Genomic DNA, 419,677 nt, shown 5'->3' with positions numbered 1-419,677 from the left:
GAGGGGAGGGAAGAGAGGAGAAATCTGGACATAGATGGAGTGGAGGGCAGGGAAGAGAGGAGAAATGTTGGGCAGGAATGGAGGGAAGGAAAGACAAAGGAGATTCACATGGATGGAGGGGAAGGGAGAGAGGAGAAATGCTAGACATGGATGTAAGGGAGGGGAGGAAAGTAGATGCACATGGATGGAGGGGAGTGAGGAGAAATGCTGGATATGGATGGAGGGTAAATTGCTGAATTTAAGGGCTGGATCGGAACACTTTGAAGGCAGATGCTGAAACTTGAGAAAGGATAGGGACAGGACTACAGATGGTAGACAGGACACATAAGGACACAGGAGGATGGGGACGTGTTGAGAGAAAATATATCAAATGGAAAGAAGACACTGCATAAAACAGAAGACACTGGGGCCAAAGCGAATAGAAAAACTAAATGATCAGACAACAAAGGTAGAAAAAAGTATTTTATTCAGAATTTATTAATTGGAATATGTCAGCTTTTGGAAATGTGCATCTGTGATATTTTGCATGTAAGTTTCACTTTTTCTAGTATTGCTGCATGCTGAGTCTGACTTCTTGAGGTAACGTTCCACAGTTCAGTATTTTGCCTTCGTATCTGTTGTGTCATGTATTTTTCATGTGTGATCAAGGTGCAGTATTCTGCTAGTGTGTAGTATTTGCAGCCCTTTTTGGTTTTTCTCACAAGGTTGTGTACTGGTGTTTTAGAGCCTGGTGTAATTACAGTGCTGCCTTTCCACGCATAAGTTTGTAGCTCGTCCTGTCCTTGGAATTAGTGCTGTTATGGTTTGGTAAGGTTATGAGTGTGTTTTTGCACAAGTTTGTGTATAATGTTTTGCAGTGGAGAGATTGTGTGTTGGCCTTACTGAGGTGGCACCAAAACATCAGAAAGGGTGTAGAGCCTAAATCATGACACACTACCTCTTGAAGGATCTACATATGGTCGTTAATAAAAGGAACTCATTGTGAACACTGTCCACCCTAAAAGGGTGTTTTGTGGCTCTACATGAGAATTGTGATATTATGATCCCCTGCTTCATATTGTTGACGGTCTGCATTTTCCGTATGGGTGGTATATTGATGTATTAGGATCTGCCCAGTGTAATATTTATGGTACAGTAAGGTTCTGAGTGTGTTTTTGCACAAATTTGTGCATAGTGTTTTGCAGCTCAGCGATTGTGGTTAGTATATGCTTTGAGCAACCACTTTATTCTTTGTCATATGATACATATCTAATATAGCTGATTTATGGAAACATTTGGTACTGTAAATGTGTTGTGGTTTTGTATTTAATGGGAACCTATGCACTTACATTTTTTTTGGCTACTTGGGGTTGGGGATCTCTGTGTTGCCTCTCTGGTTTGATGGGTTACAGAGTAATAGGGGAATTTGAAAGTACTGGATCTTTTCTTAATATTTTTCCTTTATTCTCCTTTGTTATGAGAATTGGAACTACTAATTGTAGTGGACTTGAACTGAATAATTTCTGTGGAGGGGGGGTTTCATGATAGCATTGTGCTCATTATTTCGATCAGTTTTTCTGTACAAGTTTAGCTTCATTTGTCTTTATTTGAAATTTCATAAATAAAACATTTTCTAAAAATTGAATAATCGTATCAATGGGGTGGAGCTAGGGTGGGAGCGGGGCTAGGATGGGGCCCCACCAACTTGGTCTGCACAGGGCCCCGCACTTGTTAAGACCGGCCCTGGAAATACTATAAATTACATGCTACAGTGCAACCTTAATGCCTGTCTTTTACACAATGGAAGTGATAGCACCTAAATGTTGGCACACCAGTGCCAACTTATGTTTCATTCTATAACAGACCCTGGGTGCCCAGTGCCATTATAGAAGTCCTGCTCAGCGCCCAAATCTGGGTGACCTTTATAGAATTTCCTCCCCTATTTTTGCTTGTGAGCAGTGATATTCAGCTTCTAACTATATAAATTATGCAGCTAAGTGACCTACACAAGCAGCAGGTTTTTTTTTTTTTTTTTTTTCATTTTTATTTATACAGTTTTATCATACATAATAAATCCTTATGAGTGATAATACACAAAACAACAATTTATAAACAAAAGGAAATATTCTAATAGTCACAATGATATATTCTACTATCGATCACAAATTAGGTAATGATCCAAGATTTATAGTAAATTTTCAAACACTTAAATATAAAGCATAATCACCCAATAAATAAATCAAAAGAGCAAGTTACGTCTCAAGTGGCAGACTCTTAGCTGCCTTACAGTGGTGCGTGCGGGACTAAACTTTAACATTTACCACTTCTCTGCTTAACAGAAATTCCTCCAACTGTTTTGGGTCATAGAATTGGTATTGCCTAGATTGAAATTTTATTCTACATATACATGGGTATCTCAGAACAAAATCTGCACCTATTGTTATTAATCTGGGACGTAGAGTCAAAAATTTCCTACGTCTTTGTTGAGTGTCCCTAGCCAAATCAGGGAATACCCTAACCTTTGATCCCATAAACAGAGAATCCAAATGTCTGAGGGAAAGTTTAAGGACTGCATCTCTGTCTATTTCCAATGCAAATGTCACCAAAAGGGTAGTTCTTTGGGTTATGACCTCTAAAGAAGACTCGAGAAATGCCGTAAGATCCATCACACCTTGTTGCTGTTGATTCTCAGATGATTTCGCATCCATTTGTATGTAATAAGCTCTTGTTATAGGTGGTAAGGAATTTTCCGGCATTCCCAGAATCTCCATTAAATATTTTCTGATCATTTGGATTGGCACTACCATAGGGGACCTAGGAAAATTTATAAAACGCAAAGTCAGTCTTTTTGAATAATTCTCTAAATACAAGCAGCAGGTTTTAATTTGAAACATCTCTCTCAAATGGTTCAAGTTATATGTGAATATTCAGCAACACCATCTGAATAGTGTCACAGAATATACATATGATTTGAAACTGTCTAAGTTAGACATTTCAAATTACTTACACACACACACACACACACACACACACATAAAAGAGTTGGAAAGAATTCTATGAGCCATGCTCTGAATTCTTTCCCTACTTGTTCTATTCTGCATCTCAGGAAAAGCGGCCTAGTAAATTAGACCCTGAGAACAGAGAGTAGCTTATAATCTATATAGCCTGGTTCAGTTCCTGTATCATTCAGAACATGTGCACTAAAATAAATCTGCAAATAATAAGCAAGGGCCCCTTTTACCAAGATGCGGCAAATGAGGGCCTGCACTGGCGTCGGCTTGTGTTTATGAAGCGTGCTGAAGCCCCCTTTTATCCGCAGCGGGTAAAAGGGTAGGTCTTTCTTTTCAGTAGGAAATAGCTGTGCAGCAAGTAAAGTACTTCCTACACGGCCATTTCAGGGGAAGCTGTTACCGCCACTCGGTAAGGGATCCTGTGCTAACCCAGTGGTAACTGGGCAGCACGCAGCACTGCCCAATTATCGCTGGATACACACCAGCACTGGATATGACAGCACATTGGGGGTGGGAAGCAGGGGCGTAGCCAGACCTCACGGTGGGAGGGGGCCAGAGCCCGAGGTTGGGGGCACATTTTGAGTGCTGCTCCGCTGCCCCCGATCGCCACGCCTCGCCTCCTCGCCCCCCCCCCCCCACCACCACCTCGCCTCTTGCCACTTCCCCTCACAAACAAGTATCTTTGCTGGCGGCGGTCCCCAACCCCCGCTAGCTGACGCCTTCTTCAGCGCCGGTCTCCGGCGCAGCTACATTCGCTGCTTGCCCCTTGCTCTTCTTTCTTCTTGCTCCTCTTGTGCACGCTGACGCTGAGCATCAGAATGCACAGGAGGAGCAAGAAGAAAGAAGAGCAGGGGGCAGGCAGCGAACATGGCTGCGCTGGAGACTGGCGCTGAAGAAGGCTTCGGCTGGCGGGGGTTGGGGCCCACTGCCAGCCAAACCAGGGACCCGGATGAAGTTTGTGGGGACCCAGGCCCCCATGGCCCCCCGTAGCTACGCCCCTGGTGGGAAGTACCACCGAGCTGCTGCGGTAGCCAGGCAGTACTTCCTGTTTAGCAAGCAGTAAGCCGCTGCTTTGTAAAAGGGGCCCCAATTTACCTAATATTCTCAAGCTCAATAATTAGGCTGTGTGTTCTCTGGTCCAATATATTTAATCTGTTAAAATTATCTATATATAAAGACTAATTGCTCTATGAGCCAGATATACCCAATGGATTTTCTCTTTTTTTCATTCATAGGAAAAATGATTAGTACATAGGTCCCAGTACTGAAGAGAAATAAAGGCTATTTTTCCAAGCTTGCCTTCAGAATTATCCACAAGGGTTTGGAAAGTATTTTTACTTTTAAAAATGCCTGAGGGAAATGCTACAAATGCCAATACAAATAAAGCATCTCTTTATATCATGTCCTTCAGAAGTACGTCATGGGCAATTTCATTTTACCTAATTATGGGACTGGAAAGATCCAAACAGTTTTTGAACTTGGGTTTAAATTTCCTAAAACAACTTAAGTAAACATGCTTCTTTTCCAATTTTTCTTCTGTGTTAACTGCTTTTCAGTATTCAGAATTATGACTAGGAAAGACAGATTAAGAAAAATGCCTTGGAAATCTACTGTAAGCAGGGGAAATCACTTGCCCAAGATCAAAGTGGCAGCAGCAGAGTAGAGCTTTGAACTCATGTCTCAGAACTTTTCATGAACGTTCCCACCACTAGAATACACCTCATTCTTAATTGGTATGGACTATGAAACAGTCTGGACTACAGTATGCACAGTATTGTCATAAGGAACAAATAGAGAAAAGGAAATGATCCATGGTTAAAAAAAAAATGGGTCCACACTTGGAAACATAGCAGCCCACTGTAACTCATACCAGGAAACAGCTGACTCAGAAAGAGAGATTTGCTTCCATGTTTAAAGCCAGACCAGAGAGAGGCCTTGAAGGATGAGGGGATATAAAGATGACAGATGCTGGCCGGAGAACAAGATGTTCACACACTAGATAGGAAGCAGCCTTTGAAAGCAAGTATATAATCAGCTGTGACTGCCTGGGCTAGAGATTCAGACTGCATCAGATAGAAAAGCCTTACCAGAGGGGCAGAGTTCCTAAAATCCACAATGCCAGGACTGAGTGTACTGAGAAAGAGATCTGTGTTATATGCACACCTGAGAATGCTTGGGTTTGACTTGGATTCTGTGGATATAGAGACCTGACTGGATATTCAGGAGAAAACACAGGATCTCTGGGCTGAGACACAGGCATCACTGTGGCACTATTGGCCACCTTCCCTTCTCATACCCCTCCATGGCGATGCCTATGCCACAGGACCCAGAGACCTCGTGTTTTTACCTGGAGACCCAGTCAGGTCTCTAAATCTGATGACTCTAAGTCAAACCCAAAACATTCTCGGGTATGCATACAAGAACCCAGATTCATTTTCAGCACACTCAGTCCTGGCACTGCAAGCCCCACCACCATCCCCGATGGTCTGATAGAAGGGAAAGGCCTTTAAGGGTTTATGGATCCCTGCTAATAGCAGATCTTCCACCCTTATGGCCTTCTGTGCCTGGTTCTCTGTAGTTCTTAGTGTCTTTGTCACCTGCAAAATCAAGGATGGCAATTCTCTAAATAACCTGAATTAACAGGTTTCATCCTGAAGGTCCCATGTCTTTTTCAACTCTTCCATATAGATACTACTAGTGGGGCTGAGTACTTCCTCCAGAGACTCTCAACCCAAAGTGTGGGAGCCCCAGAGAGCGAAAATGGCTTCAGTACCACGGCTTCCCTGGCCTTTTTCACAATTGGCTCCTTTGTTTATTCTGCCCCTTTCTTGGTTCCCAGTGAGCAGCAGTAGATTTGGTTTGAGACATTCTCTCAAACTCGGGTAAGCTAGAAATAGTCTGATGAGCTTCATGGAGTGGCTTGAGAATAAGCATCTGCCCCATTATTCCCAGTGCTTTTGAAGGGGATTTCCCTTTTAATGGAAGGGCTCCCAATTTTTCCACAACAGCCTGCCACTTTACGGTTTTCTTCCCCTAACTCTGGGTCTGCCTTTTGTAGGCGGGCTGGCATCAAATCTTGGGAGCCCAAAGAATCTACTTCATCTTTCTCTGCCTCCAGACATTCATTTTACTGCAGTCACTCCAGTGCAAGCTGATGCAACACACCCCCTTTGCTATAATTTACTTAAATGTAGCTCATTTACATGCCATCCACTTCCAGTCACTCATTCCAAACAATACAAAGGCCCCCTCCCCCTAAAGCAAAAATCCTCTGTGGCTTTCTTTATAGTGTAAGGTCCAAATAGGCACCTTCTTGGCATCTAAATAAAGGTGCCTATTAAAGAATTCTTATTGTACTTAGAGGTTACATGCAGTCACTTATTTGTTGTACTGGCCTCTTGGAGCTGAGATATATGAGTGCAGTGGTAAACGAATCAGGTTTGTCAACAGTACTACTTGGTTTACAATGGGCTAAAAGCACAGTATAAGTGTCTCCTTATGGTCCAGATCTTTCTCTGCTGATTGCATTTAACTCCCTCCAAGAAATTTTATACAAACATATCAATTGAGAAGTGTGGGAACTTAAAAAAATAATAAATTAAAAGAGCTGAATTAGTGCAAGTTTGAAATTAATCATCAGTAGCCCCAATCAAGGCTTCAAGTCCAGTTCACAAGTTCAAACTTATGCCAATTCAATCTTTTTGTGTATAGTATACCCAGTGTGTTTCTTCTAGCAAAAAAGGTGCCGGTACTCAAATGGCAGGCTACCCTTCAGGGATGAGGTGATCACTGAGGGACTCACCCCACAATAGCCAGGACCCCTTCAACCAGTCACAGAATCTATGGCAAGGCAGAATTGGTGTGTAGAGCCTGAGCTCTTTCATTAAAACTTGGGGACCATGGGCTAATTTCAGCACACAATGGAAAAGGTGCCGGTACTCAGTACCCCCAAGTACCCCCTCAAAAAAAGCCCTGAGTATACCCTGCCACATGTCCAGATTGGAGGGTTAATTTTGATATAGGGCATCTAGGTTGAGATGTTGCATATATTTTATAAAGGCAAAATGTGCACCTTTGCAAAATGTCCCCCTTGAACCCCAGCCCCTGGTAATGTGGTCACAGGTACTTACACCTCCTCTGGCCCTTGCACAAATTTTCTGTTATATGATTCTATGCAAATTTTATCAAGTAAACTCTACTGCAATGCCATTCAGGAATGTCTATGCATGTATCACACAGAAATAAGAAAAAAAACAAAAAAACTTTCTATGTTGTCCTATGTACTTTTATGCCTATATACACTAGGTTAATTTTCTAAGCACCTAGTTAAAGAGTGTAAAAAAACTATTATACACACTCAAGTCACTTATGAAATTATCCCTTACATGGTCATGTATTTTTCTGAAAACTTTTTAAAATGCAGTTAAACATTTCTTCAGGATACACTTTCCCTTTTCTACTGAGTCTGACGGATTCTATATATCACACCCTAATTTCAGCGCGGATAATGAAGCGTATTCTATAATAATGTGCGTAACCTAATTGGTTAACTAGCTAATCAGCGCTGTTGATTGGATGTTAACAAGCATTATCAGCACTAATTGGCATTAATTAATATTTACGTGCACAACTGTCTAAGCGTATTCTGTAACGTGGTGCGTAAAAACTCTAAGTTGCATAGTTGAAAATGGGGCATGGCCATGGGCGGGGCATTTCTAAAAATCTATGCGTGTTATAGAATACACCTGCTCTGTGCCTAATTTAGGCATTGGGATTTATGCCAAGTAAAATGTGGCACAAATGGCCGTGGCTAAATTTGGTCACATGGAGAGGCGCTCGACGTATTCTATATACCAAGTGGAAATGTAAGCCTATTCTATAAAATTTAGGGGCCCTGTTTACTGAGCAGCGTTATAGGTGCGTTAACCATGTATGCTCATTAACCATATACATGCCTACAATATCCCTATAGGCGCCTATATGGTTAGCGCGCACGCTAAGTGTAGGAACGCTAAAAGCTCTAACGCACCTTAGTAAACAGGGCCCTAGGTGTACTTTAGAGAATATACCTAGGCATATTTTTTTTCTGCGTGGAATTTTCAGGTGCCGTATTTATTTGTGACATTTACCGTATTTTTCGGACTATAAGACGCACCTAGGTTTTCCTCCCAAATTTGGAGGAAAAAAAAAGTGCATCTTATAGTCCAAAAAATAGGCCCCCCTCCCTGTCCCAGGCACCCTCCCTCCGTTACAGGCACTCCCTCCCTCCCTCCATTACAGGCTCCCTCCCTCTGTTACAGGCACTCCCTCCCTCCGTTACAGGCTCCCTCCCACCCTCCGTTACAGGCACCCCTCTCTCCCTCCGTTGGAATTTTAAAACTCCTCACCTCGTCGCTGTGACTCGCGGTAGCAGCAGTGCTTCAGCGTGCATGTCGCTCTTCACTCAGTCAGCCTTCTCTCTCTAAGCTCTCTGGTCCCGCCCACAAGGGCGGGACCAGAGAGCTGAGAGAAAGAAGGCTGAGTGAAGAGCGACGTGCACGCTGAAGCGCTGCTGCTACCGCGAGTCACAGCGACGAGGTGAGGAGTTTTAAAATTCCAACGGAGGGAGAGAGGGGTGCCTGTAACGGAGGGTGGGAGGGAGCCTGTAACGGAGGGAGGGAGTGCCTGTAACAGAGGGAGGGAGCCTGTAATGGAGGGAGGGAGGGAGGGAGCCTGTAACGGAGGGAGGGAGATGCCTGTAACGGAGGGAGGGAGGCTACATTCGGGCTATAAGACGCACCCCCCATTTTCCTCCCAAATTTGGGAGGAAAAAAGTGCGTCTTATAGTCCGAAAAATATGGTATAGCCCACATTATCCCAAACAAGTTCGAGTTCAATGTGGCTTACAATAAACAGTATAGGATACATAACAAAGAATAATGCATAAGAAAGTAATTTGTTGTAAGAATCCAATTTTACAATACAGTATCATAAACATACTGGGATACCTATGGATGTTTAACATTTAGAAAATCTATTATCAATGAGAAATTGCACATGAAGCAAAGAGAAAATTAATGGTAAATAGAGTAATAACCAATTCAGGTAATAATTAGTTGTTTGAAATATGGTTGTTCTTTGTGAGGGTTTGTTTGAATAGGAACGATTTGAGGATTTTGCGGAATCTAGTATATTTCTGTATATTTCTTATTTTGGGTGGTAAGAAGTTCCTCCATTTGGTTCCTAGGTAAGTAAAGTCTGCAGAGCGGACAGTTTTGTAGATCACTTTTTTACAATTTGGGAGGTGTTGTCTGAGGTAGTTTCTTGCCTCATATTTAGTGTTTCTTTGAGGTAAGTTTATTAATGGTACCATTTAGTCTGGAGCTGTGCCATTTAGTATTTGAAAGATAAAGGTACATAATTTGAAGGTGATTCTTGCTTTGATGGGAAGCCAGTGTAATTTGATTAATAAAGGGGAGGCACTTTCAAAACGAGAGATTTTATATATGAATCTGGCTGCAGTGTTTTGAGCTGTTTGGAGTATTTTCAACAGGTACTCCTTACAGCCAGCATATATGGCATTACAGTAATCGAATTGGGATAATGTTGATTATACCAATAGTCTGAATGTTTCTGAAAATAGAATCTAACCCTGTAAGTGCACATTCAAACAAAGAGGGTGTGAATTGCTAAAACATGGAACATAATTCTTTAATAGGCACCTTTATTTAAATGCAAAGAAGGTGCCTATTTGGACCCTACACTATAAAGAAAGCCATAGAGCTAGTGTAAATGCTTGTGCATAGCTTGCTAAAAAAAATAGCAAACACTTATAACCAATAGTATTCTATAATTTGTCTGTATAATTATGTGCCCTCCCCACATACGTGCATGTATGCTGATATTCTGGTCTTTTATATGTATCCTTGATGCCTAAATGTTGGCGCCCTCCTTACAGAATTACCCCCAAGTACTACTCCATCTGTGTATTCAACGTTGGGTTCTGAACTACCCCAAGTTTCTAGGAGCAACCATAACAATTTTTAAGTCATTTATCATTTCCTCTGCTTTTAAAACTGTGCTGTTCATACCCACATGGCCCGTATCCAGCCAATTTCACACCTCAGGGAGCACTCAACACATTTTAAAATTGAAAAGTGAAACTGGCTATGGAAGTCATTGAACTGGCAGATTTCAGTAAAAAATGTTGTTTTTCATTACCATAATGAGCTCCTAAATCTGTAAAAACCTATATCCAATCAAAGAAACATTTGTTGCCTGTTTTAAGAACAAGCCCAAGTATGATTTTTATTTTTTTGTCATTTACCCCCTCTCTTGTTCTCCCTCAGTGGTCTCTGCTACTCCCTTCTCCCCAAACAGTACACAACGGCTGTAGAGGGGTTATTAGTTGGAAGCCTTTGCAGTTGAAGTCACACTGGAAACAGTGTTTTGGTGCTAGTTTATTAACAGAAAAGACTGCAACAGAATATTGTGTGAATTCAGTGCCCTAAAGGTATAAATCAGTGCAAGACTACATTCACAGCCGAGGCAAGGTCCAAGTCAAAATACACAGTAATCCTTCTTGGCACTGTACTGAGACTCATACAGCTTCTGGCCTCCTAGTCTTCTAAATACCAGATATGCCTACTCAGGTGTCCCGTTATTTAAAAGGTCCATAAAAATATAAAGCCAAGTGGGGGAATGTAGCAATAATAGTAGAAATAAATCCCAGTGCTGTCAAAAGCTCTTATTGAACCTTTTTTACTTATTAACCTTTTTATATATATGTATACAAAAAAAACTTTATACTTTTTTTTACATTTTTTTCAAAATCACAACACACTTCTTCATCCCCTCATATTATATCAAAGCTATACAAGTATCTAGGAGAGCAAAACAGAGATCCTTCTCTAGGATTTTCTTCTGTGAACTGTAGGGGTATTTTCTTTCTCTCTCACCTTTGCTGGTCTTTTATAACAAACTAGTAAAAAAGGCCCGTTTCTGGTTCTAATGAAACGGGCGCTAGCAAGGTTTTCCACTGAGTGTGTATGTTTGAGAGAGTGTGAGAGTGACTGTGTGAAAGAGAGAGAGAGAGTGAATGTGCAAGTGTGTGTGTGTGACAGAGTGAGGGTGGTTGCGACTGTGTCTGTGAGAGTGGGTGTATGTGAGAGTGAGTGTGTATGTGAGACAGTGAGTGTCCTCCCCTCTCTCCCCTCTCATGTCTCAGGACCCCCTCCCCTTTGGTTTGAGGATTTCCTTCCCCCCCTCTGTGTTCTTGGGGACCCCCCTTCCTTCCTCTCTGGTCTTAGGGAATCCCCTTTCCCCCTGTCTGGTCTTAGGGACCCCCCTCTCTGTTATTTGGGACCTCCTCCTCTCCCCTCTCCATAGTTTACCTTTCAAGTTGTAATGTGCCCCCTTTCCTTCCTTTCCTCCCTCCCTCCCAGTTTCAGGGTTCGTCTGATTCCCCTTTCTTTTGTAGCAGCAGCAGCTCCTATGTTTGTTTGGTTTTTTTTTGAGTGTACTGGAATGACGCTTGCGTATTGGAGTGGAAACTGAGATTAACCAAAGGGCTTCCTTGCTTAGTGTGGTGTTGCGTGGCTCTCTTCCACTCTTGTGGGTTATACTCCTGAGGCATGTCATAGGTTTGTTTGGTGGCAGCGCTGGAGTCTGACCTAGTGCTCTTTCCCTCCCCCCGTTGCGAGTCACCAGTGGACCCTGTCCGTGACCCCCGGCCTGAGCCCTCATCTGCCGGCGCCCTCTCTCTTTTTCCTGTCCGTGACTCCTTCCGTTTTTGCGGATGGGTGGGGGGGGGGGGGGGGGTTGTCTCTGAGGGGTCTCTTTCTGGAGGTCCGTTTCTCTTGTTCCACCCTGGATTCGTTTAGGCATTGCTGCGCCCACGATGTCATCACGTTTGACGCGTGGGCGGGGCAGGCTGGTTGAAAATAAAATGCAGCCTCGTTTAGATGCCCTACTGTTGTCGCTGTGCGTCGGGGGGGGGGGTGTGGAACTGGCGATTGGCTGAGTGTCATAGCCCCGCCTTCCACGTCATCACATTGTGACGCGAGGGTGGGGCAGACACTCATGGGATCTTGCAACTACAAATTTACATTTAGAATGTTGGGGTTGTGAATTATGTGTGGATGGGGCGTGGCTGAGGGCGGGTCTATGAATGAGAGTGAGTGGTGCTGACAGCCTAGAAGACTACAGGGCTTCAGTGTTTCCCTGCCACACAGTGCGGTTCAGAACGTTGGAGGTGAGAATTATTTATATAGATATGGATTTTACGGCCTGTGCCCTTAATTACATCTGTAACTAACCAAGCCTGAACCATTCTTTTATAACCAATATGGATTCTACAGTCTGTGCCCTGATTACATCTGTAACCATCAGAAACCAGTTTTTCACAAGGAAAATTACTGCTGGGCATACCATGATGACTTCATCCAAGGACATGTTGTTTACTGCAAACTAGCCTCCAGTTATCTCCTGGAAAGAGTGGAGAAGCATACCTCATAGAGACAGATGGCTCAAGGAGTAAATGAGAATTAAGAGGGGGGTTTACACCCATCTGATAAGTTTCTTTGCTAATAACAAGGCCTCTCTTCAAGACCATGAATTCTGCTGGACAGAATTACACCATTTGTGATTGGTCCATAGTTATCATCTGACCCAGAAAGATGCCAATGTTGGACTGGAGAGGAGAGAAAGGAGAGAGACTGATTCCTAAACATCTGTGAACTGAATTCCTTGTCATAAGTTAACAAGGTCAGTTCCACAGCTACACTGAGGCCTTACCGAAATACTGTGTAATCAGTATACAGAGAAAAGACCTTGGATTTTATTCCTGGACTGAGATTGACTCACAGAGGCTTCTGTTAGAGTCTCAATGGTGGAATAAAATTCTTCATCCACTGAAAGTCTGCAATACGGACTGCAGGTGAGATAACAGGATATACTACCTATGGTTCATGGTTTGGTTAGTCTAGGCTTTTATCTGTAAAAGACTGGTTCATCTCTGGATTTGTGGTCAGTGAATTACTAGCTGCTAAGTGTCTGTTTTGCACAATTATTTGTTGTAATCTCGCATACAGAGTTATTTAGCTGATCAGATTTATTTATATATATCTATCTTGGTGATAATCTATTTTTGGTACAAGCTTATTTTTGTAACTTGCTTTGTAATTTGTCACATATATTGTTTATATTTATAATAAATAATAATTTATTCCATTTGTGTCATTGTTCCTTTCATTGGTATAGCTAGCTAGTTAGAGTCTAAGGGCCAATTAGGTACTGTCATATCCCTGAGCAAGCGAGTCCAGAATCTTTGCTTTTGTGTGATTATCTGATAAAGAAGTACTTAAAGAACAGAAGCATTTGTTTAGTATGTCCACCTTTTCCTCATCACTCTCCACATATTGATTCTCAGTAGCTTTGAGTCTCACTATTCCATTTCTATTGTTCCCCCTTTCCCCAATATACCTGAAAAAAGTTGTCACCTTTCTTTGTCTCTAACCATTTTTACTTCTGCTTGCACTTTTTCCAGCGGTATTTCTCTCTTCACTTCTTTGCAGTGGCGTTCCTAGGCTGCCTGACACCCGGGGCAGATCGCCGATGCGCCCCCCCCCCCAGCAAAATTACACTCTCTCCCCCCCGGGTGCATTTTTACCTGCTGGGGGGGGGGGGGGGGGGGAAGTAACCTGTTCCGCGCAGAGGGAGCAGCAGGGAGGGAACGAGCGGACTCGGCCAACAGGCGCGCGGCACCCCCCCAGCGGTGTGCACCCGGGGCGGACCGCCCCCTCTTGGTACGCCACTGCTTCTTTGAGTTTTATGCGGTATTCTATGTTCTTCTTTCTGAGTTCTTCTGTACATCATAAATGTCACCTGTTTTGCCTTTATTCTTTTTAGACACTTGTATGATGAACCATATAGGTTTCCTTTTCCTCTTGCTTTTGCTTACTTTTCCTACATAAAGATCCGTTGCCATTTTTATTGCTCATTTCAGCTTGGACCACTGACTTTCCGCTTCTCTTGTATCCTCCCATCCTGCTAGCTCTTTCCTCAGGTACTCCCTCATTTTACTAAAGTCAGCATGTTTGAAATCCAGGACTTTGAGTTTCGTGTGTCTACACTGCCCTTTAGCTTGTACATTGAACCATACGGTGTAATGATCACTACTGTCCAGGGGGGCATCCAATCAGATATTAGACACATTTTCCCCACTTATAAGCAGGAAATTCAGTATCACTTCTTCTCTGGTGGGTTCTGTCACCATTTGCCTGAGGAGAGCACTTTGAAAGGCATCCTCATCTCTCTATGTCTTTCAGATTCTGCATATGGAACACTCCAATCTGCATCCAGCAAGCTGAAATCTCTCAGCAGAAGCACCTCACCTTTCATTCCCAGCCTTTGGATATCTATATATAACTAGATCCTTGTCCACATTTTCCCTTTCAGGCTTATTTTTGAAAGAGAAAGGCGCCCATCTTTCGACACAAATCAGGAGATGGGCATCCTTCTCCCAGAGTCGCCCAAATTGGCATAATCGAAAGCCGATTTTGGGCATCCTCTTACTACTACTTATCATTTCTAAAGTGCTACTAGCCGTACACAGCACTGTACACTTGAACATGAAGAGACAGTCCCTGCTCGACAGAGCTTACAATCTAATTAGGACAGACAAACAGGACAAACAAGAGATACGGGAATATTAAAGTGAGGATGATAAAATAAGGGTTCTGACAAGTGAATAAGGGTTAGGAGTTAAAAACAACATCAAAAAGGTGGGCTTTTAGCTTAGATTTGAAGATGGCCAGAGATGGAGCTTGACGTACCGGCTCAGGAAGTCTATTCCAGGCATATGGTGCAGCAAGATAAAAGGAACAGAGTCTGGAGTTAGCAGTGGAGGAGAAGGGTTCAGATAAGAGAGATTTACCCAGTGAACGGAGGGGGGGGGGGGGGGTAAAAATAATATTTGATGACAGATGTTACATTGTATAAGTTTCATAGTAATGATACTGTTTATTTTGATCGGTTATCAATAAAAAGTATTGAAACATAAAAGCAAACCATTAGCACACAAAATAAAAATGCTCAGGACTAGTGGTCTCCATAGCCTGTAGAGTAGTTTTCCAAGTCGGTCCTGGGGTAGCTAGTCAGGTTTTCAGAATATCCAGAATGAATATGCATGAGACTGATTTGCATACACTGCCTCCATCGTAAGCAAATCTCTCATGCATATTCATTGTGGATACCTTGAAAACCTGACTAGGAAGGAGGTACTCCAGGACCAACTTGGGAAACACTGCTGTAGCGTCACCACACAAACAAAATCCACCTACTTGAAACAAAAAAGGTGTGAGCAAATCTAAATAAATAAAAGTGTCTGGCAATGGAAGGAGTGTGTGCTGTTCATGAGGTGATAATCACAATTTGAATATTTTTTGTATGGTGTAAGGGAAATATCTCCATTGCTGGGGAATATGGAGTTTGTGATACAGAACTGGAGGTGCAGGGTTTATATTGAGAGAATCCAGACTTCACTCCACACAGAAGAATTTGCTATCAATTGTAATGGTGGTTTTACCTGGTAGCTGAAACTAGGTGGAGGGGAGGATTTCTTTATAGACAGAAATCCATGGTATTGCTAATTTAAAAAACGAGTCGGTAGGAGGGGTGTGATGTGGTGGTGGGCATGATATGTGGAAATGTCACTTTGCCTTGTCCCTTTCTATATGTACTTTGCCCTCCAGTTGCCACCACAAATATTTCTGTCTAGAGATGCCATTGGTTAGCAAACTTTTGCCATGGTTTTGCATTTGTCCAAAGGGTTTCAGCGTGAGTGTTAACACGAATGAAAACCTTGAACGCAAACTGCATTAAAATGAATGCAAATGAAGTGATTAAGCTAAACTGCAGCATGCAAAACAAAAACAAAAAATGTTTTGAACATGCAGGGTCCAGGGCAGCGTAGAAGGCCAACTCAACCACCCTGTCTCGGATGCTGGCATTGGTCTGCCTCCCTCCTTCCCTGAACCTAAGAACCTCCACCTGGTGGTCTAGTGGCCCAATCCCCTCCCCTCCTCGATGACATGACCCCACACTCACAGTTCAGAATATTTCTCTGGTAGTCCAGTGGCCCCCATCCTACTACTACTACTATTTAAAATTTCTAGAGCGCTACCAGGGTTACGCAGCGCTGTACAAAAAACAAAGAAGGACAGTCCCTGCTCAAAGGAGCTACAATCTAAAGGACAAGAAGGACAAATGGACAAAGAGTGCAGACAATCAAAATTGGAACAGTCTAGATTACCTGGGTAGAGGTACAATGGTTAGGTTCCAAAAGCAATATTGAAGAGGTGGGCTTTGAGTAAGGATTTGAAGATGGATAGGGAGGGTGCTTGGCGTATGGGCTCAGTGAGTTTATTCCAGGCATAGGGTGAGGCGAGGCAGAAAGGGCGGAGCCTGGAGTTGGCGGTGGTGGAGAAGGGTACTGAGAGGAGGGATTTGCCCTGTGATCGGTCTGCATTGGTCTGCCTCCCTCCTTCCCTGAACCTAAGAACCTCCACCTGGTGGCCTAGTGGCCCAATCCCCTCCCCTCCCCTCCCCGATGACATGACCCCACACCCACAGTTCAGAATATTTCTCTGGTAGTCCAGTGTCCCCCATCCATGACCCCACACATGCCCTCACTGCAAACGTTTGCCCTGGTAGGCTAGTGGCCGACCATTCCTCTCCAAATAAAAAAATTAAATCCCTGGTGTCTAGTGGCACCCCCCACCCACCCGACTCCTTCTCTAGGTACCCCCACATCCCCTCCCAGTCATACCTTTACAGGAGGCAGGAGCAATGCCCACTTACTCTTGCCTCATCTTGAAAAATGGCAGCACCCTGCTCTGCCTGGTGTGTCCTGGAGATGCACCAGACAGGGCCTATCTGCCATATAAGGAAATTTGTTTGACTTAGGGGGTAGTTGGCTTGACAAAGTTTATTTTATTTTATTTTTTTGTTACATTTGTACCCCGCGCTTTCCCACTCATGGCAGGCTCAATGCGGCAGGCAATGGAGGGTTAAGTGACTTGCCCAGAGTCACAAGGAGCTGCCTGTGCTGGGAATCGAACTCAGTTCCTCAGTTGGGAAATACTGTTTTAAAGCCTTCATTTCTGTGCCGGCAGCGAGCAGTGACCTATACCTGCTGCTCGTGCCAGCCCTTAGCCTTCCCTGTGATGCAACTTCCTGTTTCTGCATAGGTGGGACCAGGTCAGAAGGAAGGCTCGGGGCCGGTGGAAGCAGCAGGTATGAATCGCTGCTTGCTGATGGCAAATAAATGAATGCTTTAAAAGGCAAGGAGGTTTGAGGGGGATGGTGAGTTGAGAGATGCCTAGTTGCTGGGGGGTAGGGTTCTTGGGTCCACCCACTTTGAGCTCAGGCCCACCCAAAATTGGGTGTCTGGCTATGCCCTTGGGTCAGGTGATGCACCAGACACCCAGGGAAAGTTTAGGTGGGATTTATTTACTGTCTGGGTCAGGGTGGAAGGGTGCACAAAGAGCTGTTGCAGACTGCCAATTTTTTTTTATGTCACCTTTCCTGTCAGTGCCTGAGCAAATCACCACTCACGCACTAACTGGAAAGGTGACATTTATCAATGAGCTGTGCATTACGCATACATGATATGTTGCAGTAGAGCTGAAGTTCTACTGTTAGGCTTGATGCATCTGCCCCTGAGCTACATAAGCAATAGCCAAGAAAGAGGGGAAGAAACCTATTGTCATGTAGCGATTACATTCGTTAGCCTAATGTCACAGTGATCATCTAAGCTACAAAACCCCCTTTTAAAAACCACTCAGGAAACTAGATCCCAAGTGCTGCACTTCCATCCAAACCTTCTCAATCCTCTCACTCAGTGGCACAGGATCACTTCACAAGATCACAGGCCTATCAATCAAACAGCTGCGGTATGGGGCTTGAAATCCGTGACGTCTCTCTAGCCTTCCAGTTCCCTTCGCTCGTTCGTTCCCTTTCATCAGTGTCCCGCCTTCTTCTGACGTCATTTCGGTGCGAGGGCGGGACTCTGATGAAAGGGAACGAACGTAGAAGGCTAGAGACGTCGTACGTCCGACGTGCAGCGCTTTCACACTGCGCAGCTGCTTCAACGACGGAGGTAAATTTAAATTCAAGATTTCAGGCCTGCAGGGCGGCGTGGGTAGTATCGAAGGCGGGGCTGCTGTAGGGGTCCAGTAGCTGAGGTAAGCATGGCGCGGCGGCGCCCCCCCCTGCCATGCTTGCCGGGTTGAGCCGGCCCTGCCTAGCTCTTTCTCTGGCAGGCCTTTTGCCGGACTTTATGCTGGAAGTCACCTATGGCGATAGTTCTGGTTTTGGCGCTTGGGCCTTTGATCCTCTCGGAGAGTCATGCTGGGGGTTCGCTCCCTTTGTTTGAACTGCTTGATGACCCTGGTTCTCGTTCTGGGGAGTGCCCTGGGCATAGTGAATCATACACCCGGTCCCAATCCCGCCAATTTCGGTATCAAAATTGGTACTATTAGTCTTAACAAAAGGGACCTCAAAACTTCCAGTAGGGATAAATACCAAAAGTATTGAAAAAAATGCACTACCATAAATGGGAGCGGGATAATATCATCGGTCTTTATAAAATAAAGAAAAAAAAATCAGCTTCAAAAACTCCTTAACCAGAAGAAAATCAGGTAATTAAAAAAGGAGGAGGAGGGTGACATGAATATAATGATCAAGAGGACTCCACAATCACTGCTCTATATTTGAAGTCGGTTTGTAGCTGAACCAGAGGCTGCACGAGATGACAGCCTTACATCAGCTGAACGGCAGACTCTGAGAAAGCTTCAAGTCTATTTTGAAGGGGCTGTTTTGTGTTTGTTTGTTTTCTGGGGGGGGGGGGGGTGGACTTTTGGTTGTTGAATGCAGTCTTCTATTTGGAGGGGTTCCTGCTTGCTTTTCATTTAGTCTAGTGACTTCAGGATTTACTTTGTTTTTGTTACTGGAGTGTGATTATTTACCTGACCCTAATTTGGAATGAAAATTATTTTTGAATCACCTGATTTTCTCCTGGTTCAGGAATTTATGCAGCTGATTCTTTTTTTTTTTTTTTTTTTCCCTTTTTTCTTTATTTTATAAGGACCAATGATGATATCCCGCTTCAATTTATGGTAGTGGATTTTTTCAGTACTTTTGGTATTTATCCCTACCGGGAGTTTTGAGATCCCTTTTGTTAATATTAATAGTGCTAATTTTTATACCAAAATTGGCGGGATTCGGTGTATGATTCACTATACAGTACTATGATATACTATGTTCAAACTTTTTTGTATAGCTTGTGTAGTATACTATTTACAACGTCAACACAGCGTAGGATATATGCAAAGATGGAACATAAAGATAGGTAAGACAGTAAGAGGAGTTAGAAAATAAGGTGACAAATTTAAAGAAAGATGCACATGAGGTCAGATGATTAAATGTTATCTCAGCTAGGTTAGGAGTGGGTAAACATGTCCTGCTGCAGTATGTACAGCCTGTGTCACTTCTTGTGTGTGAGACTAAGAAGTTAGTTACTTCTTCCATTAAAAGCCTGATTGAAGAGCCAAGCTTTCACCTGCTTCCTGAAATAGATAGTCTTGTGTTAAGTGAAGCTTTTCAGGGAGAGCATTCCAGAGTGTGGGGGCTACTCTGGAGAAGGCTCAATTGCAGGTATCACATCGTGTAATGTCTTTTGAGGAGGGTGTGTTTAAGGATACCTCTTGGGAGGACCTTAGTGTCCTTGGAGGTGTGTAGAGAGCATCCTGTTCTTCAAGTACTTGGGGCCATTTCCTTTAAGGGCTTTGAAGATCAGACAGAGAGTTTCAAATTTAGCCCTGTATTCTAGTAGCCAATGAAGATTTTACAAAAATGGTATGATGTGGTCACATCGCTTGCAACCTTCTATGAGTCTTGCTGCGGCATTCTAAATCAATTGGAGCTGGTGCAGACCCTTTGTAGTCAGATCATTGTAGAGTGAATTACAGTAATCCAGTCTAGGATTTTCTAGGATTATCTTCCTGGGCAACTTAAACCTACACTTGGAAAATAATGCAGACACCAATATCCACAACTTTAAATCATTCTTGAAGGACCGCAAACTAACTACATTCTCCGTGGGTGCAACTCATGAAAAAGGCCATACGTTAGACTTCGTGACTTCCTATCCTAATAGCGTGATCAGTTCATTCAAATGGAAGCCAGTACAGTGGTCTGACCACTTCCAACTGGATTTCACTGTTGCTATCTGTCTGTCAAGCTTACCCAGGCAGAAGTCCTCCAAACTCACCTCCACCAGAGGTAAAATCAAAAAGGTCGCTTTCTGGTCTGAGCTAACAGATTCTTTCACTACCTCATCTCCTCATGGTTCAATCAAATCTCGCAGGGATACCAAGGTGAAAGCCATACTAGACAAAATTGCTCCATTTACCACTTAAAAAGGTCAAGATGTCCAGAAATTCACCATGGTTTACAGAGGAACTAGTCATCCTAAAAAAAGGCATTGTCGACGACTTGAAAATCAATTGAGAAACAACAAAGATACTACTGATAAATCCAAATAGAAGTCAGCCTTCTGACACTAAAAAAAAAAGGTAGCTGATTCAGAACGTCTACTATAGCAGCCTAATAGGTCAAGATGACCTTGACAACAGAAAACTTTTCTCCTTATTTAAAAAAACTAGCTTCCGCTAATGATGATGAACATTCACAGAAAACATGTTCCACCGCCCAAGACCTAGCTGATCATTTTGCTAATAAGATTCTCCAAATTAGGTCTGAACTACCTAAAACTAATTCAGCAGAGAAAAATAGTTCAACCTGTAGTTCCACCTCTATCACCAGAGATTCTACAATCCAAGGACTCAAATCTGACTAAAACGGGGAATATTTTCAACCACTAACAGTTGAGCATGTAAGATCACTGCTGTTGAAATGCTCCTGAGCCAACTGCTCCCTGGGTCAGTGCCCAAAATACCTACTCAAATCCATCCCTATGGAAGCAGTAAACTGGTTACTCGTTGATCTCAATGAGCTGTTAAAAACTGGCTCTCTTCCTCCTGATATGGGCAAAATTGCTCTCATTCTGCTGTTGAAGGCAATTCGCCGATGCCATGCATGTGAAGAGGGAGTGCTGTTTGGAAATAACCACAGAGCCCACGGGAGATGACCTTTAATGGCAGTGGTGCCAGTGATGTCAGGTGTGGCGATGGAATTGGTGGATTGGGGTCTGCAAGTGAAGCAGCTGGGTCTGGAGGTGGTGCTGCTTTGACGGACATCACCACTGTTTTACCCAGATCAAATGCAGGATTAAGTGAAAGGGCTGCTGATCCTAATCCTAGTAGGGACCAGGGCAGAGAATTGCACCTAGGGAGAGGGGTCTTGGAGACAGGGAGGCTTGATGAGCAGAAGATTATCTCAAATTTGTCCTTCTAATACATGTTTTTTAAACTAAGATGCCTACCTGATGCCTTGGATAATAGTCTATTTCCTGGCTCCCAAACTTTGGGGGATCATTTGTCCAGTAAGAGGCTCAGGTGGGACTCAAAAAAGAATGTGGAGGAGTGGGTCTCAATCAGCACAATTGCTGGATTTCCTGGAGAATTCCCATGTGATAGTAGTGGAGGTCAGAGAAGTTTCTCCAAAGGAAAGGATACAACAGGTGTTACTGCCTAGCGATTTTTGTACGTTAAAAATGTTTGTGCTAAAACACAGTAAAATAACGTCATTCAAATGATAAAGTTAACAATGTGTCAGAATTTTTGCTGTCACGTTGACAAATTTTCTTCAAGTGCTGATCTTCCAGTTCTTGAGATGATATGCAGTCTGTATCGCCTTTGCTGCGAAACCTTGTTCAGTGTTTGAATTCTCATTTTGTCTGCTACCGACACCTTGCCTATGATTGCCATTCTGATCTGAAATGCTTAAATTCTGTAAATTTATATTATCAAGTATAAATTATTCAAATTTCACTGTGATGACATTAAGCTGGTACCCCGTTTTTTTTTTTTCAAACAATGGTAGTTGTACAGTAGAAACATTTTTGAACATGTGAAAATTGTAGTCTTGCAAAAAAGTCTGTAACCTTGCCATATTTAAAGATAATCTCATTCCACTCGGCATATAAACATAGATAGTGACAACAAATACAGCTGTGAAATTAGCATTGAAATTCCAAGCGGTTTCTGAGAAAACAGCAAAAAACTCTAGGGGGTTTAATTTTTTTTTTTTGCCTCTCTCTGTAGATCATTAGATCCTTAATTTTTCCATCTTTTAAGGGCACCCGGTATTTAGACTTGGAAGCAACTTTTATTTTTCAAGTAGTGTAACTTTAGAATAATCTGCCTAATGTTCTGAAATGCAATTAATCCTATATCTCTTTTTGGAAATGTTCAAAAAACTCACGTTTCAAAAATATGTATATGTTTAATAACAATTAGTAATTGAATTTTGAGCCTTTATACGTCTCATGAGTGTGACTGTTTTTACATTACTTTTATGTGAGCCACTTTGGACATTTGTAGGGAGTAAGCAGTTGATAAATACTGAGATTAGATTACACCTGGAAGAGCCCAAGGTTTCTGGAAGACTGACTGCAAGGGGCAATTCAGTTCTGCCAGGGAAATGTTTTGAGAAACTAATAAGTACCAACTGGGAAATTGGTGGCATCTCAAAAGTGTTGGTTGGGATAGTCATTTCAAGGTAGGTGGAGAGAAGGAGATCCTAAGAGCACTAGAGGTGCTGGGGGATTTCACTGAGTTTTTGGAGACCCTTTAACAGTAGTTTCTGGAACTCATACACAAAGGCTATGCCCTTAAGTTTGTTTGCTACCTTTACAGTATTTTGTGGAGTCTCACTGCTAGTTACCTTTTAAGGTGGAGGCTGTCATGTTGACCTGGAAAGACTGCTTCATCTAGAGGCAGTGTTTCTTGCACAGGAGTGGGACTAGGAATGTATTCAATTTACTTTTGTAGTCCCCAGGAAGCAGTCCTATTTTATATTTGAATCAGGTCAACAATGCTCTGTGGGTACCATGCTTTCTAATGGAGACCTTGCAGTTGGTTATGGTGGCTGTGTCTTGGGGGTAGTACAGTGCAATCCGCTTAAGTGCAAGGGTCTGGGACCAAAGAAATGCATGCAGTTAACCAGAGCATGCACTTAACTGTTGTGACCCAAAGAAGCTTGACATCTGATAAACATATGTACAGTACTGTTTATTATTATATGTACAGTCTCAGTTAACTGACATTAGGCTTTACTTGAAGTAATCAGTTATAGTCCTCTGTACACTCTTGGGTCTGTGAGTTCCATAGACTATATCTGCCAGATGGTAAAAACTGTCATAGCACTGACATCCTGTGGCCTCCAGATAGGCCCGCACGGTGTTGAGACTCTCCAGCGCTCTTGCAAAAGTGACAGGAGGAGGTTGTTCAATTTCATCAGCATGTGCCTCGCTGCTCATTTCTTCATCTGTTCCATCATCAGCCGTTGTTGCCTGTGTGAATGAGCATATCTCGACATCAGTGCTGTCTTCAGCTGTTTGTAGATTACAATCAACAGCTACATAGCGATGGAACTCCTGTTCAGTAAAACCAGCTGGGATGTCAATAACCACTTCATCTGACGAGTTTGCAACAGCTGCACCTGTTTCGTCCCTCTACACGTCCTTAACAAAGCTTGCCCGCTTGTAGCAGTTCACAATGGTTGCCTGTATAACATGATTCCAGGCTTCTTTCTGCATATGTAGGGAATCCAACAGTGATAGATTACGAGCCAGTTCAACAACAGGCTTATCAACACCAGAGGCACAGCTGCAGCAATCTCTAAGTAACTACGGAGGCTGTTCAGGCACAAACCACAGAGCAGGCAGAAAGCACAGTGAAACACAGGCTTCCCACACCCAGGTGTAGTGTAGTGAAGCAATTAGAGTCATGCTGGAAGCAGCCAGCACACACAGAGAGAGAAAGCTAACCCAGGCAACACCCACAGGTGCAGTATAGTGAAGCAATTAGTGTCATGCTGCTGGATGCAGCCAGCACAGAGAGCCAGAGCTAGCTCAAAGGACAGACAGAAGAAACAGGAGCCAGCTAGGAAGCTGACCCCCAGGAACAAGGTAAGTCTGAGGGTGGTCACGGCCACAGACGTGACACCGAAGAAGACCATTTTCTACCTCCTCAGCTTTTCCCGCCCGTTTTCGTTTCCGTTGTGGATTTGTATTGTTTTGCCAGTCTTTCAGAAGCTGGTCTTTCTGCTTCCAGACACGTGAAATTTGACTGGGATTGACACCATATTCTTTAGCAATAGATGCTTGACTTTGTTTTCTAATTTTTTAAGAACTTCTATTCGTTCAGCCAGTGTTAAAGTCTTACAGTTCCGCCGCGACGACGACCCCGGTGTACGCCCTAACAACATTCTTTCATTTATTCTGCCTGTGGCAGTTAAAGAGGCAGTAAATTTGAAATCTCGTTGGTTGTCATGCGCCAATCGGCTTCCATATTCCATGCGCGCGCTTATGCGGAGTTTTTCGTGCTATAGAAATGCTAAGTAGTAGTAGTAGTGCAGAGGAGCGGTCTTGGAGCATGCATATAAGCGAATCTTGCGCTTATCAGTGGTGCGCTAAACCGGAGTTTGTCCCCATAGAAATTGATGGCGCCAAAAACGGACCGAAGTACGGCATGCAGTTAAACAGAGCATGCGCTTATCCGACGTGCACCTAAATCGAGTGCACTGAATTTGATCTCTAGATTTCAGAGGCATAGTTGCACGTTCACATTCATGTGACCACCAGAAGTACTTGTGCTTTGCAGTCTTAAGGAATCATTTTCAGTTCTGAGTGCTCCTACCTGAGTTGGCCATGGTTCAGAAGTACTGTGGAAACAAGGAGAATAGGAAACCGCCTCTATGGGAACACAAAGGCAATAAAACAAATTAGAGGATACAAGAGTAGCAGCTCAGGGAGTATATGCGAAAAAATCCCACACAGGTAATTGTCCAGGAGAAAACCTTTATTTGCACCAGTATGGACCCAACATTGCTGCTCTCAGGGAATGGTAAGACAAAATGGTGCTGAAAAAGCCGCAGTGTGTCATGGAGTCTCAACAGAACACCACATCAAAAAGCATTTTGTTGAGACTCCATGACACATTGTGGCTTTTTCAGCACCCATCTACATTTGACTACTGATTTCCAATATCCATCAGTGTCTCTACGATCCCTGAGAACACAGTCCCATGTCTGGTCCATACTGGTGCAAATAAAGGTTTTCCCCTGGACAATTACCTGTGTGATTTTTTTTTTTCCTGCATATACTTCCAGAGCTGCTAATCTTGTTGTCTCCTCTTCTTTGTTTTACTGCCTCAGAAGTACTGTGTACAGTTCTGGAGATCGCACCTTCAAAATGATGTAAACAGGATAGAGTCGGTCTAGAGGGCGGCTACTAAAATGGTAAGTGGTCTTTGTCATAAAGCATATGGAGAAAGACTTAAAGATCTCAATATGTTTACTTTGAAAGAAAAGTGCTAGAGGCAAGATATGAGTTAGTTATATACCTCTGTGGCATACTTGCACAGGGATGCAAGATTTTCAATTGAAAGAAAGCTCTGGAATGAGGGGGCATAAGATAAAGGGGAAAGACTGAGGAGTAATCTAAGGAAATATATTTCTTAATGAAAAGGGTGGTAGAAGTGAGGAACAGCCCTGGTGGAGGTGGTAGAGACAAAAACAATATCTGAATTCAAGAAAACATGGGTAGAGAGGTGTGGTAGCTGTGTTAGTCCACTTTTTTAAAGGTAATCAGTAGAAATAAAACATGGAAAAGAAAATAAGATGATACCTTTTTTATTGGACATAACTTAATACATTTCTTGATTAGCTTTCGAGGGTTGCCCTTCAGATCGGAAATAAGCAAATGTTGGTAGATGACAGTATGTATAAGTGAAACATCAAAGCATTTTATTGACAGTCTAACAGGGTGGGGGTGTGTAGGTGAGAGATATGCATGGGAACATCAAAGCATTTCAGTGAACGTTTCCTTGTTCATCTCTGGATTACTAGGTCCATTTCCTACTCCCTGTTTGTGCTTTGTGGGATCTCAGCATTCCTCTGCCTAGTAGTTTTTCACAAAGCTTTCTTTAAGTCACTTATGAATGTATTGCTGAAGAACATTACGCCTTGAGGGGTTCTTGCGACTGGAGCTGGAAACTGTGCAGCAGACTTTTGAAGTATGGTACCTAGAAGAGAGGGAGAGCTATAAGCAGTAGAGAATGACATGGGGACAAAGTTTGTCCCCGTCCCCTTGGGCTCAGGGGGGGCCATTAGACTACCAGGAGGTTTTTTTTCGGGGGGTAGCAAAGCAGAGTAGTTGGGTTGGAGGGAGAGAGAGTTTGCCGCTAGACACCTCTCCTTTCAACCAACCCTTCTAATGCTGCCAGGGACCTGACGGAAAGTTCCTTGTGCTAAATTCACTTGAGAAACTTTTTTTTTTGTTTGTTTGGGGGGGGGGGGGGTGGGGGTTATAGTTGCGGGGTATGGCCTCAGACTACAAGGAAGGTGAAATTGTCTTACCTGATAATTTCCTTTCCTTTAGTCCGGTTGAACCGTCCTGAGACTCATCCTCAGTAGTCTGTGGCCCAGGGCTCTAGGGGTGCTCTGCTTTTTCCTTTATAGTTTAAAAAAAAATAGAGAATTTAAAGAAGAAAGCAAATTTGCATACACAGGGTAGCGAGTGTTATGGATGTAGTGATGAGGCTTAGTTAATGATCATTACAGCAGCAGTAGTTGATTGAGCATGGGTGCGAGTTCCAAAGGGATCTTCTGCTGCTTTGACAGTTGCATACTAGAGTTTTGCACTAAGCACCAGCCCCTTATATCGGTGACTTTACTGGAAAAGATCAGTTTCTCTACCTCCATCTGCGGGTAGGAGGGGATAACATCCACTCGTTCAGGTCAGTATAGCTGTAGTCCAACTAATGGAAAGAAAATTATCAGGTAAGATATAATTTCACCTTAGTTTGCCCTGAAGCATTTTTTTTCTATTTATCTCTAATTATTAAATCCTTACTCAAGACTAAAACATATGTGACTGTTTTTGGTTACCATAGAACTTTTATTTCTTTTACAGAACTAAAGCTTGACTGCTGTAAACCACAATGGATGAAGCAAAAAGTTTCAAAACACCTTGTAAACAGGATGAGAGAAAAAAACCTGGTAAGTGAATGTTTAAGTGCTAGGATGGCATTAGAGAATGACACGGGGATGGGGAACCGCAGTGACTGCGGGAGTGGGGAAGGGGACAGATCCTACGGGGATGGGGCAGGGATGGACACAGAGCCCACAGGGATGGGGACAGGGCACAAACTTTGTCCCCTTGTCATTTTCTACTTTGAAGCCTGTTAATGAACTGGGCTGTTGTTTATGTTTAAGTGATGCCTACAAAGATATTTTGATGTTTTGGAAATACAAGCAAACATACTGGCCACAACTAGCAAAATTTGCATAGGAGATCCTGTACATCCTGCTACCAGCACATCTACTAAGAAGACAACTTCTATTCTAGGAAGGACTGTGGAAGACAGGAGAGCTAGATTGAATCCTGAGATTGTTGATGTTTTCTTATTTATCCACAGATTAAAAAAACATAACAATGCTTTCCATATCATCAAGCTGATCAATCCATAGACTGGTGGGTTGTGTCCATCTACCAGCAGGTGGAGATAGAGAGCAAACTTTTGCCTCCCTATATGTGGTCATGTGCTGCCGGAAACTCCTCAGTATGTTCTCTATCTCAGCAGGTGGTGGTCACACACAGCAGCAGCTCTGGCTAGGCCTCCAAGCCTAATTTTTAGGTTTTGTTGAGTGCCTGGGGTTGAGGGCTCTTTTGAGCAAGTGCAAACCTGGTGGTGCCAGGTCCCTCCTTTTCTCCCCCCTCCCGCTGGCTCCGTTAAAAAAAAAAAAAAAAAATTTTTGAACGTCCTTAAAGGCGTTTATTTCGACGTTTATTTAAACGTTTATTGCAGCTACTCACTGGGACACCAGGTCGTTACAGCTCGGAGCGGACAGCAGGTAATTTTTACCTTTTTATAGCGGGCAGGGGATTCCCCGATTTATCTCCACGTGGCATATGGCGTCGGAGGGCGAGGGCGTAAAGAGTCGCTCCCCGGATCGCTTGGGCGCTTCTAGAGGGGATGCGGGGGTCTTAAAGCCTGATTCGCCCTTGTTGGGTGACAGTTTCGTGGCCGATGAATGTCCCGGTCCTTCCTCCGGCGTGGCGATTTTTCCCGCCATAAACGCCCATCCCCCGCTCCTCGCCTCCGCCATCTTGGCCGGCCACGCGGCTCGGACGGCTTCTTCTTGGGCCGCCCTTGAGGTTGGAGACATTAATGCCATGAAAGCCCTTAATTTGGGCGACGGCACAAAAGCGACTAAAGTTAAGCGCCGTTCTTCCCGCGTGGCTCCTTCGCGGAGTGTCGCGCCGGACGCCATTTTGGATGCGCAGCATGTCTCTCCCCCGCTCTTGCGAGCGCCGGTTGAGGGTGCGTCTAGGGCTGTTGCCCAGGCTGCGGAAGTACACAGTCTAGGGGGTTTCTCCCCCGAGTTTGTTTTGCTGCTGCATCAGGCCTTCCTTATGCAAAACGCTGCCCCTGCTCCCTCGTCTGGTAAAGAGGTTGAGGTTCCCAGAGGTAAACGCCCTCAGGTTGATTCCCAGGCCTTGGAGGACTTTGTCTCCTCCGATGTAGATGAGGGCAGCGTATCTGAGGTCTCCCAACGGTCCTTTGCGGATTCCTTGGAGGAGACGGATCCCCGCTCGGATGGAGCGGATGACCCCTCTGCAGCGCGGCTTTTTAGCTCAGAGGATTTGTCCAACCTGTTGGTACAGGCCATGGACACTTTGAAGATTTCCTCTCCGGAGGACGTCTCTCCCTCAGCCCCTGGTGGCTCTGCCATTATGCTGGGGACGAAGCGCCCGCCTAGAACCTTCCACGTGCATGATGCCATGCACACCTTAATTGCGGCTCAATGGGATGTCCCGGAAGCGAGCCTTAAAGTGGCTAGGGCTATGTCCCGCCTCTATCCTTTGACTGAAAGTGAACGTGAGGCCTATCTGTGGCCTACCGTGGATTCTTTAATCACTGCGGTGACTAAGAAAACGGCGTTGCCGGTGGAAGGTGGCACGGCCCTAAAGGACGCCCAAGACAGAAGATTGGAGGCGGCCTTAAGGTCGTCCTTTGAGGCGGCTGCTTTAAGTTTGCAGGCCTCAGTTTGCGGCTCCTATGTGGCCAGGGCGTGCCTGACTATGGTGCAGCGGGCTTTCCCCTCGGATCTTTCCTTGAGGGCTGATTGGCCGGCCCTGGAATCGGGCTTAGCCTATTTGGCAGACTTGCTGTATGATGTCTTGAGGGCCTCAGCGAAAGGCATGGCTCAGACAATCTCTGCGCGGCGGTGGCTTTGGCTGAAACATTGGTCTGCTGACCACGCCTCTAAATCCCGCCTGGCTAGATTGCCTTTTAAAGGCAAGCTGCTCTTTGGGGTCGAGCTGGACAAAATCGTGACCGATCTCGGCACGTCTAAGGGCAAGAAGTTACCAGAGGTCAGGGTTCGGGCTAGTACTCGCCCTGGTACCTCCAGAGGACGGTTTCAGGAAGCCCGTCGGTACCGCCCGGGCAGGTCGGGCTCCTCTGCCCCCTCTTCCTTCAAGAGGAACTTCTCCCCCAAGCAGCATTCCTTTCGCAGAGACCGCCGTCCCGGAGGTGCTCCCTCCGGTCCTCCCCCAGGGTCTCGTACCCAATGACGGGGCCTTGCTCCACGCCCCAGTGCAGATTGGAGGACGGCTGTCCTCGTTTATGGGCGAGTGGACCACAATAACTTCAGACGCTTGGGTGCTGGAAGTCATCAGAGACGGCTACAAGCTAGAGTTCTGCCGACCCTTAAGAGACGGGTTTGTACTCTCTCCCTGCAAGTCTCCGGTCAAAGCTGTGGTAGTGCAGCAGACCTTGAACAATCTGATCCGCCTGGGGGCGGTCGTTCCGGTGCCAGAAAATCAGCTTGGCAAGGGATGTTACTCCTTTTTCTTTGTGATACCAAAGAAAGGAGGTTCTGTACGGCCTATCCTCGACCTCAAAGGGCACTTTCGCATGGAGACCCTCCGCTCTGTTATAGCGGCAGTGAAGGCAGCAGAGTTCCTGGCATCCTTGGACATCAAGGAAGCGTACTTGCATATTCCCATCTGGCCTCCTCATCAACGCTTTCTGCGTTTTGCAGTACTGGGCCGACACTTCCAGTTCAGAGCCCTCCCGTTCGGGTTGGCTACTGCTCCGCGGACCTTCTCCAAAGTAATGGTGGTCATCGCGGCCTTCCTGAGGAAGGAAGGAGTTCAAGTCCATCCTTATCTGGACGACTGGTTGATCCAAGCCCCCTCTTATGCAGAGTGCGGCAAAGCTGTGAACCGGGTGGTTGCTCTTTTGAGCTCCCTGGGGTGGATCATCAACTGGGAGTAAAGCCAGCTGCGCCCGACTCAGTTCCTGGAGTATCTGGGAGTTCGATTCGACACCCAAGTGGGCAGAGTGTTCCTGCCAGACAATCGGATTGTCAAGTTTCAGGCTCAGGTGGACTAGTTCCTAGTAGCCTCTCCTATTCGGGCTTGGGACTACGTGCAGCTGTTGGGCTCTATGACGGCCACGATGGAAGTAGTGCCCTGGGCCAGGGCTCATATGAGACCACTACAACAATCTCTGCTGCTGCGCTGGACTCCGATGTCGGAGGATTATGCTGTGCGCCTTCCCTTGGACCCAGCAATGCGCAAGGCGCTGAGCTGGTGGACGCAGACAGACAAGTTGTCTGCAGGAATGCCTCTGGTGACCCCGGAGTGGATTGTCGTCACGACAGATGCCTCTTTGATGGGCTGGGGAGCCCACTGCTTGGGAAGGACAGCGCAGGGGCTCTGGTCTCCTGCAGAGGCAAGTGGTCTATCAACCTCCTGGAACTCGGAGCCATTCGGTTGGTGTTGTTGGAGTTCATCCCGGTACTGGTGTTGAAGCCTGTACGGGTCCTGTCGGACAATGCCACGGCTGTGGCCTATGTCAACCGCCAGGGAGGTACCAAGAGCGCCCCTCTAGCCAAGGAGGCCATGAATCTATGCCAGTGGGCGGAAGCGAACCTGGAACAGCTGTCAGCGGCCCACATTGCCGGAGTCATGAATGTCAAGGCGGACTTTCTCAGTCGCCATACCTTGGAGCCCGGAGAGTGGCAGCTATCTGCTCAGGCGTTCTTGGGCATCACGAAGCGCTGGGGCCAGCCGAGCCTAGATCTGAAGGCGTCATCGGCCAATTGTCAAGTGCCGCGCTTTTTCAGCAGAGGACGGGACCCTCGATCCCTGGGAGTAGATGCTCTTCTCCAACAGTGGCCGACACAAGAGCTTCTCTATGTGTTCCCGCCCTGGCCCATGTTGGGCAGGGTGCTAGACCGGGTGGCAAAGCATCCCGGCAGGGTAATCCTGGTGGGTCCGGATTGGCCCTGGTATGTGGACTTGATCAGGCTCTCAGTCGGCGATCCTCTGCGGCTGTCAGTGGAGCAGGGCCTGTTTCATCAGGGCCCCGTGGTGATGGAGGATCCCTCCCCCTTTGGTCTTACGGCCTGGCTATTGAGCGGCAGCGTCTGAGAAAGAAGGGCTTCTCAGACAAGGTCATCGCCACTATGCTGAGAGCGAGGAAGCGCTCTACTTCTACTGCTTACGCCAGGGTTTGGCGTATCTTTGCAGCGTGGTGTGAAGCAGGCTCACTTTCTCCCTGCACTGCTCCAATTTCTTCAGTGTTGGCGTTCCTGCAAGAAGGTCTGGACAAAGGCCTGTCGCTCAGTTCCCTGAAAGTTCAGGTAGCGGCTCTGGCTTGCTTCAGGGGCCGCCTGAAGGGTGCTTCCCTGGCTTCGCAGCCAGATGTGGTACGCTTTCTCAAGGGAGTTAATCACCTGCGCCCTCCTCTGCACTCAGTGGTGCCTGCGTGGAATCTTAACCTGGTGCTAAGAGCATTGCAGAAGCCGCCTTTTGAACCCTTGTCGAGGGCATCTCTGAAAGACCTGACGTTGAAAGCAGTCTTTTTGGTGGCTATCACTTCAGCCAGAAGAGTTTCCGAGCTCCAGGCACTCTCATGTCGAGAGCTTTTTATGCAGTTCACTGAGGCAGGAGTGACTATTCGCACAGTGCCTTCCTTCCTGCCCAAGATTGTTTTTCGCTTCCATGTGATTCAGCAGCTCTGTCTCCCTTCCTTTCGTAGGGAGGTCTACCCAGAGGAATACTCTGCTCTCAATTTCTGGATGTGAGACGAGTCATCATCAGATACTTGGAGGTGACCAATGATTTCCGGAAATCGGATCATCTGTTTGTCCTGTTTACAGGTCCTCGTAAGGGTCTGCAGGCTTCTAAGCCTACAGTGGCAAGATGGGCAAGGAAGCCATTGCAGCGGCTTAGGTGGCCGCGGGGAAGGCCCATACCTTTGCCAGGCATTACTGCTTGACTGTGGCTGCTCGGGCGGAGGCCCGGTTTGGAGCTTCAGTGTTGCGGTCAGGGATTTCTATGTCCCGCCCTGGGTGAGTACTGCTTCGGTACATCCCACCAGTCTATGGATTGATCAGCTTGATGATATGGAAGGTAAAATTATGTATCATACCTGATAATTTTCTTTCCATTAATCATAGCTGATCAATCCATAGCCCCTCCCAGATATCTGTACTGTTTATATTCTGGTTGAATTTTAGGTTCAAGTTTAGCCTTCAGTTACTTCAGGAGGACTTCGTGTTCAAGTTCTTCTTTCACTTGGATTCTTCAAGAGTTGAGACGAGTTTGTGTTACAGTGAGCTGCTGCATTCCTCTCCCCTCCGTTTTACGGGGCTGGATTGAGATTTAAATTCTGCCGGCACTCCCTCCCGCTTCGTGCGGCTGTAGGGCAGCTTTGTACCCCTCCCGCTTCGGCGGTGTTAGGGTCAGTCAGCTCCTCCCGCGGTTGTGGTTGCAGGATAAGCCAGATCCCCCCGCATCGGCGGGTGTGGTGTCCCTCCCCCGCTCCGCGGGGATGAGCTGGACGGATTCCCCTCCCCCACTTGTGTGGGGATGAGCTGGGTTAATTCCCCTCCCCCGTTTCGGCGGTGGTGAGCTGGGCAGAGTGTCCCTTCGTGGGTGTAATTCTCTAAGTGCTGAGTCCTGCGGATGGAGCTTTGATATCGACATACTGAGGAGTTTCCGGCAGCACATGACCACATATAGGGAGGCAAAAGTTTGCTCTCTATCTCCACCTGCTGGTAGATGGACACAACCCACCAGTCTATGGATTGATCAGCTATGATTAATGGAAAGAAAATTATCAGGTATGATACATAATTTTACCTTATAGGGCATATTTTTTCCCTCTAGGGCATATAGAACAGGCTGTATTTTATACCCCTGGACATTTTAACAGTGTGAATTAGGATTCCTTGGTGTAGTAGAAATCACCTATTGTTGGGGTTGGAAGAGTAGAGGGTGGTGGTGGGAAGGAGGGTTATTATAGCTGCTCATTGTTGTTATTGTTCTCCATTTGTAATTTATACACAACAGTTGCACAGCATATTCCTTTTTATATTTTAATAAAAAGATTTAAATATAAAATCATAAGTGTTCGAGGCTTCTGTAGATGAGGACAGAACCCACGGGGACAGAACCCACGGGGACGGGGCGGGGATGGAGACAGAACCCACAGGGGCAGGGGCGGAGACAAAGTTTGTCCCCGTGTCATTCTCTAGATGGCATACAACTGATTGTAATTCTTGGGTGGGAGGTGATCTGAATTGCTAGCTAAGCTAGTACTACAGTACTCACTAAAGAGAATTCATAGTGATTTGACATTTTAGCCACTAATAAGCAGGGGAATCTTTTACATTTCAGGTCCTTAGTAGTTTGTCAGCTTTTGTGAACCTGATTCACCAATCCTAAACTGTCCAGGTGTATATAAGTGCTACCATACTGGGACAGACCGAAGGTCTATCTAGTCCAGAATCCTGTTTTCAACAGTGGCCAGTCCAGGTTACAAGTACCTGGCAAGATCCCAAAACAGTACAATTCATTTTATGCTGCTTATCCTAGAAATAAGCAGTGGATTTCCCCCCAAGTCCATCTTAATAATGGCTTATGGACTTTTAGGAAGCTATCCAAACCTTTTTTTAAACCCTGCTAAGCTAACAGCTTTTACCACATTCTCTGACAACGAATTCCAGAGTTTAATTACATGTTGAGTGAAGAAATATTTTCTCAGATTTTGTTTTAAATGTACTGCTTTGTAGCTTCATTGCGCGCCCCCTAGCATTTTTGGAAAGAGTAAACTAGCGATTCAAGTCTACCCATTCCACGCCACTCATTAATTTATAGACCTCTATCGTATCTCCCCACAGTTGTCTTTTCTCCAAGCTGAAGAGCCCTAGCCACTTTAGCCTTTCCTCATAGGGAAGTCGTCCCATTCCCTTTATCATTTTCGTCGCCCTGCTCTGTACCTGTTCTAATTCCACTATATCTGTTTTGTGATGCAGTGACCAGAATTATACACAGTATTCGAGGTGCAGTCGCACCGTGGAGCGATACTTTTCTCTTTTTTCGAGGATTCTATTCTCTTCCCACAGTTCAGGGCCCTCTCTCTCGCCGGGAGTCTTCTACCGCCTCCTCATCAAGGAGGTTTTTTTGGAGGGAAGAGGAGTGCTCCCTATTCCTACAATAGGTGTAGGTACACTCCTGCTTCTCAGCAGCCTGTCCAGGCTGAGTCCCAGCATGCTCGTTCCCGTCAACGGCGTGCGACTAAGGCCCCTGCGGCTCCCCATCAAAAGCAAGGGATGGGCTTTTGACTGGCTCCAGCACAGGATAGCTTTAGAAAAAGTGTCCATGCCAGATGACTTGCCAGTCGGAGGGAGGTTGATATTTTTTTTACCAAAGGTGGCCTCTTATAACCTCCGACAGGTGGGTTCTTCAAATTGTCCGGTTAGGATACACTCTCAATCTGGAATCCACGTCTCCAAATTGTCCACCAGGGGCTCAGTCCTTCAGCTCCCAGCACAAGCAGGTACTTGCAGAGAAACTCGCCGCCCTTCTAAAGGCCAATGCGGTCGAACCCATTCCACCAGGGGAAGAAGGGCTGGGATTCTATTCCAGGTACTTCCTTGTTCCAAAGAAAGCGGGAGATGAGTTCCATCCTAGACCTAAGGGCCCTGAACAAATTCCTAGTCCGAGAAAAGTTCAGGATGGTTTCCTTAGGCACCCTTCTTCCCATGATTCAAGAAAATGATTGGCTATGCTCTCTGGACTTGAAGGATGCCTATACACACATCTCGATACTCCCAGCTCACAGGAAGTATCTTCGATTTCGGTTGGGAACTCGGCACTTTCAGTACTGCGTACTGCCCTTTGGTCTCGCGTCTGCGCCCAGGGTTTTCACAAAGTGCCTGGCAGTTGTCGCAGCATCGCTACGCAGACTAGGAGTGCATGTGTTCCCTTAGCTCGATGATTGGCTGGTGAAGAGCACTTCAGAGGCAGGCGCTGTATAGTCCATGCGGATGACTATTCGAGTGCTAGAACTACTGGGGTTCGTAATCAATTATCCCATGGCCCACCTTGTCCAGGTTCAGAAATTGGAGTTCATTGGAGGTCTGTTGGACACACGGGCGTCTCGAGCTTATCTTCCCCAGGCAAGGGCAGACAATCTCCTGGCCCTAGTGTCCTTGGCTCGAGCGTCTCAACAGATCACAGCTCAGCAGATGTTGAGACTCTTAGGGCACATGGCTTCCACAGTTCATGTAACTCCCATGGCACGCCTACATATGAGATCAGCTCAATGGACCCTAGCTTCCCAGTGGTGCCAGGCCACGGGATCTAGAGGATGTGATTGCAGTTCCCTTCAGTGGTGGACCATTCGATCCAATTTGACCATGGGACGTCCATTCCAAATTCCTCAGCCACAAAATGTGCTGATGACGGATGCATCCCTCCTAGGGTAGGTGCTCATGTAGATGGACTTCACACTCAGGGAGCTTGGTCCTTTCAAGAAAAGGATCTTCAGATCAACCTCCTGGAATTACGAGCGATCTGGAACGCTCTCAAGGCTTTCAGAGATTGACTGTCCAACCAAATCATTCTAATTCAGACAGACAATCGGGTTGCTATGTATTATGGAGTGTTTTCCGACCCTCATCACTCAGAACGAGGGGTCACTTCCATCCCAACCTCCAGTCTCTGGCTCTCACGGCCTGGATGTTGAGAACTTAAAAATTGCCTCCTTGAGTCTTTCAGAGGGTATCTCCCGAGTCTTGCTTCCAGGAAAGATTCCACAAAAAAGTGTTATTCTTTCAAATGGAGGTGGTTTGCCGTCTGGTGTGACAGCAAGGCCTTAGATCCTTTTTCTTGTCCTACACAGACCCTGCTTGATTAACTTCTACACTTATCAGAGTCTGGTCTCTAGACCAATTCCGTAAGAGTTCACCTTAGTGCAATTAGTGCTTATCATCAAGGGTAAGTCTGTCTCTGGATAGCCTTTAGTAGTTCGCTTTATGAGAGGTTTGCTTTTGTCAAAGCCCCCAGTCAAACCTCCACCAGTATCATGGGATCTCAACGTCGTTCTCACCAGCTGATGAGAGCTCCTGTTGAGTCACTGAATTCCTGCCATCTGAAGTACTTGACCTGGAAGGTCATTTTCTTGGTGACTGTTATTCAGCTCATAGAATCAATGCGCTTCAAGCCCTGGTAGTGCATGCACCTTATATCAAGTTTCATCATAACAGAGTAGTCCTCGACACTCACCCTAAGTTCTTGCCGAAGGTGATGTCGGAGTTCCATCTGAACCAGTCAATTGTTTTGCCAACATTTTTTCCCCGTCCACATACCCTCCCTGGTGAAGACAAGTTGCACACCTTGGACTGTAAGAGAGCATTGCCCTTTTACGTGGAGCGAACAAAGCCCTATAGACAGTCCGCCCGTTGGGAGGCCCAATTGACCAATGTTTCTTGTTTTGAGTGCGCCTGGGGGCTAGGGATACCCTAATCATGAGAACAAGCAGCCTGCTTGTCCTCGGAGAAAGTGTAGATACATACCTGTAGCAGGTATTCTCCGAGAACAGCAGGCTGATTGTTCTCACAAACCCACCCTCCTCCCCTTTAGAGTTGTTCTAATTCTCTTTTTTGCTTTTTATTAAACTGAGGAGGGCACACTCGCGCTGCGGGCGGGAAGCTGTTCGTTCATGCGCTGTTCGTTCTGTCCGCGCGCCGGTGCGTTCTAGAAGTTTTTTTTTGTTCTCTTAGGGATTTGCCAGTCTCCTGGGCCGTTGCGGACGACGACCCAATTGTGAGAACAATCAGCCTGCTGTACTCAGGTATACCTCCTACAGGTATGTATCTATACTTTATCTTAACCATATTTAAATCTATGTATCATAAAATTGCCCCAGAAAAGCAGCTGAAATAGGAGCTTTAATTTTATTTTCTTATTTCCCATGCCAGAATAGTCCAGACTAGTGGGTTGTGTCCTTCTGATAGCTAAAGGAGAAAAAAGTTCAGAGCTGACTTCACTCCCCTTATAGAGAGTGGTACTGCCTTCTGCTCTTCAGCATTTCTGTCTCCAGCAGATGGTGCAACCTTGAAGCCATCCTCCCCTGATGGAACAGAATCCCAGTCAGGCTCCCAGGGTGCAACTTTGCAATCCAGTTCCCTTGGCTGGGCAGGTATCTGTAGGCTCCCAGGGCTTTAGTTGTTTGCTGCCTCTGATAGAGCAGGTAAAATTAAAAGAAAAAAAAGGGTAATTCTACTGAAATTGAAAGATCTCTGGTTTCTTAAGAGCATTGTATTATCTGCATGGTGAAATCTATTTTAGAAGAGATTTCTGTTTCTCCTGGGGAGAGTTCTTGACCTGCTACTTTTTTTGGCCTTCAGGTTTAAAGTTATGATGAAAGCAAAAATCATCTCTGCTTTTACTGTTGGAATGCTAAGAAAAGTGTCAGTGATGAACTGGCTCAACACTTGAGTCAGTTTTGTAGATTGTCTAGTCTTCTTGTTTAGTTATGGATCTAAGCTGTCAAATACACGTCAGTTTATTAACAAAATACATTTGGATATGACTTTGTTGTTGGGATGAATTTAAGATTCATGTATAACTTTTTTTTTTTTTTTTAATAGGGTTAGTGTTTGGAACACCAACATCTTTCATGATTCCAGCCTCCCCTTTCATGAAGAAGTTAGGCTATGGAACTGGGGTCAGTGTTTACCTCATGAAAAGGTAAGTGGTAAGATTTTTAAACTTGTAGATGTTGACCAGTTTTTATTATATAACTCTGTGCCTCACTGAGATCTGTGCATTTTATTGTAGTCCTCCTACTGGCTTGAATTTGGTAGACCAATATTTTTTAAGCCAGTCCTGTAGTATCCTGTAGCCAGTGAGGAGGCATGTATATTATCTGTGGATTTCTTTTTTTTTTTTTTTTTTCTTTTTCTTCAAAAAAGAAAAAAAAAAAAAAAGCTAAAGAATACAACTTCAAGGGGAGGTGGGAGTGTATTTGAAAATACTTGGCTTCTTATCCTCTGAGAACACCTGCTATGAGTGAGTAACTTTGCTTTCTCCAAGGACAAAAAGGCTGTTGTATTCTCACAGCTGGGAATCCCTACCTACCAGGCTAACTGAAAAAAAAAATGCTAGGATATTAGGGACTTGAAACGTTAAGTCCTGTAAGTCAACTAACCTGAAACTAGTTGTGAAAGTGCAGCCTGGAACTAAAGAAAACTGGGGGTGGGGGGATGGATTGCATTCTAGACACCAAACAAATTCTTCAGGACTGCCTGAACCAGCTGTCATGTTGGTACCCTGCTCATGGCAGTGATAAGATGTGACTGTGTGGACACATTATGTCGCACCTTTGCAAATCTCCTCTATGGAGAGGCTGACCTCAAGTGGGCTACCGACATAACCATGGCTTTGACATTATGAGCCTTGACATGACATGAGTCAGCCTAGCCTGGGCATACTTAAAGGAGATGCAGTCTGCTAGCCAGTTAGAAATTGTGCATTTTGCTGAAGGCTACCCCATCTGGTTTAGATGAAAAGAAACAAAACAAAAAAACTAGGTGGACTGTCTGTGGGCTTTAGTCTGCTCCAGATAGAAGGCTAAGGATCACTTCAATCCAAGATATATAGCCAGCATGCGGTTTTGGGAAAAATGTTGGTAGAACAATTGATTAAGATGGAACTCCGACACTACCTTAGGAAGGAACTTAGGATATGTGCGGAGAACTAATCTTTCCTTGTCATCAGCAGCAGATGAATCCATTAACTGATGGGTTATGTCCGCCTACCAGCAGGTGGAGATAGAGAACACTGAAAAACCATAGTGCTCTATGGACGGCTAGCTCCATCTGCCTTCAATATTTCTCTATCTCCCAGCAGGTGTGGACGTAGCTTGATCAGCTCCTGGAAAAATTCTGCCTGGGGTGGCTCCTGTGCTTTGCTAGTTGAAGCTGGGGTGTTGTGGCTGGTGGTGCCCACTTTGAAGGCATATAGGTTCGCCCTTTCCCTGCCTTACCCATCCCCCTGCCTACTGGAATACCTCTGTTGCTGCCTGCCTCCAACTTTCCTCACAGCGTTTAAAAATTAAAAAAAAGGAGTACGCATGGATTCTGTGTAATTCTGAGGCTATTTTCAGCCTGCAGCTTGACCGGAGCTCGTTTGACTCGGTCTTTTGAGGTGAGAGTGGTGCCCAGCTCCTCCGGGGAGGTCCCGCAGACGCCGTTCCGAGCGGGGTAAGTGTTGGTGCGAAGCCGCCATTTTTCTTACCTAATTCCGCCCGGTTGGGGCAATGGCTGCTGAGGCAGTTAAATGCTGCTCCCATTGTGTGCGGGGCTGTGTAAGATGTGCTCTTTAGACGCTAGAGCTAGTACGAGCATGGTGAGTGATGATTCTTCCCACTCAATGGAGCTGGCAGCGGGCGCCATTTTGGAAGCGCCGCATATCTCGACCCTCGCTGTTGCAGAGGAGTCTGAGTGCAGGGGGACGCCTCGGTCAGAGCTGGAGAAAATTGTTAAAAGCCCCAGCAGTTACCCGAGGAAAGGCCGAGGTCTTCTTCCAAGGGTTCTGTGTGGCCCTCCTCTTCCAGACCTCGCTTCTGTGAAGCTCGCAGGTATCGCCCGGGACGCTCTGCTGGGTTTTCTCAACGTGCCCGTTTTCAGCAGAGGAACTCCTTTTGCTTGGACAAGCGTTCCGCAGTGACTGGTTCAAGGCCTGGAGTTAATGGGCGGCCCCCTCAATGACGGGGCGCCAGTCCATCCCTTGATTCCTGCAGTAGGAGGACGCCTTTCCCTCTTTCTCGAGGAGCGGACCAAGATTACCTCAGATCAGTGGGTCCTGGACCTGATCAGAGAAGGTTACCGATTGGAATTCAGCGCCCCGGTGAGAGACGTAAGTTCCGATGCGGTACTGCTGTCAAACGGTCGGCAGTAGAGGAGACCTTATAAGTCTTGTTGCACCTTGGAGCGGTGATCCCTATGCCTCCTGCCGAACACGGCTGCGATCGCTACTCCATTTACTTTGTGGTGCCTCGAAAAGGCGGGTCTTTCCGACCGATCCTCGACTTAAGGTCAGTCAACAAGGCACTAAGAGTGCGGCATTTTCGCATGGAAACCCTGCGCTTCGTCATTGCGGCGGTTCAGCCAGGAGAGTTTCTCACGTCTCTGGACCTAAAAGAAGCTTACTTGCACATTCCTATTTGGCCCGCGCATCAATGGTTCCTCTGGTTTGCGGTGTTGGGAAAGCATTTCCAGTTTCAGGCCTTGCCTTTTGGCCTTGCCACAGCTCCCCGCACCTTTTCCAAGGTAATGGTGGTAGTAGCTGCCTTTCTTAGGCGAGAGGGTATCGGGGTTCACCCGTACCTCGACGACTGGCTGAGAGCGGATTCAGCAGACGAAAGTCGTTTGGCCACAGCCAGAGTGGTCTCAGTACTGCAGTGTCTTGGCTGGGTCGTCAATATACCCAAAAGTCACCTGACCCCCTCTGTCTCTAGAATATTTGGGAGTCCGGTTCGACACGGCATCAGGGTTTGTCTTTCTACCCGACCAAGGACGGTGCAAGCTTCAGAATTATGTCCATCTGCTCATGCGGATGCCTCGCCCGGGGGCTTGGGACTGTCCAGCTGCTGGGGTCGATGACGGCCACTTTGGAGGTAGTGCCATGGACGAGAGCACACTTGAGACCACTGCAGATTGCCCTGCTTCAACGATGGTCTCCAATGTCCCAGGATTATCAACGCAGACTAACGTGACTCCCTGCGGCCCGGCTCAGTATGGAGTGGTGGCTCTCCGACAGCATGCTGCGGCGAGGAATGCCGCTGGCGCTTCCCTCTTGCTGCCTGGTGATAACCGATGCCAGCCTGGTTGGCTGGGGAGCACATTGCCAGGGAAGCTATGCCCAGGGTCTGTGGACACCCGCGGAAACGGGGTGGTCCATCAATCGCTTGGAACTGAGAGCGATATTCCAGGATTTTCTGGCCTTTCACAAGACTCTGGAGGGGCTGGCTATCAGAGTTGTCAGACAACACGACAGCGGTGGCCTACATAAATTGCCAGGGCGGCACTCAGTGCCGAGCACTGGCCATGGAGGCCGCTCAGATTTGCCACTTGGCCGAGCTTCACCTGCAGCTTCTTTCTGCAGCGCATATAGCAGGTCAGAGCCACGTGCAAGCCGATTTTCTAAGTAGGCATCAAATCGACCCAGCAGAGTGAGAACTGGCAGATGAAGTGTTTCTTCAGATCTGTGCCAAATAGGGAACGCCCGTAGCGGATCTAATGGCGTCTAGCATACGTACGGTACCTTCTTTTCTGCCTAAGGTGGTTTCAGCGTTTCACCTAAACCAGCCCATTTATCTGCCCTCCTTTACTAGGGAGGAGTTTCCAGAATCTTTTGGGCAGTTACATCTTCTGGATGTTCGCAGGGCTCTCTTGCAGTATCTGCAAATGTCAAATGATTTCAGGACCTCTGATCACCTTTTTGTCTTGTTGTCAGGTCCTCAAAGAGGGTCTCTAGCGTCTAAGGCCACTATAGCCCGTTGGCAAGAAGTCATTTTTTCTGCGTATCTGCTGTCAGGGCGGTCTCCACCTGACACATTTAAAGCGCATTCCACAAGAGCGATTTCCTCCTCGTGGGCCGAAACAGGAGCACTCTCTCTTCATTGAGATCTGTAGTGCGGCTACTTGAGCTTCTCAGCTCTCCTTTGTCCGGCATTACAGGTTGAATGTTGCAGCAAAGCGGGACATGCAGTTTGGAGCGCAAGTGCTTGCTCGTGGAGTGGCATATTCCCGCCCTAACTAGGGAGTTTTTGTTCATCCCATCAATTAATGGATTCATCTGCTGCTTATGACAAGGAAGGGAAAATTAGGTTCTTACCTTGGTAATTTTCTTTCCTTTAGTCACAGCAGATGAATCCATGATCCCTCCCTGTCTGACTCTGTTTTTTGTTCAGTTTTTTCCTGCAGATATGTTCCCTCATTGGGAGAAGTTGGAAAACAGTCTTCAGGATTTCTGTTGACTGTTCTGTTACAGAAGGTTGAGATCGTCCCTCCTTTGTGTGGTTATTGCTCCTGTTCTGGGGCATTCGTTCCCTGTGAGAGAAGTTCATGTTGTTCAACTTTGAGGATACACTCTGCTTTGGAAGTTTCAAATACTGAAGGCAGATGGAGCTAGCCGTCCTTAGAGCACTATGGTTTTTCAGTGTGCTCTATCTCCACCTGCTGGTAGGCAGACATAACCCATCAGTTAATGGATTCATCTGCTGTGACTAAAGGAAAGAAATTTACCAAGGTAAGAACCTAATTTTCCCATTATAGTGAAACTTAGTTTAAGGTGAATCAGCTACTGGGACCTGAAGTTCATGGACTCTGCGAGCTGAAGTGATTGTCACCAAAAATACAACTTTCCAGGTCAAATACTTCAGATGACGGGAATCAAGCAGCTCAAAAGGAGCTTTCATCAGTTGGGTGAGGACAACGTTGAGATCCCATGACACAGTTGGAGATTTGACAGGAGGCTTTAATAGCAAACCTTGCATGAAGCGAGTAACTAGAGACATCCCCACACCCATGGTGGAGAGCCTGGCTGCTATGTCTAAATACAGCTCAACCCCATTAAAACGCAGTGCTTGGGGTCCAAGGAATCACATTGCGGTATAAGCGGATTGCATTAGAAATTTCAACCCATTTTTCTGCATTCAACATACAGTACCTGCTATATGTTTCGCATGTGCGTGAAAATTGAAGTACTAGAGAATACCAATATTGTATATAAACCATGTTTCAATCTTTTATTGAAAAGGGAAAACATAATGCACTCCGTATTTATTCAAACAAATGGGCTATGTCTCTTCTAAGCTTACATAAACAAAGAAAAATTAAGAGTGTACTTTAAAGTGGTTCATTTCTTGTTTAAAAAATGTAGAGGGTTGACTGTTTATTTGTGTATCTTTGCTTCTTTTTAATGATTTCAATCAACTATTTGTTATAAACCTAAAGAGAATCTACCTTTTTCTGTTTCAAGAAATTTCAATCTCATTTGCAAACCTTTAAGTGCCTCTGTGATCTTAGGTGGCGGCTCAGGTTCCTCATCCTCGTCAACTTCGGTTGCATCCAGATTATGATTTTCGCCAGTAACGTTATTATTTCCGACAGTCATGTGTTCCTACGTAGGACGTCTGTTATCCCCATCTATGCAAGATTCTATAGTGGCCCCATGAGGTACTTTGTCAAACGCTTTTTGAAAATCCAGGTACACAATATCAACTGGCTCGCCTTTATCCACATGTTCCTTGTCATCAAGCAGATGAAGCCATTACGTATGGGTTATGTCCATCAACCAGCAGGGGAGATAGAGAGCACTCAAACTTTCACAGTGCCCTCTTGGCCAGCTAGCTCCACTGCCTCTTCAGTATTCTCTATCTCCCTTAGCAGGGTGGCTGCAACTTGTTCGAGCTCCAGAAAAATCTGCCGGGAGGTGGTTCCTGGCTTGCCAGTTGTTAACCGGGGTGTTGGAGGCTATAGCAGCTTCACTTTAAAGGCACATAGGTTAGCCCTTTCCCTGCCTTACCCATACCTCTGTGGATGTGGACATATTGCCTTGTTTTCCCTGTCCTTACCCACCAACAGTGGATGCAGGCATATAGGTTCGCCCTTTCCCTGCCTTTCCCACTCATCTGAGCCTCCGGAGTTTTCAATACCTCTGCTTTCCTCACAGCTTAAAAAAAAAAAAAAAAAAAGTTGTGTCGCGTTTTTAAACGCAGAGACGCTGGAACAGAGGTTTTTGACCTGATTTTCAGTAGGATCGTAGTTGTACACTAGATCCTTTGAGGTAAGAGTGTTTTCCACCTCCTCCGGGGTGGGCCCGCGATCGGGGTGATTTTGGCGCAAAACCGCCATTTTGGATTTTACCGCCGTTTTTCGGCGATGATTGCGGACAATGTAAAGCGCTGTTCCACTTGTGGCAAGCGCAAATCAGCAGCAGGGCTCTGTAAATCGTGCTGTATTGGCGTAGGAGCCGGCCCGAGCATGGCGAGCAATGTTTCTTCCTGCTCTGAGCTGGCAGCGGGTGCCATTTTGCTTACACCGCATGGCGCGGCCTCCGTGGACACGGAGAGACTTGAGCCGGGTGGGGCACCTCGAGATGAGGTTATTTCAGGAATGGCTAGCACCGGACAGGATTTGGGTGCCCAGGGTGAGATTTTCTCCCTGGATTTTGTGCTTTTGCTGCATAAAGCATACATGATGAAAAGAGCCCTTCCTCAAGGGTCGCCTGAGGCTCCTCTGATTGTCCCCCCCCCCCCCCCCCCCGATGGATTCTGGCCTGGGACTGCCCAGTGAGGCTTTTTTCCCGGATGCTTGGCTTAAAGATAAGTGCAGAAGGGTTAATTCCCCTTCAGATTGTGGTGCACCTTTCCCCCCCCCCCCCCCCCCCCCCCCTGTGGTCGGCGTGTGAGGATTCGGAGAACTCTGACAGACGTTCTTGGTCTGAGGAACCAGAGTCAGGTGCGGATTTACCACAGGATCTGGATGATCCCTACGCGGTGAGGATTTTCCACCGTGATGAGCTGCCAGCGCTTATTTCAGATACCCTGCAGGCCCTCTCGATTGAAGATCCTGACAGTGGCATGGCCTCCTCGGGTAATCCCAGGATGGCTAGTACCAAGAAAGCTGCTCGGGCCTTCCCTTTGCATGACTCCATCCTAGAGCTTGTTTCGGCTCAGTGGGCTGACCCCGAGGGACCTTTGAGAGTTTCCAGGGCTATGGGGCAGTTATACCCTCTGCGTGAGGGACATATGGCTCATTTTCAAATGCCTACAGTGGATGCCCTAGTCACTGCGGTGACAAAGAGAACTACCCTCCCTGTTGAAGGAGGTGTTGCCCTGAAGGATGTTCAAGACCGTAGGCTGGAAACAGCGTTGAAACGGTCCTTTGAAATTGCAGGTCTCACTGTTCGGGCGTCTGCATGCAGCTGTTATGCTGTGAGAGCTTGCCTAGCTTGGCTGCAACAGGCAGTGGCTCAGCCCGGAGATGGAGCGGAGCCCTTCTTGGATGTGGCTCCGCGGATGGAGGTGGCCTTGTCCTTTCTGGCTGATGCCCTTTATGACCTTGTCAGAGCTTCAGCTAAACAAATGGCAGTAGCAGTGGCGGCTCGCCGTCGTCTGTGGCTACGACACTGGGCAGCGGACATGGCCTCTAAGCAAAGGTTGGTGACGGTGCCTTTTCAAGGACTTCTCCTATTTGGTGAGGAGTTAGAGAAAATTGTGAAAGGCCTGGGTGATCCAAAACCCCAGCGCTTGCCCGAAGATAGGCAGAGGCCTTCCTCTAAGGGCCAGGCGGTCCACTCCTCGTACAGACCTCGCTTCCGTGAAGCTAGAAGGTACCGCCCGGGGGTACAGCCAGGAGAGTTTCTCACGTCTCTAGACCTGAAAGAAGCTTACTTGCACATTCCGATTTGGCCCCCACACCAGAAGTTTCTGAGGTTTGCGGTGTTGGGAAAACATTTCCAGTTCAGGGCCTTGCCTTTTGGCCTCGCCACAGCTCCCCGAACCTTTTCGAAGGTAATGGTGGTAGTAGCTGCTTTTCTCAGGCGAGAAGGTATCAGGGTTCACCCGTACCTAGACGACTGGCTCATCAGAGCTCTCTGCAACAGAGAGCTTACAAGCTACAGCCAGAGTGGTCTCAGTACTGCAATCTCTAGGCTGGGTCGTTAATATGGCCAAAAGTCACCTGTCCCCTTCACAATCTCTAGAGTTTTTGGGGGCCAGGTTCGACACAGTCTCTGGCTATGTGTTCCTACCCGAGCTAAGGCGGTGCAAGCTTCAGAATCAGGTCCGTCTGCTCCTGAGGATGTCCCGCCCGCGAGCTTGGGACATTGTCCAGCTGCTGGGATCGATGACAGCCACGATGGAAGTGGTACCCTGGGCGAGAGCGCACCTGAGACCTCTACAGTATTCCCTACTCCGGAGATGGTCTCTTATTTCTCAGGATTACCAATGCAGACTTACTTGGCTCCCTGCGGCCCGTCTCAGCATGGAGTGGTGGCTCTCGGACAGCATGCTGCGGCGAGGAATGCCGCTGACGCTCCCCGTTTGGTGCCTAGTGGTAACAGATGCCAGCCTGAAGGGCTGGGGCGCACACTGCAAGGGGAAGCATGCCCAGGGTCTATGGACACCCGAGGAGTCGGAGTGGTCCATCAACCGCCTAGAGTTGAAAGCGGTGTTTCAGGCGCTTCTGGCCTTTCAAGTGACCCTGGAAGGATTGGCTGTCAGAGTGATGTCGGACAACACGACAACGGTGGCCTATATCAATCGACAAGGTGGAACAAGGTGCAGAGCACTAGCCGCGCAGGCCGAACTGATTTGCCACTGGGCCGAGCTGCATCTTCATTGTCTGTCGGCAGCTCATATTGCAGGTCAGAGCAATGTGCAGGCCGATTATCTGAGCAGGCATCAGATCGATCCAGCAGAATGGAATCTGGCAGACGAAGTATTCCTGCAGATCTGTGCCAAATGGGGCAAGCCCGTGATGGATCTAATGGCGACAAGTGCCAATACCAAAGTCCCGTGCTTCTTCAGCAGACGGAGAGATCCTCGCTCGGCGGGGTTGGATGCCTTGGTCTCCGGGTCTACTTTGTGTTTCCCCCATGGCCCTTGATAGGGCGCCTGCTCTTGCGGATTCGGCTGCACCCAGGAGAAGTGGTCCTCATCGCCCCGGATTGGCCAAGGAGACCTTGGTATGCAGACCTCCGACAGATGCTCCTGGAGGCTCCTCTGCCGTTACCTCTGGTACCGAACCTGTTGACTCAGGGACCGGTAGCCATGGAGGACGCCGGCCGCGTTGGTCTTACGGCATGGCTATTGAGAGGGCGCAATTGAGGGATAAAGGTTATTCCAATAAAGTTATTTCCACTCTCCTGCAAGCCCGCAAGCAGTCCACTTCCGTGGCTTATGCCAGGATTTGGTGCCTGTTTGAGTCTTGGTGTGCTTCCAGAGCCATTGTTCCAATGCGGGCTCCTGTCTCGCCGATTCTGGACTTTTTGCAGGAAGGTGTACAAAAAGGCTTGGCCTATAATTCCCTGTGGGTGCAGGTGGCAGCGTTGGCCTCCCTTCGTGGTAAGGTGGAAGGCGTGTCTTTGGCTGCTAACCCAGATGTGGCACGGTTTCTTAGAGGGGTGCTTCGGCTCCGACCTCCAGTGCAAGCACCCTGTCCAGCTTGGAACCTGGGGCTAGTTTTGAAAACCCTGCAGGCATCTCCTTTTGAGCTGCTTCGGCGAGCATCGGAGAAAGACTTGACACTGAAGGCCGTTTTTCTGGTGGCCATTACTTCGGCGAGACGGGTGTCAGAGCTCCAGGCGCTGTCCTGTAGAGACCCATTTCTGCAATTTTCAGAGTCCGGAGTCACGGTTCGGACCGTGCCTTCCTTTATGCCTAAAGTGGTTTCAGCCTTTCACTTAAACCAGCCTATTTTCTTACCCTCTCTTTCAGAGGAAGAGTTTCCAGAATCTTTTGGCCAGCTGCACCTTTTGGATGTGCGCAGGACTCTGCTGCAGTATCTGCGAGTTACTAACTCTTTCAGGACTTCTGATCATCTGTTTGTTTTGCTATCCGGTTCTCGCAGAGGGTCTCCAGCGTCTAAAGCCACTATTGCCCGCTGGCTCAAAGAAACTATCTTTTCAGCTTATCTGCTGGCCGGCAGGGTTCCGCCTGTAGCCTTTAAGGCACATTCTACTAGAGCGATTTCTTCCTCTTGGGCTGAAACTGGAGCACTCTCTCTTCAAGAGATATGCAGTGCAGCAACATGGGCTTCTAAGCTCTCCTTTGCCCGACATTACAGGCTGGATGTGGCTGCCAGGAGGGATGCGCGTTTTGGTGCACAAGTGCTAGCGCGTGGTGTGGCTTGTTCCCACCCTATCTAGGGATTGCTTTGTTACATCCCATACGTAATGGCTTCATCTGCTTGATGACAAGGAAGGGAAAATTAGGTTCTTACCTTGGTAATTTTCTTTCCTTTAGTCATAGCAGATGAAGCCATGAGCCCTCCCTGTATGATTGTCTGTATGCTGTGAATCTGTTTTTCAGGTTCTGTTCTAATTTCCTGAAGTTCCTTCCTTGGGAGAAAGTTGGAAAACAATCTTCAGGATTCATGTTCAGTTTAAATTTAGGAGGATGTGTTCATTCCCTCCAGGAGGCGCGTGTGTTCCCCTCCAGTTCTATAAATAGGAGGATGAGTTCATTCCCTCCAGTGTGTTGGGAGGATGTGTGATTCCCTCCAGGAGGCGCGTGTGTTCCCCTCCACTTATACAATAAGGAGGATGAGTTTATTCCCTCCAGGAGGATGTGCATTTCCTCCTTTGAGTTCATGCCCTTGTGATGGGCCATCGTTCGCTGTGAGGAAAGCTCTTGTGATTCCCATTGCGGTTTGCCATACTGCTTTGGAAGCTTCAAATACTGAAGAGGCATTGGAGCTAGCTGGCCAAGAGGGCACTGTGAAAGTTTGAGTGCTCTCTATCTCCCCTGCTGGTTGATGGACATAACCCATACGTAATGGCTTCATCTGCTATGACTAAAGGAAAGAAAATTACCAAGGTAAGAACCTAATTTTCCCTTTGTTCACCGCTTCAAAGAAATGTAGTAGATTGGTGAGGCAAGATTTCCCTTCACTAAATCCATGTTGGCTTTGTCTCATTAATCCGTGCTTTTGATTATTCTCTGTAATTTTGTTCTTTATAATAGTCTCTACCATTTTGCCCGGCACTGACATAAAGCTCACTGGTCTATAATTTCCCAGATCTCCTCTGGAACCTTTTTTTTAAAAATCGGCATTACATTGACCATCCTCCAATCTTCCGGTACCACGCTTGATTTTAAAGATAAATTACATATTACTAACAATAGTTCCGCAACAACTTCCATGCAAACAAAGATATGGACTTGAAATTTTGAACAAGCATTATGCTTGTGCTGGACATAATACTGCCAGATTAGCAACTAACCAGCATCTATAACCGCCCTGCAGGATCTCTTCAAAGTTGGCACTGTCAGCACAAATGGTAAAATGTACCAATGTTCAAAGCCAATTATTAAAAAAGAGTCTGCCTGAATCAGCTTGTGAACAGTATCATCTGAAAGAGAAAATTGTGCTCTACAACACTGATATGGTTAGTTGCAAATCTGGCAGTATTATGTCCAGCACAAGCATAATGCTTGTTCAAAATTTCAAGTCCGTATCTTTGTTTGCATGGAAGTTGTTGCGGTCTGAATATTGGTCCAAATATGTTCCGATGAGTCGCGACCAATTTTGATGCACACTTTGAGTCAACTTGTTTGACTGGATTTTGCATCCATAATGTTAAAATGTATTTCATCGGAATTAGCATCAAAAACTGTACAGGATTTGAATTTTGTATCCATTCTTATAAATGTGTTTGGATTTTATTAGACCCAAAAAATGGCATTTTGGTAAATGTTGCGCGCTCATGGACTGACAACCTTTCAGAAAAGGGGGTCTAGATCTGCAACTATTGCAGTTAGAGACCTCAAATTTTGGGAAACTTCGTTTAACACCTGACTCGCGCAACAGATAAAATTTGAACAAAATTGGAGAACATGATGGTGGGAATGTTTTTTAATTTTAGACCACTTGGCATGGAATGACCCATGTTTGAAATTGCTATTAATTTGTTATTGTGGGAAGCTATCTGAAAAATAAAACTTGAGTACAAATAAGAAAGAACTGAACTTCTTAAAACTATTGCAGCTCCTTTACTGGGATCTGCCTTTTCAAGACCGTTTCCATTACCTTATACACTTTGTAAATTAATTGCTACTAGTTTAAGATAATATAATTTGGGACCCTTTTTGTCTCAAGCATCTCTTGAGTAAGCTGGAAGAATTAAAATGCTAACTTCTAAGTGCAATTTTGTTTTATGCAGTAAAAGTACTGCAGCTTCTCATTAAAACTTGTGAAACAGTAAGAATAGTTAGGTATTGGATGCTTGTATCAGGTAACATAATAACAGTTGAGAGCAGATGAGGACCTCTTGATGAGCAGATGAGGACCTCTTGATGTACTCTGCCTGTTTAATTTTACTGTTATATTTTATGAAACTGTATTGTAATTCGCTTCCAATGATATGCTGAAGCATGTACTCAATCAACTATGACTAAATAGACTCAATCTCTGTTCGTCTTCCTATATTGCCCTTCTACCAACCAAATATAACTGAATTTTGTCTTGTTGTTACTACCATTAAGCTATTCTAGGCATAACCTGCTCTCTAAAGTAGACTTGCTTCATATTCACTTTGATCCTTCTTCCTTTCTACTTAATATATTGATCTCTTGTCCTCTTCTGGATAAAGGTAAACTAGAAAATATTCAAGAACTGTTTAGGGAATTGGGAAGGATCTTGGACAAGTAAACTCACTTTGACCTTTACTGATGTGTTAGTTGTGACAAGTAGTGGTAATGAGATGCTCAGTCAGAGTATGAACACTATATTTGCGCAAAATCATATTTCCTGGGATTATTCCCACTTTTGTGAATGTATCATGGGGCCATTAATGTTTACGTTTTTTTTTTTTTATGTAACGCCTGAAGGATGATGCCGTCAGCATAATGGGTCCCTCTAACATTCTGGGTTGCTTGATTTTTTTTTTTTTTTTTTTAATTTTCTGAGAGAGAGAAGTGCTCTCTTGCCTAGTCACCTACATGATGCTCCTACAGAATCTTGTTTTTGCAAGGCTTTCAGTTAAAGTATTCATTGTTCTGTGCCCGCTCAGCTTGAAGGATCTTATGGAATCAGAACTGTAGACTTATTCAAGCTTAAGCCATTATTAACTATGAGCAATCAATGCAACATAAGGAATAGTGCATAATTATGTATCATACCATTTCACTGTTAATTTAGATCTCCGAGAGGCTTGTCTCAATCCCCTTGGGCTGTGAAGAAGATTAATGCAAAACTTAATAACATGCATCAAAATATTTATGAACAGAGACTCAATGAAGAAGCTATCATTTTAAAAAACCTTCAGCACCCAAACATTATAGGTAAGTTGATTTAACAACATTAAAGTATATATGGAATAATTGTAAAAAGATGAAACAAACCTTAGAATTAAATTACAATGTAGGCATCCACTAGATATTCTTTCAATGTTTCATGTCAGACACTTGTTAGTCTTGCACAAAAAACTTAATGAGAGGTGGCTGTAGACATGTTTCTGATGTTCTGTATCGTCCACTGTATGTTATGCACGGCTTACTATCTTAAACTGTTAAACTTCTGTTGCAAACCAGTGGTGTAGTAAGGTGGTTTAGTACAGCATTGGAGAGAGGTTTCACAGCTAACACTTTGTACAGGTCTTTGGTTGGAGGAGTGGCATTATATGTTAAGAATAATATTAAACTGACAGTTGCAAGTTATATGGAGTAAGGAAGAAGCACTGTGTTTAAACTGGTGAGAGGGAAAGGAAATGTATTTAAATTGGTGTAATATACAGGTCACCTTCACAGTCAGAAGAAATGGACAGAGACTTAATTGAAGAGATTCACAAGATAGCTAGGAAAGGGGAAGTACTACTGATAAGTGATTTTAATATGCCAGACGTCTGTTGGAGTAAGCAAAGGGATCTTGAATTCTCTACAGGAAGAATTGTTATGGGGTAATGGAGCTATTCTAGACCTGGTGCTTACAAATGGGGGAATATTTCTGATGTTATGGTGGGTGATCATTTGGCATCTAGTGATCACCGAATGGTGTGTTTCAATATTAAGACACAGGAGGAGAGGGCTTATTCAAGATTGAAGGTTCTAGATTTCATAAAAACTAACTTCCTTAGCGTCCTTCCGGACCGGACCAGGATTGGACTGATGGGTTGTGCTTGCCTACCAGCAGGTGGAGACTGAGAAAAAACTCTGACTCTAGAGAGCCAATAGGAGCCCTGGCCATGTGACCTTAGCCTCAGTATTTTCTCAGTCTCCCAGCAGGTAGGAAGCGAGCCCTTTAGTCTCTCTCTTTCTCTTTTAGAGGTTAATAATAACAACAATGCTACTTCTTCTTCTGTGCCTAGGAATTCTCTGTTAGACGCTGGTCAGATAGGGATTTCTTTTCCTTTCTTTCTTTTACAGCCTCTGGGGGTGTTAAACTCGGGTGTCCCCGAGTCCCTCCCCCCTTCCTCCCCATCTCCCATACGTAGCTGGGAAGGGCTACCCTTTGTTTAGAAAGGTGTATGTCTTTGGGAGAGGCAGCCACTATAGAATGTTAAAAGTACAAGTATTTTTCCGTCTCCAGCATTTTAACGAGCAAGCTGTTTAAAAAAAAAAAAAGGCAGCTCTGTGCTATTTTATTGCTCTTGAGCGCTTCTTTCTTCTTTCCTAATCTCTATAGGAACTTACAAGCAGAAGTATTTTTCTTTCCCCAGACTTGTAATGAGCAAGTTCAGCTGGTTAAAAAAAAAAAAAAAACAGCCCAGCTTTCTATCCAGCACAGACTGCTAACGAGCAGGTAGCTCTGTGCTATTCTATTGATCTTGAGCACTTTTTCTTTTTCTAATTCAGCTGTTTAAAAAAAAAAAAAAAAAATAGATAGCTAGAAGAAAATAATGTTGCCTGGGCCTTTAATGAGTCATTTGATTCCTCGCAATTTCTTCCTCCGTTTTTAGCGTTTTGGGCAGCGGGCGCTGGCTTGTTTAAAAAAAAAAAAAAAAAAAAAAAAAAAAGGAGCGACGAGTTTCTCGGGCGGAGAGAAATCCGCCATACAGGGGAGGCTGCAGCAGCCCGATCCACTCAGATTATAAGGCATCCCTTCTTGTCTCCTTTCTTGAATTCATATACAGTCTTGTCTCCATCGCCTTCACAATTGCCTGTGGCACAAATTCACCTTTTCCATTAAAATTATTTTACAAGTCTGTCCTTTTTTCATTTTCATTCTATGTGCCCTCACTCCAGAACTTCCTGTCAATTGGAAGGCAACTCACTTACTTCCTGTGCATTTATGCCTTAGGTGCATAAGTATTGCTATACTGTGAAAGACCAAAAGTCCATCAAGCCCAGCATTCATGTCTAATGGCATAGGTGCATAAGTATTGCCATACCGGGTAGGACCAAAAGTCCAATAAACCCAGCATTCATATCTAATGAGTGTGGGTTTGGTACGTCTCAGTGAGGGAGGAGGCTTGACCATGGTACGAGGATTGAGGAGATCCAGGAAATTAAAGGCGGGTGAATCTTACGTCCATTCTGAGCAAATGGTTGAACCTACTCAAAAAAAAAAAAAGAATTTTTTCCTGTCCAGAGTGTGCTACCATAGCTGGTGGACGCCTATCTTCAAAGTTTAACCAGCTATGAGATGCCACAGAGATAGGGCTTGGGGTATGGAGTCCTATTTAGGTAGTGTCCTTGGTCACCCTTCCTCTCCTCCCCAGAACCCAGAAAATGGCTAGTTTTTGCTTAAGCATTAACCGGTCATTTTCAGCAGTACTCTCCCTTCCGTTCTATTTTACATCTGAAAGGATGTTCATCGTGCTCTCAGGGTCACAACTTTTGGTATGGAGACTCCTCGGTCAGTCATAGTGACAGTTCGGCGAGGAGAGTATTTCACAACCTTGGATATGTCAGAGGCTTATTTACATAGTCCTATTCGGCACGTTCATTGCAGATTCTGGCGCTTTACGATTCTAGGTTGACATTTCCAGTTTCGTGCCCTGCTCTTCGGTCTCGCGGCAGCTACGTGCACTTTCTCCTAAGTTAGGGTCGTAGTAGCAGCACCGCTCATGAAACAAGGGGTATCTGCGATTTCAGCTGGGCACACGTCACTTCCAGTACTGTGTGATACCCTTTGGGCTCGCCTCTGCGCCCAGGGTGTTCACAAAGTGCTTGGCTGTAGTAGCAGCAGCACTTCGCAGGCTGGGGGTGCACGTGTTCCCATATCTCGACGATTGGCTGGTGAAGAACACGTCCGAGGCAGGAGCCCTGCAGTCCATGCAGATGACTTCGCCTCCTGGAGCTACTGGGGTTTGTGATAAATTACCCAAAGTCCCATCTTCTCCCGGCGCAGAGACTCGAATTCATAGGAGCTCTGCTGGATTCTCGGACGGCTCGCGCCTATCTCCCAGAGACGAGAGCCAACAACTTGTTGTCCCTCGTCTCGCGGGTGCGAGCGTCCCAGCAGATCACAGCTCGGCAGATATTGAGATTGCTAGGCCACATGGCCTCCACAGTCCATGTGACTCCCATGGCCCGCCTTCACATGAGATCTGCTCAATGGACCCTAGCTTCCCAGTGGTTCCAGGCTGCTGGGGATCTAGAAGACGTAATCCACCTGTCCACGAGTTTTCTCGAATCCCTGTATTGGTGGACGATTTGGTCCAATCTGACTCTGGGACGTCCCTTCCAAATTCCTCAGCCTCAAAAAGTGCTGACCACGGATGCGTTTCTCCTGGGGTGGGGAGCTCATGTCGATGGGCTTCACACCCAAGGAAGCTGGTCCCTCCAGGAACGCGATCTGCAGATCAATCTTCTGGAGTTGCGAGCGATCTGGAACGCTCTGAAGGCTTTCAGAGATCGGCTGTCCCACCAAATTATCCAAATTCAGACAGACAACCAGGTTGCCATGTACTACGTCAACAAGCAGGGGGGCACCGGATCTCGCCCCCTGTGTCAGGAAGCCGTCAGCATGTGGCTCTGGGCTCGCCGTCACGGCATGGTGCTCCAAGCCACATATCTGGCAGGCGTAAACAACAGTCTGGCCGACAGGTTGAGCAGGATTATGCAACCTCACGAGTGGTCGCTCAATTCTCGTGTAGTGCGACAGATCTTCCAGGTGTGGGGCACCCTCTTGGTAGACCTCTTCGCATCTCGAGCCAACCACAAAGTCCCTCAGTTCTGTTCCAGGCTTCAGGCCCATGGCAGATTGGCATCGGATGCCTTCCTCCTGGACTGGGGGGAGGGTCTGCTGTATGCTTATCCTCCCATACCTCTGGTGGGGAAGACTTTGTTGAAACTCAAGCGAGATCGAGGCACCATGATTCTGATTGCTCCTTTTTGGCCGCGTCAGATCTGGTTCCCTCTTCTTCTGGAGTTGTCCTCCGAAGAACCGTGGAGATTGGAGTGTTTTCCGACCCTCATCACACAGGACGAAGGGGCGCTTCTGCATCCCAGCCTCCGGTCCCTGGCTCTCACGGCCTGGATGTTGAGAGCGTAGACTTTGCCTCTTTGGGTCTGTCAGAGGGTGTCTCCCGCATCTTGCTTGCTTCCAGGAAAGATTCCACTAAGAGGAGTTACTTCTTTCTATGGAGGAGGTTTGCCGTCTGGTGTGACAGCAAGGCCCTAGATCCTCGCTCTTGTCCTACACAGACCCTGCTTGAATACCTTCTGCACTTGTCTGAGTCCGGTCTCAAGACCAACTCTGTAAGGGTTCACCTTAGTGCAATCAGTGCATACCATTACCGTGTGGAAGGTAAGCCGATCTCGGGACAGCCTTTAGTTGTTCGCTTCATGAGAGGTTTGCTGTTGTCAAAGCCCCCTGTCAAGCCTCCTACAGTGTCATGGGATCTCAATGTCGTTCTCACCCAGCTGATGAAACCTCCTTTTGAGCCACTGAATTCCTGCCATCTGAAGTACTTGACCTGGAAGGTCATTTTCTTGGTGGCAGTTACTTCAGCTCGTAGAGTCAGTGAGCTTCAGGCCCTGGTAGCCCAGGCCCCTTACACCAAATTTCATCATAACAGAGTAGTCCTCCGCACTCACCCTAAGTTCTTGCCAAAGGTCGTGTCGGAGTTCCATCTGAACCAGTCAATTGTCTTTCCCCGTCCTCATTCCTGCCCTGCTGAACGTCAGCTGCACACATTGGACTGCAAGAGAGCATTGGCCTTCTATTTGGAGCGGACACAGCCCAACAGACAGTCCGCCCAATTGTTTGTTTCTTTTGATCCCAATAGGAGGGGAGTGGCTGTGGGGAAACGCACCATATCCAATTGGCTAGCAGATTGCATTTCCTTCACTTACGCCCAGGCGGGGCTGGCTCTTGAGGGTCATGTCACGGCTCATAATGTTAGAGCCATGGCTGCGTCGGTAGCCCACTTGAAGTCAGCCTCTATTGAAGAAATTTGCAAAGCTGCGACGTGGTCATCTGTCCACACATTCACATCCCATTACTGCCTGCAGCAGGATACCCGACGCGACAGTCGGTTCGGGCAGTCAGTTCTTCAGAACCTGTTTGGGCTTTAGGATCCAACTCCACCCCCCGAAGGCCCTGTTTGTTCTGTTCCAGGCTGCACTCTCAGTTAGTTGGTAAATTTTTTAGGTCAATCTCAGTTATGTCCTCACCGTTGCGAGGCCCAATTGACCATGGTTGTTGTTTTGAGTGAGCCTGGGGGCTAGGGATACCCCATCAGTGAGAACAAGCAGCCTGCTTGTCCTCGGAGAAAGCGAATGCTACATACCTGTAGAAGGTATTCTCCGAGGACAGCAGGCTGATTGTTCTCACAAACCCGCCCACCTCCCCTTTGGAGTTGTGTCTTCCCTTGCTTTGTTTTGCTACATATGGGACTGACGAACACGAGCCGGTTCGGGCGGGAAGACGGCCGCGCATGCGCGGTGCGCATGAGCGCGCGAGGACTAGCAAAGGCCTTTGCTAGTGAAGTTTCCGATTGGAGGGGCTGCCGTGGACGTCACCCATCAGTGAGAACAATCAGCCTGCTGTCCTCGGAGAATACCTTCTACAGGTATGTAGCATTCGCTTTTCACTTGATCTGTTGGCTGTCTTTGACTTAGTTGACACACCCTTTTACTATCCCGCCTTTTTTCTCTCTGATTCCAGGGTACAGTTCTTTCTCACCGATCATATAAGGTTGTAACTGACTCCTCTATATCCTCTCCCCACCCGCTTCTGTGTGGTGTTCCCCAGGGCTGTGTACTATGCCCTCAATCTTTTCCTCAGTCCCCTCACTACTCTCATCCAATCCTCACGCATAAGTACATAAGTAATGCCACACTGGGAAAAGACCAAGGGTCCATCAAGCCCAGCATCCTGTCCACGACAGCGGCCAATCCAGGCCAAGGGCACCTGGCAAGCTTCCCAAACGTACAAACATTCTATACATGTTATTCCTGGAATTGTGGATTTTTCCCAAGTCCATTTAGTAGTGGTTTATGGACGTCCTTTAGGAAACCGTCTAGCTCCTTTTTAAACTCTGCTAAGCTAACCGCCTTCACCACGTTCTCCGGCAATGAATTCCAGAGTTTAATTATGAGTTGGGTGAAGAAACATTTTCTACGATTTGTTTTAAATTTACTACACTTCAGTTTCATCGCATGCCCCCTAGTCCTAGTATTTTTGGAAAGTGTGAACAGACGCTTCACATCCACCTGTTCCACTCCACTCAATATTTTATATACCTCTATCATTTCTCCCCTCAGCCGTCTCTTCTCCAAGCTGAAAAGCCCTAGCCTCCTTAGTCTTTCTTCATAGGGAAGTCGTCCCATCCCCGCTATCATTTTAGTCGCCCTTCGCTGCACCTTTTCCAATTCTACTATATCATTTCTTGTTACTTTTATGCTGATGACATTTTACTTCTCTTCCCCACAAATCCAGTCCATTACCCCACTTCAGAACTGTCTCACCTTTATTTTCTGAATGGATCACTGATCATAAGATGGTCTTAAACTCACAAAAAACAGTAGCTGCTGGTTTACCGGGGGTCCTTCCATTTCTTCCTCCCCCTTCACTTTCTGGGGACAGATATTCTACCAGTTAACTCCTTCCGAAACCTAAGGGTTATCCTTGATTCTCAACTTCCCTTTGCACGCCATATTTCTACTGTTTGCAAATCTGGTTTCAATATTTTATGTCAGTTGCACTTGATTCGTCGTTAATTCAACCCAGAAGCTTCTCACTCTCGTACTGTCCCTTCTAATAACAAGACTCGACTACTGTAACATTATTTATCTTGGCTGTCCCTGCTATTTAATTATAAAAGCTCCAATCTCCTGCAAAACACAGCTGTTTGTCTTCTCTGTCATGCATATCGTTTTGAGTGCTCTTCACCTCTGTTAAAAAGTCACCGTTGGCTTCCTGTTGAGCAAAGAATCTTGTTCAAACTTATACTTACTTTTTAGGCTTTTAGGTTGGATCTTCCATGTCATCTTTTTAGTCTTACCGTTCCTTATTCTCCTGCTCACACTTTATGTTCAGTCAGTGATCACCTTTTGTTTCTCCCTGGGCCAAAAAAGGCCAGCTTGGAGTCCACATGTCGCTGTGCTTTCTTTTTCGCTGCCCCCTTTCATTGTAACTCTCTTCTGAAAGAAATTAGATGTGAATCATCGTAAAATAGATTTAAAGTAGCCTTAAAGACCTGGCTTTTTACGCCTGCTTTTTATACTTAACCAGGTTTCTTTTCTTTCTCTTTCCTTCTTTTGGACTATTTCAGTACCTTACACTACCCCTCTTCTCCCTTCCCTCCCTCCCCCTACTCCACTCCTTTCCCTTTCCCTGATCCAATCTCTCCCTTGATTGTAGCTTGTATGGATGGCTTTTATATTTTCTATAAATATTGTAGTTCCTTTCTGTTTCCTTTGACTTGTTTTTAATTCTTGTAAACCGCTTTGATCTGCTAAGTTGGCAAAGGCGATATAGCAAGTACTATGTGATACTCGCCAGCGAGCCTTCTCAGGAGTAGCCCCCATGCTTTGGAATTTACTCCCAAAGGGGCTACATATAACTTGAGACTACCTCTACGTCAGGAAGCAGGTGAAAGCCTGGCTCTTCTCCCAAGTCTTTAATACATACGGTGACCGACTATACACTCATTCTGCACCTGGACTGGCTTGCTACACAACTGTAACTTAGATCAGTTCCTTATCTCTTAACTATACAAAGAATGTTCCTTGAGTTTAGCTAACCTTCGAATTATCCCAACTGAATCTGTACCACGCATCTTGTTCCTATCATATAGCTGCTGTTAGTCCCTCATCTGTATGGTAAGCCATATTGTAGAAAATCTTTAGCATCGTATCTGTTGAATGTTCTAATGCATGCTTATTAGATATATCATTAGTATTAGGCTAACATTTTATTATATCTCTGGTATTTGAATTCCAGTGCTGTTAAATGTGTATATTTCACGGTAGTTCTATTAGGTTTCAATTTACTGTTTTCAAGTTTACCTCTTATTGTATTTATGCTTATTCTTGGTTATTTTACTATTGTTATGCTGTTAACAAAATTGTAAGTTTTATATTAAACTGTACCTGCAGTACATCGCCTTGGGTGAATCTCTTCATAAAGGTGGTTAATAAATCCCAATAAATAATAAACTAAACTAAATCTGAATTTCTTATCAATTATTTCTGCCAGTGTTCACGGATGAAAGGCCAGGGGTAGGACCACAGAAAATGCTAATGGGGATGGATGGTAGACCAGGACCAATCAAACATATAAATGGCAAGTGACCGACTCACCTGCAAATGTGCAGTAGAGACTTCCTTCTCTGTCCCGCCCTCGCGTCAAGACGTGATGATGTCAGAGGGTGGAACAGAGAGGGAAACGGAGTCGGACGCTGCCGCTGGAGCCTGGAAACGAACATCGCGCGCACCAACCTCCACCCCCCCCATCCCCGCCGCCGCTCCCGCCCCCCTCCGTATTGGGCCCCCTGCACTGACCTGACAGCGCCTCTCACCTCCGTGTGGAAGCGCTGCAGGCAGCAGCAGAGCTTGCACACGGAGGTGAGAGGCGCTGTCAGGTCAATGGAGGGGGGAGGGAGCGGCGGCGAGGAGGGTAGCTGGAAATCTCGCCCGTTTTAACGGGCTTAACGGCTAGTTCTCAGAAGATTGTGTTCATGAGGAACTAGCTAAACTAAAAGTAGACAAAGCGATGGGGCCTGATGGGATACATCTGAGGGTACTCAAGGAACTCGGAAAAGTTCTGACGGCTCCACTGTTGAGCTCTTCAATGCTTCCTTAGAGTCTGGAGTGGTCCCGGAGGACTGGGCGGATGTGGTCCCTCTGCACAAGAAAGGAGGAGGTTGGGAATTACAGACCTGTCAGTCTGACCTCGGTGGTGAGTAAACTAATGGTAACACTTCTAAAGCAGAAGATTGAGATTTCTGAAATTGAATGGACTGAAGGACCCGAGGCAGCAAGGTTTCACTAGAGGCAGATCTTGTTGGACTAATCTGATTGATTTCTTTGACTGGGTGACCAAACAGTTGGACATGGGAAGAACACTAGATGTGGTGTACTTGGATTTTAGCAAAGCCTTTGACACGGTTCCACACAGGCGACTGATAAATAAACTCAGCGTGCCCTCGGTACGGGCACTGAAGTGACTAACTGGGTTAAAAACTGGTTAAATGGAAGGAGACAGTGGGTAGTGGTAAATGGAGCTTGCTCTGAGGAAAAGGATGCTATCGGTGGTGTACTGCAGGGATCGGTCCTCAGGTCGGCTCTTTTTTAGCATCTTTGTGAGTGATATTGCGGAAGGATGGTCTCTTTGTGGATGATACCAAACTCTGTAATAGGGTGGACACACTAGAGGGTGAGGATAGCATGAGAGAGGATCTAGTGAAACTTGAAGAATGGTCTAATAATTGACAACTAAGATTTAATGCTAAATAGTACAGGGTCATGCACTTGGGTTACAAAAATCCAAGGGAATGGTACAGTATAGGGGATGAAGTGCTTCTGTGTACGAAAGAAGAGTGGGACTTGGGGGTGATTGTGTCTTAATGATTTTAAGGTGGCCAAACAGATGATAAAGGCAACAGTCAAAGCCAGAAGGATGCTTGGGTGCATAAGGAGAAGGATGACCAGCAGAAAAAAAAAGGGTGATAGTTCACCTGTATGAGTCTCTGTTGAGGCCCAATTTAGAATACTGTGTGCAATTCTGGAGACAGCACCTACAAAGAGATATAAACAGGATGGAGTCGGTCCAGAGGTTGGCTACCAAATTGGTCAGCAGTCTCTGTCATAAAATATATAGGCATGAAATATTAGAAACCGTTATTTTACTTTTACCTTATGTATTATATTTAATTTTTATTTTGCTGTGAAATTAGCTATAAACCTATTCACGTACTATTTTATAAATGTGAAGTGCTCAGTAAAACACACATCGCTCTGGCTCGTCAACTGATCAGCAATATGTAGTGCCCAGCATCATTGCACTTCAGCCCTCCCTCTCTCTTTCTCATTTAGCATGGAATATATCTCAGAGTTATATCAGACTCAATAGTATACTTTACTTTAAATAAATGAGTACTTAGCTAGGGCTGGTGCAGTGGTCTCTTTCAAATACTGAAGAGTACTTCTCAGTGGATATCCGGAGCGGTGTGGGTGGGTGAAACAAAATCGTGCCTAAAATCTTCCGACTTGCTAGTCCATTGTGTTCCGACTTGCTAGTCCATTATATTAAACTCCCGGTTAGCCGCGGGAGTGAAGGGCGTCTCACCTTTCAGTATGATATTGAATGACGGGAGTATACCCTATTCCACTTAAGTTCTCCTGAAGATGCTACAAGCAGCAAACACCATGAGTGTTGAGAACTGAGAAAATCGAATAGAGAACTGGAAACTAGAAGAGAAGTAAAAGCAAGAGGGAGTTTAATATAATGGACTAGCAAGTTGGAAGATTTTAGGCACGATTTTGTTTCACCCACCCACACTGTTCCGGATATCCGCTGAGAAGCACTCTGCAGTATTTGAAAGAGACCACTGCACCAGCCCTAGCTAAGTACTCATTTATTTAAAGTAATGATACTATTGAGTCTGATATAACTCTGAGATATATTCCATGCTAAATGAGAAGGAGAGAGGGAGGGCTGAAGTGCAGTGATGCTGGGCACATATTGCTGATCAGTTGACGAGCCGGAGCGATATGTGTTTTACTGAGCACTTCACATTTATAAAATAGTACGTGAATAGATTTATAGCTAATTTCACAGCAAATTAAAAAATAATACATAAGGTAAAAGTAAAATAACGATTTCTAATATTTCATGTGATAAGACAACAGTCAAACCAGGACAACTAGTTACCCCAGGAGTAGCATAGTACATAAAATATATAAGGACAGCCTTATGAACCTCATCATGTATACACTGGAAGAAAGGCGGAAGAGAGGGGATACGGTAGATATTTAACTACGTCAGTGGCATTAATGTATAGGAGGTGAGCCTTTTTCAAATGAAGGAGAACTCTGGAATGAGAGGGCGTAGGATGAAGTTAAGAGGAAATAGGATGAAGTTAAGAGAAAATAGGAGTAATCTAAGAAAATACTCTTTCATGGAAAGGGTGGTGGATGCATGGAATGGACTCCCGGTGGAGGTCGTGGAGACAAGGGTTGTGTCAGAATTTTAAGAAAACGTGGGATCTCTTAGGAAAAGGAGGAATTAGTGGTTACTGAGGATGGGCCATGTTTCTGTGATAAATGGTAATGTAGTCATTACTATTGCTGTTTGACCTTACAATATTTACTATTATTTTAATGCTAGCTTCTAGTTAATGTTTAATTTATGAATCAATCTTATTGAAATAGTTGCAGCACATACAAATGTTAAACAAGCACAGTGATATATTTTATAAGTTATGGGCAGAGTTTTAAAGGGGTTTAAGAGGGCAGAATGTCCTGTCCACTTACACCATGATCATGGGCCGTCCCTAGATAATCAGTGGCACTTACTTGCACAGTGCCACTGAATATCCTCTCTGACTTCTACAATACTGTACAGTTTTGTACCTAAGCAGTCTATGGGTAGAGTTGGGGAGAAGCTGGCAGTTATGCAGGCACCAGAGATATTCTGTGCCAGTGACCAACTGCATAGCTAACATGGCAAGTTGGACCACTCAAAAGGCAGCCCTAACTTTTCCTGGTTAGTTATGCGGGTGCTGGCGCTTTAAAACCGCTGACAGCCAGAGGCTGAATAATGTGCGATTTGTGTATCTATTTATACTATGATATAAACCAAGCTTTTTTTGGTCAGAAAAGGCATCAAAAATTGAACCTTGGTTTCATATTCGGGTCTCTCCCCCCCCCCCCCCCCCCCCCCCCCCCCCCCCCCCCCCCCGAACTACCACTTCCTTACTGCTTCCTACCCCTCCCCTCCCCTCCCCCCGACCTACTATACAGCCCTGGTGTTCTATTGGCAAGCTGGGGCAGGAGCGATCCCCACATTCTCCGAGGACAAGCAGGCTCATATTCTTACATGTTGGTCTTCGTCCGCGACGGCCCAGGAGACGGATGAAAACTTCAAAGCTAATGGAAAAATCTTTGCGAACGTTCCACTGCGCGGGCCAACCCACCGCACATTCGTGGGCGGCTTCCTGCCCGTGACGCAAACATGCAGCACTCAGTGTTATTTCCTCCGCGGTCCTACACGGTCAGGTTTTGTTCTACTGCTGTAGTTTCGTGCTCAGGAGACGACGACGGTGTTTAGCGCTGTTTTTTTCTTTGTTTTTCGTTGTTTTACATCTCACCTTTACCTAAAAAAAAAATTCCTGTAGTTTTTTCCTTTTCTTAGAATTTTCTTCACCCTTTTTATGTGTCCTTGTTTTCTGTCGCGGCCGCCTTTTAGGCTGCTCGGCCGGGTCTTGCCCTTTTGATAGGCACCATCGAGCCTTTTGATTTCGCCAACGCTATTTTTCCGCCCATGTCATCGAAGACTCCCAGCGGCTTCAAACGTTGTACTCGCTGCAATCGGACCATCTTGAGCACCGTCCCTCACGTGTGGCGTCTTCAGTGTCTTGGGCCCGACCATCTTCTAGCTTCTTGTAAGCTGTGTAAGTTAATGAAGAAGCGGACCCAAGTGGCTCAAGAAGCTCAGCGTGAGAAACTTTTTCTTCAGCAGTCCGGTCCTTCGATGTCGGCTTCGACCTCGGTACCGAGGGCATCGACGTCGAGGGAGGCAGCGACACCGAGAGTGCAGGTAATGGCTGCTGAGAGACTGCATCGAGCTGGGAGCACTGAAGCATCGAGTGGGTCTCCGCCCAACTCGAGGCCTCCTGCTATACAGGCCCCCCGGTACCGATCTTCGTCGGACCCAGCCCCGAGGAGGCGTGTGGATTCCTCGTCCTCCTCTTCGATGCCGAGGAGTCTCAATGAAGGGCGTCGAGCGAAGGCTAAGAAGCACAGTCATCTATCTCCTTCCAGACATGGTACCGAGAGCTCCAGGGAGCCGAGGGAGTCAGCACCCGAGAAGCGTCAGCGCCGGGAGGATCGCTCACCCTCCATTCAGGAGGTGCCGATGCGTCGGTCATCTGGCAGCCTGGTACCGCCTCTCGAGCCCCAGCAGATTCTGGCACCTGCACCGGGCCCACAGACTTTTCCGATGGAAGCTCTCGATGAGCATCTCCGGGCCATTCTTCCAGAGCTTCTGGAAGGGTTGCTTGCGCCTCCCGTACCGACTATAGAGGAGGTGTCTGGGCCATCACCTGTGGGGAGGTCCCCGTCCTCGGTACCACTTGCCACCTGGGTCAACTTTCCTTCAATGTCGGTGGAGGAAGCTTCACCGGAGTCAAGGCAAGGGTCGACTTCTCGACGTCCCCCACAAAGTCGTCGATCCTCGAGGTCAAGGCAGGCTCAGGTTCGGACTGCTCTTAGGGAGCTTCTGTACGATACCGAAGAGGAGCGCTCATGGAAAGAAAGGGAAGACCCCAGGTACTTTTCGGAGAAAGACTCCTGTGGGCTTCCCTCTGTTCCTACTCCGATTGAAGTAAGGAGGTCTCCACCTGAGAGTCTTACTTTTTCATCCTTTGTGAGGGAAATGTCTAAGGACATTCAATTCCCTTGGAGGATGTGGATGAGCCCAGGGCTGAGATGCTCGAGGTCCTGGATTATCCTCCACCTGCTGAGGTTGCAACGCCCCCCCCCCCCCCCGCACAATACAGTCAGGGAAGTGCTGATGCGGAATTGGTCTTTCCCTCTGACTAATCCAGTGGTCCCCAAGAAGTCCGAGTCCCAGTACAGAGTCCATGGAGAGCCTGTAATGGTGAAGGCCCAACTTCCTCACAATTCCATGGTGGTGGACTCTGTTCTCCGAGGACAAGCAGGCTGCTTGTTCTCACTGATGGGTTGACGTCCTCGGCAGCCCCCTCCATCGGAAAGTTTACTAGCAAAGGCCTTTGCTAGTCCTCACGCGCCCATGCGCACCGCGCATGCGCGGCCGTCTTCCCGCCCGAAACCGGCTCGAGCCGGCCAGTCTTCTTTCGTCCGCGCTCGGTACGGTCGTGTTACGCCGTTCGTGCCCCAGAGAGTCGACCTCGCGCGTCCTTTTCGACGTGTTTTTTGCTGTTTTTTCCTTGAAAAAGTTCGGGAAGCGCTCCGGTAGTGTTCCGGAAGACCCTTTTGGGTTTTCTGCCCTTCCCGTATTTCTCAGTTTTTGCCCCGTAAGTTTTCTTTCGTTGTCGGGGTAGGCCTCTTTTGGCCTCGGTCGAGATTTTTCTCCCTCTAAATTTTGGTGCTTCAATTTTCGCCATTTCGGCTTTTGATTTCGCCGGCGTGATTTTTCCGCCCATGACATCGAAGCCTTCCAGCGGCTTCAAGAAGTGCACCCAGTGCGCCCGGGTAATCTCGCTCACTGATAGGCACTCTGCGTGTCTTCAGTGTCTAGGGGCCCAGCACCGCCCTCAGAACTGCAGTCTGTGTTCCCTGTTACAAAGGCGGACTCAGGTAGCGAGATTAGCCCAGTGGAACGTTTTGTTCTCGGGCTCTTCGTCGGCATCGGCACCGGAGGCATCGAGTGCATCGACGTCGTCAGCGTCCGGACCATCTTCCTTGGCTGCCGCTCCATCGACTGCATCGAGGCATCGAACCTCTGCATCGGCGCCGAGGCATCGGGCGACTGTATCGACGTCGGTGGTACCGAGACTTCGTCTGCTGATGTCGTCGGACGGAGGTGCATCGTCAGGAGTGCAGGTGAGGGCTGTCCATTCCCCTGCTGGTGGCGGTGAGCCTTCGGGTGGGTCTCCTCCTACCCTGAGGGCTCCTGCGGTACAGCCCCCCCGGGATCGACCCTCTTCGGTCTCGGCCCCGAGGAAGCGACGGATGGATTCTACGTCGTCCTCGTCGGTGCCGGGGAGCTCCGGTGACATGCTTCGGAAGAAGCCGAAGAAGCATCGACACCGGTCTCCTCCCCATGTCGGCACCGAGAGCTCTGGGTCGCCGAGGGATTCGGCACCCAGCAGGCATCGGCACCGAGAGGACCGCTCACCCTCTGTTCAGGAGGTGTCGATGCGCTCCACTCTGGACAGCCCGGAACAGCCTCCTCGCCCGGAACAGGTTCTGACGTCGACGCCTGCATCGACCTCTCAGCCTTTTTCTGCAGCCGCTCTAAACGAGAGCCTCCGGGCCGTTCTCCCAGAGATTCTGGGAGAGCTGTTGCGCCCTACCCCTCCGGTACCGGCGGTGCTTGCGCCTCCGGTACCGTCGAGCGTGGCGCCGGCTGGCCCTTCGCCCAGGTTGAGGTCCCCGACGTCGGTACCGCGTGCGGTGCCGACAGCGGCCACCTCCCAGGAAGGCTCCCCGACTACGTCGGTGGAGGGAGCTTCGCCGATGCGGGCGAGGGAGTCTACCTCTCGACGCCCCCACCGTGGACGGGGTTCCACCGAGTCGAGTAGGGCGAGGTTGCAGACGCAGGTTCGTGAACTTGTGTCTGACACCGAGGGTGAGGCCTCGTGGGAGGAAGAGGAAGACCCCAGATATTTCTCTGACGAGGAGTCTGAGGGTCTTCCCTCTGATCCCACTCCCTCTCCTGAGAGACAGCTTTCTCCTCCCGAGAGTCTGTCTTTTGCTTCCTTTGTCCGGGAGATGTCTACGGCCATCCCCTTCCCGGTGGTTGTGGAGGACGAGCCCAGGGCTGAAATGTTTGAGCTCCTGGACTATCCTTCTCCACCTAAGGAAGCGTCCACTGTTCCCTTGCACCATGTCCTAAAAAAGACATTGCTTGCGAACTGGACCAAGCCACTAAGTAATCCCCACATTCCCAAGAAGATTGAGTCCCAGTACCGGATCCATGGGGACCCAGAGCTGATGCGCACTCAGTTGCCTCATGACTCTGGAGTTGTGGATCTGGCCCTAAAGAAGGCTAAGAGTTCTAGGGAGCATGCTTCGGCGCCCCCGGGCAAAGACCCTAGAACCTTAGACTCCTTTGGGAGGAAGGCCTACCATTCTTCTATGCTCGTGGCCAAGATCCAGTCTTACCAGCTCTACACGAGCATACACATGCGGAACAATGTGCGGCAGTTGGCGGGCTTGGTTGATGCTCTTCCCCCTGAGCAAGCCAAGCCTTTTCAGGAGGTGGTCAGGCAGCTGAAGGCGTGCAGAAAATTCCTGGCCAGAGGAGTTTATGACACTTTTGATGTTGCGTCCAGGGCCGCTGCTCAAGGTGTGGTGATGCGCAGGCTCTCATGGCTGCGTGCCGCCGACCTGGAGAATAGACTCCAGCAGCGGATTGCGGACTCGCCTTGCCGTGCGGACAACATTTTTGGAGAAAAAGTCGAGCAGGTGGTAGAGTCTCTCCACCAGCGGGACACCGCATTCGACAAGTTCTCCCGCCGGCAGCCTTCAGCCTCTACCTCTACAGGTAGACGATTTTTCGGGGGAAGGAAGACTGGTCCCTATGCTTCTGGTAAGCGTAGGTACAATCCTCCTTCCCGACAGCCTGAGGCCCAGGCTAAGCCCCAGCGCGCTCGCTCTCGTCAGCAGCGTGCGCCTCAGCAAGGCCCCGCGGCTCCCCAGCAAAAGCAAGGGGCGAGCTTTTGACTGGCTCCAGCAGAGCATAGCCGACATCCAAGTGTCAGTGCCGGGCGACCTGCCGGTCGGGGGAAGGTTGAAAGCTTTTCACCAAAGGTGGCCTCTCATAACCTCCGATCAGTGGGTTCTCCAAATAGTCTGGCAGGGATACACCCTCAATTTGGCCTCAAAACCTCCAAATTGTCCACCGGGAGCTCAGTCTTACAGCTTCCAGCACAAGCAGGTACTTGCAGAGGAACTCTCCGCCCTTCTCAGCGCCAATGCGGTCGAGCCCGTGCCATCCGGGCAAGAAGGGCTGGGATTCTATTCCAGGTACTTCCTTGTGGAAAAGAAAACAGGGGGGATGCGTCCCATCCTAGACCTAAGGGCCCTGAACAAATATCTCGTAAAAGAAAAGTTCAGGATGCTTTCCCTGGGCACCCTTCTCCCCATGATTCAGCAAAACGATTGGCTATGCTCTCTGGACTTGAAGGATGCCTACACACACATCCCGATACTGCCAGCTCACAGACAGTATCTGCGATTTCAGTTGGGCACACGCCACTTCCAGTACTGTGTGCTACCCTTTGGGCTCACCTCTGCGCCCAGGGTGTTCACAAAGTGCCTAGCTGTGGTAGCAGCGGCACTTCGCAGGCTGGGGGTGCACGTGTTCCCATATCTCGACGATTGGCTGGTGAAGAACACATCCGAGGCAGGAGCCCTGCAGTCCATGCAGATGACTATTCGCCTCCTGGAGCTACTGGGGTTTGTGATAAATTACCCAAAGTCCCATCTTCTCCCAGTGCAGAAACTCGAATTCATAGGAGCCCTGCTGGATTCTCGGACAGCTCGCGCCTATCTTCCAGAGGCGAGAGCCAACAACTTGTTGTCCCTCGTCTCGCGGGTGCGTGCGTCCCAGCAGATCACAGCTCGGCAGATGTTGAGATTGCTGGGCCACATGGCCTCCACAGTTCATGTGACTCCCATGGCCCGCCTCCACATGAGATCTGCTCAATGGACCCTAGCCTCCCAGTGGTATCAGGCCGCTGGGGGTCTAGAGGACGTGATCCACCTGTCCACGAGTTTTCTCAAATCCCTGTATTGGTGGACGATTTGCTCCAGTTTGACTCTGGGACGTCCCTTCCAAATTCCTCAGCCACAAAAAGTGCTGACCACGGATGCGTCTCTCCTGGGATGGGGAGCTCATGTCGATGGGCTTCACACCCAAGGAAGTTGGTCCCTCCAAGAACGCGATCTACAGATCAATCTTCTGGAGTTGCGAGCGATCTGGAACGCTCTGAAGGCTTTCAGAGATCGGCTGTCCCACCAAATTATCCAAATTCAGACAGACAACCAGGTTGCCATGTACTATGTCAACAAGCAGGGGGGCACCGGATCTCGCCCCCTGTGTCAGGAAGCCGTCAGCATGTGGCTCTGGGCCCGCCGTCTCGGCATGGTGCTCCAAGCCACATATCTGGCAGGCGTAAACAACAGTCTGGCCGACAGACTGAACCGGATTATGCAACCTCACGAGTGGTCGCTCAACTCCAGAGTGGTGCGCCAGATCTTCCAAGCGTGGGGCACCCCCTTGGTGGATCTCTTCGCATCTCGAGTGAACCACAAAGTCCCTCAGTTCTGTTCCAGGCTTCAGGCCCCCGGCAGACTAGCATCGGATGCCTTCCTCCTGGATTGGGGGGAGGGCCTGCTGTATGCTTATCCTCCCATCCCTCTGGTGGGGAGGACTTTGTTGAAACTCAAGCAAGACCGAGGCACCATGATTCTGATTGCTCCTTTTTGGCCGTGTCAGATCTGGTTCCCCCTTCTTCTGGAGTTATCCTCCGAAGAACCGTGGAGATTGGAGTGTTTTCCGACCCTCATCACACAGGACGAGGGGGCGCTTCTGCATCCCAACCTCCAGTCTCTGGCTCTCACGGCCTGGATGTTGAGGGCGTAGACTTTGCCTCTTTGGGTCTGTCAGAGGGTGTCTCCTGTATCTTGCTTGCTTCCAGGAAAGACTCCACTAAGAGAAGTTACTTCTTCCATTGGAGGAGGTTTGCCGTCTGGTGTGACAGCAAGGCCCTAGATCCTCGCTCTTGTCCTACACAGACCCTGCTTGAATACCTTCTGCACTTGTCTGAGTCTGGTCTCAAGACCAACTCTGTAAGGGTTCACCTTAGTGCAATCAGTGCATACCATTACCGTGTGGAAGGTAAGCCGATCTCAGGACAGCCTTTAGTTGTTCGCTTCATGAGAGGTTTGCTTTTGTCAAAGCCCCCTGTCAAGCCTCCTACAGTGTCATGGGATCTCAATGTCGTTCTCACCCAGCTGATGAAACCTCCTTTTGAGCCACTGAATTCCTGCCATCTGAAGTACTTGACCTGGAAGGTCATTTTCTTGGTGGCAGTTACTTCAGCTCGTAGAGTCAGTGAGCTTCAGGCCCTGGTAGCCCAGGCCCCTTACACCAAATTTCATCATAACAGAGTAGTCCTCCGCACTCACCCTAAGTTCTTGCCAAAGGTCGTGTCGGAGTTCCATCTGAACCAGTCAATTGCCTTGCCAACATTCTTTCCCCGTCCTCATTCCTGCCCTGCTGAACGTCAGCTGCACACATTGGACTGCAAGAGAGCATTGGCCTTCTACCTGGAGCGGACACAGCCCCACAGACAGTCCGCCCAATTGTTTGTTTCTTTTGATCCCAATAGGAGGGGAGTGGCTGTAGGGAAACGCACCATATCCAATTGGCTAGCAGATTGCATTTCCTTCACTTACGCCCAGGCTGGGCTGGCTCTTGAGGGTCATGTCACGGCTCATAATGTTAGAGCCATGGCAGCGTCGGTAGCCCACTTGAAGTCAGCCACTATTGAAGAGATTTGCAAAGCTGCGACGTGGTCATCTGTCCACACATTCACATCTCATTACTGCCTGCAGCAGGATACCCGACGCGACAGTCGGTTCGGGCAGTCAGTTCTTCAGAACCTGTTTGGGCTTTAGGATCCAACTCCACCCCCCGAGGGCCCTGTTTGTTCTGTTCCAGGCTGCACTCTCAGTTAGTTGGTAAATTTTTTAGGTCAATCTCAGTTATGTCCTCGCCGTTGCGAGGCCCAATTGACCATGGTTGTTGTTTTGAGTGAGCCTGGGGGCTAGGGATACCCCATCAGTGAGAACAAGCAGCCTGCTTGTCCTCGGAGAAAGCGAATGCTACATACCTGTAGAAGGTATTCTCCGAGGACAGCAGGCTGATTGTTCTCACAAACCCGCCCGCCTCCCCTTTGGAGTTGAGTCTTCCCTTGAAGTGTATTGTCTTGCTACATACTGGACTGGCCGGCTCGAGCCGGTTTCGGGCGGGAAGACGGCCGCGCATGGGCGCGCGAGGACTAGCAAAGGCCTTTGCTAGTAAACTTTCCGATGGAGGGGGCTGCCGAGGACGTCAACCCATCAGTGAGAACAATCAGCCTGCTGTCCTCGGAGAATACCTTCTACAGGTATGTAGCATTCGCTCTCTCAGAAGAGCCAAGAGTACTAGAGACTATGCCTCAGTGCCCCCAGGCAGAGAGTCTAGGACCTTGGATTCTTTTGGGAGGCGTGCGTATCAATGCTCGCCGCCAAGATCCAAACATACCAGCTCTATACAAGCATTCACTTACGGAACTTGGTGAGGCAACTGTCTAGTTTAGTTGAAGCACTTCCTCCGGTGCTTGCTGAACCTTTTCACCAGGTGGTCAGGCAGCAGAAGGCGTGTCGTAAATTCCTGGCCAGGGGTTCTTATGACACTTGATGTAGCATCCCGAGTAGCTGCTCAAGGTATCGTGATGCGCAGACTCTCATGGCTGCGTGTTTCGGACCTGGATCAGAAGACCCAGCAGCGGATGTTCCTTGTCGGGGGGATAATCTTTTTGGTGAACGAGTAGAGGATATGGTGGATCAGCTCAAAAAGCATCATGATGCCATGGATTCTCTCTCCCGCCGGACGTCTTCTGCTACTGCCTCCACTTCTAGGAGGTTTTTTGGAGGGAAGAAGAGTGCCCCCTATTCCTATGACAGGCGTAGGTACACTCCTACTTCTCGACAGCCGGTTCAGGCTCAGCCATAGCATGGGTGTTCTCGTCAACGCCGTGCGCCTAAGGCCCCTAGGGCTCCCCAGCAAAAGCAAGAGACGGGCTTTTGACTGGCTCCAGAACAGCATAGCCGCAGTAACAGCGTCTGTGCCGGATGGATTGCCTTTCGGGGGGGGGGGCTGATATTTTTTCACCAAAGGTGGCCTCTTATAACCTCCGACAGGTGGGTTCTTCAAATTGTCCGGTTAGGATACACTCTCAATCTGATATCCAAGCCTTCAAATTGCCCACCGGGAGCTCAGTCCTTCAGCTCCCAGCACAAGCAGGTACTTGCAGAGGAACTCTCCGCTCTTTTAAAGGCCAATGCGGTCGAACCCATTCCACCAGGGGAAGAAGGGCTTGGATTCTATTCCAGGTACTTCCTTGTGTCAAAGAAAACAGGGGGGATGCGTCCCATCCTAGACCTCAGGGCCCTGAACAGATTCCTAGTCCAAGAAAGGTTCAGGATGGTTTCCCTAGGCACCCTTCTTCCCATGATTCAGGAAAACGATTGGCTATGCTCTCTGGACTTAAAGGATGCCTATACCCACATCTCGATACTCCCAGCTCACAGGAAGTATCTTCGATTTCGATTGGGAACTCACATTTTCAGTACTGTGTACTGCCCTTTGGCCTCTAATCTGCGCCAAGGGGTTTTCACAAAGTGGCAGTTGTCGCAGCATCGCTACGCAGACTGGGAGTGCATGTGTTTCCTTATCTCGACAATTGGCTGGTGAAGAGCACCTCGGAGGCAGGAGCTTTATGGTCCATGCCGATGACTATTCGATTTTTAGAGCTAATAGGGTTTGTAATAAATTATCCCAAGTCCCATCTTGTTCCAGTGCAGAGATTGGAGTTCATTTGGAGTTCTGTTGGACACACGGACAGCTCGAGCTTATCTCCCCCAGGTAAGGGCAGACAATCTCCTGGCTCTAGTGTCCTTGGCTCGAGCGTCTCAACCGATCACAGCTCTGCAGGTGTTGAGACTTTTAGGACACATGGCTTCCACAGTTCATGTGACTCCCATGGCACCCCTACATATGAGATCAGCTCAATGGACTCTAGCTTCCTAGTGGTGTCAGGCCACAAGGGATCGAGAGGATGTGATCCATCTCTCCACCGAGTTTTGCAGTTCCCTTCAGTGGTGGACCATTCGATCCAATTTGACCTTGGGATGTCCATTCCAAATTCCTCAGCCACAAAAAGTGCTGACTACGGATGCATCCCTCCTGGGGTGGGGAGCTCATGTAGATGGACTTCACACTCAGGGAGTCTGGTCCTCCCAGGAGAGGGGTCTTCAGATCAACTTCCTGGAATTATGAGCGATCTGGAACGTTCTCAAGGCTTTCAGAGATCAGCTGTCCAACCAGATCATCCTAATTCAGACAGACAATCAGGTTGCTATGTATTACACCAACAAGCAGGGGGGGCACCAGATCTCGCTCTCTGTGTCAGGAAGCCATCAGGATGTGGCTTTGGGCCCACCAACACAGTATGTTTCTCCAAGCCACATACTGAAAAATGTTATGGTCTGGCCGACAGGTTGAGCAGGATAATGCAACCTCACGAGTGGTCTCTGTACATGGATGTTGTCCGCAAGATCTTCTGAGTGTGGGGCACCCCCTCGGTGGATCTTTATGCCACTCAGATCAATCACAAGGTTCCTCAGTTCTGTTCAAGACTTCAGGTCCACGACTTCAGGTCCATCGGATGCCTTTCTCCTTCATTGGGGGACAGGCACATAAGCACTGCCACGCTGGGAAAAGACCAAAGGTCCATCAAGCCCAGCACTCTGTCTCCGACAGCGGCCAATCCAGGCCCCAAGAACCTGGCAAAAACCCAAAATTTAATAACGATCAATGGACTTTTCCTTCAGGAATCTGTCCAGACCCCCTTTAAACTCAGCAAGGCAAGCTGCTGTCACTACCTTCTCCGGCAATGAGTTCCAGAGTCTAACTACGCGCTGAGTAAAGAAAAGCTTTCTCCGATTTGTTTTAACCTATCACATTCTAATTCATATCGGCCTTCTGTATGCGTATCCTCCCATACCTCTAGTAGGGAAAAATCTGCTGAAACTCGGGCAATACCGGGGACCCATGATTCTGATTGCACCTTTTTGGCCCCGTCAGATCTGGTTCCCTTTTCTTCTGGAGTTGTCCTCCAAAGAACCATGGAGATTGGAGTGTTTTCCGACCCTCATCACTCAGAACGAGGGGTCACTTCTTCATCCCAGCCTCCAGTCTCTGGCTGTCACGGCCTGGATGTTGAGAACTTAGAAGTTGCCGCCTCTTTAGGCCTTTCAGAGGGTGTCTCCCGAGTCTTGCTTGCTTCCAGGAAAGATTCCACGAAGAAGTGTTATTCTTTTAAATGGAGGAGGTTTGCCGTCTGGTGTGACAGCAAGGCCCTAGATCCCTTTTACTTGTCCTACACGGACCCTGCTTGAATACCTTCTACACTTATCGGAGTCTGGTCTTAAGACCAACTCAGTAAGGGTTCATCTTAGTGCAATTAGTGCTTATCATCGGCCTGTAGAGGGTCAGCCTATCTCTGGACAGCCTTTAGTTGTTCGCTTCATGAGAGGATTGTTTTTCTCAAAGCCCCCTGTCAAATCTCCACCAGTGTCATGGGATCTCAATGTCGTTCTCACCCAGCTGATTACAGCTCCTTTTGAGCCACTGAATTCCTGCCATCTGAAGTACTTGACCTGAAAGGTCATTTTCTTGGTGGTTGTTACTTCAGCTCATAGAGTCAGTGAGCTTCAAGCCCTGGTAGTGCATGCTCCTTATATTAAATTTCCATCATAACAGAGTAGTCCTCCGCACTCACCCTAAGTTCTAGCCGAAGGTGGTGTTGGAGTTCCATCTGAACCAGTCAATTGTCTTGCCAACATTTTTTCCCCGTCCACATACCCACCCTGGTGAAGACAAGTTGCACACCTTGGACTGAAAGAGAGCATTGGCCTTTTATGTGGAGCGGACTAAGCCCTACAGACAGTCCGCCCAGTTTCTTTCTTTCGATCCCAAAAGGAGGGGAGTCGCCATCGGAAAGCGCACCATCTCCAGTTGGCTAGCAGATTGCATTTCCTTCACTTATGCCCAAGCTGGCTTGACTCTAGAGGGCCACGTCACGGCTCACAATGTCAGAGCCATGGCTCCATCAGTGGCTCACTTGAAGTCAGCTTCTATTGAAGAGATTTGCAAGGCTGCGATGTGGTCATCAGTCCACACATTCACATCTCATTGCTGCCTCCAGCAGGACACCCGACGCGACAGTCGGTTTGGGCAGTCGGTGCTGCAGAATCTGTTTGGGGTTTAGAATCCAACTCCACCCTCCTAGGCCCATTTTTGTTGTGTTCCAGGCTGCACTCTCACTTGTGTTTCTTTTCAGGTCAATCTATGTTACGTCCTCGCCGTTGTGAGTCCCAATTGACCAATGCTTCTTGTTTTGAGTGAGCCTGGGGGCTAGGGATATCCCACATGTAAGAATATGAGCTTGCTTGTCCTCGGAGAAAATGAAGATACATACCTGTAGCAGGTATTCTCCGAGGACAGCAGGCTCAATATTCTTACAACCCTCCCTCCTCCCCGTTGGAGTTGTTCCATCTATTTGTTTTGCTTTTTATTTCGTCGCCCACGCATGCGCGGTGGGTTGACCCGCGCGGCGGAACGTTCGCAAAGTTTTTTCATTAGCTTTGAAGTTTTCATCCTTCTCCTGGGCCATCGCGGACGACGACCCACATGTAAGAATATTGAGCCTGCTGTCCTTGGAGAATACCTGCTATAGGTATGTATCTTCATTTTCTCCTGCCCGTGCGGTCTCCATAGCAAAAATGGCTGCCAAGACTTCTAGTGGCAGTCTTGCAAGATTGCCGCTGGAGGTCATGGCAGCTCTTTTGTAATTGGAGCTAGCATGGGCAAGACTCTCTCCTGAGGTCACTGGGCAGGAGCAATTGAGCATCACTTCTGTTGTTGGATGTGGGTGGAGATTTGGGGTGGGGTCAAAGGAGTGTCTAGGGGTATTTGATAGGGTCTACCATTGGCTCACAGGCCTTGATTGAAGAATACTGATCTATATCATCCTCGAGGTGGACAAGCACCACTTATTATCACAGAGGTTTTGTTCCCCTTGTCAAGTCAACCAAAGCAAACTATGTCACTACCATTAAACCTTACCAGTGAGAATCAGAGAGCAATTAAAGCAGTCTTTTACTTTTTGACAATACTTTACATTATTTACAAGGCCCATGGGCCAGTAATGACACCTAGTGATTTCTATGACATCCCCCTTTGTCAAACCATGTATTTTTATTGTTTGTTTGTTTTTTTTTGCTATCATTGCAAGATGTCCTCCAGCAAGTAGTAGTAGCCTGCCTATGTTCAAACCCACTGCATATCCCAGCTTTTCAGCATGAGCACAGCAAGCAGCAGATTCACCTGCCATAGTCTGCTTCTTTGCCCTGCATCAGTTGCTTGCCTGCACAGTAACAGTGCACATCCCTGTATGTTCTCCGCTGTGGCCTACCAAGCTACTGCAAAACTTGTTACAACATTTTTTCCCTCCAGCCTTCTACCTACTTTCAGTATCCTTCTCCCAACTTATCTGGATGAGCCTTAACTGTCACACTATGGGGAAGGAGAGTAGGGGAGGACCAATTAAATCCCAACAGACCAAAAAACAGTGGTGGTGATAAAATTTTTAAAACCCAATAAAATTCAAAGAACCCCCCCCCCCCAACAAAACAAAAATAGATTGCCTGATTCCATTGCAAACTTTTTTTTGTGTATGTAATACATGGAAATGTTGCCAGACTCCGTAGCATTCCAAACCATCTCATCCTCACCTTCACCATAGCCCTAATAAATATGGGAGCAGCACAGCACACCTTGGACTGCAAGCAAGCCTTAACCTATCTGGAGCAGATTAAATCCCATAGACATTCCACCCGGCTTTTTGTTTCTTTTTAACCCAAACTGGTTGACAGCAGCTATCGGTAAACTCACTTTATCCAATTGGCTAGCATACTGCATCTCCTTCACTTATTGATTCTGGAGGGATAATGTCATGGCTCACAATGTCGGAGTCATGGCAGTGTTGGTAGTCAGCTTGAGGTCAGCCTCCATTGAGGAGATTCACAGAACTGTAATGTGGTCTTCATGCCACACATTTACATCTCATTACTGCCTTGAACATAATACCTGGTGCGACAGCCAGTTTGGTCAGACAGATCTGCAGAGTTTGTTTGGAGTCTAGAATCTAATTCCACCCTCCTAGGCCCATTTGGTTTTGTTTTAGGCTGCACCTTCACAATAGGAAACTTCGAAAAAAAATTGCGTTGGAGGCAAAAACACATAGTAAAAATCTTTTTAGGTATATTAAAAGCAGGAAGCCGGCAAAAGAATCAGTTGGACCGCTAGATGACCAAGGAGTAAAAGGGGCGATCAGGGAAGACAAAGCCGTAGTGGAGAGATTAAATGAATTCTTTGCTTCGGTCTTCACCGAGGTAGATTTGGGTGGGATACCGGTGCCGGAAATGGTATTCGAAGCTGACTAGTCGGAGAAACTTAATGAATTCTCTGTAAACCTGGAGGATGTAATGGGGCAGTTCTACAAACTGAAGAGTAGCAAATCTCCTGGACCGGTTGGTATTCATCCCAGAGTACTGATAGAACTGAAAAATGAGCTTGCGGAGCTATTGTTAGAAATATGTAATTTATCCTTAAAATCGAGTGTGGTACCAGAAGATTGGAGGGTGGCCAATGTAATGCCGATTGTTAAAAAAGGTTCCAGAGGAGGTCCGGGAAATTATAGACCGGTGAGCTTGCGGGCAAAATGGTAGAGACTATTAAGAACAAAATTTCAGAGCATATTCAAAAGCATGGATTAATGAGACAAAGTCAACATGGATTTAGTGAAGGGAAATCTTGCCTCACCAATCTACTACATTTCTTTGAAGGGGTGAACAAACATGTGGATAAAGGGGAGCCAGTTGATACTGTGTATCTGGATTTTCAGAAGGCGTTTGACAAAGTACCTCATGAAAGACTCCAGAGGAAATTGGAGAGTCATGGGATAGGAGGTAGTGTTCTATTGTGGATTAAAAACTGGTTAAAAGATAGAAAACCGAGAGTAGGGTTAAATGGTCAGTATTCTCAATGGAGAAGGTTAGTTAGTGCCAGTGGGGTTCCCCAGGGGTATGTGCTGGGACCGCTGCTTTTTAACATATTTATAAATGACCTAGAGATAGGAGTAACTAGTGAGGTAATTAAATTTGCTGATGACACAAAGTTATTCAAAGTGGTTAAATTGCGGGAGGATTGTGAAAAATTACAAGAGGACCTTACGAGACTGGGAGACTGGGCGTCTAGATGGCAGATGACGTTTAATGTGAGTAAGTGCAAAGTGATGCATGTGGGAAAGAGGAACCCGAATTATAGCTACGTCATGCAAGGTTCCACGTTAGGAGTCACGGACCAAGAAAGGGATCTAAGTGTTGTCGTTGATGATACGTTGAAACCTTCTGCTCAGTGTGCTGCTGCGGCTAAGAAAGCAAATAGAATGTTAGGTATTATTAGGAAAGGAATGGAAAACAAAAATGAGGATGTTATAATGTCTTTGTATCGCTATTTCTGGGATAAGCAGTATAAAATGTTTTGCACATTTTGGGGATCTTGCCGGGTATTTGTGACCTGGATTGGTCACTGTTGGAAACAGGATGCTGGGCTCGATGGACCTTTGGTCTTTCCCAGTATGGCAATACTTATGTACTTTAGTTCTTTAGAGTTATTGGTTCTGATTGGCCTTGCCATTGCAAGTCCCTGTTGACCATTGTTTGCAGTAAGCCTGTTAGCTAGGGATTCCCATCTGTGGTAATCTTCTGTCCGGTTTTTCCTCTGAGAAAGCAGAGTTAATCACCTGTAGCAGATGTTCTCCGTGGACATCAGGTTACAGATTATCAAATCCCTTCCACCTCCCAATGGAATTGGATTGCCTATGCTTTTTTATCCAATTGCGAATCCCGCGCAAGTCAGCAAGGCTTGAAGGCGTGCACACACATGCGTGATTGGGCCTGACAAAAGCTTCATGAATCTTCTGAATGCTGGGAAACATCTGTGTCAGGACTCCGTCAATGGCACCCACCTGTGGTAATCTGTGTCCTGCTGTCCTTGGAGAACATCTGCTACAGGTAAGTAATTTGCTTTATGATCCCTATCTGCCTCCTGCTCCAAAACTAGGCTTGCTGAGTGATGTTGAGAATCCCAACATCACTTATTGGGTTACCTTTTTGTTTTAGTATTTTGTTTTGGCTTCCATAGTGCAAGGCACTATCATGCCATACAATTCAAATCACCAGTTGGGCCCAGGTAGCAGGAGAAGGCAGATGTAGCATGAAGTGCTTCCACCATTGTCATCCTGCATATGTAAGATGCCCATGTAGGGAGGGAATCAGTTGGAATGAGACCTGCACCCTGCGGTCCACCATTGCCTCCTGATTTCCCATGAAGCCATAGAAATCTATGGCGAGGCCTGGATTTGCAGCCTTGGAATCAAAGAAGACTAGAAGTCCTTTCTTTTCCAAATCTACATTGTAATAACGCGATAGAATGCCACATGTGAAGGGCAATTCTATAAACTAGGCTTTCACATTTACACACACACGTTATTGTGCATAAATGTTTAGAATAATGACATGTACATATACTTATGTAAATGCCAGTATTCTACCTAAGCACTATTTTGAAAGTACCCGCTCAACTTACGTGGTGTGTATTTGCATAGGGACGAAGCAGAGGCAGGGCTCCCACTTATTCATGACCTGCTATATTTAAGCACCTGCACTTAAACCAGCTCTAGGGCTGGTTTTAGGTGCGGGTGCCTAGATGTTAGGTGTGCCAATACCGGGTTACACTAGTAATGGAACCTAGGTTCTGTTATAGAATAAGCTCCTACCACATTGCCTTGGAGCACCTAAATGAAGGTGTCCAGTTACAGAATTGCCCTATAATGACCTTTTTTGTCTCTCTTATTCTGTCATGCTTTTATGAATGCTAATGTATCCCCTTCTCTAAATATTCAGTCCCAATCAATATATTTATCTCTTATTTTACAAGGATATCGTGCATTCACCAAAGCTAAGGATGGTAGTATGTGTCTTGCTATGGAGTACGGGGGTGATAAATCACTCAATGATCTTATAGAGTTAAAACATGAAAAGGGAGAAGGATCTTTTCCAGCTGCAACTATCCTGAAAGTTGCCTTGCATATGGCGAGAGGCTTAAAGGTATTGTATAAAACCTGATAATTTTATTAGTACATAACTTGTGTTGATTCAGCTCCTTTGTGTATTAGTTATAAATTAGCTTTACATATCATTGTTTTATACTTTATACTATTCAGTTCTTTCAGGATTGGATCATAGCTAAACAGCCGATTTCCTTCTTAGGGTGGCTGATAGATGAAGTGGCTCTCCTCTCTGTTGTTCTTGGCTTCTTCCTGCTGGTTCGGCGGCCATAGTTTAAAAAAAAAAACCCACCTCAGCTGTCCTGCTGGCATGTCAGAGAAGCTGCATCGTTGTGCGGTCTGTCAGCACCATGGAGTTGGAAGCAGTGGGTGCTCTAAGTTTTGTACTGTAGTAGAGGGAGCGTCTGATCCAGGTCCCTCTGTCGCGGTTTTGCCATCCTCAGAGGGGTTTGATGCGGCGCTACACAGTGAAGCATCGGCGGTTCCAGTTTTGGCGGGAACCGCCGCCATTTTGTCCTCATCGGCTGGCTGTTCCCTTTCTCGCGCCCCTTCTGTGCAGGCTCAGTCCGGAGGACTTTCTCTGTTGCCATCAACTTCTGAGGGAGGTTTTCCTTCACAGTTTGTGATGCAGATGTACAAAGCTTTTTTGCTGCATAAGGCCAATCCTCTTTCCATTTTCACACGGGTTCTGGGGCAGAATCGGGTGGTTGCCTCCAAAAGACCTAGAAGGTCCTTGGTCTCAGAGGAAGCATTGGACTCCGATCCAGACCAGGACATGCCCGGTCTTATAGATCTGGAATCCTTTCAAGGGGATGCTTTAGAGGAGGACGACTCAGTTAGTGGCTGAAATGGATTCCCATGTTGCCGGGGAGAGAGAGCGCACAGACTTGGACAGAGGAGAGGCGGATCGGGCAGACCCAGGATCATCATCTTTCGGATTTTAAACTAATCGCACAAGGTACTTACCGTATTTTTCGGACTATAAGACGCACCTAGGTTTTAGAGGAGGGAAATAGGAAAAAAAAAATTTTTCCTTTTTCCCTCCTCTAAAACCTAGGTGCTCCGGTGCGTCTTGTCCGAGTTCGGGATCGCCCTCCCGTACTTACGTCACGCGATGTTCCCTGGTGGTCTAGTGACGTCGGGGCAGGAAAGAGCCCCCTCTTTCCTGCCCAGCGCGCTGCTCTCCGTCCTCCTGAATGCTGCCTGACGGTCTTGGCGAGATTCAAAATGGCCGCCGAGAATTGAAGATCCCGAACTCGCTACCTTCGGACTATAAGACGCACCCCCTATTTTCCTCCCAAATTTTTGGGGAAAAAAGTGCGTCTTATAGTCCGAAAAATACGTTATATTACAAGCCCTTCGTGCAGGAAAACAGTTGGATTATCAAGGTAAACGAGTACTTTGTTTTCAGGACTATTCAGCTACAGTGGCCGCAGCGAGAAAGACCTTCGCCTATCTGTGCACCAGGCTGTTTGGGTTGAAATATAGATTTAGCCTGCTCTACCCAGCTAAGCTCAAATTGATTGATAACGGACAAGCAGTATTCTTTGAGCGGGTGGAGGAGGCAAATTTATACGTGGACAAAATGCTGGCGCAGGGGCCGGATGATTGAGGACTGGCTGGCTAACAAATAAAAGTCCATTTGCCTATTTAAAACAGCTAGAAGCTGTTAACTGTTGCAAAATGATTACAGTTGTAAAATGTTAACTGTTGGAGTGTGAGAAAACCAGCGCCATGAGGGGCTATTCTAGATAATGAGAATTGCAAGAAACTTGGAAGCTACAGAAGAATGTTGGACTTTTGATTGGGACTGAACTGTCAAATCCAAAGGCTGGTGAGATCCATACCTAAATCATAGGGGGACAGCGGATGAGTCAAATAGGGCGCTCTTGCCTCGGTAAAACAGGAAGTAATGCCTAGAGGCAGGCGACAGAGAAGAGTGGGAGGAAGGTGGGGGGAGGGGGTGGGATGGGGGAGGAGAGGGAAGGGTTGAGAAGGAGAGGGGGGTGGATAGATGGGGAGGGGGGGAGGAATCGTGAGCACCAATCGTAAATGCTGGGTACCCTTTGAATTAAAACCTGGAAGGAGGCAGACCCTACAGATGGCTTACAATAAGGAGGGTTTTACTCGGGGGGTGGAGGCTGGGACACCCGCTGGGTATGAAGATATAATTTTTTTTTTTTTTTTTTTTTTTTTTAATTTATATTTATTAACTTTTTCCATTATATTACAAGACATTTCTTGTTCAGGTATAGTATACAGTAATTAAAAAGAAAAAACATGAAAGTAAACCTTCACTAAGGAAAATTTATACTCAAGTCCATAAATGTGATCCAAGATTTCAGGAAAATTACGGAGACAAAGTATAAGGAATTAATAAAGATTATACAGAAGCTGCTAAGAAGAGCACAAATATTATTAACGTTTTTCCATTTTCACTGAGGTTATAAGCGAAGACACATGCGACGGCTGTGTAAATACATATTTTCTTTCTTTAAACCTTATTATGCACTTGCAGGGGTACCTTAAAAAAAAAGTACCCCCCAAGTGCAACACCTCAGGCCTAAGAAGTAAGAATTGTTTCCTTCGTCGGCGAGTCTCCTTAGAGACATCAGGAAAAAGTAAAACTTTTAAACCCAAAAAGGGTTTATCTTTATTACGGAAAAACAAACGAAAGAGCAAATTCTTATCTGGTAATAATACCACTGTGGCGACTAGCGTGGCCGCAGTCGCCAATTCAGTATCAGAAGTTTCAAGTAACAAGGAAATATCAATCGGGGCTTCAGGTACCGGGGTTCCTTTCCCAGGAATGTAGTAAACCATAGACATTGGAGGCAGATTCTGTTCCGGAATTAATAAATTTTCACGCATATAGCGTTTCAACATATCTATTGGAGTTACATTCTGAAGTCGAGGAAAATTAGTAAATCTAAGATTATGATTTTTAGTGTAATTTTCAAAAATTTCCATTTTGTCTCTAAGACTAGTCAAGTCTTTCACCATAATAGGTTGTAAGGTTTCAATCTTCAGAAGTCTCTGATCCAGGTTAACTATTTTACCATTTAAGTCTTTAATCTGTTGATCTTGTACACCTAAGTTACTTTCCAAAGATTTCACTTTAGGTTGAAGGTCATTGATCTGCTTAAGAAAAACTTGACCAAGATTGGAAACCAAGTCCCACAAAGCCTCTAGTGTAACATCTTTAGGTTTAGTCATAAACTCTACTGGTAATTCAAACCTCACAGGCAGATCAGCGTCCTCACTTCGCCCCTCAGCTTTTCTCCCCTCAGTTTGCAACGATTCCACGGGCAAACTGATCTCCAGTCCCTCCTCGGTCGCAAAAGAGGCTTCGATTCGGCGTTTTTCTTCTGGGCCCCTAACCTCAATGGGAGTAGACCCTGTCGAATCCAGAAAGAAGGAACTGGCGCCAATCGGCTGGGGAGGAGGTGTGCGTTCAGCGGGGCTAAGAGTAACTTCAAGTCCAGAGAGCGCCATGAAGATATAATTTTACACCAACAATCAGGAATACATGAGCCTAGAATTGGGTAAGGAGTGACATGAGTGCATTACAGATAATCACATGGAATGTGGGGGGTGTACATTCCTCGGTTAAACGGCAAAAGATTTGGAAGCCCTGAATGATAGGAAAGTCTCTATAGCGTTTTTGCAAGAGACGCATCTCAAAAGGGAAGAACATGCCAAATTAAAGAGATGGTGGGTGGGGGAGTGGATTGATGCCCCAACACAGGAGAAGAAGGAAGGAGTAATCACACTAATTAGGAAAGGACTCAACGTGGAGATAAAAAGGATACTAGCCGACTCAGGAGGGAGGTATGTTCTGGCCTCAGTGGTATTAGAGCGCAGCCCAATGTTGTTATGCAATATCTATGCACCAAATAAATATGACAAGCAATTCTACCATCAAGTTATAAAGAAGATTCAGATGCTAGGAGATATACCAATCTTGATGGGAGGAGATATGAATGAAGTGCTAGACCCAGAATTGGACAGGTCTAAACCGACCGGTAGGGATCTGGCTTGCACAGAAAGGGGAGTGGCTAGGCTATGTACCGCTTTTGAATTAGTGGACATATGGAGAACACTACATCCAGTAGAGAAAGATTACACACACTTATCTAGGGCCCACTCGATAATGTCACGAATAGATTATATATTATCTTCCCCTGGGTTATTGACAAAGGTGGAGGAGGCTCAAATAGGGCCAATTATGATCTCGGACCATGCTTGGGTGAGAGTTCAGTTGAGGTGGGGGGAGGGGGGACCTGCGTTCGGCTCTTGGCGATTCCCAGTCTTCTTGTATCGGGATAGTCAATTCCTGCCCTATTTGATAGAGAGGTGGCATGCTTACCAAGAAAATAATGAACAACATAGGGAAGACCCAACTCTTTTCTGGGAGTCGGCAAAGGCAGTCCTTAGGGGAGATGTTATATCATATGTAGCATTTAAAAGGAAGGTTAGAGATGGAGAGGTGGTAAGGCTTGAGAAACAAGTGTCACTGCTTAGAAGGCAATATGGACAAGGCCACTCGTTAAATATAAAAGCGAAATTGCTCGAAGAGCAGCAAGCCCTCAGTGAACTTCTACAGGAGCAAACACAGAAATCCACTCTGTACTACAGATACCAGCTATATAGATTTGCAAATAAAAGTGGGAGGTTGCTGACTAGGTTAGTCAACCAGACAACTGGTGCTAAAAAAATCTTAACAATGTTGGATGAGAATGGAGCACAGAAGCATACTGATCGGGAGATTAATGTAATCTTAGTGGAGTTCTTTAAAAAGTTATACTCACGGCAGGAAGACCTGGTGATGCCCAGTGAGGCCTACTTAACTAGTATTGACCTGCCGCAAGTATCAAAGGGAGACCTAGAAGTCTTGAATGCCCCAGTGACGGTCAAGGAGGTAGAATGGGTGATTAAGCAAAGCAAGTTGAACAAAGCGCCAGGGCCGGATGGGTTGCGATCTGAATTTTATAAGCTCTTGGGTGCAGAAATTAGCCCGGTGCTGACGCTGGTGTTTAATGACTCCTTGCATCAAGGAGGTCTGCCAGCACACCTGAATAGGGCCCAAATCAGTGTTACCAAAGCCGGGAAAACCGAGAGATTGTCCTGATTCTTATACACCTATTAAATGTGGAAACCAAACTGCTGGCCAAAATATTGGCCAATAGACTGTCCAGAGTTCTCCCGGCTTTGGTACTGGAACCACAGGTCGGCTTCACCTGTGGAAGAGTGGTTGCAAAAAACATGAGACGTATATGGGCAGCACTGGAAAGGGTAAAGATGGAGCAATCCCCAGCTTTGTTAATAAGCTTTGATGCCGAAAAGGCTTTCGACAGAGTGGGGTGGGATTTCCTATTTGGAGTTTTGAAGGCTTATGGTATCAATGGGCGGTTCACTAGGGCAGTAGAGGTGTTATACACTGAACCTAAAGCACAAGTGTATGCTAATGGATAATTATCAGAATGGTTCCCGATTCAGAGAGGGACGAGACAGGGGTGCCCTTTGTCACCACTCCTATTTATCTTGACCCTGGATCCCCTATTAAGGGAGATACAGGGCAATTCCGATATTCAAGGGGTCCAATATAGGGAAGTTACTTTTAAGACTGCAGCATTTGCAGATGATCTACTGGTGCTGTTAACAGATCCCTGTCGGTCGCTCCCGCATTTGATGGAAAGTTTACAGGAATATGGGGACTACTCCGGCTTTAAACTAAATCTTTTAAAATCTGAAGCATTAGCTAGTACAGATGAACTTAAACGTGAATGGGGCACTGGCTTCCCACTTCGGTGGGTGCCTGGGGTGTTCCGCTGTCTAGGGACTAACTTAGTGATGGACACAGGGCGACTCTATGATCTTAATGTGATACAGCTATTGCAGGATACAAAAGACCAGCTCTCCAAATGGTCCTCTTTACCGTTGTCTCTAATGGGCAGAATACATATATATTGAATGATAATTTTTCCCAGATGGCTCTATATATTGCAAACCATCCCGATCAGGCTCTTGTGGAAGGACTTAGACAAGTTAAGGAGGTTGGTGGTGACCTTCTGTTGGGCGGGGAAGAAACCAAAGTTGAAGTGGCAACATCTAGTGGGAGCTCAGAAACAAGGGGGTATGGGACTATCAGACATGCAGCAATATAACAAAGCGTGCCTGTTGCGGCACCTGAGGGACTGGTATTTCAAGCGGACGAGTCGGAGAAACTTACTGACTTCACGGTAAACCTGGAGGACGTAATGGGGCAGTTCGGCAAACTGAAGAGTAGCAAATCTCCTGGACCGGATGGTATTCATCCTAGAGTACTGATAGAACTGAAAAACGAGCTTGCGGAGCTACTGCTAGTGATATGCAACTTATCCTTAAAATCGAGCGTGGTACCGGAAGATTGGAGGGTGGCCAATGTAACGCCCATTTTTAAAAAAGGCTCCAGGGGAGATCCGGGAAATTATAGACCGGTGAGTCTGACGTCGGTGCCTGGGAAAATGGTAGAGGCTATTAAAAACAAAATTACAGAGCACATCCGAGGACATGGATTACTGAGACCAAGTCAGCATGGCTTTTGTGTTGGGAAATCTTGCCTGACCAATTTACTTCAATTCTTTGAAGGAGTGAACAAACATGTGGACAAAGGGGAGTCGGTTGATATTGTGTATCTGGATTTTCAAAAGGTGTTTGACAAGGTACCTCATGAAAGGCTACAGAGGAAATTGGAGGGTCATGGGATAGGAGGAAATGTCCTATTGTGGATTAAAAACTGGTTGAAGGATAGGAAACAGAGAGTGGGGTTAAATGGGCAGTATTCACAATGGAGAAGGGTAGTTAGTGGGGTTCCTCAGGGGTCCGTGCTAGGACCGCTGCTTTTTAATATATTTATAAATGATTTAGAGATGGGAGTAACTAGCGAGGTAATTAAATTTGCTGATGACACAAAGTTATTCAAAGTCGTTAAATCACGACAGGATTGTGAAAAATTACAAGAGGACCTTACGAGACTGGGAGACTGGGCGGCTAAATGGCAGATGATGTTTAATGTGAGCAAGTGCAAGGTGATGCATGTGGGAAAAAAGAACCCGAATTATAGCTACGTCATGCAAGGTTCCACGTTAGGAGTTACGGACCAAGAAAGGGATCTGGGTGTCGTCGTCGATAACACACTGAAACCTTCTGCTCAGTGTGCTGCTGCGGCTAAGAAAGCGAATAGAATGTTGGGTATTATTAGGAAAGGTATGGAAAACAGGTGTGAGGATGTTATAATGCCGTTGTATCGCTCCATGGTGCGACCGCACCTTGAGTATTGTGTTCAATTCTGGTCGCCGCATCTCAAGAAAGATATAGTAGAATTGGAAAAGGTGCAGCGAAGGGCTACTAAAATGATAGCGGGGATGGGACGACTTCCCTATGAAGAAAGACTAAGGAGGCTAGGGCTATACAGCTTGGAGAAGAGACGGCTGAGGGGAGACATGATAGAGGTATATAAAATAATGAGTGGAGTGGAACAGGTGGATGTGAAGCTTCTGTTCACGCTTTCCAAAAATACTAGGACTAGGGGGCATGCGATGAAACTACAGTGTAGTAAATTTAAAACAAATCGGAGAAAATTTTTCTTCACCCAACATGTAATTAAACTCTGGAATTCGTTGCCGGAGAAAGTGGTGAAGGCGGTTAGCTTAGCAGAGTTTAAAAAGGGGTTGGACGGTTTCCTAAAGGACAAGTCCATAAACCGCTACTAAACGGACTTGGAAAAATCCAAAATTCCAGGAATAACATGTATAGAATGTTTGTACGTTTGGGAAGCTTGCCAGGTGCCCTTGGCCTGGATTGGCCGCTGTCGTGGACAGGATGCTGGGCTCGATGGACCCTTGGTCTTTTCCCAGTATGGCATTACTTATGTACTTATGTACGTACACAGACATGGTTACGGAGGGTGCATACTTTTATCCGTGGCACATGAATTATTTGTTGCATGTAGCACGAAAAAAAACTGCCAGAGAGAGTTAAGCACAGCTTGCTATTGGGGCCTTTAAGATGGATGTGGAGAGAATTAGTCACCGGGTGGGGGCAAGATCCAAACAGCAGCGCATTGTTGCCGCTGCAGGGCAACAATGATTTTTTGCCGGGTAGAGATGGCAGTGTTTACCGTAGGCTTAAACAGCAGGGAGTAACATTGCTGGAGAGCCTCCTACAGGAGGATGGCACAGTGATGACAGCCAGAGACTTCACAAACAAGTGCTCTGGGGGACTGATGGCATTATTTGCATATAAACAACTCTCTGACTATGTGCACAGTCTCCCACAGACAAGCTTGAAGCTTAGTTTTGGAAAGAAATTGAGGGAATTTTTAGAGAGGGATGCGGTGGGACAAGTTTCAGTAGCCTGGTTTCATAGACTACTGGAGAGAGAGAGGCCACCTAGAGAGGTAGCAGCCCGTTGGAGCAAGGATACGCAGCACCAAATATCCGAGACACTAATAACAAGGTCACTGATGGGGATAACTCGAATGGTACATAGTGCGGAATTACAAGAATGTCAATTCAGGGTGGTACATAGAGCATATTTTTCACATGCTGGTGTAGTAGATGAGGATAGATGTCAAAAATGCAAACAGGAAGGAGCAACATTTATGCATTGCATCTGGAAATGTAGGGCTATTAGACTCTTCTGGCAAAGATTGGAGACTTTCCTTAGAGGGATGCTGGGAAGCACAGTAACCATTACATTTGAAAGAATGATGTTTAATGTTGAGGGACAGTGGGGGTTGGGTACCAGGGGAGAACAAATGTTAGCAAATAAGGCATGTGTCCTGGGGGAAAAGTGTATTCTCAAGTGCTGGGTGTCTGACATGCCTCCCTCTTTCTGGTGTTGGAGGAATAAGTTTCATCAGCTCATGTTATGGGAATCAAGAGGGGCAAGGCTTTCACCAAAAAGACGAGAGAGATTTCTGAAAGTCTGACAACGATATCTTCATGTCATATCTCCCAGAGCCCGTAGCCAAATTTTGAATCAATTCTCGGGGGGTGTGGACTGGAATAGAAAGCAATAATTAGAGGGACCAGCACGCAGGGTGGGGAAGGAAGGGGAGATGAAGGGTGGGGGTATTATGGAATAACAACTTAGGATTGATTGTGGGGGGAGGGGGATAATAGCTGCATTGAAGATGATGTGAAGTATGTTTGGAGGCTGTTTACATGATGACTGGTTATGTTCTTAGTTTAGTGTGACTTGTTACAATGCTATTAAAGAATAAAAATATTGGAAATTTAAAAAGAGGGGGTACGGTGGGGTTTAAAAGATAAAAGATGGATGACACCGCAAATGGTTTACTTCTCTCTTAACATATAGAAGCTATGACTACGCTGGAGTCTTATGTATCCAGGCTATTAAATATGTTTCAGGGATGCTCTCATTAGTACAATAGTTGGAAATCAAACATATTGAGGAAAAGCAGAAGGTGGGATAGGGGGGTGGGGAGAAAATTGTTAAAATGTTTGATGACGGACTTCCACAATTATTACGATTATGGATATCTTGATGCTAGAATTACTGATTTTGCCAAATGTTGAATGTTTCTAATTCGGTTTGTCATCAATAAAAATGTTGAAACCTAAACGTCATCTGCCATTTAGCCGCCCAGTCTCGTAAGGTCCTTCTGTAATTTTTCACAATCCTGTCGTGAGTTAACGACTTTGAATAACTTTGTGTCATCAGCAAATTTAATTACCTCGCTAGTTACTCCCATCTCTAAATCATTTATAAATATATTAAAAAGCAGTGGTCCTAGCACAGACCCCTGAGGAACCCCACTAGCTACCCTTCTCCATTGTGAATACTGGCCATTTAATCCCACTCTGTTTCCTGTCCTTTAGCCAGTTTTTAGTCCACAATAGGACATTTCCTCCTATCCCATGACTCTCCAATTTCCTCTCTAGCCTTTCATGAGGTACCTTGTCAAATGCCTTTTGAAAATCCAGATACACAATATCAACCGGCTCCCCTTTGTCCACATGTTTGTTTACTCCTTCAAAGAATTGAAGTAAATTGCATCTGTCGCAATTCTTCCAGGGGTGGGCCCAGATTATCTCCGACTAGTGGATCTTGGAGGTTGTTCGAGAAGGGTATGCCTTAGAATTTGTGCGCCCTTTGTCAGACGCTTTCCTGGAATCCCCTTGCCGATCTTGCTCCAAGGGGGTTGTCGTCAAGGGTACTCTGGAAAGGCTTCTCAGCCTCTAGGCCATTTCTCCCGTTCCTGTTTCAGAACTCACGCAGGGGCAGTATTCAATTTACTTTGTAGTGCCCAAGAAGGAAGGCTCTTTCCTGCCTACTCTGGATCTCAAAGCAGTTAATTGGGCTCTCAAGGTCTCTTCTTTCCGTATGGAGACTCTCCGCTCAGTAATTGTGGCGGTCAGACCCGGAGAATTCCTGACGGCTCTAGATTTGACGGAGGCCTTTCTACATATCCCGATCCGGCTGTTACACCAGTGTTTTCTGCACTTTGCCGTTCTAGGTCAGCACTTTCAATTTCGGACTTTACCATCCAGCTTACCACAGCTCCCCGAACCTTTACCAAGGTGATGGTAGTTGTGGTGGCGGCCCTCAGGAAGGAAGGGATTCTTGTTCATCCTTATCTGGACGACTGGCTCATGAGGGCCAAATCTTTCCAGGAGAGTCTCTAAGCTGGGTAGTAAACTTCAAGAAGAGTCGTCTTCCGCCCTCGCAGTCCCTGGATTACTTGGGGGTACGTTTCGACACCCACTCGGGTCGGGTGTATCTCACAGAGGCAAGGATTGTGAAGTTGCAGTAGAGGTCTGCACGGGAGCGGGGTTTGCAGGAATCCCGCAGGTTTTCCCCCCTGGTCGGCGGGAATGCCGCGGGGACGGAAACAGACATGCGGGATTCCCGTGGGGATAGTGGATGTTCTGGCGGGATTCCCACGGGGACGCGCATATACCTTTGTTTGAGACTGGAGTGAACATAGTCTGCAGATACTTCAGTTCCACCCAGTGAACCGGGAGAACCAGACAACTGGCCTGAGAGGACACATACCGATCTCCCCATTCCTATCACCCGAAGTAAAAGGGAGCAAACAGCAGGATCCACTGTATTTTCACCCACCCCATTCTCTCCTGCACCTCGTACGAACCCTGGAGCTCACCTTTGCTCAGGAGCACGGCCATGGCGCACAGCTCAAGTTGCAGCCAGAGGGAGAGAAAAATGCAGCAGCGATCCATTTAAGCCCCGGGGGCGGTCGCCCCTTCCTCGGCTGCCACCTCCATCTCCTGCGCTTTAGGCTCACAGTCGCAGCAACATGACTAAAGAACACACACGCAAGCAGAGCTCATCCGTACCTTTGCGAGCCCACTACTGGCACTGTAACCCCAGGTGGCGCTTAGGTGGCTGCAAAAATATCCCCGGACAGCCTGCAACCTGCCCGCCCTCTGCAAACATTGGATAACGCAATGCCAGGTTCCGCCCCCTAGGTCGCTCTCTTTCACTCTGACTGGTTTTCCTCACTGCCCGTCGAGTGAGTAAGTGGTGAAAGGTGAGCGGGCGTTCACAGAGAGGTACAGTATGTGAGCCCACAGCGCTGGTTGGTGGACCGTCTTGTGACATCACAAAGTCCAGTGTATGAATCCATTGATTTATGTATGAAGAAATGCAGAGGAGCAGTTAAACATTCAGTCTACAATGAACTATACAAGAGTCAGGAGAGAAGTGCAGAGGAGCATTATTTGAATATGCAGAGTCTATAGATACTTATGGAATAGTAGATGGAGTACTAGAGGTGAGAAATGCCAAGGCGCATTTAAACATGGATACACTTCCACTTTAGTTCTGTTTCCATATTGCTGCCAGCTTCAGAATCCAGTTTTCTGTAATATCAGTGGAGCAGCAGAAGATTCAAAGCATGGTTACACGAAGATTTAAAGCACGGTTACACGAAGATTCAAAGCATGGTTACACTTTACTTTCTATGGGGACCAGCGGGGATGGAGGAGATCACTCACGGGGACGGGCGGGGACGGAGGAGATTACTCACGGGGACAGGTTAGATTCTGGCGGGGATGAGCGGGGACGCGTTTGATTCTGGTGGGGATGGGTCGCATTTCTGTCCCCGTGCAACTCTCTAAGTTGCAGTCTCTGATTCGTCAGTTCCTTCAATCATTTCGCCCATTGGACAGAGACTACCTTCAAGTCCTGGGGTCCATGGCGGCGACGATAGAGGCAGTGCCCCAGACCAGAGCCCACATGAGACCACTTCAAAGATCCTTGCTCTCCAGGTGGTCTCCTCAGAGGGATCCTTTGTGCAGAAGGCTGCCCCTTCCAGCTCAAGAGCGGGACAATCTCTGTTGGTGGCTTTGGCAGTCCAGCCTATCCAAGGGCATGCCTCTGGATGCACCGCAGTGGATCATGGTTACAACAGCTGCCAGTCTGACGGACTGGAGGCATATTGCCTGGGACAGTGTGCCCAAGGCGTCTGGATGCCGGAGAAGTGGGACCAGCTCAATCTCTCAGAGACGAGGGCAATACGCCTAGCACTGCAGACATTCTGTCCCCTCTTCGAAGGTCATCCAGTATGCATTATGTCCGACAGTTTCACAGTGGTGGCATATGTCAATCATCAAGGGGGCACAAGAAGTCTTTGATTGGAGCAAGAAGCTGCTCAGCTCTTGAGTTGGGCAGAGATTCATCTTCTGGCTCTCTTGGCTGCACACATGGCAGGGGTAGAGAATGTGCAGGCGGATTTTCTCAGTAGCAGCACTCTGGACCCCAGGGAATGGTTCCTCAGCTACGGAGCGTTCCAAGCAGTGGTACTCCGCTGGGCGCTTCCAGTCATAGATCTATTTGCCTCCGCAAACAATACAAAGGTACCAATGTTTTTCACTCGGAGAGACCTGAGAGCTCAGGGCATAGATGCCCTACTACAGCCCTGGCCAGAGGGCTTGCTGCATGCGCTCCCTCCTTGGCCGCTGATAGGTCGTCTAATCCAAAAGATAGAGGCACACGAGGGTCTAGTGATTGTGATAGCTCCGGATTGTCCTAGAAAACCCTGATACGCTGACCTTCGGAGTCTGTTGGCCGGAGTTCCACTCAAGTTCTCGGAGGGTCCCAGGCTGTTGGTTCAGGGTCCGGTAGCTCATCCGGATCCTGGTCGATTTTGTCTTGGCTCTTGAGTGGGTGAAGTTGACTAAGAGGGGTTATTCAGCTGTGGTGGTGGCCACCATGCTGAGATCACGACACCGTTCCACTTCTCTCAATTATGTTCGGACTTGGAGAGTGTTTGAGGAGTGGTGTGACGAGTCTGGTATTTCCCCTCTTTGAGCTTCTGTGGCACAGATTCTGGATTTTTTGCAACGTGGGCTCGAAAGGTCTAGCTTTGTCCTCTATTAAAGTTCAGATCCCGACTTTATCTTGTTTCAGGGTCCGGGTGCAGGGTAAGTCTCTGGCTGCTCATCCAGATGTAGTCCATTTTTTAAGGGGAGCTAACATGAGGCCTCCCGAGTGGGCTATTTTTCCCTTATGGGACCTTAACTTGGTTCTCTCGGCCTTGGCCCGTCCACCCTTTGAACCTTTGACATCCTGTACCTTGAAGGATTTGACTCTCAAGGTGTTTTTTTCTGGTGGCTATTGCGTTAGCTAGGAGAGTTTTGATATAGTGGAATTAGAAAAGGTTCAAAGAAGAAAGACTAAAATGATAAAAGGGACGGAACTCCACTCATATGAAGAAAGGCTAAAGATTTTAGGGCTCGTCAGCTTGGAAAAGAGACAGCTGAGGGAGGATATGATTGCATTTCTCCACATTAAATTTCATTTGCCATTTGGATGCCCAGTCTTCCAATTTCCTAAGGTCTTCCTGCAATATTTCACACTCTGCATACGTTTTGACAACTTTAAATAGTTTTGCGTTATCTGCAAATGTAGTCACCATACATATCATTCTGATTTGCAGATTATTTATAAATATGTTAAGATAGCATGGGTCCCAGTACAGATCCCTGCAGCACTCCATTGTTCTCCCTCCTCCACTGAGAAAAATAGTCATTTAACTCTACCCTCTGTTTTCTGTCCAATAACCAATTCATAATCCACAAAAGAACATTGCCTCCTATCCCACAACTTTTTAATTTTCTCAGGAGTCTCTCTTGAGTAACTGTCAAAATCTAGATACACTACATCAACCAGCTCACTTTTATCCACATGTTTATTCACACATTAAAAGAAATGAATCAAATTGGTGAAGCAAGACTTTCCTTGGCTTAATCCATACTGACTCTGTCCATCATAATTTTGTTTTTTATAATAGTTTCCACTATTTTCCTGAGCCGGTACGTCAAGCTCCATCTCTGGCCGTCTTCAAATGTAAGCTAAAAGCCCACCTTTTTGATGCAGCTTTTAACTCCTAACCCTTATTCACTTGTTCAGAACCCTTATTTTATCCTCACTTTAATATTCCCATCTCTTGTTTGTCCTGTTTGTCCTAATTAGATAGTAGTAGTAGTCTTCAAATTCCTTAGTGATGTAGGACAGGTAAAAGTGGATCGATTTTTCACTCTTTCAAACAATATAAAGACTAGGGGGCACTCAATGAAGTTACATGGAAATATTTTGAAAACAAATAGGAAATATTTTTTTCACTCAAAGAATAGTTAAGCTCTGGAACTTGTCGCCAAATTTCCTAAAGGAAAGTCTAAAGTCGGCTATTGGGGGAAGCCACTGCTAGCCCTGGGATGGTAGCATGGAATATTGCTAGTATTTGGGTCTCTGCCAGGTACTTGTGACCTGGATTGGCCATTGTTGGAAGCAGGATACTGAGCTAGACGGACCATTGGTCTGATCCAGTATGGCTGCTGTTGTGTTCTTATGCTTAGCTTTTGAAGGAAGAAATTACACAAAGGTCTTTTAAAAATTAGCGTTATGTGATGTGTTTTTACAGTTTGTGCTGTTCACCGAGTATTGATTTTAAACTCGAACATTCAAAATGTGAAAAATGAGAGAGAGACTGGTGGGGGAGGGGGTGGATTCCATCTTTGCTCCCAAAACACTAGGCTCTGAGTACTCCTCAGCAGCACACTGACTTTGCAGGGCTCTTTGCATTATTGATGATGTGATTACAGCTGTGTACCAGATACCTTTTGCTGTTTAGATGTCTTTCCAAATTATTAATGGTCCTGGCAGACGCTCAGCTAGAGTAATTTTAAGCAAATGAACTAATACAATTATAACTGGGAAAATACTTTATACATAGATTTTTATAAACCTTACACATCTGTAGTGTGTTTTAATGTCATAGGTGCCCCGTATAAGACCTTCCCCTTGCTGCTGCTGCTCTCGGAAGTTTCCTCCGATCCTTCCCGCCCTCAGCTGAGCTTCCCGATCGACAGCCCTCCTCTCTCCGTCTCCCCCCCCCCCCCCCCCGGCTCATGTTTAACTGTTTTACTTTCAGTGGCAGCGAGTGGCGACGGCAGTGATGAAGAAGAAAGCACTGCGGGCTCGCCTCCAGCTTCTACCTTCCCTTCCCTCACACAGTGTCCCGCCCTTGCGGAAACAGGAAATACATCATCGCAGAAGGCGGGACACTGTGTAGGGAAGGGAGAAGCTGGAGGCGAGCCTGCAGTGCTTTCTTCTTCACTGCCGTCGCCACTGAAAGTAAAAAGGTTAAACACATATTATACGCATGCGCGCGGGGGGGGGGGGGGAGGAACGGAGAACTGTCAGGGAGCTGAGGGAGGGCAGGGAAAATCGCTGGACATGGATGGGAGGGCAGAGGGAGAGAAGAGATCGCTGAAGGGGAAGGCAGGGGGAGAGAACAGATCACTGGACTTGGAGAGGAGGGCAGGGGGAGAGAAGAGATCGCTGGACATGGATGGGAGGGAGAGGGCAAGGGGAGAGAAGAGATCGCTGGACATGGATGGGAGGGGAGGGCAGGGGGAGAGGAGATCGTTGGACATGGAGGGGAGGGCAGGGGGAGAGAAGAGATCACTGGACAGGAGAGGAAGGGAGGGCAGGGGAGAGAACAAATTTGCTGGATATGGATGGATGGAGGAGAGGGCAGGGGAGAATGGAGAGTTCCTGGACATGGATTGAGGGCAGGGGAGAGAGAAGAATTGCTGAACATGTATGATGAGGGCAGGGGAGAGAGGAGAATTGCTGAACATGTATGGATGAATGGGAGGGGGCAGGGGAGAGAGAACATTTGCTGGATATGGGTGGATGGAGGAGAGGGCAGGGGGGAATGGAGAGTTGCTGGACGGATGGATGGAGGGGAGGGAAGTCAGGAAGGAGATGCACATGGATGGAGGGGAGGGAAGAGAGGAGAAATGCTGGACATGGAGTGGAGGGCAGGGAAGAGAGGAGAAATGCTGGACATGGATGGAGGGGAGGGTAGACAGGAAGTAGATGCACATGGTTGGAGGGGAGGGGAGTGAGGAGAAATGCTGGATATGGATGGAGGGAAAACTGCTGAATTTAAGGGCTGGCTCGGAACACTTTGAGGGCAGATACTGAAACTCGAAGGACAGGGACAGGGCTACAGATGGTAGACAGGATGCATAAGGACACAGGAGGATGGTGGACATGGTGAGAGAAAAAATATCAAATGGAAAGAAGACACTGCATAAAACAGAAGTCACTGGGACCAAAGCAAATAGAAAAACTAAATGATCAGACAGCAATGGTAGAAAAAAGTATTTTATTCAAAATTTATTAATTGGAATATGTCAGCTGATGGACCTAACTAAATACCGACCATAGGGACGACTTCCCTATGAAGAAAGACTAAGGAGGCTAGGGCTATACAGCTTGGAGAAGAGACGGCTGAGGGGAGACATGATAGAGGTATATAAAATAATGAGTGGAGTGGAACAGGTGGATGTGAAGCTTCTGTTCACGCTTTCCAAAAATACTAGGACTAGGGGGCATGCGATGAAACTACAGTGTAGTAAATTTAAAACAAATCGGAGAAAATTTTTCTTCACCCAACGTGTAATTAAACTCTGGAATTCGTTGCCGGAGAAAGTGGTGAAGGCGGTTAGCTTAGCAGAGTTTAAAAAGGGGTTGGACGGTTTCCTAAAGGACAAGTCCATAAACCGCTACTAAACGGACTTGGAAAAATCCAAAATTCCAGGAATAACATGTATAGAATGTTTGTACGTTTGGGAAGCTTGCCAGGTGCCCTTGGCCTGGATTGGCCGCTGTCGTGGACAGGATGCTGGGCTCGATGGACCCTTGGTCTTTTCCCAGTATGGCATTACTTATGTACTTATGTACTTATGTATAGTAGCATCTATTCCACTCATGACCAAACTCATGGAAGGCATAGTGACGAAACAACTTACTGGATACCTAAATAAACACTCAATTCTGCACAAGTCCCAATCAGGATTTCGGACGAACCACAGCACTGAAACTGTACTAGTATCTGCAATGAACTCAGTCAAACAAGCAATTGCGACAGGCAACAACATCCTCCTCCTGCAATTCGACATGTCCAGTGCCTTTGACATGGTCAACCATGAAATACTAATACATATACTAGAATACTTTGGAGTAGGAGGCACTGTTCTCAAATGGTTTAAAGGATTCTTGACCACAAGATCATACCAAGTAATAACGAATGGGGACAGATCACCTCCATGGATACCGGAATGTGGAGTACCCCAGGGATCCCCTCTCTCACCAACATTATTCAACCTAATGATGACACCTCTAGCCAAACTACTAACCAATCAAAACCTCAACCCCCCTATGCAGATGATGTCACAATTTACATCCCATTCAAACAAGATCTAAATGAAATCACCAACGAGATCAACCAAAGCCTCCAAATAATGCACACCTGGGCAAATGCATTCCAACTAAAACTTAACACAGAGAAAACACAATGTCTTGTACTCACCTCACAACATAACACAAAAAACTTCGATGCCATAATAACACCATACTGTTCTCTTCCGGTCTCACAAAACTTGAAAATTCTCGGAATCACCATTGATCGAAACCTCACCCTTGATACCCACGTGAAAAACACAACGAAAAAGATGTTCTACACCATGTGGAAACTTAAGAGTAAAACCTTTCTTCCCGAGATACATCTTCCGTACCCTGGTACAATCAATGGTAATAAGCCATCTGGACTACTGCAACGCACTATATGCAGGGTGCAAAGAACAGACAATCAAAAAAACTCCAAACTGCCCAGAATACAGCCGCCAGACTCGTATTGAGAAAAACTCCACTGGCTTCCACTTAAAGAGCACATTGCGTTCAAGATCTGCACGATTGTACACAAAATCATTCATGCAGATGCCCCAATCTATATGCTAAACCTCATGGACCTACCTCCCAGAAACGCCACAAGATCATCCCGCAAATTTCTCAACCTGCACTACCCCAGCTGCAAAGGACTTAAATACAAGCTGATGCACGCCACTACTTTCTCTTACAAGAGCACGCAGATATGGAATGCATTACCTACAGACCTGAAAGCAATCAAAGAAACAACTGTTTCGAAAATCTCTGAAAACATTCTTCTTCAACAAGGCCTACAATGAAAACCTATAACTTCACTAAGTCCACTCAATTATGAACGCACACCCTATATATGAGTGGGAAAGCAAAGCCTACCATGAGTGGGAAAGCGCGGGGTACAAATGTAATAAAATAAATATAAATACCTCAACAACTCTCTTCCTTCTTCCCTCTCCCCTTCCTTAATCGCTACACATAATTAACTGTATCTGGTATCCAGCTATGACAATGTTATCAAATCTATGTAAGCCACATTGAGCCTGCAAATAGGTAGGATACAAATGCAATAAATAATAATAATAATAATAAACTTTCCAGTTCAGTATTTTGCCTTCATATCTGTGTCATGTGTTTTTCATGTGTGATCAAGGTGCAGTATTCTGGTAGCATGTAGTATGCATTGCAGCCCTTTTTGTTTTCATTAGGTTGTGTACTGGCATTTTAGAGCCCGGTGTAATTGCAGTGCTGCCTTTCCACACATAAGGTTGTAGCTCGTCCTGTCCTTGGAATTAGTGCTGTTATGGTTTGGTAAGGTTATGAGTGTGTTTTTGCACAAGTTTGTGTATAGTATTTTGCAGTGGAGAGATTGTGTGTTGGCCTTACTGAGGTGGCACCAAAACATCAGAAAGGGTGTAGAGTCTAAATCATGACACACTACCTCTTGAAGGATCTACATATGGTCGCTAATAAAAAGGAGCTCATTGTGAACACTATCCACCCTAAAAGGGTGTTTTGTGGCTCTACATGAGAATTGTGATATTATGATCCCTTGTTTCATATTGTTGACGGTCTGCATTTTCCATATGGGTGGTATATTGGTGTATTAGGGTCTGCCCAGTGTAATATTTGTTACATTAAGGTTCTGAGCGTGTTTTTGCACAAATTTGTGCATAGTAACATAACATACATAGTAGGTGACGGCAGAAAAAGACCTGTACGGTTCATCCAGTCTGCCCAACAAGATAAACTCATATGCGCTACTTTATATGTGTACCTGACCTTGATGTTTTGCAGTTCAGCGATTTGTGGTTAGTATATGCTTTGAGCAACCACTTTATTCTTTGACATATGATACATATCTAATATCTAAATTTAATAAAAGGTATTAATTGTGACTATTTTATTTTTACTTATTTTTTTTCTGTGTTGTCTGACAATTATGGATGTAAGCTCCGCCCCTGCCCCCCACCTCTATTCCCACCCCCTTTAGCCTCCCCAAACAGTTGGGCCACCGACCGCCTATGTTTAATGTCATTATCCACAATGAGCTACTATTGATAAGACAATCCTATTCAGCATACAGGGGGGGAAAGAAAACTACACATGGGGAGTTTCCGAATAGGAAATCATTGCATCACATAAAACGGTGTATGTTAAAGAATATGGGAAATGTTGCACACAGCAATTTTAATCTCCCTACACAAAAGGATAAAACCTTTCATAGACAGGATTTAAAAATTCTGAATTTAACATTAAACACTAGTGACTTATGGTAACTTGCATTGTATTTGCCTTTCAGTATCTACACAATGAAAAGAAACTACTCCATGGTGATATCAAGTCCTCTAATGTTGTCATTAAAGGTGATTTTGAGACCATTAAAATCTGTGATGTTGGAGTATCCCTGCCACTGGATGAGAACATGATGGGTAAGTTGTAAATGAAAAATACATATCTAGGAATCTAAACAATAACAATAACTTTCTCGTACATTATTGAAAAATGCATATAGAAAGTTTAATACAAACTATAAAACAATAATACAAAATTAACAAAATACAAATTATTTATTGAATCAAACAATAACACATTATAAAAAGTGCACTGAAGTTTCCACCATTTCTTTATACATATTATTGCAAATTAGCTAAATTTAAATAAAAAGTCCTTCCATGTTCAACCCTTCACTGAATCTGGATCCAAATACTATCTAATTGTGACAATTCTTCAGCTGGTAAAAATAATCTTCTCACATCAAATATCCAACATTTGTATCACTTGTCTGAAGATCATTAAGTTGTAAGAATGTCTCCAGTCCATAAGATGTTTCCAATCTTTAAAATATCTCCAATCATTAAAGATATTTTCCAGCCTGACACAAATTTGTGTTTCACGACAAAAAAAGAGAGTTAATGTCAGTATGTGTCTAACTCTTTAAGCAAGTGTCTTCTTCCCACAAGCCGATTTGTGCCCCCTTTGACCCTGCTAATGTAAGCTCTGTGAAGTATTTTATACTGCATTTCCTGCAGGTTTGCATCCTAAGTAATCTCATAAATATTTTAGAGAAAAAAAACAACAACATTCAGTTTGCAGGTCCATTCTTCTGCTAATTTGGCCATTGAGTTGCCCCCTGCTAATCTCTACCAATCTTGTACCAAGTGGCCAGCTTATTAAGAGGGAAGAATTGTCACTACTTTGTTAGGGTCACTATACTCCCATTTCCAATTATATTATTGCAAAGAGGGCAGTAAATGAGAATTGAGTATCATCCATTTTGTTTTAACTTGTTCAAAGGAGGGAAAGGAGCCTCCTCCCAGTTGGGGCAGAGAACCCAAGTTCTTACAATCCTCCTCCACTCATCTAGCAAATACGGATCCTCCCATGCCTGGCTTAGTATAGGTTGTGTGTTATGATTAGAATAGACAATGCCCCCTGTAAGATCGTTATCTTTTAGCGTGGAATGGTGGCTTACCAACCAAATTGGCCTCAGAAAGTCAGTACACATCTCAACTGTCCCCCTTCACCAACCTACCTATAGTATGTAGTGCTACAGAAAAAGGTCGGTGCACATTATTCTGCCCAAAATCCTTTTGGTGAAAATTTTTCATATCATGTACACACCTCATATACCCAGCGTGTCATCAAAGCCACATTATATAGCCAAAGATCCAGCAAGCTTAGACCCTCTTGGTTTTTATGTAATGCTAATTTTTGATAGCTTATTCTAGCATTTTGTTCCATATAAAGCCCAAAGGAGGAATCTAAATTTCAGTTCATCACTTCATGGATATAGTAGCTTTGAAAGCAGCACTGTTTTCTCAAGCACAGCATGGCCCATCCATGATCATGACAGATTCTGCCATTTAAGGCACAGATGTTGAATTTTTTCTATAGCATCAATCACATTATCCCTTCGGGCAGACTGGATGGAGGGTACGGGTCTTTATCTGCTGTCATCTACTTTGTTACATTGCACTTGTACAAAACATGTTGGCTGAGACTTAATATGATCCCCCAAATATTTCAATTGGTCTTTCGCCATTCCAGTCACTATTTTATGCCTGTGACAGCCCCTCTCCAGTGTCTAGCACCAATGCCTCTGATTTTCATAATTGATTTTAAGTCCTGTAAAGATCCCGAATGTGTTAAGTGCCATAATACGCTGCATATTAGCATCAGCTTTAGATAGATACATACAGAAGTATATCAGTGAAAAGGCATTCCTTGGCACCTATGAATAGCCTTTTAATAACTTGGTCGATATAATTTCATGGCCAGGGGTTCTAGGGCTAGAAGAAAAAGAGGAGGAGCTAGAGGGCACCCCTGTCACATCCCTCTTTGGAGTTCGAAATCTCTGCCCCGATTTATAAGCAACTGTGCCACAGGCTCATAATAGAGAGCAAGGAGCCAGATCAGAAAAATCCCCACAAATCCCATACTTCCCTAACACCCAAAAGAGATACTGCCATGACACCATGTTGAATGCTTTTTCTGTGTCTAAGCTGGCAATGATAGCTCTGTCAAGCGCCACGCTTTCAGTTAGCATAGCTGCCAGTACTTTTAACAGATTTATAAAGGCATAGGGACCGGGCACAAAGCCAATTTGTCTTCCTTAATAAATAATGGGAGATATCTGTTCACTCTATTAGCAAAGGCAGCTGCAATGAAATTGGTCTGTACGATCCAAGATGGTCCAGTGCTCTCCCTGGTTTTAGGAAGATTACCACTTTTTCCGATTTTTGCCTAAGTCCAAACTTCCCGCTAACCAGAACTCCATTGCACATACCTTGCATGAGGCCAACAATCAGGTATTTAAAAAAAAATTTATAAAATTCTGGGCCCAAGCCATATGACCCTGGGGTTTTGAACAATTTGAATTTTTTTATTGCAACTTCGGTTTCTTTAGATGATATGAGCTTGTGAAGAACCTTGATTTGGTTATCTGTCAATCGTGAGATAATAAGCTGTCAAAAAAAATGTTCTTTGCCTTCTTCATCTCCGGGGTGGTGCACATAAAGTGTTTTGTAAAGATCTACAAACTCTTGCATTATAGCAGTGGGCTGCTTATGTTCTATCCCTTTATTAATTTCTAATGTGGGTTATCATTTTCAGGTTTTATAAGGTCTAACTAGTTTTGCAAGTAACCTCCCTGTTTTGTTTCCCCAGCAATGCAGATTATATTTCTGAAAATAAATTGTTCATTTTGCCCTTTGTCATAATGGCTCATCTAGTTTTTTTTTTCTTTGCCTCCCATTTTCAGTTTTACCTTTTGTCCCTGGCAACCTCCCAGTACGTCATTGAACCTATCTCGCCATTATTTATATGTTTCATAGTCCTGCTATTGCTGCCTAAGATAGGTGTGAAATTTCTGATAAAGATACCGTGATGGTGGCATTTTCCAGATGCATTTGTTCCGTTGATTAATAAGACTAAGTTCAAGTAATATGGGTGCATGATCAGATGTTGTGGGGGTAAAAATGTAAATTTACTTAGCTTGGTGAATAAGGATTCAGAAAGCAACAAGTAGTCTAGCCTAGCATACACATTATGGGTATTAGAAAAGAATGTAAATTCTAACTCTGTTGGGTTCCTTGTTCACCACTTATCTATCGGCTCCAACTCATGAAACAGAAATTCCTCAGCAACCCTCCAGACCGGTCAAGACGCTTGGGTTATGCATGCCTACCAGCAGAGGGAGACTGAGAACACTAACTTCAAACTGAGTACATATAACCTGTGCCTAGCCATCTATCTCCAGTATTTTCTCAGTCTCAGCAGAGGGTAGACATGCAGCCTGTGCAGCTTGTCCGGTCTGGTAGGATTTAGGTTCCTTGTTGAGAGATTAGTTAATTTTCAATTGTTTTCTTGGAGAACAGTGTTAATCCCTGTGCCTGGAATTCTGTGGTGTGCAAGGGGTTGGTAGGTCCGGTGGGGCCTGCCATTGTCCCCTCTGGGGTGTCACACCCGGGTGGCCGGGTCCCTCCCCCTGACTGGCTGTCCCGTTTTGGGCAGCGTTGTGCCTCGGCTGCAGTGTTAATCCTGCAGCCTTGAGTGCCAAACAGATTATAGCAGCAGGGCTCAAATAAAGTAAAAAAAAAAAAAAAAGAGCACACCTCGTGTAGAGAGATGCAGGAGCTGCACTCCGGTGTTTCCGGAGTTGTTCATCCGGTCTGGGAGAGCTGAGCCAGTATTTAAGCGCCGGTGAGTGTTATTCTTTTTATTTTCGCCAGTTTGTTATAATCAGCTGTTTCTGAGGCACGAGTATGTTGGGGAAGTTGCTTCGTTGCCGGCTGTGTGCGCGTCGGGGTGTAGACGCGGTTGGCGGTCCCTGCCGGTTTTGTGGAGAGCCCAAGGGCCAATCCCTCGCGCCACCGGTGTTAGCGGCGGAGGTTCCTTCTGCTGGATCGCAGGAGGTTTGTGTGGCTCAGTTTGGTGCTTCAGCAGCGGTCCCGATTTTGGCGGGAACCGCCGCCATCTTGGATTCGGGTTCTTTGGGTGCTGAGACGGTGGTGGGGCCACAGTCTCTCCCGATTTCGAGTCACTCTGGGGGGGAGGCCTCGGGCAGCATGGGGTTCCCTCCGGAGTTTGTTTGGAGTTTGTTTCAGGCTTGGAAGGCGGGCCCGTCGCATGCGGAGTCCCTTAGTCCCGGGATGGGGGGGGGGGGGGGGGCTACCGCTAAAAGACCACGGGTGGAGTGGTCTGAAGATGTAGAGGTTTTTTCTCCTCCGGACTCTGAGGGCGATTTTAGCCCTCTGGAGGAGGAGGAGGGGTCGGTTGCAGGTCAGGATGCGGATCTGGCTTTGCCAGGGGAAGACCCTTCGGTGGTTCGGATTTTTCACCGGGATGAATTGTCTGAACTTATTGATCAGGTATCGGCCACTTTAAAATTTGATCCTGCGGCAGTTCCCCTAGGGGATGGGAAGCAGGTGGATCCATTGGTTAAGGGGATCAGGCGGGTCTCTCGCTCTTTTCCTATGAATACGGACTTGAGAGACATGATCACGCAGGAGTGGCATTCGCCGGAGGCTCAATGTAAAGTGGCTCGGGCTATGACCAAGCTCTATCCTCTCAAGCCCCCGACGGTAGATGCCGTGGTGACGGCAGTGACTAAGGCTACTGCTATTCCAGTCGATGGGGGGGGCCACGTTGCGGGACCCTCAGGATAGGAAATTGGAGACCTTCCTAAAGCGGAGTTTTGATCTGTCTGCTTTGGCGTTGCAAGCGTCTGTTTGTGGAGGTCTGGTGGCTCGGGCATGTTTTCGCTGGGCTGAGAGGCTCCTGGATAGCCCGCAGGCTGATAGGGCTTTTCTTGTTCAAGATTTGGCCAAGTTGGAGATGGGGTCGTCCTTTCTTGGCAGATGCGCTGTACGATTTGTTGAGGGCATCTGCAAAGAACATGACCTTTGCGGTGGCTGCTCGGCGGGCCCTGTGGTTGCGGGGCTGGGTGGCCGATGCCGCCTCCAAGGCTAAACTTTGTTCCCTTCCTTTTAAAGGCTCTTTGCTTTTCGGGGAGGAGTTGGATAAGTTGGTGAAGGGTCTTGATGATGCTAAGGCCCCTCGGCTTCCTGAGCTTCGTCCTAAGGTTTCTAAGGGGGCTGTGGTGCGCGGTCGGTTTCAGGAGGCTCGGCGGTATCGGCCCGGTAGGTCTTCTGGGGGGACTAGGGGTCAGTTTTTCCAGAGAACCCAGTCCTTTCGAGGTGGCTGTCGCGGGGGTCGAGGATCCTCTTCGGGAGCAACCAGTACGTCCCGTGTGTCTCAATGATGGTTTGGGGACCCAGCCTCTGGTTCGCGTGGGGGCTCGCTTACGCTTGTTTTACCAGAGGTGGGTCCAGATCACGTCAGACCAGTGGGTGCTGCAGATAGTGAGAGACGGGTACGCTCTAGAATTCGACAGACCCCTTTCCGATTTCTTTCTCGTGTCTCCTTGTCATTCAAGATGCAAGGCAAGAGCAGTGCGGGCCACTCTGTCGCGTCTAATCGGTTTAGGGGCGGTGGTACCTGTCCCCATGGTAGAAAGAGGAGCGGGTTGTTATTCCATTTACTTCATGGTACCCAAGAAAGAAGAGGGTTCCTTCCGGCCCATTTTAGACCTCAAGAAGGTCAATGCAGCCCTAAAGGTTCCCTCCTTTCGGATGGAGACGTTACGCTTAGTCATTGTAGCGGTGCAAGAAGGAGAGTTTCTGACTTCTTTAGACCTGACAGAGGCTTACTTACACATCCCCATTCTAGAGGCGCATCAGCGTTTTCTTCGCTTTGTGGTTTTAGGGAGGCATTTTCAGTTTTGTGCGCTTCCGTTTGGCCTGGCAACAGCGCCTCGCACCTTTTCCAAGGTGATGGTGGTGGTGGCGGCAGCGCTGCGCTTGCAGGGCATTTTGGTTCATCTGTATCTGGATGATTGGTTGATTCGGGCCAAATCAAGGTCGGAGAGCGAGGAGGCCACCGGCCGTGTGGTGACCTTCTTGCAGTCGCTGGGTTGGGTTGTCAATCTGGCCAAGAGTCACCTGGTGCCTTCCCAGTCCCTGGAGTATCTGGGAGTTTGTTTTGACACGAAGAAAGGCCAGGTGTCTTTGACAACTCCTCGCATCTCCAAGCTGCAGGAACAGATTCGTCAGCTCCGAGCGCAGAGGGCGCCTTCGGCTCGGGCGGATCTTCAGGTGTTGGGTCTGATGGCAGCAACAATAGAGGTGGTTCCTTGGGCCAGGGCCCGTATGAGAGAATTACAGAGAGCTTTGTTGTCTCGTTGGTCTCCTCAGTCTCAGGGCCTGGAGGAGAGTTTCCCTCTGTCGGCGGCTGCCCGTCGCAGCCTTCGCTGGTGGCTCCACTCTCCGAATCTAGCGAAGGGCATGCCGCTGGACACTTCCAATTGGACGGTACTGACCACGGATACGAGTCTCTCAGGCTGGGGGGCGCATTGCCTGGGTCAGGTAGCCCAAGGACGTTGGAGGAAGCGGCTTGGTCCATCAATCGCCTTGAGACTCTAGCAATTCGGTTGGCTCTTCGGTCCTTTCAGAGCCTTCTAGAAGGCAAGGCAGTCAGGGTTCTTTCTGGCAATGCCACGGCCGTCGCATATGTAAATCGGCAGGGGTGAACGAAGAGCCAAGCGTTAGCTGTGGAGGCGGCGGAGTTAATGTTGTGGGCAGAAGCTCATCTTCAGGGTCTCTCAGCGGGCCACGTGGCAGGGGTGGACAACGTGAGCACGGATTTTCTAAGCAGGCACACGTTAGATCCCGGAGAGTGGTCTCTCCATCCCTCAGTGTTCAATCGGCTGGTGTTGGAGTGGGGTCGGCCGGTGCTGGATCTCATGGCATCGGCCGACAACGCTCAGGTCTCTCGCTTCTTCAGTCGTCGAAGAGATCCTCGGGCCGAGGGCATCGACGCGTTAGTTCTCCCGTGGCTGACTCAACAGTTGCTCTATGTGTTTCCGCCGTGGCCTCTGGTGGGCCACGTGGTGCAGTGGATCGGGCGCCATGCAGGGCTAGTGGTTCTGATTGCGCCCAATTGGCCTCTGTGTCCGTGGTACGGAGACCTGGTTCGGTTGTTAGTGCAGGCTCCGATTCCGTTGGTGCCCGGGGTGAGATTGGTTCAGGGGCCGATCGAGATGGCCGACCCCTCTCCATTCTCGCTTACGGCCTGGCTCTTGAGAGGCTCAGATTAAGGAAGAGAGGTTTGTCAGCCAGGGTAATTGATATGTTGCGTTCTCGTAAGAGGCCTACTTCTTTGGCTTATGTGCGGGTGTGGCGCATTTTCTAGAATTGGTGTCAAGAGCGGGATTATGTTCCTCTGCGTGTTTCGATCGCGGAAGTTTTGGAGTTCCTGCAGGATGGTCTTGACAGGGGACTCTCGCTCTCTTCCCTGAAAGTGCAGGTTTCAGCTTTGTCTTGTTTCCGTGGAAAGATTCAGGGGATTTCCTTGGTGGCTTCGCCAGACGTGGGGCGGTTCTTGAAAGCTGTCAAGTTGCTTTGCCCGCCTCGTCGTCTGACTGTTCTGCCTTGGGATTTGATTTGGTCTTGGAGGCTCTGGTAGGCCCTCCGTTTGAACCATTGGCTTCCGTCACGTGTAAAGATCTTACTTTGAAGACGGTGTTACTGGTGGCCATAGCTTCGGCGCGTAGAATTTCTGAGCTTCAGGCTTTGTCTTGTAGAGAGCCTTTTCTCTCCTTTGCTAAGGAGAAAGTGACTTTGCGGACAGTTCCTTCGTTTGTTCCTAAGGTGGTATCCTCCTTTCATGTAAATCAGGTGATTTCGTTGCCAGTGTTGGGGGATAGGTCTGGTGATCTCTCTCAACGTCGTTTGGCTAAGTTGGATGTTCGACGCATTTTACGGTCGTATTTGAGCAGAACTCGGGATTTTTGAGCGTCGGATCGTTTGTTCGTTTTGTTTGGAGGTCCCAGGAAGGGTGAAGCGGCTTCCAAGGCTACTCTGGCTAGATGGTTGAAGGAGACTATTGCCTCGGCGTATTTGTTGAAGCGTCGGGCAGTCCCCGCGGTACTAAAGGCACACTCTACTCAGGGGGGTAGCTGCCTCCTGGGCGGAAAGTAGTTTTATTCCTCCGCAGGACGTTTGTAAGGCGGTGGCGTGGTCGTCCATTCATTCTTTTGTAAAGCATTATAGAAATGATGTGCAGGCAAAAGAGGATGCTCGGTTTGGAGCGGCTGTGTTGTCTTCCGCTTTTCGTGTGTCCCACCCTTAATTTGTCTACTGCTTTGGTACTTCCCAAGCGTCTTGACCGGTCTGGAGGGTTGCTGAGGAAGGTGAAATTAGACCTTACCTGCTAATTTTCTTTCCTCTAGACCCTCCAGACCGGTCAAGAGCCCGCCCTGTCTCTTATCAGAAGTATTTTTCAGCCGTGTCGATTATCAGAAGTATGTTGAGCCGTGTTCTGCTATGACTGTTCATTTCATGTTCAGTATGGTCGGAGAACTTTCTTTGACTCTAATATTCTACAGAGTGGGACGCCTGGGCGTTTCATCTGTTTAAGCACACTGTTGGTGTTTAACTATTGGTTTTCCAGGTACAGGGGTTGTTTTAGTTTCAGAGTTACTGTTCCAAGGATTTGTTTTGGTTGTTTTCTGCTTTGCTAAGTGTATACTGGAGATAGATGGCTAGGCACAGGTTATATGTACTCAGTTTGAAGTTAGTGTTCTCAGTCTCCCTCTGCTGGTAGGCATGCATAACCCAAGCGTCTTGACCGGTCTGGAGGGTCTAGAGGAAAGAAAATTAGCAGGTAAGGCCTAATTTCACCATTCACCTCTTTCCAATCTCCATCTTTCAGAGGCTTTCTAGGGAGCTTTCTGTCTAGCATAGGATTAGATGTTATATTAAAATCTCTTCCAACTATCAAATGATAACCATTGCATGAGCTTTGCCATTAATTCAGAGAAACACATATGGCTATAGACATTTGGTGCATAGATGTTACAAGATAGTATTTGGTGTCTCTAAACTTCCCCCTAGCATTATTATAAACTGTTCTTATGAGTGCTGACTTTGATTATGAAAATTAAATGGGATGCGTCTATAAATTAGTGTTATTGAAACTCAAGAAATCTACCTGTAATGCCCAGTCTGTCTTCAGTTTCTCATGCTCTGTAGCATTGATGTGTTTCCTGTAGGAAGGCGATGTCAGCATCCTCCTTCCTCAGGTATTCCACTGACACTCTGTGACCTTGGGCAAGTCACTTTATCTTCCATTGCCTCAGGTATCCACTTGAATTGTTAACTATTTTGCCCCTGCCCAGAAAGCTGTCAGTATTAGTAGTACAATACTACAAATATCCTGTAGTGCTTTAAAAAGAAATATTAGGAAGTTACATAAGGTTTAATGGGTTAAGTCAACTAACCCAAGTGAATAAAGTGAAGTTAGTTGACTCTTCATCAATAATCCAATTGATCTTACAACATGTACTACATGACCTGATATATCAAAGGTTTTCTCCGATTCTGTTTCTTTTGAATTACTTTCTATCCCTTAGTATGTAACATGTAAACTTTATGTGGCTATTATGTATTCTATTGCCTTTTTTTCTTTGACACCTTCATTTGAAAAGCTGATCTACACGTACAGTTTCATATTTATTAGGAACCATACATGATTTCCATTTGCAGTGCGTTAGTATTGTTTGTTTATATATATATATATATATATATATATATATATATATATATATATATATATATATATATATAATTTTTTTTTTTTTTCACAAAATAAATTTGTTTTCTCCATTTCAGTGAGTGACCCTACAATGCACTATATTGGCACTGAGCCATGGAAGCCTAAGGAAGCTCTGGATGAGGGTGGCATTATCACTGATAAGTCTGACATCTTTGCTTTTGGACTGACATTGTGGGAGATGATGACCCTGACTATACCTCATGTTAATTTGCCAGACAAGGATGACGGTATGCTTGATTAAATACACTGAGCCTTCTTTATTTGAGATAAATAAGACTTAAACAGGATGCAGTACAGGTTCTCACTACCAAATGTAATTGAAACCCATCCACATGCTAGGTAGAGCTGCAGAGCAAGTGACTGTGTGAAGGAAAGGGGGAGTAACCACCACCAGCACTAACTGTATAAACCTATTGGATTAGTAGTTTTATAATACTAAATGTCATATATTTTAAAGTTCCCTTTTCAAAATAATATAGACTATGCTTTCTGAAGATGCGTATATAGTATCTTTACATGGAAAAGTTGTTGCGTGTAAAGATGGTGATTATTTTGTCAATACTTAGCTATTAAATTCACTTCATTATAAAAACACAATGATTAAATGATGGTTTGGACATCTTGTTCACTGCAAGGTTAGTCTAGGAAGACAATTTTCAGCTAATTTATGCAGGAAAATGAGTGATTTATGCACACAGACCCTTATTTTAGATGCCTATTTCACAATTACTGGAAGTAAATAGCAGCATTTAATGAAATGTACCAATTTTAGAAAGCAACTATTTACTACTTTTTTTTTCTAAAGTTTATTTATATTTTCCAAAACATACGAAATATCATGATCAACAAATACAATAGTCACTAAGATGTTCATAAACCAGACAAATAACAAACCGTGTTCCTTCAATATGTAGCCAGAACTAAAGTGAAGCAATAACCACCCACTAAAACTCCCCCCATTCCCCCACTCAGGATGGATCAACATAGAGAGAGAGTCACAATCCAATTTAAATCATACAGTCATGAAGGTTGAGTGTCTGTTGAGGGAATTGGTAAAGATGCTTCTAACCAAGTAATATAGCTATCCCATGTTCAATGGAAAGACAAAGATTTATTCCTTTTGAGCGCTGTCAATTTAGACATCGGGTAGGTATGATTCACTTTTGGCAATAAAATAATTTTCCCTGGGAGGGTAGGTTTTTTCCAAGAGGAAACCAAGACCAAATGACTAGCTGTAACAATCAAATGAACCAGCTTGCTCTTGTGAAAACGCAGAGTAGAGGGGCCAATGTTAAGTAAACAGCCTGCAAGGGATTTAGCAAGTGGTACTCCCAAGATATCCAATGCCAACTTCATGACCTGATCCAAAAAACCTGGGCTGTGGGGCATGCCCACCAGATATGCAGAAAAGTCCCTTGTGCCCCACACTCCTGCCAGCATAAATCATTTCCCATACCATACATAGTTTCAAGGCCTGTAGGTGTATAATACCATTGATACAGCATTTTGTAACCATTCTCAACCAGATTAGATGCTATAGGAACGTTCAGTAGGGAATGTAGATGATGTTCCCATCATTCTTTAGTCTCAAAAACAAATCCCAGTACGTTTTCCCACAACATTTTATGAGTTGGAAGGGGAGTCTGGAGCAAAAGGGCTTGATTGATCTAGTGATGCTCCCTCTGCCACTGCCCCCCTGCACTGCCCACTCTAAGAGAGATTCTCCCTGCTGCAAATCTGACCAAGCTTTACTACGTATGAAGTCTTATCACCTGCCTGTAGTAAAAGAAATCTTGCTGCGTAAGGCCAAACTCCTCTCGTAACTCCTCATATGATACTAGTGCACCATCCTCGACCAATTCACCCAGAGTAGTCAGGCCACTCCCTAACCACCTATTAAATATCTTATTTTGCTGTCCCAGTGGGAAGCCCTCCACATGAATGAGGTGGCAGAGAAATAGGTCCTATCCTTTAATAGCTTGTCAGACCTTATAGAAAGCTACTATTTACATGTGGTAATCCATAGTTTGTATAGATTCCAAGGAGGTGTGATTTGGGCGAGGCTTGAGTAGAAACATAATCTATACCTATTGTTCTCATTTCAGAAAGAGAATGCACGTGTATGTCCTAGTATTGCAGTGTTTGAGGTTTACAGCTGCTACTTTGCACGCACACGTTGATAGTGCTTGATTTGGATAGCCCTTTGTGGTGATTGTGTGAGAGAGATCTGGGACCTTTTCTTTGCTGCACCTTTCTCTCCCCTCCCCTTTCTGTCCTTCCCCTTGGTGCTCTCCCCCCCCCCCCCCCCCCCCCCCCCCCCAAAATCTTCTCTCTCATTCCTTCATTCTTTACTGTGTTCTTTATGGCCTTTGTGAACCACGTTGCTATGCCTACTTTGTTAATAGGTGTTTATCAAATATATGTAATAAATGTGGGAGGCCCTTCTTTCTGAACACCCTGTGACCAGGAAGTTGAAGTCCAGAGGCAGGAGGAACTTCCTCCTCACTCTATGGTGATTGAATCTGCTATCAAGAAGGCCAAAAATATTAGGACCCACTCCTAGGTGCCCCTGGGGAGAGACGCTCATAATTTAGACTCTCTTGGGAAGAACATTTTTTCAGAATACTGTGCTTTCTTCCAACACAGCTTCTTACCAGCTCTTCAATAAATGTGATCCACTTTGTAAGATGTAGGTTTTGTAGATTCTCTTTCTCAAGGTAAATCTGAAGAACCTGACTAGGGGAGGAATATGGAAAATACATGCTTCAGAAAGTGGAGAAGAGAACCAACTGAAAGTAACAGGATAGATCATAAGGAATGCCAAGCCAAATGCAAAGCGGAGATAAGGAGGGCAAAAAAGGACTTTGAGAAGAAATTAGCGTTGGAAGCAAAAATACATAGTAAAAACTTTTTTAGATACATTAAAAGCAGGAAACCGGCCAAAGAGTCGGTTGGGCCGCTGGACGAAAATGGTGTTAAAGGGGCGATCAAGGAGGACAAAGCCGTAGCGGAGAAATTAAATGAATTCTTTGCTTCGGTCTTCACCGAGGAGGATTTGGGGGGGACACCGGTGCCGGAAAGAATATTTGAAGCGGGGGAGTCGGAGAAACTAAACAAATTCTCTGTAACCTTGGAGGATGTAATGGGTCAGTTCAGCAAGCTGAAGAGTAGTAAATCACCGGGACCTGATGGTATTCATCCCAGAGTATTAATAGAACTAAAAAATGAACTTGCGGAGCTACTGTTAGAAATATGCAATCTGTCCCTAAAATCGAGTGTAATACCGGAAGACTGGAGGGTAGCCAATGTTACTCCGATTTTTAAGAAAGGTTCCAGAGGAGATCCGGGAAATTATAGACCGGTGAGTCTGACGTCGGTGCCGGGCAAGATGGTGGAGGCTATTATTAAGAATAAAATTGCAGAGCATATACAAAAACATGGACTGATGAGACAAAGTCAGCACGGATTTAGTGAAGGGAAGTCTTGCCTCACCAATCTAATGCATTTTTTTGAGGGGGTAAGCAAACATGTGGACAATGGGGAGCCGGTTGATATTGTATATCTGGATTTTCAGAAGGCGTTTGACAAAGTGCCGCACGAAAGACTCCTGAAGAAATTGCAGAGTCATGGAATCGGAGGTAGGGTATTATTATGGATTAAGAACTGGTAGAAAGATAGGAAGCAGAGAGTAGGATTGCGTGGCCAGTATTCTCAGTGGAGGAGGGTAGTTAGTGGGGTCCCGCAGGGGTCTGTGCTGGGTCCGTTGCTTTTTAATGTATTTATAAATGACCTAGAGATGGGAATAACTAGTGAGGTAATTAAATTCGCCGATGACACAAAATTATTCAGGGTCGTCAAGTCGCAGGAGGAATGTGAACGATTACAGGAGGACCTTGCGAGACTGGGAGAATGGGCGTGCAAGTGGCAGATGAAGTTCAATGTTGACAAGTGCAAAGTGATGCATGTGGGTAAGAGGAACCCGAATTATAGCTACGTCTTGCAAGGTTCCGCGTTAGGAGTTACGGATCAAGAAAGGGATCTGGGTGTCGTCGTCGATGATACGCTGAAACCTTCTGCTCAGTGTGCTGCTGCGGCTAGGAAAGCGAATAGAATGTTGGGTGTTATTAGGAAGGGTATGGAGTCCAGGTGTGCGGATGTTATAATGCCGTTGTATCGCTCCATGGTGCGACCGCACCTGGAGTATTGTGTTCAGTACTGGTCTCCGTATCTCAAAAAAGATATAGTAGAATTGGAAAAGGTACAGCGAAGGGCGACGAAAATGATAGTGGGGATGGGACGACTTTCCTATGAAGAGAGGCTGAGAAGGCTAGGGCTTTTCAGCTTGGAGAAGAGACGGCTGAGGGGAGATATGATAGAAGTGTATAAAATAATGAGTGGAATGGATCGGGTGGATGTGAAGCGACTGTTCACGCTATCCAAAAATACTAGGACTAGAGGGCATGAGTTGAAGCTACAGTGTGGTAAATTTAAAACGAATCGGAGAAAATTTTTCTTCACCCAACGTGTAATTAGACTCTGGAATTCATTGCCGGAGAACGTGGTACGGGCGGTTAGCTTGACGGAGTTTAAAAAGGGGTTAGATAGATTCCTAAAGGACAAGTCCATAGACCGCTATTAAATGGACTTGGAAAAATTCCGCATTTTTAGGTATAACTTGTCTGGAATGTTTTTACGTTTGGGGAGCGTGCCAGGTGCCCTTGACCTGGATTGGCCACTGTCGGTGACAGGATGCTGGGCTAGATGGACCTTTGGTCTTTCCCAGTATGGCACTACTTATGTACTTATGTACTTATGATTCAAGAGCTTCTACAAAGGATACAGGAGTTTACGGACTCTCTTGTTTGCAAGTATCTAGACTTGTTATGATGTGCAAGCAAACTCAATGACCTGCTCTGCAGAGAAGAGAAGCTCATAGACAAGGTGAAAGAAGTTAACTCATTAAGCACTGCAATACTCGTCTGTCTCCAAAACAACCCCCAATCCTTTTATCTTCTAGGAAGCTTTTGGGCAGGTTCTGAGAAGCCCGTAGTGAGGAAAAAGTATCCTTCACCACCACCATCAGCCTTGAATCTGTTTAGAGATAAGATGCAAGAGGCTGCCGCTCTCTTCAAGCAGCATGCTGTGGGGCATACACAGATTACATTTTCTACTAAAAGCAGTCTGTAGCCTAGGGTGTCCATAGAGCCCGACTGAACCCAGAATTTTGGGTTTGTGCCAAAACTGGATTTGCAACTGAAACTGGCTGCCTGATTTTGGTAGAAACTAAAGCTGTAAATGACCCCCCCCCCCCCCCTTGTCTGACACCAGTGGACCCACCCTGCATCTATCTTAGGAAGCCCTGGTGGTCTAGTGGTCTCTTCGGAGGCATAAACAAACCCTACTCATTCCTGCCCAATTGCTACTGAGACTTCCCACGACAGCCTTGTAAGACTGTTGCAGGAGATCCTAGCAGCCATTTTGCGGTTGGAATCAGCATGAGCAAGTCTCCTGCCTATGCTGGTTACAACCGCAAAATGGCTGCCATTGGGCAGGCACAATTGGGGTTCATTCCTGCCCCTGAAGAGACCATTAGACCATCTGCTGACTTTGCTCACTGGGAAGCGGTGTGGTGTGGTTTTGCCACGCCCATTCCACCTACATCAGTACCAGCTGAAGCCCTGACAGCACATAAGCGTGCCATTTGAGGCATACCACTGAAGGGGGCAACTTTGGGGGAAATTTTATGAGTTAAAAATATAGGGTTTTTTGTTTATATTTACTATTTTATGGTAGTCGAGATATGGTTAGCTTTTATTGTTTTATGCGCTCTTGAGGGAGTGGTGGTACAGGGAAATTATTTTTTCACAAGATTTTTGTAAGAAATTAATTTCAGAATTCAGCTTACTGTGACTTAACGCTTTTCAGATCTGCTAATTATAGACCTATAGAGGTTCTTAATGTCTATTGGTCTTTTAAGAAACAGAAGAAGATAGGCCCAAAATTAATTCTAGAGTGCTCTGTTATCCTCAGATTATTGATGCTGGTGTTGAGTTCTCCCATCAACCAATTTGTTGCATTTATTTTAATGCAAGATCTGTATGTAATAAGAATGATCATAAGAGGCATTGTTGAAGAATCTCAGGTGGGCTTTGTTTTTATTACCGAGACTTGGCTCAGTGAGTCTGATTCTCCTGTTTTAATTGATCTTTGTCCACCTGGCAGTATTCCTGGACTTTTTTTCTGTTGATAATTGGACTCTTCTATTTCCGGCTTTGTGGGTTTTATTTTAGTCTGTTGACCCCCCTGGAGTTTGGAAAAAAGTGAGACAATCATTTGTGAATTTTATATTGCAGCAGTTATGTTTTGATTCTTTATTGCTGTTCTGTGATATTAATCGTCATTTAGAGAATCAGTTGGATCAGTATGTGGAAGATGTTCTTTCTTATTTTATATAGTTGTTTAGTTCATATTTGTGAATTACAGACAACTCATGAGAAGGGACATAATTTGGACTGGTTGTCAGTTCTTCCTGGTCCTATCTCATGTTTATATGTTAAAGATATAGACTTTGAGACAGGTTCCTTGGTCAGATCATTAGAATTCACTCTTGTCTCTACATGCTCATACCTCTATTTTGAGTACCACATAAAATAGATCCCAGACATTTTGGGATTTAGTTCTTTCCAAATTAGATTTTACTGCTGTATCCAATCCCTTTCTTCGGTGGATATTTTGTCGTCTGTAATCATAAAATCAAAACCAGTTAAACATCGGATTCCTTGATATAACAAAGACTTGCTGATTTAAAGAGGCCCTGTCACAGGTTAGAACATCTATGAAGGAGAAAGAAGGATCAGAATGCTAAGCAGAACTGGAAGTTAGCTTTTAAGCGATATAAAATACCATTACAATCGACTTAAGTGTGTCTATTATACTGCTCAGATTGAAGATCATGCTTTAGGCCAAAATAAGTATTTTTGGCTATTTTGTAAATTGACAACTCCTAGTTCAATAGCAGATAACCTGGCTGTTTGTTTATTAGATAAAATTGAAAAAATTAGAACTGCAATTCCAACTAAATTAGATTCCATCATAGACTCTCGGGGTCAAAACAATCTTATTGCTTTTCTTGCTGAAAGATTCTGGACTGAGTTTCCACCCCATACATCTTGTAAAATTAGAACATTACTGTGTAAATTGTCTAAATCAAGTTGATTTTTAGATAGCTGTCCCTCGTATCTTATAAGTGATCCTCCAAGTCAGATAATTGATTGGCTAACTTCTGATTTTCTGCTATTAGATTCTTTTCCATCCCAGTTGGGGGGTATAATTTTAACACCTATTCTTAAGAATCCTAAACTGGATATTAGCTTACCAGCTAACTATAGACCGGTAGCAAGCATTCCACTCTTGGCCAAGATTTCGGTAGCTTATATTGCTGAGTTATTGTCAGATCACTTAATAAAATTTGCTTACATCCACTGCAGTATTGATGACAATTGTTTCAGAGGCAAAGGGTTTATTTGCTCAAGGAAAAGCAGCTGTACTTTTACAGTTTGACCTTACAGCAGCCTTTGATACAATTGACCACAATATTTTGCCTTTTAAGTTAAGGTCTTTGGGTTTGGCAGGCAAGGTCCTGAATTGGATGAGTGAATTTTTGACTCCTAGGCATTATAAAGTTAAAATAGCTAACAAATTCTCTATCAATTGGATATCACCATGTGTGGGTGCCCCAGGTTTCTCCGCTTTCTTCCTCTTTATTTAATGTTTACATGATTTCTTTTTGCTTTTGTTTCTCTCGGTTGGTTGCAAAGTTTTTTTCTTATGCAAATATGTTTTTATTACTACCTAATGAAGTAGACTTACCCTCTGCATTTTGTATTATTGCTCAGTGTATATATAGAATTGAACAACAGAGCTTAGCCCATCACTTTAAATTAAATACAGGTAAAACCAAAGTGCTACAGTTAAGCCGAATTGATTCTTCTATCCCGACAGAATTGTCATTAGCTTATAATATGGTTTTGAAAGTGGAGAAGGTTTCTAAAGTTCTTGGCGTTATTTTGAACATTACTTTGTCTTTAACACCTCAGGTTAATGCAGTGATTAAGCAGTATCATTAGAAGTCTTTGCTGTTTGTTGAAAAGCATTTTTCTATTCTGGTCCAGTATGTTATATTTAGATTACTATAATGGCATATATTGCTTATTATCAGCTCAGGCACTTTATCATTTACAGGTTTTACAGAACACCACAGACAAGTTAATTTTTGGCAAAATGAGATCTGATCATGCCACTCCTTGCTTGATGAGTTTGCATTGGCTTCCTGTTAACCACAAGATAACACCGTATCTGCTCTGACCCAGGGGACAGAGACAGACACCTTAAAAGCCTGACTGCATCCTTCAAACAGAAAGGCTACAACCCCAAAATAATCTCCAAAAATATTGCCTCCTCCCTCAAAACACCCAGGGAAAATCTGCTACAGTACAAAGAGAAAAAAACCACAGACAGGATCCCCCTGGTAGTGACATACAATCCAGAGCTGGAAAAACTGAGGAAAATAATAAGAGCTCTACAACCTTTGCTCCAGGAGGATGAATTACTGAAGGAAATATTCCCATCCCCACCAGTACTGGCCTTCCGACAGCCACCCAACTTAAAACACAAGCTTATCAGAAGTAAACTGCCAACACAGACTGAAAGTGAACAGAAAGGCACACGTCCTTGTAATATATCTAGCTGCAAACTATGCCAAAACATTTCACAGTACCTCACAGTCATGCACAAAGGAAAGATATTCAACATAAAGGAATCTTTCACATGCTCATCATTCAGTGTAAAAAATGCAACGAAGGTTGTTATATTGGAGAAACAGGCCAGATGCTTAAGACAAAATTCAATTTACATAGACATCACATGAACAATACTGCCAGTAGGGCCCCAACCCTGGTGGGACAGCACTTTACAGAACCAGGACACTGTACCAGTGATTTCACAGTGAGAATACTGAAAGGTAACTTTAAAACAATTCAGGAACATAAAACCATTGAAATCAGAATGATTGAATATTTTGACACCCAACGGACAGGACTTAACAAGGATCTGGGTTTTCTAGCCCACTATAAACCATAAGTAGTATTTCACTGCCTATCACCCTCCCCTCCCCTCCCCACAAACATCCTGCTAGACTATGGAATGCTTTGAAGTCCCCATCTCCTACCCACCCTGCTAGACCATCTATGAGGGACTGTTATATACACTGTCAGCTAACACTTTTGCTTATTTCTGATCTGATGAAGGGCAACCTTCGAAAGCTAATCAAGAAATGTATTAAGTTATGTCCAATAAAAAAGGTATCATCTTATTTTCTTTTCCATGTTTTAATTTTGTTTGATTTCTATTGATTACTGTTAAAGCTCGAATGTCTTATAGATTGCTGGTATATAAACTGTATGATGATCTATGCCCAGATCATTTAACAAGTTTATTCACTATTCCTGTATCTCCATCTACTTCCAGAGCTGGAAGTTCACATCATCTTTATTGTCCTTCTATATCAGGAATCACATACATACAGTTTTCTTTTATATATCAAGCGATCCAGATTTGGAATTCTTTACCCTTAGAGCTTAAAACTACGCCTCTCTTTTTGTGAAAACTTACCTTTTCACCGAAGTTTATTGATTTTTTTTTTTCAGGTGTAATCTGCTTTGAAACAACCTTGTTGGGAGTTGGAATATAAATAGTATGTCATATATCATAGCCTAAGGAGGGCCCACTGGTGTCGGGGGTGGGGGAGGGTTGTTTCAGCTGAAAATGCACAGGCCTTTTTGGCTGAAACCCGATCCCAGATATTGGGTCGGTTGAGGTGCCAAATCTGAAACCGGTCAGCCTCTAGCATCCCATATGTGAAGACTTTTTAGATCTTGTCTTTGGAAGAAACAGTTACTTACCTGTAGCATGTGTTCTCTGAAGACAGCAAGACATACATCCTCACAATCCACGTACCACCCCAAGGAGTTGTATTCCTTTATGCTTGTAATGCACTAAGGAGGTCCTGCATGACAGCAGCAGGGTGAGAAAGGATGTGCTCAAAAGCTTCCAGAAAAGATAGAGCCTAGTTCATGGAGCAGTACTACAACAGTGAAATCACTCATATGTGAGGATTTATGCCCACTTGTCCTTGGAGAACATCTGTTACAGGTAAATAACATTTTTTTTTTTTTTTGTACTTACCTACCTGTAATTCTCCAAAAGTAGAATTTTCTTGGATTCTACCGCTTACCTCCATTTTGGGAGATGTGCACTCAATTCATGCACACTCGTTTATATCAAAAAGGAACTGACGGTTTTGAAACCATTTTTAAGTTTAGAACAGCAATATTGGTATGCAGCAGTATAAATCCATGAAAATGCTACCTTCATTATACAATTGTAATAAGTATTTCCATCAGTTGTAGCTGCTGTTTTCATGTCCCTTTAATTTCTTTTTTCAGATGAATCCTTTGAGGAAGATGATTTTGATGATGATGCATATTATGAAGCCTTAGGTACCAGGCCACCCCTTAACATGGAAGAGCTGGATGAGTCATACCAGAAAGTGATTGAACTTTTCTCAGTCTGCACTAATGAAGATCCAAAGGAGCGACCTTCTGCTGCACAGATAGTTGAAGTTGTAGAGGCACATGTACAAGAATAGCTTTTAAGCATTAATCATTTGCTAGCCTTTGTAAAATGTACACTTGGTGGTCTAAATATTTTTCCTTGTCTCTCTAAAGCCACTCATGCTCTACTAGTTCTTGTCTATATAACTTAAAAGATGCTGATATAGATTGGTAGGACTGTAGTCTGTCTATTATTATTGTAGTCTGTTGTTATGGTGTCCTGTTAATCTTTATTCAAAATAGAAAATTTGACTGAAAATGTTGTCTTTTAAGTTATGTTGTATTAAAATATAGTTCTATACTGCATATTGTCCTTGTGTTTTAGGTTAACTTGTTCTTTAGATTAATTCAAGATTATGAAATGTGTGTGTTGTTTTGCAGAGTATGGACTTTCAACTACAGTAAATTCACTTAGTTATAGTGATAGTTTATTAGTTATAGTGATAGTTTTATATTTGAAAAATGAGTGTGAAACAAGGTAATGCTAGATCTCAGAAAATCTTTCAGGAGTTATATTTGAAATACTAGTAAAATGCCATTCTATAACTTGGTATGTCATGGATTCTGCCTATGTGTAGTGGCATAAATTTGCTCAAGTAACCCCTGCTGATCGTCTAGTAGGTCATAGGAATTGAAGTCCAAGTGGAAAAGGAACTCTTCAAGCCACAACTTTTAGGAAAAAAAAAGAATTCTGGGGTGGGCCACTGCAAAAACAGGCACTCTGTGGGAGAAGAGGTAGAGCCACAGCAGGGCAGATTTGTTGTTTGGTTTGCTGAGGCTGCAGCCTGAAAAGCACTTTCCATTACATAGCTTCCCACTATTAATCTGTGTATAGTTGTGCTCATCAACGAGCAGTTTGAAGATAGATATGTCTCAGCTCAGTTTTCAGTTCTCTATCTTGCCATCCAGTCCAGCTCCTCGGTATTTTCTATCTCTAACAGGTGGATGGGCACATTTTTCAGCCTCTGATTTTGAGTACTTTGCTCCTGATCAGTTGGTCAACTGGTCCCCACTTGAGCTTTGTGGGTGGCTTGAGTCTGCAGAATCATATCTGGAGATCTTCAGCTTCCTTTCTCTGGTGCCCCGCAAATTTACTTCTTCCCTCCCTTCACCTCTTCTGTGTTCCTATGGAACACTCCTTTTCCAGAACAACAACCCTTTAAAAAAAAAAAAAGGAAAGAGGTTTGCTAGAGTATGGGACAGAATATCAGTTCTGAGCCTTTCTCATCTATGGTAAGACTTCTGAGACTGTAAGCTTGGGGGAAACAGCCAGTGCTGACTCAGAACTCTCGGAGGGCTGCAAGTTCTACTTGGTGGGGGGGAGGGGAGACCCTGACTCACCACTTGGGACACATGCTGTGCTTCTGACAGTTGGAGTGAATGGTGATTCTCGTGGAGGCAGTAATGCAGTGTTCCTGCTGTGGGACCCGCCAACCAGAGTTAGGGTGTTGCAGTGTGTGGAAGCTGGGAATCCTGCGGGACACATAGGAAACAGTTGGCAGCAAATCTTTGGATTTGGTGCAGTATCCGAATATGTCTGAGTCTTCTGGCTGTCTAGCAGGGCCGGTGTGCAGTTTGATGCAGGAGAGCATGAGAATATGTGCTATTTTGTTGGGTCCAACTGGCAGTGAGGAGTAGCCTCTGTCTGATCACGTGTGAAGCACAGCTGTCGGTCCTGACAGAGCATTCAGCTGCATCAGAATCTTTGTTTTTTCCAGAGTTTATATTGCTCTTACACCAGGCCTATTTACTAAAGCAGGGACAGTCAAAGTTGCTGCAAGGTGCTTCAGTTTCTCGCCCCTCTGGCTCGTAAGAGATCTTGTTTAGACTTCCAGGAGAGGGCAGATGAGGTGCTCTCTCTGCTTCTCCCTCCTTATCTGAGGTGACCTCTGTGTATTCATAGAAGCCATCATTGAAGGAGCCATTAGTGGAGAGAGTGCTCCCTCCTGAGGAGGGGAATTACTCATTTATTTTTTCATTTATACCATATGTTACAAAAAGAACATAATGAGTGGCATGGAATGGGTAGATGTGAGGTGTCTGTTTACACTTTCCAAAAATACTAGGACTAGGGGGCATGCAATGAAGCTACAATGTAGTAAATTTAAAACTAATAGGAGAAAAGGTTTCTTCACTCAACGTGTAATTAAATTCTGGAATTCGTTGCCAGAGAATGTGGTAAAGGCGGTTAGGTTAGCGGAGTTTAAAAAAGGTTTGGACGGCTTCCTAAATAAAAAGTCCACAGACCATTATTAAATGGACTTGGGGAAAATCCACTATTTCTGGGATAGGCAGTATAGAATGTTTTGTACATTTTGGGGATCTTGCCAGGTATTTGTGACCTGGATTGGCCATTGTTGGAAACAGGATGCTGGGCTGATGGACCTTTGGTCTTTTCCAGTATGGCAATACTTATGTACTTATCTGTCATCCATAATGCGGCGGAGATGTAGGGAATTTGCAGAAATTAATACCTTCCTTCATTCTGCTAATATCGAATATAAGTGGGGGTTCACATTTGGTTTGTCCTTCACCGTTAATGGAATTACAAAACGGGAGCGGATGCTTGATGATTCCTGGAGAGTGCTGCAGCAATTTAAAGTGGAAAATCTGGAGCTGGAGAAGGTGACTTCCGGACTGCACAAACGGAAGGATTTACAATGGGCCCAAAAATGGCAGAGATCTATGGCACTTATGGCTTAGAGCTCGGCTACAAGGTCGAAATTAGCTTCATTGGCGGCTCAGGCATCACAACCACCTTGAGCACTTAGCATGAGACAGTGTGCACTGTTCCTCTATCTGGGACTGTATCACTAGCTACAATGGGGCTGTTTATACTAGACTGAGTAGTTTGCTGTACTGTCTTCTTAAGTTTAGATTCTGGTATTGGAGCATGTGGGAGGGGGGATTTTTTTTTCTTTTAATGTTAAGTCTGCGGGGGTGGGGGGGTATTATGCTTCATGATATTGGTTTGTTAGGTTGTTGATAACTCAACCCTGGGGATGCTAGTGCTTGCCTGGAGCTGATGGGTGCTACCTCACTTTATTTTTCCTTATTGGGTGGCAATATGGGAAGTGGAGGGGGGGTGTAGGGCAGAGAAGATTGTGGAAGGGAATGGAGGAATTGGGGAGGGGCTAGGAGGTGGGCTAAGGGTTTTGGATGCGGCTAGGTGTGTTAGGGTTGCTTGCTCAAACAGTAATTGTGGGTTGAGTAAGTGGAATCATGACACCATGTGCACTTTGGATAGGACTGCTTTATGACTAATGATACTGTACTTATAGGTACACTCAATTGTCAAAGGGCTGAATTCCCCTATGAAGAGGAGTCTCCTGTTTAAGGAATGCAAGCAGTTGGCCCTGGGAATAGTCTTCCTTTATGAAACCCATCTTACACGGAGGGGTGCAAAAATTGTTACAACATAAGGATTACCCCTCCATATTCTTTAGCTCTTCGAAAGATGGGAAGAAAAAAATGGGAGTTGCATTTCTAGTTCATTATATCCTTCAGATGGATATGGTGAAACTCACTGACATGGTGAAGTTTAAAGCCTAGATCTTGGACTTACACTTTATATTCCCCATTCTCCGAGGACAAGCAGGCTGCTTGTTCTCACTGATGGGTGACGTCCACGGCAGCCCCTCCAATCGGAATCTTCACTAGCAAAGTCCTTTGCTAGCCCTCGCGCGCCCGCGCGGCTGTCTTCCCGCCCGAAACGGGCTCGAGCCGGACAGTCTTCTTTCGTCCGCACTCGGTACGGTTGTGTTTTCGCCGTGTCGAGCCCCGGAAAGTCGACCTCGCGCGTCCTTTTTCTCTTCGACGTGTTTTTTTCTTCGGGAAAATCTTTAAAAATTTGTTCGGGAAGTGCTCCGGAAGCCCCCTCGGGTTTCGTTTTGCCCCTTACCGTATTTTCAGACTTTGCCCCGGTAAGTTTTCTTTCGTCGTCGGGGTAGGCCTCTTTTCGGCCTCGGTCGAGATTTTTCTCCCTCAAAGTTTGGTGCTCACTTTCGTCATTTCAGATTTTGATTTCGCCGGCGTGATTTTTCCGCCCATGATATTGAAGCCTTCCAGCGGCTTCAAGAAGTGCACCCAGTGCGCCCGGGTAATCTCGCTCACTGACAGGCACGCGTCGTGTCTTCAGTGTCTGGGGGCCGAGCACCGCCCTCAGGCCTGTAGTCTGTGTTCCCTTTTGCAAAGGCGGACTCAGGTAGCGAGATTGGCCCAGTGGAACGTTTTGTTCTCGGGCTCTTCATCGGCACCGGGGGTATCGTGTACATCGGCGTCTTCAGCGTCCAGAGCTTCATCCTCGGCCGCCAGTGCATCGAGTGCATCGAGGCATCGGATCTCTGCATCGGCGCCGAGACATCGGATAGCTGCATCGACGTCGGTGGTACCGGGACCTCGTCTACTGATGTCGGACGGTGGTGCATCGTCTGGAGTGCAGGTGAGGGCTGTCCATTCCCCTGCTGGTGGCGGTGAGCCTTCGGGTGGGTCTCCCCCTACCCTGAGGGCTCCTGCGGTACAGCCCCCCCGAGACCGACCTCCTTCGGCCTCGGCCTCGAGGAAGCGACGGCTGGATTCTACGTCCTCCTCGTCGGTACCGGGAAGCTCCGGTGACATGCTTCGTTCCAAGAAGTCGAAGAAGCATCGTCACCGGTCCCCTTCCCGTGTCGGTACCGAGAGCTCTGGGTCGCCGAGGGAGTCGGCACCCAGCAGGCATCGGCACCGAGAGGACCGCTCACCCTCTGTTCAGGAGGTGTCGATGCGCTCCACTCTGGACAGCCCGGAACAGCCTCCACGCCCGGAACAGGTTCTGACGTCGACGCCTGCATCGACTTCCATGCCTTTCTCTGCAGCCGCTCTGAACGAGAGCCTCCGGGCCGTTCTCCCAGAGATTCTGGGAGAGCTGTTGCGCCCTACCCCTCCGGTACCGGTGGTGCTTGCGCCACCGGTACCGTCGAGCGTGGCGCCGGCAGGTCCATCGCCCGAGGTGAGGTCTCCGGCGTCGGTGCCGCGTGCGGTGCCGGCTGCCGTCGCCTCCCAGGAAGGCTCCCCGACTACGTCGGCGGAGGGAGCTTCGCCGATGCGGGCGAGGGAGTCTACCTCTCGACGCCCCCATCGTGGACGTGGTTCCACGGAGTCGAGTCGGGCACGGTTGCAGACACAGGTCCGTGAACTTGTGTCTGACACCGAGGGTGAGGCCTCGTGGGAAGAGGAAGAAGACCCCAGATATTTCTCTGACGAGGAGTCTGAGGGTCTTCCTTCCGATCCCACTCCCTCTCCTGAAAGACAGCTTTCCCCTCCTGAGAGTCTGTCTTTCGCTTCCTTTGTCCGGGAGATGTCTACGGCCATCCCCTTCCCGGTGGTTGTGGAGGACGAGCCCAGGGCTGAAATGTTTGAGCTCCTGGACTATCCTTCTCCACCTAAGGAAGCGTCCACTGTTCCCCTGCATCATGTCCTCAAAAAGACATTGCTGGCGAACTGGACCAAGCCTTTAACTAATCCCCACATCCCCAAGAAGATCGAGTCCCAGTACCGGATCCATGGGGACCCAGATCTGATGCGCACCCAGTTGCCTCATGATTCTGGAGTTGTGGATCTGGCCCTAAAGAAGGCTAAGAGTTCTAGGGAGCATGCTTCGGCGCCCCCGGGCAAGGACTCTAGAACCTTAGACTCCTTTGGGAGGAAGGCCTACCATTCTTCTATGCTCGTGGCCAAAATTCAGTCTTACCAGCTCTACACGAGCATACACATGCGGAACAATGTGCGGCAGTTGGCGGGCTTGGTTGATGCTCTCCCCCCTGAGCAAGCCAAGCCTTTTCAGGAGGTGGTCAGGCAGCTGAAGGCGTGCAGAAAATTCCTGGCCAGAGGGGTGTATGACACCTTTGATGTTGCGTCCAGGGCCGCTGCTCAAGGTGTGGTGATGCGCAGGCTCTCATGGCTGCGTGCCTCCGACCTGGAGAATAGAATCCAGCAGCGGATTGCGGACTCGCCTTGCCGTGCGGATAATATTTTTGGAGAGAAAGTCGAACAGGTGGTAGAGCAGCTCCACCAGCGGGACACCGCATTCGACAAGTTCTCCCGCCGGCAGCCTTCAGCTTCTACCTCTACAGGTAGACGATTTTTCGGGGGAAGGAAGACTGTTCCCTACTCTTCTGGCAAGCGTAGGTACAATCCTCCTTCTCGACAGCCTGCGGCCCAGGCTAAGCCCCAGCGCGCTCGCTCTCGTCAGCAGCGTGCGACTCAGCAAGGCCCCTCGGCTCCCCAGCAAAAGCAAGGGGCGAGCTTTTGACTGGCTCAAGCAGAGCATAGCCGCCATCCAAGTGTCAGTGCCGGGCGACCTGCCAGTCGGAGGGAGGTTGAAAGCTTTTCACCAAAGGTGGCCTCTCATAACCTCCGATCAGTGGGTTCTCCAAATAGTCCGGCAAGGATACACCCTCAATTTGGCCTCAAAACCTCCAAATTGTCCACCGGGAGCTCAGTCTTACAGCTTCCAGCACAAGCAGGTACTTGCAGAGGAACTCTCCGCCCTTCTCAGCGCCAATGCGGTCGAGCTCGTGCCATCCGGGCAAGAAGGGCTGGGATTCTATTCCAGGTACTTCCTTGTGGAAAAGAAAACAGGGGGGATGCGTCCCATCCTAGACCTAAGGGCCCTGAACAAATATCTGGTCAAAGAAAAGTTCAGGATGCTTTCCCTGGGCACCCTACTTCCCATGATTCAGGAAAACGATTGGCTATGTTCTCTGGACTTGAAGGATGCCTACACACACATCCCGATACTGCCAGCTCACAGACAGTATCTGCGATTTCAGCTGGGCACACGTCACTTCCAGTACTGTGTGATACCCTTTGGGCTCGCCTCTGCGCCCAGGGTGTTCACAAAGTGCTTGGCTGTAGTAGCAGCAGCACTTCGCAGGCTGGGGGTGCACGTGTTCCCATATCTTGACGATTGGCTGGTGAAGAACACGTCCGAGGCAGGAGCCCTGCAGTCCATGCAGATGACTATTCGCCTCCTGGAGCTACTGGGGTTTGTGATAAATTACCCAAAGTCCCATCTTCTCCTGGCGCAGAGACTCGAATTCATAGGAGCTCTGCTGGATTCTCGGACGGCTCGCGCCTATCTCCCAGAGGCGAGGGCCAACAACTTGTTGTCCCTCGTCTCGCGGGTGCGAGCGTCCCAGCAGATCACAGCTCGGCAGATGTTGAGATTGCTGGGCCACATGGCCTCCACAGTTCATGTGACTCCCATGGCCCGCCTTCACATGAGATCTGCTCAGTGGACCCTAGCTTCCCAGTGGTTTCAGGCTGCTGGGGATCTAGAAGACGTGATCCACCTGTCCACGAGTTTTCTCGAATCCCTGTATTGGTGGACGATTTGCTCCAATTTGACTCTGGGACGTCCTTTCCAAATTCCTCAGCCACAAAAAGTGCTGACCACGGATGCGTCTCTCCTGGGATGGGGAGCTCATGTCGATGGGCTTCACACCCAAGGAAGCTGGTCCCTCCAGGAACGCGATCTACAGATCAATCTCCTGGAGTTGCGAGCGATCTGGAACGCTCTGAAGGCTTTCAGAGATCGGCTGTCCCACCAAATTATCCAAATTCAGACAGACAACCAGGTTGCCATGTACTACGTCAACAAGCAGGGGGGCACCGGATCTCGCCCCCTGTGTCAGGAAGCCGTCAGCATGTGGCTCTGGGCTTGCCGTCACGGCATGGTGCTCCAAGCCACATATCTGGCAGGCGTAAACAACAGTCTGGCCGACAGGTTGAGCAGGATTATGCAACCTCACGAGTGGTCGCTCAATTCCCGAGTGGTGCCAGATCTTCCAAGCGTGGGGCACCCCCTTGGTGGATCTCTTCGCATCTCGAGCCAACCACAAAGTCCCTCAGTTGTGTTCCAGGCTTCAGGCCCACGGCAGACTGGCATCGGATGCCTTCCTCCTGCATTGGGGGGAGGGCCTGCTGTATGCTTATCCTCCCATTCTTCTGGTGGGGAAGACTTTGTTGAAACTCAAGCAAGACCGAGGCACCATGATTCTGATTGCTCCCTTTTGGCCGCGTCAGATCTGGTTCCCTCTTCTTCTGGAGTTGTCCTCCGAAGAACCGTGGAGATTGGAGTGTTTTCCGACCCTCATCACGCAGGACGAAGGGGCTCTTCTGCATCCCAGCCTCCGGTCCCTGGCTCTCACGGCCTGGATGATGAGAGCGTAGACTTTGCCTCTTTGGGTCTGTCAGAGGGTGTTTCCCGCATCTTGCTTGCTTCCAGGAAAGATTCCACTAAGAGGAGTTACTTCTTTCTATGGAGGAGGTTTGCCGTCTGGTGTGACAGCAAGGCCCTAGATCCTCGCTCTTGTCCTACACAGACCCTGCTTGAATACCTTCTGCACTTGTCTGAGTCCGGTCTCAAGACCAACTCTGTAAGGGTTCACCTTAGTGCAATCAGTGCATACCATTACCGTGTGGAAGGTAAGCCGATCTCAGGACAGCCTTTAGTTGTTCGCTTCATGAGGTTTGCTTTTATCAAAGCCCCCTGTCAAGCCTCCTACAGTGTCATGGGATCTCAATGTCGTTCTCACCCAGCTGATGAAACCTCCTTTTGAGCCACTGAATTCCTGCCATCTGAAGTACTTGACCTGGAAGGTCATTTTCTTGGTGGCAGTTACTTCAGCTCGTAGAGTCAGTGAGCTTCAGGCCCTGGTAGCCCAGGCCCCTTACACCAAATTTCATCATAACAGAGTAGTCCTCCGCACTCACCCTAAGTTCTTGCCAAAGGTTGTGTCGGAGTTCCATCTGAACCAGTCAATTGTCTTGCCAACATTCTTTCCCCGTCCTCATTCCTGCCCTGCTGAACGTCAGCTGCACACATTGGACTGCAAGAGAGCATTGGCCTTCTACCTGGAGCGGACACAGCCCAACAGACAGTCCGCCCAATTGTTTGTTTCTTTTGATCCCAACAGGAGGGGAGTGGCTGTGGGGAAACGCACCATATCCAATTGGCTAGCAGATTGCATTTCCTTCACTTACGCCCAGGCGGGGCTGGCTCTTGAGGGTCATGTCACGGCTCATAATGTTAGAGCCATGGCTGCGTCGGTAGCCCACTTGAAGTCAGCCTCCATTGAAGAAATTTGCAAAGCTGCGACGTGGTCATCTGTCCACACATTCACATCTCATTACTGCCTGCAGCAGGATACCCGACTCGACAGTCGGTTCGGGCAGTCAGTTCTTCAGAACCTGTTTGGGCTTTAGGATCCAACTCCACCCCCTGAGGGCCCTGTTTGTTCTGTTCCAGGCTGCACTCTCAGTTAGTTGGTAAATTTTTTAGGTCAATCTCAGTTATGTCCTCGCCGTTGCGAGGCCCTATTGACCATGGTTGTTGTTTTGAGTGAGCCTGGGGGCTAGGGATACCCCATCAGTGAGAACAAGCAGCCTGCTTGTCCTCGGAGAAAGCGAATGCTACATACCTGTAGAAGGTATTCTCCGAGGACAGCAGGCCGATTGTTCTCACAAACCCGCCCGCCTCCCCTTTGGAGTTGTGTCTTCCCTTGTCTTTGTCTTGCTACATATGAGACTGGCCGGCTCGAGCCGGTTTTGGGCGGGAAGACGGCCGCGCATGCGCGGTGCACGCGGGCTAGCAAAGGCCTTTGCTAGTGAAGATTCCGATTGGAGGGGCTGCCGTGGACGTCACCCATCAGTGAGAACAATCAGCCTGCTGTCCTCGGAGAATACCTTCTACAGGTATGTAGCATTCGCTGTACATGATAGCTACTCTAGGATAGACGACGATGGGGGGGGGGGGGGGGAAGAGAGGGTTGGCTTTACTTGCTACGTGATGATTTCTTAAAAAAAAAAAAAAACAGCCTTTTGCCTGCTGCGGTAAAGGGGGACCTCAGCGTCTGTCAAAAACACGACACGCTGATGCCAGCACAGGCCCCTTTTTGCTACAGCTTAGTAAAAGGACTCCTAAGTATTGTATTGTATTATTATTTGTTACATTTTTATCCTACATTTTCCCATTTTTTGCAGGCTCAATGTGGCTTACAATATAACCGTTAATGGTGTTAACCGATTACGGTTTGAACAAATACATGGTATGAATGAATACAAAGTGATGTTATGGTATAATGAGGTATATGTATGGTAGGAAACAGTTGTGGGGAAATGGAGAAGAGTCGTCAGGTAATGTCCATTGCAGTCTTTGGTTATGTTGTATCGCAAGTGACCGGTATTTTTATGTTGGGTCAGTGGGGTATGCTTTGTTTCTAAATCAAGTTTTACTGGTCTAACATATGATGTATTTTACTTTCTGTTAATATATTTTGAACATATTCATGTGTTTCTAATTGTTATGTAAGCCACATTGAACCTGAGTTCTACTCAGGCTAATGCGGGATCTAAATGTCCTAAATAAGTAAACTTAAACAGGCTGATATTGAAAACAGTACCTGGTCGGACCATGCCCCGGTGTGGTGCTCCTTTGTATTGGGTTCGCACTATAAGAGTCCCATCATTTTGGCGGTTGAATGAATCCCTATTATCCTATCCTAGGATGCAGGTATATATTATTCTCCGAGGACAAGCAGGCCGCTTGCTCTCACTGATGGGTGACGTCCGCGGCAGCCCCTCCAATCGGAGATCTTCCCTAGCAAAGATGTTTGCTAGGCCTCGCGCGTGCACGCCCGTCTTCCTGGCCACTTTTCTCAATGGAGGAGGGTGAATAGTGGAGAGCAGCAGGGATCTGTGCTGGGACTGATGCAGGGAACAAAATAAGGGCCTTACATACAAGAGCCCATATGTTTTCCTGCAACTAATCAGGGATGTTTGGAGAGGCTGGTTGGGACTCAGCGTAGTCAGGCTGCTGTATCTGACTGACCTACTCAGCTATCTCGGAGTTTGTGCACAAGCTGGCTAGGCTTGATCCAGCATCACACTGACAGGTAGGGTGAAGGAAATCCCAGATCAAGGGATCTGTAAGGAGAGAAAACAGCAACTGATGAGATGGTGGTACAAAAAGATGAGGTAATTGTAACCATCTGCTAGGGAAAGAGGAAAGGAAAATGGACCTGAAGTTCTAAGAGGAATCTGTTACCTATCTCTGCTGTGTAATTTGAAAACTCAGCACTATGGTGGAGAGGGACATGACTCTCAGGTGCATCCTTAACCTTCAAGTCAAATAATTCATACATTTTTGCTTTGTTTACACTTGTGCTCTTGTGGAAGAGCAAATGAATTCTTCTTTCATATTTCCAAACAGACTAGTCCTTTCAAGTAGTGAGGGGTAGAAGAAGAATGGTACTTTATTGTCCATAAATACACTGCTGGTGCTTTAAACAGGTAGCAAATATCTGAAAAGAAAGCTACACTTTTCAGAAACAGCTGCTGCAGAAAAGAGAGCACCAGATTGCCACTAGGGGAGAATCCAGGGCCATAATGTTATAAAGAACTTCAAGTCAGAGGACCTTGAACTACAGCGTTTCCTTTGATTTATTATAAATACTTAGTTTTGGAATCACCTAATACAGGTGTTTCCTTAAAATACCTTCTTGTGCCTTTTGTGTCTTTTAATTTGTTCCACTTTAGGCCTTGAGTAGAGCTCTCTCTCTCTCTCTCTTTCCATATCCACCAGGACTTGGGCACCTTACCTGTAGCACAACGGACAAGCTAACATGGAAGAAACACCAATCACACAGCAAACCCCGAGTACTAAGAAAAAATCTTGAGAAACCAGGAACCAAACCAAAATTTTTTTTTTCATACAATTAGACAATGGTTCAAAGCCCTCCACACCCTTCACCTCCCAGCCTACCCTCCCTAAACAACTTCTGCCAAAACCCAAACTCCACATAAATAAAATCCCTTCCGCATCTCATAAATCCACCAATCCCAGCTCCTCTTGTTCCAAAACCCAGCCAGCTGATATTGCCCTCCAATCCCTTCCACCTTCTCCCAGCAACAGGCCAACAGCGAACAAATTAACCCTAAAGGTACCTGCGTGCTCAGTCAAGTTAAATGCTCATGGTCTCTAGACACTGAGCGTTCCTCATGTAGGCAGTGCCAAACTGAAACAACACAGATAAAAATGTAAAACAAGAATTTGTGTTTTAAATAATTACTTAATAGTAGGGTAAGCTAAGATGGCTAAGCTTACAGTTTTTCTGTGTGCTCTTTGGCATTTGCCTATTTGCCCACCAGGGGATGTATTATCCTTTCGCACCGAGGATATATCTCCAAATGTTGCCCGGGAGGGAAAGGTTAGGACAGCTGTTGTACTTGGTGATTCGATCATTAGGCATATAGATAGCTGGGTGGCTGGTGGACGTGAGGATCGCCTGGTGACTTGCCTGCCTGGTGCGAAGGTGGTGGACCTCACGCGTCACCTAGATAGGATTTTATATAGTGCTGGGGAGGAGACGGCTGTCTTGGTACATGTGGGTACTAATGACATAGGAAAATGTGGGAGAGAGGTTCTGGAAGCAAAATTTAGGCTCTTAGGTAGAAAGCTGAAATCCAGATCCTCCAGGGTAGCATTTTCTGAAATGCTACCTGTGCCACGCGCAGGGCCCAAGAGACAGGCAGAGCTCCAGAGTCTCAATGCGTGGATGAGACGATGGTGCAGGGAGGAGGGCTTTAGATTTGTTAGGAACTGGGCAACATTCTGGGGAAGGGGGAGCCTATTCCGAAAGGATGGGCTCCATCTTAACCAGAGTGGGACCAGGCTGCTGGCATCGGCGTTTAAGAAGGAGATAGAGCAGCTTTTAAACTAGAAATGGGGGGAAGGCCGACAGTCACTCAAAAGAGCATGGTTCGGGATAAGGTATCTTTCAAAGATATCACCATAACAGGGAAGATAGAGTATCCTGATAGTGAGGTTGCAAAAGAGATTGTAGTAGATCGGGTATCTTTAAATAACAATAAAAATCAGACAAAAGATTGCCAATTAATACTGTCAAGTACTAAGCATGATGTACTTAGGAACAACAAACATAGTTTGAAATGTCTATATGCGAATGCCAGGAGCCTAAGAAATAAGATGGGGGATTTGGAATATATTGCACTAAATGAAAAATTAGATATAATAGGCATCTCTGAGACCTGGTGGAAGGAGGATAACCAGTGGGACACTGTCATACCGGGGTACAAATTATATCGTAGTGATAGGGTGAATCGGATTGGTGGAGGGGTAGCATTGTATATTAACGAGAGCCTTGAATCAAATAGATTGAAAATTCTGCAGGAAACAAAACACTCCTTGGAATCACTGTGGATTGAAATTCCATGTGCAAAGGGGAAAAGGATAGTGATAGGAGTGTACTACCGTCCGCCTGGCCAGGACGAACAGACGGATGCGGAAATGTTAAAGGAAATCAGGGACGCAAACAAACTGGGCAACACAATAATAATGGGGGATTTCAATTACCCGCATATAGACTGGGTTAATGTAACATCTGTACACGCAAGGGACATAGGATTTCTTGATGAAATCAAGGACAGCTTCATGGAACAGCTAGTTCAGGAGCCGACAAGAGAAGGAAAAATACTAGACTTAGTCCTTAGTGGTGCTCATGATCTAGTGCAGGGGGTAACAATACGAGGGCCGCTTGATAACAGTGATCATAATATGATCGGTTTTGATATTGGCATTGAAGGAAGTGAAACTAGGAAATCAAGTACGCTAACGTTTAACTATAGAAAAGGTGATTACGACAAAATGAGAAAAATGGTGAAAAAAAGACTGAAAGGAGCAGCTCGCAGAGTAAAAAACTTGCATCAGGCGTGGATGCTGTTTAAAAACACCATCCTGGAGGTTCAGGACAAATATATTCCACGTATTAGAAAAAAGGGAAAAAAGACTAAACGTCAGTCGGCGTGGCTAAACAGTAAGATAAAGGAAATCATTAGAGCCAAAAAACAATCCTTCAGAAAGTGGAGAAGAGAACCAACTGAAAGTAACAGGATAGATCATAAGGAATGCCAAGCCAAATGCAAAGCGGAGATAAGGAGGGCAAAAAAGGACTTTGAGAAGAAATTAGCGTTGGAAGCAAAAATACATAGTAAAAATTTTTTTAGATACATTAAAAGCAGGAAACCGGCCAAAGAGTCGGTTGGGCCGCTGGACGAAAATGGTGTTAAAGGGGCGATCAAGGAGGACAAAGCCGTAGCGGAGAAATTAAATGAATTCTTTGCTTCGGTCTTCACCGAGGAGGATTTGGGGGGGACACCGGTGCCGGAAAGAATATTTGAAGCGGGGGAGTCGGAGAAACTAAACAAATTCTCTGTAACCTTGGAGGATGTAATGGGTCAGTTCAGCAAGCTGAAGAGTAGTAAATCACCGGGACCTGATGGTATTCATCCCAGAGTATTAATAGAACTAAAAAATGAACTTGCGGAGCTACTGTTAGAAATATGCAATCTGTCCCTAAAATCGAGTGTAGTACCGGAAGACTGGAGGGTAGCCAATGTTACTCCGATTTTTAAGAAGGGTTCCAGAGGAGATCCGGGAAATTATAGACCGGTGAGTCTGACGTCGGTGCCGGGCAAGATGGTGGAGGCTATTATTAAGAATAAAATTGCAGAGCATATACAAAAACATGGACTGATGAGACAAAGTCAGCACGGATTTAGTGAAGGGAAGTCTTGCCTCACCAATCTAATGCATTTTTTTGAGGGGGTAAGCAAACATGTGGACAATGGGGAGCCGGTTGATATTGTATATCTGGATTTTCAGAAGGCGTTTGACAAAGTGCCGCACGAAAGACTCCTGAAGAAATTGCAGAGTCATGGAATCGGAGGTAGGGTATTATTATGGATTAAGAACTGGTTGAAAGATAGGAAGCAGAGAGTAGGATTGCGTGGCCAGTATTCTCAGTGGAGGAGGGTAGTTAGTGGGGTCCCACAGGGGTCTGTGCTGGGTCAGTTGCTTTTTAATGTATTTATAAATGACCTAGAGATGGGAATAACTAGTGAGGTAATTAAATTCGCCGATGACACAAAATTATTCAGGGTCGTCAAGTCGCAGGAGGAATGTGAACAATTACAGGAGGACCTTGCGAGACTGGGAGAATGGGCGTGCAAGTGGCAGATGAAGTTCAATGTTGACAAGTGCAAAGTGATGCATATGGGTAAGAGGAACCCGAATTATAGCTACGTCTTGCAAGGTTCCGCGTTAGGAGTTACGGATCAAGAAAGGGATCTGGGTGTCGTCGTCGATGATACGCTGAAACCTTCTGCTCAGTGTGCTGCTGCGGCTAGGAAAGCGAATAGAATGTTGGGTGTTATTAGGAAGGGTATGGAGTCCAGGTGTGCGGATGTTATAATGCCGTTGTATCGCTCCATGGTGCGACCGCACCTGGAGTATTGTGTTCAGTACTGGTCTCCGTATCTCAAAAAAGATATAGTAGAATTGGAAAAGGTACAGCGAAGGGCGACGAAAATGATAGTGGGGATGGGACGACTTTCCTATGAAGAGAGGCTGAGAAGGCTAGGGCTTTTCAGCTTGGAGAAGAGACGGCTGAGGGGAGATATGATAGGAGTGTATAAAATAATGAGTGGAATGGATCGGGTGGATGTGAAGCGACTGTTCACGCTATCCAAAAATACTAGGACTAGAGGGCATGAGTTGAAGCTACAGTGTGGTAAATTTAAAACGAATCGGAGAAAATTTTTCTTCACCCAACGTGTAATTAGACTCTGGAATTCGTTGCCGGAGAACGTGGTACGGGCGGTTAGCTTGACGGAGTTTAAAAAGGGGTTAGATAGATTCCTAAAGGACAAGTCCATAGACCGCTATTAAATGGACTTGGAAAAATTCCGCATTTTTAGGTATAACTTGTCTGGAATGTTTTTACGTTTGGGGAGCGTGCCAGGTGCCCTTGACCTGGATTGGCCACTGTCGGTGACAGGATGCTGGGCTAGATGGACCTTTGGTCTTTCCCAGTATGGCACTACTTATGTACTTATGTACTTATTGTTCAGATCTATTAGTCCTCCATTAAGCTGATAACACACATCAACATTTCCAAATGATCTACTTCTAAGTGATTCTATTTGTTTTTAAGATGTTCATAAGGTGTTCACAATCTGCACTGGATGCCGTGAATGTTCTTCCAATGTCCATCAACTGTACAAGATCTTTAAATTGTTAGGGTGGTGTTTGCTAATCAAAACTATCTGGAAAACTTGACACCAGTTTGCTTTAAATTTTTTCTGCCACTGCAAATTTCAAGTTGAACTAGCCGACTGATTATAACCACATCTTTGGCAATAAATTATCTTCATTTGGATCATAGAAGTTTGACCTTATCAGTTTCAGAACTGAAGTCATAGTTTGCTGTTGCTGCAAAATCAAAAGCAGACCACTCCTGGTTTTCATCATCTGGAAATATTCTGACAAATGGGCACATGAGATGTTTATGAAAGATATTATGGAACTAGTATCTTTTTGAATATTTCCTTGAGAGTTCATTTTTGAAGAGCCTTGGCTTTACCTTGTGCTAGATGAAATGCTTCAAGGGGTGTTAAGCCCTATTCATGGCGCAGCATGAACAGTGAAGCCAGCTCTGACAAAACATCATTCAAAACTTGTAATGTTATTCAGTATTCCATGTTTCAGCCTTTTAAAGGGTTAGTTAGAAACTGGATCATCATCTGCTCAAAATAATCAATACAGATTTTATTCTGTGTCTCCAAATGGATTAAAACAAACAAACATACATACATTAAAACACACATCATATCTACAAGTAAAGCAGACAGCACAGCTATATGTCAAAAACCGCTGCTCCCTATGATTATTACTGCAAAAACTGATCTAACAGTAGTATTAATGTATATAGTCCTGCTCAACTGACAAGTTACAGGCTATAGCACAATCACTTGCCAAGAACCTGAGAACCTAGCAACCAAGTGCCATGCAACAGATAAAGTGTCTCAAGGATAGTCCCCCCAAGCCTCCATTAGCGCCAGCTCTGCTTTTACTATTCGGGGTGAAACATGCATGTCGGACATTAAAACCCCTGTGTTCGACAAAAAAAAAAAAAAGATGAGTATTTATAAGTTAAAATAAAAGTATTAACTAGTGAATAGTAAGAATGTACAAGAGTTAATCGAGTGAGCCAATGAAGAGGTGGGTGCTGGTTACATTGCTATGTCTATGTATTAGCAATGAGCACTGCTGAGGTCACCAATATACATTGAATATTGTGAATTAAACAATATAAGTAACTTTGAATACTGGATCTTCAGAAATTGATCTATTTGAGAACTTTGAAAAAAATTGATCTATTGGATACCATTGATAGAGATAATCTAAGAAATAAGCAGTGGATTCTCCCCAAGTCCATTTTAATAATGGTCTATGGACTTTTCCTTTAGGAAGCCATCCAAACCTTTTTTTAAACTCTGCTAAGCTAACTGCTTTTACTACATTCTGTGTCAACGAATTCTAAATGTCTTGTCCTCTAGTTCTATAGCTTCCTCATCTTTGAAAAAAAAAATATTTTCTAATATCTTTTAAAGTAATGTTTTAGGTTGATCTTGAATTCAGTAATAGCAGAAGTAAGCCTCCATGTGCTGGGTAACTTATTCCAATCTAATGGGCTGACAATTGAAAAAGAGTATGTGCTAGTTTCAGCAAAGGAATTGTAGGCAATGAAGGAATAGACAGATGCATTTATGGTTATAAAGATAAATAAATGGCAAGAAAAAACACATAGAGGGTCAAACAAAGATCTAGATGTAAAAACAAAAGTGGAGTAGAGGAGAGGAGAGGAGTGGCCTAGTGGTTAGAGCACTGGTCTTGCAATCCAGGAGTGGCCAGTTCAAATCCCACCACTGCTCCTTGTGATCTTGGGCAAGTCACTTAACCCTTCCTTGCCTCAGGTACAAACTTAAGATTGTGAGCCCTCCTGGGACAGAGAAATATCTGGAGTACCTGAATGTAACTCACCTTCAGCTACTACTGAAAAAGGTGTAGGCAAAATCTAAATAAATAAAATATGTAAGAAGACATATATACAGTAACTCAATATGTCTAAAATGTAGTTAGAAAAAGTACATGGGTAGAGGCATAAAAACAGAAATATAAGAGCCAGCTACATACAAGTGTGTGTATAAACCTGAGTGCCAGTATAAATGTCTATTATGCAACAACCTGATGCAAGGGTAGATCCAAAATGTAAGTGGAGTGGAGGAAGTGGCCTGATGGTTAGTGTATTGAGTTGCAGACCTGGGGAACTGGGTTCAATTCTTGCTGCTGCCTGATGGTCAGCAGTGGGTTGAGATCCTGGGGAACCAGGTTCAATTCCCTCTGCAGCTCCATGGTTGAACCCTCTGTGATTGTGAGCCCTCAGTACCTGTAAAATGAAACTGTAAACCACTTAAGTCTACGTGGTATATAAATACTTGAATGAAAAAATATATATGCATTTGAAAACCATTACACATATCAAGTGATTTGTCTGTAAAAGAATTGGTAGAATCACAAGCTAAGTGTATTACAAAAGTATTTATGTAATTTCCTGAGAGGACCAGCTGAGTTATTTTGGTAAAACACGAAGTACAGCATGCCAATTTGGGGTTTGATGTACCAGTGTCCCTTACTCCATGTGTGGAGTTCCTCAATCACTTGTTACACTGCTGGGGACTTACAGTCATTCTTAGATTTTCTTCTCTTTATCAATAATTAGATTGCAGATTCTTGCAAATGTTTGGTTTTATGGGGCGTGGACGGATTGTGGGTGAAGGGATTTTTCTGTGCTATTTTACTACTTTGGTTGAGCCTCATCTAGGTATTCTTTCTGTTTTCTTGGCTCCCTAGCCCACATTAAAGGCTGTTACTTAGAGCAGGCTGCACATTGCACCATTAGTTTTGTGCTGCAGATCCTTGGATCTGTTTAATGTGTTTTGCTGCTACCTCTGTTATTCATTTGAGAGACAGGAGCCTCATTACTGATATGTATGTGTTTCACGGTCCCTATTAAATGTTCTCCTTCTGTTAGTCTGACTTTTACACCACAGACTCCAACATTTAATTACTACAATGCTGTAAAAAAAAAAAAAAAAAAACCGCCAGATTCAATATAGTGCAACTTGAGTTGCACACTCAAATCCAATTGTATTCTGGATTTGCGCAACTTAATTAGCTTTACAAGCCAATTAGTGCCGATAATTGTACTTAACAAGCAATTATTGATGCTAATTGGCATTAATTAGAATTTATGCACACAAATGTATAAGCATATTTTATGAAGTGATGCGTGAACATTCTAAGAAGTGAATCTGAAAAGGGGAGGGGTATAGGCAGGGCATTCCTAGAATTTACATGCACTGTTATAGAATAAGCCCATTCCGTATGTAATTTAGGCATCAGCATTTATAGCATTGGTGTAAATGGCCATGACTAAATATAGTTGCAGAAAACGGATGTTGGGCATATTCTGTAAACTACACCTAGATTTAGGTGTATTCTATAAACCATGCCTAAATTTAGGTGTGATTTATAGAATATGCCTGGGTGTATTTTCTTGTGGTGCCGATTTTTTTAGGTATGATTTATAGAATCAAGCACTAAAGGTCTATCCAAAAGAAGAATATCTCAGTAAAATTCACTCAGGTGTGATCATCTTGCAAAAGACCAATTTAAAATTGAAATACTCAGCATCCCTGTCCTACAAGGACTATGTTGTAGTAGCCTTCTCTGAAGCTGTACATCAAAAGAATGGGATGGCCACATCGAAGGGTGGTGGATTTGATATACCACCTTTCTGTGGTACAACCAGAACTATTTACATTTTCATTATATGCAGGTACTTTCGCTGTCCCTAGTGAGTTCACAATCTAAGGGGGTCATTTACTAAGATGTGCTAGCGGTTTTAGGTGGTGCTAAATGCCGAAATGCCCATTGTATTCCTATGGGCATCTCAGCGTTTAACGCCTGCTGATTTTTAGCACACCTTAGTAAAAGATGTCCTAAGTTTTGTGTACCTGGAACAATGGAAGGTTAAGTGACTTGCCCAGGGTCACAAGGAGCTCTAGTGGGAATTGAACCCATTTTCCTAGTCCTCAGCCCACTGCAACAAACATTAGGCTACTCCTCCACTGCATATTGGTCAAAAAACCCCAATGGCTCTTAACCCGTTGAAACTTTTATAACAGTTAGATTACAATCCATGTCAAGTTGGATGAACATACGCTCATAGGCGCTGAGCTCATAGGTGCTTGAGCAGTTCCAGTTCCAACCCCAGCCAGAGCTGCCCTCCCTCTTCTCTCTCAACAGTCCTTGCCTTCGTGCCGCCTATAATTTAAAACTCATTTTACCTCGGGTCCCGGCAGCAGTGAAAGGCAAGCAGGCTCACCTTCAGCCTTCCCTTCTCTATCAGCTCTGGTCCCGTCCTCATTTCCTGTTTCCACAAGGACGGGACAAGAGCTGAGAGAGAAGGGAAGGCTGAAGGTCAGCCTGTTTGCCTTTCACTGCTGCCGGGATCCAAGGTAAAATGTGTTTTAAATTCTGGGTGGCAGGAAGGCAAGGACAGAGGACTGTTGTGGGAGACGAGGTGGGGCTGGGGTTGAGAAGTTGGCTCCTATTGTGTAATGATTCTGAATATTTATGCACCCAATGCAGATAATCCAACATTTTTTGTTGATCTAGCAGATGCAGTTATGCAACATGCATGAATGGGATAGGTTTTGTGTGTGAATTTTAACCTCTCTTGAGACTTGGTTCTTGACAGGCAATTCTCAAAAGCAGGGGTAGCACTAGATTCTATAATTTAGATAATCCCCTTAGTTGATCCCTGGTACCTTTTTATACACCTTACCACTCAGGAATATGTTTTATTCTTCACCTCACCATTCTTACTCTTGCACCAATTACATTTTGATTACTAAGGATATGATGCCATGGCTTAAAGATACTGAAATCAAAAGTATCACATTGTCAGACCATGTGGCTGTTGCTATAACCTTTGCAGACATTCACATGGCTACTCCGCTTTATCAGTGGAAGTTGATTCCTGCTCTCCTACAGAAGGATGGATTTTGTGATTTAATAAATTCTGCTTGTGATGACTACTTCCTGCAGAATAGCCCTTTGGATATGTCCATAAGTACTTAGGGGTCCTTTTACTAAGCTACGATAAAAAGTGGCCTGCGGTAGTGCAGACACACAGTGCCATTTTTTACCACGTCTAGTAAAAGGGGCCTTTTTTTTTTTTTTTAAAGGGGCAGGAAAATGAGCGTAAACTGAAACCAGCGCATGTCCATTTTCAGCCACCCATTGACCTACCAGTAAGGGCTCACGTGCTACACACGCGGTGACTGGTTGATGCGCACCAACTGCTGATTCATGCCAGAAACACTGTGCGCAGTAGGAAAAATATAATTTGGCCCAGCGTTATAGGTACATGCCAAATCCGAAATTACCACCAAGGGGGTGCTAGCCTGGTGGTAGTCTCGTTTTGGAGCACGTTGCATGTGCCTAGAGCTTACCATGTCTTTGTAAAAGGGCCCCAGTTACAGGAGCTAGAGCAAGATATCACCTGAGGCATCATCCAGCATTTAAAGCCTCAAAAGGTGAGAAATAGAACCTTTATGATTACAACTTCACTGTGCCATACAGTCACTAAAGAATAAGAAATTGTACAACAATTTGCTCAATATTACAAAAATGTATACTCAGAGGAGCATGTGAGCTCACATGAACAACTCAAGCAGTTAAGGAGGCTAAATCATCTGCTCTTTTCATCAGCCAAGAATCTGACATATGGGATACAGTCACAGCCCTTCCACTAGGGAAAGGACCCAGCCCAGCCCAGTTAGGTTCACTGTAGAGTTTTAACAAATCTTCAGGGAGAAGCTTGCTTCCAGATTAAACAGGCTCTATGTAAATTTTTCTGCCCGGGGTGAAGTCTCAGGCTCAGTTTATGAGGTACACATTGTAGTAATCAAGAAAGCTGGCAAAAATCTTACATTCACAAAAATTATAGACTTATCTCACTAACAGACTACAAAATATATGCAAAGGACCTAGCAAGACAACTGAACAAGGTCTTCACCACTGTAATCAAAATGTATTTATGACAGACATCCACTGTTGTTAACACATTTTGTATCATTACACAAACATCTCAACTTCATTGTCCATTTGTAGTGGTATCATTTGATGTTAAAAAAAACTCCTCCGATTGTATAGAGTGGAAATATCTATTTTTTTCAATTATACAACAAATTATTCAAATTCAACTAACTTTCATCCAAATGGTTCAGTTGCTATACAGGGCACCCGTGGGTAAAATCATGGTCCATGATATGCTACCCTATCGCCCTCTGAAGTTCTAAGCAGAGTCCTTAGACAGGGATGTCCCCTGTCACCTGTTATTCAAACTAGCAATAGAACTTTAGCCACAGCCATTAGGGCTGACCACGGGATAGAAATATCAAGCTGGGAAGATTCATAATAAAATCGCAAAACTATATGGATGATCTTATGGCAGAGCTTCCCAAACTATAGATTAGGACTACAAATGGGGTCACAATCTGGGTGGCCTCTCCATAAGTGCATGATTATTTTACACCTCCAGGGGGTTACATTATTTTATTTGGCCATAATCATGGGGGGGGGGGGGGGGGGTCAGTAAAAAAAATTAATATGCACTCTCTATTCACATACCTCTCCATTTCATCTTTATCTACTTCATTAAGGGGCTCATTTTCGAAACAGAAAAATGTTCACAAAGCAGCATTTGGACAATTTTTTCTTTTTGACAAAACATTCAAATCGCTATTTTCAAAACCTGTTTTAAAGACATATTTCTATGCAGTTCATTGGTAGTACATCCAAATCACAAGGGGGCATGCTGGGGGAAGGGGGGGGGGGGGAATTTCGCATCATGTTCAAACTTCTTCTACTAACCTATAAATGTACTCACTCTGCTGCTCCCAAGTATCTCTCCACACTCGTCCTTCCCTACACCCCTTCCCGTGCACTCCGTTCCCTGGATAAATCCTTCTTATCTGTTCCCTTCTCCGCTACTGCCAACTCCAGACTTCGCTCCTTCTGTCTTGCTGCGCCCTATGCCTGGAATAGACTTCCTGAGCTCCTACGTCTTGCCCCATCCTTGACCATCTTTAAATCTAGATTGAAAGCCCACCTCTTTAACATTGCTTTTGACTCGTAACCACTTGTATCCACTCGCCTCCACCTACCCTCCTCTCCTCTTTCCTCTACACATTAATTGATTTGTTTGCTTTATTTTTTTGTCTACTAGGTTGTAAGCTCTTTGAGCAGGGACTGTCTTTCTTCTATGTTTGTGCAGCGCTGCGTACGCTTTGTAGCGCTATAGAAATGCTAAATAGTAGTAGTAGTAGGATTTGGGTGTTCCTAACACTTGTATGTTTTTCTGACACAATGGAACAAAACAAAAACATCCAAGGCTGCAATTTAGATGTTTTGGTCTAGGCCTGTTTTTTTGTAATCACAACTAACTCACAAATAGGTGCCCTAAATGAACAGATGATCATTGGAGGGATTAGGACATGATCCCCCCTTACTTCCCCAGTGGTCACTTATCCCCTCTGATTATATGCAAATCTTTCATGCATATTCATAGTGGATATCCTGAACACCCGACTGGCAAGGGGTACTCCAGAACCAGACTTAGGAAACACTGACCTAAACAATTGGGACCTCTTTACAGCTATCTTAAGCTGAAGTATTTATTTGTGATTGCTTTTTTTCATCTATAGAGGAGCTAAACCAAATCCCTAGGTATTTGATCAAGCTATTGCTCCACTGGAAAGGGTAGTGGGATACTTGGTCTCTTGCATATCTGCTGAGAATATGATGGATTTGTACCAGGTCACCTTATAACAGATGATATCAACCCAGTCCTCAGGATACACCTAGCCGGTCATGTTTTCAAGATACCCGCAATGAATATGCATGAGATAGATGTGCATGCTAATCTATCTCATAAATATTCAATACGGGTGTCCTGACAACCTCAATGGCTAGTTGTGTCCAGAGGACTACGTTGAGAAACCCCTGCCTTACACCCAGAAAGAGTAGAAAACTGTGCTATCAGATTTAGAGGGGCATTTTTGATATGACATCTAAATCCGACTTTAGATGTTTTGTGGAAAACATCCAAAAAGCGAACATGGTCATTGAACCTGAAAAATGTATTTTTTTTTCTAATGGCCATTTGCTAAACATTAAGAACAGCCATACTGGGTCAGACCAAATGGTCCATCCAGCCCAGTATACTGCTTCCAGCAGTGGCCATATCAGATTACAAGTACCTAACAGAAACACAATTAGTAGCACCATTCCACGCTACCAAACCCAGGGCAAGCAGTGGCTTCCCCCATGTCCACCTCAATAGCAGGTTATGGACGTTTCCTCCAGGAATCTGCCCTAACCTTTTACTAAACTCAGATACACTAACTGCCATTACCACATCCTCTGGCAATGAGTTCAGGGCTTAACTATTCTTTGAGTGAAAAAATACTTCCTCCTGTTTTAAAATATTTCCATGCAATTTCGAGTGACCCCTGGTTTTTCTTTTTGAATTACAGAAAAACAGGTTCACCTCCACCCGTTCCAGTCCACTCAGGATTTTGAAGACCTCAATCATATCTTTTCCAAGCCAAGAGCCCTAACCTCTTTAGCTTTTCCTCATACGGGAGCAGTTCCATCCCCTCTATCATATCTTCTGTGAACTTTTTCTAATTCTGCTATATCTTTTTTTGAGATACAGCGACCAGAATTGAACACAATACTCAAGGTGAGATCGCACCATGGAGCGATACAGAGGCATTATATTATATCTGGTCTTAGTTTGCATCCCTCTCCTAATAATTCGTAGCATCCTGTTTGCTTTTTTTGGCCACCACCACACACTGTGCAGAAGATTTCAGCATATTGTGTACAATGACACCTAGGTCTTTTTCTTGCGTGCTGACTCCTAAAGTGGCCCCTAGCATTAGATAACTACGATTCGGATTATTCTTCTCAATGTGCATCACTTTTCATTTGTCTATATTAAATTTCACCTGCCATTTGGATGCCCAGTCTTCCAGTTTCCTAAGGTCTTCCTGCAATTCTTCACAATCTGCATGCGTTTTGATAACTTTGAATAGTTTCGTGTCATCCGCAAATGTAATCACTGATTTCCAGATAATTTATAAATATGTTAAATAGCACCGGTCCCAGTACAGATCCCTGCAGCACTCTACTATTCACCCTCCTCCACTGAGAAAAATGGCCATTTAACCCTACCCTCTGTTTTCTATCCATTAACCAGTTTCTAATCCACAACAGAACACTGCCTCCTATCCCATGGCTTTTTAATTTTCTCAGGAGTCTCACATGAGAAACTTTGTCAAAAGCTTTCTGAAATAAACTTGGAAACACAGGCGAGGCCCTGGGAACTAAGGGGTGAGTACAGGTATATCACTGCATAAATAAAAGTTCTATTTCAGCTAACATCATTGAAAATAAGCTTTTGTATGGTGGTACTTGACCCCCTCATTCCCTGTGGAAAATACATAAAACAGATTCCAGACTTTAGTGACAGTGTTGGGAGAAGGGTACATTGCTGTATATATGGTGGCAAATGACTGAACATCCAGTGCCACTGGGAAGTGTGCATAGAGTATTTCAGGATATTTAATTTCATTTGTATCCCATATTTTCCCACATTAGGGAGTTGTACAGCGGAAGAGTTGCGTTATGTCCATTACGTATTTTAGTTTTGTTGTGTTGCAGACATCAGGTATTTATGTTGGAATGGTTGGATATGCCTTTTTAAACAGGTTAGTTTTTAGTGTTTTCCGGAAGTTTAGGTGGTCGTACGTAGTTTTCAAGGCTCTTGGTAATGTGTTCCACAGTTGTGTACTTATGTAGGAAAAGCTGGATGCATAAGTTGATTTGTATTTGAGTCCTTTGCAGCTTGGGTAGTGCAGATTTAAATACGTTCATGTTGATTCGGATGTGTTTCTAGTTGGTAGGTCGATCAGGTCCGTCATATATATTGGGGCTTCACCGTAATTTTGTGAACCAGAGTGCAGATTTTGAAAGCAATGCATTCTTTGATTGGGAGCCAGTGTAGTTTTTCACGAAGGGGTTTTGCACTTTCAAATTGCGTTTTTCCGAAGATAAGGCCTAGCTGCCGTGTTTTGAGCGGTCTGAAGTTTCTTTAAGATTTGTTCTTTGCATCCCGCATAAATTCCATTGCAGTAGTCTACATGGTTTACCGTGTTTCCCCGAAAATAGGGCATCCCCATAAAATAAGACCTACCGAGGTTTTTAGTGCCCTTAGAAAATATAAGGCCTCCCCCGAAAGTAAGGCCTAGCAAAGTTTTGTTTTTCCCGGTAAGTAGGGTCCCCCCCCCTGAGATCGCCGGGCCCCCCTCCGTCGTTCTGAAACTAACCCCCCACCCGAGGTCGTCCCCCCCCACCCGAGATGGCGCCCCCACCCGAAGTCGCCGGACCCCAACCCCCTCTGTCGCTCCGAAACTAACCTGCACTTAAGCCTCCTTTCACTTTCCTTCCAGTTCGCAGCAAGCAGCAGCAGTAGGAGGGCAGGCCACTCCTTCCTTCCGTGTCCCGCCCTCGCCTGACGTAACGTAACGTCAGGCGAGGGTGGGGCTCGGAAGGAAGGAGAGGCCTGCCCTGCCCTGCTGCTCCTGTGAACTGGAAGGAAAGTGAAAGGAGGCTTAAGTTCAGGTTAGTTTCTGAGCGACGGAGGGGGGTGGGGTCCGGCGACTTCGGGTGGGAGCGCCATCTCGGGTGGGGGGGGGCGACCTCGGGTGGGGGGTTACCGGTAGTTGCAGGAGCGACGGAGGGAAGGTGGGCGGGCCAACCGTGTTTCCCCGAAATATTAAGACATCCCCTGAAAATAAGACCTAGCGCCTTTTTGGGCGCAAAAATTAATATAAGGCAGTGTCTTATATTCGTGGAAACACGGTAGTACCATTGATTGTACCAGGTTGCGAAATGTTTCCTTCGAGAAGTACTGTTTCACGCATTTGAGTTTCCACATTGAGTGGAACATTTTCTTTGTTGTAGATGTCACTTGGCTCTCTAATGTTAGGTTGCGGTCCAATATAACGCCAAGGATCTTCAGGCTGTCTGAGATAGGGAGGGTGTGATCTGGGGTGTTGATAGTTGTGGAGTTGTCTGTATTGTGTTGGGATGAGAGGATGAGACAGTGTGTTTTTTCTTTATTAAGTTTTAGTTGAAATGCATTTGCCCAAGATTCCATGATGTTCAAGCTGATCTTGATTTTGTTGGTGATTTCTGTCAGTTTAGATTTGTAGGGAATGTATATTGTGACATCGTCTGCATAGATGAAAGGGTTAAGGCCTTGGTTGGATAAGGACTTGGCTAGTGGGGTCACCATTAGGTTGAAGAGGATCGGTGATAATGGTGATCCTTGTGGTACTCCGCAGTTTGCTTTCCACGGTGATGATATGTTTGCGTTTGATTTTACTTGATATGTTCTTGTGGTTAGGAAATCCTTGATCCAGTTAAGTGTGTTTCCACCAATCCCGAACTTATCTAGTAGTCTTATTAATATATTATGGTTTACCATGTTGAATGCACTAGACATGTCGAATTGGAGGAGGAGGATGTTTTTGCCTATTGCTATTTCCTGCTTGAATTTGGCTAAGAGAGTGATTAGTACTGTTTCTGTACTGTGGAGGGGGCGAAAACCTGACTGTGATTCGTGTAATATTGAGAATTTGTTTGGCTACCATGCTTTCCATCAGTTTGACTGACAACGGGATGGATGCTACTGGATGGTAGTTAGTGATTTCATTTGATTTTTTCTTGGTGTCTTTTCATATTGGAGTAAGTAGGATATTGCCATTTTCCTTACGGAAGAGACCCTGCTGAAGAATGTAGTTTAGGTGGGATGTGAGGTCTGCTATGAAGCGGTCAGGGGCGGATTTCATTAGGTAGTTGGGACAGGTATTTAGTTTACAGTGATTGTTGGAGAACCTGCTGGTCACCTGTACAACTATATTGATGGTGAGGAGGGCAAAGTTTAACCAGGTTCGGTTAGCCGGGTATTCCCCATTGGTTGGGTCCAACTCATTAAGGAAGTTTTCAGTGTCAGTGTTGTTCTGAGGTATTGTGTTGCATAGGTTTACAATTTTTTCATTGAAGTACTTAGCAAGTTTATCTGTGGATGGGATTTCTGTATTCGATGTAGTGACCAGGTTGGTGTCTAGTAGTTTGTTCATGAGTTGGTATAATTTCTTCATGTCACTGTAATCTGTCCCTATTTTAGTTTTATAGTATGATCTTTTGGTCTGTCTTATTGCATATTTGTATTTTCTTTGTGATTGTTTCCATGTGTTGAGTGTGTGTTCATCTTTTGTTTTTTCATGCTCATTCGAGTTTCCTGGCTTGTGTTTTTAGCTTTTTCAGTTCATCATTGAACCATGGTATCGAGTTGTGCTTGCGTGATGTTCTTGTTCGTAAGGGTGCTATCTCATCTAGGATGCATTTGCATCTTTTATCCCATTCCATGAGGTAGTATATGGAGTCGATTTGTGCTGTCCATTCATTGTTGTATATCAGTTGCCAAAATGTTTTCGTGCCTACTTGACCTCTTGTGCTGTAGGATGTGTGTTCTTGTATTTGGTGTGATCCCTTCTTCCGCCATTGTAGAGATTTCTGAAATGAAGCTGCTGTTGCTGCTTAAAGTTTTTCTTTTAAAAGTGCTCCCAGGCGGCATTACTTAGGATGTTGGTCACATGCACAGTAGCAGCAAAGTGTGAACTAACAAAGGCTTGGAAGCACCTTGAGCCTTCTGATATGCTGAAAGTACATGAATGCTTAGATTATGTGTATTTTTTCAATAAGCTGACAGCTATTTCAGGAAATACTATGAGTTTATTTGAAGAAGCATGGGCTCCTTATGTAAGCTGGAAGGGGAGAATGTTTGGAAATCAGAATGAATAGAACTTGTGGGTAGATCTTGGTGTTAACTGTTCTCTACAGAAATTTGCTGAGAGGTATAATTATCTATGGCACGAACCCAGATTGCATGATAAAGATGATAGATTTACCTACCTTCAATATGTCCACTAGATCAAGAAACTCTCATACTACATTTTCCTAGCTATAAAAACATCAGATATAAATCCATATTGAACAGAGATTTTTCACATGCAGGTTTAAAATGGTGGAACTCCATCCCTAGTGAGATAAAAAGGATTACCAACTATCTAATATTTCGCAAATTTCTCAAGGCATTCCTTTTAAGCAAATTTTTGCATTGTTAGACAATGAACTAAACAGCAAATGTTATGATACCTTTATTGGTTTGCTCTTTTCAAAATCTCACTTTATGTTTTCTTCATACTTGTAAAAATATATTGTATGCATTTCTAGTCTTAATTATTGTAAGCCGCACAGAACTGAACAACATTCAGATTATGTGGGATATAAGTACCAATAAATAAATACATGGTTAATAGTATAGTTTGGTTGGTTGGAAACAGGGAAAGGAATAAACTGTCATAAGCCAGTAAAGTTGACTGTAGTAGTGTGTAAAAGTTTAAAAAAAATAAAAGAAAAAAGCACACACCGCTCATGAATTTTAAACCATATCAACACACATATTTTTATTTAACAAACAATCCACTTTTCAAGAAACGTTATATTAAAATTATAATCTGTAAAGTTTTAAGCGGGGTAAAACATTTTCATAAAACTTGCACAATTAAAAAAAAGTAAACATCTCTAATCTAATATAAAGGTGCATTCATATTTATCTACTAAACAAACCTCTCATAACAGCTTTTACAACTTTTAGTCCAGGCAGGACCAGTGACAGTTCTGTTTTGATATATATCAACATAGGTGAGCCTAAAATAAACTGCACTGTAAATAACCATGGGAACCTTTATTAAAGCTTGGCCACACACTAACAGAATAAATGCCAAGAAGCCCGTTTTATACCAATGGGATTTTTAGCATTTAGTGTGCGCTAATTCTGTTAGTATTTGCTAAGTTTTAGTAAAAAGGCCCTCAAATTTGTATTTGTTGAAGGAGCCAGTTTGAGCATCCTAACTGATAATTTCAACATTAAATCTGATGTTGGTTTCATGTAGGAACAAACCATGTAAAAAGTCTTCCCACTGTCTAAAGACAGGTTTAGTTCCTTTTTTCTCATCGTACCTTAACACCAAATTATACAAGGCCCTGAAGTATGGGCACCACTGCAGTCGTTTGCACAGGCTGGTATACTTCATATCACAACAGCTTTATAATTTTTTGCTTAATGAAAGGTGTGCTGAGTTTAAAATGCAGTGTCAGACTATGCAGGAAAAGTATCAACATATAAAATGTCAAAAATAACTCAATTTTATTTATGATCTAATTTCACCTCATTATATGACATTCATAGTTCACTAGATCTTACATAAACTGTCTTTTTTAAATATTCCAAACTATTCAGGAGTCAAAAAGCAATTGACTCAATGGTCTTGCCTAGAATGGCTAACAGACACTAAGGACTCTGTTTACTAAGGTGCACTAGCATTTTTAGCACGCACTGATGCTAGACACACCCATAGGAATATATGGGTGTCTCTAATGTTATCGTGTGCTAAAATTTTTAATGCGTCTACAGCACAGCTTAGTAAACTGGGTCCTAAGAAAAGCAGTTTTCGAGAAGACTGTATAGCCAGGTACATCTTCAGCTTTTCATATGTTTAATGAATTACTGCATTTTCTTTATTCTTTCGGCAGCATTCTACTGCTATGAAATGAGAACCACTAAAAAAAACCTGATTAATACAAACATGCTATTCAACGGCAAACCCATCCTGGTAGAGAAACACTGAACAATTTATTCTTTTACATCATCCACTGACAAAATCAGAATTCAAGTAGGGAAATTGGTTCCACTTTTACAGATTGCAGCTAATCTCAAGAAAACCACTCAGAACATTGAAACTATTTTATTCCACTGATAGACAACCAATACTAAAATTCATTTATACACTGGAATTCTAAAGTAAACCAAATGCTCACTGTGATAGGTCTAAAAGATTTGAAATTGAAGTTCTGATTTTAAGTTTTATTTTAATTTTTAAAAAATGGTAGAGAAAGTTGAAAATGAGCTTTGAGATCAGACATTTCCTATTAATACACACTCAACACCTACTTTAGTCAGCGAAAAGAAATGCCCTCACTGTTGACCATCATTAAATTATATTTGGTGTTTCAATATGAGAGTGCTAAAATAAAGCTGGTCTTTAACACTAAAGTGAAGCAATGAGGCAATAAGGTTGGTGGAATCAAACCAAGAAATCAGTAAAGCCTTTATTGATCAATTTATCAACCAGAATTTCTGGCACAGATAAAAGGATTCAGATTCGACACAGCCATGTTTCGGCAAATGATGCCTGCGGCAGGAGTTGTACAGCTCTATGATGTGTCACATACGTTATCTGGTGATGATCATTTGTGAACAGCCAACCTTGGCTGTAAAATGGCCACAAGGGAGTCCAACTGAGATAGGATCAGTGAAAGCTTCTTCTGAGTCTCATGCTGGATTCGTTTCCTGCACCTCCAGTCAGGCAGTTGAGCATAAGAGGGCTCACTTTTTTGTCTTAAGATGTACCGACTTCAGAGAATCAGAAGAAGCTTTCACTGATCCTAACTCAGTTGGATTCTCTTGTGACATTTTACAGCCAAGGTTGGCTGTTCAGAAATGATCACCACCAAATATTGTTTGTGACACATCATAGAACTGTAGGAATCCTGACACAGACATTTGCTAAAATATGGCTGTGTGGAGTCCGAGTCCTTTTATCTGTGCCAGGAATGCTGATTGATGAATTAAACAATAATAAAGGCTTTACTGATTTCCTGGTTTGGTTCCATCTACACTATTACCTCATTACTTCACTTTTTTGTTGCCATATAGGGACTTTATCCTTCTTCTATGTACTGCTTTAACACTAAAAATATAAAATGGTTTCTATATCTTTAATCTACCATCAATTCTGGATGGAGGGAGTGTTTAAAAAATCTCTAGAAAACGAGACAGTCAATTACATTTTTACTTTCTTTCTTCATCTTATTGTGCTATAAATGATATGCCTATATAATCTTATAGAAAAAGAAGGGTCAACAAATAGATCAAGGTAAATGGCTAATGTTTCAGCTTGATCTAATTCTCATACTGTAAGATAAATAGCTCCGTTTTCATTTTCTGAATTGCCTTTACAGAGGCTATGATCCATTAAGATGTCCATCCATATGTTAATCAATGGAGCAAACCACGGGAAAGAAAAAGGGAACACACTGATGCATTAATCACACTGTGCAAGTTAACTGAATCCTTACACATTCACACAGAGGGATATTTACTGTATGTTCCTTTTCTAGATTTCCTTAAGTGTGGATTCCAGCACTGCCCTGTATCAACCTGCCAACTTACCAGATTTTCAGAATATTATAGCAAGCAATGAAAGCTTGAGCAGCATATATCATATCCCATGTTCCCAACAGTGGGGTGCCATGACATATTCTTGCTTTATGTCTCCAGCTGAACCACGCCAGACATTTCAAATGCCAGTTTGATACTTGATAGAGTTTGTAACTTTGCTATAACAGAACTACTAAAGAACAACTTGGGAATTTTGCTAAAAGAAGAACAGGAATGCCAGGAATTTCAAAATAATCTCTCTCTCTCTCTATATATATATGTGTGTCAGATTAGGGATAATTTACACGTCTCCAAAGCATAAAAGAAAACTGGAAGAAAAAATATATTACTGAACACTAGCAGCATAAAAAAAATATTTTATACCCTATTTGGGACCACTGCTTAATAATTAAAAGTATATAAATGTTAAATCTCTGCATAATAAAATTTGTAGTTTCAGTATGGAACTTTCACGTTTTAGGAAGATATATTAAAAACTCAAACTCACATTTTACCATATCATCACAATAAAAGCATTAACTATACAAGAAGTCAACGAAAGATGTTTCCCTACAGTACATCATTTTTTTAACACAATGCAGAAAAAATCTGAAGACAAGATGTTTAGTAACTAAAACATAGCAAGACTTTTGAATGTTATGCAGACAACAAGAAATGCTCTCTGTATCGTTTACCAAATTATAACCAGCTCTTCTATATAAATAACTGAACATACAACAGTTGAGTATCTCAGCCGACAAAATTATAAACTAGAAAACTGGGGACTTTGCAGTACTTGGTCGCAAACAACTTGCCATCAGGGGTTGGATCAGAGAAGGCGAGATCATCCGTCGAGAGGTAAGAACCATACGTGAATGTGGTCCTGAAACAGAAAGATCCGGATCATTAATGATGTATTAACTCTAGAAGGTTAAAACACCTGGTTTTCTACAGCAGCTCAGGGAAGTAGATTCTTCTATATGACCACACAAAGTTTTACAGTACTTTCAAAAATAAAACATTTTCAGACTTTGTGTGTTTTTGGAAGATTTGCCTTTTTTCCCAGTTTTCATACTTCATTGGTTTTTTTTTTTCCTTTTCCCCCCCCCTCTTCTGTCATTTTCTTTCTATACATTCAAAGCAGTCCCTCACCCCCAGTCTCTCTTTTCCACTTTTTCCGAAAGACAATTCCCTAACCTAGTTGATGTCTCCTTTCCCAAAAGTGGTGCCATTTTTTCCTCTCTCGTTTCCTCCCTTGTGACACTCTTCTTCCCTTTCCCATAAGTCTCCTCTCTTAGTCACACAGGTACTGTATATCCACTCTGAGATGTGCTGTGCTTCAGTACCTGGATGGGTCTGGATTCCATGCAAGCTCTGCAAACAGAGACCGATGACTGGAAACAAACGTGGGCACTAGAGGCTAACGCCCATATTTGCTCCCGCCCCCTGACCGCAAATATGCTAAACAGAGCATTAATTTTTCCTTTCCAATGCTCAGGGGCTGGAGGTCCGGTGGACCCCCAGCCCCCTGAGAACCCACCCCAGACAAGTTTCCCTGATGGCCCAGTAGCACCCCCAACCCAAATGCATTTGCATGCTTACAGGCCCCCCCATCCCCTCCCCTGAAACAGGGGCTAGAGGTCCGGTGGACCCACAGCCTCCTGAACCCATGCCAGAAAAGTTTCCCTGATGGCCCAGTAGCACCCCTAACCCAAAACTGTCCCTGGTGGTCCAGTGGGCAACCCTACCCCCACCTCCACGGTGGCCTAGTGCCCCCCAAACCTTTAGAAGGGAGGAGGGAGTAGAACTCTCTCCTCCTGGGGCACCTCTTTCAAAATGGTGGTGCCCAGCCCGGTGCATCCTGGGATGCACTGGGTGGGGCTTCGGTACCATAAGGGAAAAACTCCCTTATATGGTATTGAAGCCCAACCCAGTGCATCACCATTCTGAAGGAGGTGCTCCAGGAGGAGGAAGTGCTACTCCCTCCTCCCTTCTAAAGGTATAGGGGGTGTTGGGGGGCACTAGGCCACCAGGGCGGGTGGGGGTAGGGTTACCCACTGGGCCACTAGGAACAGTTTTTTGGGGGGGCCTGTAAGCATTCGTGCGGGGTTAAAGGGACCTCCTGATTGACAGGTCAGGGCTTTTTTTCACAGCCCAGACCTGTCAACTTCTGTGGGAGTATTATGCCTTGGGCGCATGCCCAGGCACAATCCTCCTGCAGAAGTACCCCCACGATCAAAACTAATAGTGTGCACATATTTGCATGCTATTAGTTTTGAGCATCGGGGCTTTAATTCCCTGCACTGTTAAGGAACAGCACGGGGAATTTGATCATCTCCCCCTGAGAGCCTTATTGAATGCAGCCCTTTTTCCTAGATGGCACCTCCTAGGCATTCTGGATCATTTATGATAGTGAAGCAATGCTGGGCGCTTTTAAATATTTTGGGACTTGCAAATGAGAGATGCCCCCCCAAGGATCATACACTATTAATAGTATTAATTTTTTGTTATAAAATATTCACAAAGCACAATAATAAACAAAAATACCACTTTACAATTTATTACTTTCTGGAACAGTGTATGATGTATGTAGTGTAGGAAAGTGTATTTGTTTGATATGACATTTTCCATGCTTCGTGTCATTTTCTGCTCAGAACTGAAAAACACAATTTTGGGATTATTTTTTTTTTGTTGGTGTATTGTTAATAGTGCACCCTCCCAACGATATTGCTCCCATAAAGAAAAATTAAAGAAAAACCTTGAACAAAACAAGAACATTGATTAAAACAAAAAAATTCCTACATTTGTCATAGGAAAGATGAAAACTTTCTGACTGCATAACCCTAATGAATTCAAGTTTCATTTTTGTTTTTTTTTTTAAGACAGAATATCAGTGTAGTAGCATGAAATCATATAGTTATAGTACCAACCACCTAGCCAACAAAGAAAGGCAGAACAGTAAGACTTGGAAAAAGCTGCACACTGCTAGGTCCCTAGAACTGCCTAAATAAATAAATAAATGTTTCTTGGCTGTTTGAAGTTGTCCCATAATACAAGTGTGCTGACCCGTCTTCTCAAACCCTAGCCTTTATCACCAGAAGAGTAAATCCCATTTTGTTACAAAGAAGTGCTTCTGACATTGAAGGTACATAAGCCAAATTAAAAAAAAAAAAAAAAATCAAGTCAGGCTCTTCCCGACAGATTAAAGTCATCCAATGCTGTCTGTCTCTGTGTGGATGTGTGCTTCATATTAATCTAGGAGTTAATGCCTTTCCTACTCAGAGCAACCCCAAGAAATACTTTTTTTAAAAACAGTATTTCATTTTTAGAGGATGGGAGGTGAGTTTATCAGCTTATTACTGCTCCAGGTGGACAGCGTGTTCATAACACCATCAGCAGTTAAATGCAGATTGAACTCTTGGCACTAGGAATCAATTTTTCCAGAAACCTCTTATGTTAATGAAAGGTGAGTTGCACATTGCAGAGATCACAACTAATTTTTTTTAATTAGTTTTTATAAGGATACACTCCTAAGAAATTTGAAAGGTAGCAAAGAAAATTACAACACGAAATAAAAAAAAAATCAATATTACAATAATAAATCCAAAATGAAGCCCACATCACAGGAGCAGTAGCCTAAGGGTGTGGGAGGAGTAGCCCAATGGTTAGTGCAGCAGGATTTGATCCTGGCAATCTGGGTTCAATTCCCACTGCTTCTTGTGACAAGTCACTTAACCCTCCATTGCCCCAGGTACAAAAATTGAGATTGTGAGCCCTCTAGGGACAGAGAAAGTACCTGTATATAATGTATACAGTTCTGCGTACATCTAGTAGTGCTATAGAAATGATTAGTAGTAGTAGTATAAATATAAGAAAAAAGAAAATAGACTTCCACATCTAGTTTAATTCCTTAACACAACTAGTTCTATATCTAAGAATGCTTGAGAAACTCATCAGCTTGACATATTGCTACAGTATTAGTGTTCCAATAAAACTTATTTATATCCTATGTGATCCATTTAATATCCAGAATGCTTACCCTCTAGTATTTCAAAACTACATACAAAAAGCAATACTACACAATTTCTCTAACTCTCTGGAAACAGTCATGGTTGCACATCATCACAAAAGTCACTCACTGGCCTGGGATGTTTCATATTTGCCTGTGAAGTCACAAATGATAGTCATTATTCAGGACCAAAACAGACTGCAGATCAGGCTATGTGGGGCACTGCTCCCCACATGACAGCTGTAAGGGGGCAGGAAAAGGTTGGACTGAAAAAACACGGGAACAGGGGCTCAAGGAGATAGGGGGTTACAGAAAGATAAAGTTTCAGTATCAAGTTCCCAGTACACCGAGGGTTCGCTCCCCTAGTGGCCGAAAGACCAGCCCGGGCATTGGGGGAAGAACTACCAGTCCCAAGAACCCTCTCTTCCTAGACAAGTCAAACAGGAGCTGGGAGGCGGGGAAGGGGATTGGGAAACGATTTCTGATGAAAGTGATGAGGAACAGGTGAGAGAGCCAGGGGAGGAGGGGACTGGGGATTATGATAAAATGGAAGTAGCTGAGGAGCTGGAGGAGGAGGGTATGGAGATTGCAGCTCTGGCTCAAACTAAAGAGAATGCAGTGAAAGGTTTTCTGGCGGCCACACTGAGCCAGTTATGGAAGACTGGAGAAAGAAGATTGAGGCAATGGGGAAAAAGCCTGTGGGAAAAATGTACCAGGTAATTTGCCTCTGAGAATAGAAAGGTGATGTTGTTGAGTTTAAGCACCGGAGTAGAAGAAATGAAAGAGATTTGTTTGTTTGATGAACTGTGATTATGTGAAGAAATATACTGCTGTTGTAAAGATGTGTAAATACATTAACAGCTGAGCGTCTTGAAAACAGTGTCTGGAAAGGAAAAGCGCAGTAAAGCTTCCTTCTACACATTAATTGATTTGCTTGCTTTATTTTTTGTCTATTAGATTGTAAGCTCTTTGAGCAGGGACTGTCTTTCTTCTATGTTCGTGCAGCGCTGCGTATGCTTTGTAGCGCTATAAAAATGCTAAATAGTAGTAGTAGTAGTAGCTGTGTGCAAAACTGAGGTGAGAAAGAAGTTTCACTGTGAAGTTATAAGCGGTGTCATTAAGGATTGACTAAATAAACTTCCATTTATAAGAAATCTTGCAGTTGGTGTGCATTTGTGGAGAGGATAGTCATGAAGATAGGAGGAGCAGCAGTCCTCTCAATAAAGACTAGAGCTGAGGAGAGAGTTAAGCAAGGACCAGAGTGTGGCAGACCCGTCCAGCTGGCAGCACATCTGAGGAAGCTAAGTGGGGCTGACCTGGGCCAGACCTTGGATGAGGGACCGGCTGACACAACTCACAGGGGATAACAGACACTTTAGAGGTACAACTAAATCAATTTGAAGAGCTTCGCAGTAAGGCTGATCATTAATAGTTTTATCTAGTTAGAATCTTGATGCCTTTCCATTACAAATACAAGGTGGCTCACAAAAACCACAGCTAGTAAATAAGGGCAACAACAAAAAAAAAAAACCTAAGTCACTTAGGGGCCCTTTTACTAAGTTGTGTTGGTGCCTACGTGCGCCAATTCAGAACTACCACCCAGGTGGTAATTTCATTTTTTATGCGTGTCCACCATGCGTGCCAGAAAATTTTCTGGCGCACGGCACTAACTGGGCCGTAATCAGCATTGTACGCACGTAGACAATTACCGCTCTGTTAACGAGTGAAACCTTACCACTAAGTCAATGGGTGGCGGTAACGTCTCAGGCCCAAAATGGACGTGCGCCAATTTTTATTTTGCCGCATATCCATTTTTGGCAAAAAAAGGCCTATTTTGCAGGTGCGCTTAAAAATGGACCTGCACGCGTCCAATACACGTGTCTACAACAGCGCAGGCTATTTTTCAGTGCATCTTAGCAAAAGGACCCCTTAGGCTATACATACAGCAGCTAAATACTGCTGCTCTATACACATAAATGTATTCTTAGCGCCACTGCATCTATGGATAGTAGCACCAAATATATGTAAAATGTTTACAGTCAGATAAAAACACTAACCACTGTGTTTAAATACTGGGCCACATATTAAATAAGTTTTAACACATGGTAGATAGTTCTTTGCTTGACAGCTCGAATTTGGAGATGTCACAGACAATCCCTGGCCAAGCAGTTCCAATGTTGCGATAAATCTGTCCAGACAATAAGAAATCGAGCATCTTAAAAAAATTTTGAATTAATTTACGCCAAAACACATAGCATTTTACTGGGTAAAATGTTTGTGTTCCCACATGGGGGCAGCTATTTCCACAACCAATTCCTGTCATATGTAAGTTACAGAAACCTCTCTCCTCACCTATGATATTGCCGAGGAATGTGAAGGTAAAATATGCTTACTGCAGATGACAAAAACTTTTTACAGAGCATACATGCTAGAAAAGGGGGGAGGGATTGAGGGGGACTGCAAACATCGGAAGGATCTGGAAAATGAGCTTAAATGAAATGTGTAAAATCATGCATCTGGGGACAGAAAGCTTCATTAGCTACATATCAGAAACAGAAGAATTGGTAACTGTCAAGCAAGAAATGCCTGTTTCAGATCAAGACTGCTTTCCTTCCTTCCTTCCCAGCACTGCCATTGGGTTCTCTGGTCTTCTCATCTTAGGAGATTTTAATATTCACTTTGATAATCACCTTCACTCTTTTGATAGGCAACTCTGTTCCCTCTTTTCTGACCTTGGTCTTGTCCAGCACATCCTTTCCCCCCACACATTCCACTGGTCATGTCCTTGATCTGGTGCTCACTCAGCAGTCTGACCTTTTATCCCTTTCTGGTTTCTCTTCCATCCTCCTTCTGTGCACAGACCATCTGGCTTTCTTGCTTTTACTTTATCAGTTCCTGATTCTGTCATTCCCTCAGCCCCTTTGCCCCCCCCCCCCCCCCCGGATTTTCATTCCTGTGACCCGGACTCTCTTCCCTCCTTCTCTTTAATTGGAAGAAGCCCAGAGCTATGGAACAACTTGCCAAAAGATATCAGAAACATTGCTTGTTAGTCTACATTCAGAACAGCAATTAAGAATTTCCTGTTTGCGCAATATTTGAAGGACTCTTCAGTATGAAGGAGTAATTTTTGACTGTAATTACTGTAAGGCACTGTTTCAATGGGATCTCTCTCATTTCAATTGTATGCTGTTATCTGCCTAGAGCCTCTGAGGTGAAGAAGAATATAAATGCACATATTAGATAAGATTCAGTGCTTTTCTTACCGATTTCCCCTCTCTCCTGTCGTCCCAGGCCTCTGTCTGGGATTCTTCTCTCAGAAACAGTGTCCCGTCTTGTCCACAATATTTCAGCATTGTATCACCCTAATAGGAAACCTTGGTATGATGGTAACCGTTGCTCACTTAAACAGCAACTTCATGCACTTGAATGCAATTGGCAGAAGTCCAGGGCTCCTACTGATCTCCTTGCTTATCACATCCTACTTTCTCAATATTGCTCCTCACTTAGAGACTCCCACCATGCTTACTAAACCCAGCTCATTCATAATGCTCTCACTCGTATTAGGAAGCTTTTCTCTCTAGTCTCTTTTGTCTTCTTCTCCACCCTTCACTTTTGGCCCAAGACTTTGCGAAGTTCTTTACCAGCAAAGTCTCTTCCCTTTGGGTTCATTTTCCCACTTTTCCTATTGCAACTTCCTGTCCCTCTCCCCCATCTCCTTCTTCCCCACAGAATCCTGGTGCCATTGTCACCCACCTGGTTGCGTTTTTCCTTTCCTTCTCTGGGAAGGTCTTGGGCTCGATTAAGAATACAACATGCTCCTTAGATCCAATACCCTGCAAACATGGTCTCAGTGCTCTTGCCCGGGCTATGATTGTCAATAGCCTTTCGAGTGGTCCCGTTCTCTCTCACTGGAAAACAGCTTTGATACTTCCTATTCTAAAGAACACATCCTTAGATAATTGTGTCTAATTACTGCCTATCTCAAACTTACCTTTTTTAGCTAAACCATTGGAGAGATTGGTCTTTTTACAACTCATACAACATGTTAAAGCTTCTAATGTTCTTCATCCTTTCCAAATCAGGTTTCCAGAAAGATCACTCAACAGAAACTATTATTGCTTCCCTTTTGAATGGCTATTACTCCTTCTTGGAACGTGGCAATGCACTTCTGTTGGTGTCCTTGGATCTTTCTGCTGTTTTTGACCTGGCTAGTCACTCTCTCCCTTCTTTCTAGGCTTGCCTCTTTGGGTATTTCTGGGACTGTACTGTCGTAGTACAGCACCTTCCTTTCTGGTAGGGCTTTTCGTGTGTCTCTTCTTGCTTCCTCATCCACTGGAATTGCCTTTGTTTTGTGGTGTTCCAAGGTTCTGTCCCCATTACTTTTTAACATCTTAGTCCTCTTGCCACACTAATCCACGAATCTCAGAACTGTTGCTATATCTATGCAGATATCTTATTGGTCTCACCTCAAAACCCTGTCAGCCCTGACTTGACTGTGCTTCAATTATGCCTGAACAAGGTTGATGACTGGCTTTCCACTCAACATTCATCACCTAGATTTAAATCCTCAGAAAACTGGTGAGTCATCAGGCCTTTCCAGCTGTTGCACCCTCCCTGCATGGGGCCTCCATTCAACTGATCGACACTAAGTAATTTAGGGACTCACACTGACACTGTCCTCTCCTTTCGTTCCCAAATCTCAACAATTACAAAATCTTGTTTCTATGACAACAACTATGTGACTTTTTTATGCATTAGTTACATCCAAATTAGATTTCTGTAATATCGTGTATGCTGGCCTCAGTCTATTGCTCTTAAACTTCAGATGGTTCAAAATACTGCTGTATACTCACTCATATACGTCATTATGATCATGCAACTCCCCTCCTGAAGCAACACCATTGTCGTACTCCATATAGACCACAAGACTCTCATACTGGCTTTAAAAACTATTCACCGCAGCACCCCTTCTTACCTTGCGTGTTTTATTATTCCTTATAGACCCTCCTGTACCCTTCGATCCTCTGCCGGTGACCATCTCTCCCCCTTTGCATTTAACTAGTCTTGAATCCATTTGCCATTCGGCTTTCTTCTCTATCACAACTTTTTTCTGGAATTCCCTTGCTAAATTCGTTCAGAATTACACTACCTTCAGTTTTGGAGTCTTCTGAAGGCCCACTTATTCTCTCAAGCATTTGATGTGCACACCTGAGCTCTGGGTTGTTTTCTGGCAGCTACAACCACCTTACTTTTTGTCTTGACTTTGTTTGTATCTTTGCTGTTCCTCCGTTACACTGTTTTGTAGTTCCTTTCTATTTCAGTTTTATTGCAAACTGCCTTGATTGTACCCTGAAAGGTTTACTGAAAGGCAGTATATAAGCGCTTCAATAAACAAACAAACATTTCAGCCATTTGATGTCCTACAGTAAATGGGAAAGCTTCCATTGTTTGGCTGCATAAACAGGTAGTATCAGCAGGATAGAGGAGGTAACAGTGACTCTGTATTAAATTGCATGTAAGACTCCACTCTGACTGCTGTATTCTGTTCTGGAGGCCGTAACTTTGTACAGACATTATAACAGGAATGGTTCACAGAAGGACTGCTAACATGTTATAAAACAAACCCTACAAAGAGGAGCCTAGAAAATATCTCTTTATTGACAGAATGGTAGATGCCAGGAACAGCTTACTGGAAGACAGTGGCAACCAAAACCATGGTAGAATTCAAGTTACACTTCAGGCAAACAGAAGTTAATAGCAAAAACAAGGTAGATAGTGGCATTAATGCATACAACTTGCTCTTCATTCCCTCAAGTGTAGAGATAATAAGGAGAAAACAATGATTAGTTAAAATGCAAGCCTCTGGAAAGTTTGTACACTCCTTAGAGTACATCTTTCTAATCTCTCTTAAACAAGAAAACGTAATTTGCAAGTCAAAAAAGAACTACCATATTATTTCCTATTCCAAATTTCTATTTTCAAATCAAACAGAAGTTAACACTGTATGCCCTTCATCATAATGTAGAACAGGGGCAGAACTCATATTGCGGTATTACAAAATGACACGGGCACAAAGTTTGTCCCCGTCCCTGTGGGCTGTCTCTGTCCCCACCAGCTCTATCCTCATCTGCACAAGCCTCAAACTTTTTATATTTAAATCTTTTTATTGAAGTATAAAAAGGAACAATATTCTGTACAACTATTTATAAATCACAAATAAAAACAAGAACAACAACAAGCAACTTTAATAACTCCCCCCCGCCACCCTCTACCCTTTCAACTCCAACAATAGCTGACTTCTATTACCCCAAGGAACCCTAATCCACCCTGTTAAAATGTCCAGGGGGGACAAGATATAACTCATTCTGTGTGCCCTACTAGGGGAGAAATATGCCCTATGAAGCACTGTTATGATTTTTAATCTGTGGTAATAATAAGCCATCAACAATCTCAGGATTCAGTCTAGCTCTCCTGTCTTCCACAGTCCTTCCCATAATTGAAAATGTCCTCTCAGAAGACATGCTGGTAGCAGGAATGCAAAGCAGCCCCTGTACAAGTTTTGGCCAGCACTTTTGCTTGTTTTTCCAAAAATTCAAAACATTATCTGCATTAGAGAATGACACAGAAGTGTAGACAAAGTTTGTCCCTGTCCCCATGGGTTCTGTCCCCATCCCGTCCCCACAAGCTCTGTCCCCATCCCTGTGTCATTCTTTATGTGATATGCTCTAAAAGAGATTGGAATGATCGGCAGCAATTAGAGTAGAAAATGGGTTTCTAGTGTCACCTACAGGACATACAAAGGACTTGCAGCAGAGAAAAATCAAACTATACATAAACAAGTTAGGGGAATCAACATGCATGGTAAATGTACCTTTCATTCAAATGAGACTGGTAAAATGGAAAGAAATGTGTGTTCATAGTTGTTGTAACAAACAATTATTTATATTCTGTGAAACTGATGACAATGGCCTCTGCATATAACAGAGCATATGAAATATTTTACATTAATAGATTTTAAAGAATGGCTTCTTCTTGTTTTGCTGCTGCTGGTCAGAAGAAGCAGCAGAATGCCAGCAGCAGGGAACAGATCTGAAGGTAACCTGGGAAGGAAAAGAGAAAGGGGGATGACGCTGGATGGAAGGATGGGAAAGAGAAAGAGGGGGGACGATGCTGGATGAAGGATGGTGAGAGAGAGAAGGGGGAGAGGAGGATAGAGTTAGTGAAAGACTAGGGAATAAGAGAAAGGAAATGGGAAGGCTGGATGAGAGAAAAGAGATGGAAAGCTGTAGGTAGACAGTAAAAAGGGAGAAACTGAAGACTATATAGTAAGAAGGAATGAAGAGAGGGAGAAAAACAAATGGATGAATGCCAAGAGGAAAAAAACACACAATGTTAGAGATGATATAGTGGAGGAAATGAGGAAGACAGAAGGAGAGAGAAAATAACAGACAAGAAACCCTGGCATGAGAATTAAGAGAAGACAGAGGAAAGCATAAAACAGAGATTGGGACCAAAACAATTAGAAAAATCAAAAGGCCAGACAACAAAGGTATTTTATTTGTAATTTTAGATAAAGTAGTGTAGTAACGATGTTATTCCACTCTAACAAAATTTTTTTAAAAATGGAAAATAAGACAATTCCTTTTTATTGGACTAACTTTATATATTTAAATTTTTTTAACTAGTTTTCAGAGGCCAAAACCTCCTTCCACAGGTCAGGGCAGTATACCATAACAGGATCATACTGTCCTGATCCAAGGACGTTTTGGGCTCTGAAGGTAATTGAAAACTGTATTACCTTAGTTCAATAAAAAGGTAATACCTAATTTCCAATTTTGTTTTATTTTTAGTTGTTAATTTGTAATGTGATTGGAGTATGTAAATTTTTGAAATTTTTCACCTGCTATCTTTATATTTTCCATAATACAGGTTGGCCACATGTCACTGTTGCATTGTATGCAGAGTCTGACTTCTTGGGGGTTCAGTTTCATTTCATATGTTTTTAAAACTGTAATAGTATATTTTTAAGAATATGGGTTAAAGAAAATGTGATTTTAATACTTCATATTTGACTGTATATCAGAAACATGCCTAGTTATATTACTGTAATCTGACTTGACCCTAAGCATGTGCCAATGTTTGCAGCTTAGGGATCCCTGCCATCTCTAGTATTTTGTTTTTTTAAGTAGGGAGGGGATGGACTGCAGGGGTGGGGAGGATAGACCCAAAATCTGCTGGTGTCCACCTCCCCAGTCCACAAAGAGTTTCTCAGCCAATTTGCAGATCCACGGGGGCCAAAAGGATGGGAAATGCTGAATTAGATTGTCAAGAAGAACCAGGATACAAATGTTAAGATAGAGGAAAAAAAAACAGCAAGCAAAATGAAGTACATAGCAGAAATTTTCTGTAGTTCTGAGGAATAAGCCCGATTCTAAAATATATTCACTACTGATTTGAGATCTGCTGAGGAAACTGTAGAAGGGAAATCAAATCATGGCAGCAGGCCAGACAGACCCATTAACTTCCCTCCCTCTACCCTCCTCCATTCAACCAGAAATAGGCATAGGTAGATTTGTAACAAAAGCAGAAAAGATTATAGTAAGAGTAACTAATGAAAATGTTGCTTGGCTTATTAATGCAACAAATGTTTTGCAAGGTTTTTGAACACACACACTTCACTGACATGGTTCAGTTACTTCAACAACAAAAAAAAAAAAACCCAACCCAAACCCAACAACCAAAAAATCAAACAAACCCCCAGTCCACTCAAAAGAGCAGATATCACAAGAAAATGGATAGATAAAGTGGATAACAGAAAATACAAAGTGTGCAAATAATCTAACGGGAAGAATTTTATTACCCACTATATATATCCCACTGTTCTAGGCAGGGTACAAAAAGAAAACATGCATAATAAAACAGAATGATATAAATTGTACAATAAACAATACAACATTAAAGCTAACAACTGCTGATAAATCAAAAACAAAGAGCGGTATTACTCAAATGCTTGTGAAAATAGAAAAGTCTAACTAAGTGCAGCGAAGATGTAATGCTAACTCATTTGGTAGAGTATTCCAGATCCATGCTCCTTCAAACTTGCAATATGGCAATCTGATGGGAAACCAATCTAATCTGTTTGCAAGAAGGAATATCCAGCAACAATTTTCCAGCCAATCACAAACTACATTGAGGTTGGTAAAATTTTCAATTAAGAGGCCAAGGATGAAGGGACATCATTATTCAATACTTTAAAAATCATCAAAACTTTGAATCTAATTCTCCAGTACATCAGAAGCCAATGTAACTCTTAAGATCGGAGTTATATGCTTAAAATGAGAAATGCCAGACAACAACCTAACAGAAGCATTTTGGGCCAGTTGAATGGCATGCAAAGTTTATAAAGACCCAAGTTCAGAGAATTACAATAGTCTAATAAAGGTAAAATCATTGCTTCCAGGACTGTACGGAAATTGTCAAAATGATAAAAGATTCTTTAGCCTCCTCAGGACTCTCAATCTAAAAGTATTTCACTACGTTCTTCACTTGGGGTTTAAATGAAAGCTTGGAGTCAAATAAACAACCCAAATATTTGCATTCAGATACAATACCTATTTCAATATCATCAAATTTGACAGATGGTGAAAGCTTAATCGGAACCAGTTCACAAAATTTGTGTTTTACTAATATTCAGTTGGAATCTATTGGCTTTCATCCATGCTTTCACCATCTGCAAACACATCACCAAAAGAGAAACAGAAGCATATTTTCAAAGCACTTAGACTTACAAAGTTACAAGAATATTAACAAGAAGCGGCAATAGAAGATATAAAACTGCAAAAAGAAATTTGAAAGTGCTGCAAATGTGAAGTTTAGAACTGAAGAAAAACCCAAAACATATGGTTGCAGTGTTCAATTAATACAACTCCTATAAAAAACCTTCAGTGGTCCAAAAACATGACCAATGTTACTGAAATTGCTACGTATTTTCATAATAACCATTTTGCAGCAGCTGCTTTGAGAGAAAAAAAAAAAAGAAGCAATTTACTCTCCCACAAAATTTCCAAAGGAAATCATTGGTGGGCTGTCTTCAGCTCTATATGAAAAGAACTGAGCTAATCTGGTGGCAATTTGTGAACAAAATTGTGAGGAGATGGATGGAATTTACATAACCACACTTCTCAACACTGGAATTACAGAAAAACGAACATATGCTAACTGCCCTAAAGCCTTAAAGTGCAAAAAATAGTTGTTTTGATGAGGCTGAAGTTTGAAAGGAAGCGTAATAAGACCTGGAAAAATGGGCAGTGACAAAGTTAAATTCAGGCATTAGAAAAGAAGTAGAAAAAGCAATCTTGAGATCATTATCTTGCCATAGTCTCAAAACAAGAGTCAGACCTCAACTTAGCATAATTTAATTTTATTTTGGATTTATATTCCACTTTCCAAGTATCATATCCCAGTCCACAGCAGATGACGACAAAATAAATATAATGAAGCTAAACTACATTATAAAGACTGGGTAGGTTTTCAGGAATTGTCTTTTTTGGTTTTATTTAATATAAACAGCCAAACCTCCTCATCACCTGCACTCAAATCTCACAGTGTTGGTACTTTGCATACAGTTAAAAACATGGCTGTTCTTCTAAATACAATAAATGTTCAGGTTACCTAAAGGTGATCCATCAAAAAATATGCATGCTAATGACGTTTTAAAGATAGTCACAGCAGTGAGATGGTGCAAGCTGCATTTCGATTCAGACACCATTAAAGTGGCAAACCAGTTTTTAAACGGTAGAAGCTTTTTCTGCAGGTGATTTTATTTATTATCTCATTTGTACCCCACAGTTTCCCAACAGTGTCAGGCTCAATGTGGCTTACAGCGCACCACAGAGGCAAACGCCAATGCAGTAAAATGAAGCTAATACAGCAGGAAAAACTACAAGAGATAATGGGGAAGAGTAGGAATTGACGGAAGGAGTAGGGAAACGGAAATGTGTCCAAAATGTCTCTAGATCAATGCGCATCCAACAGTGGAGACACATGCAGAGGCCGTGGGATAAGCATTTCAGAATAACATGGTCTTTAGTGATTTCCTGAAAGTTAGATGGTTGGTGATGGTTTTTATGGTTTTCCGCAAAGAGTTCCAAAGCTAAGTGCTGATGAAAGAGAAGGATGTAGAATACGTGGATTTGTACTTGATGCCATTGCAGTTTGGATAATGAAGGTTAAGATATGAACAGGAGAGCCTGAAAGTATTCCTGAGAGGTAGGATGATGAGATCTATCAGGTAGCCAGGTACACCTCACCATATAGGATTTTGTGAACTAGAGAGCAGAGTTTAAAGGTGATTCGATCTTTGACAAGAAGCCAATGCAGTTTCTCTCGGGGGGGGGGGGGGGGGGGGGGGGCGTGGCACTTTCAAATTTTGACTTTCCCAAAAAAAAAAAAAATTAGATCTGCTTAAAAAATTAGATCTGCTTAGACGCTATTGTTTGGTTTCTAAGTTTTGTTGGGCAGGAAGAAAACCTAAAGTGACAGTTATTTGGCTGTTAGGGAATTGGTCCACTGGGGGTCTTGGTTTGCCTAACTTTTTAATTGCATAACCAGGCATGTTTAATTCAACATCTACATGATTGGGTGTATCAGGGTCAGGATTATACACCAATTCTTTATGAGGCTATCTTTTTTACCCCATACCTTTTAAATTCCTTATTAAAGATACCATATCAACAGCTTCCAAGGTTTTGGGGTAGGAATGTGCTTCTTCATCCACTAATGGAGGTGTGGAGATCCTTTCTGACATGGTTGGGGGGAGTTTCGACTACTATTGATCTACCGCCCATTTGTGGGAATTTCAAGTTTTTACCAGGCATAGATAACCAGGTCTTTGGTTGTTAGGAGACAAGGGGTATTTTTTTTTGGAGCATGTGCTTACACAGGCAGGTTCATTGAAAACTTTGTTGAATTTTCAGGACCAGCTCGGGCAGGACAGTATCATTTTGCATACTGTCAGCTCAAACATTATGTCCTGAATTTAAATGGTGAGGACTTGGGGCTGTGGGTAGGGGAGCGTTTGAGAGCCTTTTTTGCTTCCATCCCAGAGGACAACTTGTCTATTTTGAGTATTCATAAAGCCCTTAGTGTGCGGGTGGTGGGGAAAGATTTGTCAATAGTACATGTAGGTGGGAGCAAAATGTAGGGAACGCACTGCCACGTAACCTAAAAGTGACCTATGAACTGACCAACTTCCGTAAACTACTAAAGACCCATCTCTTCGACAAGATATACCACAAAGACCAAAATATGTGACACTCTCAAATATATCCAGAAATGTTAATAATGCCTTCTATTATATTACTATCTTTTATTCCATTACCATGTAACCCAAAATCCTTATGTAACACCATATGTCTACTCTCTTCTCATTTCCACTCTCCATGATGTATTGTAAGCCACATTGAGCCTGCAAAGAGGTGGGAAAATGTGGGATACAAATGCAATAAATAAATAAATAAATGCTGTACCAGCTTGGGATCTGTTAGCTGCACTGAAGAGTTCTGCCATTCTTAGGGAGACTCATTTAGAATTTTGATCAGGGCCTCTCTCTCTCTCAGCTGCAACTGTCATGCAGGGGGTTTGGATTCCTCTTTGTGTAGAAAGTGTGAGGATATGGACAATTCTTTTTCTCATTCAGGTTCAGCTGTTTTGGAGTGATTTGTTGATATTTTTAAACCAGTCTTTGCAGATCCTAGTCCCCTTGACATCAGAGGTGTTAATATTTGGCTGTGTGCCAGTTAAGGAAATGGGAGAGCAAGGACAAGTTTTTTTTTATTTAGGAAATTAAAATTTGTGGGTCTTAAATGTATTATGCAGGCTTGGGTTTCATCCAATCCTCCACTATTTTGGAATTGGAGAAATCAGGTCCATAATTTGGCTTGAGAGGTTAGGGATGCCAAAGTGTCTCTTAAATGCACTCAGTGTTACATCTATCTGGAACTCCTACATACAGATTTTGTCCTCAGGCCCACAGTCTGTTGTTAAACAGGATGGAAACTCAGGTGCTAGGAGTGGGGGGAATCTAATCTCTTGGGTTGGTTTGTTGGGGCCTGGGTAGCTGGGGGGGGGGGGGGGGGGGGTTAGTGCTTAATTTCCTTGAATTTCTCCTGGGAGTCTGTATGAGCCAAAATCTCCTGGATTGCTGTGAAGCGGTTGGGGTTTGGTGGGGTGGGAAAGGCTAGTTGTTTGAGGTATACATTATAAAAGTTTGGTGACTTTTGCACTGCTATTATTTTATATGCTGGTTTTCCTGCCTGGGTTTTTGTTAATATTCATGGATGTAGTTATATTGTTTTTTGTATATCTCTTGGTGTCACCAATAAAAAAGTTTTCAAGTAAAGCAGTTTACAATAAATAAAACATCAGAAATCAGAAAAAGAAAGCCAATCAAATAAAGGAAAGAAGAGGAAAGTTAACAAGCAAGCAAGGAAAGTTAAAAAAATATATACAAAAGCACAATATATATAGAAGGTACAAACTACTGCAGAACCGAATCCACCGGGCTCAAACCAAGGTACAGACAGGAGGCAATGGATGATCTTTGGCTCCTGTCCAATCTTATGGCTCTAATAAATAATAAAGCCTTAAGATTGGACTTAAATATAACATGGAGATATGTATCAAACTGATATTTTTCAAGAGTAAGTTTGGCCAAACTGTGAGGAGGGCCATGACTTCAGAAACTGAAAGGTGGAATGAGTAAGTTTGAAAGCAGGCCATTGACTTCACTGATACAGATGATTTGCTGACATAATCATGAGGTTTTCTGAGGTGGTCTGAGTGTCCACACAGAGGTGAGCGAGTCTGTGCTGGGGGGGGGGGGGGGGGGGGAGAGAGGAGTGAAAGGTAAACATGGATGATATAGCAGGGGTATACATACAGAAAAAAAATGAAGGAAATAATTTCAAGGTGGTGAAACAATGTGATAAAGTTGTGGCCAAGACCAGAAGGATGCCTGCCTGCATAGAGAGCAGCATACCAGCAGAAAGGAGGTAGTGATCATGCTCCTATAGAAGTCACCGGCAAGATCACACTTGAAGTACTGTGTTCAGCTTTGGAGGCCATATCTTGCAAAGGTCATAAAAAGTCTTGCAGTAGTTCTGAGGTAGTGATCAAAATGGTATGGGGTCTCCACCAGAAGATTTATGAAAAAAAGATCTAAAGACTTAAATATGTATACCCTGGAGGAGAGGAGGGATAGGGGAGATGATACAAGGAAAACCTAAGAGACAGAAATCAAGCTATAAGCAGCAAGTTTTAGCAGAGTATTTAGATCATGTGGTGGATGAGCTCCCCCTTGGTATGGACTATTTTTAAATCTTCCTCCTATTTTGTCTTGCCTCTGATTGTACCTCTATATCCTTGAGAATTTTCTCTCTGCATGCGTTGTACAGAATCACTGATTGATACCAATAATTTACTTCCAATGTATCAAGGGGGAAAAAAAGAAACACCTAGATTCATGCTCAAAAAGAATCAAGCCTTCCAAATCAATTAGGCTAGAAATTCAGAGCTTCAAAAACAACATACCCCATAAATTTTATAACTTATTAGGCTTTCAAATATAGAGGACTTTTTTTTTCAATAGTGCAATTCACTTCATGCACCTTGATGTATTCAGTAAAGAATTATAATAAGTGGATAGATTTTGCCCTTCTCCCTTTCAAAAATTCTTTTTAAAAATTCAGATAATCAATTTTGATAAATATATGAGAAGCTCACTTTATTTGAGCAAAGTATTCAAATACAGCATGTAATGTGAAAAAAAATGTAAAGCAAAAGAATGAGAATTTTTTCCCCAATCTGGCCTCATTTTCCCCAGTGATCCTTACCTGACAGCATCCACCATTCGGCTTGCGATGCCTCGCCTCCTCATCAGACTGAAGACCCAGACGCGACTGATTCCACAGATAGCAGTTTGGGGTACAGTGGAACAGCGCCAAGCTCTGTGGCGATCCAGCATCTCCAAACTCTGGAGATCATGTGAAACAGACTCTGGCAAGACCTGAAATGCCTGCCAATGACAAAGCAGGTAACATTCAGGTTAATGCATCCATAGAGTCTGTGCTATATCCTTAAAAGAACTGCATAGTGTGCAATTAACCAAAAAATGCAAAACAGAACAAATTACAATTCAATAAAAACTAGAATAAAAATACAAATAAAACAAAATATAACTAAAAGCAGTACTACTGATTAGGGCTGAATGTTAATTGCAATTAACACATTATTAGTTGCGGCTAATAATTACGCTGCACGGCATTTCCCTCCCTCCAGCCCCCTCCCCCATGCATAGTCCGGCATATCTCCTTCCCTGCCCCACCCCGCTCTGAGATCCAGAGCTCTCTCAAACCCCCTCTCCCCCGGGTGTACCTTAAAAATGAAGTCTATGCTCCGGCGGCGGCATCAGCGATACTCGAATACTGCCTGTGGCCTATAACGGGGTTTTCTCTCTGGCCCTCCCACTCTTTCTGATACAAACTTCCTTTTTCTGTAAGAGGTAACTAGAATTACACGAGTGGATGTCTGGCTGCCCTCTGGAGTATTATGCTAACAAAGGGGCTAGGAAGGAAAAATGCGGAGGCTCCTGTCATTGCCAGGGCTGCACCAAGGCATTGATCCCTATCAAACTTGATTCCCTCCTGCAGCAGGAGTTGGGCACACTTGGAATCTGACATATTGCCATCAGATTGAAGCAGGGAGGGCCCCATCAATCCGCCAGCTCCCATTCCCCCAGATCCAGAGCATTAAAGATCAGCCGTCTTCCAGGGCCACCATCACAATTCAGATGCCCACTTGCTTATCGATGTAAGCTACAGCTATGGCAATATCCAACATCAGTTGAACTGTCTTCTCCCTTTACCAGGGAGAGGAAATTCCTGCAGTACCAAGTGAATTGCCCTTGCCTCCAGGTGAATGATGGGACATGACTCCGCCATCCGAGACCACCATCCTTGCGCAAACCAACCCAGATAGTAGGCTCCTCACCCCAAGTGGCTTGCATAGGTGTTTGCTGTACGCCGCTGGGGCACAGATGATTTAGACAGAGCCACAGCTCACAGTTCTTTGAATGACTCTTGCAAGGGGCAAACAAATTCACTCAGGCACAGTCGGTGATATCATGCAGGCACAGCCAATTATTCATCAGCACACAATCAGATAAGCAATTAGGAGATAAGCAAGCAGAGAATCATAGCATTCAGCTGGGGTCGCAGAAAACAGGCAAGAGGGCTCCTCAGCTTTGACCAACTCCTGGGGAATATCAGAGCAAGACAAATCACAGACACCAATTTAGCTTCACAAGGGAGATCTTGCACAGACCTTGGCACTGGCATCTGCACAAAAGATGTTTCAGTAAAGCCCCAAGTAAAGTTCTAAAAGAGTCCCTACAGGTGACTTAAGATGGAGTTCCAAATGAATGTTCCAAATGAATAAGATCATACCACAGAGATTATACATTTTTCCTCTAAGAAGTGGTGGTTTCTGGAGCCAATCAGAAATATAGGAACATTTAAAAACGTGTTTATAACATGTGTCCAAGGTGGGATGTGAACCAGGAGATGTTCTCATCTCACTGTACCCTGCTGTGTCTTTCATGGACAGATAAGAGGGAGCCAAACATGTATTTTCTGTTTCACTGCTCTTTTGGATGAGTAGCCTAGTGGTTAGTGCAGCGGACTTTGATCCTGGGGAACTGGGTTAGATTACCACTGCAGCTCCTTGTAACTCTGGACAAGTCACCTAACCCTCCATTGTCCCAGGTACAAATAAGTACCTGTATATACTATATAAACCGCTTTGAATTGCAAAAACCACAGAAAGGCTGTATATCAAGTCTCATTCCCTTTCCCCTTTTAGCAGTTGCTTAGCCAGAAAAGAAAACAAAAGACAGTGCACTTCAACAATGAGTTAGACCCAAAAGCCTGAATTTCACCCTAAATAGTCACGATCTTTTGATCCTGCATCAGAGGTCAATGTTACCCATGCGGAAGGCTCCAAAAGAAACTCCTGAGCAGATGGCAGGGAATGTCCCATGAAGTTAGACACTGGCACAAGGTCCTCAGGAGAAGACATGACTCGAACTTCTGGGAGGAGCCTAATGAGACAGCGCAGGCACTTATGAGTCCTTGCCCAAGGCACAACTTCCAAGAGGCTTCCTGAGAACACTGTGCCCTTTCTGGGACTGCAGTTTGAGCATGCATTCCATTGGAGGGAACACCGTTCCTTGTTTGGTGTCAATATAAACTGAATTCTCCAGCTCTTAAATGGGAGTCAACTGACTCCTGCTATAATTCACAACCCATCCCAAGCGATCAAGGCGATGAATTCCCTGTACTGTAACCTCCCTTGAGTCTGCCTCCAAATCAGTCCATACCAACCAGTCATTCAGGTATGGATGCACCCACATCCTGTTTGTGGAGATACACCACAACCATCATGATCTTGAAAAAGGACCAGGGGAGCCATTGCAAGACCAAATGGAAGAACTCTGACCTGGAAGCAATGTTCTGTTGTGGATTATGAATTGGTTATTGGACAGAAAACAGAAGGCAGGGTTAAATGGCCATTTTTCTCAATGAAGGAGGGTGAATAGTGGAGTGCTGGGATCTGTACTGGGACCGGTACTATTTAACATATGTGTCAACGATCTGGAAATTGGAACCACAAGTGAGCTGATTAAATTTTTAGATGACACAAAACTATTCAAAATAGTTAAAAACAGATGCGGACTGTGAAAAATTGTAGGAAGACCTTAGGAAACTGGAAGACTGGGCATCCAAATGGCAGATGAAATTTAATGTGGACAAATGCAACGTGATGCTCACTGGGAAGAATAATCCGAATCATAGTTACCTGGTGCTAGGATCCACCTTGGGAGTCAGCACCCAAGAAAAACATCTAGGTGTCATTGTCGACAATACTCTTTTAAGAAACAAGTTTTTAAGCAGGACGAAACCCAAGGTTACACATTGTTACAAACCTCTGTAGCATAGCAGCACATACATACCTGTTTGATCTGTTCAGCTATTAGACAGCCAACAATTTTCTTCTCATTGGAAACATACAGGTAGGTCACTGTTTTATTTGGACAGCTCAAGGTGGTCTGTTTGAATCCTAATTCATTATCGACAAGCTCACGCACTTCTTCTGCCTAGAAAAAGCCAGGATTGATGTCAGTAAAAAATAAAAAGTCTGAGACATAACCGGTAGTCAAAGACTGAATCACAGACCCAGAGTCAAAAACTTATTCCAAGCAAGCAACTACAATGCTCCAATATACAATCAGAGGAAAACAAACCTCCATTTCTCTAGCTTTACATTCAGCAAAGTTCTGCAACCTTATTCAATATCTACCATACTCTCTTCAGGCCTTAGACATGTTTCTCCATTCCTTTAACACAGAAGTTGGCAACCTGTGGCCTGCCAGCGGCTCGTCATTTAATTTTATGCGGCCTGTGAGACCATGGGAAGCATATACAGAATGGCCTGCATAAATGTCATTAACCAAAGTTTTGTTGTCAGTAGAACCATGGAAGGATACAACAATGGGCCAAGACTTGTTTGACAGTATTAACAACCGCTTGGAAAGATAGAAGTAGAGGGTAAAAGATCATTCTAGTAATAATTTAATGTTCACTCAATCATCACGTTATATGGTGCATTTGTTAATTTTCTGTGTGTGGCTTGCTACATATACTACTGACATTCACGTGGACCTCTTGCATATAAAGATGGCCTACCCCTGCTTTAACAGCATATCCTTTCAGCCATGTTTGTCTATCCCTATTATACACTGTACATCTTATGTTTGCTTTGGATCGTTTGTCTCCTCTCTTTCCAATCCCGATTTTATCTCCTGTCCATTCCCGTGTTTTTATTTTCTGAACCCAAAGCCATGTGCTCTAAATCTTGCTTTTAAGTTTCAGGCACTACTATGAAGCAGCAGGAAACAGAGCAGTTCTTATTCCTTGACGTGCTCTGCAGTACCATCTGAACAGTGAACGGATGCCAGATTCAGGGAGCACAGTTTAGAAGGAATATTCTCTGCTAAAGAGACTCATCATAAACATTTTAGGAAGGATTACAAAATAGTACCATATTTTAAAAAGCAAAAATATTATTATTTTTTTTTTGTTACATTTGTACCACGCGCTTTCCCACTCATGGCAGGCTCAATGTGGCTTACATGGGGCAATGGAGGGTTAAGTGACTTGTCCAGAGTCACAAGGAGCTGCCTGTGCCTGAAGTGGGAATCGAACTCAGTTCCTCAGGACCAAAGTCCACCACCCTAACCACTAGGCCACTCCTCCACTCCATTTTAGGGTCCCAAAATGTTTTTAAACATGTATAATGACCCAGAGTGTACATTACAGGGCACTGCCTAGGTGCTGAGGGCATAAGGCAAGAAGTGCATGGAGGAACGGTTTGCTATATGGATATGTATACAAATAGCACAGCTGAAAACCCTGCAGAATGAGTGCCTTATGTAGTAGGGTGATGCAAAAGAAAGGTAACCCTCTACAGATTTTTGCTGTTTTCTCAGCAACCACTTGGAATTTCAACGTGAAACTTTATAGCTTTATTTGCTTTTACTCTCTATGTTTACATGCCGAGTGGGATGAAATTATCTTTAAACATGGTTAAGTTACAGACTTTTTAGAATGACCAGTGATTTTCATGAATTCAAAAATGTTTGCACTGTAAAACTACCATTATTTGTGAAAAAAGGGGGTACCAGCTTACTGTTAATGATGTCACAGTGATGTAGACTTTTGTAAACAATAATTTGAATAATTTATATTTGATATGATCATTTATAATTTCTTTAAATGCATTTAGGATTGGAATGGCAATCATGAGCAAGATGTCAAAAGCGGACAAAATGAGTATCCATACACTGCATGTTTTGGAGCAAAGGCGATAGTGACTGCATATCATCTCAAGAAATGGAAGCTCAACACTGTGAAGAAAAGTTGTTGGTGTGACTGCAAAATTCTGACATATCATTAACTATCATTTGAATGACGTTATTTTACTGTGTTTTAGCTTGAACATTTTTAATGCGCAAAAATTACTAGGTAGCAACGCTAAGATGTTAATAACATCAACATAAGATAATTAAATGTTTAATAGTAATACGTAAGTATGATGACTAAATAAGTACATACAATTTCTCATTGAAATTCAAAGCAGTTGCTGAGAAAACTGCAAAAAACTGTAAGGGTTATTCCCAGTGCCACTACTTTAAGCAATAACATTTTACCTTTGTCTGATCTCAGTGGTTGTCAGGCAGAGCAACACCTGATCTTGGACATTCTAACCTCCTTCAGAAAGAGGGAATAGCTAGTGCTACCATATTGCAATTAGAGTGAAGGAACTGTATTAGTGGGAAACTTCCCTGAGAGTAAAACCATGTTGGCTTTTGCCTTCCCAGGCTCTGACTTTATGCATTAGGGAACAGCCCCTTCAAGCCTACGTCTTAGCTTTATAACCCAATAGTTATAAGGTTGGTATATTAAAGTCAAGGAGTAACCCAGAAGCATATAGGTGATAGAAAGCCGCTTAAGCAACTGTCCTATTGTTGTATGAGGAAACGGGGAACCCTTTGCATCCCTTATGAAATACTGAGAAGAAAGGAGAGCTTGGGCTAGCTATAAAATTCTTCCAGCAAGGTGACCTGTTATTCATCTCATTTGCTGGTGGTCCAGATCATGCACTGGGCTGAAGGAGAAATTTTACTTTCTGAAGCTACTGTGTCCAGCAGAATCTGCACCTAATCTGCATCAAAGTCTTAGAGTCCCTGAGCTTCTTAGCAGCTGTCATCTGAACTGTAAGTTAACACTGAACGGAACTGTATATATCCCCTGCCACCCCAGTAGTAGGCATCAGCTTGAAAGGACAGTGGGACTTTTCTTGGAGCTAAGGAGTTAAAGGTGTCAAACATCAGAAACATTATAAATAATTAAGTTGCCACTTATTGCCTCATGTATTTGATTCTGCCTCTGCTGCATTGTATTTGCTGCCTGAAGAGAGTTGAGTAAGCAGTTGGTTCACAACACAACCTTTGGAGTGGACTGGCTTATTGAGAGAATGGAATAGCATGAACTGTGTGCAAGTTGCTTACAGCCTCCTAGAGGGATCCGGTCCAGGAGTTATCCACTTTCTAGATGCACACTAGGTGACTGCCTCTGTTACACACATCCAGATGTATTTTGTCTAGGATGTATAATTTACAAGTATGGATACACACAGGGTAGGAACCTCTGTATTAATCCTTCAAAAATTTCACCTGTGAGATTAACTAAAGAAAAAGAGGAACAAATTCTCATTTGTATTTTATTGCTCAGGCCCAATACTGGTCATTTTGATGAATAGCTGTTCTGACCAAGAAGAGGGAGAGGGATTATGCTCTCCCCCTGAATGTAAGGATATGAAAGATTATGAATTTAAACTAACTGTGACTGAAAAGATTTCTATGCAAGGCCAGAAAGTATTCAGTCCCCTATCAACGGTTCTCCATTTTACTGGATGTATACTTAGCGACTCTCCTTGGACAAGAAGGGCAGTGCAAGCAAGCTGACATTCGGGGCAGAACAAAGTTTTGATGTCTGAACTGCATAAAATGAGAATAAATAGTGAGACAGGGTCTGAGATATCCCCAGTTTTGGTTCCCTATGCAGCCTTTGCGGTGTGCATGCCACCAGCTGCACCATTACATAACCGTGCAACATTACATGAACTGCCCTTTAAGATTTGCCAAATGATCTGAATGGAACAATACTGGAGCTCAGTGAGCCATTGGTCTGACCTAGCATGGCATTTACTTCTTGTTCCACTATGGAAAGCAGGAAAGCTTTGCCCTATTGCAATTTATACATGTTTATTAAACAAAACAAACAACTTTGGATGACAAATGTCAATGATCTCTTATTGAAAGCTGAAATAAGGTAATTGTATTAGATTGTCTTTCAAAAATATTAACCTATAGGAGGTTCTGAATGCAGCATACATTCTCCATACCTAAAATTAAGAAAAAGCATTTAAAGAACTGCACAGGAAAGAATCAGTTTAAAAAGATAAACAAAGGTAAAGAAAATAACCTATAGAGGATATTGTAACAGACTGCAGCATGTGCTGTTCATTCTTGAAAAGATGGTTTTCCATTAAAAAAATAAGTTAATTTCTTTCATTAGTAGTCCATTAAGTTCAACATTTTCCCATATTTTGAACCAGTAGGCATTTACAAATTTCCCAGATCTCCCCTCAGTGCAGTTTGGGTAAAGAGAGACTAGAATTACATCAGAAAAATCCAGGCAACGTATATTATTGTTCTTTAATATCCCCAGTGAAAACAAAGAATAAGCCTCTCTCATACTGCACCTTTGAAGAGCCCACAAATATGAAGGAAAATCAGCTGTGCAAGGGATTGTGACAACCACAGCTTCCTCCACACTTCCAGCTCTCTAAAGACGGGCAGGGTACGAAATGTTTATGAAACCACCACCATCTGATGAATTCTATCATTATTACATTTAAAGCAAAAAAAGTGGGGGCTGAAAAGTGCTGACTCTTTTTCATAGCCACAAATGCATTAGCAAAACCCACCCAGCTCACTTGAAGAATTAGAATAAGAAGAAGCCAAATCAGATTTTCTGTTACAGTGGGATCACTGTTTTAGTTAAGAAAACCAACAACAGATGATATAAAGATAATAAAAGATCCAATGAATATAGTTGCATTGTTGATTGTCTGTTATATGGAAAAACTTAATTAATAAAAGATGGAATGGTTTGCGAAAAGATTACCCAAGATGGGGCTACTTTCCTTTAAAAAAAAAAAAAGATTGGGTGTGGGGGGCAATTTAATATTATAAATACATAGCCAGGGGCCCCTGGTTTACCACAATTCCACAGTAAGGACTGGATATTCCTGTCCCTTGCCATGGGGACTGGTCAGTATCTGCAGTCTCACCACATGGACAAATCCATGGAGAATTGGTACAGCGCCAGGCCAAATGAGTGGTGGCTCTGAGCACCTATAAGCAAGGCACTCCTTTGCTGTTCCACCCACCCCGCCAAAATCCTCTCAGGCCAGTTCAGGGGCTCAAAGGATGACAGTGGTACTATATCTGCCCACATCCTCCCCTGTCCTGATTTGTCCATGATATATAACATGACATTTGAAGCCAAGACGGGCAAGAGATGACTCTACCCAATGTGTTATACTGCTGTAGTGTTCCTCCAAGGCCTGAACCCTTGGGGGTAGGGTCAGTGATAATCTTGGGAGGGAGGTCTTACTGGTGGTGGTGGCAACATTGGGGGGGGGGGGGGAGGGTTTACAAAAGAAATAGATAGGGTAATGTAGAGGTGGAGATGGTGCAAGATTTGTCTGGGAAGCAAAGAGAAAATGAAGGGTTCATTAGGAGAGCGGGGACAGGGGAGTAGAGCACGAAGTGAAAGAGTGAATGTGTCGCGTGCTCGAGGACCTTGGCATACTGTCAGGCTTCTTCCCCGGGAGCACTGGGTTCGTGAGCCCATGGGCCACTACCGTGGAGCGGCAGTGGCAGGCAAGATCACCTCCAAGGTAGAGATGAGACAAAACTGGACCGGAACCCCGGACTGGAGTTCTACACCGGAATACACAGAACTGGAACGCACCGGACGGGTGCGCACTGGAGTGGAGCCCGCTGGACTGGAACACACTGGAGGGCCCCACAGGACTGGAACATACAGGAGTGAAACCCGCTGGACTGGAACACACTGGACCTAGGCTTCACCTACGCTTGACCACCTTTCCCCGAGGGTTGAGCCCTCAGGTTCTGGCAGCCGGTAGGACTTACAGGAAAACCTGGAACTGGAACTTGCAAGCAGGAACAGCAGGAATGAAGATCCAGGAGTGCCCCCTGGCACCTAGGCACAGGCAAGGCCGACAGGCAGGGACTGTCCGGGTTCTGGCAGTCGGCAGGTTTAAACACAATGACTAGTAAACTGTACCTAGGCTAATAGAAACGCTATACCCAGGCAAACCAGTCATACACAAGAAACATACACAGAGCACACTCAGGAGACTTGAAAGCTATACACCAGCTAACAACAAAGCTGTGCCCAAGCTAACAAGTCATGCACTGGAAACAAACACAGAGCACTAGCAAAGCTATACACAGGCTAACAAGCCACACGGTGCCTAAGCTGGCTAGTCTAAACAAACACAGAGCACTCTATACACCAGGGCCCTAAATGAAATGCAAAGGCCCCGGCCGTAGTCTCTAAGTGATTAATAAAGCCCTTCCACACCAGAGGTACAGCTGCAGCAATCACCTTGCATCCAAACAGAGGCTTGACCCACAGAGAAGTCAGCCCAGCGGGATCCATCTTGGATACTGGCATAGAGGAGTCGGCGGCAGCCATCTTGGAAAAGGCATAGCCCACACAGGTGAGGTTCAGTAGGGCAATCAGCACACAGAGCCAGAGAGAAACTAAGACAGAGACAGACACAGAGACAAGCAGAAGCCAGCACAGCCACTGACTCCCAGAAACAGGGTAAGTCTGAGGGTGGTCACGGCCACAGACGTAACAGAATGCTGGGGGCGTGGGAGAGGTGTGTGTGGGGGTGGGGGGGGGAGGTAGGGTTGAACAGTGAGGAGATTAGAGATATTGCACTGTGTGGAGGGAGGGAATACAGTGAGAGGTTCTAGAAGAGGTATGGGAGAGATCTAAAGGGGTACAGGAAGGTGGGTAGAGGCAGTGAGGGGATTTGAGGTTGGGAATGAGGTGGTGTTGTGTAGCTTTAAGGGGGATTGAAGGTGGTAAGCAGAAAGTGTGAATGAGGGTGTCAGAGCAGCTCTAGGCAGGACAGGATTAAAACTTTTGATGGAACCCAGGTAAAAAAGCAGCAAGTTGAGCCCTGCATACTTATAAATATGGTTAAAAGCTGCCCAAAACCAGGTCCTATGTGTATTATGATTGCAAGGGGAGAAACAGTGGGCAGTACTTCTTACCTATTAACTCCAGCCAACTGCAGGACAACGTATAGGGGGATAGGAAGAACAGACCGACACTCTGGACTGTGATGGCTGTTTGCTTTTTCCAAACATCAAATGGACTGGAAAAATTCCTCATTTTTAGGTATAACTTGTCTGGAATGTTTTTACGTTTGGGGAGCGTGCCAGGTGCCCTTGACCTGGATTGGCCACTGTCGGTGACAGGATGCTGGGCTAGATGGACCTTTGGTCTTTCCCAGTATGGCACTACTTATGTACTTATGTACTTATGTACTTCTGCCAGCAACTGACTCACCAGAACATAATTCTGCCTTGACAGCCACTGAACTGGTACATCTGCAAGAGCCTCTCCTAAATATCTGGGGCCATTACAAACATGTGCCTAGCCTTAATCCTACCCTGGCTCCGATGGATAAAGATAACCCTTGTGTCTCAAGTGCCACCCCTTTTCTATAGGGGGCCACATTTTGTACGTTGTAACATTCAGAGGGCCAAAACACACGTATGAACTCATATTCTCTTTCTGAGAATCACATATGTGCCTCTTGCCTTCACCCATTCTCTCTCTTGTGCCCCTCCCCGCCTTCACCCATTCTCTCTCATATGCAAACCCCCCTCTTGCAACTCTTTGGTCCATTTTTATATCATTTGAGGATAAAGTAGCAAAGGATGAAAAAGCTGAAAAAAAATGAAGAGGCCTGTTTTGTTTTAGTTGGACTCATTGTGCCTCACCTGGCTTCAGTTGCAAAGTCATCTGGCGAGATTCCTTCCACAACTCCTCTACTGCGAGCTTGAGCCACACAGCGCTGGATGTTTGAGTTGGTCTCATGGTATCAAGTCTTGCGAGACTTGAAACTGCGGGACCAACCTGAACTTCCGGCACCATGCGGCTCAAGCTCGCTGTTAAGAAGTTGCGGCAGGGAAGCAGAGAGGTTGGAGGAATCTGCGTTTCTACTGAGCTTCTGCAGGCCAGGGAAACTAAGTTGGTAGGCCGGGTTTTGGCCCACGGTCCTTGGGTTGGCAAGACTGGTGTAGATGGTCTCTTGAATGGGGCACCTCTAAACCAAATGCATCTATCCCTGCTGATTCCACTGCAGAGCTACAGGTGAAGCAAAAGCTGACACTATGTATTCTCCAGGACTGCCACCAGAACTTTGGAGCACCCCACCAGTCCACAGTAAACTTAAAGGCTGCAATGCTCAGGACCTAGACCCCTGGGTGCAAAGAACTGTTGTTTTTATGTTATATGGAAAAGCTGCTGTTACAATGCCTGAGAGCACTCGTACTGCCTTTCCCTGCGAGAAGTGGAAAATCAGTGGTCAAAGCTAAAGGCTGCTATAAATATGGCAACTGATATTTATGCAAGGAAAGTAAACAAAAACAGGAGAAACAGGAAGCCTATATGGTTCTCCAAACAAGTAGCTGAAAAAAGAGCAAAGGATGATTTGTTCAAGAAATACAAAAGAACGCAACGAGAGGATCACAGAAAAGATTATCTGATTAAACTCAAAGAAGCAAAGAGGGAAATACGACTAGCAAAAGCACAAGAAAAAATAGCTAAAGATGTAAACAGAGGTAATAATACCTTTTTCAGATATATTGGAGAAAGGAGAAAAGATAGGAATGGAATTGCAAGACTGAAAGATAATGAGAATGGCTATGAGGAGAGTGAAGAGGATAAAGCAAACGGTGTTCACGGAGGAAAATCCTGGAGGACTGCGGTCGGCTGCCGAGGGAACGTCTGGGAATGGAGTAGATATTGAGCCGTTTACGGAAGAAAGAGTTTATAAACAGTTTGAGAATCTGAAGGTGGACAAAGCTATGGGCCGGATGGGATACATCCCAGGATACTGAGGGAGATCAGAGAGGTCCCGGTGGAACCTCTTAAAGATTTATTTAATAGATCTTTAGAGATGGGAGATGTTCCGCGAGATTGGAGACGAGCGGATATGGTCCCTCTTCACAAAAGTGAAGACAGGGAAGAAGTGGGAAACTACAGACTGGTAAGTCTCACGTCGGTGGTAGGAAAAAATAATGGACTCCCAGTTCACTTGATGTAATTCGCTTTGAACTCTATGGTTTTTTTTTTAGCAGACTATAAGAGATGTGATGTAATGTAATGTTCTCTATCTCCACCTAATGGTTGATGGGCATAAAAGACTGCACGTTTTGGAATGGTCCGGGGGGTACTAAGGAAGCAAACTAATTTCTTACCCTATGCTAACTACTGTTATTGAAATGTGACAAAATACAAGAATAATCTTAAAGGAGTGCTTTTCCACTTCTATAAGTGATTTATAGAAGTGGAAAAACACTCCTTTTTTTAAAAAAAAGTTAAATCTTTTTGATTCTTTCTTGTTTTTTGTCACGTTTAAACATTGATCCAGAAATTGTATGCAAATAGAGCTTTAACGCTTGACTTGAAAGAGTTTTTTTATGCCTGTGATAAGAGATTACTCTGGTAAAGTTCTTTTCAACCTGTAAACCTGTGCAACGGGTGGCGGTCAGAGTACTGAGGCTTTTTCCTTTTCAGGAATTTTTGTACTCCATGAGCATTGTTTGAAGTTTGGAAAGTACTTTTGGCTTAGTATATGGGAGAGTATGTTGAGAATCAGTGTAATATTTGACTCTTTCATCCTCTATTAGTGAACATTTGAAGAGCTAATATAGAACAATATTTTAGCTTCTCCCATAATGTTTCCTGCAATAATCTATAAAAATAAGCTCCGTATTTGATACAAACCTAGGTTTTTAATGTTCATGTTCTGCAAAAGGCCAATTCTGGTCATGGAAAAATAGAATTCCTGTGTGCCTAGATACAGCCTTGTAAATATCTTGTGGCTTCATAGTGATCCACAATATGTAAGTGGAACTAATGTTTTGTAATAGATTTCACACACATACTCTTAAAAATGGAAAAGGTAAAAACAAAACAAAAAACACAACAGATCTCTGTACCTTTTTTATGGCATATTTGGGATCATCTGGTTGGATCATTATAATTTTTCCATCCCAAAATTTGGCCACAATATGTTCTTTCTTCCATCCCTGAAACATAAAACCCTTTCTTTAAAGGAAGAAAACTATTATTGCACTGCAGGCACGTAACAATAATTAGAAATCATAAATATCATTCACTATTTTTCCTGCTCTCCCCTCAAAAGTTTCTCCCTTATGTTTTGTCTATGGACTTCTCACAGGAGTTAATTTACCAACAAGTAAGGAAAAGATGTGCCTGTGGGCAGCTGCCCTGCTGAAGAGTCTCTTATTTTAAATCAGCAGTTCCAGCATCATGCCATATTGGAGGGGAAGGGAGCTGCTGGTTGTGCACATGCCCAAGGTGGTGGTTGGGAGGCGGGAAATACTGCTGGGCAGACTTGTACGGTCTGTGCCCTGAAAAAGGCAGGTACAAATCAAGGTAATGTATACACATATGAGTTTATCTTGTTGGGCAGACTGGATGGACCATGCAGGTCTTTTTCTGCCGTCATCTACTATGTTACATGCCCAAGGGTGTATAAATCTACCACTGACCTCTTATCCACGAGCAGCAAAGCATAGCTTCCAGCATTTCCTTTATTTACTTTAAAATGAGGCTCAACAAATTTTTATTAAATTAGGAGTCAGTCCAAAAAAGTAGGTGCTAGCAGCCAAGACACATCTCGCTTTGCCTTCCCCACCCATCCAATACTGACTAGTGATTTTTTTTTTTTTTGCATGGGGAAGGGGAGGCGGGGATGAATCCCCTATCAGATCAGTAGTAGCTCTTTTAGAAACTGATTTACTAAGGCTCTTTTTCTTTGCCCACAAACACAGATTAGGAACTTTAGTAAACAGAAGCCAGCAATCTCCCCATGCTGTCAGTTGTGCGACAGTACTGCCTTGACAGGTGAAGCAAAAAGGCAATTGCTGTTTCACATATCACCATGGCCTCAGTCCCCACTCATTTCTCTCTCTCATACACCATCTGCCTCCAGCCTTCAACCAAACTCTTTCATAACCACCCCCCTCCCAACCTTCAACCTGTTTCTCTCGCTCTCATAAGTCACTCCCAGGCAACTAATGAATTTGGGAGTCTGCCATTTATTGCCGTTATCTTGATATTCACAAAGCTGTGTCTCCTGGCTTTACACTGTGTTTTGCTTCTCTATAAACTTGAGCCGTGTGGTGTAGTAAGTTATGCCCTGCACCAAGGAAAAAAGTTAAACCAGGTAAAGCCAATTAAGGGTTTTTTTTTTTTTTTTTAATTGCCTGGTAGCTGCAGGGGAGCCCAGGAGCTTGGGGACCTGCAAATACTGGGTGGGGTCCTGTAGGAATAAGCCACAAGCCACATCCACTGGATGGTAAAAGCAGGAATTGGGGCAGCAGAGCCAAGCTCCATACAACCAGGTGTGGTCTGGGGACTGGATAGCCTGGAACAGCTCTGTCTCTTAGGCTCTTGACCTCCCTTCCCCCACATTTTTCAAACTTAGTGGGTATGACTAGTTCTTTCTGGGGAGAGCAGATTTCAGCCTCAAAACCAACCGCTTTTTCAGAGAAGCCACCTTTTAGAGATAGTCTGCCTGCAGATTACAGCTCTGTCTCTTAGGCTTAGTCCCTCCCACCCTTCCCTGCTACCCACCCACCCCTAGAGTGACATCTCTTAAATAGCCTCCCTACAGCCAAATTATCACTACTGACCTCTTCCAACTACATCTATTCCTAATTCATCACCTTCCCCCAGTAGCCCAGCCTACCAGTTTCACCCATTCCAACATTCCAGTGTTCCAGCAATCCAATTTTGCATGGACATGTCCCCTATACACACTCTCTTCCTGATGCTGTCCCTTCCCAACCTACTTCTTAACCCAAAAACACTTTGCACTGCTGCTACACTTTACCCTCCCCTTACCCTCATCACCTCACCTTCTCTCCTTTCCCCTTCCTTCCTCCTTAGCCCTCAACCTTCAACATTTCTTTCCTGCTGTTGACCCATCTCCATTCCTCCTATGCACATCCCGCCTTCGTTGCCCTACCTCCCCTACCCTTCTTCATATTCTCTTACTCCTTCTCCTACTATCCGCAGGGGACATCAATCCCAATCCAGGTCCCCCACACCAATCCTCATCCTATCTATGCAGACCACTCCGGAATGTCTCCAACCTCATTTCCATTCCCCTCCTCTCCCCTCCCCTTCTCGTGCGCCCTATGGAATGCCCGATCTGTCTGTAACAAACTCTCCTTTACCCATGACCTCTTCATCTCCCATTCTCTCCAACTCCTCACCCTAACTGAAACCTGGCTCACCCCTGACGACTCTGCCTCAGTCACGGCCCTATGCCATGGAGGTTATCTCTTCTCCCATTCTCCTTGCCCAGTTGGCCGCGGTGGCGGCGTCGGGTTACTACTTTCGCCCTCCTGCAGTTTTCAACCTCTCCTCCTACCGCAGTCTCACTGCTTCTCATCCTTTGAAGTTCACTCCGTCTATTCTACCCGCTGCCACTCAGAGTTGCAGTCATTTACCGCCCCCCTGATGCCTGGCTCTCCGTTTTTCTTGAGCCCTCATCCCCATCCCTCATTCTTGGAGACTTTAACATACACACTGATAACCCATCCAACTCATACGCTTCTCAGGTCCTCACTCTAACCTCCTCCTTCAACCTCCAACTGAGCTCCACCACCCCTACTCACCAATCTGGCCATTGTCTTGACCTCGTCCTTTCCTCTACCTGCTCACCCTCCAATTTCTGCGCCTCAGCTCTTCCTCTCTCTGACCATCACCTGATCACCTTCACACTTCATCAACCTCCCCCGCAGTCCCGCCCAACACTAACCACTACTTCCAGGAATCTCCAGGCTGTCGACCCTCCCACCTTATCCTCTATTATCTCTAATCTCCTCCCTTCCATCATGTCCTCCGAGTCTGTCGACAAGGCTGTCTCCGCTTACAATGCCACTCACCCTTGCACCATCCATCTCCCGTCCCACAAGGCGTACTAATCCCCAGCCCTGGCTGACCCCTTGCATCCGTTACCTTCGCTCCTGCGCCCGATCTGCTGAACGCCTATGGAGGAAATCTGGTATCCATTCAGATTTCCTTCATTACAAATTCATGCTATCCTCCTTCCAGTCCTCCCTTTTCCTTGCCAAACAGGACTATTACACCCAATTGACCAATTCTCTCAGCGCCAACCCTCGTCGTCTCTTCGCCACCCTTAACTCCCTCCTCAAAGTGCCCTCCACTCCCACCCCCCTCACTCTCACCTCAATCACTGGCTGACTACTTCCGCAACAAGATGCAAAAGATCAAACTTGAGTTCACTACCAAGCCACCTCTTCCTCTTCACCCTTCAACCCTCTCCCTCAACCAACCAACCCAGGCCTCTTTCTCCTCCTTTCCTATCACCGAGGAGGAAACCGCCCGCCTTCTCTCCTCCTCGAAATGCACCACTTGTTCCTCTGATCCCATCCCCACCAACTTACTTAACACCATCTCTCATACTGTCACCCCCTCCATCTGTCATATCCTCAACCTCTCTCTCTCCACTGCAATTGTCCCTGACACCTTCAAGCACGCCGTAGTCACACCTCTCCTCAAAAAACCATCACTTGACCCTACCTGTCCCTCCAACTACCGCCCCATCTCCCTCCTACCCTTCCTTCTCCAAAATACTTGAGCGTGCTGTTCACAGCCGCTGCCTTGATTTTCTCTCCTCTCATGCCATCCTCGATCCGCTTCAATCCGGTTTTCGCCCTCTACACTCGACAGAAACAGCACTCTCTAAAGTCTGTAATGACCTGTTCCTTGCCAAATCGAGAGGCCACTACTCCATCCTCATCCTCCTGGATCTATCCGCCACTTTTGACACTGTCAATCATGATTTACTTCTTGCCACACTGTCCTCATTTGGGTTCCAGGGTTCTGTCCTCTCCTGGTTCTCCTCCTCTCTCTCCCACCACACCTTCAGAGTACACTCTCTTCCTCCACCCCCATCCCGCTCTCTGTTGGAGTTTCCCAGGGATCTGTCCTTGGACCCCTTCTTTTTTCAATCTACACCTCTTCCCTGGGCTCACTGATCTCATCTCATGGTTTCCAGTATCATCTTTATGCTGATGACACCCAGCTGTATCTCTCCACACCAGACATCACCGCGAAGACCCAGGCCAAGGTATTGGCCTGCTTATCCGACATTGCTACATGGATCCAACCGTCACCTGAAACTGAACATGTCCAAGACCGAGCTTATCGTCTTTCCACCAAAACCCACTTCTCCTCTTCCTCCACTCTCTATCTCAGTTGATGGCACCCTCATCCTCCCCATCTCATCTGCCCGCAACCTCGGAGTCATCTTCGACTCCTCCCTCTCCTTCTCTGTGCACATCCAGCAGATAGCCAAGACCTGTCGCTTCTTTCTCTTTAACATCAGCAAAATTCGCCCTTTCCTCTCTGAGCACACCACCCGTACTCTCGTCCACGCTCTCATTACCTCTCGCCTTGACTACTGCAACCTACTCCTCACTGGCCTCCCACTTAGCCATCTATCCCCCCTTCAATCCGTTCAGAACTCTGCTGCACGTTTTATATTCCGCCTGAACCGATATACTCATATCACCCTTCTCCTCAGGTCACTTCACTGGCTTCCAATCAGATACTGCATACAGTTCAAGCTTCTCCTTCTTACCTACAAATGCACTCAGTCTGCAGCCCCTCATTATCTCTCTACCCTCATTTCCCCTTACGTTCTCGCTCGTAACCTCCGCTCACAGGACAAATCCCTCCTCTCAGTACCCTTCTCCACCACCGCCAACTCCAGGCTCCGCTCATTCTGCCTCGCCTCACCCTATGCTTGGAATAAACTTCCTGAGCCCTTACGCCAAGCCCCCTCCCTACCCATCTTCAAATCTTTGCTCAAAGCCCACCTCTTCAATGTTGCTTTCGGCACCTAACCTTTATACCTTTCAGGAAATCTAGACTGCCCCAATTTGACTGCCCCAATTTGACTGACTGTACATTTGTCCTTTATATTGTAAGCTCCTTGAGCAGGGGCTGTCCTTCTATGTTAAATTGTACAGCGCTGCGTAACCCTAGTAGCGCTTTAGAAATGTCAAGTAGTAGTAGTAGTAGTAGTAGTCCAGCTGCAGCCAGCAGAGTGGCGAGCTAGGCCAGGGACCAGAAGCACTAGACAGCATGATCTACCATCTGCTGAGGTAGAGAAAATACTGGATCTTTTCAGGCAGCACCCCAGCTAAATATCAGATCTTTTCTCTACCTCCACCTGCTGGTAGGCGGGAATAACACCCACTTGTGCAGAACACTGTAGCTAGATGCTAAGGAATTTCTTTTTATGCAATTATAAAAGTACTCACGTAAACAGAAACTGGTACAAAAAAGTTGTCATCATTCAAACAGATAAGAACTTTTATTTACTTAAATAAAAATTGTTCTGACAATATGGGACAGAACTAATGTTGTGACGAATGCTTATTTTCAGGAACAGAATCTGAAGGGCAAGTTACAGTTGTGTTCCCAAGATATAAAGGTCCTACAAACTTAAATATATGATTTTCAGTTTATGCAAGTTGGACAGCTAAAGGTCACGGTGTAGAGGTGGAAAAGCAACTTCATAAGGAAGGAAGCAGTTCCAAGGCCCCTGAGGTTCAAGATTGCAGTTCTGATAAAGTTGGTCAGTTTAGGAGCAGTGTTATAATCCCTGCATCAGTTATGGAGAAACCAACAATAATTTCCTTGGGAACAATCTAGTTTGCAATATCAGACTTGGGTAAGATGCTTATTCCAGAGTTTAATCATTACCTTCTCACGTTATTAAAGAGCAACAAGTTAAGACTCAAGAAACAGATTGTTAGAATTCATTCTGAAACGGTTAAAATGGACCAAATTATTCATAAAATTCAAGATGTTCAAATAGTATTGGTTACTGACTTATTAGCAATATAGTTTAAAATGGAAAATTATTGAATTTCTCAGTTCCATTATAATTGTTATTATACATGGATGACTATAATTTGTTACCTTTTTGAGGACAGCATTCGTTTCCATATTACATATAGTAATTACTCAATCCTCATTTATTTTATTACTACTTAATGCATATTATCCCACATCACTTTTTGTACTGTTAATCACAATAAGTTGATCTATTGGGATAATATGGGATATAAATGAAATAAATAAAGAAATACAGTCAGAACAGTAAACTTGAGGGTGTTAAACTTTCCAAGGTTACAGAAATTATCAGTTAAGGATTTGTCTGAAGTATTACAAATTGCTCATAAAGATCTATCTAGTATTATAAAAACGCATTGTCTTTCTGGAAAGAAAATTATCTCCTCAAGAGATGAGGACGGAATTACTTTAGATTATTTAGAAATTAACCCTGTGGTTAATGAACATGACTTGGCTAATTCTCGGTCTATATTGCTAGTCTCTTTTTCAAGCGTAACTGATAGAGATAAATTACCTTTTTGTTATTGCAAGCATAGGGAGAAACACTTTGTGAATGAGAGAATTCGGATTTATTCGGATGTTTCCAGAAGACACAAAAATGAGGAAGCAATTTTTGCTAATACGGCTGGGTGTATTCCAGTTGGAAGCATCCTTTTTGAAAATTTCCCTGCAAGTATTTAGGGAACTATCAGTCATCTAAATATGTTTTTTTTTTTTTTAATCTTACTCATCTGACTGCATTCTTAGCCCTCAGAAAGACTAAAGTTCAGGACCTTTCCGATGATGTTGATGGGGTTTAGAATAATGCTGAGTATTTAAACTTTCCACGGGTATAGAGAAGCTGTCCGCCATTTTCTGTTCCAGTGAGATTGGAGACGGAGATATTTTACAGGCTTGGGATTGTGTACAGTGTGAAAGATTCCCCTGAAGCAGCTACTATATCTAGCGAAACAGGGCTTCCCTGTCGGGACCTTTCGAATGTCAAAAGAACATATTGAATACGGCTGGACTTTCTAAGCATTCTTACATTGAGATAAGTACTCTTGCCAAGCTTGAATGTATTTGAAAACAGTGTCTCTTATGCATCTGTTTGTTGGGACTAGCAATTTATAAGTCATTTAGTGGAGTTTTTTTGAGACCCATGACTGATAAGGCCTCCTCATTATACAAAAGGCTTGTCCTTTAAGAACGAGGATCAGCCGAGTGACCTGAGGTCTTTTTTTCTCCACTTTGTTGTTACATCAATAGTTTCCCGCAAACACGTTGCATAACGGGTAGGAGAGTGACAGTATTATTGAAAATAGATCCTACTTATTCCGGAATATTATAGTGAGTTTAGAATAATGTCTCACACTTCAGTGTAGTTTTATCAGTTTAGATTTTTGGTATTCAGGTTAAAATTTCTTTTGTATATCCTATTACTATTGGGTTCTTTCCTATTTATTGTGGACTATAACTATATGATGTGCATATAGTTTTTCTTTTCCTTTAAATAATATGATATAAATCATGTTTCATATTTGTATGGCTCTTCTGCACAAGAATAGTTACTTGGTTATTTTTGCTACACTTATAAAAAAAAAAAAAAAGAAAAAAAATTTATGCAAGTTGGAGATGAACTTTAATGGCCATCTGGGAATGACTAGTCAGTCACTGAAATACAGTCATCTATCCCAACCTCCCACATTTCATTTTCAGTGGCCACTCTACATTAGCTCCAGTCCGATCCAGGAGGAACTTTCCCCTTTTCATTAAGACAGATCTGGTTACTCTTGTTTTCTTCCCACCCCATATAGAATGAGAATTTTATGGCTTTTTGTTTTTATTCTTTCAAATGAGGGATCAGAATATTAGCAAAGCACAGCAAAGATCTAAAACAGTGGGCACAGACTTGTATTTTTATACTCTGCAGTCCAATACCTTCCCTTCCAAATACTGCTGTCTTTGTAGCTCTTGGTTCTCTTACCACAAACTTAATCCCCTCCATGAATCTCTGGTGGTACTGCATGTGTTGTGCCTCATCCTCGGGACTTGCAGCTGTGTAGATCATCCCACAGGACCTACAAGTTATGGCTCCAAAATGCTTCTGCCCTGCATCCTTTGGTTAAAAGACACAGTTCAAGCATGAGTTTCCCCTTAAGAAATTAACATTTGTCATTATAAACAAACCTTATAAAACTTCCTTAACTGGTATATACAATCAATCGTGATTATTAAAGTAACACCAGGGATTTTTTTTCCATTCCTGCTATAACTTCTTGTAATGCAAAGGTTTATTTTGAACACTTGACTTTTTGTCTTTTATTCTTGTTGGGTAAAATCATGTGAATATTCTGTAATTAGAGAAACTTTACACCCTTTCACACAAAAACATGCAAATCAGTTATCGGGATCAGTCAGTTCAGGCACTTTCCTGTAAATTCCAAGATGCTACCATATGACACTGTCCATGGGCCCTTTCAACAAGTACTTCATTACTGTCATTTTACTATACACAATTACAAATTTTAACATCTCCAAAAAGCATAGTAAAGGTGATCTGAAATGCATTAGTTTGCCCAGCAATTTCCCCCTGTTCCTAAAGCCTCTATTCATTTAATTGTGTACTATCTGGGTCATGCAATGACCATTTTTGCATTATTTCCCAAAGAAAAAAAAAAAGACTTGTGCTCTGGGAAAAGCCAGGCTAGTTAATGAGCGACATCTGCCTCACAATATGAAAAATCAAAATTCCACCAATCTTTAAAATATTGTGATTAGCACAAAGAGGAACTTCAATAAACAGAAGTCTCTGTTGTGATGATATTGCATGTTTTAAGGAAAAATGAATGAGCTACATCTCTCAAAACAAGCCAAAGAAGAAACAATAGCAACACAGTCCAAGAGCCTGTCTTCGGAATACTTACAATGACCAGCTGATCTTTCGACTCTCTCTTTCTCTTGTTTGGTTGCGGTCCCAGTTGTCCAGTGGAAGCCAAGGCGGAGGGTGTACTGGAACCCAAAGGAGGGGAAGCCAATTGCTCCTGGAAATCTTGGTGCCTGCAATTCAAATGCAAGCATAAACCTCTTGCTCACATATAGCAACTTGAGTGGCAGATTACACAAATTCCCTCTTTAAGCAAAGTTTTAAGTAACTTTACACTGGAAATGAACAACAATGAAATACCACAGCCCATACCTGACCTCCAATTTCATCACTGAGCGCTAGTCAGTGCATCACCTACATTGTCCTTATCAGTCTGGCATTTTGCTCTTGATCCTCTGGGTCTACGGCTTTGTCAGAATCTGGCCTGCATTGGGCTAAGACACTTTGAACCATTCTTAGTAATTACTGTACCTTGTGGGGTTTTCCTTTCATTTTTAGATTGCCCTCTAAGCTAGATGCCACAAACCCCAACTCTTAGAACCTGATTAACATGAAACCCAAGTATGGCCTTTAAAAGGGCCGTTTTCAAAATACATTTCTTTATAGAAAAACTAGTGAGGTAAAAAGCACGTTTCTGGAAAAAATGAAACGGGCCCTAGCAAGGCTATCCCTCCATGTCCAGCGATTCTCCCATCCCATCCATCCATTCGCCTCTGCCTTGCCCTCCCATCCATGTCCAGCGATTCTCCTCTGCCCTGCCCTCCCCTCTGTGTCCCGCGATTCTCCCCTCGCCTCCCATCCCATCCATATCCAGCGATTATCCTCTGCCCTGCCCTCCTTATCCCGTGATTCTCCCATCACCTCCCATACCATCCATTTGCCTCTGCTCTGCCCTCCCAACCCATCCATGTCCAGCAATTCTCGTCTGCCCTGCCCTCCGTGTCCCGTGATTCTCCCCTCGTCTCCCATCCCATTCATTCGCCTCTGCCCTGCCCTCCCATCCATGTCCAGCGATTCTCCTCTGCCCTCCAGCGTTCCGTTGCCTTCCCTCTCAGGGTCCCACCCTCCTGTCCTCTGGCTGGCTGTCTGGGTTCGTAACATCCCTCTCAGTGTCCCGCTCTCCTATGACATCATTTTGAGGGCGGGACAGTGAGAGGGTATGGAACGCTGGAGGTGAGCGGACGTCAGCAAGATGTTACGAACCCATACAGCCAGTCAGCCAGAGAACATTGAGATACAAATTATTATATAGGATTACCACACTATGGTCATTATTTCAGAAACATATCCACGTGTAAACAGCAGCACCATAGACAATTTCTGTATTGCCTCCTAACTCAGGAGCCTTTCATAAGGGACTTTGAATTTTCAGAAGGCATTTGACAAAAATCAACTGATATACCCTTATCCATATGTTAATAATATCTTTAAAAGATCTAAAATTGGTATGGCGTGTCTTCCTTTCACTAAACCCATGCTGTCTCTGCTCCATTAAGTCACTTCTATTCATATGGTCAGTAATATTATTTTAAGAATAGTTTCTACCATTTTGCCTAGCAAAGACATCAGGCTCACCAGTCTTTAGTTTCTTGAAACCCTGTCTAAAGATTGAATTATATTGGCCACCCTTCAGTCATCAGGTTCCACGGCAGTATTAATGATATAGATTACTAGTAACTTTATTTGTGCTGGCTATGTTTGGAAAGTGTTTTTCTCCAACTTATTAATAAAGACTTCTTTAAATAAAAAATAAAAAAATTCTTCCACCTAGTGATTTGTTACTCTTTAGTTTGTCAGTGTGCTTATATAGAGACTCATTTTCAAAGCACACAGACTTACTAAGCTATATACGTTACTATGTATCTTTGAAAATCTATTTCCTTTGAAAATGAGCACCTTTGTAATTTATATAGCTTTTTATTTATTTATTTGTTACATTTGTATTCCACATTTTCCCACCTATTTGTAGGCTCAATGTGACTTACATAGTCCTGGAGTGGCGTTTGCAGACTCATGTGTAAACAAATACAAAGTGATGTTGTGGTAAGATAAAGTTCATGTGGCACAGCCACATTAGGGAATCGTACAACGAAAGTGTTGTGTTATGTCCTTTACGTATTTTAGTATTAGTGTGTTGTAGAAATCGGCATTTATGTAGGGTTGGTAGGGTATGCCTCTTTAAACAGGCTAGTTTTTAGTGATTTCCGGAAGTTTAGGTGGTCGTACGTAGTTTTCAAGGCTTTTGGTAATGCATTCCACAGTTGTGTGCTTATGTAGGAGAAATTGGATGCGTAGGTAGATTTGTATTTGAGTCCTTTGCAGCTTGGGTAGTGCAGATTTAGGTAAGTTCGTGTTGATCCGGATGTGTTTCTAGTTGGTAGGTCAATCAGGTCTGTCATGTATCCCGGGGCTTCTAAGTCTATGGGGCCCTTTTACTAAACCATGTAAGAATCTACGCGAACCCAACACACGTCCAAATGGAATTACTGCACAGCTGCCACATGGCTCTTGTGGTAATTTCATTTCTGGTGTATGTCTGATATGTGCGTCTGAAAAATAATTTTTATTTTCAGATGCACGCCAAGTGGCACTTGACGCACATAGGTCATTATCGCCCGGTTACAGCATGAGTCTTTACCGCTAGATCAATGGCTGGTGGTAAGGTTTCAGACCCAAAATGGACGCAAGGCAATTTTGATTTTGCTGCACATCCATTTTCGGCAAAAATTTTAAAAAGGCCTCTTTTACAGGTGCGCTGAAAAAATGGATCAGTGTGCGCCCAAAACCCGCGCCTACACTAACACAAGCCATTTTTCAGCGCGCCCTAGTAAAATGACCCCTATGTGCTTTGAAAATGAGCACCTGTATCTTGTAGGATCAATGTGAGGTACTTCAGTTCCTCCGTGAAATCACTATCAAAGACTATTTCTGGTTGAGTACCCTTCCAATATCCTTGTTAAAGAGCAAAGCAAAGAATTTAATTTTTCTGCTATGAGCAGGTCCTCCTAAGTTCCCATTTTACTCCTTGGTCCTCTAGTAGTTAACTCCCTTATAGGCGTTTTTTTTTTTTTTTTAATTCTTTATTTATATTTTCAATATATCATTTACAAGTATAACCTTGCGAACATAAAACAGGTAAATAATAATAAATGCTATTAATGTTCTCATCCTGCATTATTTAACCCAGAAAAATAAAATTAACAAGAAAACATTTGTCTTATACAGGAAAAAGAACATTGAAGTTAAATTAGTCAATTAGGAAATTCAATTAACCTTTCTTAGACCTCAATACATGGGGGGAGTGATAGAATTAAAGAAGTTATCATAACAAATGACTTTAAACAAAGGTAAAAGCTGCCAATTCTCCAAGTTACTTTTACATATTCCCACATATTACTTAAGTTGTTTCATTTCTAAAAACGATTTCAGTTGTTCCGGGGAAAAGAAATTATATTTAGTTTGACCTAATTTGACTACACATTTAGCTGGATATGCCAAAAAGAAAGATCCCCCAATGTCCATCGTCTTTTGTTTCAAAGCAAGAAATGCCTTTCTTTTCTATTGTGTTTGTTTTGTCACATCTGGGTACATCCAGACCTTAGACCCACAAAATTGAGCTTTGGAATTCCGAAAATATAATCTTAAGATATTGTTGTAGTCTTGCTCAAAAACCAAAGAAATTATTAATGTAGCTCTGTCCAATACTATTTCCATAGATTGTTCCAAAATTTCAGAGATATTTTGTAAATCAGGCATATTCTGTTGAACACCTTGTAATTCCCCCTTTGGTTTTGGAATGAAATAAATCTTATTTATTGGAGGGATAGATTCTGGGGGGATTTTTAATATCTCAGTCAAATATCTACGTAATGTGTCAATCGGGGTAACCCCTGTTAACTTGGGAAAATTCAAAAGACGAAGATTGAGCCTTCTATTATAATTCTCTAATTGTTCAATTTTCCTCCTCATTTCCATATTATCTTTAAGAGCTACATCTTTAAAGTCCTTAAGCATATCCACTTCTTTCCTCAAAATTGTCACTTGCTTTGTTAAATCTTCTTTTACGGAATCAACAGTTTCTTTTAGACCCTCCAATTTGGCATTTAAATTTATAACATCACCTGAGGTTTTCTGCAGTGTAGTGTTCATCCGATCCAACATCACCCAAAGTGTTTCTAGTGTCACCTCCGGGCTTCTTTCTGAGGGAAACCACGTTCCATCAGCTTTCAGTGCCGTTTGTTGCGGTCTTGGGTCCTCGCTGGTTGCCCCCTCCGATACACTTCCTGGTTCGGTGGGGTTTCCCTCCAGGGCCGCAATCGACGCTGGACACGCCCTTATAGGCGTTTTAATTCAAACACACTTGAAAAAGGTTTCATTATGAGCTTCTTTTCAAATGTTCTTTTGGACAACCTTATTAAAGCTTTACTTCTAGTTTCCATCTCTATGTCCTGCCCTTAACCCTGTGTACAGTAACAGTGGTTGGCACAGTACGTCGAGAACCAGGAAAGCCACAGATGTTCCTTATGGCCTTGGTCAAATCACTTAACCCTCTATGGCATCAGGTACACAATTGGATTGTAAGCATTCGAGGGACTGAAAAATACCTACTGTACCTGACTGTAACTTACCTGGAGCTATTACTGAAAGTGAACTTGCCGGTATGTTATTTTCTTTTAGACTTGATTTCCATTTGAATGATAAACAGGCTATAAAAAGCTAAAAGGATGCTACGTTATCATTTAATCATGTTGGTAGTCATTTGGCCTTTCATCAACCTTTTCTAATGTGTGGAATACATTTGGTCTGGGCTTCTTAAATGGTATTTTCAAACAGCATCCCCCATGCTGAATGCAAGCTTTTAACCAATACAATCCCTCCCTTTAGTTTCTAGTTTCCTCATTTTATCGTCTCCTCCTTTTAAAAGTTAAATGCAACTTTATGTTCTCCCTCCAGTAGTTATCTGAAATTTGACTGCATTATGATCACTACTGCCAAGCAGGACCACCATTGTTATACCTTGCAACAGATCCTGCCTTGCAGCAAGGACTAGAACTAGATCAGATTCAGCTCCATGAAGCTGTCATTTACAAACCATAATTATCTTCTAAACTTAAGAAACCTTTACTCCAAACACCCCTATAGAGGTGCCACTTGTGGTGACCCTAATTTCTCTGAGATGTAAACACTGCCTCCCTAACATATCTAGTCCCTATCAGTCCAAGACGCAGAAATCAAAGCCTAGTTCTCCAAAATTCAGTGCCACCACAAAAACATCTGGCCATCAGCAGTGATGTTTTAATTCCAAAATACAGATGAAAGTAAGTAAGAGTAATACAGATTTTCTAGTTAATCACAAAATGACAAATTGGAAAGGAGTCCTAAGTAAATAGTAGAGGCAGAAAAGTAAACAGTAAGGGGGTTGATTAATACTGCTGGAACATTCTGGCGAAAATAACTGGCATATTTCAAAGTTTATTTTCCTAATTTCACAGTAAAGCTTGTGGTCATGGTTTTAGAACTTGCTTGTTTTTTCCCCCCCTTCTTTTTTAAATTAGATTTTGTTTAGCCCTAATTATCATACTCTTTCCTTGCTTGTCTGTTGTATTTTGGAAAATGTAGATCTGTTCCCATGACTGCCATGAGAAAATGGAAATTGAGTGTGTAACACAAAGGTCTCAAGGGTTTCAGAACACTGTATGAGTCAAGAGCGAGGCAAATGGGACAGCTTTTTTATTAAAAAAAGGACTTGTGTATTTAGAAGCGAAAGCAGCTTACAGTCCAGCCACAAAACTAGATCCCCCCAGCTAAACAATATCCGCATAAAAAAGTGACATTTGCCAGGTACTTGCCACTCCAGACTGGCAGCTGTAGGAGACAGGATGCTGGGCTCAACTGACCTTGGTGTGATTCAGCATGGCTTTTACGTTTTCTCATGGACCCAAAACAAACAGTTCTCTAAACACCACATACACCAAAATCCTATCTTTTGTGGTATCTTATCTGTCTGGATGACAACGCAGGCAGGCAAAACCAAAAGTTTGGAAGACATATAGGACTAACACACTACAATTTGTGAATTTGCAATATGGATGCTCTTCATGTTGCCCAATGTTTGAAGAGGTCACATACCTTCAAGCATTTATATTTTTGTGTGACTAATTGGGGAAATGGTGACTGGGATTTATTCCTTACTTTGGATTAAAAGTATTTTTTTTAAAACTGAACTCAGGTGTTTGAGCAGAGCATTAGACTGCTCTGTGTCCCCATAATATAGGCAGTGGTGGCTGTGTTCAGGATAAGCATCCGCATTGCTTTTTGTTCAGATGTTGATATGCCCTCCTTCCTCAGTTCTCCTTTTAAGGGAGGGCGTGAAACTGGAAATGCTTCACCAAGACAGTAAACTCTTCACAGGAAGCTTCTCTTCTTCACTTTCATTTATCTTTGTGTGTTTCTGGATTTGTTCAACACAGCTATTCCACTATGATATCTAACAAACATTAGAAGCGCTATGTATGTATGTATTAGCTGAAAAACTGGCAATATGCATTCATTTGCAATGGGCAATTCTTGCTCCAAGTTTGCCAGTAAAATGGTATATTTTGGGATATCAGGAGAGTAAGGGATTCATGCTAAACATAAGGGAAAGGGGTTGAGATTTGATATACTGACTTTCTGTGGCTACAATCAAAGCAGTTTTCATATTATATACAGGTACTTTTGCACCAGGGGCAATGGAGGGCTAAATGACTCATCCAGAGTCACAAGGAGTTGCAGTTGAAATTGAACCTTGTTTACCTGGTTCTCAGGCCACTGCACTAACAATTAGGCTACTCCTCTACTCTAATAATGTACTCCAGTATTTTGGGCAGTTCTGTCAATGAGACTATATAGCTTAATTTTTTTTTTTATTTATAAGAATTTAAATTTACAAGCAATAAAATAACTTGCCAAAAAATACAGAGAAAGTAATACACAAAAATTATTTCAATCAGGTAATTCTATACTCTTCCTTAGACCACAAAATAGGGAGTGAAACAAGACAAATATATCAATTAAACAACAGTAAACAGAAAAAAACGTGGTATTAACCTGATTATCCCCAGTTATTATTTATCTGAATCATTATTCCACATTGATCGTCTGGTTGGCTTCTTCAAACCCAAAACGGTGTATATTCAATTTATTTTGTTGGAAACATACTTATTGTCCAATATTAGTAGAAATAATGCACCTAATTTAAAACCAGAAATTATTTAACAATGCAAACACTTGACTCTCTAATCCAATTCCCACTGATTAAGGTAATCCCAGTTTCACAGGCTTCACTCCTTTTGAATTTATATTACTAAGAAGAATCATTACAAAGGAAAATAACAAAATTTTCAGGAAATATTTCTGAGGAAATCTTTAGGAGTCATACCCGGAACTCTGGGAAAACAACAATCTCAATATTAATCATCTGTAATAATATTCATTTTGTTCAAATTTCTGGTCTATTATCATTTTCAAAATCTTAACCGTTTCCTACTCCTGTAGAACTTCATTTGCTGTATCAATTTTTCTTTCTCAAAGGGTTCGATTAGGTTACCCATGTAGCTCACTAATAAGATTATATCTGAAGCAAAGTTATTTACTACCACCGACCGTTAGGTCCTGGAGAACCTTCCAGATGATATTCACTGTAACCTCCACGGGAGCCAAAAACTCCAAGCTGATAGCTCTTACGGGTTTAGGAGTGGCACCACCGACTCGGATTCAGCTGTAAACGACTTCCGTTTCAGCATGATAGCTTACTTTTTAAATTCTATATTTATAGATGAGTTTGTAAGCAAAGTCAATGATTAATTCTCTTTATGTAGAGGCTTATTCACAAAATGTGTGGTAAGCTGCACTGTTTACCACATAGTTCATTTCAAAGGCCGACCCTGAGTGAGACCTCAAAAACAAGCTATAGCTGCCAACTGCACTTTGGGCGAGGACAAAACGAGACCCTTATCCAATCCACCTGAAAGAAATCCAGCACCTGAGCACCGATGCACAAAGTGGCTCAATAGAACATTCCACACACCAGTGCTCAAAAATCTTCCAGATACGGACATACGCCAGAGAAGTAGATCGTTTCTTAGAGCGCAGCATAGTGGCAATGACAGGTCCCGAAAAACCCTTCTTCAACAAATGCGCCCTCTCAAGAGCCATGCCGTAAGCAAGAATAGACATAAACAGCTTCCCCTGCGACAGAAGATCCACCACTGGAGGGAACGGAAGTGGATCCTCCACTAGGAGATGAATGAGATCCCCGTACCAAGGTCTGCGAGGCCAATCTGGAGCTGACAAACCACCAGATTGGGATGCCACTGAACCCGTTGAAGAGCTTGACCGATTTGGGGCCACAGGGGAAAAACATAAAGGCGGCCGTCTGGAGGCCAAGGCTGCGTGTCGAGGCACTCCGCTCAAATATCCTTCCTGCGGCTGAGTAGCGAAGCACCTGAGCATTGACCCGGTCGCCATCAAGTCCAAGAGAGGAAGGTCCCAGCGACTGACTACCTAAGAGAACACTGCTGGACTTAGTTTCCACTCTCCAGAATCCAGGCAATGCCTGCTGAGAAAATGTGCCTGAACATTGTCCACTCCTGCCACATGAACCGCAGATAGACCAGAACCCTCAGCGGGAGCCAATCCTCCAAAGAGTTGGACTGGAGAGGACAGAAGTGCCAGCTACAAGGGACGCACATGCGCCCTGGCCCACTGCACTACCTCCAAGGAACCCAGAACATGAAGAAACTCTCTGGCCCTCTGGTGTTGCAACTCTAACAAGGACTGGACCTGAGACTGGAGCTTCCGAATCCAGGCCTCTGGAAGAAACACTCTGCCTGCTTTGGTATCGAAGCGCACCCCCAAGTACTCCAAGGACTGGGACAGCTGGAGATGATTCTTGGCCAGATTGACTATCCAGCCCAACGACTGCAGAAAGCGTACCACCTGAGCCGTGGCCCTGACACCCTCCTGGTATGACTTCGCCCTGATGAGCCAGTCGTCCAGATACGGATGCACCAAGATGCCTTCCTTGCGCAAACCAGCTGCCACCACCACCATGACCTTTGAGAAGGTACAGGGGGCTGTGGCCAACCCAAAAGGGAACAGACAAAATTGATAATGTCTCCCCAAAATTGAGAAGCGAAGGAAGCGTAGATGAGCCAGACACACCGGAATATGAAGATACACCTCTGTCAGATCCAAAGAAGACAGAAAAGAAAGCACCTGAAGATTGCAATTGACTCCTTGAGATGCAGAATAGGGCGGTAAGAACCTTCCTTCTTTGGCAACACGAAGTAGATGGAATAACTACCCGTGCCGTGCTCCAACTCCGGTACAGGAACCACAACTCGTAAAGCCACCAGCCGACGAAGAGTCTGGTGAACCGCTCGTGCCTTCCAAGGCACACGGCAAGGGGACACCATGAAAACATCTGACAATGAACAGCCAAACTCCAATGTATAGCTGCCTTGAACAACCTTGAACACCCACTGATCCGAGGTAATCCGGGTGCATTGTTCATAAAAATTCCACAGCCTCGCCCCCATGGGAACCAAGGGCTGGACCCTGACACCTTCATTGGGCAGATCTTCCAGAGGCGGCTGCCAAAAAACCGGAGTCCCGTCCATCCAAGTGGCCCCCTCGAAAGAACTGCACCCACTGATAGAAATAAATATGCTAAGCCCCGCCTCCTCTACTGGGACAGTATCAACGAGCCTCTCGAAATCGAGACTTCCCAGTCAAACCTCTGCCATCTGTCTGAGGCCTATCCTCCAGAACACAGGGCACCTTAGTCTCGCCCAAGCTCTTCAACAACTTATCCAGATCCTCCCCAAACAACAAGGAGTCACGAAATGGGAATTTGTTAAGCTTAGAAGCAGCATCCACTGACCAGCTGCGGAGCCACAAAGATCTCCTAGCTGCCACGTTAAGAGCCATAGATTTAGAAGCACAAAGCAGATCATAAAGTGCATCAGACAAAAAGGAAGGGCCCATCTCCAACTTCACAGCCTCCTGATCTACGAAGGTCCAATCACTGGAGTCCCTGTCCAAAATGTGCTCCGACCAACGAAAAGCAGGACCATGCAACCAAGCCCCCGCAAACAGCTGCCTGCACAGCCAAGGCAGCCACATCAAAACTCTGTTTAAGGTAGGTCTCCAACTTGCGATCCTGGGGGTCCCAAAGGGCCGTGCCACCATCCATGGGCACTGTATCTTTCTTCGTGACAGCTGACACTACTGCATCCACTGTAGGAGGTCGCAAAGATTCACGATCCTGCTCCGGGATGGGATACAGATGAACCATCGACTATGCCACCCGAAAAGGGGCATCGGGGGAAGCCTACTGCGCCTGGATGACATCCCTAATGTCCTGGTGCATGGGAAAAGACCAGGAAGACTTGCGCACCCCTTTAAGCAGCGGGTCAACCACCCTGGCGGCCTCTGGTGGAGCCTCCTCGAACCGTAAGACCAACAACACTTGCGAAATGAGCTCCTGAAGCTCCTCACGGTGAAAAATACGAACCACCGAGGGGTCCTCCTCCGGAGGCGGCTCCCCCTGTCAGGCCTTATCCCTCAGGGAATGCTCTGGGTTCCCAAGATCCTCATCCTCGGTCCAGGCAGGCAACGCCTCAGACACCGGTGAGGCGAATTCCATCACATCATATCTTCATCTTCCCAAGCCCCCCTCGACGGCGCTTAGCTGGGGGAAAGACCATGGGCTCTACTTGCAGTGCAGTCTTCCGCCGCAGTGCAACGCCCGACTGCTTCAAGCAAAAGGCCTTGTACCCAGCCAAAACAAACTCCAGTGGAAAGTCCACACCAGTAGCTCGAAGGCCCTGGCAGATCATCAGAGAAAGGGACAAAGCAGGCTTCAGGAGAGGAGGGGGATCGGGTCCTGACGCACCGGGCAAGATGGCGGTGCTTCCCGCCAAAACCGGCCCACCCAAGCACACGCCCACTACACAAGAGTCGGAGCGCTCTGTGCTAAAGCTACACTGCCCCAATGCATTGACTCCCCAACACTGGCAGACCGGACAGCGCTTCAGACGACATGGCCAGCAGGAAAAAAACTGTGGTAATGCCGCAGGCCCCTCCACTGAGCAACCCTGTGGGAAGCAAATCCTGCTGCTGGAACTAGAAAAAAACAAAAAATGCCGCTTTGACTTTGTTTTTTTAATTTTTATTTATTTTTAAATTTTATTTTAGGCTCATCTTTCTCTCTCTCTTCTCAGCTGCTTAAAAAAAAAAAATTCATTCATTTATTTATTTAAAACTCAAAGAGAGAGAGATGGAACCCAAGCAGACCCCACAGCACTCAAGACTGCCAGTCTGCCACAGAACAGAGCCAGACAGCCGAGGCACAGTAAAGAAAGACCCTCACCTAAGGAAGTTAGAGGGGGAAGGGGGAGGGACTCGACCACCCATGTTTAGCAACCCCAGGGCAAACAAGACCCCTTCAGGCCTTAGCCCTATCCAGCAGACAGAAGGTGGGAAGAAGCCCAAAAGGCTATTTGTCTTTTCATTCCTTCCCCCCCCCCCCCCCCCCCGTGTTCCTCCTTTCTTTTTTAAAATAGAGACGAGCCCTGGAAGATCCAATGAAAAAAAAAACAAAAACCCTAGGACCCTCAAATAACCAGACTGCACAGGCTTACCACTGCTACCATCTGCTGAGACTGAGAACAGACTGGCTTCCAGGGGACTGCAAAGCCCATAGGTGGGCAGATGATCAAAAGTCCCGCACTGTTCCAAACAGCGCTCTAAAATAGTGCTGAATCAGCGTGGGGCTTTACTGCCCCTATGATCAGAGATATGATCAGAGATAATTGCATGCAAATTTAAGCACGCTATTCTCTGTGATCATAGGGCAGAAGTGCAGGAGGACTGTGCCTCAGCATGCGCTCAGGCACAATCCTCCTACACTTGTTTGACAGGTCTGGGCTGTCAAAAGCCCAGACGTGTCAAACACAGGGGCTGGAGATCCATGGGACCACCAGACCACAAAGTGAATGATACATACCTGTAGCAGGTGTTCTCCGAGGACAGCAGGCTGATCGTTCTCACGACTGGGTGACGTCCGCGGCAGCCCCCACCAACCGGAAAAAAGCTTTGCGGGACGGTCGGCACGCAGGGCACGCCCACCGCGCATGTGCGGCCGTCTTCCCGCCCGTGCGCGACCGCTCCCGCCAGTTGAATGACTAGCAAAAGATGAAACACACAACTCCAAAGGGGAGGAGGGAGGGTAGGTGAGAACAATCAGCCTGCTGTCCTCGGAGAACACCTGCTACAGGTATGTATCATTCACTTTCTCCGAGGACAAGCAGGCTGCTTGTTCTCACGACTGGGGTATCCCTAGCTCTCAGGCTCACTCAAAACAAGAACCCAGGTCAATTGAACCTCGCAACGGCGAGGGTACAACAGAAATTGACCTACGAAGAACAACTAACTGAGAGTGCAGCCTGACCAGAATAAATTCGGGTCCTGGAGGGTGGAGTTGGATTTACACCCCAAACAGATTCTGCAGCACTGACTGCCCGAACCGACTGTCGCGTCGGGTATCCTGCTGGAGGCAGTAATGAGATGTGAATGTGTGGACGGATGACCACGTCGCAGCCTTGCAGATCTCTTCAATAGTGGCTGACTTCAAGTGGGCCACCGACGCTGCCATGGCTCTGACACTATGAGCCGTGACATGACCCTCAAGAGTCAGCCCAGCCTGGGCGTAAGTGAAGGAAATGCAATCTGCTAGCCAATTGGAGATGGTGCGTTTCCCGACAGCGACCCCTAGCCTGTTAGGGTCGAAAGAAATAAACAATTGGGCGGACTGTCTGTTGGGCTGTGTCCGCTCCAAGTAGAAGGCCAATGCTCTCTTGCAGTCCAATGTGTGCAACTGACGTTCAGCAGGGCGGGTATGCGGTCTGGGGAAGAATGTTGGCAAGACAATTGACTGGTTAAGATGGAACTCCGACACCACCTTCGGCAGGAACTTTGGGTGGGTGCGGAGCACTACTCTGTTGTGATGAAATTTGGTATATGGAGCATGAGCTACTAGGGCTTGAAGCTCACTGACCCTACGAGCGGAAGTAACTGCCACCAAGAAAATGACCTTCCAGGTCAAGTACTTCAGATGGCAGGTATTCAGTGGCTCAAAAGGAGGTTTCATCAGCTGGGTGAGGACGACGTTGAGATCCCATGACACAGTAGGAGGCTTGATAGGGGGCTTTGACAAAAACAAACCTCTCATGAATCGAACGACTAAAGGCTCTCCAGAGATGGCTTTACCTTCCACACGATAATGGTAAGCACTAATCGCACTAAGGTGATTCCTTACTGAGTTGGTCTTGAGGCCAGACTCTGATAAGTGCAGAAGGTATTCAAGCAGGTTCTGTGCAGGGCAAGAACGAGGTTCTAGGGCCTTGCTCTCACACCAAACGACAAACCTCCTCCACTTGAAAAAGTAACTCTTTTTAGTGGAATCCTTTCTAGAGGCAAGCAAGACCCGGGAGACACCCTCAGACAGACCCAACGCAGCGAAGTCTACGCCCTCAACATCCAGGCCGTGAGAGCCAGGGATTGAAGGTTGGGGTGCAGCAACGCTCCGTCGTTCTGCGAAATGAGAGTCGGAAAACACTCCAATCTCCACGGTTCTTCTGAGGACAACTCCAGAAGAAGAGGGAACCAGATCTGACGGGGCCAAAAGGGCGCTATCAGAATCATGGTGCCGCAGTCTTGCTTGAGCTTCAGTAAGGTCTTCCCCACCAAAGGTATGGGAGGATAAGCATACAGGAGGCCGGTCCCCCAATGAAGGAGAAAGGCATCTGACGCTAGCCTGCCGTGTGACTGAAGTCTGGAACAAAACAGAGGCAGCTTGTGATTGGTCTGAGAGGCGAAAAGATCCACCGAGGGGGTGCCCCACTCTCGGAAGATCTTGCGTACCACTCTGGCATGGAGCGACCACTCGTGCGGTTGCATGACTCTGCTCAGTCTGTCGGCCAGACTGTTGTTTACGCCTGCCAGGTACGTGGCTTGGAGGAGCATGCCGAACCGACACGCCCAACGCCACATCCCGACGGCCTCCTGACACAGGGGGCGAGATCCGGTGCCCCCCTGCTTGTTGACGTAATACATTGCAACCTGATTGTCTGTCCGAATTTGGATAATTTGGCAGGACAGCCGATCTCTGAAAGCCTTCAGTGCGTTCCAGATCGCTCGGAGCTCCAGGAGGTTGATCTGCAGATCCTTTTCCTGGAGGGACCACAGACCCTGGGTGTGAAGCCCATCGACATGAGCTCCCCACCCCAGGCGAGATGCATCCGTCGTCAACACTTTCGTGGGCTGTGGAATTTGAAATGGACGTCCCAGTGTCAAATTGGTCCGGATGGTCCACCAGAGCAGTGAAGTGCGGCAACTGGTGGAGAGACAGATGACATCTTCTAGATTCCCGGTGGCTTGGAACCACTGGGAAGCTAGGGTCCATTGAGCAGATCTCATGTGAAGACGAGCCATGGGAGTCACATGAACTGTGGAGGCCATATGACCCAGAAGTCTTAACATCTGCCGAGCTGTGATCTGCTGAGACGCTCTGGTCTGCGAAGCCAGGACCAAGGGATTGGTGGCCCTCGCTTCGGGAAGGTAGGCCTGAGCCGTCTGAGTATTCAGCAGCGCTCCTATGAATTCCAGAGACTGGGCTGGTTGGAGATGGGACTTTGGGTAATTTATCACAAACCCCAGCAGCTCCAGAAGTTGAATAGTGCACTGCATGGACCGGAGGGCTCCTGCCTCCGAGGTGTTCTTGACCAGCCAATCGTCGAGATATGGGAACACGTGCACTCCCAGCTTGCGTAGGTAGGCCGCTACCACCACGAGGCACTTGGTAAACACTTGTGGGGCAGAGGCGAGCCCAAAGGGCAGCACACAATACTGAAAGTGCCGTGCGCCCAGGCGGAATCGGAGATACTGTCTGTGAGCTGGCAGTATCGGTATGTGAGTATATGCGTCCTTTAAATCCAGGGAACATAGCCAATCGTTTTTCTGAATCATTGGCAGAAGGGTGCCCAAGGAAAGCATCCTGAACTTTTCTTTGACCAGGAATTTGTTCAGGCCTCTCAGGTCTAGGATGGGACGCATCCCCCCTGTTTTCTTTTCCACAAGGAAGTACCTGGAATAGAATCCCTGCCCTTCCTGCCCGGGTGGTACGGGCTCGACCGCATTGGCGCTGAGAAGGGCGGAGAGTTCCTCTGCAAGTACCTGCTTGTGATGGGAGCTGAAAGACTGAGCTCCCGGAGGACAATTTGGAGGCAGGGAGGCCAAATTCAGGGCGTATCCGCACCGCACTATTTGGAGAACCCACTGGTCGGAGGTTATGAGAGGCCACCTTTGGTGAAAAAATTTTAACCTCCCTCCGACCGGCAGATCGTCCGGTACGGACACTTGTAGGGCGGCTATGTTCCCGTGGATCCAGTCAAAAGCCCGTCCCCGGCTTTTGCTGTGGAGGCGCAGGGGGCTGCTTAGGCACACGCTGTTGACGAGAACGAGCGCGCTGGGGCTGTCCCTGTGCCTGACGAGGCCTTCGGGCCGGCTGGTTGTACCTACGCTTCGCAAAAGAATAGGGTGCAGCCTGCCGGGCCCGGGAAAAACGTCCACCTGTGGAGGTGGATGCTGAAGGCGCCCGGTGGGAGAGCTTGTCGAGAGCGGTTTCCCGCTGATGCAGTTGGTCCACCATCTGCTCGACCTTCTCACCAAAAATGTTATCCCCCCGGCAAGGGACGTCGGCCAGTCTCTGCTGGGTGCGGTTGTCCAGGTCAGAGGCACGCAGCCATGAAAGCCTGCGCATCACTATACCTTGGGCCGCAGCACGAGATGCCACGTCACAGGTGTCATAGATACCCCTGGACAGGAACTTTCTGCACGCCTTCAGCTGCCTGACCACCTCCTGATAAGGCCTGGACTGCTCCGGCGGGAGCTTCTCGACCAGGTCCGCCAGTTGTTGCACATAGGTCCGCATGTGGATGCTCATATAGAGCAGGTATGACTGGATGCGGGTCACGAGCATGGAGGATTGGTAGGCCTTCCTCCCAAACGAGTCCAGAGTGCGAGACTCCCGCCCCGGGGGCGCCGAGGCGGTATCCCTCGAACTCCGTGCCCTCTTGAGAGCAGAATCCACGACCGCCGAGTCATGGGGCAATTGTGGCCGCATTAGCTCTGGGTCAGAGTGGATCCTGTACTGGGACTCTGCTTTCTTGGGAATGGTGGGGTTAGTTAATGGTCGCACCCAGTTCCGAAGCAGTGTCTCCTTGAGGACATTGTGCAGCGGTACCGTGGAGGACTCTCTAGGTGGTGATGGATAGTCGAGGACCTCGAGCATCTCGGCCCTCGGCTCTTCCACAGAGACCACGGGAAAGGGAATGCTGATAGACATATCCCGCACAAAGGAGGCAAAGGAGAGACTCTCAGGAGGCGAGAGCTTCCTCTCCGGTGAAGGCGTGGGGTCCGAGGGAAGGCCCGTAGACTCCTCTGAGGAGAAATATCTAGGGTCCTCCTCTTCCCCCCACGAGTCCTCATCCTCGGTATCGGACATAAGCTCATGTAGCTGAGTCCTGAACCGGGCCCGGCTCGACGTCGAGGCACCAAGGTCTCGGTGTCGTCGAGCGGTGGGCTCCCGCGTCGGCGGGGACGGAGCTCCCTCCATCGACGTCGACGGGGACTCCACCTGCGTGGCGGTCGAGACCGGCACCGCAAGCGGCGGCGGTGTCGACTGCCCCGGCGCCGGGCTAGAGCTCGCCGGCGCCACAGTCATCGGCGCCGAGGGCGCAAGCACCCCCGGCGCCGGCACAGCCTGGCGCATCAGCCCTTCCAGGATCCCCGGAAGGATGGCTCTGAGGCACTCGTCCAGGCCCGCTGCCGGGAAAGGCGGTGGGGCCGGTAGGGGTGTCGGTGCCAGAATCTGATGGGAGCCAGGAGACGACACCGAGGTGCCGGGACCCTGTTGCGTCGGCACCTCTATCACCGACGGGGATCTCTCCTCTCGATGGAGACGCTTCGGCGTCGACTCTTCTCCGATATGCATCGAGGGCGACCGGTGACGGCGCTTCTTATCCTTCTTCCGATGCCCGTCACCGGTGCCGGGAGGCATGGAGGAGGAGGATGACGATCCCCCTCGGTCTCGAGGGACCGGGTCAGACAGGGTTCGGTCCCGTGGGCCATGGGCTGAGGGAGTGACCGGGGCCGACTGCCCACGCGGTCTCTCACCTCTACCCTCACCGGCGGACCGGCGGGCCGACGGGACCTGTTCTCCTGGGGTCGATGCCATCGGTGCCGATGTCTCGGGCATCGATACCGATGCCGTCGAGGTCGACGTCGAGGGGCCGGCGCAAGTTCCAAAAATACGGTCCCGTTGAACTTGCCTCGCAACCTGAGTCCGTTTCCGGAGACCGAGACACAGGGGACACGACTTGAAATTGTGCTCCGGCCCGAGGCACTGGAGGCACCAAGCGTGGGTGTCGGTCTGCGAGATGGGCCGGCCGCACCGACCACACTTCTTAAATCCACTCGGGACCTTCGAGGACATCGACGGAAAAATCGCGTTGGCGAAATTAAAGTCGTCGATGGTGGCGGAAATCACATCTCGAAAAAGAAAACGACCGTGCGGCCACTAGGCCGCAACGCAACGTCCCCGCTGGAAGCGAGGGAAAATGGGAGCGCGTGCTCCTTTTTTTTTTTTTTTTGAAAAGAAAAGTGGAGCGCGCGGCAACTAAATAAAAGAAGAAAAGAAATAAAGAAGAAGTTCGCGTAAACGCGACGGTTTTCCGGGGCTGAAAAAAGAGAGAGCGGCACAGGCACGACTCTCTCCAGGCGCGGAAAAAAAGGAACTGGCGGGAGCGGTCGCGCACGGGCGGGAAGACAGCCGCGCATGCGCGGTGGGCGTGCCCTGCGTGCCGACCGTCCCGCGAAGCTTTTTTCCGGTTGGTGGGGGCTGCCGCGGACGTCACCCAGTCGTGAGAACAAGCAGCCTGCTTGTCCTCGGAGAACTACCCCCATCCCGAGCCAAGCCAAGCGAAACGGGGTCTGGAGGTCCGGCGGACCTCCGGTCCCACCCGACCCAAGTTCGGGGGGGTTTGGAGATCCGGTGGGTCTCCAGCCCCACCTTAAATCCCCCAGCATCCCCTCAGATGTCCCTGGTGGCCCAGTGGGCTGAGGGTCAATCCCCCCCACCTGGTGGTCTAGCGGCCCTTCCCCACCCCCTACCTTTAGTTGGAGGAGAGAGGTGGCCTCTCATCGGCGGCGCCCAGCCCTGTGCATCCTGGGATGCGCTGGGCAGGGCTTCACAATGTGTGCACTTTTTCTGCATTAATTTTGAATTACCAAATGTTAGACCATTCTTCTAACTTTTGCAGATTCCTTTTCATGTTTTCCACTCCTTCCGGTGTGTCCACTTGTTACAAATCTTAGTATCATCCACAAAAAGGCAAACTTTACCTTTTAATCCATCTATAGTAAGACTAAGGGCTTCAGTCTTCCCCATGTTTGCCTTGAATACCGACACCCTAGCACAGCATTTTTCAACCAGTGTGCCGCAGCACATTGGTGTGTCACAGACGAGAAGGAATCCCACAGGGATCTCTCCTGCCTGCCCTTCCTTGGCTTTGCAGTTGTGTGAATTCTCAAGAAGCTGCAGCCAGCTCTCGGAGACGATTTCGCCCAGGTTGAGTAGTGCTTCCCACTCTACCTCCTGTGGAACGTACGAGCCTCTCGGTGATCACCTATATGCCTAGGGTCCTCCTCCTGTGGAATGTACGAGCCTCTCGGTGACCACCTATACACCCAGGGTCCTCCAAGACATCCAAGTACCACCTCCTCCACGTCCCTACAATAGTTCAGTGCAATAGCACCTGCTCTCTGCCCAGGCTGATGCAGCAAGACTCACGACACACAAACAGGCCAGCAGCAGAGATCACCTGATCTACTGGTGCATGTGTGTGGCGACCTCCATGTGTAGCTGGCCCATTCATGTGTCAGTCTGGGCAGAAAGCAAGAGTGGCGCATAATTACTGAAGGGAGCACTAAGAGGACTTGCACAGTGGCAATGCTGTGGTTTGTCACCAAAGCAATAAGTGCTTGTTTGATGTTCTCAGATGACAACTGATAGGGGGGTAGGAGTGTGTGCACAGGGAGGGGGGGCTGGAAAAAAAGATGGATGGTGTATGTGTGTATGCAGGGAGGGGGGCTGGAAAAAAGATGGTGTGGGTGTGTGCACGCAGGGAGGGGGGCTGGAATAAAAGATGGATGGTTGTGTGCAGGGAGGGAGCTGGAAAAAAGATGGATGGTGTGTGTGTGTAGGAAGGGGGCCTGGAAAAAAAGATGGATGGTGTGTGTATGTGTGCAGGAAAGGGGGCTGGAAAAAAGGTAGATGGAGTGTGGGTGCAGGAAGGGGGCCTATACATACAGCCTTAAAAAAACCTTATGGTGTGCCTTAACAATTTTTGTGCCTTAAAAGTGTGTCATGAGATGAAAAATGTTGACAATCACTGCCTTAGCATAAGCTTCCAGAGTTATTACCAAGTTAGGCAGAGTAGTAAGAGGGGAAGAAAGAGACAACAAAACGTCATCAGCAAAAAGACTTACTTTATAGTCTATGCCACCCACTTCTATACTTTGGGATTCCCCCGAAAAGGTTGAATAGTGGAGTGCCACAGGGATCTGTACTGGGACCCGTTATATTTAACATATTTATAAATGATCTGGAAATCGGAACAATGAGTGAGGAGATTAAATTTGCAGAAGACACAAAACTATTCAAAGTTTTCAAAACACATGCGATTTGTAAAAAATTGCAGGAAGACCTTAGGAAGCTGGAAGACTGGGCATTCAAATGGCAGATGACATTTACTATAGACAAATGCAAAGTGATGCACATTAGGATTAAAAATCCAAACCACAGTTACCTGATGCTACAGTCCACTTTAGGAGTCAGCACTCAAAAAAAAGATCTAGGTGTTATTGTAGACAATTTGCTGAAATCTTGTGCCCAATGTGTGTCGGCGGCCAAAAAAACAAACAGGATGCTAGGAATTATTAAGAAGATGCAAAATAAGACCAAGAATATTATAATGCCTCTGAATCGCTCCATGGTGCAACCTCACCTTGAGTATTACTTTCAATTCTGGTCACAGTATCTCAAAAAAAAAAAAAAATAAAAAAAAGATATAGCAAAATTAGAAAAGATTCAAAGAAGAGAGACCAAAATGATAACGGGGATGGAATTCCTCTTAAATGAGGAAAAGCTAAAGAGGTTAGGGCTCTTCAGTTTGGAAAAGACACGGCTGAAGGGAGAATATGATTGAGATCTACAAAAACCTGAGTGGTGTAGAATGGGTAAAAGCGAATCGATTTTTCATTCTCAAAAAATACAAAGACCAGGAGACACAATGAAATTAAATGGATATATTTTTAAAACCAAATAGGAGGAAATATTTTTTCACTCAAAGGATAGTTAGGCTCTGGAACTCATTGCTGGAGGATGTGGTAACAGTGGTTAACGTATGCTGATTTAAAAAAAAGATTTGGACAAGTTCCTGGAGGAAACGTCCATAGTCTGCTACTGAGATGGACATGGGGAAGCCACTGCTTGCCCTGGGATTGGTAACATGGAATGTTGCTACTAATTTGGTTTCTGCCAGGATCTTGTGACCTGGATTGGCAACTGTTGGAAGCAGGATGCTGGGATAGATGGACCATTGATCTGACCTGGTATGGCTATTCATATGTTCTTATAAAAAGGGGGGGGGGGGGGGGGATGTGCATTTCACCTCTGGAGTTTTTAGCCAATTCAAGCAGCAGTAGTTTTTAACTCCTGTGCACTGGAACCTATATAAGTCAACTTAACCCCCCCCCCGTGCACCTTAAAATCTCTCTTCCATAGAGCACTGGCAGTGCAACAGTACACCAAGGCAGCCTGAGACCAGATCTGGAGCGCCCCCTCTGACTCAACTTCTTGTTGCTGCACGAGCGGGACAGGTCAGAGGGAGCGCTCTGGAGCAGACCTCAGGCAGTGTACCAGCCAGCTGAAGGGGGGGGGGGGGGAGGAACTATGTTGCCATTCATGCTGACGGGGGTGCGAGGTGTGATTACCACTAATTTTTAAGCTTCTATGGGCATTACCTATAGCTATGAAGACCCCAGGTTTTTTCAAAATACTTTTTGGCCTACATTTCTTCACTTATATAACCACAAAATGACAACTTGGAAGAGTCTTGTTTGTTTGTTTTTTTAAATATTAGAAGCAGAAAAGTAAAGAGAAAGGAATGATTAGCTGTGAAATGCTGGAGCATTTTCTGGCAAAAGCAATTTAGCCTATTCAAAATCTATTTTCCTAATTGGACAGCAAACTTGTGGTCAGGGCTTAGAAACTTGTTCCTTTACTAGTTTAAATTAGATTTTGTTTGGCCCCAGCTGTCAGATTTTTCCCTGACACTTTCTCACAAGTACTTTGCAGAATCTCAAACAGTAAATCTTTTCTTGTTACTCACTCCCAGGGTTAAGTGGTGGTTTGTCAAGTCTACTTAAATTATTGCTGGAATTTCTTCCAGGAATGTCTAAATCCCTTTTAAATTCAGGTAAGTTAACTGTCTTGACTGCATCCTAAAGCAACAAATTCTATAGCTCTATTATGCAACCAGTAGAGAAAAAAAAAAAAGCCACATTCTCAGATTTGGTTTCTACCTGTTAATTTTTTACGCAGTACCCTTTAGTTTTAGTACTAGTTGAAGGAGAAAAATGTTCCCTATTTATTTGGGATTCACCTCAACTTTTCAGCGATAGCTCAATGTGAATTACACATAGGTACACTAAATATTCCCCTGTCCTCTAAGGGCCTACAATCTAATTTTTGGAACTGGAGGCAATAAGGGGTTAAGTAACTTGCCCAAGATTGCAAGGAGCAACTGTGGGATCTGAACCAGGATATTAACCTGTTCCATCTGACTCAAGATTTTATAAACCTCTATCATATACCATCAATCTTTTCCAAGCAGAAGAGCCTTTATCTTTTTAGCCTAGCAGAGCCATTCCATCCCCCTTATTTTATTGCTCTTCTCTGTACCATTTCTAGTTCTGCTAAAACTGTACATAATACTCAAGATGCAGTCATACCATGAATTGATATAGAGGTATTGTGATATTCTCCATGTTATTCTTCACTCCCTTTCCAAATAATTTCTAACATTCTACTAATTTTTTTTTAATATTTATTTAATTTCAAAATAATTCACAAGAAACAATCTTGTACAGAAAGAATAATGTCACCTGTTATAACTCAAAAATTTCACAAATAACTAAATTTTCTCAAATGACATATACATCTCAAGTCCACAATAAAGGCAAAACACAATTCAAAGTTATAATACTTAATACCAGGAAAATAGTAGGGGTATACCACCCGTGCTTATAATTCTTACGGAGTAGATATCAAGGGGTTTGCTAACGGTGAGGATACATCCGGGCCTTGTTTAGAGTCCAAAAAGGTCTGCAAATGTTCACTCTCATAGAAAACATACTTAACAGATTGCAATTTTATCACACATTTACAAGGAAAATTTAACCAGAAGATTCCTCCTAATTGGAGGACACGAGTACGCAATTTCAAAAAGGATTGACGCCTTTTCTGTGTCTGTTTAGATACATCTGGAAATATCTTAACTTTACAGTTAAGAAACATATCCTCTCGGTGAGAAAAAAAGGTCTTTAAGATCCAATCTCGATCAGGCTGTAACACAAAGTCCACTATCAAGGTAGCTGCTTGTACGCCTAATAGGTCATTTTCTATTGTTTGAGAAAGGTTTAGATTTAACTCCTCAAATGGTATTTCTGATCCTGCTGTTAACACTTGATCTGTAGATTGCTTAGTATAAGGCGCTAAATAGTAAATCCTTGAGATCGGCGGATATAATTGATCAGATATTTTCAAAACTTCCGTGAGGTATCTCTTAAAGGTTAACAATGGGGCCACTGATGGCACTTTAGGAAAATTTATAAGTCTTAGAGTTTTCATTCGTTGTTTATTTTCTAAATTTTCTATTTTTCTTTGCAAAAGTAAATTTTCTTTCATTAGTGCCATCTCTAATCTTATCAGTTTCTGTTTTAATAGACTGTTCAAACACTTGAGTTTGTTGAATTTGTTTTTCCATTACTTCAATTTTATCAGAAAAGGTTTGAATAGGCTTTAAAGCAGAGGAAATTTTTTGAGTAAAAGAGTTTTCCAGACTCACCAGGGTGTCCCATATGTTTCCCAAGGTAATTACTTCTGGCTTTTCTGTCGTTAGAACCTTTGTTTGTAGCAAATTCACTTCCTGAATCTCTCCCTAGGCTCAGGCTCTCTCCCCTCCGTTGCAATTCCTTCACCTCCTGTGGCATTCACAGCGTCACACTCCTGCTGCGTTGGACTCAGCACTCTACTGCTAATGTCTGCCCCTGCTCCCAGATCAGTTTCCCCCAATTCGGGTCTTAACGATCTGGGACATCCACTTTACAGCGTTGCCGGCATCACAGGAGGACTCCGCATTTCAGGGCTCAATGTGATGTCTCCTTCTAGCGGGGAGAGCGGTTCACCTCTCACCGTTCCTCCCTGCAGCAAAGCGTTCTGCCCTGTTCCTCCTGCTCGGGTGGTGAAGCGATCCATTGGACCCAGATGAGGTTGCATTGAGGGTGCTGGGGAAACCCTCTGTCTGCCCCTTCTTTTAGGCATAAAATTCAATAAGGAAGTTGAGGTAAGCAAGAAAAAGAAAGTGAGTCGGTGGAGCTGCTTCTCTCACCTCCTACTCGGACGCCATCTTGCCGACTCTATTAATTTGTTTTAAACACCTGCTGGTTTCATTTTTAAGTTGATTTGATCAAACTCACTGTTACCTTTTTTTTTTTTTGTAATTTCATGCTTGCATTAGCCTTCCGCATATGTGATGTCTTCTACATTTAATTGCAATTATACCTAAGTGGATTAAGTCAGCATATTTTGAAAGGTGTTTCTCAATGTAGCAGCAAAGCAAAGATACTTACCTGTAGCTGGTGTTCTCAGAGGACAGCAGGCCGATTATTCTCACACTTGGGTGACCTCATCCAATGGAACCCAGTGCGGATGCTGACTAATGAGTACAGTAGAAAATTCTAGCAGCGTCCCACCATGCATGTGGCTTCCCACCAACGTGCGAGCTCGGGTCCTCCAGTCAGGTGAAAAAGCAAAAAGTCTACAACTAAATTCAACTGCTAGAGGAGGTAGCAGGGTATGTGAGAATAATCGGCCTACTGTCCTCAGAGAACACCAGCTACAGGTAAGTATCTTTGCTTTGTCCAAGGACAAGCAGACCTTCTTATTCTCACATCTGGGAATCCCTAGCAACCAGGGTCACCGAAAACAAGAAAGCTAGGATAATTGAGTCTCGAAACATCAAGACTAAAATTTCAAATCAACCTTAAACTATATGCATACTAGCTGTGTAGGTGCAGCCTGAACAGAATAAAACAGGACCTAAGAGGGTAGAGTTGTATTCTAGACACTGAACAAATTCTGCAAAACTGCTGGTCTGAACTGACTGTCATGTCGGGTATCCTGATCCAAATAGTAGTGGGAATTGAATGTGTGAAGAAGCCCACGTCAAAGCCTTGCAAATCTCCTCTATGAAGGCTGATCTCAAGAGAGCTTCCAATGAAGCCATGGCCCTGACACTGTAAGCCGTGACACGTCCCTCTAGAGTCAGCCCAGCCTGGGCATAAGCAAAGGAGATGCAATCTGCTATCGAATTTGAAAGTGTGCATTTACTGATGGCCACCCCCAATCTGTTGGGGTCAAAAGAAAGGAAAAGCTGAGTGGACTGTCTATGGGCTTCAGTCCACTCCAGATAGAAGACTAAGGCGAGTATGCAGTAAACTTTCACCAGGATGGGTATGAGATTTTGGGAAAAACATTGGCAGAACAATTAACCAGAAGCCTTTTGGATATGATACTGTGTATCCACCTTCTTGGGTGTGACCTGCACTGTGAGGGGAGGTTCCTAGTTCAACAGTGTGTTCCCTAAGGATAGGGTGCAATGGTACAGTGACCCCTTCCTTAGGAGGAGACTTATAGCTCAGAACAGACAACATCTCTGTTCTGGGCTCTTCCTCCATCTCTAACTTAAATGGGATAGCCGCAGACATCTCCCTCACAAAACTAATGAAAGAATGCCTCAGGTGGAGATTTTTGTCTCCCTTGAGGAGGAGAGGGACCAGGTGGAATTTCATATGACTCCTTCTCTGAAAAGTAACACGCATCCTCATCTAACTCCCAGTTCCAATCAGATTCTTCTCCATATTCAGGAGCAGGTGAATGAGTCTGTACCAACCTCAGCCTGGTAGAGAGATGTCCACGCTCTGAAGAGCCTTGAGGTGCAGCCCTACCCCTCAGACTCTGGAGAAGCTTCTTCCCTGCTGTAGAAGGCAGTTATTGGCTGCCCCAACATTGACACCCTGCAAGGCATCGGCATAGAAGATCTGGGCACCAGTATTTATGTAGCCTCGGAGAGGACCTGGGGCTGTTCCACTGGTGGCGCAAGCACAGATGCCAAAGTGGGAGCCCCCTGCAGCAAATGCACCAGTTCCTCTCGAAGCATGCCGCGGAACCGCTCATCAAAGGTGGGCATCAGCAAAGGCATGGGAGCTGGGGCACAGGAAGTCTGAGAAGATGTCGGTGCCAAACCAGTGGTGGTGGGGACCAGGCCACTCGATGACTTGTGCACCAGAACCTCTTCTAAGAAGGGGGAGTGCGTCTTCCAGTGCTTTTCGGGTATTGAAGGATCCGATGTCCCAATGCTCCCAGCACCATGCGTCGAGGAAGACCGATGGCTTCCCCCAAGAGTCTCGATCCTCCAGTGCCAATGAGGACGTCGCCGAATCCGTACGTATCCTCAGTGACAGGTCCAATGCTAACCGGTCCTGGGGCCTCCTACTAGCGTCTGGTGTTGAGGCAGATGGAGACCCACTCAATGCCGGTGCACTCCCAGTGGATACTGAAGACTGAGCAGCCATGGAGGTCGATGCCATTGGTACTAAAGTCGATGTTTAGGCCTTTGAAGAGCCAAAAAGATGCTCCATTTGGGCCACTTGCACCTGCTGAGTTCTCACCTGCATTTTTAAACAGAGATCACAATCAGAGGGGTCATGATCTGGCCCAAGGAACCCGATGCACCAACTGAGCAAGTCTGTAGCAGAAATCACCCATTTACACTGGGTACACCTCTTGAAGCCACTGGTGGTCTTCTGCGACATTGAAAAAAGAATCTCGGCCAAATTAAATTCCTCAATCTTGAACTGTGAAAAAAGGGACAGCGTTCAAATTGAGGTTGGTGCTGTGGCCTGAACAAGGCAGACACACCAGGAACTAAAGAATCAAAAAATGTCTAATAAATAAATAAAAAATAGAGGGGACGGGAAAAACAAAAACACATAAAAATTTCAACAAAAGAGAAAAATATATCTGCACAGGAAGTGTCAAGCACAGTGTGAGAAGAGCACACACGAACACATCCATTCAGCTCCACAGAAAAAGAAGACTGGAGGATCTGCACTCGCGCACCGGGCAGAAAGGCACCAGTGCATGCATGGTGGGACGCTGCTAGAATTTTCTACTGTAATCACTAGTCAGCATCTGCACCGGGCTGTCTGATGACATCACCCACATGTGAGAATAAGAAGGCCTGCTTGTCTTCAGAGAACAATGTGATACTTATCTGTACTGTACCAGAAAGCAGCTATTTTGTTATAGTAGCATGTTTTATCTTCCAGAAGGAGGCAGACATGCAAAAACACTAACTAGAAAATGGATGAACCCAATAGCAACATCAAAATTCTCATCGAATTAAGAGGATAATGGCTACATAAGCCAGAGCTCGACAAGTCCCAACTGTTAGGTCACCATAGCACTTAGAAATTTCCTCAAGCACCCGGGATTTTCCTGCTTAGCTACTGCTATTGGTGCATGTGTTACCTTTTCTCTGTGAATTTGAGCCATATGGTATAGAACATTAGTGTTGGCCTCCTGAGATGTGAGACCCCAAGAACAACACAAGAAATTCCTTTATCACAAGGCTCAAACAGAGAGAGAGAGAGAGAGAGAGAGAGAGTGTGTGTGTGTAGGGAGGGGATGTAGCTGGCTATTATGAAAGGGTGTAGTGGATGAGGGAAGATATACAACTCCCTTATTGAGTGGTAATGATTTGTTGGGTGGGGGGGGGGGGGGAGATATGGGCTAGGGAATTGTGGACTGGTTTCCTGGGTAACAAGAACTAGCTGGAGGAATAACTGATTCAGTGTGAGAAGAGAAATGTTACGATAGGGAAGGGAAACTGATGGGGAAAAGAGGGATAACAGACTGGGAGAGGATAGTTGGGGGATGAGAAGAGTGTAAAAGACTAACTGGGTAGGGATGGGGGGAAGCTATTTCTGCCTGTGGCCTGCAGTGGCATATTAGGGTCCAAATTTATTCAGCTTTCTTGTCCCTAGGACATGGAATGGGAAACAGTCTTAGTAAATCAAGCCTTAAAGGAGCTGAAGCAGATCTTAAAGGAGATCTCTTCCCCACCTGCTCTTCAGCTTTGGTGGATACACCGATGCTGAGGACTTGGAGAAGGGGATAAAAAAAATGTCAGCTGCTGGCGCTAAGATTTTGGTCTGGTTTCTAAATCCAAAGATAATTTGTCAAGGCCTGATATAAGCCATCTTGGATTTTCACCATGTGAGATCCCATTTCTTGTTATACTCCCGGTTTCCCCTTTCTTGTTAAAGCCTCACCCAATATCTTGCCTGAATGACACCTGCATCTTCAACTAATCAGAAGGGCTAGAAGGTCATTCTCCTCCTAGATTCACTCTCTGTGTAGCTTCTTTAGCCAACAGGGTTTGACAGTGCAACATCAGTAGCATCCCTGAGATCCAGCCTGTCATTTTTAAGGGATACCCAATCAGTCAAATCTTGATAAAGAACAAGACTTAACTTAAGACCCCTGCACTGCTGCACAGTGTTATGGGATGAGTTACAGGGCTGCTGCACAGTACCCCTTTAATGCAACATTAACTTACTCAAAATAAGCTATAATTGAGTATGAACTTTCATAAAGTTGAATTTCTCTAAAGCAACAGCAAGCTCTCATTTATTTACAATTTTCTAAAATATTCTCATCAATATTAGATTTGTGGAAGATGCCAATCTCACAGGATTAAAAAGCAAAATCCCCCAGTGCTGAATCCAGAAAGCAGTAATACTAACTTACCAACAATTCTTTTCCAAATCTGCATCTTAGGAAGGAGGCCAATTCAATCACCAGGTCTACCAAATTTCTAGCCACTCCGTCAAGATGCCAAATAGGTAACACTCATGGTAGCATTTTCCAGCACGCATATTCACACTTTGGGCTAAGACTGTCAACCCATTCCAGAGACAATCCAGACTGCTTGAAGGTCACCAGCACTAGGGAAAGACTTTCCTCAACAATACATTTAAAAGCTTTATAGCCTTCCACTACTTAGTTTACCTGATTTCTGAACACAGGATACCAATACAGTTATGTATAGACTTGTATTCTATGCGACTGACCTTTTCTTGTTAGTGCAGGGTGTGTTGAACATGGGATACATGGCAGTTTCCAGAGGCGACACTAAGAAGCAAAACATACGAGGGTCAACTTCAGTCTAGTCAACAAGGATGAAGAAAGACTTTCCACTGTACAACAAGAAATTAGAAGAGTTACGCTGAGAGAAATCCCCAACTATGCAGTGAATTCTGAGAGCTCTTGTGTAAGTCTCATAATATTTAACATCACAGCAACACTGCAAAACATTGGGGTTGCAGTTTGAACAGTAAGGACAAAGCACTGCCCTGAAATGGGACAATATGCAGAGTAATAATCTTAAGGGGAGTAGTAATGCTGTCATGAATAGACTGTAAGCTCCGTTGAGCAGAACTCATAAGTGATTAGTAGCGCTATAGAAATAAGCAGTAATAGTAATGTAGTAAATGTTGGCATATAAAGAACTGCACAGTACATCCAGTCTGCCCAAAAGGGTGAGCCAAGTTGAACCCGGCGCTCTGCACAGGTTCAATTTCTTCATGATTAAACACTGGAATATATAGAGGGGCATTTTCGATATGATATATAAATCCGATTTTGGACATTTCGAGGAAAATGGTCCAAAAATCCAGTAGCAAACATGGCCATTTTCAAACCAGAAAAACATCCAACTTTTTGTTTCAAAAATGGCCATTTGCTAAATGTTTTTGTGTTCAGTGCATCTATCTTTTTGGACTATTTTCGAGAAGAAAAAAAAAAGTCCAAGGGGAACACACATAAAACAAGCCATTGGAATAAAAATAAAAAAATAAATAAATTGGAATATATGGGTGGGGTGGGGGCAGCATTCTTAGTAGACTGGCTACAAAGACATCCCAGAAGAGCAGTGGGACACCCTAGGGGACATTGCAGTGGACATCACATAAAAAGGTCCCAGGTACACATCTCACCATTACCCCCATATAGTGTACGGCGAGTCCTCCAAAACCCACCAAAAACCTACTGTACCCAATACCCACTACAATATCCCTTATGGCTGCAGGTGTCACCTGTATTGTGGGAACAATAGGTTTTTGGTGAGTTTTGGAGGGATCACAATTTCCACCACAAATAAAGAGTGGGATATGGGCCTGGGGCCCCTTTTCTATAGTGCACTGCACAGACTACTACCGTGTTTCCCCGAAAATAGGACATCCTCCGAAAGTAAGACCTAGTAGAGGTCTTGCTTAAATTTGAAAATATAAGGCCTCCCCCGAAAATAAGACCTAGCAGGGGAGGCCTTATTTTTCGGGGAAACATCGGGGTCACCCCCCCACCCGAGATCGCCGGCTCCCCCCCTCGATCAGCGGCTCCCCCCGCCCTCAGTCGCTCCCGAAACTAACCTCTTAACCGCTTCCTTTCACCTTCACACTCGCCGCAAGCAGCAGGGCTGGCCACTCCTTCCTTCCGTGTCCCGCCCTCGTCTGACGTTACGTTTCGTCAGGCGAGGGTGGGACACGGAAGGAAGGAGTGGCCTGCCCTGCTGCTTGCGGCGAGTGCGAAGATGAATGGTGAAAGGAAGCATTTAAGAGGTTAGTTACTTCCGGGAGCGACTGAGGGCAGGGGGAGCCGCCGATCGAGGGGGGGAGCCGCCGATCTCGGGGGGGGGGGGGGGGGGTGACCCCGATGTTTCCCCGAAAAATAAGGCCTCCCCTGAAAATAAGACCTAGCAGGTCTTGGGGAGCAAAATTTAATATAAGACAGTGTCTTATTTTCGGGGAAACACGGTAGGCTATTCCAGGGATGTGCTTGCACCTCTAATAGGACTGGCCAAAATATTTGAAGCTGTCAGAGGCTGTATTTACTGTTTCTTTCACATATTTAGGGGGTGGGAGGGGGTAAGGGACCATTGGGGAAGTAAGGGGGAGGTCATGCCTTAATCCCTCCAGTGTTCATTTCGGGCACCTTTCTGTGATTTAGTTGTGACTGAACCAGGTCTAGACCAAACTGTCTAACTTTTAGCCCAGGACGTTTCTGCTTTGTTCAATTATGGCAGAAAGACGTCCAAGTTTTGATTTAATTGGATTCCATTCCTTTTCTATATAGTGTTCATCTGTATTTATCCCATGCAGTCTTGAATTCCATCACCATTTTTGTCTGCACAGGCTCCCCCAGGAGGGCATTCCAGGCATCCACCAAACTTTCTGCGAAAAAGCGTTTCCTGACATTGTTCCTAAGTCTCCCATTCTGCAACCTCAACTCAGGACCTCTAGTTCTACTGCTTCCCCATCTCTGAAAAAAATGAGCTGGTAACAGAAATAGCAACATAGCCAAAGATGCAGCCCAACTATTGTTATAACAGACCAATACCGCATTACAAAATACAAGGCTTACCTTGTTTTCCATAGTACTTTACCAGGAAGTGGATGCATCAGGCAGGGAACCACCATTTTGAGGCGGCGCCCGAAGAGGAGGGAGGGAGTGATAGACCCTGCCTCCCCTCCTCCAACTATGGACAAGGTAGGCTGCGAGATGGTGGGGGTGAATCGGGGTGGAGGAAGGACTAGAGGTTCCACTAGACCATTTTTTTTCAATGTTGGGGGGAGGAGGAAGTAGCGGTTCCACTGGACCACCAGGGTTCTTTAGTGCTTGAGGGGGCCTGGAGGTCCACTGGACCCTCCAGGCCTTGTGTTTGGGGGAGAGAAGAGGGCTTAGGTTTGAGAAGTTCGGGAGAAAGTCCCGGACCTGTCAAACCTCTTCAGTGGGTCTCCCCCATTCCTCCCTTGCTGGCATATACCCTAATGTCAGCTCCGAGCTGGCATAGAGTTTGCAGCAGGAGCAGTGCCCTTGTTTGGCGTGCTGCCCACTGATTATTAAGGAGGAATGCGGGAGACCCTCACTTACATGCAAATTTGCGTTCAGAGCCAGCGAACAAGTTGTTTCATGCGCTCACCGGCTCCAATCCTGGGGCACAGGCAAACGCAGGAGCTAGTCCGGTGTTAATGGCCTCTATCGCTCGCGTTTGCTGCTGATCATTGGAGTCTCAATGAAATTACATGGAAATGTGGTTTATGATTAAAGTTTATGGATTATTTTTTCTGAAGTGTATGATTGAGAAACAGAGGTGTATACATTTTTATTACACATGTTGTTTTCTAAGGCCTTCCCCTCCATTTAGGATTGGAATATATGGAAAAATTAATTCTTACCTGATAATTTTCTTTCCATTAGTCCCAACAAATCGATCCAGAGACTTGTGGGTTGTGTCCCTCTACCAGCAGGTGGAGATAGAGAGAACCTCCGAGGTTCGCTATATGTGGACCTGTGCAGCCAGCTGAATCTCAGTATGAACGATACCAAAGCAGTGGAATGGAAACAATAGAAAACTCTCCTGACATTGTCAGACCAATTGCTCAACATACTTCCACCACTTCTATATTTATTTATTTTTAATCAAACGAAGGAACATTCAGAACGGAACCTGAAAAAAACGAATCAACCGCAACAAAACCGCAGACAGTAAACCCAGGGCGCCTCTAGATTGATCTTTTGGGACTAATGGAAAGAAAATTATCAAGTAAGAATTAATTTTTCCTTCAATGGCATCCCACAGATCAATCCAGAGACTTGTGGGATGTACCCAAGCAGTCCTCAAGTAGGGCGGGACACCCCCAACCCAGCAGAAATCACCGACGAGCCAAACACCACATCTTGACGAGCTGCCACATCCACCCGATAATGACGAGTGAATGTATGGACTGAAGCCCATGTAGCTGCCCTGCAGATATCTTCCAGAGAAACCAAACGGGACTCTGCATAGGACGAAGCTTGAGCTCAAGTAAAATGAGCACGAACTTGCAAAGGGGCTTGCTTGCCCAATGCCACGCATGCAGAAGAGAAGGCCTCCCGCAACCAACGGGCTATGGTGTCCTTGGACACCATATGACCCTTCTTAATGCCTCCAAAAAGGATGTAGAGATGGTCAAAAAGACGAAATTCATTCGTCACCTCCAAATACCTGAGAAGAGCCCGTCTCACGTCGAGGCAGTGAACAGCCCAGAATTGCTCAGGGTAATCTTCCCAGCAGAAGGCCGGCAAATGAAGGGACTGCCCCAAGTGGAAACGAGAAACCACCTTGGGCAAAAACGAAGTAACTGTCCTAATCAATACCCTCACTTCCATAAAACGCAGGAAGGGGTCTCTGCAAGAAAGGGTCTGCAACTCTGAAATTCTCCGAGCGGAAGTAATGGCTACTAGGAAAATCGCTTTCAAGGTGAGATCCTTAATCGTAATTCCCAATAAGGGTTCGAAAGGAGGACGCTGAAGTGCTTTGAGAACTAGATTAAAGGTTCCAGAATGGCAGAACTGGCACATGAGGAGGGCGCAAACGATTTACGCCCCACAAGAAACAAACCACATCCGGGTGGGAGGCGATGGACGCCCCCTGAAGCCGGCCTCTAAAACATGCCAGAGAATTGCCACCTGCACCTTAAGAGAACTCAACAAGAGTGATTTTTGTACAGCCTCCTGAAGAAACGCGAGGATAACTGATACTGAAGCCGAAGCCGCTGACAATCCCAAACTCGCACACCACAAATCAAAGGTACACCACACCTTAGCATAAGCTATTCAGGTGGATCTTTTCCGAGCCTACAGCATTGTAGCGATAACCGCGTCCGGATACCCTTTTCTTCTGAACCTCGCCCTTTCAAGGGCCAGGCCGTAAGACCAAAGGGGGAGGGATCCTCCATTGTGACTGCCCCTGGCAGCAGGAGACCGTGCTGCACGGTAGCAGAAAAGGACAATCGAATAGAAGCCTGATCACATCTGCGTACCAGGGTCGTCTGGGCCAATCCGGGGCCACTAGAATCACTCGACCGGGAGTCAGTAACCTGCCCACCATTGGCCACGGGGGAAAGGCATACAGCAGGCCCCTGGGCCAAGGTTGAAAAGGGCATCGATGCCTTTTGAGTCCAGCTCTCATCCCTGCTGAAGAAACGGGAAACCTTCGCATTGAATGCAGTGGCCATTAAATCCATCTCTGGCATCCCCCAACGGGCAGTTATCTGATCAAAGGCCAGAGTGCAGATCGTCCACTCCCCCGGCTCCAACTGGTGGCGACTGAGAAAGTCCGCTTGCACATTCTGTGATCCCACTATATGAGCCGCTGTCAAGAAAGAGAGATGAGTCCAGATCAGAGCCGCCTCGCGCGCTAGGGGTTCACTCCTGGTGCCCCCGACGGTTTATGTAAGAACTCAAACTGGGCAACCGCGAAGAAGAGACAGAAACTCCTGAAGGGCCAGACGAATCGCCCATAACGCCAAGCGGTTGATGGACCATGACGCCTCCGTCAAAGTCCAAACGCCCTGGGTCGTCTGCTGCAGGCAATGAGCCCCCCAGCCAGACAGTGACACATCCGTGGTCACTATCATCCCGTCCGGGGTTGCCAGAGGAATGCCTAACACCAGATTCTTTTGAATAAACCACCAGTGAATGATTGTGTGAAGATGGGCCGAACATGGTACCCGAACCTCGTAATCCTCTGAGAGTGGAGACCAACGGCTCAGAAGGTGCCACTGCAGTGGGCGCATGTGAGCTGTGGCCCACTTTACCACGTCCAAGGTGGAGGCCATGGAACCTAGAACTTATACATAGTCCCAAGCCCGCGGGTTCGGAGTTTGAAACATGCTCTTAACTGAGCCTGTAACCACTGTGCTCGAGCTGAAGGAAGACAAACTATCCCTGTTCAGGTATTGAAGCACACCCCCAAGTATTCCAGCATTTGGAAAGGCGTTAGGCTGCACCTCGGGAAGCTGATCACCCAACTGACTGAAGCAACCCGACCACTATTGGTTGCCCGCCGACTCACCTCGAAAGAAGACGCCCGCACAAGCCAGTCATCTAGATAGGGATGGACCTGAATCCCTTCCTTCCTGAGATAGGCCGCCACTATTACCAGGACCCTGGAAAAGGTCCGAGGCACTGTGGCTAGGCCGAAGGGCATCGCTTTGAATTGAAAATGATGACCGAGCACTGCAAAGCGAAGAAAGCGCCTGTGGGGAGGCCAAATTGGAATATGTAAATAGGCCTCTTTGAGATCGAGAGGTCAAAAATTCCCCTGGCTGTACCGCTGCGATCACCAATCGGAGGGTTTCCATGCGGAAAAGCCGAACCATTAAGGACCTGTTGACGCACTTGAGATCTAAGATGGGTCGACAAGAACTGCCCTTTGGCACCACAAAATAAATGGAGTATCGACCGCACCCTCTTTCTGCTGGGGGTACAGGCTGGATGGCACCCAGCCGTTGTAAGTTGAGGAGGGTGTGTCGAACGGCCCCGCACCTTGGCGGGACATTTGCAAGGAGATTCCAGAAGAGTCTACTATCGGACGAGCCAATTCTAACTTGTAGTCGTCTCTGATAACCTCAAGACCCATTCGTGAGATGTTACCCTGGTCCACCCCAGGAATAGGGACAGTCTGCCCCCAATAACCGGCTGGATATGGACCAGGGCCCCTTCATTGGGTGGACCTGGCTGCGGGTTGGTTTCTGTTACCGGAAAGGAAGGCCCGCCTCTCACCTCGAAAGGGCTGAGGCCTCTGAGAAGACCTTGCTCTCTGAAAAAAGGCCCCATGACCTGGACGGTAACGCTGTGTATCCCTAAACTTAGGTCCCGCAGGTCGTACAAACTTGGACCTGTCCTCCGGGAGGCGCTGGCCCTTAGAGTCACCAAGGTCCTTCACAATCTGTTCTAAGTCTGTCCCAAACAAAAGCTTTCCATTAAAAGGAAGCCTTGCTAAATGTGACTTAGAAGCCATGTCTGCAGCCCAAATGCCACAACCACAGCCAGCAATGCACTGTGACCACTAGGGAAACCTCCTTTGCCGAAGCCCTCAAAAGATCATAAAGAAGATCCACAAGGAAGGCTAAACCGGACTCCAAGGCTGGCAAAACAGCTACAAGATCTTCCGGAGAGGAGGCTTTCTGTACCCATGATAAGCATGCCCACGCCGCATAGGAGCCACAAACTGAGGCCTGTCGGGAAAGGGCCGCTACTTCAAGGACAGCTTCAAGCAAGTCTCAAACTTACGATCCTGAGGGTCCTTGAGCGCTGTGCCACCCTCCACAGAGAGAGTGGTTTTCTTAGTGACCGCTGTGATTAAGGAATCCACCGTAGCGACCTTCAGCAAGTCTAAGTCAGGAACAGGTAGCGCGTAAAGACGCAACATAGCTCTAAGCAACCTTAAGCCCACTGTCCGGCGTATCCCACTGCGCTGAAATAAGGATCTTCATAGCCTCATTCACATTAAAGGAACGAGGTGGGCATTTGGTGCCAGACATAATAGAGGGCACCGGACCTGTTCCCCCTGACGATTCAGGGGGGAAATGGTCAAAACCTCAAAAGCCCTATATCAGGGAGGGAAGCTCTTCCCTGTGAAAAAGGTGGGCAGCCTCAGAGAGCAGGATGACCTCATCTGCCAAATCCAAAGATTCTGAGGGAGAGCCTGGAGATAAAACCGGGCCATCTGTGTCAGATGGCTCCTCAGGATCCAAAATCTCCACCCAGGGACGTTTTGGCAGGAAAGACTGAGAGGCTGCAGCAACCAAAATTTGCAGAGGAAGAGACGGGGCTGCCTGAAGAGAAGCTCCTGACTTCTTCAAAAGAAAGGCATTGTGCATTAATAAAACAAAATCCGAGGAAAAAGGAACTGCAAGGGACTCCCCTGCTCCCTGTACATCGCTTCCCTCCATCGGAGCCTGTGCCACAGAAGTGCGCTGTGCCTCTTGTTTATCAACCACCACGTGCGGAGCGGGTCGCGCCTGAGAGGAAAAAATGGCACCCACCAACGAGCGCTGCACTAAATGCCCCAAGGAAACTGCCGAAACTATCCCTTGCGCTTACGACTCACCGGACACCTGAGGGGAACCACCGTCGCGCTGACACCCGCTGCAGGCTGACAGCGGCAGGACTCACACTCCTCCGATGCTGCTCTCTAGCCCCCACACGGGGAGCAGCGCTTAGCCACCTCAGAAGGCACTGACATGCTCCACAAACGCCTGCCCCAAAACTGACTCGGCAGAACGTCTAGTTCCTCCGTATGATTAAACAAAAACAAAGTCTCTTACCTTTTTTTTTTTCTTTTAGTCAGGAGAGAACGGAAACACCCGATCAGGCCAACAACCCCGGGCGACAGAAGAAAAGTAGGGGGCGACCAGGAGGGACCTGGCACCACCAGGTGTACACCACAAGCTGAAAACAGCCACTCAACCCCTGTCTGTGCTAAACTAGGCCCAAAGGACACCAGTAGCCAGATCAAACCAGAGATGTCCCTCCACCTGCTAGATAGAGAGAATACTGAGGTTCAGCTGGCTGCACAGGTCCACATATAGCAAACCTTAGAGGTTCTCTCTATCTCCACCTGTTGGTAGAGGGACACAACCCACAAGTCTCTGGATTGATCTGTGGTATGCCATGGAATGCAATGTTGGAATACTGATTGTGGTGAAATGCTTTGAATCTATATACACAAAATCAGTTTGTTAATATAGTGTGGTTGTATATATTTCACTCCTCTTTGGGATATTTGTGAACATCAGCAAAAGCTACAATCGCTATCCCTGTTCCCATTCTGTGGGGCTATAACTCCAGTCACTGTATATGTGCTTAGCATGGTTGAGAGAAGCACTAGGGGTTTGTTCTCAGAGGAAAACGTCCCTTCCACCACATGAGTCAATAAGGGGAAGCACAGCCACCACAGGTAATCACCCTGAAGGAGAAGCAAGATGAGAATGAGAACCCCCCCCCCCCCCCACACACACACACAAACACACACACAAAAAGTATCCCAAAGTGCTATAGAACATAATGCAAAGAAATGTGAGCACAACTTGCAGTATGAGTTTAATAGGGCAGCCTTACCTCTCTTCTCTTGTGCTGCTCCTGTGCAAGGGACAGTCACTTCATCCTCATCTGTCACATAGTGCAAAGATGGTACTGTGCCCTAAACAAGCAGCATTAAAAAAAAAAAAAAGCTTTATTGACTCCTCTCAAATAACAAGGGCACATGTCCAAACCAGTCAAGCAATTGCAAAACCCACAGGTACTTTTAGCCACACATTTTGCATCAACTTCCGAAGGGAAAGCATGCATGGATGTTCCCTTTGAAAATTACTTATGGAAACAAGTTTGTTAGGGATTTTCTTCACTTGCTTTGCCTGCTAATATTTTTTCCATGCAAATCTGTGTGTTACTGACTCTCTCAAACTAACTCCACCTCTGAGTTAATTTATTTTTCACACAGATAGAAGTATGAATATTAATTCTTGCACATGCCTTTACCAGACATGTCAAGTGACTCTTCTCTCCCCAACATTTAAGGCAAATCTGAAAGCCTAGCTTTTCAGACAACCCTTTGGAGATTAGGGCCCAAAACTGGCTCAAAACTGCTGTCAGTTGAATCCGTTTTTGGTTTTCTCTGTATTTGATTGAGCAATGTGTGTTCTTGTACCTTCTTTTGCATGATTGTACCCTTTTCTATCAAATATTTGGAGTTCCTTTTGTTTTCTTTTTGACTCTGTACACAGTTTGCTCTGTTCAGTTTAGGCAGTTAGAATGGTCTAGCAAATCTAAATAAGCATTCAGGCTCCTAAGGGTGTCTCACTCCATCATTCCAGTCTGTGGGTCAGGCATCTCTTCCCACCTCCCCCCTCGAGCACAGCACCTCTCCCTCTTTTGTCCTCTCCCCCTCCACCATCTGGTACCTCTTTCCTTGCTGCAATTAATCTTGTTGTGCCGGCACCTTCAGCAATAGGAGGCTGCTTCAACCAATCTGAGGGCCTTCCTTCAGCCGCATCCCACCTTCGAGGAAACAGGAAACTGCTTCTGAAGGGGCAGGACACAGCTGAAGGCTGGCCCCCGCATTGGTTGAAGGAGGTTGCTATTGCTGAGGGTGCTGGTAGTACACAGTAAGATTAAATCACAGCACGGAAAGATGACGATCTGCATCGGGGGATGGGAGCAAGAAGGGAGACAGGTGCAGCATCAGGGGGCGAGGAAGAAAGGTGATGGACAGGGATGTCAGGTAGGGGGAGAGAGATTCAATGAGGGAGGTGAGGAACAGGGAGCACAAAGAGGGAAAGAGGTGCTGGACTTGGAAGGGGGGACAACAAGAAAGGAGAGATGTGCAAGGACCTGCAGAGAAAGAAGGAAGAGGGAGAGGCACTGGTCCTGCAAAGGGGAGACAGAACAGGAGCAAGGGAAGAGAGAGGGAAAGATGCTGGCATGTATTGTGGGGTATAGGGATACAGACAAGATACTGGACAGGGCAAGAATAGAGACACAGAGATGGGAGATGCTGAACATGGAAGGAAGACAGGGGTGATGCTGGGTCAGGTAGATAGGGATGCAGACAGAAGATGATGGTGGACATGAAGAAAAAAGAATGGCAAAAAAAGACAAGAAGACTGGCAAGATAGTTAAGAGACAGACAAGGGGAAGCAACTGCTTGCCCTGGGATTTGTAGCATGGAGTGTTGTCACTATTTGGGCTTATGCCAGGTACTTGTGACCTGGCTTGGCCACTGTTGGAAGCAGGCTACTGGGCTAAAGGGACAACTGGTCTGACACAGTAAGGCTACTCTTATATTGTTATGTTAAGATGTATTTGATGTAGTATTGTTACCAATTTACTGTTTTATGTTTTCTCCAAACAATTATCCTACATCTTTGGGTGTCCATGAGCACAGATTTAAAGCACCGAAGTCCAGTTTTTGTTCAATACTTTTCTTTCATGTGAAAAAGTGAAATTTAGTCATACCTGGTAATTTCTTTTCCTTTTGACCTGCTGCAAGTGTTTGCACAAGTGAGTTGTATCCCCTTTCTTACTAGCAGATGGAGGTAGAGAAAATGATTTCTTCTAGGGATCTCACTGGTAAACGAGCTGATGCTCTCTGGAAAAATCCAGTATGCCACAGCAGCGGAAGGTCCCATTGAACCTGATATGAGTGGGAAAGCGCGGGGTACAAATGTAACAAAAAAAAATATATATATATATATATACATATATATATAACACTCTCATTCCCCACCTAACCAATGCAGCACTTAAATTCTCTTTTTTTTTTTAAAATAAAATTAAAATAACAACACTTGGAGAGCAGCAGAGAATTCTATGAGTCACCTGAACTGAAGTCCTCTAGGGTGAGACGCAGACTGATGCAAAAGGATTAAAGGAAAGTAAATTAACATGTATGACTAAATTTCACCTTTCATGGCATCCAGCTGCACAAGCAGAATCTCACTGGGCAGGGAGAAAAGGCCCCTGAATGATTGCTCTGCCAAAGTCCAACCAGGCACTGGCCAGTAGGTCCACCTATAACCAAGAGGTTTTCAATGGGGCTATCCTGAAAACCCCGACTGGCTGGGTAAGCTCTGAGGACTGGGTTGAAAACATCTGCTATAATGCTTCACAGAGAAATAAAGTGACAATAAGGTCACTTCTCTGCAGATATCCTCAGATGAGGCTGCTCGGGCTTGAACAGAAGACACTGTTTGCACACGAGTGGAGTGTGCTCAGAAGCCTGAAGGCACTTGCTTGTTCCTGCAAATACAAGCAGCCTTAATGATCACCTTTATCCATCATGCAACAGAAGCTTTTGACACTGCCTGGCCCCTTATAAGGGCCATGGAAAAGGATGAATGATCAGAGATGAAAGACATTTGTCTCCTGCAAATACCAAAACAGAACTCTGCGGACATTCAGTTTATAGAGTCTCTTGGATCTCGCATCTGTACCCTGGATCCAGAAAGGAGGGCAAACAGACCTCCTGATTTACATGGAATGGAGAAATCACCTTTGGAAGGAAGGATGAAGTCCCCAAAAAAGAGAGAAATATGGGTGCTGACAGGACAGAGCTTGAAGTTAAAACTCCTGGTTGAAGCAACCACCACCAAGAAGACCATCTTCAACAAAAGATCCTTGAGTGAGGCAGCCTCCCAAAGCATATTAAGTACCAAATTCAAGTCCCAAGAAGGAAGACAGTTGAACAGGGGCAGCAGATGTGTGACTTCCATAAAAAAAAAAAAAAAAAAAAAGATCAATGCCCCCGTGAGCTCCAGGTAACCCCTGCGTGTTGATGGAAATCAGTAGCAGAGAAGGAGTAGGTGGGACTGACTCTTCACAAACATCGAAGGAGACATATGTGTGTTTAGGAGTCTTTATTGCAAAACATCAGAATGACTCAACACAGCGGCTGTGTTTTGACGCCTAAATGCCTGCCTCAAGAGTCTTGTGAGAGGGTAGGTAAAGGGGGATCCGGGAAGGCACGCAGATGGGGGGTGCAGGCAGCCGGGGAACCCCAATGGGGCAGACTTCATGTGCACAACACCCACATTCAAAAAGCTGCGCTACCGGAGGCAGAGAGGTTGGCCGGGTTAAGGAAGAAGAGGAGGAACTACCAGTCCCAGAATCCCTCTCTTCCCCACCCAGCTGTGCAAGAGTTAGGGGAGGAGATAGAAGATTGGGAAATGGTCTCTGAGGAAGGTGATGAGGGCCAGCTGGAGAGGTTGGGGGCGGGGGAAGTTGAAGAGGAGGATAAAATGGAGGTTACTGAAGGACTAGAGGAGGAACAGATGCAGATTGGAGCTCTGGCTCAAACCCGAAAAGCTGCTGTAAGAAGGTGGCTAGCTGTGCCTTGGAGAGACTGGTGGAAGACCAGAGGAGAGAGACTGAGGCGCTGGGGGAGATCTCTACTAAAGAGGAAACAGGTGCAGCCCCTGGGAGAGAAAGAGGGCTGGGCACAATTGAACCCCAGTCTGAACCAGGTGGGACCAAAGCTGTGTAGCTGTGCTGTAAGAAAAGACTGTGTAAACTGTTTCATACTGAAAAGGTCTGGGCCTGCAACCTACCCAGCTATTGTGTTTTCCTTCTGATAATGTACTGTTCCCTAAAAGAAGTAATTTTGGCTAAACTGAAGTTATATGGACTGTTTAAACCCTGAATGAGACTTTTGCAGCAAACCTTAACAACCTGGGAGTAAGGTGTTTTCCTTTTGTGTCTATGCTGAATGGAAGCAAGAAAATAAAGTTTTTTTTCTATAAACGTTTTGCCTTGATTGAGCCTCTGTGGAAACAATAGAGAGAGGAGGAAGTCCTGCAAGCTCTCAGGGGGTCTGGCGCTGAGTTCCCAGAACAGGCCAAGGTGGTGTGGAGCGAGGCAACAGTCAGGTGAAGAAGGAAGCTAAGCAGGGTCGAGCCCGGCTGGGTCCTGGAAGGGGGACCCAGCTACAGTCTACAAAACATATAGTAAACAAAGAGATAAAAAATGTATATAAACAGTAAAAGCAGACACAAATATAGAAGGTAATGCATACATAAGTAAATTTATATACATGCCGAAATTGGATAATATACACATGTATAAAATATAATACAAAATCAATAAGAATAAAAAAGCAAACGGCATACATATAAAAGAGCAATTCGTATTTGGAAAAAGAATATGAGAACCCATCTATGAAAACCATTATCGAGTGGGTGCCAAAAGGTGCAAGATATGTAAATATACGCATATATAAAATATGGTATATTTAAAAATAAGGTTATATATGGAAGAGCACTTCATATTTGAAAAGAGTATATAAGGACACATCAATGACAAGCATCATTGATTAGGTGCCAGTGAAAGTTAAATTAATATATGACCTTATAATTTGCTGCTGGTTATAATGCTGATTTCAAGAGAGGGTATAGAAATAAGTCTCTGTTAAGTGTAAGTGGGCTGCCAACGTAACCCTATGAAGGATGAGAAAAGGAAACACAGTAGTCGCTAAAGGAGGAAATGAACGAATGAGAAGGAAAATATCAAACGTTCTCAAGTGTAATACTGAACATATCTAAACCCTGACAGACCTCTGCGCCTCGAAATTTATTGTAGAAAGGTGATGCTAAAAAGGTGAGATCAGAGATGCTGATCAACCTATTAGTATTTGAACTAGTGCTTTGTGAAAAAAGGAAGGGGCACTGTTAGCGGTCTCAGTGAAGTATCAAGAGAGCGTACTTATATACTCTGTTCAAATATGAAGTGCTCTTCCATAAATACGCTTATTTTTAAATACATCATAGGGTTCAGCCTATCCAGCACTTTGGACCCCCAGAAGACACAATCCATAGCCTCCCATTCTGCCAACACCATAAGGGACGTTCTGGCAGCTCTGCTATCTGACCTTTTCAATGCTTCTCTAGAGTACGAAATAGTCCCGGAAGACTGGAGAAGGGCGGATTGTCACGAAATGTCTAGTTGCCCACCTGGGGCTAACTCTGCGGCCACCTGGAGGGTCTGTCCCCAGCACAGCTCAGGTCCACCTGCACCTGCCACTTGTGCTCTACACTAGCACCCTCCTGCCACCGACTGGGCCACAACCGCCTCTGGTCGAGTCTCCTGCTTTCAAATTATCCCCAGTGATTTCTAGGTTACTGGAGGCCACACTCCCAGATGTCTCACAGTTCCCAGAAAGCACCCACAGACCCAAACCACCAGAATTCTTAGTCAGCCCAGACAAGCAGAGCAAACAATTATGTTTATTTTCATAAAAATATTGAACAGTGAACTATAAAACAGATGGGAAAAACAGCACACAATAGCAGGTAATCTAAACATTTTATCACTATCTGAATAGTGCCTGGAAAGTACAGGAAATATAGCTGCTCACAAGTTACAGAATATAACTGATCACAGGGACTCAGCTAGCCTGAAGTTTAGTCTGATGTACTGGTACTACAACAAGTTACCTGCTGGCCCTCATAGAACTCTCTATTTCGGGCCTTCCGATTATACCAACTGTTTTGCTTAGTTTGGGCTGCCTGCAAGTTATCTCTGACAAAGCCCACAAGGTCTTCTAATTTCTAGTGCATATTGACTACATATTCAATTACAGGGGTATCAGAGGTGTCAAATTTCCCCCCCCCCCCCCCCCCATGTTCTCTTATTAGGTCAAGGGGCCCTCTCACCCTCCAGCCATAAAGCAGCTCAAATGGGGAGAATCCTGTAGACTCCTGAGGTACTTCTCTGTATGCAAACAGTAGGTAGGGCAAGTATTTTTCCCAGTCCCCTGTCTCTATGAAAGCCTTTAACATATGGTTAATGTCCCATTAAATCTCTCCACCAACCCATTACTTTCAGGGTGATATGGGGTGGTACACACAGATTTCACTTCACAGTGTGCCCACAGATTTTGGATCAGCTCAGACATAAACTGTGTCCTTTGTCTAAGAGGACTTCTTGTGGATATCCTACCCCAGGAAAATATTTCTATCAGGGCAGTGGCAATTTTCTCTGATTCTATGGAGGATAAAGGTTAGTGCTTCAGGATATCTAGTAACAAAATCCATCACTGTCAATAAGATCTTTTCCCAGTCCTGCTAGGGACAGCTAGAAGTCCCACTATATCCAGCTATCCTCTCAAATGGTTCACTGATAATGGGTAAAGGTTTTAGAGGTGCTCGGGGATGATCTTGAGTCTTACCCACTCTTTGGCACGCACTACAGGTTCAACAATAATCAGCTACAGCTCCAGATACTCCTGGCCAATAGATGTTCTGTGTCAATCTCGTGCGTGTACATGTTACCATCTGATGTTCTGCTAATGGAATGTCATGTACAATCTGTAAGAGTTGTTCCTTGTATGCTTTGGGCACTATAAGCTGCTTGCCTGCTGTCCATGGCCTGTTAGAATCAATGGGATCAGTCTCTGTACAGCAAGCCCCCTTTCAATACGTATGTTGCAAGGTTCGGTTCTTGGTCTAATTCTTTTAAACATTTTTATAAGTGATTGCTCAAGGTAAGGTTTGCCTCTTTGCAGATGAAAGCAAAATCTGTAATACAGTAGACATCTCTGATGGTGTGGATAACATCAGAAAGGAACTAGCAAAGCCTGAATGGTCCAGAATTTGGCAGCTAAGATTTAATTTTATAAAATGCAGGGCCATGCATTTGGGAAGCAAAAACCCAAGGGACTGGTACAGCTTAGGAGATGAATACTTCTGTGCACGAAAGAGGAACGGAACTTGGGTGTGATCATTTTTTATGATCTTAAGGTAACCAAACAGGTAGAAAAGGCAACAACAAAAACAAAGGATGTTTGGGTGCACAGGGAGAGAATAAGAGCAAGAAATGAGGTGATAACATTTAGAGTACTGTATACAATTCTGCAGACCAAACCGTCAAAAAATATATAAACCGGATGGAGTCAGTCCAGAGGGTGGCTACAAAAACTGTCAGTGGTTTTCCTCATAAAGCGTAAGGAGACAGACTTAAAGATCCCAATATATGTATACTTTCCAAGAAAGACAGGAGGTGAGATGATAGATGTTTAAATATCCTACATAGTATAAATGCACAGGAGGCAAGTCTCTTTCAATTAAAAAGGAAGCTCTGGCATAAGATGAAGATGAAAGGGGACAGACTCAGGAGTAACCTGAAGAAATACTTTTTCACGGAAAGGGTAGTGAATTCACTGAACAGCCTCCTGGTGGAGGTGGTGGAGATAGGCTATATTTGAATTCAAGGAAGCAGAGGGCAACTACATAAGATCCCTCCACATTTTAACTTGGCCCCTATCACAGTAAGCTGCCCCACCTCTTAGGAAACCAGCCCCTGTAAGGTGTATTTATTCTTACCTGTTAATTTTCCTTTCCTCGAGTCCTGCTAGACCAGTCCACACTAGTAGGTTATGCTCCCCTGCTAGCAGATGATGGAGACAAAGAAAATTTGAATATTCCAGTGACATCACTGTCATAAGGAGTGATGAAGCCTGGGACAACTCAGTCTGCCAGTGCCAAAAACTATACCATAATTAAATATCCAGTAAACAAATCAACCAGAGATTCCCAAAAGGAGCTGTCTGCAGGATATCTACACTTTATAGATGTACAGTATATATGCAACCAGACTGAGCAAGAGTACACTCAGACAGAAGCCTGGACAGGTCCTTCCTGTGAGGGATGCTGGTCTAGCAAGATTCAAGAAAAAGAAGTCAAGAAGAAAATATTTCACCTTCCTCATTATTCTGCAAGACCACACAAGTGAGATGTGCCCAAGCTTTATCCCACAAGACAAGACACTCTCTAGAACCACTCCGCTGAAACCGCTGTCTTCCCTGATCAAAACATCTACCCATAATGCTTCATGAAAGAATGCAGCAACCACCTTGTCACTGCCCTGCAGATATCTTTCAGTGAAACTGCTCTAGCCTACACCCAGGAAGCCACCAGTAACCTAAGTCAAATGTGCCTGGAACACTTCTGGAATCACCTTGTACTTTTATCCAAACAATGTACACAAAACTACAGCATAAAATACTCTGAACAGAATCACAGTGTCTCTAACAGTAACTCCAAATAATTCAAAAATGCTGAAATACAACCCTCAAACCCATCCCTTCAATGTACAATCTTATTATTGCAAACTTACAAAAATATTAAATATTGATACTAAGTGAATGGCTCAATTCTCCAGCTAGTTAATTGAGCACGTCTCTAGCGCTGACCAGCACTCCTGGGCCACATGACCAAGGCAGTAGCCTCCCCTCCCCCCCCCCCCCCAAAGAAACTGGCATCTGTTGTGACCATCACCCACTCTGGGGGATCCAGAGCTAGCCCTGTAACACATGACTTGGCTGACTCCCCCACACTATCTGCTCTTTGAGGGACACCGGAAAAGCCAGAAAGAAGTGACTGATGTAAGGGACACCACCATAGTCCTTAATAGCTGAAGATAAATCCAGTTTGGCTTTGAGAGTCTGGGATTAAGTGTCCGCTGAAACAGAAATTTGCTCGCTCTTTTCTGCAAGAGTAAATGTACTCCACGCTTTGTATCAAAGCAAACTCCAGGACCTGAGTTTGAACCAAACAATTCTTAGGGTAATTTACCATCCAATTAAGGTGTTATAGCAGCTGACCCATTTGAGCCATAGCTGCCCACGAATCCATAACTAGATCTATCCAGATCAGCCATTTGTCTAAGTAAGGAAATACTCAAATGTCCTCCTTGTGAGGGTGCTGCCGCCACCATGACATTGGAAACAGTCTGAGGGGGCCATAGTCAATCCAAACAGGACAGCCCTGAACTGAAAATGCTGACCAAGCACACAGAACCATAAACAATATATCTGTGAGACTCCCTGATTGTAAAAGTACAGTACATTTTCCTCCAGGACTCGCAAAAACGCATCTCCATGCAGAACTGCGGGACCCAGAGGAAGGCAATATTGGAATGAATGAGCTGCCTTTCTAGGGCACCACAAAAAGGAAGGAATACCAATTCCTGCCTCTCTTGGCATTCAGCAAGGACTCTACAACATTGAGATGGAGAAGACAGTGTCCCACTGCTTGCTGATTGACCTCTGAGCCACAAAATAAAGGTCTCCGCAATGGAATCCATCAGTTCCATAATGTACCCAAAGCACACCATCCCCAAGACCCAGTGGTTGGAGGTCACTAGGACCCACACTTGGTGGAACAGGCAGAGCCAAATGACCACCTGCACCTACTGGGAAAGGGCCTGCTATGCCTCAATGTGGACCTTTGCAGTAGAAGAGGTAGAGGAGGAGAGGCCATCACCCCTGGTCCTTCTCACGCCTTGAAAGGACTGCCCCTTCTAAAACTTCACTGAAGCTGAGAAGGAATTATTTTGGCTCAAAAACCAGCATCCCCAGTCTTGAGTATCTCCTACTGCTTTACGTCTTGGAGGTATGTCTTGTCCTCAGGAAGACAGACTTGACTTCCCGAAATCCTTCACCAGCGTCTCTAAGTCATTTCTGAAAAACGGCTTCCTCTGAAGGGGAAACTCAACGAGCTGTGAATTAGGCCGCATCGGCTGTCCAATTCAACAGCCAAAGCCATCTCCGGGCTACTACTACTAGGGCCACAGAGTGAGTAGAGAACCTAACCAGATCATAGAGGACGTTGGTCAAGAAAGTCACTCCTCATTGCAGTGTGGCTACCTCAAGGGATGCTGGGAGCTGATGCATCCAATGCAAAACCACTCAAGCCACATATCTTCCATAGACTGCTGTTTGCACGCTCAACGCAGAAGACCCAAATACTTGCTTAAAAGCTGCTCCACTTTCCTGTCATAAGCCTCATTCAGAGCAACACCATTTTTCAACTAGTATGGTGGTCTTCTTAGTCATCACCATAACTAAGGCATCTAGCTTACGGAACACCAGCGGTCTATTCAAATCCTCCGTGGAAGAAAATGTAGACTGCTTAACACCTTGGTGCCTCAATGCACCATATCTGGGGCTTCCCATTCAAATAGAATAATCTGCAAGAGATCCCGTTGAAGGGAGAAAGGCCTTGAGGATCTTGTGAATGCCCTCCAAAATCAGACAGGTCCCTATCTGTGACCTCCTCTTGGGCTACTCTGGCAATGCAGACTGCACCAACTACCTGGTTTATTAGTATGCAAAATAGGTGCACTACCAGAGACTTCATCTCATCCTCATTTGGGGACAGCTCTCCAAACACCAGCTAGCACCCACCTAGAGCTTAATCCTCCTAATCCTTGGGTCCACCCAAGCCATCCTACCCTAAATGAACATATCTGGGGCTACTCCTCTGCTATGGACCCTTCTCTAAATCAGCAAACCCACCTGGTGCTTCTTATTGCATTCCCTGTGGTTCCAGATGCAACCCCAGAAGGTCCAGGTCTTGCATGCCCATCCAACTACCTCCAGAATCCATGGAAGTTAGACAATGCCACCTGGATGTTCTCTGAGAGAGTCTGCACAAACCGGGGTCACAACTTTCTGCTAAAACTAGCTCCCCACTAATGCTCTCCTTCGGGCGACTCAAGCAACTGGGCACACATGAGATCTGAAGAAAAAAAAAAGCCCGCTTTGACTTCCTGGGGCCTTGCCACTGAAAGACATCCCTATTACACTTCAGGCCAAAGAAGCTGTCCACACTATTGACACATCAGCTCCCGCACCTGCCACATCTCCACTGCCGTATCAGGCAGCATGGTTCTGCTGCTGCTTCGGGACCTTCATGGTTCTGGGCCTCAGATCTGCTTTTAAGTCAGCTGTTCATCCTAGCTGCTGTGACACTTATGTTTATTGCTTTGTGGAGGAGCAGCCTAATGGTTAGTGCAGCGGCCTGAACTAGGTTTGATTCCCACTGTTGCTCCTCGTCTCAAAGTGGTTTACATATTATATACAGGTACTTATTTTGTACCTCCATCGACCCAGGTACAAAATAAGTATCTGTATATAATATGTAAACCACTTTGTAACCACAGAAAGGTGATATATGAAGTCACCATGGTTGAGGTAGGGAGGCGGCTCAAGAAGAGAAAAAAAAAGTTCAATCTCACCCCGATTCACTAAAATCTTCACATAGTTGAGAAGCAATATAGGCCTATAAAATGTAGACTTTCTCATCTTTCCTTTCTTTAGGGAGTATGACAATCCCTATCTGTATCATTGGGGGGGGGGGGGGGTGAGAAGAGTATTCCGCAGAAGGTCATTAATCAAATTCACCAGGTAACCCACTATTTCCCCTTGGTAAAATTATTTTATTTCGTGTTTATGGATCATTTTAATTACAATCCAAGAACAGGATAAGGAAATTGACAAAACCAGAATAAAGAGAATTTTTTTTTAAAGGAAATACCTTCAAAAAAGAAATCATACACATTCAAACCCATCCTCCCAGTCTACATCAAAGAGAAGAGAAAGCAACAAAATCAAGTACCACACAAAGGAAATAAGACACATTAAATGGCAATAACCATCTGTGACAAACAGCTTACAGCACTGGTTCTCAATTAGTGTGTTGGGATACACTGGTGAATCCCAAAGAGGTGGGAAGTGAGTCATCAAAAACTTGGCATAGACAGCAAGCCTATGCTTTCCTTAACCATCTGTATATACAAGCTTGAGATCTAACACTAGTCGCTATTTCTGCTTCCCCACTATTCCCAAAGATAACTGCTGCGACCAGTTCCTAATGGAAATGTTGCAGGACTACTATCTATATCTTCTGGCTGCTACATAGTTTCTGAATAGCATGCTTGCAGGATTTTGTGTTATTTCACAATACCTAGCAGTAGAGGGATTTCGTGTTGTTGCTAGTGAGGAGACACCAGATTTTGGAAATATATTTGTTTTGTACAGTAGGCTATAAGGGGAACATCCTAACTCTATGCTCTGACTCTAAAATGGACAAATTTCTTAAAGTTGGCTTAGTGTGAATTTACCTTCAATTCAATCCCATATCAAAAAACTGTATTCAGCAAATCAATCACAAATTTCTTCATGATAAAGTGAAGCTTAAAACTTCTTTGAGAAAAAAATAAAATAGAATTATTCTAACAAAAGTTTACAAAACAAAGTAAATTCTGTTTCAGAATATTATATATTTTCCTTGCATTATTGTTAACATTGATAAAATATTTAGGATTTTTGTTCAGCTGTGAATTTTAGTGCTCGTTGTGTCACACACATGAACATTTTCTTGTCATGTTAAGAAAGGTCAAGAACCACTGGTTTATATAGATTCAAAACCCCAGCCTGACCTACTTCTAACTGAATCCAGATCTACATCAGAAGAAAAAATTCCAGACCTATCGAAAATATATTTCTCCAAAATGAGTAACGTCCACAAAGATAGAACTACGCTAAACTGTCAGAAGACATTTGCAGGGGAACCTCAAGAATAATGTAGAATTAAAACTTGAACACTCCTCTAACATGAGGAACTGAGACCTAAAAGGCAGGAAAAAAGATTTTCATCTTATCCGAGTGGCAAGCACCACATCTGAAGGGACATGAATCTTTTGCCCACCAAAAATAAAGGTCTTTCTTTTCAAAGAAAGTTTTCAAATCATAATCTTCTTCTCATTGGTGAACATGACCAAAAAAGAAAATTAGAGTAACTTTCCAGAAAGCTTGTCAAATTCAGGGTTCTATCCATTTCTAAAAGGTCAAATCACTTTCAGTCATATTAAGCAGTTGAGATTTCTTAAATATATAACAATTAGCAATCATTACCCCTTCTGGATTAGGTAAATTCAGAACATCCTTGAAGTGATTAACCAACAAAATCTCAGATGAAATCAAAATGAGTAATTGGAATATTAAAACTTTAGATTCTTTAACATCATTTTCCAGGCCCTCAATCTTATTATGGATAGAAATACTGTCTTTGATTGTAGATATCATAGTAAAAGGAAGAGAATTAGAGTCGTAGCTCTAAAGACACAACTTGCTTCTCCACAGAGGGAAGTTCTGAATCCAACTCTCTAAGCTTAGCAACAGTCTCGTGAGAGAAAGTACATAACTGGCCAAAAGTCCCCTGAATCAAAAATTCAGCTCTAGCGAGTACTGTCCAAATATCAGGGAATATTTACAGATCCTGATTCCATTTCAAAGGATTTATTAGGAAGCAGAGATAGTGAAACTGCTTTGGGTATCAGAACACCACTAGCCAAGTCAAGTGGATCAGTTACATCTGCTACACTCTCTCTCTTCGAAGCCACGAATTGTCCTGGAGAATGCTGCATAGTAACTCCAAAGACGCCCGAGATGGGGGTGGAGGAGTCCTCTCAGTAGAGTTCACAGACGTCTCTTCTAAAGGAGAGATCATCAGATGGAATAAGTTAAAGAGAAGGAAGAAGGGAAGGGGGAGAAAAAAATAAAAGAAACTAAGCAGCCAATAGACACAAAGTTATTGAACATAATAGATAGAATTTCTTTTTTGAATGTTGTTGCTATTGTTTATTGCTCAGTGGATAAACATGGTGTTGTCTGTTCTAGGTTGTTAGGTATTGTAGACAAGTGTGTGTGTGTGTGTGTGTGTGTGTATACACACACACATACACTAGGACAGTGATGGGCAACCTTTTGAGCTTGGTGTGTCAAAATTCACCAAAAAACCGAGCATAACTCGGGTGGTGTGTCACATCAAGAAAAATCACTGCTACTAGGACCGCCCCCGGGCCCCCCCTACCCGAGATCACTGCCCACCCGAGGTCGCCGGGCCCCCCCTCCACCCGCTACCGGGCCCGGAACTAACCTTATAGCCTCCTTTCACGTTGCAGCAAGCAGCAGCAGGGCAGACCTCTCCTCCTTCCTTCTGTGCTCTGCCCTTGCGGACGTTATGTCAGGCGAGGTCAGGACACGGAAAGAAGGAGTGGCCTGCCCTGCTGCTGCGACGTAAAAGAAAGCTTTAAGGTTAGTTTCCGGGAGCGAGGACGGACCACACTGCGGCGGCGCCGCGTGTCATCGAAAATGGCTACACGTGTCAGTGCTGACACACGTGTCATAGGTTCGCCATCAGGGCACTAGGAGATGTCTACAATACCTAACAACCTAGATTAGACAACACCATGTTTATCCACTGAGCCCATAACAACTGATGGAGGTGAACAGCCTGCTTGGGCTTGATCTTCCTTTTATCCATACTCAGTTCAGTGAAGCAGGGGTAAGAGAACCGATTTCATCAACAAAATAAAACCCTGACAAAATTCCAGAGATTCAAAGTGTGCATGCTACTTCAGGTACACACCACAGCACATATTACTCTTTATGGGGCCACAGCATTACCCAGGTGAGATGTCACTTCAAAACAGCAACTCCTGCTACTTTGCTGTTCCTGCTGAAGATGCAAACCAATGAGCAGTCATAACTAGGCTGACGGTAAGCCTCTCCTTGTGCTGGTTGCACTTACAGATGCCTCCTCCTCTTAACAGACTTTATAAAACTGGTTAGCATGTCATCTAGTCCTGGAACTTTCTCCCAGGTAAGCCCTTAATGGCCTTCTGGACCACTAGGACTGAAATTGGTTAATTCAATCTGTTTTCCAACAGTATCATGGGTAGCCGCTGTAACAAAGCAAGAAATTCTGGTACATTTTCTTTCCCATCCTCCACATCCCTAGCGTACAATTTCTTTTAAAATTTCCTAAACCGTTCCCAAATTGAGGAGGCCTCATACAGCATGGCATCCCTCCTGTCTCCCTTCAGCTTTTGTTTAGCTGACTGAGTTCTCTTATTCTTTAGTCTTAGGGCCAGCAACTTTCTCACTTTGGGGCCCTTTTACTAAAGCTCAGCATGCACTGAATGCTAAGCAGCCCATTGATATAAAACGGGTTTCTTAGTATTTAGTGCACGCTATGCCTTAGTAAAAGGTCTCTTTCTCAGCAAATTCATAGTATTTCTGTTTAACTCATTAATATATCATAACAATATCTTCCAGCATTCTCTCTATATTTTGTCTTCTCTTTTTTTCAATGTCTGCGTAAGGCCTTCCCTATCCTCTCTCATGATTTCTCTCTCCAGGTCACTAATCCTTTCCAAATACTCCTGCTTCCACAAGCCCCACTTTAATTTTACACCCCACAATAATCTACCCTGTACTACCACCTTCAATGCATCTCATGAAATACCAGTCTCTACCTCCCCATTGATGAACTTTAGATATTCTTAATCACCTTCTTATCCTTCCTAACTATCCAACCGGATGGTAATAATTCATTAGCCTCCAAAATATTTTCTCTCTATTTCAATCTCCTAACAGGACCACCCAAACCTGGTATATGATCAGATACAACCCGGTTTTCTATCCCAAAGTTTATCTGGGCTTTCAGCAATTGGCATCATACTAAAGATCTACAGTATTTTGGTAAATTTATCATAGGATATAAATAAAATATGAACTCCCTGCCAGTGTTTATCACACGAAAGGTTTCCAAAAGCTTTTTTGCTTGAATCCTATATTTCTTAGCCACATCACTGCTCTCTTAATTTATCCAGGATTGGATTAAGGACCGTGTTCCCAATATAATAAGTTCACAAAATTTTTCCAGCACCAGACTTGTTAAAAAAACAAACAAACCCTTATTTATGACATTCATATCCCACATTTTCAAGTTCAAATGTGGCTACCAAGCTAAAAAGAAGTCATTACAAAATATGAAACATAATACATAAACCCACACATCAGTAAGGAAAGAATTGTAAATATGTAAAGAATTAAATAATAAAGCATAATGGGGAGAATGGAAGGGGGGAGGATTAGGAACCAAGATCAATTGACAAAGTTTTTGAAAAGGAAAGATTTCAAAAATTTACTATAGCTGAATGTGATAAATTCCTAAAAACATCCACCCTGGACCACTAATACTCACCAGAAACCATTACAAAATTAATCAAATTCATTCTAACTCACAACTATTTCCGTTTTAACAATGATATCTATCTGCAAATCATGGGCACTGCTATGGGCACCAGAATGACACCTCAATATACTAACTTCTTCATGGCAGAACTGTTTTTTGAATACATGTTAAACCAACCCTTTAAAATACTACTGGTATATTGATGAAATTTTCATGATTTGGACTGAGGGAGAAGAGACTATCAAACAATTTTACAGTTCCTTTAGTACATACCTACAATCAAATTCAAAACTGACTACTCCCCAGAAAAAAAGTTTTTCTAGACACCACAGTTTCTATAAGCAATGGCTATATAAACATCGATATAAAGGAAACCTACAGACAGATGCAGCTACCTCCACAACTCCAGCTTCCACTCTTCACATATAAAAAAAATCCATTATACACAGCCAAGCCACACGATACCACCGAATCTGCTCTGACCCAAGAGACAGAGATAAACCTCAAAATCCTGACCGATTCCTTCAAATAAAAAGGCTATAACCACTAAATATTCTCCAAGAATATTGCTTCTTCCATTAAAATATCTAGAGAAAGCCACAGAGAGAAATCCCTCTTGTAGTGACATACAATCCCGATCTACAAAAAATAAGAATCATAAAAGATCTACAGACACTACTCCAGGAGGATGAATTACTGAAAGATATTCCCAGACCCATCAGTGCTGGCCTTCCAACAATCACCTAATTTGAAACAGAAATTAGTGAAAAGCAAACTCCCAATTCAAGCTCAAAAAGAAGAGAATGGCACATGTTCCTACTATATGCCTAACTGCAAACTGTGACAACATATCTCACAGGATCCTACAATCACTCACATAGGAAAAACATTCTGCATATTTACATGCTCATTCTCAAATGCGGTATATATCATTCAATATAAAAAGTGTGAAGGGTGCTATATTGTAGAAAAAAGCCAGATGCTAAAGACGAGGCTCAATTTATAAAGATATAATATTAAACATTCCAATGTCAGCCAGGTGCCACCTCTGTAGGACAGAACTTTATAAAACCAGAACACTGCATCAATGATCTTATGGCAAGAATACTAAAAGGAAATTTTAAGACAATTCAGGAATGGAAGACCTTTGAAGTCAAAATGATGAAATATTCTGACACCTACCAGACAGGACTCAACAAAGATCTGGTTTCCCAGCCCATTATAACCCATAAAATTCTACTGCTTGTTCACTTTCTTATCTACCATCCATCTCTCCCTGACTCTCATCCACCAGATCTTTCTGTTTCTCACCTAACCTACATCTCCCTCTTCCTGTGAGACTGTCATTGGAATGCTTTTGTGCTTCAAATATATCTATATAAATAAAACCCCCCTCAGAGGTTCTGAAGCTCACTCCATCTGTGGCAGTGAAGCCCTGAACTCCTGTCCTGGATTGGATTGCAAGACCAGTGCTCTAACCACTAGGCCACTCCTGGTAGGCTAGGCTATTCGGACTACTCACCCTCAGTCATAGACCTACACTCAGCCACGCCCATCTGCGCCCTAGGCCACGCCCCATCTGCACATAAAAAGCACCCTCAACGTTCTAAAGTACACTCTGAGGCTTCAACAGTTCATATGTTCGAAGCTCTGTAACCATTTTTAAGCACACTACATCTTTGCCCTGCCCTGATCTATCAGAGAAGGGAGGAGCGTCACAGCTGCACCGCTCTGACCTATCAAAGGGAACTGAAACAGGAAAAGGGAGGAGCGTCACACGAGGGACCTATCAGAGGGAAGTCAAATAGAAGAAGGGAGGAGCGTCAGAGGCGAAGGGGTCACTCGGGAGGAGCGTCACTCGCCTTGCTGTGCACATGTGCTGGAGGAGTTCTGTACCCGTTTCTCCTCCCTCTGTTTTCTCCGGTGGCCTTGGCAGCTGAATGTGGAACTAACGAGGGCGGGAGCTGTTGCTTCGCATCTGGCAAAGTAAGTCAGCTCCTGCTGTGCACCCTCCCCTCCTGTCCTTTCAAGCAGCGAATACGAGCTGGGACTGAACAGACAGCACAAAACTCCTTTTTGTTTTGTTTACACTTGCACAGCTGACAGCTGGTCGCTGCCTGCGGTGCCCCTCTTCCTTTTTACAAACATTTTGCCACATTTCCTCTTTTTCCCTCTTTTCTTTCTCTACAAACATGACAAGGGGGTTGGAAGAGGAGGTCCTGCACAGCTGTCTCCACTGTTGCCACAGGCTAAGCAACAGTTCAGGCATAAGGAGGGGGAGGATGAGGGCCAGAACAGGTACACAGACCACACAGATGGAGGCGGAGGAGGGGGTCCTGACAGCACAGGCGAAGGGGGGAGGGGCGACCCACAGCCCTGAGAGAAGGGCTGCAGGGAGACCTGAAAGGAGGGGGGGAGACTGACCAGACAGGGAGATGAGGGGTCCTGCGACAACACAGTGGCAGACGCAGCCAGAGGGGGTCCTTCGAGCAAACATAGGGAGGGGGGATGTATCTCCGTCACACACACTCTCTCTCTCTCACACACACTCACTGTCTCTCTCACTCTCTAACACTGTCTACAACACACGCTATGTCTCACACTGGATCACATTCACTCTCTGTGTCACACAGTCACTGTCAAACACTCTATCACTCTCATACACTCTCGCTCACATACCCACTCAAACACACTGTCAATCTCGCACACACACTCTCTAACAGACACACTTGCAGCCACACACATTCAATCTGTCTCTCTCACAAAGTCACTCTAACACACTCTCTCAAACATACACACTCCGAGGAAAACCTTGCTAGCGCCCGTTTCATTTGTGTCGGAAACGGGCCTTATTTACTAGTATTCTGATATTTTTCAATATTTGCTTATTTCCAATCTGAAGGAGGGTTACCTTTGAAAGCTAATCAAAAGATGTATTAAGTTAGTCCAATAAAAGGTAAAATTATGTATAATCATACCTGATAATTTTCTTTCCATTAATCATAGCTGATCAATCCATAGACTGGTGGGTTGTGTCCATCTACCAGCAGGTGGAGATAGAGAGCAAACTTTTGCCTCCCTATATGTGGTCATGTGCTGCCGGAAACTCCTCAGTATGTCGATATCAAAGCTCCATCCGCAGGACTCAGCACTTAGAGAATTACACCCACGAAGGGACACTCTGCCCAGCTCACCACCGCCGAAACGGGGGAGGGGAATTAACCCAGCTCATCCCCACACAAGTGGGGGAGGGGAATCCGTCCAGCTCATCCCCGCGGAGCGGGGGAGGGACACCACACCCGCCGATGCGGGGGGATCTGGCTTATCCTGCAACCGCAACCGCGGGAGGAGCTGACTGACCCTAACACCGCCAAAGCGGGAGGGGTACAAAGCTGCCCTACAGCCGCACAAAGCGGGAGGGAGTGCCGGCAGAATTTATGTCTCAATCCAGCCCCGTAAAACGGAGGGGAGAGGAATGCAGCAGCTCACTGTAACACAAAGTCGTCTCAACTCTTGAAGAATCCAAGTGAAAGAAGAACTTGAACACGAAGTCCTCCTGAAGCAACTGAAGGCTAAACTTGAACCTAAAATTCAACCAGAATATAAACAGTACAGATATCTGGGAGGGGCTATGGATTGATCAGCTATGATTAATGGAAAGAAAATTATCAGGTATGATTATACATAATTTTACCTTCCATATCATCAAGCTGATCAATCCATAGACTGGTGGGATGTACCGAAGCAGTACTCACCCAGGGCGGGACATAGAAATCCCTGACCTCAACACTGAAGCTCCAAACCGGGCCTCCGCCCGTGCAGCCACAGTCAAACGGTAATGCTTGGAGAATGTATGAGCCGAAGCCCACGTTGCCACCTTGCATATCTCTTCCAAGGAGACGGATCCGGCCTCTGCCATCGAGGCCGCCTGAGCTCTCGTGGAGTGAGCCTTCAGCTGGATAGGCGGCACCTTCCCCGCGGCCACATAAGCCGCTGCAATGGCTTCCTGGACCCATCTTGCCACTGTAGGCTTAGCAGCCTGCAGACCCTTACGAGGACCTGCAAACAGGACAAACAGATGATCCGATTTCCGGAAATCATTGGTCACTTCCAAGTATCTGATGACGACTCGTCTCACATCCAGATATTCAAGAGCGGAGTACTCCTCTGGGTAGTCCTCCCTACGAAAGGAAGGGAGACAGAGCTGCTGATTCACATGGAAGCGAGAACCAATCTTGGGCAGGAAGGAAGGCACTGTGCGAATAGTCACTCCTGCCTCAGTGCACTGCAGAAAAGGCTCTCGACATGAGAGCGCCTGGAGCTCGGAAACTCTTCTGTCTGAAGTGATAGCCACCAAAAAGACTGCTTTCAACGTCAGGTCTTTCAGAGATGCCCTCGACAAGGGTTCCAAAGGCGGCTTCTGCAATGCTCTTAGCACCAGGTTGAGATTCCACGCAGGCACCACTGAGTGCAGAGGAGGGCGCAGGTGATTAACTCCCTTGAGAAAGCGCACCACATCTGGCTGCGAAGCCAGGGAAGCACCCTTCAGGCGGCCCCTGAAGCAAGCCAGAGCCGCTACCTGGACTTTAAGGGAACTGAGCGACAGGCCTTTCTCCAGACCTTCTTGCAGGAACGCCAACACTGAAGAAATTGGAGCAGTGAAGGGAGAAAGTGAGCCTGCTTCACACCACGCTGCAAAGATACGCCAAACCCTGGCGTAAGCAGTAGAAGTAGAGCGCTTCCTCGCTCTCAGCATAGTGGCGATGACCTTGTCTGAGAAGCCCTTCTTCCTCAGACGCTGCCGCTCAATAGCCAGGCCGTAAGACCAAAGGGAGAGGGATCCTCCATCACCACGGGACCCTGATGTAACAGGCCCTGCTCCACTGACAGCCGCAGAGGATCGTCGACTGAGAGCCTGAACAAGTCCGCATACCAGGGACGTCTGGGCCAATCCGGACCCACCAGGATTACCCTGCCGGGATGCTTTGCCACCCGGTCTAGCACCCTGCCCAACATGGGCCAGGGCGGGAACACATAGAGGAGCTCTTGTGTCGGCCACTGTTGGAGAAGAGCATCTACTCCCAGGGATCGAGGGTCCCGTCCTCTGCTGAAAAAGCGCGGCACTTGGCCATTGGCCGATGACGCCATCAGATCTAGGCTCGGCTGGCCCCAGCGCTTCGTGATGTCCAAGAACGCCTGAGCAGATAGTTGCCACTCTCCGGGCTCCAAGGTATGGCGACTGAGAAAGTCCGCCTTGACATTCATGACTCCGGCAATGTGGGCCGCTGAAAGCTGCTCCAGGTTCGCTTCCGCCCACTGGCAAAGACTCATAGCCTCCTTGGCTAGAGGGGCGCTCTGGTACCTCCCTGGCGGTTGATATAGGCCACAGCCGTGGCATTGTCCGACAGGACCCGTACAGGCTTCAACACGAGTACCGGGATGAACTCCAATAACACCAAGCGAATGGCTCTGAGTTCCAGGAGGTTGATAGACCACTTGCCTCTGCAGGAGACTAGAGCCCCTGCGCTGTCCTTCCCAAGCAGTGGGCTCCCCAGCCCATCAAAGAGGCGTCTGTCGTGACGACAATCCACTCCGGGGTCACCAGAGGCAATCCTGCAGACAACTTGTCTGTCTGCGTCCACCAGCTCAGCGCCTTGCGCACTGCTGGGTCCACGGGAAGGCGCACAGCATAATCCTCCGACATCGGAGTCCAGCGCAGCAGCAGAGATAGCTGTAGTGGTCTCATATGAGCCCTGGCCCAGGGCACTACTTCCATCGTGGCCGTCATAGAGCCCAACAGCTGCACGTAGTCCCAAGCCCGAATAGGAGAGGCTACTAGGAACTAGTCCACCTGAGCCTGAAGCTTGACAATCCGATTGTCTGGCAGGAACACTCTGCCCACTTGGGTGTCGAATCGAACTCCCAGATACACCAGGGACTGAGTCGGGCGCAGCTGGCTCTTCTTCCAGTTGATGATCCATCCCAGGGAGCTCAAAAGAGCAACTACCCGGTCCATAGCTTTGCCGCACTCTGCATAAGAGGGGGCTCGGATCAACCAGTCGTCCAGATAAGGATGGACTTGTACTCCTTCCTTTAGCAGGAAGGCCGCTATGACCCCCATTACTTTGGAAAAGGTCCGCGGAGCAGTAGCCAACCCGAAAGGGAGGGCTCTGAACTGGAAGTGTCGTCTCAGGACTGTAAAACGCAGAAAGCGTTGGAGAGGAGGCCAGATGGGAATATGCAGGTACGCTTCCTTGATTTCCAAGGAAGCCAAGAACTCTCCTGCCTTCACTGCCGCTATAACAGAGCGGAGAGTCTCCATGCGAAAGTGCCTCACTTTCCAGGCCCGATTGACCCCTTTGAGGTCGAGGATAGGCCGGACAGAACCTCCTTTCTTTGGAACCACAAAGTAAATGGAGTAACGTCCCTTGCCAATCTGATTTTTTGGCACCGGAACGACCGCACCCAGGCGGATCAGGTTGTCCAAGGTCTGCTGCACTACCACAGCTTGACCGGAGACTTGCAGGGAGAGAGTACAAACCCGTCTCTTAAGGGTTGGCAGAACTCTAGCTTGTAGCCGTCTCTGATGACTTCCAGCACCCACGCGTCTGAAGTTATAGTGGTCCACTCGCCCAGAAACGAGGACAGCCGTCCTCCAATCTGCACTGGGGCGTGGACCAAGGCCCCGTCATTGGGTACGAGACCCTGGGGGAGGACCGGAGGGAGCACCTCCGGGACGGCGGTCTCTGCGAAAGGAATGCTGCTTGGGGGAGAAATTCCTCTTGAAGGAAGAGGGGGCAGAGGAACCCGACTTGCCCGGGCGGTATGGAGGTATCGGGACGAGTACTAACCCGAGCCCTGACCTCTGGTAATTTCTTGCCCTTAGACGTGCCGAGATCGGTCACGATTTTGTCCAGCTCGACCCCAAAGAGCAGCTTGCCTTTAAAAGGCGATCTAGCCAGGCGGGATTTAGAGGCGTGGTCAGCAGACCAATGTTTCAGCCAAAGCCACCGCCGCGCAGAGACTGTCTGAGCCATGCCTTTAGCTGAGGCTCTCCAGACATCATACAGCAAGTCTGCCAAATAGGCTAAGCCCGATTCCAGGGCCGGCCAATCAGCCCTCAAGGAATGATCCGAGGGGGAAGCCCGCTGCACCATAGTCCGGCACGCCCTGGCCACATAGGAGCCGCAAACTGAGGCCTGCAAACTTAAAGCAGCTGCCTCCAAGGACGACCTTAAGGCCGCCTCCAATCTTCTGTCTTGGGCGTCCTTTAGGGCCGTGCCACCTTCCACCGGCAACGCCGTTTTCTTAGTCACCGCAGTGATTAAAGAATCCACGGTAGGCCACAGATAGGCCTCACGTTCACTCACAGCCAAAGGATAGAGGCGGGACATAGCCCTAGCCACTTTAAGGCTCGTTTCCGGGACATCCCATTGAGCCGCAATTAAGGTGTGCATGGCATCATGCACGTGGAAGGTTCTAGGCGGGCGCTTCGTCCCCAGCATAATGGCAGAGCCAACAGGGGCTGAGGGAGAGACGTCCTCCGGAGAAGAAATCTTCAAAGTGTCCATGGCCTGGAACAACAGGTTGGGCAAATCCTCTGGGCTAAAAAGCCGCGCTGCAGAGGGGTCATCCGCTCCATCCGAGCGGGGATCTATCTCCTCCAAGGAATCCGCAAAGGATCGTTGGGAGACCTCAGACACGCTGCCCTCATCTACATCGGAGGAGACAAAAGTCCTCCAAGGCCTGGAAATCAACCCGAGGGCGTTTACCTCTGGGAACCTCAACCTCTTTATCAGAAGAGGGAGCAGGGGCAGCGTTTTGCATGAGGAAAGCCTGATGCAGCAGCAAAACAAACTCGGGGGAGAAACCCCCCAGACTGTGCACTTCCGCAGCCTGGGCAACAGCCCTAGACGCACTCTCAACCGGCGCTCGCAATAGCGGGGGAGAGACATGCTGCGCATCCAAAATGGCGTCCGGCGCGAAACTCCGTGAAGGAGCCGCGCGGGAAGAACGGCGCTTAACTTTAGCCGCTTTTGTGCCGTCGCCCAAATTAAGGGCGTTCATGGCATTAATGTCTCCAACCTCAAGGGCGGCCCCGAAGAAGCCGTCCGAGCCGCGTGGCCGGCCAAGATGGCGGAGGCGAGGAGCGGGGGATGGGCGTTTATGGCGGGAAAAAACCGCCACGCCGGAGGAACGACCGGGACATTCATCGGTCACTAAACTATCACCCATCAAGGGCGAATCAGGTTGTAAAACCCCCGCATCCCCTCTAGAAGCGCTCCAGCGATCCGGGGAGCGACCCTTTGCGCCCTCGCCCTCCGACGCCATTGCCACGAGGAGAAGAATCGGGGAACCCCCTGCCCGCTATAAAAAGGTAAAATTACCTGCTTGCCGCTCCGAGCTGTAACGAACTGGTGTCCCAGTGAGTAGCTGCAATGAACGTTTAAAGAAACGTCGAATTAAACGCCTTTAAAGACGTTTAAAAATATATATATATTTTTTTTTTTTTTTTTTTAAACGGAGCCAGCGGGAGGGGGGAGAAAAGGAGGGACCTGGCACCACCAGGTTTGCACTTGCTCAAAAGAGCCCTCAACCCCAGGCCTCAACAAAACCTAAGGATTAGGCTTGGAGGCCTAGCCAGAGCTGCTGCTGTGTGTGACCACCACCTGCTGAGATAGAGAACATACTGAGGAGTTTCCGGCAGCACATGACCACATATAGGGAGGCAAAAGTTTGCTCTCTATCTCCACCTGCTGGTAGATGGACACAACCCACCAGTCTATGGATTGATCAGCTTGATGATATGGAAATAGGTATTATCTTATTTTCTTTTCTCTGTTTTATTTCTATTTAAAATCTTACAAAAAATCAAGTAATCATGATGGGATCTTATATTTTTCGGCAAGGAATTCCACCTTTTAGTACCTTGGTATGAAAAAGTAGCCAAATATATAGATTTATAAACTACTTTCTTACAGGTAGCAAAATGAAGATGCAGGTAGTCTCTTGCACCAAAGATTGGAGAAGGCAAAGTAACAAGGGGCAACATCATATAAAATCTGAAATATGAGAGCACAGAGTTTGAATACAATGCAGAACCTCGCTGGGAACATATTTCTATACATATTTTACAGTTGAAATGGTAGATCCCTTTTCATCAGGATCACCACTCCTGTTCTCCTCTCCAAACTATTTGCCCCACACCAAACCTGATCGAATAACCTGTTACTAAACAGTCTCAATCTCTAAGTTCCCTAAATACCAAATGCTTATTCAATGGCTCATTTAATCCCTTAAAATTCCATGACCCAGTTTTTATACCATTCATTCTCCACTCTCTCTCCAGCTTATATTCACAGCCCCTGCCCCCCCACTTACCTCAATCCCCTCCCTCCTCCAAAACCACACTCGGTCATTCTTGGTGAGAAGTGGCCCTTTAAATATTCTCTCTCTCTCTCTCTATAGGCCTTTACCCCTTAACTTCAGGGCTCATACACATCTGAGACCTCTTCCTGAACTTGACACAAGCTAGCTACTATAGTCCCTTAAGATGTTTACTTATGCCATTAAGATCCATCCATTTGGCTCTTCTCCCACCAACCCATTCTTGTCAGTGTCATAAGTACATAAGTATTGCCATACTGGGAAAGACCAAAGGTCCATCAAGCCCAGCATCCTGTTTCCAACAGTGGCCAATCCAGATCACAAATACCTGGCAAGATCCCAAAAAAGTACAAAACATTCTATACTGCTTATCCCAGAAACAGTGGATTTTTCCCAAGTCCATTTAATAATGGTCTATGGACTTTTCCTTTAGGACACGCTGTCCAAATCTTTTTTTAAACTTTTTTAAATGCTAAGCTAACTGCCTTTATCACATTCTCTGGCAACAAATTCCAAAGTTTAATTACACGTTGAGTGAAGAAAATGTTTCTCTGATTCGCTTTAAATTTACTACATTGTAGCTTCATCGCATGCCCCCTAGTCCTAGTATTTTTAGAAAGCATAAACAGACGTTTCACATCTACCCAGTCCACTCCACTCATTATTTTATAGACCTCTATCATATCTCCCCTCAGCCGCCTTTTCTCCAAGCTGAAGAGTCCTAGTCACTTTAGCCTTTCCTCCTAGGGAAGTCGTCCCATCCCCTTTATCATTTTCGTCGCCCTTCTCTGCACCTTTTCTAATTCCACTATATCTTTTTTGAGATGCGGCGACCAGAATTGAACACAATATTCAAGGTGCGGTCACACCATGGTGCGATACAAAGGCATTATAACATCCCCATTTTTGTTTTCCATTCCTTTTCTAATAATACCTAACATTCTATTTGCTTTCTTAGCCGCAGCAGCACACTGAGCAGAAGGTTTCAACGTATCATCAACGATGACACCTAGATCCCTTTCTTGGTCTGTGACTCCTAACGTGGAACCTTGCATGACGTAGCTATAATTTGGGTTCCTCTTTCCCACATGCATCACTTTACACTTGCTCACATTAAATGTCATCTGCCATTTAGACGCCCAGTCTCCCAAGGTCCGCTTGTAATTTTTCACAATCCTCCCGCGATTTAACGACTTTGAATAACTTTGTGTCATCAGCAAATTTAATTACCTCACTAGTTACTCCCATCTCTAGGTCATTTATAAATATGTTAAAAAGCAGCGGTCCCAACACAGACCCCTGGGGAACCCCACTAACTACCCTTCTCCACAGTCTCCTCTTTCTTCCCAAGGGAGATCCTCACCAGTCTTTTCATCCTCTCCAGGACGCTGAGGAAGGCTCTACTGAAGCTTATAAGAACATAAGAGTAGCCGTACTGGGTCAGCCAGTGGTCCATCTAGCCCAGTATACTGTTTTCCAAACAGTAGCCAAGCCAGGTCATAAGTACCTGACAGAAACCCAAATTGTTTACCAAAAGAGAACAAAGAATACTGTGATGCAAGAAAAGAAAAGAGGAAATGGTCCTAAATTTGGCAGCTAAGATTTAATGCTAAAAAATGCAGGGTTATGAATTTGCACTGCAAACCCCTGAGTGATCGGTACAGTTTAGGGAGTGAAAAACTTTGGTGCACGAAAGAGGAATAGAACCTGGGTGTGATTGTATTCAATGATCTTAAAGTAACCAAACAAATCTAGTGTTTTTGGAAGGACATAATTGGTTATAACGATAGGGTACTATATTTGCAAGTGCCGTCTCCAAAAACTTTGTTTATTTGCAAATTTAAGACCTCGGATCAAGCAACAAACAGCAATGAGAGACAGCTACTTTACTATATGATTATTTTGGCATGAAAGTGTATTCTGGTTCAGTGGAGGCAACAAGACTATCCAAATCTCACTCTGTGGTGGAATTTATTATATCAACTAATGATTACGGAGAAACAGAGTAGGTAGGTAACGTTCAAGATAGATCAAGACGTTATCGCAAAGTGTGGGAACCTGTTTGGAACACCATGTCACATAGAACAAGGAGTTGGATCCTGAACTATTGAGACTGTGGGATATGACAGATTTGATAGTGATTTGTAACCAAGGAGAACTTCAGGTCGTAACCGAACTGAGATTTGAGTAGCCTACACCTCGACCAAATATCATCTGAAGTCCTTCCCACCATCATATTTATGGCTCATTTTGGACTCTCTCACCTTTCCTTTTTATCTAATCAATTTCTGTTTTCATTGTACTTGTATCCCCTCTGATCTGGCCACAGCCTTTCACAGTGCATTTTCCCTTCCCTTCTCCCTCTGATTCTTCTGCCCTCTTTACTGTCATTGTACTTGTTTTCACAGTTCATTGTAAGCCGCTTTGAGGCTGCTTTAAGTGGTATAAAGCGGGGTATAAATGTTCTGAAATAAATAAAATAAAGTATCCCAAAGTGTGAGAACCTGTTTGGAACACCATGCCACATAGAACAATGAGTTGGATCCTGAACTATTAAGACTGTGGGATATGACCGATTTGATGGTGATTTGTAACCAAGGAGAACTTCAGATCGTAACTGAGATTTGTATACCCTATCTGGAGAAGGGTCACGTGTCACTGGTAAATGGGGCTGGGGTGGTTAGGATGGGAAGAATTCTATTGTTTAGATGAGCAATAGAGCAATTTAGTTTCTTGCTCCTTTGTTGTTTTGTGTATGATTGTTAGGTGTAAATGTTTATTTAATTCAGCATCAAAAACAAATAAAAAGAAAAAGGTGGCCAAACAGGTAAAAAAAAAAAGGCAACGGTGAACGCTAGGAAGATTCTTGGGTGCATAGGAAGAGGAATGGCTTGTAGGAAAAAGGAGGTGGTGATGCCCTTGTATAAGACTCTGGTGAGACCTCATTTAGAGTCCTGCGTACAATTTCTAGAGATCACACCTTCAAAAAGATCAAGATGGAATCAGTCCAGAGGGCAGCTACTAAAATGGTCAGAGGTCTTCTTCATAAAGTGTATGGGAACTCAATATACATATACTTTGGGAGAAAGGTGGGAGAGGGGAAATATGATAGAGACATTTAAATACCTACATAGCATAAATGCACAGGAGGCGAGTCTCCTAACAATGAAAGGAAGCTCTGGAATGAGGGGGTATGGGATGAAGGTGAAAGGGAACAGACTCTGAAATAACCCGAGGAAATACTTCTTCACAGAAAAGATGGTAAAATTATGTATAATCATACCTGATAATTTTCTTTCCATTAATCATAGCTGATCAATCCATAGACTGGTGGGTTGTGTCCATCTACCAGCAGGTGGAGATAGAGAGCAAACTTTTGCCTCCCTATATGTGGTCATGTGCTGCCGGAAACTCCTCAGTATGTCGATATCAAAGCTCCATCCGCAGGACTCAGCACTTAGAGAATTACACCCACGAAGGGACACTCTGCCCAGCTCACCACCGCCGAAACGGGGGAGGGGAATTAACCCAGCTCATCCCCACACAAGTGGGGGAGGGGAATCCGTCCAGCTCATCCCCGCGGAGCGGGGGAGGGACACCACACCCGCCGATGCGGGGGGATCTGGCTTATCCTGCAACCGCAACCGCGGGAGGAGCTGACTGACCCTAACACCGCCGAAGCGGGAGGGGTACAAAGCTGCCCTACAGCCGCACGAAGCGGGAGGGAGTGCCGGCAGAATTTTAAGTCTCAATCCAGCCCCGTAAAACGGAGGGGAGAGGAATGCAGCAGCTCACTGTAACACAAACTCGTCTTAACTCTTGAAGAATCCAAGTGAAAAAACTTGAACACGAAGTCTTTCTGAAGTAACTGAAGACTAAACTTGAACCTGAAATGCAACCAGAATAAAAACAGTACAGATATCTGGGAGGGGCTATGGATTGATCAGCTATGATTAATGGAAAGAAAATTATCAGGTATGATTATACATAATTTTACCTTCCATATCATCAAGCTGATCAATCCATAGACTGGTGGGATGTACCGAAGCAGTACTCACCCAGGGCGGGACATTGAAATCCCTGACCTCAACACTGAAGCTCCAAACCGGGCCTCCGCCCGTGCAGCCACAGTCAAACGGTAATGCTTGGAGAATGTATGAGCCGAAGCCCAAGTTGCCGCCTTGCATATCTCTTCCAAGGAGACGGATCCGGCCTCTGCCATCGAGGCCGCCTGAGCTCTCGTGGAGTGAGCCTTCAGCTGGATAGGCGGCACCTTCCCTGCGGCCACATAAGCCGCTGCAATGGCTTCCTTGACCCATCTTGCCATTGTAGGCTTAGCAGCCTGCAGACCCTTACGAGGACCTGCAAACAGGACAAACAGATGATCCGATTTCCGGAAATCATTGGTCACTTCCAAGTATCTGATGATGACTCGTCTCACATCCAGATATTTAAGAGCAGAGTACTCCTCTGGGTAGTCCTCCCTACGAAAGGAAGGGAGACAGAGCTGCTGATTCACATGGAAGCGAGAAACAATCTTGGGCAGGAAGGAAGGCACTGTGCGAATAGTCACTCCTGCCTCAGTGAACTGCAGAAAAGGCTCTCGACATGAGAGCGCCTGGAGCTCGGAAACTCTTCTGGCTGAAGTGATAGCCACCAAAAAGACTGCTTTCAACGTCAGGTCTTTCAGAGATGCCCTCGACAAGGGTTCAAAAGGCGGCTTCTGCAATGCTCTTAGTACCAGGTTGAGATTCCACGCAGGCACCACTGAGTGCAGAGGAGGGCGCAGGTGATTAACTCCCTTGAGAAAGCGCACCACATCTGGCTGCGAAGCCAGGGAAGCACCCTTCAGGCGGCCCCTGAAGCAAGCCAGAGCCGCTACCTGGACTTTAAGGGAACTGAGCGACAGGCCTTTCTCCAGACCTTCTTGCAGGAACGCCAACACTGAAGAAATTGGAGCAGTGAAGGGAGAAAGTGAGCCTGCTTCACACCACGCTGCAAAGATACGCCAAACCCTGGCGTAAGCAGTAGAAGTAGAGCGCTTCCTCGCTCTCAGCATAGTGGCGATGACCTTGTCTGAGAAGCCCTTCTTCCTCAGACGCTGCCGCTCAATAGCCAGGCCGTAAGACCAAAGGGGGAGGGATCCTCCATCACCACGGGACCCTGATGTAACAGGCCCTGCTCCACTGGCAGCCGCAGAGGATCGTCGGCTGAGAGCCTGATCAAGTCCGCATACCAGGGACGCCTGGGCCAATCCGGACCCACCAGGATTACCCTGCCGGGATGCTTTGCCACCCGGTCTAGCACCCTGCCCAACATGGGCCAGGGCGGGAACACATAGAGAAGCTCCTGTGTCGGCCACTGTTGGAGAAGAGCATCTACTCCCAGGGATCGAGGGTCCCGTCCTCTGCTGAAAAAGCGCGGCACTTGGCAATTGGCCGATGACGCCATCAGATCTAGGCTCGGCTGGCCCCAGCGCTTCGTGATGTCCAAGAACGCCTGAGCAGATAGCTGCCACTCCCCGGGCTCCAAGGTATGGCGACTGAGAAAGTCCGCCTTGACATTCATGACTCCGGCAATGTGGGCCGCTGAAAGCTGCTCCAGGTTCGCTTCCGCCCACTGGCAAATATTCATAGCCTCCTTGGCTAGAGGGGCGCTCTTGGTACCTCCCTGGCGGTTGACATAGGCCACAGCCGTGGCATTGTCCGACAGGACCCGTACAGGCTTCAACACCAGTACCGGGATGAACTCCAAAAGCGCCAACCGAATGGCTCTGAGTTCCAGGAGGTTGATAGACCACTTTGCCTCTGCAGGAGACCATAGCCCCTGCGCTGTCCTTCCCAAGCAGTGGGCTCCCCAGCCCGACAACGAGGCGTCCGTCGTGACGACAATCCACTCTGGGGTCACCAGAGGCATTCCCGCAGACAACTTGTCTGTCTGCATCCACCAGCTCAGCGCCTTGCGCACTGCTGGGTCCAAGGGAAGGCGCACAGCATAATCCTCCGACATCGGAGTCCAGCGCTGCAGCAAAGAGTGTTGAAGTGGTCTCATATGAGCCCTGGCCCAGGGCACAACTTCCATCGTGGCCGTCATAGAGCCCAACAGCTGCACATAGTCCCAAGCCCGAAGGGGAGAGGCTACTAGGAACTGGTCCACCTGAGCCTGAAGTTTGACAATCCGATTGTCTGGCAGGAACACTCTGCCCACTTGGGTGTCGAATCGAACTCCCAGGTACTCCAGGGACTGAGTCGGGCGCAGCTGGCTCTTCTCCCAGTTGATGATCCATCCCAGGGAGCTCAAAAGAGCAACTACCCGGTCCACAGCTTTGCCGCACTCTGCATAAGAGGGGGCTCGGATCAACCAGTCGTCCAGATAAGGATGGACTTGTACCCCTTCCTTTCGTAGGAAGGCCGCGATGACCACCATTACTTTGGAAAAGGTCCGCGGAGCAGTAGCCAACCCGAAAGGGAGGGCTCTGAACTGGAAGTGTCGTCCCAGGACTGCAAAACGCAGAAAGCGTTGATGAGGAGGCCAGATGGGAATATGTAGGTACGCTTCCTTGATGTCCAAGGATGCCAGGAACTCTCCTGCCTTCACTGCCGCTATAACAGAGCGGAGAGTCTCCATGCGAAAGTGCCACACTTTCAAGGCCCGATTGACCCCTTTGAGGTCGAGGATAGGCCGGACAGAACCTCCTTTCTTTGGTACCACAAAGTAAATGGAGTAACGTCCCTTGCCAAGCTGACTTTCTGGCACCGGAACGACCGCGCCCAGGCGGATCAGATTGTCCAAGGTCTGCTGCACTGCCACAGCTTTGACCGGAGACTTGCAGGGAGAGAGTACAAACCCGTCTTTTAAGGGTCGGCAGAACTCTAGTTTGTAGCCGTCTCTGATGACTTCCAGCACCCACGCGTCTGAAGTTATTGTGGTCCACTCGCCCAGAAACGAGGACAGCCGTCCTCCAATCTGCACTGGGGCGTGGACCAAGACCCCGTCATTGGGTACGAGACCCTGGGGGAGGACCGGAGGGAGCACCTCCGGGACGGCGGTCTCTGCGAAAGGAATGCTGCTTGGGGGAGAAATTCCTCTTAAAGGAAGAGGGGGCAGAAAAACCCGACCTGCCCGGGCGGTACCGACGGGCTTCCTGAAACCGTCCTCTGGAGGTACCGGGACGAGCACTAGCCCGAGCCCTGACCTCTGGTAACTTCTTGCCCTTAGACGTGCCGAGATCGGTCACGATTTTGTCCAGCTCGACCCCAAAGAGCAGCTTGCCTTTAAAAGGCAACTTAGCCAGGCGGGATTTAGAGGCGTGGTCAGCAGACCAATGTTTCAGCCAAAGCCACCGCCGCGCAGAGACTGTCTGAGCCATGCCTTTAGCTGAGGCTCTCAAGACATCATACAGCAAGTCTGCCAAATAGGCTAAGCCCGATTCCAGGGCCGGCCAATCAGCCCTCAAGGAATGATCCGAGGGGGAAGCCCGCTGTACCATAGTCAGGCATGCCCTGGCCACATAGGAGCCGCAAACTGAGGCCTGCAAATTTAAAGCAGCCGCCTCAAAGGACGACCTTAAAGCCGCCTCCAATCTTCTGTCTTGGGCGTCCTTTAGGGCTGTGCCACCTTCCACCGGCAACGCCGTTTTCTTAGTCACCGCAGTGATCAAAGAATCCACGGTAGGCCACAGATAGGCCTCACGTTCACTCACAGCCAAAGGATAGAGGCGGGACATAGCCCTAGCCACTTTAAGGCTCGCTTCTGGGACATCCCATTGAGCCGAAATTAAGGTGTGCATGGCATCATGCACGTGGAAGGTTCTAGGCGGGCGCTTCGTCCCCAGCATAATGGCAGAGCCAACAGGGGCTGAGGGAGAGACGTCCTCCGGAGAGGAAATCTTCAAAGTGTCCATGGCCTGTAACAACAGGTTGGGCAAATCCTCTGGGCTAAAAAGCCGCGCTGCAGAGGGGTCATCCGCTCCATCCGAGCGGGGATCCGTCTCCTCCAAGGAATCCGCAAAGGACCGTTGGGAGACCTCAGACACGCTGCCCTCATCTACATCGGAGGAGACAAATTCCTCCAAGGCCTGGGAATCAACCCGAGGGCGTTTACCTCTGGGAACCTCAACCTCTTTACCAGACGAGGGAGCAGGGGCAGCGTTGTGCATGAGGAAGGCCTGATGCAGCAGCAAAACAAACTCGGGGGAGAAACCCCCCAGACTGTGCAGTTCCGCAGCCTGGGCAACAGCCCTAGACGCACCCTCAACCGGCGCTCTCAATAGCGGGGGAGAGACATGCTGCGCATCCAAAATGGCGTCCGGCGCGAAACTCCGCGAAGGAGCCGCGCGGGAAGAACGGCTCTTAACTTTAGCCGCTTCTGTGCCGTCGCCCAAATTAAGGGCGTTCATGGCATTAATGTCTCCAACCTGAAGGGCGGCCCAAGAAGAAGCCGTCCGAGCCGCGTGGCCGGCCAAGATGGCGGAGGCGAGGAGCGGGGGATGGACGTTTATGGCGGGAAAAACCGCCACGCCGGAGGAAGGACCGGGACATTCATCGGTCACGAAACTGTCACCCAACAAGGGCGAATCAGGCTTTAAAACCCCCGCATCCCCTCTAGAAGCGCTCAAGCGACCCGGGGAGCGACCCTTTGCGCCCTCGCCCTCCGACGCCATATGCCACGAGGAGAAGAATCGGGGAACCCCCTGCCTGCTATAAAAAGGTAAAAATTACCTGCTGTCCGCTCCGAGTTGTAACGACCTGGTGTCCCAGTGAGTAGCTGCAATAGACGCTTAAATAAACGTCGAGATAAACGCCTTTAAAGACGTTCAAAATTTTTTTTTTTTTTTTTTTTTAACGGAGCCAGCGGGAGGGGGGAGAAAAGGAGGGACCTGGCACCACCAGGTTTGCACTTGCTCAAAAGAGCCCTCAACCCCAGGCACTCAACAAAACCTAAAAATTAGGCTTGGAGGCCTAGCCAGAGCTGCTGCTGTGTGTGACCACCACCTGCTGAGATAGAGAACATACTGAGGAGTTTCCGGCAGCACATGACCACATATAGGGAGGCAAAAGTTTGCTCTCTATCTCCACCTGCTGGTAGATGGACACAACCCACCAGTCTATGGATTGATCAGCTTGATGATATGGAAGGTCAATTCGTGCAACAGACTCCTGATGGAGATAGAATCTGTATCTAAATTCAAGTAAGCTTGGGACTAGTACATAGGATTTCTAACGGTGAGGAAGGGATAGTGGATGGTATGGATGGGCAGACTAAATAGGCCATATGGTCTTTATCTGCCTTCATTTTTCTCTGTTTCTATTTTTGATGTCCATTTGGTTTGTGGCATCCCAAAGTTTAAATCTGGATGAAATCTTACCTAGAATTAAGTCCGGCTTGGATCAGATGAAATCTTGTGTTGCCAATTTTAAATTAAAACTGAATATGGATAAAACCAAGTTCCTAATCCTAAACAATTTTGCCCACCCAATGACTAATAAAAACTTCACCACTGTCCTACCCTTTTTCTATCACCACGAAAACAGCACTTTGATAGCTATTCCCAACTATCAAAATACTGTTTTAGAAAGCAGGCAATTGAAATGTGAGCGTGTGTATGTCATCTTAAGCCTATTTGTGAAACCTAGGGTGAGTTCTGTCCTGGTGTAGAAGATACATACCACGATCCCGAAATGTTTCACTGAGATCCAAAGGGCGGCCCATTTTCAGGCAGTGTCACTGGAATATACATCTGTAAAGATGTAACTTTCACTTGCAAAGCAATACAGACCAATACCTATCATTTCCTCAGGTTTCTGTGGTGATTTCTAGTGTCTATAATTCTCTGTGGAGATTGAAAAGACTGAGGCCTTTCTGTTCCAACTTGCTTTTTCGCTCTTTAGTTCAATCTTTAGTGCTATCCAAATTTGATTACTGTAACGTTGTTTACTCAGGCCTAAAAGTCTCCCTTACAAAAAACTTCAAACAGCTCAGAAAACTGCGGCTCATCTCATATGTAAAGCTCCTCGATTTACCAAGTCAGCTCCTATTTTAATCAAGCTGCTTCGGCTTCCAATAAACACAAGAGTTACCTTTAAAAACTATGTGTACTTGTTTAGCAAATTTTATTTGATCTTTTACCTGACTATATGCAATACTTGTTAGAATTTCCCTTATGCAATGCTCAGCCAACATCGAGAGACTTCTCCATTTTCAGTGTGGTAAAAACCGTCAGTAAGATCTATTCATGATGCAAGCTTCACATACCAAGCTACTAGGAAATGGAATTCCCTACCAAAGTCTCTCAGATATATTACCGAAAACTTGAAATTTCATTCTTATTTAGTGAATTCCTCACCACTGTTGTTGATTTTAAAAGTTTAATGCAAGCCACATTGAACCCAAACTTGTTTGGGATAATGCGGGGTACAAACACCATAAATAAAGTTTTTGACTCCAGTTGTGTAAGTGCTTTGACAACTTCTTCTGGGAAGTAGCCCTAACAGTTTTGCCATGAATGGTAAACAAGATAGCAAAAAAGAATGCCTATTTATACTGTATTTTCTCAAGATATCAAGGGGACCTTTCATTGCTTTTGCTTCACTCAAGTGTGATCATAGATCTATCATTTGGCCTTTCCACCATATTAGTCCTGTTTGCCTGGCCTTTTTCATTATAGTCTTTTCTCCAAGAAATAATGGAGACAAGCCATCATATCTTGTAGACCTTTAATCTTTCTGGCACCCAGGCTCTTGTGCTCTATCAACTTTGACATTAGACCCATCTTTTTCTTCCTCCATTGCATCTGCACTAGCAGCACTGTACATATGCTTTGTACCATGGCAATATGGTCTAAGTGTGCCTCAATTTCAGGTATCCACCTTTTGTAGATATTAGATCACCTCAAGTGACGTTCAAGGTCCTTCGCTTTACAAGAGTTCTTTTATGGCTTCCTGCAGCTATTTAGCCTGGCACTGAAAATGTTGCCTTGCCTCAGCCTGCTAGTCTGTTCTGCCTTCCAGATTTTCTACCTGCACATCAACCTTTCCCACCTCTCTCCAGCTATCTGCTACTGATTTCTTGATGTCGGCTTGCACAGCAATGATTATTTTTCTGGTCCTCAGCTAGCCACTTTTTTAGCTCTCTTTTTAAAACTGCCATGGGCTGTTCGCTGCCAGCACTCCAACTCAGACACCAAGATCTCCAATACACACGGTCCTTCCATTTTCCAGCCACTCTTACTACCCAGGCTTAACTCTAGCGTCATATACTGATCAAAAGCACTAAATGTTTCTGAGCTAACATTGTTGCTTCTAGACACTAGTTCCCTTATTCAAATCGAGTACTGCTTCCTTTTTCCACATTTTTATGGGGCTTTTTCTATGCTTCACTCTCACAGCAGTCTTGTGTTTTCCCAGGGTGATGCACTTCCTCCATGATTCAAGTATTTCAACATTTGTAAGGTATTAAATCAACAAACAAACCTTTTCCAAAGGAGAGGACATTTAGAACTTGAGAACATAAGAAGCTGCAAGGAGGTAGACACCAAAGCAATTATCAAATGGGAACAAAATAGTGGAGGAATTCAAAAGGAATGAGAAATACAGAGGATCCGTAAAGAATGGAAACCAAGCATAGAATGCTTCAGCTCAAAACAGCAGTGAAAATACTTACAGCATTAAAACTCCAGCTACCTTACTGAAGAAAACCAGATGGGCCATACTGCTTTGTATCTACCATCATTCACTATGTTACTTGGTACACTTTGATTACCATATGCAAAACATTCATGGTGCTGTATTAAAATCCTTTAATCTCAATGGCTCCACCATGAGTGTAAAGTGATTTACACTAAGAATCTCTTCAGTTTCAGTGTTGCAATACAGAACAGTATCAGGATGACATTTTATAAAAAATAAACACCTGGTGAAACACTGAATGAACTGAAAAAATGGTGTTAATCAGTAAAAACTGAATAATTAAACAATTTATCAGTGAAATGCAGCAAAACACAAAACAGTTAACATGCCAGTCGGATTCTAGGTAGCTGATTTACATGTCTCTGAGCATACCAAGCCACGAAAGCTAATCTTAGAGACATAATCTCTTATATACTGATACCTAATATTCCTCCCCTGTGTTTAAAGCAGTGATAGGCTTTCCAAAAAGCAACATAATCAAACACTGGGAAATCTAGATAGTGGAGTTCACATCTCCTGTTCACTCCTTCCCCCTTCCCACTAATGACATCCCTTGAGACATCCAAATCCTAATACACCTCCACTTGCAAATTAGATGTTGTGTTGGTGAGTGGTAACTGGGATGTTGGGCGTGAGTATTACACTCAGCCAAACTGGGAACTGATGCTTCACATACAGCTACTTACCTGTAGCAGGCATTCTCAGAGGACAGCAGGCCATTCATTCTTACATATGGGTGACATCATCCATGCTGCCTGGTGCAGAGCTTAAACAAGCTACTAGAACTTTTAAATCACAAGCAGTATCCCCACTGCACATGCGCAAGTGCCATCCCGCCTGCCGTGAGAGCATGGGACCATCAGTAAGATACTACAGCATGCAACGTAAAGGAGACCACTCCAAAGGGAGGTGGGAGGGTATGTGAGAATGGCCTACTGTCCTCGGAAAATACCTGCTACAGGTAAGTATCTTCATTTTCTCCGAGGACAAGCAGGCCATATTCTCACATGTGGGAATCCCTAGCTACCAGACTCACCAAAAACTAACAACCACCATAGGTCAAATGCGCCTCGCAACAGCGAGGACAAAATAGTATTTATCTGAAACTATATACAACTGTGTGAGATTGCAGCCTGGAACAGAATAAAACAGGCCTAGGAGGATGGAGTTGGATTCTAAGCCCCAAACACATTCTGCTCAAGGCAATAATGAGATGTGAATATGTGGACTGAAGACCAAGTTGAAGCCTTGAAAATTACTTCAATGGAGGCTGACCTCAAGTGGGCTACCAGCGCTGCCATGACTCTGACATTATGAGCCTTGACATGATCCTCAAGAGTAAGCCCAGCCCGGGCATAAGTGAATGAAATGCAATCTGCCAGCCAGTTGGAGACTGTGCTTCCCAATGGCAACCCCCATCCTGTTGGGATCAAAAGAAACAAAAAGCTGGGTGGACTATCTGTGGGGCCTAGTCCACTCCAAGTAAAAGGCCAATGCTCACATGCAGTCCAAGGTATACAGTGTGCGTTCGACAGGATGGTCAGGAGGTTTGGGAAAAAATACTGGAAGAACAATCGATTGGTTCAGATGGAACGCCAACACAACTTTAGACAGAAACTTAGGGTGCGTGTAGAGAACTACTCTGTTATGATGAAATTTAGTTTAAGGTGGGTCTGCTACTAGGGCCTGAAGCTCACTGACCCTGTGAGCTGAAGTAACAGCCACCAAGAGCAGGACCTTCCAAGGTCAAGTACTTCACATGACAGGAATCCAGCAGCTCAAAAGGAGCTTTCATCAGCTGGGTGAGGACAACATTGAGCTCCCATGACACAGGCATAGGTCTGACAGGGGGCTTTGTCAAAAGCAAAACCTCTCATGAAGTGAACTAGAGGCTGTCCAGATATGGACCCTCTACACAGTGATGGTAAGTACTAATCATACTAAGATTAACTCTTATAGAGATGGTCTTGCGACCAGACTTAGAAAAGTGTAGAAAGTATTCATGCAGGGTCCTGTGTAGGGCAAGAAAAAGGATCTAGGTCCTTGCTCTCACACCAGATGGCAAGCCTCTTCCATTTGAAAGAATAACATCTCTTCATTGACTCTTTCCTGGAAGCCAGCAAAACCTGGGAGACACCTTCAGAAGATGCAAGGAAGCAAATTCTAAGCTCTCAACATAAAGGCTTTGAGGGCCAGAGATTGGAGGCTGGTATTTAGAAGATATCCCTCATTCTGTATGATGAGGGTTGGAAAACAATCTCCATGGTTCTTCGAAGGACAATTCCACAAGTAGAGGGAACCAGATCTGGCTGGGTCAATAGGCATTATTGTTCCTTGGTCTCGCTTGGGTTACAGAAAAGTCTTCCCCACCGGAGGGATGGGAGGATATGCATACAGAAGACCCATCCCCCAATGGAGGAAGGCATCTGATGCTAGTCTGTTGTGGGCCTAGAACCTGGAACAGAACTGAGGGACTTTGTGATTGATTTGAGAGGCAGAGAGGACAACCGAGGTGGTGCCCCACACTCGGAAGATCCTGCGGGCAACGCCCATGTTGAGTGACCATTCGTGCAGTTGCATTACTCTGCTCAGTCTGCTGGCCAGGCTGTTGGATTTGCCCGCCTGGTAAGTGGCCTTCAGAAGCATCCCATTCTGAAGTGTCCACTGCCTCATCCGGATAGCCTCCTGACACAGTGAGTGTGATCTCGTACCCCCTGCTTGTTGGTGTACTACACTGCAACTTGATTGTTTGAATGAGTACAATTTGGCTGGACAGCCGATCTCAGATAGCCTTTAGACTGTTCCAGATTGCCCGTAGCTCCAGGAGGTTGATCTGAAGATCTAAGCATCCTTGGTGTGAAGCCCATCTACATAAGCCCCGCACCCCAGATGGGACGCATCCGTCGCCGGCACCTTCTGGGTCTGAGGAATTTGGAATGGAAGTCCCAGTCAAATTTGACCAAATGGTCCACCAAAGGAGAGACTGAAGCAACTATGGTTTTACTCGGATGACATCCACTAGGTTCCTCGAGGCTCTGGCACCACTGGGAAGCTAGGGTCCACTGGGCATATCTCATGTGAAGGCATGACATGGACAGTGGAGGCCATGTGGCCTAACAATCTCAACGTCTTCTGAGCTGTAACCTGCTGGCTGGCTCAGACTTGAATGGCAAGAACGACAAGAGTGTCCGCCCTTGGCAAAGGGAGAAAAGCCTGCACCTGTTGCATGTCTAGCAGGGCTCCAACAAACTCAAAATCACTGAATGGGATGGAGATGGGACTTGGAGTAATTTAAAACGAACCCTAATAGCTCCAGCACCGACATAGTTCTCTGCATGGACTCCTGAGCATCATCCTTTGACATGCTCTTCACCAGCCAATCGTCCAGGTAGGAGAACACAGACTCCCAGACTGCGTAGCGATGCTGCAAGATACTTGGTGAAAACCCTGGGAGCTGATGCGAGGCAGGTGGAGACCCACTCAATGTGCACCCAGTGTCTGAGACAGGTCTCTCAGCCACACAGACTGATGCAGATACCAACGCCAAGGTTTCGGATTGTGCTACAAAAATCTTTTCTCTTTGAGCATCTCTAGACAGCTAGGTTCTTTCTACATACGAAGGTAAAGAACACAGCTGGAAGGAGTATGTTCAGGCCCCAAACACTGAAGACACCAAGAATGAGTGTCCTTGCCAGAGATGGTCCTATTACACCGGCTACAGCGCTTAAAGCCACTGGGAACCTTTGATGACATGGAAGGGAAAAAGAGCCGTGGCCAAATCAAACAGCTCAATGGAGATGAGAAAAGGGACCCTCCCCAGAAAATTTGAGTGAGAAATACCCGAACAGAACTCAGGCCTAAGAGGGCCCGAGTGTGCCAAAAAATAAAGGAAATCTAAAAGTGGGCAAAAATAAACTAAAACTATAAGGGAAAGGAGAGGGGCCTTTCTGAAGAAAAAAACAAAAAAAAGGTTAGGGCAAAACACACCAAAGGGAAGGCACAAAAATCTGAAAAAACATGCTCACACACCAGATGCTGTGAGGAGTGTAGGACAATCGTGTTCTCTCCTCACTGCAGATGAGAATAGACAGATGGTCCCACGCTCTCGTGATGGGTGGGAAAGCACTCACGAATGTGCGGAAGGGATGATGTGCATGCTCTAAAAGCTCTAGTAGCTTGTTTAAGTTCCACACTGGGCAACAAGGATGTTGTCACTCACATGTGAGAATACGGCCTGCTTGTCCTCAGAGAACAACAGATTTGGCCCTTGCACAAATATTTCTTGCATGTGTGTGGCACCTACCAGTATTTCTGTGTCCACTGCTATTGAAGAAGTTTGGTCCTCCAGTACAGAAGCCTGGATGACATGGGGTTTCTCAATCTTCTGTAAACATATCTTCACCTCACGAAGACAGAATTTCTCTCTCTCTTTGGGGAATCCTTCCTTCTGCCTTTCCCCATGGAATTTCTCCTTAATTTCAATATGTTTCTTCTTAGGCACGTTTGTGCTTTTGGTCAACTCAATACCTTTAGCACCACCAGGTCTCCTTTCATTTGTTGTGCTGGCTGTGCGTATACCTGCACCCTTCTGCAGCTCTTCCTTTACCATGGGTCTTGAGGCAGACTGGACAGGCTTAGTAACCTGTGTTGGCTTTCTGAATACAGTGTGTGATTTTTTTCCAGTGACAAAAAAGGCTGCTCCCACAAGAAGCTTGGGCTTGGGTTTTGTCTTCAGGCTGAGGACTCGGAATGGGCCATTTGCCTGGGTTTTAGCAATGCTATTGCTCAACTGGCTTACCACACTGATCCTGGCAGGCAACATGCTTGAGGCTACTTTCTTTGCATTCCTTGGTACAGGTCTGGCCTGTCTAGAGACCACTTGATGCTTTGAAACTGGGTTCTTCAAAATGCTTTTCCTTCCTTTCCTTTTCTCTGTCTTGCCGATGCAAGGCATGTGCCCACTTTCATTAATCATTTTCAAGGACCTGCTTTGCTTCAGTAGCTTTCTGTCCAGAGGGGTGAAATATACCTTCCCCTTGCTGTAAAAGGATTCTGCAGGCACGGCGGGATTACATGGTGAGTCAAGTTCCGGTGACTTGTTCAGAAGGCTTAGACTGTATACTGTTTTGGGTGCAGTAGCCATCTGAAGAGGTGAATTAACAAGCTCTTCCAGAAGGCTGAAGTTTAGGTTTTCTTTCTCAGCTTCTAATTCTAGCCTGCTGCTCTTCTCTGCTTTGCTGTTTTTTGCTTCCAATTTAGCCTGCAAGGAGAGGCTGTGATATGAGGCAGCTCTAGTTGACAATGGTGAAGCAGAAGCACTGAAGTCCATCACTATCTTCTTCACTGGAGCACCAGATGCAGGAAAACTATTGAGATAGTTAAAAAGAAATTATATTAATAATAATAATAAAGAACTGTTAAAACTTATAACCCATGCTAGCCTTTCAGTTCAGAGCACTTTACTAAAATTCTGGTCAATACCCAGGAATTACAAAAAAATGTAAAACATTCCCTATAACATTACTAGCTTCAACCTCATTACAGTTTACAGAGAGTACATATAACCTAATCCTTATTCATCCATTTAACCCTATGCTGAATTTAATTGACTACACCATTATTTTAAACTATGTTCCTGGAAATATTTATGTATTTGTCTTAATTTCCTAAACAGCAAGAATGTTTTCATAATAAAGCAATTTATTTCTGTTTCTAATGTTAAAGTATTATCTAATTAGATCCCTAGAGTTTTAATACATGTTGACAGTTCATAATTATTATGATCTAAAGTTATTATTGAAGGTAAATTCCCAAAACATATATTAATATCATTGAGTGTGTAACTGCCAAAAACCTGAATTATAAAATTTGCGGTTCTCATTTTTTGACATGTAAACAGCTTAGTCTTGTTTAGTATACTTGTGGGAAAATCAGCTGTGCCCCAGACATTGCAAAACATTGTTTAGCAGAATTAGAAATATTAGTTATGATGCAGAGAACAGTGTATGCTTGACTTCATGCAAAACTACCAAGATACTAAATTCTATGAGAGATTTACGACAACCTTATCCTGATGCATTATGGGGTCTGGCAAATGATAACTTCAATGGGTAGAGTGAGGCACTACAAACCATGTATTGCTTTGGGATATATGTTCAAAATAAGGACTGGCAAAAAAAAAATCTCCCTCCTGACACTGAGTAACTTGGCAACTATGTTCACGGTTTTCAATGATTTCAGTGTCAGTTTACTATAAAGAGGCATTAAAGAGAAGGTTCAACTTTGATGTCTCAAAAAAAACAACTGGACAGCAGATTGAACGCCCCCAGGATCTAAAGCATTGGTACATTTTCCTTTCCTGTGGGGTGCTCTATGGCTTTGCCTCCCAACAACTCTAGAAATCTTATGCTATTCTCATGCCTTGAGTTTACATACTTTCTATCCTAATAGAAGTTGGAAAAAAGTATGCAAAAGGGGTTGAGAAATTCTGTTTTAGGGGCAAAATAACTCCTGAAAAATTAACAGAATGAGATGAAACTTGGCATGTGGGGAAAACCAGTAAAGACTCATTGAGTTTGAAAATGGGCCAAATCAGACTGAAAGTTTCAGAGAAATAAGCTCCACTTCCCACCAAACAAAATGATCCAATGCAATTCTATTGGATTGGCAGTTCCAGCTTCTGCAGCACAGAATCTAGGTTAAAGTGAAATAGCAGTTAGGAAATTGCTGCTTTGGAGTGGAGGAGTAGCCCAGTGGTTAGTGCAGCAGACTTTGATCCTGGGGAAATGGGTTCAATTCCCACTGCAGCTCCTTGTGGCCCACGTACAAATAAGTACCTGTATATACTATGTAAACCGCTTTGGATGTAGTTACAAAATGGTGGTATATCAAACTGCCTCTCCCCACCAGAAGCGGAGCCAGGTTGACGGCACGGGGGAGCGAACGCAGTGCGAAAGCAGACTTCAACCAACACACATTTTCAATACAACACATTGAGAAAAAAATAGCCGCCGGCAGAACTCCGTTTGGGGGGAGTGGGCACCCCCCTGCTCCCCCATCCCTAAACTGCCTCCAAACTGTCCATCCCCTACAACTGCCTCACCACACTCCAACAACTATTTCCCCCCCTAATTCCTCCTCCAGTTGCCCCACCCCCAAAATTACCCCTGACCCATTCACTCATATTGTAAATAATTTCCTATGCATTATTTATTCTGATCTATACTTCATTTTCACTGTTAAGTGCACTGTAAAAATTAATGACTAAATTATATAGTTTCCTCAATGGTTGCTATATGTACTACTAACTAAAGTCAGATTGCCAAGTCGTCTTTAATGCTATATATAGCATAATGGAATTGTGGCAGACATTTCTCACTTTTGAAATTGTTTACACTTTTATTCAAAAGCCATCTTTGATGGCATATAACATTACAAAGAAAAATGTGAATGCAAGCAGCAGATAAAACCCTCAATAACTCCCTCCTACACCCCACCCCCCTCACTGTGCAACAAAGCCTCCCTCATTATACAGATCAAAACGGCACAAAGGAAAGACAAAGAGAAAAACAACTACTCAAACAGTCAGGGTATGGAGATAAACCAATCGTACATGCATATATAGTGTTCAAATAAGGAAGCCAGATGCACAAAAAGAGTTTTTGTTTATTAGAACTCTGAAGATCATGCAACATATGTTCCATGGTGAGCAAGGTGTGCATCTGATTACGCCACTGAAAAAGTGTGGGTGGATCTGAGCGGACCCATTGTAGTAAGATGCAATGTTTTGCTATCAAAAGTGGTCTTGTGGAGAAAAGGACTGGAAACTTGTGTGCTCTCCACAAATGTAGAAGTATCATCCAAAAGGCAAAATTGGGGAGTAGGTACCCATAAGCAGTGATAAGATACTACAGAATGACACGGGAGCAGGTAAACACGGTTAACTGCGGTAATCTGCGGTAAAACCGCAGGAGCGGTAAAAGTTTCAGATTTATACCGCGGATGCAGACAGTGATTATTTCCCTGCCCTGCGGGAGCGGTAATGACCCCTACACTCATGGTAAAATGGTCTAAAATGTCTCCTCTTTGGGGCAGGGTCTATCGGTAGAGACTGAGGCAGGGAACAAGCCAGAAATCTCGAAAGGCTGAGCTGGTGTGCAAATGTCTCCTCTTTGGGGCAGGGTCCATCATTAGAGACTGTGAGGCAGGAAACAAGCCAGATATCTCCAAAGGTTGAGCTGCAACATATAGGCATTATGGAGCAGCAGAATGAACTTGGGGAGGGGGGGGGGGGGGGGGGGGGGGGGAAGACGGACAGAACACCCCACCTCCGAGCAGCTGACGTGTGTTAGGACCTCTGAAGCAGTGCCAGGTAAAGGAGCCACTGGCAGCACTGCTCACGAAACGTGCTGCTGTAAAAAAAAAAAAAAAAAAAGGCTGTCTGATCACTTTCAGACCAATGAGGAGAATGAGCCCACATCTCTCCCACACGGGGAACTGAGGCCCTGAACACGGCCCCACCTGCCAGAGGAGAGCCTACACAGCCACCCAGACACTGCCACAGTGCTACTCTTCGCTTCTTACAGTGGGCACAGCTTTCAACAACTTTGGCAGCCACTGTAAAAAAAACAAAAGTAAAACCACAACTGACCCAAAGATGAAAGAAAAGTTAAAGATACACTTACCTGGGAAAGCCAGCCATCGGGAGTCCTGCCTGTCGAATTCAGTGTGCCTGGAAGAACACTCACATCCTCTCCATTACTAAGTCCTTTATACTGGCCCAAACCTGTATCTCTCCTGAAGCCAAGGCTGTGGGCTTTAAAGAACTATGCCCTAATTTTTTTTCTAGTGAGGAAGGAGAATGGAGGAGAGGGAAGAAGGGTGAGGAGAGACCTGGTATCACCAGGTGAACCCCCTAAAGCTGGCACCGCTCAACTGCACACCCCAAACCTCTAATGAACTGAGAGACCAAGAACAGGAGCCACCATCAGATAAGACCAGGAGCTTGTGAGAGACCATCCATCTGCCTGCTGGAGATAGAGAATACAGACTGACCAAGGAGCATCCTATCCTATAAGATAGAGCAGTTCAGCGCCATCTCCACCTGCTGGTAGGTGGTCACAACCCACAAGTCTCTTCTGCTGCTGATGCTAAGGAACAGGGTCCTTACAGCCAACACAGTCACAGCAGTGCTCCACACAGCTTCATTCATGAGATACAACCAAGCTTAAGAGCAGCAAGTTTATAGTTGCGGAGTCAAATGTTGTGGATCAAAAACATATTATAAGCAAAAAAAAATCAATTAAAAAAAAAAGAGAAGTGATGGAACCTAGCATAAAAAAGTGAAAACATGCTTAAAAATTGCCTTGTGTCTTTAAAAGCTAGCATTTGCACCCACTGCTTCAAAAATTGAAAATAATGGCAGATTCTGATATAGAATGAAGTGCCCTTCTGAAATCACTAAAAAAGAAAATTTAAAAATCCATACACTGGCTGCTATACTAAACATCCCCTGGGTACTCTACATATCTTAGGGTCATATGGTACAGACCTCAACTTGAGAAAGGGGTATTTTCTCATATGCAGCTTGCAAGGATCATATCAACACACCCAAGGACCAAAGCACACTCTCTGACAAGAAAATTATATATACCCACCTGCACTGACCGTGGTCATGCCAAAATAAAGGTTTTAGGATTAAACCCCAGCAAATGCTGTACATCTCCAAAGTGTGTGGGGAGACATAGGAAACCACTATGAACTTATTAAAGATGACATTGAGGCATATTTTCAAAGCACTTTGGGAGGCTAAGTTCCATAGGTTTCTATGGAACTTTGGGAGGCTAAGTGCTTTGAAAATAAGCCTCATTATGTACCATATTAGCAGGTGTAGAGAAATTATGGGGTTAATCATTTCAACATATAACATAGCTAGTGTAGAAAAGAAACAGCTTCTGACCTTGCGAGTACTGAATGTTTTAGATAAAGTTCTGCCCAGCTAGTGAAAACCTCCTAACAGTCTAAAATTGTAACATGTTCACGGCTTCATGAATAGCTGCACGTGGAAAATGTAAAAAAGGTATATAAAGACAGAAGGAATTGTATGAGTTAGACGACTTCCTGAGTTTATGCCGAACTTGTCTCCTTGCAAGAAATAAAACTGCTTTAGGCCTAATTGGTCTCATTGCATTCATGAGTATTCTATATAATAATTCTCTCCTCCAACGTTCTATTGGTCTTGCTGCCTGTGTTTGTGACTTCTTCGGAGTTGGTCTGCTAGGCTCCGTAACACAGGCTGACGTCAGCAGGCTCCGCCCCAACCCCCACCGCTCCGGGACAGGCTGGGTGGTGCCTCCAAATCTCCGCCTCCAGAGCGAGAGGGACGGGAATCCCACCCCTCTCTGCCAAAAGGGGCGGAGCGGCACCTCCCAATTCCCGCCTCCGCTCCAAGGTGAGGTGACCGCGAGTGCCTCTGCATCAGCAATGAATGTGCTCATCCGGATGGAGGGGGCGGGAGGTGTCTCCGAATCGCCACGTGATGGAGGAGGGGACGGGGCAGTGTCTGAGAATCCACGCCCCCTGGGGGCGGGGCTGAGCCAGGCGACGGGTCCTTCGCAGATGCACGGCCGGGATCTGGGAGTTTCTTTGTAGCTGGGGATCAGGAGTAGTGGAAGAGGCCTTTCTGTTCTGACGTCCGCTGTGATGTCGCTGTGCACGGAATTTCCTGTTCAGGCCTCCTCACAGGAAAAGAAGGGTTACATTAACCTTTATTTCCGTGCATTCAACTAGACTAACCCAGGAACCAACCATGCTGCCTTTATTCTAGGTCCTCTTGCCATCTGAAGAAATATTGCAACTCTTTGGAAACTGTAGAGCGTCATTTTCTGTTTCACTCTAAGGTTCGGGTCTTCGTGTCATGTAGTGCATAGGTCGAGGAGGGAGGGACCCTGAAACTCGGGAGGGAGGGGGGGGGGGGACCCTGGCACTCAAAGAGAAGAGGGAGGGAGGGAAGACGACCCTGGAACTGGGAGGGAGGGGGGGCCCCTGGCACACACTCTCATTCTCACACTCGCACCCAGTTCACTCTCTCTCTGTCACACACACACACTCGCACATTCACTCTCTCTCTCTCAGTCACTCTCACACACACTCTCTCAAACATACACACTCTGAGGAAAACCTTGCTGTCAGAAACGGGCCTTTTTTACTAGTTGTTAATAAAATTCTTTTAACACCAGGTGTACTATATAAAAGTGTATTATAAGACCCAGCTCTTCAATGCTCTCTCTCTGACTTCCACAGGGTCAACCTCCCCTCACTAAGTTCTCTCTTCTAGATCTATCCTCTCTTCTTCCCTCAACAGTTCTTTTTTTCCCTCACTGGGCTAAAGCCCCTATCTGTCTCCCAGTTTCTTATTGTTCTGGTGCTCTCTGCTAGGAGAATATTCTCTTACAATGCTGTAGCTGGTCTGTAGAGCTGGATATCAGTGCTCATTCTTATGATCTTCCCACTGACTGGATCCTACAATCTTTGCTGCTACTTTCTAAAACATTGAAGACAGGTTCATTCACACTAGGGGGGGGGGGGGGGGGGGGGAAGAGCAGTGTTGCCAGGTGGGCGGTTTTACCGCCCAATTGGGCGGTTTTCCGCGCCCCGCCGCGGGAAATTTTTGCCCGCGGCGGGTTGCGGTTTTTTGGGCGGTTTTTTAGGCTTCCGGGCGGCTTTTTGGGCGGCTTTTTGATTTTTTTCGGCCGCGGGGGGCGGGGTTAGTGACGTTTTTGGGCGGGGTTAGTGACGTTTTGGGCGGGGCCGATGACGTGGGAGGCGGGGCCGATGACGTGGGAGGCGGGGCCGATGACGTGGGAGGCGGGGCTGATGACGGGGAGGCGGGCCCGATGACGTGGGAGGCGGGGCCGGTGACGGCGGGGGCGGGGCCGGTGACGCGGGGGTGGGGGTGTCAGGGGCGGGGTTTGTGTTTGGGCGGGTTTTGGGCTGGTTTCTGGCCCGGATTGGGCTGGAAAAAAAATTTCTACCTGGCAACCCTGGGAAAGAGAACTGGATACCTGCAGATAGAGATTTTAGACTCAGAAAAATGTGCAGACACATTGGCCATCCTTCCAGCTTTGGCATATAAATGTGAAAATAAGTAAAACCTAGGAAAACGCCAGGCAATTGGCAATTCTAACCTCCTGACTTCTGAGTTATTTGACAATGGACACTAGGTGTGTTCCAATTTGTTAAAGTCTTAATCTAGCCCTGCCCATGGCAACAGGTGTTATGTGGCAGCACAATTCAGTCAAAACTTTACAGTAGAAAGAAAATGAAATATACACCTGCATAACTTAAAATGCAGTACACAGCAGCTAGGGAAGTATTTCTAATCCTTGAAGGTGCATGGGGGAGGGGCAGTTGCTATGGGAGCAGATTTTTTCTAGGGGGGAGGGGTTGGAAGAGTAGAATACAGTACATGGAGAGGCAATGGAAAAGAAGAATCCTATAAGTGTTTGTTTCACTAAGTTTCTTTGCTACAAAAGCTGGAACTCCATCCATAGAAATGGACTCCACCTTTATTTATTTATTTATTTTTTTTTTTGGGGGGGGGGGGGGGGGGGGGGGGGGGCTTATTTCTCTGTAACCCCTGGTCTGATTTGGCCTATTTTCGAACTTTTGTCTTTAAAAAAAAAAAATTCTTCCATATGCAAAGGTTCATCCTATTCTATTTTCAAAGGTTTTGTCCCTGGACAAGATGGCCATTCTCAACACCTTTTGTTGAATTCTTTCCCACGTCTGCTGGGTTGAAAAAAATAAAGGTTATCATCTACAACTTGGCCCTCATTTCTACATTAAAATACATTCAAGAACAATAAAAATGGGTTACACATAAAATATAACTAGCTCCACGGGCTGGGAGCACAGGTGGGGTGAGAAGTGATGTATTTAAAAGAACGTGAAGTACCAGTGCTTTTTAAAGTATTTGGTATTTTAAAAGGCACTGTAAACCCTTAGGAAGGGTTTCAGCTGCATTCTGCTAGTCAGTGAAGCTTAATTGCCTCAAATATGCACATGAAATAAGTTTTTATTTAGCATTATCAGTCCTTAGAATTGCCAAAAAACCCAAATGAAACAGGATTATAATGGCACGACTAACTTCTTTTACAGACAGAGCCTAAGAAATAGAAATGCTTCCATAGTGAATCAAATTAGACCTGGTAGCAAGGCTTCCATGTGTGTAGGGTGCTACATTGCATTACACAAACTGTTAAACACTCACCTATCTGGGCTAAGAGAACTCTGCTTTCTCTTCCTTGGTGTAGTTACTGTCATCATTTCAACACAGCTGCTGTAAATTTAGCAAAATACAATTGTAATTAAAGCCCCACAATAAAGAATCATATGGTCAGAAACAAGTTTACCTGTGGCTGCTTTTCTGGCTGCCTGCTCAACGAACAGCTTTAAATTTATGTTATTTGAATGTTCTCTTGTGCTGTTTTAAGCTGTACCATTATGGTATCATGTATGTATTAGCATAATTTAACGACTATTTCCAAGTTAACATCAGTGTTCTAACTGCACATTACACAGATGTTTGGTCATTATGCTGTTACTACAATGTAAGTTGCCTATGTAAAGTTATTTTTATTTATTTATTTTATTTTTGTTACATTTGTACCCCGCGCTTTCCCACTCATGGCAGGCTCAATGCGGCTTACATGGGGCAATGGAGGGTTAAGTGACTTGCCCAGAGTCACAAGGAGCTGCCTGTGCCTGAAGTGGGAATCGAACTCAGTTCCTCAGGACCAAAGTCCACCACCCTAACCACTAGGCCACTCCTCTGTTTGTACACTGCATTGGCTAAATCTCCCTATAAATACATTATTTTAATGTAGTTTGTACAGTTCCAGCAACAAACTGTATATGAGAATTGCCCTATTGCAACAGAAGTTCCATCAAGCCCAGTATCCTGTTTACAACAGTGGCCAATCCAGGTCACAAGAAGCTAGAAGGATCCCATGCTGCATCCCAGGAATTAGCAGTGGATTTTCCCCCAAATGCATTTTAATAATGGTTTAAAGGACTTTTTTCCCCAGAACTTATCCAAACCTTTTTAAAACCCTGCTACGCTAACTGCTTTTACCACATTCTCTGGCAATGAATTCCAGAGCCTAATACCACACTAATTGAAGAAATATTTTCTCTGAATTAATAATTTTGTGTGTTCTCTAGTCCCTGTACTTTTGGAAAGAGTAAGAACTAGATCTGGTTACTTGATATCATCAGCTCCAGAGACAGCATACTGGATAGAGTTCTCCCCAAACATTTTTGAAAGCTGGGTAGCATGAAGAAGTATCTGAGTAGAGGCAGGGGAGTAATGCACAGTATTATAAACTTTTTGTTAAGTTAGGCAGATGGTCAGTAAAATTAGCTAGGTGATGCACCCATTCAAAGGTCCTGAGGAGAACACTGTGAAACTAGGTGAGAAACCATCAACCTTCTTCTCATGCTTACAGAACTTTCAGTTATGGGGTAGTGAAGGGGGAACTATTCACTCTCCATCTGTCAGCAGCCTAAACAGCCTCTCTTGGTCATAGTCTAATACATGCTTTGAGGTGTATTTTCAAAGCATTTAGAATTACAAAGTTACATGAAGGGGCATTTTGATATGACGTCTGTATCCAACTTTGGACATTTTGCTAAAAACGTCCAAAATTCAAGTGGGGAAAATGGCCATTTTCAAAACAGAAAAACGCCTATTTTTTATTTTTCAAAAATAGCTATTTGCTAGAGGTTTTGTGCTCTGTGTTTATCTCTTTGGTCCATTTCTGGAGAAAAAACATCCAATTGAAAAACGCACAAAATCAAGCCACTGGGATATAGGAGGAGACGGCATTCTTAATAAACTGGCCACACAGACATCTCAGGAGAGCAATGAGGCACCCTAAGGGGCACTGCAGTGGACTTCAAATAAATGCTCCCAGGTACATATCTTACCATTGCTCCTTTATCTTATCTGCTGAGCCCCCCCCCCTCAAACTAACTACCCGCAACTGTACACCACTACAATAGCCCTTATGGGTGAAGGGGGCACCTGTATGTGGGTACAGTGGGTTTTTGGTGAGTTTTGGCGGGCTCACAGTTTCCACCACCGCTTTTGACACTGTCAATCATGACTTACTTCTTGCCACACTGTCCTCATTTGGGTTCCAGGGCTCTGTCCTCTCCTGGTTCTCCTCCTATCTCTCCCACCGCACCTTCAAAGTTCACTCTCATGGATCTTCCTCCACCCCCATCCCCTTATCTGTTGGTGTTCCCCAGGGATCGGTCCTTGGACCCCTTCTCTTCTCAATCTACACCTCTTCCCTGGGCTCCCTGATCTCATCTCATGGTTTCCAGTATCATCTCTATGCTGATGACACCCAACTGTATCTCTCCACACCAGACATCACCGCGGAGACCCAGGCAAAGGTATCGGCCTGCTTATCCAACATTGCTGCCTGGATGTCCAACCGCCACCTGAAACTGAACATGTCCAAGACCGAGCTTATCGTCTTTCCACCAAAACCCACTTCTCCTCTTCCTCCACTTTCTATCTCAGTTGATAACACCCTCATCCTCCCCGTCTCATCTGCCCGCAACCTCGGAGTCATCTTTGACTCCTCTCTCTCCTTCTCTGCGCATATCCAGCAGATAGCCAAGACCTGTCGCTTCTTCCTCTTTAACATCAGCAAAATTCGCCCTTTCCTCTCTGAACACACCACCCGAACTCTCGTCCACGCTCTCATTACCTCTCGCCTGGACTACTGCAACTTACTCCTCACCGGCCTCCCACTTAGCCATCTATCCCCCCTTCAGTCTATTCAGAACTCTGCTGCACGTCTCATATTCCGCCAGAACCGATATACTCATATCACCCCTCTCCTCAGGTCACTTCACTGGCTTCCGATCAGATACCGCATTCAATTCAAGCTTCTCCTTCTTACCTACAAATGCACTCAGTCTGCTGCCCCTCACTACCTCTCTACCCTCATCTCCCCTTACGTTCCCGCCCGAAACCTCCGTTCACAGGATAAATCCCTCCTCTCAGTACCCTTCTCCACCACCGCCAACTCCAGGCTCCGCTCATTCTGCCTCACCTCACCCTATGCTTGGAACAACCTTCCTGAACCCTTACGCCAAGCCCCCTCCCTGCCCGTCTTCAAGTCTTTGCTTAAAGCCCACCTCTTCAATGCTGCGTTCGGCACCTAACCCTTACCGTTCAGTGAATCCAGACTGCCCCAATTTGACTGCCCCTATTGGACCGACCGTTCACTTGTCTATTAGATTGTAAGCTCTTTGAGCAGGGACTGTCTCTCTTTGTTAAATTGTACAGCGCTGCGTAACCCTAGTAGCGCTCTAGAAATGTTAAGTAGTAGTAGTAGTAGTAGTAACAGGTAGGGGAATCCACCTGTCTACAGTGCACTGCACCCACCACTATACTACTCTAGGGACCTGCATGCTGCTCTAATGGACCAGAGTATAACATCTGAGGCTGGCATAGAGGCTGGTAAGAAATGTGTTTAAATCACATTCTTTGGGGGGGTGGGAGGGGGTCAGTGACCACTGGGGGAGTAAGGGGAGGTCATTCCCGATTCCCTCCAGTGGTCATCTGGTCATTTAGGGCACATTTTTGTGCCTTATTTGTTATAAAGGTCTAGCTCAAAACGTCTTAGTTTTAGTCTTGGACGGTTTTGTTTTGCTCCATTATGGCAGAAAAACGTCCAAGAGATAGGAACGTTCAGATCCCACACGACACACCCCTTGTGATTTGAACGCACTTCTGATGAACTTATAGAAAAACTAGTAAAAGAGGCCCGTTTCTGTGTGAAATGAAAGAGGCGCAAGGGCTCCCTCCCCCCCCCGGGAGTTCCCTGCACCCCTGTCTTTGGAGTTCCACACCCCTGTTCGTCCATCCCTCTCTGTCCTCCAAGTTCGAGCCCCCTTCCTCTCCAAGTTCCATGCCCCCCTCCCCTTCGAGTTTCAGGACCCCCCTCCCCTTACAGTTACAGTTGCAGGACCCTATCTCCTGTTGGAGTTACAGGACCGCCCCTCCCCCCTCTGTCGTCCCATGCCGTCCAAGTTCCACGCCCCCCTCCTCTGATTTCCACCGCCCAGTGCCTCCCTCCCTCTTTCTCTCTCTGTGGCCTCCGAGTGCAAGCAGGACGTGTGCTGCTGTCCCTGCCCTTCGTAAGTGCCGGCTGTTCTTTAAAACTTTTTAACTCCCTGATGACTAGAATATTGTGCTGTTTACAATGCTGTTATGCAATGTTAAAGGAAAAAGTTAATAAAAACATTAAAAAAAAAAAAAAAAAAACTTTTTACCTCCTGCTCGGCCGGCAACAGTGAAGTCCAGCACGCATGGATGCCGCTTCAGACTGCCTTCGCTCTCGCTTCTGTTTCAGCTGTGTCTCTGGTCCCACCCTTCCGCAAACAGGAAATGAGGGCGGGACCAGAGGCACAGCTGAAACAGAAGCGAAAGCGAAGGCAGTCTGAAGCGGCGTTCGTGTGTGCTGGACTTCACTGTTGCCGGCCGAGCAAGAGGTAAAAAGTTTTAAAGAACAGCCGGCACTTACGAAGGGCAGGGGCAGCAGCACACGTCCTGCTTGCACTCGGAGGCCACAGAGAGAGAGGGAGGGAGGCGCTGGGCGGTGGAACTTGGACGGACAGGAGTGGAAGGAGGGAGGGAGGATTCTTTACTCACCTCCGGTGGCTGGTGCTGGGTTCCCTTCCCTCTCACTTCCCATTGGTCGGCCCTGTGACGTCATCCCCAGGGCGGACCAATGGGAACTGTGTTACGAACCCAGGCATCCAGACGGAGGTGCAAATTATTATATAGGCTGTCTAAAAATTGATTTCAAAAATACCAGTTTGGACGTTTTTCTGAGAAAAATGTCCAAAAGCATATTTATGCCACTTTTTGGACTTTTTTTTCTTTGAAAATGAGCCTCATAGTAACCTATGGAACTTTGTAAGTCTAAGTGCTTTGAAAATGAGCCTCTTAGTCTACCTCTTGTCCAAGGTAAAAGAGTAACCACCAAAAATCTTCTAAGAGCCAGGGAAGGCCCACCCCTGCAGCTTTTCTCCTGGAAGGCGATGAGACAGCATGGCAAATAGCCTCCAGAGCTGAGCCACACCTCTTTTCCCTCCCCACCTCAAAATGAATGGCAGAGATTCTAGAACAAACTCCAGGGAGAAGAGTGATGGGTCAGATATTTCTGAATAAGGCTGACGGGCAACTTTTGGTGTAATTCTAATCTTGGTATCAAAGACTCTTCCCATGCCAGAAATCACAGAAGGGGATAGGAAGTCAGTAGCCAAACTGAAGAGATGAATTACAAGGTCAGCATGGGGTATTGAAACAGAAATGTGCATCCTTCTCAGACACTCAAAGCCCATTTTCTTACACATCTGGACCATGTGAGCGGCATTGCTGGTGAGGGACAAGTAGAGGTGAACAACCTGCCCTTCCTGGAGCAGCAGCCTTGTTCGAGCCCCCTTCCCCTCCGAGTTCCATGCCCCCCCTCCCCTTCGAGTTTCAGGACCCCCCTCCCCTTACAGTTACAGGACCCTATCTCCTGTTGGAGTTACAGGACCGCCCCTTCCCCCTATGTCGTCCCAGGACCCCCTCCCCCTCTGTCGTCCCATGCCGTCCGAATTCCACGCCCCCCCCCCTCCTGTGATTTCCACCGCCCAGCGCCTCCCTCCCTCCCTCTCTCTCTCTGTGGCTCTTCTCCCTCCCCCCCCCCCCCCCACCTCAAAATGAATGGCAGAGATTCTAGAACAAACCCCAGGGAAAAGAGTGATGGGTCAGATATTTCTGAATAAGGCTGATGGGCAACTTTTGGTGTAATTCTAATCTTGGTATCAAAGACTCTTCCCATGCCAGAAATCACAGAAGGGGATAGGAAGTCAGTAGCCAAACTGAAGAGATGAATTACAAGGTCAGCATGGGGTATTGAAACAGAAATGTGCATCCTTCTCAGACACTCAAAGCCCATTTTCCTACACATCTGGACCATGTGAGCGGCATTGCTGGTGAGGGACAAGTAGAGGTGAACAACCTGCCCTTCCTGGAGCAGCAGCCTTGTCTCTTGTCTTACTCCTCATGTCCAGGCGTAGTGAAGGGTGTCAGGGATTTACCTGGCAACCACCTGCAGCCAGAGCTAACATTCCGGAACAGGCCTGTGGTGACTACCCACTCCATTTAATAATATGATTTAAAAAGAAAAAAAAAAACAAAACACACACACACAATCCACCTCCACTGTCCTATCCCTCCTCTGTTTCTATAGTTACAGGAAGACACTCTGTCACACTGTTCCACTATGATTATGAAGACATTTCTTTGCTATATCTTTCTGTTATAATTGGTAGGACTGTGCCCTACTGCCCTTCCTTTATCCTGCTAATCAGAAGGATTTATTATACTATTGTACCTATTTTTTTTAATAGGTTTATTTATTTATTGGGATTATCAAGCAAGGGGATAAAAGGGTAAATAGAAGACCCATGTAAGAACTAAAACTACAAACAATATTAAAATACAAGTGTCAAGAAGGAGACATTTTAAAAAGACTTTCAGCACACAGCATTACATACTCCACTATTCAGGGAAATAGATTATGCAAAGAAGCACAGGACTTCAGGGTGAGGGCCAGTACCAAAAGTTGCTTCCACTCTGATGAGTTCCACCTCATCCTAAAATAAGCCATAAGGGGTTGATCCAGTGCTAGATTATTATTTTTTTCTTTCCTTACATAGATAGATTTGTAGATCTGGACAGCCAGGATAGCTAGCACAGGAATCTATAACAAACTAAGGGGCCGATGCTCAAAGCTATCGTGAGTATAAACATGTGGTTAACACTGGGTTTGCATGCACATTGTGCACTGAATGCTCAAAGGGCTCGAGTGCAGGAGATAACCTGCGCAGTAAAGATGGCCACAAATTGTGATTAAATATATTAAAATGGATGTTAACGAGATCAGTACATATTCCTTTGCAATGCTCAGGCTGAAGTGCTACAATGCACAGAAGGAAATGATGGCTTCTGATGCCCAAAATGTTTTGCCAGGTCAAGGGCAGTGGTGAAGATTTTGTGGAAAGGATTTCTTGTCAATTTTTCAGACTGAACTGCCGGTTTTGTCTCCTTTCACAAGCGGAAGGAGGTTCTTGCAAATTTTAAAGGCAGATGGGAAGTAACAAACATGTGCATGTGACTGAGCGAAACAAAGAAAAACACACATCCACACCTGTTCTTCTGCACCTAAATATGAGCCTTGCATTGTAATATTTATGAGGCTCATTATTTAGGTGCTGAAGAATAAGCGCTTATGTATGCTAACACTTCTATTTTTATCTATGCGTGTACAGAAGAGCCGCGCTTACAGCAAAACCTGTGTGCATGTGTTGGGCACGCTCCTTCCCCCACTAGCCATGATTTCACCACGTAAAAAATTTAAGTATCATTTGCTTAAAGCATCACAGTGCTAGGTTTTGCAATGCTGTTGCATTGTGGGCCTTTCAGTGCGCAGCTTTGACCATCGGCCCCTAAGAGGGTCTTTTACTAAAGATTAGTGTATGTTATCTACCTCCTAACCCATTTTATTCCTATGGGCCCTGCTGCAAATAAGAGCTACATTTTCATTTAAAATTTTAATCACAATTAATCAAGCGATTAAAAGGGTTTTTTTTCCCCCACCACTGCAGTTCCTTGTGACTCTTGGCAGCTCACTTAGCCCTCCACTGCCCAGAGTCACAAGGAGCTGAAGTGAGGGAAAGAAAACAAACAAACAAACAACATACCTCGAGTCACACGATTAATCTCGATTACAAATTTTAATCGAACTGGAGCCCTAAATAAAAGAATAAAAAGATTAATAATACAAAATAGAAATTGACAAATTACAAACTAAAACAGCATGCAGAATAGCTATAAAGCAAAGTTACTTACCTGTAGCAGGTATTCTCCGAGGACAATAGGCCAATTATTCTCACATGTGGGTGACGTCATCCACAGATCCCAGTGTGTAAATGCTGCCCAACATATTTCTTTGAGGTAGCACTCCTACCACACATGTGGATGCCTTCCCACCCGACTCGCCAGCATGGGACCATTAGTACAACAATATAGCTAAAAAGAGACAACTTCAAGGGGAGGTGGGAGGTTATCTGAGAATAATTGGTTTTCTGTCCTCGGAGAATACCTGCTACTGATAAGTAACTTCACTTTCTCCGAAAAGTAGGACAGGTTATTCTCACATGTAGGATCCCATAGCTATCAGACTCACCAAAAACAACATTAAGACAATTGGAACTCGCAGCGAGTCTGAAAAAAATCAAATAACCTGAAAACATATATACACTGTTGTGGAGGTGCAGCCTGGAGCAGAATAAAACGGCCCTCGGAGGTTGGATTCTAGACCCCAAACAAATTCTGCAAGACTATCTGCCCAAACCAACTGCCATGTCAGTTATCTTGCTCAAGGCAGTAGTGGGATATAAACGTGTGAACTGATGACTACGTTGTAGCCTTGCAAATCTCTTCAATGGAGGATGACCTTGAACGGGCTACCAACGCTGACATGGTTCTCACGAAACTGTATGTTTATCGATGGCAACCCCCATCCTGTTGGGATCAAAAGAAACAAAAAGTTGGGTGGACTGTCTATAGAGCCTAGTCTGCTCTAGATAACAGACCAATGCTCTCTTGCAGTCCAATGTGAGCAGTGTGCTTTCACCAGGATGGGCGAGGCTTTGGAAAGAATGTTAGAAGGATGACTGATTTAGATGGCCTCGACACCACCTTAGGAAGGAATTTAGGGTGTGTGCAGAGAACTACTCTGTTGTGATGAATGTGTAAGGTGGATCCACTACTAGGGCCTGAATCTCACTAACCCTGCGAGCTGAACTAACTACAACCAAAGACAAGGCCTTCCAGGTCAAGTACTCAAGTGGACAGGAATCCAGTGGCTCAATGGAGCTTTCATCAGCTGCTTAAGGATGACATTGAGGTCACCAGACACAGATGGAGGTTTGCCTGCCCAGAGTTGGGAGCATACAGGTTAATGAAGGCGATTTCTCTCCTCTGACAGAACCCCCGAATTGCCAAGCAACAGCCCTCGGAATGTTTGTGAGAGGCAAGAATTGCCACCCCACCTGAGCGAGCACCTCCCTTTTCCTGATGAACCATAACCTCTCCATAAACCTGATGCCTCAATAGATGAGCATCTCTCAACTTTAAATGTGTTCCATATAAAAATATAACACCCCACTTGAGCCTCCCCAATTCTTTAAATTCTATTTGTTTCCCTGCATTATTGAGACCATTCACCTTCCAAGACCCCACTACAATGTCCTGTTCCCCTTCTAATGGTATACTCCTCTCTCCTCATTCCCTCCCGATAGTATATGCTCATTTCCTCCATCCCCCACAAGGGTGGATTCAGCACAAGTCCCCACCTCCCCTGCCCGTTTTATCCGCCCCCCATCCTCCTCTCCCAAAGAATGCTGACCACACGCCACTCAAATCAGTCTCCCATCCAAGGAAATGATACCACACCCACCAGGCCAACCTAAAATATCTTGACCCCTCCCAATCCCCCTTACCTCTGGCTACAGAAAACCTATAGCAAAGAACAGTGCAACCAGATTTGTTTATCACAGTTTATGTAATGTACATCAAATAGCTGAGAACATATGGTCCCATATCATATTGAGCCTGAGACCCAAGTCCAAGTCAGTGCACCCACAAAAAAAAAAAAAATTGGGAGGAGCCATTGTTTTTTTTTATTAGGTCCGTGACCTCTTCCACCTTCTCTCCAAAAGGATTACTTCTCCGCCAACCTCTGCTGGACCGCTGGGTCCAAGTCAAAGATATGCAGCCATGAAAGTCTGCTCATCACTTTGTGCAGAGATCCTGGACACTATATCAAAAGTGTCAAATGCACCCCTGGCCAGGAATTTACGACAGACCTTCTGCTTTTTGTCCAACTGGCAAAAGGACTCAGCCTGCTCCGGAGAGAGATTGTCTGCCAAATCAGTCATACTGTGCACCAAGGACCGCAAGTAGAGGCTTGTGTACAGCGGGTATGATTGAATGCAGGAGATGAGCATTGAGGCCCGATACAGCTTACACCCAAGAGTCCAGTGTTCGAGTTTCTCTGCCTGGGGGTGCCAAAGCAAAGTCCCTTGTACTTCTGGCTCATTTCACAGATTCAACTAACAAGGAATGATGAGGCAATTACAGTCTATCAAAACCAAGTGCACTCTGAATCGAGTACATGGTGTCAATCTTTTTAGGGAGTACTGGGACAGAGGGGACTCCCAATTCTTCACTTGAACGTCATGCACGATCTTATGAAAAGAGATAGTCGCAGCCTCTCTAGGATGAGTCATAATCCAGAACCTCAAACATTTGCTTAACAAGGGAGAGATTCTCAGGTGGAGATCTACGCCTCCTCTCTGGTGGAGAGGGTTTCTGATAGTATTCCATAGGACTCCTCCTACGAGAAGTACTGTGGGTCCTCACCAGACACCCATGAATGGTCTGAAACAGACTCAGTGAAAAACTCCACATGGGAGAGAGCTGAGACTGTATCTGCTCTGAACGAAAGGAACTATGTTCATGCTTGGAATTGTGCCTAGATGCAGGCTCTCCTCTAGATTCTGGAGAAGCTTCCTCCACAGACGTCAAGGGAGTACCCACATGAGCTGGTTTTGGTACCGGCGTTGGTGACCGCACCACAGGCTGAGGGCCTAGTGGGGCAGACTGTGATAGAGTCATGGCTGGTGCAAGCACCCTCTGTGCCAATGAACTCTGCACATGTAAAAGCCCTGCCAAGTACCCTAATCTGTTCATCAAGGGCTGACATCAGCAACGGCTGGGGTGTCAGCTCTGAGACAGCTTGCAGAGTTGTTTGTGTTGTCTTGAGTACTGAATCTCGGCTACCTGCACAAAGGCACCTCAGAATAGAGGGGGGGTGCTCCTCCTGGTGCCGACACTTCTTGGGTACAAACTGCATAGATGCCCCAAAACTCCCAGCACCATGTGCGAAGGGGGACCGATGCTTATGTTTCTTGGCCTTCGAGCATCGAGACCACGAGACCCCTTGGTGCCAACAAGGATGGCATCAAATCCATACACCTCCTTGGTGTCGGGTCAGATGCTAACCAGTCCCAGGGGTTCTGTTCAGCAGTTGGCATTGAGGCAAGTGGTGACCCACTTGAAGGTCGACCACTTCCAGGGTTTAGATACAGGTCTGGTAGCCATAGGAACCGATGTTCCCAATGTAGGTGCCAAGGTCAATAATAATATTGATGATTGGGACCTGGCTCCAAAAATCTTCTTTTTCTGAGCTTCGTTGAGCTTCTGTGTTTCTTTCTGCATAAGCAAACAAAAAATACAGTTTAGATGGTTATGGTCTGGCCCCAAACACTGGATACACCAGGAATGGGTATCAGCCCCAGAGATAGTTTCGTTGCACTGAGCAGAGCGCCTGAAGTTACTGGGAATCCTTTGATGACATGGAAGGGAAAACAGCCGTGGCTAAATCAAATGACTCAATGGCGAGAGGAAAAAAAGGGGAAAGCTCACCTTAGAAAAACAGGTCGTTTCGGCTGAAGCTCAGGCCTAAGAAGACTTTGTGAGCAGTAAATAAAATAAGAAAACTTAAAAAAAGGCAAAATTTCAACTAAGAAGATATGGGAAACAAAAATAAATCCCAGAGGAAAAATAAGTGTATCCCACGAGGGAAGCCACCAAAAATATCACAAATAATAATGGTTCTGAGAGGAGTCACTTCAAATGCATCTTCCCCTCACCACGGATGCAGCCTAATCCCATCCAGCGCCCCCAAGTTGGGTGGAAGTTTGTCTCAAGCTCTTAAAGAAATATTACACTGGGCAGCGTTTCCGCACCAAGCTCCATGGATGACATCAACCACACATGAGAAAAACCTGGCCTGCTTGTCCTCAGAGAAACAGCTTTACAGTTTTCACAACCTACATCAGAAATGCAGCCTTAGTGCTTAATCTTTAGAAAAAGATCACTCCATAAGTTTTTCAGCCACAAGGTGTCACCATATACAGTGCAATCCATTTAAGTGCACGTCGGATAAGCGCATGCTCTGTTTAACCACATGCCGTACTTTGGTCCCATTTTTGATGCCATCAATTTCTATGGGGCCAAACCGGTTTAGCGCACCACTGATAAGTGCAAGATTCGCTTACATGTATGGTTTAAGACCACTCCTCTGCAGGGAAGACTCCGCGTAAGCACGTGCACGGAATATGGAAGCCGATTGGCGCGTGACAACCAACGAGATTTCAAATTTACCGCCCTTTTAGCTGCCACAGGCAGAATAAGCAAAAGAATGTTGTTAAGAGTGTACGCTGGGATCGTTGTCGTCGCGGCAGAACTGTAAGACTAATACTGGCTGAACGAATAGAAGTTCTTAAAAAATTAGAAAACAAAGAAAGTCAAGCATCTATTGCTAAAGAATATGGTGTCAATCCCAGTTAAATTTCACATGTCTTGAAGCAGAAAGACCAGCTTCTGGAAGACTGGCAAAACAATACAAATCCACAACGGAAACGGAAGGGAAAAGCTGAGGCGGTAGAAGATGCTTTTCTTCGGTGTTTTTCTCAAGTCAGGAGCAGACAGTTTCCTGTCAGTGGTCCACTGCTTATGGAGAAAGCTAACCAGCTAGCTGAAAGTCTTGGACTAACTGAATTCAAAGCCACTGTTGGATGGTTGGAAAGATGGAAGGAGTGGAACAACATAAAATTCAAGAAACAGTATGCTGAAAAAGAAGACGTTGATGACTTTGGTGCTGAAAATTGGGTTGTTTCAGTTCTTCCTACCATCTTGAACGAGTTTGCACCTCGTGACATTTTCAATGCTGACAAAAACGGTCTCTACTGGCGAGCGATTCCTGTTGGAATACTTGCATTCAAACATGCCGAAACTACAGGAAGTAAAACGTCGAAGGACCGACTGACAATCCTCCTTTGCTGCAATATGGATGGGAGTGAGAAGTTGGACCCACTCGTCATTGGATAGAGCAAACAGCCCCGTTGCTTCAAGAAAGTTAAGCGACTTCCTGTGTCATACGAGGCTAACGCAAATTCATGGATGACTGGGGAAATTTGGAAGCAGTGGCTAAAGAAGTTAACTAGAATGCGGGCACAAAAGCGTCAGATTTTGTTGCTTTGTGATAATTGTGCTGCACACAGGGATGATGTCAGGCTGTCTAATGTCAAGGTGGTGTTCCTGCCACCAAACACTACCTCACTGATCCAACCTATGAATCAGGGCATAATAGCCAATTTCAAACAACATTATCGGGCTCTTGTGCTACTTCATCTGATGAGTGTTATGGATGACCAGACTGGCAAGGAAAAACGTGCTGTTGAACTGGCTCGTAATCTATCACTGTTGGATTCCCTACATATGCAGAAAGAAACTTGGAATCATGTTACACAGGCAACCATTGTGAACTGCTACAAGCGGGCAAGCTTTGTTAAGGATGTGGAGAGGGACGAAACAGATGCAGCTGTTGCAAACGTGTCAGATGAACAGGTTATTGACATCCCAGCCAGTGTTACTGAAGTTTCAATGCTACATAGCTGTTGATTACGATCTACAAACAGCTGACGACAGCACTGATGTTCAGATATGCGCCTACACGCAGGCAACAACGGCTGATGATGAAACAGAGGATGAAATGAGCAGCGAGGCACATGCTGACGAAATTCAACAACCTCCACCTGTCACTTCTGCAAGAGCACTGGAAAGTCTCAACACCGTGCGGGCCTATCTGAAGGCCACTGGATGTCAATGCTATGACAGTTTTTACTGTCTGGCAGACATAGTCTATGGAACTCACAGACCCATTAGTGTACAGAGGACTATAACTGATTACTTCAAGTAAGCCTAATGTCAGTTAAGGGAGACTGTATACTGTACGTATAATATTTATTGCATTTGTATCCCACATTTTCCCACCTATTTGCTGGCTCAATGTGGCTTACATAATTTTATTATTACATTGTCATTCCAGGCTATCAGTTATAGTTATTGGTAAGGTGCAGAGATTACAAAAGGAAAGTAAGAAGGAAGTGATTAGGGGATAAGTATAGAAGGTGTACGCTCCGGTTAACTGCATGCATTTCTTTGGTCCCAGACCCTTGCACTTAAGCGGATTGCACTTATTTGTTTTGTTTTTATCAGTTAGCAGTAATTTTCTTAATATAGTACCGATCGGGCCAGCAGCCATCTCTAGTAGCTACTCCAGTTGCAAGAGGAGGAGGGACTATATAGCAAGTTCAAAGAACACTTCGGGTTGGATACTCGGCAGAAATCGCCGCTGCCAACCCCGTCAAGCGTTAACAGGAAAATCAAAGGCAGTTGCAGCGTGAGCTATAGAAAGACTACATGCAACTTAAAATACCATTTTGTATTGTGAGTTCTGTATTGTTTTGCAAGTGAAAGTTACATCTTTACAGATTTATATTCCAGTAGCAGTGCATGAAAATAGGCCGCCCTTTGGATCTCGGTGAAACTTTTCGGGATCGTGGTGTATAAACACCTCAAACCCTCTTCTTCTACACCAGTACAGAACTCACCCTAGGTTTCTCAAACAGGACTAAGCTGACATAAATATACTCACCTCGCAATCGCTCACTCTCTAAAACAGTATTACCACCATCTTCATCGCCGCCAAATAACATTCAAAACTGGCGCGCAAAATCTCCAATGTGACGTCAGGATAAGTGTTCCAATCTGAAGCGGTAAAAGTTGTATTGGGCGGGGTAGTACCGTGCCTCTTTTTTTTTTTTTTTTTTTCCAACTTCCGGCTAACGAGTTGTACGGCGGTGGCGCGGCGAAACGTCTTCGTCTTGTATCCTCTGCGTAGTGGCGTCTATGTTGTCACTTCCGGAGCGTGGCTCCTCCTAGTGCCGCTAGCTGGAGAGATGGTGTTTTACTTCTTGAGCAATGGTAAGCGGGGAGCGAGACGAAAGACTTGTTCCTTTTTATTTTTTAATGGTCGCGTTACTTTCGTGTTGAGTGAGCTGTGCCACTTGGGATTAGTTTATGTTAAGGAACTGAGCTTCCGAAACCTCAGTATGCCTACAGTTACCATATGGCTCTAGAAAAAGGACACAGCTCCCCCCCCCCCCCCAAAGATTATGAGGTTCCGAAGCTCCCTATGGCTCTTAGTCAAACGCAAAGGTGTCATGAGCTAGGAAGGAGTTACTTCACTGCCGGGGGTGTAGCGGTTGCTGGTCGTCTGCACTTTGAATCATCTTAGTTTTTCAATTCTCATTCCCTGTGTGTGCTTTCTGTGCACTTTTCTGATCTGGAGAGGCAGTTTGAAAGGAGCGTTACTAAATGTTCTCTTAAAGTCAGATGCACAAAGCTTACTATGCTATTAACGTTTAATTTAGACTGGTTCTGGCTAGTCTAAAGCAAGCGATCAGGTAGCTAGTAAAGCACAAATGGGTTTGCTGTGGCTCTAATGAGTACTGTTTAGCAGCCACCCAGACCCCCATGCAAATGTATTACAATGAGCCTATTAGTATTCTAATGGGTATTCTGTGGGATGCACAGTTCCAGAGCAGTGTAATTTAAGGAGAAATTTTTAGGCTGCTTTGGAGCTGTTGGAGAGGAGGGAAGCACAAGTAGGCAGCTGCAAAAGGCTGCCTGCTTGTGCTTCCTACCTCTTGCCCCCACCCCATTGTGAACCTCTCCCATTTCAAAAATTTTCTTAATTTCCCTGGTGGTGCAATGGACCCTGACACCCCCCCCCCCGGCCCTCCCCAAATTATTTTTTATTTTCTCTGGTGGCCTAGTGAACTGGACCCCTTCCCCCCCACCTAGTGCATTATGGGATGTACGGGGCAGGACTAGGCACTGTAAGGAAAAAAAAAACACCTTATATAGTGTTTAGCCCTACCCAGTGCATCTCAGAATGCTCTGGGCAGGGCCTGGGCACCACCATTTTGTTTCAGGCAGGAGCTGCTGCTCCTGCCTCCACCTTCTAAAGGTATAGGGAGGGGTGCGGATTGGGAGGGAGGATGTACAGGGTTGTGGAAGAGATAGTAAAATGACTGCTATCGAATGGTTAGATATATTATCCCACTTGAATTATGAAATTTGTTAAAAGCAACCACAGGGAGGTATGGCATATTTCAATAGAAGGCTATACACCTAACAGTAGCTAATTGTATTCAGTTTTGAGGGCTGAGAAAAGAGGACCTGAATATGTATATCCAGAGCAAAGGGAGGGATAGGGGTGATATGATACAGATTACATTACAAACAAACTTATTAGAATTTACTAATATGCAGATCAAAGTGGTTTACAATAAATTGAACTTAGCACAGAGCTTGGTGAAAAAGAAAGGAGCTACAAATATTAATAGGAATGAATAATGAAACATATAAGACCAGCTCATGCAGAGGAGACAGGAACAAAATGTCCTTTGTTAAACTGTACAGCGCTGCGTAACCCTAGTAGCGCTTTAGAAAAAATGTTAAGTAGAATAGGGGTTAAGACAGGGGAAACATAGTGATCCAGCAACTAGCAGATTACTACTAACCAGAGTAGAGCCTAAACTGAGTCAGTGTTGAAAGAAAAAGCCACGTTTTCAGCGCAATTTTGAAGTTCTTCAATGATGCCACGTGAATATATAATGGGAGGGAATTCCATAAGGCAGGGCAGCAAAATAGCAAAATAAAAAGCAGAGTGCCATGTTGTTTCTAACTGGGCTTGCTTGGGGCCTAGGAGCACTATCTGGTGGTCATTAATCAAACAGAGGGAACATACAGGTGAGTAAGGAAAAGTGGTAGAACTATAGAACATAAATTGAGGTTGTGGGGTGGTACACTTAAGAATAATATCAAGAAATACTTTTTCATGGGGGAAGATGCCTAGAATGCCCTCCCACAGGAGGTGATGGTGATGAAAAAGATAACGGAATTCAAGAATGCATGGGATAAACATAAAGAATTTCTATATAGAAGAGAATGGAATCAAAGCAAAACTTCACCATGCTTAGGTGACAAATCTAGTAGTTGGGAAGTAAGACTAGTGCAGGCGTACTTCTATTGTCTGTGACCTTATGGTTAGACAGATCTGGTTGGGCTGGAATGAGCTTTGATGGCAACTTAAGTAGTTGAAAATTAAGCCAGTGCTGGGGCAGATACGGTCTGTGCCCTGAAAATGGCAAGAACAGATCAAGTATGCATATGCTATCATATCATATATATATACTGTGAGTTTATCTTTTTGTTCAGATTGGATGCATTATGGATGTCTTTAACTATTGTCTTCTATTATGTTACTATGTTACAGCAAATGTTTAGTGGAGAGAACTATATGAAAGCTTGCAATAATGATGAATTGCTGTCACATCAAAAATGGATCCTGTAGTTTGAAAAAACAATAAACATTAGATGTTACTCATATAGGTCCTTGAAGTAGTCTAGTAGTGGTGTAGTGAACTGCAGACAGGTGGACCCAGGCTCCTACTTCCCCCTGTTACACTTGTGAAGGAAACTGTGAGCTCTCTAAAACTCACCAGAAACCCACTCTCTCCACATATAGGTGCCCCCTTCACCCGTAAGGGCTGTGGTAGTGGTGTAGAGTTGGGGGTAGTGGGTTTTGGGGGGCTCAGCACACAAGGTAAGGGAGCAATGGTCAGATGAGTACCTGGGAGCATTTTATGACGTCCACTGCAGTGCCACCTAGGGTGCCCTATTGCTGTCCTGGGATGTCAGGGGGACCAGTCTACTAAAAATGCTGGCTTCTCCTACATCCCAATGGCTTGATTTTGTGCGTTTTGCACTTGGATGTTTTTTTTTTTTTTTGGGGGGGGGGTCGAAAATGGACCCCCCCCGCCCCCCCCCCCCCAAAAAAAAAAAAATTCCAAATCATCCATAAAACAAAACGTCCAAATCATTTTTCAGAAAAAGACATTTTTCTTTTTCGAGGACCTTCTTTCATATTTAGATTTTGGACGTTTTTTTACAAAACGTCCAAGCTCAGACTTAGACGTCATATCGAAAATGCCCCTCCACATGCGTGAGCAGGTGATGTGAGTGAAAGGGCAGTTTTTGAAGGAGCAGTTCCCTAATTGCTTTGTTTCAGTGTATCGATGTTCTGCTTTAATTGCTAGAACTGCCTCTTCTATGAAAATGTGTTGGGTCATTTTGGGAGGGGGAGTAACTTAGTTTCCCTGTAATCAATAGAAATAAAACATGGGAAAGAAAATAAGATGATACCTTTTTCATTGGACATAACTTAATACATTTCTTGATTAACTTTCGAAGGTTGCCCTTCTTCGTCAGATCGGAAATAAGCAAATGACCATATATATAAGTGAAACATCAAAGCATTTCAGTGGCAGTCTAACAGGATGGGGGTGGATAGTTTCCCTGGAATCCCATAGTATCATCTGGCCTTTGTGTGTGTGTGTGTGGGGGGGGGGGGGGGGAGCCAAATTTGGTCCTGTCGCATTCAGTTTCAGAGTTATTTTGCTGTTGGATAGACACTTTCAACCCCTCATGTATATGTTTTTTTCCCAACATTCTATGGGGTTGAAAATTAAAAAAAAAAACATCCCAGTATTTACTGTTGGGTTCAGACAATTCTCATATATGTTTTGCAAATAAATACTGAATGACCACCTCTCTTGGTGAACATAACATTAGTATTTAGTATGTAAGATTCTTGACAAGGGAGACTGTTAGCATTAAATCATGATATACATATGCATCCAAAAGAAAATGTTGTTTCTCCACAGAATTCACTTACTAGCCAGAAGTTGGAAAGAATCACAGGAGCTTACCCGCCCAGGTTCTGTGCAGTCAGCAGTAAATAAAATTAAAAAATTAAAAAAAAAAAGAAAGAAACTTTGGTGCAATGGGACACAAGCACACTTCATATAGGGGATCTATTAATAAAGCTTAGCTTGAGTTATCTGCAGCAGGGCCCATTTTATTCCTATGGGCCCTGCTGCAGATAACTTGAGCTAAGCTTTATTAATAGACCCCCATAGTAATTTATAACAGAGAGAGAGAGAAACTGTTGTTTTGTTCCTCTGAACAATCATAAGAAAGTTCTGTATTTGCAACTGAAATGGCATTTTTATATGGTGTAATTCATAGTTCTTATATTGGTTGTTGTATAGCATGCTTGACTTTCTCCATTCTGCCTGTTTTTGGTAAAGTGAGCACATACTTTCTTGAATAAGTTGTGTAAGGATCACTTTTTTTTTTTTTTAATGGCCACTGACTAGCTTTTAGATCTTGAGTTCTGATCACTTCTGAGCAGCGTTAAATTTAAACCAGTAATTAAAAAAAAAAAAAAAATCTAACCCCTTGAGCTGTCCAGATCCCCTCGATTTATAACTTTATTAAGTAACTAGGAAAAAATGCCCGTTTCTGAGCGGAATGAAACGGGCGCTAGCAAGGGGCCCCCTCCCTCCGTCCCTCGAAGCTACTTGCCTTGTTCGCTGTGGGCCGTTTCGGCCCTCGAGTGTCAATAGCTCCGCCCTCGACGTCATGACGTCTTGACGCGAGGGCGGTGCAGACACTCCAGGGCACACCGGATATCTCGGGCGCCTCAACTTCCGTGGAGGCTTCAGAACGTTGGGGTTGCCTTTTATATATATAGATAGATAGAAAATAGAAGATAGATATAGATACCTTTCAGCTGTCTCTCTGTAGTGCTTCTGTAATTTCCAAGACAACTTATGTAGTTCTGTTTGTTAAAATGACTTGCACATTACTGAATAGTTTCCAGATAAAGAGCTCTGACATGAGCAGATCTTTTCACGTTAATGAAGTTAGTTACCCTGATAGCTCCTCAACACACTGAGTAAGTGGGAGAGATGTCTGAGAGGGACTGATGCATACTGCAAAACTGTTTTTATTTGTAGTCTTGATAAGTTGTGATACCTTTTAAGAAAGGACTTTGTGATCTCAAACTCATGTGCTACTTTTTTGTTGTTGTTTTGTTTTTGCTCTTTTAAAAAGGTATCCCAACCTGTCAAGACTCCAGATTTCTCCAGGACCAGCATGACTCCTAGCGATACCTTTTTTTTTTATTATTTGCATAAAATGTATGCACATCTGTATGACTGTTTTGCTTTTTCTTTTATCTCCCTTTCTTAGTTGTTTCCCCTGCTTATACTATTTACATGGGAAAGGATAAATATGAAAGTAAGTCTTCATTTCCTGTAAGTTATTACAACTTTTAATTGTATTTATTGTTACTACATTTTGTTAACATTTAATTGTTGGTTTAAGGCTGGAAAAGTATTTAAGGTGTCTGTTTCCAGAGTTCAGTGGCAGGGGGGCTGTCTTAAGGAGATGTGGGTGCTCTCCACCTTTACCCCTCCTTATGGCATTGTGGTCATTGGTTATTCCTTGGCTCTCTCATTGCACAAGCATCCCCTTCAGCCAATGGGAGGGGAGCAGTACTTTTTCCATGGCCTCTTTCCCTATAGCTGCCTCTTCCTCTGCAAGCTATTTGTGAAGCGTGAACCGCATTTGGTGGGTCCCATGAGGCTACAAAACCCTACATTATTCAAACTGCAAATTGAGCCAACAGAGGAGGAGGCAGTAAGTGCAGGGATGACTTGCTGCTCTTCTCCCGCAGGCCAGTGTGGATTATTCCAGGGCCAGAGAGAGGCTGGAAGCTGCAGGAGCATGGGGCCCAGAACAGTTGTTCGCTTCCTTGCCTCCCCCCCCCTCCCCCGCCCCTGTTAAAATAAAAAAAAAAAAACTTACCTGGCAGCACAGGGTTACTCCAGGCCAAAGCTCCTCTATTTGAGCCAGCCGCCACTTTATTCAGCAGGATATGAGCTGCCAAAGACAGTTCTTTTCAAACCTGAGATGACGCTAGGTGCCATGTACTAAAATTTAGTTATCGGGGTGCCTAAATGTCATACCTTGGACTTGTTATGTATCACTGAAAGTTCTGGGATTCCTGACTGAGCTGAACAATTACTTCTCGATCTCTATGCTGAATGATGTGTTCTCAGGCACAAATCTTAATCTCTGGTAGGGCTACAAAGCTTTGAAAAGAGTTGTAAAAACAAATTTACTTGTATACTTTGTAATATGTGCTATTTGTGCTATCGATGTTTAAAAATTATTACAGTACTTTTCTTCTAAATGCCTGGTTATTTAGATCCAGTGTTTCCTTTTTTGGGGTGAACCTAGCAATGTTGTCCTACCTCTTTGGCCTTCTAGCTAGGGTTCTGCTACTATGAATCTTCCTTTACAGCTTTCTGGGAGGAAGGATGTTTTCCACTTTTTGTTCTCTCGCTGTCTCTTCCTCCTATGGCTCCACCATCATAGTTAGGAGCTCAGTCACAGAAGAAAAAACCTCCACGGATGAAGCAACCAAGTGCAAAACAGTAGAGGAGACAAAAAAGAAGGAACGTCTCACAGATGGTGTTCAAATCCTCTTTATTGACTCTTCCAAAAAAGCAACAGTCGTGTCGGGTCTTCTTTGCTGTGGGTTTTTTTTTTTTAAGAGTCAATAAAGAGGATTTGGACAAAATCTGCGAGATGTTCCTTCTTTTTTGTCTCCTCTACTGTTTTGCACTTGGTTCCACCATCATAGTAACAGCTCTCAGTAAGAGGTCATGGATCCCGGTCTCTTCAAAATTATCTATGTGCAGCCAAAGAAAGCCTAAATTTAAACCTAGGCAACTGCATAGCATGGTAAATTTTGAAGGTACAAAGTTAACTGTTCTAAACAGAAATCTGATGCCCTTGCTTTAGGACAGTGCTGTGTGATATTTGGAGATTAATCTCCTCACCCTACCCTCTTAGATCTCATTTATGGCACAATAAGGGACAAACATCTTACATCCAGCCCTTCGTCCAATCATGTGGAGCAGTGATAATTGATGTTCCCTGTCCCTCTAGCCTGTTAAAACTGTCTTTGCAACATCCGTATTCCCTTACTGGGACTGTGAATGAAAGTTCTTGCTACATTGGTCCTCACACAGGAAGTAGGCAGTGCTAGTGGCTGGTCCATGTTGCATTTGTATTCTCAGACAGTACTGGGTTTTTATAAAATTGCCCATCATATCTGTTGAAAGAATACATACGTAGTATCATTTCATATATATTTTTGCTGCTGTATTGAGAAGTATTCCTGGGGTGTGTAACTAGTATGCATGTATTTAAAGAAAAAGTAGCTGAGCACATTAGCAGGTGTAAATTTACTGGGCTGATTTTCCATGTAAAATTACATGCATTGTTTTACTTTTAAAATTTGGAAAGCCCACAGATGATAAAGATATCACATACAAGAAGAAAGTTATAAAATTACTCCCTTTAAATGAATTAACAGTAAGGTATTATACCACTGATAGCTAGATTTACTAAAAGGCACTACCAGCATGTTTTTTAGGGGTCCTTTTACTAAGCTGCATTATGGAGTGGCCCCAAAGAGCATTCTTACGCAGGTTTTTCTCACACGCTAAGGCCATTATTACTGCAGCAGTAAAATGGTTGATTTTCCCTTTTTTTGCATTAATGGCCACGTGCTAATGTCGCCATTAGTGCGCAGCTATTAAAAATAAATTACTGCGTTGGCATTTACCAACTATAACTTCAGAGGAGCCTTGTAATTTAGGTTCTGGCTTTCTTCATATACTTAAATTAGAGAACCATTAATTTAGAGATGGAGAATTTTGTGACCTTTTACACTTGACGCATACTAAGATTTGTTTTGATAATTAGCATTTAAGTCTATCTTGTTGTAGATGTGGTGGATTAGCTTTGTGGGTGTGAAGTCATTGCATTGTTGGAGATTCTGCAGGAGAGTGATTATAGGAAATGGAATATTTAGCTCATCCCATCCTCTGAGTAAACAGATTTCCATGAAGTAGAGTGGCTATGAAGGTATGCTGCTCATCAGTTTCTTGCTGCATATTCAATAGCATATAACTCTTTAAGCTGGTTGCTTCTTTAGTTGGTATATAGTGTACATTCTTAACTTGCTATTAAAAATAAGCATTGCCTGTCCTGTGACAGGAATGAGGTGCAGCACTGTGGTAGGTAAGCCAGACCCATGTAGTCTGGACATTTTTCATTTCTGTTGAAAGACCTATTTAGTCTAGCTTTATCCTCCGTTTCCCTTCTATGTGCTCTCTCAAATTTGAGTACTGGTTTTGCCTTTACTATCCTCAATATGGAGGCTGTTCCATGCATCCATCCATCACCCTCTTCTGTAATGAAATACATATAACCAGGGCTGTGGAGTAAGTACACCAAACCTTCAACTCACTCTGACTCCAATTGATATTAGGCTTTAAATTTTTTGTTCTGGATCTAAAGTACTGGTAAATATAATATCTTTTTCCTGATCTACAGTACTGGTAAACATAAGTATTTTGTATAAAATGATAAATTTACCATATATTGTACATTTTTTTTATTTTGAAGCTGCAGTCAGTACATTTTTACCAACTGCGACTCAACTGGGATCTGGTGTCATGAGCCTTCATTCACAGCTCCCTGAAGACGTTTTCCCCCCCTATTTTATAATCCTTCCTAACCCACTTAGTCAAGTTATCACTGCGACAGTCCTCATCCTGGGGTCATAAGCCAGAGCTTAATCTAGAAACTTTAAACCTGACCACTAAGTGCCACTGTTGTGCAACGACTCCCTGATCGCTGGTCTTGTGTGTGCTTCCTCTGCCCGGACTGACCCAGGCATGGAAAGTCACTCGAGAATCAAAACTCTTGGATCAGCCTAGAAATATTTCCACATGTTATTTTTTTCACCTCATACTGTGACACTCTTGTTACTACTACTTAACAAAGAAAGTTCTTTGTCCTGAGAAACTCTAGAAATATTTTTGCTCCCAAAAGCTTGGCAATTAAGCGTGAAGGTTGACTATTTGTGTCTTTGTTCAGAAAAATGAACATGTGCAAAGTATTACAGGTCTCACAGCTCTGTGCTCTGACCTCTTGCCTATGCTTAGAGGAGCAGCTGCGAAGGTCAAAAATTTACATCAGGTGTGGATGCTGTTCAAAAATACCATCCCGGAAGCCCAGGCCAAATGTATTAAAAAAAAAAAAAAAGGAGGACGGAAGATCAAACGATAGCTGGCAGTGAGATGAAGGAAGCTATTAGAGCTAACAGAAAATCCTTCAGAACGTGGACGAAGGATCCAACTGAAAATAATAGGAAACAGCATAAAGAATGGCAAGTCAAATGCAAAGTACTGATAAGGAAGGCAAAGAGAGACTTTGAAAAGAAAATTGTGTTGGAGGCAAAAACGCATAGTAAAAACTTTTTTAGGTATATTAAAAGCAAGAAGCCGGCAAAAGAATCAGTTGGACCGTTGGATGACCCAGGGGTAAAAGGGGCACTTGGGGACGACAAGACCATAGTGGAGAGAGTAAATGAATTCTTTGCTTTTGTTTTCACCAAGAAAGATATGGGAGAGACACCAGTGCCAGAAATGGTATTCAATGATGACAAATCGGAGAAACTGAATCAAATGTCTGTAAACTTGGAAGATGTAATTGGGCAATTTGACAAATTGAAGAGTAGCAGATCACCAGGACCGGATGGTATACATCCCAGAGTATTGATAGAATTGAAAAATGAACTTGCAGAACTAAATATTGTTAGTAATATGTAATTTATCTTTAAAATGAAGCGTGGTACTGGAAGATTGGAGGGTGGCCAATGTAATGTTTAAACTTGTACAGCGCTGCGTAACCCTGGCAGCGCTATAGAAATGCTAAGTAGTAGTAGTAGTAATGCAGATTTTTAAAAGGAGTTCCAGAGGTGATCCAGAAAATTACAGACCAGTGAGCCTGACTTTGCAAGATCGCAGCTGGAAGCCTCGGCGCCATTTTAAAAGAGCATAGAGGAGAGGATCGGCAGCGGGCAGGAAAGAGTGAGGATCTTTCCTTCCCCAAAGAAGCCACTAGAGTACCTCAACATATGTGCTGGGAGGGCACCCTGCGCTCGGGGGAGGGAAGGCGCTTCCTTGGGTATCCTGCAGGACCTGGGACCATCCCCACAGGATCCCTGCAGACATGGAGGGGATCTCTGCGGGATTCCCGCTATCCCTGTTCCCATTCAGCTCTCTAGTCCATCCCTGTGGATCTCGGTCCATCGACCTGGAAGGGATCCCCGCGGGATTCCAGATTCCATGATGCTCTCTGTTCTCTCAAGTCTTATCTGCTGCCATGGCTTTTTTTTTTTTAATTAAACTTTTACTCTGTGTACTAAATGTGCTAATTTAATTGTAGTGGATGAGGAAAACACCTCAGAAGCTCAGCCTGTGGAGTTTGTAGTATACCACAGTAGCTGGGCAAACCTCCTCATAGGTCTAAATTTGTTTTATGCGCTAAAATTGAACAAAATGCACTGCTGCTTCTATCATTTTTCTCTTTAGCACCATTGCACTAATTTGAGCTAAGGGAAAAGCTGAAGTTGCAGCTGATAGCGCAGTATTGTGTTTGGTGGAAACTTGGCAGTTAAATATAATTTCTATGAGGCACAAATGAATTTATTGCAGTGTGCATCTTTGACTTTTGCTTGTGTTTTTCATGTCTGGAGACTGAGTATGAGCCGAAATCTGACGGCAGGATGAATCTAGTTTTTGAACTTGGAGAAGATGTTTGATGTATTTTAGCATAGTAGACGGTATAGAAACATTAATCAAAATTAGAAAAAACTCTATTATTGACAGGAAAAATATGCACTCATCCAGACCTTTTCATGAGATGGACTGGGCCCCCGAGTCCTCGCAACCAAATGCTTGAAGAAAAAAATGAGTTTTTAATAATATAACTCCACCCCCCTCCCACCAGATAACGAGAGAGAGCTCATTGCGCAGCATCAGGGCGACAAAATAGAAAGCTGCATGTCGTGTTGATTCTAGATGAGCCAAGGAATGATGTGTGATGGCAAAAACACTGGTGAGCCCTATATGGCATGCAAAGGATTTTGAACCATGATCAATAGGGAATAGGTAGATAATGATAGGGCCGGAAGCTGATATATTACCCTTTAATGCATCTTCTTTCTTTTACTGTAGATGAAGATCTCATAAAGTATGGCTGGCCTGAAGATATCTGGTAAGTCCCTGATGGAAGCATTTCATTCTGTGAGAAGTTCTTCATCAAGTATAGATGAAAGGCTGAGATAAGACAGACTGATCTTGCATCTGCTGCCATATGCACTGACATGGTATCAAACATATAAATGGCAAGTGACCGACTCACCTGGAAATGCGCAGTAGAGACTTCCCTCTCTGTCCCGCCCTCGCGTCAAGACGTGATGACGTCAGAGGGCGGAACAGAGAGGGAAACGGAGTCGGACTGTCAGACGCTGCCGCTGGAGCCTGGAAACGAACATCGCATGCACCAACCTCCACCCCCCCCCCCCCCCATCCCCGCCGCCGCTCCCTCCCCCTCTGTGCCGGGTCCCCTGCACTGACCTGTCAGCGTCTTTCACCTCCGTGTGGACGCGCTGCAGGCAGCAGCAGAGCGATCTGCTGCTGCCTGCAGCGCTTGCACACGGAGGTGAGAGGCGCTGTCAGGTCAGTGCAGGGGGCCCGGCACGGAGGGGGGAGGGAGCGGCGGCAAGGAGGGTAGCTGGAAATCTCGCCCGTTTTAACGGGCTTAACGGCTGGTAGTTCTAATATGCCACTACTGGTGTCACATAGTAACATAGTAGATGACGGCAGATAAAGACCTGTATGGTTCATGTTACAAGAACTTTCTTCCTGCTAAACTGAATGCTGGCCTGTCATCAGATTTTGTTGCATGGTGCTGTGCTAAGAGTCTTTTCACTTACTAGCCCTGTGAGACTGCTGGAGTAGTGCATTGTAGCAAGATATTGGTTGGGAGGTAAACATGCCACTCCATGGAAATACTAATTTCTTATTATCCCACCAGACCAGTTCAGATGCTTGGGTTTGTGCTATCCTGTTTGTCACAGTGAGTTATGTCATCAGTTAAGAATCCTGTGCAACCCCTTGGCCAACCAATATTTCTCAGTCTTCAGCATGTGGTAGGTTTAGCATCCTGTGCAGCTTCTGATGGTCTGCTAGGGCATTGTTGTGTATCTCTTAGTCATGGTTAAAATAAAAGGGGTTCATAGAGCTGAGGGCTCTTCATGTGGCATTAAAACAAAACCTTTCTAATGTGGCTATTCTCTCAGCCTGGGTTTGTTAACACCTGGTGGTCCCAAGTCCCTGTTTCCCCCTCCATTCTCTCCATCCACTCCTTGTGCTTCAGATCTTTCCTTGTTGGGAAACACTTGAGTGGCCAAACTAAATTTCTGCTCAACAGACATTTTTCACTAGCAATTAATTTAATTATACCTTATTTTCTTTAGTGTTCGCTAGTCATTTTTCCTGAAGAATGTACAGAGTTATTTCTTTGGTGTCTTTTTTTTTTTTTTTTTCCTGTTTTACTTTATCCCTCAGGGCACCTCAGCTGTGCAGGGTTGTTCTTTTATTATGGCAAGCTGCAGGGTAAAAACAGGCACTGTTCTGTGTATGGGGCACATCAGCCAGCTGGGCATGTAAAGAAAAGTTTGCAGCTTCCAGTCTATTGCCTCTTAAGGGCTATTGGATGAGCATTGTTCAGGTTTCTCAAGTCAGACACAAGCACCAGTTAACGTGACTGAGGCAGCCATAGACCTTTGCAAGGAACCACTGCCACAACTAATTTCTGAGAAGTTCTGAGAGAAGAAGACATTTCTCTGGTAAGTGACATTATTTTGCTCTGTGCTTGGTAACTTAAAGATTGGGTTTAAAAGAGGAATTGTAGGATATTGATACACACAAAATTAAAAAAAAAAAGTACCTTCAACTTTATTAATTAGTCTCCATACTCTTTCCCCCCTAGTTTTAAAACTTGAAATTTTCTGCCACACAGCATTAACAGATAGACTGTAGAAGGAACAGCAGGGCCATGTTCAGTCTAAGAAAAAAAAAAAGAGAGAAACAAGCATTATTAACTAGTTTCCATAGTGTACAACTCTTTATCCCATAGTTTTAAACTGCATATATTCATCTGATATACCTAGTGCCTTAAGTTTTAATTAAATAACTCTATAATATTAAGATGCAGACAGAAGTCCAGCAGCGAGAGGGGTGCTATCCAGTCTTTTGCATTGAGTGCCACATGGGTCATTCCATGTCAAGTGGTCTGATTTCAGAGAAGTGCCCTGCTCGACCATCACGTATTTCGATGAAATTTTCTGTGAACATTCATACATGTACCCAATGAACATTGGTAAAGTTTTACGTTCGCCGATGCAATACTTGCTGAGATATAGTAATCTGTTTGACCCCATACTGCAGCCTTCTATGGTATGACTCCGAGATTTCGGCAACTTTGAGACACTGTATTTCCGGCAATATTTTGTTCAGAGAAACAAAACTTGGCCATCTTGTACAACTTTTTGCACTCTATTAAACAAAATAATAAATAAAAAACCTTCATGAGCGATTTCCATGAAGAAAACTTGGAGCAAACTTGGTCCAAAAAATGGCTGGCAAAATCCCAGAACAGTAAAACCTTTATTAGGAAAAAGGAGTGGATTTTTCCAAGTCCATCTTAATAGCTTATGTGCTTTTATTTTAGGAAATTATCCAAACCTTTTTCAAAACCTCTTTAGCTAACTGCTTTTACTTCATTCTCTAGCAACAAGTTCCAGAATTTAATTACATGTTAAGTGAAGAAATATTTTCTCCAATTTGTTTTAAATTTGCTACTTACGGGCTCATTTTCGAAAGAGAAGGACGTCCATCTTTCAACATAAGTCGGAAGATGGACGTCCTCCCAGGGACCTCCAAATCGGTATAATCGAAGCTCGATTTAGGACGAATTCAACTGCACTCCGTCGCAACGAGGGCCAAGGTTCAAGGGGGCGTAGCGAAGGCGGGACTTGGGCGTGCCTAACACTTGGATGTCCTTGACCCATAATCGAAAAAAACAAGGGCGTCCCTGACGAGCACTTGGACGTCTTCTCCCGGACCTGTTTTTCTTACAACTATGGCACAAAAAGGTGCCTGAAATGACCAAATGACCACTGGAGGGAATCGGGGATGACCTCCCCTTACTCCCCCAGTGGTCACCAACCCCTCTCCCATCTTTCAAACATCTTTCAAAATACTTTGTGCCAGCCTTAGATGTCATACTCAGGTCCTTGACAGCAGTATGCAGGTCCCTGGAGCAGTTTTAGTGGGTGCAGATCACTTCAGACAGGCAGACCCAGCCCTATCCCCCCCTACCTGTTACATTTGTGGAGGAAACAGCGAGCCCTCCAAAACCCAGCACAAACCCACTGTACCCGTATCTAGGTGCCCCCTTCACCCGTAAGGGCTATGGTAGTGGTGTACAGTTGTGGGTAGTGGGGTTTTGGGGGGCTCAGCACACAAGGTAAGGGAGCCATTTTCCTGGGAGCAATTAATGAAGTCCACTGCAGTGCCCCCTAGGGTGCCTGGTGGGTGTCCTGGCATGTCAGGGGGGATCAGTGCACTACAAATGCTGGCTCCTCCCACGCCCATATGGCTTGCATTTGGTCATTTTTGACATGGACATCTTTGGTTTTGAAAATCGCCGAAAATCAGAACCGTCCAAATCTAGGGACAGCGAAATTTAAGGATTTGAAACGAAAGATGGACGTCCATCTTGTTTCGAAAATACAGGTTTCCCCACCCCTGGATTTGGACGTTTTGCAAGGACGTCCAAATCGCAACTTGGACGTCCCTTTCGAAAATGCCTCTCTTAGTAGCTCATTGCATGCCTCCTAGTTCTAGTATTTTTGGAAAAAGTAAACAAGCAATTCATATCAACCCGTTCCACTCCACTCAGTATTTTATAGACCTCTGAAGAGCCCTAGCTGCTGTAGCCTTTCTTCATAGGGAAGTCGTTCCACCCCCTTTATTATTTTCATCGCCCTTCTCTGTACCTTTTCTAATTCCACTATTTCTTTTTTGAGATGCTGTGACCAGAACTGCATACAGTATTCAAGGTGTGGTCACACCATAGAGCACTACAAAGGCAGTATAACACTCATTTTTGTTTTCCATTCCTTTCCTAATAATTCCTAACAGTCTATTTGCTTTCTTAGCCTTCTGCACACTGAGCAGAGGGTTTCAATGTTTCATTGGCGATGACACCTAAATCCTTTTCCTGGGTGGTAACGTCTAATGTGGAACCTTGCATCAAGTAGCTATAGTTTGGGTTCCTCTTTCCCACATGCATCACTTTGCACTTGCTCACATTAAACGCCATCTGCCATTTGGATTCCCAGTCTCGTAAGGTCCTCTTGCAATTTTTCACAATCCTCTTCTGATTTAACAACTTTGAATACATTTGTGTCATCAGCAAATTTAATTATGTCATTAGTTATTCCCATCTCTAGCTCATTTATAAATATATTAAAAAGCAGCGGTCCCAGCACAGTCCCCTGGGGAACCCTACTGTCTACCTTTCTCCATTGGCTCTTTGGCAAAGAATATGGCTCTCCCCATAGCTGTTTGACATTACTCAGAAATTGGTCAGAAGGTATTACTTCAAAATCCTGCCTCGGTAAATTGTTTTAAGGGATGTATATACAGTGCAATCCGCTTAAGTGCAAGGGTCTGGGACCAAAGAAATACATGCAGTTAACCAGAGTGTGCACTTAACTGTTGTGACCCAAAGAAGCTTGACATCTGATAAACATATGTACAGTATGCAGTCTCCGTTAACTGACGTTATACAGTCTCCGTTAACTGACGTTATACAGTCTCCGTTAACTGACGTTAGGCTTACTTGAAGTAATCAGTCATAGTCCTCTGTACACTCTTGTGTCTGTGAGTTCCATAGACTACGTCTGCCAGACGGTAAAAACTGTCATAGCACTGACATCCAGTGGCCTCCAGATAGGCCCGCACGGTGTTGAGACTCTCCAGCACTCGTGCAAAAGTGACAGGAGATTGTTGAATTTTGTCAGCATGTGCCTCGCTGCTCATTTCATCATCTATTTCATCATCAGCTGTTGTTGCCTGCGTGTAGGCGCATATCTGGACATCAGTGCTGTTGTCAGCTGTTTGTAGATCGTAATCAACAGCTACATAGTGATGAAACTCCTCTTCAGTAACACCGGCTGGGACGTCAATAGCCTGTCCATCTGATGTGCTTGCAACAGCTGCATCTGTTTTGTCTCTCTCCACATCCCTAACAAAGCTTGCCCGCTTGTAGCAGTTCAAAATGGTTGCCTGTGTAACATGATTCCAGGCTTCTTTCTGCATATGTAGGGAATCCAACAGTGATAGATTACGAGCCAGTTCAACAGCACGTTTTTCCTTGCCAGTCTGGTCATCCATAACACTCATCAGATGAAGTAGCACAAGAGCCCGATAATGTTGTTTGAAATTGGCTATTATGCCCTGATTCATAGGTTGGATCAGTGAGGTAGTGTTTGGTGGCAGGAACACCACCTTGACATTAGACAGCCTGACATCATCCCTGTGTGCAGCACAATTATCACAAAGCAACAAAATCTGACGTTTTTGTGCCCGCATTCTAGTTAACTTCTTTAGCCACTGCTTCCAAATTTCCCCAGTCATACATGATTTTGCATTAGCCTCGTATGATACAGGAAGTCGCTTAACATTCTTGAAGCAACGGGGCTGTTTGCTCTTTCCAATGACGAGTGGTTCCAACTTCTCACTCCTATCCATATTACAGCAAAGGAGGATCGTTAGTTGGTCCTTTGACATTTTACTTCCTGTAGTTTTGGCTTGTTTGAATGCAAGTATTCCAACAGGAATCGCTCGCCAGTAGAGACCATTTATGTCAGCATTGAAAATGTCACGAGGTGCAAACTCGTTCAAGATGGTAGGAAGAACTGATATAATCCAATTTTCAGCACCAAAGTCACCAGCGTCTTGTTTTTCACCATGCTGTTTCTCGAATTTTATGTTGTTCCTCTCCTTCTATCTTCCCAACCATCCAACATTGGCTTTGAATTCAGTTAGTCCAAGACTTTCAGCTAGCTGATTAGCTTTCTCCATAAGCAGTGGACCACTGACAAGAAACTGTCTGCTCCTGACTTGAGAAATCCACCGAAGAAGAGCATCTTCTACATCCTCAGCTTATCCTGCCCGTTTTCGTTTCCGGTGTGGATTTGTATTGTTTTGCCAGTCTTCCAGAAGCTGGTCTTTCTGCTTCAAGACACGTGAAATTTAACTGGGATTGAACCATATTCTTTAGCAATAGATGCTTGACTTTCTTTGTTTTCTAATTTTTTAAGAACTTCTATTCGTTCAGGCAGTGTTAAAGTCTTACAGTTGCGCGATGACGACAACTCCAGTGTACACTCTTAACAACATTCTTTCGCTTCTTCTGCCTGTGGCAGTTAACCAATGAGATTTCAAATTTACCGCCCTTTGTCATGCGCCAATTGGCTTCCATATTCCGCACTTGCGCTTATGCGGAGTCTTTCCTGCAGAGGAGCGGTCTTAAACCATTCATATTAGTGAATCTTGCACTTATCAATGGTGCGCTAAACTGAAGTTTGTCCCCATAGAAATTGATGGTGCTAAAAACGGGACCGAATTATGACATGCAGTTAAACAGAGCTTGCGCTTATTCGACGTGCACTTAAATGGAGTGCACTGTATACTTTTTTTTTTTTTTAGTGATGATTTTAGTGAAACTGGTGTTTTTTCTGAACCCAAGGTTCCTAGGCTTTCTGAGGATCGTCCTAAGTTGTCTTTGGCAGTTAACCAATGAGATTTCAAATTTACCGCCCTTTGTCATGCACCAATTGGCTTCCATATTCCGCACGTGCGCTTATGCGGAGTCTTTCCTGCAGAGGAGCGGTCTTAAACCATTCATATTAGTGAATCTTTCACTTATCAATGGTGCACTAAACCGAAGTATGGCATGCAGTTAAACAGAGCATGCGCTTATCCGACGTGCAGTTAAATGGAGTGCACTGTATACTTTTTTTTTTTTTTTTTAAGTGATGATTTTAGAGAAACTGGTGGTCTTTCTGAACCCAAGGTTCCTAGGCTTCATGAGGATCATCCCAAGTTGTCTTTTGCAGTTAACCAATGAGATTTCAAATTTACCACCCTTTGATGCGCCAGTTGGTTTCCATATTCCGCACTTATCCGACGTGCACTTAAATGGAGTGCACTGTATACTTTTTATTTTTTTTTAGAGATGATTTTAGAGAAACTGGTGGTCTTTCTGAACCCAAGGTTCCTAGGCTTCATGAGGATCATCCCAAGTTGTCTTTTGCAGTTAACCAATGAGATTTCAAATTTACCGCCCTTTGTCATGCGCCAGTTGGTTTCCATATTCCGCACTTATCCGACGTGCACTTAAATGGAGTGCACTGTATACTTTTTATTTTTTTTTAGAGATGATTTTAGAGAAACTGGTGGTCTTTCTGAACCCAAGGTTCCTAGGCTTCATGAGGATCATCCCAAGTTGTCTTTTGCAGTTAACCAATGAGATTTCAAATTTACCGCCCTTTGTCATGCGCCAGTTGGTTTCCATATTCCGCACTTATCCGACGTGCACTTAAATGGAGTGCACTGTATACTTTTTTTTTTTAGTGATGATTTTAGAGAAACTGGTGGTCTTTCTGAACCCAAGGTTCCTAGGCTTCCTGAGGATCGTCCCAAGTTGTCTTTGACAAGTTTTTTGTCTAGGGGACATTTTAGATATTCCAGAAGATGTAGGCTTGGAAGAGAGTGCTACACAGCGTTGTAGTTTTCCCTTTAGAGTCTGTCCTTTTGAGGTAACCATAGTGGACGACAAGGATTTGCAGCTGGATTGACAGTTAACTCCAAGAATGGTCAATGAAGGTTTTGCAGCCCCATTGTCTGGTTCTTTAGTAGGAGGTTGCCTAATATCTTTTTTTTCTGGCGGTAGGTCCAAATAACCCCAGATTTTGCGATAAATGATTTTCTGTAGGGCTGGGTGGCATTCACAGCCTTCCCAAAAGTCCAAACACTGCTTTTTGTTCTCTTTTACAACTTTAGCTTGTTAACTCAGATCAGGGACACAGATTCTGTTCAAAGTTTGGGCTGCAGGTGTTGGAATACTTTAGTATGGACTGAGAAATCTGCTGTTTGTAGAGTTAATTACTCGTGTCGCTTGGAATCTTGTGGCTTTGTGTAGCTACTCATATGCTAGTCAAGGACTGGTGCAACCCCTGTGCTATTTAGTTACAGATATTAAGAAACTAGTAATGAAGGCCTGTTTCTGGCACAAATGAAATGGGCGCTAGCAAGGTCCTCCACTCCCTGACATAGGCCCTGCCCATCCCTGGTACTTCACGCCGGCCCCCCCTCCAAAATCGGCAACCCCCCTCTACTACCCTCCCCTCCTCTTACCGGAGTTCCAGCTGCAGAAGTGAAGGGCAAGGTAGTTCGGAGATTCTGGTGCCTTAATCCGTTCTGTTCGCTATGAGCTCTGTGCCCTGATTGTCTGGTCCTGCCCTTGCAGAAACAGGAAATGAGGGCGAGACCAGACAATCAGGGCACAGAGCTCATAGCGAACAGAACGGAAGGCAGCAGAATCTCTGAACTACCTTGCCCTTCACTTCTGCGGCTGAGACTCCGGTAAGAGGAGGGGGTAGAGGGGGGTTGCCGATTTTGGAGGGGGGGGGGTGACGTGCACGTACCGGGGATGGGCGGGGTCTATGTCAGGGAGCGGAGGGGCGTTGCGCGGGTGGAGGCATGTGTGAGAGAGATGGGAGTGGTTTGGCGTTTTTGGAGGTGGGTGACGTGCACGGGCATCTGTGAGACGGGGGGGTTGGATTTTGGGGGGGGGCGATGCGTGCTTGGTTTACAGTGTATGGGAATGACGGCTGCGTTGGGGAGTGAAAAGAGAGATCAAGCAATGGGCTTCGTAGCTTAGTGTAGTTCTGGTCATTATGACCCGCCCTCGACATAACGTTTTGACGTGAGGGTGGGGCAGAGTTAGATGGTTTGTAAAAGTGGTTACAGAGCTTCGAACTTACGAACCCTGAAGCCACAAAGCTTAGAACGTTGAGGTTGCTTTTTATGTGCAGATGGGACGTGGCTGAGGGCGGGTCTATGAGTGAGGGTGAGTGGTCCTCATAGCCTAGCCTACAAAGAGTACAGGAGTTCAGTGCTTCACTGCCACGGAGTGAGCTTCAGAACGTTTGAGGGGGGATTTTATTTATATAGATGTTCCTTTATGTTAGGTTTGTAGCCACTAGAGGGTGGAATTCTCAAACAAACCAATCATGCATGTGAATTTTACTGGAGGGAAAAAAAAAAAGACCCAGCTTCTTTATGTAGCCAATACATGAAGTTGTAATGTTTCATGCAACTATTAGTGCATCTTGTGATTTTATTTGAAATTTCTTTATTAAATCACCAATATAACATATAATATAATGCAAATCGATACAAGGCTATGAATGTCTAGCAAAATAAACAAGTTGAGAACAATAGAGAGCCCCCCCCCCCCCTCAAAAAAAGAAACCTGCAGCCCGTATATTGTGATTTTAAATGTGACTTTGAGTTTTATTAGTGGCCATGGCTTCAGTTCAGAATCTGGAGGAGAGAGCTTAAAAATGCATAATGTAGTGGGAAGTTCATATAGAAGTATGCTCTTTATTACAGAGAAATGGATGTATATGTCTTAGATTTTAAAAAAATAGGGATAGCATTGGAGAGTCTGTAAAAGTAATCTAGAAAGTTTTAGGAGGTACATAATTTTTATATGTTAGTAGGGGTAAACTGGATGCAGTAAATTGAGACATGCCAAAATCTGGGATCTGAGGAGTGGTACAGACTTATGGAGTTTGTATTAGTTTTTCATAGGCTTGTTCTGGAGAATGGCAATTAAGGGGATGTGGTTACAGAAAATGGTACATATTTCATTTCTCTTCCCCCCCCCCCCCTTTTTATTGAATCTATCCTTCAATAACAGTTCCAGTTACAAAATATCAGGTACAGATGGACAGATCCATAAATGTTTTTAGATACCTAACAAGTCAAACATCAGTACCCTCCTAAATAAAACAAATTCTTCCCAGCCTCCTTGGCCCTCCTCCTTTCTCTTCCTTTGAGGTGGTTGAGTCTGTTCTGAGTCAAACACACACCTTAAACCCACATCTGTTTTCTAGATCCTTCATAAGTGTAGAAATGGGGGGGGGGGGGGGGCATAGTTTAAAGTGATGTGGAAAAGTATCTACCCACCCTCTATTTTTTCCCCTATTGTATACATGTCACAACTGAATAGTTTCTGCTCTTTTAAACAAAATGTATTATGTACTCGGGTTCCCTCTGTCTAACACATAACACAGTTTTTAAATTATTTTAAATTGTTGTCTTTGTATTGGTTTCATTTGTGTGTTCTATTGTTCTCTGCCTACATAATAGGCAGATTATAAATTATATAAATATTATTTATTTGAGGAACGACGTTATCAAATACCCATATCACCTATGTGAAAAAGTAACTGGCTCCTAAACGTAATAATAAGTTGCACCACCTTTAGCAGCAATAATTGCAACCTAACTCTTCTTATAATTTGATATCAATCTTTCACATTTTCAATACTGCTTTAATTCCGATACGAATAGGTTTTCATGCATGAACTGCCACAGCATCTCTTTTGGGTTCATGTCAGGACCTTGACCAGGCCAGTCCAAAACTTTAATTTTGTTTCTCCTCTGCCACTCAGATGTAGATTTGCTGTTCTGTTTTGGATCGTTGTCTTGCTGTATAACCCAATTATGCTTCAGCTTACGAATAGATGATCTGACATTTTCCTTAAGAACTTTCAGGTACACTGCAGAATTCACGGTTCCTTTAATAATGACATGCTTTTCAGCAAAACACCCCCCCCCATTCCATCACCACCATGTTTGACTGGTGATAAGATATTACTGTGAAATGCTATATTTGCAAATATGCCAGACATAATGGGACGTGCGTTGAGTCAAAAATGGGAATCTTTGAGCATCTGTTTAAAGAACATTATTCCCAAAGGCTTGGATCATTCAGGTGTGTGTTCGCAAATGTAAGAAGAGCATTAATATTACTCTTGCATAGCAGTGGTTTCCGCCTTGCTATTCTCTCATGAATTCCATTTTTGCCCCGTCTTATTGTGGAGTCATGGACACTGACCTTAGTTAAGGCTAGCAAGGCCTGCAGTCCTTTGGATGCTCTTCTGTGATGTTTTGTGACTTCTCAAATGAGTTGACACTATGCTCTTGAAGTAATTTTGGCAGGCTGGCCACTCCTGGGAAGATTCACCATAGTTCCAAGTCTTCTCCATTTGGAGATAATGGTTCTCACTATGGTTTGGTGGAATCCAGAGGTTTAGAAATGGCTTTGTGACACTTTGTGACTGATGTATTTCATCAACTATTTTTCTCATGTTTTTTCTGGAATTTCCTTTTATTGTGGCTTTCTTCGTGGAATGGCCTACTAGTTGAGATAGTGAAGACGAAAACTGTATCTGAATTCAAAAAAACTTGGGACAGGTATATAAGATTTCTAGGGAAGAGGAATGGCATGGATGGACAGACTGGATAGGCCATATAGTCTTTATCTGCCTTCACTTTTCTGTGTTTCTACGTATGAAGCTGAAGTACATAATACCAACCTCCATCCACTTGAAAGCAAAATGTTGCTTTTTCAAATGTGACTCTCTGTCTGGTAAGTTTAGATTGAGCCTCTGATTTAGCCATATTATCTTTGAAAACCGAAATCTCCCCAAAAGCTCTCAAGCCTGGTAATGAAATCAAGGCTTTCATAATACTGAAAACAATGTCATCTACAACAGTAATTTTATACTCTTCGCCCCCCCCCCCCCCCCACACACACACACATAGACACCACCCCCCCCCCTTCAGTATCATCAGGGCATCTCCTAATTCTCATTGCTAAGGGCTCCAATGACAGTGCAAACCAGAGAGGTGACAAAGGGCAGTCCTGCCTAGTCCTCCCCTCCAGAGGGAATTTTCCGAAACATTTGCGATTCACCTTCACACATCCAGAGGGTGTACTTTACATTGCTTTTATCCAGTTAAGAAAATTACTTCCCAGCGCCATCTTGCTTAATACCTTTAAAACTACAAATCCACGTGTACTACCGGATCAGACTATGAAAACAGAACCTGGAATATACTCCCCTATTTAATCTTTTTAGTATATTCCTCTTCCTACCCCTCCTTACACAATCTAATATATCCCTCTTCCTACCCCTCCCGTACATCTTCCCATACTAAACTTTACGGTAAGTTAAAATGTTACAATAAATGTTACTTGTGTTGAAATATATATATTTTGATTCTAGATTCTATTCTCCACCAATTACCTATAAGGTAAATAAGATTTACATTTGTAAGAAAAAAGGGGGAATTAAATATTATATTTGTGAAATTACATTAACCTGCACTGCAAGGTTTAAGAACGTGTGCTTGGAACATAAAAGACCATATATTCAACTTTAAAAAGGTTTATTTACAATACAGATAATGTAATAATGTTACAAGCGAGAGGTAGTTTTTAAGAATCTTGCTTACAGGAGAAATTTGCGACAAGATAACAGGTCTGAATCATAAATTAACTTACAAAGTTTGTTGCCCAGATAACAGAAGGCCAGACATCCTCACAGCAGCCAGTGGCCTAGTGGTTAGTGTGGTGGACTTTGGTCCTGGGGAACTGGGTTCGATTCCCACTGCAAGCACAGGCATCTCCTTGTGACTCTGGGCAAGTCACTTGACCCTCCATTGCCCCAGGTAAAAATAAGTACCTGTTTATAATATGTAAGCCGCATTGAACCTGCTATGAGTGGGAAAGCGCGGGGTACAAATGTAACAAAATAAAATACACACCCTCCTCCCATCCTCCTTCCTTGCCCATCTTACCTATCCACACATAAATGACCACCTCTTTACTTACAATATTACAGCTGCACCCATTCTATATCACTTTATTAGCCTGATTTATTATGTAAGCCGCATTGAACCTGCTAATGAGTGGGAAAGTGCGGGGTGTAAATGTTACAAATAAATAAAAGAAAAGGTGTGCTGACTTTCAGATGCCTTTTTGACATCTGTTGATAAGAGCTTCTTAGGGATATTATGCTTCTGAGAGCACCAGATTAAATATAAGATCTTGTGGACATTGTTTGCTGTTTGTCTTCCTGGGATAAATCCCACCTGCTCCAGATGTACCAGGCCTGAGTCTACTCTTTGAAGCCTTGTTTCTATCACTTTTAATATCAACCTTCAGTAAAGATATGGGTCTGTAGGAGGCCCATTCATAGAGGTCCTTACCCTCCTTTAGTAGAGGACCTAAGAAGTTTGCAAAAACATCATACAATTTGTCCATAAAACTGTCCATCCATGGTGCATTCCCTACCTTAAGGGATTTGATTGTTTCTGCTACCTCACTTGCTGAAATCAGAGTATTAAGGGATTGACTTCTAATCTCCATCTGACAGATAAGGGAGATCCATTTTATCTGAGTTACCATCAATATCCTGGCCAGCCATCCCCCAGGATGTTTTGCATAGTGTTTTGATAGATTTGTGCCAGTGCCTTGATAATCGCTTCAAGCTCTGTCAATACAATCTTTGATTTTATTTATAGAGTTTATAAACTTCCCTTGTTTTAGTTTTTGGGCAAGAAGTTTACTATCCTCTTTTCCAGATTCAAAATAGCTTTGTACTAATGTCTTGATATAAGCCACTTTAGTTAACAAAGTGTTTAGCTCCCCACTTTAATACATTCTGATTATTGACACTTTTGTGCAGAGCCTCTAATTTCTCAACAGATTTGTGCAAGTTAACATTATTTTTCATCTCTCTCTGCCTTTTTTTTTGTTACATTTGTACCCCGCACTTTCCCACTCATGGCAGACCCAATGTGGCTTACATATTGTATACAGGTACTTATTTGTACCTGGGGCAATGGAGGGTTAAGTGACTTGCCCAGAGTCACAAGGAGCTGCCTGTGCCTGAAGTGGGAATTGAACTCAGTTCATCAGGACCAAAGTCCACCACCCTAACCACTAGGCCACTCCTCCACACTTTCACTTAGACATCCAAGATATCAAGTGCCCCCTGAATGTCCCTTTCAGAAAAGTCCAAACCATCTGGTATGAGACTTCACCGTTGCCCCATTTATCTAGAAATAATTATCTGTATCTTGCTTCAGGACGGAAAATCAACAAAGCAGATCGTGATGAAAAAATGTAATTTATTAATTGATATATTAAAAATTATATACAATACAGCCCGACACAGGCCGTGTTTCGCCCAGCAGGGCTGCTTCAGGGACTATAAAACAGATAAAATGACATTTTAAAACCCAATACAGATATGACAAAAAATAATTATTATACACACATTACATATATATGTGTTTGTATATTGCATACCAAATACCTAAAGTAAATAACACTACTACTACTTATCATTTCTATAGCGCTACTAGACGTACGCAGCGCTGTACACTTGAATGTGAAGAGACAGTCCCTGCTCGACAGAGCTTACAACACAATCTGTTTTGTTGATTTTCCATCTTGGAGTTTGCAGACCGTCTGCCCCTTTGCTTTCTTGGACTCTTGCTTCAGGACTACATGAACCTCTTCCTCATTGAAGAGACTTTTATTTAATTTCTAGTAATTCCTCTGACCCCCTTACAAGAAGGTAACGAAGAATGGTGAACACTGGTGCATGGTCAGACTAGGTCACCCCAATTTCAGCCTTGATCACTACAAGCCATCATCACCCCAGGATGTACTAAAAAGAGGTTGATCCTAGAACAAATATTGAGGCCTTGAATAAAAGGTATAGTCCCTCACCCTTGTAACGGTCTCCATGCATCCTTTTGTTGGTAGGAGTACATCAAACACTTCAGCTTTCATTTATAAAAAAACAAAATTGCAAATCTTGGTCATTATAAAAATGTGTAGCCATTGGAAACAGCAGTGTTCACAAACAAGACAAAGGGATTAAAAACTTTAGGGGTAGTATAGGGCAGACCTCGGATACAACAGGGGAATCAAAAAAATCTATATACAATTAAAAATTATAAAGTCCATATGGTACTGATATCACCAGCCCCAACATAGAATTAACAAGGAAACAAATGCTTAAACTTCAGGTCTCGGACTTATAAGCAAATCCTTGCTAATGAAACCACTGGGAATGTGCTGGGATTTAGGAAATAGTACACATATCACAAAGGCAGCATAAGACCCAAGCGGGAGTGAACATAAAAACTGCTGTTGTTGATTGAACATAAACAAGGAAGTATACATGATAATGCAATCTTAAAATCAGAGGGCATGGCTCACCAAATAACTTTAAAACAAAAGAAAGGTGAGGAGGAAGTGACGTCACCGATGTGAGCGGCAGCCCAATTCTGGAGCTCCGCGGGGACGCGAATAAATCAGCTGTTAAACCCCTATATTAGGCGGATTTAATTTCCTAGACGACAGGTTGAACTTACCAGAACATATGGCAGCCAGAAAGAAACTTTCAAAATTCAAGTATGCGGCTGAATCGGCGAAAGCGGGAAGCAGAGGGCCGGCAGGGTTACCTTCATGCGAAAACAAAATGGCGCCGGAGGAACCCGAGTCGGATACCGAACTTGAGGAACGGAGCGGCAGAGAGGTGGAACTTGAGAGGAGCGAAATTATTAAATGGTTCCAGGAGCTGAAATCGGAGATGATTAATACTAGGAATAGTATTCAAGCTGCTGTTAAAGAATTGCGTGAAGAAGTAAAGGACATTGGTAACCGCGTGGGTGAGACTGAGGATCGCCTGGAGGAGATGGAGGTGGGGGTGGAGAGCCTGGCGAAAACAGTTAAAGAGGAGAAACAGCAACGTGAGGAAATGGAGATTCGGATGGAAGATCTAGAGAATCGCTCTCGAAGGGGGAATCTGCGCTTTAAAGGAGTGCCAGAGGAGGCCCAATACACGGAAGCTGTGAAAGTAGTGCAAGAGATTTGCAACTTCATTTTAAGCCAAGGGAGAGACCCCCAGGAGAGTACAGATAAGTCTGAAATTAAAATCGATCGAGCACACCGGAGTCTGGGACCGCAGCGGGGGGAGAACCCCAGGGATATCATTGCTTGCTTCCATGATTTCCAGGTGAAAGAGACTGTTTGGAGGAAAGCCCGTGCTTTGGGTGATATACAATGGCAGAACATTAAAATACAGATTTTCCAAGACCTGGCGAAATCTACTTTACAAAAGAGGCGGGAATTCCGCGAAGTGACGAGATATCTACAAAAGACTGGTCTGCGCTATAGATGGATTTTCCCTAGTGGACTTATGGTTACGGTGGGGAATCAGACAAGGAAAATACAACACCCGACTGCAGCAAGGAAAATCTTGGAGAACATGGGTTGCACGGACATACCGGAGGAGCTGCGAGGTCCCACAAAGGATGGCAGTGGAGAGAAAAGTTCCATCTCAGGCAGATGGCTCCAGCAGGGGAAAAAGGGCAACAGCATAAACAGAGTGAGGAAGGAGCGTGGCCTGGAGCAGCAAGGGGACACTTGAATGGACAAATGCAGAGGGGCAGTTGCCCGGGTGCTAAGTTTGGTCACTTGACCGGTTGTAGTAAGTGATACCATGTTGGTAATGTTTAACTGATCATATGTTAAGATTAAGATAGAATATATTTGGAATGAATGAAGGAGATAGTAGGTTTGAAAGTGTGGGGGAAAAATGGGAGGTTGGTTCCCCAGGGGACGACACTTTCTCAGGGGAAATCTGGCAGCTTGTGGTAGCGGTCAGTCGAGGGGAAAGGGAGGGGGGAGGGGGGAGGTGAGGAAGGGAGGGGGGAGGGAGGGTGGGATTATAGTGGGCTCATGGAATGTAAATGGCTTGAATACACCAGAAAAAAGAAGTATTGTAAGCAAGGAGATACTTAAAATGCAGTGGGACATTATCATGTTGCAGGAGACACATATTCAAAGGAAAGATGTAAGGCTTATTCAATATAAAAACCTGGGTCAGAATTATATATTGACAGACCCTAGAGGGGGGAAAAAGGGAGGTCTGGCGATTTATATTAAAGAAAGGGTACCTTTTGTGCATGAGCAAACTTTCCTGGAGAGCCAAGGAAGATGTATTGCGGTTACGGGAAAGATCAATGAACAACAGATCACCTTAGTTAATATATATGCACCCAATGATGGACAAGGTGCATTTTTTGAAAAATTAAGATTAGAGTTGACAAATTTTGTGAGAGGGGAAGTGATTCTTGGAGGGGATTTCAATTGGGCTTTAGCGGATCTAGAAAAAGGGTGGAGTTTCGGCAAATACGACTAAATTACTGAGTCTGGTCAGGGATCTCGATTTGATAGATGTTTGGAGATTGCAGCACCCTGGGCAGAGGACATACACATTTTATTCGCATGCACAACAAACATATACAAGGATTGATGCAATTTGGGGCTCCCGAACTATATGGGGGGAGGTGGGAGACTCTGGTATAGGGAGTATTCATGTGTCAGACCACGCCCCTATTTGGGCCTCTTGGAGGGGGTTGGGGAGAGATAAGGGTCACACTTATTGGAGACTGAATGAGTCTTTGCTAGACTCAGTGGAGGACTGTGAAGAAGTCCGGAGGGTGATAAAAGATTACTTAGCCTACAATGACACGGGGGATGTGGCAGAGGGGACACTCTGGGACGCTCTTAAAGCTGTGGTGAGAGGACATCTTATCAAAAAAGGCAGTCAAAGGAAGAGGGAGGGGCAAAGGCGGGAACTGGAGGTAAGACAAAGATTAGCGACCCTAGAGGCCCAACATCAAGGTGGACAATGCCCTGAAGTACTTGTTGAGCTGAGGGAATGTAGGGCTGTCTTACGTCAAATTCAAATTAAACAGATGGATTTTCACAGGAAGTTGGCTCAGCAAAAGTTTTTTGAATATAGTAATAAATCGGGAAGGATGCTGGCGCGCTGCCTCCGCAGGCGAAGGGTGGGCAATACTATTATGAAAATTAAAAGGGGAGGGGGATACATTACTATATCAAGATAAGGAGCTTAGAGACCGATTTGCCCAATTTTATTCAGCCTTGTATACTAAGGAAAGTGGGGAGTCGGGGGAAAAGACTAAAGAATATCTAAGCGGGTTGAGACTGCGGAAACTAACGGAGACACAAAGAGAATCATTGGACAAGCCCATAACACTGGAAGAGATAGAAGGAGTTATTAGAGGTTTAAAGGGAGGGAAAGCGCCGGGACTAGATGGGTACACAGCTAAATTCTACAAGCTAATGAGCAAGGAGGTAGGGCCATTGATAGTAAGAGTAGGGAATGAGTGCTTCACATCAGGGACTTTGTCTAGGAGTATGTATGAAGCGGGAATCTCGGTGATTCCCAAGCCGGGAAGAGATCCCACATTGTGTGCATCTTATAGGCCTATATCCCTTATAAATATACAGTGGGGGAAATAAGTATTTGATCCCTTGCTAATTTTGTAAGTTTGCCCACTGACAAAGACATGAGCAGCCCATAATTGAAGGGTAGGTTATTGGTAACAGTGAGAGATAGCACATCACAAATTAAATCCGGAAAATCACATTGTGGAAAGTATATGAATTTATTTGCATTCTGCAGAGGGAAATAAGTATTTAATCCCTCTGGCAAACAAGACCTAATACTTGGTGGCAAAACCCTTGTTGGCAAGCACAGCGGTCAGACGTCTTCTGTAGTTGATGATGAGGTTTGCACACATGTCAGGAGGAATTTTGGTCCACTCCTCTTTGCAGATCATCTCTAAATCTTTAAGAGTTCTGGGCTGTCGCTTGGCAACTCGCGGCTTCAGCTCCCTCCATAAGTTTTCAATGGGATTAAGGTCTGGTGACTGGCTAGGCCACTCCATGACCCTAATGTGCTTCTTCCTGAGCCACTCCTTTGTTGCCTTGGCTGTATGTTTTGGGTCATTGTCGTGCTGGAAGACCCAGTCACGACCCATTTTTAAGGCCCTGGCGGAGGGAAGGAGGTTGTCACTCAGAATTGTACGGTACATGGCCCCATCCATTCTCCCATTGATGCGGTGAAGTAGTCCTGTGCCCTTAGCAGAGAAACACCCCCAAAACATAACATTTCCACCTCCATGCTTGACAGTGGGGACGGTGTTCTTTGGGTCATAGGCAGCATTTCTCTTCCTCCAAACACGGCGAGTTGAGTTCATGCCAAAGAGCTCAATTTTTGTCTCATCTGACCACAGCACCTTCTCCCAATCACTCTCGGCATCATCCAGGTGTTCACTGGCAAACTTCAGACGGGCCGTCACATGTGCCTTCCGGAGCAGGGGGACCTTGCGGGCACTGCAGGATTGCAATCCGTTATGTCGTAATGTGTTACCAATGGTTTTCGTGGTGACAGTGGTCCCAGCTGCCTTGAGATCATTGACAAGTTCCCCCCTTGTAGTTGTAGGCTGATTTCTAACCTTCCTCATGATCAAGGATACCCACGAGGTGAGATTTTGCGTGGAGCCCCAGATCTTTGTCGATTGACAGTCATTTTGTACTTCTTCCATTTTCTTACTATGGCACCAACAGTTGTCTCCTTCTCGCCCAGCGTCTTACTGATGGTTTTGTAGCCCATTCCAGCCTTGTGCAGGTGTATGATCTTGTCCCTGACATCCTTAGACAGCTCCTTGCTCTTGGCCATTTTGTAGAGGTTAGAGTCTGACTGATTCACTGAGTCTGTGGACAGGTGTCTTTCATACAGGTGACCATTGCCGACAGCTGTCTGTCATGCAGGTAACGAGTTGATTTGGAGCATCTACCTGGTCTGTAGGGGCCAGATCTCTTACTGGTTGGTGGGGGATCAAATACTTATTTCCCTCTGCAGAATGCAAATAAATTCATATACTTTCCACAATGTGATTTTCCGGATTTAATTTGTGATGTGCTATCTCTCACTGTTACCAATAACCTACCCTTCAATTATGGGCTGCTCATGTCTTTGTCAGTGGGCAAACTTACAAAATCAGCAAGGGATCAAATACTTATTTCCCCCACTGTAGATATTAAGATATTGGCCAAGGCTATGGCGGAGCGGATTAATAAATTCCTGCCCCAACTGATCCATGAGGATCAATCAGGCTTCGTTCCGCGCAGGCAAGTAGCGGATAATATAAGGAGATCTCTAAACATAATATGGGAGGCCCAACGCCGGGGGGGAGATTTTGTACTTTTAACAACGGATGCAGAAAAGGCCTTCGACCGGGTCGAGTGGCAGTACCTATGGGAGGTGTTGGAGTTTATGGGGTTTGGCCCAGGGGTATTGACATGGCTCAAGGGGTTATATGCAGCACCAAAAGCTTGTATAAAAGTTAATGGGGGATACTCCGACCAGTTTCGGATACAGCGGGGCACGCGGCAAGGATGTCCTCTGTCGCCCTTGCTCTTTGCCTTGGCAATTGAGCCGCTGGCGCAGAGGATTAGGGAGACGGTCAGTATAGAGGGGATCAGGGTGGGCGATCAGGAGCACAAAGTGGCATTCGCAGATGATATCCTGTTTTATGTAAGTCGCCCGGAGGAGACCCTACACTCTATATGCACGGAGCTTAGAGTGTTTGGAGCTATATCTGGCTTTAAAGTTAACTATGATAAGTCTGAGGTACTGGGCATCACGGGACCCACTTTGGATTTGAGCAACCTGTTAACCAGATTCTCTTTTAAGCAGGCCATGGAGAGCTTTCGATATCTTGGGGTAAGGCTTCCTCGGAATCTAGCAACTATATATGGGATTAACTATGTCCCCTTGATTAGAGAACTTAGAGCAGATTTAAGTAGATGGAAAAATGGGTTACTCTCCTGGTGGGGAAGAATAGCGGTTATCAAGATGAACCTCCTCCCTAGGTTGTTATTCCTCTTCCAGACGTTGCCATTGGAAGTACCCTCGGGTACCTTGAACAAATTGCAGACTGATATGTCTAACTTCGCCTGGGGAGAGAAAAGGGCAAGGTTATCTAAGCGAATTATGTGGAGTGGAGTGGAAGTAGGAGGGAGGGGGATGCCCAACATTACCTGGTACTATCAAGCGGCACAACTGAAGCAGGTGGCGGAATGGAGTAAGGGGGAAGGGGCGCCAGTAGCCGTATTAGAGCAACTATTGGAGCCTAGGTGTAATCTGGAAAGGGGTTTGTGGGGATCTGGAAGGATGAGCACCCCCCGTAGGGAATCTGACAATCCATTTATAGGGCACTTGTTACACACATGGGATGGGCTGAAACGCAAATTTAAAAAGGGAGTTAAAACCTCAACATTGGCTCATATTATTCATGAGGTAGAGTTCCCAGGTGGAGGAGCGGGGGGTACGTTTCAGGAATGGTATAGAAAGGGCTTGCGGAGATTTCGAGACTTGATGTCAGATGGCACACTAAGGACATTTGAGACACTAAGGAGGAAGTTCGACCTGCGGGAGTCTGACAATTATGCATATTTGCAGGTCAAACATTATATGAGTAAACAGGGGTGGTTACAGGCGGACCCGAGGGATAGGGAGCCCCTAGAAAATATATGGGTTACACTGGAGGGGGGGAGGAGAGGCATATCCAGGTTATATAATTATATTAGAGGTAGCGCAATGAATAAACTACCTTATATGAAAGCATGGGAGAACGATTTGAACTGTGAAATGAGTGTGAAAGAATGGGAAAGAGTATGCATAGAGGTAAAAAAGGCTTCAGTGTGTGTATTAATAAAGGAAAATGCCTACAAAGTTTTAAGCAGATGGTACTATACGCCAGATCGGTTAAAACGAATGTATTCTAATGCTTCAGACAGGTGTTGGCGCTGTGACAAAGATCTGGGTAGTTTTATACATGTGTGGTGGACTTGCACTCATGTACGCTCCTTTTGGGACGATATTACTGTGTGCCTGACCTCTATCCTGGGTACGCAGTTTCCTGCAGAACCAAAGTGGTGCTTACTGGGGTGGGGAAACAAAAGGGGCCAGAAATGGCAGAAGCGGCTAAAAAGACTATGCTTATCAGCTGCGAAGCTAGAAATAGCAGCCCACTGGAAACAGAGAGTGGGCCCTACGATTGATGAGTGGAAAACGAGGCTCCGAACAATAATGGGACTTGAACAACTGACGGACAGACGGAGGGGTAGATTTGACCCGGATGCGGAGGAATGGACACACCTGGAGCGTTTATGGACTGCTGCTACTACTATATAGAGAATTCAGCCATAAAGTGAGGGAGGGAGGGAGGGGAGGAAAAATTCATTATGTTTTCAAATGTTTATATTGTAGTTCACTCTATTGGTATTGGCTGTATAGCTGTTAGCTGAATAATTGTATGCATTTCGGAACAATGTGATGGAATAAAAATATTCTCAAATCAAAAAAAAAAAACAAAAGAAAGGTAAATTAACACACACAAGTATCTGACCAAGAGTGGGCAAACCTAAAAAGAGATATAAGCAAGTAAAAAGACTAATATGAATTTAAACACAATTTTAAGGGGGCAGTCCCTAAAAAACAAAGTGAAAATAAAAATAAACTTCTTACCTTCATAACTGAAGTAAAAACTGTATATTAAAAAAATGCTTGGAAATAGCTTCCCTGATTAAAAATGGTGTGGACCCCATGTGTGGTCAAATTTGAAAATTAAGTAAAAATGCTGAAAATTTGTAAAGGAAGCTTTGTTTTTTTTTAATAGAGGGCCCTCTAAAAATAAAAATGGTAGGGTACTAAAAAATAGAATAATCATTAAATAAAAAAACATTTCAGAGTGCCATTCAGATGTGTAAATGCATCCAGTATATAGAAAGCAGAGAAAGGTACAGCAAGAGAGCACTTGTTTAGAATTGTCTCAGATTGTTTCATAAAGACTTGTTTCTCAGTGAACATTTTGGGTTGCTTTGCAACCCTTAAACCTCTAGGGATTCTCTTGTACCTGCAAGTTGCCCAGCAAATGTAGAGACATATGCAGGTCCATTCTGATCATCCTTTTGCTTAGTTTGATCAACTCTTCCCAGTGTTTCAAGTAATCCTCAAACCACAGTAATACACAGTAATGCAGTAAATGATGGCAGATAAAGACCCATCCGGTCTGCCCAACAAGGTGGCCAGAGCCACACCCGCCACTCAGTATGGGCCACAGCTACCCATACTTGAACACTGGTTGATAAGTTTCCACCATGGCAGCCAAACATGGAGTCTTGGTAATAATCATATATCATTCCCAAGTATTGCTGACAGTATTCAACTTATCAGTCAGGCTAGTCTTCCCCTCCCCCCTTAGCTGCACAGCACCCATACTTGCAGCACATGACAAAGTGATCTACAACACCAGAGTTGCCGAAATCTTCACCAGTCTTTTGCTATTTGCAGGATACAGACCGTAGAAGTCTATCCAGCATCGGCCTTAGCTCCCATTACTCTTGCCCAGCATAACAGCTCAACAGTCATGTTGTGTTTCCCTCCTCTTTCTTTTTAGGCATCCCCTGTGTCTGTCCCATGCATTTTTGAATGCGCTCATCGTTTTTGACTCTACCATCTCGCCTGGAAGGGTGTTCCAGGCATCCACTACTCTCCCTGAGTGTTTCCTGATGTTACTCCTAAGCAGTGCTTTTTTTGTAAGAAAAAGGATACTGGTACTCATACAGGGCCAACCTTAAGGGTGGGGTCACTATGGCTCCACCCCTTACAGTAGCCACATCTATTTTACCAGCCATGGAGCATATAAAAATGCATCATAGAAAATAATGAACCTTAGGGGTCCAACAAAAGAACCCCTAAGGGTGACCATAAACTAATAAAATATGTAGACAAAAATTCAGGATAACTCCAGAAAAAAAAAAGTGTTACCCTTTTACTGGTATAAAGATAGCAGATGTAAATTTGAAGAACTACATTACAAATTAACTACAAATAAAAAATTAGCATAGCTACCACACTACTTTATCTTAAACTAAAAATAAAATTATTTTTTCTACCCTTGTTGTCTGACCATATACTTTTTTTTTTCTGTTGTGTTGGTCTCGATTTCTGTTTTCTACTTTCCTCATCTTAACTCTGTTGCCAAGATTTCTTGTTTGTCGTTTTTCTCTCCTCCTTTTCCTTTCAGCTTTCTTCAATTTTTATTTTCTTCCTCTGTCCACATTTAGTTCTTTCTTATTAACCAATCTTTAGTTTCCCTCTTTTGATTGTGTCTACCTACAGCTTGCCCCTCTCTGTTCTACACTGCCATCCAGCGTTTGCCTCCCCTTCTCTCTCCTCATCTCTCCCCATCCGGCATCTCTCCTGTGGCCGCTGCTGCTTCTCCCGACAAGCAGCAGTGGGCAAATCAAGGAGTAAAATGCGCAGTGCCACAGTTCAGACATGCACTGTCGGTTCTGCTGATCCTCTACCCCTCTGACATCAACTTTCTGTTCTGGGGCAAGGGATCGGCAGAGCCGACAGCATGTGTCCTAGCACTGCAGTCTCGCACCTGCAACTCCTTTCTTTGCCCACTGCTACTGCTCATTGGGAAAAGCAGCAGTGGTCACAGGAGATGGGGGGATGAGCGGGCAACGAAAAAAAAAGTGTTGATATGCCATACCAACACAAAAAAAGCCCGGCTCCTAAGTCTACCTCCGTGCCACCACAATTCATGTCTTCTACTGCCCCTGTGTTTCTGGAAGAGATTTGTTTGTATATTAATACCTTCCAAGTACTTAAATGTTTTGTATCATATCACCTCTCTCTCCTCTTTCTCTTGGGTATACATATTCATGTTCTCCATTCTCTTCTCATATGTGTTTTGGCACAAAAACAGCCACTGCCTTGTCATGTTGTTTTTCCACCTTGAGATCCTCATACACTGTCACCCCAAAGTCTGTCTCTTGATCCATGTGTGTCAGTCAATTACTCCCTAGTGCATACTGTTCTTTTGGATTCCTGTGCTCCACTTTGTACCACTTCTCATTAAATTGTAACTGACAAACATTTCACCATTCTTCTAATTTTTATAGACCTGTTCTCATGTTGTCCACTCCCTCCAAGGAGTCCACTCTTGCAAATCTTGGTGTCATCTGCAAAAAGGCAAACTTTTCCTTCTAACCCTTCTGCAGTGTCACTCCAAATATGTTGAACTAGCCGTTAAGCCCGTAAAAACGGGCGAGATTTCCAGTTACCCTTCTCGCCGCCGCTCCCTCCCTTCTCCGTGCCGGGCCCCCTGCACTGACCTGACAGCGCCTCTCACCTCCATGTGAAAGCGCTGCAGGCAGCAGCGCTTCCACACGGAGGTGAGAGGCGCTGTCAGGTCAGTGCAGGAGGCCCGTTACAGAGAAAGATTTAGTGCCAGATATGGTCCTTGTGCCTGAGCTCGTTGGCATAATTAAACAAGTGAATAGTCTAGCAGCAAAAATACTTGTCATGTTGGACTCCCTATTGGAGAATGTAGTGGAAAAGGAGACCCAGTTAATCTTGGTTGACGAGACTGCCACACATGGATGCAGTGGAGGAGCAAATGGAGGTAGTACAGGTGCTCCACAAGATAGATGCCTTAGAATATGTTCAGCAATCATTGCAAGAGTGCAGTTTTCCGATGCAGTAGGGAGAGAGAGGTATTTGTATTCATAAGTACATAAGTATTGCCACACTGGGACAGACCAAAGGTCTATCAAACCCAGCATTCTGTTTCCAACAGTGGCCAATCCAGGTTACTAATACCTGGCAAGATCACAGAAAACTCAATACAAATTATGCTACTTATCCCAGAAATAAGCAGTGGATTTTCCCCAAGTCAATTTAATAATGGTCTATGGACTTTTCCTTTAGGAAGCCGTCCAGACCCTTTTTAAACCGTGCTACGAATTCCAGAGTTTAATTACACGTTGAGTGAAGAAAAACTTTCTCTGATTCATTTTAAATTTACTACTTTGTAGCTTCATCGCATGCCCCCTAGTCCTAGTATTTTTGGAAAGAGTAAACAAATGATTCACATCTACCCGGTCCACTCTTTTATAGCCATCTTTTCTCCAAGCTGAAGAGCCCCAGCTGCTTCAGCCTTTCCTCATAGGGCAGTCGTCCCATCCCCTTTTTCATTTCCGTCGCCCTTCTCTGTACCTTTTCTAATTCCACTATATCTTTTTTTTGAAATGCGGCGACCAGAATTGAACACAATATTCGAGGTGCGGTCGCACCATGTAGCGATACAAAGGCATTATAATGTCCTCACTTTTTTGTTTTCCATTCCTTTCCTAATAATACCTAACATTCTATTTGCTTTCTTAGCTGCCGCAGCACACTTGAGCAGAGGATTTCAACGTATCTTCAACAACGACACCGAGATCCCTTTCTTGGTAGCTAGAGTTCGGGTTCTTCTTTCCCACATGCGTCACTTTGCACTTGCTCACATTAAATGTCATCTGCTATTTAGACTCCCATTCTCATAAGGTCCTCTTGTAATTTTTCACAATCCTCTCACGAGTTAACCACTTTGAATAACTTTGTGTCATCAGCAAATTTAATTACCTCACTAGTTACTCCCATCTCTAGATCATTTGTAAATTTGTTAAAAAGTAGCGGTCCCAGCACAGACCCCTGAGGAACCCCATATCTACCCTTCTCCATTGAGAATACTGACCATTTAACCCTACTCTCTGTTTTCTATCCTTTAACCAGTTTTTAATCCACAATAGGACACTACCTCCTCACCCATGACTCTCCAGTCTCTTCTTGTCAAATGCCTTTTGAAAATCCAGATACATAATATCAACCGGTTCGCCTTTATCCACATGTTTGCTCACCCCTTCAAAACAAATGTAATAGATTGGTGAGGCAAGATTTCCCTTCACTAAATCCATGCTTTGTTTCATTAATCCATGCTTTTGAATATGCTCTGTAATTTTGTTCTTTATAATAGTCGCTACCATTTTGCCCAGCACAGACGTCAGACTCGCCGGTCTATAATTTCCCTGATTTCCCCCAATTAACGGAGCACTCTGTGAATTATTTTCTGTTTAATATGGAATGCAACAGGTCTGCTTATTGTTTCCTGTGCTGTTTTACCTTGTTATTGAACCTCTGGCTCAGGGGTGTGCAGGAGTGTTTAAGGATTTCTGGTTTCAAAATAGAGGGGATGAATGCACAATATTGATTTATACATGTTACTTTTCCGAGTCAACTGGGCTCTTCTGGACCAGCTGTGATACAACTTCTGAAAGAATTTGGTGATGCGGCTGGTTATCAGATGAATTTTTGGTGTAATATTTACATTAGGTTATCATGGAACACTATCCTTGCCTGTCCAGCAGTTTCACAGGATGTTGGAAATCACTTACTTAGGGATAGATATCCCAGCTAGGCTGAGAGATCTGTTTGGAGTTAATTAGGCCCCAATCCTCAACAGATTCAGCCAGATCTGTGGCTATGGATTGATTTGCTGATTTCATGGGAAGCTGGATTAAACTTATCAAGATGAAATAAGTATAGAATCATAGGAAAATATTCAACATCTATCGTGTTTGGTTTCCAGGTTGATTTCTAGAGCCCTCAGTGGCATATTCTCAAGCTTTATCTGGCATTACAAACTCCCTAGGACAGGCTTAGGTGTTCTCTAGAAGTTTAAAGCAGAAGATAGGGATGAGTTTGCCCAATCTTGAAGTCTGTTATTGGGCCTCTCAACTCATGAGAGTGAATATGGCTATGGGAGGAAGAGGAGCAGAGTTGAGTCCAATTGGAGAACATGCAGATCCTTTTTTCTCTTCCATTTATTACTAACAGTGCTAACTGATGAATAAGCAGTATGTACGTTCCTGAGAAGGACTTGTATTCAGGCACCCATGGTTGGGGTGTGGCATCAAATTTGTAAGTTTTACATATTGTGAATGAGATGATCTCTCCAATCGCTCTCCTAGCTAAAGATCTGGTATTTCTTACTGCAACTTTTTTCTGCAGTGGTGCAATGGAAGAAGTGTTAGTTGAGGTTTTAGTGGCAGCTGGGGGCAGGGGAACTATGAAAAAGTGTGCTGCTTTAAAGGACGAGTTTAATATAACTCAAGAGAGCCATCATTTATATCTTTATCTGCAGGCAGGTTGTAGAGGTGGGGATGGTGCAGACCCCCAGGCCTCTTGAGGACTATTTATGTAATTCTGATAGAAGCAGATGGCAGTTATAGATGCAGATTCCTGCCTGTGAAATTACAGAAGCTGAAATCCCAATTCTTTGTCCATTTTTTTTTTTTTTTTTAATCTCTGGCTGACCCTGCCTGGGGTATTATCTGGCAGTTGGCCCATTCAGTGTCTATGTGCTGCAAATGGGTGGAAATGGTCAGACTTCTGCATTGCACCTAAAGCTACTTTTTTTTTTTTTTACATGAAATTTGGGAAACACATCAGGTGTATTCTGGCAGGGCTGTGGTCTCCCTGGAGATCACTTATATGTGTGGTGGTCCTGCCCTGGGTTAGTTCAGTTCTGGGGGTTATTAGGGGTAAAAAATTAGGGAGATCCTTCCTGAGCAGAGGTGTGGCTTTTATACTTCTACCCCACTGTTATGTCTGTTGGGGTATTAATGGGATGTGACACTTCCTCATGAAGATTGCTTGTTAACTAGTCAGTTACTTCATGCTGTCTGCTGTACCATTGCAACTTTCTGGAAAGAGGTTCACACATTTATTTGGTGATGCAACAAGTTTTTGAGAGAGCCATACTTGAGAAGCTTATTATTTGAGGGTGAAAGTTGATGTACAGTAACATTTGGGAGTAAGAGCTGGAAGTGGCAAGAACAATTGAGATGATTGAGCTAAGGTATAGAGAACATGGAATACCTGGTAAGGGGAAGCTGTGTACTGGGTGGAGACTGCTGTTTTGATATAATATAGCTGTTACATTTAGAAAGTGTGTTGCTTGTCAATTAAATAAACATTTTTAAAATGCCAGTGGGCAATTGGTAGCACTTTTGGTTTCTGTTGGGCTACTGGGAGTGGTTGGCACAACCAGCTTTTCCTTAGCATAAAGGAGAAAGACTTAAGCAATGAATGGAAGACTATGCTGAGTTAGGTTTAAAGGAAGACCTGGATTGAATTGTTGGGCTAGCATAGTTTACATTCAGGCTTATTTTCGAAAGAGATGGACGTCCAAAAGATGACATAAATCGGCATTTGGACGTCCATCTCACAGAAACGTCCAAATCGGTATAATTGAAACCTGATTTTGGACGTCTTTCTCCGAAGTCCGTCAGAAGGACATCCAAGTCTCAAGGGGGCATATCAGGGGCATGTTCGAGGCGGGACTTGGGCGTTCCTAAGACTTGGACATCTTTGAGCCATAATGGAACAAAGCAAAGATGTCCAGGACTAAAACTTCGACATTTTCAGCTAGACCTGTTTTTATTATGAATAAGGCACAAAAAGGTGCCCGAAATGACCAGATGACCACTGGAGGGAATCAGGGATTCCCCTGAGTCCCCCAATGGTCACTAACCCCCTCCCACCCCCAAAAAGTGTGTTGAAGAACATTACTTGTCAGCCTCTATGCCAGCCTCAGATTTCATACTCGAGTCCATTACAGCAGCAGCATGCAGGTCCCTGGAGTAGTTTAGTAGTAGGTGCAGTGCACTTCAGACAGGTGGACCCAGGCCCATACCCCCCCCATTACTTGTTCACTTGTGGAGGAAACTGTGAGCCCTCCAAAACTCACCAGAAGCCCACTGTACCCACATATAGGTGCCCCCTTCACCCTTAAGGACTATGGTAGTGGTGTACAGTTGGGGGTAGTGGGTTTTGGGGGACTCAGCACATAAGGTAAGGGAGCAATGGTCAGATGTGTATATGGGAGCATTTTATGAAGTCCACTGCAGTGCCCCCTGGGGTGCCCTATTGCTGTCCTGGGATGTCAGGGGGACCAGTCTACTAAAAAATACTGGCTCCTCCTACGTCCCAATGGCTTGATTTTGGACATTTTACAATAGGACGTTTTGGGGGGGGGGGGGGGGGGGGGGGGGGGGTTCCGGAAATGGCCAAAAAACAAAGACTTCCAAATAAAAAAAAAAATGTCCAAATCACAGGACATCCATAGTATTTTCGAATACAAAAGATAGACGTCCATCTTTTTCGAAAATGATCTTCTTTCCTGTTCGGAATTTGGATGTCTTTGTAAAACGTCCAAATTCTGATTTAGATGTTTCTTTCGAAAATGCTTCTGATTGGCTACTGAGGCATTGAACTGAGAATGTGAACTGTCTGGCAGGGAAGTCTGTCTTCTGCCTGAGTGGAATCAAGGATAGCACTGCACTTAGAAGTTGAGCTGCACCAGATTGTAAGGCACAAGTTCAGGTAAGACCCTGACAAAAACCAAAGAATAGTGGTTATGTGCAGATTGCACAGGAGGTAATTGCTGGAAATATGCTTATTTCTGAGGTATTAAACTGTTAATAACTGGAAGCCTTTTTCTTTCGTGTTTGGCTTCATTGCAGTAGGACAGTGATGGGCAACCTTTTGAGCTTGGTGTGTCAAAATTCGCCAAAAAAACGAGTATAACTTGGGTGGTGTGTCACTTCGAGAAAAAAAAAAAACCATAATTTCACGATATTTATAGTTTAAATAACAAAAATGTATAATTGTAATATATAACTGTATTTAATAAACCAAAAACTAATTATTTAACTTACCTGCTTAGTGACTTCTTTGTTCATCTGTCAGTCGGTTTCTTTTGTTGGTCTTGATATTATTTAACTTGTGTGGGGTGCCGTGAACTAAGATAAGTGAGGGGGAGAGGGAATTCTTTAACTAACCTGTTATCAATAGAAATCAAACAAAATAAAACATGGAAAAGAAAATAAGATGATACCTTTTTTATTGGTCATAACTTAATACATTTCTTGATTAGCTTTCAAAGGTTGCCCTTCTTCGTCAGCTAATCAAGAAATGTATTAAGTTATGTCCAATAAAAAAGGTATCATCTTATTTTCTTTTCCATGTTTGATTTCTATTGATAACCTTAAGAGTGGACTAACACAGCTACCACACTCCTTAACTAACCTGGAAAGGAAAGAAAGAAGAACAGCAGCAGCAGGGTGAGACTTAGAAAATGAAAATCAGCTCACACTGCACATAATTCTCTGGAAGGTTTTCAGTAGATTGTCTTTCTTTCAGAGAACTATGCACCCCTCCCCCCCAGACTGAGAAATGCCTGCCCTGTTAAATCATGACATAACCTGCTGTTATATTACTTATATTTATCCCAAACAATTTATCATGGGAGCCCATTCTTAAGAATCTTACCTCACTGTTATGGCGGCGGCTAAGCAAGGGGCAGGCAGGGCACAAGAGAAGAGTCAGAAGACAGAGACCAGACCGTCCTGCTGCAGCCTCGTGCTCTCGTCGACTCGCGATTATTATGGCAGCGGCTGAAGAGAAGGCGGCAGGCTGCAGACAGTAGAAGTAAGCCGCTGCGCCTGTGTGAAGCTTGCAGTGCGTGCAGGATTATCACCAGCTGATGCTGAGCATGCAGGCGCTGGCTGGCACGCGCATGAGCACAGATGCTGCCTCTAGCCTGCCTGCGTTGCCGTCGCGCGTGCATCAGAGCAGAGGAGTTAAGAAGGTGAGGTGGTCACGTGCTCATCGAGAAACCTGGACAAATCAAGGAAATGCTGAAATCCGCCACGTGTCAGTGAAAATGGCACGCGTGTCAGTGCTGACACGCGTGTCATAGGTTCGCCATCAGGGCAGTAGGAGCATAGAAACACTCATAATGTAATGAAACCTAGGTGACAGAGACTACCATAGTTCATCAAAGGGAGGGGATCCACTAGGATTCCACCACAGTTAATAACGATGATAGCATTAACTTGTCTGGGAGAATACTATGTTCATATTTAATGTTACACACACACAAAAGCTAACTTGTTTTGTTCCTTGTCTGGTTCTTTATGTGTTCTGACTTAACGCTTGCAGAGTTTCTAGTTTTTATCTGTTGTTTTTTTCAGGTTTCATGTGGATAAACTTTCATCCGCTCATGTCTACCTTCGACTACAAAAGGTATTAAAATATGCTTTTATTTTAAAGCTATAAAGGAGTTTTCCTTTGCACTAAACCTTTGGTTTCTGTTTTAAGAGTCATGATTTATTTTTAATTAAATGTGACCGTCTTGGGGAAAGCATGAATAAAAGCCAGGATTCTAGTCATGTTTTCTCAGAGAGGATCACAAATATCTAAAGAGTATTCAGCATTACTCATTTAGGTGTCCTTTTACAAAGGTGCAGGACAAAGTGGCCTTAGTGTGCCCTTGTCCCATGCGCCAAGGCCAGTTTCTACTGCAGCAGTAAAATGGCCTATTTCCCTTTTTTATTTGTATTTATTTTTAAATATTAATGGCTAATATTGCCATTAGCATGCACCCATTAAAACAAATTAGCATGTGAGCACGTACCTGACACCTGTTTTGTGGGCAGAAGGGCTCACATGCTAAGCATGTGCTAATCAGTGTCCAGTGTGCTAACTAAGCAATGTTGGCACACCTACTCCTTGACACGCTCCTTCTGCTATAAAATGAAAATATTTTTTTTGTGTTGGTTTGTGTACGTTAATCTCAGATTTACTGCAGGACCTCCTGCAAGTAAGCCTTTTTAAGCTGAGGTAAGCATGTGCTAGTACTTACCGCACCTTAGTAAAAAAAAAAAAGGATAATTAAACAGCAAGAAAGATTAAAAAATTGTGGCATTTTGTTTAAAACGTTCAAACCAGGGACAAATGGTAAGAAAATTCAGTTTCTAAGTAAGTCTCCCATGAACAAAGTCTAGCATAAGACAGTTTAGTTTCACATTGCATCTGAAAAGGAGAAAACTTGTTGGCAGAAGAAAGTCTTCCTACCAAATTTGCTCTGTGGAAACCTCAGAGATATTGATGAGATTTGTAACCAAGAATACTGATTGATTTGACATACTTTTGTGTACTGGTGCAAAGACATTGCTCTGAACTGTGGTCAGAGGCTGCTAAGGTCTGCAGCAATTGCTCTGCTCATTTGCTGAGAATTTTATGCTGGAATTTAGCATTTGTATATTGCAGGCATTTTGCTTTGAAACTCTCTTTATTTTCAGGAACTGGGGCACAAAATTCCCACTTGAGATGGGCATAGTTTTCTTCCATTTTAAATTGCTGGTTGTTTGGCATTCAGTTAGTGCTGTCAGAATACAAAAAGCGGTTGAGGAGGTTTGCTGTTTAACTGATGGTACCAGCAAAGACATGCAAATGGCAAGTCTCTGCTTTTACATTTTATTGTTATCTGTATATTCATACAGATTCAGCAGTAGTTTGCCCCCCCCCCCTCCCCAACCACTTCTTGTAATGTTTGTATATTTTCTGTGGTTGGTGTACCTCTCTGTTTTGTGTATTCTAATAAAAGCTGAAATAATGATTTTATTTCTTTTCTTCCTTTAGTGTGTATTTTATTTTGGAAGGCATCATGAATTGCTTTTGTCCTACTTTTACCCCAAGTGTTTTAGGAAGCCGTATGCTGAAGAGGGAGTAATGCCCAGTTCCAGAGCTCCTTTGTCATTTACCACTAGACCCCCTGTTTACTAAGCCGCGTAAGCACCAACACAGCCCATTCAAAGCATTGCCGCGCTTGCTAAACATGGGGGTAGGTGTTCTGAGGAGCACAGTGCTTTTGGCTGAAGCCCTATACAGGAGCCCTAGTGAAAGGGATGAAACTCATGTTCCCTGACAGTGCAGAATACTGAGTACAGCTGTATTGGGCTGATTCACACTCCTAAAATAACTCATTTTAATTAAGGAAGGAATTAAGAAATAGTTACTAAGTACCAATAAATTCCTCAACTGCTTAATTATTTCTCCATATATTTTCTCTCTTTTTTTCTTAACTGCTCACAATTTTCTTAGGTTCATCCTTACCTTACCATGTTTTTTATGAAGTCAGTTTGAATGAAGAGTATTTTTTTTTACGTTTTCCCAGTTTAAAAATAAAGTTCAATCTCCATCTATTCTCAGGAAATAGTTAAAAATACGTTTTGAGGTTTTTTTTAATGCTGAATTGTAGTTGAATCTTAATAGTCTTTTTCTGTTGAATGTGTTTTAGGGTCAGACAATAGATGACATTCCTAAAGAAGTGCTGATAGACTGTGCACAGCTGGTGAAGGCCAACAGCATTCAAGGTAATATCTAGCCTAGAAAAGCACGTGGACAGATAGAGGAAGCAGAGCTTATCTCTCTTGCTGTTTCATTATTGGCAAAAGGCATTAGGGACTGAACAGTGCTTTGAGATGATAAAGTAATAAAGGGAGGCAGATATTACCACTGGATCTCTTCCACACTTGCAGCCATAAAAGCTGAATTGGCCCTCCACCAGCCTTTACTGTTAGGAGTCAAACGACCACCAGGCTTCATAAATTTATTGCAGAAAGCCTATGGCCAACAACAGTGATCAAACTAACTCATGTTACCAGTTTTCAACATTAGGGAGCTGTGACGAAACAGTGGGTTTCTAAGCCTGAAAACTGTATTTATTTCATGAAGTGTATTTCTCCTAATTAGTCAGCAGATGGCGTGTGTTTTGAGTTTTAAAGCTGTTGCAGAAAAAGACTTTTCCAGTTTAAGCTTATAGAAAGGCAATCTGCAGTACCATTAGCCAGATAGTTTCAAAGTCATTGCCCTGGGGCTCTGATTTGGCCCTGGACTTCAGATCTATCCAGGAGGTACTGGATTTTTCTTTAATCTCAGTGAGAGGGTGCAAAGGAGAAACATCTCTGTCCTGAAATCCTGTTCACGGCTGGTGAACAGTTAAGTTCCTGAACTCCCCAGGTGCTACCCAGGTAGTAACAAATGTTAGATATTTTTAATGTGAGACCCCTGGATTGTGGCCTCCGTGCCCTAGAAATCACCGGGGAATAACTTGAGAGTGGGAGACTACCCAGAGGCAAGTGGGAGCACTGGCAGTGCTGGGCAGATCCTTCAGGTGGTTGCAAGGTAACCCCAAGCAGACTAGGCGTTTCATGACAGGAGCCAAATGACCCAGCTTGAGAAGGGTTTCATTCAAGTGCGCAAAATGTGAGTTAATTGGTAAATTAACTCATGTCGCTGACATACTAGCATTTTTTGACACTTGCCGTTTAGTCCCCTAATCTGTATTGAGGGTTGTTTTAACATTCCTGAGCTGTTGAACTGAGAAATCTTTCTCTTTACAGGGTGTAAAGAGGACAATATTAAAGTAGTGTACACACCATGGTCCAACCTGAAGAAGACAGCAGACATGGATGTCGGACAGATAGGTTTCCATAGGCAAAAGGAGGTTAGTGCTTCACATTTGTTTTTAAGGGCTGTCTTTTTTTTTTTTTAATTTGTGAGCTCTATATATTAGATGTGAGGGTTCAACGGTTTACACTAGTTCTGTTTCTTGCCAGCTTTACTGCTTTCTATGTGTGAGAATTCTGGCAGCTTTTTTACAGTTTTAAAACTACTTTCAGTCATTTGGCCCGATATTCAAAGAAAGTTAAGCTCCTAAATTTATGCTCCTACATTTGTTCCCTGTTTTCAGCCTTTACTGACAATACTACTACTACTACTATTTAGCATTTCTATAGCGCTACAAGGCGTACGCAGCACTGCACAAACATAGAAAAAAGACAGTCCCTGCTCAAAGAGCTTACAGTCTAATAGACAAAAAATAAAGTAAGCAAATCAAATGAATTAATGTGTACAGGAAGGAGGAGAGAAGGGTAGGTGGAGGCGAGTGGTTACAAGTGGTTACGAGTCAAAAGCAATGTTAAAGAGGTGGGCTTTCAGCTAGATTTAAAGGTGGCCAAGGATGGGGCAAGACGTAGGGGCTCAGGAAGTTTATAAGGAAACAGAAATTTAAATAGATAAAGTGGGTCCAATATTCAAAATAAGCTGAGCTGCTAAATTTATGCTCCTTAGAGGCCCTTTTATTGAGCTGTGTTAAGCAGCTAGTGTGGATTTTTACCACATGTTAGACATTGATGCAGACCTGTGCTAACCTCTAAATCATGTTAAAATCAGCCAGTGTGGCAAAAATCCCAAGCTAACTGCTTAATGTGGTGAGTGAGCATGGCAGGAGCAGAGCAGGGAGATTGGCTGTTAACTGACAGCTAGTGTGTAGTACAGTACAGTGTACTAGCTGTTAAGACTACCGATAGCACGGCTGCACTTCAAAAGGAACTGGTAATCGCAGCTACAGTCCTCTCAGTAAGGATTTCAGACATCTCCCCGATCCCAACCCCTGATTAGCAAAAGGCAATATATACATCCCAAACCTTCCCCACCTCAAGCCCACTCCCAATCACCCCTAGGACTTAACCAGAGGTGATCTGTTAGTAGTAGAGTGGACTGGAGCTGGAGTGGTGCCCCTCTGATCCCACCCATCCAACTCTAAGACTCGATATGGCTGCCATAACCCCTAGCTGTAGTCTTGCAGTGCTATCAGTAAGGATCAGCCTGTGCCAAGATTGCCTCCTCTTGAAAAGTTTAGCTAATGCTGGAGGAATTGTCCACAAATCCAAACTGCAGCGTGTCCAACCTCTGTCCTCAAGGACTGCAACCCAGTCGGGTTTTCAGGATTTCTTAAATGAATATGTGTGAGACCTATTTGCATTCACTGCCTCCATTGTGTGCAAATAGATCTCTTGCATATTCACTGTGGAAATCCTGAAAACCCAAATGGGTAGTTGCCAAAGTGGGAAACCGCTAACTTACACAATTATGGTCTGTATGGGGAGTTGGCAGAAAGAAACCTTTTCTATGACTTAATCATAAAAGTTATTTAAAGTATATAAGAACTTTGGTCTGACCCAGTATAGCAGTTCCAAAGGTTCATCTACCTCAGCATCCTGCCTTCAACAGTGGCCAATCCAAATTGCAAGTACCTTGCAGAATCTCAAGAAGTAGCAAGATTACATGCTTCCAACACCAGGGATAAATAGAGCAGCCGTTCCCAACCCAGCCCTTTGGGAAAACTTAGTCCCATCAGGTTTTCATGAGTTAAAACACAACAAATATTCATGAGTTAATTTTGCACACAGTTGAGGCAGGGCATTCAAAACTAACTCATGAATATTTGTTTTGGATATCCTGAAAACCCAATGGGACTAGGTGTTCCCTGAGGACTAGGTTGGGAATAGCTGAAGTAGATGCTTCCCCTGTTTCTGCTTTAACTGTTCAGGGACTTTATTCCATCTTTTTTTTTTTTTTTTCAACCCACATATGCTGACTGCCTTTACCACATCCTCCGGCACTGAGTTACAGAGCTTAACTATTCATTGAGTGGAAATACTTTCTCCTACTGGTTTTAAAAATATTACGATATAGCTTCATGATTTGCCTCCATAGGCCCAGATTCACAAAACCTTAACGAGCCAGAAACGTGGTTTTTACACTGGTTCTAGCTGGTTTAGCAAGCAAGGAGTAAAGCGAGACATGCACAAGGTCTCTCTGAGCTCTTTTCCTGTCACGGTAATGAAAATTGTATGCGAAGCACAGAAGTGCTCTCCTACCTTTACCATGGAAAATGTAATGGGTGTCAAACCAACAAAAAGAAGGTCCAGGTCTCCCGCAAAAAACACATAAAACAACAAAGAAAGCGGGAGAAAAACCAAAATAGACCAGATAGAAATCACAAAGAGTAAGAGCACCAAAGAAGTTTATTAAGACCCTACACGGTCCATGTTTCGACCAACCAGCCTTCTTCAGGGGTCTTCAAATTGACATATACAGATGTGCCTCCAGAATTCTCATGGAGTGCAAGGCATAAACGCTGGTGCTGTCTAAAATCGAATGTCATCGTGTATACTAGTATACTTTTTACTAGTATACACGCTGACGTTCGATTTTAGACAGCACCAGCGTTTATGCCTTGCACTCCATGAGAATTCTGGAGGCACATCTGTATACGTCAATTTGGAGACTCCGAAACACGGACCGTGTAGGGTCTTAATAAACTTCTTTGGTGCTCTTACTCTTTGTGGTTTCTATCTGGTCTATTTTGGTTTTTCTCCCGCTTTTTGTTGTTTTAAATGTAATGGGTGGTCAGGAACTGCCAGTACTCTCTAGAGTGACAGCTGAAACAGTGGAGGGAAGAATCCAGCCTGTCGGAGCTTTGAAGATCCCGGACCCTCGCAGAACTACCTGCGCGCACAGTGCTTCCAGCCTAGCACAAAGCCCCACCTGGCCCTCCCTTTCTACGCTGGTTCAAGTGTACAGCGCTGCGTACATCTAGTAGCGCTATAGAAATAAGTAGTAGTAGTAGTTTTTCTGGAGGAGGTGGCCTGATGATCCAAAAGCAGAAAGAAAAAAGATAGGGCGTGGAAGTGCTACCCCCTAATAGTAAAAGTTTTCTGCGGCTTCGGGGCAGCCAGTGCAGACAGAAGAGGTAGGGAAGAGGAGAGATCCTGATCTCCCAGGCCCGGGGTGTAGGCTCAGATGCTTGGCAGGGAGCAGCATGTGGAACCCGTGCAGGACTTAGAAACAGCGATGCAGAGGGAACCTGCGGAGGCTGCAGCAAGAGCTGGCCCTGGCAGAAGCGCACATTTCCTGACTGTGCTGTTGCCTGCCTCAAAAAAAAAAAAAAAAAAAAAAAAGCTGCATTTCAGCTAGTTACCAGTCTTTTTAAAGACTGGAAACTGGCTGAAACTTTGCTCTGAGCTGATTGAGCAGCAGGCTCCTCCTGGGAGACTTCTCTGCTTTGCTTTCTTTCTTGTGATGAGTGGTTGCATTTTTCATCTGTCTGCTTGGTCAGGGCTTAGCGGGGCGGAGTATGGCAGCGGAGACAGTGGAACACTGTTCTCGTTGCAGGAAGAGGCGTTCAACGGCGGGGCTGTGTAGTGCAGGATGTGTGGAGACTTTAGTTGGGGGTGGCGCTTCTCTCTCTCCTGACATGGTGGTTTCCTGAGTGGAGATGCCTGGTGTGCGTGCCATTTTGACCGTTCCTGCTGAAGCAGTCTCTGTCTCTCTTAAGCACTTGCGTGCAGCATGTGCCTCCAAAGTAGACTCTGGCAGTTTATTGGCGGGGTTGTCCTTTGTATCTTCATAGCTTGCTCTGATGGTGGCTTCGGAGGCAGGGCTTTCTGGGGACTTTTTCTCCCTAGACTTTGTCCTGCTGTTACATCAGGCCTTCTTTCCCAAGGCTTGCCTTGCCCGTAAGGGTATCATAATAGATCATAAATTCCTGAGTTTACACAGGCTCATGTTCTTTAATAAATTACAGGCTTCTCAATCTCTGATAGATTCCAGAGTCGCACCGGCTTGTCAGCCTCTGCCCTTTTTGACCTGTGCTGGAGTGCTGACCTGTGCTAATGATCCTACAGACTTGGTCCGCCTTTTGGTGGAAGCACCAGTTCAACTTCCAGTACTACCTGACCTCCTGCATCAGGGTCTGGTTCAAATGGGGGATCCCTCCCATTTTGGTCTTTTGGCTTGGTTCTTGAAAGGTCGAGATTGAGGAAAAAGGGCTATTCGGCTTCGGTAATAGCCTCTTTGCTTCGGGCTAGGAAGTGATCTACGATGGCATATGCCCTAGTGTGGCATACCTTTGAGGCGTGGTGTGTGGTTCGCGCATGGTCACCATTGTTGGTGTCTTATCACAGCTGTTAGCCTTTCTGCAGGACAGGTTGCAGAAGGGTCTGGCCTGTTACGGGGGCACATATCGGTTTCTTCTCTGGCGGCTTATCCAGGTGTAATTTGATTTTTGCAGGGGGTTCATCACGTTTTTCCTCTGCTTTGCCATCCATGTCCACGGAAGCTGAATCTAGTGCTGCGGGCTGTGCAGAGGATGCCATCTGAGCCTTTGTGACGAACTTCTGACAAATATCTTACCCTGAAAGCGGTATTTTTTGTGGCAATGGCGTCTGCTCGTCGGGGGTCAGAGTTCCAAGCGTTGCCATATCGGGATCCTTTTCTTCAGTTCTCAGAGTCTGGCATGACTTTGCAGACAGTTCTGTCCTTTTTACCGAAGGACATCTCGGCATTCCATATCAATTAGCCTCTTTTTCTTCCTTCGTTTTGGAAGGAGGATTTTTCACAGCTTCAGCAATTGGATGTTTGTCGGGTTCTCATCCGTTATTTGCAGATGTCTAATGAGTTCCGGAGTTTGGATCATCTTTGTGCTCCTTTTGGGGCTCCGATGGGGCCATGCGGCTTTGAAAGCGACTATAGCTTAGTGGCTGGAGAAAACTGTTGCTTCGGCATACCTTTTCCTCTTTGGGAGGGGGGGGTCGGTTTCCACTGGAGGCGTTAATGGGGCTCATTCCATATGGGTGCAGTTGGCCTCATGGGCAAGAAATGGGTGTTCTCCCTCTGGAGGAGGTTTGTAGAGCAGCTACTTGGGCTTATCATCATTCCTTTTTGAAGCATTATAGAATGGATGTGGCTGGGCGGGAGGATGCTCCTTTTGGAGTGGTGGTTCTGTCATAGGGAGTGGCTGCTTCCCACCTTGTTTAGGAGATTGCTGTGGTACATCCCGCCAATTTCTGTGTTCATCTGCTGCAGAGGCTAAGGAAGGTAAAATTATGCCCCTGATAATTTTCTTTCCTTTATTCACAGCAGATTAATCCAGGATCCCTCCCAGTTCTTTTAAGACATGTTCTTTATTTGTGCTCCATGTGAAGTCCAGGTTTTGTTTTTTGCTAGATCCTTTCATTCTTGTCAGGTGCAGTTTTCCATGTAAAAAAACCGGAAAACAGATGACACTTCATTGCTATTGCGTACTGTTAGTTTGCAATTCTGAGTTTGTGAGGAAGGTTTTCAGTGGTTTACTTCTCCTTCTCTGTGATGAGACATATACAGAATGGCTGAGGGGCTGGCCATCTGGTATCACTGCCTTCACTTCAGTGTTCTCTATCTCCACCTGCTGGTAGATGGATATAACACACCAGGCTCTGGATTCATCTGCTGTGACTAAAGGAAAAAGAAATTATTAGGTAAGGCATAATTTTACCATAGATATGTTAAAAAGCATGGGTCTCAGTACAGATCCCTGTGTAAGGGGAAAGGAATGTTTTTTGCAACTACATTCAAAGTGGTTTGCATAGTATATACAGGTACTTATTTGTATATGGGGTCTAAGGGAGGGGTAAGTGACTTGCCCAGAGTCACAAGCAGCTACAGTGGAAATCAAACCCAGTTCCCCAGGATCAAAGTTCATTGCACTAACCACTAGGCTACTCCCCTATTCACCTTCCATTGAGAAAACTGATCAGTTAACCCTACTCTATTTTCTATCCTTTTTAACCAGATCTTAATCCACAGCAGAACATTTCCTTCTGCCCCATGATTTTTAATTTTCTGAGGCGTCTTTCATGAGAGACTTTGTCAAAAGCAGCCTGAACAGAGAGGGTAATTTATAAAGCTGTGCCTATTTTACATCTATTACTTGACTGTATAAAATACTAGCATAGGTGCTAGCACTTACAGTAGCTTGAGGCCTAGTGTAAATGTTTAAGCAAGCATGTAAATTAAGACATTTTATAATTTATGCATGTATGTGTGGACTCTGCCCTTGTTCATGCCCATATCAAAAGTATGTGCATTGAAATCTGTAAATGCACTTCATGCTAGTTGGTATTTTTATAAGGTGTCATTTACATGCATTTTTCATGGACAAGTAGGATATAATCAGCCACGCACATCATTGACATTATTCTGATGGCACCAGGTCAGAGCTGCTCATCCAGAACCCAGAAGAGCCTAGAAAATTTCTCTGGATATGTTTTAGTGCTCCCTCCTGAATGACCAATGGTCCTTCTCAGTTTACTTCATCCGCACGGCAAGACAGGAATGTACCTTTCTTTCCCTTTCTTTTTCTTTTCTCTTCCTTTTTCTCTTTTTTTCTCTTTCTCGCTCGCTCTGTTACAAACGAGAAGTTGTGGCAGAAGGGAGGCTTCCAGGTTAGCGGCAGGCAGCGTGTGGGAGTTGCTGCCACTGCCGGTGACCCAATGAAGCAACGCTTTATGGAGAAGATGACTGCGCCAACTGAGCTTCCATGATCCTGCAAGGTGCCACCAATGCTGGGTGGGCCTAAGCCCAAACTGGGTGGGCACACCCCTGCACTAAAGAACCAAGGATACCCAATAGGATGACAAGTCTGTAGCTATAATCTTTATCTAATAACAGTGTGACCATTAGGTTGTCTGTTCAGCTTACCAGTTAAAATCTCTTATAAATAATTTGGTTACTGTGAAATGAGCGTTGCATAATGCTTCATAAAGTTTGTTCATTTCGGTTCCTGAAGACTCATTAGCATGGCAATTTTTTCTTCGCAAAGGGTAATATTAGTGAAACACTTGTTTGTTTTTGTATTATCATTTCAGCACTTTTATCTTGATTGGAGAGTCACGTTTTAGATTAGGGTGAAACTGCCAGCAGAACATGGAAAGGAGCAGACTATTGCAGACTTAGAATATCAGTGATGGCTTTATAAAAATAATCATCTTCCCTGCTTTCAGGGGTAAAAATCTTGCTGTGTTTGTGATGCACTGCTTTTCTTGTTCTACAGGTGAAAATGGTGACGGTGGAAAAGAAAGTGAATGAAATAGTGAAACGGCTAGAAAAGACCAAAGATCAGCGCTTCCCTGACCTGGCTGCAGAGAAGGAAGCCCGTGACCGGGAGGAGAGGAATGAGAAGAAAGCTCAGATCCAGGAGATCAAGAAGAAAGAGAAGGAGGAGAGGAAGAAGAAAATGGAACTAGATGAACTCAGGTGGGCAGAAGCTGGTGTTTTGGCAGGGCTGAGCAGGTGATCTCTCTACTCAGTGTATGAACTCCAGAGAATACTTTGGGTTAAAAACCCACTAAGTATCTTCAGTTGCTTTTAAAAAAAACACCAAATTTCAGTTTAATTAAAGTGCTGTCATCCATTAGAGGTTCCTTTTTGGCACTAATCTGAATAATTTTATTGAAAAAGACATATATTCACCTTGGGATGGGATGTTAATAAACTGAAACTTCTCAGGCAGAAAGTTTACTAGAATATTATACTCACCTCCTGCATGGCCTAGCAACTTTTCATGGGCCAGTGCATGTAAAACATTCTGGATAAGGAGGAAGGTTAGTTAGTTTTTTCCTTAAAAGAATCATGATTAATTTAGGACACTACAGGCAAGGGAATGAAATGTGACAAATACGTGATCGGGTTGACCTATTATGATGATTTTTTTTTAAACAGAGCTGCTGTCATGAGTATAGATATTGGGCCTCAGGATGTGCAGGAAAAGCTTCTGCCCTGCAAGGGAGAATTTTGGCAGAAAAAGGTCAAGGAAATAGTGAATAATGTCAAGGACCACTGTTTGATGTATCAGAGTCTCTCTGATTCCACTTTGATTCACCTTCCACTTCATCTTTGAGGTACTTGAGTGATGCACCCAGGAGACACTTCTTTATACAGAAGAGACATCATCTTCTTTCCCTTCAGTTCTGTCAGCATCAATAGGGGACTTGCTCTCACCAAAAAGCAAAGGGCTCAAAAGCCACAGCCAGCACCTGTACAAATCATGGGACAGAGTTTTGACTGTATCTAGGCAGATAAGCTAGTACGGTGTCTGTTCCGGAGAAGTGTCTTGTTGGAAATGCTAAGATTTTACCTATATCAATGGCCCAATATAATTTCAAACCTGTAGATTCTTGGCATAATACAAAATGGGTACTGACCATGCCTATTGTAAACACTGCTAGATGGCCCACTGAGAATATCACAGTCAGTCTCTCAGTATTAGGATATATGTTTAGAGATTAGTGTAATCCAAAGAGAGCAGGGATTTTATTCCAAATATTTTCTGATCTCAAAAGGAATAGGGGGACTGTATCCTATCCTAAAGACATAAGGGCCTGGAACAAACTTCTCATAGAACAAAAGTTGCAGGATGGTTTCCTAGATACTTTAATCTCATGTGTGAGAATAATATTCTGCTGTTTATTGAGAAAGCGGAGTCACCTAGCTGTTAACATGAATTCTCTCTGAGGAAGGATATCAGTACTTTCAAAACCCAACCATCTCCCATTGGCGTTGGCATGTCTGATTATAGCTTTATATGGAACTGAGGTGGTCCTGTGTGATGATATGAGCATGATGTGCTGCTCTAAAAAACTTTTAGAATTTTGTTTATAGTTCTCTGACTTGGGTTTTAGCATGCTATCTATGTGTGAGGATTGATAATCCTGCAATCCTTGTTTATATAGGCTGTAGACCTTGGTTCGAGATTTTTTTTTTTTTTTTTTTACTAACGTATGGAATGCCACCCAGTAATGCAGTGGTTATCAAGCTCTGTTCAGTATATCTGAGCCCTGGCAACATATAATTAAGGCTTCTGATCCAAAGTGTTTATAAATTGTAATTCTCCGAGGACAAGCAGGCTGCTTGTTCTCACTGATGGGTGACGTCCACGGCAGCCCCTCCAATCGGAATCTTCACTAGCAAAAGCCTTTGCTAGCCCTCGCGCGCCGATGCGCACCGCGCATGCACGGCCGTCTTCCCGCCAGAACCGGCTCGTGCCGGCCAGTCTTCTTTTGTCCGCGCTCGGTACGGTCGTGTTTCGCCGTTCGTGCCCCGGAAAGTTGACCTCGCGCGTCGTTTTCGACTCGTTTCTTCTCAGAAAGTTTTAAAAAGTGTTCGGGAAGAGCCTGTTTGGTTTTTTCCTTCCCGTATTTCGAGCTTTTCGCCCCGGTAAGTTTTCTTTCGTCGTCGGGGTAGGCCTCAGTTAGGCCTCGGTCGAAATTTTTCTTCTCCCTATTTTTGTGTTGACAATTTTCGTCATTTCGAGTTTTGATCTCGCCAGCGTGATTTTTCCGCCCATGACATTGAAGCCTTCCAGCGGCTTCAAGAAGTGCACCCAGTGCGCCCGGGTAATCTCGCTCACTGACAGGCACGCGTCGTGTCTTCAGTGTCTGGGGGCTGGGCACCGCCCTCAGGCCTGTAGTCTGTGTTCCCTTTTACAAAAGCCGACGCAGGTAGCGAGGTTAGCCCAGTGGAACATTTTGTTCTCGGGCTCTTCGTCGGCATCGGCACCGGGGGTATCGAGTGCATCGACGTCTTCAGCAACCAGACCTTCATCCTCGGCTGCCAGTGCATCGAGTGCATCGAGGCATCGGCCCTCTGCATCGGCGCTGAGACATCGGACGACTGTATCGACGTCGGTGGTACCGGGACCTCGTCTGCTGATGTCGTCGGACGGTGGTGCTTCGTCTGGAGTGCAGGTGAGGGCTGTCCATTCCCCTGCTGGTGGCGGTGAGCCTTCGGGTGGGTCTCCCCCTACCCTGAGGGCTCCTGCGGTACAGCCCTCCCGAGACCGACCCTCTTCGGCCTCGGCCCCGAGGAAGAGACGGCTGGATTCTACTTCCTCCTCGTCGGTGCCGGGAAGCTCCGGTGACATGCTTCGCAAGAAGTCGAAGAAGCATCGACACCGGTCCCCTTCCCGTGTCGGCACCGAGAGCTCTGGGTCGCTGAGGGAGTCGGCACCCAGCAGGCATCGGCACCGAGAGGACCGCTCACCCTCTGTCCAAGAGGTGTCGATGCGCTCCACTCTGGACAGCCCGGAACAGCCTCCACGCCCGGAACAGACTCTGACATCGAAGCCTGCATCGACCTCCATGCCTTTTTCTGCAGCCGCTCTGAACGAGAGCCTCCGGGCCGTTCTCCCAGAGATCCTGGGAGAGCTGTTGCGCCCTACCCCTCCGGTACCAGGGGTGCTTGTGCCACCGGTACCGTCGAGCGTGGCGCCGGCTGGTCCATCGCCCGGGGTGAGGTCTCCGGCGTCGGTGCCGCGTGCGGTACCGACTGCGGCCGCCTCCCAGGAAGGCTCCCCGACTACGTCGGTGGAGGGAGCTTCGCCGGTGCGGGCGAGGGAGTCTACCTCTCGACGTCCCCACCGTGGCCGTGGTTCCACGGAGTCGAGCCGGGCACGGTTGCAGACACAGGTTCGTGAACTTGTGTCTGACACCGAGGGTGAGGCCTCGTGGGAAGACGAAGGAGACATCAGATATTTCTCTGACGAAGAGTCTGAGGGTCTTCCTTCTGATCCCACTCCCTCTCCTGAAAGACAGCTTTCTCCTCCCGAGAGTCTGTCTTTCGCTTCCTTTGTCCGGGAGATGTCTACGGCCATCCCCTTCCCGGTGGTTGTGGAGGACGAGCCCAGGGCTGAAATGTTTGAGCTCCTGGACTATCCTTCTCCACCTAAGGAAGCGTCCACAGTACCCATGCATCATGTCCTAAAAAAGACATTGCTGGCGAACTGGACCAAGCCTCTAACTAATCCCCACATTCCCAAGAAGATAGAGTCCCAGTACCGGATCCATGGGGACCCATAGCTGATGCGCACTCAGTTGCCTCACGACTCTGGAGTTGTGGATTTGGCCCTAAAGAAGGCCAAGAGTTCTAGGGAGCATGCTTCGGCGCCCCCGGGCAAGGACTCTAGAACCTTGGACTCCTTTGGGAGGAAGGCCTACCATTCTTCTATGCTCGTGGCCAAAATTCAGTCTTACCAGCTCTACATGAGCATACACATGCGGAACAATGTGCGGCAGTTGGCGGGCTTGGTGGATGCGCTCCCCCCTGAGCAAGCCAAGCCATTTCAGGAGGTGGTCAGGCAGCTGAAGGCGTGCAGAAAATTCCTGGCCAGAGGGGTGTATGACACCTTTGATGTTGCGTCCAGGGCCGCTGCTCAAGGTGTGGTGATGCGCAGACTCTCATGGCTGCGTGCCTCCGACCTGGAGAATAGAATCCAGCAGCGGATTGCGGACTCGCCTTGCCATGCGGATAATATTTTTGGAGAAAAAGTCGAACAGGTGGTAGAGCAGCTCCACCAGCGGGACACCGCATTCGACAAGTTCTCCCGCCGGCAGCCTTCAGCCTCTACCTCTACAGGTAGAAGATTTTTTTGGGGAAGGAAGACTGTTCCCTACTCTTCTGGCAAGCGTAGATACAATCCTCCTTCTCGACAGCCTGCGGCCCAGGCTAAGCCCCAGCGCGCTCGCTCTCGTCAGCAGCGTGTGACTCAGCAAGGCCCCGCGGCTCCCCAGCAAAAGCAAGGGGCAAGCTTTTGACTGGCTCCAGCAGAGCATAGCCGACATCCAAGTGTCAGTGCCGGGCGACCTGCCAGTCGGAGGGAGGTTGAAATCTTTTCACCAAAGGTGGCCTCTCATAACCTCCGATCAGTGGGTTCTCCAAATAGTCCGACAAGGATACACTCTCAATTTGGCCTCAAAACCTCCAAATTGTCCTCCGGGAGCTCAGTCTTACAGCTTCCAGCACAAGCAGGTACTTGCAGAGGAACTCTCCGCCCTTCTCAGCGCCAATGCGGTCGAGCCCGTGCCATCCGGGCAAGAAGGGCTGGGATTCTATTCCAGGTACTTCCTTGTGGAAAAGAAAACAGGGGGGATGCGTCCCATCCTAGACCTAAGGGCCCTGAACAAATATCTGGTCAAAGAAAAGTTCAGGATGCTTTCCCTGGGCACCCTTCTCCCCATGATTCAGCAAAACGATTGGCTATGCTCTCTGGACTTGAAGGACGCCTACACGCACATCCCGATACTGCCAGCTCACAGACAGTATCTGCGATTTCGGCTGGGCACACGTCACTTCCAGTACTGTGTGCTACCCTTTGGGCTCGTCTCTGCGCCCAGAGTGTTCACCAAGTGCTTGGCTGTAGTAGCAGCGGCACTTCGCAGACTGGGGGTACACGTGTTCCCGTATCTCGACGATTGTCTGGTGAAGAACACATCCGAGGCAGGAGCCCTGCAGTCCATGCAGATGACTATTCGCCTCCTGGAGCTACTGGGGTTTGTGATAAATTACCCAAAGTCCCATCTTCTCCCAGTGCAGAAACTCGAATTCATAGGAGCTCTGCTGGATTCTCGGACGGCTCGCGCCTATCTCCCAGAGGCGAGAGCCAACAACTTGTTGTCCCTCGTCTCGCGGGTGCGAGCGTCCCAGCAGATCACAGCTCGGCAGATGTTGAGGTTGCTGGGCCACATGGCCTCCACAGTTCATGTGACTCCCATGGCCCGCCTTCACATGAGATCTGCTCAATGGACCCTAGCTTCCCAGTGGTTTCAGGCTGCTGGGGATCTAGAAGACGTGATCCACCTGTCCACGAGTTTTCTCGAATCCCTGTATTGGTGGACAATTTGGTCCAATTTGACTCTGGGACGTCCTTTCCAAATTCCTCAGCCACAAAAAGTGCTGACCACGGATGCGTCTCTCCTGGGATGGGGAGCTCATGTCGATGGGCTTCACACCCAAGGAAGCTGGTCCCTCCAGGAACGCGATCTGCAGATCAATCTTCTGGAGTTACGAGCGATCTGGAACGCTCTGAAGGCTTTCAGAGATCGGCTGTCCCACCAAATTATCCAAATTCAGACAGACAACCAGGTTGCCATATACTACGTCAACAAGCAGGGGGGCACCGGATCTCGCCCCCTGTGTCAGGAAGCCGTCAGCATGTGGCTCTGGGCTCACCGTCACGGCATGGTGCTCCAAGCCACATATCTGGCAGGCGTAAACAACAGTCTGGCCGACAGGTTGAGCAGGATTATGCAACCTCACGAGTGGTCGCTCAATTTCCGTGTAGTGCGACAGATCTTCCAGGTGTGGGGCACCCCCTTGGTAGACCTCTTCGCATCTCGAGCCAACCACAAAGTCCCTCAGTACTGTTCCAGGCTTCAGGCCCACGGCAGACTGGCATCGGATGCCTTCCTCCTGGACTGGGGGGAGGGTCTGCTGTATGCTTATCCTCCCATACCTCTGGTGGGGAAGACTTTGTTGAAACTCAAGCAAGACCGAGGCACCATGATTCTGATTGCTCCTTTTTGGCCGCGTCAGATCTGGTTCCCTCTTCTTCTGGAGTTGTCCTGCGAAGAACCGTGGAGATTGGAGTGTTTTCCGACCCTCATCACGCAGGACGAAGGGGCGCTTCTGCATCCCAGCCTCCGGTCCCTGGCTCTCACGGCCTGGATGTTGAGAGCGTAGACTTTGCCTGTTTGGGTCTGTCAGAGGGTGTCTCCCGCATCTTGCTTGCTTCCAGGAAAGATTCCACTAAGAGGAGTTACTTCTTTCTATGGAGGAGGTTTGCCGTCTGGTGTGACAGCAAGGCCCTAGATCCTCGCTCTTGTCCTACACAGAGACCCTGTTTGAATACCTTCTGCACTTGTCTGAGTCCGGTCTCAAGACCAACTCTGTAAGGGTTCACCTTAGTGCAATCAGTGCATACCATTACCGTGTGGAAGGTAAGCCGATCTCAGGACAGCCTTTAGTTGTTCACTTCATGAGAGGTTTGCTTTTGTCAAAGCCCCCTGTCAAGCCTCCTACAGTGTCATGGGATCTCAATGTCGTTCTCACCCAGCTGATGAAACCTCCTTTTGAGCCACTGAATTCCTGCCATCTGAAGTACTTGACCTGGAAGGTCATTTTCTTGGTGGCAGTTACTTCAGCTCGTAGAGTCAGTGAGCTTCAGGCCCTGGTAGCCCAGGCCCCTTACACCAAATTTCATCATAACAGAGTAGTCCTCCGCACTCACCCTAAGTTCTTGCCAAAGGTTGTGTCGGAGTTCCATCTGAACCAGTCAATTGTCTTGCCAACATTTTTTCCCCGTCCTCATTCCTGCCCTGCTGAACGTCAGCTGCACACATTGGACTGCAAGAGAGCATTGGCCTTCTATCTGGAGCGGACACAGCCCAACAGACAGTCCGCCCAATTGTTTGTTTCTTTTGATCCCAACAGGAGGGGAGTGGCTGTGGGAAAACGCACCATATCCAATTGGCTAGCAGATTGCATTTCCTTCACTTACGCCCAGGCTGGGCTGGCTCTTGAGGGTCATGTCACGGCTCATAATGTTAGAGCCATGGCAGCGTCGGTAGCCCACTTGAAGTCAGCCACTATTGAAGAGATTTGCAAAGCTGCGACGTGGTCATCTGTCCACACATTCACATCTCATTACTGCCTGCAGCACGATACCCGACGCGACAGTCGGTTCGGGCAGTCAGTGCTTCAGAATCTGTTCGGGGTTTAGAATCCAACTCCACCCCCCTAGGCCCATGTTTGTTCTGTTCCAGGCTGCACTCTCAGTTAGTTGGTAAATTTTTTAGGTCAATCTCAGTTATGTCCTCGCCGTTGCGAGGCCCAATTGACCATGGTTGTTGTTTTGAGTGAGCCTGGGGGCTAGGGATACCCCATCAGTGAGAACAAGCAGCCTGCTTGTCCTCGGAGAAAGCGAATGCTACATACCTGTAGAAGGTGTTCTCCGAGGACAGCAGGCTGATTGTTCTCACAAACCCGCCCACCTCCCCTTTGGAGTTGTGTCTTCCCTTCTCTTTGTCTTGCTACATATGAGACTGGCCGGCACGAGCCGGTTCGGGCGGGAAGACGGCCGCGCATCGGCGCGCGAGGGCTAGCAAAGGCTTTTGCTAGTGAAGATTCCGATTGGAGGGGCTGCCGTGGACGTCACCCATCAGTGAGAACAATCAGCCTGCTGTCCTCAGAGAATACCTTCTACAGGTATGTAGCATTCGCTATATGGGGGCCAAGATGGTGACATCTGCAATTTCTGCTCTTTTACTGTTTTGCTTACATGTTTAATTATGAGCAAATGGAAGGGCAAACCTAGAGCTTTCCCCTCTGAATCCTAGAAATCCACTCTGGAAGGTCCCATGGATTCTTTTGTGCAGTGGAGGATCGACCAGCACGTTTATTTCAGGAGACTGCCTGGCTGTTTCAATGCTGGTGCTAAGGAGCCCTGTGTAGTTCTGTTGAAGTGAAACCTTCCTGAGCCCAGAGCAATATGTGCCTCCTCTTCACTCCTGATCAGAAGCCCTCTCAGGAATGTAGAACACAAGCATCACAGGTGAATCATTGTCACAATGGGAAGCCCTAGGAAAGGAGCTGCCCTGGATTTTCCTTGGGAGTGCATGGTATCAAAAGAGGAGAGAGGTACGGAAGTGGAGAGTGTTACAATATTTTGTAGAGACTACTAGCACAGATTTCCAGTTTTGAACTGTGAGTAGAGAGGTGTGGTAGCCGTGATAGTCCACTTTTAAAGGTAATCAATAGAAATAAAACATGGAATGGAAAATAAGATGATACCTTTTTTATTGGACATAACTTAATACATTTCTTGATTAGCTTTTGAAGGTTGCTCTTCGTCAGATCTGAAATAAGCAAATGTTGGTAGATGACAGTACATATAAGTGAAACATCAAAGCATTTCAGTGACAGTCTAAAAGTATGGGGGTGGATAGGTGGGAGACAGGAAGAGTCGGGTAGATGAGGGACAGGGAGATATGCATGGAGATAGGAGGGTGACAAAGCAGAACAATTTTATGGTTTATAATGGGCTAGAAAACCCAGATCTTTAAGTCCTGTCTGGTGAGTGTCAAAATATTTAATCATTCTGACTTCAAAGGTCTTACGTTCCTGTATTGTTTTAAAGTTCCCTTTCAGGATTCGTACCATGAAATCACTGGTACAGTGTTCTGGTTTTGTGAAGTGCTGCCCCCACAGGGGTGGCATCCTGATTGTTACTAGCATTTTTCATATGGTGTCTATTTATTTTTAAATCTCTCCTTTAGCATCTGACTTGTTTCTCCAATGTAGCAGCCTTCGTTGCATTTTTTACACTGAATGATATATACCACATTGGAAGATGAGCACGTGAAAGATTCCTTAATGTTGAATATTTTTCCTTTTTGAATGACACTGGGGTCCTGTGAAATCTTTTGTCATAGTTTGCAGCTGGATATATTGCAGGGATGTATGTCATTGTCTTCTTTTTGAGTCTGTGTTGGGAGCTTACTTCTAATTAGCATGTGTTTTAAGTTGGGTGGCTGTCTGAAGGCCAGCACTGGTGGGGATGGGAATATCTCTTTCAGTAATTCATCCTCCTTGAGTAGAGGCTGTAGATCTTTTATGATTTTTCTTAATTTTTCCAGCTCTGGGATGTATGTCACTATAAGGGGGATTCTGTCTGTGGCATTTTTTTCTTTGTACTGTAGCAGATTTTCCCTGGGTGTTTTGAGGGAGGAGGCAATATTCTTGGAGATTATTTTGGGGTTGTAGCCTTTCTGTTCAAAGGATGCAGTCAGGATTTCAAGGTGCCTGTCTCTGTCCCCTGGGTCAGAGCAGATACGGTGGTATCTTGTGGCTTGGCTGTAAATAATGGATCTTTTTGTATGTGAAGGGTGGAAGCGGGAGTTGTGGAGGTAGCTGCATTTGTCTGTGGGTTTCTTGTATATGGATGTTTGTATATAGCCATCGTTGATTGAGACTGTGGTGTCCAAAAAATTGACTTTTTCTGGGGAGTAGTCAATTTTGAATCTGATTGTAGAATGGTATGTATTGAAGGAATTGTAAAATTGTTTCACAGTTTCTTCCCCCTCAGTCCAAATCATAAAAATGTCATCGATGTACCGGTAGTATTTTAGGGGTTTGGTCTGGTATGTATTCAGAAATGTCTCTTCAAGCTCAGCCATAAAGAGGTCGGCATATTGGGGTGCTGTCCTGGTGCCCATCGCAGTTTGAAACTGAGAGCTTCCTAGGAGTTTCTCTTCCAGAATGGAGGATTGAGGGGACAGGTCTGCCCTTCCATTTGCTCATAATTAAGCATGTAAGCAAAATAGTAAAGAGCAGAAATTGCAGATGCCACCAACTTGGCCCCCATATTTACAATTTATAAACACATTGGATCAGAAACCTTAATTATATGTTGCCAGGGCTCTGATATACAGAACAGAGCTTCTAGCCATTTAAATTGCTTGTCTGGGGCTAAGTGGAGATATTCAGCTGCACTAAAGTTAGGGTGGAGTGGTGACCTAGCTGGTCAGCAGCGCTATTCAGTCCGCTAACTGGCTAGGCAACCATATAAAGTTAGGACATGATCAATACATTTCCATTCAAAATAGCAAACTTTTGAATAGCATTTCACAAGCTCAGAGAATATACACCAATATAAATTCAAGAAGAAAGGCTTGTGTGTATAAATACTTATAATGAAAAAAAAATGTTGTGCTCTTAGTGTGGGGATCAGAAGGCTTATGGTTCTTCTGTTCTAAAATCACCCAGTATCGTCCATGGCTCTTATCAATTCTTTGAAAGCTATCCAAACTTCTTATTGAGAAAAATCTTCCTTCTTTCAAACAATCTTCAATGTACAAAAATATATAATGCTACTTTGCTTTTATACTGTTGGCTGCGGAGGATCTTTTCACTCCAAAATGAATCATGTTTCACTGACAAGCAACTGTATCAAGGATCAACCCCCCCCCCCCCCCCCCCCCCCCCCCACCACCACCACCGTTTTTAATGCCAAACCATACATGCTGAGAAAACATGACATTTTCAGTTTAATTAACCATCAGATCATGCAATAACTAGTATTCAACAACTTCTCCTAGAAGCAATACATAAAAATAAAGCTAAATTATAATGCATTCAAACTGAACAGTGTTCCTTTACTAGTGATGTCATGTTGATGCACAGTTGGCGTTTGTATGAAATGTCTGCATGTGGTAAAGATTGATTAAAGCAAGTTTTACATAAAAGCCAATAGAAAAGTGTTGACAGACATATCAGAGGCAGCAGTATTATTGCTCTAACTTGTAGCTTTTGTTCTTATTCCCTAAGTGATACAGCTGTTTTTAAGCAGTCATTGTCATTTTAGTGTTGATACTAAAATTGTTTAAACCTAGTAGATAGGAAAGGAAAGCTATTTGTTTTGGTTCAACGGTTGTTCTTTTGTACATGACATTGTCTGTGGCAGTACTGTCCTGTCACTTTGTGCCAGGCCCCAGGGAGATTAATTTGATACCATTGAATAATTTTCATTTTATCAGTGGTTGTTTGGGCAGAATTTAAAATTTCAACTTTCAATTGAAAATGCTAGCAAAATGACCTAGGTAGCTAGAAGGGTTTAACACAGGGATGCAGGAATTTTCAGTGTATTTTAGCTGAATTTAAATCATTTTATGAGATCTACTCTGGGCTTACATGAACATGTCAATGTGCATAGTAGGTTATTATTTACGGGAAAGGGTACTTTCTCCAAGGAAAAGCAGGACAGCATATTCTTACACATGGGTGACATCATGTGACAGCCCAGCACACATATTTCACAGCAACTTTCTAGAAGCCTTTAGAAGTCCCTAGCACTTGTGTGCACACCTTCCCGCCCACCACTGCTGCACAGTACCACAGCCTTCTGTCATCTGTGGAGCAATGCAGTTGTCTTCTCTATGTCTCTCAGCTCACATCTGAGTCTTTTGTTTGACTTGTTTCAGCTGTTTTGTTATAAGTTCTGCATGGGACCAATTCTTTTGCCTTTTTGGTTCCTTTAGTGAGTTTTTTTTGGTACTTCTAAGTTTTCTTTCTTTTTCCATAGCTCGTCGGCCCCCTTAGGCCTGAGCAGTCCAGTCATTATTGAGCTGTTTGATTTCACTTTGTCTTTCTCAACATGTCTCAGAAAACTCCCAGTGGTTTTAAGAAGTGCTGCTTATGTGGCAGGACTATGTCACCAACTGACACTCACAGTTGGTGCCTGCTATGTCTGGGTCCCAACCATGATGTTTTTCTTTGTAAACTCTGTTGGCAGATGTCCAAGGGAACCATCAAAAGTTGTGAGCAATGCAGACGTATTTTTGGCACTGAGAACTCTGTTCCACTGATGTCAGTATCGGAAGCATCAATCTCCTATGGCTCCTGGAGCTGCATCAGACATGGGGATGTATCAGCACTAAGGAGGTCTTCACCCGCCTTAACATCGAGCCTCGGCCTCACCTACCAGGTCCAGGCATCCTTGGATCCTGCACCAAGGACCCATAAGGATTTCATTTTGTCCTCATCAGTGCCGAGGGACTCTGATGCCTTGCATTGGGCACACTGAAAAGCACTGGCATCAGTCCCCTTGAAAGCATGGTGTAAAGAGCACTGGGGCATCATTATCACTAATACCCGAGAAGCGTCTGCACCATGAGGATTTGGCACCGAGGCGTCAAAATCCTTTGGTCTGGAACCAGTCATCTAATTCGACCTCAGTACCTTTTCTTGACCTGACCATTTCACCTGAGCTATCTTTACAAATGCCTGTTTCCGAGGAACTGGAGGCGACTTCTAGGCTAAATTGATGCTGTGGAATCAAGGGCATCAGCGTACTTGATGTCAGTCCAGCCAATTCTGGCAGCCCATTCTCTCACTTTTGGCCGAACATCAACACGATGCCTGTCGTGGCGTCGGGGTCAGTACTGGCTGAAATGGTGTCTAGCCCTTAGGGGGAAGCTTCCTGTAGGTCCAGGTCTCGTACCTTTCCTTGGCACTCTCACCTAGCGCTTACCCATTTGTCTAGTCGCCCGAGACAAGTGAGAACTCTGAGAACTATTATCCTGAGTCTGATTAGGACCACTCCTGAGTTTCTGAGGAAGAGCCAGAAGTTCTCTCGGAGAAGGGTCCCTGGACCTTCTATCAGATTCCGCCCCACTGCATGAAAGGAGAAAGTCTACCCCTGAGAAACTCTTCTTTTACCAGTTTTGTTTTGGAGATGGTTCAGATCATCCCATTTAAATAGGGGGTTGAGGATGAGCCCAGGGCAGACATATTGGAGATCCTTGATTTTTGATGCCCCTCGGGTAAAAGTGAATCGATTTTTACTCGTTCAAAAAGTACAAAGACTAGGGAACACTCGGAGTTACATGGAAATACTTTTAAAACAAATAGGAGGAAATATTTTTTCACTTAACAAATAGTTAAGATCTGGAAGTTGCCGGAGGATGTGGTAACAACAGTTAGTGTATCTGGGTTTAAGGTTTGGGCAAGTTCCTGGAGGAAAAGTCTATAGCCTGTTATTGAGGTAGACATGGAGGAAGCCACTGCTTGCCCTGGGATTGGTAGTATGGAATGTTGCTACTATTTGGGTTTCTGCCAGGTACTTGTGACCTGGATTGGCCACTGTTGGAAGCAGGATACTGGGCTAGATGGACAATTGGTCTGACCCAGTATGGCTATTCTATTGTTCTTATGTAACATCCTTAAGGCTGTTCTAAAGAGACAGCGGAGACCCACCCTCACCCCCTTTTCTGTGCAACCTAGTCATAAGAAGCCTGACTATGTACAGACTCCAAAAGATTCCCAGAGTCGGGAAGCTTCAGCTGCTATACCACTCTGTAGTCATCAGATCTGATCACAAAAGAGCCAAAAGCTCCAAGTATCAGAGCCACTTACCTGGCAGGAAAGAGCAACAGTCTGGCAGACAGACTGAGGAGGATAATGCAAGCACATGAGTGGGTGCTCAACATGGGCATAGCCTGGGACATCTTCTGAGAATGGAGCACCCCCCAGTGGGGGGGAACAACAAAATTCCTCAGTTCTGCCCCAAACTAAAATACCACAGTAGACTAGTCTTGGATGCCTTTATCCTCGATTGGCGGACGGGTCTTTTGTGTGCATATCCTCTAATACCTCTCATAGTGATGACTTTACTGAAACTGAAGCACAACAATGGACCAATGATCCTCATGTTGGCTGAGGCAGATGTAGTTGCCTTTACTTGTAGAGCTAGCCTATGAAGACTGGAGATGCTTCCAACACTCAGAATGAGGGATCACTCTTGCATCCTAGCCTCCAGGCCCTAGCCCTCACAGCTTGGATGTTGAAAACTTTAGTGAATCCTCTCCAGCTGTATGAGAGTGTCACCCATGTCCTGCTTGCTTCCAGGAAGGATTCCACTAAGAGGTCATATTTTAAATGGAAGAGGTTTGCCCTAGATCCATTTTCTTATCCTGCACAAAAACTGCTTGAAAATCAGTCTGACAAGTATTTAAAAAAACTCAATAAGGGTTCACATCTGTGTGATTGGCACATACCGTCAGCATATAGAGGGTAAGTCCAGCTCGCTGTACAGCCTCTAGTCATTTGATTCATGAGAGGTTTTGCTTTTACCCAAGCCCCCGGTCAGACCTCTCACAGTGTAATGGGAACTCAATGTTGCTCTTACACAGCAGATGAAATCTCTGTTTGAGCCATAAGGTCATTTTCTTAGTGGCAGTCACTTCAGCCTGCAGGGTCAATAGCTCCAGGTTCTAGTAGCTGATCACCTTTCACTAGCTTTCATCGCAGTAGAGTAGTTCTTCACATGCATCGTGTTAGGATTTCTTAATTAGTCAATTGTTCTAGCATCATTCTTCCTGAAACCCCATGCCCATCCCAGTAAAAGTGTGCTGTTCATCTTCAACTGCATGAGAGCCTTGGCCTTCTATGTGGAGTAAACAGTCCACCCAGCTTGTTGTTTCTTTCATCCCTAACAGGATGGGAACTATCATCAGTAAACACGTTATCCAACTGCCTAGCTGACTTTATTTTCTTTACTTATTCCTAGGCCAGGCTCTCTCTGGAAGGTCATGTCAAAGCTCTTAATGTCAGAGTTATGGCTTCCTCAGTAGCCCACTTGAGGGGTGCTTCTATACAGGAGATTTGCAGAGCTGCAACATGGTCTTCAGTCCACTCATTCATATCTCTTTACTGTTTAGAGCAAGGCTCCCAGTGAGACAGTCAATTTTGTTCAATCTGTCCTTCAGAATCTAGTTGGTGTCTAGAATCCATCTCCTAGGCCCATTTGTCGTCTGTTCCAAAAAAGAAAAATGTAAAATTTCTGCCAGGTACTTGTGACTTGGCTTGGCCACTGTTTGGAAAACAGGATACTGGGCTAGAAGGACCAGTGGTCTGACCCAGTATGGCTACTCTTATGAAAGTATTCTAGGCCTTGTTATTCCCTTTTTGTTTTGGTCTGTCTATTAGCTAGGGATGCCCTTCTGTGGGAATATGCTGTCCTGCTTATCCTTGAAGAAAGCGAAGTTGCTCACTTGTAGCAGATACTCTCTGAGGACTGCAGGACACACATTTTTGCAAAGCTGCCCACCTCCCCTAGGAGTTGTATCGTATTAGCTTTCTAAAAGACTGGTCTTGTGCAGCGGCACCTGGGGGGGGGGGGGGGGGGGGAGGTGTGCATGCACGGTGTAGTCTTCTAAAGGCTTCTGGAAAGCTGTTGTGAAGTTTCCAAGCCGAGCTTAATCAGATGATGTCACCTATCTGTGTGAAATGTGTCCTGCTGGCCTCGGAGAACAGCTGCTTCATTATATTTGAGTTTCTAAAGCTTGGAATACATTTTGAGATAACATCTGCAATTTCTTTCCAGGAGCTATACTTCACTGATGAAAGCAGAGAACATGTCAGCGAATGAGGTATGTATGTGCTATCAACTCTGCACATGTGTTACAAATCAGCAACCATGAATTTAGCAATGATTCATTAAATCTCCAAACAATAACAGCATGAGTAAATTTAATGTATTTATCTCTCCTTTCTGTGTGATGTGAAAGACTGTAGAAAGTATCCTTCTGCTTATCTGCTCCTACTGCCTCATTTAAGTATATTGAAAGTCTTGTAAGTCTTCTGATTAGGATTTCATGGCAATACCCCACCCTTACTTAGTTAAAACTAAGGGCCAGATGCACTAAACTTAACGAGCCAGCAACGTGGTTTTTAAACCAGTTCTAGCCAGTCTAGTGAGCAAGTAGTAAAACAAGACGTGCACAAAAGGGTTCTCCGAGCCATTTTCCTGTCACGGTAGCAGCTAACGAAAGCGGAATGCAAATGATCTAAAAGTTATTATAATGAGCTAATCTAATATAATAAAACGCACCGTGAACGTTCTAATGAGGACAACGTTCTGAAGTCACTAAAAAACACTCCCTGAAGGGTTCGTGGCATTCGTGGAGTTCGTGGCGTTCATGGTGTGAAGCCACCCAGCCGTCTCTGCCCCGCCCTCGCGTCAAACGTCATGACGTCGAGGGCGGGGAAAACACACGGATCGCGAGGGCAGAAAAAAAAACAAACGGATCGCACCCACGCACGGTGCGTTTTACTATATTACATTTACCTCTGTGGTGGCGGTTCCGGCAGCGCAGCGTCAGGGAAGGAGGCGGCGCTCCCGACGTCTAGCCTTCCCTTCGCTGTGTTCCGCCTTCTTCTGACGTCAATGATGAGGTCAGAAGAAGGCGGAACACAGCGAAGGGAAGGCTAGACGTCGGGAGCGCCGCCTCCTTCCCTGACGCTGCGCTGCTGGAACCGCCACCACGGAGGTAAATAAAAAAAATAAAAAAAAAAAAAGAAAAGGGATGTTGGGGGGATAGAAGAGGGTGGGCAGCAAAGTTGAACACTGGGAGCAGGAGGGCAGGGGAAAAACGACAGCATGGATGCGAAGAGGAGGGGGGGGGGAAGAAGAGGGCGGGCCAGGCTGGGACATGGGACAGAGAGGAGCATGGATGCGAGGAGGGGTCATGGAAGGAAGAGAGGGGAATTACATGAAAAGGAAGAATGGAGGGGGCAGGGGACAGAGGAGCATGGATGGGCATAGATTGGGAGGGCAGAGCTCAGGGAGAGAGGGAAATTGCTGGAAAGGGAAAAATGGAGGGGCCAGGTGACAGAGGAGCATGGATGGACATGGATTGGAAGGGCAGGACTCAGGGAGAGGGGAATTGCTGGATAGGGATGAATGGAGGGGACAGATGGGCATGGATGGATATGGATTGCAGGACAGGCCTCAGGCAGAGAGGGGAAATGCTGGATAGGGAAAAATGGAGGGGCCAGGTGACAGAGGAGCATGGATGGACATGGATTGGAAGGGCAGGACTCAGGGAGAGGGGAATTGCTGGATAGGGATGAATGGAGGGGACAGATGGGCATGGATGGATATGGATTGCAGGACAGGCCTCAGGCAGAGAGGGGAAATGCTGGATAGGGAAAAATGGAGGGGCCAGGTGACAGGGGAGCATGGATGGACATGGATTGGAAGGGCAGGACTCAGGGAGAGGGGAATTGCTGGATAGGGATGAATGGAGGGGACAGATGGGCATGGATGGATATGGATTGCAGGACAGGCCTCAGGCAGAGAGGGGAAATGCTGGATAGGGAAAAATGGAGGGGCCAGGTGACAGAGGAGCATGGATGGACATGGATTGGAAGGGCAGGACTCAGGGAGAGGGGAATTGCTGGATAGGGATGAATGGAGGGGACAGATGGGCATGGATGGATATGGATTGCAGGACAGGCCTCAGGCAGAGAGGGGAAATGCTGGATAGGGAAAAATGGAGGGGCCAGGTGACAGAGGAGCATGGATGGACATGGATTGGAAGGGCAGGACTCAGGGAGAGGGGAATTGCTGGATAGGGATGAATGGAGGGGACAGATGGGCATGGATGGATATGGATTGCAGGGCAGGCCTCAGGCAGAGAGGGGAAATGCTGGATAGGGATGAATGGAGGGGGCAGGTGACAGAGAAACATGGATGGCCATGGATTGGGAGGGCAGGGCTCAGGGAGATAGGGGAATTGCTGGAAAAGGATGAATGGAGGGGGCAGGGGACAGATGGGCACGGCTCACACTCTCTCTCTCATATACAATGTCTTTCTGACTCTCCCTCTCACACACTCTGTCTCACACTGTATCACATTCACTCTCTATGTGCCACACAGTCACTCACACACTCGCTTGGTCTCATACACTCACTCTCACAGAGAATCTGTGTCTCACACACACTCTCTCTCTCGCCCACACACACACACTCTCTCTCACACTGTGTCTCACATACACACTTGCACACACTCTCATTCTCACACACACACTCTCTCACAAACACACTCACACCCAGACTCACTCTCTCTCTCACACACTCACACTTTCACTCTGACTCTCAAACAGTCACTCTCACATACACTCTCCCAAACATACACACTCCAAGGAAAACCTTGCTAGCGCCCGTTTCATTTGTGTCAGAAACGGGCCTTTTTTACTAGTTAGTATTATATTGCGCATGCAAGGCAGATGCACAGCCGTTTTCCGACCCCATGCACCGTGGAAAACCTAATGGGAGATCTGCACCTCTCGTTGGGGCTGCTGTGAGCGGGACCCATGCAGAGGAGGACGCCCTTCGCAAAAATCGGAAGAAAAAAAAATCGTCCAAGTGCTCGTCGGGGGCGTCCTTTCAAGTGGCTAACAGTTGGACATCCCTGACGAGCAATTGGACATTTTTTTCTTCAGATTTTGTGATGGGCATCCTTCTCTTGGACGTGTTTTTCTTATGACTAAGGTGCCCGAAATGACCACCGGCGGAGAGAATCGGGGATTGGCATGTGTGAGGACGTCCAAATCAAAACTATTTGGATGTCCCTTTCGATTATGCCCCTCCAGGTCTCTCTCAGCCTATCACAGCGCGTTTAGCTGTCACTGGTGTCAGCTAAACGCGCTGTGATTGGCTGAGAGAGACCTGGAGGGGTATTATCGAAAGGGACGTCCAAATAGTTTTGATTTGGGCATCCTCGCACTTCCCGATCCCCAATTCTCTCTTTCTAGGGTCCCGCTCTGTCCCTCTGTTGCACAAAATGCTCGGTAATTTATTGACGGCTATTATACACGCAGTTTGTCTAAATGACAATATTCTAAATGACTTAGAACAACAGCCTGGACTAAAATCACAAGATCTTTCCTATCAAAATAATGATGAATTTGGCATAATTGACGGAGTTTAAGAAATACTACTTGAACTAATTGGTTAACTTGGGGTTCAAAGGAAAAAGTGTTATGTAGAATAACCCCAAGGGCCTTGGAAGTATGCTCAACTTTCAAGGTAAGATCATCAGAAACAACAAATAAATCTTGGGCAGTATTAACATTATGATCAAGCCAAATTAATTTTGTTGTCTTAGCATTCAACTTAAAACTGTGAATCGAGCTGTAGTATTTGATCTTCAAAATACACAAAGCAACCTTAGATTGTCTTGTACTGGTCGTTACCAACAGGGATTAACAAAACATATCATCTGCATAGGAGTAAAATATTACTCCTAAGGAGGAATCATATTTGATGTCATATAAAAAAAAGATGCCTCAAGTTTGTGCCACTTGGAAGAATCTACATAGCCTTCTACCTGACACTCCACCAGCATGTTAAAACTCAATGCATGCCACTGAGTCTGGGGGATGGGGGTGCAGGCAGAGGTCCTCCAACTGATCAAAATAGTTTTTGGCTATCAAACACACTTTAGCAAGAAAAATATCCCTGTCTCAACCAATGCAATACAACTCATGTAAATCGGAGACATCGCCAAACAGGCTAGGTGCATGTCATGTCAAGGAATAGTGTAGAACTTTATATAGGTCCAATACCACTTTTCTCTGAAAGATCTGTATTCGGGAGCAAAGCCAAAACGTGGCCCAGGTTTACCTTATCCACCCCATATTTGATGCAAGCACCTCTCACAGGCCAGCTCGGAACACGTGCCATGGTGTGATATAAGCCCACAGCAGGTATTTATATTGCATCTCCCATAATAGTACATTGGAAGACAGTTGTGGTGGGTTGTCAGTGGCCATTTTCATCCACATCCACGGATAGTCTGCCCCTGGATTCCTGAAGGGAAATCCAAATTACCTGTCAAGGAAAGCAAAGGGGAGACATGAGAATTGCCCCCCAAGAACTTTATCAACTTTGCCAAATAATCCTCATGGATCTCCAAATTACCCATCCACCCATGTGTTACTAGGCTGGGCTGCCGTAGCATGCAGCAAGAAACTACCAGAAAGAGGTTGAATTAAGTGCTATTCTAACCAAGTCAGAGTATATCCAATGTATCACACAACTGGTCTGTGTAATATGGCGTCCTCCTGAAGCCATATTAAAAAGATAGGCAGTGTAGTCCCACACTTATCTTTGGGAAGCATTTAAGTCTAAAGAGATTTCTAGGTTTTCTACCCCTTCCCCCCCCCAAAAAAAATCTACAGTATACAACTGTACTAGACCTCTCTCTCGTATTAGGATAGCGAGCATCTAGAGAACATAAAATCAATGAGGAACAAATATCATACCATAAAGAAAGGATCTGCCTTTCTGAGGCGAGCTAGACTTCCCATATGCTTTCATAGTAGCTCAGTGTTGTGAACATTAAAGCTCACAGTTTTGAGCCACCTTCTTATTTTCTAGTGCTCCATATTTATTTATTTAAGAAATGTATACCCTGCTTAACACTAAGCAGCTTACAGTAAAACATGCATTAAAAAAAAACATTTAAAAAAACCAGCACAACTTCAAAACATTACCATTTCACAAAATATAACGGCTGTACTCTAAAACATACTTAGCGGCTGCTGTATAATCGTACATTAGAAGAGGCCTGAAAAAACATCCAAGGTTTTAGAATTTTCATAAACTAGTAAATTTGAACAAAAACACAAATGACTGGGGAGCTTGTTCCATGACACTGGACCGGCTATCAAGAAAGCACTTACTCTTGTTTCCACATAATACTGGCACCAGTTGTCTTACATTCTCAGATCTCAGGAAACGCGCACTGCCTGTAACAAATACCAAAGCACTATCTGAGGTAGAACTTTATAAATCAATGACAGTATCTTCATGGCCTAACTTACTAAGGGACAAGAAAGCTTAGTAAATCTGGTTCTTAATGCATCGCTACAGGCCATTGGCAGATATTTATTTGCAGCAGCTGTCCTCCTCTCCCCCCCCCCCCCCCCCCCCCACCTTCACCCAACATCTCCCCCAACCTGTCCTCTAGTCTCGTATTCCCCCACCTCTATTGTTGCAGGCTGTCTTAGTTGTCCCGGAAAATGAATCAATCTTTGTCAGAAGAGGAGAGAGGAATAGGGAGATAAAGGATAATCTGAGAGGAGAGGAGCACATCTCAGAGGAGAGAAATGGGGAAGGTATTTCAGGGGCAGAGAGAGAGAGGCTGGAAGGGGAATGAAAGCATAAAAGAAGTTAGGAAAAGTCAGAGTGCAAGGCAGGGAGGAAGACGAGAAGGGATCCTTCATCAGGGAAATGGTATCTGGGATTAGCAGAAAGAAATTATCCCTTTATGCTCTATGCCTGTCATTCACTCACTCTCCCCATAATCCTCTAATTTCCATTTATCCCATCCAATCCTATGACTGTATCCATACATTTACATACCCCTTATAATCCTCATTCGCATTTCATTTCCTGTCTCCTAAGTCACATCCTGCAGCACCTTTGATTCTCTCACATGCCCTCTCTCTCCTCCAGTACACAAACTGCAACCCCTTCAATCACTCTGTTTTGTCCCCCTACATTCTTTCATTCTGTTCTGCCCTTGTCCACTGTTTTACCCCCTCCATATACCCTCACTTCTGCTGTTCTTTCCCAGTCAGCTCTAGCCCAGCCCAGCAGTTAGCCCCTTACATAATCTCTTTAAGAACTTCTAGTCAACTCACTCCCTTCAGTTCACTGGTACTAATATCCCCTTCCCCCAACCCCATGCTGATTGGGTGGCAAGTGGAAAAGGAGAGTGGTACTGTGTTGATTGGGCCCTCCCCTTCTTCCACCTTGAGCCTGCCTTCTTGTATCTGTTTGGTTCAAATCAGTGGTTGGGCCCAGGGCATTAGAAAGAGAGATCACAGAGTTGCATGGGGACAAAAATTTTACCCATCCCCAATGGAATCTAATGCATACCCACTTGTACTTGCTAAGATCCATTCCATCTAGAGAGTTGCATGGGGACAGTAATCTAACCCGGCCCCGTGGGAATCTAACCCATCCCTGCCTGTCCCCGCCACAAGTAATCTCCTCCATCCCAACTCCTGGCCCACCCAGCCCTTGCTGTACTGCAGTCACCTTGTTCCCCCTTGATTCCCCCCCCCCCCCCACCCCCCCAAGAATGCGAAATTCTGTAAGCAGTAAAAATACTAGTAAAAGTAATAATAATGTTCTTCTGTACTCTGCTAAGACAGCAGATGTACAGATCCGTACAGGACGCAAACCAAATTCCAGGGCCGCGGAGGGGGGGGGGCAGGGGGGACAAAATTCCCCGGGCCTCCAAGGGGGGGCCTGGCGCCGGAGTCAAGCCATCCGGCGCTGCAGTCCCAGTCTCACCTGCCTGCCCTCTGCTCCGTCCACCACCAGCCCCCCTGCATTAAAATTGGCAGCGCCTCAGTTCCGTTTGGAAAACCAGATCGCCTTCCTTCGGACCTTCCCTCACTGTGTCCCGCCCTCACGGAAACCAGAAGTTACATCAGACGAGGGCGGGACACAGTGAGGGAAGGCCCGAAGGGAGGCGATCTGCCTTTCCAAATGGAGCGGAGGCGCTGCCGATTTTAATGCAGGGGGCCCGGTGGCAGACGGAGCTGAGGGCAGGCAGGTGAGACCAGGGACTGCAGCGGGGGGGGGGAGGGGTGCAGCCTTGCCAAGGGCCTGGCTTAGTGTCTCGGCGGCCCTGCCAATTCCAAAACAAGTAAAGCCAGAAACAACACAATCAATACCTAATTGTTCAACCACCCTTGGGATTCACCTTTGTGTTTAAAAGGCAAAACCACATGCATGTAAGGACTGGATAAATGAATTAAAACAAAGTTTAATGCAAATGCCCTTTACTTGGTAGTAATAATGAAACAGTGATGGAATATTCACACAGCAAACAGTCTGAGGCAACAGATTTATTTTTTGCTGAACATAATTAACTTTGTATGAACCTGGCGGCTAATAGTGTTCTGAACTGGACAGTGTTGGCACATTTAGACTGACGCTGGACAAAACTTTGCAGGAAGCCCTTCCCTCATTATTCAGTACCTCTCTGTGAAAAAAGTAGCAGTAAAAAAGGCAAGTACATTTTTATAATATACCACTGCAATCAACAGGACGGTCCTGCTGAGCTCCGTGCCTGAGCAGAGGCTCCATGAGCAAAAGGGGACCAGAAACAACTGACAGTAAGTGCCGATACTGCCCCCAAAGCAGGGAGAAGCAAGTGAACCTCTCCCCACGGAGGTCAGCGAGAAAACCGAGGGTCAGCAATTGGTTGCGCCTCCGGCCTGCCCTAACCTGCCATCCCACCTCTGCAGCATCTACCAGAGCCTCGGCGGCTTGCAGCAGAAAATCAACGGGCGACGACCAGGGCAGAGTGGGCTGCCCTCCGCTTTGACTGCCCTCCGCAACGACGAGAAGCGACGAGCAAACGGAGCAGAAGCAGACTGTACCCTAACCCCAACTCATCCGTAAGCCACATAGAACCGCAACGACCAGGGCAGAGGTGGCCTGACCCTAACCCCAATTCGCCAGCCCAACCACACGGTCGCGCAGCGGAGAACAGCAACCGAGCTGCGCGAGAGACTACCTGGTGCTGTTGCGGAGAGCAACACCTGTGCAGTGTAGAGCAGCAATTGTGCAGCGGACGGCGACCGAAGCAGAGGTGGTCTGAACTCTACCACAGCCCAAGCACGGTCACCTAGTCACCTGGAACTGCAACGGTTAAGCAGTGGGCGGCGTCTAGAGCAGGGGTGATAAGCCCTCAACCTCCACTCGCTCGCCCAGCGCAGAAGAGAGAAGCGACCGAGCCACACCAGGTCCGAGAGAGCACGTGGGCCATGACCGTTCACGGTCCAACCCTGAAGGGGCAAAAGCACCGAGAAACGAGAGAGGGACACGGAGACGCCCAAAAGATAGTTCATGGTGGAAGGGAAACAAAACAGTGCAGGCGGCCAAGAAGTACAGAAACTGCATGGTTATGAAACCCCGAAAAAACTGTTCAGCCAAGCAAGGATCCAGGGGAAGTCTCTCACAGATTCCAACCTCCAACACAACTCTAAACAACTAAATGTAAGTAAATTATCCACATTTAATCAACAAATCCACACAAATCACTAAAAAGGATTCCGAAGATCTCGACACACCCAAACCAAACCGAAAACACATAAAACCAGAACACAGGATTCCACCCAAAGAACAAAGCAGTACCACACAATTATCAAACACCGCTCACCTGCAACCCATAGCAAATCGACACCAAAATGAATACCGTCAAACTGCTCCTAATAACCTACTCCCTATCCCTAATCCACCAAATACTAACCACCCCACTTACAGAAATCAACACCATACCCACAATACAAAACCATATAAGATTGCCTAGATGCACCACACCCCACCAAACAGACAACCAGGACAAAGGAAGAAAACCAACACGTGGACAACACCAACACATGGGAAAGAATGGTCATAACAAACCCATATCACCTGGATTGGCCACTGTCGGAGACAGGATGCTGGGCTTGATGGACCCTTGGTCTTTTCCCAGTAATAGCGATGCTTATGTACTAAATGACAAAAATCAACACAATACCGAACACAATAGACCCCTACCAAAAAATTCAAGTGGGCTACATCAACGCCAGATCCGTAGTAAATAAAACAGCAATAATAACAGACTGGATCATGTCAGAAAACCTCGACCTACTTTTCATCAATGAAACCTGGATCCATGATCAAAAGGACCCCATAATTCTGGATTTATGCCCCCCAGGATACAAAATCACCCGCTGGACTACACAAGAAAAGAGAGGCGGAGGCATAGCACTAATCCATCAATCCCACTTCACCACCGAAACCATCGCCTAGTCCATAACACCACAACTTGAAATTGCCTCAATCAGAATCCACCACTCAACCCTACTTGGCCACCTAAACTGTGTCCTGTTTTATAGACCACCAGGTAACTGGTATGAATCCCAACAACACTTCATGGATTCCATATCAAACACCTGTGTAGCTAACTCCAACATACTAATACTAGGCAACATCACCCTTCACCTAGAAGACCCAAACTCCGCAAATACACGTGAATGCAAGGAATTCCTCCAACTATGGGACCTCAAATGGCCACATATGCAAGCAACCCATGTCAAAGGGCACATACTTGACCTTATCACACATAAGCTGTCCTCCGACCAGAACCTAATAATAATGGATACTAAATGGACAGACACACGATGGTCAGACCATTACAAACTAAACGTATCCCTACAGTGGCGAAAAAAGGGCTCAAACCGAATACAAGAACACTCAACCTACACCACAAAAGGCCAAGTAGACCCGGAAATATTCTGGAAACTGATCTACAATAACAAATGGACACCACAAATGGACTCGATATACTATCTCATAGACTGGGACATAAGATGCAGAAACATATTAGACAAAATAGCACCACTACAAACAAGATCCTCACGTAGACAGAACTCGAGACCGTGGTACAACGAAGACCTGAGAAAACTGAAAACATAAACTAGAAAACTCGAATGAGCATGGAAAAAATAAAAAATGAGCACACCCTCAATGCATGGAAACAGACACAAAGAAAATATAAATATGCAATAAGACAAACCAAAAGGTCATACTACAAAACCAAAATAGGACCAGACTACAAAGACACGAAGAAACTATACCAACTCGTGAACAAACTATTAGACACCACACTGGTCACCACAACCACTACAGACACCCCATCAGCCCACACACTTGCTAAATACATCAAAGAAAAAATTGTAAACCTACGCAACACGTTACCTCAGAATACCACCGACTTCGAAAAGTTCATTGAGTGTCTAGACTCAATCATCGATGAATACCCTGCAGACAGAACCTGGACAAACTTTGCTCTCCTCACCGTGGAAACAATCACCCAGGCGATCAACAAGTCCGCCAGAACTCACTGTAAACTGGACACCTGTCCCAATTACCTAATAAAATCCGCCCCTCAACGTTTCATGACAGACCTCATATCCCACCTCAACTACATGCTTCAACATGGACGCTTCCCCAAGGAAAATGTCAACATCCTACTCACACCGATACCAAAAGATACAAAGAAGAAAATGAACGAAATCACCAACTACCGACCAGTCACATCTATCCCACTGGTAGTCAAACTGACGGAAAGCATGGTAACCAAACAACTCACCTATTACTTAAACAAATTCTCTGTACTACACGAATCACAATCAGGATTTCGCTCCAACCACAGCACTGAAACAGTACTAGTAACTCTTCTACCCAAGTTTAAACAAGAAATTGCAAAAGGCAAAAGCATACTTCTCCTACAATTCGACATGTCTCGTGCATTCGACATGGTAAACCATAAAATACTACTATACATCCTAGAATACTTCAGGATTGGTGGAAATGTACTTAGCTGGATTAAGGGTTTCTTAACCGCAAGAACATATCAAGTGAAATCTCACTCGAACATATCATCACCATGGAAATCAGACTGTGGAGTACCCCAAGGATCACCACTATCACCGATCCTTTTCAACCTAATGATGACCCCACTAGCCAAATCCCTGGCCAACCAAGGACTCAACCAATACATCTACACAGACGATGTCATGATAACCTTACAAACATGATCTAACAGAAATCACTAATGAAATCAAAATCAGCCTGAAAATCATGAACTCATGGGTGGATGCATTCCACCTAAAACTTAATGCAGATAAAACACACTGTCTCATCCTCTCATTCCAATACAAAACAAACAAACCCAACTACATAAACATCCCAGACTACACCCTTCCCGTATGAGACAGCCTGAAAATTCTCAGTTATAATAGACCGAAACCTCACGCTAGACACCCAAGCGAAATCTACAAGAAAGAAAATGTTCCACTCAATGTGGAAGCTCAAATGAGTGAAACCTTTCTTCCTGAGGGAAATATTCCGCAACTTGGTACAATCTATGGTACTAAGCCACCTAGACTACTGTAATGGAATCTACGCGAGATGCAAAGCAGTAATCATAAAGAAACTGCAAACAGCTCAAAACACCGCAGCCAGACTTATATTCGGAAAAACGAGATTCGAAAGCGCCAAACCCCTACGAGAAAAACTACACTGGCTTCCAATCAAAGAATGTATTGCATTCAAAATCTGCACATTGGTTCATAGAATTATCTACGTGTAGGCCCCAGAATACATGACAGACCTCATTGACTTACCAACCAGAAACACAACAAGATCAAACACGCACATACTTAAATCTCCACTACCCAAGCTGCAAAGGACTCAGACACAAATCAACCTATGCATCCAGCTTCTCCTATATAAGCACGCACTACCAAACGTGTGGAACGCACTACCAAACGCCGTGAAAACAACGCAAGACCTAACAAACTTCCGGAAGTAACTGAAAACTTACCTGTTCAAAAAGGCATCTCTGAACGATCCAACTTAAATGCCTAAACCCTGCAACACAACGAATGGGCAGTATTCACAATGGAGAAGGGTAGTTAGCGGGGTTCCTCAGGGGTCTGTGCTAGGACCGCTGCTTTTTAATATGTTCATAAATAATTTAGAGATGGGAGTAACTAGTGAGGTAATTTGCTGATGACACAAAGTTATTGAAAGTCGTTAACTCGCGACAGGATTGTGAAAAATTACAGAAGGACCTTACGAGACTGGGAGACTGGGCGTCTAAATGGCAGATGACGTTTAATGTGAGCAAGTGCAAGGTGATGCATGTGGGAAAAAAGAACCTGAACTATAGCTACGTCATGCAAGGTTCCACGTTAGGAGTTACGGACCAAGAAAGGGATCTGGGTGTCGTCGTCGATAATACACTGAAACCTTCTGCTCAGTGTGCTGCTGCGACTAGGAAAGCAAATAGAATGTTGGGTATTATTAGGAAAGGTATGGAAAACAGGTGTGAGGATGTTATAATGCCGTTGTATCCCTCCATGGTGCGACTGCACCTTGAGTATTGTGTTCAATTCTGGTCGCCGCATCTCAAGAAAGATATAGAGGCATATTTTCAAAGCACTTAGCCTTCCAAAGTTCCATAGAAACCTATGGCTAAGTGCTTTGAAAATATGCCTCATAGTAGAATTGGAGAAGGTGCAGCGAAGGGCGACTAAAATGATAGCGGGGATGGGACGACTTCCCTATGAAGAAAGACTAAGGAGGCTAGGGCTTTTCAGCTTGGAGAAGAGACGGCTGAGGGGAGACATGATAGAGGTATATAAAATAATGAGTGGAGTGGAACAGGTGGATGTGAAGCGTCTGTTCACGCTTTCCAAAAATACTACGAATAGGGGGCATGCGATGAAACTAGTACATTTAAAATAAATCGGAGAAAATGTTTCTTCACCCAACGCATAATTAAACTCTGGAATTCGTTGCCAGAGAACGTGGTGAAGGCGGTTAGCTTGGCAGAGTTTAACAAGGGGTTAGACGGTTTCCTAAAGGACAAGTCCATAAACCACTACTAAATGGACTTGGGAAAAATCCACAATTCCAGGAATAACATGTATAGAATGTTTGTATGTTTGGGAAACTTGCCAGGTGCCCTTGGCCTGGATGGCCGCTGTCGTGGACAGGATGCTGGGCTCGATGGACCCTTGGTCTTTTCCCAGTGTGGCATTACTTATGTACTTATGAATCTAACACTCGAAATGGACATAACTCTTCTCCTTTCCTATTCCTTAATGTGTCTGTCACACATGATCTCTACCATAATTTCAGTATGTACTTGTCATACCGGAACTGGTGATTGCCAGCACGGCGCTATGTTTGCTACATTGAGCCTGCAAATAGGTGGGAAAATGTGGGATACAAATGCAATAAATAAATAAAATAAAAGGAGCAAATTCCCACATGCCATCTTTTTCTTTTCATATATAGGCACAGAAAAAAGAAAAGATTTTAAATGCTCCCAGATTCCAACCTAATTCATGTTTAATGTGGGATATAAATGTCATAAATAAGTAAATAGAAATTCTGAATGTTGAGCACCTGATTCTCATAACATGTTGTCAGTTTTAGTGGCCCTTTACTAGGAGAAAAAAAATCTCTGCATGAATATCAGTGCTAGGATGTCCCTATAACCAGCCCCTCCAAATGACACACTGATTACGATTTATAACAAATTACTACTTTACCTATGAAAAGTTATTCAGTTACTATACTTCCTCTGTGTACATCCGTGTGCTGCACAAGCCAGCATGTTTGAAAATGTAAGTGAGATTAAATAAAAATGCCACGTACAATAAAGAGCGACAACCTGGATTAAGCAGCTCATAGGTTTGCTTGCTTTGTTTTGAGTGTATGGCGATGACAGCTGTGCAAGGAAGGGGAAACAGAGACTTACCTAATTGCCTTCAACTTTTGACATCATCCAGACTCCATCCATCCACCTCTCCTCTGGCCCTGGGTGCCCTGGCACATACCTCAAAGCACCGTGATGGTCTAGTGGCTTCTTCGGACTGGAAAGATCCCCACTCTTCCCTGCCTGCTGCTGCTGCTGATCCTCTTGCTGTCTCCGCTTTTTTTAAATGGCTACCGAGACTTCAAGCCACTAGACCACCAGGGTGCTTTGAGGTATGTGCCGGAAAGGCACTCTGCTGCTCAGGTGAGGGAAGGCACCTCCACGGGGATCCCGCAGAACTCAGGTTCCACTATCCCCGCTCCCATGCATCTCTCTAATTCCATCCCCACCTATACCCACAGGAGTTGACGCTATTATTGACTTGCTTGCAACCCTCTCTTTCCAACCCCAACAGCCTCCTGTGGTTTTTTTGAGTGGTATTCACTGTTCAATCAATTAATGTTCCCAGCCTCAGTCTGATGTTCCAGCTGCCTCTCTGGCCATTCCAAGCCTCATTCTGGCACTCCTAGCTGTCTCTCTTCATACATTCATTTTGGTGCTTCAGTTGCCCTTCTCAGTGCATTCCAAACTTCATTCTGGAGTTAACCAGAGATTTTAACTGCACTCCTGCAGGACTCGCATGACAACTTCCTCCATCCTTGTGGGAATCCCATGTCAACTTCTTCCATACCAGCGGGATTCCCACAATCTTCATTCCTGTACAGCTTTCTAGGACACACTGCAGTGTTCTCCTGCTTCTCCTCTTGTCACCTGATCAGCATGAGAAGCAATTGAAATTTCCTGTCTGCCTGCCTGCCTGCCTTCTTATATTAGTCAATCCAGCTCAATCCCCAGTCTCCCACAGCAAGTCTTCAGGAAGGGGTGGATTTTGCAACACTGGCTACAGAATTATGGGAAAGCAAGAGTCTTGATTATATACTAACATTTATTGAGTTATGAGTCTCCTATAACATGCCTAGTCTCTTTTTGCTGCTATAGTCTATTTATTTATTATTACATTTGTACCCTGCACTTTCCCACTCAAAGCAGGCTCAGAACTTTTGAAAATAAGATTAATGAACCTCAGAAGGGCCCCTAGTATGTAGTAGACTCTGCTATTATTGTCTTGGAAATGACAGGTCATTACAAATACTGAAAATGAGATCGGTTACTGAAGAAGATGCGCTTACTTAGCTTCTGATCCTGAGAATGAATATTTTAATATTACTGCTATGTTAGCATATTTAGTTCATTACTTGAACTTGATATACCACAATTAGTGTTTGCACCCAGCTTAGTGATTTACAATGCATTAAATGAAATAGGAGAAATGAGGTGAGAGAAGAAGAGAATAAGAACATGGCTCACATCGGTTTATTTGTAGCAGAGAAGATGATAGATTGTGTTGTATTTTGGTTGGATCATATGTTAATGATTTAACCCAGGACTCAACAAACATTCTTTCAATTTAGGAGAGAAATTGTGGAAGCAGACAGTCAAAAGTAGGTAAAAACAGAGATAAACTTTATTAAGTTCAACCACCTAATACATTTTATCTATCTGCCTTTCTGCCTACCTACAGACCATGTTTTCTTCCACAGTTTCTCTCCTTTGGGAATTAGAGTGCTTGCCTACTTGTTTTTTGGGACCTTTCAGTTTAAGAGCAAGCAGCTAAGACTTCACCCCTGTATCTGCACCTTCTTCCCCCCCCCCCCCCCTTTTGTCTCTACCAAAGTTGAGCAAGGGCAAGATGGGGAGAAAAATCCTTTCTGAGATCTGCTGAAGTTCCTTCAGGGCCTAACTTACTAAGGGGCAAGAGTAAATCTGGTTCTTAATGCATCTTTGCAGGCCATTGACAGAAATTTACTTCCAGCAGCTGTCCTCTTCTCCAACCTGTCCTCTGACCTCTCATTCCCCCACCCCTGTTGTTGCAGGCCACTGGTAGAAATTTACTTTCAACAGCTATCCTACCCCCCCTTTCATCTCCCCCAGCCTGTCCTCTGGTCTCTCATTCCCCCACCCCTGTTGTTGCCCCCCCCCCTATCTCTCTGTATCTCTAGCCCTATCCCATCTCCCTTCTCTATCCCTATCCCATCTCCCTTCTCTAATTGGCTGGTTGGCTGGGCCCCCTCCTAATCAGTCCTCACTACCTAGGATGCCAGTCAGTCAGTCATCCCCCTAAGCCTCTATTCAGTTTCCCCTCACTTATGATAACTTCCAAGGAAGACAGAAGACCCCCCCCCCCCCCCCCCCCCCAAATCTCTCCTATCTGTCCCCTTCTCCTCTACTGCTAATTGAAGACTCTGTTCCTTTTATTTTGCTGCACCTCAAGCCTGGAATAGACTTCCGAGCATGTACGTCTAGCCCCGTCTTTAGCCGTTTTCAAGTCCAAACTCAAAGCCCACCTCTTTACCACTGCTTTTGACTCCTAACTCACTTGCCCTGTCCTTTTATCCTCACCTCTTTATTCCCTTACCCTTAATTGTTCTGTCTGTTTACCTGTCTTATCTAGATTGTAAGCTCTGTGAGCAGGGACTGTCTTTTTGTGTATGGTATGTTTTATATACACCTAAAAGTAAACTGGGACTCCTACCTGTGCTCGCGCCATCCTGGAGCCTTCCCTCTGATGCAGCTTTCTAGTCGTGGGACCAGAAAGTTATGTCAGAGGGAAGGCTGGGAGCTGGCGTGAGCAGCAGGAAGGAGCTGCCGGTGAAGAATAGGAGCCTTGAATTTTAGAAAAACGAATCAATTCAGATTGATTTGCTAAAAATGAATCACCAAATTAATTCAAATCGCAAATCGGACAGCACTAATGCACAGTGCTGTGTCTCCCATAAATTTCTTGACTGCTCTTTCCTGTTTTAACTCTTCAAAGCATGCCTGTGCCTATATAATAATACTGCCTAAATAATAACTTACCAAGAACTTATAACTTACCAAGAACTTTTTACTTATTTTTCTTTCTGGTGAGCTATGTATTCTCTTACTTTTATAATTGAATGTTTTTGTATATTTAACTCCCTTCATGTTTTGAAATAATTTCATCAAATTTAAAATGAAAGGAGATATGTCAAGGTTATGACAGCCTACGGGTAGCCTGGTAAACTCTTCTATTCAGAGTGCCATAGGAAGGAGAGGAGATGTCTAAGACTTGCATATCCAAGGGAGCAAGGACGTCCAAGACGCCTGCTTCTCCCTGAAGACTTCAGAGCAGCCCATTCCAAAACCAGAAGATGACATCTTTGGTAGCATTTTAGCTTGATTTTTTTTTTCTTTTTCATTGCAGTTTTCAACATTTTTTCCCAGTAGTTGGTTCATTAATTGGGATAGGATCAAGCTGAATTGTACCAGTGGCCTCTTCGAAATAGGAAACCCATTTTCATGGTGCTCACTTCCAGCAATGGGAGGTGGAGGGGAGTCAATACTTAAATATTTCCAAATGTAGATTGAAATGTAGAGATAACTGTATTATAGTTGAAAGAATTGGCAACATTTGTGGCCAAGAATACATTGAGAAAATAGAGACTGTAGAGAATTAAGTACCTTTTTTTCTCTTATGCTGTTTTGGTTTTCTTTGTTCTCTTCACAGGATGGTTATGATTCAGATGACTTCATGTAATCACAGGGCACAGAGTGGAGGTCACAGTTTAAACTTCTAGATGCACATCAGGATGCCAAAAGAAGTGAACCAGCTTTAGATGCTTAAGAATCTGTTCTCATTTGCTGGCAATAAGCTCTAGAATGAAGTGCCATGGATTTGCCAGAACTGTATGTTTGCCATGGGGATCTTTATTTACATATTTCATTTTATACATTTGTTCTTGACAGTCCTCTGTGCCCTTTCCAGTTGCCATGATGCTTCTTTAGAAATTCTACATCCTTTCTAACTGTACCAGCAAGAGGTCCACAGCAAAAGGTAGTGTCTTTCTGAGATTATTTAGAAGGCATAAGAAACTGGAGTGAAAAATAAAACCTTATATTAATTGCCCATTAGTCAGAGTACAGAAGGATGGATGATCACTATGATTTACAGAAATGAGGAGGTGGTTAACATGGGCTAACCAGAATAGCCTTCTATCTGACATAACTGCCTGCTGGAATATTAGCATTTTTACCAAAATATAAATTTGAACTGCAGATGGACTGCAAAATGGTTCATTAAAATGGCAATTAAAAAATGCAAATAGTGACAGATATGTTCCATTTCTTCTCTTATGATGGTTCTGAGGCTCAGATGTTTGATAAGTAATTTGGAATATTTTAAACTGAGGAATCTGTAGCCCTGGACCCTAGAGATATAGGTCTGTTCACCAACTATAACTCTTGTAGTGTACTTCTGAACAGTGTGTGGTATATTGGTAAAGAGATATCAGAGTCACTTTATCTCATCCTCTATAATGCCATTCTTTTTGCATTCTTCTTTACTCTGGATACTGTACGTACACTCCCTTTAAAAACCAATACAGAATCTGGATTTACATATAGGGTGAAGTTAGAGGACCTGTTAGCATCCTCTGTTCTTCCATTATAGGTAAGCTTCTGTACCATTCATATTCTCTACCAGAAAAGGAAGTGTAACCAGGTATTCTAGAGAACTAGTACATTATTGATCAAGACTTACTGACATAGGCAGGAGAGAAGTGGAGTGGAGTGTTGCCATATTCATTTTTCCACTGGATTATACCTCCAGTCAGCTGCCTAAAGGAGCATGGAAGGGGCCTATAAATTATAGTCTGGTAATGAATGCAGGTCCTCAAGTCATTTTTAAGCAGCAGACAATGGTAGTCTTATGGTCTCTGCAAAGCAGCCCTAAACTTGTTCTAGGAAACTAGTTTCCAAAGCAGGTACACTGACATTAAAACAATTGGACTTTCTTAAATGACTTGTGTATGTAGGCATGTTTTCCTAGTGCAGATAAAGGAGGGAAAAAGAGGAATTAAAAGAAAATAGCCAGAGTACAGCAGCTAGTGATGTTTTAAAAAAATAGGATTGCACTTAAGTAACACACAGCTCATTAATTTAGGTCATGCAGAATTACAGATATACATGATCCTATGTGCAAACGGATTTTCTAGCCTTTTTCTATTTAGGAGCTTTTCCTGGGTTTCTGGATCCATCAAAATAAGAATAACATCTGGCAACATGAGCTTTCATTTTCATCTACCCATGGACTTTTTTTTTTTTTTTTTAACACCCATGTATATCCGTTCCTAGTTTACTATATCAGTCATGACAGTGGTGGACCCTGGCTGAAGACCATGCATCAGGCTCCTTGCAGAACCATGTAATCAAGGGTCCTAAGTCTACCCACTAGATGAAGTTCTTGCAGAATGACTGTGAAGATGGCTTCCAGAGCAGACCTAACCTAGCCCAGGCTGCAGAAGATATAAGGAATGGAGCACAGGTTCTGTGCATGGCAATGGCACTGCCACTGGGCCAGCCCAGAATTTTCTTGACTAATAAATTAGGTACATGGTTTTTAGGTAGAATTTGTTATGTAAGAATAAATGGATCCAGGACAAAAATGTGACGGTACAGTCTGGGAAATTAAATTTGGAAGTTTTTCATCATTGGATATATAACCCTCAGCTAAGAGTATAATAAAAGCCATGCTGACTCAGACCCAGATCTATTGAACATAGCATCCTGTGTTTTGATAGTGACCCAGGTCTCAAGTAACTGACAGATCCCCCAAAGAAGATGTTTCTCATAGCTGTTTTCCAGGGGTGAACAGTGGCATTTCCAAAGCTTTACTAATACTTTTTTATGGACTTCTCAGGAGCTTGTCCATCCCCCTTTTGAATTTCACTATGTTGGTCCCCTTGACCATCCTCCAGCCACAAACTCCATAGTTTAATTACGAGCTGTGTGAAAGTAGAATCTTTTACAATTTGTTTTCAGTATTCTGGTCTTTAGATTCATAAAATGACTTCTTGTATTGTTTGACATTTACACAACGTTTTCATATTTATCTTTTCCATCCCACTCATAATTTTATGGACTTTCATCATATTCCCTTTCAGTCATCTATTCTAAAGACTGAATAATCCTAACCTGTTTAGCCACTAATCCCTTTTCTTATTTTTGTCACCCTTCTTTGAACTTTCTAATTGCACTATATCTTTTTTTGAGACAGGGTGACCAGAACTGCACAGTCGCACCACAGACTTATACAGAAGTGTAATTGTATTCTCTAGTTTTGTTCTCCATTCTTTTTCAGATAATCCCTAACATTGTGTGCTTTTTTTTTTTAGCAACTGTGCCACACTGGGCTGAACACTTCAACAAATTATCCAGTAGTTCTAGTAGTTTACTGAATTTTGTCCTTTTGGAAAAGTGTTGATGCAGTGATCCTTATTTAAAGGTTGGGGGGGGGGGTGCTGGTTCCTTAAGAACTTTTGGTAGATGGGAGACTGGGGAGGGGGTGCTAGTAGCTAGACAAGGAGGATAGAGAACAATGGTGGAAGAAACTAGAGAGTAAAGCAACTGTCACTAGTTAAATTGCTGTTTGGGGGTGGAGGGGAACATTGGGGTCTGGGGGAGGAAAGGAGGGTGTGCATAGGAAAACAATTGCTGAGCTCTTTGAACAGTAGAGTGAAAGATAAATATGGTCGCCTGAATTTAAAAGTGGTGTGTGTACAATTTTTCATGAAATGAGATATATATATTTCAGTACACTGCTGTAAGATCATCTTGAATGCCAAATTGTTTTTTTAATATACTTCATTATGTTGCTATTAAAAATTTAATTATGACATATTATTGGTGAATTATAATAAGCGCATTAAATTTTCCTATTCTCTGCTTCATAATCAAGTAACATATACAGCTCTTTTGCTTTCAGCTCTCTAGCTGTGAAACAATAGTTTTTCTTATATTGATGAAATGTTACTTTCTCTATGCTTACTGATGTACAGTATACATAGGAATGCACCTGTTTTTGATATAGAGGTTCCTCTTCCTCCTTTAAATTTCCATTTCATTCAGTGCTAAAGCTGGGCGCCTTCAATTGCAGCTGCCCAAGGCATAATAATAGATAGTGAATATATTGTTTTATGTTGAAATAATTGTTAATGAGCATTTCCACAACACAAAATAAGTGTAGATACCTGTGCCACCAGTAGCCAAAATGAAAATTCACATATCAACATTGCAAGAAAACATATAACTCTGGTATAGATTGTATATACATCCTTATCCTTACCCTCTCCCCTACCATAGCCAAGAGAACTTTTCTCACATTAAGAGCAGATTGCCTCCCTCTGACAAATCCAACCAGATCCTCTCAAAAACTGGAGAGATGGTCTGTCTGCTAATATGTGAGAAAAGAGTTTTAAATCTACATGAATTAAAGATATAGGCCGATATGAATCTAGGACATCACTCAGCTTTGCTGGCTTCAAAAGCAAAGTGATCAAGGCTTCATTAGCATAATGTGGAAATTCTCCCCTATTTATAGCAGTATTGAAGAATCCAGCAATGGACCACAACGATGAGCATTCAACAATTTATAAAACTCACATGAATACCCAGGCGCTGTATTATATTTTGTCATTTTTATTGCTTTTTGAAGTTCTTTCACTTGGTGGGCTATTAAGAAAGGCAGTAGCCTCAGATAAAAATCTTGGCATGCCAGATAAATAGAAGATTGGTCCAGGGAAAACTCCACATCTACGTTTTACATCTTCACCAAAATAAGCAGCCGTGCTGTCTCATCCATTCAGGAAGTCAGGGTGCTCTCATAGTACATATCTCCCGTGCCAGTTTTTGGTAATCTGAGCTAGTAATTTTCCAGGCTTCTTGTCAAATCTATGGAATTGATATTTTCTGTAGATTAGCATTTATTGAGTGTGATGATGCAATAAATAATTAAGAGCTGCCTGGGTAGCAAGAAATTCTCGAGTGGTAGAGCTGGGTTTATGAGCATAAGCTCCCTTAGCCCTATGAAGCTCTTTTTCAAATTCGTAATACCCATGTTGATACACTTGGCCTGTGTGCAAGTGTAAACTATTATGCCACCCTGAAGGCTGTGTTCGCAGTCTCCCCAAAAAAAAAAAAATGGGCTCCTCCCTGTGTTGATTGTTATGAAGAAAAAAATTCTTCCTACTTGCTAATTAAATATCTTTGAAACTCCTGCTCCTGAAAAAGATAAGAGGGGGATCTCCATAATCTGTTGGCTTGATAATTCAGTTCTCCCCTTCCCCCCCCCCCCCCCCCCCATCATATCTATACAAATTAATGCATGGTCAGAAATCGCTAATGGGTCAATCTCTGTGGATAAAATAGAAAAAAAAAAAAACACTGGGCAGAAATCAGTATATAATCAAGCCTGGAGAGCGAGCTGTGGCCACAGTAGAGGTGTGTATAATCCCTCATCTCAGAATGTAAAAGGTGCCAAGGGGCTGTCAGGCCTTAGGCCTGGTCCCCAATATCCAAGAGGTGTGGTAGGAGGGACAGATTTATCCATATAAGGGTCCCCTGCCTAGAAAAGTGGTTTTCCCATGTGAGGCGAGCAAAGGCATACAAGTTGCTTAACAAACTGTGGATCATAAGCATTAGGCCCATACAAAACCAATAAAATGATGTAATAGCCCTTGCTTGATTTCACCAAGATCTGTGCTTTACATTGCAAAGACTTCTAATGAGGATAGCCTTTTCCATGCCTGCCATTTGAAGAGTTACAAAAAGACTTCTCCCACCCAATGGTGTTGCAATTTTAAATATTCAGCATCAGTGAACCTAGTCTTTTGTAAGCAGGCAGTGTCAACCTTGTAGTGGTTAAGAGACGCAAGAATTTTGTTTCTTTTTATTAGAGAAGTGATGCCTTCTGCATTGCAGGAGACAAGCCTGTTACACTAGGAACTTATACTACAAGCAGTAGAAGGAATGTCCGTACAATCCTGCCACCATTGTACAGTCCCAAGAGACCAACCTCTTGCAGGACAAGATACCACCTAAAGTAGCCAAAAAGCATGTCCTAGTCCAAATGTCCCTTCAGGAACCCCGCAATCTAAATCTGCCTGTAATCCATTAAATTGAAAAGTACCTACAGACTGACACTCTAAACACATCAGAGAAAACCCCTCATCAAATGTTTACCCTCCCCTTTCATCCAACTCCTCACCTCTTTTCCCCTCCTTTACCTCAAAATCCCCACACTATTCCAACCCTGCCCTCCTCCCTATACCCCCTACCTTCCTTGCTTCACACACTCAAATGCACCCAAGGGTCTGTATGCCCTCCCCAAAGGGCTGGAAGTGCAAGGAGTCACACTGGTGTGCCATTGAGCCCCTGACATTCTACCAAAAGCCCAAACAGTAGTACAGAACTAAACACCACACATCACAGCTGCAAAATACCATCAAGATAACTCGGTTCTACTAGACACAAGTCCATAGTAGGTAACTTGTGATCCAAATGCAGAGAATGGATGTTCCGCAGTGGTGCCGTGTAATGCAAGGCTTTTCTGCCTGGTAATAGGAAAAAAAAAACTCCCACCACTGGAGTTTTTATGGTTGTGTCTGTTGCAGTCGCATTACTTTTCTCCAAGGTATTCAAAACGTCTTGAGCAGCAGAAACACTGTCCAAAGCTGACTAGCAGCCATTCCAAAATCTTTAAGAATTGCTAGGTACACCAAACTCAACAGAATCTTTTTCTCAAAATGTTTATTGCAGATTGGTGTAAATCCTTAGGATGGGAGGATAGTCTTGAAAAATTGTCTGCATACCGCAAAGACGCCCTTTTAGTTTTATACTGGTGCAGGAGCTCAGTCTTGTGGATGTAATTATGCATCTTAGTAATGCCTACCCGAGGCCTCTGCAACTTGGCTGATCAGTGTCCCAAGCATTGTGCATGCTCCAAGCGCGGAGACCCAAATCATCAGACCAGGCAATTCTGCTGCTAACCATTGCTCCAAGATAGAAATCAGGTGGGCTTCGCGGACCATTTCTGGGATCCCATGGAATCAAAGATTGCCTCTGCGTGAGTGATTTTCAAGATCCTCTAACTTCTCATGCACACATAGCTGAGCCCGCAGCATCATTACCTCTGTTGCCACAGTGGTAGAAGCCTTTCACAGCAGAAACAATTTTTCCAGCTCCCCAGTGCGATGAAACATCTCAGCCAACACCATTTCCAGGTAAGCCATTTGTCCATAAAGTTGTGCAAGGCATGTTTCCAAGGCCTGTACCACCGCTGGTGTTAAAGTAGAGATGTATTTGAGTGAAAGTGGCAACACTGTCCATGAGGCCCTCTGCCATCTTGTGTTCTCCCCCTTTGCCTCTCTCTCTCTGTCCTTCTTTGAAGCCTTGGAGCCCATAAGAGTGGTGGAGTAGCCTAGTGGTTAGTGCAGCAGACCTCAACCCTGGGGAACTGGGTTCAAGTCCCACTGTAGCTCCTTGTGACTCTATTGCCCCATATAATATGTAAACCACCTTGAATGTAGTTGCAAATTCCATAGAAAGGCAGTATTTATTTATTTATTTATTTATTTATTTGCATTTGTATCCCACATTTTCCCACCTATTTGCGGGCTCAGTGTGGCTTACATATCGAGTCCCTTTCACTTTATCTACTTTTAGTAAGAAATCTGGCCATGCAATTATAGAGAGTAGATAATCAGCCAGTTACCACTTTAAAAAAAAAATTCTATTGTGCAGATGTCGTTGGATGAGGCCAGGAAGCCCAGAGCAACACAGAAACACGTGCTGCCTCACTCGCTGCATCACATGACTCCAAAACTTATCATTTTATATTTATATATATTTTTCTTTGTCCTGGGTCTAAAGTTATATTTACCAGAACTTTAGATCTAAAACAAATATATATCTCCTGGATCTAAAGAACTGGTAAATAATAAATTATATTTACCAGTATTTTAGATCAAAGGCTTGGTGTACCAATTCCACAGCCCTGTATTTAATGCCAGTGCTTGGATATGGCTCAACCATTTTAAATCCAGGTTAGATTTAGTCTGTGCCAGTCAGCGGTGTTGAAAACCGCTGACCACCATAGGTTGAATATCGGGCTGGGGGAGGATGAAGTTTATACCATACTTATTTGTTAAAGTCAAAACTGCAGATATTGAAGGAGGAGCAGCCTAGTGGTTAGAGCAGTAGGCTGAGAACCAGGGAAGCCAAGGTTTAAATCTTTTTTTTTTTTCCTTCTCCTGATGCTCCTTTTGACCTTGAGCAAGTCACTTCACTTTTCACTGCCACAAGTGCAAGCTTAGTATATTTACTAAAGTGGACTTCTGTATTAGCATGTGTTAATATGTCCCTTTGCATAAAATGGAATCTGCAGTAGATAATGTGTACTCCTTATTGCAGTGTTTCCTAAGTCAGTCCTGGAGTACCCCCTTGCCAGTCAATGAATATGCATGAAATTTATTTGCATACACTCCATTATATGCAAATCTTTCATGCATATTTATTGTGGACATCCTGAAAACCTGACTGACAAGGGCGTAGTCTAGGACTGAGTTGGGAAACATTGCCAGACCAGTCCAGTACACAAGGGTTATACACTTCAGCCAAACAGGTGGAGACAGAGGCTTACAAGCCCCAGTATTCTCCGGCTACAGCAGATGATGCCATGCATTCTTTGCAGCAGCAGACTGATCTGCTGAAAAAGTTTCTGAATCTGGTTATCCAGTTGCATGGTCTTATCAGAAGGAGGCCTATTAGCATGATTGCATTACTACATCCCATGTGTTCTGGACTGGTTTGGTGGTCAATAGGTAAGAGCAAAATTTTTCTTCCCTATTTTCTTTTCTTGAGTCCAACCAGACCAGTCCAGAGGCCTACCTTATTACCTATTGCCTATTCTGGTTGATCAGTATTGTGAAAGGCAATCCTTGGGGTCTCCTGGGTCCATTAATCTTTTGGTTAAGGACTCCAATCTCCCTCCTTCCATATAATTGTGGAGAGGTGAGATGTAGTATACAGGTTCACTGATGCCTATAGGGCAGAACTCCTAGCTCGTAGGTCTCTTGTCTCCATCTCCTGGCTGGGGGGCATAATCAATATGTTTTGGACTGATCTGTGGATGTAAGAAAAAATTAGCAGGTAAGACCAAAATGTTCCTGAATGTGTCTTACTGAGCATGGTAATGTAAAACAACAGTTCTACTATCAATGTAAGCATCAAAAATAATGGAGGAAAAAGCCTCAAGAAGCTCCCAGCTAAAGGCTGGTTGAGCAGGACTTCACCATCTGCAGGAAAAAAAAAACCCTGCAGAACAGGAAATATTTTATTCAAATTTAAATAGCAGAGAAATTTCAAAAAGTGTGGAGCTGCATTGTCTCTTTCTTCCATTAAGACAAAAATGGGAGATGGCATGATGTCAAAAAGTTGAAGCTACTTAGGTTAGTCTTTTTCCCCTTCCCCACCCAGCTGTCATTAGGCGTTGCTACATCCATGTTGTCATTCTTTATTGTTGGTAGCGTTTGTATTTAATCTCACATACTTTCAAACATGCCAGCTTGTGCAGCATATGGATGTACACAGAGGAAGTATTATAACGGAATAACTTTATAGGTAGAGTAGTAATTTGTTATACATCATAATCAGTGCGTCATTTGGAGAGGACACCCTAGAGATTTTTTTTTTCTCCTAGTAAATGGACACTAAAACAGACATCATATTATGAGAATCAGGTGCTCAACATTCAGTTTCTATCTATTTATTTACTTACTTATAGCTGTTCTATCCCACATTAAACATGAATTAGGTTGAAACCCAGTATTTCAAGTTTTGGTATAGTATTAATCATCACAAGGACAAAATGTAAGAAAACCAATGGACTGCAATAGGGGCTTATAGCCCATTTAGTTAAAAAAAAAAAAAAAAGGAGAGATCTGTATGAAAGAAAATATTTGTTTTTATTATTTTGACTTACAAAAACCACTTGTCCCTGAAACAGGCTCAAAACAGAATAATCCATTTGTACCAAAGAGATGAGTTGAAGATGTGATTCCGTCTGCCCCAATGAAAGGAGAATTTAATTTTACTTCCAGGCTTCTCAAGGCAGATTACACCAGCAGTTAAGATGAATCCATCAGTAAACAAGATATCCTCACTGAAATTTGGCCATGTATTACTGTATTGTATAGAACAGGTTAGAAAAATGAGCACAAAATGCATCCTTTATTAGTGCTATTTCCCCCAGCTACTATAATTTTTGAATCTGTTTTAGTGATATTCAGTTTTGATTTCATGATATTTAAGTTTTTAAAAATGCTTTTGTCCTCCACTTTTTAAGGCATTGCCTATCCAACTGGAACAGCTTTTGACTTTTTACAGATGGACCATGTAGAGGCAGTCCATTATCTCTATATATAAAAGGCACCACCAACGTTCTAAATGAAGCCTCCAGCCGGAAGTGTGAAGCGGTGTAGATATCCGGTTTCCCCATGAGTGTCTGCCCCGCCCTCGCTCTCTCTGTAACACAGCTCCTGAGTCCTGACAAATATAAACAGTGAAGGAAAACCAGTGCGTATTTCCTAGTAAAAAAGGTGCCGGTACTCAAATGGGGTGATCACTGAGGGACCCATCCCACAATAGCCAAGCCCCCTGCAACCAGTCACAGAATGTATGACAAGGCAGAATTGGTGTGTAAAGCCTCAGCTCTTTCATTAAAACTTGGGGTCCATGGGTCAATTTTAGCAGACAACAGAAAAGGTGCCGGTACTCAGTACCCCCTCAAAAAAAGCCCTGAGGAAAACACAGCAGGAATCCTGTATAATTACCAAACACTGCTCTCTCCTCGCTCTCTCTGTAACACAGCAGGAATCCTGACAAATACAAACAGTGAAAAACACAGCAGGAATCCTGTATAATTACCAAACACTGCTCTCCGAAACTGGGAGGGGAGGGGGGAGACTCTCACTCTCTCTCTCTGTCACACACACACTCGCACGCACATTCACTCTCTCAAACGTGCGCACTCTGATAAAAACCTTGCTAGCGCCCGTTTCATTTGCATCAGAAATGGGCCTTTTTTTTACTAGTTTCTAATAATCTTTTCGATTGCTTTCAATAGCATTTGCTATTGTTTTGGGTGTACTTGCGACTCTGCCTAATGCCAAGAAGCTATGCCTACTGCTTCAACCCATATAATGGGCTAGATAGCCTCATACCGTCTCCTGTTCTCAATCTAATCTCCTTGCATACAGTACTGGCTGCCATTTTGAAATGAGTGTGGCTATGACAGCACTTCCTCTGATATCACCAAAATGGTTGGGGTGTGGGGTTGGGCTACGCAAAAAAAGGGTTTGTGGCAGGGCTATGCAAATAACGTATGGCTTTGCAAAAGGGGTGGGATCAAGATATCATCTGTGATGTCATCTAAGGGGGTGGGGAGTAGGTGTGTCGGGCAGTAATGTCACCAAAAGTGTGTGGAGTGGGTATGCCCTAACTTCTGATTGGCTGAAAACCCAGAAATGGATGTGTCACCTGTCAAAATCAATTAATTTTGACAAATGTAGGTGAGGTTCACTACTAATATGTTTCACTCCTCTGAATGAAAACATAAGGAAGACATTGACTTTTGTGATACTACCATTGCACCATGAGTTATACATAAAAGCAAAATTGCACATGTCTTCTCATGACAGTTTAGATTTCGTGCCTATGAAATAGCATTCTGGAACAGATCATTCTTTATCTGATTAATATTTAGCGAGCATTCTGAGCCTTTCAGTAACTGACTGCATCTTGGATGTGTGTGTCCTGTCCTCATGGTTTTTAAAATCCTAGTTTGTTTCCACTCTGTTAAGGATGAATATAACTCATGGCAGATGTTTGAATTGTACATTATGTACAATGTTTATATTTTTTGTTTGATGTGCTCTGCCTTGAGCATTTTCTGTATTTAATGGGTTATAAATAACTAAAGCAAGTAGGCAATGCTTTATAACAACACAAACCATGAATAATACTTTCCACATGCAGGTCAAAATGTAATGGAGGACCTCAGTAGCTACAAATAGTTTGCATAAACAGCATAACATGGCATGTATACATTAGTGAAATAAGTAGAGGGGACAGAAATTCCAAAAAATAACTTCCCGCAGGCAACGAATAATAGATCTCAAAAAATAAGCTTGGGAGACAGAAATAACTAACTTGTATGAACTCAAAGTAAGTCAAACATATTTGCAAATTTATCCATTAAAGGCCAAACCGTGTGCTCAGAGCAGTAAATCTCACTTGGTAATTAAGACCTCACACATCACCACATGCAATCATTGTACACAGAAAAAAGCCTTAAGTCCTTACATTGTGGAAAGCTGTACTTTCCAAAAGTATAGCACAAACTATATTATTTAGAAGATTCAAAAATATATTTTTTAATGCATGCATGTGTTACTTCACATTTCTATATAGTAGAACAAACATCAGATATTCTTTTCAAACAGATCCTACTATATGGTTCCATATTTTGCCAGATCATGATGAATACACCACCACAGATTGTCTCCAAAACAATGTCAAAAAGCCACTTCTACTATAATAAAACGCACTTCCAACGTTCTGAAGCTGACTCCATGGCTTCAGTGAAGGGTTCATAACAATGTAACATTCAGTGAAGGGTTCGTAACATCGTAACATTCGTAAGTCTGTCACATCTCTCTATGCTCCGCCCTCACGTCAAAACGTGATGACATCGAGGGTGGAACAGTGAGAGTGAAGGCAACGGTGCACAGTTACGACGTCGAGGTACGTATCACATGGAACTGTATGGGAAGAAGGGAGGAGAAGGGGTCATTTTCAGTGAGTGAAGGCAATGGTGCACAGTTGCCAGGCAACGGTAAGTGACGTCGACGGACTTATCACGCAGAACTGTATGGGAAGAAGGGAGGAGCCTCAGGCAATGGTACGCGATGTTCAGGGACCAATCAGAGGGACGTGTATGGAAAGTAGGGAGGAGCATCAGGAGAAGGGGTCATTTTCTCTGAGTGAAGTCAACGATGCAAAGCACGTTTATCCTAACACTTCCATTTAAAACATTAATGCCAGAAAGTCATCACCTTGCTAGCACCCGTTTCATTCCTTTGAGAAACGGGCCTTTTTTACTAGTTGCATATAAATTCAGCTCTGCACTTCTGCTGCCAAAGCCACTTTATATTTTTCATTCTTCAAAATAATATAGTTTATGCTATATTATTGTAAGCTGTAGTTTTCCACAATTTAAGGGCTTTAGACCTTTTATTCCCCTATGCAGTTGGATATTGTGTGTGGTTTTAATCACCAAGGAGTCAGTTACACCCCTGAGCCTATAATGGACAAATGGCATTTGTCAGTACACATTTTAAGTTTATATAAGTTAGTTAATTATGTGTTCCAAGCCTAGTTTTTAATTAGTAAACATCAGTATTCATAAAAAAACCTCCTTATAAAAAAAGGATGGAACCCCCCCCCCCCCCATTACCAATATATAAACTTAGGGGTCCTTTTATTAAGTTGCAGTAAAACACAATGCAATGCTCATATATCTTTGCAGTGAGGACTACAGCAGTAAAAATCCTTAAAAGTGAGAATAGCAGTAAAGGCATTAAACACATTTTAGGTCCACATTATAAACTAGTGTAAGGCTGTCGGGACAGAATAGGGTCCACATTAGGATTCAGCACCCAAGAAAAAGATCTAGGTGTCATTGTAGCCAATACACTGAAATCTGCCCAGTGTACGGCAGCAGCCAAAAATGCAGATAGGATATTTTTTCCTTCAACAAATAGTTAAGCTGTGCACAGTGGCATACTAAGGACGGGGCGGTGGGGCCGGTCCGCCCCGGGTGTCAGCGGGTGGGGGGAGGTGCTCCTGTAGCGCCCTGGTCCCCACCAGCCTACCAGCTCCGTCGCCAGACGAGCCTCTTCTCCTGCCACCCGGCACCTGACCCAGCCTTTAAAAAAAATCTCTGAAGCGGCAGCGCGGCACTTTGCATCTGCTCTGCATGTACAGGAAGAAAAATTGCCTCGTTGGCCGGCCTTCCCTCACTGTGTCCTGCCCTCTGATGTAACTTCCTATTTCCGCGAGGGCGGGCCACAGTGAGGGAAGGCCAGCCGACGAGGCAATTTTTCTTCCTTTACACGCAGAGCAGATGCGAGGCACCACGCTGCCACTTCAGAGATTTTTTTTAAAGGCTGGGTCAGGTGCCGGTGGCAGGAGAAGAGGCTCGTCTGGCGACGGAGCTGGTAGGCAGGTGGGGAACGGGGAGGGGAGGGGGGACTCAGATGGAAGAAGTGGGCTGAAACTGGGGGCTGAGAAGGGGGCAGGAGGGAGAATGGGGCTATGGCTGGGACAGGTGGGAGAATGGTTCTGGGGCTGAAAAGGGGAGGCCCTAATGCAAAGCATGTGGATGAAGGGGACTGGAACTGGGGGTTGAAAAGGAGGGTAGGTGGGATAAGGGGGCCAGTACTGGAACTGAGGGCTGAAAAGGGGCAGGGGCTGAAACTGTGGGGACTGGGGGCTGAAAAGGGGACAGGGAGAAGTGGCTGGGGCTGAAGTTCGGCACTGGTGGGAGAAAAGGGCTGGGGCTGAAACTGGGGACTGATGGGATAGTGGGGCTGAAAAGGGGGGCATGTGGGAGATGTAGGTTGGGGCTGGAACTAGGGGCAGGTGGGATAATGCGGCTAGAACTGGGGGCCAAAAGGGGGCAGAGAGAGAGAGGGAGGGCAGGCCCTGGATGGAAGGGGGAGCGAGAGGGAGGGTAGACCCTGGATGGATGGATGGGAGAGGGAAGACAAATGGTAGCTTGAAGGGGCAGAGAGAAAGGGCAGACAGTGGATGGAAGGGATAGAGAGAGAGGGCAGATGGTGGATGGAAGGGGCAGAGATAGAGGGCATTTCTTTGCATTGAATTTTAATTGCCAAACCTTAGACCATTCTTATGGGCAGGCGAACCAGCAGACCAAAGATCAAAAAATCCTGTTCTGTGTGGTAGGCCTGTGCCAGTAGTGGATAGTTTCCCTTATTTAGGAATAAACTTCCAAAACTTATTCTTGCTGAAATGGCCCTATAAAATTTACAGTTCTGCTAAATGCTGATTTTCTTTCATTGGCATTTGATGTTTGACAGTGAGAGAATGGAAGATTTGATGTGCACATCAGATACAGTGCAGTAGTAACAGTAAAATTGAATATATCCATATGTATTTATATTACTATACATAACTTTTTTTCTTTTGGGTGAATGAACTAGATCTTTCAAGATTTATGGCATTCTTTTCTGAAATTTTATGTTTTTATTGTAAGCCGCCTTAATCCATGAAGGCTGGGTGGTATATCAAATTTTATGAAACTATAAAACTATAAACTATATCTGTCACAGTTCGAGGGAAGTGAGCCCTTGGTCCATAGCAAGGTTGGCTCTACCTGTGCAATGCAAGTGCAATGGTTGCTAACGGCTGCTGACACAAATGTTGACAAAGTCCAGGACCCAGCAGTGACTCCAAGCCGGGGGTGATGAAGGCAGACAGACAAGGACTAGAGCAGACCTAAGGTCTAGGTAGAGAGCAGGCGAGATCAGGAATAGGCCAGAGGTCTAGGCAGGCAGCAAGCAGGCAAGGTGAGGAACAAGCAGGGCAGGACCAAAGCAGCAGGCACTGGCTGAGTGGATGAAACTTCCTTATATACTTAGGCAGGATGTGATGTCATCAGTCAGCGCCCTCTTGCAGGGCTATAAAAGAAAGTGCAGAGTTCCAGGAAGTAGAAAAATTCTTCAGGCCTGGGAGGCTGCTGGACCTTAGAGCAGACATACCAAGTCACATGCATTTTGCGTGTGACACCTGCATTGGGTGATAGTAGTTCTCCTGTTTTTGAGCCCTGAGTATTTGGCTTCATTGGCTTGTTTTTGGTTATTTTGTATAGTTTTAACTGTTTTGTTAATAAAAACAATAGTTTTTTTACTAAATTTAAGTATATAGTTCAGCCTTTATTCATGTTTTATGTGGTTTAATTAAGGGCTTGTTTAATTTATTACCCCTTGATTTGATTTTTATATAGTAATCATTGTATATAAAATATTACACAAGAAAACTGATGTGTGCACAGTCCCTACCACAGAATCTTACAGTCTAAGCTTGAACATGTGGATATTATATAATTTGTTCAAGGTTATGCAAAGAGCAGTGGATAAAACTTAACAGTGATCTCTAGACATACAGTTCCATGCAATCACAAACTGAAGAATTTTGGCTTTTGTTACCAATGTGAGACCCCAGCATCCAGTGGACCACCAAATATATTCCCTCCCCCCCCAGAATTCTCCTAATTCTAGTCTCCCCCTTCACATATTTACAGTTGTTTTCTGTCTTCTAGCTATATGCCTCCAATTTATTTTCTCCCCAACCCTCTCCTTTCTCCTTTCCTTTGCATACCTCCAATTTCATTCTTTTTTTCATCTTTAAATTTTTATAGTAATTTTAAGCAAACAACGTACACAAAGTATGGTAAACAGCTTATTCACTATAAACTTCAATAAAGCAAACAATTGCTGAAATTTTTGCACCAAATGAAAATAGATACATATCGCCCATGCATACTCTTCTTCTTTGAGCTTACTAACCATACCTCTCCTAATATTATCCACTCTGCAGGTAAACTTTATGTGAACATGAAACATTTCCCCCTCCCCTGGTCCCCCTTCCATAGTCATCCAAAACATAACTTGGGATTGTCCCCTTGTTCTTATGGGCAAACTCCCTCTCCCCCTATCCCTTCACCCCCTCCCATTCTTTCCGAGCCCCAATCGTACTCCCAGAACCCCCCCCCCCATCATATATACTTGCTAGACATTGTTGAAGTCGAGTCCACCCCCCTTTGCATCGCAGGTCTCCATCCCTACGATAAGCCGTGAGGCTTTCCATATGTAGAAGCTGTCCCAATTTACACTTCCATTCACCCAGTGTCGGGGGGTCTACCGTCTTCCAGTGTTGCGCTATGAGGCACTTAGCTGCCACCAACCCCCATCGCATCAGTTTGCTCTTCTCCCAAGAGTCCCTTTCATTGTGCAAGTCCAATAGGCACACCAAGGATGTGTCCATCATAGTTACTAATGCTTTCATAGTAGCCTGCCAAAAAGGGACCACCCTAGGACAGGTCCACCAAATATGTAGGAAGGAACCCATCTGGGACCCACACCTCCAGCATACATCCGATGCCCCCGGGTACGTCCGCTTCAATCTCTCAGGTGTATAGTACCATTGAGTAAGTACTTTGTATGCGTTTTCCTGTACTAATACACATACCAAAGCCTTTTGGACCCACAAATTATTTCCCATTCTTGATCATTAAAACGATAATTTAAGTCTACTTCCCATGCTCCTTGAAAGCTAAATGGTTTTGGATTCCCATTCCCCCAAAAATGTATACACCACAGAGATGGGTCATGGCACCTTTTTCAATAACCTCCACAGGTTTTCCAAGCTTTCTGTCTCCTGAGGACTCTCCCCCCTCCACCCCAAGGTACCCACAAAGTGCTGAACCTGTAGGTAGGAAAAAATATCACCCTCATGTAGGCCATACATGGAGCGCAGCATCTCAAAACCTTTCATCCTGCCCCCCTGTAGCACATCACGAAAACATGTCAACCCTGCTGACTCCCACCGCGCTAATGTGGCATTTTACCTCCCAGCCCCAAACTTTGGCTCCCATCTCAAGGGTGCTAGAGAGGAAATTCTATCACTCTGTCCCCATTGCTTCTGCACTCCCCCCCATAACCCCATTAGATGCCTTATAAATGGGTTCTGTATCCCTACCAATACCTTTCCCATTCCTTTGGTGGTCCATAGGTACGAGCTCATTGGGCGGTCAGGATAATACGCTTGTTCCACCTGGCTAGCTGGCTTTAATTTCCCCCTCTCCCAGTCTAATATCAACCTAAGTTGAGCGGCCAAATAATACCACTCTATGTTAGGCACTGCTCTACCACCCCGCTCCATTGCCCCCCATATTACCCATCCTGCCAGGCGGGGTTGTCTACCTCCCCAGATAAACCGCAGTATGGAGCCCTGTAGTTGTTTGTGTCTGCCTTGGGACCGCCACTGGCAATGATAGAAATAAGAATAACAGTATGGGCAGTACGTTCATCTTCACTACTGCCATATGTCCCCACCAGGATAGCCACAATCCCTTCCATCTAGACAACTCCACCTGAATTTCGTCCACTATCTTCCCATAGTTTAGGCTATACACCCTCCCCAGATTCCTAGGTATCTGGATCCCCAGGTATCGGATATTATTCTTGGCCCATTTAATGGCAAACTTTGCTCTCAAACTTATTTCCTCCTTATGGGTTAAAGAAATCCCTAATAACTCGCAAGCCTGCATGCCTCTCAAACTCCCGAAGGATCCACAAGGTCGGGATCTGCCTCATAAAGTAGCACATCGTCTGCAAACAAAGCGATACGATGTTCCTTCTTTCCAACCTTGATACCCCGAATATCTGGATGGCATCGTATCAGTTCTGCTAGAGGCTCTATATATAGTGCGAATAGGAGTGGTGACAAGGGGCATCCATGCCGGGTCCCTCTACCAATTGGGAAGAAAGAAGTGTACCCGCCATTTATACTAAGACTGTCCTTCGGGTCCTCATATAAAGCAGCCAACCATTTACTAAAATTATCTCCTAGACCCATGCAGTTCATCACTTCCCTCAAAAACCCCCAATCCACCCGATCAAATGCTTTTTCTGCATCTATGGCCAACAAGGCCGTGCCAGGCTGAGTTCTTTGCGCCTCTCATATCAAATGAAGAGTGCACCTGATATTATCCCCTACCTGCCTCCCTGGTATAAACCCAGATTGGTCCATGTGGATCAGTTTCTGCAGCACCCGGGCTAATCTATTAGCCAGGATCTTAGCTACTATCTTTGCATCGACATTCAGCAGTGAGATAGGTCTATATGAGCCACATAGAGTTGGGTCTTTTCCTGGTTTAGGCAAGACTGTCACCCCCACCTCAGACATGGACTTCAGAAGTCCATTGCCCTCCAAGACTCCATTACCCACTCGTACCAAAAGGTTTCCTAGCTCCCCCACAAAACATTTGAAAAACCGTGCCGAATATCCATCCAGCCTGGGAGCCTTGCCGTTTGGGAGTTTTTTTAATCACCCCCTGTACCTCCCCCAGTCTAATGGGTTCCCCTAGCTGCGCTCTTTCTGTTTCACTCAAACATTTTAATTGGACCTGATCCAGATAGTGGGCTATGTCTTCCACAAATTCCCCCTTCGGGGCCTTATATAGATCTTGATAATATTTCAAAAAGCATTTTGCAATTTCTGTATCAGCATAATGCCAACCTCCCCTCTCATCCTTCATCTTTTGAACAAGGGTTTTAACTCTTCTAGCCCGTAGGTAACGCTTGATTTATTAGCAAATTCAAAATATTGTTGCTAAAGCTTAGTTCTCATAAAGTCTACTTCTGTCATCTGCAGCTGTTCTAATTCTCCCCGTACTTTTTTGAGCTCCTCCCACAACTGCGATGTGGGGTTTCGCTTATGCAATTTTTCTAAATGAACCAGGTGCGTTCTTAGGGTGAGTGAATACAGCCCTTTTTCCCTTTTCTTTCGTGCCCCCCACTTGATCAAAGTTCCCCTTACCACCGCCTTCAATGCATCCCATAATACTGCATCCGTGATCTCTCCATTGTCATTAAAGCGGCAAAATTCTTGTATAGTGGACTTTATCTCCTCCCGCACTTTCTCATCACCTAATAATGAATCGTTTAGCTTCCAGAAGCTGCGCCGCTTATCCTGTCCCAGCCCATGAAGTCTAATCCACTTTGGGGCATGATCTGAGATTTCGATAGCTTCTATCTCTGCCGCCCCCACCATGTGCCAGCTATTGCGATGTACCCATAATCCATCTATACGGGTGTATGATTGTACCGCATGTGAGTAGAAGGTGTAGTTCCGCTGCACCCCATGTAACAGCCTCCAACAGTCTACCACTTCCAGCTCTCTCACAAATTGTAGCAGAGCTTTGCGCCCAGGGCTGTTATGTTGCCTTCCCCCTGTGGAATGATCCAAACATGCACCCGGAGCAACATTGAAATCCCCACCTACCACCACCTGTCCTCCAATAAATCCCTGGATCTCCCCCAATAAAGCTTGAAAAAAATTCTCTCTGGCCCTCACTCAATCTCTGCACTCCTGCCAAGCATCCCTCTCTTCCTTCCCCCCAAACCCTCATGGTTGAGTGCATCCCTCACAGAGTCCCCACTTACTTTCACTCGTTACCCCTCTCTTCCACAGTCATCCAACACGCTCCAACCTCTCACATTCCCTCCATGAGCCCCATCCCCCCTTCTTCCTTCTAGTCCACCTGTATGAGTCCCTCCCTGACAGTGGTGTAGCAAGGGCAGGGCGGTGGGGGTGGTCCGCCCTGGGTGCACGCCGCTGGAGAGGTGCAGAGAGTAGCTGCACGCCTGTCAGCTCCACTGTTTCCCTGCTCCTTCTGCCCCGGAACAGGTTACTGCCTGTTCCGGGTCAGATGGAGCAGGGAGCCAGCGGGCTGCTCCTAGCAGCCAAGAATGCACCCGGGGGGGGGGGGGGGTTGATGCGCTGGGAGGGGGGGTGTCGTGCTGCACCCAGGGAGGGGTGCGCATTGGCGATCTGCCTCGGGTGGCAGCCGACCTAGGAACGTCACTGCTCCCTGAATTATTTTTCTTATCTGCACACTGTCCTCAGTTAGTTAAATGTTCATTCGACAGTCCGCCTTAATTGGGGGTCCTCAGGAGGCAAGTTTATCGGACTTCTTCCCTCGATCCACCACCAGTTGCCAAGCTGAATCTGCTCCAGGCTCCAGGGCTGCCACCGGTAGCTTTGTCTGCACTGGAATTCCATTACATCCCAAGGAACGCAATGTTGACCACGCTTCATCTGGAGTCTTCACTTTACACGATTTCCCCTCCACTGTTAACCACACCGCAAATGGGAAAAGCCACCTATAGTGGATCCCCTTTGTTCTCATAAACCTCGTGACCTCACAGAACGATCTGCGCTTTTGCAAAGTGATCCATGCCAAATCCTGATACACCCCAATCTTGCAATTTTTCCACAATATCTCTTTTTGTTGTCTTGCTTTGAGCAAAATCTTCTCCTTAGTCCATAAAACATACTACAATATCCCTTGGATTGGAGTCTCACTGCGGCCCAGCAACCCGATGCGCTCTTTGAATGCAAAGATCTGGTTGTTGACTCCCGTTTTCTGGATTCAGAATAAGCAAACACGGCTCCCTTATCTCTGCCTCACATTTGCTAAAAATATACATTTCTGGAATCCCTTTAAATCTCAAACTGTTGCATCGCGACCTGTTTTCCAGGTCTTCCAGTTGCTTCTTAAGTTGTTGCACCTCATCTTTGTCCATATCCACCGTTTTATGTAATTTACCCATGTTTGTTTTGAGGGTCACCATCCCCTCTTCCACCTCGCCGACGCGGGTCCCCAGTTCGCGAATTTCTGCCCTGATATCCTTCAAGGTATTCTGAACATTTATTTACTTATTTATTATCGCATTTATACCCCACATTTTCCCAACTGCGTCAGGCTCAATGTGGCTTACATCACACCGCAAAGGTAAACGCCAATCCGGTAAATTAAACTAATACAAGATAAAACATCCTTCCGGACCCCCGCCAGGTCAGCTTTTAGGTCCTGGAACCAGCCCACGACATCCGACTTGGTAATCTCGCTGGTCCCCTCCATACTTTCAGCAGTGTGTTCCTTCTCCGAGTCGGAAGGAATCAGTGCCATCTTTTTCTTATTCAGCCCTGGCCCCGCCAAGTCCACCTTCAATTTCTCGCCCTGCTCTGTCGTAAAGCGGAACCGCAATAAGCTTTTTTTGGCGGCATGATGTTGGGACCTCACTCCTACCACTTTTGATTACAGGAAGCCTGGCAGTTTTATTTTTTATTTTAGTTACATTTGTACCCCGCGCTTTCCCACTCAGGCAGGCTCAATGCGGCTTACATGGGACAATGGAGGGTTAAGTGACTTACCCAGAGTCACAAGGAGCTGCCTGTGCCTGAAGTGGGAATCGAACGCACCAGGGCCTCCGAGAGGGGGGGACAGGGGGGACAAAAGTCCCGGGGCCGGGGCCTCCAGGGGGGCCCGGCGCCGCCGCCACATGGCCTGCCCTCCGTCACTCCCAGAACTAACCTTAAGCCTCGTTTCACTTCGCAGCAAGCAGCATAATGTCCGCGAGGGTGGGGCACGGAAGGAAGGAGGAGAGGTCTCCCCTGCCGCTGCTTGCTGTGAAGTGAAAGGAGGCTTAAGGTTAGTTCCAAGGGCTCGGCCCGATAGCGGGTGGAGGGGGGCCCAGTGGCCTCGGGTGGGTGGGTGGCGGGGGGGCCCGACGATCTCGGGTGGGCGGCGACCTCGGGTGGGGGGGGGGCCCGGCTCCGGTTCTCGGCGGCCCTGGAACTCACTTCCTCAGTTCCCCAGGACCAAAGTCCCCCACCCTAACCACTAGGCCACTCCTCCACTCCTGTTCTGTGGGATTTCCTTGATTTAATGATAGCCCCAGTGGAGCCTCGCGGTTAAGCTGCCATCCCGGTCAGTGACTTCCTCCTATCCCCTCCAATTTCATTCTATCTGCTCTTCTCCCCCATCTTTCCATCATGTTTGATTCTCTCCCAGTCCCATTGCCATATCAGAACTCAAGACTGAACGTACTTGGAGGATCCATATCTCACAAAATCATTAGTGGGGGCAAGGTCGCTTTAGTCCCTTTAGGGGCACGATGTGCTGATTCAGAGTCTATGTTCACTGTCTTCTGTTCACAGCACTTTCAGATCCCTGATGTTCACAGCATCAGTAGCAATACCAGGGCAGGAATTGAACACCAGATCTCTGTACTAGGGGTTTGGAGAGAAATGGGATTAAAGGTTTGGGCAGGGAAGAATTGGCAGGTTGTAGTGGGGGCAGGCAGGAAGATTTACTGGCTGAGGAATAGGCCTCGTTAACCCATGCATAAATCCAGGCCTGTAACCCTGGAAGTCCTTTTGACAATTGGCAAGAATATATGCACTAAATTTTCCATTTGGAAAACTTGTAATTCAGGCTGAGGTTAGTGCTTTAAACAATTGACTTGCCAAGTGTATACCACAGATGCTAATCATGGTCCATTCCAAAATTTGAGATTTACCACCACAGTGAGTGAACCCACAGAGTAAGAGTTTTCAGGTGATGTGTTTGGGGGTTTCAGTCTGGAAAGGAGCAAAATTACTTTATTTGAGTTTTTATTTGGTTTTGTTACATTGTAATTATTTATTAACTCTATTGGTTGCAAACTTTTTTGGGTGTCCTGGTTTATTTTCAACCTCTTTAAGGTTTTGGGGAACCTTCCAACCTGTCTCCAACACTCTTCCTCCAGCTTGTCCCTACCAGTCTTTCTCTCCTCAACCTACCAGTTCAGTTTCTTTTTCTCCTCAATCCAGCCAAGCCCTACTAGCCTCTTTGTCCCTCCTTGATCTCATCTCTACCCTTCTCTTCCCCCTTACCTTACCTTGTTGTAGTCACTGCTGAACTCCTGGCCATTCTGCTGCCTCCACTGAACCTTATATCCTGGTCGCTACTGAGCTCCTGGCCTGTTGCTTCTCAAGTTTGCAGAACCTATTCTCTCACCTCTTCCCATGTTATACACTGCCAAAGACTACCAGCTAAATTCAGTGTGTAACAAGATCAGGCAACTGAATGAGGTGTTCTTCTGGGGCCATGACCCAAACAAACATTTGCCCGACACAGCACCAGCAACTAAAGAGCTTGAGGAGATTGGTTTATTTAGTTTAGATTTATTTAATATGCCACCATTCATAAAATCAAAGTGGTGTACAAGTAAAGTCAGTAAAAACATATTGAAGAAGAATAGGAATGCCAAACATAAAGAAAAAGAGAAAATAGCAAAGACCTTAGGAGCAAAGGAGAGATAGCAACAGAGAGCACATAAGCTGAGCAGTCAGACCACCTGGCAGCTAGGGTAAGATCTATGAAAAGGCTTTAGTAAAAAGATGGGTTTTAAGGGCAATTTTAAAACACTGATATAATTGTTCATTATGAAGGGTGAAATCCGGCCCTTCCAACCAAAAAGTGTCCCACTGCCGCTGACAAGATTTGCATCTGGCCACCAAAGACGCTATTGCATGTCTTAGTGGTTATCCACACATTGACCCATGGATTCTATATAAGGCACGACAAGTAGCGAGCGTTAGATTGTGAGCATGGTTAATTTATACAGGCTACTCAATTGGGTAATGAGCCAATTAGTGATAACTGGCCAATAACAACCAATTATCATCACTAATTGGCAATAATTGGAATTTATGTGCTTCTTTTTAGGCTTATTCTAAAAAGAGGCACACGTAAATTCCAATGCATGTAGCTAAAAAGAGGTTACAGCCATGGGAGGCATGTAGGCATATCAGGGGTGTCAATCATATTTACTTGTGGTGTTATAGAATTTGGGGGGAATGCACATACATTAAGGTGTGGGCATTTACACCAGGTTTTCAGTAGCATAAATAGCCACACCTAAATATATGCATGTTCCCCCAGCCTATGCGCTATTCTATAAACCGTGTCTTATTGTAGCACTAGGTGTGTTATTCCAACGCGCCTACATTTTGGACTCCATATTGTAAGCAGGTACCTCTAAGTGCAGCCGGGGATAGAACAATCTCCTCCAGCCACAGACTCCTGGTACAGTCCAGAAATAAATGTCCACCAGCAACTTCAATCTTAAGGACTTTATTCCATGCAGGTTTCTAGTAGACCTGATACACAGTTCCAACAGCAGCATTCACCTTCAATCTTAAGCACATGTAAGCCACCTGAAAGTGTGTGGCAAATAGTCCCCTTTAAGCAGTAGGCTATCAGCACATACCAGGATTCAATACAGGCTCACAGTCAGCTCCAGTCTGGGCTCTTTATCCAGTGCACAATAGACAGTAGTTCAATTCCAAATAGAAGCAGTTCTTGCAGTTCATCATCACAGTTAAATCACAAAGCAGCAGTTTCTACTTTCTACTCCCTTTACCTTCAGGAGAGTTCAATACTTTAGGGACTCCTCATACCCAAGGGATTTCACCCTGCATCAGCTTCACTGGTAAATTCAATACTTTAGGGGCCTCCCTTACCCAAGGATTTTCAGCCTGCCACTGCTTCTCTCTCTCTGCTTCTCTCCTCTGGGATTCCTTCCCACCTGCCTAATCAATCCCTGGCTTCTGCTCTCACAACCAATCATTCTCCTTCCATTAGCTTCCCCCACACCCATACCAGCTGAGTTGAGCATTAGACTAATGATGAGCTCCTGCACACAGGGTTTCCTAACTCTCTTTCCCCCTAGTGGCAGCCCATCTACACGTCCTGCCAGCTTACACCCATGTCTTCTCCCATTGCAGCTATGAGTCCAGTCCGGGTTCCTCATCTCACCCCCTGGCTCCTTGCCTGCAATGCTTCTGGGACTTGTATTTCAGACTGAAACTGCCTTAACCCAACTATCCTGGATGTGACTTTATCACAATATATACAGAATTTGGACCTGAATGTGTAAATTACATTCCACTATTTAAATATTTACATTTTAAATAAAGAAACCACTGGATCATCCCAAGTAATCACACTTGCAGCTATGATTAGGGATATTTTTAGCGGCTGTGGTATAGGCGTCTCACGTATTGGAGCATAAACTATGACCACACTTTTCAAAGCCTAATAACATGAAAATTCCTGTGGTTAAATTTGCCTATTTCCTTAGCAGCAGCCCACAACCAATCTGTTTTCAAAACACACGCCAGTGCCAGCGCAAGCCCCCTTTTGCCGCAGCTTGGTAAAAGGGGCCCTTAGTACGTGGGAAATTCCTGTGTTAAGATGTGCTTAAACCCAGATTCTAAAGCCCTTTAGTAAAAGGGCCCCATTGAAAGTAATAGAAAAAAAGAGTTTCAAATTCATCCATTATGACTTTACAGTCCACTGACAGCTGTAGACCTCTGCAGAGCAAAAGTGCTCTACTACATATGGAATCTACTCAAAATCTATTTACATTGAGCTGGGAACCGTGCCTTTACCCTTCCTCTGATCTTTCCTATTATTAGCTGGCACAGATGTTTGTCTATCTGTATGTTTTACTGGTATTGGAGCATTTATGTTATAAATTGTGCAATTTCTCTACCCACTTTGTTTAAAAAAGTTTCTCTAATCTGTGTTTTTTCATGCTGTGTTGCAAGAGTAACCATAATTTTAACTGTGCTTCTTGGCTAACACTGCAGCATGTAATACTGTTAAACTGGAGCCAAGCTGTCCCATGCTACAAGGAAGGGCTTGAAAGGTTAGGGAAAGGGAGATGCTGTTTACATACAGCAGTTAACAAATGCCTGAATTATTCTGTGTTGTTTTATTGATTGATGGCATCCGTTCTATGTTGTTCTGTGTTTTATTGATTGACTAGTAAAAAAAGGCCCGTTTCTCACACAAATGAAACGGACGCTAGCAAGGTTATCATGTAATGGCGGTTATGTTTTTAAAGGAACTGTTAGGAGAAATGTTCTGTCATGATAATTAATAATTGGGAAGCGTGTATAATGAGTAATATGCTCCAGGGGTATGAGATATGGATTGTTTTATCTATGTTTTTTTGTTTGTTTTAATCTTTCTTTTTTTGTGATTTTTATTTATAGTATTTTTTAAAAGATAAAGGGTACAAGAAATTGTAAATTTTTTAATAGAAATATAATGGTTGTTTACATTTGCAAGATTTCTTTATAAACAATATTTTTAGTGAAAACTTTGTTACAATTAGGGAAAAGCTTTCCTTGTTCAGGACCATCTATGACTTACAATTGCATCAGAAGACTTTCGAACTCATGAGAATGCTAATACAGTTGGCCATGTGTAAACACTGGTTCTGGTAGGAAAATGCAAATTTTTACAAATGTTTGTCCTTGTGACTTGTTAATTGTCATTGCAAAAGTCAATTTCACAGGAAATTGTTTTTTACGTAATATAAATGGGAGGTCAGTGTTAGATGGTGCTAGTTCAATACGTGGTATAAAAACAGTACTCCCTGCCAGGGCCGGTCCAACCTGGTAAGCGGGATAAGTACCGCGGGTGGGGGGGGGGGGGCGCCTGCCTTCAAGGGCGCCGCATCATGCAATTTTCCCCACTGGAACCGGAAGCCGGAAGCTCCCAGCCAGGAGCCAGCCCGCTGCCCAACCTCTTCTCCCATCTCCCTCAACAGAGTCCACCTGCCCCTCGCCTTCCTGCATGCCGCCCAGAATTTTAAAGTCATCTTACCGGTGTCCCAGTGGCAGCAGTGAAAGGCGAGCAGGCTCGGCGAGTCGGCGCTTCAGCGGGCTGCCTTCCCTTCTCTTCACTTTCAGCTCTGCCTCTGGTCCCGCCCTCATTTCTTGTTTCCACAAGGGCGGGACCAGAGGCAGAGCTGAGAGCGAAGAAAAGGGAAGGCAGCCCGCTGAAGCACCAACTCGCCGAGCCTGCTCGCCTTTCACTGCTGCCGCCGGGACCCCGGTAAGATGACTTTTAAATTCTAGGCGGCATTCAGGAAGGCGAGGGGCAGGCAAAGCACTGTTGTGGGAGTGGGAGAAGAGGTCGGGCTGGAACTCGAGTCTGAGGGAGGGCGGGCCACCGGGCCTGGAACTCGCAGGGAGTGAGGGGGGCCTGGAATGGAGGAGGTTGTGAGGAAGGGGGTCTGGAACAGAGGAGGGAGGGAGGGGTGCCTGGAACTCAGAGGAGAGGGAGTGGGCCTGGAACTCAGAGGAGAGGGAGGGGGGAGAGGGAGGTAGGGGGGAGGGAGGGAGAAGAGAGAAAGAAGATGCTAGATGGGGAAGGCGCCAACTGATAGTCTGCAAGGGGGCACCAGAGACCCTAGGACCGGCCCTGCTCCCTGCAGTTGACCCAGTGATTACTTGACTAATATTGAGGTTAGGTTTCAAGTCTTTGACTATTAAGCGAGTTCTGTTACATAAATCTCTCCTGGTATTTAAATTCCTGAGTAGAATAATTATGGCTCCAATTTTTAAATGCAGTTTATGGCAAGGCATGCCAGTTGGAATTTGTTCATGAAGGAACTCTATAGGGTATAACTGATGTTCCTCATCATTGGAGTCATGAATGGGGTTCGAACTTAAATAAGTTACTGTCTCATCTTATAAAATATTTAGAACGGCTTCATTTATCTTGTCTACATGTGCATTTTGGGGGCAAAGAATAGCCTTTTTAACAAAGTTAAAAACAGTATCTGCGGTAATTTTTTGACCACAAATGGCATTAACTATATTGCCATCATAAATGTGCTTCTGTGGGATTTCGATAATATCTTTGAAACCATCTGGACATGGAAGATTTCCGTCAGCTAAAGTAATAAGCCAGTTGTTGAAATCTGGGTCTACAGAGCGGACATTGTTGTTTAATTTTAGTATTTCAAATTTTTTCCATAGTTGATTTAACTTAATGGTTGCTTCAATAATTTGAGCTCGATCACCGTGTAGTACCACTGGTAGAGTTTGTCTAAAATCTCCACCAAGGAGAATAATTTTCCCGCCAAATGGTTTCTGATTGTTCATGATGTCTTTGAGGAGTCTATCTACAGCAGTAAGTGCTATACTGGGTGCCATAGTTGATTCATCCCAAATAAGGATTTTAGCATTTCTAATGATGGAAGCATCGTTTGATGTTAATCTGATACTTGATGTTGATGTTTCCAGTAGAGGAACAGGTAACTTAAACTGTGAATGATAAGTTCGTCCTCCTAGAAGGAGGTTTGCAGCAATTCCTGTAGAAGCAGCAGGTAGTGTAATTCCTCCATGTCCTCGGATGTTGCTCAGGATAGTGTTATACGTATACATTTTTCCACTTCCACCAGGACCATCTAGGAAGAAGCACGTGTGGGTTATGTTTTTTGTATTGCAGGCAGAAAGTATAGTATGAAATGCTTCCCTTTGCTCATTATTTAGGTTTTTAAGCATTTGTTGAGTTTTACGGTTTTCATCTGCAATGTTGAAGGCAAGCTTAGGATCTTCTATTCTCTGGATGATTGTTGGTAAACCAAAGTGTTCAAGTTTTTTTGCTATGTGTAGTCAGAACGTCCTGGATTTTATGAAGGCACAATTGTTCACAAACAGAGCAATCACCTTGGCAACCATGGATGTGTTGAAAATCTTGTATCATAGTAAGTTTGTATTTTTGGAAAATTTGTAACACATTGATGTTACGGAAAAAAACACAAATGTATACAAAAAGGTGTCTGAATTCCTGAGGCATGCTGCATGTGACTGCATCATCTAAGGTGTTCTCCCACAGAGCTTTATAGTCAATGAGCCCCATTTTCTTGGCTGCATCTTGAAATGTATTATAAAGAATACGTTCAACTCTTTTTAAGTCTTCAAATGACTTAGCCCCTGGTTGTTGTAGTAGAATTAGCCTTAAACAGTAACGTTCAGGGTCTGCTGCAAAATTAACTGCATACATTCTCCCAATTGTTTTGTCATGTCCTGCTTTTCTACGTTTCCACTTTCATTCTGTTTTGTCAGAAGTATAGTACATAGGAATATCTACGTACAAAACGGTCTTTGGAGGAGTCTGTTCTGCATTAAGTTTAAACCACGCTGTTAAAGTGGTGTGTGTCCCTTGTTCTGGCTCTTTGTACTGCAGCCTCAACTTCGTGAGGATGAAAAACAATGCTTTGTTGATCTGGTAAGTATACTTCCAATCTCTGGATAGTATGTGATTGGTGATGCATTTCAAAGCCGTTTAATTGCCATGCAGCTTCGGGAGCACTAACATATCTAGATTCAGTAAACGTTTTAATTTCATCATGTTGTAAAGTTTGGTGCTCTGTAATAACCACATTGGCACAATCGTGTCCTTTATACACATATCTAAAGAGGTACTTGACACTTTTAATAGATGCACATTCTTCTACATTTATATGGGAATTGTACTTTAAAAGTAAGAAAGGGTTCTAAGGGGCTACCTAAGTGTTATTAATGAATTTTCCATTTAAGAGTGTACCTACACCGTTATCTTCTCTGAGGTATTTAGGATATCCGTCACAGTTCTCAATAGTTTAATTTTGGAAGGGGTTTGGAAACTGTTTAGAGCACTTCCCATTAAGCATGCAGGGAAAATTTAAAGTTATGGTCACTGCATGGGCCATGTATCATATGTTTAGCAACTATTGCATGCAGACGTGGAAAGTTGTTTATTTCAGGAATTTCAGCGCATACGATTTGGTCAATTATTTCCTTTCTTTTCGGCTTATGTTCCTCTTTCAAGATAATATATGAGCATGAGGTAAACCACGTTTTTGAAATTCAATGACATGAATATTTGCAAGAGGCACAACAAGTTTATGTTTTTTGCACATATCGTGTAGTAACTCTTTTAGTTTTAAATGAAACACCCTTGCCAATAAGTCAGGTCGAAACTCTGGTGCCTGACCTTTTTTTTTTTTAGATTTTGAGTAATTTCTTCCCATCTTGGGTTGCAGGTCATAGTAATGAAAAGGTTTGGCTTGCCATATTTGCAAACTATTGCCATTGCATCCTGATAATTTTGATGCATATTTCTTGGGCTGCCGGCAAATGATGATGGTAAAATAAATGCCTGGCCAGGTGTAATTCCTCCATTTGCAGCTTCACTTGCAAGTTGGTCCATTAACCCGGAGTATTTTTCAACTCTTAAGAGTTTTTGATTTTGTCAAATATAATTTAGTCTGTTTGCCTCAGTTTTAATATATGCATCAACAAAATATTGTTGCGTTAGTTTTCCTGCACTAAGAAAAGGATTGAATTAATCTCTTATTGCCAAACGGTACCAATAGTACTGCATTCTTACTCTTGTGTTCTTTGCTTTGCGATGCAGGTGCATTATACATTTTGGTTGTTTAGGCAAAGGAATATGTATCCTCCAGCTCTGATCTCCATATGGATGTACCATTGGTTCTAGAATGGAGTCCAACACACTGATTATCTCAGTTTTGTTTTCTTCATTTGGTTTGTTTTGGCAGTGTATTATTAGATCTCTATGTAAGGTTGGTTCCCCATCTGTATTTTGTTGAATAAAAGCATGAAAGATTAAAAGTATGAAAAATGCGGAGTGGAAGGCTCCATGATTACAACAAGCTGTTTTAACACTAACCCTCCTGAGGCATGAAAAGAATGTGGCAACACATTAGCCAAAGGCAGGCTCCAGAAAGTCTGTTGGCTAGAAGTTAGGGGGGGTAATAGAAAGCAGATGTTCTGCACATGATTAACAGTTTGTGGTATTCAGAGACTTGCACAGGAATGTTGTATGAGAGAATTAGTCAGAGGCCCGGTATAAAACTAGAGGGAAACAAAGAGGTAGGAAGCATTTTGAATTTTTCTTTGTTTGTCTCTGATTTCTTTGTCTGTATATAGCATCCTGATTTCTTTGCTTTACATTGCTTTGTTTTACTCATTCATTCTGGCTTGTATATTGCTTATCAAGAAATGCTTCCGGCAATAGCCCATTGAGCTATTCCGTTAATTCTGAACCAAGATTAAACTTTTTATATTAAATATGAAATATTCGTCTAGCCTTTTCTTCAAAGTGGCGAGCCAGCCAGGAGTAGGAGTAGGAGTAGGAGTAGGCCGCACACGGAAAAGAGAAGGCCAGACGAATAACAAATTAAGTGTTTGTTGTTAACGAAGTTTTTTACAGGATTTTGAGAGAGCAAGCGTTGTTTAAGCCTAATTTCTGTGCTCCACTGATGTGGGATTGATCAAACTACTGACGTGGACATACAGGTGATAACTCCTGGGCTTGCTAAAAAGAGAAATAAGAAGACGCGTGAGTAAGCTTACACTGTGGCCTTATTACTGGTATATTTGTTTAGCTTTGTAGTTTTCTGTTTTGTATATTTTCTTGGTTTAGGTGCAGTAGTATATTTTTGTAGGTTGTGGCTCTATAGGAGAAATTGTAATAGTCAGAATAAAATGAAAGGGAAAGGGGCAGATAAGAAAGAAAAGCCTCCTGTATATGCTATGTATTTAGATTTAGATAGTTCAAAAAAATGCTCCCCTTTGCAGCATGTCATAGAATTATTCCCATTAGAAAAAAAACAGATTGAAAAAATACATGAGAAATGGATCAAATATGATGCAAACTGGTCTCAGTATGGATCATTTGATCGTCCAAAATTATTATCTCTCCTGGAATACTTACAACAAAATAAAAAGAAGAAGAAAAGCTTAGAGAAGCATCTTACAATTTGGAATTTATTTTCTTTAGCAGCAGATCTGTTTCATGCTGATGTAGATAGGATACAAAAAGAGGCAGAAAGAAATAATCCCCCGTCATATGAATCTAGCAGGGACACGTTGTGCCCCCTAAGGGCGACTGATAAAATGAAGGAATCAAAGGCAAAGCGCCCTGTGCCATGCGCTGGGTATTCGGCTCTTGATGACCCCCCCCAGTGAGTCAGAAAGTGAAAAGGGAGGGGATAATGAGGATAGTGATGTGGGGACTAGGGAACAGAAAAAGGAGAAAAAACGGGTGAGACAGAAAGAAAAAGGAAAATCTAGTGCAGAATCAGGCACTTACCCTGATTTGAAAACCCTAATTACATCAGAACAATATGACCTGGCAACACAATTTGAAATTGAGGGACGGCTTCGGCTATGTACCGAGTCACCCCCTGAACCTTCCTTTAGAGTGGATCCTCAGACACCCACGTTTAAAATCAGGGAAACACCGCCCAAATTGACACCCAGACCGTCAAAGGCAATTTTTAAGGAAACCTATGTAGCTGCAGAACTTGTGAGATTGGATAAAACTAAATATGGGGCAGAATGGTGGGGAGTTACTAAGAACCTGTTGGAAGTTAAAAACCTCTTTTCCCCTGTGATAAGGGAGGACCTACCTCACATGAGGACGTACAGAGTTTGACAAACGTAATAAATAAATATTGCCCCAAGGCGGGAAGCCTGGACTTTATTAAAGCAGGGCTGGAGTACTGGGACGATTGGTTTTACAAAATGAAACAGGCTGAAGAAGAGGTGGAAGAGGAAGGTAAACAGGAGATTTGCAGTGCTTTAGATAGTAGTGCTTTACATATGCCAGTTATGACGCGCTTAGACGCAGCTGGCAATCGAGTACGCCATTACAAACCATACACCCCCGTAGATGTTACAACTTTAGTTGCAAAAATTCCCAGTATAGTGAAAGGAGCTCGTATGTGGTTAGATGGGATAGAACAGGCAACTGCAGGGACTCAATTGACTATTGGAGATTTTAAAGCTTTATGTGCAGCATCGGGTATTAGTATTTCTCAACTGGCAGTGCAGTGTGGATATCGGCGTCTGCCGTCACATACTGCAGATGGGGATGTATATGCAGGGAATGTTAAGGCTGCTCTTTCTGCAGCTCTGCATGTGATGTATCCAACCCCGATTGATTTTTCAGCCATAACAGCAAATAAATGGGACCCTAAAACTGATTTTTCGGCACATTTAACAAAATGTATAAATTTGTATAAGGCTCAAACAGGGCAAGATGCAGATGTGGACCATAATGTAGCAGTATTTTTACACCTATTCATGTCCACACTGCCTGATAATATGCGTAAAAATTTAGACGCTGTCATTGCCCTGTCCTCAAAGCCATGGCCAGAAATAAGAGAGACATTGATGCATTTTAGTAATGTGCATCGTAAACTGATAGAGACCCCACAGAAAGAACAGGCAAAATTAACCTCTAAGTTAATGACTATGCAGTTAAAGGATTTGGAAAGCAAGGAACAGGATAGAAATAAAAAACAGGAAACAATGGTGATGCCCTCTGCCTCACCTCCACAGGTCATTTACTATGTACAACCGGGATATAGCCGGCCGTACCAACCAAGGGGACGAGGCATGGTTAGAGGCAGGGGTAGAGGTCGAGGGATGCAAGGATCAGGACTATCACCTAATAGAAGAGCACATGTACAATGTTGGGGATGTCAGCAATTTGGTCACTATGCCTCAGAATGTTATCAGAATGCAGGAATGCCCCAAGTACAAATGCAGACGCAGCAAGGATTAATGCCACAAGTAGTAGGGATACCTGCGAATGCCCCGCAGACTGCAATACAGCAATACAGCAGCCGGTGACGCAATCACAGGGACCAGGGGCTGCAGTACAGAGACAGGGTACTGTAAATGCTTTTCCAGCTTGGCAGAATACTCCAGACCAATGCTATTGACTGGAAGCAGACCAGTGTCAGGAGGAGGGAATGATTTTCAGATTAGACACAAGGGAACCCTTTATTACATTGACATTGTGTGCAAAACCGCAGGGAGTTAAGCTTTCAAATCAGTATAGAACAACAGTGGGATTTACGGGGATAGAACAAAGAAAAAGGCTAACGGAACCGACTCTGGTGCGCTTGGAATGCCAACCGCACGGTTCAAGGGAGGCTGTGGTACCCTTCTTAGTGGCACCTGATTGCCCAGTAAATTTGTGTGGTAGAGACTTATTGTCTCAATTAGGATTGTGTTTAGATTTTGGAAATAAAGAACTACCAAGTTTGCTCACCATGGTCCAGCAGTTGAATAATGAAAATAAAGTAAGGGTTATGGAAGAATTACCACAACATATTTGGAGTACAAGTGATTCACCATATGGACTAGCCGTAAATGCAAAACCCCATAAGATAGAATTAATAGAAGGGGCAAAGGGGCCGAAGCAAGACCCTTACCCCATACGACCTAAATTAGTATCCAAAACCCTGGAGCACATTGATAAATTATTGAAATGTGGTATTAATGAACCTTCAGTATCCCCGTACAATACCCCATTGTTTCCTGTCCCAAAAGGGGAAAACAATGTAAGGATAGTACATGATTTAAGAGAGCTAAATGAGGTTACAAAAAATCAGTTTCCGATTTGTGCAAATCCTGCTACACTTTTGCACACTCAGAATATATATGCATATAACACTGTTATTGACTTGTCTAATGCATTCTTTTCAATACCTCTTCATCCAGAGTCTAGGGATTTGACGTCATTTATAGTACAGAATGAGGCATACAGGTGGACTAGGATGCCTCAAGGCTTTACTGATAGTCCATCGGTATTCTCAAAACAACTAATGATGGATTTAAAGGATTTCAGGAGTCAATTGCCTGACACGGTGTCATTGTTTGTCTATGTAGATGATATTCTACTGTCTGCTGAGACTGAAGCAGAATGCCTAGATTGGACTACAAAATTATTTTTGTTATTAGGAGAGTTAGGATATAAATGTAACAGGGAAAAATGTGTTATAGCTCAGTCTACTGTCACCTTTTTAGGACAAAATGTTTCAGCAGAACATAAGGTCATTATACCGGAAGTTATATCTATTTTAAATGAAACTCCGGTACCGCAAACAGTTACCCAGTTACGTGCTGTTTTGGGAATGTTAAATTACTGCAGACAATGGATACCAAATTATACACAAAAAGTAATGAGACTGTATAAACATTTGAAACTGCCCGCAGCTACACCAAAGAATACACTCATTGTATTGGAAGAGCAGGATAAGATGGTACTGGCTAAGATTGTGAGGGATTTGTTATCTCCAGGACCGTTAGCAGTAATAAATATCCAATCACCTGTGCATTTGTGGGTAAAAGACATGGGAAATAGTTGGGCAGCTATGATTAATCAAAATAATGAAGTAAATGCACCAGTAGCTTTTTTGTCAGGCTCTTTTAATCATGTGGAAAAGGGAATGAAAGAAATACCAAAGTTATTGACAGCTATTGTGGCAGCAGTAGGCAAATGGAGAGCACAAATGCCTTTTGTTCCTATTGTAATACATACTAACCACACGATTAAAACGCTGTTGAGCCCTAGCCAGACGGCATTGACAGCCACTAGATTTGGAAAATATCAAGCAGTACTTTTAGGACAAGATATAAGAATAATACCATTAACTAAAGAACAGAGAAATAAGATAGATCTGCTTTTTCCTGTCGATCAAGAGATTGAGATTGATACTATAGAAATCCCTACATTTCACTGTCTTACTTTTGAACCCTTATCTGATGGGTTAATATGGTTTACAGATGGAGCTTGTGAAAGGACTGTTGCAGGCTTTGCCTGCGTGCAGGTAGATGAGAATCTAAGAAAGATAATGCAAGTACAATATAAAACCCCTCCTAACCAGACTGCACAGCATGCTGAACTTTTAGCCGTTATTACGGCCTTACAACACACTGATATGACTCAAAATGTCACTATATATACTGATAGTGGTTATGTTGCAAGTTCACTACAGTATCATATATTAAAATGGCAGCGTAGG

The 419,677-nt window shown here is 44.9% G+C and overlaps 3 protein-coding genes across 6 annotated transcripts; 2 read left to right on the top strand and 1 right to left on the bottom strand.

Annotated features, from left to right (window-relative positions):
• Positions 1-18,088: 18,088 nt before the first annotated feature.
• PBK (PDZ binding kinase) lies at positions 18,089-121,530 on the top strand. 4 transcript variants are annotated; one of them, XM_030195546.1, is made up of 8 exons: positions 18,089-18,129; positions 27,130-27,215; positions 38,175-38,274; positions 51,456-51,598; positions 80,472-80,641; positions 100,667-100,796; positions 110,598-110,768; positions 121,044-121,530. In XM_030195546.1, the coding sequence occupies exons 2-8, from the start codon at positions 27,158-27,160 to the stop codon at positions 121,244-121,246; spliced, it is 975 nt and encodes a 324-aa protein (XP_030051406.1). In that variant the 5' UTR covers positions 18,089-18,129; positions 27,130-27,157; the 3' UTR covers positions 121,247-121,530. The 4 variants fall into 4 exon arrangements, with proteins under 4 accessions (XP_030051406.1, XP_030051404.1, XP_030051407.1 ...); XM_030195544.1 differs by lacking the exon at positions 18,089-18,129 and adding an exon at positions 18,134-18,214; XM_030195547.1 differs by lacking the exon at positions 18,089-18,129 and adding an exon at positions 19,310-19,380.
• Positions 121,531-150,880: 29,350 nt separating this feature from the next.
• On the bottom strand, positions 150,881-297,172 carry ESCO2 (establishment of sister chromatid cohesion N-acetyltransferase 2). The gene is made up of 12 exons (XM_030198671.1): positions 297,088-297,172; positions 290,222-290,271; positions 282,654-282,722; positions 273,687-274,749; positions 232,054-232,135; positions 223,182-223,242; positions 194,578-194,710; positions 193,638-193,769; positions 185,686-185,775; positions 175,735-175,878; positions 172,559-172,740; positions 150,881-154,541 (listed from the first exon to the last, which is right to left on the bottom strand). The coding sequence occupies exons 3-12, from the start codon at positions 282,707-282,709 to the stop codon at positions 154,409-154,411; spliced, it is 2,076 nt and encodes a 691-aa protein (XP_030054531.1). The 5' UTR covers positions 282,710-282,722; positions 290,222-290,271; positions 297,088-297,172; the 3' UTR covers positions 150,881-154,408.
• A 148-nt stretch (positions 297,173-297,320) lies between these two features.
• CCDC25 (coiled-coil domain containing 25) lies at positions 297,321-384,565 on the top strand. The gene is made up of 9 exons (XM_030198670.1): positions 297,321-297,416; positions 302,598-302,645; positions 308,510-308,549; positions 340,383-340,434; positions 342,491-342,566; positions 343,596-343,699; positions 350,912-351,114; positions 366,572-366,617; positions 383,965-384,565. The coding sequence occupies exons 1-9, from the start codon at positions 297,392-297,394 to the stop codon at positions 383,992-383,994; spliced, it is 624 nt and encodes a 207-aa protein (XP_030054530.1). The 5' UTR covers positions 297,321-297,391; the 3' UTR covers positions 383,995-384,565.
• Positions 384,566-419,677: the final 35,112 nt, after the last annotated feature.

The sequence above is a fragment of the Microcaecilia unicolor genome, chromosome 3, assembly GCF_901765095.1.
Source record: "Microcaecilia unicolor chromosome 3, aMicUni1.1, whole genome shotgun sequence".
Taxonomy (NCBI): Eukaryota; Metazoa; Chordata; class Amphibia; order Gymnophiona; family Siphonopidae; genus Microcaecilia; species Microcaecilia unicolor.
This window is presented reverse-complemented; position numbering and strand designations above follow the sequence as displayed.

Coding starts and splice junctions, on each gene's coding strand:
- ESCO2 (XM_030198671.1), bottom strand. CDS start 282,709: ATGATGACAGTAACTACACCAAGGAAGAGAAAGCAGAGTTCTCTTAGC. Junction 193,770..194,577: donor CGAAAGATCAGCTGGTCATT/GTAAGTATTCCG, acceptor TTTTAACCAAAG/GATGCAGGGCAGAAGCATTT. Junction 154,542..172,558: donor CGAATGGTGGATGCTGTCAG/GTAAGGATCACT, acceptor TTTCTGTTTCAG/GACCACATTCACGTATGGTT.
- CCDC25 (XM_030198670.1), top strand. CDS start 297,392: ATGGTGTTTTACTTCTTGAGCAATG. Junction 302,646..308,509: donor GGGAAAGGATAAATATGAAA/GTAAGTCTTCAT, acceptor CTTTTACTGTAG/ATGAAGATCTCATAAAGTAT. Junction 351,115..366,571: donor ATGGAACTAGATGAACTCAG/GTGGGCAGAAGC, acceptor ATTTCTTTCCAG/GAGCTATACTTCACTGATGA.
- PBK (XM_030195546.1), top strand. CDS start 27,158: ATGGATGAAGCAAAAAGTTTCAAAACACCTTGTAAACAGGATGAGAGA. Junction 27,216..38,174: donor GGATGAGAGAAAAAAACCTG/GTAAGTGAATGT, acceptor TTTTTTTAATAG/GGTTAGTGTTTGGAACACCA. Junction 80,642..100,666: donor ATATGGCGAGAGGCTTAAAG/GTATTGTATAAA, acceptor TTTGCCTTTCAG/TATCTACACAATGAAAAGAA.